The following is a 575,195-nucleotide window of genomic DNA, read 5'->3' as shown; positions in this document are numbered from 1 at the left end:
CAAAATCTTTATTAAATACAGGTAAGTACATAGAAGAAACAGACAAAGGGTATGTGCCCACATAGCGTTTTACAAGCATATTTGCTGCGGAATTTCCGCAGCGGAAACGCTTGTAAAACGCTTGTCAATCCGCACCCCATGGTCCCCAATGAGAATCCGCAGGTTCTATGCCCATGCTGCGCATTTTTCCGCAGCGTTTTTGATACGCACAAAAATCCGCAGTATGTTCATTAATTTTGCGTTTCCGCAAGCGGAATTGCCTTTTCTTAATGCATTAAAAAACGCAAGGCAATTCCGCATGTGGAAAAAGCGCGAAAAACGCTCGATAAACGCTTGCGTAATTCCGCATGCATTTTTCCGGGAGAGGACATGCGGAAGTGAAGCAGAAATTTTCTGCTTCATTTCCGCAATGTGGCACATAGCCTAAATGGACCAAATGGATAAAACCAATGTGCATAGGGGCCAGTGTCGAACCCCCCCCCTAAAAAAGACCAGTCAGCGGTAATGAGTAGACCTATATGAAGATGTGGGCTAGGGAAGCAGAGCTCATTGAACTAATACGTATTAGGAAGTTGACCCAGGTAGTCTATATAAATCAGATGCTAGTGGTAAAAGCACACAATGTGCTGTAATGTTGTGTAGTACCCAGGCCGCTAACAAGTTTGTCAATAACAAGATGATGAATTAAACATCTAGAGCCGCTTACCCTTAGGTAGTGATATCCCACAAGCCCCAGACTGGGGGATAGGGTGGTTTAGCTTCTTCCCAACGCGCGTTTTGGGTTGCCTGTGCGCTGCTTTCTCAAGGGAAGTGATAGTATTGCCCTTCCAGGACCTTTATGTGACGCGCCCCCTGGGCCAGTGCTGTTAGGGATACCCGGAGCCGGATCAGATGGGGGTTGTAGTCTCCGAGTGGCTTTGACCCGGTCCGTGCCCAGGGTGTCAAGCTCAGTGTGTGGCAGTCCTTACTGATGTTACTAAAGTTCTTTATGTCGACTACGCCACCCGTTGAATTGCGGTCACTACGGCCGCCGCTGCAGCAGGGTCCGCTGAGGCTGATGGTGTTTGTGCAGCTTCGGTAGTATAACCCCCAACGGGAGGGGTATGGCCTCAGGGGGTCAGGTGCAGAGGATGGTGGTTGTGGAAGTGCAGTGAAGATGGTAATGAGAGTCAGAGTCGGGTTGTGCAGTTCAGGGTTCTTTACTTACTGCTGTTCTTGTACCGGTCACTCCGGCCTTGAGTGACCACCCGAGCCGCTCTGCGTCCACCAGGTCCTGGACTCGGCCAACCCCCAAGTAGTTCTGGAGCGTGGCTCTGAGCTCCCTTTCTGTCCTGTCCTCGTCTCTGGCCTTCCCCACCAGGGATCCACCTATGTCCGGCTCCCTCGGGCCTCTTGGTGGTAAACCCTTGTCTCTGGGTTCCCTGACCCTATTCGTGGTCTGCCTTCCGGGTGGATTTAGTGGGTGATCGTGGCAGATCCTGCCCACGACCTCCGGTTCCTGGCTAAGGTGTGCTGTAGCCTCTGCCAGCTTGGGATCCGGTACCCTGTTGCCAACTCTTCACCCTTTGATTTAGTTTGGGCTCTCAGAGTTCCTTCTTTCTCCCCCTCTGGGTCTTTCTTTCTCCTCTCTCTTGGCCTGGGGCTGCTCTGCTCTCTTCTGCTCTCTTCCTCTGACTCTGCAAAAGACTGACAGACTGACTGACGTCTCACAGACTGACCGACCTTCTACAAAAGACTCCTCTGCAAAGACCCTGTCCTAAGATGGTGCCCACCTTATATACTCCCTCTATGTGTGAGCTCAGGTGACCAGCACCCAATGAGCTCCTAGCACTACCCAGACTGCTCCCCCTATCTGCCCCTACACTACTGGGATTTTCCACCCCCCTCCCACTCCAGCCAGGAACAGACTCTGTTGTACCTGCACATTTCTCTAGTGGGAGTACCATCGGTCTGTTCCTCGGAAATGGGATGTGTTTAGTGCATGCAGCTAACTGAGCTCAGTTCCACACTCCATCCTTACCCGGGAGTGGAATATCACACCTCTGGGTTGAGGTGCAATACCCCTGTAGCAGCCGAATCCTCAGGGTGCTACATATGTATCACAGCAACCGGTAACATGGGGAACCACGTGATCGAGAGCTAGCTAATGGCACTGCTGTGTTCGGCGCAAGCGCCTCCAGGGATACACGCCCCCCGCCGCACACCCGACAGTCAAACCCACGGAGGGCACGTGCCGCTCAGGAAAGAGCCGACTCTGTGCCTGCGCGGGCAGGAAGATGCCGGACGGTGGTAGGGTAGCAAATCCAGGGAGCGCATGCGCACCACAGCACCGCCAATGATACATATATGTAAGGATCTGGTAAACCTATCCAGACCTGCTATTGTGGATATATATGGCACTCATAGGGAAACAAAAATAAAGCCCATAAAACAGAGCAGTATGCATATGAAAAAATGAAAAAGGGGGAAAACACATACATTACATATACATAAATACAATATACATCAGAGGTCTTCCAAAAAATTTTATGCAGATGTTTCAGACCAAAGGGTTCTTCCAGGGTGAGCAGAGGGCAAAACAGTGGCCATTTAAAAATACCAGACAATAATTAAAACCTAGACAAAAACGAAAAGTAAGAAAAATAAAGACCAAAATATTTGGATAAGAGTATAATGGGGACAACACATAAACAAAACACTAAAACACCCGAACAATGTGAAAAGTTAAAAAATTAGTATAAAATATGAGAGGAAGGGAATGGGGAGGACAAAATGAAGGGGGAGGGAACGATAGGGAGGGCCAAAATTAGGAAGGGGATGGCCTGGGGCTCCGGGGTGTCTATGGCCAGATTGTCCTCATTATATGTGCGGGGCCGCGGCACATACCGGCAGACAGTGGCGGGGGGGGGCCCAAACCGCTCCCCCAGCAGCGGCGCACGGCCGCTGCTTCTTCTTCGGCCGGGCCAGCACTGCAGCAGTTAACTTCCCTGTGCTGGCCCGGCCGCGTCACTGCTAGGAGACACGGCCCTGTGCGCGGCCGTGTCTCCTAGCTGTGACGTCACGCAGTGCGCGCCCGGCCTGCAGTGCTGCACCGGAAAAGAGCAGGACTGGAGCCGAGCCGGGGGATGGTGAGTGAGTGTGTATATGTATACTGTATGTATATGTGTGTGTGTGTGTGTGTGTATATGTGTGTGTGTGTGTGCAGGCAGATATCATTGTGTGATGTCTGCTTATATGTATTTTTGTATTTCAAATGTGTTTATGTGTGTATGTATATGTCTGTATATGTTTGTGTGCGTGCATGACTGTGTGCGGCCTCCTGCTGAGTATAGATGGCGCCGTGCGGCCTCCTGCTGTTTCTGGGGGGGTGGCGCCGTGCGGCCTCCCGCTGTATATAGATGGCGCCGTGCAGCTTCCCGCTGTGTATAGATGGCGCCGTACGGCCTCCCGCTGTGTATAGATGGTGCCGTGCAGGTCTCCTGCTGTGTATAGATGGTGCCGTGCAGGTCTCCCGCTGTGTATAGATGGTGCCGTGCAGGTCTCCCGCTGTGTATAGATGGCACCGTGCAGCCTCTCGCTGTGTATAGATGGCATCGTGCGGCCCCCTGCTGTGTATAGATGGCGCCGTGCGGCCTCCCGCTGTGTATAGATGGCGCCGTGCAGCCTCCTGCTGAGTATAGATGGCGCTGTGCAGCTTCCCGCTGTGTATAGATGGCGCCGTACGTCCTCCTGCTGTGTATAGATGGCGCCGTGCAGCCTCCCGCTGTGTATAGATGGCGCCGTGCAGCCTCCCGCTGTGTATAGATGGCGCCGTGCAGCCTCCCGCTGTGTATAGATGGCGCTGTGCAGCCTCCCGCTGTGTATAGATGGCATCGTGCGGCCCCCTGCTGTGTATAGATGGCGCCGTGCGGCCTCCCGCTGTGTATAGATTGCGCCCTGCTGCCTCACGCTGTGTATAGATGGCATCGTGCGGCCTCCCGCTGTGTATAGATTGCACTGTGCGCCTCCTGCTGTGTATAGATGGTGCCGTACGGCCTCCCGCTGTGTATAGATGGCGCCGTGCGGCCTCCTGCTGTCTCTGGGGGGGGCGCCGTGCGGCCTCCCGCTGTGTATAGATGGCGCCGTGCGGCCTCCCGCTGTGTATAGATGGCGCCGTGCGGCCTCCCGCTGTGTATAGATGGCGCCGTGCGGCCTCCCGCTGTGAATAGATGGCACCGTGCGGCCTCCTGCTGTCTCTGGGGGGGCGCCGTGCAGCCTCCCGCTGTGTATAGATGGCGCCATGCAGCCTCCCGCTGTGTATAGATGGCGCCGTGCGGCCTCCCGCTGTGTATAGATGGCGCCGTGCGGCCTCCCGCTGTGTATAGATGGCGCCGTGCGGCCTCCCGCTGTGTATAGATGGCGCCGTGCGGCCTCCCGCTGTCTCTGGGGGGGGCGCCGTCCGGCCTCCCGCTGTGTATAGATGGCACCGTGCGCCCCCTGCTGTGTATAGATGGTGCCGTACGGCCTCCCTCTGTGTATAGATGGCGCCGTGCGGCCTCCTGCTGTCTCTGGGGGGGTGCCGTGCGGCCTCCCGCTGTGTATAGATGGCTGCGTGTGCTCAATATTGAGTCATACAATTAATGTAAGGCTATGTGCCCACGATGCAGAAATGCTCCGGATTTTTTTTCAGTGTTTCTGCATCTCCCGGTCAGAAAAAACGCATGTGGATTGTTCATGCGGATTGTACATGTGGATTGTACATGCGTTTTTCCTGCCAGGGACTTGCTGATGTGAAGCGTTCTTCACATGCATTTCCGCATGCGGGTTGACAAGCGCTTTCCAAGCGATTTTAGCATCACTTGGAAAGTGCTTGACAACTTGGTCACACTATATAAATCCATGCAACTGGCATGGATTTATATAGTGTGACCATAAAAGAATGGTAAAAAATAAATATATAATTACCTTCTGATGGCCTGCCGACGTCAGTGGTCGCGTGACCCGTCACATGACTAAATGAAGTCACGGCAGGTCCTTTTCAGACAATCGCGAGCTGCCGGCAAGCCAGGACGCATCCGGGGGCCATCAGAAGGTAAGTATAATATTTATTTTTTATTTTATTCTTTTTTTACAGGTTCTATGGTACCCGGGTCCGGAAGAGAGTCTCCTCTTCTCCAAACCCGGGTACCATCCGCACATTGAAACGCATGGATTCTGCATGCACAGATGCAGTGATGCGGATTCCATGTGTTCTAATGCAAGTCAATGGCGGCGAAAGCGCCGCGCTTCCGCAAAATAATTGGTAGTGCTGTGGATTTTTCCTCAATGATAATCCGCAGCGGAAATTTCCGCAGTATGTGCACAGCACATGCGTATTATCATTGGGGAACATGGCAGGCCTTCTACCAAGCGGTTTTAAGCGTTTCTGCAGCAGAATTGCCGCTGCAGAAATGCTTAAAAAACGCATAGTGGGCACACAGCCTAAAAAAAATTATTATAATTAATATTGTGCCAAATTAATTTCACGTGAACTATCACAGGGGATCATGTGACATGTCACGTGATACATCAGGTGTGTGTGTGGGGGGGGGGGGCCCGCACCTTCTAAACTGCCCGGGGCCCTTGCTACTCTTAATCCACCCCTGCACAGTACATGGGGAAGCAATAGATGTATAAGTTAAGAAGAACTAGAAAAGATACCATCCTAAAGGAAGGAAGAAAAACTGAGGCCCTCGTTTAGGCCCTTAGGAGCCATTGTGTCGAGAGTCACAATCCAGTGCGTCTCACGCTGTGCAAGAATTTGTTTACTATTCCCACCCAGTGTGCCCAAATGAATCAAATCGTTGGCATCCCTCTACTCCTAAGGGCCTAAACGAGGCCCTCAGTTTTTCTTCCTTCCTCTAGGATGGTATCTTTTCTTGTTCTTCTTAACTTAAACATCTATTGCTTTCCCATGTGCTGTGGCACATGTGACGCGCCCCCTGGGCCATATTCTTTAGGGGGAATATCCGGAGCCGGATCAGATGGGGGTTGTAGTCTTCCGAGTGGCTGTGACCCGGTCCGTGCCCAGGGTGTCAAACTCAGTTGTATGTGGCAGTCCTACAGATGTTATTAAGTTCTTAATGTCGACTACGCCACCCGTTGTATTGCGGTCACTATGGCCGCCGCTGCAGCAGGGTCCGCTGAGGCTGATGGAGTAGGTGCAGCTTTTGATGGTATAACCCCCAACGGGTGGGGTATAGCCTCAGGGGGTCAGGTGCAGAGGATGGGGGTTGTGGTGGTGCAGCATAGGTGTTAAATGAAGACAGAGTCGGGTTATGCAGTTTAGGGTATTTACTCACTGCTGATGTTCCGGTCACTCCAGCTTCAAGTGACCTCCCGAGCCGTGCTGCATCCACCAGGTCCTGGATCCAGCCAACCCCCAAGCGAGTCCGGAGCGTGACCCTGAGCTCTCCTTCTGTCCTTTCTCTGGCCGTCCCCACTAGTGATCCACCCAGGTCCAGCTCCCTCGGGCCTTCTGTTGGGAGACCCTTGGCCTTGGGTTCCCTGACCCTCCACGTGGTATGCCTTCGGGGTGGATGTGGTGGGTGGCCATGGCAGACGCTGCCCACGGCCTCCGGTCTCTGGCTGGGGTGTGTTTTTGCCCCCACCAGCTTGGGTTCCGGTACCCTGATGCCGACTCTTCACCCGTGGATTGGATTTGGGGTCTCAGAGTCCTCTCTTCTGCTTCCCCCTCTGGGCCTCTCTTGCTTTCTCCTCTCTCTCTCTCTTGGGCTGCTCTGCTCCTCTTCCTCTGACTTCTCTGCAAAGGCTGACAGACTGACTGACCCTGTTCTTTGATGGTGCCCACCTTATATACACCCTCTATGTGTGAGCTCAGGTGACCAGCACCCAATGAGCTCCTATCTTTACCCAGGCTGCTCCCCCTATCTGCCCCTACACTACTTGGGATGTACCACCCCCCTCCCACTCCAGCCAGGAACAGACTCGGTCGTACCTGCACATTTCTAAGTGGGAGTACCGTCGGCCTGCTCCTCGGAAATGGGATGTATGTAGTGCATGCAGCCTACCGAGCTCAGTTCCACACTCCATCCTTACCCGGGAGTGGAATATCACACCTCTGGGTTGAGGTGCAATACCCCTGTAGCAGCCGAATCCTCAGGGTGCTACACATGCTTAGTTTGGTACTGCCCTCCCCTTCCTAATTTTGGCCCTCACCATCATTTCCTACCCTTTATTTTGTCCTCCCCGTTCCCTTCCTCTCATATTTTACAAAAATGTTTTAATTTTTCACATTGTTCGGGTGTTTTAGTGTTTTGTTTATGTGTTGTCCCCATTATACTCTTATACAAATATTTTGGTCTTATTGTTCTTACTTTTCGTTTTTGTCTAGCTTTTAATTATTGTCTGGTATTTTTACATGGCCACTGTTTTGCCCTCTGCTCACCCTGGAAGAACCCTTTGGTCTGAAACATCTGCATAAAATTTTTTGGAAGACCTCTGATGTATATTGTATTTATGTATATGTAATGTATGTGTTTTCCCCCTTTTTCATTTTTTCATATGCATACTGCTCTGTTTTATGGGCTTTATTTTTGTTTCCCTATGGGTGCCATATATATCCACAATAGCAGGTCTAGATAGGTTTACCAGATCCTTACATATATGTATCATTGGTGGCACTGTGGTGCACATGCGCACCCTGGATTTGCGCTTCCCTGTCCTGGTCCGGTGACTTTCTGCCCGCGCAGGCGCAGTGTCGGCTCTTTCCTGAGCGGCATGTGCCCTCCGTGGGTTTGACTGCTGGGTGTAGGGCGGGGAGCGTGTCTTGATGGAGGCGCATGCGCCGCACACAGCAGCGCCATTAGCTAGCTTCTGGTCACGTGGTTCCCTATGTGACCGGTTGCTATGATACATAAAGGTCTTGGAAGGGAAATACTATCACTTCCCTTGAGAAAGCAGCGCACAGGCAATGCGAAAAATGTGTTGGGAAGAAGCTAAACCACCCTATCCACCGGTCTGGGGGCTTGTGGGATATCACTACCTAAGGGTAAGCGGCTCTAGATGTTTAATTCATCATCTTGTTATTGACAAACTTGTTAGTGGCCCTGGTACTCCACAACATTACAGCACATTGTGTGCTTTTACCACTAGCATCTGATTTATATAGACTACCTGGGTCAACTTCCTACTATTAGTTCAATGAGCTCTGCTTCCCTAGCCCACATCTTCATATAGGTCTACTCATCACTTCTGACTGGTCTTTTTTAGGGGGGGGGGGGGGGTTTGACACTGGCATCTATGCACATTGGTTTTATCCATTTTGTCCATTTGCCCATTTTGTCTGTTTCTTCTATGTACTTACCTGTATTTAATAAAGATTTTGTTATACTTTTGCACAAAAAACTCCTAGTTTCTCTGGTTCTCTAAGTGTAAATACAATGTAGTTGGACTATCAGCCAGCAATCTTCTTTCAATGAGCGGACGATAGTAACAGTGACACATTATAGTTGGGTTTAGCAGATGGAAGTCTACATATGATTCAATAAAAAAACATGTGCAGGACAAATAGTATGAATAAGACAATGCCTCAAGCTTTATCATAAATACAGTTAGGTCCATATATATTTGGACAGACACAACATTTTTCTAATTTTGGTTCTAGACATTACCACAATGAATTTTAATCAAAACAATTCAGATGCAGTTGAAGTTCAGACTTTCAGCTTTCATTTGAGGGTATCCACATTAAAATTGGATGAAGGGTTTAGGAGTTTCAGCTCCTTAACATGTGCCACCCTGTTTTTAAAGGGACCAAAAGTAATTGGACAGATTAAATAATTGTAAATAAAATGTTCATTTCTAGTACTTGGTTGAAAACCCTTTGTTGGCAATGACTGCCTGAAGTCTTGAACTCATGGACATCACCAGACGCTGTGTTTCCTCCTTTTTGATGCTCTGCCAGGCCTTCACTGCGGTGGTTTTCAGTTGCTGTTTGTTTGTGGGCCTTTCTGTCTGAAGTTTAGTCTTTAACAAGTGAAATGCATGCTCAATTGGGTTGAGATCAGGTGACTGACTTGGCCATTCAAGAATATTTCACTTCTTTGCTTTAATAAACTCCTGGGTTGCTTTGGCTTTATGTTTTGGGTCATTGTCCATCTGTAGTATGAAACGACGACCAATCAGTTTGGCTGCATTTGGCTGGATCTGAGCACACAGTATGGCTCTGAATAAATCAGAATTCATTTGGCTGCCACTAGCAGGCATGCATGCCCAAGCCATCACACTGCCTCCGCCGTGTTTTACAGACGATGTGGTATGCTTTGGATCATGAGCTGTACCACGCCTTCACCATACTTTTCTCTTTCCATCATTCTGGTAGAGGTTGATCTTGGTTTCATCTGTCCAAAGAATGTTCTTCCAGAACTGTGCTGGCTTTTTTAGATGTTTTTTAGCAAAGTCCAGTCTAGCCTTTTTATTCTTGATGCTTATGAGTGGCTTGCACCGTGCAGTGAACCCTCTGTATTTACTTTCATGCAGTCTTCTCTTTATGATAGATTTGGATATTGATACGCCTACCTCCTGGAGAGTGTTGTTCACTTGGTTGGCTGTTGTGAAGGGGTTTCTCTTCACCATGGAGATTATTCTGCGATCATCCACCACTGTTGTCTTCCGTAGGCGCCCAGGTCTTTTTGCATTGATGAGTTCACCAGTGCTTTCTTTCTTTCTCAGGATGTACCAAACTGTAGATTTTGCCACTCCTAATATTGTAGCAATTTCTCGGATGGGTTTTTTCTCTTTTTGCAGCTTAAGGATGGCTTGTTTCACCTGCATGGAGAGCTCCTTTGACCGCATGTTTACTTCACAGCAAAACCTTCCAAATGCAAGCACCACACCTCAAATCAACTCCAGGCCTTTTTTCTGCTTGAGAATGACATAATGAAGGGATTGCCCACACCTGTCCATGAAATAGCCTTGGAGTCAATTGTCCAATTACTTTTGGTCTCTTTAAAAACAGGGTGGCACATGTTAAGGAGCTGAAACTCCTAAACCCTTCACCCAATTTTAATGTGGATACCCTTAAAAGAAAGTTGAAAGTCTGAACTTCAACTGCATCTGAATTGTTTTGTTTAAAATTCATTGTGGTAATGTCTAGAACCAAAATTAGAAAAATGTTGTCTCTGTCCAAATATATATGGACCTAACTGTATGTATAGTCATGAATATTAGACAGAGAGAAAAAAAACACAGGTAATGGGAAACCAGGGAAAAGGTGGCTACCTGGACTCATTGTAACAAAGTACAATGTGATAGATGGTAAAGTCAATAGGTTTTTATATACAAAAGTCAAAACACAGAACCCAATTCATCAAGGTGTTTTCACCAGTTTTCTGGTGTCAGACTCCTTCAAATGTAATCAAATTTTGGCAAAACTCATAGTTGCACAAAACTTTTGCAACTTGCCGTCTTTCTGCCAGTTCCGACCAGCTTTGCCAAAGTGGGCGCATTTGTTTAACTTATGACAGAAATCGACTCCAGTCGCCGAATGGAGCAACATTCTGGCGGAAGCAAATGCCAGTTGTAATTCATTAAGTGGCGTGCGCATTTTACTGAATCAGGCATTTCTTACTTCAGCAAGCCCCTCATTAAAGGGGTTGTCCACTACTTTTTTATTGATGCCCTATCCATAGGATAGGGCATCAATGTATGATCGGCCGGGGTCCCACACGCGGCACCCCCGCCGATCAGCTGTTATCGGTGCCAGCGGCGCCGGCCGCTGACCGGAGGTCCTAGCCTCCGGTGCCTGGCTGTCAAGTTGTAGTGGCCACCGCTTGTAACTGCATTTCAATTGAATGGGAGGCAGATGTGCAGTACCCCGCGGCAGCCACTACAGATGGACGGCCAAGCATGCGGGACCCCGGCCGATCATACATTGATGTCCTATCCTATGGATAGGGCATCAATAAAAAAGTAGTGGACAACTTCTTTAAGACTGGTGTATGAAAAGCCTGTCTTAATGAATTGAGCCCATAATGTAACGACTACAAAAATTTCTATAAAACAAAAAATTAAAACAGCACAATATATATGTATATTACCTAGTAGGTGTATCCAGGAATCACTAGAACCAAATGCACATTTCACCACATTTCACATACAAGCCTCCACCGGGGGGTGGCCCCGTGGTTCAATAGACTCAATAGATAACAACAAAATTAAGTGTTACCTTCCCATAGTTCCATAGTGCTATTGCGTTAATATGAATGCCACTTGTGGTGCAAGTATGACACAATGACCTAGTTTTCTATGCAGTGCCACTTCCGGTGCAAACCAAGATGTGCATGGACATCTTGGATTATATTTCAGTCACAATTGTTATCACAGCATAACCAGTAAAAATATGTAAGCGTGTAACATGACCAGTGATTTATAAGAACATACAGTAGATACATGCATGCGTATAGTGTTCATAAGGACAAAATAGGAAACTAATTACACAATTTGCACTTTTATAGCACTTACTGTTGTGCTCAAAAGTTTACATACCCTGGCAGAATTTTTCCTTTCTTGGCCTTGTTTCAGAGAATATGAATGATAACAAAAGAACTTTTCTCCACTCATTGTTATTGGTTGGGTGAAGCCATTTATTGTCAATCTACTATGTTTTCTCTTTTTAATTCTTAATGAAAACCAAAAACATCCAAATGACCTTGATCAAAAGTTCACATACCCTGGTGATTTGGCCTAATAACATGCACAGAATTTGACACAAATGTGTTTGAATGGCTACTAAAGGTAACATCCTCACCTGTGACCTTTTTGCTTGTAATCAGTGTGTGCATAAAACTTGAGAGAGTTTATGGGATCAAGACAGACTCTTGTATCTTTCATCCAGCCACTGATGTTTCTGGATTGTGAGTCATGGGGAAAGCAAAAGAATTGTAAACGGATCTACGGGAAAAGGTAGTTGAACTGTATAACACGGGAAAGGGATACAAAAAAATATCCAAGGAATTGATAATGCCAGTCAGCAGCGTTCAAACTGTGATTAACAAATGGAAAATCAGGGGCTCTGTAAAAACCAAACCACGGTCAAGTAGACCAACAAAAGTTTCGGCCACAGCTGCCAGGAAAATTGTTCGGGATGCAAAAAAAAACCCACAAATAACATCAGCTGCAATTCAGGACTCTCTGAAAACTAGTGGTGTGGCTGTTTCAAGATGCACAATAAGGAGGCACTTGAAGAAAAATGGGCTGCATAGTCGAGTCGCCAGAAGAAAGCCATTATTGCACAAATGCCGCAAAGTATCTCGCCTACAATACGCCAAACAGCACAGAGACAAGCCTCAAAACTTCTGGAACAAGGTAATTTGGAGTGATGAGACCAAAATTTAACTTTTTGGTCACAAATATAAACGTTACATTTAGAGAGAGGTCAACAAGGCCTATAATGAATGGAACACCATTCCTACAGTAAATCACGGAGGTGGATTGCTGATGTTTTGGGAATGTGTGAGCTACAAAGGCACAGGAAACCTGGTAAAAGTTGAAGGATAGATGAATGCAGCATGTTATCAGCAAATACTGGAGGCAAATTTGCACTTATCAGCCCGGAAGCTGCGCATGGAACGTACTTGAACGTTCCAACATGACAACGATCCAAAACACAAGTCCAAGTCGACCTGTCATTGGATACAGCAGAACAAAGTGAAGGTTCTGGAGTGGCCATCTCAGTCTCCTGACCTCAATATCATTGAGCCACTCTGGGGAGATTTCAAGCGCGCAGTTTATGCTAGACAGCCCAGGAATTTACAGGAACTGGAGGCTTTTTTGCCAAGAAAAATGGGCAGCTTTACCATCTGAGAAAATAAAGAACATCATCCACAACTATCTCAAAAGACTTCCAGCTGTCATTGATGTTAGAGGGGGCAATACACAGTATTAAGAACTGGGGTATGTGAACTTTTGATCAGGGTCATTTGGATGTTTTTGGTTGTCATTAAGATTTAAAAACAGAAAACACAGTAGTTTGACAATAAATGGCTTCACCCAACCAATAACCATGAGTGGAGAAAAAGTTTTTTTGCTATCATTCATATTCTCTGAAACAAGGTTAAGAAAGGAAAAATTCTGCCGCGGCATGTAAACTTTTGAGCACAACCGTATATTATAGGTAAATAGTATAAATATTGATAATAAGACAATACGCACATATGGTACAAAATACAAGATAGATCACACGCTTACCGTATTTTTTGGACTATAAGACACAGCGGACCATAAGACGCACCTAGGTTTTAGAGGAGGAAAATAGAAAATAAAAAATTGAAGCAAAAAATGTGGTCATGATGCACTGTTATGGGGTGGGGGTCTGCTGCTGACACTGTTATAGGGGTAATGTACCCCAATTCTGTACTAATATCCTAGTATATATACAGTACAGACCAAAAGTTTGGACACACCTCATTTAAAGATGTTTCTGTATTTTCATGACTATGAAAATTGTACATTCACACTGAAGGCATCAAAACTATGAATTAACACATGTGGAATTATATACTTAACAAAAAAGTGTGAAACAACTGAAAATATGTCTTATATTCTAGGTTCTTCAAAGTAGCCACCTTTTGCTTTGATGACTGCTTTGCACACTCTTGGCATTCTCTTGATGAGCTTCAAGAGGTAGTCACCGGAAATGGTTTTCACTTCACAGGTGTGCCCTGTCAGGTTTAATAAGTGGGATTTCTTGCCTTATAAATGGGGTTGGGACAATCAGTTGTGTTGTGCAGAAGTCTGGTGGATACACAGCTGATAGTCCTACTGAATAGACTGTTAGATTTTGTATTATGGCAAGAAAAAAGAAGCTAAGTAAAGAAAAACGAGTGGCCATCAGTACTTTAAGAAATGAAGGTAAGTCAGTCCGAAAAATTGGGAAAACTTTGAAAGTGTCCCAAAGTACAGTTGCAAAAACCATCAAGCGAGACAAAGAAACTGGCTCACATGAGGACTGCCCCAGGAAAGGAAAACCAAGAGTCACCTCTGCTTCTGAGGATAAGTTTATCCGAGTCACCAGCCACAGAAATCGCAGGTTAACAGCAGCTCAGATTAGAGACCAGGTCAATGCCACACAGAGTTCTATCAGCAGACACATCTCTTCAACAACTGTTAAGACGAGACTTTGTGCAGCAGGCCTTCATGGTAAAATAGCTGCTAGGAAACCACTGCTAAGGACAGGCAACAAGCAGAAGAGACATGTTTGGGCTAAAGAACACAAGGAATGGACATTAGACCAGTGGAAATCTGTACTTTGGTCTGATGAGTCCAAATTTGAGATCTTTGGTTCCCACCACCGTGTCTTTGTGCGACGCAGAAAAGGTGAACGGATGGACTCTACATGCCTGGTTCCCACCGTGAAGCATGGAGGAGGAGGTGTGATGGTGTGGGGGTGCTTTGCTGGTGACACTGTTGGGGATTTATTCAAAATTGAAGGCATACTGAACCAGCATAGCTACCACAGCATCTTGCAGCGGCATGCTATTCCATCCGGTTTGTGTTTAGTTGGACCATCATTTATTTTTCAACAGGACAATGACCCCAAACACAATTCCAGGCTGTGTAAGGGCTATTTGACCAAGAAGGAGAGTAATGGGGTGCTACGCCAGATGACCTGGCTTCCACAGTCACCAGACCTGAACCCAATCGAGATGGTTTGGGGTGAGCTGGACCGCAGAGTGAAGGCAAAAGGGCCAACAAGTGCTAAGCATCTCTGGGAACTCCTTCAAGATTGTTGGAAGACCATTTCCGGTGACTACCTCTTGAAGCTCATCAAGAGAATGCCAAGAGTGTGCAAAGCAGTCATTAAAGAAAAAGGTGGCTACTTTGAAGAACCTAGAATATAAGAAATATTTTCAGTTGTTTCACACTTTTTTGTTAAGTATATAATTCCACATGTGTTAATTCATAGTTTTGATGCCTTCAGTGTGAATGTACAATTTTCATAGTCAAGAAAATACAGAAAAATCTTTAAATGAGAAGGTGTGTCCAAACTTTTGGTCTGTACTGTATATGCCCACGCATCCTTTTATACATGATCCCCATCCTGGTATACACGGCCCCCTGTCAGGAATTCCACAGTGACGACACTGAGGAGATCACACAATATCTCACCGTTGCCATCACGCTGTCAGGATTTCGTCAGGGATCCACAAACACACGATCCCCACTACGGAGGTATCAGCAAGCGACCAGTGAGCGTAATGGCATCACTCCTCTGGATTCCAATGAATGGAATATGTGGTTATGCTTTCCGCATGGTCACTGTCAGCTTCACGATAGCCCGATTATTAATATTATTCGCTGCCACCACCGACCGAGTTTGAAATATAATACAGGCCTGGTCAGACGCCTGCGTTCTGGTAGCATATGGCTTTGGGGGAGGGAGCGATTACAGAACAAAAGAAGCAGAAATATAAAATTTTATATTTAATCCAAAAGGGAGGCAGTGTTTAAGAAAAATATACAAGATTTTACAAAGGAGACATTACAATACATAAGCAGTTACACAAAATAATAAGGATTAAACAAGAGACTTACTATAAGATCGCTGAGATGATTCAATATAGGTGGAGGAGGGGCTCCTCGATTTGATTTGAATGTTACAGAACGTGACCCGTTGCTTAGAGTATCTATACCCCCCTGGCAATGAGTATGGATCAATCTTCACTTGGCTCTTTTATGCCTAAGGAGACATCTGCCCACACACCCCTGTGGTGACATGACGTGGGCTCGAGCTCCACCCTTTATGTTTTTATTTAAATAACTAACTTCTGGGATAACTTATCCCTCGTTGATCGCAGAAACTTGCAAATGACGCCATTTTTTCAGTTTTGATTTTGCCTTAATTTAGAGACCACGCATGGCGTACCTGCGATCCGTTATTCTGGTGCTTTTGCACTACAATGCCACAGAGGAGTTTACAGCGACAGGAAAATATCCCTAGCTGACCCTGTCACTAAAAATATGGGTCCCATCATTATCGGATGTATGGAACTTTAGTTATTCCATATTTTGTTTCGGCTCTGAAGGGCCTAGAGACTTTTGTTAAACTCTCTTTGAAGTCCTGGGAAGGGAATTTCAACAGATATCTGTAGATTTATCGCAAGCGTGTGTCTAATTGTCCCCTGCCTTTGCCAGGGGAAATCTACTCGCATCTTAAGTAGGTTGGTGGCACCTATCTTGCCAGCATTTGTTTACATGGCTTTACTCATAAGTGTGCTAATTGAGTTTTTGTGCGGAGATTTACATGGAGACAGCTCTTGTACTGACAAGTGGTCGATTGCTGGCTCTTGTCTTGTGACAAAAGATGGATAAAGGGAGGGGGGAGAGAGGGGCTTCAGGGGAAGAAAGAAAGAATATTTTCAATAATCCTCAATATTTCTCTGACACCCCCCATCCAGGTATACATGGCCCCTCATCCTAGTATACATGGTCTCCCATCCTGGTATACATGGCACCCCCATCCTGGAATACATGGCCACTATACCATCGCCATCCTGGTAGACATGGCCTCCATCCCATTCCCATCCTGATATACATGGCCTCCATTCCATTCCATCCTCATCCTGGTATACATTACCTCCATCCCATACCCATCCTGGTATACATGGCCTCCATCCCATCCCCATCCTAGTATACATGGCCTCCATCCCATCCCCATCCTAGTATACATTGCCTCCATCCCATCCCCATCCTGGTGTACATGGCCTCCATCCCATCCCTATCCTGGTATACATGGCCCCTATCCCCATCCTGGTATACATGGCCTCCATCCCCATACTGGTATACATGGCCCCCAACTCTATCCTGGTATACATGGCCTCCATCCCATCCCTATCCTGGTATACATGGCCCCCATCTCTATCCTGGTATACATGGCCTCCATCCCATCACCATCCTGATATACATGGCCCCCCCTTCCTAGTATATATGGCTCCCATCACGTCACACACATAAAAAAAATAATACTCACCTTCCATCCGCTCCCTCGCAGCGCTGCATTGTGTTCTGATGCCAGCAGCTGATTTCTGCATGTAAGCAGAGCATAACTCCACTGACATCTGCCCACACATGCCGAAGTCAGCGACTGGAATATTCACTGTTCCCTACACCTGGGACTATGGACGTGTAGAGCAGTTAATATTCATTCTCTTTAATAGCGGGCACATGTGATCGCCCAGCTGCTGCAGGAGCCGGCAGCTGCAGCTAACAGTGTGCCCGCTATTAAAGAAATTGAATAGTCACTGCTCTCCATTCCAATAGTTCCTCCCACCTCTCCGCGCTGGCTTCAGTGCATCAGTGCATAGAGATGGGCGGGACAACGGCATGGGGAGCAGTGAATATTCACTTTCTTTAACAGAAGGCGCAGTGTTAGCTGCAGCAGCTGCCTTTTGCCTCTTGTGACCTGCTCCTTCAACACTGCTGCTCCCCCCCACAGCTACAGCCACGCTATAAGGTACACCCAGACTATACAACGCACCCCCCACTTTCCTCCAAATTTTTAGAGGATAAAAAGTGCATCTTATAGTCCAAAAAATACAGTACTTGGTAAATACCTAATTGTAATATTTTCATTCTTTGGTATATATATATTTTTTTACTATGACACTATGTTCCCAATTCTTTATTGTATTTGTGTCTGTTTTGCATGTTTTTTGGTATTTTTTGCTTGGAGGAATGCATATACAAATAATGAACCAAATGGGAAAACCCATATAATTATCCCAAAATATTATCCCTAATCAGCCAAAATGATACATCGACTAAAATCTATGATGTTCTGATAGTACCGTGGGGTGTCATCACTAGAGCTGAATGGAATAAATAAATCTCAGCACATGTCCCCCCAACATGTTTCATCGCACTAGTGGCGTTCATCACGGGATGGGACACTAACATGAATGAATATACATTCCTCCAAGGCTATCCTTTTCCTCTTTGGTTGTGCTATTTGGGCATTACTTAACAAAGAAAACCCCCTTCCCCTCTTCCGTTTCATGCTTTTAGCAATGCCACCACATGGAAGAGAAATGTCACAAGATCTGAGAAAGAAAATAACTTCTTTGAGCAAGAAAGGTAAAAGCAACAAGAAGATCAGCAAATCTTTACTTATCAGTCAGAATACTGTAGCAAAAGTGATACAAACATGTAACCAAGATGGAACTGCAACCATCTTACAGAGACGTCCAGATCAACCATGGAAGTTAACAGCTAAACAGGAGCTTCTTCTGATGAGAAGGGTTGACGTAAATTGACAATCAAATTCACTGCAGTTTGTTAAAGAAGTAGAAAACCGGGGTGAGTGTTTCTCATGACACAATACAGCATACAATACAGAGGAATGTAGTAGTTTTTCATGTGGGTACATTCATTTTTGCATCCAATAATTTGAGTAAAACTGAAGATTTTATAATGACAGATAAATTATCAACCTTACTTTAATATTATGGGTTAAATAATGTTCCATGAAACTCAATCTTGTCAGAATTTTGGAAATTGTTCTTATATTTAGTAAGCTATTGTTTGAAATGTCACATTTCAAAGTTCCCTTAAAAAAAAACCAATGATGGTAAGTTTAAGTATGGATATTTTTTTTACCAATATGTGGAATAATATGTTGGAAAATCTTTTTTTTTTGCGAACTGTAGACATTTTTCCATGCTATGTGAAAACTGGAGCAAAAACTTGCATACAAAATGCAACTTAAAGTCACTATGTGGGGAAGGAAGCAATGCTTGGATCAACCGCCAGTCTTCTGACCTAAACGCTACAGCCTAATGTATGCTTATGAAGTTGTTAAGTTTTGGTCAAGAAACCTATTACTGCATGAAATATGGCAGTCTGAACACGGCCTAAACAATAAGATGGTGTCTGTAAGGCTAGAATGATTGTATTTGTGTGACTTGGGCAGAATATCAAAGTTTGTCTATCAAGCATGGATGCAAGGAGCCCTTTGAACTGTATGGTGCCATACAATTTCTAATGGTTGACCTATGTAGATGTACACATTACTAATAGTATATCCTAACATTGTCCCTGAGTAAGATAGACCCCATCACATGCATCAGAACTAGAACCTGACACACATTTTGTCAAGTGAGTACAGCTACTTCTAGGATAGGAGTGCCGAGATCTCGGCACTTTTTATACTTTACAGAGTGATTGACTTGCAGACTTATTGTATACAAATAGAAACTAATGTTAAAATATACAGTACAACTTCAATTCCCCAAGAAGTTGGGACGCTGTATAAAATGTTAAGGAAACAAAAATACAATGATTTGGAAATCTGTTATAACCATATATTTTTTTTCAAATTCAAAGTTTTTTTTTTTTTTTTTTTTTAAGAAAGTAACAAACCACAGCATGTATAATCATAGAGTAGAACAGAATACAACATACAACACTGTTAATAATAAAATGTTAAAAAGAATAATGTTCATAAAGCATAATATCCTTGTATAAAGGACCTATAAACTAAAAGGCTGATTTTTAATACGCAATTACTGAACTCAAAATGTTCAAAATAAAGGAGTCCCGGGTGTGAAAAATCTAATATGAGAAAGAAGCTAAAAAAGTCAATAATGAAGAGAAAAAGAGAAGTAGCAGAAAAGAAGAAAGAAGAGACTGAGGGGCAGTAGGCCCCTAAAGGCTGAGTAAAATGATCCCATGAAAAACTGAGGATGCCGATAGATATCTAAAGGACTGGACCAGTTTTCTTCTACTTAATTATTCTAAAAGGCTAGGCCACCATAGTTTTTTTTCTGTGATAGAAAAACCAGCACCAAAACTCGCCTTGTCATAGAAAATCTTGGGACAACCTTCCAAGCAGCAGGGATCTCGGGTGCCAGTGAAAACAAACAAATATTGTGGCAAGTGAGAGAAGAAAAAACTGGCACTCCCCGTCCCTTAAAATCTTCCTTTGTTCATAACGTTTAAAACATGGCGGCAGGCTGAGAATGCAACCCAGTGATGACGATGGCAGTTTCGCGCTCCTCTGCGCTTCAAAGGGTCCTGAATGGAAGGAAGTCAGGGACTCCACCTATAGGTAACTATACTTGAATAGAGTGTTAATACTAGCATGACTGACACAACAATGACAGTTCATATAAAAACAAAGGAATACGAAAAGACAACTAATAAAAACACAGAACTATCTAATTTTTCATTAAAACCTAATGGACCTTATGCCCGTGCATGCATAATACATCTGGCCTCTCTCCTTAATAGGAGCTTGTGATGATTGCCCCCCTGCATAGGATAATTACATTTTTCTAAACCTGCAAATCGCAAGACTTCAGGATCTGCATTAAGAGCCTCATGAATATGTTGAATTAATCTAGGGGAACCCTTACCTATCATAATCTATCTAAAATGCTCCCTAAAGCGAACAAATAGGGGTCTAATTGTTTTATCTATATAATATAGACCACAGGGACAAAATATATAAAATATACAACCAAGTAATTCATATTACATAAAATGTATCAATTTTATTGTTATCAATGCATTCAAAAATATATAGTAGATGGATATTGTGAAGATATTCAAGGTAATCCCCTGTCGATCACTGTGCACTGGCAGGCCTGTTTTACAGAGCTCTACATATGCACATCCGACACCTCTTGCAGCAAGCAGGAGGGAGAGGGGCTGAGAAGCAGGGAGTGAGATCCCTCACAGCAGCTGTGAGCGGCACAGGATGGCCCATCCCTCGACCATGTGCTCCCTTTGTTTAGGAAACTATAATTACATAGTAAAGCCGAATAAAGACTTGCGTCCATCAAGTTCGACCTGTTAGTGCTGTAATTGCTAAAGTTGATCCAGAGGAGGGCAAAAACCCCAAATGATTTAGCCAATCTTCACCTGAGGAAAAATTCCCTCCCGACTCTGAAACCAGCAGTCAGAATAAATCCCTGTATCAACCTACTATTTTATTTTATTTTTAAGTATACGCTGAAATCTGCCTGGTATCTAGAAATGCATCCAGTCCCCGCTTGAACTGGTGTAGTGAATCCGACATTACCGTCTCCTCACTCAGTGAATTCCATATTCTCACTGCTCTTACCGTAAAGAACCCCTTCCTATGCTGGTGCTGAAACCTTTTCTCTTCCAGTCTTAGTGAATGCCCTCTTGTTACCATAATATCCCTCCTTTTGAACAAATCCCGGGCAAGATCTCTATACTGTCCCCTAATATATTTGTACACATTTATTATGTCGCCCCTCAACCTTCTCTTTTCCAGGCTGAATAGTCCTAGTTTTGCCAACCTCTCTGGGTATTGCAGTCCCTCCATTCCCTTTATTAATTTTGTTGCCCTCCTTTGTACCTTTTCAAGCTCGTTTATATCCTTTCTATATATTGGGGCCCATAACTGAGCACAGTATTCCAAGTGTGGTCTGACCAGTGCTTTGTACAGTGGAAGAACAATGTTCTCATCCTTTGCAGCTATACCTCTTCTGATACATCCCATTACCCTGTTTGTCCTTACAGCAGCGGCCTGACTTTGGGCACTACAATTTAGTTTGCTATCAATCAAGATGCCCAAGTCCTTCTCCATCTCTGAATTCCCCAATGATTTCCCATTCAGTGAGTACTGGTGACTTCCATTTTTCCTTCCCATATGTATGACCTTACATTTCTCCTCGTTAAACCTCATTTGCCATTTAATGCTCCACCTACCCAGCTTATCCAAATCCCTCTGTAGGTCTGCACTATCCTCTTTTGTATTAATTGTTTTACATAACTTTGTGTCATCTGCAAATATTGATATTTTACTATTTATCCTGTTGACTATGTCGTTAATAAAGATATTAAATAACATTGGGCCTTGTACAGACCCCTGTGGTACCCCACTAGTGACGCTTACCAAATCTGAGTATATTCCATTTATAACCACGCTCTACCTTCTATCCCTTAGCCAGTTTGCTACCCACTTGCAAACATTTTCCCCCAGCCCCATCATTCTCATTTTGTATACCAACCTATTATGTGGCACGCTATCGAACGCTTTTGAGAAGTCGAGATACACGACATCCACTGGTTCCCCCTGATCTACTCGAGAGCTAACCTCCTCGTAGAAGTCAATCAGGTTTGTTTGGCAGGAGCGATTCCTCATGAATCCATGTTGGTTCGGGATTAAAAGATTATTAGCATTAAGATGCTCCGTAATTGCCTCTTTAATGAAGCTTTCAAAAATTTTGCCCACAACGGACGTCAGACTCACCGGCCGATAGTTTCCGGCGTCACATTTTGCTCCCTTTTTGAATATTGGCACTACATTCGCCTGTCGCCAATCAAGTGGTACAGACCCAGTCTCAACAGAGTCCTTAAATATAAGATATAACGGTCTGTCTATCACATTACTTAGTTCCCTTAGTACCCGTGGGTGTATGCCATCAGGTCCTGGTGATTTGTTTATTTTAATGTTACTGAGGCGTTTCTGTACCCCAGCTTGGGTTAGATTAGTCATACTTAGTGGAGGATTAAGCTTGTCACTTCTCATTTCTCCTGTTAGTTCTATTTCCTTTGTGAAAATTATTTAATAGATTAGCTTTATCCTCATCTTTCTCTATGATTTCGCCTTCCTCACTTTTTATCGGTCCAATATTATCCGATTTGATCCTTTTACTATTTATATACGTAAAGAACAGTTTGGGATTTGATCTACTTTCCCTAACAATACGTTTCTCTGTTTCCTCCTTCGCTATTTTTATTTGTTTTTTACAGGCTCTCGTTTTTTCCTTGTAACACATTAGTGCCTCCTTACTGTTTTCCTGTTTTAATCTCTTGAATGCCTCTTTTTTGCTATTTAACACCCCTTTTACGTTCTTGTTCAACCATATTGGTTTCCTCTTATTTCTGGCCCTTTTATTCCCATACGGTATATACCTCTCGCACTGAGTATTCAGAATTATTTTGAAGGTTTCCCATTTACTATTCGTATTCCTTTGATTAAGTACTTTGTCCCAGTCAATAAGTTGAAGGTTTTCTATCAGCTGATCAAACTTCGCCCTCCTAAAGTTTAATGTTTTTGTTGTTCCCTTATTGATAACCCTACTGAAGGGCATTTTGAAGTCGATAATATTATGATCGCTATTACCTAGGTGCCCCCCTATCTGTACTTCAGTTATTCTATCAGGCCTATTAGTCAATATTAAGTCCAACACGGCCTTCCCTCTCGTTGGTTCCTGCACTAGTTGGGAGAGATAATTATCCTTAATATTTGTCAAGAACCTTTTTCCTTTCTGAGATCTACAGGTTTCTGTTTCCCAGTCAATATCCGGGTAGTTGAAATCCCCCATTACAATCACTTCATTATGTTTTGCTACTTTGTCTATTTGTCCTAATAGCAGATTCTCATTCTCCTCTGTTATATTTGGTGGCTTATAGCAGACCCCCAGTAATATTTTATTATTATTTTTTGCCCCCTTTATCTCTACCCACATGGACTCGACCCCCTCTTCTCCCTCTCCTATATCTTCCCTTAGTCTGGGCTTTAGACATGACTTTACATATAAGAAAACTCCTCCGCCTTTCCCCTGTTTCCAGTCCCTTCTAAATAAACTATAATCTAATAAATTTACCGCCCAGTCGTAGCTATCGTCTAGCCAAGTCTCTGTTATACCTACGATGTCATACCTCTCCTCCGATATAAGCGCCCGCAGCTCATCCGCCTTATTGGTCAGGCTTCTTGCGTTGGTCAGCATGCAAGATAAAACTTTGGGGTTATTTAGCATCCTATTCTTCTCTAACGATCTAACTGTACTATCCCCACCCCGCTCTCCACCCTCATTATATTCACTTCTCCCCTTCCCCCTTGCTTGCCTCACATCCCACCTATTTCCTTGGTTCCCCCCCCCCGTCTCTAGTTTAAAAACTCCTCCAACCTATTAGCCATCTTCTTCCCCAGCACCGCTCATTCAACAATGAGCTATGGGAAAATGATACATCTCAGTGATAAACCAACCAGATTTTTGGAAGCCTAAAAGAATGGAGAATCTCACCAGTCCTTTCTTTACCGCCCAGCATGCGAGGATAGGGAGATACCCAGTACACCCGGTGTTTGGTATCCACGCATAGCAGGGGCCCGGCTGGATCCGATGACACCAGAACCAGCTCCCTAGGATCGTCCAGTAAGGAGGTGTAGTCCGTTGCAGTTTTTAGAATTGTAGCTGAGAGACCAGGGGGAGGAGATTTGATTTCACCCAGGAGGCAGGAGTGGTTCTGACCCAGAGAGTGTATCTGTTCCCTGCTGGCCAAGCCCAGTGTCTTTGTTCCTGGGGAGGTTGTGACATCAAGATGTGTGGGACAAGTCCATCAACCAAGTGAGGGACCACAGCCTCCCATGTGGCAACCCATCCCCGGAAAGCCAGGCCTTTCCATCTACACTGGTAATCGACTCTTAAGTTCTGCTTATACTTGTTGTACCATACTTTTGTATTTGTAACTCTGACCACTGTGTATGTATAACCCTTATGTATATAGTATATTGTTTAGTGTGCCCTTACGGCGATTAAATATATAATTTAATCTTGGGCTGTTCTTTTATCTCGATCCATGAACCTTACGCCTGTTGTCCGACCCAACGAGCATGCTACTGGGCAGGCTTCTAGCCCGATATAGTCCGTTATATCAAATAGAAACTGGTGGCTGCTCTCCCAGGCCGACTAGGCTCTGCGTCATTGGAGCTAGTGAGCGGAGCCTCTCAGCCTGTCAGGGTTGTGGGCAAGTGTGGTGCCACGTCCGTGACTAAGTGATCCACCTCTACTCACTCCCTGGTGCCTTCCTGTACCCGTGTGGACAGGGGGTGTCTGTGCATAACGTACCAACCTGACCTTACGCATCCCTCAGGGGGGTGCGGAACGTCACGTAGGTGCAAAGGGTAGATCCGTATCACGTGCTCCGTCTGGCATAGTGTGACGTCAGGCGGGGTGTGGATCCATCACCAGGGGCGTCAACAGCGAGATTCTGCGGGGTCTCTCTGCTGCCGTTTCTTCACAGATATACAGTAAATAGGTATAAGGTGAGGATACAAATATCCACGGACAGAGACAACAGATATGGTATATCAAAATTGTCCAGTGACATTGATAGACAAACATAGAAAGCAAACACATATTACTCCATATCCAGCCACTAAGCTACAGTGCTGGCCAAAAGTATTGGCACCCCTGCAATTCTGTCAGATAATACTCAGTTTCTTCCTGAAAATGATTGCAATCACAAATTCTTTGGTATTATTCTCTTCATTTAATTTGTCTTCAATGAAAAAAACACAAAAAGAATTGTCCTAAAGCCAAATTGGATATAATTCCACACCAAACCTAAAAAAGGGGGTGGACAAAAGTATTGGCACCCTTTGAAAAATCATGTGATGCTTCTCTAATTCATGTAATTAACAGCACCTGTAACTTACCTGTGGCACCTATCAGGTGTTGGCAATAACTAAATCACACTTGCAGCCAGTTAACATGGATTAAAGTTGACTCAACTTCTGTCCTGTGTCCTTGTGTGTACCACATTGAGCATGGAGAAAAGAAAGAAGACCAAAGAACTGTCTGAGGACTTGAGAAACCAAATTGTGAGGAAGCATGAGCAATCTCAAGGCTACAAGTCCATCTCCAAAGACCTGAATGTTCCTGTGTCTTCTGTGCGCAGTGTCATCAAGAAGTTTAAAGCCCATGGCACTGTGGCTAACCTCCCTAGATGTGGACGGAAAAGAAAAATTGACGAGAGATTTCAACGCAAGATTGTGCGGATGGTGGATAAAGAACCTCGACCAACATCCAAACAAGTTCAAGCTGCCCTGCAGTCCGAGGGTACAACAGTGTCAACCCGTACTATCCGTCGGAGTCTGAATGAAAAGGAACTGTATGGTAGGATACCCAGGAAGACCCCACTTCTTACCCCGAGACATAAAAAAGCCAGGCTGGAGTTTGCCAAAACTTACCTGAGAAAGCCTAAAACGTTTTGGAAGAATGTTCTCTGGTCAGATGAGACAAAAGTAGAGCTTTTTGGGAAAAAGCATCAACATAGAGTGTACAGCAAAAAAAAAGAGGCATTCAAAGAAAAGAACACGGTCCCTACAGTCAAACATGGCGGAGGTTCCCTGATGTTTTGGGGTTGCTTTGCTGCCTCTGGCACTGGACTGCTTGACCATGTGCATGGCATTATGAAGTCTGAAGACTACCAACAAATTTTGCAGCATAATGTAGGGCCCAGTGTGAGAAAGCTGGGTCTCCCTTAGAGGCCATGGGTCTTTCCGCAGGACAATGACCCAAAACACACTTCCAAAAGCACTATAAAATGGTTTTAGAGAAAGCACTGGAGACTTCTATAGGGGCCAGCAATGAGTCCAGACCTGAATCCCATAGAACACCTGTGGAGAGATCTCAAAATGGCAGTTTGGAGAAGGCTCCATTCAAATATCAGGGACCTGGAGCAGTTTGCCAAAGAAGAATGGTCTACAATTCCAGCAGAGCATTGTAAGAAACTCACTGATGGTTACCGGAAGCGGTTGTTCGCAGTTATTTGGGCTAAAGGTTGTGCAACCAAGTATTAGGCTGAGGGTGCCAATACTTTTGTCTGGCCCATTTTTGGAGTTTTGTGTGAAATGATCCATGATTTGATTTTTGCTTCATTCTCTTTTGTGTTTTTTCCTTGCAAGCAAATTAAATGAAGAGAATAATACCAAAGAATTTGTGATTGCAATCATTTTCAGGAAGAAACTGAGTATTATCTGACAGAATTGCAGGGGTGCCAATACTTTTGGCCAGCACTGTATTTACTTATAGGAGACCCTGACTTCCTTCCATTCAGGACCCGTTGAAGCGCAGAGGAGCGCAAAATTGTCATTGTCCTCACTGAGTTGCATTCTCAGCCTGCTGCCATGTTTTAAACTTCATGAATAAAGGAGGATTTTAAGGGATGGTGAGTGACAGTTTCTTCTTCTCTCACATTCCACCATAGGCTTTCTTCATATATTACATTTTATGTTTGACATGTTTTGGAGGTTACCAACTCTATTATGAGGTTTCCAAATGTTCTAATTCTCTTATTAGAAGAAACAGGATTTTTCATGGCATAATTGTCATAAGGGTTTTTATTAATATTGAAAAAATTTGAATTGACTCTATTTCCTCTAATTCCTTTTTTGAAGGAATTGATTATACTATCTTTCCAAATGGGCTTATATTTTTTACTTCTAACTCCTTATTGGAAGGATTTGTTTTAGTGATGAGCGAACATCGGGTTGCTTGGGTACGCTCGTTATTCGATCGAGTATCGCAGGTGCTCGAGCGCCATGCTCGAGTCCCCACTCTGCATGTTTCGCGGCTGTTAGACAGTCAATAAACATGCGGGGGTTAACTGCCATATGCGGTAATGCCGTAGCCATGTTGGCTACTGGCATTACTGTGATTGGCCGGCTGCATCGCGTCGTGTCTTATATAAGACCCAGTGACATGATGCTCAGCACAGTCTCCTTTGGATGCAGTTCAGGGAGAGTTGATCTAGGAGGGAGAGCTTAGAATAGAGCAGGCATATAGGCAGTGTTCAATTGCTATTGCAGCACTTATATACTGCTGCTGCACCATTAAAACAAAAGTTCTTTTCAGGGCTACATACTGTCCTTTCTCTAGCAAAACTGCAGTTACCTGTATTCAGTTTATGGATAGTTGGAGGAGGAGGGACAGTTTTGGATTAGAGGCATATAGGCAGGGTTTATTGCCTTACAGTTCTTCTATAACTATACTGCTGCTGCAACCTAATAATAAAAGTCCTTTTCAGGGCTACGTATTTTCTTTTCCCTATAAATACCGGAAAGTTTGCAAGCATACAGTGGTGTGAAAAAATGTTTGCCTTTTCCTGATTTCTTATTATTTTGCATGCTTTTCACACTTAAATGTTTCAGATCACAAAACAAATTTAAATATTAGACAAAGATAACACAAGTATATTATATATCTAATTTAAAATGTGCAAGGCGTGCAATAAGGGATAAGGAAGTGGACATGTTCACTCATCATGCGGTCCTCGCTCTAACTTTTTAGAGGGTCATTTTGCGACCACAAGACCCAACAATGCAGACGAGCTGAAGGCTGCTACAAAAGCAACCTGGGCTTCCATAACACATCAGCAGTACAACAGGCTGATCGCCTCCAGGCCACGCCACATTGATGCAGTAATTGATGCAAAAGGAGCCCCGACCAAGTATTGAGTGCTTTTACTGAACATACATTTCGGTAGGCCAACATTTCGGATTTTAAAAACATTTTTTAAGCTGTTGTTATAAAGTATTCTAATTTATTGAGATAATGACTTTTGTGTTTTCATTGGCTGTGAGCCATAATCATCAACATTAACAGAAATAAACACTTGAAATAGATCACTCTGTTTGTAATGACTCTATATAATATATGAGTTTCACTTTTTGTATTGAAGAACTGAAATAAATTAACTTTTTCATGATATTCTAATTTTGTGAGAAGCACTTGTATATTAAATTTGCTATATTATTGCTGCAAGGTTCAAAAGAGGGTACAGGAACGAAGGGAGCATAGACAGGGATAGAAAATGAGAATGGGTCTATAAACAAAATTTAAAATTGTTCTCATTGGTATGAATGAAAACTGAGATAAAAGAACTTAAGAATGTTGTTGAAACTCAATTGGTAATACAGATTCTGAGATTTTGTAGATGGCTCCAGGTACTACCATAATAGGAGTCCATGCATGGGATAAACGATGACGTGTTGATAAAGGAACTACTCTTGATACAAGCCTTTGTATTCAGTTCATGAGGCAGAGCTGAATGCACTTGCTGTAGTGTGTACAATTCTAGAAGATAAGACAGCATACAGTTTCAGAGTGGCACATGACTACTGGACTCGTTTGGTGTAGTAGGGGTTTTGTTGAGTCTAAAGTATCAGGCAATTAATTCAAGCCGTGGAGCTTCTTAAGCAGTGGCTAATATCAAAGTTCAGACTCAAACAAAAGAAAATGACAAGTCCAGGGTAATGTGTGGCGCCCCTGAGGGTTCAGTCGCCACAGGGGTACTGCACCTCAGCTCGAGGTGTGGTATCTCCTCTTCCAGGTAAGGATGGAGCATTTCTCAGGACCCCACTTTACCACTCAACACTACACCACTCCTGTCCTGTAGGGGGCCTAAATGCACCAGGGTGCTGCCCCAGCCCGGGATAGAGGAAATGGGGGGAACCATGTAGTGGGTGAGGGTGGAGGACACACTTTTAGGAAACACTTATTGATTCATATTTAATCTACGGCCATCTTAAGATCAAGGTCTTTGATTGTGGTCTTCTGCAAGGGTCCAGCAAGAGTCTGCAGCTCACTGAACATACACGGTCCTCGTTCTCTGGCCTTGAGACGAGGAGCGGGTCAGAGTTAACCACTGTCTTTACCCGGTCAGGGTCCTGTTCTAAGAAGGCCTTGGAGGGGAGCAGAGGAGATAGGCTCCACAGGCAAAAGGATCCCAGGGGGATACGGACCGAGCGGAGTCACCACCTGTATTCTTTATTCTGGCCTAGTCAGAGGGATTCCTGCTGCAAAAGGGTAACCGGCCCCCGATATCTGACTTTGTTACTTCACGTCTCAGTCAGAAAAGCACGGAGGCTTAGTGGATCCCAATGGGATACGGACGGAGCGGAGTCTCCACCTGTATCTCTCAAACTGCGTTTATCCAGTGGGACCCGGCCTTACACCACGTTCGAACCACACACAGTCAGGAGAAGACTAAGTGGGAGAACTTACCAAGGAGAGGAACACACACCAGAGGGGTCTCGACAGGTACTCCTGATCTACCTGGGAAGTGCTGAACCCCCTTCCCGGTGGCCGCAGTACGCCGTGTGTAGCAGAGAGAAGCTTTGCGGCTGAAAGTTCATCTAAAGTGAGTAAAGACCCGGATGACTTCACACACCGCCTCGGCCTGTTATTTCCTGCGCGGCACTGCACCCACCATCCCTTCTCTCACTGCCCTGAGGTCTGCTCCGCCTGTGGGGAGCCGTCCCATCTTAGCTGCCCATAACACCAGCCTCAGTGGACTGTTGCAGAGCTGGTGTCCATCACCGGAAACCACAGGTGGCGTAGTCGAAATACCACTCATCCTTGAAAGCCCAATATTTTTATGTGACAGCCCTGGGCATGGAACGGGTCCAGGCCACGACTGGATCCCCGCGACACCTACACTGACCCGGCTCCGAGTAACCCCATCGCTCAGGGAGGGCAAGGCATCACAAATGCTTTGGTGGACAGTGCTGTTAAATCAGCCTCCATCATGCTGCTACCAGAGAACTACAAATTTAGGAATGTTATGGACTACGCAGATAGTGTATAGGTAAGTATACACTATACAGTATACAGGCAGTATAGGTAAGATGTGTCTAACTAGTACAAATAGTTGTACTCAAACATATATCTGCTGGACATATATACCAGACTATTTGGGAAATACCAAAAACAATTTCAAGAAACTGAACTGTTTGGCCATAAACAGTTGCTTAATGCAAAACACTTAAGGAATAAAAACCCTTTATTGAACATACAAGTGGTAATATGGTGGCACTGTAGGAGACGTGTGCACACACATCATGTTAAAAACATGTACAAAACATAAAAATATATATAATCTCATGTATAATTTGTTGGGCCAGGTGATTATACATGATAATATATATATTTTTTATATGTTTTAACATGATGTGTATGTGTGACACCCCAGGGGTCTGGTTGCCACAGTGATAGAGATATTACGTCTGAGAGCAGGTGGGAGGTCTCTTGGTCAGGAATCCTATGCATGCCACACCTCCTGCCCAGTCCTGGGAGGGGAAGAACTTCCCCTATATAAACCTAGGGCTGAGGCAGGGTTAGTGAGTAGAGAAGAAGTAGAGACAGAGAAAAGAAGCAAATATAGGAACAGAACATCAGGAGCTCTGTGGGAGCAGTGTTACAAGGAGTCAGGGGCTGGCAGCTGCAGAGCTCGCCCTGACTGAGAAGATTTCTTACCGGACCCGGAGTCCGAGGCTGTGGGGACTAACTCCTACCCAGCAGCAGAATCCGTCAGGCAGGGGATTCCAGGTCCTCTGGCCAAGAAACCCGAAGGCCCCGAGTCACCGGCCATACGGGTGAGCACCACACGGTACACTCAGGGACGTGGGCTACTTATACCCGCCTCTAGCAAGGTAGCCAGAAGAGTACAGTTAGTTTGGGAGGCCTACAACTCCGCCTGGCCAGGGGGGATCCCATCTGCTCAAGGACTGACCAGGCCCCAATCGCTAGCCAGTACTCCGGGAGGGTCTATCTTTGTCACCAGTAAAGACCCTGAACTACACCGTACCGTCTCCGAGTGGTTCCTGCTACCCCCATCATCCACGTCGGCTGCCCTGAGGCCATACCCCTCCCGTTGGGGGTTATCCTATCACGCTGCACAATCCTACCACCGGCCTCAGCGGTCTGCCCTGCAGCAGCAGCTCCTTAGCTGTACTCAACGGGTGGCGTAGTCGTCCAACATCTACCGCTGATACATCGCTGCTCAGTTTGACTCCCTGGGCACGGACCGGGTCACCGCCACGAGACTACAACCCTCAACAGATCCGGCTCCGGGTAAGCTCCCGCGTGCGCAACGCAGCGCGACACACCGGGTACTGCGTGCCTGAAAAAGACTGTTCAAACTTACCTGTGGTGAAGATTCCCGCCATCCGGCGCCATCTTCAGCCTTCTTCCCGCCATCGGTGAAGATTCCCGCCATCCGGCGCCATTTCCAGCCTTCTTTCCGCCTTCCGTGGAGTTTTCCCGCCGTTGGACGCCATCTTGAAGACGTCGCGCGGGAAGAAGAGGGGCGTGGACTCCGAAAGCGCGCGAGAACTGAAGCCCCGCCTCACGTCCGGACGTCGCGTAAGGTCCTGGAAGGAGCCCAGCAGACGCCGACGTCACAGGAGCGCAACGGAAGGTCCTCAACCCTGACGATCTACTGCGGAGCCGCGGCCTACGGAAGAGGATCATCGCAAGGTAGGCCACGGTCCACTAGGGGGGAGGAGGATGTCGGATACGGAGGAGAGCTTCACTGCCTCAAACCCCGCCAGCGCCACCGCTGCTGCAGTCATGCCTTTCACCATGCCCTATATCCCGGGAGCGGCCTGGCTACCCCAGTACTCAGGGGAGTCACATACCCTGCATGACTTTAGAGAAAAGCTGGATAGCCTCTTCCAGGTGTACCCCCTCACAGAAGAGCAAAAAGTGAGCATCCTGGTGGCCCAATTAACTGGGGCAGCCCGAAGGGAGGTAAAGTCCTGGCCACCTGGGGGGAGGACTGTCGCAGGGATACTAACCCGGCTGAGGGACACCTTTGATACCCGCACCTCAGCCGAGATCAAGCTTAGATTCTACGGGTGCAAACAGCGGGCACATGAGAGTATAAGGGACTATGCCCTGAACCTACAAGAGGCCCTGAGAGCCATTAAGCAGACCGACCCTGACGGCGTGGGAGACGAGGACAGGCTGTTGACTGAACAATTTATAGAGGGTTTATATTGCAATGCCCACCGAACCCAGTTGCGGGCAATGGCCTTACAGGACCCTCATCTGGGATTTGCACAGTTCAAGGACAGAGCCATCCGGGTGCTTCGAGAACCGGCACCAAGTGGCGTTGTGACCCCCAGACGCCCCACTACCACTTATCACCAGGAGGCGGCGCCCTTGTCGGCAGGGCCTGTGGGAGCTGATGCGCAGGCTTTGAACAATGACCCGGCTCCAGACCTGCACCATCAGGTCCAAGAGCTAGCTAAAAGCGTTGCTGCGCTAACCCGAACTGTGCAGTCTTTACAGGTTTCCACTCCAGGGAAGATCCAGCTGGCATCCGGACCGGAGGACATCCCGTGGCGTCGACCAAGGAGGACCCCACCGGCCAGAGGAAGACCCAGCGACCGATACAACGAGGACGGACGACCCATCTGCCGCCGCTGCAATCAACCCGGACATATGGCAAGGTACTGTCCTTTAAACTGGCACAACCTGGGGTAGAGGGCCAACCCCCAGGAAAAAGATCACCAGGCCCATCGAACTGGCGCGACAAATATGTGGGAGGACGTCCAGTCTTACCCGTGGTACTGGATGGCATTCCTATGAGTGCCCTACTGGACACCGGGTCACAGGTCACCACCATCCCGTACTTGCTCTTCAAGCAGTACTGGAATGACTCGGATATCACCCGCTACCCTGACGACGACTTGAGTATCATCGCCAGCAATGGTCAGCCCGTGCCACAGATTGGATTTAAAGAGGTGACCATTAAAATCGGTAGAGTTGAACTGGCAGCACAGGGACTGATCATTGTAGACATTGACAAACACGAGAGTCACCCAAAGATAACTCTAGGAACTAATGTAATTGAAAATTGTCTTGCAGAGGTGATTTTCCTTTTACAGCAGGTTGCCAAGAACGCCAGCTCCGGCGAGCAGCGAGTGCTCCAAAAAGAGATCCGGGCACTGATGCGACAGCAACAGGTGGAACTCTCCGGCGGTGAGATTGGTAGCGTTAGAATGTGTGACCCTTTCCCTATTGCCATGCCCCCAAAAAGTGAAATGATGATTTGGTGCCGGGCAGCTATTGGTCTGAGAGGTAGAGATTACCAGGCAATGGTAGAACCAGTTTACTCAGACAGTAGGCCCACCATCTTGACAGCACGGGGGGTGGTTAATGTACGCCATGGGAGGGTGCCCGTTCGCATAATCAATATCGGGAAGAGGGAAGTGTACCTGCCCCGGTATGCCACGCTAGCCAAATTATATACCATTAACCAAAATGCTATACAATCTGTGGAACCCTTGCCTCCATCTCACCCGGAGGAAGGTAACGGCTCTAAGAAAACAATGGAGGACTGGTGTCAGCAACTACATTTGGGTACTGACTCCACTCCCTCACACCAGAAACAGGGAGTCTATCGGGTGGTTCAAGAGTACGAGAGAGTGTTTAGTAAACACCCGTTAGACTTCGGGCGAGTCAAGGGGGTAGAACACCACATCCCCACGGGAGACCATCCTCCCATAAAAGAGAGGTATCGACCCGTACCCCCTGCACACTACCAACACGCCAAGGGGATGCTTAGAGACATGAAGGAGGCTGGGGTGATCAGGGATAGCTGTAGCCCCTGGGCAGCTCCACTAGTCTTAGTCAAAAAGAAAGACAACACCATGAGGATGTGTGTAGATTACCGGAAAATCAACCGTATCACACACAAGGATGCGTACCCCTTACCAAGGATAGAGGAGTCTTTGGCTGCTTTAAGATCTGCTAACTTCTTCTCTACCTTGGATCTCACTAGTGGGTACTGGCAGGTTCCTGTAGCAGAGGCGGACCGGGAGAAGACCGCATTCACCACCCCGATGGGACTTAGCGAGTTTACCTGTATGCCGTTCGGACTCTGCAACGCACCAGGAACCTTCCAACGATTAATGGAGTGCTGTCTGGGCCACAGAAACTTCGAGACGGTCCTGTTGTACCTGGACGATGTCATCGTATATTCTAAGACTTATGAGGACCACCTGAAACACCTGGCGGAAGTGTTCGAAGCTCTGGCAAGCTACGGCCTAAAGGTGAAACCCTCCAAGTGTCACCTCCTGAAACCAAAGGTGCAGTACCTGGGACACGTGGTGAGCGCTGACGGAGTGGCTCCCGACCCTGATAAGATCACCGCAATTAAGGAATGGCCAAGTCCCTCCAGTGTAAAGGAAGTGCGGCAGTTCCTCGGGTTGGTAGGCTACTACCGCAGGTTCATCCCCGGTTTCACCAAAAAGGCAGCTCCTATGCAGGACCTCCTGATAGGCCAGTCCCGGAAGGCCAAGAACCAGAAGCCGCCCTTCAGATGGGAGAAGTTGGAAGAAGAGTCCTTCCGCCAGCTGAAGATGGCCCTCACGGGGGATGAAATCCTGGCGTACCCGGATTACAGCCAGCCCTTTATCCTCTACACCGACGCAAGTAACATCGGGCTAGGAGCCGTGCTGTCCCAGATCCAGCAGGGGAAAGAGCGAGTAATCGCTTACGCCAGCCGAAAACTGCGACCCACCGAAAGAAACCCTGAGAATTACAGCTCATTTAAGCTAGAGTTCCTGGCAGTGGTGTGGGCAGTCACCGAACGCTTTAAGCACTACCTCGCTTCTTCCCGGTTCGTCGTGTACACGGATAACAACCCGTTGACACACCTGGACACGGCAAGACTCGGTGCCCTAGAGCAGAGATGGATGGCCCGCCTGTCCAACTACGAGTTCACCATCAAATACCGGGCAGGACGCTCCAATACCAACGCGGACGCCCTGTCCAGGATGCCAAACCTACCGGACGTAGGAGAAGATCCAGAGGGACTGGAAGAAGTCGAACTCCCCGCGTTTCACCGTCATGGGACTATCCAGTATTCCCATCGGGTAAGGAGTAAGCAAGGCGCTACGCTTAACCCCTTACCTCACTACAACTGGGCGGAAACGCAAGACAGTGACCCTGCCGTCCGGCTAGTGAAGGAGATGCTGACTCGGCCAGAGGCTCGCCTTGACCCAGACGCTCCGGAGGAAGCCAAGCAACTGTGGGCAGAAAAGAGTAGACTGTTCCTTTACAAGGGGAAGTTGTGCCGCAGGATGGTTAACTCCCGGACGCATGAACTAATCTGGCAAGTAGTGGTGCCACGACGAGACGCAGCCATGGTGATGGAGGCATACCACGATGGAGCTGGGCATTTCGGATGGAAGAAGCTGGAGTTCCTGCTGCGCGGGCGATTCCATTGGGTAGGCATGAGGGGAACCATCGAGAGGTGGTGCAGAGACTGTGGCCCGTGCAACCTGAGGAGGAAGGACCGTGCCAGCCAGAAGACTCCCCTGCAGTCCATCGTCACCTGGCAGCCGTTGGAACTGGTAGCCTTGGATCATGTAAAACTGACCCCAAGCAGAAGTGGCTACGTCTACGCGTTAACCATCGTGGATCATTACTCCCGGTTCTTGGTTGTCGTCCCCGTCAAGGACTTAACGGCTCAAACAGCAGCTAGAGCCTTCCAGCAGCACTTCTGCCGTCCACACGGGTACCCGGACCAAGTGCTGACAGACCAGGGACCTGCCTTTGAAGCGGAGGTCTTCCAGGAATTCTGCAATCTGTATGGCTGCCGGAAGATAAGGACGACACCCTATCATCCGCAAACTAATGGACTTTGTGAGAAAATGAACCAGGTGGTAATGGATCTTCTGAAAACGTTGCCCCTGGAAGAACGCAGTCTGTGGCCTGAGAAGCTGCCCGATCTGGTGGACCTATACAACCACATCCCGGTAGGTTCCACCAACTGTACCCCGGCTTACCTAATGAGGGCGAGACCTGGTAAGTTACCTGTTGACCTGGAAATGGGAGTCCTGACACCCGAGGACACTTCACCAGAAGCAGACTGGGACACAGAGAGGCAGCAGCAGTACCGGAAAGTACAGGAGAGCGTGGAGCGAAGTCTCTGTCAGGCTAGGGAGAGACAAGAGAAAACTTACAACCAGTATGCTCCCGCTGTTCCCCTGGTGCCCGGAGAGCAGGTCTTGAAGAGGAAAAGACGGCTCCACAAGTTGGACGACCAGTGGGAGAAGGACCCGTACACCGTACTGCCCTCAAGCCACGAGAACCCGAAGGTCTGTACCATCAGTAAAGACGGAGGGGAGACCACAGCCATTGTATCCCGGGATCACCTGAAGAAGTGTCCTGAACAGCTACGGAACCCTGAAGAGGAACAAGAAGACCATCGACCCGTAGAGGAAAGGGAAGATATGGTTAGTACTGTGCTCGGAGACTTCCCTCGGTCTTGGACTCAAGTCAATGGTGCAGTTGTGGTACCCGTACTCACCTTCCTCCAACCAGCATCCCAAGCACCTACGGAGCAACAGGTAGAGCTGGAAGAACAGCCGGTCCAGGAGGCAGAAGACCCCACACCAGCAGATCAGGAGGATCAACCCTCTGCTTGCAGTGAGCCTGCCATATCCCTAGTGAGCCAAAGGGCCCGTAGACAGCTGCCCAATTTACCCTTGACAGCTCCTACACCCTGTAGTTCAGGGCCAGACAGTCAGCTCCGTAGGTCCACTAGGGCCACTAGAGGCCAGTTACCCGCACGTTGGAGGATTTGAAGTGTATAAATTGTTTTATTTGTGGTTACCTGTTTTTCTTGTTGCTTGTGTATAATTATGTGTTTCTAGTTGTTTATAGGAGTCTTTGGTGGATTTACCGGGAATCCTGTGTACATAGTTGGAGCGTAACCCAGGACGGACTAAAGACTGTTAAGGACTCGGGGCAGGACAGACCCCTACCTGGTTACGTCTCCCTGTTTTGGTGAAATGGACACCTTGCTTTCTTCAAAGACTGCACCCGGTTACGGACATGCCGTGACCACCTTTATGTGTTTCTTTATTGTTATTGTTATATCTTGTTATGTTTTTCTAAAATATGTTTAGTCCCGGAGTACTAAATTTCATTAGGGGGGAATGTGGCACCCCAGGGGTCTGGTTTTCCACAGTAACAGCAATGTTATGTCTGAGAGCAGGTGGGAGGTCTCTTGGTCAGGGATCCTATGCATGCCACACCTCCTGCCCAGTCCTGGGAGGGGAAGAACTTCCCCTATAAAAACCTAGGGCTGAGGCAGGGTGAGTGAGTAGAGAAGAAGCAGAGAAAAGAAGCAAATATAGGAAGAAACAACAGGAGCTCTGTGGGAGCAGTGTTACAAGGAGTCAGGGGCTGGCAGCTACAGAGCTCGCCCTGACTGAGAAGTTATCACCGGACCCGGAGTCCGAGGCTGTGGGGACTAACTCCTATCCAGCAGCAGAAACCGACCGGCAGGGGATTGCAGGTCCTCTGGCCCAGAAACCCGAAGGCCCCGAGTCACCGGCCATACGGGTGAGCACCACACGGTACACGCCGTGACCACCTTTATGTGTTTCTTTATTGTATTGTTATTGTTATATCTTGTTATGTTTTTCTAAAATATGTTTAGTCCCGGAGTACTAAATTTCACTAGGGGGGAATGTGACACCCCAGGGGTCTGGTTGCCACAGTGATAGAGATATTACGTCTGAGAGCAGGTGGGAGGTCTCTTGGTCAGGAATCCTATGCATGCCACACCTCCTGCCCAGTCCTGGGAGGGGAAGAACTTCCCCTATATAAACCTAGGGCTGAGGCAGGGTTAGTGAGTAGAGAAGAAGTAGAGACAGAGAAAAGAAGCAAATATAGGAACAGAACATCAGGAGCTCTGTGGGAGCAGTGTTACAAGGAGTCAGGGGCTGGCAGCTGCAGAGCTCGCCCTGACTGAGAAGATTTCTTACCGGACCCGGAGTCCGAGGCTGTGGGGACTAACTCCTACCCAGCAGCAGAATCCGTCAGGCAGGGGATTCCAGGTCCTCTGGCCAAGAAACCCGAAGGCCCCGAGTCACCGGCCATACGGGTGAGCACCACACGGTACACTCAGGGACGTGGGCTACTTATACCCGCCTCTAGCAAGGTAGCCAGAAGAGTACAGTTAGTTTGGGAGGCCTACAACTCCGCCTGGCCAGGGGGGATCCCATCTGCTCAAGGACTGACCAGGCCCCAATCGCTAGCCAGTACTCCGGGAGGGTCTATCTTTGTCACCAGTAAAGACCCTGAACTACACCGTACCGTCTCCGAGTGGTTCCTGCTACCCCCATCATCCACGTCGGCTGCCCTGAGGCCATACCCCTCCCGTTGGGGGTTATCCTATCACGCTGCACAATCCTACCACCGGCCTCAGCGGTCTGCCCTGCAGCAGCAGCTCCTTAGCTGTACTCAACGGGTGGCGTAGTCGTCCAACATCTACCGCTGATACATCGCCGCTCAGTTTGACTCCCTGGGCACGGACCGGGTCACCGCCACGAGACTACAACCCTCAACAGATCCGGCTCCGGGTAAGCTCCCGCGTGCGCAACGCAGCGCGACACAGGCCCAGGGGCGCGTCATATGTACTTGTCTCCTACAGTGCCACCATATTACCACTTGTATGTTGAATATGTAGGAATGGAAGAGTAAAGTAGTACTATGTGTGTTTGATGTGTGGAGATTGGGTGAGAAGTAATGCCTTCCCAGATCACTCTTGCCTAGGATGATCCATTTTATGCATGTTTCAACTTGAGCTAAAGAAGTCATTGGTAAGTCTGGTGAATCGATTTTGGTTAGCTATAGGGTTTAATCAGGATGCCGCTGCATATGATTCTACCAGTAATGTCTATGCCCTCCATAACACAAGAAAAACTGTCTAGGTCCCGCAAGGACACAGACCAAGGCTAACTATTATAGCAACTGCAGAATGATTTCATGCAATTACCCAAGGTAGGTGTGGCACCCCAGGAATCCGGTTGCCACAGTGGCATTGCCTCCCTCACAAGGGGGTGATGCCATGCCTGGAAGCAAGGAGGGGTCCCCTAATCAGGTTTTGCTAGCATGCAACACTTTCCTGGCTCCAGACCAGCAAGGGGATCTCCTCCCCTTAGCAACTGGGATCTGGAGGCTGGGTTAGTTAGTGTGAGGAGAGCAGACAGGAGTTGAAGTCAGGACATTGACGAAGAAGGGCCTAGGGAGTGGAGCTGCACGGCAGTTCACCCCAGAGGAACGCGCAGAAGAAACGGACACCGGAATCCGAGGTTGTGGGGCACCGAAAGCCCAGCAGCAGAAACCGGAGGGCAGGAGACTGCAGGTCTCCTGGCCCCATCAGACGCCCGGAGGCTCAGCAGCACGATAGGGCCCAGCACCGCCACGTGGGAATGACACTCCAGGAAGGCCCGAGCTGTCTGCCATAAGGGTGAGCACAAAGACGTTTTACTCAGGGACAAAGGCCGCAGCATAGCTATACACAGCAGGGCCAAAGAGGTAGCGCAAACAGGGAGACCTACAACTCCACCTGGCTAGGTGGATCCCCTATCTTGCTTCCAGGCCGCCCGGACCACTACCAGCTAGTACCCGTGCCCTGGTCTGCCTAACCACCGCAAGTAAAGATAAGAGGAAACCGCCATTAAGTTGTGGACTAATTATTAACTGCACCATCCTCTGCACTACACCGCACAGCAACATCTATAAAATCACTACTTCCTGCCCTGGAGCTGAGCTCTGCCTGTGGAGAGCTGAACCAACTCTGCTGCACTAACAACGGCTCCAGAGGTTTTGCACCGCAGCGGCGGCTCCATATAGCCGCATACCACAGGTGGCGTCACGAACTGTATATAAAAACTATAAATCCCCTGTAAATATCTCCTTTTATTGACCGCCCTGAGTCACGGACCGGGTCACCGCCACTGTGACATCTCCCCTAGCAACGACCGGCCCGGTACCGAGTACCCTATGGCCCAGGGGGCGAGTCATAGTCACATATGAGTATGTCCTTATCTGTGTGGATCTCTTTTCAGAATGGTCTGAGGTCTTGTTCTGTGTAAAAGCAACCACAAAAGCAGTAAACAAGAATCTGGTAGCTGATGTCAGAAGTGGTAAGTCAATATGGATTTCCAGAAGTAATAGAAAGTCACAGAGGACATAATTCACATGAGAGTTAGTGGGGAAGAGTTTAGAGGACGCAGTAAGTATTATATACCCCATACCATCCTCAGAGCAGTTGTAAAGTTGAGACGCTGAATGGGACACTGAAATTAAAGATTCAGGACATGGTTGTGCAAATAAGGAAGTCATGGACTGATTGTCTGCCAATAGCTTTATATTCAGTAAGAACCACTCCCAGTAGAAAGACAGGCCTCTCTCACTATAAGAAAAATGTTGGGGTTCCTGCTAAGACAGGTTGTTATTTCCATCAGCAGTTACAGAACCTACATGGGGACCTGATAGGATATATCATCATTAACCTCCCCAACTTCAGTTAAACTGGAAAAAAAAATCCATGTATACATAGCTCTCATGGTAAAAAGATTTCCATAACAGTTAATACGAGTCAGACCACATCATGCATGTGTTTCAGATAAGTGGTTTTGTGTTAGTTATGAACACAATTCAGGATTTACACAAGTATCTCCAAGACAAGTGGGACAAAAAAAAATTAATAAGACATCATCAGGCTATAGTTGGCCTGACTAATATTACTATATTGGCCAAGTGAATACCCTGCTTAGTAAGCTCTTAGACGTAAAGGGGTTGCTGGTACCTAATTGGTGGAACATGTCAGAACTGAATTCAGGGAGTCATTTCAGAAAACATAGTAGTAGCACTCCTAGTGGAGGAAAGGGCTATACTTGCTAAATACAGCTAATTAGTTTCAGGGTCAAGGAGGTTGATTTTCAGGAATATCACAATTGGAGGTAGACACGTCCACTATGTAGTTATATAGGTAATCATGTGCATAAGAAATGATCTGTGTACTTGCTTGTGCAAAAAAGGCTAAAACAATGTACTTTGTTATAGCTAAGAAAGAAAACACTGCTGTCATTTCTTCTTCTGCATCATGACCAGCTGAAGAACAGCAGCATCTTAACTTCGTTTGACCAACAGATGTCACAGCTGTAGTGAACCAATTCCCAGAAAAGCACCAAGAAAGGGAAATGTGGCGAAGCCCACCGTGAATGATCTACTCAATTTAGTTAAGGGCCTATACCTTTCATTGTGTGAAGTAGAGGTTGGGTAAACCAACTTCATCTGTTAGGAAGGAACAAGACCTATTAATGTCTTCAGGTCAACCAAATGAACTGCTGAGGAGTGTGGCTAAGCTGGGTGGATGCAGGGAGTGTTTTTACTCATTATACAACTATGTATTCTGCTTTTTGCTATCATGTAATAAATGCTTAAAACTATGCATGGTACATCTATAATCATGAACAGTATAAATCTTAACTTACGAAATCACAAGCTTGTGAATTTCTTTCATTCTTACCGATGCCGTAAAATGAATCCCAGAAACTTTTAAATTGGGTTACAACGGCTCCAACAGTTGAATAATATGTAAATATAAAAAGAAGTTAGGCTGCGTTCACACATTGCGTATTTCCCTGCGTTTTTTTACGCTGCGTATTTTCCTGCTTTTTTTACCTGCGGTTTTTTAAGCAGGTAAAAAAAGCACCTCCATTCACACACTGCGTAAAAAAGCGCAGCAAAAAACGCAGTGTGAAAATGAAGGGTGACATGTGTACTGTCTGTGTCTGTGTGTCTATGTGTACTGTCTGTGTCTATGTGTCGTGTGTGTCCCTAGCAGTGTATGTACAGACTATGGATACTCACCTACCCCATGGATGAGAGACGCGTCTGCTCCGTCCCGCGCTTGCAGCATCTGCCGTGAAGCGATCAGCTGATTGTCAGCTGACCGGCTTGTAATCAGCTGACCGGAAGCCGGTTACAAGCCGGTTACAAGCTGGTTAGCTAACAGCTGATCGGCTCACCGGCAGATGCTGGAAGCGCGGGATTGGAGCGGACCGGACCGGACGCCTCTCCCCTGACATCGGGTAGTATCCATCCTGCGCCTCCTTAAAAAAGCGGTGGAATTACGCAGTGTGTGAACACCGCTGCGTAATTCCATCGCTTATAATGGGCACAATAGAGAGAAAGCGCAGGACGCAGCTGCGTAAAGAATTGACATGCCAATTCTTTACGCAGCTGCGCTTTCCTGCTGTGTAAAACTACACAGTTTCTGAACGGCAAAGTGAATTTCCCATTCACTTTGCTGGCAGACACAAAGCACATTGCGTATTTTCAAAAAGCGCGCGCAAAAAAGCGCGCGAAAGTACGCAATGTGTGAACGCAGCCTTACCCCAATTATTCTAGATGTTATCAAATAGTTTAATATAACAGACTGAAACTGCATAACTCTGATACCACATATTGGTGGCCTGTAAATATCCCATTAAAGATATATCATGCAAAGTCAGACGAAACTATCGCAAATGAGTGAATATTTGACATATGCCACAAAAATATACTTATGAAGAGGCTAAAACTAAACATACGGAATTATAACAAACAGATAAATAAAATACAGTAAAACAACATGACTCTAAGGAAGGTCAAGAAGAACAAAATGTAATTTTTAAGAACTTCTACAACTTAGACGGAAGTTACCCCATTGAAGTGATATCATGCAGATAAAGTAGTCTCCAAGGGTGCTGGAAGTGGAGTGGGTGGTTCTCTTTGACCTCTGCAACACAATCCCCATTGAGGGAGGCCTATGATAGAGGAAGGAGCAGGTTGGGGGGAAGCTGCATGTTGTTCTGATCTGAAAGCTTGTAAAGGGGCCACTGGATAGTTTGAGAAAGCAATGTTTGGTATTTACAAATGTTCTAGAAAACCCCAAAGATTACATGGTGAGTACAATTTAAGAATTCAGAATCACTGACCAATAAAAAGAATGAATATCCCCAGTGAAAAGGAATTCCACAATCCCAAAGGGTGTCCAGTAGAGGTTTGAACGCAGAGCACTATGCCAGAGTGTAATGAGAGACGTCTGGCATAATTTCAATTGGGCTGTTATTATATGTAAGATTCTATAGTCGACAAGCTTTTTGCAAGGAAGACACCTTTACAGTATAAAAATGGATATGGTAGATTACATTTATTGGACAGTTGTCATGTGGATTAGGCGGTCGCAATGGCCCTATTAATTTCTACATGAGATCTGGCTAGACGACCCGTCAGCTGTTTGAAGATAGAAGAGAGTGTGGAAGGTAAATAAATCAGAGGTGATAATTGACTCTGGCAATCCCCAAGTCAAGAGGTTATTTCTCCTATTTCTATTTTCAAAATCATCCAAATGTTGCTGTACAGGGTCCTGAAGGGTTTGTAGAGTAGAGGTGGCAGCTTCCTGCGCCTGAGATATGGTGTTGACCCCGGTGGGAAGAGAAGAGAGATTTGTACAAAATTGAGCAAATTCCTGTTTGCATTCATCAATTGAAGACAGGAAGGGCAGCTAGTCTGTTATCATCTAAATCAGGGGTGTCAAACCTGCGGCGTGCATGCCACATGTGGAACATGATAACTATGAATGTGGCCCAACACAAAATCATAAATTTACTTAAAATATTATTTTATATTAGATTTTTTTGTGTCTTCATGTCATAATGTCACATAAGATTATTTTCTATTACTATTGTATGTGGCTTATAGTCTGTTATATTCCAAGCACAGACAGTAGAACTGACACCAACAGATGTTACATGTACTCATGGTGGCTTGGCAAGACCACAAAAATATTTCAATCTACCATTGCAATGTTAGACATTACTCAGGTAAGCATTCTTATTTTATTATTAAGGGAACTTCAATACCTCAGCAGCACCTCACAAATCACACGTTGCGCTTTTCAATCGTCCCTCTACCTTGCCTTGCATCAGCAGCCGAGAGAGCTGTGCAGTGATGTTGATAGGCACTTTGATTCGGGGCAAGAGCCTCCAATGATAAGGTCATAGCCCCAATTCTTACTAATGCCACCATTTTAAATAAAGGTTATTTTATTTTAAAGCTGTGCTGCTCAGGAATAGAGATGAGCGTTGTTATACTCGAACTGTTCGCCAATCTCAAATTCGAGCTGTTTTGGGCAGTGTTCGAGCCGTTCGGCGAACACGAACGATTTGAGAAAAATTCGGCTGTTCGAGGTTATGTTCGATAACTGTTCGTGCACCAAAATCATAACTGGATTTTTTCTCAGTAATGATGAAAATTAATGTTAATACGCAGTTTGAGTGTACAGCGGGGTGGGGGGAGGGGCAGGGGATGGATCTCTGCAGGAATAATAAAGAACTCCATTTTTTTTTCTCTTTCCCGCATTTACAGTGGGGAGGTGCAATCTGTCAGCCTATCAGCAGCGCACACACGGAGCGAAGTGCTTTTTTTCACACAAGCAAGGGCATGTGTCATTGGCAGTGTATGTCACATGTCCTTGCCCTATAAGACCCAGCCATTTTCCCTGTCGCCACCATTTTCTCACTGCTGCAGCTGCGTGTTAGACGGCACCGCTGTTGCTGTGTGCGCTATACCTTGTTAATTTCAAGCCAATTTTCGCACAAATCTACAGATAGCTTGGGAGTAGGGAATAGTTGTGATTGCAGTCCTTTTAAGGACTAGGTTACAGCATTTCCTACGACTTTTATCAGGCAGGTCTGTGCTCTTAAATAGATAGATTGTGGGAGTAAAGACTAATTGTAATTGCAGTCCTTTTCAGGACTAGGTTACATCAGTTCCTATCATTTTTTGCCAGGCAGGTCTGTGCCAGTGCTGTGCAAGTTTTTTTCACAGCATTTGGCTGAATCTAGCAAAGCTAATCCTTTTTGGCCTATTGCAGAGTGTGTTAGTCAGTGGAGTAGCCTATCTGTGTTGCAAGACATACCACCTGTGTATAGAATACCAATTTTTTTACTGCACCTAGTGAAGTAAAATCTTTTGGGCATAGCATCATTCTATTAGTCCATCTATACTGACCTCCATCAGGTTGCAAATTGAATATAATTTTTTTCTGCATCTAGCTCTGAAAAAATATTTGGGCTTCTAGCAGTGTGTGGGACTTGTTCTATTAGTCCATCTATACTGACCTCAATCAGGTTGCAAACTGAATATAATTTTTTTCTGCATCTAGCTCTGAAAAAATATTTGGCCTTCTAGCAGTGTGTGGGACTTGTTCTATTAGTCCATATATACTGACCTCCATCACGTTGCAAATTCAAAATAATTTTTTGTCTGCATCTAGCTCTGAAAAAATATTTGGCCTTCTAGCAGTGTGTGGGACTTTCTCTATTAGTCCATCTATACTGACCTCCATCAGGCTGCAAATTAAAAATAATTTTTATCTGCATCTACCTCTGAAAAAATATTTGGCCTTCTAGCTGTGTGTGGGACTTGTTCTATTAGTCCATCTATACTGACCTCCATCAGGTTGCAAACTGAATATAATTTTTTTCTGCATCTAGCTCTGAAAAAATATTTGGCCTTCTAGCAGTGTGTGGGACTTTCTCTATTAGTCCATCTATACTGACCTCCATCAGGTTGCAAATTAAAAATAATTTATATCTGCATCTAGCTCTGAAAAAATATTTGGCCTTCTAGCAGTGTGTGGGACTTTCTCTATTAGTCCATCTAGACTGACCTCCATCAGGTTGCAAATTAAAAATAATTTTTTGTCTGCATCTAGCTCTGAAAAAATATTTGGCCTTCTAGCAGTGTGTGGGACTTTCTCTATTAGTCCATCTATACTGACCTCCATCAGGCTGCAAATTAAAAATAATTTTTATCTGCATCTACCTCTGAAAAAATATTTGGCCTTCTAGCAGTGTGTGGGACTTGTTCTATTAGTCCATCTATACTGACCTCCATCAGGTTGCAAATTGAATATCATTTTTTCTGCATCTACTTCTGAAAAAATGTTTGGGCTTCTAGCAGTGTGTGGGACTTGGTCTATTAGTCCATCTATACTGATCTCCATCAGGTTGCAAATTAAAAATAATTTTTATCTGCATCTAGCTCTGAAAAAATATTTGGGCTTCTAGCTGTGTGTGGGACTTGTTCTATTAGTCCATCTATACTGACCTCCATCAGGTTGCAAACTGAATATAATTTTTTTCTGCATCTAGCTCTGAAAAAATATTTGGCCTTCTAGCAGTGTGTGGGACTTGGTCTATTAGTCCATCTATACTGACCTCCATCAGGTTGCAAATTAAAAATAATTTATATCTGCATCTAGCTCTGAAAAAATGTTTGGGCTTCTAGCAGTGTGTGGGACTTGGTCTATTAGTCCATCTATACTGACCTCCATCAGGTTGCAAATTAAAAATAATTTATATCTGCATCTAGCTCTGAAAAAATATTTGGCCTTCTAGCAGTGTGTGGGACTTTCTCTATTAGTCCATCTAGACTGACCTCCATCAGGTTGCAAATTAAAAATAATTTTTTGTCTGCATCTAGCTCTGAAAAAATATTTGGCCTTCTAGCAGTGTGTGGGACTTTCTCTATTAGTCCATCTATACTGACCTCCATCAGGCTGCAAATTAAAAATAATTTTTATCTGCATCTACCTCTGAAAAAATATTTGGCCTTCTAGCAGTGTGTGGGACTTGTTCTATTAGTCCATCTATACTGACCTCCATCAGGTTGCAAATTGAATATCATTTTTTCTGCATCTACTTCTGAAAAAATGTTTGGGCTTCTAGCAGTGTGTGGGACTTGGTCTATTAGTCCATCTATACTGATCTCCATCAGGTTGCAAATTAAAAATAATTTTTATCTGCATCTAGCTCTGAAAAAATATTTGGGCTTCTAGCTGTGTGTGGGACTTGTTCTATTAGTCCATCTATACTGACCTCCATCAGGTTGCAAACTGAATATAATTTTTTTCTGCATCTAGCTCTGAAAAAATATTTGGCCTTCTAGCAGTGTGTGGGACTTGGTCTATTAGTCCATCTATACTGACCTCCATCAGGTTGCAAATTAAAAATAATTTATATCTGCATCTAGCTCTGAAAAAATGTTTGGGCTTCTAGCAGTGTGTGGGACTTGGTCTATTAGTCCATCTATACTGACCTCCATCAGGTTGCAAATTAAAAATAATTTATATCTGCATCTAGCTCTGAAAAAATATTTGGCCTTCTAGCAGTGTGTGGGACTTTCTCTATTAGTCCATCTATACTGACCTCCATCAGGTTGCAAATTAAAAATAATTTTTTGTCTGCATCTAGCTCTGAAAAAATATTTGGCCTTCTAGCAGAGTGTGGGACTTTCTCTATTAGTCCATCTATACTGACCTCCACCAGGCTGCAAATTAAAAATAATTTTTATCTGCATCTACCTCTGAAAAAATATTTGGCCTTCTAGCAGTGTGTGGGACTTGGTCTATTAGTCCATCTATACTGACCTCCATCAGGTTGCAAATTGAATATCATTTTTTTCTGCATCTACTTCTGAAAAAATGTTTGGTCTTCTAGCAGTGTGTGGGACTTGGTCTATTAGTCCATCCATACTGATCTCCATCAGGTTGCAAATTAAAAATAATTTTTATCTGCATCTAGCTCTGAAAAAATATTTGGGCTTCTAGCTGTGTGTGGGACTTGTTCTATTAGTCCATCTATACTGACCTCCATCAGGTTGCAAACTGAATATCATTTTTTTCTGCATCTACCTCAGAAAAAAAAATTGGGCTTCTAGCAGTGTGTGGGACTTGTTCTATTAGTCCATCTATACTGACCTCCATCAGGTTGCAAATTGAATATAATTTTTTTCTGCATCTACTTCTGAAAAAATATTTGGGCTTCTAGCAGTGTGTGGGACTTGGTCTATTAGTCCATCTACACTGACCTCCATCAGGTTGCAAATTAAAAATAATTTTTATCTGCATCTAGCTCTGAAAAAATATTTGGGCTTCTAGCAGTGTGTGGGACTTGGTCTATTAGTCCATCTATACTGATCTCCATCAGGTTGCAAATTAAAAATAATTTTTATCTGCATCTAGCTCTGAAAAAGTATTTGGGCTTCTAGCAGTGTGTGGGACTTGGTCTATTAGTCCATCTATACTGACCTCCATCAGGTTGCAAATTGAATATCATTTTTTTCTGCATCTAGCTCTGAAAAAATATTTGGGCTTCTAGCAGTGAGTGGGACTTGTTCTATTAGTCCATCTATACTGACCTCCATCAGGCTGCAAATTGAATATAATTTTTTTCTGCATCTAGCGCTGAAAAAATATTTGGGCTTCTAGCAGTGTGTGGGACTGGGTCTATTAGTTCATCTATACTGACCTCCATCAGGTTGCAAATTAAAAATAATTTTTATCTGCATCTAGCTCTGAAAAAATATTTGGGCTTCTAGCAGTGTGTGGGACTCATTGTATTAGGCCATCTATACCAAGCTCCACCAGCTTTGAAATGAATAATAATTTTTAGCTGCATCTAGCCCTGAAAATAATTTTTCCCAATAGTGGTAGCAATAGAAATATGGGGCGCGCGCCTGGCTAACAAAAATATACGCTTCATAACACAAAACACCAGCCTAGCGCACTGCATTAATAAGATGGCATCATCGTCTCTCCCAGTGCTAGGCCTACTACGCAGGCTAGCATTCCTGTGCCTAAAACACAATGTATGGGTCCGCGCTAGCCACTATGCTGAGGGGTATAAAGCTGCTGCTAACGCTTTATAACAATTCAATTGGCAGATTTTCACAGAGCTCTTCCACAACGCCCACCCATCGGGCAACAGTTGCCCACCCTCCCTATGGGATCTAGTGGCGAATAATTGATGCCATTAATCAGAGCGTCAGTTGCCCCGTCAACGTGGCAAGCATACGGTAAGGCATGGGAAGAGTGGACACGACTAGTAGCAGGCAGACGGGTTGACCAATGTGAACAAGCCAGATCACAAGTCACCATAGAATTTCTCCACCAGCTAATGATGAGGGGTGTGATGAACCCGTAGCCGCCATCTTGGTAATGATAAATCATATCTAGGGATGGCCACACTTCAGCAGCCCCCACCCTTGGGACCTTCTGTTAAAACGTCAACTAGATAGTTTCCCCCATCCAGGCTCCTGTGAGATAAGAAGCCCCAGGGCCTACTTAACACTTGAATGCTAGGAGCTTCAAAGACTTTGAGAGGAAACACAGCCAGCAGGGGGGGGGGTGCTTCGTCCATCTGTAACTGACCATTTGTCCCATAGGACTAGTTTCTTTGTCTGTCACAAGCATGGAGGCATAAGATATAGAAACATGAATAGTACACTCATGTTGCGTGGGATGGGCCAATAAAAAAATATCACGGCGTCCCGGAGCCATTGCGCACACAAGCCTCCGCGGTAGACGTTGGTACGTGCTCTGGAAGCCAAGATATAGCGCTGAGCCATTCCTGAGGACCGTATGGTATCATAATTGATATCAAAAGGTCGGTTACGGCGGCCCGAATCCATGGGAACCCCTGGGGGTATCCTGAGACCATCCCAGAAGAAGTTATTGGGTTCCTTAGAATTTGGGCTTCTGATCGAAGTTAGACCTGAGGGTGGAGACTGAGCCAGCTGACCTCACCAGCAGTGGGTGGGACGGGGCAGGTAAGATAGCAGGACAGACAAGAGATAAGTCAGTCTTGACCCAAGAGTGGTGTGCTGAACATCTGAGCACCAGCTGAGGCCACCAAGGGGAGGAGCAGTCTGACCATGCGGTGGTAGGCCTCAGCCTGTAACAAAGAACCGTGCCTGCGACCGCAGAATCCTCTCCCTGCGTCACAAGAAAATCAAGAAACCGGTAACTGATATGCTGTGGTGATTCTGTGTGTTGTATTCCATTGTTGTACAGTTTAGCCTGACCTTATACCCGTGTATATTTAGTTGTATATCGTGTATCTAGTGTATTATTATTATAATCAATTACCTCAAGTAATTGTGGGCCTGCCTTTTATTCTGCATAACGAACGCACGTCCGTGTGAGCTCGGCTCAAGCTAAAAACGCTACCCAGGGTTGGTTCCTGACCCGATATAGGCCCATTCACGGACTGGGCGTATATCTAAAATAGGGACTGGTGGCAGCATACCAACTGGGGATTGGGGAAGGCTGGTAGTGACGGTCGGAGGTTCAGATATATATATTCCTGGCGCGGCCAAGGAAGATATATATACCGCCCTCACTACAGAGGGCCCCGATACCCAGTAGGTTACAGGACAGTCTCTCTGGCGACCGCTTTTCCTAGGTGCAGTTCCTTGACTGACCTGAGGCTAAGAGGGCGCTAGCGAGTTGTGCTGTGTAGTGACGTTACGGTTTAGTGACATTGAAGGGATAACACTCTACCGTGTTCCCTGCGCTGGTTGCAGCTACCTGGCACTACTTTCTCTAGGTGCAGTACCTTGACTGACCTGAGAGGTAAAGGGGCGCCAGAGAGCTGCACCCACCGGCCGGCTTTCATCACAAGGGGCATATCAGGAGCGTCAGCACAGCGGTGTCTGACCGGAGTAGCATTTCACTTTCAACTACTGAATTGGGGAGATGTGACAAAGATTCATCATCAGACAATCCATAAAAGGGTGGAAAAGGGGTCAGCCAAGTCAGGAATGTAGACGTCCCGTCCCGTGTCACTAAAACTGATTTCTCACATCATATCCCTAACACCATTAACATGACACTCACAATTTGAAGCAACACTAATGTCTACTGCATTTGTGATCGCCTTCTTCGGGGCGCTATGTATAAGCGAATTAGTCCCTCAATCCAAAATTACCACCAGTGGAGGCTTATTACACCAGGACGTAGTCATAGCCAATAATGCAATACGTCTACGCATACACCAATCGAAAACGGTTCCAGCGGGCAGGGGTACTTGGGTACTTCTACAACCCACAAACGGTACACTGAGTCGGGTAACAATAGTACAAAACATATCTAACCATCAGATCACAAAGTAATTTCTTCCTATCACACATTGATGGAACGCCATTATCAAGATACCTGTTCCAAGCTATATTTAATAAATGCATAACATCGGCAGGGAACCACCCCAAAGATTACGGGACACACTCATTCCGCATAGGTGCGGCCACGGAAGCAGCAAGAGCAGGACTGTCAGAAACGGAAGTTCAGAGGATAGGGAGATGGCAATCCACGTGTTTGGCGAGATACATAAGACCGGACTTGTTATCCTAACGTGGTTTGTTTCTTTTACAGGTGACGCTAAGCCAACAATGTGAGTGATAGGCCACTCGTATATATATTGGGCACAAAAAAGGGCGAAAGTCCGCCCAGGCGGGAGGAAATTAGAGTTTCATAACACATATTTCAACTGGAGAGGTATTAGCGGCCTGCTATGGCCACAGGTACTAATGGAGGTAATCAAGGTAGGGAGAGAGGCAAGAGGTCCGGTCATCTTAGTTATACAGGCCGGGGGAAACAACCTAGGTCATCACAAGAGCGCATAACTAATGGCAATAATGAAACTAGACACTGAGCGCTTCAGAGAATTTTTCACAAAATTAGCTATAGTATGGTCAGAGATTGTGCCGATAGCGGTATGGCAAGGTGCGCGAGACATCACGGCCATCGAATGGACAAGGCGGGTAATAAATATTCGGATGGCAAAATTTAGAAGAGACAGAGGCGGTGTAGTGATACGACACCGACAACTGGAAGGAGATAAAGCAGGCCTCATACGGCCCAACGGTGTTCACTTAATAGATATTGGACTAGACATATTCCTGTCAGGACTCCAGGACGGAGTGGAACAAGCGTTAAGAGTGATGGGTGGGGGTCAGAGTCCTGCATACGAGTACGCTGGATCCTCCGTGGCCTGGAAATAGAAAGGACATGTTGGAGAGTTACACTTGTTGGCCAACTTGCCGGAGTGGGGACCCAGGGCATGCTGCAACAAGCTGAATTATTTTAGAAATAAAATGCCTTTCTAATGGAATAAGTATAAAGAGTTAATAAAGCTGTGACCGATCCTCACCCATCCAGTTGTAAGAGTTACATTATTGTATTGTCCATGAAAGGGGGGCGGTAGGGGGGCTGAGCGTCTGGGTTTGGTTGGGGGTCCCCACAGTCTGCCTAGGCTAGATTCATTTAAAAATTCTTATTAGATACACAGGCGGTGCAGCTTGCTTCGCAGCTGGGCTACTACGCCCAAAGTATTGCCTAGGCTAGATGCAGTTAAAAATTCTACGCTGACTAGCAGACACTGAAGATTTGGAGCAGACCTCTGAGTAAACAGCTCTTCAGACTCAACCATCTGTGTTACCCCAAGCCATAGTGTATGTAGTTTCTTACAGTTAAAAGGGGGGGGGTGCGACCCAACCCACCTGGAATTGACGATGCCAGCGTCACGTAAGATACAGCAAGGGGACTCCCAAAATTGTGGCACAGACACCACTTAACCCTAGAACGCATACCTGTGGCCTTGCAGGCCCGCCCAGTTAATTGTTTTCTATTTTCTGCAAGATTACTTTAGTTAGAATTTTGAAACTCTAGGTATTCTTCATGTATATAGTTGTTTGTCATTTGAGTTTGAGTTATTCCATGTTATTTGCACACGGGCCTAAAGGGCCCCAGGTATGTGAAAGTGTAGATTTTTATGGTCATGCGTTCTAGGGTTAAGTGGCATCAATTGCCCCACTGTTGCTTAAAACGGTTGGTGAGGTGATTTTACCAAATCCCCAAGCTTTTAGTCTCCCAAGGATGACACAGGGGTAGAAATGTCCTTGCGAATCCATGATTTGTTCATCTTTATGAACGTGAGTCTGTCTACATTCTCAGTGGACAGCCGCGTGCGCTTATCTGTCAGCACACCACCAGCAGCGCTGAACACACGTTCAGAGAGAACGCTGGCTGCATGGCATGACAAGATCTCCAAGGCGTGAGTGACGAGCTCCGGCGATTATTCCAGATTGGAATACCAAAATGAGCAAGGGTCCAGTGACACAGTCATGGCTTCGATGTTCACTTGGAGATTCTCCTGTACCATCCTCTCTAGGCATTGACTATGTGTCAGACTTCTTGTCTCCTGTGGCCTTGCAAAGGATGGTCTAAAAAAGTGGTGAAACGATTCCACAAAATTGCTGTTACCAGCAGATACTGTGTTACTGTTACTGTTTGAGTGATGAAGACTCGACAGTCCCACCATTGGCAAGTTAGAACTGTGAGATTCACTACGTGCACCACTGGTGTTTTGTGGAAAAGCACATGTAAGATTCTGCAACAGCGTCTGCAGATACTCCTGCATTCGTCAATACCTTTTTATGGCAGGAATAATTTCGGCAAATATACTTTTGTACCGGGGATCTAAGAGTGTGGCAACCCAGTAGTCGGGATTACTTCGAATTCTGACAATTCGGGGGTCATGTTGCAGGTAGTGCAGCAAGAAGGCACTCATGTGTCTTGCGCATCCAGAAGTACCAAGTCCTTGTTGTGTTGGTAGCGAGGTAAGAATCATGCTTCCTTCCTCTGCCCTCTCCCTCCAACCTCGCACAACAGAAATGTGATCAAGGTCTCCCTCATCTGATGAGTCTTCCATGCCCATCGCCAGTTCGTCCTCCACTTCTTCCTCAACAGTTTGGCTGCTACCATGCGCCCTGGTTAATCCCTCTCCCCCACCCTCCCATGCCTGCCGCCTTGGTGCTGCTAACCGTCTGGACCTTGGAGATGTTATCCCTTCCGCATAAGACTCCTCCTCTACTTCCTCCACCTCCTCTTGTCCCACCACCTGACTCTGAATTCTGTTTAATGTGTGCTCCAGCATGTAAATCACCGGAATAGTCATGCTGATAATGGCATCGTCGTCAGCACTAAACATCTTCGTCGCCATTTCAAAACTGTGCAGAAGGGTGTGTGGCGCCCTTGAGGTTTCAGTCGCCACAGAGTTACTGCATCTCACCCAGAGGTGTGGTATCTCACCCTCAGGTAAGGAAGGCGTATGGCTCGGGACCCTGACTCCTGCATCCAACACATACCCGCAGTGGGGGTAGGGCGAGATTGCTCCTAAGGGAGAGCACAGTCCCAGGTCCCTAGCTGGTTTGAGGGTCCTATGTAGTGGGTGCTTAGGGGAGCAGCTTAGGGGAGCACATGACAAGGAGAGTATAAATAGGAAGCCATCTTAGAAAGAGCAAGCCAGACAGAGGAGGAAAAGTGACAGGAGCAGAGACTAGGCATGAGCTCTGCTCCGGAGGCGGGCCTAGCCTGGGAGGCCCAGGACTGAAGGAGAGAAGAGAGGAGTGGGAGCTGGAAGGCTCCAGGAACCGAAGGGACCCTACGGCTACGGGCCGTGCAGAAGGCCACCCGTACTCCCGCTGCTACCAGGAGGTAGAGGGGTCAGGCCAGATAAGGGGAACCGGTCCCTCAACTAGTGGAGAAACAGCAAGGCTCAACTAGAAACCGGAGGCTGCTGCATTTCATGTACTGCAGGCCAAAGTCCACACCAGTCTCACTAAGAAGGTAGCCACATAGGACCCAGGGGACGGAACACACGTCACCCGCCAAGGCCCGAGGATACCGGATAGAAGTGTCACTGGGTGTGAGGTGCAGGGAGAAGGCCAGAGAAAGGACACACAGAAGGGGGTCCTGCTAAGTACTCCGGAGCTATCTGGGGGTGGACTGAGCCCCTCACTGAGTATGCACAGCACGACGGGGGAGATTGCTCTGGTACCTGTAATCTGGACTACAACAACTGTGAGTAATATCTTGAGACGGCATCACACGGACTCTGTGTTCATTACTGACTCCCTGCACTACAACCACCATCATCCACCCACACTGCCCTGAAGCTACACTCTTCCTGTGGTGTGTAATAATACCGTTGCTGCAAAACCACCAGCTTCAGAGGACTGTTCCGCAGCGACGGCCCCTTTGGCAGCACTCCACAGGTGGCGTAGTCAGACATTATAAAATCCATATATACAAATTACCCTTGGATTGACCGCCCTGGGTCACGGACTGGGTCACCGCCACAGTGACTACAACCCCCAGCGTCTACCGGCCCGGCTCAGGGTACCCCATGGCCTAGGGGGCGCGTCAACTTCATAGGTCCCTGATCTGAGACCACTCCTGCAGCGTGATTTGCCCCACCTCTGGATCTCGTTGGCCCAGGCTATACGTCAGAACGTATTGCACCAGGGCTTGTCGGTGCTGCCACAGTCGCTGCAACATGTGCAGAGTTGAATTCCACCGTGTCGGCACATCGCATTTCAGCCGGTGAACTGGCAGGCCCAATGACTTCTGTAGAGATGTAAGTCGTTGAACTGCGGGATGCGAACGGCGGAAGTGAGCACACAGCGACCGTGCCCTCTGCAGAAGGCCATCTAGTCCGGGATAGTGGGCTAAAAATTGCTGGACAACCAGGTTCAACACGTGAGCCATACAAGGCACGTGTGTGACATTGCCCCGGCGAAGTGCCACACCCAGGTTTGCAGCATTGTCGCACATGGCCTTCCCTGGTTGCAGGTCCAGTGGAGACAACCTTTCATGAAACTGGGTCTCCAGAGCTGACCACAACTCCTCAGCTGTGTGACTCACATTTCCCAGACATTTCAAAGTAAACACTGATGCCGTTGAGCCCTGCTGCCAGCATAGTAAGGAGGTGTGCAGGATTCCTTCTGCGCAGTTAGAAAGCAGGTGGCATTACCAGACAGGCTTTGGGTGCAGGTGGAGGACCGAGAGGAGGTTGAGGAGGCAGAAGCAGTGGAGGAACTTCGAGATAAAGAGGATTGACGCACAACTCGTGGGGACGGTAAGACTTGGACAGCAGCCCCTTGTCCTGCTGTCACCATAGTTACCCAGTGCCCAGTCAGCGACATGTAACGCCCCTGTCCATGCCTTCTCGTCCAAGTGTCTGTGGTGAAGTGCACCCTGTCACACACAGAGTTTCTCAAAGAAGCGGTGATGTTGTGTGCGACATGCTAGTGGAGCGCAGGCACACCTTTCTTTGAGAAGTAGTGCCGACTGGGCATCTGGTACTGGGGCACTGTGACGGACATAAGGTCTTGAAAATCCTCTGTGTCCTCCAGGTGGAAAGGCAGCATTTCTGTAGCCAACAGCTTGCAGATGGTGAAATTCAACCTCTTAGCTTTCTCATGGCTAGGAGGAAATGGTCTTTTACTTTTCCACATCTGAGGGACCGAGGGCTGGCTGTTGTGCTTAGACGGTGTTGAGTAGGGTGTCCCCGGCAAACTGCCGGTCTGTGAGGAAGATGCAGGCGGACATGTTAGGTTGCCTTGATCCAAAGGTGGTGCTCTCGATGTCGGAGAGCGCTCAACACAAGCAGGTGTTTCCACTTCCCAATGAACTGACGACCTGCCAATCACACTGGCTGTTGCGGGTAAAGAGGTGGCAGGTCTGCGTCCAAAAACATGTGTGACTGCTGTCCCCCCAGTCACAGAGGATGAAGAGGCTGCGGATGCACAAGATGGGGCAGACGGTGGTTGGCCCAGCTGGCTAGGCCGCATTGTAGCACAGTGAGCTTCCCACTGCAACTTATGCTTCATATCCATGTGACGGTACATGCATGAAGTACTCAAACTATGGATTTTTTGGCCTCTACTTAGCTTTTGCTGACAAATATTACAGATAACACGAGTTGGGTCATCCTTATCGATCTGAATAAATGCCCAGGCTATGCAAGGCTTAGAGCCCATGTGACCTGAAGAGCCACTACGACTTGTGGTCAGAGGCAGAGTTGTGGTTGAGGATGCAGTTGTTGACGTGCTTCCAGTACTCCGTCTCTGTTCAGGAAGGCGCAACCTAACCTCGTCGTCAATAGCATCTGTGATGCCCCGCTGCGCTTGGTATCACAGATCCTAGAAGAGTGCATTGATGGAATCCTCCACAAGAGGCCCCCATAAACATTCACACATCTCCACCTTCCACCTCAGACCAGCAGAGGGAGCCCGTTAGGGATATAAATAGGGAAGGTGGAGCTAGGCAGTTCAGTTCCTCTGAAGAGTTCCTGCAGTAGAGAAGCCTAAGAGAGGTCAGTCTGCAGTGGAGCTCAGTCTAGTCTAGAGAACGCAGTTAATAGTTCAGCAGTGGAGCACGAGGCTCCTGCTTGCTAGATTCAGGGAGCCCAGATAGAGCTTAAGGTGTGCCGGTGCCGTAAGATCAGTGAAGCGCGGCAAGCTGCCGTTAGTGTGTATAGCGTAGTGAGGGCCCGAGTAGGCCGAAGGCGAGTGGCGAGTTAGTACATAAGGGGCAGAGGAGCTTAACCAGCTCACCCCGAAGCATTTACCGGACACAGGATCCGAGCTTACCGGTATCTCTATGACCCAGTAAGGCATAACCGGAATCCCTGGAGAACTACAAGTCCCAGGATCGCTAAGGTGCTGATATGTAACAGAGCCAGGAGACGCTTAGGCCCCGCATACTGGGAGCGTGAACTCCAAGAGAAGGCCCTACCACAAGGTCAGCCAGCGCAGGACAGAGACAAAGTTAGGCCTAGCTCCAGGCAGGACAGAAACTTACTACGCAGAGGCAAGAAACAGGAGGCCCTACACCCGCTCATTGGGGAGGATCCTGATATGCACCCTTCACCCTACAGTGCTCCGGGATGTGCCTGAATTTCCACCAGTAAAAGGTACTGAAGTGACTACCGTGTCCGTTCCCGTTCTTGCTCTGACCCAGCTGGGTCTGGCCTGTCCTGCATTCCCCCTGCATACGCTGCCCTGAGACCTAGGTCCACCTGTGGGGAGCTATACCATCGAGCTGCCTTATCACCGGCCTCAGTGGACTGCTGCAGCGCTGGTGCTTGTCACCAGATACCACAGGTGGCGTCATGAACTCTTATAAAATTAACAATTATCCACCCTTTTAAAGAGAGACCCCAGGGTACGGGCCAGGGAGCCGACCACCGCGACATCCCCAAGGCCAGGCAAATGCCCGGGTACCGAGTCATCCCCATCCCCAGGGCTAGTCACATCCTCCTCCACCTCCTCTGCTGACCTCATCGACTGGCTGACTGTGGGTTGACAGTAAGTGGGATCTCCAACCTCGTCATCATCACCCTGTGTGTTATCACACCCGTCGTCCTCAGAGCCAACCTCTTCCTGCCCTGACCGAAAAGTCAAGTTGTCGCTCCAATCAGGTATTTGAGTCTCATCATCGTCTTCATCATTGTCTCCACCAACAGGAGTTACAGTTTGGGAACAAGGGTCTACATTATGCTCAGAACCTTCTTCATCTGGTCCTGGATCCGACTTATAAAGATTCTGGGCATCAGATCAGATCATTTCCTCATCTGGATTAACAGAAGCTCTGGAGCAGACCTCCGTTTCCCAGGCTATAGTATGAGTAAACAGCTGTGCAGACTCAACCATCTGTGCTACCCCATAGTCAGACGGGCAGCTGGAGACTTGGGAGCTGTGAGGAAGCAAGTGCGATTGGGGTGACACCTCTGAGGACTGGAGTATTTGTAATGTTGAAATTGAGGTGATGGAGAGCCCACTTGAAGGAGCACTTGATATCCGTTGAAGCACCTGCTGTTTTTGTGCCTCATTTAGAATTTGTAGCGATGGGCGTGTCCGTAAGAATGGGATCGTATCACATTGTCCACGAAAAGAAGTCGATATCTTAGTTTGGCTGGAAGATGGTCTTTCTTCTGCAGATGTTACTCCCCCCCACCGTGGGGGGCCTCGACCCACCGGCGGACAGGCACCAGTATTGGGATAGGGGGGCTGGCCGTCAGGGTCCACCGCGGCTCTGGCACAAACCCGGTGACACAGAGGTGGCACGGGCAGGAACGGACTGGCCGTGTCGGCTTCTCACTTTTTGGATTTTAGAAGGGCATGACATGCCTATATCTGTGTCTCCCCCTCCTTTTACTCCTCCACCTCTTTTCTTTTCGCATGACTATATGTACTTGTCACTTTTCCATGTGTTAGTTGTGTCTTCTGAGCAGTTTGTCAGCTTTTGGACACCTTTGAAGGTGTTTTCTATGTGTTTCTATGTGTTTTTGTTTGCCTGCCATTGGTTTTAACGGTGTTCGAAGGTGTTCGACGAACAGTTCGACGAACAGTTCGGCGAACACACGGGTGTTCGACGAACCGAACCGAACTCGAACACTACGGGGGTGGCTCAACACTACTCAGGAACACAGTACAGGCATGCACACACAGTTGTACTTACAAAGCTGAGTGTGATGCGGCAGCCTGTGCAGCTCCTCTTCCCATACGACTTGTGCTCCTCTAAGTTCACTGATCCAAATTAAATCCCGATGGGCCATCCAGTCTGGGAGTAATCGGGAGCTGGTGGGAGCTTCTAGATGGCAGTGACTTGAGAAGGGGAAATTCCACCCTCCAGAACCTGCCCGTGACCTCTTTCTCATCTCGAAAAGACTGTCTCTCTGTTTGCACTTCTTTTCTGAGGTTGAGATAAACTGGTTGTCCTTTAATGTCTTGTTTCTGTTGGCCATAATATCCTCAAAGGGAATGGGAGAGTTACAAGTACTTCCTTTTTCTCTAACTAATTTCAGATAGTGTTACGCTAAGGACTGTTCCATGCTTTGTCCCAAAGTTTCATCAGTCACTAATTACCTGTATTTGTGCTAAATCCAAGTAATGAGGAATATCTTTTTTCACAACTTATTTCTGCAAATAGAAATCTAACTTTACAAAACCATTGTGAAACATTTTTCTGCTATTCTAAGGCCAAAGTAAGGGCTCAAAGTCTTCTAAAGACTTTAGTCAGATGGATAAGAACCTGCATGATGAAAGTTTTTAAAAAACTATCTCAGCTTTCTCACTTAAAGCTCATTCGACAAGATTTACTTCCACATCATGAGAAGAAAAATCTCAGGATTCACATTATGCCATCTGTAATGTCACATTCTGGTCTTCCTCCACGGCATTTGTGTAATGACTGGAGGTCCGAGAGGAATCCAGTGAGTCACAAACTGAGACAGAGACAGAAATCAACAACACTTTCTTTACTAAAACAGGTATTAGACTAAAATTCAGTATTGAATGAATCAGTCTCAGGTTCTGCCTGGGACACTGTCTCTACTAAATACACACAATCAGCAAAAGCTGAAATCACTGTGCCAATCTCAAGGTTTCCAGCTTATGTGAATTATTCTAGTGATCTGGAACAATTTTACCTAAACACAGTGTCAGACTAGTGAGGGCGGTATATGGGGACCCCCTGAGATGGCACACCGAATACAATCCTACCACTATGAACAATAATAATGCATGAAACTATATCAATTGCTCTTATACCCTTATTATCAGGATACCCGGGTATCTTAAAGTTATTGAACCGTTAACCTCAGATGCAATCTATCACAGGCCTGTGAATCGCGGTGGCTGCAGCTAATCCCAGAAAACTTTGGCGCCAAAACAAAAACAAAGTTCACAAAAACAGCAAAAATTCCTTGTCTTGTCGGCCGATGCCGAGCCCAAACGCCGGGGACTTTAGTCCTGTAGCCTCAGATTAAGGTCTGGGAAGATCTCTTCACAAAGTCTTGTCAACATCCTCTCAGTAGAAATGACACCAGAAACCTTCTTTCCTCCCGAAGTCTCTCACTCTTATCCAGTACACAAACCACGTGCTCCGTCACAGAAATGGATTCCTGAGTCCCTTCGTTTATCACTCGACACGTGACTCCTTCAGCACAAAGTCTCTAATCCACTCAGAATAGACTTCCACAAAACTCCACAGAGCCACACAGCTTTCCCAGCTCAGCACTTGTTCTTAAACAGAGAAAGGGGTAAACAAACTCCACAGGGAAGCGTGTAAAGACAGCGTCTTGTTGCAGCTCCTTCTCACAGACTTCCTGTCTAGACTCTCACACATCAGATGCTCTTAGAACACACAGTTTCTTGCACTGCCCCTCCTCTGAGCTCAGCCAGGCAAAAGTCACAGGGTCCTAGTGCTCTCCTGCTGTTACCACATTTCACACTCTCACATTTGCAAAACATAACTGGCTTAAAGGTAAAACACCACTCCAGCGTTTTTTTTTTATTTCACCGCTGGAGTGGTGTTTAAAATCGAAGTCTCCTGCCCCCTGTCTGATACTTACCTTCCAGTGTTTTCATCTGTTTTCGCCGCTGCCCCGGTCCGTCTCCTGCAGATTGTGAACTGCTGGCAGCTCCAGCGTTTCATGGAGCGAACTGGAGGTCACTAATCAATGTAAGTCATTTATCTAAATTACTAAATCACTTTAATTGTAAAGTGCTGCAGAATATGTTGGCGCTGTATAAATAAAAATGATTATTATTTTATTATTATAAGTCTATGAGAGCCTTATGGTCTTATAAACTTGCATTGAGAGCTTATGTTGTGACGTAACTTCTGAGCTGCAAGACACCACACCATTTTGGGAAGGTGTCACTGACTGCAGCAGCCGGGTCTGAGCTCTTCATAAACAGTGCACATTTTGCCCAGCAGCTGCCCTGTTGTGATACTTCAGGCTCTATTTTTATTCCCCTTTAAGAATAAGCAGCAGAATGTCTGTGCCTCTCCCTACTCCCCTTTTCATATGCTGTTAATAGTACAGCGTGTCTGGGCTCTGTATTCAAACCCCTTCTTAACCCCCCATGAGTCTGGTGGTGCAACCCATATTAATATAAGCCTCATGCATAACTGAAGCTGCCTCTTTCCAGCTGCCTTCTCTGGAGCTGATTCCAGCAGGTATGGCTGACAAGAGGCTGCAGCTGAAGGCCTTGTGCTCCAAGCAGCATTGTGAGGAGGAAGGATGGTTGTCCTGCTTTCCGGCTGTGCTCAGCTAGTCTCCTTCTCATCTGTACTGAGCTCTGAATCCCAGGTGCTTTCTAGGGGCTGCTGCTTGCATGGTTCTCCCTAGTCCTATTCATTCTTAGCCATTATGCCCCTTTATTCTATCTAAGGGGCTTACTATCATTAATAAAATTGTGATATTTAAGCCCTTCCCCTTTACATAAGCTCCGCCCCTTACAGGTAGTTTGCGCAATTGCTCAGTGGAATAAACAGTGAGCTAGCACAATGCTGCTGGCCTCAGCCATCTTTACTAAGCCTCAGCGGCCATTAATCTCTGCAGACCTCCCTGCTCCTGCAGTGATGGGACACTCCACAGAGGAGGACCACTTAACATCCCTCTCACAGCGGTCACATTAATTAATGAGGCAGATACAGTCTGCTGTTTACTGCTGCATATTCCTCCACCATGTTTGTACCACCTGAGCCTGGCCCATCTTCCTATGTTGACCATGCCTCCCCTAGGGAGCAGCAGCCTGTTTCTATTCCCTGCAGAGTTCAGTTATTCTGTGGAGGTCCTGTGGATGTGATAGATCCTATCCGTCCTTAGGGACCTCCTCCAGGTCTCAATCAGACGTAGTCATCGTAGAGCCGCTGAGTATAAGCGGCACCACTCCTGACACCAGTGGTTCCGGGAGGAGCAAGTGACATTGCCAGTCTTTATCAGATGCGAGTTTCTATGTGGCATAGCCGAACTGTCCTCGGGGATCCTTTCCAGGGCTCTGTCAGACGTAATCGTCGTAGAACTGCTGCGTATAAACGTCAACACTCCTTGACACCATTCAGTGGTTCCAGGAGAAGCAGGTGGAGTTCCCCGTCTTTATCAGACGTGAGTTTCTGTGTGTTTCTCAGGCATTTTCTCCAGCGCGCTATTAGACGTAGTCGTCATAGAGCCGCTGAGTATAAATGTTACCTTTCCTGACACCATTCAGTGGTCCCAGGAGAAGCAGGTGAAATTGCCCGTCTTTATCAGACGTGAGTTTCTGTGTGGTAGATCCTATTTTACGGGATCTTCTCCAAGGATCTATCAGATGTAGCCGTCATATAGCCGCTGAGTGTAAATGTTACCACTCCTGACACCATTCAGGGGTTCCAGGACAAGCAGATAGTGTTCCCTGTCTTTTTCAGACGTGAGTTTCTGTGTGGTAGATCCTATTCTACGGGATCTTCTCCAGGGCTCTATCAGAGGTAGCCATCATAGAGCTGCTGAGTGTAAATGTTACCACTCCTGACACCATTCAGGGGTTCCAGGACAAGCAGATAGCGTTCCCTGTCTTTATCAGACGTGAATTCCTGCAGCTTATCCCGTACTGGCAGTGTGCTTAAGAGAAACAGTTATAGGCAGAAGCCTAGCTGTTGGACCATAAGGTCATTCCACTGAGTCGCTCAGACTAGTGCAGTTTCATATATTCAACAGCAGTTCCCATTTTGGATTTGCGTGGTTTCTGAGTCATCAATGGCAATTCCCTCAATGAACCCTTCATTGTGGTGAGGTAAATTTTTCAGCACATGGGAATGATGGTAGAAAGGCAATTGTTTAGCACCTGACCTAAATGCCTGTTGTCGGGGTTGTTGCTCCTTGGTTTGGGTGCAGCAAGTGCAGAGCGCATGGACGATGGAACCAATTTTCATATAGAGGGTTTCCTTGGCGGAATTAGCCTCCTGGATTGTACTATGCTTAGATAAGTACCTTAATAAGATAAAGAGAGATCAATATGTGCCCATATAGTAATATAAAAGTACCAAAGACAACAAGCATGGAATGACTGACTCTGAATATCCTTCTTGTTTGTCATTTTTATCCCCCTGTATTATTCAGTTTACATTATTGTGGTAACCTGAAGTCTTCTAGGGACAACCTAGAAGTTTTTATGTGGCAGGATTAACAAGGAGTTGAGTGAAAGACACAAATCTGTGAGCTTACAAACTGAGAGAGTGCTTAAGAGGGTAATTGGACAAATTAGACATCATCTTTTACAACTGAAATGTTCTTCCTTAAATTAAGTCATATCATTGGAGGATGTCTTTCATAAGTTCCCTTTCGACATTGCTAAGAGTTTCCACTTTTAGTCTTCCCAAAACAGTAAGGGGTTGTTCAAATGACCTTGTATGGAGCGACAATAATAAGTGGCAAATCAAAACAGCGGTAAATCTGTAGGTTCTGTTCATTGAAGCTACATGGCATCGAGATTTGTTAGTTCTGGGTGTAGTTGGTTTAAAACAAGGTGAGTCATATCACCACCTGTGTTTAGATTTTGAAGGGTGATTGTTCATAAAACTTTGAGATATGAATATTAGTGGTGAGCGAGCATGCTCGCCACTGCTCAGTACTCGCCCGAGCATCTCAGTACTCGAGTTGCTCGGAGCTCGCCGAGTACTTGCACGATGCTCGGGTGGGAGCTCGGGTCCCCGTCTTGCATGTTTGGGGCTCTTTAGAGTTTAATTTAGAACATTAAAGGAATGTGTGTTTATTTCAATTAAAGGATTTTATTCTGGGTGTTGGTGTTTTTTTTAACTTTCACTATGGAGTTAGTAATGGGGGTGTCTTATATACGCCTCTCCATTACTAATCTGGGCTTGATGTCAGCTGGCATTATAAGCTGACATCAACCCCAGCCCTATTACCCCACTGCCACCGCTACAGGGCAGTGGGAAGAGCGAGGCTAAGTGCCAGAATTGGCACATCCTATGGATGCTCCATTTCTGGAGCGGCTGAGGGCTGGTGTTTCTAGCCTGGGAGGGGGCCAATATTCATGGCACCCTTCCTGGGCTATTAATATCAGCCCCCAGCTGTCTGCCTAGCCTTTGCTAGCTCTTAAAATAGGGGGACCCCACGTCATTTTTTTTGTTGAGTCCCCCATTTTAATAGCTGGTAAAGGTTAGGTATTCAGCTGGGGGCTGATATTAGTAGCCTGGGAAGCTCTGTGGGTATTACCCCCTTCCCAGGCTTCAAACATCTGCCCCAGCCGTCTGCTTAACCACCGCTAGAGACTAAAATTACGGGGGATCCCACGCCAATTTTTTTTTAATAAATCCTTTATTTTAACACTAAATGACAAGTACAGTAACCAACACTGTCTTATTATATATGTGACTGACATGTTTCTATCTATCTAATCTATGTGTGATGCTCTATTCTTCTGTTCTAAATTGTCGGGTACCGGTGTATGCCGCAGATGAATTGCCGGCCGGCTTTTTTAAAGAGACGGGTGCATGAAAATCGGAGGGCACTAGTCTGTTCCAAGTGCCCTTCTATGTTTTTCATGCACCCTCCTATATACCCTGCTTGCCTGTCTGGCTATACATTCTGCCTGCCTGACGTTTAATTGAGCACTGTTCCCATCGATTTGGGCAATTTTCTGCTGACCACCGGGGGGGACTGCCAGAAAAATGCTTGAGTTTCCCATATACTTACATTCGGCTCATTGCTCGGGCATTTTAGTCCTCGCTCATCACTAATGAATATAATTATATGTGTTTCTGATAGTTTTATTTCAATTTAGATAACACTAACACTGGATTCTAATTAAAGGTAGAACTATTTCACCTGAATATTGCATTCACTTGATCAGATCACTAAAAGCTCACTCAGACTTTGGCTTTAAAGTATTTCCTCTTTCACCATATATAGTCAAAAGTGTTGCTAGTCCCCTGAGATGTCCAAAGACCTTACAAAGGACCAGGGGACATTCATTACTTGTGTAGGAAAGGCATTTTAGCATCAAAATAGGAAAGGATTCTTTACAGTTAGAGCAGTAAAACTGTGAAATGCTGACTACAAGAGGTAGTAATGGCAGACACTATATCTGCATTTATAAAAGGGCTAATGCTTTTCTCACGCCAAATGTCATTGAGGGTTATAAATAATCTTTTGATAGACAATGTAGAGCTAGTTTAGGAAAGTTGAACTTGTTGGACCTATGACTATTTTCATCATATGTAACTATGTAATCCAGATGATTTCTATTTTTACAGTTTTTTAATGGACTGTTAATTTGATTTTGGTTTAATGTATAAATATCCTTTCTCTTCTCGAACAGTTTGGTCATTGCTGCCCCATTTGGTGTTGTAGTATCCAATATATAACATTCGGTTTAGGCTGTCACTGGTACAGATCTCGAAATAGCTGTCTTCCTTTCTATTTTCAGTTGGCAGAAGGTTTGTGATGTGAGCTATTGTCAGGAGGGGCACCAGTGTCTTTACTCTACCACCAATGTAGACTGGTTAAAAATGCCTGATATCAATGGTGTACATTTCTGAGTTTCCTGCCAATACATGGTAATGTGTGGAGTGAATGATGTGAGCTTCTTGGGATATAGGTAGCTTGACATTCAGGGAAAGAGCATCTTCAGTGGGGGGAAAATGTCAGAATTGGAGGGAGTTGCTCAGCAAAATCACCAGGAGTTAGACTCCATATACCTATTAACGGTTTGAGCCAGATGATTCTAGATGTTATTATGTGCCAGGTTGTATCATTGGGAAGGAATATTTCTAATAAGATATAGATGTCCAGTGTAATATTCACTATTAATAAATTTGCTCCAGGACATAAAGGAGATCTATTCTGTTCTTTACATTTTTGTATTATCTTTGTTTAGTGTTGCAGTAGTAGGGATACTCGGCCCATCATTCTACCCAAATCAGGGGATTTCAAGAGGACCAGGTAATTGTTGCAAATAATTCTGGTTGTCTTCGCAGTGAAGGTACATGGATTCCCTTGAACAGTGTAAACAGGCTAGTCCATACAGGCAGCATTATATGGCTTTTTACCACACCGGATGCAATTTTATCATCTCATGTTTGCCAGTGATTTGTTTACGGTTCCGTGTGGCCTTCAATTGATATTTGAAAGTAGCTTTCTGAAGTCACTAGGGCGGCCTACCTAACTCTTAGGTTTTTCAGGTCTGTGAAAATCAGCGGGTATCGGGGGATAAGAGCCTCTTAATTAGTTGTTTCTATTTTTCAGATTCCTGTTGCCCCTGTAGTGCCGGATTTGGTTAACTGGAGCCTCAAGAGGTGCAATAGCATTATTAAAGTAAAATTGGCTCACACAATTTCTCTGATGCTTGAAAGATGTTCTAGAGGTGATATCTTTGTTGTGTAGGGGTCGGAGGTCCGTGTAGGGGTACACGTACTCCTCCTTGGCGGTTGATGGTTACTCTGAAGATGAAGTGGTGGATTTGAAGGCAGATTTGCTCTCTACAGTCTGGATGGCACCACACCATTTAGGGAAGGGGTCACTGACTGCAGCAGCTGGATCTGAGCTCTTAATAAACAGTGAACATTTTGCCCAGCAGCTTCCCTGTTGGCTCTATTCCCCTTTAAGAATATGCAGCAGAATGTCTGTGTCTCTCCCTAGTCCCCCTTTCATATGCTGGTAATAGTACAGCTTGTCTGGGCTCTGTATTCAAGTACCTCCTTAACCCCCCATGTGTCTGGTGGTACAACTCATATTTATGTGGCATCCCGGTTCCTGTTCTACTACTGCTAAATGAGACAGTTGTAATGTTGTATTAGATTTCTTCTATTGTGTGTAGTGAGTTAGGGGATATAATACATTGCATTGTAAATTGTACTTTCCTGCCACCTGCTGGCCAATATGTGTGTATTAAGTAATGATTATTCTCCTCACAACAAGTGGTGGCCATAGCAACAGCTGGGAGGAGTCTCCCAGCTCAGGACTCTCACTCTGACTAGAACGCTGGTACAGACCAGCTGTGAGCAGTTCCTGCTGCCTCAGGAAGATGGAGGAGAGACATTATGTGTTTTCAATGCCAGTCTACGCTGAAGGGATATTTTTCCTCACATAATCTCCTTCACAAAAAGAGTGAAGTGTCTTCTAGTCAGGAGAGAGAAGCTGTACATGGACTCTCCTGCTCTCTGGTTATCCTGATCGCTTCTAGCCAGGACCAGATCCACGTGGCTGCCACGCCACCGACTTTGCTTAGACCTACCCCCTGCAAGTGGGAAGGGTGGGATATAAACTCAGTACATCCACACGTTAGCGTGTTTTCCACAGAGAGCCAATCTGTGAAGGTCCCTGCATCAGTGTAATATTTCCTGGACTGTGCATAGCATTTCCTCTACTAGCAAGTGAAGAGAACTATTCTCCTGCCGCCCTGAGAGGCCATAACAATGCTTGTCTCATGAGGGAAAAAACATTACTTTCGTATGCACAATATACTGTGAACTTTGCCTGTAAGAGAGACTGGACCCTGTTACCTCATTCAGTAAAATTGTTATGTTTACAAGTTCATCTGTGTGTATGGCTGCTTGAGATTGCACAAACATCACAGGCACTCCAAAACCTGTACCCAGACACCACCGCTACAGGAGTGCCCCCGGGGGGTCCTATACCATCCACAAGTGCCACCTCCCGCTTTTGAAATTGTTGTGGACACGGGGGAAGCGTTGAGGGGTCCAGCGACTCACTTCAGCTACCGTGACATCATTATCTGCTGCCAGTGAGGCAACACACCCCAGCTGGACCTTCTGCAACATAATATAAGCCTCATGCATAACTGAAGCTGCCTCCTTCTAGCTGCCTTCTCTGGAGCTGCCCACCCTCCAGCCGCTTTTGAGATGTTTTTGTCTTTATGTTTGATAATATATATTCTTACTGCTATTTGTTTCTGATTTTGTGATCTTTTGATAACTCCTTATGACAAGTCACAGCCGGCGGTTGATGGTTACTCTGGAGATGAAATGGTGGATTTGAAGGCAGATTTGCTCACCGGGAGTCTGGCGACCGGCATATTGCTTCAGCGATGGTGATAATTTACATGGTGCGTTAACTGGTTTAATGGTTGAATTTAAATAAAAGCTGTGGCCGACCCCCGTCCAACAAAATAATTCATGTGTGTTGTGTGTTATTGGGCTAAGGGCAGCTGGAGGGCCATCGCTGGTAAGGTTTTGTTACAGATCCGGGTGGTGGAACCTCTGTGCTGGGATGCAAGGAAGGACCAGAGGGGCTTAACTAAGTGCCTACTCGGACCGAACCTGGTCGCACGGCGGCTTAGTCGACTCCGTGAACCAAGGAGGGACCGGGCAGGTGGACCAGGTGCCACTCTGGGACCGACCTTGTGTGAGAGCAGGCGACTCCCACAGGTCATATGGCTGAAGCTGCAAGTACAGCGGGCGAGCACGGCAGGTAGCCTGACGGGTGATCCGGGTTGGCAAGCAGGCGGGCACGGCAGGTAGCCAGACGGGTGATCCGGGTAGACAGGCAGGAGGGCACGGCTGATAGACAGGCTGGCGGGCACGGCTGATAGACAGGCTGGCGGGCAGGGCTGATAGACAGGCTGGTGGGCACGGCTAACAGACAGGCTGGAACCTGAGGGCTGAGGAAAGTGTCAGCACACAAACAAGGACGAAGAGAGTCTGCTCCAGCTGGAGAGGTGGATTTCTGGATAAATCCCCTAGCAAGATTTTCTTCAATATATTCAGACATGGCGCGGGTCTCGGCCAGCGACTAGGGGTAGATTCACCCGCGAGGAGGTGAAGCACCAGGTATTAGGTCGAAGGGGCAATCAAACAGCCTATGAGGTGGTAGTGTCTCTGCCTTTTTATCAAAAACGTCCGCATAGGACCAGTAGGGTGCTGGCAGGCCAGGTAGGTTAGCCGGAGTAGACGGGGGTCGTGCAGGATGAACTGGAACCAGACAGGTCTTATGGCATTCCTGACCCCAACAGAACACCTCTCGAGCTCCAATTCAGGATGAGATCTTCTCCGAGTGCAGCATTCCCACCTGAAGAGTTACCGGCTCAGTGACCAACAAGATGGTTTCAGGGAGAAGCTTTCCATCCACAGAGGAAATGGTTAAAGGGTCCGCCAGACGAATGGTAGGAATCTGAAAACACTCCACAACGGCCTGTTGGATGACATTCCCAGCGGCTCCGGAATCCAGATGGGCAGTCTCGAAGAAGCGGGTCTCTCCACTGGTAACAGAAACGGACAGAGTCAAGGGCGGAGAGGAAGAACTCTTGCCTAGGACGACCTCTCTGAGCGGTCCTAGACGCTGGAGTTTCCCGGTCTCACCGGGCAAGAGCCGATCTGATGCTCAATATTGCCACAATAGAAGCAACTCCCCTCGGCACGACTGGTCTCCTGGCGAGACTTGACCATCTTGACTTGGTCAATTTGCATCGGCTCTGGAGAAGACACCCGGGGGAGTGCAGGTTGCGAGACTGGACTTTAGAGGATGGGAGTGAGGCGCAGAGGTTTCCTTTCACGGGTCATCTCCTTAGCGCGTTCTCTGAAACGGGTGTCAATCTGGGTAGCTAATGACACCAGGTCGCCCAGGGAGGGAGGTATGTCACGACCAGCTAGCTCATCCTTGATCCGTCCGGAAAGGCCCTCCCAAAAGGTGGACACAAGGGCCTCATTGTTCCAGGCAAGTTGATATGCGAGGGTTCAGAAATATACGGCATACTGGCCCACAGTGAGACTCCCTTGGCGGAGTCGGAGAAGTGAGGAGGCAGTAGAAGATTTTTGTCTGGGCTCATTGAACACCTTCCGGAAAGCCTGGAGATCGGACACCAGAGGATCCCCTCTCTCCCACAGGGGGTTAAGCCACACCAACTCCTCTCCGGTGAGGTGAGACATGATGAACGCCACCTTGGCCCGGTTGGAGGTGAACTGGTGTGCCAGGAGTTCAAAGTGCAGCGTGCAATGATTTATGAAGCCCCAACACAGGACAGGATCACCACCAAAACGTGGAGGCACAGAGAGCCAGGGTCCAAAGCCGGGTGCCACAGTGCCACTGGGTTGAGGTGCCGCCGGAGCGGGTGCCGCTCGGTTAGAGGCGGACACAGTCGGGGGGGACAGCGCGTCCAGGCGGCAGTTGACTGTCCGCAGATAGGACAGGATCCCACACAGACTTGATGATGTTGAAATCAAGGCTCTGTGTGGGCTATATAATCATACCTTCTTTATATAATCAATCTTCTTTAGGCTGAAAATAGTTACTAATGACCTTATCAGTATCTTTGGGATCAGTGTCCTGTTGCAAAATAAATTTTGAGTCAGTTAGATGCTTCCCTGATGCTATTAAATGCTGGATTAGTATCTATATTTGTCAGCATTGAGAACAACAAGTAATGGGCAATTTGTGTACAACAGACATAGTGGTCAGTGTCGCTCAGGTGGGGCACGTGGTTCGTGGACCGACTGTACTGTGGGGCCAGACTTACTTAGGAACGGCTACCTGGTGTTCACTGGAGCTCCTGATGGTGGAGTCAGGCTTGAGCTGCAGGTAGCCACCAGGTAATACCCCTAGGCAGTCCCCAGTACTTCAGCTGCTGACCCCAGGGGTCAGGTTCACAGACACGGACACGGGCTCCATTCAGACTACTCCCTGGGCTGGACGGATACTGACACGGAGTCACAGACAGGACTGGATTCGGAGACTGGTATAACAGTCTGGACAATGTGGAATGCCGGGATAGGTACAGTACAGACCAAAAGTTTGGACACACCTTCTCGTTTAAAGATTTTTCTGTATTTTCATAACTATGAAAATTGTACATTCACACTGAAGGCATCAAAACTATGAATTAACACATGTGGAATTATATACTTAACAAAAAAGTGTGAAACAACTGAAAATATGTCTTATATTCTAGGTTCTTCAAAGTAGCCACCTTTTGCTTTGATGACTGCTTTGCACACTCTTGCCATTCTCTTGATGAGCTTCAAGAGGTAGTCACCGGAAATGGTTTTCACTTCACAGGTGTGCCCTGTCAGGTTTAATAAGTGGGATTTCTTGCCTTATAAATGGGGTTGGGACCATCAGTTGTGTTGTGCAGAAGTCTGGTGGATACACAGCTGATAGTCCTACTGAATAGACTGTTAGAATTTGTATTATGGCAAGAAAAAAGCAGCTAAGTAAAGAAAAACGAGTGGCCATCATTACTTTAAGAAATGAAGGTCAGTCAGTGCGAAAAATTGGGCAAATTTTGAAAGTGTCCCCAAGTGTAGTTGCAAAAACCATCAAGCGCTACAAAGAAACTGGCTCACATGAGGACCGCCCCAAGAAAGGAAGACCAAGAGTCACCTCTGCTTCTGAGGATAAGTTTATCCGAGTCACCAGCCTCAGAAATCGCAGGTTAACAGCAGCTCAGATTAGAGACCAGGTCAATGCCACACAGAGTTCTAGCAGCAGACACATCTCTACAACAACTGTTAAGAGGAGACTTTGTGCAGCAGGCCTTCAAGGTAAAATAGCTGCTAGGAAACCACTGCTAAGGACAGGCAACAAGCAGAAGAGACTTGTTTGGTCTAAAGAACACAAGGAATTGACATTAGACCAGTGGAAATCTGTGCTTTGGTCTGATGAGTCCAAATTTGAGATCTTTGGTTCCAACCTCCGTGTCTTTGTGCGACGCAGAAAAGGTGAACGGATGGACTCTACATGCCTGGTTCCCACCGTGAAGCATGGAGGAGGAGGTGTGATGGTGGGGAGGTGCTTTGCTGGTGACACTGTTGGGGATTTATTCAAAATTGAAGGCATACTGAACCAGCATGGCTACCACAGCATCTTGCAGCGGCATGGTATTCCATCCGGTTTGCGTTTAGTTGGACCATAATTTATTTTTCAACAGGACAATGACCCCAAACACACCTCCAGGCTGTGTAAGGGCTATTTGACCAAGAAGGAGAGTGATGGGGTGCTACGCCAGATGACTTGGCCTCCACAGTCACCAGACCTGAACCCAATCGAGATGGTTTGGGGTGAGCTGGACCGCAGAGTGAAGGCAAAAGGGCCAACAAGTGCTAAGCATCTCTGGGAACTCCTTCAAGATTGTTGGAAGACCATTTCCGGTGACTACCTCTTGAAGCTCATCAAGAGAATGCCAAGAATGTGCAAAGCAGTCATCAAAGCAAAAGGTGGCTACTTTGAAGAACCTAGAATATAAGACATATTTTCAGTTGTTCCACACTTTTTTCTTAAGTATATAATTCAACATGTGTTAATTCATAGTTTTGATGCCTTCAGTGTGAATGTACAATTTTCATAGTCATGAAAATGCAGAAAAATCTTTAAATGAGAAGGTGTGTCCAAACTTTTGGTCTGTACTGTACATGTTCAGGACACCTGCAGAAAAAAGCAACAGCAAGAATGTAGCATTTACGCTACATGTGAACACAGCCTCAGCATAATAGTTTTATAACATTTTTTATGGGTTTAATAGAGAAAAAATATCAATCGCACACTTTTTTTTACGTTATTTACCGATTCCCGTAAAGTCACTGGTGTTCTGTAGTACAGTGGGGGTAAGGTCAGGGGATGAGGTGTATAGTTGTGTGTCATCAGCATAAGATTGTACTGAAAGCCAAATTTGCTGATGGTCTGTCCATTTGGGGCCGAGTAGAGAGAGAAGAGAAGAGGGCCAAAGACTGAATCCTGAGGAACCCCAATAGTGAGAGGAAGGGGGGAAGAAGTGGAGCCAGCGAATGATACACTGAAAGAGCAGTCAGATATGTAGGAGGAGAACCAGGAGAAAGCAGTGTCCTTTATGCCGATAGAGTGGAGCATAGAGAGTAGGAGGTGGTGGTCAAAGGTGTTGAAAGCTGCAGAGAGGTCAATAAGAATGAGCAGAGAGTAGTCACCATTACGTTTTGCTGTCAGAAGGTCATTGGTTACTTTGATGAGTGCAGTTTCTGTAGAATGTAGGGGTCTAGAAGAGAGTGAATAGAGAAGTAACGGGTAAGGCGGGAGTAGGCCAGGCGCTCCAAGAGTTTAGAGATGAAGGGGAGATTGGAGACTAGTTTGTAGTTGTTTGTACAGGAAGGGTCAAGAGAGGGCTTTTTTAATAATGGAGTAATGACGGAGTGTTTGAAGGAGGAGGGGAAGATACCAGAAGACATGGAGAGGTTGAAGATTTTACTTAAGTGAGTAGTGACGACTGAAGAGAGAGACTGGAGTAGATGTGAGGGAATGGGGTCAATGGTGCATGTAGTGGGATGAGAAGAAGAGAGGAGCCTGGACACTTCTTCTGTGACTGGGTCAAATGTGGAGAGGGATCCAGAGGAGATGTGGAGGGGGATGGGAGTCACGTTACTTGGTGGCTGGGAGCTGATTTCCTGATGGATGGTGTCTATTTTCTCTGTGAAGTAGGAGGCCAAGTCCTCAGCACCAATGTCCATGATGGGGACCTGCGCTTTAGGATTGGGGAGGGATTGAAAGGTGTCGAAGAGTTTTTTGGGGTTGTTGGATAGTGAGGAGACATAGGCGGATTATAATGAGTGCAATCCGGGCGACCGCCCGGGGCCCCGAGCCTCCAGAGGGCCCGCAGCTCCGGGCAGGGTGTCTAATGCTGGATTGCCCTCATTATATGTGCGGGCCGCCGCTGCACATACCGGTAGCAGTGGCGGGAGGGGGGGCCCCGTACCGCTCCCCCAGCAGCGGCCGCTGCTACTTCTTCATCGGCCGGGCCAGCACTGCAGCAGTTAACTTCCCTGTTCTGGCCCGGCCGCGTCACTGCTAGGAGACATGGCCCTGTGCGCGGCCGTGTCTCCTAGCTGTGACGTCACGCAGTGCGCACCCGGCCTGCACTGCTGCACCGAAGAGCCTGAGGACTGGAGCCGAGCCGGGGGATGGTGAGTGTGTGTGTGTGTGTGTATGTGTGTGTGTGTGTGTGTATGTGTGTGTGTGTGTATGTATGTGTGTGTGTGTATATGTGTGTGTATATGTGTGTGTGTGTGTGTGTGTATGTGTGTGTGTGTATGAGTGTGTGTGTGTATGTGTGTGTGTGTGTGTGGGCAGATGTCATTGTGTGATGTCTGTTTGTGTGTGTATGTCTGTGTGTGTGTGTGGGCAGATGTCATTGTGTGATGTCTATGTGTGTGTGTGTATGTGTGTGTGTATGTGTGTGTGTGTGAGCAGATGTCATTGTGTGATGTCTGTTTGTGTGATGTCTGTGTGTGTGTGTGTGGGGGCAGATGTCATTGTGTGATGTCTGTTTGTATGTGTGTGTGTGGGCAGATGTCATTGTGTGATGTCTGTTTGTGTGTGTGTGTGTGTGTGGGCAGATGTCATTGTGTGATGTCTGTTTGTGTGTGTGTGTATGTCTGTGTGTGTGTGTGTGTGGGCAGATGTCATTGTGTGATGTCTGTTTGTATGTCTGTGTGTGTGTGGGCAGATGTCATTGTGTGATGTCTGTTTGTGTGTGTGTGGGCAGATGTCATTGTGTGATGTTTGTTTGTGTGTATGTGTGTGTGGGGGGGCAGATGTCATTGTGTGATGTCTGTTTGTGTGTGTGTGTGGGCAATGTCATTGTGTGATGTCTGTTTGTGTGTGTGTATGTCTGTGTGTGTGTGTGGGCAGATGTCATTGTGTGATGTCTGTTTGTATGTGTGTGTGTGTGTGGGCAGATGTCATTGTGTGATGTCTGTTTGTGTGTGTGTGGGCAGATGTCATTGTGTGATGTCTGTTTGTGTGTGTGTGTGTGTGTGTGTAGGCAGATGTCATTGTGTGATGTCTGTTTGTGTGTGCGTGTGTGTGTGGGCAGATGTCATTGTGTGATGTCTGTTTGTGTGTGTGTATGTCTGTTTGTGTGTGTGTGGGCAGATGTCATTGTGTGATGTCTGATTGTGTGTGTGTAGGCAGCTGTCATTTTGTGATGTCTGTGTGTGTGTGGGCAGATGTCATTGTGTGATGTCTGTTTGTGTGTGTGTGTGTGTGGGCAGATGTCATTGTGTGATGTCTGTTTGTGTGTGTGTGTGTGTGTGTGTGTGGGCAGATGTCATTGTGTGATGTCTGTGTGTGTATGTGTGTGTGGGCAGATGTCACTGTGTGATGTCTGTGTGTGTGTGTGGGCAGATGTCATTGTGTGATGTCTGTGTGTGTGGGCAGATGTCATTGTGTGATGTCTGTTTGTGTGTGTGTTTGTGTGTGTGTGGGCAGATGTCATTGCGTAATGTCTGTTTGTGTGTGTGTGTGTGTGTGGGCAGATGTCATTGTGTGATGTCTGTTTGTGTGTGTGTGTGTGTGTGGGCAGATGTCATTGTGTGATGTCTGTTTGTATGTGTGTGGGGGGGGCAGATATCTTTGTGTGATGTCCGTTTATATGTATTTTTGTGTTTCAAATGTGTTTATGCGTGTATGTATATGTCTGTATATGTTTGTGTGTGTGCGTGACTGCGTGCGGCCACCTGCTGAGTATAGTTGGCGTCGTGCGGCCTCCTGCTGTATCTGGGGGGGGCGCCGTGCGGCCCCCCGCTGTGTATAGATGGCTACATGCGGCCCCCCGCTGTGTATAGATGGCTACGTGCGGCGCCCCGCTGTGTATAGATGGCTACATGCGGCCCCCCTCTGTGTATAGATGGCGCCGTGCAGCCCCCCACCGTGTATTGATGGCGCCGTGCGGCCCCCTGCTGTGTAGAGATGGCGCCGTGCGGCTCCCCGCTGTGTATAGATGGCTACGTGCGGCCTCCCGCTGAGTATAGATGGTGCTGTGCGGCCTCCTGCTGTCTCTGGGGGGGCGCCGTGCGGCCTCCCGCTGTGTATAGATGGCTACGTGCGGTCTCCCGCTGAGTATAGATGGCGCTGTGCGGCCTCCTGCTGTCTCTGAGGGGGGCGCCGTGCGGCCTCCCGCTGTGTATAGATGGCTACGTGCGGCCTCCCGCTGAGTATAGATGGCGCTGTGCGGCCTCCTGCTGTCTCTGGGGGGGGGCGCCATGCGGCCTCCCGCTGTGAATAGATGGCTACGTGCGGCCTCCCGCTGAGTATAGATGGCGCTGTGCGGCCTCCTGCTGTCTCTGGGGGGGGCGCTGTGCGGCATCTATACTCAGCAGAAGGCCGCACGTAGCCATCTATACACGTATACTCAGCAAGAGGCCGCACGTAGCCATCTATACGGTGCCATCTATACACAGCGGGAGGCCGCACGGCGCCATCTATACACAGCGGGAGGCCGCGCGGCGCCATCTATACACAGCGGGAGGCCGCACGGCGCCATCTATACACCGCGGGAGTCTCAATGCTTTGCAAGAGCAGTCAATAAATTCTGCTTGACTAATTCTGAGCACCATAAAGTCTGGTTCGCTTCTAACCTGTTGTCTTCATTTTCAGCTTGCTGAATTCTAACTCATTTACTGTCATTCGAGACGATGCCTTTGCTGGTCTCTTTCACCTTGAATACCTGTAAGTGCTCCACTTAATGCAATATTTTTGATTCTGTTCTTCTTCATCTTTTGGCATGTGCAATTGTATGAGCAAGTATTCATATGAATTTATGACCTACTTAAACCTTCGAGGACCTTAAATTTTGTTCAATCAAATTTTTTTCCAGTTTAAAACTATGGGACATACTGTATATGTGCCTTGGTCCTCAAAGGGTTTTTAAAGGGGCTGCAAACATAAATATGAAAAAAATAATTCAATTAGTGCTTTTTGTGTTCATTTAATTTTTATTTGAAGTCCATTTTTTTATATACCTTGAAATTAAGCCCTACCCCATGGAATGAAGCCCTACCTACACGACATCTGAGAGCTACATGGATCCCGCTTGTGAGGTGCCTGTCCATCACTACTATTCAGTTTTAGGGTCCACTCACTAAGCCATATATTCTCTCATGCAAGAGAATAGGGCCAATTATGCTAATGACACTTGGCTCAAACTCTGTCAGAGCTTCAACTGAGTGTGATCCGATTCTCTCGCAGCACAGATATGGAGAAGATGGAGAACTTACTTTCTCCATCTTCTCCATAGTCTCTGTGAGTGTTCATCAGGCTGCACTTGGATGACATCCGAGTGCAGTCTAATGTTTTACGTGCACCCATAGACTTGTATGGGTGCACATGGTCCGAATATCGAATGAGATTATTTTCTCATGCCGATAATCGCAGATCTGCACTGTCCCATAGTATAACATAGGGCCGAGTCCTATCCGATAAAACATCACATAGCATTCGGCCGTGTTATATGACAGACAGATAATATTCCTTAGAGTCAAGGAATATTTACATGCAGATGATGATATTACTCTCCCAGTGTATATTTTTTTAGGCGAGTTCATAGTAAATGCTTTGCCTTTTTGACATGTGATCAACTAAAGAACAAGAATGATTTAGGACCTCCCCTATACAGAAACGGAAAATAGTTTGGAGGACTTGCATGTCCTTTTTTATTTATTATGAGAAAATCATAAAAAAAACCCCGTTTTTTAACCATGATGTGACTTTCTGCTGAGGGAGAGGGAGAGAGCTGCCCTATTCAGAGTCTGTAATAAGACCTGCTGACAAAAGTGTTGAAGATACAGTCTAATGTGAATTAACAATGAAAAAAAGTTAATTTCACAAATGGCTTGTATTTTTTTAATACAAACTTTTTTTGTGTTTACAACTCCTCTAAAGGGAATCTGTCATCAGGTTTTTGCCACCTAATCTGAGAGCAGCATAATGTAGGGTTAGAGGCACTGATTCCAGTAATGTGTCACTTACTGGGCTGCTTAGTGTTGTTTTGATAAAATCATTGATTTGTCAGAAGGTAATTATCACTAGATGACTAGTAAGTTCTGTAGGACCCCACCCCCATCACTGATCAGTAGATTTCTGTGTACACTGAGCATGGGCAGAAAGCTGCCAATCAGTGGTGTGGGCAGGGCTATACAGAGCGCAGCATTCAGAGAGCTGCTAGATCTGCAGCAGATAAAATGGTGATTTTCTCAAAATGACAACAAGCAGCTGAAAAAGTGACATATCGCTGGAATCAGGGTATCTGCCCCAATATTGTGCTGCTCTCAGATGAGGCAGCACAATTAATATTGTGCCAAATTAATTTCCCGTGAACTATCACATGATCTATCACAGGGGATCATGTGACATGTCACGTGATAAATCAGGTGTGTGGGGGGGGGCCCACGCCTTCTAAACTGCCCGGGGCCCTTGCTACTCTTAATCCACCCCTGTGAGGAGATCATGACTGTTTGGCGAGGTGAAGGGCAGAGTTTTAAGTTTTTAACATAAATTTATAGTGGATAAAGTTTTCTAGTGTGCGAGTTTTCCTCCATAGGTGTTCAGCACTTCTAGAGCATCTCTGGAGAAATCGGGTTTGCGGTGTGAGATAGGGCTGTTTTACTCTGTGTTTAGAGGTTCTGAGGGTGAGGGGCGCTATTTGGTCTAGGGTGTTTCTGAGAATGTCATTGTAGTGATTAACTTAGCCAATTAGATGTATGTATGCTAATGCCAGCACATATTTAGAGATAAGCTGAGCCAATTAGTTTGTTTTAAAGTATGAATACTAATAACCGATATAAACCTGGACCAGAGCTGGACCTGCTCAAATGTATCAGACGTGGTTCTTCCGTGCACGTATTTGAATTTTACAATTTCATTTGGAACAGGCACAACGTCTCAGAATGTCTCACATTATGTGGCGATGACAAAACCTGGCGCAACAAACAGGGACCCACTAATGCAAAAGACTGCTGACCCAAACAATTTGCTGGATCCCAGACAGACGGATAACTCGGGACAGCTGCAGCGATTGGTAAGAAGCTTTATTCTTACACTACCTGAATTTGTCCCTATGTTTGGTGGTTTTCAGTGTGCGTTGGGTGAGTATTCGCAGGTCATTCGATCTGTTCATAGTAAGTGGGACCATTATTGTTAGACAAAGAACTCTGATGAGACCTTGTACTGTTTGTACTGTTTTGAACTTCTGTGTTGTATGGGGAGTGTAGATTTGGTATTTCACTGGTCATTTGTATGTGGCTTTGGATTGTAGTGATTAGTTGATTGTACCCAGTGGAGCCAATGTTGGTGATTGTTGGCAGCAGTTTCTTGTATTGCTAAGGAAACCCATATGTTTTCAGCTTCTAGACGTAGGGGCAAGGAGTGACAGAGAAGTAAAGCCAATGTGCGTGTGGTACGAGTCCCCACTGGTTTTTCTCTCTAGTCCTGTATATCTGTTTTTAAAGAATAAGGAACAGATTGAGAATGGTAGGACTGCTGCTGAATTCAGAAAAAGGAAAAGAAATTTGTGCAGAAAATGCATAGGTTTTGTTCAGTGTCTGGTTGTCCCCCGGGTGGCAGATTTGATGAAGATTTCTGAAAGTGTATTGGAGAAACAGAAAGGTTGTTGGTTTACTAGAGTAGACAAAGATATGGTGGAAAAAAACTCTAAATCTGTAACTAGAAGTGAGTTGGAGGAAGAAAAACATGGTGATACGTTTTTGTATGTTAAAGTATGTAATAAAGATGGCGTTCATTCCCCTGCCGCTCCAAGTTTGACTCCACCCCCGTACATTGTTCCTAAAGGATGGACATGTTGTGTATGTAGGAATCAGAATCCCGATTGGGTGGAGACCCGTTGTGTATATGGTGCACCCTGTTGGCACATAGTAACCATTAAACCTACTACTCCTAAAACAGGATTGTTCCCTTTTTGTTAACACCCCAGCTCCCCCTTGGCCAGTGTCCCAAGTGCTACGCCCCCATAAGTCTCGGTCAGGCCCCCAATTAATATTATGCCTGCACTGGATGGGACCAACGCCCCTTCAGACCCTCCACTCAAGCACCTCCCCTGACACAACCCAAATGGATGCAGCAGTTATACGTCAGCATTTTGCTGCCATGAAAGACTCACTAGGACGATTAGTCAGAGTGAGCAGCTCACCTTAACCCCCCCCCCTGCTGCTCGCCTACAGCTCTCACCCAGACTGCTACCATCAGCCCTCACACTCCAGTCTGGGGGACCAGAGACTACAGAGCCCCAGGGGTGTGTTGTGTCCCTGGAATCCTAGTGAAATGCTGGCCATAATAAGTAGAATGCCAGACCCTGAAAATTAGAAGGCTTTCTCCTGTTAGTAGAAAAATATTATACCCGCTCTGGCAGAGATGGCAGGACTCAGTATATGAGAACACGTCTAAAGTTACTGTCTCTTGCCTCTGTTAAAAGTTTAAGATGGTGATTAAAGAGCCACTAATAGTGTCCTGCCTGGAGTACCTGTCTATGCCCCCAGCCGTGATACGAGTAGTCAAGGGTGTAAAAGCAACAAATGCCCTCAATAACAAGGCAAACACCCAGTCCAGAGCCCCCCTTGCCCAGTCCCGGCATGGGCAAAGTAATTTCACATTATAATTGGAAAGCTGGACACACAGAAACTGCAGCCCTGCTAGAGCATGATAGCCCCCCTCCTTCCCTCTTCTCCAGCAGGAAGGGGGAGAGTCAGTGTCTCACTAAGAATCCTATTTCTGCTGTATCAGTCTGCTTGAATTTCTTTAACTTTCTCTCACTTTTTACGTCTCTCATGCTGTTACTGCCATTCTTTCTCAGTACTGCTTGACATCTCAGACTTTAATGTGTCTTCCTCATGTTTGATAAGTTCTTCATTTACGGTTGCACTACTCTGAATCCAGCCACCTTGTTGCCTCTGGAGGGGGGGGGAGGGGCTGGTAGTGATAATGTGGGTGATATGCTAGTTAATCCACAAGAGGAACATGACTGTGCAAAAATAATCTCCCACGGGTTTTATTTTGTCATGTTACCGATGTCCCACTAGATAACCAAGACCATGAGCTCTTTGAGGATGGATCCCGGTATGGTGTGGATGGCCAGTTCTACACTGGATATGCTGTTGTTTGCCTTCATAAAACCATAGAAGCATAGCAGCTTCCCCCACACATGTCCACCCAGAAAGCTGAACTCTGTGCCCTTGAAGAAGCATGCAGACACGCCAAAGACCAGACTGCCACTATTTATACAGACAGCCGCTATGCTTTCATGAATATGGACCTATGTGGAGAGCTTGATCTTTCCTTGCAGCTGCAAGTAAGCCTATCAAGAATGATAAATCCGTCCAATGCCTGATGGAGGACCTACCTTTACCAGAGAAAGTTGCCATGGTGAAAACCAAAGGCCATGCAAAGGACAACTCAACTACAATAAAGGCAACCACCTGCCTGACCAGACTGCAAACTCTGCAGCTTACCAATCAAGAGACAACCCTGCCAAGGTGGCAGATGCACAGGTGGCCTCAGCCGCAGACCCACCGGTGACCTACGACCTTCTCCAGAAGCTACAACAACAGGCTGGTGTTGAAGAATTCGCCAGATGACAAGAGAAGGGAGCTGTGCAGTCACCAGAAGGACTGTGGCATGTGGAGGACAAAGATTGCCTTCCCCGAGTTCTGTATCCCATGATGGCTCAAGCTACCCAAGGCAATACCCACCAGTCAAAGACTGCCATGACAGACCTCGTCCACCGCCATTGTTATGCCCCTGGGTTCAGTGTTACTGCAGCCAAACACGTTCAAGGCTGTCTGACCTGAGTGCTCAACAACTTGAGACGCACCACAAAGACGCCTATGAGACACACACCAAAGCCCCTGTACCCATCCCAGCGTCTTCAGAAGGACATTTAACTTCCTAAGATAAAAACCTGCTAGTATGTACTTGTGTGTGTCGACCTGTTCTCAGCATGTACACAAGCATTCCCTGTGTGTAAAGCTACAGCAAAGAGATTAATCTAAGAAGTCATCTGCAGATACGGGGTGCCTGAGAGCATGAAGAGTGACAGAGGCACCCACTTTACCGGAGAAGCAATGCAGGAAATAAATGCCCGCCCTGGGAGTGAAAAAGGTCTTCATACAGAGTATCATCCACAAAGTAGCGGTAGAGTAGAGAGATTGAATGGGACCCTGAAACTAAAAATCCAGAAAGCCATGGCCGAAACGGGCAGACCATGGACAAAATGCTTGCCCCTTGCACTCTTCTCAGTCAGGTATACTCCCAACAAAAAGACAGTCCTCAGCCCATATGAAGTGTTATTTGGGTCAGCCACTAGGATAGGGTTGTATTTTCCACAGCGGCTCCAGATGCAACATGATAGGCTGTCTTCTTATGTTATTGAACTTACAAAATGCTTATCTAACATATATTCTCGAGTTTTCTAGATACAGATTCAGTGGAAGGAAGCCACCCCCTGCAGCCAGGAGACTGGGTGGTGGTCAAAAGACAGGTCAGGAGAGCCATTGAGCCTCCATTTGATGGATCCTTCCAAGTCCTGATGACACCTGACATGGCCATAAAGCTCAAGAGAAAGCACAACTGCATACCTTACACTGCGGGAGGACAGCTGAGCCCAAGAAAGCCACCAAGTGATGTGGATGCACACCCTGTGCCTTATCCAGATAAATGAGGGCTCATCGAGGACTATGTCCCAAGAGAGAAAGAATGGGGAACTAGTTACCACTTTCTGGTTTGATACCTCAGACCCTGTAGTCTGCTGTGAATTTTACTTGTGAAAAAATGGTCTCCTGCCCTAGGGAGGAGTGGCAGCGTGGGGACACCTATAGACTCACCCAAAAGTATATATGTGTCACAACCGCCAATACTGGCTATGGGTCTGATTGCAAGTCCTGGAGTATGGTGGGGTGGAACACTGAGAGAAGACAGATAGCAAGGTGTAATGCAGCGGCTTGCGGCATTACTGTTGTAACGGGTCTGGGAGGCGGAACCTCTGAGCAACTTATACAAGGGGGCGGTCCTTGTAAGGAAGCGGGTGGCGACCAGGGAAGACAGGCAGGTAGTCACAGCAGGTGACCGGGACAGTCTCTGGGTAAACAGGCGTACCTGTAGACTTGGAAAAAGAGTTAAGTACCACGGGTTTGAGGAGAGATACATGGAAGGAGTTAGGGATCCGCAAGTTGGCCGGGAGTTTCAATTTATAGGCCACCGGGTTGATCTGACTGATGACCTCCAGAGGACCGATGAATCGAGGCCCTAACTTATAGGAAGGAATCTTGAGCCGGACATACTTGGACGATAGCCAGACCTTATCCCCTGGACGGAATTGAGGAGGATCCAGACGTTTTTTGTCAGCATGTCTTTTCATACGCTCGGACGACTGAAGGAGTGCGGACCGGGTACTCTCCCACATGGAGGAAAATTTGTTAACAAGAGATTCCGCAGCCGGATTATCCACCGAGGTGGAGACGGGAAATGGGATCCGAAGATGCTGACTGAAGACTACAAAAAACGGGGATTTGGAGGAAGATTCGCTCTCGTGATTGTTGTAAGAGAATTCGGCCCATGGCAGGAGATCCACCCAGTCAGAATGGTGGGCATTAACGAAGTGCCGGAGGTAACTGGTCAGGATCTGATTGATCCGCTCCACTTGACCATTAGACTGTGGGTGGTAAGCGGAGGAGAAGTCCAGGGTGACGTCTAGCAATTTATAAGTGGCTCTCCAGAAACGTGAGGTGAACTGTACCCCACGATCCGACACGATGTGGAGGGGCAGGCCATGAAGACGGAAGATGTGGCGGATAAAGTCTTTAGCCAGCTTGGGTGCAGACGGGAGGCCTGGCAGGGGAATAAAGTGAGCCATCTTGGAAAAGCGGTCAGCGACCACCCAAATGACCGTACAACCGGCAGAGACGGGGAGATCAGTTATGAAGTCCATAGCAATATGCTGCCAGGGGGCAGCAGGCACAGGAAGCGGAAGGAGGCGACCGGCTGGCAGGTGTCTCGGGTCTTTGTTGCGGGCGCAGGACACACAGGCAGAAACAAAGTCTATTACGTCCTTGTGCAGGGTAGGCCACCAGTAGTGCCGGGTAATAAGCTGGAGGGTCTTTTTCTGACCGGCGTGGCCAGCTAGTTTAGACGAATGGCCCCAGTGTAGGATCTTCTCCCGATCAGGTACTGAAACGAACGTCTTACCGGGAGGGAGACGATTTAGACTCACGGGAGCCACCTGCATTACTCTGGCGGGATCGATGATATGTTTAGGTTCTTCCTCGAGATCGGACACCAGAAAGGATCGGGACAAGGCGTCTGCTTTGATGTTTTTGTCAGCCGGGCGAAAATGAAGAACAAAATAAAAGCGAGCAAAAAACAAGGACCACCGGGCTTGGCGCGGGTTAAGTCTCTGGGCATGCTGGAGGTAAGCCAAGTTCTTGTGGTCAGTGTAAATTATTACCGGGTGAAGAGCCCCCTCGAGTAGGTAACGCCACTCCTCCAATGCCAGCTTGATGGCCAATAACTCTCGGTCTCCTATGGAATAGTTGCGCTCAGAAGAGGAGAAGAGTTTGGAGAAGAAGCCACAAGTTACCATTCTCCCGGAAGACGATTTTTGGGTAAGTACCGCTCCGGCTCCAGAGGAGGAGGCATCAACTTCCAGGAAGAACTGCTTGTTGCCGTCCGGGCGATGCAGCACCGGGGCAGAAGAGAAGGCCTGTTTTAAGGAAAGAAAGGCCTCCTCTGCTTCGGGCGGCCACACTCTGGGATTAGTGCCCTTACGGGTGAGCGCGGAAATTGGGGCAGTCCGGGAAGAGAAGTGCGGTATGAAGAGGCGGTAGTAGTTGGCGAAGCCCAGGAACCGCTGAATAGCCTTCAACCCCTCCGGTCGAGGCCATTTCTCGATGGCAGACAGTTTCTCTGGATCCATTCAGAGGCCGGTCTGAGAAATAATGTAGCCCAAAAACGGAAGCGAGGTCTGCTCAAAGAGGCACTTCTCATATTTAGCGAAGAGGTGATTCTGCCTGAGCCTGAGCAGGACCTGACGAACATCCCTCCGGTGAGTCTGGAGATCCGGAGAGAAGACCAAGATGTCGTCCAGGTACACCACTACGCAGGAGTAGAGAAGGTCCCGGAAGATGTCATTGACCAACTCTTGAAAGACGGCAGGAGCATTACAGAGACCAAAGGGCATTACCAGATATTCATAGTGGCCGTCCCGGGTGTTGAATGCAGTCTTCCATTCATCCCCCTGACGGATACGGACCAGGTTGTACGCCCCACGGAGGTCCAGTTTGGTGAAGATTCTAGCCCCCCTCAGACGATCAAATAACTCCGGAATGAGCGGAAGGGGGTACTTATTCTTCACCGTGATCTGGTTTAGGCCTCTATAGTCTATACAGGGACGGAGAGAGCCGTCCTTCTTTTTAACGAAAAAGAAGCCTGCTCCCTCTGGGGAGGTAGATTTCCGGATGAATCCCCGGGCCAGATTCTCCTCAATATATTCGGACATCGACCGGGTCTCAGCAGCGGACAATGGGTAAATACGCCCACGGGGAGGTGTAGTACCGGGTAACAGGTCGATAGGACAGTCGTATGGTCTATGAGGGGGTAATGTCTCTGCCTCCTTTTTATTAAAGACATCAGCAAATGACCAATAAGGAATCGGAAGTCCAGGTAGATTAGTTGGGGTAGGAGAAGGACGGACGGGATGAACGGGAACCAAACAAGTCTTATGGCAGTCCTGTCCCCAGCGAAGGACCTCTCCGGTCTGCCAGTCAAGCACGGGTGCATGTTTCTGGAGCCAAGGTAGGCCTAGTAAGAGGGCATGAGAGAGTCCAGGCAGAACATGAAAAGAGATGCTCTCAGAATGCAGCATTCCCACCTGCAGAGTAATGGATTCGGTGATGAGTTGGATGGGACGTGGTAAGAGGCTCCCATCCACGGCAGCGACAGATAAGGGTACAGCCAGAGGTTTGGTGGGAATGCGGTATTTTTCTACCAGGGACTGTGAAATAAGATTCCCGGCTGCTCCAGAGTCAAGTTGGGCTAGTTCGAAAAAACGGTTCTCCCCGCAGATAATTGAGACTGACAGCTGCAGAGATGGAGAGGATTTATTCTTGTCTAGGTCGACCTCTCTGAGCGAACCTAGACACAGGCGTTTCCCGACCTCTCCGGGCAGGTATGGATCCGGTGCTCCTTGCTGCCACAGTAGAAGCAGCTCCCCTCGGTAAGTCCTGACGGGTTTTGACCATCTTGGTCTGGTCGACCTGCATAGGCTCAGGAGAGTGTACCTGGGGAGAAACGGAGGGAGTGACGGGTTTCTGGAAAGTAGGAGCTAGACGTGGAAACCTCCTCTCACGGGTCACCTCTTTGGCACGCTCCTGGAACCGTAGGTCAATCCGGGTGGCAAGAGTTATTAAGTCATCGAGAGTGGTAGAAATGTCCCGATCGGCGAGTTCATCTTTAATACGGCCGGACAGGCCCTCCCAGAAGACAGATACCAGAGCGTCGTTATCCCAGGCCAGCTCCGAGGCAAAGGTACGGAACCGTATGGTAAATTGGCCCACGGTGAGACTTCCCTGACGGAGGCGTAGCAGAGACGATGCGGATGAGGTCTTCCGTCCGGGTTCGTCGAAGACTTTCCGGAAAGCCGTGAGAAAGGCAGGCAAGTCGGACACCAGAGGGTCTCCTCTCTCCCATAGAGGATTCAGCCAAGCCAGTGCCTCCCCCGTGAGATGGGACATGATGAAGGCTACTTTGGCCCGGTCGGAGTTAAACTGGTGGGACAGGAGTTCAAAGTGCAGGGTGCACTGGTTTATGAAGCCCCGAGCCTGAGCGGAGTCGCCTCCGAAGCGAGGAGGTGCAGAAAGCCGGGGTCCGGAGCAGGATACCATAGTATTGGTGGGCAGCGGAGCTGCCGGGTTGCGAGTCATGACACTAGCGGTGGTTGCTGGTGGAGCAGTCAGAGTGTCCAGGCGAGAATTGACATTCCGCAGGTGACTCAGGATGGACTCCTGTTGGGACCTCTGACGGGACAGTTCATGACAAAGGTCCGAGAGCGAGGGAGCTTGGGTGCCACCGGGTTCCATGGCCCGAGCAAACTGTAACGGGTCTGGGAGGCGGAACCTCTGAGCAACTTATACAAGGGGGCGGTCCTTGTAAGGAAGCGGGTGGCGACCAGGGAAGACAGGCAGGTAGTCACAGCAGGTGACCGGGACAGTCTCTGGGTAAAGGGGCAGGAGGTCACAGCAAGTTACCGGGGCAGTCTCTGGGTGAACGGGCAGGAGGTCACGGCAAGTGACCGGGACAGTCTCTGGGTGAACGGGCAGGAGGTCACGGCAAGTGACCGGGACAGTCTCTGGGTAAAGGGTAGGTACGACCTGTGACGGCTGAGCCTCCAGGTAGGCTAGCAGGCAGATGGCAGATGTGTGCTCCCAGGTGAGCAGGCGAGAGTCTCTGGATAAGCAGGTGGTCACAGCATGTGACGGCGGAGCCTCCAGGTAGGCTAACAAGCAGGTAGCAGATGAGCGCTCCCAGGTGAGCGGGCAAGAGTCTCTGGACTGGCAGGTGGTCACAGCACGTGACGGCGGAGCCTCCAGGTAGGCTAGCAGACAGGTAGCAGATGAGCGCTCCCAGGTGAGCGGGCAAGAGTCTCTGGACTGGCAGGTGGTCACAGCACGTGACGGCGGAGCCTCCAGGTAGGCTAGCAGACAGGTAGCAGATGAGCGCTCCCAGGTGAGCGGGCAAGAGTCTCTGGACTGGCTGGTGGTCACAGCACGTGACGGCGGAACCTCCAGGTAGGCTAGCAGGCAGGTAGCAGGTGGGCGCTCCCAGGTGAGCGGGCAAGCTGGTCCATAGACAGACTGACAGGTGTCGGAAGGCAGACCGTCGGACCTCAGTCTAGCAAGCAGGTAAGCGGATAACAGGCAGGAATCAGACAGCAATCTGGCAGGAAACTGGCAGGTAACTGGAAACGGGACCTGAGGGCTGAAGCAGAGTAGTGAACAGTGCAACAACATTGCTCGGGCACCTCCATTTTGGAGGAGGTGCCTTATATATGGTGAAGTCCTCCGGCCATTGGCCGGGGACTCCTTAGGACGACGCGCGCGGTCCCTTTAAGAGGGGGGGAGCGCGCGCGCCCTAAGCACCATGGCCGGGAAGGAGCGCGCGCTGCCAGCAGAGCGGGTGGAGGACGCCGGGCTCGGAGCGGAGAGGTGAGGGGAACAGCGTCCCTGCCTAGCAGAAGGCAGGGACGCCGACGCTACAACTGTAATGGTCCAGGGTGTGTTTTAGCCGACCATGTACCTCCCCCAGGTGACTATTCACATGACTGTGACATCGCACAGGTCCTGTGCACACAGAAGGTCTGATCACATGACTGTGACATCAGCACAGGTCCTGTCTGTGCACTAGAGGATATATAAACCCTGGTAGATTTGAGACAGGTGTGTAAGGCGTGAGACCTGTTCCCGTGTGGGACACTGCTAGAGTGTGAGGCCTAGTGAGGCCTATTGAAGCCTGGTGAAGCCTGAAAGGCAGAGGCTAGATCCTTAGGTGTAAGCGATCCCAGTAGCCTTGGAGGGCAAGAGGTTTGGAAGGCAAGAGTCCTGAAAGGCAGATGCTGGATGTGAGGTGAGACCACATACCAGTAGCCTTTGAAGGAACGAGGGCTGGAGACCCCCATCTGGGAAGCCGAAAAGCCACAGTGGTGGCAGAACAAGTCTGAAGCAGCTAAAACCCGGCAAAGGTAAAACACTGCGTTATATGGACGTTAATATAAGTGACTTTGCTGGAGGCTGTAACTGGAGCCAAGTGGGCCTGTCTGCCACTTGAAAGGCTTCTGGACATTATATGTAATATGTCGGCGAGCCACTGAGTTGGACTCGGTTATAGCAGTTATGAAGTAAAATAAACTGCTGGTTTGTGAAATACTGGAAACCGTGGCTGGTGTGCTTTAATTGACCCGGTACAGCGAGTGTCCCCCAGTATGATGACTAGCGCTGCCTTACATGTGGTGGAGAATGCGGGCAACTGCAGCCCGGTTGCTAGGGGCAACTACAGCCCGGTTGCTAGGGGCAACTGCAGCCCAGTTGCCAGGGGTAATGGCACAGGACGGCGAGTGTGGATGCAAGTGTAGCACCCTGAGGATTCGGCTGCTACAGGGGTATTGCACCTCAACCCAGAGGTGTGATATTCCACTCCCGGGTAAGGATGGAGTGTGGACCTGAGCTCGGTAGGCTGCATGCACTACACACATCCCATTTCCGAGGAACAGACCAACGGTACTCCCACTTAGAAATGTGCAGGTACGACCGAGTCTGTTCCTGGCTGGAGTGGGAGGGGGGTGGAACATCCCAAGTAGTGTAGGGGCAGATAGGGGGAGCAGCCTGGGTAAAGATAGGAGCTCATTGGGTGCTGGTCGCCTGAGCTCACACATAGAGGGTGTATATAAGGTGGGCACCATCAAAGAACAGGGTCAGTCTGTCAGAGTCAGGAAGAGGAGCAGAGCAGCCCCAGAGAGAGAGAGAGGAGAAAGCAAGAAAGACCCAGAGGGGGAAACAGAAAAGGAACTCTGAGAACCCAAAGTCCATCAGCGGGTGAAGAGTTGGCAAAAGGGTACCGGATCCCAAGCTGGTGGGGGCAAAAGCACACCCTAGCCAGAGACCGGAGGCCGTGGGCAGTGTCTGCCACGGCCACCCACCACATCCACCCCGAAGGCATACCACGTGGAGGGTCAGGGAACCCAAGGCCAAGGGTGTCCCAACAGAAGGCCCGAGGGAGCTGGACCTAGGTGGATCACTAGTGGGGACGGCCAGAGGAAAGGACAGAAGGAGAGCTCAGGGTCACGCTCCGGACTTGCTTGGGGGTTGGCTGGATCCAGGACCTGGTGGACGCAGCACGGCTCGGGTGGTCACTTGAAGCTGGAGTGACCGGAACATCAGCAGTGAGTAAATACCCTAAACTGCACAACCCGACTCTGTCTTCATTTTACATCTACGCTGCACCACCACAACCCCCATCCTCTGCACCTGACCCCCTGAGGCTATACCCCACCCGTTGGGGGTTATACCATCAAAAGCTGCACCTACACCATCAGCCTCAGCGGACCCTGCTGCAGCGGCGGCCATAGTGACCGCAATACAACGGGTGGCGTAGTCGACATTAAGAACTTAATAACATCTGTAGGACTGCCACATACAACTGAGTTTGACACCCTGGGCACGGACCGGGTCACAGCCACTCGGAAGACTACAACTCCCATCTGATCCGGCTCCGGATATTCCCCCTAAAGAATATGGCCCAGGGGGCGCGTCACAAGCATCTTGCTGTGGCTCGGCGGGGTCACGAAAATTAAAGCATCTGGCTGTAACTCAGCGGGGTTACGAAAATTGTCCTCGCACTCAAACCTGGTTTGCTGTGGCTCGGCAGGGCCACAAAAATTTTCCGGGGGAGAGCGGTGTGTGTGAATAGTGTACCGCGATGGCTGTGAATGGAGCAGCAAAAGAAAATGAAGCTATTGAGCGATTAAAGTGCCGGATAAAACCGCAGCAGGTATTTGAGAAACATCTACAGGGCATGATGCAGGAACGGCAGGAGCTGTGGGCACCGTATAGAATGGCAGCAGTGAACCATTCTGTTTACTCTCCGGGGGCGCCAGTGTTGTCCCAGAGTGCCCGGGGAGGTGGTAAGAGTTGTTGTGAACTGGGTCCTAAGACTATTGCTGATTTTTTTTGTAAAAATTCCCCTACCGGTGTGGTTGTTCAAAAGGGGGTGGAGTATAAAAAGGGGCGGATTTTCACAAGGGCGTGGAGTATAGAAAACCAAAATTTGTTACTGGTTGTGGGTTGGTACCACCTAAAAATGACAATTTGACCGTTGATAATGGGGTAGCTCCAGTAGAAGGGGTTGACGTCAAGGTGGGAGGTGGCTTTTTGGTCCACGACACCATGGGGAGTGACACAGACCCCACAACTGACGGTGACACTATGAAAGAAGAAGGAGAGTTCAGTCAGGAGGTGCTAGACGACGAGAGAAAGTCGCCCTCTCGTTGTCGACGGCGCAAGGGCCACAAAAAGGTTGCTCCTGTTGTTTTTGCTGCAAGTGAAAATAAAGAAAATGTAGTACTGTGTGCCTTTGTTTCAAGTGTGGATCCTCCTTTAGGGGCAGAAGAGGAGGTGACGTTGCCAGTAGCAACCTCCGGTACAGTACTGAGACAGAATGATCAGGATCTGACAGCCCTGAAAGAAGAGGCGGCCAGTCATGACCAAGAGCTGAAGCCTATCAGGCAGCAGTGTCAGAGTGACGTGCAGCAACTATGGGAAAACCTGGAGAACATGTCCTCAGACCAGCGGAGCCTGGAGTCTGGGCGGCAGAAAATATACCAGGTTGTGAGGAACTTACAGCGAGACCTGGAGGGAAGCAATGAGGAAATTAACCAATGGAAGGAAATGTTCCAGTAAATTAAGGAGGACCGCCGCAAAACCAAGGAGGAGGTTTTGCAGTTGAAGCTTGAGAAGGAGGCGCTGCAGGATGAAGTTTCTGGGCGTGAGCAAAACCTAGAACGACTGCGCGAACAGTTCAACCAAGAAGGAATTTGGTGAATGCAGTGGGGAACTGCAACAAATTAAGAGAGACTATGAGGATCTCATCAGGGTTAAAGAAAAACTAGAGGATGATAAGGCGGATGCAGAGCACATGCGCCAAGTGGTTGAGACCACTCTGCAGGACACCCGTGATGAAAATGGTGATCTCCGCAGAAAGACCCTAGGTCTGGAAGCTCAGGTGAAGGAGCTGCAGACATTCTGTGATAATCTCCAGAGGGCTGAGACGTGCCTTAAGGAAAGAATCAGCAAGATGGAAGCTGAGCGGAAAAAGATGGAGGAGTCTATCGGAGAAGCCACAGACCAGGGCCAGGAGTTGGCCACTGGAGATGGGAGGTATGAAACAAATACCTACTCAAATAATGCGAGCTCGGATGATTCCGAGGATGTAGGAGCCGAGATCAAGGAGCTCAAGGAGTCGCTACAATCCCATTTGAAGCAAGAGAAGCTTGAGAGACTGGCTGTTGAGAGCCGAGTGGGCGCATTGGAGACAGAGAGGTCTGAGAGAACTCTACTGTTAAAGGAGCAGCTGAAGCAGGAAGAGCTTCAGAGATGGGCTGCTGAGAGGCGAGTAGCTGAGCTAGAGGAAGAAGTTTTCGAGCTCAAACGTCGCCTAGCAAAGTATCACTCAGTGAACGAGGCCTCCTTGGAGAAGGAAAATGGCAAACAAGTTGCACTCACTCCCTTATACCATGAGAAGGTGGACCTGAGGAGAGCTAAGAGAGTGTTAACAAGAGATGAATATGAAATGGAAGTGGTCAAGACGAAAATTCGTGAATTTGTAGCTGTGAGTCAGCTCAGGGGAAGCATACAGGGTGAAGAAGCTGAAAGTCAGTTGCCCCTGAAACCTGAGCTAGATAATCGTTTGGAGACCACTGGTGAGACAGAAACCTCTCGGTACAAGTGCCTCATAGATGTACCCGAGGATTTGAGAGAAGAATGCACCAGCGAATCCGTGCATGAAGAGTTTAAGAAATCCGTGGGAGCCTATAAGGTGTACTCGACCTCAGAAGCTAAACAGCTGGTGGTCCTGTCCACGACCGAAGTCTCAGTGAAGAGGGTGGCGATCCTAAGTGACATGCACTGGCGATGTATTCGCACGAAGTGGTTTCTCCGGTTGAAGACGGAACAAGCCGTTAGAAAACTGGAGCTTATGAGAAAAGCTCACAGTCTGCGGGAAGAGGTCATTCGGGTGCCTCATGTTCTGGTGAGAAAGCTCATTGGGAGAAATGGCCGAGCCATGCAGATGATGGTAAAGAAGTCTGGTGTGATGAGAGTAAGCAGTCCACGTGATCGACAGGACTGGATACCAGATGAAGACGGCATGGTGTCATTCTCTGCTGTAGGAACGGAAGAAAGTCTTGCATATATACGCATGCTGATGGAGTACCGAGTGACCTACCTGCGAGAGGTAGAACAGTTGAATCTCGCTAGACTGCGAGTGGAAAGACAGAATCGCCTGAGCGGCAGAAGGTGGCAGCCGTCTAGAAATTGTGAGACCAGACAGAGAAAGGGCCCCCTATATAACAGAACAGCTACAGCTGAAGTTAGGGACCTTTCAAGATGTCCTGAGAGTAGTGGGCGTGGGTTTAGAGGTAGTGAGACCTCCAGTAACTCAGGTTTGAGTGGCCCATACAAACGACCCAATAGAGGACAGAACAGTACGGAGTCGAACTGGACCTTAGATACCAGGGCATGTGAGTCACACTGCTGTATTGACCGCTGGGAGCGGGGGAGGTCTGACAAGGTTACGACTGACCGCTGGGAGCGGGGGAGGTCTGACAAGGTTACGACCTGGAAATGTGACTTGATGAAGTCAGTGACAATGACAAATGGTAGGTCCCTAAGGAATGGGCTAATGTCGATGACTAATGTTCCAGGGGCTGAGCAGCGCAATTGTCAAGTACATGGTCTTGGTGTGAACTGTGGGTTATAATGTGATTGTGTATATTATGTGTTCAACCCCACAAGTTTGAACAGAGGGGGGGATATGTAATGCAGCGGCTTGCGGCATTACTGTAATGGTCCAGGGTGTGTTTTAGCCGACCAAGTACCTCCCCCAGGTGACTGGTCACATGACTGTGACATCGCACAGGTCCTGTGCACACAGAAGGTCTGATCGCATTACTGTGACATCAGCGCAGGTCCTGTCTGTGCACTAGAGGATATATAAACCCTGGTAGATTTGAGACAGGTGTGTAAGGCGTGAGGCCTGTTCCTGTGTGGGACACCGCTAGAGTGTGAGGCCTAGTGAGGCCTATTGAAGCCTGGTAAAGCCTGGTGAAGCCTGAAAGGCAGAGACTGGATCCTTAGGTGTAAGCGATCCCAGTAGCCTTGGAGGGCAAGAGGTTTGGAAGGCAAGAGTCCTGAAAGGCAGATGCTGGATGTGAAGGAACGAGGGCTGGAGACCCCCATCTGGGAAGCCGAAAAGCCACAGTGGTGGCAGAACAAGTCTGAAGCAGCTAAAACCCGGCAAAGGGAAAAACACTGCGTTATATGGACGTTGATATAAGTGACTTTGCTGGAGGCTGTAACTGGAGCCAAGTGGGCCTGTCTGCCACTTGAAAGGCTCCTGGACATTATATGTAATATGTCGACGAGCCACTGAGTTGGACTCGGTTATAGCAGTTATGAAGTAAAATAAACTGCTGGTTTGTGAAATACTGGAAAACGTGGCTGGTGTGCTTTAATTGACCCGGTGCAGCGAGTGTCCCCCAGTATGATGACTAGCGCTGCCTTACAAAGGGTAGAAGCCTCCTTACTAGAATGACTGTTACAACCACAATACGTATTCAAACATTTAACAGTAGGGTCCTGTCTTACTTGTAAGTCTGACAACTGTCTTCCCCTATACTTGACGATAGAGAATCCCTCTGTTACGGATGCAGGACTACATATGTGATGGGCATAAATATCTTTGTGGGCACTGACCGATTAGGATACTTTTACCTTAAAGATATCAGGGACTGACCTATTCTAAATAAGACTGAAACCCTGCAACTTAAGACTTCCAAAGACTTATTCCTGGTGCCCTTCCCTATAAGCAACTAGACAAACCTCATTGTTTTCTCCTGCCTAATTCTGCTATTTTCTGCTACAAAAGGAGAAAATACTTCAGTATGTAATCTGCTCCAGCAGTTGTATCCCCTTATAAGCCCTAAAAACGTAAAGGCCGGTGGGCCTGGGAAGTACACTTGTTTCTAGAATTTAACATGTACCATTGACCTAAAGCATTTAAGTTCCTCCCTCTGTAGCTCCACCACCACTAACTTGGTACGAAGCCCTCTAAAAGCTAGGCCTGACTTGGGAAAATGGTGACTTTTTTCCAGTACTGCTAGTGGGATGGGAGAGTTCTTGTGCTATAGTTAAATTCCTGATACTACTCCAGATTGTGACTCCAAATACAGACAAGCTCCACAAATATGCAACAGAAAATCGGAGACACAAGCGTGACACCAGCATTCCTACTTCTTTCAACGCTCACGTGTACATTGCCTCTTTTGGGATTCCAAGAGGAATACTGGACGAGTTCAAAGGAAGAGATCAAGTAGCACCGGGATTTGAATAGTTATTCCCCATCGTTACAACGAATAAAAATGTGGACTGGATAAATGATATCTACAATGACAAACTGTTGGATGCCAACTTTGACCAGCACATGAATGTGGAAACCGTATAGTTTCCTTGCTTGTTGTGGCTTGAGTGTGTATATGTGTGTCCATCCGATGGTGTGACAGACAGACCGATCCGGAGAATCTGGTGAAACAGTGTAGGAAGACATACTTCTTCTATTAGGGGAGGAGAATGTATCTGGGGGAGCCTGTAGACGGACACTTCGGCTGGAACAGTCACCCACTGCCACAAGAGAAGGGAATTGTGAGAGTAGGAGTTACTTTATCTATCCTGACTCCATTTAGATTTTTGCACATGTATCTTCTGGTTACCAGAATGGAGTTTGAGTCAGTATGTTTGTGTGAGATAAAGGGTCCCTCAGGAATTCCATTGTCTAGGGACTCCGAGAAAACATAAGGAAGAAACCGAAACTAGAAAGTGAGAGATTCCTAAAATCCAAGAGCTGGGTGTCAGTAGTGTTAACTTAGCCAATTAGATGTATGTATGCTAATGCCAGAACATATTTAGAGATAAGCTGAGCCAATTATATTGTTTTAAAGTATGAATACTAATAACCTATATAAACCTGCACCAGAGCATGTAATAAAGTAGATCTAGCCTGATGATCAAATGTATCAGATGTGATTCTTCCGTGCACGTATTTGAATTTTACAATTTAATTTGGAACAGGCAAGTCTCAGAGCATCACACATTATGTGGAGACGACAATCCCACAGCACCTTAAGCTTGTTTTTACCTTACTAACAATCTCTCTATCTGACTCACACTGAATAATTATCAGGAAACAACCTCATTTTACAGGCCAAACCCCTTCCCACTGTGGGTTAGTTCAAGACATTAACTGTATCTTGTCCTAATATCCTAGCTTACCTACAGTCTGTCGCTGGGCAGACTTAACCTTTCACCTACATTCTAACATCCCTATTTAACTACGGTCACTATCTTCTAACAGTATGCACTAAGCATATTACACTGATAATGCCTATCACACTCTATCTTATGTCCTAAATCTTATTCTATGTCTTATTGTGTGCTTACCCTATGCACATTCTGTACTATACACTGCTTACATTGTACATTAACTCTTTACATTACTTATATATTACACATTACCATAACACAATACATCACAATTCACATCATATCACAGTCTATATCACAATACACAATAAAAACCGGGAAATATTTCACACTTTACATAGCACAATATATCTAAAACTTTATGACACTGTACACATGACACAATTCTTGTCTTCAGGGGCAGGAACATGACATTACAGTGCACACCCTTACATTCCTCCCCCCCTTTGAACATGGTCATCTTCGACCATTAAGAAACCTGTAAGACAACAATGCAAACCCCAAACACATAACATACACATAAAATTCATTCCATGGGTATAAAAGTGTCCTTTTTTCGGTCAGCACTTACCCCAATCCCGATAAGCACTGTCCCTGGTCCCACTAGGCCGGCAAACAAAGCTCAAGTTCTTTTGCAACAACGGCCCTCAGGCCCACACAATATATGGTGACTCACCCATGTATCCTTTATGGTCAGTTCTGAGGATAATGACATTATCTTGCATTCTTTTCTCAGTTTACCACTATGAAACAGGCTTATCAGTTTTCAAGGTCTTTTCACAACTAGCTTTGCTTATTTCAGTTCCTTCTATCATATTATGAAATAGTAGTGAAATAAGAGACTGTACAGGTTTCACTAATAGACATCATAGCTACTATAGATGTCAGGAATACTTATTTGAATTTACATAAGACTAAGGCTTCACCATACACATTAGATGAAAGTTGAATGAAATGGCTGATTTCAATGAAAATGATTGTTTGTCACTTAAACTATTTCAAGAACCAGGTCCTCCACTCATATTTTGTACACTGAACATTTGTAGTCATCTGATATATCAATTGGGCATGTCGGATATTTTGATACGACTATCATTAATCATATAAACTGTATGACTTTATTATTTGAGCAAAAAATATATGTTTTTTTTTAGCTACACTACCCTGGTTAACTGTACAAAAGTGCATACATATAAATTGGAGATCACAAACATCATCTCTTCTAAAGTTCATACAGGTTAAATAGACATTAGCTGACAGTGTGTGCATTTTTTTTAAACACAGAAAAACCCATATACGGTAAATAAAGATGAGTACTATTAAAATGTGTTTTAAAAGTTGTTTTTACTTTCCAACTTGTATAAAGAATAGTAACATTTATAGTTAATATAAATGTTATTTGTTAAATTGTGGAAGTTAAACTAATCATTTTGTATAATTAAATTCTATATAAATAGTGAATAAGAATTGCAATTGTGTCTTTTTTTCTATTTTTTATGTATTGCAATTAATGTGACGATGTGACTGTCTATTAAACACTACTGTTTACATTCGTAGACAGGGCCGGCATTACGTTAGGGGGGGGCAGGAAACTGGGCAATTGCCCAGGGCCTCAACCCCTAGCCCCCAGCATCTACAGCAAGAGCTACCCTAACAATAGCTTTATCAGTGTAAATTCTGATGTGGAGACTGCTTCAGGACCTTTGGTGACATCGCGATGATATGACCGGTCATGTCACCACAGGTCCTGCACTCTGCGGGAGTCGGAAGAACTGAAGAGGAGATGGACTGGTGGTACTGTAAGTCCTCTATTGTCTATCTGTCTTTGTATCTATCTGTGTGTGACCCCTGTGTGTGTGGTTGATCCTAAAATGCATGGGTTCCTTGTGTTATATATTAGTAAAACAAAATTTCAGCCAATAAATGGGTACCTGAGAACAAGGACTTAAAAAAATTGTTCTTACTTTTATATGTATATCAAAAAGTCACATTATTTAGGATACGTAGTGTCAGTAGAAGCACCTTAAGAATGTTTAGATAATGATGGTACATATGGCCATACATAAATAGCTAAATCAAAACCTATTCACAAACATATAACCAAGATAGAGGTATAAAAAATTATATATTTATTAGGTATATTAATTAACACAAAATGTTAAAAATAAGAGAACACAAAAAAGGGGGGGCAACACATAACAGAAGGAGGAGATGAATAAAAGCCAATATATGATCACAATATGCAGGATATATAGCTCTGGCAAAAAATTAAGAGACCACTGAACAGTTTTCTATTGGAAAGCATGGAAAGACTGGTGGAAAACATGCCAAGACGCATGAAAGCTGTGATTAAAAATCATGGTTAGTCCACCAAATATTGATTTCGGAATTGTTCCTGAGTTAAAACATGAGTAATTTGAGGTCTGAGAGCACTGTTTCTTTTTTAGTATTTTGATGCTTTATCATTTGCTGCAAATAAATACAACATTTTTAGCTTTGAATTTCGGAGACATGTTGTCAGTAGTTTATAGAATAAAACAACAATGTACATTTTACTCAAAAATATACCTATAAAGAGAAAAATCAGAGAAAATGAAAATTTTGCAGTGGTCTCTTAATTTAATTTTTTGCCAGAGCTGTATATGTGAATGGTAATATGCTATAATAGTCACAGTCCGAGTATAGATGTCTAAGCCATGATAAATACATAGTAGCAGGCCCAGATTGACAATCTGCCAAACCGATCAAATGCCCTCTGGGCTACAGCATTAAACTACAAAATTGGCTGCTGGCGCTTTTAATCTACATATTTGCACAGTGTGTGCGCGCTCTGCACACAATTCTATCACTATGTCTAATACTGGTCAGCAGGGGCAGGCTGGATCGGGGGGGGGGGCATTTGCCTCCTCCACTGGTCCCTCCATTGGTCTTAAGGACCTGAATGATAGAGGGTTTATGACAGCCTAAACCACTCACTTGTCTTCATGCACTGATAGGCGGCTGGCAGCTGCAAAGACTGAGCTGTGAAAAAATGCATTCACATGACGAAGACTTGGGGGCAGGAGTCAGGAGTCCCTCAGTGATGGTTTTCCCGCAGTTGCACTGCAAAGCAAAGGAACTACTGATTCCCATCTGGCTTCCTGTTCCTGCTGTCCGCTGAGGCTGGGTTCTTCACTGTTTTTTCAGGCTCCCCTGACTTGAAGGTAAATATACATACTTGGTTCTGGGTGTAGATACAGTATGTGCTTGTGTGTACCTGGGTATGTGTTAGAACTCTCCTGTTAGTTTTTTTCTATTTTGGTCACATGACCTGCTGCCTATTTATTCCAGCTCCGCCCTTCTGGCTTTGCTGGACTTCAGTCTTAGTTGACTCTCTATCTAGCCAGGTGCTTTTGTACCTATCTCTCTAGTTCGTTTAGTCCTTTGGACCTCTAAGTACTTTTTGTCTGTTTGTCTTTTTGCTCCGCTACAACATCTGCTAGGAGGTGTCCAATTTTGTCCCAGTCCTTAGTTATTTTAGGGACCCCTCCCTTTATTCTATAGGTCTGCGTTCAGACTAGCTGAGTATGAAGGCGGGTCTGTTCACAAGGAACAGGTCGCCCGCTGCAACGTAGGGAATCAGCTTAGTCTTATTGTAGGGACAGATTCCCTTTCTTCCCTTAGTTCTTGTAGAAGATCATAACAGTAAGTCCTGCCCAAACTAAACTTGGAAAGAAATCCTGGGATCAGTATGGTGTCTGTTCAAGAGTTGGCTCAACGCCTGCAGGGATTGTCTCTAGAGGTGGCCGATCTTCAGCAACACGTGAGTAGCTGTCCTGGAGCGCATTTTGTGGACCCAAAGGTAGGACTGCCTGATATTTTTGATGGTAAACAACAAGATTTTTTTTCCTTTAAAAATGCTTGTTTATTATATTTTCGTTTGAGACCCAGGTCCTCTGGGAATGAATCACAGCGCATTGGGTTTATCATGTCACTTTTGTGCAAGGAACCACAGGGGTGGACCTTTTCTCTCCAACCTAATGATCCGTGTTTTGGATCAGTGGAGGATTTTTTTTCTGCTATGGGGTTATTGTATGACGATCCTGATTGAGTCTCATCTGCTGAGACAGAACTGAGACGTTTGAAGCAGGCGTCAGGTGATGTTGAAAATTATTGTATACACTTCAGAAGGTGGTCTTCAGAAGTGAAATGGAATGATTCAGCGTTAAAATGTTTGTTTCTTGCCGGTCTAAGTGAAAGGGTTAAAGATCTGCTGATTGCATTTCCTGCACCTGTGACATTGCAAGAGGCCATGCAATTAGCTATACGTGTGGACAGGAGACTGCGTGCCAGGGTTAATGATGAGAAAATTCCTGCAATGGCAGCTCCTAGTCCTCAGAGGGTCTGCTCGGGCAGCGGAGAACCGATGGAGGTTGGGGCGATGTCACTCCGCTCTCAAGAAAGAGACCGCAGGTTTTCCAAGGGTTTGTGTTTTACTGTGGTAAATCTGACCATTTAATTAAGAACTGTGAGCTTCGTTTAAGGAAAGAAAAAAAAAAGGTCAGTTACACCCGTATTGCTTGTTTGAATTCTAAGGGAGTATTTCTTTCAGGGAGTACCTTATTGCAGGAAGATTTGATTGAATTTCAGGTATTTGTGGATTGTGGTTCTACACTTAATGTGATTGATAAGGGGCTTTTGGAAAAACTTAAATTGGAATCCAAACCTTTGTCATCACCTATTTCTGTGATTGCTATTGACAACACTCCTTTGAAATGTATTACTCACAAGGTTGCTGAATTTCCCCTCACTATCAATGGTATTAACCAGGAAAATTTGGATTTGGTGGTATTAAATAATTTACCTTCTCCAGTAGTTTTAGGTTTGCCTTGGTTAAAACTGCACAATCCTTTACTGGACTGGTCTACTAATGAGATTAAGTCATGGAGTCCTATGATAAGTGTTGTAACGGTCGCATTGCGGCTGTGGAAAAAGGGGAATTACCTGTACCTATTCAGGATTTTTGGAAGTTTTTTTCAGAGGAGGAGTCGCAAGTTTTACCTCCTCATAGGGACTATGATTGTACCATTGAGTTTGTTCCTGGAGCTACTCTTCCCAAGAGTCGCTTATTTAATCTGACTATCCCTGAGAGAAAGGCCTTGGAGGAATACATACAGACGAGCTTGGCTGGTGGTCACATTAGACCTTTTAAGTCGCCTGTGGCTGTTGGATTTTTTTTTGTAAAAAAAAAAGGACGGCGGTTTACGTCCATGTCTGGACTTTCGCGAAATTAATAAAATTACCGTATGCAATTCCTACCCATTGCCATTAATTCCTGACTTGTTTAACCAGTTAGTGGGGGCCAAGTGGTTCTATAAAATTGATCTCGGGGGGCATACAATTTATTACGAATAAAGGAGGGTGATGAATGGAAAACTGCTTTTAACACTCCTGTAGGTCATTTTGAGAATCTGGTGATGCCTTTTGGTCTTACCAATGCACCCGCGTTTTTTCAGAACCTTATTAATGACATCCTGAGACCTTTGATTGGTAAGAATGTGGTTGTGTATTTGGATGACACTTTGATTTATTTGCCAGATCCGGAGTCTCATTGGCAGAGCGTACGTGAGGTATTGCAGTTATTAAGTGACAATTCACTTTTTGCTAAGCTGGAGAAATGTGAGTTCGCTGTGCAGAGAATTAGTTTTTTGGGCTACATTATCTCCAGCGAGGGCTTTGAGATGGACGCGGTGAAGGTTCAGGCTGTGCAGGAATGGCCTAGGCCTATTGGTTTGAAATCGATACAGAGATTGTTGGGTTTCGCCAATTATTACAGAAAATTCATTAAGAATTTTTCTACAATTGTTAAGCCACTGACCAATCTCACCAGGAAAGGTGCGAATACTGTCTAGTGGACTACTGAGGCCATTGAAGCTTTTGTGTATCTCAAGGAGAGGTTCAGTTCTGCCCCTATCCTTATGCAGCCTGATGAGACCAAGCCTTTTTTGGTTGAGGTTGATGCTTCTTCAGTGGGGGTCGGTGCGGTTTTGTCTCAGGAGAACAAGGATGGAATACATCCCTGTGCTTTTTTTTCGAAAAAAATTTCAGAAACCGAACTTAATTACGATGTTGGTAATCGGGAATTGCTGGCTATTAAACTCGCGTTTGAACATTGGCGGCATTTCTTGGAAGGTGCTAAATTTCCGGTTCAGGTTTTCACTGATCATAAAAATTTGATTTATCTGGATGCTGCCAAGAGCTTGAATGCCCGTCAGGCTAGGTGGGCACTTTTTTTTTCTCGGTTTAATTTTTCTGTTACTTACATCCCTGGTACCAAGAATGTTAAAGCCGATGTTTTATCTCGCAGTTTTTCTCCCATGGTTGGTACCGAGGAGGAGGAGAGCATTTTACAGGAAGGAGTTGTAGTAGCAGCATTGGACTCCGTTTTGGAAGATGGGATTCTGAAAGCTCAGGATGCCCCATCTAACACTCCCCATGGGAGGTTGTTTGTGCCTAGGAAAGATTTGTTTGTGGAATATCATGAGTCTCGGTTGGCAGGTCATCCAGGAATTTATGAGACTAAGAGACTTCTAAGTCGCAGTTTTTGGTGGCCTGGGTGGCAGAAGGAAGTCATCAAGTGGGTGCGTCAATGTACGGTGTGTGCTAGGTCAAAGGCTTCGCATACCCCTGCTGCGGGGTTTCTTTGCCCTCTGGAGGTTCCTGGTGCGCCTTGGACGCATCTGGCAATGGATTTTATTACTGACCTTCCTGTGTCCGAGGGTTTCACTGTCATCTGGGTGGTCGTGGACCGTTTTAGCAAGATGTGTCATTAGGTTCCTTTCATTAAACTACCCTGCGCTAAGACACTCGCTAAGGCGTTTGTTAAGGAAATTGTCAGACTCCATGGCGTTCCCACCGACATTGTTTCTGATAGGGGACCTCAGTTCGTGGCTCGCTTTTGGCGTGCTTTTTGTGACAGGTTGGGAGTCCATTTGTCATTTTCATCTGGGTATCATCCTGAGTCTAATGGACAGACAGAAAGAAAGAACCAGGATGTTGAACAGTTTTTGCGTTGTTTTGTGGCTGACAATCAAGAGGGGTGGTCTGAGTTTCTGCCACTCGCTGAATTTGCTCTTAACAACCATACATCCTCTTCTGCTGGGTGTTCTCCTTTTTTTTGTTGTACTGGGAGACATCCGTCGTTTGGTTCGTTCTCCAAATTGGTGTCGGCTGTGCCGGAGGAGGAGAATTTTTCCGGTGATTTGGAGAGAGTTTGGACTGACGTACGTTGTAACCTTCAAGAGACTAACAAAAAGTCCAAGATGTATTTTAACGGGAAACGTAAAGACGTTTTGTTTACGGTTGGTGACATGGTTTGGTTGTCTTCAAAGAATCTGCGGTTGAGGATTCCCTCTAAAAAATTGGGTCCGAAGTTTGTGGGGCCATTTAAGGTGCTTCAGGTGGTTAATCAGTCTGCTGTTAGGTTGGAGGTCCCCACCTCCTGGAAGATTAATCCTGTGTTACATGTTTCCTTGTTGAAAAAGGCTGATGTATCGGATAGGGATGCTGCTGTCACAGTTCCTCCGGTGGTGGAAGACGGCGAATATGAAATTTCTCGTATCCTGAATTCCAGAAGACATAGAGGGAGATTGCAGTATCTCGTCACTTGGAAAGGTTTCGGTCAAGAGGATAACTCCTGGGTAGGGGCGGATGATGTCTCTGCCCCTAGATTTGTCAGAGCGTTCCACAGGAGGTTTCCTGATAGGCCTGGGCCTGGAGGATCCGGAGGATCCTCATAGAAGAGGGGGTACTGTTAGAACTCTCCTGTTAGTTTTTTTCTATTTTGGTCACGTGACCTGCTGCCTATTTATTACAGCTCCGCCCTTCTGGCTTTGCTGGACTTCAGTGTTATTTGACTCTCTATCTAGCCAGGTGCTTTTGTACCTATCTCTCTAGTTCGTTTAGTCCTTTGGACCTCTAAGTACTTTTTGTCTGTTTGTCTTTTTGCTCCGCTACAACATCTGCTAGGAGGTGTCCAATTTTGTCCCAGTCCTTAGTTATTTTAGGGACCCCTCCCTTTATTCTATAGGTCTGCGTTCAGACTAGCTGAGGACGAAGGCGGGTCTGTTCACAAGGAACAGGTCGCCCGCTGCAACCTAGGGAATCAGCTTAGTCTTATTGTAGGGACAGATTCCCTTTCTTTCCTTAGTTCTTGAAGCAGATCATAACAGTATGTAAGTGTGTCTGTGTTTGGAAGTACAGTATGTATAAGGCCAGTCTGTGTGTGTATGTACTCGTGTCTGTATATAAGGCTGCCAATATGTGTGTGTCTGTATATAAGCCTGCCTGTCTGCATCTGAATATAAGCCTGCCTGTTTGTCTGTGCCTGTATGTAAGCCTGCCTGTATGTCTGGGTCTGTATATAAGCCTGCCTATATGTGTGTGTCTGTATATAAGCCTGATTGTATTTCTGCATCTGTATATAAGCCTGTCTATATGTCTGCATCTGTATATAAGCCTGCCTATATGTCTGCGTCTATGTATAAGCCTGCCTATATGTCTGCGTCTGTGTATAAGCCTGCCTATATGTCTGCATCTGTGTATAAGCCTGCCTATATGTGTTCGTTTGGGTATAAGCCTGCCTAAATGTCTGCGTCTGGGTATAAGCCTGCCTATATGTCTGCGTCTGTGTATAAGCCTGCCTATATATCTGCATCTGTGTATAAGCCTGCCTATATGTCTGCGTCTGGGTATAAGCCTGCCTATGTGTGCGCGTCTGTGTATAAGCCTGCCTATATGTGTGGGTCTGTGTATAAGCCTGCCTATATGTGTGCGTCTGTGTATAAGCTTGCATATGTCTGTGTCTGTGTATAAGCCTGTCTATATGTCTGCGTCTATATATAAACCTGCCTACACTGTGTGCAGAATTATTAGGTAAATGAGTATTTTGATCACATGATACTTTTTATACATGTTGTCCTACTCCAAGCTGCATAGGCTTGAGAGCCAACTACCAATTAAGTAAATCTGGTGATGTGCATCTCTGCAATGAGGAGGGGTGTTGACTAGTGTTGAGCGATACCTTCCGATATCAGGAAATATCGTATCGGATTGGATCGGACCGATACTCAAAAAGTATCGGATATCGCCGATTCCGATACCGGAAACCAATGCAAGTCAATGGGACACAAATATCGGAATGAAAATAAACCCTTTCTTTCCTTGTAGGTTAATTCTACATGAAGTAAAACAACTAAGAATAATGTAGAATGTATTATGCGAAAAGCTGGCAATTCATCAGCGCATACATCGGTACCCGACAATTTACAACAGAAAGAATAGAGCTTCACACATAGATTAGATAGATAGAAACATGTCAGTCACATATATATGAAGTACAGTGACAGTGTTGCTTAATGTACTTGTCATTTAGTGCAAAGGATTTATTAAAAAAAATATTAGTGTTTTCGTGCACCGTCTCTTTAAAAAAGCCGGCCGGCAATTCAGCAGCAGTACCCGACAATTTATAACAGACAGAATAGAGCTTCACACATAGATTAGATAGATAGAAACATGTCAGTCACATATATATGAAGTACAGTGACAGTGTTGCTTAATGTACTTGTCATTTAGTGCAAAGGATTTGTTAAAAAAAATATTAGTGTTTTCGTGCACCGTCTCTTTAAAAAAGCCGGCCGGCAATTCAGCAGCGGTACCCGATAATTTATAACAGACAGAATAGAGCTTCACACATAGAGTAGATAGATAGAAACATGTCAGTCACATATATATGAAGTACAGTGACAGTGTTGCTTAATGTACTTGTCATTTAGTGCAAAGGATTTATTAAAAAAATATTAGTGTTTTCATGCACCGTCTCTTTAAAAAAGCCGGCCGGCAATTCAGCAGCGGTACCCGACAATTTATAACAGACAGAATAGAGCTTCACACATAGATTAGATAGATAGAAACATGTCAGTCACATATATATGAAGTACAGTGACAGTGTTGCTTAATGTACTTGTCATTTAGTGCAAAGGATTTATTAAAAAAAATATTAGTGTTTTCGTGCACCGTCTCTTTAAAAAAGCCGGCCGGCAATTCAGCAGCGGTACCCGACAATTTATAACAGACAGAATAGAGCTTCACACATAGATTAGATAGATAGAAACATGTCAGTCACATATATATGAAGTACAGTGACAGTGTTGCTTAATGTACTTGTCATTTAGTGCAAAGGATTTATTAAAAAAAATATTAGTGTTTTCATGCACCGTCTCTTTAAAAAAGCCGGCCGGCAATTCAGCAGCGGTACCCGACAATTTATAACAGACAGAATAGAGCTTCACACATAGATTAGATAGATAGAAACATGTCAGTCACATATATATGAAGTACAGTGACAGTGTTGCTTAATGTACTTGTCATTTAGTGCAAAGGATTTATTAAAAAAAATATTAGTGTTTTCGTGCATCGTCTCTTTAAAAAAGCCGGCCGGCAATTCAGCAGCGGTACCCGACAATTTATAACAGACAGAATAGAGCTTCACACATAGATTAGATAGATAGAAACATGTCAGTCACATATATATGAAGTACAGTGACAGTGTTGCTTACTGTACTTGTCATTTAGTGTAAAGGATTTATTTTAAAAAATAATTGTGTTTTCATGCACTGTCTCTTTAAAAAAGCCGGCCGGCAATTCAGCATCTGTACCCGACAATTTATAACAGACAGAATAGAGCTTCACACATAGATTAGATAGATAGAAACATGTCAGTCACATATATATGAAGTACAGTGACAGTGTTGCTTACTGTACTTGTCATTTAGTGTAAAGGATTTATTTAAAAAAATAATAGTGTTTTAATGCACTGTCTCTTTAAGAAAGCCGGCCGGCAATTCAGCATCTGTACCCGACAATTTAGAATAGAAGGAATAGAGAATCACACATAGATTAGATTGATAGAAACATGTCAGTCACATATATATGAAGTACAGTGACAGTGTTGGTTACTGTACTTGTCATTTAGTGTTAAAATAAAGGATTTATTTAAAAAAAAATTGGCGTGGGGTTCCCCTTAATTTTAGTCTCTAGCGGAGGTTAAGCAGACGGCTGGGGCAGATGTTTGAAGCCTGGGAAGGGGGTAATACCCACGCAGCTTCCCAGGCTGCTAATATCAGCCTCCAGCGGAATACTTAGCCTTTACTAGCTATTAAAATGGGGGACCCCCCCCAAAAAAATGACGTGGGGTTCCCCCTAATTTAATAGCTAGCAAAGGCTAGGCAGACAGCTGGGGGCTGATATTAATAGCCCAGGAAGGGTGCCATGAATATTGGCCCCCTCCCAGGCTAGGAACACCAGCCGTCAGCCGCCCCAGAAAAGGCGCATCCATAGGATGCGCCAACTCTGGCACTTAGCCTCGCTCTTCCCACTGCCCTGTAGCGGTGGCAGTGGGGTAATAGGGTTGGGGTTGATGTCAGCTTATAATGCCAGCTGACATCAAGCCCAGGTTAGTAATGGAGAGGCGTCTATAAGACACCCCCATTACTAACCCCATAGTCAAAGTTAAAAAAAAACCCACAAACACCCAGAATAAAGTCCTTTAATTGAAATAAACACACAATTCTTTATTGTTCTAAATTAAACCATACTTACCGTCACGCCCATTCCAGCTGAAGCCAATGATCTCCTGCAATAAAAGAAAAATAATAAAGCAACATCATCCTTACCTTTCCATGGTTCCCACGATGGCTACAGCTCTGCTACATCGAGATGACAGGCTGGACCGCAGGAGAAAGCTACCATCCAGCCTGTCATCCCGCAGACACTGAGAAGCGCAGGCATGCTTGCGCTCCTGTGTCTCTCTGTGACGGCATCCAGATGAGCCGACAATGAACTCAGCTCACCTCATGCACGTCACTGACAGCGTGGGAGAATTCTCCTGCACTCAGCGCTTCAGCGTGAGAATTTTCCCACGCTGTCAGTGACGTGCATTCTCACGCTGAAGCGCTGAGTGCAGGAGAATTTTCCCACGCTGTCAGTGACGTGCATGAGGTGAGCCGAGTTCATTGGACATGACCTCACCTCATGCACGTCACTGACAGCGTGGGAAAATTCTCCTGCACCCCCCAAAAAAAATGACGTGGGGTCCCCCCTATTTTAATAGCTAGCAAAGGCTAGGCAGACAACTGGGGGCTGAAATTAATAGCCCAGGAAGGGTGCCATGAATATTGGCCCCCTCCCAGGCTAGAAACACCAGCCGTCAGCCGCCCCAGAAATGGCGCATCCATAGGATGCGCCAATTCTGGCACTTAGCCTCGCTCTTCCACGCTGCCCTGGTGCGGTGGCAGGGGGTAATGGGGCTGGGGTTCATGTCAGCGCCAGCTGCCATGAAGCCCAGGTTAGTAATGATGGGCGTCTATAAGACACCCCCATTACTAACCTACAAAGTGTTAAAAAGAAAACACACACTACACCCAGAAAAAAATAATTTATTTGAAATAAAACACACCATTTTATTTAATTCTTAGTTTACTAAAAAAAAATAGTTACCTGTCCACGTTCCTGCGCTGATCTCCCATGCACAGCTGTCACATCTGGAGATGGTGACAGCTGTGCATGGCTGCTGTAAGCTCACACTGCCGGGAACACGTCCGCTCCCGGCAGCGGGAGCCCCTGACTGAGGTCACCGGAGTGCATTCAGGTAGCGCAGCTCCGGAGACCTCCTTTACGGCACTGCTGTACCGTGGGAATTTCTCACGATACAGCAGGGCTGTAAAGGAGCTGACCAGAGCAGCGCTGCCTAAACTCCGGCGAACCCGCTTATGCAATGACGGGGCTGCTTTACGGCCCCATCATTCTAGCGGCGGCAGCGGTTCAGAGCGGTCACATTCTATGTGGCTGCTCTAAACTGGAGATCATCGTGGGACACTCGTGGACTACTACGGAGGGGTAAGGATAAGGTTGTGGTTTATTATTTTATATTTTATTACAGGAGATCGATGGCTTCGGGGAATTAGGTGTCTAGGTGAGTATAGGTGTAGTTTTTTATTTTTTACTTTATTTTAGGTGGCGATCGGCGGGGACAGGTAATGTATGAACTAATTTATTGTAGGTAACCACTGGCCACCAATGACATGTATTTAACATTTATTGGGGACACAGTAGGGCAATTTAAATAGCAGGATCAGGCTGATGGGAGCTACTGCTCCCATCGAGCTGATCCTGCTGGCACGAGTGGACGGGGGACAGACATAGGCCGATGGGAGTAGTAGTGTCACATCGGCCTATGTCTGCCTGCACGCACACACTCGCAGACATCGCACAGACACCGCACAAACACCGCACAAACACCGCACACACTCGCAGACATCGCACAGACAGGTGAGGCTGACCTGTGCGGCCGTGGGAAAGTTCATGTGAGTTCATGCAATGCAGTCAAGCATGAACTCACATGAACCCTCTGAGGGCACCGCGGCGACTTCAAATGAACAGCTGATCGGCATCACCTGATACCTCAGCTGTTCATTTGAAATAACCGGCGGGAAAGCGCAGCACAGAACGGGAAAGCCGGCGGTGAAGTCTTTTCACTGCCGGCTTCCCCGCCCGGGTTCTTCACTCCCCGCTCGGTCCTAACTTACGATCGGGATGGGAGGTGGCGAGGGGAGCGGAGGATCGGGGTGGGAGGCTGCGGGGAAGCAGTATGGGGCTGTGTGATTGTTTAAAAGCCGGCGGCTTTTTACCGCCCGCCGGCTTTTAAACAATCAGGAGAATTCTCCCACGCTGGGATGGCATTCTGATGACAGGCTGGATCTCAGCTGAGCGCTGCCATCCAGCTTGTCATCCTTCAGAGACACTGCAGAGCGCAGGCATTATGGGAACTTCCGATTCCGGTATTCGATATTGTAAAAGTATCGGAATTAAGTATCGGAATTCCGATACCGCAAATATCGACCGATACCCGATATTTCAGTATCGGAATGCTCAACACTAGTGTTGACTAATGACATCATCACCCTATATAAGGTGTGCTTAATTATTAGGCAACTTCCTTTCCTTTGGCAAAATGGGTCAGAAGAGAGATTTGACGGGCTCTGAAAAGTCCAAAATTGTGAGATGTCTTGCAGAGGGATGCAACAGTCTTGAAATTTCCAAACTTTTGAAGCGTGATGTTAGAACCTTGCTCTTAGGTTTTTTCCTTTGCTGGTCACATGACCTTGTTGGCCTATTTAATCCTGCTCCGCCCTTCTGGCTTTGCTGGACTTCATTGTATAACTACTTTCTAGCTAGCCTGTGCTCTGTATCTAACTCTGTTAGTTTGCTTGGTCTATGGACCTCTATGTTCTATATTTTTTGTTTGTTCGTCTGTCTGCTACTATTTCTGTTAGGAGGTGTCCCATTTTCCTCCCAGTCCTTAGTACTTGTAGGGATTCCTTCCCCACATCTATAGGTCTCCGTACAGACTAGCTTAGGACTTTAGCAGGTCTGATCGCAGGATCAGGTCCCCTGTTACATCGTAGGGATTAAGCTGAGTTCTATCGTAGGGACAGATCTCCTCTCTTTCCTTAGCTCTGGTAGCAGAACATAACACGTGATCACCGAACAATCAAGTGTTTCATGGCAAATAGCCAACAGGGTCGCAAGCAGTAATAGTTACCTGCACAAACAGATATCCTCCTAAGATAGCCAAATCTAAAAAAAACCCACTCTAACTTCCAAAAATATTAAGCTTGGATATTTATGAGTCTTTTGGGTTGATTGAGAACATAGTTGTTGATCAATAATAAAAATAATCCTCTCAAATACAACTTGCCTAATAATTCTGCACACAGTATATTTATCTGCTTCTGTGTATTAGCCTGCCTATATGTGTGCATCTGTGTATAAGATTGCAAATATATCTGCGCCGGTGTAGAAGCCTGCCTATATGTGTGCGTTTGTGTACAAGCCGGCTGTAGAAGGGAAGTGCCCCAAAATGTACATATAAATATAGTTATATATATTGCATGTTAGCCCATGTATGCAGATATATGTATCTATCCATATGTATACTGCATATATATATATATATACATGCACACACATATATATAATATCCACATGTATTCCTCATAAATAATGCTCCCACTGGTGTCCCAAATATAAGTGGAGGGCCAAGGATTTCTGATAGATACAGTGGGTACGGAAAGTATTCAGACCCCTTTAAAATTTTCACTCTTTGTTTCATTGACGCCATTTGGTAAATTCTAAAAAGTGCGTTTTTTTTCTCATTAAAGTACACTCTGCACCCCATCTTGATTGAAAAAAAAACAGAAATGTAGAAATTTTTGCAAATTTATTAAAAAAGAAAAACTGAAATATCACATGGTCATAAGTATTCAGATCCTTTGCTCAGTATTGAGTAGAAGCACCCTTTTGAGCTAGTACAGCCATGAGTCTTCTTGGGAATGATGCAACAAGTTTTTCACACCTGGATTTGGGGATCCTCTGCCATTCTTCCTTGCAGATCCTCTCCAGTTCTGTCAGGTTGGATGGTGAACATTGGTAGACAGCCATTTTCAGGTCTCTCCAGAGATGCTCAATTGGGTTTAGGTCAGGGCTCTGGCTGGGCCAGTCAAGAATGGTCACAGAGTTGTTCTGAAGCCACTCCTTTGTTATTTTAGCTGTGTGCTTAGGGTCATTGTCTTGTTGGAGGGAACCTTCAGCCAAGTCTGAGGTCCAGAGCACTCTGGAAGAGGTTTTCATTCAGGATATCTCTGTACTTGTACAAAGAGTGAAAAATTTAAAGGGGTCTGAATACTTTCCGTACCCTCTGTACATATGTATATATATACAGTACATATATGTGTGTGTCTGCGGACGCCCCCCTCCCCATCATCGGACACAATCACAGCCTGTTTGATGCTGAGGTAGGTTTCAATAGAATGTCCAGCCATGTGCTAAAACAGGTTTTGCCAGGATGGGTGTAAATAAACAAAGAACGTTAGCCAGTGGGCGGGAAATAATACATCATTTCCTATCACATGAAACTGGACACTTTCTCTTGTGTGGTGGGCTTAAAAGCCTCAGAGCTAGCCAAGTGCTCTTTCTTACTCCATGGACACCATGATGAGCATATCTGGCTGAGTATCTACTGATCCCCTGTACTAGACCATACATACCCTTGCATTAATAGGAACAGTTAATAGTGATAGCCGGGTGGGCTGATAATAGATGTGTGTGTTTGGGTAATTTGGGTGGTATATTATTAGATAATTGTGGCTTGAATGTGTGGTATTGTTGGGATATTACTGTATTAGTGTTGTAGTATCAGTATATGTGTATATATATACACTGCTCAAAAAAATAAAGGGAACACTCAAAAAACACATCCTAGATCTGAGTGAATGAAATATTCTCATTGAATACTTTGTTCTGTACAAAGTTGAATGTGCTGACAACAAAATCACACAAAAATCATCAATGGAAATCAAATTTATTAACCAATGGAGGCCTGGATTTGGAGTCACCCCCCAAAATTAAAGTGGAAAAACACACTACAGGCTGATCCAACTTTGATGTAATGTCCTTAAAACAAGTCAAAATGAGGCTCAGTATTGTGTGTGGCCTCCACGTGCCTGTATGACCTCCCTATCTCCTCCCAGACCTGAACTAAAGCATCCGCCAACTCCTGGACAGTCTGTGGTGCAACGTGACGTTGGTGGATGAGCGAGACATGATGTCCCAGATGTGCTCAATCAGATTCAGGTCTGGAGAATGGGCAGGCCAGTCAATAGCTTCAATGCCTTCATCTTGCAGGAACTGCTGACACACTTCAGCCACATGAGGTCTGGCATTGTCCTGCATTAGGAGGAACCCAGGGCCAACCGCACCAGCATATGGTCTCACAAGGGGTCTGAGGATCTCCCCTCGGTACCTAATGGTAGTCAGGCTACCTCTGGCAAGCACATGGAGGGCTATGCGGCCCTCCAAAGAAATGCCACCCCACACCATTACTGACCCACTGCTAAACCGGTCATGCTGAAGGATATTGCAGGCAGCAGATCGCTCTCCATGGTGTCTCCAGACTCTGTCACGTCTGTCACATGTGCTCAGAACCTGCTTTCTTCTGTGAAGAACACAGAGTGCCAGTGGCGACTTTGCCAATCCTGGTGTTCTGTGGCAAATGCCAAGCGTCCTGCACGGTGTTGGGCTGTGAGCACAACCCCCATCTGTGGACGTCGGGCCCTCATACCACCCTCATGGAGTCGGTTTCTAACAGTTTGTGCAGACACATGCACATTTGTGGCCTGCTGGAGGTCATTTTGCAGGGCTCTGGTAGTGCTTCTCCTGTTCTTCCTTGCACAAAGGCAGAGGTAGCGGTCCTGCTGCTGGGTTGTTGCCCTCCTACGGCCCCCTCCACATCTCCTGGTGTACTGGCCTGTCTCCTGGTAGCGCCTCCAGCCTCTGGACACTACGCTGACAGACACAGCAAACCTTCTTTCCACAGCTCGCATTGATGTGCCATCCTGGATGCGCTGCACTACCTGAGCAGCTTCTGTGGGTTGTAGAGTCCGTTTCATGCTACCATGAGTGTGAAAGCACAACCAACATTCAAAAGTGACCAAAACATCAGCCAGAAAGCATTGGTACTGAGATGTGGTCTGTGGTCCCCACCTGCAGAACCACTCCTTTATTGAGGGTGTCTTGATAATTGCCAATAATTTCCATCTACTGTCTATTCTATTTGCACACCAGCATATGAAATTGATTGTCAATCAGTGTTGCTTCCTAAGTGGACAGTTTGATTTCACAGAAGATTGATTCACTTGGAGTTATATTCTGTTGTTTAAGTGTTCCCTTTATTTTTTTGAGCAGTGTATATTTATTTATAGTCACCAGCCTCCATGGTGTCTCCAGACTCTGTCACGTCTGTCACATGTGCTCAGAACCTGCTTTCTTCTGTGAAGAACACAGAGTGCCAGTGGCGACTTTGCCAATCCTGGTGTTCTGTGGCAAATGCCAAGCGTCCTGCACGGTGTTGGGCTGTGAGCACAACCCCCATCTGTGGACGTCGGGCCCTCATACCACCCTCATGGAGTCGGTTTCTAACAGTTTGTGCAGACACATGCACATTTGTGGCCTGCTGGAGGTCATTTTGCAGGGCTCTGGTAGTGCTTCTCCTGTTCTTCCTTGCACAAAGGCAGAGGTAGCGGTCCTGCTGCTGGGTTGTTGCCCTCCTACGGCCCCCTCCACATCTCCTGGTGTACTGGCCTGTCTCCTGGTAGCGCCTCCAGCCTCTGGACACTACGCTGACAGACACAGCAAACCTTCTTTCCACAGCTCGCATTGATGTGCCATCCTGGATGCGCTGCACTACCTGAGCAGCTTCTGTGGGTTGTAGAGTCCGTTTCATGCTACCATGAGTGTGAAAGCACAACCAACATTCAAAAGTGACCAAAACATCAGCCAGAAAGCATTGGTACTGAGATGTGGTCTGTGGTCCCCACCTGCAGAACCACTCCTTTATTGAGGGTGTCTTGATAATTGCCAATAATTTCCATCTACTGTCTATTCTATTTGCACACCAGCATATGAAATTGATTGTCAATCAGTGTTGCTTCCTAAGTGGACAGTTTGATTTCACAGAAGATTGATTCACTTGGAGTTATATTCTGTTGTTTAAGTGTTCCCTTTATTTTTTTGAGCAGTGTATATTTATTTATAGTCACCAGCCTCCATGGTGTCTCCAGACTCTGTCACGTCTGTCACATGTGCTCAGAACCTGCTTTCTTCTGTGAAGAACACAGAGTGCCAGTGGCGACTTTGCCAATCCTGGTGTTCTGTGGCAAATGCCAAGCGTCCTGCACGGTGTTGGGCTGTGAGCACAACCCCCATCTGTGGACGTCGGGCCCTCATACCACCCTCATGGAGTCGGTTTCTAACAGTTTGTGCAGACACATGCACATTTGTGGCCTGCTGGAGGTCATTTTGCAGGGCTCTGGTAGTGCTTCTCCTGTTCTTCCTTGCACAAAGGCAGAGGTAGCGGTCCTGCTGCTGGGTTGTTGCCCTCCTACGGCCCCCTCCACATCTCCTGGTGTACTGGCCTGTCTCCTGGTAGCGCCTCCAGCCTCTGGACACTACGCTGACAGACACAGCAAACCTCCTTGCCACAGCTCGCATTGATGTGCCATCCTGGATGCGCTGCACTACCTGAGCAGCTTCTGTGGGTTGTAGAGTCCGTTTCATGCTACCATGAGTGTGAAAGCACAACCAACATTCAAAAGTGACCAAAACATCAGCCAGAAAGCATTGGTACTGAGATGTGGTCTGTGGTCCCCACCTGCAGAACCACTCCTTTATTGAGGGTGTCTTGATAATTGCCAATAATTTCCATCTACTGTCTATTCTATTTGCACACCAGCATATGAAATTGATTGTCAATCAGTGTTGCTTCCTAAGTGGACAGTTTGATTTCACAGAAGATTGATTCACTTGGAGTTATATTCTGTTGTTTAAGTGTTCCCTTTATTTTTTTGAGCAGTGTATATTTATTTATAGTCACCAGCTTCGATATAAATATATATGTATGTAATAGACTGTAGACTTTTGTATGTAATAAATATTCTTTATTAGTACACGGTTTTGCCTCAGATAATACAGTACAGGTGCATCTCACTAAATTAGAATATCATCAAAAAGTTAATTTATTTCAGTTCTTCAATACAAAAAGCGAAACTCATATTATATAGTCATTACAAACAGAGTGATCTATTTCAAGTGTTTATTTCTGTTAATGTTGATGATTATGGCTTGCAGCCTAAGAAAACACAACATTAACAAATAAACACTTGAAATAGATCACTCTGTTTGTAATGACTCTATAAATGAGTTTCACTTTTTGTATTAAAGAACTGAAATAAATTAACTTTTTGATGATATTCTAATTTAGTGAGCTGCACCTGTATATTGTATAAGGAATAGATAATGTTAAGGCATAACTAAGTGGATATGGATATGAAGTACTAATAGTCAAGTTTGAAGTTAATAATTGATATCGGACCTCAATAAAAGGTGTAGGAGTTCCCACATTAATAACTATATTTTTGGAGGGAAATTTCCCCCTATTTCAAATGGCGAGCCAGCCAGGAGACAGGGGTTAAGGACAAAAGACAAATTACAGTCCTTAACCCTGAATCCAATATATATCATGTATATATGAAAGCATTGTATTTTATGTAAATTTATGGGATTTACCGACTACTGAATTTCCATGTGTGTGCATATAGACACTTTAGGTGTAAGTGTGGGTCTGCCTATACATGGACTTACTCAGTCCACAGTAAGTGTGTTCATGTGAAGGTATTCATGCATTTACAGCCGGTAGTTATCTCCAATTGCACATGGGTCAATGACCTGCATGTGCTTTATGGATCAGTAGAATTCATGCTATTTTAGCTTGAGTCTCTATATACATTCAAACCAAAGGCATATTTTGAAATTGAATTGTAGATCTGTTTTGTGTGAATGGGGGAAAAGAGTAAGGTTCCCTAGGGACAGGTCCCCTCATTGTTTAAAGTATTTGCCACTTCAACACTAGCAATGGTGAAGTTCGTAAGGGATGGATCGAATGTCGGGTAGAGTCAGGCGGCGTTCGATTAGTGATGACCGAGCACTAAAATGCTTGGGTCGAGCAAATCGTAATGCTCGACCTGAGTAAGGAACCCAATGTAAGTCTATAGGAAACTGGGGCATTTTTCGGCAGTTGCCCCTCTGGAGGTCTGCAGGGGGCCTACAAATTGCCCTAATCGATAGGAACAGTGCTCAAATGACATGGGAACAGCATGGGGAATGCCCCTGGAAGCATCTCTGTCTCCCAGGTCACTGCTAACAAACAAAGCAGCACACTGTAACGCTAAGTATGTGAACATGAAATATATGAAATTTGAATAGTATTACTGCTGTAGAAAAAAAAGAAATAAATGAGAAATCTTAGCGCATAAATTGACCAATTGATGCGTACCTGGTAGCCACGTTAAGGCTTCTCTCAAAATACCAGGAGCCTATCAATGTGAATACCTCTCGAAGAGACTATGTCTACTTGTGTGTGGGATAATATGATCCTGCTGCAATTAAAATCACCTGTGGCATAGAGGCGGAGTGCTCAGTCAAAGCTTATACATAGAAACAGAAAAAATTGGCTGGCACTTCCAAAACAAGAAATAGGTGTGAACAGGTGCTTACTTAGGAGCAGCTACCTCTATAAACAACCAACAAACAAAGCAGCACACTGTAACACTAAGTATGCGAACATGAAATATATGAAATTTGAATAGCATTACTGCTGTAGAAAAAAATAAATAAATGAGAAATCTTCGCGCATAAATTGGCCAGTTCATGTTTACCTGTTAGCCACGTTAAGGCGTCTCTCAAAATACCAGAACCCTATCAATGTCAATACCTCTCTAAGAGACTATGTCTGCTTGTGTGTGGGATAATAAGATCCTGCTGCAATTAAAATCACCTGTGGCATAGAGGCGGAGTGCTCAGTCAAAGCTTATACATATTGTTTTGGAAGTGCCAGACAGTTTTTTCCGTTTCTATGTATAAGCCATCTTGGTGGAGTCCTCAAAGTTTTGGAGGACAACACAGATGTCTGACATCCATGCCCACTTCTTAGTTCTTATGTGTGGAGGCTGACCTGAATGCCGACGGGTGTGTTGAAGCTGGTACTCAATAACTGCCCTCTGCTTCTCACAAATCCTTCCCAACATCTGCAAGGTTGAGTTCCAATGCGTGGTGACATCGCACACCAGTCGGTGAGCTGGAAGCTGCAAATGCTTCTGAAGCACGGCAAGGGCAGCAGAAGCTGTAGATGACTTTCTAAAATAGGCACACACGCGGCGTACTTTGACAAGCAGCTCAGGCAGATCCGGGTAGGTTTTGAGAAACTGCTGAACCACTAGGTTGAGAACATGGGCCAGGCAGGGTATGTGAGTTTCCTAGCTTCAGAGCCACCACCAGGTTCCGGCCATTGTCACACACGACCATGCCTGGCTGTAGGTTTAGCGGTGACAGCCACAGATCTGCCTGCTCTGTTACAGCTGTCAACAACTCTTCAGAGGTGTGCGATTTGTCCCCTAAGCATTTTAGCTTCAGCAGTGCCTGTTGCCGCTTGGCCGAGGCAGTGCTTCCAGCTTCTGACTGATGAGGTAATTTCGGAGATGGAGGCTAAGGAGGAGGAGGTGCAGGAGATGTAGAATGTGGGGGCAACCTTGACTGACCCAAGGCCCGCAATCCTCAGTGTCGGGATGACGTGTTCCATCCCAGGGTCCGACTGGGTCCCGGCTTCCACTATATTAATCCAGTGTGCCGTCAGCGAGATGTACCGTCCCTGGCCACAAGCACTTGTTCACGTGTCCATGGTTAGGTGGACCATCCCAGTATCTGCGTTGTTGAGGGCTAATATTCTAAGACACGTGCTTTTGTAATGCAATGAGAGCACACTGGGAAAAATAGTGGCGGCTGGGGACCGAGTACCGAGGGACAGCCGCCGCCATCAGGTTGCGGAGAGATTCCATCTCCACAAGCCTAAAAGGCAACATTTCAAGTGCAAGCATTTAAGAAATGTGTGAGTTTACTAGTGTGGCCTGTGGGGTGTTGGCAGCGTATTTGCGCTTGTATTCCAAGGACTGGAGTAGGGACAACTGAACGCTGCGCTGGGACAGGGACGTGGATGGTGACGGTTGCAAGTGTGCAATGACAGGTGTAGGGCGGGAGGCATCTTCGCCTCCACCATGGAGAGGGGATTGGCGTGCACGCACAACAGCGGAACAGGCAGTGGTGTCACCCGCAGATACTGTTTCTGGACCCTGGCATTCGGCCCATCTAGTGGAGTGCTCTGCTGTCATGTGCCTGAGAATGCTGATTGTGGTCAGGCTGGTAGTTTTGCTGCCCTGCTGATGCTGACCTGGCAGGTGTTGCAAATGGCCTTTTGGGGTTATCTGGACGGTCTTTAAAAAAGAGCCAGACTCTGGAAGACCAAACAGTTGGACTGGCAACTTCCGTCGTGTTGGTGTTCCGGGGAGCGGTTGCCCGTGTGGTGTCTGTGGCCACCACACTGCTTGTTCCTGCCTATTATGGTGCTATGCCTCCCTCCTGCTGCCTGTGTGCTGCTGTCCTCACTATGCATGTCACGTTGCCAGGTTGGGTCAGTGACTTCATCGTCCACCACCTCGTCTTCCACTTACGCACCCTAGCCCTCCTCCTGACTTGGTGGTAATTGTGTCTCATCATCATCATCATAGTGATGAGAATGTAGTCGGCACTCCGCAATCCTTCTGTGGTGCACAAGGAGAAATGATATATCCAAGAGTAAAGCGAATCCCGGCACTCACATGTCGTGAATTAATCTCATTTATTCACATATCAAGTCAAAACGTTTCAGCTCATCCAGAGCCTTTGTCAATTGTCAAAATTGTCTGGATGACCTGAAACGTTTTGACTTGATATGTGAATAAATGAGATTAATTCACCACATGTGAGTACCGGGATTTGCTTTACTCATCATCATCATCCACCTCTTGTGACAGTTTTCCACCATTGCCTTCATGTGACTGTTGCTGCTCAAATATTTGGGCATCGCTACATGCGATCTCCTCTTGCCCCACTTGAAGGTGACTGGGCGAGAGGCCCGAATCTATAAATGAGAAAGTGAAAAGCTCTTCAGAGTGTCCAAGTGTGGAATCAGTTGTCTCCGGGCACTCGGCATGGCGGGAGGAAGGAGGATCAGGGTGAGGAATATATGAGCCAGATTCACGGCTACTGAGACTTGACCGTGTGGAAGAGAGTGTGGTGGTGGCAAACTGACTGGAAGCATTATCTTCTATCCAACCAAAACCTTTTCACACTGCTCTGTCTTCAAGAGTGGTGTTCCACGGCCCCCTAGTAATTGGGACAGGAAGGTATTTCGACATGATGAGACTTGACTGTGTGGAAGACAGGATGGTGGTGGTGGTAGTGGCAAACTGACTGGAAGCATTATCTGCTATCCAACCAACAACCTTTTCAAACTGCTCTGGCTTCAAGAGTGGTGTTCCGCGGCCCCCTTATAGTTGGGACAGGAAGGTAGTTCGACATGATGTGGATGTTTGTTGTGCTCCCTCAGCAGGCACAGTTTCATCTTGCCCACATCCTCGGCCTCTGCGTGCACCATCATCATCACGTCCACTTCCCCATCCATTGCCACGCGCCTTTACCATTTTAAATGGAATGTAATATTTTGCCAGCTCCACAAAATGTCTGTACTATTACTGCAGTAATATGTGATCACGTGTGACGACCATGGTTTTAGGCCGAGGACTTGTAGTATAGTATTGGTCAGCGACCAAATGTGAATAGGTTCAAGAACACACAGCTGGCTGACTTTAAATGGAGTATATTTGGCACGCTCCACAAAATGTCTGTATTATTACCGCAGTAATATGTGATTACGTGTGATGACCACAGTTTTGGGCTGTGGCCTTGAAGTATGGTATTGGTCAGCGACCAAGTGTGAAAACACAGCTGGCTGACTTTAAATGGAGTGGAATATCTGACATGCTCCAAAAAATTTCACGATTATTACCGCAGTAATATGGGATCACGTGTGATGATGAAAAAGTTTCTCTGCTTACACAATACAGCAATGTGAATAAAATCAAAAAAATCTGCCTGTATTCTGCTAACAAGCAAATGGAGCTGAAAAATGGAGTACTGTATTGCTTTTTAAGCAAATAATCAGGATTAAGAGCAAAAAAAAAGTAGCCCTGATATCTAGGGCTATGGATATCTGTAACAGCAGCAGCAGACAGAACGTGCAATGGACCCTATTGTGCTGTATACACTGTCCACAAACCCTGCCTAACTCCTGCTATCACTCTCACGAGTAATATATGCAGCTGGATTATTCCTCAGAAGAACTGTTAGTTTAGATGTAAATATTGCTGTGGAATACCTGACTAAAACAAGCAACAATTCTCTCCCTCACTCAGCAGCAGCTCTCCCTACTCTGCCTGTTTCCGGGGTAGACAGTGATGAGCATAGGGTCCCAGCTCTTATATAGACCTGATGACGCTGTGCGGCCAGCCAATCACTATAATACCACAACCAACATGGCTACGGCATTACAGTGAGTGGCAGGCAATCCCTGCATATTAATTGGCTGTCTAAAGAGCACCAAACATGCAGGGAGGAGACCCGAGCTTCTGCCCGAGAATCCCGGAAATACTCGCCGAACATCTTGAACAGTGAGATGCAAAGGCGAGTACTGAGCAGTGGCGAGCATGCTCGCTCATCACTAATCTCAATAAAATACATTCAAGTTTGTGGGTGTAATGTGAAAAATGTGAAAAAGCTCAGGGGATATGAATAGTTTTTCAAGGCACTGTATATGTGTGCGTCTGTGTATAAGCCGTCCTATATGTGTGCGTCTGTGTAAAAGCCTGAATATATTTGTGCGCCTGTGTAGAAACCTGCCTATATGTGTGCATCTGTATATAAGCCTGCCTATATGTCTGCAGACGTAGTGTTTCCTATCCTTTTGGGATGTATATACACCAGTCTTGGTGTATCCTATGTGATGTATGCAGCATAATATAGTATATAGTATGGTGCGGTGTTTATGTAGTATATAATGTAGAGTTGTGTATATAGTGTAGAGATCTTTATATAGTATGGTGATGTGTGGAATCCACACTATATACTCTGGCACATACTCTGCTCTGCTAGCATTTCTTCTGCGGTGTTGTTATCAGTGTATCAAGAGTGGGAGAAGAGGGTTGCATTTGCAATCCAACACAATCGGAAGCCCTATGAACACTTTTTATAAGTGGTCATAAACTTGGAAAAAACTCATGAAAGAATAAAGTTACGTTAAAACCAAGCACACCATTGTTTTTCTTATGAAATGTGTCAAATTACCCTCTTCCCATTGAAAAAAATAAAGTTGGATCCAAAATGGCCGACTTCAAAATGGCCACCATGGTCACCACCCATCTGGAAAAGTTTTCCCCCTCCCATATACTAATGTGCCACAAACAGGAAGTTGATATCACCAACCATTCTCATTTAATTTAAGTGTATCCATATAAATGGCCCACCCTGTACATATATACAGTGCTGGCCAAAAGTATTGGCACCCGTGCAATTCTGTCAGATAATACTCAGTTTCTTCCTGAAAATGATTGCAATCACAAATTCTTTGGTATTATTCTCTTCATTTAATTTGTCTTCAATGAAAAAACACAAAAAGAATTGTCCTAAAGCCAAATTGGATATAATTCCACACCAAACCTAAAAAAGGGGGTGGACAAAATTATTGGCACTGTTTGAAAAATCATGTGATGCTTCTCTAATTCGTGTAACTAACAGCACCTGTAACTTACCTGTGGCACCTAACAGGTGTTGGCAATAACTAAATCACACTTGCAGCCAGTTAACATGGATTAAAGTTGACTCAACCTCTGTCCTGTGTCCTTGTGTGTACCACATTGAGCATGGAGAAAAGAAAGAAGACCAAAGAACTGTCTGAGGACTTGAGAAACCAAATTGTGAGGAAGCATGAGCAATCTCAAGGCTACAAGTCCATCTCCAAAGACCTGAATTTTCCTGTGTCTTCAATGCGCAGTGTCATCAAGAAGTTTAAAGCCCATGGCACTGTGGCTAACCTCCCTAGATGTGGACGGAAAAGAAAAATTGACAAGAGATTTCAACGCAAGATTGTGCAGATGGTGGATAAAGAACCTCGACTAACATCCAAACAAGTTCAAGCTGCCCTGCAGTCCGAGGGTACAACAGTGTCAACCCGTACAATCCGTCGGCGTCTGAATGAAAAGGGACTGTATGGTAGGATACCCAGGAAGACCCCACTTGTTACCCCGAGACATAAAAAAGCCAGGCTGGAGTTTGCCAAAACTTACCTGAGAAAGCCTAAAACCCTTTGGAAGAATGTTCTCTGGTCAGATGAGACAAAAGTAGAGCTTTTTGAGAAAAAGCATCAACATAGAGTGTACAGGAAAAAAAAAGAGGCATTCAAAGAAAAGAACACGGTCCCTACAGTCAAACATGGCGGAGGTTCCCTGATGTTTTGGAGTTGCTTTGCTGCCTCTGGCACTGGACTGCTTGACCGTGTGCCTGGCATTATGAAGTCTGAAGACTACCAACAAATTTTGCAGCATAATGTAGGGCCCAGTGTGAGAAAGCTGGGTCTCCCTCAGAGGTCATGAGTCTTCCAGCAGGACAATGACCCAAAACACACTTCCAAAAGCACTATAAAATGGTTTGAGAGAAAGCACTGGAGACTTCTAAGGTGGCCAGCAATGAGTCCAGACCTGAATCCCATAGAACACCTGTGGAGAGATCTCAAAATGGCAGTTTGGAGAAGGCACCCTTCAAATATCAGGGACCTGGAGCAGTTTGCCAAAGAAGAATGGTCTACAATTCCAGCAGAGCATTGTAAGAAACTCATTGATGGTTACCAGAAGCGGTTGTTCGCAGTTATTTTGGCTAAAGGTTGTGCAACCAAGTATTAGGCTGAGGGTGCCAATACCTTTGTCCGGCCCATTTTTGGAGTTTTGTGTGAAATGATCAATGATTTGATTTTTGCTTCATTCTCTTTTGTGTTTTTTCATTGCAAGCAAACTAAATGAAGATGATAATACCAAAGAATTTGTGATTGCAACAATTTTCAGGAAGAGACTCAGTATTATCTGACAGAATTGCAGGGGTGCCAATACTTTTGGCCACCACTGTAGATATATATATTTTATTTTTTTTTTCAGAGTGCTACTTGTTTTCTTTATAAATATGCAGGACAGAAGTGGTTTTATTACTCTGATCACTGGAATAATCAATTGCAAAGCACAAGCACTGCAATGCATTACACTTGTCAGTGTGACACTGACAGAACGCCTTGTAGACCATGCTACTGGCATGGTCTAACAAGCCTCCATAGCTGGCATATCCAGTGGTCGTCATTTTGCCTCGGGTTGCCATGACTTCCATCGGCAATCCAAGATTACGTTGTGGGGTAACTATCAGGCGGGAGAGGAAGCTCCACCCTCTTTTAGCCTCCTAAATGCTATGATCGATATTGATCGCTGCATTTAGTGGGTAAACGGACAGAGGCTGTGCCCCATATGATCGCCATGACGTAACTGTACATCATTTGTCGGGAAACCCTTCTCAACCATGACATATAGGTGCGTCATATGCCGAGAAGGGGTTAATTTCTAATCCGAATAGCTTCAGAACAGTGCTTAAAAACTATAAATAAAAAAAGTGTTAATATCTCAAGAGCGGCTGCAAATTTTAATAAGCAGTAAACTGCAAAAATGCTTGTTTTTACAAATACTATCCAACAATATTCATTTACAAAGATGGGAAAGACCCATAAGTATAAATCTAATCTTTGTGGTTTATAACACATTTACAATATGAAGCTAGAGACAGGAGATATCTGAAATAATATGATTGTGCTCACTCCCCATAAACTTAAATTATTCTTTGTTTATATATTGATATTTATATTTTTTAGATTTTATTTTCTTTAGAAATTATAGAAACTAAACTTTTTAATTATATGTATTTTTGCATGACTTTTGCTTGAAAGAACAGCTAATCTTCATCTGCATCTTCATCTTCCTCTCCATCTTCATCACTGAAATTACACTGTGGACAGCAGGGACTCTTGTTTTCATCTACATTGGTAGTATAGATATGTCCTGCATCACACCTGTGCCATAATTGTTGCCTCAGCAGCTCTGTGTCATATATGACTGTTTTTTCCTTTACTACATTGATGAGATCCATATGTACTGGAAACTTTTGCAGGTGGGCATGTAATTCATCCAACTGCACGGTGCGTTCTTCTGAATACATCTCATTGATCAGTAATTTTATTTTTTGAATAGATATCTCTGGCATATTCTGCTCAATGAATGTAGCCTCTACTACTAGGGCCATTCGGAATAGTTCATAGTATTTCTCTAAAATGTCATACTTGCTTGTAGCGTTAACAATAGCTTGAGAAAGAATAGGAATATCATTAAGTATTCTGATCAGAATCTTAGGGCTCTTTTTTACCCTATTTTGTATTGCTCCTAGTTTTTGCCAAAATATTACTTTCTCAGCTACTAACATCAGTGAACGTAGAGTTAAGTTGCCTTCTTGCAACTGTTGCACTGTCTTATCTAGTTGTGGAAAGTTACACAATTCAGTCTCATTTTCACTGAGAAACATTTCCAAATTATTAATCCATTTGTAACTGATCCTTTCTTTAACCTTCTCTAAATCAGACAGTGTTTGCTTGATCAAATTGCCATATCGTAAACTTTTTCTGATGGGTTTCAGACATTTCGGACAAGACTTCAGTTTAATAATTTGGTCTTCCTCTTTGCTAACCATCCATTCCGAGAAACTTGTCTCTTCAAAAAAATGAGGACAGTCCATGAGTTGAACAAAGCGGGCATCAGATTTTGTTTCATTTCCAAAAATCAATTCTTGAACTTCATCAGCATCACAAACTCTGCATTTCTTGGGGCATGGCTCGCCACAAAATCCAATGCATGGGTGACCACATTTAAGATTTTTCCTGCAAGGTTCATCACATGCCTCTCTGTCACAAGGCTCCCAACACAATTTTGTACACCTTTTGTGCTTACACCACCACCCACAAGGCTTTGTGCAAGGAGCACATGGTTCACTGCATTTCTGAAGGCATTTTCCATGAAAACATGAATTTTCACAAGAACGGTTACAAAAGCATCTAGTGTTACACTTTTCTTCACACTTATGTGAACAGTAAAGTGGAATGCCGCAAGCATTTCCACATGTTAAGTGAAAGCCTCGTGTATCGCAGCTGTTGCAATTTCCAGGGCAGTTGTGTCCACAATCTAATTTTTCTTCACATTTCACATGACATTTTAAAGTGGTGCCAGCCAACTCAACTTCTGTCTTCATGAAACACAATGTTTTAACAGTGTGACCACATTCCAGTGTAACTGTTACCTTTTCAGGACATTTGCAGATTTGACCACATAATCGGACACACTTGTGACCACAATGTAATATCTTAATGCATGGCCCTTTGCAACCAAATTCTTCTGGATCCATTGAACATGGAACATCCTGAATGTGTCCACATAAGGGAATCCCTTTTGGCACAACCTCTTCACATTTACCACAAGGGTCACCGCACAACTTTCTGCACTTGTGTCCATTTTCACAGACACTTTTTGTACAAGGCTTTCTGCATACAACATTTTCATGCTGCTGATCATAAGGGTGACACAAAAGAGGACAAACATGGCCACAGTTTAATCTAAATTGGCAAGGAATCTTGCATCCACCCTCAGGAACATCAGCAAAGTCTGATGATTTAGACACATAAGTTGCTGTATCAGGATGGTTGACACATTGGAGCTTTAACTCTTTACCAATAAGACCATTTTCATCTAAAACATCATTAATTGCACTCCAAAGGGGAACTTTGGATAATAATTCCATATTCCCTATACAAAATAATCCTTTCTTGGCTCTTGATAAAGCAACACATACCCGGTTTGGAATTTTAAGAAAACCAACATTGCCAACCAAGTTACTTCTTACCAGTGAGAGGATGATAATTTCATTTTCCTCTCCTTGGTATTTATCAACCACACATACCCTGACACCCTGAAACTGAGCTTTGGGCATCATTTTCTGCAAACAATGAAGCTGTCCAGAATAAGTAGTGAGAATTGTTATCTGGGATGGAGAGTAGCCTTGTTGTATGAAATAGAAGCAAAGTGACTTCACAAAAGTAGCTTCATGGACATTCTGATGACTCTTGCCTTCCTTAATATGTTCCTCAAGGTGATGGTGGTCCACAAAGAAGAGGCTGTGACAAACACCCTAGTAGATAAAATCAGAGAGGTATAAGTTATAGTGACGTACAGTAATGGACAAAAGTCTTGATACTGACACAAATTTTGGTTTTCACAAAGTTTGCGGCTTCAATATTTTTATATCTTGTTGTCAGATATTTCTCTGGCTACTGGTTGTAAGCAATTCTTAAGTTTTTAAACTTTTACTGACAAATACAGGAGCATCTCACTAAATTAGAATATCATCAAAAAGTTCATTTATTTCAGCTCTTCAATACAAAAAGTGAAACTCATATATTATATAGAGTCATTACAGAGTGATCTATTTCAAGTGTTTATTTTGGTTATTGTTGATGATTATGGCTTACAGCCAATGAAAACACAAATTAAACAGTCTCAGTAAATTAGAATACTTTATAACAACAGCATGAAAAATGTTTTTAAAATCTGAAATGTTGGCCTACTGAAATGTATGTTCAGTAAATGCACTCAATACTTGGTCGGGGCTCCTTTTGCATCAATTACTGCATCAACGCGGCGTGGCATGGAGGCGATCAGCCTGTGGCACTGCTAAAGGTGTTATGGAAGCCCAGGTCGCTTTCATAGCAGCCTTCAGCTCGTCTGCATTGTTGGGTCTGGTGTCTCTCATCTTCATCTTGACAATACCCCATAGATTCTCTATGGGGTTAAGGTCAGGCGAGTTTGCTGGCCAATCAAGCACAATGATACTGTTGCTTTTAAACCAGGTATTGGTACTTTTGGCAGTGTGGACAGGTGCCAAGTCCTGCTGGAGAATTAAATTTCCATCTCCAAAAAGCTTGTCGGCAGAGGGAAGCATGAAATGCTCTAAAATTTACTGGTAGATGGCTGCGCTGACTTTGGTCTTGATAAAACACAGTGGACCTACACCAGCAGATGACATGGCTCCCCAAACCATCATTGATTGTGGAAACTTCACACTAGACCTCAACAGCTTGGATTGTGTGCCTCTCCACTCTTCTTCCAGACTCTAGGACCTTGTGGAGTGTGTCAATGACTGCCTTCTGTACATCTGTCAAGTCAGCAGTCTTCCCCATGATTGTGGAGCCTACTGAAATAGACTAAGGGACCTTTATAAATGCTTAGGAAGCCTTTGCAGGTGTTTTTTGTTAATTATTTAAATTTACTGAGATAATGACTTTTGTGTTTTCATTGGCTGTAAGCCATAATCATTAACATTAACAGAAATAAACTCTTAAAATAGATCATTCTGTTTGTAATGACTCTATATAATATATATTGTTATGCTCCTGAATAAAAATATCTCCCCTACACTGAGACCCTGAATAAATAATTGCCCCTCTCTATATTCCCTGCACAAAATATTACCCCCACACTGTCCCTCTTATGGTACATGATCTCCACACGGCCCTTTCCTTTCCATACTGGGCCCCTTCTTCACACTGTGCCCCCCTATAGGGCGCAGCATCTGTACTGTGCCCCCTCCTCACACTCCCCCTCCTTAGCATACTGTCCCCTCCTGGCTGTGATCTTATACTGTCCCCCCCCATGCTACCCCCACCCACTACTCAGTCTCTATTCTGTGCCCACTCACACTTTTATTCCTTTATACTGTCTCCTCGCACTATACCCAATAGTCTTCTTAGACGTTTCCCAATACCTCCTCATACTGTGTCCCCACACATTTTTCCCCTTGCTACCAATAATGTGTTTGTACCCCCCCACTCGCGACCCAGATTAATCCCCTCCTCCACACTGAATAAATCCCCCCTCCCCACTGAATCACAGTAACATAGTAACATAGTTTTTAAAGTTGGAGGAAGACTAAGTCCATCTAGTTCAATCCATAGCCTAACATGTTGATCCAGAGAAAGGCAAACAAAACCCATGTGGCAACACTAAGCTCCACATTGGGGAAAAAAATTCCTTCCCGACTCCATACGACAATCAGACTAGTTGCCTGGATCAACGCCCTATCAAGGAATCTAGTATATATAACCTGTAATATTATACTTTTCAAGAAAGGCATCCAGGCCCCTCTTAAATTTTAGTAGTGAATCACTCATTACAACATCATGCAGCATCATCAGTAGAAAGGTCTTTGTCCTGTCCCTTTATATACTTGTGCATAGTAATAAGATCACCACTAAGCCTTTGTTTTTCCAAACTAAATAACCCCAAGTGTAATAACCTGTTTTGGTATTGCAGACCCCCCAGTCCTCTAATAACCTTGGTCTCTCTTCTCTGCACCCGCTCTAGTTCAGCTATGTCTTTCTTATACACCGGAGACCAGAACTGTACACAGTATTCTAAGTGTGATCGCACTAATGACTTGTATAGAGGTAAAATTATGTTCTCCTCATGAGCATCTATGCCTCTTTTAATGCATCCCATTATTTTATTTGCCGTTGCAGCAGCTGCCTGACACTGGCCACCAAACGTGAGGTTGTCGTCCACCAATACACCCAGATCCTTTTCAGTGACAGTTTTACCCAGTGTTTTACAATTAAGCATATAATTATACATTTTATTTCCTCTACCCAAGTGCATTACCTTACATTTATCCCCATTAAAGCTCATTTGCCATTTATTAGCCCAAGCTTCTAGTTTACATAGATCCTCCTGTAATATAAAATTGTCCTCCTCTGTATTGATTACCCTGCAGAGTTTAGTGTCATCTGGAAATATTGAAATACTACTCTGTATGCCCCCTACAAGGTCATTAACAAATCTGTTAAAAAGAAGCGAGCCCAATACTGACCCCTGTGGTACTCCACTGTTAACTGAGACCCAGTCTGAGTGTGTTATATTAATAACCACCCTTTGTTTCCTATCACTGAGCCAGTTTTTAACCCACATACATATATTTTCCCCTATCCCCATTGTTCTCATTTTATGTATCAACCTTTTGTGTGGAACGGTATCAAAAGCTTTGCCCCTCCACACTGATTAAATATTCCCCCTCCACACTAAATAAATATCCTCACCTCCACACTGAATAAATATCCTCACCTCCACACTGAATAAATATCCGCCCTGCACAATGAATAAATAGCCCCCTGCAGATGAATAAAAAGCCCCCTGCACAATGAATAAAAAGCCCCCCCCCCTGCACAATGAATAAATAGCCCCCTTGCACATTGAATAAATAGCCCCCTGCACAATGAATAAAAAGCCCTCTGCACAATGAATAAATAGCCCCCGTGCACAATTAATAGCGCCCTGCTCAATTAATAAATATGTACCCTGCACAATTAATAGTCCCCTGAACAAATAAATAAATATCCCCCTGCACAATTACTAGCCCCCCTGCACAATTAATATATAGCCCCCTGCACAATTAATAAATATGCCCCCCTCCTCCAGGCAATAAATACCCCCCCCCAGGCTAAATCTTCGGTGTCTTCAGCTCCATAGCCACAGGAGCACTTACCACCGATGGTGTTCTGTCTTGTGGGTGACGTGACCTGATCATGCTGCTGACTTCAGTCTAAGCCGACGGTCAGAGCTTCAATTGTGCTCGCGTCTGACAGACGCAAGTGCAGATGAACGCTGGGAGCCGGCACGCTGCAGCTTCAGAGAATGGCTGAATTCCGGTCTGAGGGTGGAGGCAGAATGCAGCCGCCGGGGGAGACACCTTGGATGCTGCACTGGGCGGCCCAACAGCGCCCCCCCAGCCGGCTGCGCCCAGGGCACATGCACTGGCTGTGCCCCCCTCCCTGGATATGCCTCTAATGCTGGGTATCAGCTTATGTGCCAAAATCTTGACTACTGATAACTAGTGTTGAGCATTCCGATACTGAAATATCGGGTATCGGCCGATATTCGCGGTATCGGAATTCCGATACTTTTACAATATCGAATACCGGAATCGGAAGTTCCCATAATACCTGCGCTCTGCAGTGTCTCTGAAGGATGACAAGCTGGATGGCAGCGCTCAGCTGCGATCCAGCCTGTCATCAGAATGCCATCCCAGCGTGAGAGAATTCTCCTGATTGTTTAAAAGCCGGCGGGCGGTAAAAAGCCGCCGGCTTTTAAACAATCACACAGCCCCATACTGCTTCCCCGCAGCCTCCCACCCTGATCCTCTGCTCCCCTCGCCACCTCCCATCCCGATCGTAAGTTAGGACCGGGCGGGGAGCGCAGCACCAAGGAGCGGGGAGCGAAGGACCCGGGCGGGGAAGCCGGCAGTGAAAAGACTTCACCGCCGGCCTTCCCGTTCTGTGCTGCGCTTTCCCGCCGGTTATTTCAAATGAACAGCTGAGGTATCAGGTGATGCTGATCAGCTGTTCATTTGAAGTAGCCGTGGTGCCCTCAGAGAGTTCATGTGAGTTCATGCTTGACTGCATGAACTCACATGAACTTTCCCCCGGCCACACAGGTCAGCCTCACCTCCCAGACCATCAGACCCATCATGATTAGTGTGTGCGCGGTGTCTGTGCGATGTCTGCGAGTGTGTGCGGGGTGTCTGTGCGATGTCTGCGGGTGTGTGCGGTGTCTGTGCGAAGTCTGCGGGTGTGTGCGGTGTCTGTGCGATGTCTGCGGGTGTGCGCGGTGTCTGTGCGATGTCTGCGGGTGTGCGCGGTGTCTGTGCGATGTCTGCGGGTGTGCGCAGTGTCTGTGCGATGTCTGCGGGTGTGCGCAGTGTCTGTGGGTGTTTGCGGGCGTCTGCGCGGTGTCTGTGGGTGTTTGCGGGTGTCTGTGGGTGTCTGCGGGTGTGTGCGTGCAGGCAGACATAGGCCGATGTGACACTACTACTCCCATCGGCCTATGTCTGTCCCCCGTCCACTCGTGCCAGCAGGATCAGCTCGATGGGAGCAGTAGTTCCCATCAGCCTGATCCTGCTATTTAAACTGCCCCATATGTTATTTTTGCCCCTATACATCTTTTATTCTTTTAGGCCCCCATATATATTTGTTCTTGGTCCCCAATAAATTTTAAATACATGTCATTGGTGGCCAGTGGTTACCTAAAATAAATTAGTTTATACATTACCTGTCCCCGCCGATCGCCACCTAAAATAAAGTAAAAAATGAAAAAATACACCTATACTCACCTAGACACCTAATTCCCCGAAGCCATCGATCTCCTGTAATAAAATATAAAATAATAAACCACAACCTTATCCTTACCCCTCCGTAGTAGTCCACGAGTGTCCCACGAATATCTCCAGTTTAGAGCAGCCACATAGAATGTGACCGCTCTGAACCACTGCCGCCGCTAGAATGACGGGGCCGTAAAGCAGCCCCGTCATTGCATAAGCGGGTTCGCCGGAGTTCAGGCAGCGCTGCACCGGTTAGCTCCTTTACGGCCCTGCTGTACCGTGAGAAATTCCCACGGTACAGCAGTGCCGTAAAGGAGGTCTCCAGAGCTGCGCTGACTGAATGCACTCCGGTGACCTCAGTCAGGGGCTCACGCTGCCAGGAGCGGATGTGTTCCCGGCAGCGTGAGCTTACAGCAGCCATGCACAGCTGTCACCATCTCCAGATGTGACAGCTGTGCATGGGAGATCAGCGCAGGAACGTGGACAGGTAACTATTTTTTTTTAGTAAACTAAGAATTATATAAAATGGTGTGTTTTATTTCAAATAAATTATTTTTTTCTGGGTGTAGTGTGTGTTTTTTCTTTTTAACACTTTGTAGGTTAGTAATGGGGGTGTCTTATAGACGCCCATCATTACTAACCTGGGCTTCATGGCAGCTGGCGCTGACATGAACCCCACCACTATTACCCCCTGCCACCGCACCAGGGCAGTGGGAAGAGCGAGGCTAAGTGCCAGAATTGGCGCATCCTATGGATGCACCATTTCTGGGGCGGCTGACGGCTAGTGTTTCTAGCCTGGGAGGGGGCAAATATTCATGGCACCCTTCCTGGGATATTAATATCAGCCCCCAGCTGTCTGCCTAGCCTTTGCTAGCTATTAAAATAGGGGGGACCCCACGTCATTTTTTTGGGGGGGTCTCCCATTTTAATAGCTAGTAAAGGCTAGGTATTGAGCTGGGGGCTGATATTAGTAGCCTGGGAAGCTCCGTGGGTATTACCCCCTTCCCAGGCTTCAAACATCTGCCCCAGCCGTCTACTTAACCTCCGCTAGAGACTAAAATTATGGGGGATCGCACGTCAATTTTTTTTTTAATAAATCCTTTATTTTAACACTAAATGACACTTGAGGGGTTAATAAAGATGCAGTCCCTAAATTATTATTTATTTTTTAATTAATTTTTCCCAAAAATTTTGACGTGGGCTTTGCCATATTTTTGTATGCCAGCCAGGTACAGCATCCAGGAACGGGCTGCCCCCAACTCCCAGCTGCCTATTTGTACCTGGCCGGACACAACAATATAGGGAAGCCCTTTTTTTTATTATTATTATTTCATGAAATAAGTAAAAAAAAAAAAAAAATACGTGGGGCTTCGCCCTATTTTTGTGCCCAGCCAGGTACAACTAAGCAGCTGGGGGCTGGAATCCACAGCGCAGGGTGGCCCAAGCTTTGTGGGCCCCCCATGCTGCGAACTGCAGTCCGCAGCCAACCCAGAAAATGGCGCATTCATAGAAGCGCCATCTTCTGGCGCTGTATCCAGCTCATCCAGGGCCCTGGTGCGGTGGCTCACTGGGTAATAAAAGTAATATTATCCGCTGGCCCTAAGCCCGAAATTCATGGGGTCGCGCCAATATTAGACATCACCGCCATGAATTTCTAGCAAAGTATTTAAAAAAAACACAACACCCAGAATAAAGTCCTTTAATTGAAATAAACACACAATTCTTTAATGTTCTAAATTAAACCATACTTACCATCACGCCCATTCCAGCTGAAGCCAACGATCTCCTGCAATAAAAGTAAAATAATAAAGCAACATCATCCTTACCATTCCATGGTTCCCAGGACAGCTTCAGCTCTGCTACATCGAGATGACAGGCTGGATCGCAGCAGACAGCTGCCATCCAGCCTGTCATCCCGCAGACACTGAGAAGCGCAGACATGCTTGCGCTCCTCAGTGTCTGGCTGTAACGGCATCCAGATGAGCCGACAATGAACTCAGCTCACCTCATGCACGTCACTGACAGCGTGGGAGAATTCTCCTGTGCATGCGGTGAGCGTGAGAGACTCGGCTCATCTGGATGCCATCACAGCCTGACACTGAGGAGCGCAAGCATGCCTGCGGTTCTCAGTGTCTGCGGGATGACAGGCTGGATGGCAGCTTTCTGCTGCGATCCAGCCTGTCATCTCGATGTAGCAGAGCTGGAGCTGTCCTGGGAACCATGGAAAGGTAAGGATGATGTTGTTTTTTAATTATTTTTCTTTTATTGCAGGAGATCATTGGCTTCAGCTGGAATGGGCGTGATGGTAAGTATGGTTTAATTTAGAACAATAAAGAATTGTGTGTTTATTTCAATTAAAGGACTTTATTCTGGGTGTTGTGTTTTTTTTAAATACTTTACTAGATTCATGGCGGTCATGTCTAATATTGGCGTGACCCCATGAATTTCAGGCTTAGGGCCAGCTGATAATACCAAGCTGGCCCTAACCCCTTTATTACCCAGTGAGCCACCGCACTAGGGCCCTGGATGAGTTGGGTACAGCGCCAGAAGATGGCGCTTCTATGAACGCGCCATTTTCTGGGGTGGCTGCGGACTGCACTTAGCAGCGGGGGGGGGGTGAGGGTGACCCCAGAAAGCTTGGGCCTCCCTGCGCTGCAGATTCCAGCCCCCAGCTGCCTAGTTGTACCTGGCTGGACACAAAAATAGGGAGAAGCCCCACGTATTTTTTTTTTTAATTATTTAATGAAATTCACGAAATAATAAAGAAAAAAAGGGCTTCCCTATATTGTTGTGTCCAACGAGGTACAAATAGGCAGCTGGTGGTTGGGGGCAGCCCGCTCCTGTCTGCTGTACCTGGCTGGACGCAAATATAGTGCAAACCCCCACGTCAAGGGAGTCTCTCTGTGGGACAGTATGCTGTGTGTTTCCGCACCCTCGCAACTGAACTTGCCTCGAACAATGAGGCTCTGGTGTCCACCTTTTGGGAGGTCCTTTACGGACGGATCAAGGGTGAACTAGCCAGTCGCGACATACCTCCCTCTCTGGATGACCTGGTGTCATTAGCTACACAGATCGACATCCGTTTTCAGGAGCGTTCTAAGGAGTCGACCCGTGAGAGAAGACCCCTGCGCCTCGCACCAACCTTCCAAAGGCCAGTCTCGCAACCTTGTATCCCCTCTGGTGTCTTCTCCAGAGTCTATGCAAATAGACCAAGTTAAGATGGTCAAGGCTCGCCAGGAGACCCGCCGCACCGAGGGGAGTTGCTTCTACTGTGGCAGTATAGAGCATCTAATCCGCTCCTGTCCGGTGAGACCGGGAAACTCCAGTGTCTAGGACCGCTCGGAGAGGTCAACCTAGGCAAAAGTTCTTCTTCTCCGCCCTTGACTCTGTCCATTTAGGTTACCAGTAATGAGACCCGCTTCTTCGAGACTGCCTATCTAGATTCTGGAGCCGCTGGGAACCTCATTCAACAGGCCGTTGTGGAGAGATATCAGATTCCTACCATACGTCTGGCTGATCCTTTAGCGGTTTCCTCTGTGGATGGAAAGCTTCTCTCTGAGACCATCTTGTTTGTCACTGAGCCTGTAACTCTTCAGGTAGGAATGCTACATTCGGAAAGGATCTCCTTTTACGTGCTGTTCTGTCTCTCCCAACACCTCTTGCTTGGCCTGCCTTGGTTACAGAGACATGAGTCCGTCTGGAATTGGAGCTCAGGTGAGGTGCTCCATTGGGGTCAGGAATGTCATAAGTTCTGTCTGGTTCCGGTTCGTCCTGCTCGACCTTCGTCTACTCCAGCTAACCTACCTGGCTTGCCGGCACCCTACTCTCCTACTGGTCATATGCGGACGTCTTCGATAAAAAGGAGGCAGAGACTCTACTACCTCATAGGCCGTATGATTGCCCCATCGACCTAATGCCTGGTGCTTCACCTCCTCACGGGCGAATCTACCCCTTGTCGCTGGCCGAGACCCATGCTATGTCTGAGTACATAGAAGAGAACCTTGCTAGGGGATTTATCCAGAAATCCACCTCTCCGGCTGGAGCAGGATTTTTCTTCGGCAAAAAGAAAGATGGCTCTCTTAATCATGTATCGACTATAGGGGCCTAAACCAGATTACCATCAAAAATAAGTACCCCCTGCCTCTCATCTCAGTGCTGTTTGACCTCCTAAAGGGCACGAAGATCTTCACTAAGATTGATGTTCGTGGGGCGTACAATCTGGTCCGGATTCGCCAGGGAGACGAGTGGAAGACGTCATTTAACACACGAAATGGTCACTACGAGTAAAGCGTGATGCCCTTTGGTCTCTGTAATGCTCCAGCCATCTTCCAGGAGTTAGTGAATGACATCTTCCGAGATCTCCAGTATTCCTGCGTGGTGGTGTACCTGGACGATATCCTGGTGTTCTCCCCTGATCTGCCCTCTCACTGGAGGGATGTTCGTCAGCTACTGCTGAGGCTCCGGAAGAATCGCCTGTATGCAAAGTTCAAGAAATGCCACTTTGAGCAGACCTCCCTACCATTTTTGGGGTATATCACCTCTGAGACCGGACTGCGGATGGATCCAGACAAGATGTCTGCTGTCTTAAAGTGGCCCCGACCTGAGGGGTTGAAGGCTATTCAGCGGTTTCTGGGATTCGCTAGCTACTACCGCCTATTCATTCCTCATTTCTCCTCTCGGGCTGCTCCCATCTCTGCCCTCACCCGTAAAGGAGCAAATCCCAGGGAATAGACTTCCGAGGCGGAAAGTGCCTTTGTCTCTCTTAAACAAGCCTTCTCCTCCGCTCCAGTGCTACATCGTCCAGATTGCAATAAACAGTTCGTCCTGGAGGTTGATGCCTCTTCCTCCAGAGCTGGATCAGTACTCACCCAGAAATCCTCGTCCGGGTGAATGGTGACCTGCGGCTTCTTCTCCAAACTATTTTCTCCGTCCGAGCGCAATTATTCCATAGGAAATCGAGAACTGCTGGCCATCAAATTAGCGCTGGAGGAGTGGCGCTACTTGCTTGAGGGGGCTCTGCACTCGGTGGTCATCTACATTGACCATAAAAACCTCGCTCACTTGCCGACCGCCCAAAGACTAAATCCACGACAGGCCAGATGGTCTTTGTTCTTTGCTCGCTTCAGATTCACTCTCCATTACCACCCGGCAGACAAGAATATTAAAGCTGACGCTCTATCCCGCTCTTTTCTGTCTATCGACCAAGAGGAGGAGCCTCTACACATCATCGACCCCTCCAGAATAATGACTGTTGCTCTGTTTGACCTGTCACATCTACCTCCTGGTAAGACCTTTGTAGCGGCTCAGGATTGGAAGAGGGTCTTACTCTGGGGTCATTCGTCCAAACTGGCTGTTCATGCCGGCCAGAGGAAGACGCTTCTACTCATTGCCCAACATTATTGGTGGCCCACTCTGCGCAAAGATGTTGCGGATTTTATCGCGGCTTGTTCCTCCTGTGCCCCTAACAAGATACCTAGGCATCTCCCAGCTGGTCGTCGTCTTCCTCTCCCCGTGCCTTCTGCTCCTTGGCAACACATTGCTATGGACTTTATCAGTGATCTTCCGGTATCTGCCGGTTCTACCGTCATACAGTGGTGGCCAAAAGTATTGGCACCCCAGCAATTCTGTCAGTTTCTTCCTGAAAATGATTGCAATCACAAATTCTTTGGTATTATTATCTGCATTTAATTGGCTTGCAAGGAAAAAACACAAAAGAGAATGAAGCAAAAATCAAATCATTGATCATTTCACACAAAATTCCAAAAATGGGCCAGACAAAAGTATGGGCACCCTCAGCCTAATACTTGGGTGCACAACCTTTAGCCAAAATAACTGCGAACAACCGCTTCCGGTAACCATCAATGAGTTTTTTACAATGCTCTGCTGGAATTGTAGCAAACTGCTCCAAGTCCCTGATATTTGAAGGGTGCCTTCTCCAAACTGCCATTTTGAGATCTCTCCACAGGTGTTCTATGGGATTCAGGTCTGGACTCATTGCTGGCCACCTTAGAAGTCTCCAGTGCTTTCTCTCAAACCATTTTACAGAGCTTTTGGAAGTGTGTTTTGGGTCATTGTCTTGCTGGAAGACCCATGACCTCTGAACGAGACCCAGCTTTCTCACACTGGGCCCTACATTATGATGCAAAATTTGTTGGTAGTCTTCAGACTTCATAATGCCATGCACACGGTCAAGCAGTCCAGTGCCAGAGGCAGCAAAGCAACCCCAAAACATCAGGGAACCTCCGCCATGTTTGACTATAGGGACCGTGTTCTTTTCTTTGAATGCCTCTTTTTTTCCCCTGTACACTCTATGTTGATGCTTTTTGCCAAAAAGCTCTACTTTTGTCTCATCTGACCAGAGAACATTCTTCCAAAACGTTTTAGGCTTTCTCAGGTAAGTTTTGGCAAACTCCAGCCTGGCTTTTTTATGTCTCGAGGTAAGAAGTGGTGTCTTCCTGGGTATCCTATCATACAGTCCCTTTTCATTCAGACGCCGACAGATAGTACGGGTTGACACTGTTGTACCCTCGGACTGCAGGGCAGCTTGAACTTGTTTAGATGTTAGTCGAGGTTCTTTATCCACCATCCGCACAATCTTGCGATGAAATCTCTCGTCAATTTTTCTTTTACGTCCACATCTAGGGAGGTTAGCCACAGTGCCATGGGCTTTAAACTTCTTGATGACACTGCGCACGGAAGACACAGGAACATTCAGGTCTTTGGAGATGGACTTGTAGCCTTGAGATTGCTCATGCTTCCTCACAATTTAGTTTCTCAAGTCCTCAGACAGTTCTTTGGTCTTCTTTCTTTTCTCCATGCTCAATGTGGTACACACAAGGACACAGGACAGAGGTTGAGTCAACTTTAATCCATGTTAACTGGCTGCAAGTGTGATCTAGTTATTGCCAACACCTGTTAGGTGCCACAGGTAAGTTACAGGTGCTGTTAATTACACGAATTAGAGAAGCATCACATGATTTTTCAAACAGTGCAATACTTTTGTCCACCCCCTTTTTTAGGTTTGGAGTGGAATTGTATCCAATTTGGCTTTAGGACAATTCTTTTTGTGTTTTTTCATTGAAGACAAATTAAATGAAGATAATAATACCAAAGAATTTGTGATTGCAATCATTTTCAGGAAGAAACTGAGTATTATCTGACAGAATTGCAGGGGTGCCAAAACTTTTGGCCAGCACTGTATGGGTGGTCGCTGACCGCTTCTCCAAGATGGCTCACTTCATTCCTTCGCCTGGTCTTCCATCCGCACGTGTGCTGGCTAAGGGCTTCTTCCGTCACATCTTTCATCTCCACGCCTTACCCCTCCACATTGTCTCGGACAGAACAGTTCAGTTCACTTCTCGCTTCTGGAGTGCCACGTGCAAGCTGCTGGATGTCACTTTGGACTTTTCTTCGGCTTATCATCCTCAGTCCAATGGTCAGGTGGAATGTATTAATCAGATCCTTACCAGTTTTCTTCGGCACTTTGTCAACGCTCACCATACCGATTGGGTAGAACTTCTGCCTTGGGCCAAGTTTTCTTATAACCACCATGTGAGTGAGTCCTCTGCTAAATCTCCATTTTTTGTGGTTTACGGTCGGCACCCCCGAATTCCATTTCCCGTCTCTTCTTCAGTGGACAATCCTGCCGCGGAGGCTCTCGTCAGTGACTTTTCGGTGATTTGGGAAGACACTAGATCTGCACTTCTTCAGTCCTCTGAGTGGATGAAGAAACATGCTTATAAGAAACGTCTGGATCTGCCTCTATTTCGTCTGGGAGACAAGGTCTGGCTTTCCTCCAAATATATCCGTCTCAAGATACCATCATACAAGTTGGGTCCGCGGTTCAACGGTCCTTTCGAGATTCTGAACCAAATAAATCCAGTGGCGTACAAGCTGAAACTCCCTGCCTTCTTACAGATTCCCAATTCCTTTCATGTCTCTCTCCTCAAGCCTGTTGTCCTTAATCCTTTCTCTGACAATCCAGGTACCACTCCAGCTCCAGTCTCCGCCGAGGACGTCTTTCAGGTAGAGAATATTTTGGACATCAAGAGGGTAAGAGTTAAGACTTTCTTTCTTGTGATTGGAAGGGGATTGGTCCTGAAGAGAGGTCTTGGTAGCCCAGGGAGAACATTCATGCTTGTCTTCTAGAAAAATTTCTAGCAGGCCTGAAGAAGAGGGGGCATAAAGGGGGGTTACTGTAGCGTCGGCGTCTCTGCCTCCTGCTGGGCAGAGACGCCGATCTCCTCACCGATGCGGCCCCGGTCCGGCATCCTCCGGCGCTCCTGCTGCTTCCGCCCGCGGTGCGTGTGCCACGCGCAGTTCCCTGGGCACTGTACTTAGGGCGCGCATGCGTGCGCTCCCTCCCTCTTAAAGAGGTCGCGCGCACCATCCTAAAGAGTCCCTGGCCAATGGCCGGAGGACTACCCTTATATAAATGCACAGGCAAGCAGCACTGCAGCGACTCAGTCCTTGTGCAGAGACTGCAAAAGCTCGACCTCATCAGCTGGAGCAATCAATCTTACCATCGGGTGCAAATCCCTCCAGAAACAAAGTAAGTCACAACTCATACATGAAGAAAGCGAGGTGGCACACCGATGTAATAAAATCTTCTTTTATTCCATTTCCACTAAAAATGTAGGGAAGTGGCTCCTTTTGCGGACGACGGACGTTTCGCGTGTCTATCACGCTTCTACGGGTCCAGGCAGAAGTGTGATAGACATGCGAAACGGCCGTCGTCCGCAAAAGGCGCGGCTTCCCTGCATTTTTAATGGAAATGGAATAAAAGAAGATTTTATTACATTGGTGTGCCACCTCGCTTTCTTCATGTATGAATTCTACCCTTATATAAGGCACCTCCTCCAAAATGGAGGTGCCTGTGCAAGGTTGTTCTTTGTGTGTTAACACTCTCCTCAGCCCTCAGGTTGCAGTACCCGCCAGCCTGTCTTTCAGCCGTGCCCGCCAGCCTGTCTATCAGCCGTTCCCGCCAGCTTGTCTATCAGCCGTGCCCGCCAGCCTGTCTATCAGCCGTGCCCGCCTGCCTATCTGCCGTGCTCACCAGCCTGTCTACCAGCCGTGTCCACCTGCCCGTCTATCAGCCATGCCCGCCAGTCTGTCTATCTGCCATGCCCACCTGCGTGTCTGCCAGCCATGCTCATCAGCTGTGCCTGTTGGCCTCGGCCATCAGTCCCGTGGGAGTCGCCTGTTCTCACACAAGGTCGGTCCCAGAGTGGCACCTGGTTCACCTTCCCGGTACCTCCTTGGTTCATGGAGTCGACTAAGCCGCCGTGTGGCCAGGGTCAGTCCGGGTAGGCACTTAGTTACGCCCCTCTGGACCCTCCTTGTATCACTGCACAGAGGTTTCACCACCTGGATCCGTAACAAATAGTCTCAGCATGCGCTACTGTTAGTATGACAGAACTCATGGTAGGCTCTTTCTTCTCTGGATAATCATTCTTCCAAACGTCCTAAATAGTCTGAAGGGGGTTTCATCAAAGAAAATAACTGCAGGAAGTTCAGAAACTGGACTGCAGAGGACTGGGGTTAAGTTGTTTTCTCTGATGAAGCCCCTTTCTGATTGGTTGGTCCATCTGGAAGAATGATCAGAGAAGAAAAGATGAGTGTTACCATGAGTCCTGTGTCATGCCAACAGTAAAGCATTTTGAGACTATTTAGGTGTGAGGTTGTATTTTATTCAAATGAATGGGTTCACTCACAAGTGAAAACCAAACTTTGAGTCACTTTCAAAACTTTTGACTATGACTTTACATGTCATAGGATGTTGTATTACTGTAACTGTAATTTTTAGCAAAACAAAGTGAAGCTGTCGTTGGAAGACTGTATCTGTGAAGATACATGCAAGCCCATACCATCCTTAGGCTATGTGCCCACGATGCAGAAATGAAGCAGAAATTTCCAGAGCATTTATGCATCTCCTTGGCAGAAAAAGCGCATGCGGATTTTACATGAGTTTTTTCTGCCAGGGAGAAGCATTTTTTAAGTGTTTTTGCATGCATTTCCGCATGCGTTTTTTCAAGCGCTTTTCCAAGCGATTTTGAGCATCACTTGGAAAAGTGCTTAACAAGTTGGCACACAATATAAATCCATGCAACTGGCATGGATTTATATTGTGTGACCAACTTATGCTGCTTTAAATGCAGCATCAATAGTAAAAAAAAAAGAATTAAAACGTAAAAAATAAAAAAAAACATTATACTTACCTCTCCGGCGGCTTCCGGTCTCCTCTCTGGTGGCTTCCTCTGTCATCAGCGTCCCGTGGTGTTCTGAAAGGACCTGCGTTGACATAATTTACTCAGCTGACAGGTCACGCAACCGCCGACGTCAGCAGTCGCGTGTCCATCACATGACGTCACCGCAGGTCCCTTCAGAACACCGGGGGACGCCGATGACAGAGGAAGCCACCGGAGAGAGACCGGGGGCCGCCGGAGAGGTAAGTATAATGTTTGTTTTTATTTCTTACGTTTTACTTCTTTTTTTACTAATGGTACCAGGGTCTGGAGGAGAATCTCCTCTTCTCCAGACACGGGTACCATCCGCGCATTGTATACATGCGGATGTTATGCGGTGCTATGCAAGTCAATGGCGGCGATTTCGCCACGATTGCGCACAAGAAATGGTTGTGCTGCGGATTTTTCTGCAATGATAATCTGCAGCGGAAATTTCCGCAGCTTGTGCACAGCACATGCGGATTACCATTGGGAAACATGGCAGACAACTTAACAAGCATTTTTAATGCGTTTTCGCAGCGGAAATGGTGCCGCGGAAATGCATTAAATCCACATCGTGGGCACACAGCCTAACTCTTTCTTTCAAGATTAGTTTTAGTATATCAATCTCAGTTATAGTTTTGATAAAAGCATTTATCAAAAACGACTTCTATGTAATGGATTAACTGGCTTTCACAAGGAAGTACTGGGTAAATTTATAAACATATATAAGACAGGTAAAAAGTCAAATTGCCATATAAAATATCAAGATGGCTATACACATTAGACACAAGTCGATCTAATGTGTAAAATAAAAATAAAGTGGAAAACCCCCTTAGGCTGTGTTCACACGATGCGTATTTCATGCGTTTCCGCGGCGTTTTTGCAGTTGCGTAAACGCCGCGGAAACGCATGAAAAACGCATGGTAGAAGGGAAGCAATGTTCCCCAATGGAAATCCGCATGTGCTGTGCCCATGTTGCGGATTTTTCCGCAGCGTTAACGCTGCGGTCAAAAATCCGCAGCATGTCAATTAATTTTGCGGAAACGCGGCGATTTCGCCGCCATTGACTTGCATTAGAACGCGCCAATTCCGCAAGACAGCATTTGTACTTGCGTAATTGGTGCGTTCTAATGTGCGGATGGTACCCGGGTGTGGAGGAGAGGAGAGTCTCATCCACACCCAGGTACCATTAAAAAAGCTGTAAAAGAAGAATAAAATAAAAAATAAATGTATTCTTACCATCTGTCGGCCCGCACAGCGCTCCCGCTTGGTTCCCGGCACTTGCAGTGAGTTGTAGGACCTGCGGTGACGTCAGAGTCATGTGACGGGTCACGTGACGCTGACGTCGGCAGGTCTTTCAATTCAAAGTTGCCGGCGAGGGAGAACAGATTGAGCAGGACAGCGCGGGCCATCGGAGGTAAGTATATACACTCTCTCGGTTCACACTGTATAAATCCATGCTGTTTGCATGGATTTATATAGTGTGACCTAGTTATCAAGCACTTTCCAGGTGATGCTAACATCGCCTGGAAAGCGCTTGTCAATCTGCATGCGGAAACGCATGTGAATCTGCATGTGGATCCGCATGTATTCTGCAGGAAAAACGCATGCACAATCTGCATGCGTTTTTTCTGCCAGGGAGATGCAGAAATGATGCAGAAATTTTCTGCTTCATTTCTGCATCGTGTGCACATACCCTTAAGCATACAGTATGTCTAACTTATGAGTTTAGTAAAATAATTATGAGTTTTCTTTATACCTCTAATGCTCTACCACTTCTATTACAATATTTTACCTTTATGTTTTCATAGGTTAGCACTGAAGCATTGTTCTCCAGCTTATCATAAATGTGAGGCGTTAGCAGCTGAGCAATTTCTGGTCTCATGCGATGCTGAAAATGAGAAGGCATAACAGTGTCACTAAGAGTATTTTCACTATTAAATAATGAAGTTCACAGGTAACTTGACTCCATCACGAAACTAGTGCAATGCTTCTAATAGGCCATCTGCAATTTTGTGTTTTTTTCCTTTTTTAAATGTCCAATACAGAAATTGAAATCTCCCTTGCAAGGAGCTTAACAAGGTGTTTTAGTAAAACCTATTGTAAATAAGTAAATAGAATCAAGCACACACACAGTAAGGGTATGTGCACACGATGCCGAAATGCTCAGGATTTTTTCCTGAGCATTTCTGCATCTCCCTGGCAGGAAAAAACGCATGCGGATTGTACATGCGGTTTCCTGCCAGGGACATGCGGAAATGAAGCGTTCTTCACTTTCATTTCCGCATGCGGGTTGACAAGCGCTTCCCAAGCGATTTTAGCATCACGCTAAAATCCGCAGCATGTCAATTAATTTTGCGGAAACGCTGCTTTTTTGCCGCCATTGACTTGCATTAGACCGCATGGAATCCGCATCACTGTATATGTTGATGCGCATTCCGTGCGGTCTAATGTGCGGATGGTACCCGGGTGTGGAGGAGAGGACTCTCATCCAGACCCAGGTACCATTAAAAAAAAAAAGAATAAAATAAAAAATATATATATACTCACCTTCTGACGGCCCGCGCAGCTCCTGCTTGGTTCCCGGCACTTCGGGGTTGAATGAAGAAGGACCTTCGCTGACGTCAGAATCATGTGACGGGTCACGTGACGCTGACGTCGGCAGGTCCTAAAGTCTTCACTGCCGACAGCCGGGACCGAGCGAAGCAGGACACCGGGGGCCATCAGAGGGTAAAGTATATATTTATTTTTTATTTTTTTGACATTCACACACTATATAAATCCATGCCGGTTGCATGGATTTATATAGTGTGAAATTGACAAGCACTTTCCAAGTGATGCTAAAATCGCTTGGGAAGCGCTTGTCAACCCGCATGCGGAAATGAAAGTGAAGAACGCTTCACATCCGCATGTCCCTGGCAGGAAACCGCATGTACAATCCGCATGTGTATTTTCCTGCCAGGGAGATGCAGAAATGCTCAGGAAAAAATCCTGAGCATTTCTGCATCGTGTGCACATACCCTTATGCAATCTTATAAAAAACAAATATTGGTAGTAGGATGAGGATTAAATAGCTCAGTGACTTTTAACATGACACTGTAATAGGAAACCATACGTCAAACTTCTGATCTACTACATATGGCCTGATCAACTGCAAATGCTATTACTTGGATGTGTCGAAGAGCAACAGCAATTCAGTCATGAGTCAAAAGACAAGGCCATCGAGGGCTGAAGTGCATTGTGCATAAAAAATGACCTACCCTCTCCTACATCACTTAATACAGAGTGCTAAACTGCTTATGGACATAACATCAGCAAAAGAACTTTATATCGGTAGCTTAAAGGGAATATGTCACCAGGTTTTTGCTATGTAATCTGAGAGCAGCATGTCACAGGGGCAGAGACCACGATTCCAGTGATACGTCATTTATTGGGCTGCATTCTCTCATTTTGATACAATTATTGTTTTCTCCGCTGCAAATGTAGCAGATCTATGAATGCTAAGCTCTGTATAACCCCACCCACAAAACTGATTGGCAGCATTCTGTGTACTCTGTATAGTGACAGAAGGTTGCTAATCAGTACGAGGGGCTTGGTTATACAGATCAGGGTGACTATGAGACACCTAGTCCTGTAGTGATAATTTCCTGCTAATAAAACACAGATTTTAGTGAAACAGCATCACATAGCTCTCGGATCATCATCATGCTGCTCATCATCATGCTGCTCATCATCATGCTGCTCTCGGATTAGATATCAGAACACTGCTGACAAATTCCCTTTAAGCAAATGGTTTTTCATGGTAATGTAGCTGTACACAAGTGTAAGATCATTTTGCACAATGACAAGTGCCACATGTTGAGTGGAGTGGTGTAAATAATGCCGCCAATGGACTGTAGATGAGTAGAAACATGTTCTCTGGAGTGATACACCACATTTCATTTTGGCAATCTATTGGACAAGTCTAGGTTTGGCGGATGCCAGGAGAACACCCCCTATCAAAACACATAGTGTCAACAGTAAAATTTGGTGCAGGAGGGATAATTGTGTGGGCTGTGCCAACTTGACTTTTTATTTTTTCTGGACAGGTTATCAAATAATCACGGACAGACAATATTTTTTACGGACACATTGTAAAACCATAATAAATCATTATGATTATAAGTGATCCATGCCTACAGCCCACAATGCTTGTATGAGGAATCAGCCACATTCACTGTAAGCTGTAAAATAATGACAATTACAGTCAAAATATTCTGTGTAAGTTTCCTCAGTTTCAAAAAATCATGGACGCCGTAAAAATTTTTTGCAGACCGGCAAAAAAGTGCCTTATTTTTATGGACTGTCCTGGAATTTCTGGACGGTTGGCAACCCTGTGTCTCTCAAGGTGAGGGAAAGACTAAGAGCAACACGAAGGGAAGAGGGGAAGGAAGCCCAAATACTAGGGAAAGGGGGAGTGGAGACCCCTAGGCAAATCTAATATCACCCAGCCTGCCCTGTCATCCCTATATAGGTTGCACACCTATTGTCGAGAAGGAACCTAAGCCCAGAATGTCCCTAGAGCTTGGCACTAGATAGGGAGGTAAAAGGGTGAGCACTAGTCAGACCCCACTACAAACTAAAGACAACAAGGTAGATAAACAAAGGGGATACACTTAGCTTGAGCAGACACCAGAGAGATAATGCCAACTGTCCTCCAAGGGCACCACAGAAGAAGCTAGTCAACTGCTAGTGCTCCAAGCCTGCACAAAGGTACATAGAACTATCACCGGCGCATCTCTGGAGAATCTGAGTGTTTTTAACTACCAAGCAAGGGTGTGTCAATCAGCAGCAGAAGGTGGAGGTAGCTGCTGGGTCCTAAAGGAAGAGGGATATAACCATACTAAAGAGATGAGAGGATCAAGAAGGTGTCTGCAATGCCAAGTGCAGTGACCTTCTGTAGCCGGCTCCAGAGCCACTGTCTGTCACACCTAACACGAGTAGCCTCCGGACACTCAGGACCAGGTTTCTCAGAATAAGAGGTGTGGAACAAACGAACCAGCCTGGGGGAATTCACCTCTGATGCCAAAACCCACATCCTTTCCTCTGGACCATAATCCTTCCAGTGCACCAAGTACTAGTGGGAACGACACTGGAGGTAAGATACTACAATCCTCGAAATCTCAAACTCCAAATTACCATCAGCCATGATTGGGGGCAGCGGCAGGGGAGAGGACTCTGAATAATTCTTGAGCAGTGACCTGTGAAACACAATGTGGCTCTTAAGGGCCTAAGGTAGCTCAAGACGAAACGCTGCTGAGTTAATGACAGTGGTTATTTTATAGAGACCAATAAACCTAGGTCCCAGCTTCCAGGAAGGAGCCTTCAACTTAATAATCCTGGTAGACAACCACACAAAGTCATTCACATTCAGGTCCGGATCTGGTGAGCGTTTCCTGCCCGCCATATGTTTGTACCTGTCTCCCATGATCTTCAAATTCCTCAGAACCCCCCGCCACACAGAGGAGAGTGACAAAGCAAAATGTTCCTCCTTCGGAACTCCCGAAGACCCTCCCCCACTAAAAGTACTAAACTGTGGATGGAAACTGTATGCACCAAAGAACGGTGACTTGCCAGTAGATTCTTGGTGATGATTATCAATAGCAAATTCTGCTAACGGTAAGTAAGATGTCCAGTCCTGCTGGTTTTTGGAGACAAAACACCTGAGGTAAATCTCTAAATTCTGATTAATGCGCTCTGTCTGTCAATTTAACTGAGGATGGAGGGCAGAGGAAAAGGACAGCTGCACCCCCAGTCGAGAACAGAAAGCTTTCCAGAACTTAGAAACAAACTGGGTTCCTCGATCTGACATCACATCGGAGGGAACCTGATGAAGCTTCACAATCTCATTTATTAATACCTGAGAAAGAGACTTGGCATTTGGAAGTGCCGGTAATGCGATGAAGTTAACCATTTTTCTGAACCTATCTACAACCACCAAAACCACACGTGGGTTTCCTTTTCCATCGGAGCACCATGACTCAAGGTAATGCCGGCAATTTATCATTTTGGCTGGTTCCGCATTTCTAACAATAGAGGGGCTCTATTTGGTCATACATATTCGGCTATGCATCATGCTCTTATATATATTTTTTGTATCATGTTCACTTTCTGGCATGATATACTAGCCGTGTGATTATAACGTAGTTTGATTTATGCCCCGCATTTACACCTTAAATGCTCTGTCTCCGGTGGCAGGGACTCATTGTGTCTCTTTGATCCTTTGGGTACATAAGAGATCTCATCACCCTCCATCTTACCATGTTAACAGTTCTTCTTCTTCCAAACCTGTTTTTGACATTGCTTCTTTGTTTTTGTGATTATGTATTATTAAAATAAAATGTATCACTTTTGCATAAACTGACTCCACAGTTTATTCAATTCCCTGCTCTTTGAGACACATTGTTGTTTATATTAGAGATTCGGGAATGATAGCTCTTTCTTGGTACACCAAAACCACAGTCTTGCCTGCAGATACCAGTAGTTCAGTAATAAAATCCATGGACAAGTGTGTCCATGCCTGCAAGGAATAGGTAGTGGAAAAAGAGTACCAGACGGACGGGTCTGCGATACTTTAGAACTCGTGCAAATACTACAAGCAGACACGTGTTCAACCACATCCCGATGCAACTCCGGACACCAAAAACGATGAGAAAGGAGGCCCGCAGTTGCCTTGCTACCTGGATGACCAGCAAGCACAGGGTTGTGATGTTCCCTAATTACTTTGCGGTTCAGATTAGATGGTAAAAATAACCTCCCCAAAGGGCAGGAGGCAGGGGCGTCCCACCTCACCCTCCAGTTCAGGGTACAATACCGAAATGACTACCCCCTTCTGAAAAACCGGGGCACGGTTCTCATGGTCACCACCACTGGGGATGCTCCGGGACAAAGCATCAGCCTTCACGTTTTTGACCTCTGTATGGAAAGTGACAATAAAATTGAACCTAGTAAAAAACAGGGACCATCTAGCTTGCCTAGGGTTGAGACGTTTAGCCAATTGGAGATATGACAGGTTCTTCTGGTCTGTAATAACAGTAATAGGATGGACAGGCCCCTCCAATCAATGTTGCCATTCTTCAAACGCCAATTTAATCGCCAAAAGCTCCCTATTTCCCACGTCATAATTTCTCTCAGCCGAAGATAATTTCTTGGAAAAGAAAGCGCATGGACGCCATTTAGCAGGGGACGGACCCTGAGACAAAACAGCCCCAACCCCCACCTCCGATGCATCAACTTCAACGATAAAAGATTGAGAAACATCAGGTTGACTGAGTATTGGTGCAGTGTCAAAACAACTCTTTAGGGAGGAAAAAGCCTGCTGAGCGGCATCCGACCATTTAGTAAAATCAGACCCCTTCTTTGTCATGTCAGTGAGGGGTTTCACAATTACCGAATAATTTTGGAGAAATTTCCGGTAAAAATTAGTAAAAAGCCCAGAAAACGCTGCAAAGTCTTCAGGTTCTCGGGAAGGTCCCAATCAAGTACTGTACGGATCTTCTCTGGATCCATCCGAAAACCCGAAGATGACAACAGGTACCCCAAAAACTGCACCTCCTGGACGGTGAAAACACATTTTTCTAGTTTGGCATATAGTTTGTTATCCCTTAATATACCTGTTTAACATGCCCTGGTGTGTCTCAAAATCAGGTGAGTAAACCAAAATATCATCCAGATAGACCACCACAAACCTGCCCACCAAATGATGGAGAATATCATTTATGAAATGCTGAAACACCGCAGGTGCATTGGTCAGACCGAAAGGCATAACCAGGCTCTCGAAATGCCCCTCAGGGGTATTGAACGCAGTTTCCCATTCATCCCCTTCTCTGATTCTAACCAGATTATAGGCTCTCCTTAAATCCAACTTGGAGAACACCTTAACTCCCACAACCTGGCTGAACAAATCTGGAATCAGAGGAAGAGGGTATGGATCTCGGATGGTAATTTGATTCAATTCCCGGAAATCTAAACAGGGACGGAGACCGCCATCTTTCTTTTTCACGAAGAAGAAGCCTGCCGCCACGGGCAAAGATGAGGGACTGATATGTCCCTTCTCCAGACTTTCCACAATGAAATCATTCAAGGCTTGTCTCTCAGGGCCAGAAAGATTATACAGTCTGGACTTTGGTAGTTTAGCTCCAGGGGTCAGGTTAATAGGACAGTCATATGCACGATGAGGAGGCAAATCCTGACACCCCTTCTCAGAAAAAATGTACTCAAAACCAGACAAAAACACAGGTAAGGACTCTGTAGATACTTCAGAAAGGGAAATGTTTAAACAGTTCTCATGGCAGTAATCTTCCCATTCAATGATCTCTCTGGATTGCCAATCCACTATTGGATTATGTTTCACCAACCAGGGTAGACCCAGTACAATTGGAGTGGGAAGGCCGTCCAGGACATAACAAGGAATCTCACAATGAACAGACCCCACCCTCAATCTTACATTATGCACAATCTGAGTCAGAGCTTTCTGTGCAAGTGGCGCTGAGTCGATGGCAAAAATAGGAATTGGCTTAGCTAAAGTGCAAGCAAGCCCATGAGTTTTCGCAAACTCAGCATCAACCATGCTGACTCCAGCTCCACTGTCTACAAACACAGAAATTTTCTCCGTCCTGCTCTCTAACACCACCTCTGATGTCAGGACAAACTGAGAACTGCAGGTTGACGACAAACAAACGCCTTGATTATCCAACTCCAGACTACCAAGGGTTAATCAAGTCTTATTTTGCTTAGGAATCGAGGGACAGGCCCCAATAAAATGTCCCTTTTTTCCACAAAAAAAAAACACACCTTTTTTTTGCGGATCTCAGGGGAAACGTACGATGCAGAGGCACCCCCTAACTGCATGGGTTCTTTCATCTCCACCTATACTAGTTCACCCCCAGACCGCTCCCCCGGCAAAGGGGCATTACCCCAAAAAGAGGGCTCCGGAGAAGTTGGTCTCACCCACCTATCACAAAGGCGTCTATCAACACGAATTGCCAATGACATGGCAGCCTCCAAGGACTCTGGGGTTTCATACACTGCTAAGGCATCTTTCAACTTTCCAGTAAGACCCTGACAAAATTGGCTTATCAGAGCTGGGTCATTCCATTTGGTATCAGTTGCCCACCTGCAGAATTCGGGGCTATACGTCTCCACTGCCCGATTCCCCTGCTGAAGGCGACGCAGCCTGGACTCAGCCAAGGAGACACGGTCAGGATCATCATAGATGAAGGCTAGAGCCCTGAAAATCCGCTTCTCTGGCTGGAGAAAAACTGAACCCTGTGGCAAAGAGAAAGTCCAGGATTGAGGATCTCCTTACAACAGTGAGATCACAATCCCCACTTGCTGCACCTCATCTCCAGAGGAGTAAGGACAAAGTTTAAAATATAACTTGCAAGCTTCCTTGAACACAAAAAACTTAACCCCTACCTCCTGAACACCTTTACAGGAGGACAATTTTAGGTTCCCGCAGAGACCCCAAAATTAGGAGACTGCAGCTGCTGCCATTGCTGCTGAACCTCAGAGTGAAGGTCAGTCGCCTCCAGAGACATCTTATGCAGCTGCTTTGCCACCATTGCAACGGGATCCATGATCCAAGGGAGAAAAAAAAAACACCAAAAAAAACCACACATAAAACCACGTGTCAGTTTTTTTTTTCTTTTTTATGCATGGCCGGTGATAATGTTACACAAGGTGAGGGAAAGACTAAGTGCAACACGAAGGGAAGAGGGGAAGGAAGCCCAAACACTAGGGAAAGGGAGAGTGGAGACCCCTATGCAAATATAATATCACCCTGCCTGCCCTATTGTCTCTATATAGGTTCCACACCTATCGCCGAGCAGGAACCTAAGCCCTGAATGTCCCTAGAGCTTGGCCCTAGATAGGGAGGGGACAGAGTGAGCACTATCCTGACCTCACTACAAACTAAAGACAACAAGGTAGACAAACAAAGAGGATACACTTAGCTTGAGCAGACACCAGAGAGATAACGCCAACTGTCCTCCAAGGGCACCAGAGAAAAAGCTAGCCAACTGCTAGTGCTCCAAGCCTGCACAAAGGTACATAGAATTATCACCGGCACCTCACTGGAGAAACTGAGAGTTTTTAACTACCAAGCAAGGGTGTGTCAATCAGCAGCTGCTGGGTCCTAAATGAAGAGGGATATAACCATACTAAAGAGATGAGAGGTTAAAAAAGGCATCTGCAATGCCAAGAGCAGTGACCTTCTGCAGCCGGTTCCAGAGCAACTGTCTGTCACACCTGACACACCCGTGACACCCTGGAGCCATGTTCACAGGTACTGCTAGGCTCATTACTTCCAGTGATCGGTAATGTTGATACTACAACATACAGAGATATTGTATTCTATACTATAGTATTCTTCCAAATTCATAAAAACAGTTTTGGAAAATACCCTTTTCATTTTAAATATGACTATGAACATTTGCACAAGGTAGGATCCATAGATACATTGTTTGACAAGTCTGATATAGCACAACTTGAGTGTCCTGCAAAAAATCCTATTTTTAACTATGTTGAACACATTCGAAATGAACTAAGATAGACCTTCCCATTCATCAGTGCATGACCACATAATAGCTCTTTTAGCAAATTCCCACAATCCAAAATCTTGTGGAAAGCCTTCCCAGAAGAGTGGAGGCTGTTGTAGCTGCTAAGGGGCCTAAATCGATATTAACACTACTGGTTTAAACCTATTTGCGCACCGTGACATAACTGGATGTCACAGTCATTTCTTCAAATTGTCCCAAGAGTCGTTTTTCAACATGTCCATGTCAGAGCACATGTTGCTCGCGCTATTGTGAGCAACCTGCATGGCCTAAGCATGCTTTCATGGTCTGCAGAGTCTCCTATCGAGCACATCTGGGACATCATTGGTTGGCAATTGCAAATGGAGCTGCCAGCAAAGGATCTTCATTTGCATTCCCAAGTGCCTTCAGCAAAGCAGAACACTCTTCAAACAACCATTAATAACCTCATTGATAGCATACTAAGGCAGTTAAGTAGTGCATGCATTTCTGCGCTTGGTGCTCATACATGGTACTGAATAAATTGAGATGTTTTGAAAATGTTGTTTAGATATTTTTTTAGCATTTGCAAATCATTGACAGGTCTATCGATCCTGTGATTTCCATAATTCCACTACTTTTTCTTCTTGATTTTGCAATTTTTAGGAGTGTAAAAAAGCAATGAAATGATCGCTGTTTCAAATTTCCTTTTGCACGAGTGGGGAACCTACAGCCCATGGGCAGATTACCTTTTCTCCAGCCCCCTGACAGATTCTTGGGGACCGCAAGGCTCATGCTGGCAGCCACATTTTGACGGTCAATGCCCATTTAAACCCTTTTTGCACTGTGAGCACGTGCACGCAGCCTTCACTACTGAACGTTGTGGCGCATGCAATGAAGGATTACTGTATTTTTCGGACTATAAGACACACTTTTTTCCTCCAAAAATTTGAAGGAAAGTGGGGTGTGTGTCTAAAAAAAATAAAGTTGGATCTAAAATGGCCGACTTCAAAATGGCCGCCATGGTCACCACCCATCTGGAAAAGTTTTCTCCCTCCCATATACTAATGTGCCACAAACAGGAAGTTGATATCACCAACCATTCCCATTTAATTTAGGTGTATCCATATAAATGGCCCACCCTGCATATATATATATATATAAACAGCGGGCACACAGTGTAGCCGCAGCTATTAAAGGCCATGAATATTCACCCCTCTTCACTCCCATGGGCGTAGAGAGGGGTGAATATTCATGCTCTTTAATAGCGGGCACACGTGATCACCCGGCGCAGCAGGAGCCGTGCTGCGGCTACACTGTGTGCCCGCTGTTAAGGAGAATGAAGTCACTGCTCCCGACGCACACTATTCCAGGACTGCATCTCACCTTGTGAGGGCGCATGGCAGTGACGTCATGCGCGGCTCACAAGGTGAGATCAGTGCTGGCAGCAGAGCAGGACACAGCGCTGGAGCACAGGAAAGAAAAGTGAGTAGAAGTGTTTATTTTTTTTGGGTGCAGCGTGATAGGGATTAGTGGGGCCATACATACCAGGATGGGGGTGCCATGCATACCAGGAAGAGGGATGAGGGGGGGCCATGCATACCTGGATAGGGATGAGGGGGGCCATGCATACCAGGAAGAGGGATGAGGGGGGCCATGCATACCTGGATAAGGATAAGGGGGGGCCATGCATACCAGGAAGAGGGATGAGGGGCACCATGCATACCAGGAATAGGGATGAGGGGTGCCATGCATACTTGGAAGTTGGATGAAGGGTGCCATGCATACCAGGAAGAGGGATAAGGGGGGTATGCATACTAGGAAGAGGGGTGCCATGCATACCAGAATAGGGATGAGGGGGGCCTTGCATACCAGGATAGGGATGAGGGGGGCCATGCATACTAGGATAAGGATGAGGGAGCCATGCATACCAGGATAAGGATGAGGGGTGCCATGCATACCAGGATGGAGATCAGGGGTGCTATGCATACTAGGATGAGGGGTGCCATGCATACTAGGATGAGGAGTGCCATGCATACCAGGATGAGGGTTGCCATGCATACTAGGATGAGGGGTGCCATGCATACCAGGATGGAGATCAAGGGAGCCATGCATACCAGGATGGGGATCAGGGGTGCCATGCATACCAGTATGGAGGGGTGCCATGCATACCAGGATGAGGGGTGCCTTGAATACCAGGATGGAGATCAGGGGTGCCAAGCATACTAGGATGAGGGGTGCCATGCATACTAGGATGAGGAGTGCCATGCATACCAGGATGAGGGTTGCCATGCATACTAGGATGAGGGGTGCCATGCATACCAGGATGGAGATCAAGGGAGCCATGCATACCAGGATGGGGATCAGGGGTGCCATGCATACCAGGATGAGGGGTGCCTTGCATACCAGGATGGAGATCAGGGGTGCCATACATACCAAGATGGGGATCAGGGGTGCCATGCATACCAGGATGGAGGGGTGCCATGCATACCGGGGTGGAGGGGTGCCTCACATACCAGGATGGGGATCAGGGGTTCCATGAATGCCAGGATGGGGATGGGGGCCACGTATAATAGGAAGAGGGGGGCCATATATACCAGGATGGGGGATATTAACAGAATTGGGGGACATTACCCCTACAACAGTGTCAGCAGCAGACCCCCACCCCCTTAACAGTGCATCGTGACCACATTTTTTGTTTACATTTTTATTTCTATTTTCCTCCTCTAAAACCTAGGTGTGTCTTATGGTCTGGTGCGTCTTATAGTTCGAAAAATACGGTACATCCTGACGCCAGTGCCAGCATCTGGACATACTCTGTGTGCAGAGTTGGTGCGTGATGTGCTCCCGTCTCACTGACTGAAGCAGCAGCCCTCGTGCCTATTGTGATGTATGTGCTGCAGCCTCCAGCCTCAGGGTCTCCTGTGATGTATATGCTCCAGAAACTAAACCAAGACAAAACCCCCCCAATAAAATATTATCCCTTTATTAGCTATTAATTTATTAGAATCACACCAGTGAATAATCTCAATAATTAATTATAACCTAAGCCAAAAAAGCTTCCTTATTTAAAAATATGTATATTCAGGGCACAGAATAGGAATTGTTATCCCTTGGTAGGAAACAAGAATTATAATATCCAACAACTAGGGCCTGCAGTCATCCTAAGCTTACCCCTACCTACCACGGAGGTTGGCACCCTAAAGGAGTATGACAGGGGCGCCTCCGCACAATGATGACTGTGTCTTAAACTGTCCCTAAGCTGAAAAAAATAACAATTAACCATCCACTATCAATAGGGACAATCCCTAAAAATGTATGGCTTAAATAGGCGCATATAAATAGATGGGACAATTATGCACACCACCCAGATCAAGGAATAAGTACACAATACAATAATTATAAGAATATACAGGTGCATCTCACTAAATTAGAATAGCATAAAAAAGTTAATTTATTTCAGTTCTTCAATACAAAAAGTGAAACTCATATATTATATAGAGTCATTACAAACAGAGTAATCTATTTCAAGTGTTTATTTCTGTTAAAGTTGATGATTATGGCTTACAGCCAATGAAAACACGAAAGTCATTATCTCAGTAAATTAAAATAATTAACAAAAAAACCCTGCAAAGGCTTCCTAAGTGTTTAAAAAGGTCCCTTAGTCTGTTTCAGTAGGCTCCACAATCATGGGGAAGACTGCTGACTTGACAGATGTCCAGAAGGCAGTCATTGATACACTCCACAAGGTCCCAGAGTTTTCATTTCTAAATCATGGTCCCAGAGTCTGGAGCAAGAGTGGAGAGGCACACAATCCAAGCTGCTTGAGGTCTAGTGTGAAGTTTCCACAATCAGTGATGGTTTGGGGAGCCATTTCATCTGCTGGTGTAGGTCCACTGTGTTTTATCAAGACTAAAGTCAGCCGTCTACCAGGAAATTTTAGAGCACTTCATGCTTCTCTCTGCTGACAAGCTTTTTGGAGATGGAAATTTTCATTCTCTAGCCGGACTTGGCACCTGTCCACACTGTCAAAAGTACCAATACCTGGTTTAAAAACAACAGTATCACTGTGCTTGATTAACCAGCAAATTCGCTTGACCTTAACCCCATAGAGAATCTATGGGGTATTGTGAAGAGGAAGATGAGAGACACCAGACCCAACAATGCAGATGAGCTGAAGGCTGCTATCAAAGCAACCTGGGCTTCCATAACACCTCAGCAGTGCCACAGGCTGATCGCCTCCATGCCACGCCGCATTGATGCAGTAATTGATGCAAAAGGAGCCCCGACCAAGTATTGAGTGCATTTACTGAACATACATTTCAGTAAGCCAACATTTCGGATTTTAAAAACATTTTTCAACCCGTTGTTATAAAGTATTCTAATTTACTGAGATAATGACTTTTGTGTTTTCATTGGCTGTAAGCCATAATCATCAACATTAACAGAAATAAACACTTGAAATAGATCACTCTGTTTGTAATGACTCTATATAATATATGAGTTTCACTTTTTGTATTGAAGAACTGAAGTAAATTAACTTTTTGATGATATTCTAATTTAGTGAGATGCACCTGTACATACATACATTAAAAATATATTGATCCACATTAAAACCAGAAAAAATGTACTTTTTAAAATATGACCCAATGTATTAAATTGGTTTATATGTTTTAGATTACGTCAACTATCATAGCAAGATTATGATTAAAAATATAGTCTGAAACAAATAGGACAATTTTATAAACTCACCCGCATTTAAAAAGTTTTTACTAGTTTTGAAGGGAACCAGCTACATGATTCATGCAGGTCGAATCATGGGCAACAGGAATCCGAGATCTGCCCCTGCATTCTAAATGTCTATGTTTTACTCTGAAAAACTGAAGAATTTCAGAAAAAAACTAAATTGGAAATGCGGTTGGGAATGAAGTGACTAGTCCAAGAGGCAGGTCCCCATTAGCTTCTCCCTGCCGACTTGGCAAAACTACCGTAATAAATTCAAGACAACATGATTCATTCTCATGGCTGCCATCTGTCATCAATCATTACAGGTTTCTCCTATTCTAATTTAGTGAGATGCACCTGTATATTTCATAAGGAGCTAGTAATAATGAATATGGTAGGCACCTATCATGTAGGCATACAAATATGATAATGTAATATAGATAACCAAGAAGTAACTATTTATCATAATAACCTGCACTCATAAAAATTATGTGAATACAAAATTGTGGTATTAAAAGGAACCTGTCACGTCCTATCTACACTCCCCCATTGCTTTATTAGTGATTCAATGTGCATCACTAACAAGCTTTTTTCATTAAAATCAGTGGTAGTATAATGATTTTATAACTTTATATACACTTTGTCTTACCTGCTGTATTCAGTCATAGGGGTGTGATTCTCTCATTCAGTCATGGGCGGCGCCGCATCCAGTCACTGCTGCCGCCACCCATGTATTTGAATACTGCTCCTGTCAAGCGCTATTATCGTGGCTCTCATGCACATTTGTACATGTCTGGCCGCGGGTCCCACGCTGTGTGATTACAAGCTTCACTGCGCACGCGCTATGTTCCCGCGCATGCGCAGTGAGGCTGTGTAGTTCGCAGCTTCACTGCGCATGCGCTATGATGCTCTGTTCCCCATGCGTGCGCAGTGAGGCTGTATGGTTACCAGCCTCACTACACATGCGCTATTTCTCCGCGCGTGCGCAGTGAGGCCGTGTGGTTACCAGTAGTGTTGAGCCACCCACGTAGTGTTCGAGTTCGGTTCGGTTCGTCGAACACCCGTGTGTTCGCCGAACTGTTCGTCGAACTGTTCGTCGAACACCTTCGAACACCGTTAAAAACAATGGCAGGCAAACAAAAACACATAGAAACACATAGAAAACACCTTCAAAGGTGTCCAAAAGCTGACAAACTGCTCAGAAGACATAACTAACACATGGAAAAGTGACAAGTACATATAGTCATGCGAAAATAAAAGAGGTGGAGGAGTAAAAGGAGGGGGAGACACAGATATAGGCATGTCATGCCCTTCTAAAATCCAAAAAGTGAGAAGCCGACACGGCCAGTCCTCTCCTGCCCGTGCCACCTCCGTGTCGCCGGGTTTGTGCCAGAGCCGCGGTGAACCCTGACGGCCAGCCCCCCTCTCCCAATACTGGTGCCTGTCCGCTGGTGGGTCGAGCGAGCCCCCCTGTGGTGGAGGCAGCTCTAAGCTTTTTAATTTAAATTGTCTCTCTAATTTGAATGAATACACTTTAAATCCATTTACAAGGATCTATTGGAGGGCAAGTCTCATGCCAGCAGCCGCGTAATTCCAGCTCCAGTAGCGTCCACTAAAGCTGCTGCAGTTAAAAAGCTTTTATAAGGATCGAGCTCGGCTGTCCACCGCAAGGCATCCTAATGCCAGTCCCAGCCCCTATGCCTTGGGGTGCCTCCTGATGCTCTTCACTAAGTATCCCATGGTCCCGAATCATTTCCTTTGAAAAAATTAAGTGTCTAAACTACAGGTGGTGTAGCTTGCTTAACAGCCGGGATAATCCGCTGACTAGCAGACACTGCTACTAGGCACAAAGTATTTCCTGGGCTAGATGCAGTTAAAAATTTGTAATTAGATACTCTCGTTGGATGCTGAGAAAGCATTCCATAGAGTCTCCTGGCACGCCATATATGATTCTCTTAAAAAGCTTGGGGTAGGGGTCTAGGGGACCCTTTTATAGCCAAAATCACGGCCCTGTATCGCAATACGTCACCTAGGCTGAAGATAAATGGAACTGTAGCACCCTGAGGGCTCGGTTGCTACAGACGTATTGCACCTCACCCAGAGGTGTGATATCTCACTCTCAGGTAAGGATGGAGTGTGGATCAGGACCCGACACCTGCATGCATTACACCACATTGCCGTGGGGCAGGGCGACCAATATGCCCCTGAGATGGGCACGACAGTCCCTGTCCCTGGCTGGAGTGGGGGGAGGGAACACTGAGGAAGGGGAACCCTGTAGTGTAGGAGCAGGGAGGAAGCAGTTCCTGGGTGCATTGAGAAGGGAGTATAAAAGGTGGGCACCATCTTAGTTCAGTGCAGAGAAGTCTGAGCAGAAGTGGCAGGGAGCAGGGGCTCTGCATGAGCTTTGCTCCGGAGGCGGGCCTAGTAACAGAGGCCCAGGCCTGGAAGAGGGAGAAGGAAGGAAGAGGAGCGGAGAAGGCTCCAGGAACGAGGAATGAAGGGATCCCAGGGGTGCGGACGGGCGAGTCGCCACCGCACGCCCGAATCCACCTGCGTGGAGGGGTCAGGCCAAAGGGGGAGACCGGTCCCCGAACTAGTGGAGGCAGGAAACGACCCTCAGCTAGAAACCGGAGGCTCTGACATTTTATGTGGCGCAGCCCCTCGCTACACCCGCTAGGAAGGCACCACATAGGGTCAGGGAAACTGGCGCCAAGTTTACCAAGAGGAGGCCCGAGGCAGCCGGACAGAAGTGTTGGTAAGAAAGGCCAGACAAAGGACACACAAAGGGGGTCCTGTGAAGTGCTCCAAAGTTATCTGGGAGTTGTCTGAGCCCCTCACCTGGTGAGCACAGTACGACGTGGGCAGCCGTTACCTGCAGACGTGGTCTGGATAATAAGAACTGTGAGTAAAGGCCCTGGACTGCATCACTGACTCCGTGTCGTTACTGCTGCTACCCTGCACCATCACCCCCATCCTCCGCATACACTGCCCTGAGGCTATACTCCTCCCGTGGGGAGTTATGCTACGCTCTGCTGCACCCACAACACCAGCCTCAGCGGTCTGCCCTGGAGCGGCGGTTTACTCTGACCGCAATCCACGGGTGGCGTAGTCGGACATTTAAACATCAAAACCACATAAATAGTTCCGCCACTGGTTTGACCGCCCTGAGCCACAGAACCGGGTTGCCGCCACGGAGACTACAACCACCAGCATCCACCAAAAAGGGTCCGGCTCCGGGTGTCCCAAGGCCCAGGGGGCGCGTCAGAACATTTTCATCACCTTTCACAATCACCAATGGGACAAGGCAGGGATGTTCTCTGTCCCCTCTCTTATACATCCTAGTGACGGAGCACCTGCTCTCATCAATTCGCCATAACCCCAATATTAGGTGGATTGAGGTGGGAGGCACCGAGTACAAGTGCTCTCTATTTGCTGATGATGTCCTAGTATATATCACTCAATCACATATATCCATCCCTGCTGTTATGGCTGAAATAGATCACTTTGTTACATGGTCAAATTTTAAAATCAATGCAGCGAAGTCTGAGGCCCTCGATGTCTCCCTCCCCAAATCCATATAGGATTCCATCCAGTCCAACTTTCCCTTTGCCTGTCCCTCACAGGGTATCAAATACTTAGGAATTCCTATTCATAGAGACCTCTCCCATCTATGTTATCTTAATTTTGGGCCCTTTATTGAACAACTCCATACAGACCACGGTTGGCAAGTTAGAACTGTAAGATTCACTACGTGAACCGCTGGTGTTTTGTGGAAAAGCACATGTACACTGCGTTCCAAATTATTATGCAAAAAGTGTTTAGGAGTGATAAGGGAAGAATTTGTTTGTTTGTCAGTTAAACTCATTGATGGTGATGTGTGTCAGGGCTCTTTATATCACTGTAAGCAATTGCAGACACCTGTGCTAATTAGTTTGGCAGGTGTGTCCAATGAAAGGCAAGACTACTTAAGAAGGCTCTCTCACATTATTAAGCAGCCTACATTTTCTGCCAAAATGGGAAAGAAAAAGGATGTGTCGGCTGCTGAGAAGCAACAAATTGTGGAGTGTTTAGGTCAAGGCATGACTACAATCAACATTGTGCGATGATCAGGATGAAGTGTCTTGGCAATCAAGAAGTATGTAGCTGATTCACAGTACACACGTGTGCGTGCTGATAAGGGCAAATTGAGGACTCTTTCCTACAGGCAATTACGTCAGGTTGAAAGAGCAGCGGCCAAAAAGCCTTGTCATAGCAGCAGACAAGTTTTTGAAGCTGCTTGTGCCTCCAACGTCCCCCGAACAACAAGATGCAGGGTCCTTCAGAGGTTTGCAGCTGTGCATACGCCATCCTGTCGACCTCCTCTATCCACTTCACACAAGCAGAAACGGCTCCAGTGGGCCAAACATTACATGAAGACTGATTTCAAAACAGTTTTGTTCACGGATGAGTGCCGTGCAGCGCTCGATGGTCCAGATGGATGGAGTGGAGGATGGCTGGTTGATGGACACCCCACGCAAACACGGCTACAGCGCCAACAAGGAGGAGGTGGAGTAATGTTTTGGGCTGGAATCATGGGGAGAGAGATTGTCGGCCCCTTTAGGATCCCTGAAGACGCTAAAGATGAACTCCATAATGTATGTGGATTTTCTCAAACAGCACTTCCTGCCATGGTTCAAGAAGAAGAACCGTGTATTTCACAGCAAGATCATTTTTCTGCATGATAATGCACCATCTCATGCTGCACATAAAACATCTGCATCTCTGGCTGATATGGGCATAAAAGGGGACAAACTTATGGTGTGACCCCCATGCTCCCCTGACCTCTACCCCATTCAGAACCTTTGGAGCATCATTAAAAGGAGTGTCTATGATGGCGGGAGGCAGTTCACATCTAAGCAACAGCTCTGGGAGGGTATTCTGTCCTCATGCAAAACAATTGAAGCAGAAACCATCCAAAACCTGACAAATTCAATGGACGAGAGAGTTCAGAAGCTCCTTTCGAACAAGGAGTCCTATGTGAAAATGTAACATCACCTAGAATAAAGTTTTGAGTTGAAAACTGTTTGATTTCAGTTTCTAACAACCTGCTAATGCTTATAATTTCAAAAATGACCATTTTTTTGGTCTTTATTAAAATGAAAAGGTTGATCGAAAAGTTTGGGGGATCTAAGAGTGTGGCAACCCAGTAGTCATGATTACTTCGAATTCTGACAATATGAGGGTCATGCTGCAGGTAGTGCAGCAAGAAGGCACTTATGTGTCTTGCGCATCTCGGAGCCCCAAAATTATTTTCCGGGCTAGATGCAGCTAAAAATTATTTTAAATTTTAAATCTGGTGAAGCTTTAGTATAGATGGCCTAATAGGATCAGTGCTGCACACTGCTACAAAGCCCAAATTATTTTCCAGTCAAGATACAGATAAACATGATTAGTAATTTGAAAGCTTAAAACGGTTGGTAGGGTGATTTTAACCAATCATCAAGCTTTTACTCTCCCCAGGATGACACAGGGGTAGAAAAGTCGTTTCGGATCCATGATTTGTTCATCTTTATGAACGTGAGTCTGTCTACATTATCAGTGGAGAGCCGCGTGCGCTTATCTGTCAGCACACCACCAGCAGCGCTGAACACACGTTCAGACAGAACGCTGGCTGCGGGGCATGACAAGATCTCCAAGGCGTAAGTGGCTAGCTCCGGCCATTTATCCAGATTGGAAGCCCAAAAAGAGCAAGGGTCCAGTGACACAGTCGTGGCTTCAATGTTTACTTGGAGATACTCCTGTACCATCGTCTCTAGGCGTTGACTATGTGTCAGACTTCTTGTCTCCTGTGGCCTTGCAAAGGATGGGCTAAAAAAGTGGTGAAATGATTCCGCAAAATTGATGTTACCAGCAGATACTGTGGTTCTGTTACGGTTTGAGTGCTGAACACTTGACGGTCCCACGGTTGGCAAGTTGGAACTGTGAGATTCACTACGTGCACCACTGGTATTTTGTGGAAAAGCACATGTAAGATTCTGCAACAGTCTCTGCTGATACTCCTGCATGCGTGCATCCCTTTCTATGGCAGGAATAATTTCTGCAAATTTACTTTTGTACCGGGGATCTAACAGTGTGGCAACCCAGTAGTCAGGATTATTTCTAATTCTCACAATTCGAGGGTCATGTTGCAGGTAGTGCAGCAAGAAGGCACTCATGTGTGTTGCGCATCCAGGAGCACCAAGTCCCTGTTGTGTTGGTGGCGAGGTAACAATCATGCTTCCTTCCTCTGTCCTCTCCCCCCAACCTCGCACAACAGAAATGTGATCAAGGTCTCCCTCATCTGATGAGTCTTCCATCAGTTCGTCCTCCACTTCTTCCTGGGCTCCTGCACCTTCCTCACTAGTTTGGCTGCTACCATGCGCCCTGGTAAAACCATCTCCCCCACCCTCACATGCCTGCCGCCTTGGTGCTGCCGACCGTCTGGACCTTGCAGATGTTAGCCCTTCCGCATACAACTCCTCCTCCTCTACTACCTCCACCTCCTCTTGTGCCACCACCTGACTCCGAATTCTGTTTAACATGTGCTCCAGCATGTAAATCACCGGAATAGTCATGCTGATAATGGCATCGTCAGCACTAAACATCTTCGTCGCCATTTCAAAACTGTGCAGAAGGGTGCATAGGTCCCTGATCTGAGACCACTCCTCCAGCGTGATTTGCCCCACCTCTGAATCTCGTTGGCCCAGGCTATACGTCAGAACGTATGGCACCAGGGCTTGTCGGTGCTGCCACTTGCGCTGCAACATGTGCAGAGTTGAATTCCACCGGGTAGGCACATCGCATTTTAGCCGGTGAAGTGGCAGGCCCAACGACTTCTGTAGAGATGTAAGTCGCTGAGCTGCGGGATGCGAACGGCGGAAGTGAGCACACAGCGACCGTGCCCTCTGCAGAAGGCCATCTAGTCTGGGATAGTGGGCTAAAAATTGCTGGACAACCAGGTTCAACACGTGAGCCATACAAGGCACGTGTGTGACATTGCCCCGGCGAAGGGCCGCACCCAGGTTTGCAGCATTGTCGCACACGGCCTTCCCTGGTTTCAGGTCCAGTGGAGACAACCATTCATGAAATTGGTTCTCCAGAGCTGACCACAACTCCTCAGCTGTGTGACTCACATTTCCCAGACATTTCAATGTAAAAACCGCCTGATGACGTTGAGCCCTACTGCCAGCATAGTAAGGAGGTGTGCAGGATCCCTTCTGCGCAGTTAGAAAGCTTGTGGCATGACCAGACAGGCTTTGGGTGCAGGTGGAAGACCGAGAGGAGGTTGAGGAGGCAGAAGCAGTGGAGGAACTTTGACATAAAGAGGATTGACGCACAACTCGTGGGGACGGCAAGACTTGGACAGCAGTCCCTTGTCCTGCTGTCACCATAGTTACCCAGTGCCCAGTCAGCGACATGTAACGCCCCTGTCCATGCCTACTCGTCCAAGTGTCTGTGGTGAAATGCACCCTGTCACACACAGAGTTTCTCAAAGAAGCGGTGATGTTGTGTGCGACATGCTGGTGGAGCGCAGGCACACCTTTCTTTGAGAAGTAGTGCCGACTGGGCATCTGGTACTGGGGCACTGCGACGGACATAAGGTCTCGAAAATCCTCTGTGTCCACCAGGCGGAAAGGCAGCATTTCTGTAGCCAAGAGCTTGCAGATGGTGAAATTCAACCTCTTAGCTTTCTCATGGCTAGGAGGAAATGGTCTTTTACTTGTCCACATCTGAGGGACCGAGGGCTGGCTATTGTGCTTAGACGGGGTTGATAAGGGTGTCCCCGGCAAACTGCCGGTCTGTGAGGAAGATGCAGGCGGACATGTTAGGTTGCCTTGATCCAAAGGTGGTGCTATCGATGTCGGACAGCGCTCAACACCAGCTGGTGTTCCCACCTCCAAAGAAAATGATGACCTGCCAATCACGCTGGCTGTTGCGGGTAAAGAGGTGGCAGGTCTGCGCCCCAAAACAGGTGTGACTGCTGTCCCCCCAGTCACAGAGGATGAAGAGGCCGCGGATGCACAAGATATGGCAGACGGTGGTTGGCCCAGCCGGCTAGGCCGCATTGTAGCACACTGAGCTTCCCACTGCAACTTATGCTTCATGTCCATGTGCCGGTTCATGCATGAAGTACTCAAACTATGTATTTTTTGGCCTCTACTTAGCTTTTGCTGACAAATGTTACAGATAACACGAGTTGGGTCATCTTTATCGATCTGAAAAAATGCCCAGGCTATGCAAGGCTTAGCACCCATGCGACCTGAAGAGCCACCACGACTTGTGGTGAGAGGCAGAGTTGTGTTTGAGGATGCAGTTGTTGACGTGCTTCCAGTACTACGTCTCTGTCCAGGAAGGCGCAACCTGACCTCGTCGTCACTAGCATCTTCCTCCACCTCCTCTGCTGACCTCATCTCTTGGCTGACTGTGGGTTGACAGTAAGTGGGATCTCCAACCTCATCATCATCACCCTGTGTGTTATCACACCCGTCGTCCTCAGAGCCAACCTGTTCCTGCCCTGACAAAAAACTAAAGTTGTCGCTCCAATCAGGTATTTGAGTCTTATCATCGTCTTCCTCATTGTCTCCACCAACAGGAGTTACAGTTTGGGAATGAGGGTCTACATTATGGTCAGAACATTCTGCGTCTGGTCCTGGATCCGACTCATAAAGATTCTGGGCATCAGTGCAGATCATTTCCTCGTCTGGATTCACAGAAGCGCTGGAGTCGACCTCTGATTCCCAGGCTATAGTATGAGTAAACAGCTCTGCAGACTCAACCATCTGTTCTACCTCATACTCAGACGGGCAGCTGGAGATTTGGGAGCTGTGAGGAAGCAAGTGCGATTTGGGTGACACCTTTGAGGACTGGAGTATTTGTGATGTTGAAGTTGATGTGGAGGAGAGCCCACTTAAAGGAGCACTTGATATCCGTTGAAGCACCTGCTGTTTTTGTGCCTCATCTGGAATTTGTAGCGATTGGCGTGGCCGTAAGAAAGGGATCTTATCACATTGTCCGCTAAAAGAAGTAGACATTTTAGTTTGGCTGGAAGATGGTCTTTCTTCTGCAGATGTTACTGTTGCTTTAACACCTACCCCACGGACACAACCTTTTTTCCCCTTCCCAACACGCCTATTCCCCTTTCCACCAGCAGCAGGCCTTTTTCCACTCATTTTGGTGGTTAACTAATTCACAACTCTGGAGTTGTTTGCACAAAAAAACAATGGATGGTAACCGAGCAGAGCTGAGTGGCCAAACTGTGGTATTAGGCCAAAACTATTGGCTGGGTTAGATGCAGAAAAAAATTATATTCAATTTGCAACCTGATGGAGGTCAGTATAGATGGACTAATACAACAAGTCCCACACACAGCTAGAAGCCCAATATTTTTTCAGAGGTAGATGCAGAAAAAAATATATTCAGTTTGCAACCTGATGGAGGTCAGTATAGATGGACTAATACAACAAGTCCCACACACAGCTAGAAGCCCAATATTTTTTCAGAGGTAGATGCAGAAAAAAATATATTCAGTTTGCAACCTGATGGAGGTCAGTATAGGTGGACTAATAGAACAAGTCCCACACACTGCTAGAAGGCCAAATATTTTTTCAGAGCTAGATGCAGAAAAAAATTATATTCAGTTTGCAACCTGATGGAGGTCAGTATAGATGGATTAATAGAACAAGACCCACACACAGCTAGAAGCCCAATATTTTTTCAGAGCTAGATGCAGAAAAAAATTATATTCAGTTTGCAACCTGATGGAGGTCAGTATAGATGGATTAATAGAACAAGACCCACACACAGCTAGAAGCCCAATATTTTTTCAGAGCTAGATGCAGAAAAAAATTATATTCAGTTTGCAACCTGATGGAGGTCAGTATAGATGGATTAATAGAACAAGACCCACACACAGCTAGAAGCCCAATATTTTTTCAGAGGTAGATGCAGAAAAAAATATATTCAGTTTGCAACCTGATGGAGGTCAGTATAGATGGACTAATACAACAAGTCCCACACACAGCTAGAAGCCCAATATTTTTTCAGAGGTAGATGCAGAAAAAAATATATTCAGTTTGCAACCTGATGGAGGTCAGTATAGGTGGACTAATAGAACAAGTCCCACACACTGCTAGAAGGCCAAATATTTTTTCAGAGCTAGATGCAGAAAAATTTTTTATTCAGTTTGCAACCTGATGGAGGTCAGTATAGATGGATTAATAGAACAAGACCCACACACAGCTAGAAGCCCAATATTTTTTCAGAGCTAGATGCAGAAAAAAATTATATTCAGTTTGCAACCTGATGGAGGTCAGTATAGATGGATTAATAGAACAAGACCCACACATAGCTAGAAGCCCAATATTTTTTCAGAGCTAGATGCAGAAAAAAATTATATTCAGTTTGCAACCTGATGGAGGTCAGCATAGATGGATTAATAGAACAAGACCCACACACAGCTAGAAGCCCAATATTTTTTCAGAGCTAGATGCAGAAAAAAATTATATTCAGTTTGCAACCTGATGGAGGTCAGTATAGATGGATTAATAGAACAAGACCCACACACAGCTAGAAGCCCAATATTTTTTCAGAGCTAGATGCAGAAAAAAATTATATTCAGTTTGCAACCTGATGGAGGTCAGTATAGATGGATTAATAGAACAAGACCCACACACAGCTAGAAGCCCAATATTTTTTCAGAGCTAGATGCAGAAAAAAATTATATTCAGTTTGCAACCTGATGGAGGTCAGTATAGATGGATTAATAGAACAAGACCCACACACAGCTAGAAGCCCAATATTTTTTCAGAGGTAGATGCAGAAAAAAATATATTCAGTTTGCAACCTGATGGAGGTCAGTATAGATGGACTAATACAACAAGTCCCACACACAGCTAGAAGCCCAATATTTTTTCAGAGGTAGATGCAGAAAAAAATATATTCAGTTTGCAACCTGATGGAGGTCAGTATAGGTGGACTAATAGAACAAGTCCCACACACTGCTAGAAGGCCAAATATTTTTTCAGAGCTAGATGCAGAAAATTTTTTTATTCAGTTTGCAACCTGATGGAGGTCAGTATAGATGGATTAATAGAACAAGACCCACACACAGCTAGAAGCCCAATATTTTTTCAGAGCTAGATGCAGAAAAAAATTATATTCAGTTTGCAACCTGATGGAGGTCAGTATAGATGAATTAATAGAACAAGACCCACACACAGCTAGAAGCCCAATATTTTTTCAGAGCTAGATGCAGAAAAAAATTATATTCAGTTTGCAACCTGATGGAGGTCAGTATAGATGGATTAATAGAACAAGACCCACACACAGCTAGAAGCCCAATATTTTTTCAGAGGTAGATGCAGAAAAAAATATATTCAGTTTGTAACCTGATGGAGGTCAGTATAGATGGACTAATACAACAAGTCCCACACACAGCTAGAAGCCCAATATTTTTTCAGAGCTAGATGCAGAAAAAAATTATATTCAGTTTGCAACCTGATGGAGGTCAGTATAGATGGATTAATAGAACAAGACCCACACACAGCTAAAAGCCCAATATTTTTTCAGAGCTAGATGCAGAAAAAAATTATATTCAGTTTGCAACCTGATGGAGGTCAGTATAGATGGATTAATAGAACAAGACCCACACACAGCTAGAAGCCCAATATTTTTTCAGAGCTAGATGCAGAAAAAAATTAGATTCAGTTTGCAACCTGATGGAGGTCAGTATAGATGGATTAATAGAACAAGACCCACACACAGCTAGAAGCCCAATATTTTTTCAGAGGTAGATGCAGAAAAAAATATATTCAGTTTGCAACCTGATGGAGGTCAGTATAGATGGACTAATACAACAAGTCCCACACACAGCTAGAAGCCCAATATTTTTTCAGAGCTAGATGCAGAAAAAAATTATATTCAGTTTGCAACCTGATGGAGGTCAGTATAGATGGATTAATAGAACAAGACCCACACACAGCTAGAAGCCCAATATTTTTTCAGAGCTAGATGCAGAAAAAAATTATATTCAGTTTGCAACCTGATGGAGGTCAGTATAGATGGATTAATAGAACAAGACCCACACACAGCTAGAAGCCCAATATTTTTTCAGAGGTAGATGCAGAAAAAAATATATTCAGTTTGCAACCTGATGGAGGTCAGTATAGATGGACTAATACAACAAGTCCCACACACAGCTAGAAGCCCAATATTTTTTCAGAGGTAGATGCAGAAAAAAATATATTCAGTTTGCAACCTGATGGAGGTCAGTATAGGTGGACTAATAGAACAAGTCCCACACACTGCTAGAAGGCCAAATATTTTTTCAGAGCTAGATGCAGAAAATTTTTTTATTCAGTTTGCAACCTGATGGAGGTCAGTATAGATGGATTAATAGAACAAGACCCACACACAGCTAGAAGCCCAATATTTTTTCAGAGCTAGATGCAGAAAAAAATTAGATTCAGTTTGCAACCTGATGGAGGTCAGTATAGATGGACTAATAGAATGATGCTATGCCCAAAAGATTTTACTTCACTAGGTGCAGGAAAAAAATTGGTATTCTATACACAGGTGGTATATCTTGCAACACAGATAGGCTACTCCACTGACTAACACACTCTGCAATAGGCCAAAAAGGATTAGCTTTGCTAGATTCAGCCAAATGCTGTGAAAAAAACTTGCACAGCACTGGCACAGACCTGCCTGGCAAAAACTGATAGGAACTGATGTAACCTAGTCCTGAAAAGGACTCCAATTACAATTAGTCTTTACTCCCACAACCTATCTATTTAAGAGCACAGACCTGCCTGATAAAAGTCGTAGGAAATGCTGTAACCTAGTCCTTAAAAGGACTGCAATCACAACTATTCCCTACTCCCAAGCTATCTGTATATTTGTGCGAAAATTGGCTTGAAATTAACAAGGTATAGCGCACACAGCAACAGCGGTGCCGTCTAACACGCAGCTGCAGCAGTGAGAAAATGGTGGCGACGGGGAAAATGGCTTGGTCTTATAGGGCAAGGACATGTGACATACACTGCCAATGACACATGCCCTTGCTTGTGTGAAAAAAAGCACTTCGCTCCGTGTGTGCGCTGCTGATAGGCTGACAGATTGCACCTCCCCACTGTAAATGCGGGAAAGAGAAAAAAAAATGGAGATCTTCATTGTTCCTGCAGAGATCCATCCCCTGCCCCTCCCCCCACCCCGCTGTACACTCAAACTGCGTATTAACATTAATTTTCATCATTACTGAGAAAAAATCCAGTTATGATTTTGGTGCACGAACAGTTATCGAACATAACCTCGAACAGCCGAATTTTTCTCAAATTGTTCGTGTACGCCGAACGGCTCGAACACCGCCCAAAACAGCTCGAATTTGAGATTGGCGAACAGTTCGAGTAGAACAACGCTCATCTCTAGTTACCAGCCTCACTGCGCACGTGGGGGGAACAGAGCGTCATAGCGCATGCGCAGTGAAGCTGCGAACTACACAGCCTCATTGCGCATGCGCGGGAACATAGTGCGTGCGCAGTGAAACTTGTAATCACACATCCTCACTGCGCAGGCGCAGGACCCGCGGCCAGACATGTACAAATGCACATGCGAGCCACAATAATAGCGCTTGCCGGGAGCAGTATTCAAATACATGGGCGGCGGCAGCAGTGACTGGATGCGGCGCCCGCCCATGACTGAATGAGAGAATCACACCCCTATGACTGAATACGAACAGGTAGGTCAAAGTACGATATATATAATGTTATAAAATCATTGTACTACCACCGATTTTAATGAAAAAAGCTTGCTAGTGATGCACATTGCATCACTAACAAAGCAATGGGGGAAGTGTACATAGCAAATAGGACATGAAAGGTTCTTTTAAGGTTAATGATATTCTAATGTGCTTATCTGATATAATATTCCATATTCATATGCTCCAGCCCCAATATCTCCTATTTAATCTATATACATCAGCCCCAACGTCTCTAATGTGATGTATATACTCCAGTTCCAGTATTTCCTATGTGATGTGTATACTCCTGCCCCAGCGTCTACTACGTGATGTTTATGCTCCAGCCCAAGCATCTCCTATGTGATAAATAATAATAATAATAGTAATAATAAACATAAGTGATATCATTGTGTCCATAAATGTCCAGTCTATTATTTAAAACAAATGATGAATACCAAAAAGAAAAAAAAAAATCAAAACACCAGTTTTGCAATCTTCAGTCCCCACAGTTCCCCTCCAAAAAGCACTAAAATTTGATTAATATGTCGTATGTAACAAAAATATAAGCCCTCAGAGAACTCCTTCAACTAAAAAATCTAAAAAGTTACTGTACGTTTCTCACAAAGTGGTGACAGAAACATTTTTTTTTACAAATTTCATCATTTTTTTCAACATTAAAACATGACAAATAACAAAACAATATAAAAATGTCAAGATTAAAATTACTTACATAGGCCATCATTGTAAAAGTAGTGGACGGCCTCTTTAATTGTATGGTGTATAAAATTGAACAATAAAAAAACTAATTTGAAATAAAATATAAAAACTCTATTTAAGTTTTGTATTACGTTTTTGTTCTGACCCTGAGAATCATCTTGCCAGGTCATTTTTACTGCACAATGAATGGCGCAAAATCAAAACCTTAAAGCAATGGTGGAATTGCAGTTTCAATTAAATCTCAATAAACCACAAAGGGATGTTCTTCAGCACCAAAGGAAAGTAGTTAAAACTAAGCCTTTAATCATATACAATAAATCAATTTGGCAGAATGTTTGACAAAAAAACATGTATTTTGGGTAGTGACTCGCCCCCTGGGCCTGTGTTGTGCGTGCACGTGTGTGCGGGGAATACCCGGAGCTGGATCGCTGGGGGTTGTAGTCTCCGTGGCGATGACCCGGTCCGTGCCCAGGGTGGTCAAATCAGTGGCAGTATTATTAGTATGATAATGGTCTGACTACTCCACCCGTGGATTGCGGTCAGTGGGGACCGCCGCTGCAAGGCAGACCGCTGAGGCCGGTGTTGTGTGTGCAGCTAAGAATGGGATGACTCCCCACGGGAGAAGTATAGCCTCGGGGCAGTTGGTGTGGATGATGGGAGTGATGGTGCACGAGCGCAGCAGGAACAGCTCAGAGTCTGTGCAGTGCAGTTCAGGGTCTTTACTGGTGTTATAAAGCAGACCCTCCCGGGAGTACTGGTTAGCAGTAGAGGCCTGGTCAGTCTGTGAGCAAGCAGGATCTCCCCTGGCCAGGTGGAGTTGTAGGCCTCCCCGTCTATCTGCACTCTTCCTGGCTACCTTGCTGTATGCGGGTAGAAGTAGCCCACGTCCCTGAGTGTACCGTGTGGTGCTCATCCGTATGGCCGGTGACTTGGGACCTTCTGTTAGCCTCCGCTCCACGATGGCGGTGCTGGTCCCTTGCTTGTGACCGTGCCTCCGGGCTTCTATGGCCAGAGGACCTGGAATCCCCTGCTGGTTGGATTCTGCTTCTGGACCTGGATGTCCCCACAGCCTCGGACTCCATGTCCGGTCTTAGTGTCTTCAGCCAGCGCGAGCTATCTGGCTTCCAGCCCCTGGCACTCGCTCCTGCTCCTACAGAGCTCCTAGTTCTTGCTTTCCCTGTGTCTGCTGTCCTCCAGACTCTGACTGACTAATCCCACCCCAGACCCAGTTTATAAGGGCAGATTCCTCCCCTCCCAGGTCTGGGCGGGCGGTGTTGCATGCTTAGGGCTCCTGACCAGAGAAACCTCCCATTTGCTGCTAGACATAATATTTCTATTACTGTGGTAACCAGACCCCTGGGGTGCCACAGTAGAAAAAACCTTAACAGGTAAGCTATGATTAAGGGTTTAAGTACCCGAAACGCATAAGCACTATGGTTTTTTTTGTAATATGTGCACATTCTGCCTATTTTTTGTCCTATATGATCAAAGGATAAGTTTTAGCTGCTTTCCTTTGGTGCTGGAGAACATCCCATTTCGACCATTGAGAGCTATTTGCTCTGGCAGCCATACCAGTGAATACTCCATGAACCATACCCAGACCATATTTCCTGGGATGCTTATCTCTAACACAGGAGTCGTGAGCTGAATTAACACTTCTTTCTAGTTTTAGTGTCAATTAAAACTTTAACTCGTCCCACAAAAAACAAGCTCCCATACAGCTATATCAGCTCTTGGAAAAATGGGAGGAAAAAATGAAAGTACAAAAATGAAAAAAAAAAAATTGGCCAGTCTCGAAAGGGTTGATATATATTTTCTATTACAGCTTTAGATTAAGTACTGGCATTTAACTAAATGATTGTAGATATTATGTGCATATTTTGCAATGGGAATTTCTCCTCAAATCAGTATGTATGTTTTCTTACTATTCTAGTAGAATTTCATAACAACGTTTAAAAACAACAAAAAATACCTGAATATGAAAAAAATATAATTAAGAAATATCTGTGTCAATGCTTGATATTGTAACTAAGCTATGACATGGAAATAGATGCTGTATTTACAGTGCGTCCAATATGTTAAAAGATAGGCGTCATCTGCAACTATTCTGCTTAGAGATAAGCAAATCGATCCACAGAGGATCGACATTGAATCAAACCCCCTGAAATTCATAGATCTCTGCGAATTTGAACACAGTGCAATTCGATTTTTGAGGATCGGGCAAAAAAAAAGTGTCCGCCTCTATTTCACACACTGATGACAACTCAGAGATTGAGCAAAAATGCATCAGATGTGGCCAGGCGGACTTCTCCATAATGACCTACAGCTATCAAATCATATGGTGTAGGTCAGCCAATCAGGGGGGCTACGGAATGCAGTAAAAAAAGATGGAGGCCGGCCAAGGAGTGCTATATTACGCTTGTACAGTGTAGGGATAGGAGGTCAGAGTGCACAGCTCATTCCAGCTGCGATTCAAAAAGGCCTAATCTGATTGTGCTGCACTACTTTCAATGTTGAGGCACATTTAAAATGGGAGTGGTAGTGCTAATCTGTGAATACTAATCCAAAGATTCAAGCAATATAGGGAAGTGATGCAGCTGCATAGTCACTCAGTGTGACTGAATTTATTGATCTGAGAGATACTGCAGAACGCAAACTTCACACACTGCAAACAAGGAGGGCAGTATTAAACCCCTCAGTGCACAACTGTCTACTTCATAAAGTGTGTATGCTGTGAACATAATTTCTTATCTGCACACGTTGTAGTTGTAATAGTCATATTACACATGTACATGCCATTTGAATACAGGTGGCCCATTTCAGGTGCTAGCTTTTGGGGCGTGAATCTCCCTAGGCTTTCTGGTCAAGTCCTATTTTGTAAAAGCACGTGGCCCTGTTTTTTTTAAATCTTTTACAGGAAGGTCACATTTTTAATTGTTGAATACCTGTTTTAATTGTTCAATTTATCAACATAAAAAGTACACCTCAAGACCATACTGCAGCTTCTTTGCAACATAGCATTTAGGGTTATGTAACTTACATTGTATTTTTGTTGAAAGAGATGATAGTTAAGATTTAAAAAAATATATAAAAAAAAGACAAAAAAGGTCAAGGTTTTGCAACCATTTTGCTAGTTGAATTTAACAATCATAGTCATCACAATATTACTACTGGCTTTTGCCGCAAATTACTTTCTGTTCACATACCTATGTAGCAATCTAGTTTTTTTGGCTTAAGGGCTCACTCACACGAGTGTATAACTTGGACCAATGTTATACAATGGGGCAGTGCAGATCTGCATTTTTTACAGACCGAATCGATGTGTGGAAAAAAATCGCTACATACTGAAAGTGGCTCTTTAAATAGGATCACTCGCACCAATTCAATTGTACTGCACTCGAATGTCATCCAAGTGCAGTCCGATTTACATGAGCAGAGACAATGGAGAAAATGGAGAAATTAAGTTCTCCGTCTTCTCCGCACCTGTGATATGATTCTCTCATCTGAGAGAATTGGATCACAGTAAACTGACACTTGGCTCAAACTCTGATCAGAGTCATTTACATAATCAATCCGATTCTCTCACATGAGAGAATCAGCACTCGTGTGAGCAAGCCCTAAGGGGAAGAAGTTAAAAGGAAAAAACATCTATCATCCCCCCCAAAAAAACATGTGAAAGAAATTATGCGGATACACACGTTTTACTATGCCTATTTAAATATTCCAGTTTGGCAACAGTACACACCATACAACTACGAGGGTCAGTCAATAAGTAATGCCTCCTATTTTTTTCTCCTTTTAATTGGCAAGAAATTCAAATCCAATTACATAGGTTGAAAACCACAACATGAACGATTAATTTGTCACTTTTCAGTATAATCTCCATCCATTTCCACAGTCTTGGTCCACGGTTTAACAAGGGCATGTATTCCAGCATGGTAAAAAGCATTCTTGGGACCCACCGTGTACAAACTTTTCTGTATCCCAGTTGTCCAATAATTTTCATCACACTGCCTTTACTGAGGCAGATAATGCCACACAATTCATCTGCAGTCACCCGGCGGTCACCACGAATGATGTCATCGACTCGCTGAATGTTGCTTGGAGTCACTGCGGTTACTGGCCTGCCACTCCGCATTTTGTCAGCCAACAGTGATGGCCCTTCAGCTGTGTTACAGCGACGAACCCATCGTATAACAGTACTGACATCCACTGTTGCATCACTGTACACACTTTTCAGTCTCTCATGAATTTGAATGGGCGTTTCACCTTCTGCATGCAAGAATTCAATCACAGAACGTTGTGTAATACGAACATCGACGTCAGCCATTTTGCAAACGGATACAGTCCTGCCACCTGTTCGTGCAGGAAGTTGCAATTGCTGTGGATTGGAGAAGAAGGTTTGAGGAATTGTGCCAAATTCAAATATTTAACATAACTACCTTATTTAAGGAGAAAAAAATAGGAGGCATTACTTATTGACTAACCCTCGTAACTGCCATACCTCCTTGTGGAGTTTGCAGCATTTTGAAAAAATGAAGCTCAGCCCCGCTGGAAATTACATAGACAACATTATTTCACACAGAAAGCGGTGCCCACTCTATGTTCTCAGAGCAGCAACTAAATGCATACATCACACCAATGGGGACAGATGTTAAAGCCACCGCGGCTGGGAGCTAAATGTGTTTCTACCGTCTGCGCCAGTTATCTATCTCCTTCTACACATCTTCCAGCTCCTTTTCAACTGACATGACCTCATCTCCAAGAGACACAAGGCACATTGTTGATTCTACACACCACCCTCATTCTTTTTATTCATGTAAGGTAAACCGCTGTCAAGAAGTTTTACAGCTTGAAAGCCTGGGCGAGAAAAGCCATATGGCGGATGAGTTGATGATGTACAACCAGCGGCAACTAGACCACTGGCTGGTTCCCTGTGAACTGCAACACGAAATTGTAATGTGTGACAATGCCCGAAACCTTCTGGATGTCTTATGGTCAGGCAAACTAACTCAAACTCCATTCATGACCCATGTCCTGAATTTAATTGTGCAACATATTCTTCACAATATTACCCACTTGGAAAGGTGGTGGCTATGACCAGGAAAGTGTCAGCTCATTTTATATGATCTTATATGGAAAAGCACGCAATCCTGGCTTTGAAAAAACAGAACTCATTGCCAGAGCGCCACATGGTTTGCAACGATGAAACCTGCCCGAATTCGACGCTACATATGTTGCATTGCACAAGCAGTGTAAATTGTTGTCGGACTACATCATACAGCAGACAAACTAGCGCACGAGTTACTTTGAGAAATGATAACGCATGCCGCCTCCTGAAGCTCTTCGAAAAGGCGACAAAATTTGTCAATAGGGACAAGTGTGGAATCAACAATGTCATTATTCTGCAAGCACTCACCAGAATGCAAAAGAGGATGGTGGAACAACAGCAATTTGCACCTATTCATCATCAACCAGTGTCTGTTGGGGACTGTCAAGGACCATGTTACATGCTGCAGGATATGGAGGATGAGGAAGAGAAGGAACAGCAGCAGGTGGATGTTGAGAAATATGAGCCTTTCCATAACAACCAACTGTAGCAGCGGGGTGATGAACACGGACCAACAGAAGCTCTCAATCGAGCTAGCGAAAATTACAAGCTGTATTCTGGAATGCTTGCTTAATGACAGGCAAATTGTTAACATCAAGTAAAGGGATGACTATTGGATGGACTCACTTTTTAGACCATCACTATAAAAGCAAAATGGGTGAGTTTTTTTCTGGCTTCTGGAATGGGAGTCCAAATTGACTTTGTACCAGTGTAAGCTGTGTTACCTGCTCTACAAAGCTTACTCTGAGTGGGCACCTGGTACTACAGGACTGACCACTCTCTTGCGGGTACACAAACATGACACAGTTCCTAAAAGAGGGCACATTTTTTTCACTAATAGTTGAGAAGCCATTACATTTTCATGTTCCAAACACTATACCTATTTTGTCTCACTAAATAATGGGATGATTTTGGATAGCTTGTGAAAAAGCTATTGCTATTTCATTTAGCTTGAAGAAGTTGGTTGGCTAGTTTCAAAAGCCATGGCTTTTTCCATATGAACCGCCCATGTATAAACACCAGCAAAGCAGGCATCTGCCCGCAAAATGGGATACTTTTTGAACTGTTTATACAATTTTGGTAGCTTACAAAGTTTGAAATTACAATGGCTAGTTAAGTAGGCTGCTGGTTACCACTTGTTACCATCCGTTTTCCTCCAGCCAGATAGGATGAAGTCACTTGGTTTTTAATAAGGCTGTGCTTGAATTTCAGACAATCTGCTCATCTCTATTCTGATCGCTAACAGAACTGAAATGCCAGATTTAGAGACAGCATTTTATTTTTACAGTTATTTTTAAGTGCCAAAATGTGCTATACAGATGTGAACTGTGAGGCATCTATGGATCTAAAAAAAAAAAACAACCAGCAACAAGCTTGTGTGTTCACAGTCACAAACCTTATTTATACATAAGGGACCTATGGCATTAAAAATGTTTTTAAGAATTGCACCACAATAGCATTAATCCATGAAATGCATTTTTGACAATGTGAAATATTTATATATTTATGAATGTGACACAAATTCTTCATACTAGGGTACTGCAGTCTTCATCAATATACATTACCACCCTTGTAATGTGGAAGACAATGAAAAATAGCATACTTACAATATGCTCCAATGTTTTTGTTTGCTTGAGGAAAACAAGCAGGATTTTTGTACAGCCAACCCAGTATAGTGACATGACCCTTTTAAAACACCTTAAATGCTGTCTCCCATGTACACTCTTACCTGATAGTCCAAGCGTACATATGGAATTTTCATTCTGATCAGCCGTTCAAACATTGATACTTCTAAATTAAAGTTTTTTGCCAGTTCATATACTGTAGTGCTTGGACGGAGCTGTAAGAGACAATAAATCATATTACCACCTAATCTAAGAACAGTATAATGTGCAGACATCCTGATTTCAGTGATGCGTCACTTTCTGGTCTGTTTGCTGTAGTTTTAATAATCTCCTGCAGATAAAACAGTGATTTTATCACTATATGGCTATTAAATCTGCTGGCATGTAGTCCTCCATATTCATGAGCTCTGTATAACCCACTCCCACCACTGATTGGCAGCTTTCTGCCTATGCACAGTGTACATAGAAAGCTGTCAATCACTGGTGTGGGTGGAGTTATACAGAGCTCAGCATTCAGAGAACAACTCCCCCATCCTGGGCTCCTTCCAATTATAATGTCCACCATCCTGGGCCCCATGCTATAACATATTCACCCACCCTGGAGTAATGTCCCCAGTTCTGGTATAATGCTCCCTATCCTGGTATGAAGTCCCCATTCTGTTATAATGTCCCCAACTTGGTATAATGGCCCATCCCCATTCTGGGCTTCTTCTGTTCTTGTTCAGCACATTTTAAAGGAAAATCAGCGTTGGCTTAGTGGTTAGCACTGCAGCCTTGCAGCGCTGGGGTCCTCAGTAGTGTTGAGCCACCCCCGTAGTGTTCGAGTTCGGTTCGGTTCGTCGAACACCCGTGTGTTCGCCGAACTGTTCGTCGAACACCTTCGAACACCGTTAAAACCAATGGCAGGCAAACAAAAACACATAGAAACACATAGAAAACACCTTCAAAGGTGTCCAAAAGCTGACAAACTGCTCAGAAGACATAACTAACACATGGAAAAGTGACAAGTACATATAGTCATGCGAAAATAAAAGAGGTGGAGGAGTAAAAGGAGGGGGAGACACAGATATAGGCATGTCATGCCCTTCTAAAATCCAAAAAGTGAGAAGCCGACACGGCCAGTCCGCTCCTGCCCGTGCCACCTCCGTGTCGCCGGGTTTGTGCCAGAGCCGCGGTGAACCCTGACGGCCAGCCCCCCTCTCCCAATACTGGTGCCTGTCCGCTGGTGGGTCGAGCGAGCCCCCTTGTGGTGGAGGCAGCTCTAAGCTTTTTAATTTAAATTGTCTCTCTAATTTGAATGAATACACTTTAAATCCATTTACAAGTCTCATGCCAGCAGCCACGGTAATTCCAGCTCCAGTAGCGTCCACTAAAGCTGCTGCAGTTAAAAAGCTTTTATAAGGATCGAGCTCGGCTGTCCACCGCAAGGCATCCTACTGCCAGTCCCAGCCCCTATGCCTTGGGGTGCCTCCTGATGCTCTTCACTAAGTATCCCATGGTCCCGAAGCATTTCCTTTGAAAAAATTAAGTGTCTAAACTACAGGTGGTGCAGCTTGCTTAACAGCCGGGATAATCCGCTGACTAGCAGACACTGCTACTAGGCACAAAGTATTTCCTGGGCTAGATGCAGTTAAAAATTTGTAATTAGATACTCTCGTTGGATGCTGAGAAAGCATTCCATAGAGTCTCCTGGCACGCCATACATGATTCTCTTAAAAAGCTTGGGGTAGGGGTCTAGGGGACCCTTTTATAGCCAAAATCACGGCCCTGTATCGCAATACGTCACCTAGGCTGAAGATAAATGGAACTGTAGCACCCTGAGGGCTCGGTTGCTACAGACATATTGCACCTCACCCAGAGGTGTGATATCTCACTCTCAGGTAAGGATGGAGTGTGGATCAGGACCCGACACCTGCATGCATTACACCACATTGCCGTGGGGCAGGGCGACCAATATGCCCCTGAGATGGGCACGACAGTCCCTGTCCCTGGCTGGAGTGGGGGGAGGGAACACTGAGGAAGGGGAACCCTGTAGTTCAGGAGCAGGGAGGAAGCAGTTCCTGGGTGCATTGAGAAGGGAGTATAAAAGGTGGGCACCATCTTAGTTCAGTGCAGAGAAGTCTGAGCAGAAGTGGCAGGGAGCAGGGGCTCTGCATGAGCTCTGCTCCGGAGGCGGGCCTAGTAACAGAGGCCCAGGCCTGGAAGAGGGAGAAGGAAGGAAGAGGAGCGGAGAAGGCTCCAGGAACGAGGAATGAAGGGATCCCAGGGGTGCGGACGGGCGAGTCGCCACCGCACGCCCGAATCCACCTGCGTGGAGGGGTCAGGCCAAAGGGGGAGACCGGTCCCCGAACTAGTGGAGGCAGGAAACGACCCTCAGCTAGAAACCGGAGGCTCTGACATTTTATGTGGCGCAGCCCCTCGCTACACCCGCTAGGAAGGCACCACATAGGGTCAGGGAAACTGGCGCCAAGTTTACCAAGAGGAGGCCCGAGGCAGCCGGACAGAAGTGTTGGTAAGAAAGGCCAGACAAAGGACACACAAAGGGGGTCCTGTGAAGTGCTCCAAAGTTATCTGGGAGTTGTCTGAGCCCCTCACCTGGTGAGCACAGTACGACGTGGGCAGCCGTTACCTGCAGACGTGGTCTGGATAATAAGAACTGTGAGTAAAGGCCCTGAACTGCATCACTGACTCCGTGTCGTTACTGCTGCTGCCCTGCACCATCACCCCCATCCTCCGCATACACTGCCCTGAGGCTATACTCCTCCCGTGGGGAGTTATGCTACGCTCTGCTGCACCCACAACACCAGCCTCAGCGGTCTGCCCTGTAGCGGCGGTTCACTCTGACCGCAATCCACGGGTGGCGTAGTCGGACATTTAAACATCAAAACCACATAAATAGTTCCGCCACTGGTTTGACCGCCCTGAGCCACGGAACCGGGTCGCCGCCACGAAGACTACAACCACCAGCATCCACCAAAAAGGGTCCGGCTCCGGGTGTCCCAAGGCCCAGGGGGTGCGTCAGAACATTTTCATCACCTTTCACAATCACCAATGGGACAAGGCAGTGATGTCCTCTGTCCCCTCTCTTATACATCCTAGTGACGGAGCACCTGCTCTCATCAATTCGCCATAACCCCAATATTAGGTGGATTGAGGTGGGAGGCACCGAGTACAAGTGCTCTCTATTTGCTGATGATGTCCTAGTATATATCACTCAATCACATATATCCATCCATGCTGTTATGGCTGAAATAGATCACTTTGTTACATGGTAAAATTTTAAAATCAATGCAGCGAAGTCTGAGGCCCTCGATGTCTCCCTCCCCAAATCCATATAGGATTCCATCCAGTCCAACTTTCCCTTTGCCTGGCCCTCACAGGGTATCAAATACTTAGGAATTCCTATTCATAGAGACCTCTCCCATCTATGTTATCTTAATTTTGGGCCCTTTATTGAACAACTCCATACAGACCACGGTTGGCAAGTTAGAACTGTAAGATTCACTACGTGAACCACTGGTGTTTTGTGGAAAAGCACATGTACACTGCGTTCCAAATTATTATGCAAAAAGTGTTTAGGAGTGATAAGTGAAGAATTTGTTTGTTTGTCAGTTAAACTCATTGATGGTGATGTGTGTCAGGGCTCTTTATATCACTGTAAGCAATTGCAGACACCTTTGCTAATTAGTTTGGCAGGTGTGTCCAATGAAAGGCAAGACTACTTAAGAAGGCTCTCTCACATTATTAAGCAGCCTACATTTTCTGCCAAAATGGGAAAGAAAAAGGATGTGTCGGCTGCTGAGAAGCAACAAATTGTGGAGTGTTTAGGTCAAGGCATGACTACAATCAACATTGTGCGATGATCAGGATGAAGTGTCTTGGCAATCAAGAAGTATGTAGCTGATTCACAGTACACACGTGTGCGTGCTGATAAGGGCAAATTGAGGACTCTTTCCTACAGGCAATTACGTCAGGTTGAAAGAGCAGCGGCAAAAAAGCCTTGTCATAGCAGCAGACAAGTTTTTGAAGCTGCTTGTGCCTCCAACGTCCCCCGAACAACAAGATGCAGGGTCCTTCAGAGGTTTGCAGCTGTGCATGCGCCATCCTGTCGACCTCCTCTATCCACTTCACACAAGCAGAAACGGCTCCAGTGGGCCAAACATTACATGAAGACTGATTTCAAAACTGTTTTGTTCACGGATGAGTGCCGTGCAGCGCTCGATGGTCCAGATGGATGGAGTGGAGGATGGCTGGTTGATGGACACCCCACGCAAACACGGCTACAGCGCCAACAAGGAGGAGGTGGAGTAATGTTTTGGGCTGGAATCATGGGGAGAGAGATTGTCGGCCCCTTTAGGATCCCTGAAGGCGCTAAAGATGAACTCCATAATGTATGTGGATTTTCTCAAACAGCACTTCCTGCCATGGTTCAAGAAGAAGAACCGTGTATTTCACAGCAAGATCATTTTTCTGCATGATAATGCACCATCTCATGCTGCACATAAAACATCTGCATCTCTGGCTGATATGGGCATAAAAGGGGACAAACTTATGGTGTGACCCCCATGCTCCCCTGACCTCTACCCCATTCAGAACCTTTGGAGCATCATTAAAAGGAGTGTCTATGATGGCGGGAGGCAGTTCACATCTAAGCAACAGCTCTGGGAGGGTATTCTGTCCTCATGCAAAACAATTGAAGCAGAAACCATCCAAAACCTGACAAATTCAATGGACGAGAGAGTTCAGAAGCTCCTTTCGAACAAGGGGTCCTATGTGAAAATGTAACATCACCTAGAATAAAGTTTTGAGTTGAAAACTGTTTGATTTCAGTTTCTAACAACCTGCTAATGCTTATAATTTCAAAAATGACCATTTTTTTGGTCTTTATTAAAATGAAAAGGTTGATCGAAAAGTTTGGGGGATCTAAGAGTGTGGCAACCCAGTAGTCATGATTACTTCGAATTCTGACAATATGAGGGTCATGCTGCAGGTAGTGCAGCAAGAAGGCACTTATGTGCCTTGCGCATCTCGGAGCCCCAAAATTATTTTCCGGGCTAGATGCAGCTAAAAATTATTTTTAATTTTAAATCTGGTGAAGCTTTAGTACAGATGGCCTAATAGGATCAGTGCTGCACACTGCTACAAAGCCCAAATTATTTTCCAGTCAAGATACAGATAAACATGATTAGTAATTTGAAAGCTTAAAACGGTTGGTAGGGTGATTTTAACCAATCATCAAGCTTTTACTCTCCCCAGGATGACACAGGGGTAGAAAAGTCGTTTCGGATCCATGATTTGTTCATCTTTATGAACGTGAGTCTGTCTACATTATCAGTGGAGAGCCGTGTGCGCTTATCTGTCAGCACACCACCAGCAGCGCTGAACACACGTTCAGACAGAACGCTGGCTGCGGGGCATGACAAGATCTCCAAGGCGTAAGTGGCTAGCTTCGGCCATTTATCCAGATTGGAAGCCCAAAAAGAGCAAGGGTCCAGTGACACAGTCGTGGCTTCAATGTTTACTTGGAGATACTCCTGTACCATCGTCTCTAGGCGTTGACTATGTGTCAGACTTCTTGTCTCCTGTGGCCTTGCAAAGGATGGGCTAAAAAAGTGGTGAAATGATTCCGCAAAATTGATGTTACCAGCAGATACTGTGGTTCTGTTACGGTTTGAGTGCTGAACACCTGACGGTCCCACGGTTGGCAAGTTGGAACTGTGAGATTCACTACGTGCACCACTGGTATTTTGTGGAAAAGCACATGTAAGATTCTGCAACAGTCTCTGCTGATACTCCTGCATGCGTGCATCCCTTTCTATGGCAGGAATAATTTCTGCAAATTTACTTTTGTACCGGGGATCTAACAGTGTGGCAACCCAGTAGTCAGGATTATTTCTAATTCTCACAATTTGAGGGTCATGTTGCAGGTAGTGCAGCAAGAAGGCACTCATGTGTGTTGCGCATCCAGGAGCACCAAGTCCCTGTTGTGTTGGCGGCGAGGTAACAATCATGCTTCCTTCCTCTGTCCTCTCCCCCCAACCTCGCACAACAGAAATGTGATCAAGGTCTCCCTCATCTGATGAGTCTTCCATCAGTTCGTCCTCCACTTCTTCCTGGGCTCCTGCACCTTCCTCACTAGTTTGGCTGCTACCATGCGCCCTGGTAAAACCATCTCCCCCACCCTCACATGCCTGCCGCCTTGGTGCTGCCGACCGTCTGGACCTTGCAGATGTTAGCCCTTCCGCATACAACTCCTCCTCCTCTACTTCCTCCACCTCCTCTTGTGCCACCACCTGACTCCGAATTCTGTTTAACATGTGCTCCAGCATGTAAATCACCGGAATAGTCATGCTGATAATGGCATCGTCAGCACTAAACATCTTCGTCGCCATTTCAAAACTGTGCAGAAGGGTGCATAGGTCCCTGATCTGAGACCACTCCTCCAGCGTGATTTGCCCCACCTCTGAATCTCGTTGGCCCAGGCTATACGTCAGAACGTATTGCACCAGGGCTTGTCGGTGCTGCCACAGTCGCTGCAACATGTGCAGAGTTGAATTCCACCGGGTAGGCACATCGCATTTTAGCCGGTGAAGTGGCAGGTGTAACGGGTCTGGGAGGCGGAACCTCTGAGCTGCTATACAAGGGGGCGGTCCTTGTAAGGGAGCGGGTGGCGACCAGGGAAGACGGGCTGGAAGTCTCAGCAGGTGAACGGGACAGTCTCTGAGGGAACGGGACAGTCTCTGAGTGAACGGGCTGGAGGTCACGGCAAGTGACCGGGGCAGTCTCTAGGTATAGGGTTGGTACGACCTGTGGCGGCTGAAGATAGACGTGAGCTCCCAGGTGAGCAGGCGAGAGTCTCTGGATGAACGGGTGGTCACAGCATGTGACGGCGGTGCCTCCAGGAAGACCAGCGGACAGGCGACAGATGAGCGCTCCCAGGTGAGCGGGCAGAAGTCTCTGGACAGGCGGGTGGTCACAGCACGTGACGGCAGAGTCTCCGGGTAGGCAAGCAGACAGGTAGCAGATGAGCGCTCCTAGGTGAGCGGGCAGAAGTCTCTGGACAGGCGGGTGGTCACAGCACGTGACGGCAGAGCCTCCGGGTAGGCAAGCAGACAGGTAGCAGATGAGTGCTCCCAGGTGAGCGAGCAGGAGTCACTGGACAGGCAGGTGATCACAGCACGTGACGGCGGAGCCTCCAGGTAGGCTAGCAGGCAGGTAGCAGATGTGCGCTCCCAGGTGAGCGGGCAAGCTGGTCCATAGACAGACTGACAGGAGTTGGAAGGCAGACCGTCGGACCTCAGACTAGCAGGCAGGTAGCAAGTAATCAGGCAGGAATCTGGCAGGTAACTGGCAGGTAACTGGCAACGGGACCTGAGGGCTGAAGCACAGGTGAGACACAGGTGCAAACAACATTGCTCGGGCACCTCCATTTTGGAGGAGGTGCCTTATATATGGTAAAGTCCTCCGGCCATTGGCCGGGGACTCCTTAGGACGGCGCGCGCGGCCCCTTTAAGAGGGAGGAAGAGCGCGCGCGCGCCCTAAGCACAGTGGCCGGGAAGGAGCGCGCGCTGCCAGCAGAGGGGGAGAGGGACGCCGGGCACGGAGCAGAGCGGTGAGGGGAACAGCGTCCCTGCCTAGCAGAGGGCAGGGACGCCGGCACTACAGCAGGCCCAACGACTTCTGTAGAGATGTAAGTCGCTGAGCTGCGGGATGCGAACGGCGGAAGTGAGCACACAGCGACCGTGCCCTCTGCAGAAGGCCATCTAGTCTGGGATAGTGGGCTAAAAATTGCTGGACAACCAGGTTCAACACGTGAGCCATACAAGGCACGTGTGTGACATTGCCCCGGCGAAGGGCAGCACCCAGGTTTGCAGCATTGTCGCACACGGCCTTCCCTGGTTTCAGGTCCAGTGGAGACAACCATTCATGAAATTGGTTCTCCAGAGCTGACCACAACTCCTCAGCTGTGTGACTCACATTTCCCAGACATTTCAATGTAAAAACCGCCTGATGACGTTGAGCCCTACTGCCAGCATAGTAAGGAGGTGTGCAGGATCCCTCCTGCGCAGTTAGAAAGCTTGTGGCATGACCAGACAGGCTTTGGGTGCAGGTGGAAGACCGAGAGGAGGTTGAGGAGGCAGAAGCAGTGGAGGAACTTTGACATAAAGAGGATTGACGCACAACTCGTGGGGACGGCAAGACTTGGACAGCAGCCCCTTGTCCTGCTGTCACCATAGTTACCCAGTGCCCAGTCAGCGACATGTAACGCCCCTGTCCATGCCTACTCGTCCAAGTGTCTGTGGTGAAATGCACCCTGTCACACACAGAGTTTCTCAAAGAAGCGGTGATGTTATGTGCGACATGCTGGTGGAGCGCAGGCACACCTTTCTTTGAGAAGTAGTGCCGACTGGGCATCTGGTACTGGGGCACTGCGACGGACATAAGGTCTCGAAAATCCTCTGTGTCCACCAGGCGGAAAGGCAGCATTTCTGTAGCCAAGAGCTTGCAGATGGTGAAATTCAACCTCTTAGCTTTCTCATGGCTAGGAGGAAATGGTCTTTTACTTGTCCACATCTGAGGGACCGAGGGCTGGCTATTGTGCTTAGACGGGGTTGATAAGGGTGTCCCCGGCAAACTGCCAGTCTGTGAGGAAGATGCAGGCGGACATGTTAGGTTGCCTTGATCCAAAGGTGGTGCTATCGATGTCGGACAGCGCTCAACACCAGCTGGTGTTACCACCTCCAAAGAAAATGATGACCTGCCAATCACGCTGGCTGTTGCGGGTAAAGAGGTGGCAGGTCTGCGCCCCAAAACAGGTGTGACTGCTGTCCCCCCAGTCACAGAGGATGAAGAGGCCGCGGATGCACAAGATATGGCAGACGGTGGTTGGCCCGGCCGGCTAGGCCGCATTGTAGCACACTGAGCTTCCCACTGCAACTTATGCTTCATGTCCATGTGCCGGTTCATGCATGAAGTACTCAAACTATGTATTTTTTGGCCTCTACTTAGCTTTTGCTGACAAATGTTACAGATAACACGAGTTGGGTCATCTTTATCGATCTGAAAAAATGCCCAGGCTATGCAAGGCTTAGCACCCATGCGACCTGAAGAGCCACCACGACTTGTGGTGAGAGGCAGAGTTGTGTTTGAGGATGCAGTTGTTGACGTGCTTCCAGTACTACGTCTCTGTCCAGGAAGGCGCAACCTGACCTCGTCGTCACTAGCATCTTCCTCCACCTCCTCTGCTGACCTCATCTCTTGGCTGACTGTGGGTTGACAGTAAGTGGGATCTCCGACCTCATCATCATCACCCTGTGCGTTATCACACCCGTCGTCCTCAGAGCCAACCTGTTCCTGCCCTGACAAAAAACTAAAGTTGTCGCTCCAATCAGGTATTTGAGTCTTATCATCGTCTTCCTCATTGTCTCCACCAACAGGAGTTACAGTTTGGGAATGAGGGTCTACATTATGGTCAGAACCTTCTGCGTCTGGTCCTGGATCCGACTCATAAAGATTCTGGGCATCAGTGCAGATCATTTCCTCGTCTGGATTCACAGAAGCGCTGGAGTCGACCTCTGATTCCCAGGCTATAGTATGAGTAAACAGCTCTGCAGACTCAACCATCTGTTCTACCTCATACTCAGACGGGCAGCTGGAGATTTGGGAGCTGTGAGGAAGCAAGTGCGATTTGGGTGACACCTTTGAGGACTGGAGTATTTGTGATGTTGAAGTTGATGTGGAGGAGAGCCCACTTAAAGGAGCACTTGATATCCGTTGAAGCACCTGCTGTTTTTGTGCCTCATCTGGAATTTGTAGCGATTGGCGTGGCCGTAAGAAAGGGATCTTATCACATTGTCCGCTAAAAGAAGTAGACATTTTAGTTTGGCTGGAAGATGGTCTTTCTTCTGCAGATGTTACTGTTGCTTTAACACCTACCCCACGGACACAACCTTTTTTCCCCTTCCCAACACGCCTATTCCCCTTTCCACCAGCAGCAGGCCTTTTTCCACTCATTTTGGTGGTTAACTAATTCACAACTCTGGAGTTGTTTGCACAAAAAAACAATGGATGGTAACCGAGCAGAGCTGAGTGGCCAAACTGTGGTATTAGGCCAAAACTACTGGCTGGGTTAGATGCAGAAAAAAATTATTTTGAATTTGCAACCTGATGGAGGTCAGTATAGATGGACTAATACAACAAGTCCCACACACAGCTAGAAGCCCAAATATTTTTTCAGAGGTACTGTAGATGCAGATAAAAATTAGTTTTAATTTGCAACCTGATGGAGGTCAGTATAGATGGACTAATAGAGAAAGTCCGACACACTACTAGAAGGCCAAATATTTTTTCAGAGCTAGATGCAGAAAAAAATTATATTCAGTTTGCAACCTGAAGGAGGTCAGTATAGATGGACTAATAGAGAAAGTCCGACACACTTCTAGAAGGCCAAATATTTTTTCAGAGCTAGATGCAGAAAAAAATTATATTCAGTTTGCAACCTGATGGAGGTCAGTATAGATGGATTAATAGAACAAGACCCACACACAGCTAGAAGCCCAATATTTTTTCAGAGGTAGATGCAGGAAAAAAATATATTCAGTTTGCAACCTGATGGAGGTCAGTATAGATGGACTAATACAAGTCCCACACACAGCTAGAAGCCCAAATATTTTTTCAGAGGTACTGTAGATGCAGATAAAAATTAGTTTTAATTTGCAACCTGATGGAGGTCAGTATAGATGGACTAATAGAGAAAGTCCGACACACTACTAGAAGGCCAAATATTTTTTCAGAGCTAGATGCAGAAAAAAATTATATTCAGTTTGCAACCTGATGGAGGTCAGTATAGATGGATTAATAGAACAAGACCCACACACAGCTAGAAGCCCAATATTTTTTCAGAGGTAGATGCAGAAAAAAATATATTCAGTTTGCAACCTGATGGAGGTCAGTATAGATGGACTAATACAACAAGTCCCACACACAGCTAGAAGCCCAATATTTTTTCAGAGGTAGATGCAGAAAAAAACATATTCAGTTTGCAACCTGATGGAGGTCAGTATAGATGGACTAATAGAGAAAGTCCGACACACTACTAGAAGGCCAAATATTTTTTCAGAGCTAGATGCAGAAAAAAATTATATTCAGTTTGCAACCTGATGGAGGTCAGTATAGATGGATTAATAGAACAAGACCCACACACAGCTAGAAGCCCAATATTTTTTCAGAGGTAGATGCAGAAAAAAATATATTCAGTTTGCAACCTGATGGAGGTCAGTATAGATGGACTAATACAACAAGTCCCACACACAGGTAGAAGCCCAAATATTTTTTCAGAGGTACTGTAGATGCAGATAAAAATTAGTTTTAATTTGCAACCTGATGGAGGTCAGTATAGATGGACTAATAGCATCATTCTATGCCCAAAAGATTTTACTTCACTAGGTGCAGTAAAAAAATTGGTATTCTATACACAGGTGGTATATCTTGCAACACAGATAGGCTACTCCACTGACTAACACACTCTGCAATAGGCCAAAAAGGATTAGCTTTGCTAGATTCAGCCAAATGCTGTGAAAAAAACTTGCACAGCACTGGCACAGACCTGCCTGGCAAAAACTGATAGGAACTGATGTAACCTAGTCCTGAAAAGGACTCCAATTACAATTAGTCTTTACTCCCACAACCTATCTATTTAAGAGCACAGACCTCCCTGATAAAAGTCGTAGGAAATGCTGTAACCTAGTCCTTAAAAGGACTGCAATCACAACTATTCCCTACTCCCAAGCTATCTGTATATTTGTGCGAAAATTGGCTTGAAATTAACAAGGTATAGCGCACACAGCAACAGCGGTGCCGTCTAACACGCAGCTGCAGCAGTGAGAAAATGGTGGCGACGGGGAAAATGGCTTGGTCTTATAGGGCAAGGACATGTGACATACACTGCCAATGACACATGCCCTTGCTTGTGTGAAAAAAAGCACTTCGCTCCGTGTGTGCGCTGCTGATAGGCTGACAGATTGCACCTCCCCACTGCAAAGAGAAAAAAAAATGGAGATCTTCATTGTTCCTGCAGAGATCCATCCCCTGCCCCTCCCCCCACCCCGCTGTACACTCAAACTGCGTATTAACATTAATTTTCATCATTACTGAGAAAAAATCCAGTTATGATTTTGGTGCACGAACAGTTATCGAACATAACCTCGAACAGCCGAATTTTTCTCAAATTGTTCGTGTTCGCCGAACGGCTCGAACACCGCCCAAAACAGCTCGAATTTGAGATTGGCGAACAGTTCGAGTAGAACAACGCTCATCTCTAGTCCTCAGTTCAAATCCCATCAAGGACAACATCTGCAAGGAGTATGTATGTTCTCCCCATGTTAGCACAAGTTTACTCTGGTATCCTCCCACATTTTAAAGACATACTGATAGGGAATCTAGATTGTGAGCCCCAATGGGGACAGTGCCAATAATGTCTCTAAAGTGCTGTGGAATTAATGGCACTATATAAGTGAGTAAAATAAATACATTCTGTTCACCTTCCTCTTCTGTCAGCTGCCAAAGCTGATTTTTGTTTGCCCGCACAGGCAACGCATTACATCACTGCCATGTGCCAAGAGTCACTGGTCAGCGGTCGGCCTGATTGGCTGGCAGCATGTATTGCAGTGTAGGGACCCTGTGGATCTCTGCACCACAACACATTTCATGTGAATGTGCAATTACACATTTTAATATACACATGTTTATTTCCTTTGTGTATTGGAACAACTGAAAAAAACTGAGAAAAAAAAGGCAAATTGGACATAATTTCCCACAAAACCCCACAAATAGTCTGGACAAAATTGTTGGCACCCTCAACTTAATATTTGGTTGCACACCCTTTGGAATAAATAACTGCAATCAATCACTTCCTATAACCATCAACAAGCTTTTTACACTTCTCAACTTGAACTTTGGACCACTTTTCATTTGCAAACTGCTCCAGGTCTCATATTTGAAGGGTGCCTTCTCCCAACAGCAATTTTAAGATCTATCCACAGGTGTCTGATGGGATTTAGATCCAGACTTATTGCTGGCCACTTCAGAACTCTCCAGAGCTTTGTTTCCATCCATTTCTGGGTGCTTCTTGAAGAATGTTTTGAGTGATTGTCCTGCTGGAAGAACCATGACCTAGGTGGCAAACCCAGCTTTCTGACACTGGGCACTACATTGCGACCCAAAATTCTTTGGTAATCTTCAGATTTCATGATGCCTTGCACACAGTTAAGACACCCAGTGCCAGAGGCAGCAAGACAACCCCAAAACATCTTGGATCTCTACCATATTTGACTGTAGGTACTGTGTTCTTTCCTTTGTAGGCCTCATTCCGTTTTCAGTAAACAGTAGAATGATGTGCTTTACCAAAAACCTCTATCTTGGTCTCATCTATCCACAAGATGCTTTCCCAGAAAGATTTTGGCAAACTGCAGTCTAGCTTTTTTATGTCTCTGTGTCAGCAGTGGGGTACTCCTTGGTCTCTTTTCATTCAAATGTTGGCGGATAGTTTGTGCTGACAATGATACACCCTGAGCCTGCAGAACAACTTGAATTTTTTTGGAACTTGATTGGGGCTGCTAATTCACCATCTGGACTATCCTGTGTTGCAATCTTTTATCAATTTTTCTCTGACGTCCACGTCCAGGGAGACTAACTACAGTGCAATGGGTTGTAAACTTCTTGATTATGTTGCGCACCATGGAGAAAGGAACATCAAGATCATTTGTAACCTTAAGATTGTTGAGATTTTTCAACAATTTTAGTTCTCAAGTCCTCAGACAGTTCTCTTCTCCTCTTTCTGTTCCCCATGCTTCGTGTGGACACAGAGACACACACAGAGATACACAATGCAAAGATTGAGTCAACTTTCCCCTTTTTAACTGACTTCAGGTGTGATTTTCAGTTGTTAAGTTGTTTACCCACAATTTTTAAAAGGTGCTAACAATTTTGTCCAGACCATTTTTGGGGTTTTGAATGAAATTATGTCCACTTTGCCAACACTTTCGGCCATGGCTGTGTGTATGCATATATATGTGTATATATATTTAGACATACACACACACACACATGTACATATACATACCTGTTGATGGTCTCCAATGAGTATAAGGTGTTGACAACTGGAATTAAGTGTAGTAATGATGTGAGCCTCTAAAACTTCAGCTGCTTCTTCTACTATCACAATTTTGGGTTGAACATTTTGGAGCAACCTTCTGAACTTGGCAGCACCTAAATTTAAGTGAAATACAAATAAAACATTACAGAACATTTGTGACAATGTAGACAACAAAAATATACAGTTCAGCCTATAAAAATGTAAATGGCCATTACAAATATGAACAATGAAAACTAGTGATCATATATGTCCCAAACTAAGATTAGTAATGCTAAACACTTTACTAGATTCGCAACCTATATCTGTCACAGCAAATAAAGGTTCTGTCAGATATAAAGAGATTCAAGCTTTATAATTAAAATATAATTGTATTAATATAAATACATAAAATCAAGATACCAATTAAAATGACAGAGCAATAGGCCTCCAAAAAGGGGGTGACACGCACAGTATATTACAGAGCCAAGTAGTAAGATAGGATTTTTATATATGCAGATATATCTAAAGCATAATGAACAAAGTGCAAATGCAAGTGCAAAAATCATGACAACATGATTATCACTGGACTGGTGAGGAATAGGGTGCTTTATTATTTTGCATTTTCAATAATAAGTAGTTAAAACAGGGGGAGGTGTTTATTTCAAATAAAGGACTTTACTGTGTGTGTGTATTAAATTTGACTATGAAGTTAGTAATGGGGGGGGGGTCTTATAGATGCCTCTCCATTACTAACCCCTGGGTTTGATTTCAGCGGCCATAAAACAGCTGACTTCAACTCCACAACTATTACTCCACTTTCCACCACACCAGGGCAAGTGGCAAGTGGAGAACAGAGGCTAAGCGCCAGAATTGGCGCATCTGATAGATGCGCAATTTTTGAGGCGGCTGAGGGCTGATGTTCTTAGTCTGGGAGGGGGCCAATATCAATGGCCCCTTCCTAGCCTATTAATATCAGCCTGCTGCTGTCTGCCTAGCCTTTGCTGGTTGTTAAAAATAAGGGGGACCCCACATCATTTTTTTCTGGGGTCCACCCTTATTAATAACCAGTAAAGGCTAAGTACACAGCTGTGAGCTGATATTAATGGCCTGGGAAGATCCATGTTTATTACCTCATTACCAGACAATAAACATCAGCACCCCGCTGTCCTCTTTCCCTCAGCTGGTTAAGAATAATATGGGGGACCCCACGCCATTTTTTTCTTTTACTCTATCTATATCTATTCTATTCTAATGGTTCACACTGTGATTTTACTGTACTTGGCTGATGAAATGTCGGATTTCCTATGAGATAGGTGCGTAAAAATCGCACGGCACATGCATGGTTTGCGTGCCGTGCAATTTTTTTTCTCGCACACATTGACTTGCATTGGTGAGTCTCGTCCAATATACGTGGCCACTCGCAGCATGCTGCAACTTTTTTATCAGTCCGATTCGAACTGAGGAAAAATATCGCAGATTTAGTCAGAGTACAATCCTATTTTTTATCAGATTGCACTTGTCCGTTTTAAAAGAAGATGAGCATGAGCCCTAAGAATGAGAATGCCTTCCTACTTATATGTTGGTTATTCCTCTGGTAGCAATTAATCAAATAAGCTGACAATAATCTGTATATTACCTAGATCCTAGAGACCACCAGAAGGAATGGCAGATGCTATATCCTTCTCACACCTTTCATACAGCATCTGCCATTCCCCCTGGTGGTCGCTAGGATCTAGGTAATATGCCAATTATCGTCAGCTTATTTGATTGATTGCTAACCAACATATAAATAGGAAGACATTCTCATTATTACTAAGATTGCGGTTGCACTTTTTAATTAAAAAGCCATGTCATAGTGGCATTAATAGTCTATATGTTTATATGCACTTTCCTTCTTATGATTTTTGCACTTGCATTTGCACTTTGTTCATTATGCTGTGGATATGTCTACATATATTAAAATCCTATCTTACTACTTGGATCTGTAATATACTGTCCATGCCCCCCCCCCCCCTTTTGGAGGCCTATTGCCCTGTCTCTTTAATTGGCATTTTATTTTTATGCATTAATAATAATACAATTATATTTTAATTATAAAGCTTGAATCTCTTTATATCTGACAGCACCTTTACTTGCTGTGACAGATACAGGTTGTGAATCTTTGAAACCTAGTGCTAGAAATATTTTACAAAATTATAATGTTTATGCATACTATCACATGCAATTACTTCTACAAAGAAACCTCTTTGAGATGATCACCCCAAACTGCATTAAATGACATAGAAGAGTCTTCTTCTAGAGATGTGGTTTTCTTAAAAAGACAACCAGTGGCCATAATCTATGGTGGAACTAAAACACTATCCTTTTGATCAGGACACACACATATGCACACACACTTGAATATTTGATCCTCCATCTAACCTGTGGTAGTCATGCCAATAATGTCAGCCTCTTGTAATATAAGCAGGTCCTCTTGGTTCCTGAGTTCTGCCATCCGGTTTACCACTATTTGGTAGAGGTTTTCCACTGTAAATATTTCATTGCGGATGTCACACAAATATTTAGATCTCCAGCATCTGCAACAATTTTATATGTTAGCAATGTAATAAAGTACTAGAAATTAGTTTTACAATTTCAACTCTTGCTCCACAGTTGCTTAGCTGAGCTTAAAATTGTTTTCAAGGATTACGTTTTTAATCCTTGCTCTATGGATGGAAATCAGAGTCCTCCTCCCACAGTTGTTCCAACGTTGTCTCTCTGCCTTTGCAGCTAGTCTTTGTTAACTGGCTGCTGTGGTGACATCAGCACAAGTGAGCGGTCAATCACTGAGATCAGCTGTGGACAGGAGTCCGCTGAGCCAAGTGATGTGTACATGCCTTAAAGGATTGTCCACTACTATGATGTATTTGATGATGAGGATATAAAATTGGTGTGGGTTCGACATCCAGCATCTCCACCGATCAGCTACTACCAACTCTGACAGTGGCCAGTTATAAACAGTGTACAGAGCAGAACAACACAGTGCGCTGTTCCATTTTTCCATAGACTGCCAGATAAGGTAACATCTGATTGGTAAGGGTGCCAGATGTTGGACTCCCACTGATCTGAGGATGGATCATCAATATCATAGTAGTGATAGTAGTATTTATTGTGATAGAGGTGTGATTGTGATAATGTGTAGAAAAAGACACTACTTAGCGACAAGCACACCTCCAATAGAGAAAATAGCAAAAAAGTTTTATTGAACACGTTATAAAATCATATAAAAGATCCCCCACATGACAGGTATCAATGGCAATCAATTGTTAACACCCCAGAATTGTTCAATTAACATATGGTAATAAACATGAATAACTCTCAGATGATGAGACAATGTACCACTTGAACACCCCCAATTATGCACATAGAGAAGGTTGTTTGGTTGGGGCTCTTACTCATTGGGATATATTTCTTTATCTATATGTATTGATGTTGCCTTCTACCTCTGTGAATGCTGTTATTATTTGTCAATATATCCCGTTCTCTATGTGCATAATTGGGTGTGTTCAAGTGGTACATTGTCTCATCATCTGAGAGTTATTCATGTTTATTACCATATGTTAATTGAAAAATTCTGGGGTGTTAACAATTGATTGCCATTGATACCTGTCGTGTGGGGGACGGTCTATTTGCCATTCTATGGTTTCTTTTATATGATTTTATAACGTGTTGTTCAATAAAACTTTTTTGCTATTTTCTCTATTGGAGGTGTGCTCATCGCTATGTAGTGTCTTTTTCTACAAATTATCATGTATCTTTTCTCTACATGACGTAGCGCCCCCTTTAATATCAGTATAGGTATTGGTAGTGCAACCACGCCCCATCCCCCTTTTCTCAGAGGTGTGATTATCACATACACCGGAAATAGAGGTACGATTTTCAAATACACTGGTATTATATTTGTGTGTTTATGACTGTGTCTGAGATAGAGAAATTCTATTGTGAAACCCACTACAGCTCTACTGAATATGTTTCGGTTATATAAGCAACATAAATAAGTACAAAAATATATGGACCTGTAAACCTCCCAGCGCTTTTTGAGGGAGAGCTGAAACAGATCCACAATCAGCTTGCATTCTTCTTCCTCCATGTGACTTGTCTCCTGGAGCTCATGCTTCATCTGTTTCTTTAATTTCTTTTTCATTTTTGAGGGCATCTGTAACAAAGTATATATTTGCTGTGTTATAAATATGTAATAGGATTACCAATTTGTAACTATCATCAAAATACATGTCCTCTTAAAAACACAGGTTGAAAGGGTGCCTCTGCTAAAATTTTTCTTCAGATACTGCAGCACGGACTGCCCATTGTGTATACTGAAAGATGCGCATACAATACAAGGTAAATAGCTTTGCTTTAGTGAAAGCCTTTTTCAAAGGGCGATATGAAAATTATAAATGGCGCAGTTTTAACCCCTCAGTAACTAAGCCAATTTTAACCTAAATGACCGAGCCAAATCTTTGAAATCTGACCAGTCACTTCATGTGGTAATAACTCTGGAATGCTTCAACGGATCCCCCTGATTCTGAGACTGTTTCTGCGTGACATATTGTACTTCATGATTGTGGTAAAATTTGTTTGATAAGACTTGCATTTATTTGTGAAAATATCGGAAATTTGGAAAGCATTTTGAAAATGTTGTAATTTTCAAACTTTTAATTCTTATGCCCTTAAACCAGAGAGATATGTCACAAAAATAGTTAATAAATAACATTTCCCACATGTCTACTTTACATCTGCATCATCTTTGAAACATAGTTTTTTTCTTTGTTAGGAAGTTAGAATGGTTAAATGTTGATCAGCAATTTCTGAAATTTTTTACAACAAAATTTACAAAACCAATTTTTTAGGAATCACATCACATTTGAAGTGACTTTGGGAGGCCTATATGTCAGAAAATACCCCAAAGTGACACCATTCTAAAAATTGCACCTCTCAATGTCCTCAAAACCACATTCAAGAAGTTTACTAACCCTTCAGGTGCTTCACAGGAACTAAAGCAGCGTGGAAGGAAAAAATTTACATTTTACTTTTTTTCACAAAAATTTTACTTTAGCCTCAATTTTTTTATTTTCACAAGGTTAACAAGAGAAAATGGACCCAATAATTTGTTGTGCAGTTTCTCCTGAGTATGGCTATACTCCTTATGTGGGGTAAAACTATTGTTTTGGCGCACGGCAGGGCTTGGAAAGGAAGGAGCACTGTTTGACTTTTTGAACGCAAAAATAAAATTGAGAGCGGATGCCATGTTGCATTTGGAAAGCCCCTGATATCCCTAAACAGTGGAAACCCCCCACAAGTGACCCCATTTTGGAAACTACAGCCCTAAAGAATTTTATCCAGGGGTATAGTGAGCATTTTGTTTGAACCCACAAGTACTACATAGAATTTCATAAAATTAGGTCACATATGGAAAATTTTCATTTTTTCATGAAAATGTTGTTTTAGCCACAAATTTATAATTTTCACAATGGATAATACGTAAAAATGGACCCTATAATTTGTTATGCAATTTCTCCCAAACGCGGTGCTTTGCCACATGTCAGAAATTACTGTTTGGCCACACGTCAAGGCTGAGAAGGTAGGAGCGCTATTTGGCTTCTGCAGCACAGATTTTACTAAAATAGTTTGCGGATAACATTTGAGGAGCCCCGAAGGTGCCATAACAGCAGAATAACCCCAAAAGTGTCCCCATTATAGAAATTACACCTCTCAATTAATTCACCTATGGTTGCAGAGACTGTTTTGTAACATCCACGCCAGGCTTTATTCTGGAGAATTGCAAATCTGACAGTTTAGTGCCCATACATTGTGTCCCATAGAATGTAGTGGGTAGGGCCATTATACATTGTGCCCTGCTTGTGCTTCTGGCGACACACACCCCATAAATTGTTAAGTGCTCTCTCCCCACTACAGTAATGCCAAACATGTGGCCGCTTACTGCAGTTTGGGCACAGTGTGGTGCAGAAGTAGGGGGGATTTTGGATTTGGGAGCACAGAATTCACTGGATATTATTTAAGTGGGCGAGAGCCATCAATTTTCTAGAGTCTTTGTTCTACCAGCAATATGGGAATCCCCTATAGTTCCAGTGACAGATGACGGACCTGAGTGGGGGGTGGTTCTGTGCAGAATAAATTAGCGTTTTTATTGGTAACATTTTAGGGTACATAATATTTTTTGATCATAATAAGGCTGGGATCACAATCTTGTGTTCTAAGCTGAGCACTTACGTCGGGGTTTCCGTGTAAATCCCACAAAAACGCGATTCAGACAAAACCCCCTATCCACCATAATGAGGCAGATGGTGACCCTTTGGAGTCTGTTTGGTGTTTGTTCCGGTGGTATCCATCATTTTAGGCGTGCATAGATCTGTAGTCTTCCACACTTGTGCGCTAAAAAGATGCCTAAAAAAATGGGACACCGCCGGAACACAGACCAGTTCAAAGTGACTCCATCTGCCTTATAAGCAAGTGGTTCCGTCGGGGGTTTTGTCTGAATCATGGCTTTGGGGAATTTGCAGTACACGGAAACCCCGACATTAGTGCTCAGAGGAGATTGCAGGATAAATGTGAGCCAAGCCTTATTCCGATTTTTGAGAGGATGAATAAACATATAGACAGCAGTACAAGAATCGTTCTTATTTTTTTTTTTTCGTGGTTCACCGCACGGTATAAGTGGTAAGGAGGATTTATTCTTTGGGTCTGGTAAATCCAGATTTATATTGTTTTTTAAAGTTTTGCTGCTATCACACAGTAAAAATGTTTTTTTTATCAAAAGTAGTTTTTTTTCGTCACCATATGTTGAGAGTTGTAACTTTTTTTATTTGTCAAACAGAGCTGTATGAGGGTTTATTTTTTGCAGGGCGAGTTACAGATTTTTTTGGTACCATTTTGGGGCACATAATATTTTTTGATCACACTTTATTCAGATTTTTCAGACACAGAATGAACAAAAACCAGCAATTCAGTAATTGTTTTTATTTTTGCACCGAGCAGTAAAAGTGATAAGACCGATTTGTTTGTCGGGTCGGTACAATTACAGTGATACCAGATTTTTATTGTTTTTTTTTATGTTTTGTTATTTTTACACACTAAACAATATTTTACAAAAATGAATTTGTTTTTGCATCGGCATATTCTGAGAGCTGTAACTTTTTTAATTTTTTTTTTGCGATATTACCGCTTTTTTTGCAGAACGGTTTGGCATTTTTATTCATACCATTTTTTTTTTACATATGACTTTTTGATTGCTTTTTATTCACTTTTTTTGCAAGTCAGTATGATGAAAAAGCAAAATTTTTTTGTCATTTTTTAATTAATTTTTTTTATGGCTTTTGCCATACGGAATAAATAATGTGCCAGTTATATAGAGTGAGTCGTTCTGGATGCATCAATACCAATTATGTATAATTTTTTTTTTTATTTTGGTGTTATCACAAACGCTGCATTTTGAGTGGCAAAACAGCTTTTAGTGATTTGTGTGTGCTTTTTTGTGTTTTTTTTAACTTTTTTACATATTTTATTTCACTTTTTTACTTAGTCCCACTGTGGGACATGTATAATTTGACTTTGATTTTTGGTCTCATACACTGCAGTACTCGTGTACTGCAGTACATGAGACTGTCAGTGAGTCACTTACTCAGCCTGTAAGACCCAGCTTATAGCTGGATCTGACAGGCCACCGTAACCTGGGGTCATTACATGACCTGAGGGTACCATGGTAACCATCGGGACCCGCGATTCTTATCGTGGGGGTCTGATGGATACTAAGGGGGTCTTGTAGCCCACTTGTAACCACTTGCATACCGCTGTCGCGAATAACAGAGGTATTTAAGGGGTTATTCGGCCCCGATCAGTCGCAAAACCAGCCGGGGCTAATACTGCAGGGTGTCAGCTGTCACATATAACTGACATCCATAGGAATTGCCACCCATAGGAATAAGGCCCCTTAACGACCGCCGTTTTAATGCATATCGCCGGTTGTTAAGGAGTTAAACTTAAAGCCCCCCATACACCATAGATGACAGTCAGCCGAATGATGGTTTAGAAGATCATTTTGCGGGAAGCTATTTCTGCCGTCTCTCCCATATACAGGAGCTCTCTGTCTGTTGAGAGCTCCTGTGTTCTCTATGAAAGAGCCGTTACCAGACATCTCTGGCGGCCCTCATACACATTAAACTGATGTTCCTACCTGTAAATATCGGTGGGTTTGGCTGAAGGTAATCTAATGTTTGTGGGGAAAGCTTAAGAGCCTAATTAGCTGCTATCACAGACAGAAAGTGGAAAAAGTTTCAAACAGCTGAAATTCAAGTCCCAACAGGAAGATTTTTGTCACCGTCAACATGTCTGAATAACAATACCCTCATATATGCTGAAAGATACACAGAAACTGGTGGAGGAAGGAAAAGTGGGGATTAATATAGGAAGTTTAATAATGAACATTAGGTGGAATTTATCAAGATTGGTGTTTCAAACACAAGTCTGGAGCTATAAGCGAGCTGGAGCATCATGTGCATAATTTATTACCAGGCACGTAACTGGAATCGCCACAGACCTGTGCTGATCACTTACTTCTGCCACTCTAAGCCAGTTTACTGCTGTACCCAAAGGCACATAATAATGCGGGCAATCCGTGTAGTAGGAGAACTGATTACCTGGAGAAACGCCTTTAATGTAAAAGTGTGTGTGTAAAATAATGTCTATTTATACTTATCAATGAAAAAGCATGGGAGTGTATGTAGCATCATGTCTGTATATGTACGAGTGTAAAACGCTGTGTGTGCAGAAGTATGAGTGTAGAAATGTACCAGAATAAGTGACCTCTCGAGACTTTGCACTATAATCTACAACAAATTCTGGTTTATCTCTCTTCCCTTCACTATGTCTTTAAAGAATAAACATAGCATGGCTCAAGGTGGAAAAAAAATATTCATATTATGGGAGGGGTGTGACCGACAAACAAAATTGACCCCTTCTCCAAAAACCTGACAATTCTGAAAGATTTAAACCAATTATAGATCCAGCCGTCTTCACCACTCTACGTAGCCCACATTGTTCCCTCCGGGTTGCCATTCCAAACCACACATGGGCAAAGTTTGGCCTGTGCACTACACCTGACTCTTTGCTTGTTCCTATCCGGCCAATGGATTGGAACAGCCAAAGGTCTGGGAACAGAGTTGTATAGCACCACAAGATCACTCTTCGCCCGGTGTTTCGATTTAACGGTTATTGTCATCCTCAGGATGCAGATACTGGTGAATACAATGATAAAACAGGGAGCAGACAGCTTCCTGCTGCAACATTCATCCTTTGTGACTGAGTGTCTCAATGCAGCAAGAACAATCACATCCCTAGATCACACCTCTTGTTTGAAGCCTCAGTATACACTGCACAGAACAGAGTAATGCATCGGGAGAATGGGGAAAGGTGAATTGTGATATTTTTTTATTATATTTTTGTCAGTCAGTATTTGGGGGAAACTGTGGAGGCCATCATAATGTGTGGGAGGCTGTGGGGGCCATCATACTATGTGGAGAGCTGTGGGGGCCATCATACTGTGTGGCCGACTGATGGGGCCTTCATACTGTGTAGGTAGCTTTGGAAACCATCATACAGTGTGTGGGGTGGCTGTGAGGTCATTAAACTGTGTACGGCTGTTGGGTCCATCATACTGTGTGTGGGGGGCTTTGGTGGTCATTATACTGTGTGTGCAGTGGCTGTTGTGCTTTCATACTGTGTGTGGGGGGTTAAGGAGGCAAACATACTGTGTGGGTGGAGCTGTAGGGGGATCATACTGTGTGTGGGAAGCTGGTGATCAAGGTATAAGGGCTGAATAACAGGAGCAGTATGATTTTAAGGTCTCATTCAGGAATTTGATTTTTTTTATACAGGAAAATTGGACTGATTATACTGATCAGACTGTGATCTGAGTTTGATCAGATTGTGGTGCGAGTGTCATCCAATTTTCTCATATGTGGGAAATAAAAAAAAATTCTTCTCTTCCTCCTTTCTGACAGTCCGTGAAAACTGGACCACACTCGGATGACATTCAAGTGCAGTCCAATTTTTTCATGGACCCATTGACTTGCATTGCTGATTTTGATCTGACCCTCGGATCAAAAGGATCAAAATCGGACATGTCTCCGATATTTTCCACAGACTACTTGGTCTGAGGAAAAAATTGGACATGTAACTGGCCCATAGACCATCAGAAGTACGAGTTCTATCTGTGAATAACACGGATAGGACTCATACGTGAAAATCGAACATCTGAATGAGGCCTTATACTTTATAAGAAGCAGGAAATGATATAGTTTTCATTAGCTGATATTAAGAATACATGTTACAATAAGCCCTATCATAACATCTTTAGCAGAATCAGCTAGTCAACAGATTTAATTTTACTCAATATTAAGTTGTAAATATTAATATAAAATAATAATGATGAGTAGAATTAAGTTTGGCCTGCTGGTTCGGGCCTCGGCAACAGTTACGGTCTCTCATATGGCCCTTAGCAAAATGAATTGCCCACATCTGGGTCACAATATTTTTAAAGGGAAGGTCTCTGTCTGCAAGGTGTCTATATTAAGCCACATTTCTTCAGACTGTGTAGCAGTCCCTGAGAATCCTAAGTGTCAGTAATCACTAGAGGCTTGAAATCTTTCACTAACAGTACTTGTTGCTCTAAAACTAATCAGGGAATGTTGTTTTTTTCTCGTTTTCATCCTTATTAATAAATCAGGCCAACAAGCATCATATACTCTTCATACTTAAATAGGAATTGCACCCTAGTGAAGTGTTACACAGTCTGATGTGTAGAGAGAGTTTTATAGAATATTGTTCCCATCCTGTGACCACATACAATATATCTGGTGAATTCATAAAGCATTTACTCATAATACTCAGTAATATTCACCCATTCAGTATGTCCTCAGGGCCTAATAATGTTCTCCTCATGCTTTCAAGTGCCAAATCATTTTTCTGTAACCAACACTAGAGGGAAATGAGTGCATAGAGATTTTCACAGCTTCTATTAAAGGGATCCTGCCATTAGATTCAACCTGCCCAAACCATGGACAGCATGAATCAGAGCATGGCTGCGCAATTCTGAAACCCAGTAGCTCCTTCTCCATACATCCAGTGATCACATGATTACTGAGTTTGGAGGAGGAAGCACTGTCAGTGTTTCCTAACCTGTATATACAATTCTTGTTCAGTGTTCTACACATACCAATGAAGAAGATAAACATGGTAATAAACCATGTTTATCTTCTCTGTGGGGAGTCTGACTGTATCTCACAGCTGACTCCCCACGCCCACACAATCTCCAGCAAGCTATGCAGTGACATTTTAGAATGTCAGTGCAGAGTAAAGTGTGGACTAACCCAGAAGTTTATTATCTGTGGGTGGTCCAGAAGTAGTTAAAGATCAATAAAATTTGTAATTTAATGAAATTGAGAATACTAACAAATGCATAAATCAGTATATCATATAATGTATGTCTCATAACAGATTATGTTTTGAGTTTCCCAACATGAAGAACGTAGGTGACAGTTATTGAAATACATCACCAAAACATGACCTATTGGAGTTCTTTACACATTTATTGAATAAAGAGTATTTATTGTTCAATGAAAGGCTATAAGATTTTATAATATACAGTCCTTTATCTATTTCTCATGTGGATGCTTTACCTGCCAGCCATCTTGATAATCTGGTTCTGTATCAGTTCCATGATCTTCACTTTCTTGTTCATCTTCATACTCATCTTCAACAAATAACAAAGACTCTTTCTTTGACATTTCTGCAATCCGTCGCGCTACTTTAATCTCACGCCTAATGTCATCATCTTCTTCAATCATTCGTTCAGTTTCGGCTAGTTCAGCTTCATCTGTTACTTTTATAAACTCATCTTCTTCAGCCTCCATAGCCATGGAATCTTCACTGAGTTCATCTGGAAGAAATAAGAAATATTTCATGTCTGAAAAGGGGTACTTCAAAGGGTGTGGACACCTTTTTTTAAAGGGTTATCCCATTAGTTGAAAAAAGAAAATCTCTTTAACCATATCAATGTAAAAACACCATTCTCCAAGGTAATTTTCACCAGTTTTAGCCTCATTATTCACTCCTCTGTAGCTCTGGTTTCTTCACTTTCTACTGACAGGCAAATTATCCCTTTAAAAGCATGTATTTTTGTCCTAAATGGATTTTTGCAATAGGGCTTCATTAAAAATGTTATGCTTACAAACTCCGATGACCGAAGCCTGCAACAAAGATCTTTTTGAATGTTCATAGATCTATTTCTAATGTTAAAAAGGATATACTAAGACATTTATCAGTGGCCAGATCCGGCAAACTCAGACACTGGAGGCCAACCGCAGCTCCGACTATTGCAGAGTGAGTGAATGAGGTTGACATTTTCCTATTTACAGAGGAGATTACAGAAGATGACTGAATGATTTGATGCTTTCCGCCGCATATGGTTTGTCTGGATAGACTTTAAGAATGGCACAAATCTGTCTCAATGACTGGACTGAGAATACTTCAAGGCAGCTTATACTGAACCCCCCCCCCCCCCCCTTTTATATATCTCTTCTTTCTTTTCCCTCGATCTTAAGTGTTCTTCCCTCTGACCCTCTTTCCAGTTTGAAATAGTTTTTTGATGATTTATCTTAATGATTAAAGAAGCAATATCATGATATTTTTGTTTACAATTATGTTTTTGATCTCCTGACTATAATCATGTTTGATTCTATGTTTCCACAGGCCCTTAAACCCCTTTGATGTATTTATTATAGATATTTTTTTTTTTCATTAATTCTGTTGCCATGTTGTGATATACCATTGACCACGCTGCCTTTTCCTTTTTTTTTCAGGTTTTAATGGGGTGCTTTTAGGTTGATTTTCTTTGAGTTTTTGCGCATATAATTAACTGTAGTTAATAAAATTATATTTATTTATGCATATGGTTTTTTGTATTGTTTTATTTGTCAGTATAGTATTCTTTTGATGAGTAATTATAGGTTTATATCAATATTTTGGTTCTAAAGTTTATTATTAATTTTTTTGGATATTTTAGTATGAGTCTTTGGGTCCAATATTGGTTATTAACCCCTTTAAGCTGTCAGACATGTTCTCTCTTCAGTTGGAAAAATCATAGATTGTACGAATTGTATGACTGTATGAATTATGGTACATATTCCAGCTCCACTAGTACAAATCTCACTTTTTTGCATGCATCTATATATGTACAGTATATACATTTATATTTGTATGTGTGTTGGCCTTGTGTGATCTTGCTGTTTTTTTGTAAGTCTGCTATTTTTTACTTCGCTATTGCGCGGTACAGGTTGAGTAGTATTAGCAGATTCAAAATCTCACATGAAAAAAAAAAGTGTGCATCTCCTCCTAGCCGCACTACGATCATACTTATTATCCAAATTAAAGTACAGATGATTATCTGCTACGGATTTTGTGCTGATTTTGTTTCGGATTTCATTGGGGATATGCTTGTAGATTTGTCACAGCTTTCACATTTTGCTTTGCAAAGGGTGAAAATCTGAAGCATAGATCATAATGCTGCTGATTTTTTTATGCATTTGAGAATTTTTGTAATTGAGATTTTCTTAAGATCCCAGAAAATCTGCTATGTATTCATCCAGTGTGTAGAAACCCTTTCGATATATGAACACAGGTCAGATTTGCGGCAGAAAATCTACAAATATTAGCCACGTGATCCACAGTGGTAAATTCCACACCAAATTGTGCAAATTTGTCACAGATTTAAAGTTGGCACAGTGCCTGATGTTGCCTTTCTTTGGCAGTGGTATTAAAACAGACCTCAAATTTAAAGTTAGCACAGTGCCTGCCATTGCCTTTCTTTGGCAGTGGTAATAAAACAGATCTCTTCCAGTTCTTTGATCATGTGCAGGTCCTCCAGATCTTGTGGCATAGTGCTGTCAGTGCAGCTCTTATAACTTGTTTGAGCAGCTCTGCAGGGATACCATCAATGCCAGGTGCTTCGTTGCTTGGCAGCTGTCTCAATGCCCAATCACTTTCTTTTTCCAATAGGTCTGGTTCTGGCTCCTCTTGGTCCCTGTGCTCCTCATGATGGGCAGATCCTCTGAGTATTTTTTCCATCTCTACTTGATATCCTGCTGGTCACTAAATTCAATCTCATCATGGTCTTTTATGGTTGCTTGGTGTGCTAAGAAAGGCTTCTCAACTTGTTGTCTTCATGGTAAATTATACTCTTGTGTGGCCCTTTTTATAGCCTTCTTTGAGTTTCATAGGAATTAACTCTGGTCTTAGGGTGCGTGCCCACGATGGGTTTTTCAAGTGTTTTTGCTGCGGAATTTTCGCAGCGTAAACACTTGTAAAACTCTTGGTAATCCTTCCCCCATGGTCCCCAATGTCAATCCGCAACTTCAATGCCCATGCTGCGGAAATTTCCGCAGCGCTTTTGATGTGCAGAAAATTCCGCAGCATGTCCATTATTTGTGCGTTTACGCATGCAGAATTGCCTTCTCAATGCATTAGAAAAATGCAAGGCAAAACGCTTCAAAAACGCGTGCCAAATTCCGCACTCATTTTTCCAGGCAAGGACATGCAGAAATGAAGTGGAAATTTTCTGCTTAATTTCTGCATCGTGGGCACATAGCCTTACTTGGCTTCTCTTTGTAAGTCGGCATTGAATTGCCTTGCCTCATTCAACCGCCCCTTAGCCTTGACCTCTCTCCTCTTACTAGCGATTTGGTGGGTGTTATTGTGGCGCCCCTGAGGGTTCGGTCGCCACAGAGGTACTGCATCTCACCCAGAGGTGTGGTATCTCACTCTCAGGTAAGGAAGGAGTACAGCTCGGGACCCCAACACCTGCATCCAACACATACCAGCAGTGGGGGCAGGGCGAGATTGCTCCTAAGGGAGAGCACAGACCCTGGTCCCTAGCTGATGGGAGGAGCTATGTAGTGGGTGTGGGTGGAGGAAGTAGCTTAGGGGAGCACATGAAAGGAGAGTATAAATAGAGAAGCCATCTTGTTTAGAGAGAGCAGAGCAGTAAGAGAGAACAGTCTGCAGAGAGAGGAGTTGGGAGCAGGAGCTCTGTAGGAGCTCTGCTCAGGAGGGGGGCCTGAGGAGAGGCCCAGGACTGAAGGAGAAGGAGAGAGGAGCAGGAAGGGCTTCAGGAACGAGGAAGGGACCCCAGGGGTACGGGCAGTGCTGGAGGCCACCCGTAAACCCGAATCCACCAGGAGGTGGAGGGGTCAGGCCACACAAAGGGGACCGGTCCCTCAACTAGCGGAATACTGTACGTCTCAACTAGAAACCGGAGGCTGCAGTATTTCAAGTCCTGCAGCCAACAGTCCATATCAGTCTCACCAAGAAGGTAGCTATAGAGGACCCAGGGGACGGAACAGAGGTCACCTGACAAGGCCCGCGGGTACCGGCTTGGGACACTTGGTATGAGGTGCAGGGAGACGGCCAGAGAGAGAACACACAGAAGGGGGTCCCGCTAAGTACTCCGAAGATATCTGAGTGTGGACTGAGCGCGACGAGGGAAGTTACACTGGTACCTGTAACTTGGACTGCAACAACCGTGAGTAAAGACCCTGAGGACTGCACCCCACTGTCTCTGTGATTATTATCTGCACCATCACCCCTGCTCTACAACGCCCAGCATCATCTACTTCACTACAACATCTACACTGCCCTGGAGCTAAGCTCTGCCTGTGGAGAGCAGAACCACAGGTGGCGTCACAAACTATATATATAAGACTTTATTAATTCCCCTGTAAATAAACCCCTTTTGATTGACCGCCCTGGTTCATGGACCGGGTCACTGCCACTGTGATATCTCCCCTAGCAACGAACAGCCCGGCACTGAGTACCCCACGGCCCAGGGGGCGCGTCATTATCAGCTAACCAAATCTCACCACGTAGTGGTTTCTTGTATGGTACATTGTATACAACAGTTTCTGGGATGGTTCGTTTGATCTCTGCCCACAATTCATCTGGGCCACCTTCTTACTGCCTGAGCAGGTTGAACTTGTTACCGATCACTCTAGCCAACTAGGTGTCTCTATAGATCTTTTATAACCACTTGGGCAACATCCTTTATAGAGGGCTTTCTGATGCCCAAGTTGGATTCCATACGGACTCAGGGGCCTGTGATCACATCGCAAACCTAAGATGGATCATAGAAAAGGTGAGGGAGTACCAGAAGAAGTTTTACCTGTGCTTCATTGATTATACCAAAGCTTGCATGTTCAACATGATGAGCTTTGTGAAACACCGAGTAATATAGGAGTGCCAGCGCACCTGATTAGGTTACTCAGGTAACTCTGTGATGATCAAGAAGCTACAGTGCGAACCTAGTATGGAGATATAATGGTTCAAAATAAAAAAAGCCACAATACAAAGATGTATCCTCTCTCCTTTTCTCTTCACCCTCTGTGCAGATGTAATCATTAAGAAGCTGGACTTAGACGATTCAAGCGTTGAGGTGGAAACAGGAGGAAGAAACATCAGCAATCTCAGACATGATTATGTCTGCTGGAAGAAAGTAAGAAGGAACAGAATAAGTTGATCCTGAAGTTGAAAGCAGAAAGTGAGAAGATTAGGCTATGTTCACAAGGAGTATTGTTTTTCAAGAGGAAAACGCTTCGAAAGCTCTCCTTTTTGATTTTTTGGGGGGGGGGAAGTTGTTAAAACAGTCTTAATTTTTCTGAAGGGCTTCTAGACAAGTTTTGAAGAGTTAGATGGGTTATTTTTCCTGAAGCATTGTTAGAAGTATTTTGATTAGACAATGCCTTCTTTGAAAAGGTTTATCCAGGATCTGCTTCAAAGAAGTGACATATTTTATTTTTTTCCACCAATTTTTGAAAACCTCCTCAGGAAAAAAGCCCTAAAAACTCCTCATATGAACAGCCAAGTGGATTTCTCAAAGAAAAGAGTTTTCTAAACATTTTTGATGCGGTTTTCATATGAGAAATTTGGAGAGTATCTGGTCCAAGAGACTCTTCAAAAAACTCAATATGATTATAACCTGAAGTGAAAAGGTTGCTTTAAAATTTCAAATTACTTGTTTTTAGCAGGTATTGTTTTGGAGTAATGTACAAATGCTTCATATAAATGATCACACTTTCAGACTCACCATTTTCTTTGATAAAGTTTTCAATGTCCCAATATGTTACATCTGTTGGTAAAGTATTTACAAGAAAGTTAACTATTATTTACCAATTACTTTCAGGACCAATTAAATGCAAAAAATACATTCACAAACTGAATAAATAAAAAGGCTCAGTTCACATGTTCAGGATTTGTTGAGGATTTGTGATCCGGATTCCGTACAATACAATATAATTAAACAGGTTTTTCAAATTCCCATTCACACGCTGTGAGAAAAAAATCTGTGTGAAAATGAAAGCATTGCGCAGATTTCAAATCTACGGTGTTCTCATTCTTGTGAAGATTTTCATAGCAGATTTCACCCCATTCAATGCTTATTAACGAGTAAGGCTACGGCCGCACTATCAGTATTTGGTCAGTATTTTTTCTCAGGAGTGGGAGCCAAAACCAGGTGAGGAACAATCAGAGAAAAGGTATAATAGAAATGTGACACCCCAGGGGTCTGGTTGCCACAGTGATAGAGATATTACGTCTGAGAGCAGGTGGGAGGTCTCTTGGTCAGGAATCCTATGCATGCCACACCTCCTGCCCAGTCCTGGGAGGGGAAGAACTTCCCCTATATAAACCTAGGGCTGAGGCAGGGTTAGTGAGTAGAGAAGAAGTAGAGACAGAGAAAAGAAGCAAATATAGGAACAGAACATCAGGAGCTCTGTGGGAGCAGTGTTACAAGGAGTCAGGGGCTGGCAGCTGCAGAGCTCGCCCTGACTGAGAAGATTTCTTACCAGACCCGGAGTCCGAGGCTGTGGGGACTAACTCCTACCCAGCAGCAGAATCCGTCAGGCAGGGGATTCCAGGTCCTCTAGCCAAGAAACCCGAAGGCACGGTCACACGCATGGGACCAGCACCGCCGTCGTGGAGCGGAAGCTACTAGAAGGCCCCGAGTCACCGGCCATACGGGTGAGCACCACACGGTACACTGAGGGACGTGGGCTACTTATACCCGCCTCTAGCAAGGTAGCCAGAAGAGTACAGTTAGTTTGGGAGGCCTACAACTCCGCCTGGCCAGGGGAGATCCCATCTGCTCAAGGACTGACCAGGCCCCAATCGCTAGCCAGTACTCCGGGAGGGTCTATCTTTGTCACCAGTAAAGACCCTGAACTACACCGTACCGTCTCCGAGTGGTTCCTGCTACCCCCATCATCCACGTCGGCTGCCCTGAGGCCATACCCCTCCCGTTGGGGGTTATACTATCACGCTGCACAATCCTACCACCGGCCTCAGCGGTCTGCCCTGCAGCAGCAGCTCCTTAGCTGTACTCAACGGGTGGCGTAGTCGTCCAACATCTACCGCTGATACATCGCCGCTCAGTTTGACTCCCTGGGCACGGACCGGGTCACCGCCACGAGACTACAACCCTCAACAGATCCGGCTCCGGGTAAGCTCCCGCGTGCGCAACGCAGCGCGACACAGGCCCAGGGGCGCGTCAACTTTTGGCGTAGTCGGCAGGATTACGTGCCCGCAACCACCGGGTACTGCGTGCCTGAAAAAGAGACTTTTTACTTACCTGTGGTGAAGTTTCCCGCCGTCCGGAGTTGTTTCCCGCCATCCGGAGCCGATTCCCGCCATCCGACGCCATCTTCTGCCTTCTTCCCGCCATCCGTGGAGTTTTCCCGCCATTGGGCGCCATCTTGAGGACGCCGCGCGGGAAGAAGAGGGGTGTGGACTCCGAAAGCCCGCGAGAACTGAAGCCCCGCCTCACGTCCGGACGTCGCGTAAGGTCCTGGAAGGAGCCCAGCAGACGCCGACGTCACAGGAGCGCGACGGAAGGTCCTCAACCCTGACGATCTACTGCGGAGCCGCGGCCTACGGAAGAGGATCATCGCAAGGTAGGCCACGGTCCACTAGGGGGGAGGAGGATGTCGGATACGGAGGAGAGCTTCACTGCCTCAACCCCCGCCAGCGCCACCGCTGCTGCAGTCATGCCTTTCACCATGCCCTATATCCCGGGAGCGGCCTGGCTACCCCAGTACTCAGGGGAGTCACATACCCTGCATGACTTTAGAGAAAAGCTGGATAGCCTCTTCCAGGTGTACCCCCTCACAGAAGAGCAAAAAGTGAGCATCCTGGTGGCCCAATTAACTGGGGCAGCCCGAAGGGAGGTAAAGTCCTGGCCACCTGGGGGGAGGACTGTCGCAGGGATACTAACCCGGCTGAGGGACAACTTTGATACCCGCACCTCAGCCGAGATCAAGCTTAGATTCTACGGGTGCAAGCAGCGAGCACACGAGAGTATAAGGGACTATGCCCTGAACCTACAAGAGGCCCTGAGAGCCATTAAGCAGACCGACCCTGACGGCGTGGGAGACGAGGACAGGCTGTTGACTGAACAATTTATAGAGGGTTTATATTGCAATGCCCACCGAACCCAGTTGCGGGCAATGGCCTTACAGGACCCTCATCTGGGATTTGCACAGTTCAAGGACAGAGCCATCCGGGTGCTCCGAGAACCGGCACCAGGTGGCGTTGTGACCCACAGACGCCCCACTACCACTTACCACCAGGAGGCGGCACCCTTGTCGGCAGGGCCTGTGGGAGCTGATGCGCAGGCTTTGAACAATGACCCGGCTCCAGACCTGCACCATCAGGTCCAAGAGCTAGCTAAAAGCGTTGCTGCGCTAACCCGAACTGTGCAGTCTTTACAGGTTTCCACTCCAGGGAAGATCCAGCTGGCATCCGGACCGGAGGACATCCCGTGGCGTCGACCAAGGAGGACCCCACCGGCCAGAGGGAGACCCAGCGACCGATACAACGAGGACGGACGACCCATCTGCCGCCGCTGCAATCAACCCGGACATATGGCAAGGTACTGTCCTTTAAACTGGCACAACCTGGGGTAGAGGGCCAACCCCCAGGAAAAAGATCACCAGGCCCATCGAACTGGCGCGACAAATATGTGGGAGGACGTCCAGTCTTACCCGTGGTACTGGATGGCATTCCTATGAGTGCCCTACTGGACACCGGGTCACAGGTCACCACCATCCCGTACGTGCTCTTCAAGCAGTACTGGAATGACTCGGATATCACCCGCTACCCTGACGACGACTTGAGTATCATCGCCAGCAATGGTCAGCCCGTGCCACAGATTGGATTTAAAGAGGTGACCATTAAAATCGGTAGAGTCGAACTGGCAGCACAGGGACTGATCATTGTAGACATTGACAAACACGAGAGTCACCCAAAGATAACTCTAGGAACTAATGTAATTGAAAATTGTCTTGCAGAGGTGATTTTCCTTTTACAGCAGGTTGCCAAGAACGCCAGCTCCGGCGAGCAGCGAGTGCTCCAAAAAGAGATCCGGGCACTGATGCGACGGCAACAGGTGGAACTCTCCGGCAGTGAGATTGGTAGCGTGAGAATGTGTGACCCTTTCCCTATTGCCATGCCCCCAAAAAGTGAAATGATGATTTGGTGCCGGGCAGCTATTGGTCTGAGAGGTAGAGATTACCAGGCAATGGTAGAACCAGTTTACTCAGACAGTAGGTCCACCATCTTGACAGCACGGGGGGTGGTTAATGTACGCCATGGGAGGGTGCCCATTCGCATAATCAATATCGGGAAGAGGGAAGTGTACCTGCCCCGGTATGCCACGCTAGCCAAATTATATACCATTAACCAAAATGCTATACAATCTGTGGAACCCTTGCCTCCATCTCACCCGGAGGAAGGTAACGGCTCTAAGAAAACAATGGAGGACTGGTGTCAGCAACTACATTTGGGTACTGACTCCACTCCCTCACACCAGAAACAGGGAGTCTATCGGGTGGTTCAAGAGTACGAGAGAGTGTTTAGTAAACACCCGTTAGACTTCGGGCGAGTCAAGGGGGTAGAACACCACATCCCCACGGGAGACCATCCTCCCATAAAAGAGAGGTATCGACCCGTACCCCCTGCACACTACCAACACGCCAAGGGGATGCTTAGAGACATGAAGGAGGCTGGGGTGATCAGGGATAGCTGTAGCCCCTGGGCAGCTCCACTAGTCTTAGTCAAAAAGAAAGACAACACCATGAGGATGTGTGTAGATTACCGGAAAATCAACCGTATCACACACAAGGATGCGTACCCCTTACCAAGGATAGAGGAGTCTTTGGCTGCTTTAAGATCTGCTAACTTCTTCTCTACCTTGGATCTCACTAGTGGGTACTGGCAGGTTCCTGTAGCAGAGGCGGACCGGGAGAAGACTGCATTCACCACCCCGATGGGACTTAGCGAGTTTACCTGTATGCCGTTCGGACTCTGCAACGCACCAGGAACCTTCCAACGATTAATGGAGTGCTGTCTGGGCCACAGAAACTTCGAGACGGTCCTGATGTACCTGGACGATGTCATCGTATATTCTAAGACTTATGAGGACCACCTGAAACACCTGGCGGAAGTGTTCGAAGCTCTGGCAAGCTACGGCCTAAAGGTGAAACCCTCCAAGTGTCACCTCCTGAAACCAAAGGTGCAGTACCTGGGACACGTGGTGAGCGCTGACGGAGAGTGGCTCCCGACCCTGATAAGATCACCGCAATTAAGGAATGGCCAAGTCCCTCCAGTGTAAAGGAAGTGCGGCAGTTCCTCGGGTTGGTAGGCTACTACCGCAGGTTCATCCCCGGTTTCACCAAAAAGGCAGCTCCTATGCAGGACCTCCTGATAGGCCAGTCCCGGAAGGCCAAGAACCAGAAGCCGCCCTTCAGATGGGAGAAGTTGGAAGAAGAGTCCTTCCGCCAGCTGAAGATGGCCCTCACGGGGGATGAAATCCTGGCGTACCCGGATTACAGCCAGCCCTTTATCCTCTACACCGACGCAAGTAACATCGGGCTAGGAGCCGTGCTGTCCCAGATCCAGCAGGGGAAAGAGCGAGTAATCGCTTACGCCAGCCGAAAACTGCGACCCACCGAAAGAAACCCTGAGAATTACAGCTCATTTAAGCTAGAGTTCCTGGCAGTGGTGTGGGCAGTCACCGAACGCTTTAAGCACTACCTCACTTCTTCCCGGTTCGTCGTGTACACGGATAACAACCCGTTGACACACCTGGACACGGCAAGACTCGGTGCCCTAGAGCAGAGATGGATGGCCCGCCTGTCCAACTACGAGATCACCATCAAATACCGGGCAGGACGCTCCAATACCAACGCGGACGCCCTGTCCAGGATGCCAAACCTACCGGACGTAGGAGAAGATCCAGAGGGACTGGAAGAAGTCGAACTCCCCGCGTTTCACCGTCATGGGACTATCCAGTATTCCCATCGGGTAAGGAGTAAGCAAGCCGCTACGTTTAACCCCTTGCCTCACTACAACTGGGAGGAAACGCAAGACAGTGACCCTGCCGTCCGACTGGTGAAGGAGATGCTGACTCGGCCAGAGGCTCGCCTTGACCCAGACGCTCCGGAGGAAGCCAAACAACTGTGGGCTGAGAAGAGTCGACTGTTCCTTTACAAGGGGAAGTTGTGCCGCAGAATGGTTAACTCCCGGACGCATGAACTAATCTGGCAAGTAGGGGTGCCACGAAGAGACGCAGCCATGGTGATGGAGGCATACCACGACGGGGCTGGACACTTCGGATGGAAGAAGTTGGAGTTCCTGCTGCGCGGGCAGTTCCACTGGGTAGGCATGAGGGGAACCATCGAGAGGTGGTGCAGAGACTGTGGCCCGTGCAACCTAAGAAGGAAGGACCGTGCCAGCCAGAAGACTCCCCTGCAGTCCATCGTCACCCGGCAGCCGTTGGAACTGGTAGCCTTGGATCATGTAAAACTGACCCCAAGCAGAAGTGGCTACGTCTACGCGTTAACCATCGTGGATCATTACTCCCGGTTCTTGGTTGTCGTCCCCGTCAAGGACTTAACGGCTCAAACAGCAGCTAGAGCCTTCCAGCAGCACTTCTGCCGTCCACACGGGTACCCGGACCAAGTGCTGACGGACCAGGGACCTGCCTTTGAAGCGGAGGTCTTCCAGGAATTCTGCAATCTGTATGGCTGCCGGAAGATAAGGACGACACCCTATCATCCGCAAACTAATGGACTTTGTGAGAAAATGAACCAGGTGGTAATGGATCTTCTGAAAACGTTGCCCCTGGAAGAACGCAGTCTGTGGCCTGAGAAGCTGCCCGATCTGGTGGACCTATACAACCACATCCCGGTAGGTTCCACCAACTGTACCCCGGCTTACCTAATGAGGGCGAGACCTGGTAAGTTACCTGTTGACCTGGAAATGGGAGTCCTGACACCCGAGGACACTTCACCAGAAGCAGACTGGGACACAGAGAGGCAGCAGCAGTACCGGAAAGTACAGGAGAGCGTGGAGCGAAGTCTCTGTCAGGCTAGGGAGAGACAAGAGAAAACTTACAACCAGTATGCTCCCGCTGTTCCCCTGGTGCCCGGAGAGCAGGTCTTGAAGAGGAAAAGATGGCTCCACAAGTTGGACGACCAGTGGGAGAAGGACCCGTACACCGTACTGCCCTCAAGCCACGAGAACCCGAAGGTCTGTACCATCAGTAAAGACGGAGGGGAGACCACAGCCATTGTATCCCGGGATCACCTGAAGAAGTGTCCTGAACAGCTACGGAACCCTGAAGAGGAACAAGAAGACCATCGACCCGTAGAGGAAAGGGAAGATATGGTTAGTACTGTGCTCGGAGACTTCCCTCGGTCTTGGACTCAAGTCAATGGTGCAGTTGTGGTACCCGTACTCACCTTCCTCCAACCAGCATCCCAAGCACCTACGGAGCAACAGGTAGAGCTGGAAGAACAGCCGGTCCAGGAGGCAGAAGACCCCACACCAGCAGATCAGGAGGATCAACCCTCTGCTTGCAGTGAGCCTGCCATATCCCTAGTGAGCCAAAGGGCCCGTAGACAGCTGCCCAATTTACCCTTGACAGCTCCTACACCCTGTAGTTCAGGGCCAGACAGTCAGCTCCGTAGGTCCACTAGGTCCACTAGAGGCCAGTTACCCGCACGTTGGAGGATTTGAAGTGTATAAATTGTTTTATTTGTGGTTACCTGTTTTTCTTGTTGCTTGTGTATAATTATGTGTTTCTAGTTGTTTATAGGAGTCTTTGGTGGATTTACCGGGAATCCTGTGTACATAGTTGGAGCGTAACCCAGGACGGACTAAAGACTGTTAAGGACTCGGGGCAGGACAGACCCCTACCTGGTTACGTCTCCCTGTTTTGGTGAAATGGACACCTTGCTTTCTTCAAAGACTGCACCCGGTTACGGACATGCCGTGACCACCTTTATGTGTTTCTTTATTGTATTGTTATTGTTATATCTTGTTATGTTTTTCTAAAATATGTTTAGTCCCGGAGTACTAAATTTCACTAGGGGGGAATGTGACACCCCAGGGGTCTGGTTGCCACAGTGATAGAGATATTACGTCTGAGAGCAGGTGGGAGGTCTCTTGGTCAGGAATCCTATGCATGCCACACCTCCTGCCCAGTCCTGGGAGGGGAAGAACTTCCCCTATATAAACCTAGGGCTGAGGCAGGGTTAGTGAGTAGAGAAGAAGTAGAGACAGAGAAAAGAAGCAAATATAGGAACAGAACATCAGGAGCTCTGTGGGAGCAGTGTTACAAGGAGTCAGGGGCTGGCAGCTGCAGAGCTCGCCCTGACTGAGAAGATTTCTTACCGGACCCGGAGTCCGAGGCTGTGGGGACTAACTCCTACCCAGCAGCAGAATCCGTCAGGCAGGGGATTCCAGGTCCTCTGGCCAAGAAACCCGAAGGCACGGTCACACGCATGGGACCAGCACCGCCGTCTTGGAGCGGAAGCTACTAGAAGGCCCCGAGTCACCGGCCATACGGGTGAGCACCACACGGTACACTGAGGGACGTGGGCTACTTATACCCGCCTCTAGCAAGGTAGCCAGAAGAGTACAGTTAGTTTGGGAGGCCTACAACTCCGCCTGGCCAGGGGAGATCCCATCTGCTCAAGGACTGACCAGGCCCCAATCGCTAGCCAGTACTCCGGGAGGGACTATCTTTGTCACCAGTAAAGACCCTGAACTACACCGTACCATCTCCGAGTGGTTCCTGCTACCCCCATCATCCACGTCGGCTGCCCTGAGGCCATACCCCTCCCGTTGGGGGTTATACTATCACGCTGCACAATCCTACCACCGGCCTCAGCGGTCTGCCCTGCAGCAGCAGCTCCTTAGCTGTACTTAACGGGTGGCGTAGTCGTCCAACATCTACCGCTGATACATCGCCGCTCAGTTTGACTCCCTGGGCACGGACCGGGTCACCGCCACGAGACTACAACCCTCAACAGATCCGGCTCCGGGTAAGCTCCCGCGTGCGCAACGCAGCGCGACACAGGCCCAGGGGCGCGTCAGAAACAAGTCACCAATTCTACATTCATCACCCACTCCTGGTTTTGGCTCCCACTCCTGAGAAAGAATACTGACCGAACACTGATAGCGGGGCCTTGGCCTAAGAGTGAAATACTCAGCCAAATCCACAACAAAATCCACAGTATCCACAACAAAATCCAAAAGTAACCCATGAGGATTTTTGTTCTGGATTCAATGCGGATATCTGCAGCAGAAATATTCAGGAACATGGCATAATCCCATTCCCAGTTTCAGTATGGATAGACACAAAATGGAGAATAAGTAATAATATTAAGGGTTCACTAATCAGCTTCTTCTCCCAACACACAGCAGCATCACTACAGCACGATAAGATCATTGGGGATGTTAAATATGCAAAGTGAATGATAATGTGAATAAACAGTATGGGGAAACGGGTTAGGTGTCCGAGAGATGAACGTGCTTTGGTCCGACATGTGAATATCAACCCAAGGACAAAAGCAAAAGACCTTATGAAGATGATGGCGGAAGCTGGTAAGATTGTGTCAATATCTACAGTGAAACGAGTACTGTATCAACATGGGCTGAAAGGCCACTCTGCCAGAAAGAAGCCATTACTCCAAAAGAAACATAAAAAGCCAGATTAATGTTTGCAAATGCACACAAAAACAAAGACCTTAATTTTTGGAGACATGTCCTGTGGTCTGATGAAACTAAAATTTAACTTTTTGGCTATAATGACCATCGTTACGTTTGGAGGAAAAGGGGAGAAGCTAGGAAGCCTAAGAACACCATCCCAACTGTGATCATGCTGTGGGGTTGTTTTGCAGCAGGAGGAACTGGTGCACTTCACAAAATAGATGGCATCATGAGAAAAGAAGATTATGGCAATACTGAAGCAACATCTCAAGACATCAGCCAGGAAGTTAAAGCTTTGGCGGAAATGAGTCTTACAAGTGGACAATGACCCAAAGCATACTGCCAAAATGGTAACAAAGTGGCTTAAGGATAACAAAGTCAATGTTTTGGTGTGGTCATCCCAAAGACCTGATCTCAATCCTATTAAAAATTTATGGGCAAAGCTGAAAAGGCAGATGCGAGCAAGGTGACCTACAAACCTGGATCAGTTACACCAGTTTTGTCAGGAAGAATGGGCCCAAATTCCGACCAACTATTGTGAGAAGCTTGTAGAAGGATATTCCAAATGTTTGACCCAAGTCATTCAGTTTAAGTGCAATGGTACCAGATACTAATGAAATGTATGTAAACTTTTGACTTTGCAGTAAGTAATAAAAATGCCTTAAAACATTCTCGCTCATTATTCTAGCATTTGGCAAATATTAAAAATTATGGTAATCCTTATTGACCTAAAACCGGAAAGGTTTATTCTGATTTTATGTCAGATACTGAGAAAAACATGTATATGTGTCTGTGTCCTTTTAGGTTAAGTGCACACGTAGCGTTTTTGAAGTGTTTTCGTGGCGGTTTTTCAAAATGGAAACGCAGCGAAAGCGCTTGGTAACTGGTCTGCCAGCTATTGCAATGGCAATCCTGATGTGCTGTGCACATGATGCGAAGATTTCAATTGTGGAAAAAAACGTAACATGTCATTTCTATGCAGCGTTTCCTGCCCATTGACTTTAATTGAACTGCAGCAAATCCGCCGGTACATTATTTATACCTGCGGATTTGCTGCGTTTCAATTAAAGCCAATGGGCGGTGAAACGCTGCAGATACTCTATGAGTGGTACCCGGGTTGGCAGAGTGGAGTACTACTCCCCTCATCTGACCGCCACTCCTGCTGATTACAGCGAGAGCAGTGCGGCTGAGGGGAGCAGTAGTCCCCTCAGCCGAGCCAGGAACCACTCGCAGTAAAAAAATAAAACAAATAAAAAACAAACACTCTTCTCACCAGTCCGGCGATGTCCCCCGGCCATGTTATCCTCCCGGCGGTACACTGCCGGGAGCACGCTCACTCCCAGCAGTGTACTGTGCTGCCAGGACCTGCGGTCACGTGAGCTGTCAGCTGAAGATCAGTTGAGAGCTCACGTGACCTTATTTTACGACACCGGTGCTGTGTGGGAACATTCTAGAATGTTCCCACCAGTACTGGTGCTGAGGTCATCGGGGCTGATCAGCTGATCTTCAGTTGATGAACCCCAGTGACCTCACTCCTGCAGCAGCAATGTACACTGACAGGAGTGATTTTACACTCTTTGTCAGTGTACATTGCTGTCTTCTACAGCAATGATATCAGTGATTGCTGATGTCACTGCTGTAGAAGTGACCTGAATCGCCGAGGGACAATCATGGCGGCGGTAATTGTGGACTACGTCGTGATGGCTGACAGGTGAGGGATAAGGTTGTTTTTTATTTTACTTTTTTGAGGAGATGAAGGATTTGGGGATTGAGAGTATAATAAAACATTTTTTTAAAACCGTGTGTTTTTTATTTAATTAAAATATTTTATTCTGGCCGTGTATTTATTGACAACTTTATAGACAACTTTATCTTATAGACGCCCTCCATTACTAACCTGGGCTTCACGTCAGCTGCCAATACAAGGCTGATGTAAACCACAACCCCATTACCCCACTCGCCAACGCTACAGGGCAGTGGGAAGAGCAGAGGCTAAGTGCCAGATTTGGCACATCTTATGGATGCGCCATTTCTGGGACTGCTGAGGGGTGATATTATTAGCTACAGAGGGGGCCAGGATCCATGGCCTCTTCCCTGGCTATTAATATCATCCCGCAACTGTCCGTTTAGCCTTTTCTGGTTAGATTTTATAGGGGGACCCTACGTAAAAAAATTTCTGGGGTCCACCCGTAATCTAGCCAGTAAAGGCTAAGCAAACAGCTGTTGGCTGATATTAATAGCCAGGGAACATTTTTGGCTAATGGCCCCTTCCCCGGCTACTAATATCAGCCCCCAGCTGGTTATGAAAATGACGAGGGAGCCCATGCCATTTTTTTAAAAAAATGTAGGCTCTGTGTCCACGCTCCGGACATAGCAGCGCTTTTAATGCATATTTCTGCTGCGTCCAAAATGTTGTATTTTATTGAACGCAGGTAAATTTGCATGTGTTCACTGAACCATACCAATTTATCCTATTCAATACATTCTAGTGGTCAAATTTCTGTTGCAGAGACTAGCGACTCCGCAAGAGAATTTGACATGCTGCGGTCCTGAAAGACGCGCCGCATGTCAGTGTCCACGGGTGATTCTCAGCCTGATGCATGCATGGTGTGCATGGGATTTCTAGAGACCCCATCCACTATGCTGTAACATCTGGATGCTGGAGGTTTGACACTGTATAAACACGCAGAGACAAACCAGCAGTGGCTCCTGATCGTGGCCACGTACCCAAACTTCGCCGCAGCATGTCACTTTCTGTAGCGGACACACTAGTCTCCGCTGCAGATTTTGACCGATTGAAGTATTATATGTGGTGGATTCAAATGTACCGACAACAAAAGTGCGGCATTAGAACACCGCTTTTTGGACGCAGCAAAAATACGCTGAGTCCAAAGTGCTGCTTGTTGCTGATCGTGGGGACGTAGTGGCTAACGGAACAGCTGTGAGCTGTTAATAATAGCCAGGGACCATGTTTTCCTAATGGCACCTTGCTAGGCTAAAAATAGCAGCTCACAGCTTCCCCAGAAATTACATGAATGGGAACGCTAATGAAGATTGGGTGAATGGGATTAGCTGACACCTAGCTCTTTTGTTTGGTGATGACAAGGTGTTAATCAGACCCTTTCATCACCAAACCTAATTAAAGTAAAGTAAAGAGATAAATAAATACTCAGACACAGAGTAAACACTTTATTTGAAATACAACAGACACATTCTTTAATCATTTAAATTAACCAACATACTCACCCCAGTTCTGATGGTAATCCAAGGGTTAAAGCAATGTTCCACCAAATAACTTTATTTAGCTCATTCATGTACAAAAATGCTTCAAAAATCGCTTAAAAAAACGCATAAAAAAAGGAGTAAAAAACGCGGCAAAACCATGCGTCTTTTCCACAGCGGTTTTCTTGCAAAGGAGATGCATAAACGTTGCAGACATTTCTACTTCAAATCCTGAACGTGTGCACATGCCCTTATATAGTGTATGTAAACTTCTGGTTTCAACTGTATGTGCTTATGGCGCCAGAGATCGCGGTATGCGTTCAGTGCCTACACATACCGCGATCTCTGGCACCACACTCCTCATCCCTGTCTGGGATGTGTATGTGTCATTCTGTCTGGGGCCAGACTGCACAGGAGCAATGTGCTTGCGCAGTCTACAGAGGCTTTGGACAGAAGGACACATCCCTGATTATATTATAGATAAATGTGTGGAGGACATGAATCATAAAAGGGTTAGTGTGGAGGTTATTTTTTCTGCAGGGAGCACAGTGAGGGAAATTATTTATTCAGGGGCCAGCATAGGGCTTATTAAAGGCACTGCATGGGTGGATATTTTTATTCAGGGGGTATAATAATGGTACTATTATTTGTAGGGCACTGTGTTGGTGCAGAAGGCTAGTCAAGAGGGAAGTTTGCAGAGATGAGCTTTGGCTGTAAAATGTCTCCCTGAAGTTTGAACTAGATGAAGAAGAAAAGGATGAGAACAACTCCAATTAGAAAAGATGTCAGAAATACAGTACTGACATCTAAGCATGCATTAAAATAGGACAATAATGGCCTTTAAACTACCTCCATCCATGGCGATAGAAAACCGATCACTTTATCACCTGTTTTAAACAAACTGAGTGCACTATCATGTGTACAGAACGATCAATAACATGATCATTCTCTGCACATATAATGGCATTGTTCTCAGCATCACATGACCTATTCACACAGGAAAATCTGCTGCCGAGAATGACAACATTTAAGAAAACTTAAGGATCATTTCACCAGAAGAACAAATGTTTGTCTCGTGCATTGGGTGATTGATAGCCTGTTTAGATAGGCTGATAACTGGGAATCAATTCGGCCAGTGTAAATGCACCTTTAACAGCAAGTAAACTTCTGAAAGATTTTTCACATGTTTTAGATCCTATAACTCTGAGCATATCTGAGGTGTTATGAATGGGTGGGGGTCTCTGTACCCAGGCCCCATCAGTTTCCCATAACACTTATTAGAAGTGAGCAATTTGGGAGATAAGAGTGCACACATACACAGCGGTGTACAGATGCAGTAAAAAGTCAGAGGCTTTCTGTGTGCTCCTGTCTCCTAAGCTACACACTTCAAAGAGGACTTTTTGAGAGATTGGTGGGGGTCTTAGAACACAGCCACCACCGAGATGCTTACTGTTTGACAGCTTTAATACATGCGAGGAATGCCTAAGAAACAGACATTCTCACATGTATTAAAGCTGTCAAACAGTCGCAAATCATGCACACAGAGAGACTGAAACACCCGAGCACGCTGAAGATACTCGGTCTTCGCCCAAGCATGCCCGTCGAAATGGTTAACAGAACATACTCGCTCATCACTACCTAGGATATCTCCCTAAAGTTAAGTTATTCCCTAAATGTTTTATAGTAGCATAGCCTGCGTTTAATCAGTACTGTGGTTCCTTACAATGAAACAACTCTTGGACTAACAGGTTCATGCGAGACAATTGCATATGCCAGGGGCTGACCTGACATTGATATTAATTGCTGTCCTAAATTTGGTGATGTATTCGTGTACTGATGTTAGTTCTGGTGCAGTATTCTTGTAATGATGATGGTTCTGGTGCTGTATTCATGTACTGATGATGGTTCAAGTGATGTATTTGTGTACAGATTTTGGCTCTGGTGCTATATTCATGAACAGAGGGTGGTTCTGGTTAAATATTCATGAATTGATGGTGGTTTTGGTGATGTATTCATGTACTGATAGTGGTTCTGGTGATGTGTACAAGAACAGATAATTGATTTGGTGACATATGCATGAACTGATTATGATTTTGGTGATGTACAGGGTGAGCCATTTATATGGATATACCTAAATTAAATGGGAATTGTTGGTGATATAAACTTCCTGTTTGTGGCACATTAGTATATGGGAGGGGGAAAACTTTTCCAGATGGGTGGTGACCATGGCGGCCATTTTGAAGTCGTCTATTTTGGATCCAACTTTATTTTCAATGGGAAGAGGGTCATGTGACACATCAAACTCATTGAGAATTTCATAAGAAAAACAATGGTGTGCTTAGTTTTAACGTAACTTTATTCTTTCATGAGTTATTTACAAGTTTATGACCACTTATAAAATGTGTTCAAAGTGCTGCCCATTGTGTTGGATTGTCAATGCAACCCTCTTCTCCCACTCTTGACACACTGATAGCAACACCACAGAAGAAATGCTAGCACAGGCTTCCAGTATCCGTTGTTTCAGATGCTGCATATCTCGTATCTTCACAGCATAGACAATTGCTATCAGATGACCCTAAAGGGGTCAGATCGGGAGACCTTGGTGGCCATTCAACTGGCCCACAATGACCAATCCACTTTCCAGGAAACTGTTCATGTAGGAATGCTCTGACCTGACACCCATAATGTGATGGTGCACCATCTTGTTGGAAAAACTCAGGGAACGTGCCATCTTCAGTGCATAAAGAGGGTAACACATCATCATGTAGCAATTTCAGATATCCAGAGGCATTAAGGTTTCCATTGATGAAGAATGGCCCCACTATCTTTGTACCCCATATACCACACCATACCATCAAGATACGAGATGTGCAGTATCTGAAACAACAGATACTGGAAGCCTGTGCTAGCATTTCTTCTGCGGTGTTGCTATGAGTGTGTCAAGAGTGGGCGAATAGGGTTGCATTGACAATCCAACACAATGGGCAGCACTTTGAACACATTTTATAAGTGGTCATAAACTTGTAAAAAACTCATGAGGAATAAAGTTACGTTAAAACCAAGCACACCATTGTTCTTCTTATGAAATTCTCAATAAGTTTGATGTGTCACATGACCCTCTTCCCATTGAAAAAAATAAAGTTGGATCCAAAATGGCCGACAATGTGCCACAAACAGGAAGTTGATATCACCAACCATTCCCATTTAATTTAGGTGTATCCATATAAATGGCCCACCCTGTATTTGAGTACTGCTGTTTGCCTTGGTGCTGTATCCATGTACAGCATCTTTAGCATCGTGCTCCCGCACAGGAGCATTTCTCTGCCCTTCTGAGGGCAGAGCAAAGTATTGTAGTGCACATGCACCGGCGCTCTTTGACCTTTCCCCACGCATGTGTATTACAGAACTTTGCTCTGCCCTTGACAGGGCAGAGAGAAGTGCCCCTGCGCAGGAGCGCGATGTCGAGGACACTTTGGAGATGATGTAGACCGGGTCAAGAACAGCGACACACATCAGACCAGACCGATAATGTTAGGTGTCCTATGTATATTGTAAAGGCAAGTACAGTTATATGAAAAAGTTTGGGCACCCCTATTAATCTTAAGCTTAATGTTTTATAAAAATTGGTGTTTTTGCAACAGCTATTTCAGTTTGATATATGTAATAACTGTTGGACACAGTAATGTTTCTGCCTTGAAATGAGGTTTATTGTACTAACAGAAAATGTGCAATCTGCATTCAAACAAAATTTGACAGGTGCATACGTATGGGCACCCTTATCATTTTCTTGTTTTAAATACTCCTACCTACTTTTTACTGACTTACTAAAGCACTTTTTTTGGTTTTGTAACCTCATTGAGATTTGAACTTCATAGCCAGGTGTATGCAATCATGAGAAAAGCTACTTAAAGTGGCCACTTGCAAGTTGTTCTCCTGTTTGAATCTCCTCTGAAGAGTGGCATCATGGGCTCCTCAAAACAACTGTCAAATGATCTGAAAACAAAGATTATTCAACATAGTTGTTCAGGGGAAGGATTCAAAAAGCTGTCTCAGAGATTTAACCTGTCAGTTTCCACTGTGAGGAACATTGAAAGGAAATGGAAGAACACAGGGACAGTTCTTGTTAAGGCCAGAAGTGGCAGGCCAAGAAAAACATCAGAAAGGCAGAGAAGAAGAATGGTGAGATCAGTCAAGGACAATCCTCAGACCACCTCCAGAGAGCTGCAGCATCAACTTGCTGCATATGGTGTCACTGTGCATCGGTCAACTATACAATGCACTTTGCACAAGGATAAGCTGTACGGGAGAGTGATGCGAAAGAAGCCGTTTCTGCAAGCATGCCACAAACAGAGTCGGCTGAGGTATGCAAAAGGACATTTGGAGAAGCCAATTTCTTTTTGGAAGAAGGTCCTATGGACTGATGAAACCAAGATTGAGTTGTTTGGTCATACAAAAAGGCGTTATGCATGGCGGCAAAAAAACACAGCATTCCAAGTTGCTACCCACAGTAAAATTTGGTGGAGGTTCCATCATGTTATGGGGCTGTGTGGCCAATGCCGGCACTGGGAATCTTGTTAAAGTTGAGGGACGCATGGATTCCACTAAGTATCAGCAGATTCTTGACAATAATGTTCAAGAATCAGTGACAAAGTTGAAGTTACGCAGGGGATGGATCTTTCAGCAAGACAATGATCCAAAACAGCGCTCCAAATCTACTCAGGCATTCATGCAGAGGAACAATTACAATGTTCTGGAATGGCCATCCCAGTCCCCAGACCTGAATATCATTGAACATCTGTGGGATCATTTGAAGAGGGCTGTCCATGCTCGGCGACCATCAAACTTAAATGAACTGGAATTGTTTTGTAAAGAGGAATGGTCAAAAATACCTTCATCCAGGATCCAGGAACTCATTAAAAGCTACAGGAAGCGACTAGAGGCTGTTATTTTTGCAAAAGGAGGATCTACTAAATATTAATGTCACTTTTCTGGTGAGGTGCCCATAGTTATGCACCTGTCAAATTTTGTTTGAATGCAGATTGCACATTTTCTGTTAGTACAATAAACCTCATTTCAAGGCAGAAACATTACTGTGTCCAACAGTTATTACATATATCAAACTGAAATAGCTGTTGCAAAAACACCAATTTTTATAAAACATTAAGCTTAAGATTAATAGGGGTGCCCAAACTTTTTCATATAACTGTATTTGTTTAGCTTGATCCAAAGTTTAAAAAACATTTATTTCTTTTTTGATTTATTATTAAAATACATTTTGGCATAGTAAAACTGTCACCAATGCGTTTCAAATGCTAAATGTGTTCTTAATCCTGGTGTTACAATTGTGGTTGACTGTGAACTACATATCATATTATTGTTTAATGGCATGAGGGCAGATATATAACCAATTATTAAAAAGCAGACCATGCTTGTACTATGGACTTATAGACATTGTATTTGTGCTGTTTTGCTGTCATGTATTATATTCGTTATTCGTTGCGATGCTGATATGGCTAAAAACCACACCAAAATAACTGAATCAAGGTCTATATTCAATTTAGGATTTTTTGATCACATGTAGTGATGATTGAGCATGCTCGTTGCTTGAGATTTAAGAGCATGCTCGGACGAGCACCTATTATCTTCAGCGTGCTTGGGCGTTAAGTTTTCGTCGCTCCGTGAACATGATTTGCGACAGTTTGACAGCTTTAATACATGTGAGGAATGCCTGTTTTTCCAGCATTCCTCACATGAACATGTAGAGTCGCAAATCATGTTCACGGAGCGACGAAAACTTAAAGCCCGAGCACGCTGAAGATAATAGGTGCTCACCCGAGCATGCTCGTAAATCTCGAGCAACAAGCATGCTCGATCATCACTAATCACATCTCAATCATGCCAGATATTTTGATGAGGGAGTGGTATCCACACGAGAGGTGTGTTACTTGTTTGGGAAAGGTATTTAGTTTAGTGAAAGCAAATTACTATCGTAACATAACAATTAATAACACTTGCAGTATTTGAAACAAATTGGTGACAGTTTTACCACACTAAAATTCATTTTAAGAATATATTAAAAAAGAAGTGAGTTTTTTTAACTTTGGCTTATCCTGGACAAATGCTTATCATTCCCAGTATATGCAAATATCCAGCAATGTCGAAATCTCGGACTCTTACAATAACAGTTGTGCGCGCATGTATTTTTTACTACATATGTTGTGCTTAACATGAGCAAAATTGATAATTAAATAGAAAAAATGTTTACCTTGTTTTTTTTCTGGTGTATTTTGATTGACTGCTGAAATTCCCAGCCATTCTAAAATTATACTTGAAATTTCTGAGGAACTCTCAATTTCCTGATATTCCTGTGGGGTTGAAAATGTGATTTGCTTTTACTGGCTAGTACAAGGTGTAGAGCAAGCGTCTTGTGGCCTCCACCATGACAAGGAATTACTGTAAGCGGCCTTCATCAGAACCAATTCTCTCATTAAATAACTAAAAATATGCCATAAATATATATTGAATCAAGCTGTATATACATTCATGACCGAAAGTGTTGGCAACCTTGAAATTGTTCCAGAAAATGAAGTATTCCTCTCAGAAAATTATGTTTTGTTATACACACGTTTATTTCCAGTGTGTGTATTGGAACAACACAAAGAAACTAAGAAAAAAAGGCAAATTGGACAGAATTTCACACAAAACCCCAAAATTGTCCGGAGAAAATTGTTGGCACCTTTCAAAAATTATGGGTAAACAACTTTGTTTCAAGCATGTGATGCTCATTCAAACTCACCTGTGGCAAATAACAGGCGTGGATGTGAACGGCAGAGAAAAATTGGTGAAAGATTGCAATGCAGGATAGTCCAGATGGTGGATAAGCAGCCCATATTAAGTTTAAAAAAGTATTCAGGCTGTCTTGCAGGCCCTGAGCATGTAGGACAGCCGGAATTTCTTTGAAACTTGAGCGCGAACTAAATGTCGACATTTGAATGAAATGAAACGCTATGGCAGGAGATCAAGGAGGACCCCAATGCTGACACAAGAACGTATAAAAAGCTAGACTGCAGATTACCAACATCTTTAAAACGGCAACCTGCCCACCAAGTTTTTCAAGCTGAAGAAGGTCTGTTTCCTGAAGCATCTTCTCCGGCATTTGTACTGTTGGTTTTGCGGCATAATCACCGCTGGCATTTGACTTTTATGATTTACACTATAAACAGTGAGTTGCTTCTAAACAGACTCTGCCCAAAGAATGAACAGGTTAATTTTTTTGCCGCTTTGAAGCCTGTTTAAAGAAGTGACAAAAGATGGAAAATAAGCACAGCAAGTTGTTTTGACATTACTGTGCATTATGTTCATTCTTTGTGGTGATTTTTTTTAGCGATTTTCTGGGTAGGTTATAGGAGGAATACACCTGAAAAAGACATTGTGCGCACATACCTTTATCCAACCACAAACCAAAGAGGATATGCATACATTTGACTACACATAGAAATCAATGACATTTTTTAAATACCATAGTGAAGTAATGTGGTTAGGATGCAAATATCACCCATTGCAAAGATGTTAGCATATCTGACAATGCTGATAAATACAGATGATATATATTGCTTGGTTCAGTTAATTTTATAGCAATAAATATATTACATTACCTTTTTTAACATTAGGCTGTGAAAATGATGTGGGGGTATATATTTTTCTAGAACACTCTCATGGAGAACTTCATTAGTTGCATTTTGCAGAAGGACCGATTTCTGAACGAGATTATCCTGATTTAATTTCCTTTCGTCTGATAACTAAAAAGAATCCAGAGATGTCATCAACTCAAACAAACAAAGATGTGCCAAGTTTATAGAGGATTTATCATGCCTTATCCAATATTCATGGAAATATTAATTTATCCGTCTTCTGTGTAGTCCTGTGCATGAAGTCTGTATGACAGAGTCCTGTGCATGGAGTCAGCCAGGGAACCTCAATGACCACTAGAAACAGTGTCCTGAGCTCCCTGTTCCTCCCTATTATATAACCTATAATTACCAACATTTTTGAAGACAAAATTGGGAAACTTAAAAAAAAGGTTCTGAAACACTCTTTTTTGGGCCGAGATAACCTAAACTTTGCCCCTTTTGTGCTCTAGTTAGCAGGACTATCTGGTCAAAATCAGGACTGGTTTAATTAAGCAGCTGTATTGAGCTGTGTTGAGTATTTGCATTGCCATGCTCTTTAAAACAGATCTGTCACTGCATGTCGCAATACAAATGGTATACATTAACCCCTTAAGCCCCGCGGGTGGTTTGCACGTTAATGACCGGGCCAATTTTTACAATTCTGACCACTGTCACTTTATGAGGTAATTACTCTGGAACGCTTCAACGGATCCCCCTGATTCTGAGATTGTTTTTTCGTGACATATTGTACTTCATGATTGTGGAAAAATTTCTTCGATATCACTTGCGTTTATTTGTGAAAAAAATGGAAATTTGGCGAAAATTTTGAAAATTTTGCGATTTTCAAAATTTGAATTTTTAAGCCCTGAAATCAGAGCGATATGTCACACAAAAGAGTTAATAAATAACATTTCCCACATGTCTACTTTACATCAGCACAATTTTGGAACCAAAATTTTTTTTTGTTAGGGAGCTATAAGGGTTAAAAGTTGACCAGCGATTTCTCATTTTTCCAACAAAATTTATAAAACCATTTTTTTAGGGACCACATCACATTTGAAGTCACTTTGAGAGGTCTTTATGACAGAAAATACCCAAAAGTGACACCATTCTAAAAACTGCACCCCTCAAGGTGCTCAAAACCACATTCAAGAACTTTATTAACCCTTCAGGTGCTTCACAGGAATTTTTTGAATGTGGAAGAAAAAAATGAACATTTAACTTTTTTCACAAAAATGTTACTTTAGACCCAATTTTTTTTATTTTCACAGGGATAACAAGAAAAAATGGACCCCAAAATTTGTTGTGCAATTTCCCCTGGGCACGCAGATACCCAATATTTGGGGAAGAAACACTGTTTGGGCGCACGGCAGGGCTCGGAAGGGAAGGAGCGCCATTTGACTTTTTGATTGTAAAATTTGCTTGAATAATTAGCGGACACCATGTTCTGTTTGGAGAGCCCCTGTGTGCCCAAACTTTGGAGCTCCCCCACAAGTGACCCCATTTTGGAAACTAGACCCCCCAAGGCACCTTTCTAGATGCATAGTGAGCACTTGGAACCCCCAGGTGCTTCACAAATTGATTCGTAAAAATGAAAAAGTGAAAAAAAAAACACTTTTTCATTTTTACAAATCAATTTGTGAAGCACCTAGGGGTTCCAAGTGCTCACTATGCATCTAGATAGGTGCCTTGGGGGGTCTAGTTTCCAAAATGGGGTCACTTGTGCGGGAGCTCCAATGTTTGGGCACACAGGGACTCTCTAAATGCAACATGGTATCCGCTAACAAATTGAATGGAAAATCGGCTCAAATTGTTAGCGGACACCACATTGCGTTTGGAGAGCCCCTCTGTGCCCAAACTTTGGAGCTTCCCCACAAGTGACCCCATTTTGGAAACTAGACCCCCCAAGGCACCTTTCTAGATGCATAGTGAGCACTTGGAACCCCCAGGTGCTTCACAAATTGATTCGTAAAAATGAAAAAGTGAAAAAAAAAACACTTTTTCATTTTTACGAATCAATTTGTGAAGCACCTAGGGGTTCCAAGTGCTCACTATGCATCTAGATAGGTGCCTTGGGGGGTCTAGTTTCCAAAATGGGGTCACTTGTGGGGGAGCTCCAATGTTTGGGCACACAGGGACTCTCTAAATGCAACATGGTATCCGCTAACAAATTGAATGGAAAATCGGCTCAAATTGTTAGCGGACACCACATTGCGTTTGGAGAGCCCCTCTGTGCCCAAACTTTGGAGCTCCCCCACAAGTGACCCCATTTTGGAAACTAGACCCCCCAAGGCACCTTTCTAGATGCATAGTGAGCACTTGGAACCCCCAGGTGCTTCACAAATTGATTCGTAAAAATGAAAAAGTGAAAAAACACTTTTTCATTTTTACGAATCAATTTGTGAAGCACCTAGGGGTTCCAAGTGCTCACTATGCATCTAGATAGGTGCCTTGGGGGGTCTAGTTTCCAAAATGGGGTCACTTGTGGGGGAGCTCCAATGTTTGGGCACACAGGGACTCTCTAAATGCAACATGGTATCCGCTAACAAATTGAATGGAAAATCGGCTCAAATTGTTAGCGGACACCACATTGCGTTTGGAGAGCCCCTCTGTGCCCAAACTTTGGAGCTCCCCCACAAGTGACCCCATTTTGGAAACTAGACCCCCCAAGGCACCTTTCTAGATGCATAGTGAGCACTTGGAACCCCCAGGTGCTTCACAAATTGATTCGCAATAATGAAAAAGTGAAAAAAAAAACACTTTTTCATTTTTATGAATCAATTTGTGAAGCACCTGGGGTTCCAAGTGCTCACTGTGCATCTAGATAGGTGCCTTGGGGGGTCTAGTTTCCAAAATGGGGTCACTTGTGGGGGAGCTCCAATGTTTGGGCACACAGGGACTCTCCAAATGCAACATGATATCCGCTAACAATTTGAGCCGACAATTTGTTAGCGGATATCATGTTGCATTTGGAGAGTCCCTGTGTGCCCAAACATTGGAGCTCCCCCACAAGTGACCCCATTTTGGAAACTAGACCCCCCAAGGCACCTTTCTAGATGCATGGTGAGCACTTGGAACCCCAGGTGCTTCACAAATTGATTCATAAAAATGAAAAAGTGTTTTTTTTTTCACTTTTTCATTTTTACGAATCAATTTGTGAAGCACCTGGGGGTTCCAAGTGCTTACTATGCATCTAGATAGGTGCCTTGGGGGGTCTAGTTTCCAAAATGGGGTCACTTGTGGGGGAGCTCCAAAGTTTGGGCACAGAGGGGCTCTCCAAACGCAATGTGGTGTCCGCTAACAATTTGAGCCGATTTTCCATTCAATTTGTTAGCGGATACCATATTGCATTTAGAGAGTCCCTGTGTGCCCAAACATTGGAGCTCCCCCACAAGTGACCCCATTTTGGAAACTAGACCCCCCAAGGCACCTTTCTAGATGCATAGTGAGCACTTGGAACCCCAGGTGCTTCACAAATTGATTCATAAAAATGAAAAAGTGTTTTTTTTTTCACTTTTTCATTTTTACGAATCAATTTGTGAAGCACCTGGGGGTTCCAAGTGCTTACTATGCATCTAGATAGGTGCCTTGGGGGGTCTAGTTTCCAAAATGGGGTCACTTGTGGGGGAGCTCCAATGTTTGGGCACACAGGGGCTCTCCAAACGCAACATGGCGTCCGCTAACAATTTGAGCCGATTTTCCATTCAATTTGTTAGCGGACACCATGTCGCGTTTGGAGAGCCCGTGATGTGCCTAAACAGTGGAGCTCCCCCACAAGTGTCCCCATTTTGGAAACTATACCCCTCAAGGATTTTATTAAGGTCTATAGTGAACATTTTGAACCCAGAGGTACGGCACAGAATTTGTTTACATTAGGTCATCATATTGAATAAGTTGTCATTATTCTTGAGCGCAAGTGCTCGCTACGTGAGTTTGCATCGGGTACTCAGGTATGCACCATGTACAGCGTGTGCTTGAGTGACATGCTCGTGTCCCTGCTCCGCATGTTTCACGGTTATTAGGCACCCAAAAAAAAACATGCGGGGATCGCTCGTGCATGGCAGGCAATCCCCGTAAAGTTTTTTGGCCGCGAAGCATATGGGGCAGAGACTCGAGCATGTCACTCAAATACCCACGATACTCAATGCATACCAGAGCACCCGATGCAAACTCAAGTAGCGAGCACTTGCTCTCAACACTAGTCACCATATCGTCATCTTTTTTTCTTACTTTTGAAAAAAATCCCAACCCCAGCCCTAGCCCTAGCACAACCCTAGCCCTAGCACAACCCTAGCCCTAGCACAACCCTAGCCCCAGCACAACCCTAGCCCCAGCACAACCCTAGCCCCAGCACAACCCTAGCCCCAAACCCAGCCCTAACCCTAGCCCAAGAGTTTATTTTTGACGCCGTTCCTTGTGCGGTATAAGTGATTAGACGACTTTATTCTTCGGGTCGGTGTGATTACAGCAATGCCAGAATCATATGGGGTTTTTATGACTGACAGCTGTCACACACTAAAAGACGCATTTTTTGTAAAATCTAGTTTTTGCATCGCCATATTTTGAGAGCTATAATTTTTCCAGATTTTGGCAGACAGTCATGTGACGGCTCGTTTTTTGTGGGATGACTTGACGTTGTTATTGGTGCCATTTTCAGGCACGTGACATTTTTTGATCGCTTTCTATTCCGATTTTTGTGAGGCAGAATAAACAAAAACCAACAATTCAGGAATTGTTTTTTTTTTTTTTTTTTATTCTGTTCCGCGTGTGGTAAAATTGATGAGGTAGCTTTATTCTTCGGGTCAGTACGTTTACAGCGGTACCACATTTGTATAATTTTTCTATGTTTTGGCGCTTATACACAATAAAAGCTATTTTATAGAAAAAAATATTTTTTAGCATCGCTTTATTCTGAGAGCTGAAACTTTTTTATTTTTCGGCTGATGGAGCTGTATGGCGGCTTGTTTTTTGTGGGAAGAGATGACGTTTTCAGCGGTATCATTTTTATTTATATGCGTCTTTTTGATCGCGTGTTATTCCACTTTTTGTTTGGCGGTATGGTGATAAAGCATTGTTTTTTGCTGCGTTTTTTTTTTTTTACTGTGTTCACTGAAGGGGTTAACTAGTGGGACAGTTTTATAGGTCAGACTGTTCCGGACGCGGCGATACCAAATATGTGTACTTTTATTTTTTTATTTTTTTTTTTTATAATAATATTTATTGATGGGTACATTATATTTTTATTTTTGGTGTATTATTTTTTTTATTTTTTTACAATATTTTTGCACATTTTTTTTTTTTTTTTCCACTTTCAGACAGTTTGTACACCTTATTACTTTGTCCCACTCTGGGACTTTCACTTTTTTTTTTCTGATCGCCTGCACGGCATAGGAATGGAGCACCATCCCTATGCCATGCAGGCTGTCAGAAGTGCACAGTGTTAAGATTGCTTGGAGATGCACTGCGCATGTCCAAGCAATCTTCCTGCTCTCTGGTGACCCGGATGTTGTCATGACGACATTGGGTCGTCATGGCAACACCCGGGAAGCCGCTGCAGTCTGCGCTGGAAGCCGGAAGAGGAGGTGAGTATCGCCGATCACCTCCCCTTGCCCCCGCAATGCCGCGATCGATTTCGATCGACTTCGATCGCAGCATAGCGGGGGTTAATGTGCTGGGAGCGGTGCAGGACCGCTCCCTGCACATAGTACCGGTTGTCAGCTGTGACAATCAGCTGACACCCGGCGGCGATCGCGCCCGCACAGCCTGTGTGCACGCGCGATCGCCATGACGTACTAATACGGGTCTGGCTCTTAAGTCCCAGGGCACAGACGCGTATTAGTACGTCAAATGTTATTAAGGGGTTAATAACCCCTTCCCGGACGAGAAATTTTCGGTTATTACGCTTTCGTTTTTTACTCCCTTTCTTTCAAGAGCTATATCTTTTTTATTTTTCTGGAGACATAGCTCTATGAGGGCTTGTGATTTGCTGAATGAGTTGTAATTAAAAAAAACCTTAATTCTGCAATAGTTTTTTTGGGGTTTTGTTTTTACAGTGTTCATTATGCGGTAAAAATTACCCAGTAACATGATTCACTAGGTCAGTACACTTACTTATAGTGCTACCAACTTCTATTATAGTGATATCAACTTCTATAAACGTCTATAGTTTATTTTTTTTTAAGTGTAGAAAAAAATATGGAAGTTTGTAAAAAAACAAAAAAATTTAAGTTTTGTTACCATGTTTCAAGACCTGTAACGTTTTCATTTTTACATCAATGGAGCTGTGTAAGGCCTTTTTTTTTGCGTGGCGAGTTTTTTTTTATAAGATTTGGGGGGAGATATTAAAATTTTATAATTTCTTATTGCATTTTTTGGCATAGCTGCAGCAATTCTGGCATTTCACTTTTTTTTTCTTTGCTAAAGATGAGCGAACATGTTTGGAAAAGGTTTGTTTTTTTCAAAATAGGCACGAACATTGCACATTCGGATTTGTGATCGCACACCCAAGCGTTTTTACTCAAAATCGGCAAAATTTGGCCAAAGTGCGGGAAATGATTGCGTTTCCACTGGTGTACATTTTAGGACATTGGCTAGGATAGTGGTGTTGTATGATGAGCGGGAGGGACGTGCTTGATGAGGGGAGGGGATGGGGAGAGGTCAGAGTAGCGGCGGACTGTTAATCTTAATTTTTTTTTCTTAACTTAATGTGTGGAGATTCCGGCAAGCCAATCAGGGCGCAGGAACCATCCACAATGTCCAGACACAAGGGCTTGTGTCACTGGCTGCTGAAGTCACATGTCCCTCTCCATATAAAGAGCAGACATGTTGTTTTAGCATCATTTTGTCAGTGTAACAGCCACCATCATTGTGCCAAGTGTTCTCACACAGGTCTCCAGCAGCAGAACCTCCACTTATTTACCTACTCCAGTCGAGGTGAGTGAGATCCCGTCAGCTGTTACGAAAGTGGATATGCCTGCTGTTTTTGTTTGACCGAGCACACCACATCTTTCTCAATCTATCGTAACATCTCTGCCTGCACCTCACTCACAGTTCAGCAGTTTGTCCGGTTCACCTTACTCCACCCTCTCTCAGCACTGCAGCCAGCCGTTGATCCTGTAGTTGCGGTCACGTAAGAGAGTGCTTCCTCCTACAGATGCCAAAGCTAAGCGCTTGAACTCCTCCATCTCCAATCTGTTGGCCATGAAAATGCTGCCTTTCCGCCTGGTGGATACAGATGGTTTCCGAAAGCTAATGGCCATCGCTGTCCCCCAGTACCAGTTGCCCAGTCACCATTACTTCTCTAAGAAAGCTGTGCCTGCGTTACACCAGCATGTCACAGACAACATCACCCGTTCCTTGAAAAAATCAATGTCTGCCAGGGTGCATTTCCCCACTGACACCTGGACAAGCATGGCCAGGGGCGTTACATTTTGCTGACTGGGCACTGGGTGACTCTGGTGGCTGTGTGGGCAGGCGGGGAAGGGGCTGCTCCACAAGTCTTGGAATTCCCAAGGCTTGCGGGACAAACGTCTGTATCTAACACTTACTCCACTACTTCTGCCTCCTCTACCTTAAGCCTCCACCTTAATAAGGCACATGTTCCAACAGTGCAAAGAGAACCCCCCCACCTCCCTACAGCGCAATCAGGGCCCACCGCAATCAGGCAGTGTTAAAATTAAAATGCCTTGGAGATCGCAGTCACACAGATCAAGAGTTGTGGACAGCTATCCAGGCCGAGATTGAGCAATGGCTGTCTCCATTGAACCTGGAGCCAGTGGAGGCTGTGTGTGATAACGGTGCGGCCCTACCAACCTTGCCTTGCAAGGTTCACATCCTCAACCTGTTGATACAGCAATTTGTCCGCCAATATCCCGGCCTGGATGTGTTGCTGCAGAAAGCACGGTCACTGTGTGCTCACTTCCACCGTTTGCACACCGCAGGTCATCGACTTGCATTGATACAGAGGTCTTTGGCCATACCAGTTAACTGGTTGATATGCAATGTGCCGAACAGTGGAATTCCACTCTGCACATGTTGCAGCGACTGTGGCAGCAGCAACCAGCCCTGACACAGTATCTCATGTCATATAGCCTGGGCCAATGCAGTACGGATGTGGTTCAAATCACGTTTGCGGATTGGGCACAGATTAAGGACCTCTGCACCATTCTGCACAGTTTCGAAATGGCTACTAAGATTGTTAGCGCTGACGATGCCATCCTCACCATCACTACTCTGGTCATCTATATGCTGGAGTACACTTTGAATAGTCTGCAGGAGTAGGTGGTGGTCCTAGAGGAAGAGGAGGATGCGGAAGGGATAAAAATGTCTCTAAATTCCACACTGTTGTCACACAGGCAGGTGCCAAGGGAGGGTAGATTACAGCGATCGAGGGGGATCATGATAACAGACAAACTGTTAGTGAAGGTGCAGGAGCATAGGAACAAATGGAGAACGGGGAGGAAGAGGTGATGGGCGACCAACAATCTCTGTTGTCCATGGTTGGTGGGAGGAGACGGAAGAAGCAAGCATCAATGTTACCCAGCCACCAACACACCATGGGCTTGGACCTCATGGAAGAGCCCGACAACAGAGCGCCTTCTTGCTGCACTATCTGCAACATGATCCCCGTATTTTTAAGATTCGAAATAGTGGGTTGCCACTCTGTTAGATCCATGGTATAAGAGTAAATTTTGCAAGATGTCTCCCTCCCTGGAAACAGACCCGCACATGCTGGAGTATCGAAACATGCTTTTAGACAACTTTAAGAGAGGGTTTCCTCAAGACAGTAGTGAGGCGCTATAGGCTTCCAACGTCAATTCATCAACACAAAAACACCAGCAGCAGTGTAAGTGTCAGAAGCAATTTCTGTGAGTTGTTTCACACATTTTTTAGACTAGCTGGTGCACCAGCACAAAAAACTAGAAGTCTATCACGTAGTGAACAACTGGAGAGGATGGTGCATGAGTATTTTGAGTCAAATATTAATACCATCAGGGAGGGTTTGGACCCTTTTACAGTTTGGTCTTCAAAAATGGAAGAGTGGCCTGAGCTTGCCTGTCACGCTTTGGAGGCTTTATCATGCCCGGCAGCCAGCGTTCTCTCAGAACGTGTCTTCAGCGCTGCTGGTGGTGTTCTGACGGATAAGTGCATCCGGCTGTCCCCTGAAAGTGTAGACCACCTAACTTTCATAAAGATGAACAAGTCATGGATCTCCAAGGACTTTTGCACCCCAATCACAGACTGTGCAGACTAGGCCATGGTGTAGTTTTTAGTGTGCTGCATTGATCTCACGTTATTGCAGTCTGTGACATCTTTGTCGTGGCTTCTGTGCCTACTGTTGCTGCTGATGTTACCAATAATTGTGTGTTTCCTGTAGTGGAAGGGGTGTCATTCCCCATTATACTTTTTCTACTCTAGTGAAATTGATACAACTTTGGTGGTGTCTGCCCCTATTTTTTTGAAATGTGGAGACTCCTGATTGGGTCTCCATCTGGTGGGTTGGATGTAGTGGAAGCGGTGTCAGTCCCCATTATACTATTTCTATTCTAGTGAAATTGATGCCACTTTAGTGGTGTGTGGCAATAATTTTTTGAAATGTGGAGACTACAAGTTGCATGTGTGTTGCTTGTAGCAGTAGGGCTCCCAGACCGGCAGGCCTGCACTTACTTTCAGTAAACTACCTGTGTTACTATCCTTACATTTTTCTAGCAATAGTAGTCTACAAAACTTATATTTGTGTCACCTGAATGTGGATGAGCAGAAAAGCAGCTTGAGCTGTTGCATGTGGTATCAGGGCTCCCAACACAGCAGACCTACACCGATCCCTCACCCACATCGTCTTAATTTGAAGTTAAATTCAAAGCTGTAAATTCTGGCCCAGAACATGATACCTCATGCATGGCCCATGGCTGACTGCTGCTGTGCTATTATAAAATTTGTACTGTGGGTCAATTGATGCCACTTTTCCTGGTGTCTGTCTCTAATTTGAGCTGTTTTGGCAGCTTTTGGGCCCCTCTGAAGGTGTTGTTTATAAGTTTGGTTTTGCCTCCCATTAAATGCAATCGGATTTGGATATGTTCGACAAACCGTCGACGAACTGTACGGCAAATATCGGGAAATGCGCCGAGCAGAAACAAACCGAACTTTAAAAGGTTCACTCATCTCTACTCTTTACAGCGTATATTGATCAGGTGAATTAATTTTACGTTTTGATAGATAGGACTTTTACGGATGCAGCAATAATTCATATGTTTATTTTTAATGGAGGTGTAAAGGTGTTTGATTCCAATTTTTATTTGATTTATATTTTATATACTCTATATATTTTTTGTACCCTTGAACCTGCAATTGGCTGATTAATAATACTATATTACCATAGTATTACATTATATAGTAAAAATCATGGTCCACTACAAAGGCCAGCCATAGGATAGTCTTCACAGGAGTACCACCATGGCAGGCACAAAGACCTTCAGCAGTCCCATGGTGCTTTAAATGCTGCTGTCATAGATTGATAGAGGTATTGAGAGGGTTTGGAGCAGCGAGCAGAACTCACCTCTGCTCACTGCTGTAAGAGGCAGATACCAGCTATGTAACAAAGTTGAAAACTACTTTTGAAGCACAGTGCAAAGCTCAGAAGGGAAGAAGCGTCATACTGGAGTTCAGATTTTTCTGGAATGGTTTGAGGGTGCTATGTCACATTGGCAGAGCCACTGTGGTGTCAGAACAGCAGAAACTTTCCATAAGTGACGTCATTTTACAGGCTACACCACTCAATGAATTCATCTAGGCATGTTGACAGTACATGTGCCTCACAGAAATTCATACCATTGGGCAATGAAGAAAGAATAATTACATTTTCACCATTAAAATGTTGTTTTAGCCCAAATTTTTTATTTTTATAAGGGATAATAGGAAAAAATGGAACTCGGTTTGTTGTGCAACTTCTCCTGAGTGCGCCAATACCCTACATGTAATCGGGAACTACTTTTGAGGCACAGTGCAAAACTCAGAAGGGAAGGTTCGCCATAATTTAGTGCAGATTTTAAAGTCATGGTTTGCGGGGGCCATGACCCACTGGAAGAATGGGCTTTGAGGGGCCTATGTATTGGAAGCTCCCCAAAAGTGATACCATTTTAAAAAGCACACTCATCAAATACTTTAAAACTGTTGTCGGGAATTTTTTTTAAGTGAAATGAATTTTTTTTTTTACATTTTACCTCTAATATCTCGATTTAACCTCAAATTTCTCACTTTTGCTAGAGGTAACACCAAGAAATGGACCCCACAGTTTGTTAAACACTTTCTTATAAGTGCCCCAAATTTAGTTAAAAAGATATTTTTGGACAAACTGCAGGGCTCGGAGCGGTAGGAGCAATGTTTGAATTTTGGAACACAAATTGGCTGAAAGAGATGGAGGGCACCATGTCGCATTTGCAGTGCCCCTTCAGTGCCTAAACAGCAGAAACCTCTCACAACTGGCACCATTTTGGAAACTACACCCTTCAAGGATTTTATCCAGGAGTAGTGAGCATTTAGAACCCACAGGTACGAGACAGAATTTGATAACATTAGGTAGTCATATTTAAAAAATTATTTTTTCTCACATAAATCTTGATTTAGCCCCAAATTTCTCACTTTCGTAAGAGGTAACATTAAAAAGTAGACCCCACAGTTTGTTACCCACTTTACGAAAGCGGCGATACCCCACATGTAGTCAAAAAGTTCTGTTTGCACAAACGTCAGGGTTCAGACGGTAAGGAGCAATGTTTGAATTTTGGTACACAAATTGGCTGAAATAGATTGCGGGTGACATGTCCCATTTGCAGGGCCCCTAAAGCGCTCAAACTGCAGAAATCCCACCACAACTGACCCCATTTTGAAAAGTACACCTCTCAAGGATTTTATCCAGAATTTGATAACATTAGGTTGTCATATTGAACATGACATCATTAAAGTTGAGAGCAAGTACTCGCTACTCGAGTTTGCATCGGGTGCTTGGGTATGCACCGAGTATTGCGGGTGCTCGAGTGAAATGCTCGAGTCCCTGCCCCGCATGTTTCGTGCCTGTTAGACACCCCAAAAAAATATGCAGGGATTGTTCATGTATGGCAAGGAATCCCAGCATGTTTTTTGGCTGTCTAACAGCCGCGAAACATCTGGGGCGGAGACTCAAGCATGTAACTTGAGCACCTGCAATACTTGGCACCTAACCGAGCACCCCGATGAAAACTCACTTGCGCTCAACACTAGTCGTCATATTGTCATCAATTTTTGCTTTACTTTTAAAAACCACAACCCCAACCCCTAACCCCAACCCTTGGCAAAGAATTAAAGAAATAAAATTTATAAAATGAAAAAAAAAAAAATATGACTAATGGAGTGACACAGGGGGGTGACATACTAATTATTGGCTTTTGATCACTGTGATAGGGTTTATCACAGTGATCAAAAGGAGCCAATAGGAAAAATCCCTGCTGTTGCTAAGTGCTGGCTCGCAGATATCGGCGGGCGCACTGCGCATTGCATCGGCTATTTTTTCAGGAAGAGGAGGCGGAGGGCCGCGAGACGGAGCAGGAGAGCTCGATGGATGGCGAAGGTATCGGGGGGCTGGGTTTGGTGACATAATTTCTCTCTTCTCTGTCATGTACAGTGGGAAAATAAGTATTTGATACACTGACGGTTTTGCTAATTTTTCCACCTACAAAGAATGGAGACATTTGTAATTTTTATCATAGGTACACTTCAACTGTGAGAGTCAGAATCTAAAAATAAAAAACAGAAAATTACATTATAAAATAATTACATTGCATTTTATTGCATGAAATAAGTATTTGATCACCTACTAACCAGCAAGAATTCTGGCTCTGACAATCCAGTTAGTTTTTCTTTAAGAAGCCCTTTTATTCTGCACTCATTACCTATATTAATAGTACCTGTTTGAACTCATTACCTGTATAAAAGACACCTGTCCACACACTCAATTAATCACATTCCAACCTCTCCACCATGACAAAGACCAAAGAGCTGTCTAAGGACACCAGGGTCAAAATTGTAGACCTGCACAAGGCTGGGATGGGCTACAGGACAATAGGCAAGCAGCTTGTTGAGAAGGCAACAACTGTTGTCACAATTATTAGAAAATGGAAGAAACACAAAATGACTGTCATTCTTCCTTGGTCTGGGGTCAGCAGATCTGTATAAAGGAGTGGGCCAAAATCTCTGCTGAAGTGTGTGCAAACTTGTTCAAAAACTACAGGAAACGTCTGACCTCCGTAATTGCAAACAAATATTAAGTTCTGATTTTCTATTGTATCAAAGACTTATTTCATGCATTAAAATGTAATTTAATTATGTAAAAATCATACAATGTGATGTTCTGGTTTTTATTTTTAGATTCTGTCTCTCACAGTTGAAGTGTACCTACGATAAAATTACAAACCTCTCCATTCTTTGTAGGTGGGAAAACCTGCAAAATCGGGAGTGTATCAAATACTTATTTTCCCCAACTGTATGTAGTTTGCATTAAGTCTCCAAGCCTTATTTGAAAATTTTAAATGAAGGCGTTACCAGTGTGAGACATGTAACTATCACAGAACAGTAGAACTGAACTTTGTCTTATAACAAACACATTTCCTAAAACTTTCACACCTCTGCTGTATTGCAACAATATTGCAGCGCTCTCTGCCTGTGAGATGGAAGCTGGAGCTGAGAGGAACCTGCAGATATGTCAGGTATAATCACACACAGTGACATCAGGAGAACAGAGAGCGGCCATTACATATCACATTGGTAACTCCCCCTTCATGTAAAATAAACCTTGGAGGCAGATTCTCATGCAGATCAGTGTCCAGCCCATAGCCAGGAAGAGCTCATTTATATATAAGAAAAACATGCATTCTCTGGAATAAGACATCGGATTACAGATATCAAGGTATCACTTTATTCAGCTTCCTATGACCTACATGCCCATATAGACGGCTTAGGGGGGGTTGTTCCCACTGACAAATTCCCTTTAACAAAAATCCAATGTATCCAACATGAGGAAATAAAAACACTTATTTTATCATTATTCATTGAAAAGAATCCACAATGGTTCATGTGGTTTAATCTGAGAGATTCTTTACGTGTTTCAAGTGCTGGCTGCACTCTTACACATAGCAACCTTAAATATATGAGACATAAACATAACTTAGAGAGACATATTAGATCAATTTAGGAAAACCAATGTGAAGTTGTACTACCTCAGCATGCAAGGCTCTCATGTATCCCGGTAGGTTCTGTCGACTTTTTTGGCTTCGAATCTTGGAGAGTGAACATTTCTGCATAATCTCACTGCTGCTCCTGGACCCCACTCGAACAATGTTACACTTCAAATACTTGAGTATCCCTTTAAATATAAAAGTAAACAGGTAATAGCTCACAACTTATTCTGTGATATTATTAATTTTAAATATTGTTTTTACGATATTCTTCTTGGGAAAATGTAAAGCTTAAAATATTTGATCGCTAAAGGCAATAAATATATATACCTAAAGCTTACCTCCAGGTACAACTACATTTTGACATATTATGGCCCTTACTAGTATAAGAAATATAGTTTATTATTACAGATCATGGAGAACAGCAAAATTTACCTTCCAGAAACTGATCAAGGGCATGGTTAGTGTAACACACAACCAGTATTGGATTATTCCCCTGTTTCCAAAGGCTAGAGTTATTGAGTAGCGCATACAGAATTTTCAGCCCCACATAGGTTTTACCTGAAAATGAAATAAATATGCAAAGGAAATAGGCATTATAAGCGAATAAACTCTGCAATGAAATCTAATTCTTATAAAGTAAAGTTCCTATCTGTACAGATTGTTACACACCTCATTCAGTAAAGAACAGTGGCAGAAATTTCTACACTAACGCTGCCAATTTTGAAAATATATCCTTTATGTACAATAAAAAAAGGAGGAAATGGGGAAAAAAATAGAGTTATTGTTCTGGCACTGCAGATTAAAAGAGGCACAAAAGTAAAATCTAAGTGGTGGAAATGTATTAAACTAAAAAAGTTAAAAACAATGCATACACTTATGGACAATAATGAAAATCAGACATTACTTTTGAATTGTGGTTCAACAGAAAAATAAATAAAATCTAATGATACTGTAGACATCATCAGCTACCTTGACTATAGAAATGCTCACTATCCACCCTGCGTTGAAGGCCCAGAATGCGTTGCCTACGCTCTGGGCATTCCGAATGTGAGTAACAGTGGCAGCGTAGGCTGTCTCCCTGGGGAATAACAACACTGTACCACCATCCCGACAGGCTGTGGATACCACTTTCCCACCATCCTGACAGGCTGTGGGCAACACTTTCACATCACCCTGACAGGCTATGAATAACACTTTCCCACCATCCTGAGAGGCTGTGGGTAATGCTTTCCCACCATCCTGACAAGCTGTGGGTACCACTTTCCCATCACTCTGACAGCCTGAGGGTAACACTTTCTCACCACCCTGACAGACTATGAATAACACTTTCCCACCATCCTGAGAGGCTGTGGGTAATGCTTTCCCACCATTCTGACAAGCTGTGGGTACCACTTTCTCGCCACCCTGACAGGCTGGGGATAACACAGTCCCACCATCCTGACACCCTGGGAATAACACTTTCCCATCATCCTGACAGGCTGTGGGTGACACTTTCTCATCATCCTGACAGGCTGTAGGTACCAATTTCTCACCCTATAATACCCCAGAAGCAGTGATAATCATGGTGCAGCTATCACTGGCCATGTCACAGTCTGTTGTGACACTGGCCAGCTGCACGTGGCCACCTTCCTCATAGTCCATGTGCCTGTCCTCATTGCCCTTAGCACAGATTCTCACTCCTTTGAGGGGATCCTCAGAAATATCACCTCACAGCGTCACATGGTTCTCATGTTCAATGAAACACATCATCATCATGCACAACATTGATATCCACATTATCAACATTTGTATTACATGAAGCACCTGATCTAGGAGGGGTGTCAGGAACATATTGGGCGACCACCCATCCCAGATCGATCCGCAATAAAATATTTGTGGGGAGGTTCTCGGACAACCCCACTTCCCTCAACCTCCTCCTGGCACCCCAGTCTAAGAAAATCCGGATTATCGGTAAAGGTTGGTGAACACCCCCAATCCTAGTGACAGTCAGGGTCTTCCCAGGGATAAGGCCTTTAGGGGACCCCAATTCAGGGTGGATGAGGGTTAGTTCTGCACCGGTGTCCTTCAGCCCCACAGTAACAGTGTCGCCCACAGTTACGGTTGCAAATTTTCACAGTCACTCGCAACTGCCCCATCCACAAAATGAACTGCCACGTTAGGCCTCTGGGCCTCAAATGTGGGGTTCCTTTTCTCCCTCTCTGTGAATGTGATGCTGATTTAGCCAGTCTGGTTGCAGCTAAAACAGCGGCGGGAATCAGATGCAGGCCAGGTGCTGTAAGATGGCGCGAGACCCCCCTAGCAGAAGAAGGGTTGTGGTTGTCGGCCGATTTCCGCACCTCAGGTGTATGGTTGGCCGTATAGGTTTTGGCAATCCGTGCTGCCATGGCAGCCTCTTTTGGCTCCCATTCCATCACGAACTGTTGCACCTCCACAGAGCAAAAATTCAGAAATTGTTTTTTCACCATCAGGTGCTTCACTTTCACGAAGATGGTAGTCAATAGTCCCTGGATCCACTGCTCGAAGTTGGCTCTAAGCCCATCCACAACATCACCACAGAAGTTGCTAAGTCCACGTTGGAGGGCCCGGAACATTTTGTGGTTGAGTTCCGGAGTCAGATGATATTTCCTTATCAGGGCCTGTTTGGTAGCCTCATTGTCTCCATCTTGTTCTCGAGGGAGAACGGCAAACACCTCTAAAGCTTTGCCTCATAGCCCTGGGGTTAAGTATCGAGCCCACTAGTCAGCTTCTATTGTCTGCAGGCCTTTTCAAATCCGGAATGTGTCCAAATCAGTGTGCTTTTCCATGACAGGAAAATGCTCGGGACGGGGTTTAAAGGTGTTAACAGCATTACACTCACTGCTCGGTGGGGTAGATTGCTGCATCTTGAGTAGGGCTAATGCCAGCTGGTAATCTCTCTCAGCTTGTCGCTCCGCAGCCTCTTGCTGGGCCTGTCGTTCAGCGGCGTCTCGCTGGGACTGTCGCTCTGCAAACTCACACTCTGCTTGGCGTTCTTGCACCTGCATTTGAGAGTTACATCCTCCCTTTTGCTGCAGAATGAGTGGCAAGCAAGAGTTCATTCCACTCTGGGAGCTATGGTTGCTGCTGGCCCTTCTGATTCGGACAGTTCTGTAACAAGATTCGCAACTGGGTATCTTGTTGCTTCACTGGTCTTGAGCTATGGTGCCACAATGTGTTGGTGCCTGGCATCGTCCTCAACTAAAGCACAGATCAACATCTCTTTGATTTTGTCTGTACCATTGAGACCTCGCTCCTCACACAGACAGATCAGCACAGCTTTCTCGGCTTCTTATAAGTGGCTATCATCTTTGCAGTCACTCGTCAAATAAAAGATAGAACAGAAAAACAAGAGGGGGGAGGCGTGTAACTGAACAACAAAAAAGAAGCGGGAACCACCCCAATACCAATGGAGATCAACCCAAAGCATATAAAAATATAATATGAAACAACAAGAAAAGACGGGGGATCTCACAAAAGCTATAGTAGCAAATATTGAATTTTATTGATACAAAGACAACAAAGCAATCTAAAAACAATTAAAACAGCCCGAAGGCAAATAGTACTGGGCCAGGCAACAAGGTTGAAGTCATGGCTCTAACCAAGTCCACAAAAATTGTAAATAGCAGGGTGAACAAATGAAAATTCAACCACTAAACATCCACAGGTCCAATGGGAATTTGCCTACAGATTAAAAAGGCATTCAGAGGTGACTGTCTTATGGTACAATAAAGTGGTTAAATAAACTATACATAAAATTCAATTGGTTATACAGATATATGTCCAAGACAAGTTTAAATTCCGTAAAGTGCAAATGCATATGGATATAGCCCACCAACCCATGTTAAATAGAGAAAGGAAACGTCAGAGCTCCTTAGTAAACAATAGAATACTTGTAACCTGCGGTACCATAATTCAAAATCCCAGAATGGGAACTTTCCCATGCCTCCAATGCAGGCAGTGTAGCAATGTCCTGAAAGGCAGTACAATACATCATCCTTACACGGGAAAGCAATACAACATCAAGGGCTACTACACTTGTGAAAGCTCTTACGTGATATATTTGATCAAATGCCCATGCAGTATGATATACATAGGGGAAACCACGCAACCCATCAGGGACAGAATCTCAAAGCATAAGTCTACAATACGGTGCAAAAATCTACTACTACCCATCCCCCACCACTTCATAAATAACGGACATAATATCTCCCAACTGAGATTTCAGGTTCTGGAACAAGTTCAAAAACCGCGACGTGGGGGTGACCGCATCCGCCTCCTCAAACAGAGGGAGGCGCATTGGATTCACAAACTAGAGTCACTTTCCCCTAAAGGACTCAACAGGGAATATGACCTTCTCTCCTTTATCTAATCAGGATTTGACTACTAACACTGCAAGGGGCTTTTTTTGACCTCTTTAATGGTCTCTTATTCGTGCATTAATGGCAGAGGTATGCATGTAGAATGTAATATACATATGTGTAGGTAAACTACCATACTTTAATTTCGTATCGAGCCGCCATCGTAGTGATGTTACACATAAGATATCCAATGCACACTGTTTCTGCATATACTGTATATCACACGTATATATTTACATGTTTTAACCACATGTTCAGCCACCTCAAGGTGATATTTCACATAAATGCACTCGATCCTTGTATTTATTGTATATATTGCATATGCCGTATTGTCACCATGTTTTAGAACCCATTATGAGGCACTGTCATTGTAGTGCCATGTATGAGATTCAATGATGCTGATCTCTGTTATTTCTGTTACAGATGTTCCATCTCCCTGGTCCCCTCCTCAGCCTCCTCTCCTTACCATTTGGTTGTTAGATAAAACAACACTGTAGTCCAGGAAGTATACTATCAATCCTCATAGCGCAGATTACCTCTTCCTGCCCGCTGGAGCGCAAGCACCACAGCCTTGGAACGCAAACATCACGGAGGAACGTCACTTCCGGTGACGTCATCCAACTTCCGGTTTCGCACTTCCTGTCTCCACGTACAGCGTTCATACACGCGGCAATTGCCCCCTATTTAAAGGACCCCTCCGCACGTATCAGGCCACAACAACAAGCGGTGGACACCGCGTTGTGAAGCCTGCCAGGTCCCATATACTAAGGTAATATCTTCAGTTGTTCCTATGCTCCAGGTGCCACATAGTATGCTCATCTATGTTGAATCTATTTTCTTACCCCCAAGTGGTCCTTAACAGTTGCTTCCCATAGGATTGTCTTATTGAACATCCAAACCCCCAAACTATACTGAAATATCGGTAGGTCTCGCTGCCCTAGTTCCATTTTAGTATAGATAACCATCCGCTTTCCTACTGAGGCCCTTCCCCCTCCCCCCACCCAATTATTCCTTTTGTTTTATCCCCGTTGTGTCTTCCCTCCCTCTCTGCTATCCCTGTTCATGGGGTACATTATGCAATTGAAATTGACAATTGTAAATTGTAATACTGTTATGCCTTTGTATTCACGTTGTTCTACATTTTTGCAGTTAACTGATGAAGGTCACTGCGACCGAAACATTGTTAACTGATGAAGGTCACTGCGACCGAAACGTTTTATGTTCACTAATGGACTGCAAATAAAATTTCACTGCTTTGAATATTTCAGTGCCAAGGCTATTTTTGTATGTTAGTGGGTTCGGCCCCTACTTGTGCACCATTACACAGCAGTGCAGCGATTTTTTTGTATTGACGTGTAGTGACAAGGCATAGCCTGATTCAAAACCTGCACAGTGGGACCGGGAGAAAGTACTGATTCCCTAGGGGTGTAACTGCTACACGTACAGTAATGTTCCAGGTGTGATTAAACACGGAGTCTGATCCTAAAAACTCTGCACAGAATCCTTGCAGGGACCATGCCAATTTTTAGTGACAGGAATGATTGCTCAAACCGGATTACTATCCCACCGCTTGTCACCAATTGTTAGGGGAATAGCCAGGAGATGCCGCAGATATCCCACCGCTTGTCACCTATTGTAAGGGGAACAGCTGGGAGATCCCGCAGTTATCCCACTGCTGTCACCAATTGTCAGGACAACAGCTGGGGGATCACGCAGATATCCCCCCGCGGATACCAATTTCTCACGAACAGCACTTCGCTGCCTCCAACGTCAGGACAATTACACAATTGACTTAAGTTTGATAGATGAGGCCACGGTTGCTTTCCCTACTAGGCCAATAATTGAGGAACTAACAGTGAACATATAGTATACAGGGGGTGAGATAAGTATTGAACACGTCACCGATTTTCTAAGCAAATATATTTCTAAACGTGCTACTGACATGAAATTCTCACCAGATGTCGGTAACAACCCATCCAATCCACACAGGCAAATAAATCAAACCATAGGTGTCCATAAATTAAGTTATGTGTAATAATGAGAAATGACACAGGGAAAAAGTTTTGAACACATGAAGAAAGACAGGTGCAAAAAGCCATGGGAAGTCATGACACCAGCTGAAGTCTATGAGTAATTATAAAGCAATCCTGCCACTTAGTGAAAAATAATATCAGCTGGTTCAACAGATGACCTATAAAAAGGTGTATCATTACCAAGGAGCCTGTAATGCACACGCCCGGACTGACTGGCGTGTGCGTGTATATGTAGTGATTCCACTGGACCGTACCGGAGAGTGAATGCCTGGAGGGGCGTAACTAAGTATCCACCCGATCCGACCAAGGTCGCACGACGGCATACGACGCCAATGCAGCAAGGAGGGACCGAGCAGAGGGACCAGGTGCTACTCCAGGTCAGATCCCGGACACGGCTGTTGACCCACACCGGGGAATACAGGAACAGGCAGGTTAGGCTGGCACACAGACTGGTTGGTACAGGCAGACACGGCAGGTATGCAGATGGGTGGATGCTGGCAAGCACGACTGGTATGCATACTGGCAGGTACGGCCGGTATGCAGGCAGGTGGATGTTGGTAAGCACGACTGGTATGCAGGCAGGGAGGTACTGGCAGGTACGACAGGTTGGAGCACAGAGTGGATAGGACCCAGTACAGACTGGGACTCAGGAACAGAACCGCAGATGCGGTGGACAAACACAGCAGAGTGAGGCCGCCCGGAGTGGCGAGCAAGAGCAGACCAAGACGAGACCGCCTGGAGCGGTGAGCGAGAGTAGAGCAGGACGAGGCCGCCTGGAGCAGTGAGCAAAGGGTCAGAGCAGAGCGAGACTTCCGGAGCAGCGAGCAAAGGGTCAGAGCAGAGCGAGACTGCCGGATCAGCGAGCAAAGGGTCAGAGCAGAGCAAGACTGCCGGAGCAGCGAGCAAAGGGTCAGAGCAGAGCGAGACTGCCGGAGCAGCGAGCAAAGGGTCAGAGCAGAGCGAGACTGCCGAGCAGTGAGCAAAGGGTCAGAGCAGAGCGAGACTGCCGGAGCAGTGAGCAAAGGGTTAGAGCAGAGCGAGACTGCCGGAGCAGTGAGCAAAGGGTCAGAGCAGAGCGAGACCGCCTGGAGCGGTGAGCAAAGGCAGAGCAGAGCGAGACCATCTGGAGCGGTGAGCAAAGGCAGAGCAGGCAAGAACCGCCGGAGCAGTGAGCAAGGCAGAGCAGGCAAGAACCGCCGGATCGGCGAGCAAGGCAGAGCAGAGGGGACAGGGCTCTGTTCACACGGAACAGATAGGAAGGGAAAGGCAGAACCAGAAACCCACAGTGACAACGAGCAGGAGTTAGGTACGAGTTCAGACTCTGCAGAAAAAGGGAAGATATGGGCGTAGAGAGAAACGGGAAACAGGCTGGAAGATGGTTAGGGCAGGAACAGACACTGGGAAAAGACACAGACAACAGATCTAGGTATACGGCCCATATAGGGCAGAAGGAACAGGCTAAGAGCGTGTTCACACGGGCCTGGAAATACAACCTCCAGGAAAGGCAGCTGGCTAGAGTACACAGACAGGACTCAGTTCAGACACGGGAACTGATACTGCAAGGCAGGAAACATAGACAGGAGCTGGCACATCAGTGACTAGAAGCCAACTGACAGAACAAGATGCTCAGGCAAGGATTCCAGGGAGGAACTGGGTTAAATACCAGGTGACAGACAGCAATAGGCTGAGGACGCATTAGGGGTGTGTCTGCAGCAGCTACAAGAAACAGGAAATTCAGCGGGCGTCGCCCTAAGCAGACAGAGCAGAGCAGACAATATGGAAAGAAGCCAAAGTGATAGTCTGGACTGGAAATCAAGTGCGCGCTCTTGCACAGTGGGAGATGGACCACTATGCAAAGACGCCGCCAGGTATGTTACAGTGCCATACAAGAAACATCTCATGATGGGTAAAACCAGTGAGCTGGCTTAAGACTTTCATAATCATATTGTTGCAAAACATACTGATGGCATTGGTTACTGAAGAATTAAGAGTTTCTAAACTACTGAAGGACCCAATAAGCACTGTTGTGGTCATAATCCTGAAGTGGTGAGAACATAATTTCTCCATAAAACGGCCACGACCAGGTGCTCCCTGCAAGATTTCAGACATGGAAAAGGAGTGAAAGGGAATATCAGAAGAGTTGTCCAAGAACCAAGAACCACCTGTGCCTGTGGAGAGCTACAGAAAGAACTGGAATCAGCAGGTACAATTCTTTCAAAGAAAACAATAAGTAATGCACTCAACCTCCATAGCCTGTACTCACACTCACCACACAAGACTCCATTGCTGAACAAAAAGCAAGTTCAAGCACATTTAAAGTTTGCTCAACAACATTTCGACAAGCCTGTGAAATACTGGGAGAATATAGTCTGGTCAGATGAGACCAAAATTGATCTCTTTGGATGCCAAAATACACACCATGTTTGGAGACCAAAAGGAACTGCATATCATACCAAAAGCGCCGTACCAACAGTGAAGTTTGGAGGGAACATCATGATGTGGAGCTGTTTTTCACACCACTGGCAAACTTAATATAATTGAAGGAGAGAATGAATGCACAAATGTACCAAAAAAAAATCTGCTGCCATTTTCCAAGATGATGAAGATGAAACAAGGGTGGACATTTCAGCAAGACAATAATCCCAAACCCACAGCCAAGGAAGCTCTCAATTGGTTTTAGAGAAAGAAAATAAAGCTGATAGAATAGCCCAGCCAATTACCTCACCAGAAGACCTAAAATTCAGAGTTCATAGAAGGAGCCCACGGAACCGTCAGGATTTGAAGAGTGTTTGTGCAAAACAATGGGCCAAAATCACACCTGAGCAATGCACGCGACTAGTTTCTCCATACAGGAGGTGTCTTGGAGCTGTCATCACCAACAAAGGCTTTTGTACGAAGCACTAAAGAATTTCAGTAAGCGTGTTTAATACTTTTTCCTTGTGTCATTTCTCATTATTACAAATAACTTAAAGGGGTTGTCTAGTGCAAATTGATAATTCTGCAGTCACTCTGTGTGACTGGAAACTTATGAATCCCCCCAGTGCATGCACTGTGTGCTGCGGGGATTCGCTGGTTTCTGACCCGGGACCGGAGGGTATGCACGAGTTATACATACTCCCGTCCAAAGGGTGTGGCCTCGCTTCCATACACTTGTATGGAGTGAGGCTCCGCCCTTTAGACAGCTACGCCCACTAGATGCTCACACCCAATACAATTGTATGGAGCGAGACCACGCCCACTAGATAGGCTCTGGCCGGCGGTATGTTCAACTCATATATATCCTCCGGTCCCAAATCAGAAACCGGCGAATCCCTGCAGTACACAGTTCATGCGCTGGCTGGATTCATAAGTCTGCAGTCACAGAGAGTGACTGCAGACTTATCAATTTGGACCTGACAACCCCTTTAATTTATGGACATCTATTGTTTTATTTCCTTGCCTCTGTGGATTGGATAGGTTGTTACTGACATTTGGTGAGAATTTCATGTCAATAGAACCTTTAGAAATATATTAACTTAGAAAATTGATGACATGTTCAATACTTATTTCACCCACTGTAAACACATTCGATTTCAACGCATTGAATATGTACAACAGGTGAAATAAGTATTGATCACGTCACCAATTACTTATTTCACAGCTACATATATACTTTGTTATGATAACTGCCATGCTCTGCAATAACCCAAGAAAAAACAAGAAGAGAAACTGACAAGCAAGTCAATGGTGATGGTGAAAAAATATATATATTGATCAAGAATTTGGTATTTACAGGGTGGGGAAAAACAACCAGATGAAAAGCGGGCACTATTCCAGGTGACAAATCCATATATAAATATATCTATACAAATAGGTAGAGAAGTCATTAAATAGCTGCAAAACATCCAAAAGTATGTACATCTTTTTACATATAGGTCAAGAAGGTATACATTAGTGTAAAGGCAATAAGAAAAGATATAGGATTGCAATGACCAAGTGCAATTATCATAGATCTATGTTAGATATATATAGCCATGTTCAGGTATATATAGGTATGTGCAAACATCCTATTGTATCAGTAAGGTGCAATAGTGCATGGATACCTGTTAACCACGCAGTTGCCAGGGAGCATAATGTAATGGTAGGAGTCAATCATATAAATAGCCCAGTGTGTATCATTTATAATATACCCTGACGAAGGCAGATGCCAAAACGCGCGTCGGGGTGGACCCATCCTTCTGGAAAATCCCTGCTGGCCTCCTTATAGGTATATTATAAGCGATACACACTGAGCCATTAATATGATTGACTGTTACCATCTCATTATACTTTCTGGCAACTGCGTGTTTTACAGGCATCCATGCACTATTGCACCTTAATTAATTATACAATAGGATGCTTGAACATACCTACTGTATATACACTGCTCAAAAAAATAAAGGGAACACTCAAATAACACATCCTAGATCTGAATGAATTAAATATTTTCATTGAATACTTTGTTCTGTACAAAGTTGAGTGTGCTGACAACAAAATCACACAAAAATCATCAAAGGAAATCAAATTTATTAACCAATGGAGGCCTGGATTTGGAGTCACCCCCAAAATTAAAGTGGAAAAACACACTACAGGCTGATCCAACTTTGATGTAATGTCCTTAAAACAAGTCAAAATGAGGCTCAGTATTGTGTGTGGCCTCCACGTGCCCGTATGGCCTCCCTGCAACGCCTGGGCATGCTCCTGATTAGAGATGAGCGTTGTTCGACTCGAACTGTTCGCCAATCTCAAATTCGAGCTGTTTTGGGCGGTGTTCGAGCCGTTCGGCGAACACGAACGATTTGAAAAAAGTTTGGCTGTTCGAGGTTATGTTCGATAACTGTTCATGCACCAAAATCATAACTGGATTTTTTCTCAGTAATGATGAAAATTAATGTTAATACGCAGTTTGAGTGTACAGCGGGGCGGGGGGAGGGGCAGGGGATGGATCTCTGCAGGAATAATGAAGATCTCTATTTTTTTTTCTCTTTCCCGCATTTACAGTAGGGAGGTGCAATCTGTCAGCCTATCAGCAGCGCACACACGGAGCGAAGTGCTTTTTTTCATACAAGCAAGGGCATGTGTCATTGGCAGTGTATGTCACATGTCCTTGCCCTATAAGACCCAGCCATTTTCCCCGTCGCCACCATTTTCTCACTGCTGCAGCTGCGTGTTAGACGGCACCGCTGATGCTGTGTGCGCTATACCTTGTTAATTTCAAGCCAATTTTCGCACAAATCTACAGATAGCTTGGGAGTAGGGAATAGTTGTGACTGCAGTCCTTTTAAGGACTAGGTTACAGCATTTCCTACAACTTTTATCAGGCAGGTCTGTGCTCTTAAATAGATAGGTTGTGGGAGTAAAGACTAATTGTAATTGCATTCCTTTTCAGGACTAGGTTACATCAGTTCCTATCAGTTTTTGCCAGGCAGATCTGTGCCACTGCTGTGCAAGTTTTTTCACAGCATTTGGCTAAATCTAGCAAAGCTAATCCTTTTTGGCCTATTGCAGAGTGTGTTAGTCAGTGGAGTAGCCTATCTGTGTTGCAATCTACACCACCTGTGTATAGAATACCAATTTTTTTACTGCACCTAGTGAAGTAAAACCTTTTGGGCATAGCATCATTCTATTAGTCCATCTATACTGACCTCCATCAGGTTGCAAATTGAATATAATATTTTTCTGCATCTAGCTCTGAAAAAATATTTGGCCTTCTAGCAGTGTGTGGGACTTGTTCTATTAGTCCATCTATACTGACCTCCATCAGGTTGCAAACTGAATATAATTTTTTTCTGCATCTACCTCTGAAAAAATATTTGGGCTTCTAGCAGTGTGTGGGACTTGTTTTATTAGTCCATCTATACTGACCTCCATCAGGTTGCAAATTGAACATAATTTTTTTCTGCATCTAGCTCTGAAAAAATATTTGGCCTTCTAGCAGTGTGTGGGATTTGTTCTATTAGTCCATCTATACTGACCTCCATCAGGTTGCAAATTGAATATAATTTTTTTCTGCATCTAGCTCTGAAAAAATATTTGGCCTTCTAGCAGTGTGTGGGACTTGTTCTATTAGTCCATCTATACTGACCTCCATCAGGTTGCAAACTGAATATAATTTTTTTCTGCATCTACCTCTGAAAAAATATTTGGGCTTCTAGCAGTGTGTGGGACTTGTTCTATTAGTCCATCTATACTGACCTCCATCAGGTTGCAAATTGAACATAATTTTTTTCTGCATCTAGCTCTGAAAAAATATTTGGCCTTCTAGCAGTGTGTGGGACTTGTTCTATTAGTCCATCTATACTGACCTCCATCAGGTTGCAAACTGAATATAATTTTTTTCTGCATCTACCTCTGAAAAAATATTTGGGCTTCTAGCAGTGTGTGGGACTTGTTTTATTAGTCCATCTATACTGACCTCCATCAGGTTGCAAATTGAATATAATTTTTTTCTGCATCTAGCTCTGAAAAAATATTTGGCCTTCTAGCAGTGTGTGGGACTTGTTCTATTAGTCCATCTATACTGACCTCCATCGGGCTGCAAATTGAATATAATTTTTTTCTGCATCTAGCTCTGAAAAAATATTTGGGCTTCTAGCAGTGTGTGGGACTTGTTCTATTAGTCCATCTATACTGACCTCCATCAGGTTGCAAATTGAATATATTTTTTTTCTGCATCTAGCTCTGAAAAATATTTGGCCTTCTAGCAGTGTGTGGGACTTGTTCTATTAGTCCATCTATACTGACCTCCATCAGGATGCAAACTGAATTTAATTTTTTTCTGCATCTACCTCTGAAAAAATATTTGGGCTTCTAGCTGTGTGTGGGACTTGTTCTATTAGTCCATCTCTACTGACCTTCATCAGGTTGCAAATTGAATATAATATTTTTCTGCATCTAGCTCTGAAAAAATATTTGGGCTTCTAGCAGTGTGTGGGACTTGTTCTATTAGTCCATCTATACTGACCTCCATCAGGTTGCAAATTGAATATAATTTTTTTCTGCATCTAGCTCTGAAAAATATTTGGCCTTCTAGCAGTGTGTGGGACTTGTTCTATTAGTCCATCTATACTGACCTCCATCAGGATGCAAACTGAATTTAATTTTTTTCTGCATCTACCTCTGAATAAATATTTGGGCTTCTAGCTGTGTGTGGTACTTGTTCTATTAGTCCATCTCTACTGACCTTCATCAGGTTGCAAATTGAATATAATATTTTTCTGCATCTAGCTCTGAAAAAATATTTGGGCTTCTAGCAGTGTGTGGGACTTGTTCTATTAGTCCATCTATACTGACCTCCATCAGGTTGCAAATTGAATATAATATTTTTCTGCATCTAGCTCTGAAAAAATATTTGGCCTTCTAGCAGTGTGTGGGACTTGTTCTATTAGTCCATCTATACTGACCTCCATCAGGTTGCAAACTGAATATAATTTTTTTCTGCATCTAACCCAGACAATAGTTTTGGCCTAATACCACAGTTTGGCCACTCAGCTCTGCTGGGTTCCCATCCATTGTTTTTTTGTGCAAACAACTCCAGAGTTGTGAATTAGTTAACCACCAAAATGAGTGGAAAAAGGCCTGCTGCTGGTGGAAAGGGGAATAGGCGTGTTGGGAAGGGGAAAAAAGGTTGTGTCCGTGGAGTAGGTGTTAAAGCAACAGTAACATCTGCAGAAGAAAGACCATCTTCCAGCAAAACTAAAATGTCTACTTCTTTTAGCGGACAATGTGATAAGATCCCTTTCTTACGGCCACGCCAATCGCTACAAATTCCAGATGAGGCACAAAAACAGGAGGTGCTTCAATGGATATCAAGTGCTCTTTTAAGTGGGCTCTCCTCCACATCAACTTCAACATCACAAATACTCCAGTCCTCAGAGGTGTCACCCCAATCGCACTATGCTTCCTCACAGATCCGAAATCTCCAGCTGCCCGTCTGAGTATGAGGTAGAACAGATGGTTGAGTCTGCAGAGCTGTTTACTCATACTATAGCCTGGGAATCAGAGGTCGGCTCCAGCGCCTCTGTGAATCCAGACGAGGAAATGATCTGCACTGATGCCCAGAATCTTTATGAGTCGGATCCAGGACCAGACGCAGAAGGTTCTGACCATAATGTAGACCCTCATTCCCAAACTGTAACTCCTGTTGGTGGAGACAATGAGGAAGACGATGATGAGACTCAAATACCTGTTTGGAGCGACAACTTTAGTTTTTTGTCAGGGCAGGAACAGGTTGGCTCTGAAGACGAAGGGTGTGATAACACACAGGGTGATGATGATGAGGTTGGAGATCCCATTTACTGTCAACCCACAGTCAGCCAAGAGATGAGGTCAGCAGAGGAGGTGGAGGAGGATGCTAGTGACGACGAGGTCAGGTTGTGCCTTCCTGGACAGAGACGTAGTACTGGAAGCACGTCAACAACTGCATCCTCAAACACAACTCTGCCTCTGACCACAAGTCGTGGTGGCTCTTCAGGTCGCATGGGTGCTAAGCCTTGCATAGCCTGGGCATTTTTTCAGATCGATAAAGATGACCTAACTTGTCAACAAAAGCTAAGTAGAGGCCAAAAAATACATAGTTTGAGTACTTCATGCATGAACCGGCACATGGACATGAAGCATAAGTTGCAGTGGGAAGCTCACTGTGCTACAATGCGGCCTAGCCGGCCGGACCAACCACCGTCAGCCCCATCTTGTGCATCTGCGGCCTCTTCATCCTCTGTGACTGGGCAGTCACACCTGTTTTGGGACGCAGACCTGCCACCTCTTTACCCGCAACAGCCAGCGTGATTGGCAGGTCATCATTTTCTTTGGAGGTGGTAACACCAGCTGGTGTTGAGCGCTGTCCGACATCGATAGCACCACCTTTGGATCAAGGCAACCTAACATGTCCGCCTGCATCTTCCTCACAGACCGGCAGTTTGCCGGGGACACCCTTATCAACCCCGTCTAAGCACAACAGCCAGCCCTCAGTCCCTCAGATGTGGACAAGTAAAAGACCATTTCCTCCTAGCCATGAGAAAGCTAAGAGGTTGAATTTCACCATCTGCAAGCTCTTGGCTACAGAAATGCTGCCTTTCCGCCTGGTGGACACAGAGGATTTTCGAGACCTTATGTCCGTCGCAGTGCCCCAGTACCAGATGCCCAGTCGGCACTACTTCTCAAAGAAAGGTGTGCCTGCGCTCCACCAGCATGTCGCACACAACATCACCGCTTCTTTGAGAAACTCTGTGTGTGACAGGGTGCATTTCACCACAGACACTTGGACGAGTAGGCATGGACAGGGGCGTTACATGTCGCTGACTGGGCACTGGGTAACTATGGTGACAGCAGGACAAGGGGCTGCTGTCCAAGTCTTGCCGTCCCCACGAGTTGTGCGTCAATCCTCTTTATGTCAACGTTCCTCCACTGCTTCTGCCTCCTCAACCTCCTCTCGGTCCTCCACCTGCACACAAAGCCTGTCTGGTCATGCCACAAGCTTTCTAACTGCGCAGAAGGGATCCTGCACACCTCCTTACTATGCTGGCAGTAGGGCTCAACGTCATCGGGCGGTTTTTACTTTGAAATGTCTGGGAACTGTGAGTCACACAGCTGAGGAGTTGTGGTCAGCTCTGGAGAACCAATTTCATGAATGGTTGTCTCCACTGGACCTGAAACCAGGGAAGGCCGTGTGCGACAATGCTGCAAACCTGGGTGCGGCCCTTCGCCAGGGCAATGTCACACACGTGCCTTGTATGGCTCACGTGTTGAACCTGGTTGTCCAGCAATTTTTAGCCCACTATCCCGGACTAGATGGCCTTCTGCAGAGGGCACGGTCGCAGTGTGCTCACTTCCGCCGTTCGCATCCCGCAGCTCAGCGACTTACATCTCTACAGAAGTCGTTGGGCCTGCCACTTCACTGGCTAAAATGCGATGTGCCTACCCGGTGGAATTCAACTCTGCACATGTTGCAGCGACTGTGGCAGCACCGACAAGCCCTGGTGCAATACGTTCTGACGTATAGCCTGGGCCAACGGGATCCAGAGGTGGGGCAAATCACGCTGGAGGAGTGGTCTCAGATCAGGGACCTATGCACCCTTCTGCACAGTTTTGAAATGGCGACGAAGATGTTTAGTGCTGACGATGCCATTATCAGCATGACTATTCCGGTGATTTACATGCTGGAGCACATGTTAAACAGAATTCGGAGTCAGGTGGTGGCACAAGAGGAGGTGGAGGAAGTAGAGGAGGAGGAGTTGTATGCGGAAGGGCTAACATCTGCAAGGTCCAGACGGTCGGCAGCACCAAGACGGCAGGCATGTGAGGGTGGGGGAGATGGTTTTACCTGGGCGCATGTAGCAGCCAAACTAGTGAGGAAGGTGCAGGAGCCTAGGAATAAGTGGAGGACGAACTGATGGAAGACTCATCAGATGAGGGAGACATTGATCACATTTCTGTTGTGCGAGGTTGGGGGGAGAGGACAGAGGAAGGAAGCATGATTGTTACCTCGCCACCAACACAACAGGGACTTGGTGCTCCTGGATGCGCAAGACACATGAGTGCCTTCTTGCTGCACTACCTGCAACATGACCCTCGAATTGGGAGAACTAGAAATAATCCTGACTACTGAGTTGCCACACTGTTAGATCCCCGGTACAAAAGTAAATTTACAGAAAAAATGACTGCCATAGAAAGGGATGCACGCATGCAGGAGTATCACCAGAGACTGTTGCAGAATCTTACATGTGCTTTTCCACAAAACACCAGTGGTGCACGTAGTGAATCTCACAGTTCCAACTTGCCAACCGTGGGACCGTCGAGTGTTCAGCACTCAAACCGTAACAGAAACACAGTATCTGCTGGTAACATCAATTTTGCGGAATAATTTCACCACTTTTTTAGCCCATCCTTTGCAAGGCCACAGGAGACAAGAAGTCTGACACATAGTCAACGCCTAGAGACGATGGTACAGGAGTATCTCCAAGTAAACATTGAAGCCACGACTGTGTCACTGGACCCTTGCTCTTTTTGGGCTTCCAATCTGGATAAATGGCTGGAGCTCGCCACTTACGCCTTGGAGATCTTGTCATACCCCGCAGCCAGCGTTTTGTCTGAACGTGTGTTCAGCGCTGCTGGTGGTGTGCTGACAGATAAACGCACGCGGCTCTCCACTGATAATGTAGACAGACTCACATTCATAAAGATGAACAAATCATGGATCCGAAACGACTTTTCTACCCCTGTGTCATCCTGGGGAGAGTAAAAGCTTGATGATTGGTTAAAATCACCCTACCAACCGTTTTAAGCTTTCAAATTACTAATCATGTTTATCTGTATCTTGACTGGAAAATAATTTGGGCTTTGTAGCAGTGTGCAGCACTGATCCTATTAGGCCATCTATACTAAAGCTTCACCAGATTTAAAATTTAAAATAATTTTTAGCTGCATCTAGCCCGGAAAATAATTTTGGGGCTCCGAGATGCGCAAGACACATAAGTGCCTTCTTGCTGCACTACCTGCAACATGACCCTCAGATTGTCAGAATTCGAAGTAATCCTGACTACTGGGTTACCACACTCTTAGATCCCCCACACTCTTCGATCAACCTTTTCATTATTTTAATAAAGACCAAAAAAATGGTCATTTTTGAAATTATAAGCATTAGCAGGTTATTAGAAACTGAAATCAAACAGTTTTCAACTCAAAACTTTATTCTAGGTGATGTTACATTAGCACATAGGACCCCTTGTTCGAAAGGAGCTTCTGAACTCTCTCATCCATAGAATTTGTCAGGTTTTGAATGGTTTCTGCTTCAATTGTTTTGCATGAGGACAGAATACCCTCCCAGAGCTGTTGCTTAGATGTGAACTGCCTCCCGCCATCATAGACACTCCTTTTGATGATGCTCCAGAGGTTCTGAATGGGGTAGAGGTCAGGGGAGCATGGGGGTCACACCATAAGTTTGTCCCCTTTTATGCCCATATCAGCCAGAGATGCAGATGTTATGTGTTATGTGCAGCATGAGACGGTGCATTATCATGCATGAAAATGATCTTGCTGTGGAATACACGGTTCTTCTTCTTGAACCATGGCAGGAAGTGCTGTTTGAGAAACTCCACATACATTATGGAGTTCATCTTTACCCCTTCAGGGATCCTAAAGGGGCTGACAATCTCTCTCCCCATGATTCCAGCCCAAAACATTACTCCACCTCCTCCTTGTTGGCGCTGTAGCCGTGTTTGCGTGGGGTGTCTATCAACCAGCCATCCTCCACTCCATCCATCTGGACCATCGAGCGTTGCACGGCACTCATCCGTGAACAAAACAGTTTTGAAATCAGTCTTCATGTAATGTTTGGCCCACTGGAGCCGTTTCTGCTTGTGTGCAGTGGATAGAGGAGGTCGACAGGATGGCGTACGCACAGCTGCAAACCTCTGAAGGACCCTGCATCTTGTTGTTCGGGGGACGTTGGAGGCACCAGCAGCTTCAAAAACTTGTCTGCTGCTATGACAAGGCTTTTTTGCCGCTGCTCTTTTAACCTGACGTAATTGCCTGTAGGAAAGAGTCATCAATTTGCCCTTATCAGCATGCACACGTGTGTACTGTGAATCAGCTACTTACTTCTTGATTGCCAAGACACTTCATCCTGATCATCGCACAATGTTGATTGTAGTCATGGCTTGACCTAAACACTCCACAATTTGTTGCTTCTCAGCAGCCGTCACATCCTTTTTCTTTCCCATTTTGGCAGAAAATGTAGGCTGCTTAATAATGTGGGACAGCCTTCTTAAGTAGTCTTGCCGTTCATTGGACACACCTGCCAAACTAATTAGCACAGGTGTCTGCAATTGCTTACAGTGATATAAAGAGCCCTGACACACATCACCATCAATGAGTTTAACTGACAAACAAACAAATTCTTCCCTTATCACTCCTAAACACTTTTTGCATAAAAATTTGGAACACAGTGTACATGTGCTTTTCCACAAAACATCAGTGGTTCACGTAGTGAATCTTATAGTTCTAACTTGCCAACCGTGGTCTGTATGGAGTTGTTCAATAAAGGGCCCAAAATTAAGATAACATAGACGGGAGAGGTCTCTATGAATAGGAATTCCTAAGAATTTGATACCCTGTGAGGGCCAGGCAAAGGGAAAGTTGGACTGGATGGAATCCTGTATGGATTTGGGGAGGGAGACATCGAGGGCCTCAGACTTCGCTGTATTGATTTTAAAATTTGACCATGTAACAAAGTGATCTATTTCAGCCTTAACAGCCTGCTGATGGATATATGTGATTGACATCATCAGCAAATGCTGAGCACTTGTACTCGGTGCCTCCCACCTCAATTCACCTAATATTGGGGTTATGGCGAATTGATGAGAGCAGGTGCTCCGTCACTAGGATGTATAAGAGAGGGGACAGAGGACATCCCTGCCTTGTCCCATTGGTGATTATGAAAGGTGATGAAAATGTTCTGACGCGCCCCCTGGGCCTTGGGACATCCGGAGCCGGACCCTTTTTGGTGGATGCTGGTGGTTGTAGTCTCCGTGGCGGCGACCCGGTTCCGTGGCTCAGGGCGGTCAAACCAGTGGCGGAACTATTTATGTGGTTTTGATGTTTAAATGTCCGACTACGCCACCCGTGGATTGCGGTCAGAGTGAACCGCCGCTGCAGGGCAGACCGCTGAGGCTGGTGTTGTGGGTGCAGCAGAGCGTAGCATAACTCCCCACGGGAGGAGTACAGCCTCAGGGCAGTGTATGCGGAGGATGGGGGTGATGGTGCAGGGCAGCAGCAGTAACGACACGGAGTCAGTGATGCAGTCCAGGGCCTTTACTCACAGTTCTTATTATCCAGACCACTTCTGCAGGTAACGGCTGCCCACGTCGTACTGTGCTCACCAGGTGAGGGGCTCAGACAACTCCCAGATAACTTTGGAGCGCTTCACAGGACCCCCTTTGTGTGTCCTTTGTCTGGCCTTTCTTACCAACCCTTCTGTCCGGCTGCCTCGGGCCTCCTCTTGGTAAACTTGGCGCCAGTTTCCCTGACCCTATGTGCTGCCCTCCTAGCGGGTGTAGCGAGGGGCTGCGCCACATAAAATGTCACAGTCTCCGGTTTCTAGCTGAGGGTCGCTTCCCGCCTCCACTAGTTTCGGGGACCAGTCTCCCCCTTTGGCCTGACCCCTCCACGCAGGTGGATTCGGGCGTGCGGTGGCGACTCGCCCGTCCACACCCCTGGGATCCCTTCGTTCCTCGTTCCTGGAGCCTTCTCCAATCCTCTTCCTTCCTTCTCCCTCTTCCAGGCCTGGGCCTCTGTTACTAGGCCCGCCTCTGGAGCAGAGCTCATGCAGAGCCGCTGCTCCCTGTCACTTCTGCTCAGACTTCTCTGCACTGAACTAAGATGGTGACCACCTTTTATACTCCCTTCTCAATGCACCCAGGAACTGCTTCCTCCCTGCTCCTGCACTACAGGGTTCCCCTTCCTCAGTGTTCCCTCCCCCCACTCCAGCCAGGGACAGGGACTGTCGTGCCCATCTCAGGGGCATATTGGTCGCCCTGCCCCACGGCAATGTGGTGTAATGCATGCAGGTGTCGGGGTCCTGATCCACACTCCATCCTTACCTGAGAGTGAGATATCACACCTCTGGGTGAGGTGCAATACCTCTGCAGCAACCGAGCCCTCGGGGTGCTACAGTTCCATTTATCTTCAGCCTAGGTGACGCATTGCGATACAGGGCCGTGATTTTGGCTATAAAAGGGTCCCCTAGACCCCTACCCCAAGCTTTTTAAGAGAATAATATATGGCGGGCAAGGAGACTCTATGGAATGCTTTCTCAGCATCCAACGAGAGTATCTAATTACAAATTTTTAACTGCATCTAGCCCAGGAAATACTTTGTGCCTAGTAGCAGTGTCTGCTAGTGAGCGGATTATCCCGGCTGTTAAGCAAGCTACACCACCTGTAGTTTGGACACTTAATTTTTTCAAAGGAAATGCTTCGGGACCACGGGATACTCAGTGAAGAGCATCAGGAGGCACCCCAAGGCATAGGGGCTGGGACTGGCGGTAGGACGCCTTGCGGTGGACAGCCGAGCTCGATCCTTATAAAAGCTTTTTAACTGCAGCAGCTTTAGTGGACGCTACTGGAGCTGGAATTACGCGGCTGCAGGCGTGAGACTTGCCCTTCAATAGATCCTTGTAAAAGGATTTAAAGTGTATTCATTCAAATTAGAGAGACAATTTAAATTAAAAAGCTTAGAGCTGCCTCCACCACAGGGGGGCTCGCTCGACCCACCAGCGGACAGGCACCAGTATTGGGAGAGGGGGGCTGGCCGTCAGGGTCCACCGCGGCTCTGGCACAAACGGAGGTGGCACGAGCAGGAACGGACTGGCCGTGTCGGCTTCTCACTTTTTGGATTTTAGAAGGGCATGACATGCCTATATCTGTGTCTCCCCCTCCTTTTACTCCTCAACCTCTTTTCTTTTCGCATGACTATATGTACTTGTCACTTTTCCATGTGTTAGTTATGTCTTCTGAGCAGTTTGTCAGCTTTTGGACACCTTTGAAGGTGTTTTCTATGTGTTTCTATGTGTTTTTGTTTGCCTGCCATTGGTTTTAACGGTGTTCGACGAACAGTTCGGCGAACACACGGGTGTTCGACGAACCGAACCGAACTCGAACACTACGGGGGTGGCTCAACACTACTCTTGATGAGGTTGCGGATGGTTTCCTGTGGGATCTCCTCCCACACCTGGATTAAAGCATCCACCAACTCCTGGACAGTCTGTGGTGCAACGTTGGTGGATGGAGCGAGACATGATGTCCCAGATGTGCTCAATCGGATTCAGGTCTGGCAAACGGGCGGGCCAGTCCATAGCTTCAATGCCTTCATCTAGCAGGAACTGCTGACACACTCCAGCCACATGAGGTCTGGCATTGTCCTGCATTAGGAGGAACCAAGGGCCAACCGCACCAGCATATGGTCTCACAAGGGGTCTGAGGATCTCATCTCGGTACCTAATGGCAGTCAGGCTACCTCTGGCGAGCACATGGAGGGCTGTGCGGCTCTCCAAAGAAATGCCACCCCACACCATTACTGACCCACTGCCAAACCGGTCATGCTGAAGGATGTTGCAGGCAGCAGATCGCTCTCCACGGCGTCTCCAGACTCTGTCACGTCTGTCACATGTGCTCAGTGCGAACCTGCTTTCATCTGTGAAGAGCACAGGGCGCCAGTGGTGACTTTGCCAATCCTGGTGTTCTGTGGCAAATGCCAAGCGTCCTGCACGGTGTTCGGCTGTGAGCACAACCCCCCTCATGGAGTCGGTTTCTAACCACTTGTGCAGACACATGCACATTTGTGGCCTGCTGGAGGTCATTTTGCAGGGCTCGGGCAGTGCTCCTCCTGTTCCTCCTTGCACAAAGGCGGAGGTAGTGGTCCTGCTGCTGGGTTGTTGCCCTCCTACGGCCCCTCCACGTCTCCTGGTGTACTGGCCAGTCTCTTGGTAGCGCCTCCAGCCTCTGGACACTACGCTGACAGACACAGCAAACCTTCATGCCACAGGTCGCATTAATGTGCCATCCTAGATGCGCTGCACTACCTGAGCAACTTCAGTGGGTTGTAGAGTCCGTCTCATGCTACCACGAGTGTGAAAGCACAACCAACATTCAAAAGTGACCAAAACATCAGCCAGAAAGCATTGGTACTGAGATGTGGTCTGTGGTCCCTACCTGCACAACCACTCCTTTAGGCTAAGTGCCCACGTTGCGTTTTTCAAGCGTATATGCTGCGGAATTTCCGCAGCGTAAACGCTTGTTAAACGCTAGGTAATCCGCCCCTCATGGTCCCCAAGGGGATTCCGCAAGTTCTATGCCCATGCTGCGGATTTTTCCGCAGCGTTTATGCTGCGCTCAAAAATCCGCAGCATGTCCATTAATTTTGCGGAAGCGCGGTGTAATCGCCGCCATTGACTTGCATTGAGACGCACATAATCCGTGTCTGTACATTTGTACTCACGGATTATATGCGTTTCAATGTGCGGATGGTACCCAAGTCTGGAGGAGAGGAGACTCTCATCCAGATCTGGGTACCATTGTACCTGTAAAAAAAAGAATAAAATAAAAAATAAAGATTATATTCACCTTCAGACAGCCCCCGGTCTCCTTCCCTGTGCTTGCCAGCAGACTGAAGGACCTGCGGTGACGTCATAGTCATGTGACCGCAGGCCCTTCAGTGCAGTGTCCCGCGATCAGCTGGCAGCCAGGAAGGAGCGCAGCAACACACGCCGGGCCATCGGAAGGTAAGTATAGGTTTTTTTTTTTTTTTTTTTAAACATTCTTACGGTCACACTATATAAATCCATGCTGTTTGCATGGATTTATATAGTGTGACCTAACTGTCAAGCACTTTCCAAGTGATACTAAAATCGCCTGGAAAGCGCTTGTCAATCCGCATGCAGAAAAGCATGTGAATAAGGCTTCAAATCCGCATGTATTTGGTAGGAAAAACGCATGCACAATCTGCATGCGTTTTTTCTGCCAGGGAGATGCATAAATGCTGCAGAAATTTTCTGCTTCATTTCTGCATCGTGGGCACATAGCCTTATTGAGTGTGTCTTAATAATTGCCAATAATTTCCATCTATTGTCTATTCCATTTGCACAACAGCATGTGAAATTGATTGTCAATCAGTGTTGCTTCCTAAGTGGGCAGTTTGATTTCACTGAAGTTTGATTTACTTGGAGTTATATTCTGTTGTTTAAGTGTTCCCTTTATTTTTTTGAGCAGTGTATGCCTGCACATTACTATATACAGTACAGACCAAAAGTTTGGACACACCTTCTCTTATAAAGATTTTTCTGTATTTTCATGACTTTGAAAAATTCACACTGAAGGCATCAAAACTATGCATTAACACATGTGGAATAATATACTTAACAAAAAAGTGTGAAAAAACTGAAAATATGTCTTATATTCTAGGTTCTTCAAAGTAGCCACCTTTTGCTTTGATGACAGCTTTGCACACTCTTGGCATTCTCTTGATGAGCTTCAAGAGGTAGTCACCAGAAATGGTCTTCCAACAATCTTAAAAGAGTTCCCAGAGATGCTTAGCACTTGTTGGCCCTTTTGCCTTCACTCTGTGGTCCAGCTCACCCCAAACCATCTCGATTGGGTTCAGGTCTGGTGACTGTGGAGGCCAGGTCATCTGGCATAGCACCTCATCACTCTCTTTCTTGGTCAACTAGCCCTTACACAGCCTGGAGGTGTGTTTGGGGTCATTGTCCTGTTGAAAAATAAATGATGGTCCAACTAAACGCAAACCGGATGGAATAGCATGCCGCTGCAAGATGCTGTGGTAGCCATGCTGGTTCAGTATGCCTTCAATTTTGAATAAATCCCCAACAGTGTCACCAGTAAAGCACCCCCACACCATCACACCTCCTCCTCCATGCTTCACGGTGGGAACCAGGCATGTAGAGTCCATTCGTTCATCTTTTCTGCGTCGCACAAAAACACGGTGGTTGGAACCAAAGATCTCAAATTTGGACTCATCAGACCAAAGCACAGATTTCCACTGGTCTAATGTCCATTCCTTGTGTTCTTTAGCCCAAGCAAGTCTCTTCTTCTTGTTGCCTGTCCTTAGCAGTGGTTTCCTAGTAGCTATTTTACCATGAAGGCCTGCTGCACAAAGTCTCCTCTTAACAGTTGTTGCAGATATGTGTCTGCTGCTAGAACTCTGTGTGGCATTGATCTGATCTCTAATCTGAGCTGCTGTTAACCTGTGATTTCTGAGGCTGGTGACTCGGATAAACTTATCCTCAGAAGCAGAGGTGACTCTTGGTCTTCCTTTCCTGGGGCGGTCTTCATGTGAGCCAGTTTCTTTGTAGCGGTTGATGGTTTTTGCTCTTGGGGACACATTCAAAGTTTGCCCAATTTTTCAGACTGACTGACCTTCATTTCTTAAAGTAATGATGGCCACTCGTTTTTTCTTTACTTAGCTGCTTTTTTCTTGCCATAATACAAATTCTAACAGTCTATTCAGTAGGACTATCAGCTGTGTTACCACCTGACTTCTGCACAACACAACTGATGGTCCCAACCCCATTTATAAGGCAAGAAATCCCACTTACTAAACCTGACAGGGCACACCTGTGAAGTGAAAACCATTTCCGGTGACTACCTCTTGAAGCTCATCAAGAGAATGCCAAGAGTGTGCAAGCAGTCATCAAAGCAAAAGATGGCTACTTTGAAGAACCTAGAATATAAGACACATTTTCAATTGTTTCACACTTTTTTGTTATGTATATAATTCCACATGTGTTAATTCATAGTTTTGATGCCTTCAGTGTGAATGTACAATTTTCATAGTCATGAAAATACAGAAAAATCTTTACATGAGAAGGTGTGTCCAAACGTTTGGTCTGTACTGTATATCTAACATAGGTCTATGATAACTGCACCTGGTCATTGCAATCCTATATCTTTTCTTATTGCCTTTATACTGGTGTATACCTTCTTGACCTATATGTAAAAAGATATACATACTTTCGGATGTTTTACAGCTATTTAATGACTTCTCTACCTATTCATCACTTTTGACCTGGTGACAGGTGCTCTTTAATGCAATATATGTTCTTTATTTAATAGATTATCACATTTTAAATGTTCCATTGCTCTTATACGATGCAAATGTGATTTTTAGTAGTGATAGATTTGCTTTGAAGTGAAAGAAATTGATATTTTTGGCCATATAAATTTACATTTTCATTTTTTTCAGTTCTCTCATCTGTTGACGTAATATACTATAATGAATATCCTTACAATGTTTCCTTTTACGGTATTAAACCTAAGAAATCCTACATAATATCTAAATTATATCCACTTTTTTAGTTTACTTTCACTAACTTCAACTTTCCTTGTATCACGGAGGAAAATTTACCCAATTAACTTACAGAGAACCTGTCACAAGACCTAAAACATATTTATTATTACATTTATTCTTACATTCTTGTGGTGCACTGATATTTTTATTGATAACAACTTGGGGGACATACAATGTTTTGATAGCTTTTCATTGCATTGTTTTAGGGAGTTGAGTTGACCAAAAAAAATCTGCTGTTTTAATTTCTCTTTACATTGTTTACTGTATAGATTAATTTATTCTATATTTTGATTGATTAGACTTTTATGGGAGATACCAAACTTCTTTATTTTTAATAGGGTTAATATGAATTTTTAAAAATGTTTGCATATTTTATTTCCCAGAGGAGCATTGCTCAGTGAATAAGCCTTCTTACATTAGCATGCCAGTGTCGGTATGTCACTCTCCACAAGAAGAAACGTTACCCCCTTATACCTCAGTCCAGAGCCTCTCATCTAGCCAAATCAGATCTCATACTTTGCACTGATGAGGGGCAATACCCTGAAACACAGTGTCTGCAAATTGAGATTCTGATTTGGCTTTTATCCTAAGTCACATGGCAAGCCTCATTAAAGGGACAATAGTGACTTGTATGACTGCTGCTTTCAACAGGTGGTGTTATAAGAGTTCTAGTTCCCTTCCTCTCTGAAGAGGCAATTTATTTAATTTTTTACTCCCCCTAGTCAACTTGAAACTGTGATCAGTTAATCGCTTATATTGTATTAATTCATCTTACTTGCTTATATAGTGCCACCAAATTCCACAGCACTTTACAGACATCATCATCATCATCACTGTCCCCATTGTGGCTCATAATTTAAATTCCCTAACAGCATGTCTTTGGAGTGTGAAACCAGAGGATACCCAAGGAAACACACAGAGAACATATAAACTCCTTGCAGATGTTGTCCTTGGTGGGATATGAACCCAGGACCCCAGAGCTGCAAAGCAACAGTACCTAATTATACATGTCCAGAGCTCAGCTCCAGCTGCAGCAGTATGAGGCAGATGCAGGCTACGTAATATAGCCGGCATCAGCTGCATTTTAAGACAGATCAGCTCCTGAGCCCCCTCCACTGTTGTAGACCCCTTCCTAGGACGTTAATTCACGTAATGCAGAAAGGAGTTAAAATTCAATGAGCCCAAAACTCTACTTCTTATGATCTCTACCAAAATCTCTGGATGCATGTAGCAGATTTGAAAAAAAAAACAATAAGCAAAATACTCAGGGGAGCCGTAGGAACAAAATAATAACAAAATTGGTCACTTTTGGGGACAGGTCCTCTTTAAACATAATGTAACATTTCCACCTTTTCCTCTGTGTGCTTAAATAAACTCACACTTCCAATCCTAACAGAGATGAAAAGTATCAACGTCATAGATTTCTCAATCCAATGGGTTGAGTTGCTTAGAGATAACCAAATTTATTTTCAGCCAAAACAATTTCCTTTTGTGAATTGTTTTCGAAACCAGTGCTAACCATATATACTGTAAGTACCTAAAGATTGGTATCACTTCGGTACAATTCTGTCAGCAGCATAACAGTGCACATACGATAATGCTAGTTATAGACTACATACAAAAACATAGTCAAACTGAAAACTTAGATCAATGGTTTGCCAATAGTCAATAGGGGCTGCTATTAGGGAGTTTGATTTTTAAAGTTAGAGTTTATTGAAAAAAACTGCACGTTTTCAGAAAACATATTGCATCAGTTCTGAGGGAAAGGGGGCTTGGTTACCTATTTAAACAAATAGGACCTGGGAAGTAGGTGCTTTCTAACAATGGGGGCACCTGGCCTAATAGAAGTATATTAGTAGCTTATATAACATTCTGTTTAACCCTTTCCCTGCCAAAAAAAGTATCTCATAGGTTCTTGCAAGACGCCAGTCAGTAGACAAGGAAGTATGAGATATGTCCTAGATACTAATTGCCATATTTCAGCTGGATTGCAGATGCAGGAGAGATCCAAGACTTATTTTAAAGCTTCCTTCACAAGTCCATATTTTCAATATATGTGGTATCCGTTTTTTTTTTGCGGATACCACACGGCCCCATTATAACCTATGGTGCTATGCATATCTCAGTATTTTTACATAGACCGTGTATCCATGCAAAGCACACATAGACATGTCCATTTTTTCCAGGTAGAATGAATAATAAGGGCCAATACAACTCTATGGGTCCATGAAAAACACGTACAGCACATGGATGGCATCAGTGTACCATCCGTGTGCTGTCTGTGTTTAACACTATAAAGTATAGAAGAAACTTTGTAATTTATTTCTTTCTTTACCCATCCGTGAAAAACCATGATGACACACTGATGGTAAAAACAGACACAGGCCATGTTCACACGTTCAGTATTTCACATCAGTATTTGGAATTCAAAACCAGGAGTGGGTGATAAATACAGAAGTGGTGACGTGTTTCTATTATACTTTTCCTCTGTTCCACTCCTGGTTGTGACTTACAAATACTGATGTAAAATACTGACCGAATACTGAACGTGTGAACGTGGAAAAATGGTGAGATTCAGCCTGTTAGGGCTTACTCACATGAGTGTTTTTAAAATTGGCACCATTCTCATCCGGAAAAGTGGGATGATTTTTTTCTCACTTGTCATCTATGTGCAACCCGTGTGTAATCCATGTACAATTTGTTTTTTACAGCAGCAGCTATTAATCATTTACAGGACCATTTATAGTTTCCTATGTTACAGCTGTAATGTATCCGTACAAATTGGATGCAATACTGATGGTCTGTATGGCATCTGATTTTTTTCTCTCACACTCAGCCGAATACAAAGTAAAATTGCAGCATGACAGAATCTATCAGTGAAAAAAATCAGCCAGCTGCACTATATCATTGAATAAAATGGGTCAGTGTGCTATCTGATAAAAAATTGGATAGCACTCGTCTGAGTTATACGCTCGTGTGAGTGAGCCCTTAACTTGACCCTCTCCCTTTCTGACTTCAGTCAGTTTGAAAGAAGGAGAAGAAGGTCTAAGTGGTCACTGATTGGCTACAGGCTCACAACTCCGGACCATGCAGCTAATCAGCGGCCACAGCATTCGGTTACTATTGGTCTGTGACATCACCACGCCCAGGTAGGCAGAGTCCATTGGAGTGGACGTGCTGGAGTGGGGACTGAAGTGCAATGATAAATATGCTGTCTTTTATTGTTTTAACCCCATGGCAGTCCACAGGGAAATTTAACAACAAAGCAAAGAACCCCTTTAAAATTCCCTAGTAATTTTTAAGTACATTTTTATAAATTGATTACAGTCCAATACAATTATATTTTAATCAGCATAATATATATGAGTTCTAATTATTAACCAAAATATATATTTTTTTACCTGTTCCTGGAGGTCCTTGAATGATAGAAAGCTCGCTTGTTAGAGCCATTTGAAATGCCTTGAATTGAGATTGGTCAAGCTGTAGTTCCTCTTTAGTCGGCCAAGTACTGGAATCAAGGACATTAAATTGCTTTTTTAAAAACATGTTCAACACCGTAGTACCTAATGGGTGTAAAGGGCCTCCTGCATTATGATACTGCTGTATTGCAGATTTGTCAGACTTGATTAGCTTCTCCAAGGTGTAACCAGCAGGATTCTGAGAGACATATAAAGGTGGGTACATTGTTGTGTTACAGAAAACAATGTAATTCTGGAATGGAATTTCACTCGCCACCATTTCCTTCAAACCTTCCAACACATGACGATATGCTTCAAAGTAGGTTGTGGCTTCAATCATGAGAAAATTATCATCTACTGCATATTGTGCCATCTGCTGCCGACTTTCTTCTGTAAAGATCAGGGCTATAACCCCCTTTTGGAGATCGGAAACCTTTCTGTCTGCCACAGTGGCAAAAAGCATATTTTTGAAATTGTCATTAGAAAGGCAAACAAGAGACCCATAGAGAAGACGCTTTGAGATTTCCCAACGAACATATTTCAAGTTTTTATTACTGAAGTGGACCTCGTGAACTATTCCAGCACGAGTGCATAATGGAGATCGGATCTTAGCATCAAAATAAATTCTAATATCATCAATTTTTGCTTTATCGAGATCCTGTTTCTTCAGTGTAACAAGTCCAGAAATTCCATCTCTTAGAGGACGAATGAAATCTTCTCGCATTAGGCGGAAATGGGTATCTAGGTAAGACCTAGCATCAGCATAGGATCCATCAATGATGTTTGGTCTCATTGAAGGCTTTTGTGACAAACAAATGTCTTCATAGGTTGGATAAATTGATAGTTGTCTAAAGTCACTTTCTATGCTCTCCTTGTTTCCTACAATGTAAATGTAATTGTCTGATTTCAACGTTCCTTCCCCCTTTTTTTCTTGTAAGTGTTGAAGGAACTTTTCCAGATCCATCAATTTCTTCTTATTTTCTGTGGACACAATGTTCCCATTAACTTCCATGTCGCGGAATGCATTTTGAACAAGGGTCTTAATTATGGTTACTTCCATGAAAGAACTGGATGGAAAGATACTTGCCAGTTCCATGGCCAAAGTAATAATATGTTCAAAAAACAAATGTTTTCTGTGAAGCTGTGTAATAGCCTTATAACTCTCCAACATGTGAAAAGTAAGAACTTGCTTCAGGAAACCAGATCCTTGGACATGACTTAGGATATATATTAAATTTTGCTGGTTTGTCGTGATTGTGATAATTGTGTTTAAAATATTCAGGAAACCTTCGGTTATTTGAAAATCCATTGTATTTTCATTCAGAAATTCCCTTAGTCCACTTCCCGGAGCAGCTAGTTTCATTATGATTTCAGATGGTTCCAATGTCGTTAATTTGGAAATTTCTTGTAAATCTATTTTTTTATTCTTGACAGTTTTTTGGCTTATGGGCATGTCATTCTCGTTGCTTCTATTATTCTCTGTTTTGGACTCCATGGATAACTCTGATAGATTTTGCACACTTTTTGCTCTCACAGAAAATCCAGTTTTATTTGTCTGGAAGGCACTAAATGTATCTGACACTAAAAAGAAAGGCAAAAAATGAAAATCTAATTTAATAGTTAATTAAAGGGAACCTGATAGTTCCTTATGCTACCATTGGGCAGTAACAGACAAATTAATTTTGACAGTCAGCCACTGAAAGGTTAAAGAATTGCAGTTTTAGAGAATTTATAAATGAATCTCCGCAGTGCAAGGCCAGCAAAAAGTCTGCTAAGAGGCAAGGAGTATGCTCTATTTATAATGTGAACCAGTCCTCCAGACGCACATTTCTCCCTATTACATTCACAGGGAGAAACTGCCAATTATCAGCTGAAGGAGTCTTCTTAGCTCCTCGCCTTACAATAGGCTCCTTACTGCAGAGATTAATATGTGAGCTTGCAAAATCTGCTACAGCGAAACATTAAAATGGGTGTTCCAGGATCAAAATATTGATGGCCTTAGGAAAGCCTAGCCATATTAGATTGGTTTCTAACTTACGGCTACAATACTGATAAGCTCTTTAAAGGGGCAGCAGTTCTCGTGTGATCACCTCAGCCTCTAATTTTCCAGAGCTTTTTTTAGCCCCATTACTAGCTTTGTATTGCAGCACAGTCCTATTTGCTACAATGAAAATAAGACCCCCACGAATCTGATACCTATGACCTATCTTAAGCATATGCCATCAATATTATGCTATAAAAAAAACCTTTAAGTGGTAGAATGCTAATATCAGTATGCCCATAACCATTTTATGGAAGCTGACAGGTGAACATGAACAATTACTCATAAGTATGCATTGCACAATCTTGTCAACATTTAGTAGTTAATCAGAAAAACAATTGATGCTGTCCAAAGCATTTAGACAATCATGTGTAAATACTGGTCAAAATGACAGCTTTGCCTTAGTAAATCAACAACTAAGCCAATGTTACATAATCCTAAACAACTTAATTACCTGTTCTACACTAGAACTTTCCTTCCATTTTCAATGCTGTTATTCTAACAGATAAATAATACAAAGTATTTCTGAGAAACTCCAACTGCATTGTGAAATGCAACATTTCTTTTTATGAATTATTTCACATGGCATTCATAAAATATCATTTCATTTTAGACAAGCAGCAGTAAAAGTTTTGCATGTGCACATAAAGTACCTTTCATCTTGGTGCTAAAAGATGCTGACAAATTTTGGCTGCCATATCTCAGAGGACTTTTGTGACGATTTGAAAGCATCACCGGTGTACCATAGCGCTGTTGTTGGCTTCCATGGCCTGATGCCTGAACTTGTGGATTACCATTTCTTCTACCACCAGTTGTGTCATTTTGCTGTGTTCTATCTCTGTAGGCTCCTTGAGCTGCACCTGGAAGATACAATATATTAAAATGTGCTACAAGGTCTTATTACAAACAAAACAGACATGTTTGTATTAATTTCTATCCAGGACAGTAAATTACTAATTTTCATGTACACAAGAATTACAAGGCCTGACTACATTTTGAAGAGCAACTGACTCAGCTAGAATGACTACTGTAGTCTTCCTTTGGACTGCAGCCAGGCTCGGACTGGCCTGGCGGGGTGCCGGCAAATTCCCGGTGGGCCCCGGGCCCCCTGCAGAGAAGACGGAGGAGAATTTAGAAAAAAAAAAAAAAAAGTGGTCGCGGGCCCTTTAAGGGCGCGCGCACGCACTCTCACTGCCGCGATGCCCAGGACAGTAGCAGGAGGGGCCTGGGAGCAGGAGAGCCGAAGAGCAGAGCAGGGGCTGCACTGCAGCGTCACACTCAGCAGACAGGGCCGCACGTCTGCTAAAAGTGACGTCACAGTGCGCCCTGCACTGCAGTCTCCCGCCTTAGGTGCGCGCCTGTACAGTACAGGTAGTGTAATATTTGTGTGTTTGTATGAATTTGATGAATTTGTGTGTATATGCTGCCTTCATGTGTGTGTGTATATGCCTGTGTGTGTGTATATGCCTGTGTGTGTGTATATGCCTGTGTGTGTGTATATGCCTGTGTGTGTGTGTATATGCCTGTGTGTGTATATGCCTGTGTGTGTGTGTATATATATGCCTGTGTGTGTATATGCCTGTGTGTGTATATATATGCCTGTGTGTGTGTATATGCCTGTGTGTGTATATGCCTGTGTGTGTATATGCCTGTGTGTGTGTATATGCCTGCATGCGTGTGTATATGCCTGCATGTGTGTACAGTGTGTGTGTGTATATGCCTGCATGTGTGTGTATATATACCTGCATATGTGTATGTAGTGTGTGTATATGCCTGCATGTGTGTGTACATATACCTGCATATATATGTGTGTAGTGTGTGTATATATGCCTGCATGTGTGTATGTGTGTGGTGTGTTTATGCCTGCATGCGTGTGTGATTATATGCCTGCATGCGTGTGTACAGTGTGTGTATATGCCTGCATGTGTTTGTGTGTATGTATTTGAGTGCCTGCATGTCTACGTGTGTATATGTGTCTTCACACGTGTGTGCGTGCTTCCCTGCGTGTCTGCATTTTTGTGTGTGATTGTCTGAGTGTGTCTGTGCATGACTGCGTGTGCATTTCTGTGAGTGCTTGCCTGTGTGTGTATGTGTCCCCATTTCTGTGAGTATGTGTATCTGTGTTTATATTAGGGCTCTTTCACATGTCCTGATATTTACGTGACTGGAGATATGTGTTCATCTGTGTGTCATCCGTGTGACACATACCGGCGCTTGGGAATCAGTGTACAGTTAGCACTGTTCCCAAGAGCCGGGTGCTGAGCGCTGCCCTCATCATAGATCCCTGCCGATGCTGCGATCAGAAGCAGGGTCAATGATGAGAGTAGTAGTCTACTCCCGCCGTGTCCAACTGTAAAAATAGAAATAAAATAAAAAAATCCCTATACTCACCTCTCCTAAGTGTCACCCGCTGTAATCCGTGCGAGTGCTCACGCCGAGGGGAATGACTCCTGCAGCGAGAAGGCCCCGGAGCTGCGCTCAGTGATTGACAGGGCACCGCTTGTTGAGCGCAGCTCCGGGGCCCACTCGCTGCAGGAGTTATTCTCCTCGGCGTGAGTGCTCGCACGGATTACAGCGGGTGACACTTAGGAGAGGTGAGTATAAGGATTTTTTTATTTTATTCCTATTTTTACAGTTGGACACGGCGGGAGTAGACTACTACTCTCATCATTGACCCTGCTGATGCTGATCACAGCACCTGCAGGAATCTATGATGAGGGCAGCGCTCAGCACCCGGTGCTTGGGAACAGCGCTAACTGTCATCAGTGTGCGGGACGTTTTGCGGGAGGTGCAGCAGGTAAAAAACAGACATGTCAGCGTGTTTTGCCCACGGACACCACATGGTCTGTGGAAAGTGGACACACACTGACATGTGCACATTCATTTGAATGGGTCTACGTGTACCAATGTCTCTGGTACGTGTGGAAACTGTCACCGCACGTACTGACGTGTGAAAGAGCCCTTAGTATGTGTGTGTGTAAGTGCGCTTCTGCATGTCTGTGTGGTCTTCTGAAGATTTATTATATTTGGGGAGAGATGGGAGAGAAATTTTAGGAGACAGAATGGGGAGATGTGTGAAGAAACAGTATGGTGAACTAGAGGAGGGGTGGGAATGGGTGCGGGAACAGAATGGGGAAGGGGGATGTATGAGGAAACAGTATGGAGAGTGGGGGAATAGTGTGAGGAGACAGTATGGAGGGAGAAAAGTATGAGGTGACACAGCACAGAGACTAGGTAGTGTGGGGGAAGGTATAGAGATGCGGCAGTATGGGGGAAACAGTGTGAGGGCACAGCAAGGAGGGAACAGTATGCTGAGGAGGGGGAGTGTAATGAAGGGGCACAGTATAGAGACTGGGCAGTATAGGGGGGACACAGTGTGAGAGGACATGTGAAGAGGGGGGCCCAGTATGGTAAGGAGAGGACAGTGTGGAGAGCAGGTACCATAAGGGGGGTAGAGAGTATGTTATGTTTTGTGCAGGGAGCATTGTAAGAGTTAGGTTTATTCAGGGGCTCAGTGTAGATATTTTTTATTCAGGAGCATTATAATGACACTGCTATCTTTAAGGGCATCTTGTGGGGATGTGCTGCAGAAGACCGGAGAAGATGGAAGTCTGCAGAGACGAGCTGTGGATGAAAAAAGTCATCATGGAGTCTGGACAAGAGGAAGAAAAGAAAGAGAACAACTCTAATCAGAGAAGCCGTCTCAGGTAAGATACCTGGATGTAAATGTTCATTTGTGATCCTGCCGGTGTCTCATCAGTACTGTGGTTCCTGTATGGTCCGCAGTCTGATGATGACTGATAACAACTCCCAGTATCTCTATTGTTAATTACATACTGGGAGTTGTAGGTTTATGCGATACAAAGATATATGGGTCTGACCTGACATTACAATTGATGGTGGTTCAGATGATGTATTCATGTACTGATGTGTTTGTGCGCGGCTGTGTGTTTGTGCGCGGCTGCGTGTTTGTGCGCATCTGTGTGTGTGTGCGCATCTGCGTATCTGGAATAATATGTATTTTTGTAAGATGCGTGTATGTAACTGTGCATTGTGGTGTGTAATAACATTCATATGCTTGAGGCACCTTTACTAAATCTATTAGGTCTCTTTCACATGTGTTAGGGAATTCCATTTGTCTTTCCACATTTAGGAACAGACAATTGAAATTAGCTAACCTTGTCATAACTGTCACCATTGGGATGTGCTTGTATGAAGCGGGTTCAGGAGCTGAGCCTGCTCCATACCGGGCAGATGTCGGCTGTGTTACATAGCCGGCGTCTGCCTGTAACAGCAGTGTTCAGAGCTCGCCTTAATTGCTGCTGTTTTGAGTATTTAAGTGCCCTTGTCAATCACTGACAGCGGCATTTAGATAGCACAATGACCGGTGCATGCAGTCACCTGTTCCCTTCAGCCCCCTGTGACGCAGTTGCAGGTTGCTGATGGGTTGCCAGTATTGCTGAGTGAGCGTGGTCGAATAAGAGACATTACAGTCACCGCGAACTGCAAAGTGAGCGTGCTGCAATAACGTCCGGCACCTTGATTGTGACACTTCCATGGAGCCCAACCTCAGGCTGAGCTTCATTGAATGACTAACATGGCAGCAGCACCTGGCAACTAGTGCTGAGTGACCGTGGTCGGATAAGGTGTGATCCCAGCATGCTCAGGTGCTATCTGAGTATCTTGTAGTGCTCTGCTAATATGCTCGAGTCCCCGGGGTAGCATGTTTTGCGGCGGTAGACAGAAGCAACACATTCAGGGATTACCTAACAAACAGGCAATTCCTGCATGTGTTGCGTCTGTCTACCGCCGCAAAACATGCTACCCCGGGGACTCGAGCATATTAGCAGAGCACTACAAGATACTCAGATAACACCTGAGCATGCTGGGATCACACCTTATCCGACCATGCTTGCTCAGCACTAGTTGCCAGGTGCAGCTGCCATGTTAGTCATTCAATGAAGCTCAGCCTGAGGTTGGGCTCCATGGAAGTGTCACAATCAAGGTGCCAGACGTTATTGCAGCACCCTCACTTTGTAGTTCGCGGTGACTGTAATGTCTCCCTCCTTGCACCGACCCAATAACAGGAAGCGAGTGGCGACAGGGAGAATAAAATGTAATTTTCTCCATGTAGCCAACGCTTTTCTAATAAGCTGTCTAAGCAGGCTTTAAACCCTATTTACCTGCAGATTACCCCTATATCTGCAGATAAATAGGGTTTTTTAAGGTGACAAGTTACCATTAAAGGGACTCAGGCAGTACGGAATGACTGTTCGAACAAAGTCCTGCCGCTTGGTGCTCCACACCGCGGCCAATCATGTAACTATAGTGCATTATAGAAAAGCATAACAAGTAATAAAACCGTTTATGGTGGGCTGTAGTGTGGGCCCCTAGAGTCAGTTCCCCTGGTGGGCCCTAGGCACCCCAGTCCGACCCTGACTGCAGCTGTAGCTTACAACAAAAAATTGTACTGTAGCCCAGGCTCAAAATACATACAGTGGAGAACATAAATGAGAACACCCCTTTGAAAATTTGAAAAGTAAGATTTTAATCAATATCTTTCTGAACACAAGAACAATTTCTACAATATTAACAAAACCGAGTTTCATAGAACATTTTTTAACCCATAATATAAAAGTAAGGTTAATAATATAACTTTTATTATACATTCTTCAGTTTTACTCAAATTGGTTGATGCAAAAATAAATGCAATAATACAACCCACATAAAAAACTACTACACCTAGTATTTTGTATGACCTCCATGATTTTTATGGACAGTACCAAGTCTTCAAGGCATGGAATGAACAAGTTGGCGACATATTGCAAGTTCACAACATTTATCTTTTTCATTCTTCTATAATGACATCTTATAGAGCTGGGATCCTGGATCTAGCGTGAAGCTCAACTTGTCTTTTCAGAATTCTCCCATAGGTGTTTTAGTTGATCAGGAGTCATACTTAGCCATTGAATAACTTTCACCCTGATCTATCATTGCGTTGTTGGAAAAGTGCGCATTTTCCAAGGGCACAGAGTAAGGATGGCATCTTCTCTTTCAATATAAAACAGTACATCTGTGAATTCATGATACCATCAATGAAATGTAGCTCCCAGACACCAGTAGCACTCATGCAGTAAGGACACTATTACCACCATGTTTTACTGCAGGCACCATGCATTTTTCTTGGTACTCTTCACCTTTGCGACGTTACAGTTTTGGAGCCATCAGATCCAAAAACATTTCTCTTGGCCTCATGTAGTCTTCATATTTTTCAGCATGGCCATAGCAAATTGTAGGTGGGATTATTTGTGCATGGGCTTTAGGAGATGCTTCCTTCATGGATGACACCCATTCATGACATTACTCTGCAGTGTACAGTGTATTGTGTCACAGGAAACACCCCAGTTTGGCTTTCTACTTCTTTAGCTAATTGCAGTGAACTTGCATGTCCATTTTCTTCAACCCTTCTCATCAAAAGATGCTCCTGTGTAGGTGTGGACTTCTGTGGTCATCCTTGACGTCTGTGTGAGATGGTTATAGTTCTATCTTTGCTACATTTCTTTATCAATTGTGCCACAGTATTCTGACTGACAGTAAAGCTTTGCCAGTCTTCTTGTAGTCTTTACCTTTCTTGTGTAAAGAAATTCTTTGCTTTCTCAGGTCTTGTGACATGTCTCTTACATGTGGTGCCATTGGTGACAGCATAAAATTGTAAGGATTTACTTTTTTAAAGGATTTGTCCCATGAACAAAGTACATTTTGATCAATAGATCTTGGCAAAATAATATGTTTCACAATTGAATGTGTTAAAAAAATTGTTCCTGTGCTGAGATCATTTTATAAATGTGCCCCTGCTGTGTACTGTGTAATGGCAGTATGTGACCATACAGGAATATGGTTTGAACATACCACAGCTCCTGGCAGGCTATATAACAAAGGAGAGTATACAGACATTAGAGCATGGTATTGCAGCTGCTGGTTTCTGTGAGGAAAAATATGTTTAAAAACCGTCAGAGAAATGTTTTACCTCACAGATAGAATCAGCTGTAATTCCTTTCTGTTATATATCTGTAAACTCTTTTGCTTCCCCCCCTGCCCAGGAGCTGTGGTATGATCAGACCATGTTCCTGTACGGTCAGACACAGCCATTACACAGCACAAAGCAGGGGTACAGGAAGATTTTTTTAACCCCTTCACGACTTCCGCCATACATGTATGACACAAGTCGGAAACAGGTGTATGGAACGAGCTCATGGGTTGAGCCCACCCCATATTCAGCAGGTGATGGCTGTGTGTTAGAGCCAGGATCTGTTTCTAACAATCGCGGGTGGAGCGGAGTGCTGCCAGCGATTGTTAACCTGTTAAATGCCGCTGTCAAAATCTGACAAATTCCATGAACCCATCAGCACCCCCGTGACGTGATCGCCAGTCGCCGCTGGGTTGCTATGACAGACAGGGGTCTGCTGAAAAAATATGAAAAAGAAAAAAACCCATAAAACTTCAAATTACCCCACTTTTCCACCATTAAAAATAAATATATTAAAAAAAATTAAAGAATACACATATGTGGTATCGCAGTGTCCAAAAAGGTCCAATTTATCAAAATATAAAAATAATTAACCCAATCGATAAACACCATAAACAAAAAAAAAATCAAGAGCACCAAAATTAAGTTTGGTCACTGCAATTCCACAAAAAAATGCTGTAAAAAGCGACCAAAACGTCACATCTATCCTAAAATGGTATAAATAAAAACTTCATCTCGCCCCGCAAAAAATAAGCCCTCATAAAGCTCCATCAACTGAAAACTAAAAACATTACGGGTCTTGAAAAATGACAACAATCCCAAAATTTTTTTTTGCAAGCTTCTGATTTTTTTTCACCGCTAAAATAATAAAAAAAAACCTGGACATGTTTGGTATCGCTGTAATCGTACTGATGAGCAGAATCATATTGCAGGATATTTTTTACCAGAAAAAGTACACGTTAAAAACAATTCCCAAAAAGCTATTTCAGAATTGCGTTTTTTTCACAATTTCTCCCCATTTGAAATTATATCCCATTTTCCAGTACATTATTCGGTAAAATGAATGATGTCATTCAAAATGACAACTTGTCCCGCAAAAAAACAAGCCCTCATATGTCTATGTAGACAGAAAAATAAAAAAGTTGTGGCTCTGGGAAGAAGGGGAGGAAAAAATGAAAACTCAAAATCGGAAATTGGCTGTGTTGTGAACGGGTAAACCCCTTCTCAACCCTGCGATTTTCCATTTTTGTGTTTTCGTTTCTTACTCCCTGTCTTCCCAGAGCCATAACTTTGTTATTTTTCCGTCAATACGACCATGTGAGGGCTTGTTTTTTGTGGGACGAGTTGTATTTTTGAACAACACCATTGATTTTACCATATAGTGTACTCAAAAACAGTAAAAAAAATCAAAGTGCGGTGAAATTGCAAAAAAAGTGCAATTCCACAATTGTTTTTTGTTTTTTTTACTATGTTGACTAAATGCTAAAACTGACCTGCTATTATCATTTTCCAGGTCAGTACGAGTATGCAGATACCAAACATGTATAGGTTCTTTTTTACTTAAAGTGGTTTTCCCACAAACAAAAGTTCATTTTAATCAATAGATCTTTGAATAATAGTAAGTTCCACAATTGAATGTATTTAAATAAAATGTTCCTGTGCTGAAATAATCTCATAAATGTTCCTGTGTAATGGCTGTGTCTGACCGTGCAGGAACATGGTCTGCTCACACCACAACTCCTGGGCAGGGGAGAAAGCAAACGAGTATACAGACATTACAGCAGGGGATCACAGCTGATTCTTTCTTTGAAGTAAAACATTGTTTAAAAACAGGCAGTGAAATGTTTTATCTCACAAAAAGAATCAGCTGTGATCCCATGCTGTAAAGTCTGTATACTCTTTTGCTTCCTCCCCTGCCCAGGAGCTGTGGTATGATCAGACCGTGTTCCATACACGGTCAGACACAGCCATTATACAGTACACAGCAGGGGCACATTTATAAGATTATCTCAGCACAGTAACATTTTATTTAAACACATTCAATTGTGAAAGTTATTATTATTCCAAGATCTATTGATTAAAATCAACTTTCGTTCGTGGGAACACCCCTAAAAAATAAAATAAAAAATGTCAACATTTTCCGAGACCCATAGCGTCTTCATTTTTTGGGATCTGGAGCTGTGTGAGGGTTTATTTTTTGCACGCCAAGATTATGTTTTTATTGATACTATTTTGGGGTAGATGCAATGTTTTGATCGCCTATTATTGCATTTTATTGCCATGTTGCAGTGACCAAAAAAACTTAATTCTGGCATTTTGATTCTTTTCCCGCTACACAGTTTACCGATCGGAATAGTTTACTTTATATTTTGATAGAGCGGACATTTCTGAACGCAGCGATACCAAACATGTATTTTATAACTGTTTTTTTCTTGTTAATTTGAATTTTGTACTCATTTTTGCAACATAGTCTTGAATGAATTTGCTTGGAAAATTACGGTTTTGAGTGTGCAAAAAAATAAATCTTGTTTGCAATTAATGGCCCACATCTGTGGGAGTATTTTGTAGTATGTTATCCCATAGAAAATGTTAATTATGAAAGAAAACTAAAAGGTTTCATGACAAATCTTTTGACTTAAAAAATTGTCTTTTTATAGGCTCTGAATTCCTTACTTCTAAGCAGTTACATGAAATTCTGAAAATTTAAAATGATATTTTTTACAATTATTTTTTTAATAGAAAAACAATTCGTAACATATGTGTTAGAAAAAATTTCAGTTTGTTGGTCATTTAAAAAAAAAAATCAGTTCTTACAGCATTTTGTCTTATATATGCATCATATATATATATATATATATATATATATATATATATATATGCTGGCCATACACATTATATGTACAGTACATTACATGTTTCAACTGCCCAATCTTTTGTGCCCTGAAATAAGTTGGCACTAAAGGGGTCTAGGAGAGGCTCATTTTCCTCTTCCTTCTCTGAACACATGCTGGGTTGACAAAGTCGAGCATTCATTTGTATAGGAAAGGAGAGCAAAAGGAGAGAAAACTATAGGTCGAACAAGCATTCGGAAACCAACTGTCTAATGCCCATAAAGGTCCATTTACACGGGCCGACCTGTGGCACGATACGACTGTCGATTGGTAAACTTTTACTAACTGGCTGTCGTTTGACTGCCTGTTTACACAGGCAGATCAAAACAAGCAGTGTGCACTAAGTGATCTATACTAAATTGCTCAGTGTGCATAAGCTGCCATAGTTTTCAATAATGCGAGTCCTGTTTACACAAGACGATGTGACTCACCCCCTGGGCCATGTTGTGCTGCGTTGCGCATGCGGGGATACCCGGAGCTGGATCCGATGGGGGTAGTAGTCTTCGTGTGGCGGTGACCCGGTCCGCGCCCAGGGTGGTCAAACTAAGTGGCAGTTATTGGTATGATGGTATTAGTGTCCGACTACGCCACCCGTTGAATGCGGTTATGAAACCGCCACTGCAAAACAGTCCGCTGAGGCCGATGGTATATATGTGCAGCTATGGTGGTATAACCCCCAACGGGAGAGGTATAGCCTCAGGGCAGCTAGTGCGGGTGAAGGGAGTGATAGTAAGAGCGTCCCGGTACCTATGGTGCTGGTGGTGCGATGGAACACAGAGACTGATTGCAGTTTTCAATGCTTTACTCACAGTTGTTATTAACGTCAGTCCTGCAGGTGATGACGACCCGAGCCATGCTGCGTCCACCAGGTACGGGGCTCGACCAACCCCCAGGCAGTTCCAGAGTGTGACCTTGAACTCCTTTCCCCGTTCCTTTCTCTGGCCGTCCCCACTAGGGACCCACCCATGTCCAGCTTCCTCGGGCCTTCTGGTGGCGAAACCTTTCTCCGGTCTCCCTGACCCTATGTGGCGTGCCTTCGTGGTGGGTGTAGTGAGTGGTCGCACCAAGACGTGGCCACGACCTCCGGTTCCTGGCTGAGGATAAGTGGCCTCCACCAGTTTGGGATCCGGTACCCTGATCTGCCAACCCTTCACCCGCTGACTCCTAGCGTGTTCGGGTTCCTTCTTGCTTCATGTCTCTGGGCCTTTCCTTATGTTTCATTCTTTCCTTGCTTCTTGTTCCTTTCTTCTTCACTCTTGCTCCCTCCAGGGGCAGCACCCAGACAGGGCTGCTGCTCCCTGTCACTCCTCTTCTCACTCTTCTTCTATCTGACTCCCCTCACTCCTAAGATGGTGCCCACCTTTTATACTCCCTCTGACACCCGAGCCCAGGTGACTAGCAACCAATGGGCTCCTTCCTATGCCCAGAAACCCACTCCCATCTGCCCCTACACCACTGGGATATTCCCCCCCCCCCTCCCCACTCCAGCCAGGAACAGAAGCTGTCGTACCTGCACATCTTTCTAGCGGGAGTACCGTCGGTCTGTTCCTCGGAAATGGGGTGTGTGTGGTGCATGCAGCTAACTGAGTTCTAGTCCACACTCCATCCTTACCCGGGAGTGGAATACCACACCCCTGGTTCGAGGTGCAATACCCCTGTAGCAGCCGAGCCCTCGGGGTGCTACATTCCCCCCTGGTAAACCACAGCACGTCCTCGGGCTGAAACAGAGCAAAACAATTACTAACTTACAAAAATTTTTAAAGTGCACTCATATATAAGACGTTAACCAAAAACTCATCCCTTTATGGGAGGTACTCTTTTCTTCTTTCTCTTAACGTTACTGATATCAACGCTTTTGCTAATGCCACGGGAACTCTTTTGTAGAAAACACGATATACAAAACTTCAGCATCGTTACTTTTAGCAGCATTACAAAACTTTCACATTTAGACATTTTTCATATAAAACATTTTCAACATTCTTGACTTCTTGGGATCTGGCCGCTGTGCAACTCACGACCTGATAAAGTGCAACAGTCACTGTATCTTGAGATTGGGAAGGGTTCTTACAAAACCAATAGGGGGCGCTTTAGGAAGCGCAACTAAGTACAGGGTCGGCCGCTCTCAGTCCTCAGCCAGGTAGAGGGAAAGGATGACCGCTCTCAGTCCTCGGTCAGGTTAGGGATTAGGGCAAAACAGGCAACAGTTCTCTTTCTGTCCTAACGGGGACCACACTCTTTGTGGAAACAGTCCCACAACAGTCCTTATACCCGATCGGGTAACTATTTACATCTCCTCTTTTACCGTTTACGATTTACGGTGTCCTCCACACGCTCCTTTCTCTTCCTCAGGTTCAGACCCGTCCGGGCCCTCTTTCTTCTCCTCCTGGTACGATAACTCCTCCTCCTCCTTGACCCGGTGGACATGAAGGGCGTACCATCCCTTCACTCCCTTATGCCTGGTATAGGTGACGGTATCTCCAGGCACCAGGTCCCGTCCACTGTGCCCCTCCGGTAGGTGGGACTCTACATCGCTTCTGTTTACAAACACCTGGCTCATGGTCTTCGGGTCTTAGATGATGCCCCAGCCACATGCCATGTGAAACTTAACAACAGTCCCGGTGACTCGGGGACCGTGAGCTGTATGGGGGGTCCTGGCGGGCCCCGGCTGGGGTGCAGCGCCCGCGGGCACTCGGCCTTTTAACCTGGCCGGTGACTTTCTGATCGTGCCCGATGTTGGGGAGCACGGTCCAGGGCGAGGCTCCGCTGCAGAGCTTGCTGCTGGAGGGCTGACTGCTGGTGATGGAGGCACGGCGGGTGGCGCGGCACCCAGCGCTTCGGGTTCCGCGGCGGGAGGTAGGGGCAGGTCCGCGGCCTCAGGGCCCGGAGTAACGGCGTCCCCCTTACTTGTCGTTGCGGCCTCCCCCGCGGCGGCGTCCTCGGCCTCCGATCCGCTTCTGCTGCCTCTCGGGATGGACGCGGTGCTGGATGGTGGCTGCGGCAGTGAAGCTCTCCTCCGTATCCGACATCCTCCTCCCCCCCTAGTGGACCGTGGCCTACCTTGCGATGATCCTCTTCCGTAGGCCGCGGCTCCGCAGTGGATCGTCAGGGTCGAGGACCTTCCGTCGCGCTCCTGTGACGTCGGCGTCGCTGGGCTCCCTCCAGGACCCGACGCAACGTCCGGACGTGAGGCGGGGCTTCAATTCTCGCGGGCTTTCGGAGTCCACGCCCCTCTTCTTCCCGCGCGGCGTCCTCAAGATGGCGTCCAATGGCGGGAAAACTCCACGGATGGCGGGAAGAAGGCAGAAGATGGCGTCGGATGGCGGGAATCGGCTCCAGATGGCGGGAAACGACTCCGGACGGCGGGAAACTTCACCACAGGTAAGTATAAAAGTCTCTTTTTTCAGGCACGCAGTACCCGGTGGTTGCGGGCACGTAATCCTGCCGACTACGCCAAAGTTGACTCACCCCCTGGGCCATGTTGTGCTGCGTTGCGCATGCGGGGATACCCGGAGCCGGATCCGATGGGGGTAGTAGTCTTCGTGTGGCGGTGACCCGGTCCGCGCCCAGGGTGGTCAAACTAAGTGGCAGTTATTGGTATGATGGTATTAGTGTCCGACTACGCCACCCGTTGAATGCGGTTATGAAACCGCCACTGCAAAACAGTCCGCTGAGGCCGATGGTATATATGTGCAGCTATGGTGGTATAACCCCCAACGGGAGAGGTATAGCCTCAGGGCAGCTAGTGCGGGTGAAGGGAGTGATAGTAAGAGCGTCCCGGTACCTATGGTGCTGGTGGTGCGATGGAACACAGAGACTGATTGCAGTTTTCAATGCTTTACTCACAGTTGTTATTAACGTCAGTCCTGCAGGTGATGACAACCCGAGCCATGCTGCGTCCACCAGGTACGGGGCTCGACCAACCCCCAGGCAGTTCCAGAGTGTGACCTTGAACTCCTTTCCCCGTTCCTTTCTCTGGCCGTCCCCACTAGGGACCCACCCATGTCCAGCTTCCTCGGGCCTTCTGGTGGCGAAACCTTTCTCCGGTCTCCCTGACCCTATGTGGCGTGCCTTCGTGGTGGGTGTAGTGAGTGGTCGCACCAAGACGTGGCCACGACCTCCGGTTCCTGGCTGAGGATAAGTGGCCTCCACCAGTTTGGGATCCGGTACCCTGATCTGCCAACCCTTCACCCGCTGACTCCTAGCGTGTTCGGGTTCCTTCTTGCTTCATGTCTCTGGGCCTTTCCTTATGTTTCATTCTTTCCTTGCTTCTTGTTCCTTTCTTCTTCACTCTTGCTCCCTCCAGGGGCAGCACCCAGACAGGGCTGCTGCTCCCTGTCACTCCTCTTCTCACTCTTCTTCTATCTGACTCCCCTCACTCCTAAGATGGTGCCCACCTTTTATACTCCCTCTGACACCCGAGCCCAGGTGACTAGCAACCAATGGGCTCCTTCCTATGCCCAGAAACCCACTCCCATCTGCCCCTACACCACTGGGATATTCCTCCCCCCTCTCCCCACTCCAGCCAGGAACAGAAGCTGTCGTACCTGCACATCTTTCTAGTGGGAGTACCGTCGGTCTGTTCCTCGGAAATGGGGTGTGTGTGGTGCATGCAGCTAACTGAGTTCTAGTCCACACTCCATCCTTACCCGGAAGTGGAATACCACACCCCTGGTTCGAGGTGCAATACCCCTGTAGCAGCCGAGCCCTCGGGGTGCTACAGATGCACCACTTAGAACAATGATCTTTAGCACTACACAAAAGGACATTTCATCCCGTGAACAAGCATTTTGTCTGTCACTCCAAATCTATTCATCACCCAGCGCCAACGCTTCCTGCTTTACTTGCAGCTTATATGCTTTGTGACTTCAGGCAAAGGAGCTATCAATCAAGCAGGAAAAGACAGCGTTGGGCGGAGAATAGAGCTGAAGTGACAGAGGCTTTGGATCCACAAGCTCATTTGCATATCAAATCAAATGCTGATTTCTCAGTAACAGAGGAACAGAATGTCTAGTTAAAGGTATTTCTGGAATTGTCTTTGAAAGAGCTACATGTGCATATGAATAGTTTTGGGGGGTGAAATCCTGCTTACCAGAAAGTATTTGGCTGTGCTGGGCACCTGTGGTGTGATGTACCTCCAGTCTTATCCCTGATCCACCTCTGCTCTCAGAATGTGCTCTTCCTCTTCGATTTTTCTGTGCTTTATTTTCCATATTTGTAATACCAGAAAACCAATCAATTATATCAAATGACTTAAATGGGTCATCTAAATGAAAATGCAATAGAAACAAGCAGTGTTACAGTCATTGACAATTTAACTAGATGAATAAAACTCAAAATTGTTAATGCGGAATATTTTATGATCACTTTTTTTTAAATAGGGAATTTTGTAACTACGACACTCTTCTCAGTTTGCTGCTTTGATTTTGTGACACATCACCTTATATTAAAGTTACTGTATGTGTTTAAAACCAATAACATATTAGCAAATTTTCTACATTATTATATTTATTATTATCTTCTATATTTATCAAATGCTAAACTATTTTTTACAATACTAAAGTGTGCAATGTTTTTATGGTTCTTGTACCAAGGTTCTAATGCGGCCCAGATATAAACATAATATTTTGTACATAGATAGTATAGATGAAAATATATTAAATTATTAACCCCCTGTAGATGCATTTTAGTACCGGTCCAATATTTGGACAAGCCTGTGCATGCAATGGTTTTTCTTGCTCCTATTGGAAATTGTATATTTTACAGTAGATTCAAAATGAAGAAAGCAAAACCATGAAGGAAAACATATAGAAGCAAGGAGTAAAAAATACTTATGGAAACAAACAAATGTGTTAAACTTTAGATTCCTCAAAGCACCCCCTTTTTACTCCGATGACAGCTTTACACAACCATAGCATCCTCTCAAGCATCTTTATTAGGTAGTCATGTGGAATGACTTCTAACGAACAGGTATGCTTCATCAAGAGTTCATTTCTGGAACCACCAGCCTTCAGTGTTTGTGACCATCAGATATGTTTTGTAGAAGCAGTTTTGGTACACAGTTCCATAAAGTGCTGGACCCTATTTCATAACTGTTCTAAACCAGAATATTGAAAGATCCTCTCAAATAAGTAAAGAAAAACAACAATCCATTATTACTAACACATGAAGGGAGGTCAATCTGGAAAAGTGCTAGTATCTTGAAGATATCCTGACATGTAGTCACGAAAATCTCTGGAATTGGTTCTCGTGAGGATAGCCCAAGGAAAGGAAGACCACATATTACTTGTGCTGCAGAGGATAAATTGATCAGAGTAACACAAACATCAGAACACACAAACTGATAGCACCTCAGATAACAGCCCTCATGAATAATGAATAGACATCTAATGGCAGACACATCTCAAGATCAACTGTCCAGTGAAAACTGTGATATGTAGGCCTTTATCGTCAAATTGCTGAAAATATGCCACTAGCGAGGACAGCAAAAAAGAAGAGACTTGTTTGAGCCAAGCAACACAAGGATAGGACTTTAGATTAGTGGAAATCTGTACTGTGGTCTCATCGGTAAATGTTTGAGATTTTTGGGACCAATCGCCATTCCTTTGTGAGAATGCAGTATAGGTGAGAGGATGCCATGTACACTATGAAGCATGTGTGACGCCCTGCTTCGCATTGGTGCCACAGATCCCAGAGGGGTGCATGGACGGATTCATCCACAAGAGGCCCTCATAGCATTCACACACCTCCACCTTCCACCTCAGACTAGCAGAGACCTGGAGTGCCCCTTTAGGTGACCACAGAACAAAAACCTGTCTGGTGTGGCACAAGTGGAGGTCCAACTCAGGATCGCCATGCCCTGCAGCACCCCAGGGCTTACGTGGAGGGTTTGCTTTGGACAGGTCCCTCAAGCTACCAAGTACTTTAACCTGTGAGATGGACACCCTGTTAGGGGACCTCGCCGGAAGAGACTTGAATTCTGAGGTTGCCTATTGTATTGTACATATCTATTTAATACCTCAAATGTTTTATATGTAACGTTCAAGCAAAATGCCTCCCATAAAGGGAAGAGTTATTGTTGTTATAAAAATTACTTCAGTCCGGGAGTACTGAGCTTTGCTAGGGGGGAATGTGGCACACTGCTGCGCATTGGTGCCACAGATCCCAGAGGGGTGCATCGACGGATTCCTCCACAAGAGGCCCTCGTAGCATTCACACACCTCCACCTTCCACCTCAGACCAGCAGAGGGAGCCCGTTAGGGATATAAAAAGGGAAGGTGGAGCTAGGCAGTGCAGTCTAAGTCTGGAATCTGCAGTCTAGAGTCAGTCTGCTGCAGCCAGAGAGGTTGTCATGTCAGTTGAGACTCAGTGAGCTCCATTAGTGAGCCTAGGGCGTGCCGACGCCAAAAGAGCGGTGAAGAGTAGCGAGGCCTACTGCACGTGTGAAGCCTAGCGAGGGCCCCGAGCGTGGCCGAAGGCAAGTGGAGTAAGCGAGCTACATAGGGGGCAGAGGAGCTTAACCAGCTCACCCCAAGAAAGTTTACCGGACACCGGGTCCGAGTCTGCAGGGATTCCTTACATCCAGTAGAAACAACCGGAACCTCTGGCGAACTATATGTCCCAGGAACACAAAGAGCTGATTACGTACCAGGGTCAGGAGTCACGGAGGCTCAAGAGACCAGGGAGTGGTCCTACCATCAGGTCAGCAGGTGCAAGACAGAGACCAAGTTAGGCCTAGCTCCAGGCAAGTCCGAAACTTATCATGGAAAGGCAAGGAACAGGAGGCGCCACACCCGCTCACTGGGGAGAGTCCTGATATGCACCCTTCACCCTGAAGTACCCTGGATCGTGCCTGAAACACCACCAGTAAAGGTACTGAAGTGAATTGTCGTGTGTGCCTATTCTTCCTCTTACCCGGCTAAGACCCCTCTGCCCTGCATATCCTACACTTACGCTGCCCTGAGGCCAAGCTCCACCTGTGGGGAGCCGCACCAACTAAGCTGCCAGAACACCGGTCTCAGAGGACTGTCGCAGCGCTGGTGATCCTCAACAGACACCACAGGTGGCGTCATGAACATTCCCCTATCCCATACAACTTCCCCTCTTCTTTTAAGAGTGACCCCAGGGTACGGGCCCGGGAGCTGACCACCGCGACATCCCCCAAGGTCAGGCAAGAACAAGGCCAGAGTCGTCCCCATCCCCTGGGCGCGTCATCTCTTCCTGGTGTCACAAACAGGATTCCGTGCCCGGTGCAACGACAGAGTGTTGTGCCCGTTGCCACCGGGTACTGTGCGCCTTTAATCAGAACTGTGTATTTAACTGTGGCGAAGATCGCCGCCATTGTTGTGCCGTCGAGCGGGAAGAAGGGCGTAACCGCGGGAAACTGAGAGGCGTACCTGCTAAAGCGTGCGAAGCCTGGGACACGCCCCACGCCTCAAAGTCAAACCAGGAAGCGCCACGTCCTGGAAGGAGCCTCGGTGAGCGCTCTGACGTAGGACGCAAGCGACGCAAGATCCTGAAGGAAGACCGTCACCTGCGGAGCTGCAGCCTACCGGAAGAAAAGAAGGTAGGCCATGGTTCGCTAGGGGAGGCGTCAGAATGTCCGAAGAACAACACAATGCCGGAGTACCGGTTAACCGCTCTGATGATCAATCCGCGCTCGGCGCCGAGCAGGCCGAAGCAATCGCTCCACCAGCAGGGCTTGTAACCCCTGTCATACCCATGGCCCTACTGTACATCCCCGGAGCAAAGTGGCTCCCCCAGTACAGCGGCAAACCAGATACCCTGTCTGGATTCAAAAGGAAAATATGCGGTATACTGGACATGTACTCTATGACAGGCAAAGAGCCGCTGTTGCATTGGGACAATTGACTGGTGCTGCGGAGCGAGAGGTAGAAACCTGGTCGGCCGCAGACCAGGAGTCAGTGTCCGCAATCTTTAAAAAGTTACAGACGACATGTCTTTGAGAATCGTACCGAGACAGACCTCCGGATGAGGTTCTATAACTGCTCTCAGCAACCGGAGGACAGTGTTCGGGACTATGCCTGGCGTTTACAAGGGGCCCTGCGAGCTCTGAAACAGGTTAGTCCAACCAGCATCGATAATGAAAATAAGATGCTGAAGGAACAGTTTATCCGGGGACTGAGGTCTCAAGAGGAGAGCAGGACTGTGCGTTGGTGGTCCCTGGATCATCCAGATGCCACCTTTTACACCCTTAAGGACATGGCTATAAAAGGACTGCAGCCCCTGGAAACAACTGCTATCCAATGCTACCAGGGTGGGGCCACCCCAGTGCCCACAGTGTCCACCTTTTCCCCGGTGGCTGCTGAAGCCAAGGTGCAAGCAACGTCCCCTAGTGAGCTGGGCAGCCTGCGCTCTGAAGTGCGTCAGTTGAGCAAAACCCTGACCACTGTACGGAGTGCCCTGCAGCTGCGGACGGAGCCCGAGGAGGAAGGAAGGATCCTGCTAGCCGACAGCCCTGAGGATGTCCCCTGGATGAGAAGGAGGAGGAGGACAACGCCAGCCCCTGGAAGGACCAGTGACCAACGCCGCCTGCCAAAGGACCCTGTCTGCCACCGCTGCCACAAGGCAGGTCACGCCGTCCGGAGCTGTCCTTTAAACGAGCAAACCCTGGGGCCGAGGGCCGACACCCAGGAGTAGACCCCTCAGGCCCATCAAACTGGTACCGCAGGTTCGTGGGAGGAAGACCTTTCCTGTCCATCATGCTGGACGGCATCGCGACACCTGCCCTACTGGACACAGGATCTCAGGTAACCATCATGCCTGATGTCCTCTACAAAAGGTTCTGGTCCATAGACGAACTTCACCCACCAGATCCAGATGTTTCCGTGTATGCCTCAAACGGCCTCCCCCTTAACCTAGTCGGGGTTAAGGATGTGGCAGTAAAGGTGGGAAGAGTGGAACTGAAGGACCAGGGACTAATTGTAGTAGAGACTAATCCTGATGATACAGACTTGTATGTGGTACTTGGCACAAATATTGTTAGTAACTGTTTGGGAGAAGTGTTGTTCTTGCTCCAACAGATAGCTGACACTGCCAGACCAGGGCAGAGAAGGGCGCTCCAGAAAGAGATCCGAGCCCTTATGTACCAGCAACAGGTAAAGCTAACAGGCTGTGAAATTGGTAATGTAGGGGAGACAGACCCGGTACCCATTGTGATTCCCCCGATGAGTGAAATGCTGATTTGGTGTAGAGCAGCAATAGGTCTCAAAGGACGGAGCTACCAGGCGGTAGTAGAGCCCCTTAGCTCAGAGCATAGACCTACACTCTTGACTGCCAGAGGGGTAGTGGATGTACGCAATGGGAGGGTGCCCGTACGCCTCCTAAACTATGGGGAGGACAAGGTTAGATTACCATGCTACGCCACTGTTGCCAAACTGTACACAGTAGATAACAACTCCATACACACGGCGGAGTCCTTAACCTCACCAGACGAAGTGGAGGATAATTACCCGGCAACCCAGGTGGAGGATTGGTGTCAACAGCTCCATGTTGGGACAGACACCACTCCTGCCCATCAGAAACAGGGTGTACACCGGGTGGTTCAGGAATACATGCAGGTATTCAGTAAGCACCCACTTGACTTTGGGAGGATTAAGGGTCTTCAACACCATATCCCCACAGGTGACCATCCACCCATCAAAGAACGTTACAGGCCTATACCACCAGCACACTACCAGAAGGTGAAGGAGATGTTGCACGACATGAAGAAGGCAGGGGTAGTAAGGGATAGTTGTAGTCCCTGGGCACCTCCCCTATTTCTAGTCAGGAAAAAGGATGGAAGCATGAGAATGTGTGTAGATTACAGACAAGTAAATCGCATTACACATAAAGATACCCTTTACCACGTATAGAGGAATCCCTGGCTGCCTTGAAGTCTGCAAATTACTTCTCCACCCTTGACCTCACTAGTGGGTACTGGCAAGTAGCTGTTGCTGAGGAGGATCGGGAGAAGACGGCCTTCACAACCCCGATGGGACTCTGCGAGTACAATAGTATGTCGTTTGGACTCTGCAATGCCCCCAGAACGTTCCAGAGATTGATGGAGTGCTGCCTGGGACACTACAACTTCAAGACTGTACTACTATACCTGGACGACGTGATAGTGTACTCCAAAACGTATGAGGACCACTTGAAGCACCTGGCGGAGGTATTTGAGCCGCTGTCCCGGTATGGGATGAAACTGAAGCCCTCAAAATGCCACCTGCTCAAGCGAAAGGTACAGTACCTTGAGCACATCGTTAGTACAGAGGGAGTAGCTCCAGACCCAGAGAAGGTCACTGCCATCCAGAAATGGCCGGAGCCGAAGAGCCTCAAGGAGGTACGTCAGTTCCTGGGACTAGTCGGGTATTATCGGAGGTTTGTGAAGGACTATACCAAGAAAGCGGCACCTTTGCAAGATCTCCTGGTAGGACAGTCCGGGAGAGGCAGAAACCCCCCGTTCCAGTGGGGTAAGGAGCAAGCTGAATCCTTTGAGGTGATGAAGGAGATCCTGACCGGCGAAGAGATCCTAGCCTACCCTGACTACAGCCAACCGTTCCTGCTGTACATTGATGCCAGCAACGAAGGATTAGGAGCTGTACTGAGTCAGAAGCAGAATGGCAAAGAGAAGGTCATTGCCTATGCAAACAGGAAGCTCCGCCCGACCGAGAGGAACACAGAGAACTATAGCAGCTTCAAGTTGGAGTTCCTGGCCCTGGTCTGGGCCATCACCGAGCGGTTCAAGTACTACCTAGCCTCCAGTAAGTTCACTGCCTTCACTGATAACAACCCCTTGACTCATCTAGAAACAGCCAAGTTAGGAGCCATGGAGCAACGATGGATGGCTCGGCTGTCAAATTACCAATTCACTATTAAGTACCGGGCGAGCCGCAAGAATGCCAACGCCGATGCCCTGTCTAGGATGCCTCACTAGTCGGACACTGAAGAAGAAGTGGATGACTTGGAGGAGATTGAGCTACCTGCCTTCCACCGTAATGGAGTGGTCCACGAGCAACGAGCCTCCAGGAGGCATCGCAGTAAGACGTTAAACCTCCTGCCTCACAACAGCTGGAAGGAGACCCAGGACAGCGACCCAGTTGTCAGCCGTATCAAAGAGCTGATAACCCAGGAAGGTTCCTCCCTGGAGAAGGACGCGTCTCTACAAGCCCAGCAGCTGTGGAATGAGAAGAGCCGGCTGTTCATCTATAGAGACTATAGAGAGAAACTGTGCCAGAGGTACGTCAACCCCAAAACCCATGAGATGGTATGGCAGATAGTGGTGCCCAAGACAGACATCCAGATGGTGTTGGAAGCCTACCACGATCAGGCGGGGCACTTTGGCTGGAAGAAGCTAGAAACCCTGCTGAAGACTCGGTTTTATTGGGTAGTAATGCGCAGTTCCATTGAGAGGTGGTGCCGGAATTGTGGACCCTGTAGCCTCAGAAGAAAAGACTACAGCAGCCAGAAGGCACCCCTGCAACCCATCAAGACAACTCGACCTTTGGAGATCGTGGCCCTGGATCATGTCAAGCTGTCACCCAGCTGGTCAGGATATTCCTATGCCCTGACCATGGTGGATCACTACTCCCGGTTCCTGGTGGTCACCCCCGTCAAGGATCTGATGGCAGAAACTGCGGCGAAGACATTTCAGACGTACTTCTGTAGGCCCCATGGATACTCGGAGCAGGTGCTGACGGATCAAGGCCCAGCCTTTGAAGCCGAACTGTTCAAGGAGTTCTGCCATCTGTATGGGTGTAAAAAGATCCGGACTACACAGTACCACCCCCAAACCAACGGTCTCTGTGAAAAGATGAATAACATCGTCATCGACCTGCTGATGACCTTACCACTAGAGGAGAGAAATCAGTGGCCAGACCTAGTACCTGACCTGGTAGATCTGTACAACCACATACCTGTGAGTTCCACCAATTGTACTCTAGAATATCTCATGGGAGCCAGACCTGGGAAGTTGCCCATGGACCTGGAGCTTGGTGTAGTAGAACCAGAAGCAGATATGTCCACTGAGGACTGGGACATGACCAGACAGGAGCAGCACAGAAGAGTACAGGCCTGTGTCGAAGACAGTCTCACTCGGGTAAGGGACAAGCAGGAAGCCCACTACAATAAAAGTGCGCCCGCAGAACCCTTCACACCAGGAGAAGTGGTGTTAAAGAGGAAAAGGAGAAACCACAAACTTGATGACCAGTGGGAGAGAGAACCCTACACTGTGTTAAATTCAAGATTTGATAACAAGAAGACCTGTTTGATTAACAAAGACGGAGGAATAACGACAGCAAAGGTATCTAGAGACCATCTGAAGTTGTGTCCAGACCTGCTAAAGCCCCAAGAAAAAGTGCCTCTCACCGTACCGGAGGAGCCAAAAGAAGCAGTACTCCATACTGACTTAGGAGATTTCCCGGCAGATTGGCCTCAACTAGGAGAAGTAGTAATAATACCTGTGATCCACTTCTTTCAACAGCCAGAAGACCCTCCACAGCAAGTAGAACCTGTAAGAGCTTCAGAAGAGCCTGCTCAAGAAGCATCCCCGGGAGAAGCATCCCCGGTTGGAGCAGAGCAAGAAGGCCCAGCCAATGGTATACTTGTCAGTCACATAGAGAGGTTAAGGCAGTTTTACAATCTACCCACACGTAGAACTGACAGGGTAGCAGACGGTGCAGACACAGATACCATCCACACTCCCGTACTACGCAGATCGACACGTAGCACACAAGGTCAGACCCCTGTCAGATACAGAGAATAGAGAAGGAAACTCTGACAGTGTAAATAGTTGCCCTTGGGGTATTATATTGTGTATTTTCATGTATGAATTCCTTAACTTGTGCTTTGCCTTACTAATGGACAATTTAAGTGATATGGACACTTCCCTTGTTATCTCTAGTTACCCGTAAGGGTACCTAAAGAACTTTGTGGCTGAGGACTGTGTGCAGCCCAAAAACTGTTTGCTGTAAATAATTGCACTCCCTGGAGTGCCCCTTTAGGTGAACCTCAGAACAAAAACCTGTCTGGTGTGGCACAAGTGGAGGTCCAACTCAGGATCGCCATGCCCTGCAGCCACCCCAGGGCTTAGGTGGAGGGTTTGCTTTGGACAGGTCCCTCAAGCTACCAAGTACTTTAACCTGTGAGATGGACACCCTGTTAGGGGACCTCGCCGGAAGAGACTTGAATTCTGAGGTTGCCTATTGTATTGTACATATCTATTTATTACCTCAAATGTTTTATATGTAACGTTCAAGCAAAGTGCCTCCCATAAAGGGAAGAGTTATTGTTGTTATAAAAATTACTTCAGTCCAGGAGTACTGAGCTTTGCTAGGGGGGAATGTGGCACCCTGCTGCGCATTGGTGCCACAGATCCCAGAGGGGTGCATGGACGGATTCCTCCACAAGAGGCCCTCGTAGCATTCACACACCTCCACCTTCCATCTCAGACCAGCAGAGGGAGCCCGTTAGGGATATAAAAAGGGAAGGTGGAGCTAGGCAGTGCAGTCTAAGTCTGGAATCTGCAGTCTAGAGTCAGTCTGCTGCAGCCAGAGAGGTTGTCAGGTCAGTTGAGACTCAGTGAGCTCCGTCCAGCCTATTCTTCCTTTGACCCGGCTGGGTCCCCTCTGTCCTGCATATCCTACACTTACGCTGCCCTGGGGCCCCGCTCCACCTGTGGGGAGCCGCACCAACTAAGCTGCCAGAAAACCGGCCTCAGAGGACTGTCGCAGTGCTGGTGATCCTCACAAGACACCACAGGTGGCGTCACGAACATTCCCCTATCCCATACAACTTCCCCCATTCTTTTAAGAGTGACCCCAGGGTACGGGCCCGGGAGCCGACCACCGCGACATCCCCCAAGGTCAGGCAACAACAAGGCCCGGACGCCGAGTCGTCCCCATCCCCTGGGCGCGTCACATGTAGTGGAGGTGTGGTGGTTCGGGGGTACTTTCCTAGTTACACTGTTGGTGATTTATTCCAAATTAAAGGCACACTTACCGAATATGGCTACCATAACATGCTGCAAAAACATTCCATCAAAACTGGTTTATATTTAGTAGAACCAACACTTGTGTTGTAACATGTCCAAGAAAAAGAGGCATGAAGTGCTGCATCAGATGACATAGCATACACAATCACCGGACCTCAACCCAACTGAGATGCTTTGGGAGGAGATAGACCAGAGTGTGAAAACAAAGTATTAAACAAGTTCTCAGCACTTCAGGGAACTCATTTAAGATCATTGGAAAGTCATTTCAGGTGACTACTTGATGAAGCTGCTTGACGGAATGCCAAGGGTGTGTAAAGCTGTTATCAGGGGGTACTTTGGGAATGTAAGTTTTAACACATATTCTGGTTTGTTTCACACATGTTTCTTTACTTCTTGTTTACTCCAGGCCTTGCTGCCTTCAGTCCGAATCTACAGTGTGCACTTTCCAAAAAGAACAAGAAAGCCATCGCATGAACTGGTGTGTCTAAATTTTTGACTGGTATTATATATGCATAATTATATAAATAAATATAAATTTCTAAAAATCTAATATACTGTATATATATTTTTTTTTTTTCTGTTTTCATTTTTTTATATTTTTAATAGTATTTTTTATTGGTCCTGCTAGAGGACTTAGACCTGTGATCGCATGCTCACTTTTACAATAGGATGCAATACTAAAGTAAAATTACTCATCTTTGACAGTATGTTATTGTTATTACTATTTATTTATATAGCACCATTAATTCCATGGTGCTGTACATGAGAAGGGTTTACATGCAAAATACATGTTTGTCACAATTAAATGTTTTAGATCACAGAACAAATTTAAATATTAGACAAAGATAACATAAGTAAATACAAAATGCAGTTTTCAAATCAAGGTCTTTATTATTAAGGGAAAAAGAAATCCAAAGCTACAGGGCCCTGTGTGGAAAAAGTGATTGCCCTCTAAACCTAATAAGTGGTTTGGCCACCCTTAGCAGCAACAACTGCAATCAAACAATTGTGATAACTGGAAATAAGTCTTTTAAAATGCTCTAGAGGAATTTTGGCCCACTCATCTTTGCAAAATTGTTGTAATTCTGCTACATTGGATGGTTTCCTAGCATTACCGCCTTTTAGGGTGATGCCACAGCATCTCAATCAGATTAAGGTCAGGACTTTGACTAGGCCACTCCAAAGTTTTTATTTTGTTTTGCTTAAGTCATTCAGAGGTGGATTTGCTGGTGTGTTTTGGATCATTGTCCTGCTGCATAACCCAAGTGCGCTTCAGCTTTAGGTCACGAACAGATGGCCAGACATTCTCCTTCAGGATTTTTTGGTAGATAGCAGAATTCATGCTTCCATTTAGCACAGCAAGTCTTCCAGGTCCTGAAGCTGCAAAACAGCCCCAGACCATCACACTACCACCACCATATTTTACTGTTGGTATGATAATCCTTTTCTGAAATGCTGTGGTACTTCTACACCAGATGTAATGGGACATACACCTTCCAAAAAGTTCAACTTTTGTCTCGTCAGTCCACAGAGTTTTCTCCCAAAAGCCTTGGCGATCATCAAGATGTTTTCTGGCAAAAATGAGACGGGCCTTTATGTTATTTTTGCTCAAAAGTGTTTTTTGTCTTGGAACTCTGCCATGGATGCCATTTTTGCCCAGTAAAGATTATTATTATTATAGTCTCTTTTTATGGTATAGTCATGAACACTGACTTTAACTGAGGCAAGTGAGGCCTGCAATTCTTTGGATGTTGTTGTGGGGTCTTTTGTGACCTCTTGGATGAGTCATCGCTGCGCTCTTGGGGTAATTTTGGTCGGCCTGACACTCTTGGAAAGGTTCACCACTGTTTCATGTTTTCGCCATTTGTGAATAATGGCTCTCACTGTGGTTCGCTGGAGTCCCAAAGATTTAGAAATGGCTTCATAACCTTTTCCAGATTCAATTACTTTGTTTCTCATTTGTTCTTTAATTTCTTTGGATCACAGCATGATGTCTAGCATGATGTCTAGTTTTTGAGGATGTTTTGGTGTACTTCACTTTGTCAAGCAGGTCCTATTTAAGTGATTTCTTGATTCAGAACAGGTGTGGCAGTAATCAGGCCTGTGTGTGGCTAGATGTGATAAAGCACAGTGAAATTATGTTTTAAGGGGGGATGGATTACTTTTTCACACAGGACCCTGTAGGTTTGGATTTCTTTTCCCCTTAATAATAAAGACCTTCATTTAAGAACTGCATTTTGTGTTTACTTGTGTTATCTTTGTCTAATATTTACATTTTTATTTTTTTTGTGATCTGAAACATATATACTAAATACTGATATATACTGTACTAGCAGCAATGTTATTGTACCTATAATCTTATCTCTTAGTTTTTTACCAGCTAGTACCTGCCACATGACTGTTCATTACAAACATACCAGTCTGTAATGAGAGAGTCTATGCCAGTTGTATGCTGTTGAGGTTCAAACAGCATAAGTCTTTCTTTCAGGCCACGGCCCCACTATAAGTATATGGTCAGTATTCGGTCAGTATTTTTTTTCAGGAGTTGGAGCCAAAACCAGGTGAGAAACAATCTGAGAAAAGGTGTAATAGAAACAAGTGCACCAATTCAGCATTTATCACCCACTCCTGGTTTTGGCTTCCACACCTGAGAAAAAATACTGACTGAAGTGTGAATCGTACACAGGTAGTATTAGCAAATAAATGCATATTCTGGCTAAACCTGTCCATGGTGGTTATCCACATGAGGCCATGGCCCCACTATCAGTATTTGGTCAGTATTCGGTCAGTATTTTTTCTCAGGTGTGGAAGCCAAAACCAGGAGTGGGTGATAAATGCTGAATTGGTGCACTTGTTTCTATTATACCTTTTCTCTGATTGTTCCTTACCTGGTTTTGGCTTCCACACCTGACAAAAAATACTGACCAAATACTGATAGTGGGGCCGTGGCCTCATGTGGATAATCACCATGGGCAGGATTAGCCAGAATATGCAATTATTTCCTAATACTACCTGTGTACGATTCACACTTTACACTTGAAAGGGGTGTTTTTGAGTTTGAAAGTTATCTTCTAGCCACAGGAAAGGGGATAGCTTTCCAATTGCTGGGGGTACGCCCATCATGGCCCCCACCATTCTCGAGAACCAGGGTTCTGAAGAGCCTAGATTAAATGGGGAAGTGGTTGATCATGCGGACTGCTTCTCCTTACAATCTAATAGGAGCGCTGAAGATCGGTTCTCAGATTAAGAATGAATGGAGTGATAATACGCATGATCAACCTCCGCTCCATTCTCATTTCGGCATTGATGCTGTTGTGTGTTCTGAACACCTGCAGAAAAAAAGTACCCGCTATTATACCCAAACTAGCTATTGAACCCGTTCTACGCCAGGGTGGCGAGCATTTTTATTGGTATATTTCCAGCACCATTTTTTTTTTTAAGACACTGTCTGCGAATTCACATATACAGTATTTTCAATAAAATGGCGCCAGACAGCGCGGTATGCGCAAGCGCTAACTTCTGCGCCATTTTATTGAGGCAATGTACTACAACATCAACATAGCGATGGGCGGTGTATGCACCCTGCTATGTTGACATTGTAGTATATTACTTCAATAAAATGGCGCCGGAGTCAGCACATACAGCTATATCCGGCGTCATTTTATTGAAGATACTGTATATGCGAATTCACAAACAATCTGTCCCCGTGACTGAAACCGAATGCGCCTCCATCCTGGTATATGCTCCCCCATCCTGGAATATGCTCCCCCATCCTGGTCCCGTATCCTATTATATGCTCCCCCATCCTGATATGTGCTCCCCTATCCTGGAATATGCTCCCACATCCTGATATATGCTCTACCCATCCTGGTATATGCTTCCCCATCCTGGCCCCCCATCCTGGTATATGCTCCCCCATCTTGGTCCTGCATTTTATTATATGGTCCCCCTTCCTGGTATATACTCCCCCATCCTGGTATATGCTCCCCCCATCCTGGTATATGCTCCCGCCATCCTGGAATATGCTCCCACCATCCTGATATATGCTCCCCCATCCTATTACGTGCTCCCCCATCGTGGTCCCCCATCCTGGTATATGCTCCCCTCATCCTGGTCCCCCATCAAGGAATATGCTCACCATCCTGGTATATGCTCCCCCCATCCTGGTCCCCCATACTGGAATATGCTCCCCCATCCTGGTATATGCTCCCCATCTTGGTCCCCCATCCCGATATATGATCCCCCATCCTGGCTCCCCATACTGGTATATGCTCTCCCATCCAGCCTGCGCTGCTGTTGTTCCATCTATCCATACAAAAAAAAACCAAACAACACTCCTACTCACCTTACTCCCACTCCCCTGCAGCGCATCGCCTGCGTTATTTAAATAAAATGGCACTGGAATCTGCTTTTGTTGCTGTTTTTTGTTGAAAACACTATTATCTCCTGAGAGGCCGGAGGAGGAGTGTGGCGCCGGAGTCAGCTATTAACCCGCCACCACAGAAGGTAGGCAATGTTTGTCATCTGAGGGGTGTAGTTTCATTCGAATGCCTTACAAGCATAGAAAATGTGAGAGATGGCCATGATCCTGCCACAGCAAGGTTCAAAGGATTATACAGTAACGAGTCATTTGATCCTGATTGTTACATCAATAAAGATCACAAAATTGTCGATAAAAGCAATTGTCAATAAAAACATTTTGAACAACATCGCAATTGTCAAGATTGGTTGTAGTATCACAATATTAGAATTTTTTTTAAAAGGTCTCTTGATTTTAATCCATTAGGGCAGAATGACGTATATGTACTTGGTCTATGGGGTGAATTTTCATTAAAATGCAGTTCAAGATGTTTGCGCAGATACAGCTCCTGCTGTAACAACTGGCATTAGAGAAACCTTTCATCATGACCTCCCCTAGATACTACGATGAATAGCGACTACAGCATAACAATCATGGGCTGACAATGAGTAGCCATATTTAAAGCAAATTCATTATTAAAGGTGACATAATAACACTGAAATAACACTGAAATGGCATGGGAACAGCATGGGGGAGACCCATAGAAGCATCCCTGGGCCCCAGGTCACTGCTGAGACCAATGTTATCAGAGTATTACACCACTTTTACGGACTGGCAATAAAACATACAAAACCAAAGTTAAAATTAATTTTACTGGAAATAATGTTAAGAAACATTATTTCCAGGATAATGACTTGTATATAAGGCAAAATAAATAAGAGGAAAAAAAATGCTCCTCCACACCTTGGGCTATGTTCACACGTAGTGTTTTTTCTGTATAATGTATCCATCTGAGGTGGTCAAATTTTATTTTTCGTATTAATACTGTAAAGTTTCTGTAACGTTTGAAACTCTGAGGGCCAGCAAGTAGCCCGCACAATTTATAGAGTGCCAGAAGGCAGCTCCCACTATTTTCAGAGGGCCAGCCAGGCATCTTGTGGACAGATAAGACCAAGATAGAGCTTTTTGTTAAAGCACATCATTCAACTGTTTACTATAAATGGAATGAGGCCTACAAATAAAAGAACACAGTACTTACATTCAAATATGCTGGAGGTTCAAAGATATTTAGGGGTTGTGTTGCAGCCTCTGGCACTGGGTGCCTTGACTGTGTGCAAGGCATCATGAAGTTTGCATCCTAGGTTATGGGTCTTCCAGAAACACGACCCCAAACATACTTCAAGAAGCATCCAGGAATGGATGGAAACAAAGCACTGGAGAGTTCAGAAGTAGTAATTTCAGCTCCAGTAGCGTAGACCATTCAACAACTCTGCAGCGGTGTGCGGTTTGTCACCTAAGAAGATTAGCTTCAGCAGAGTCTGTTGTCCCTTGGCCGAGGCAGTACTGCAGTGTTTCCAGCTTAGGACTGATGTTGATTTTTGGAGATGGAGGGGGAGGAGGAATTTCAGGAACTGCTGTAGAAGGTGGGGAAAACCCTGATTGAACCAGGGCCCGCAATTCTCGGCGTCAGTAGCACATGTTCCATCCTAGGGTAGAACTGGGTCCCGGCTTCCACAATGTTCACCCAGTGTGCCATCATGGAAATGTAGTGTCCCTAGTCACAAGCACTTGCTCACGTGTCCGTTGTTAAGTGGACCTTCTCAGTAACAGCGTTGATCAGGGCACGGCTGATGTTATGGGACACGTGCTTGTGTAAGGTGGAGATGGCACACTGGAAGAAATAGCCGCCATGAGGTTGTGGAAAGCTTCCGTCTCCACAAGCCTAAACACCAACATTTCCAGGGCAAGCAGTCTGGAAATGTGACCGTTTAGTATTGTAGCCCGTGGGTGGCTGCATATTTACGCTTGCGTTCCAAGGACTGGGTAAGGGAACAATGAATGCTGCGCTGGGACAAGCTGGCTGCTGACAGTGGTTGAAAGTGTGAAATGACAGTTGCAGGCTGGGAGGCATCTTGGCTTGCGTCATGGACAGGGGTTAGGTGCACACATAGAACAGGGGAAGAGGCAGTGTTGTCAACAGTTTCTGGACCCTGGTGTTCGGCCCAACTAGTCGGGTGCTTTGCTGTCATGTTCCTGAGCATGCTGATGGAGGTAAGGCTGGTAGTTGTGCTGCCCCTGCTGATGCTGGCATGGCATGGCAGATGTTGCAAATGGCCTTTTTTGGGTTAACTGGACAGCTTTTTTTAAAAAAAAGCGCCAGACTGGGGAACACCTAACCCTTGGCCTGGCAACTTTCCCCATGTTGGTGTTCTGGGGAACAGTTGCCCGCTTTGTGTCTCTGGTCACCCCACTGTCTCTTCCTGCCTGTTGTGGTGCTATGGATCCCTCCCCCTCTGCGCTGCTGTCCTCACTCTGTATGTCACCATCCCAAGTTGGGTCAGTGACTTCATTGTCCACCATCTTTGCTTCCACTTCCGCACCCTGGTCCTCCTCCTGACTTGCAAACTTAACAACATTACTTGTTGGCAATTGTGTCTCATCATCATCCACCTCTTGCGACAGTAATTGCAGTTTCCCACTTTCACCTTCTTGTGAGTATGGCTGCTCAAATATTTGGGCATCGCTACATTCGATCTCATCATGTCCTGCTTGAACCAGGCAGGGTGAGAGACCAGAATCTATAAATGGAAATGTGAACAGCTCTTCAGAGTGTCAAAGTGTGGGATCACTTGTCTCCGGGCACTCGGCATTTTGGGAGGAAGGAGGATCAGGATGAGAATTATGCGGTCCAGAATCACAGCTACTGAGACTGGACCGTGTGAAAGACAGGGTGGTGCTGGCAGACTGATTGGAAGCATTATCTGCTATCAAACCAACAACCTTTGTGCTTTGTTGTGCTTCCGCAGTAGGCACAGTTTCACCTTGCCCACGGCCTCTGCCTCTGCGCTCACCATCAGCATCAGGTCCACCTCCCCGCCCCTTACCACGCGCCTTGCCCATTTTAAATTATGCATGATATTTCACCACTGGAAAAAAACTTTGCAGGATTAGTATCTCAAGAAAATTTGCCCACCTCAGATGGACTTGCTACACTGCAGTAGCAATATAGCGATGCTATTGCTAACCAACCAAGTCTGGCTGTATGCTTTTTGCACAACTGGCACAGTTTAAATGGCTTATAATATTTCAATGCTGATAAAAATTTGCAGGATTAGTATCACAGGAAAATTTGCCCACCTCAGATGGACTTGTTACACTGCAGTAGCAATATAGCGACGCTTTTGCTAACCAACCAAGTCTGGCTGTATGCTTGTTATGCTTTTAGAGCACAAATGGTGCAGTCTAAATGGCGTATAATTTTTTAATGATGAGAAAAATTAGCAGGATTAGTATCACAGGAATATTTGATCACCTCAGATGAACTTTTTTCAATGTTTGCACTAAATAGCGATGTTACTGCAACCAAGTTTGCCTGTATGCTTTTAACATACAACTACAGCAGTATAAATGGCGTATTATATTTTTTTCACAAAAATTTGCAGGATTAAGAGCAAAAAGAAAATTAGTAGCCCTGAGAAGGGCTATTGATATGAGTTGCAGCAGAAAGGACATGCAATGAGCCCTATCCAGTCCTACACTATCCCTTTGGTACAATCTCTCCTTAAGTACTGCTAACAGCAGTATTAATATTGATTAAAATGAGCCCTAATAAGGGCTGTTGTCGCAGTTGAAAGAAATAAATGTGGTGTTGAATTGCTGCCTATACACAGTTAAAACTCTGTCACTCGTTTAGCAGCACCTCTCCCTGCTCTGCCTGTTTCCGTTGGTGGACTGTGACGAGCATAGGGTCCCGGGTCTTATATAGACCCGATGACGCTATGCGGCCAGCCAATCACAGTAATGCCACTACCAAAATGGCTACAGCATTACAGTGACTGGCAGGTAATCCCCTCATGTTTATTGGCTGTCTAAAAAGCACCAAAGGGGAGGGGACTAGAGCTTGCGCCCAAGCATTCAAAAAATATTGGCGAAGAAAAAAGCATCCCGAGCAGTGATGCTCAGGCGAGTCAGGAGTAGTGACGAGCATGCTCGTTCATCACTAAATAAAACACAATTTATATATTTATAATCTTTTATGACAAAACTATATATCAATCTGCTCAGCTTCCCCTGCTCTATGACATGGTGCCTGCAGATGCATTTTCATGATGACAGGTCCCAAATAAAGAAGACATGGTTCAAATGTTTTTAACACACCTACAAGCTCGGTTATAATATTACAATGTTGTGAGGATCAAAGGAGCCCGCAGCCAATGAAAAAAGTGGAGCACTAAACTCACCGTGCGTCCCCCTTCCTCTTGCACTTTGGCCTTGTTGATTGGTGTTCTGTCCACCTGTAGAGAAAAAAGCCTGCACTGTAAGATTTAGTAATTTTTTACATAGTTTAAAAAGTCTCTTGATTTTAACCATTCAGTACCGAATGACATACATGAACATCATTTGTGAGGTGTAAATTCAGTTGAATTCCACACATGGACAAAAGTGACTGACAGGCAGGCTCCTGCTACAGTGGTTAGAATTTCAGAGAAACTTTTGATCCTGGCTGTTACCCTTTCAGATTCTGCGGTCAGTAGCAACCATATCATCGCAATAATGAACTTCCAATGGGTGGCTTTATTTATAAGTGATTCAGTATTAAAGGGAATTTGTCAGCATGAAAATACAGTCCAATCTGTAGGCACCATGTCATAAAGCAGGGAGAGCTGAGTAGATTGATACACAGTTTGTGAGAAAAGATTCTGTATAACCTGTTTTTAATCATTTAATACTCTGCTCTTTCTTGGTTTTTCGGTCCGGTGGGCGGTCCTATCAGTGACTGACAGCTTTTTTCGCATAAATGTTTATACAGAGATAGCTGTCAGTCACTGATAGGACCGCCCACTGGTCTGAAAATCACACGGCAGAGGCTTAAATTCCTAAAACACAGGTTATATATACTGAATCTTTAGGCTAAGTGCCCACGATGGAGAAATACTCCGGATTTTTCCTGAGCGTTTCTGTATCTCCCTGGCAGAAAAAAAGCATGCATTTTTCCTGCCAGGGACAATTGAAAGTGAAGCAATTTTCACATGCATTTCCGCATGCGGGTTGTCAAGCGCTTTCCAAGCGATCCATGCAACCGGCATGGATTTATATAGTGTGACCGTAAAAGAATGGTAAAAAATAAAAAAAAAATATTATACTTACCTTCTGATGGCCCCTGGTATCCTTATCCGATGCGTCTGGTCTCCCCGTTGTCTTGCGGTGGTCTAAAAGGACCTTCCATGACGTCATTTAGTCATGTGAATGGTCACGCGACCGCCGACGTCAGCGGTCGCGTGACTCGTCACATGACTAAATGACGTCATGGCAGGTCCTTTTAGACCATTGCGAGCTGCCGGGAAGCCAGGACGGATCGCTATGGAGACCGGGGGCCATCAGAAGGTAAGTATAATGTATATTTTTTATTTTAACTCTTTTTTTTTTTTTACAGGTACTATGGTACCCGGGTCTAGACAAGAGTCTCCTCTTCTCCAAACCCGGGTACCATCCGCGCATTCAACCGCATGATATCCGCATGTGCACATGTAGTGATGCGGATATTATGCGATTCAATGCAAATCAATGGCGGTGAAAACGTCGCGATTACACAAAATAATTGGTAGTGCTGCGGATTTTTCTGCAATGATAATCCGCAGCGGAAATTTCCGCAGCATGTGCACAGCACATGCAGATTATCATTGGGGAACATAGCAGACCTTCTACCAAGCATTTTTTAAGCGTTTCTGCAGCGGAATTGCCGCTGCGGAAACGCTTAAAAAATGCATAGTGGGCACACAGCCTTATTCACAAAACTATATACACTATCAATGTACTCTGCTTTATACCATGCTGCCTTCAGATTGCACTGCATTTTCATGGTGACAGTGTCCCTTTAAAGAAGACATGGTTCATACAATTTTAAGACATATAGAATTACAATGTTGTGAGGATCCATGGAGCCCGCAGCCAATGGAAAAAGTGGAGCACTATACTCACCATGGGTCCCCCTTCCTCTTGCACTTTGGCCTTGATGATGGGAGTTCTGACCACCTGCACAGAAAGCCTATATCATAAGATTTTGTAATTTTTACACATTGTTTAAAAAAGTATTTTGATTTTAACCCTTTAACGGAGAATGACATACATGAAAATAATTTGTTGGCTGTAAATTCAGTTGAATGCCACACATGCACAGAAAATAAAAAAAAAATATTTTACATTATATCTGGCAATTGATGTGTCTTCATCAGCTCGCAGTGTGGATACAGACCACAAACTTTCCACTTTTTTTTTTATATTTTTCTGATGAAATCACCCATGTATCTGCAGCAGCCATACAACCTGGAATCAGGTCGGCATATATTGATACCATCCTTGTTAATTATCACCAGATAAGGCTCTATTTTTGTGCTATCTTTTCTCCTCAGCTGTTTATATCTTACACAGTATCAAGAAAACTTCGGCACTCCAGTAATTATGCTTGAAAAAGTTTTAAATTTTATTCACATATGCCCCTTGTTACACAAGACAGGGCGTGAGCCCAAAGTAATGAAAAACAGACCAACGTTTCGACCTTTAGGACGGTCTTTCTCAGGGTCATCACTAGGTATAAACAAACGAATAATTAATGCAAAAATCCATATACAATGAAATGAGGTTCATATTACCAGTTTGAGAGTGCTGTCTCACTCAGAGTTTAGAGAGCTGGAAGTATCCTATGTAATATAAGAATAGGGATTATACTTTCAAGACAGCATAACAGGTCAGCAATGGCTAGTATATAGATATAAAACTCTGAGTGAGAGCACTCTCAAACTGGTAATATGAACCTCATTTTATGTACAACTAGTTCCAGTTAATGTATTGGTAGACTCTTTGGTCTCCCATGAGGTATAGATCCATAAGCATATAATTTGACCCATGTGGAGTTTTTCTTATAAAGCATAGCTTCTTCTATTATTTTCTATTTTATGGAAAAATAGACCCAAATTTTGGTGCATACACTATATTTAGACTCCATTATATCCATGTATTTTCGCTCTCCTGCTGTTCACATACTATATAATGGAATTCATTGTATATGGATTTTTGCATATGAGATTCAGTATTAGAAAAGTCATTGTACATATATTTTTAACACAAATACAAGCTCAGTTATTGTACTACAATGCAGTAAGAAGACAGCAGCCAATAAAAAAAGTGGAGCACTAAACTCACCGTGCGCCCCCCTTTCTGCACTTTGGCCTTGATGATGGGTGTTCTGACCACCTGTAGAGAAAAAAGCCAGCACTGTAAGACTTTGTAGATTTTTTTACATAGTTTAAAAAGTCTCTTGATGTTAACCCTTTAGTGTCAAATGACATACTGTTGAAACCAGAAGTTTACATACACTATATACAGTGCATGGTGAAAGTATTTGGCCCCCTTGAACTTTTCTACCTTTTGCCACATTTCTGGCTTCAAACATAAAGATATAAAATTCTAATTTTTTTGGGAAGAATCAACAACAAATGGGACACAATCGTGAAGTGGAACGAAATTTATTTGATATTTTAAATTTTTTAAACAAATTAAAAACTGAAAAGTGGGGCGTGCAATATTATTAGGCCCCCATGAGTTAATACTTTGTAGCGCCACCTTTTGCTGTGATTACAGCTGCAAGTCGCTTGGGGTATGTCTTTATCAATTTTGCACATCAAGAGGCTGAAATTCTTGCCCATTCTTACTTGCAAAACAGCTCGAGCTCATTGAGGTTGAATGGAGGGCGTTTGTAAACAGCAGTTTTCAGCTCTTTCCACAGATTCTCGATTGGATTCAGGTCTGGACTTTGACTTGGCCATTCTAACACCTGGAGACGTTTATTTTTGAACCATCCATTGTAGATTTTGCTTTATGTTTGGGATCATTGTCTTGTTGGAAGATAAATCTCCATCCCAGTCTCAAGTCTTTTGCAGACTCCTACAGGTTTTCTTCTAGAATGGTCCTGTATTTGGCTCCGTCCATCTTCCCATCAATTTTAACCATCTTCCCTGTCCCTGCTGAAGAAAAGCAGGCCCAAACCATGATGCTGCCACCACCATGTTTGACAGTGGGGATGGTGTTTTGAGGGTGATGAGCTGTGTTGCTTTTACGCCAAACATATCATTTTTTGCATTGTGGCCAAAAAGTTTGATTTTGGTTTTATCTGACCAGAACACCTTATTCCACATGTTTGGTGTGTCTCCCAGGTGGCTTGTGGCAAACTTCAAACGAGACTTTTTATGGATATCTTTGAGAAATGGCTTTCTTCTTGCCACTGTTCCATAAAGGCCAGATTTGTGCAGTGTACGACTGATTGTTGTCCTATGGACAGACTCTCTCACCTCAGCTGTAGATCTCTGCAGTTCATCCAGAGTGATCATGGGCCTTTTGGTTGCCTCTCTGATCAGTCTTCTCCTTGTTCGAGATGAAAGTTTAGAGGGACGGTCGGGTCTTGGTAGATTTGCAGTGGTCTGATACTCCTTCCATTTCAATATGATCGCTTGCACAGTGCTCCTTGAGATGTTTAAAACTTGGGGAATCTTTTTGTATCCAAATCCGGCTTTAAACTTCGCCACAATAGTATCTCGGACCTGCTTGGTATGTTCCTTGGTCTTCATGATGCTCTCTGCACTTGAAACAGAACCCTGAGATTATCACAGGGCAGGTGCATTTATACGGAGATTTGATTACACACACAGGTGGATTCTATTTATCATTACCAGTCATTTAGGACAACATTGGATCATTCAGAGATCCTCACTGATCTTCTGGAGTGAGTTTGCTGCACTGAAAGTAAAGGGGCCGCACAATATTGTACGCCCCACTTTTCAGTTTTTAATTTGTTAAAAAAGTTTAAAATATCCAATAAATTTCGTTCCACTTCACGATTGTGTCCCACTTGTTGTTGATTCTTCCCCAAAAAATTAGAATTTTATATCTTTATGTTTGAAGCCAGAAATGTGGCAAAAGGTAAAAAAGTTCAAGGGGGCCAAATACTTTCACAATGCACTGTAAAAAGAAACACATGCATGTTTTTCTCAATATCTGACATGAAATCAGAATAAATTTTTCCCGTTTTAGATAAAATAGGATTACCATAATGTTTAGCATTTGCCAAATGCCAGAATAATGAGAGAGAATGTTTTTAAGGCAATTTTATTACTTATTGCAAAGTCAAAAGTTTACATATATTTCATTAATATTTGGTACCATTGCCCTTTAACTGAATGACTTGGGTCAAACGTTTGGGATATCCACAAGCTTCTCACAATAGTTGGTCAGAATTTTGGGCCCATTCCTCCTGACAAACTCGTGTAACTGATCAAGGTTTGTAGGTCGCCTTGTTCGCACCTGCCTTTTCAGCTTTGCCCATAAATTTTCAATAGAATTGAGATCAGGGCTTTATGATGGCCACTTCAAAGCATTGACTTTTTTATCCTTAAGCCACTTTGTTACCATTTTGGCAGTATGCTTTGGGTCATTGTCCATTTGGAAGACCCATTTCCGCACAAGCTTTAACTTCCTGGCTGATACCTTGAGATGTTGCTTCAGTATTGCCACATCTTCTTTTCTCATGATGCCATCTATTTTCTGAAGTGCACCAGTCCCTTCTGCAGCAAAACAACCCCACAACATGATGCTGCCACCCCTGTGTTTCACAGTTGGGATGGTGTTTTTAGGCTTCCAAGCTTCTCCCTTTTTCCTCCAAACGTAATGATGGTCATTATGCCTAAAAATTTCTATTTTAGTTTCATCAGACCACAGGACATGTCTCCAAAAATTAAGGTCTTTGTTCCTGTGTGCATTTGCAAACATTAATCTGGCATTTTTATGTTTCTTTTGGAGTAATGGCTTCTTCCTGGCTGAGTGGCCTTTCAGCCTATGTTGATACAGTACTCGTTTCACAGTGGATATTGACACAATCTTACCAGCTTCCGCCATCATATTCACAAGTTCTTTTGCTTTTGTTCTTGGGTTGATATGCACATGTCGGACCAAAGCACGTTCATCTCTGGGACACAGAACCCGTCTCCTTCCTGAGCGGTATGATGGCTGGACATTCCCATCTTGTTTGTACTTGCATATAATTGTTTGTACAGATGAACAAGGCACCTTCAGTTATCTTGAAATTCTACTCAAGGATGAGCTAGACTTGTGCAAGTCCACAATTCTCTTCCTGATATCTTGGCTGATTTCTTAGACTTTCCCATGATGCTACAGAAAGAAGCAGTGTGTTTCAGGTGTGCTTTAAAATACATCCACAGGTGTGTCTCTAATTAACACAGAAGCCAAAAAACAGAAGCTTCCAAACACATAACATCATCATATGGGCAGTCCAGAATTGTTTAAAGGCATAGTAATCTTAGTGTATGTAAACTTTTGAGTTTGAAGTAAGTAATAAAAATGCCTTAAAAACATTCTCTCTCTCATTATTCTGGCATTTGGCAATTACTAAAAATTATGGTAATCCTAATTGACCTAAAACGGGAAAATTTTATTCTGATTTCATGTTAGATATTGAGAAAAACATGCATATGTGTCTTTTTATATAGTGTATGTAAACTTCTGGTTTCAACTGTATGTGAACGTCATCTGTGCTGCATAAATTCAGTTAAGTCCCATACATGGACAAAAGAGATTGATGGCTAGAATATCAGAGAAACCTTTGATCCTGGCTGTTACTCTCTTAGATTCTGCGGTCAATAGCGACTATAGCATCATAATAATGAGTTTCCAATGGGTGGTCATATTTAAAAGAGATTCATTATTAAAGGGAACCTGTCTTCATGAAAATGCAGTCCAATCTGTAGGCACCATGTCATAGAGCAGGGAGAACTGAGCAGATTGATATATACAGGTGCATCTCACTAAATTAGCTGTCTACCAGGAAATTTTAGATCACTTCATGCTTCCCTCTGCCGACAAGCTTTTTGGAGATGGAAATTTCATTCTCCAGCAGGACTTGACACTTGTCCACACTGCCAGAAGTACCAATACCTGGTTTAAAAACAACAGTATCACTCTGCTTGATTTGCCAGCAAACTCGCCAGACCTTAACCCCAAAGAGAATCTATAGGGTATTGTCAAGAGAAAGATGAGACACACCAGACCCAACAATGCAGATGAGCTGAAGGCTGCTATCAAAGCAACCTGGGCTTCCATAACACCTCAGCAGTGCCACAGGCTGATCGCCTCCATGCCACACCGCATTGATGCAGTAATTGATGCAAAAGGAGCCCCGACCAAGTATTGAGTGCATTTACTGAACATACATTTCAGTAGGCCAACATTTCGGATTTTAAAAACATTTTTCAAGCTGTTGTTATACAGTATTCTAATTTACTGAGATAATGATTTTTGTGTTTTCATTGGCTGTAAGCCATAATCATCAACATTAACAGAAATAAACACTTCAGATAGATCACTCTGTTTGTAATGACTTTATATAATATATGAGTTTCACTTTTTGCATTGAAGAACTGAAATAAATTAACTCTTTGATGATATTCTAATTTAGTGAGATGCACCTGTAGTTTTGTGAGAAAAGATTCTGTATAGCTTGTGCTTTCTTCATTTACAACTCTGCTCTTTCTGGGATTCTCAGTCCAGTGGGCGGTCCTTTCAGTGACTGACAGCTTTCTATGTATAAGTGTGCATACAGAGGTTGCCACCCACAGGACCAAAAATCCCAGAAAGAACAGAGTGTTAAATGATTAAAACATAATGTATACTGAATACTTTCTCATAAAACTATATTATTAGTCTACTCAGTTCCCCCTGCTCTGTAAAATGGTGCCTGCAGATTACACTGCATTTTCATGGTGACAGATTCAGTTTAAAGAATGTTACATATATTTTTAACAGTAAGGAGCCAAGGAGCCCACAGCCAATGGAATGAGTGGAGCACTAAACTTACTGTGCGTCCCCCTTCCTCGTGCACTTTGGCCTTGATGATGGGTGTTCTGACCACCTGTAGAGAAAAAAGTCAGCACTGTAAGACTTTGTAGATTTTTTTACATAGTTTAAAAAGTCTCTTGATTTTAACCCTTTAGTGTCGAATGACATACAGTTGAAACGAGAAGTTTACATCCACTATATACAGTGCATTGTGAAAGTATTTGGCCCCCTTGAACTTTTCTACCTTTTGCCACATTTCTGGCTTCAAACATAAAGATATAAAATTCAAATTTTTTTGGGAGGAATCAACAACAAGTGGGACACAATCGTGAAGCGGAACTAAATTTATTGGATATTTTAAATTTTTTTAACAAATTAAAAACTGAAAAGTGGGGCGTGCAATATTATTCGCCCCCCTTGAGTTAATACTTTGTAGCGCCACCTTTTGCTGCGATTACAGCTGCAAGTCGCTTGTGGTATGTCTCTATCAGTTTTGCACATCGAGAGGCTGAAATTCTTGCCCATTCTTACTTGCAAAACAGCTCGAGCTCAGTGAGGTTGGATAGAGAGCGTTTGTAAACAGCAGTTTTCAGCTCTTTCTACAGATTCTCGATTGGATTCAGGTCTGGACTTTGACTTGGCCATTCTAACACCTGGATACGTTTATTTTTGAACCATTCCATTGTAGATTTTGCTTTATGTTTGGGATCATTGTCTTGTTGGAAGATAAATCTCCATCCCAGTCTCAGGTCTTTTGCAGACTCCTACAGGTTTTCTTCCAGAATGGCCCTGTATTTGGCTCCGTCCATCTTCCCATCAATTTTAACCATCTTCCCTGTCCCTGCTGAAGAAAAGCAGGCCCAAACCATGATGCTGCCACCACCATGTTTGACAGTGGGGATGGTGTTTTGAGGGTGATGAGCTGTGTTGCTTTTACGCCAAACATATCATTTTGCATTGTGGCCAAAAAGTTTGATTTTGGTTTCATCTGACCAGAACACCTTATTCCACATGTTTGGTGTGTCTCCCAGGTGGCTTGTGGCAAACTTCAAACGAAACTTTTTATGGATATCTTTGAGAAATGGCTTTCTTCTTGCCACTGTTCCATAAAGGCCAGATTTGTGCAATGTACGACTGATTGTTGTCCTATGGACAGACTCTCCCTCCTCAGCTGTAGATCTCTGCAGTTCATCCAGAGTGATCATGGGCCTTTTGGCTGCTTCTCTGATCAGTCTTCTCCTTGTTCGAGATGAAAGTTTAGAGGGACGGTCGGGTCTTGTTAGATTTGCAGTGGTCTGATACTCCTTCCATTTCAATATGATCGCTTGCACAGTGCTCCTTGAGATGTTTAAAACTTGGGAAATCTTTTTGTATCCAAATCCGGCTTTAAACTTCGCCACAACAGTATCTCGAACTTGCCTGGTGTGTTCCTTGGTCTTCATGATGCTCTCTGCACTTGAAACAGAGCCGTGAGACTATCACAGAGCATGTGCATTTATACGGAGACTTGATTACAGAGAGGTGGATTCTATTTATCATTACCAGTCATTTAGGACAACATTGGATCATTCAGAGATCCTCACTGAACTTCTGGAGTGAGTTTGCTGCACTGAAAGTGAAGGGGCCGCATAATATTGTACGCCCCACTTTTCAGTTTTTAATTTGTTAAAAAAGTTTAAAATATCCAATAAATTTCGTTCCACTTCACGATTGTGTCCCACTTGTTGTTGATTCTTCCAAAAAAAGTTAGAATTTTATATCTTTATGTTTGAAGGCAGAAATGTGGCAAAAGGTAGAAAAGTTCAAGGGGGCTAAATACTTTCACAATGCACTGTAAAAAGAAACACATGCATGTTTTTCTCAATATCTGACATGAAATCAGAATAAATGTTTTCCGTTTTAGGTAAAATAGGATTACCATAATTTTTAGCATTTGCCAAATGCCAGAATAATGAGAGAGAATGTTTTTAAGGCAATTTTATTACTTACTACAAAGTCAAAAGTTTACATACATTTCATTAGTATTTGGTACCATTGCCCTTTAACTGAATGACTTGGCTCAAACGTTTGGGATATCCACAAGCTTCTCACAATAGTTGGTCAGAATTTTGGGCCCATTCCTCCTGACAAACTAGTGTAACTGATCCAGGTTTGTAGGTCGCCTTGCTCGCACCTGCCTTTTCAGCTTTGCTCATAAATTTTCAATAAAATTGAGTCCCTTCTGCAGCAAAACAACCCCACAACATGATGCTGCCACCCATGTTTCACAGTTGGGATGGTGTTTTTAGGCTTCCAAGCTTCTCCTTTAAAATACATCCACAGGTGTGTCTCTAATTAACACAGAAGCCAAAAAAAACAGAAGCTTCCAAAAACATAACATCATCATATGGGCAGTCCAGAATTGTTTAAAGGCATAGTAATCTTAGTGTATGTAAACTTTTGAGTTTGCAGTAAGTAATAAAAATGCCTTAAAAACATTCTCTCTCTCATTATTCATTTACAACTCTGCTCTTTCTGGGATTCTCAGTCCAGTGGGCGGTCCTATCAGTGACTGACAGCTTTCTATGTATAAGTGTGCATACAGAGGTTACTGTCAGTCACTGATAGGACCGCCCACTGGACCAAAAATCCTAGAAAGAACAGAGTGTTAAATGATTAAAACATAATGTATACTGAATACTTTCTCATAAAACTACTGTATATTATTAGTCTTCTCAGTTCCCCCTGCTCTGTAAAATGGTGCCTGCAGATTACATTGCATTTTCATTGTGACAAATTCAGTTTAAAGAATGTTACATATATTTTTAACAGAACTACCAGAGAAAAAAGCGAAGACCGAATCAACACTTCTATAGCAAAAAATGGTCAATATTTATTATGATACAAAGATCAGACATATACAAAGGTCAGTACAATATTATAAAAAAGGACAATAAAATCAATAACAGCCCTCTCTACATGTGACTCCACACAGGGACCCATAATATAGGTAATCCATGGCAGACCCAGATCCTATGTATTTAGTTTTATTATATCATATCTGCTATATATATATAACACACATAAGCATTAAAATGGATACTATATATGCTGATTACCCTCACTGCTGTATAGTGGAAACCAGTAGAAGTCATTTACCATATCACCCTCCTATTATCTACTATTATTGTCATGTGCGGTGCACTAGATGAATAGAGGGAACATAGATGTCCCCATTGTATGCTTACCGCAGCTCTCCAGTGTCCAAATGTAATCACCAGGGGGCAATAGCACTGTTAGGGGTCCATAATGGGGAGGCACATGTCGAGATAGACGCCCCTACGCGCGTTTCAGCTGTTCCCTTCGTCAGGGGGCGACAGATTCAGTTTAAAGAATGTTACATATATTTTTAACAGTAAGGAGCCAAAGAGCCCACAGCCAATGGAATGAGTGGAGCACTAAACTTACTGTGCGTCCCCCTTCCTCGTGCACTTTGGCCTTGATGATGGGTGTTCTGACCACCTGCAGAGAAAAAAGCCTGTACTGTAAGACTTTGTAAATTTTTTACATAGTTTAAAAAGCTCTTGATTTTAACCATTGTCGAATGACATACATGAACATCATTTGTTGGCTGTAAATTCAGTTGAATACCACACATACACAGTAAATATGACTGACATACAGGTTCTTGCTGTAACGGCTGGAATTTCAGAGAAACTTGTGATTCTGGATGTTATTCCTTGAGCTGATGCAGTCAATAACGACCACAGCATCACAATAATGGGTTACCATAAGGTGGCCATATTTAAAGGAGATTCAGCATTAGAAAAGACATGTATGTATATGTGACACCCCAGGGGTCTGGTTGCCACAGTGATAGAGATATTACGTCTGAGAGCAGGTGGGAGGTCTCTTGGTCAGGGATCCTATGCATGCCACACCTCCTGCCCAGTCCTGGGAGGGGAAGAACTTCCCCTATATAAACCTAGGGCTGAGGCAGGGTGAGTGAGTAGAGAAGAAGTAGAGACAGAGAAAAGAAGCAAATATAGGAACAGAACATCAGGAGCTCTGTGGGAGCAGTGTTACAAGGAGTCAGGGGCTGGCAGCTGCAGAGCTCGCCCTGACTGAGAAGATTTCTTACCGGACCCGGAGTCCGAGGCTGTGGGGACTAACTCCTACCCAGCAGCAGAATCCGTCAGGCAGGGGATTCCAGGTCCTCTGGCCAAGAAACCCGAAGGCCCCGAGTCACCGGCCATACGGGTGAGCACCACACGGTACACTGAGGGACATGGGCTACTTATACCCGCCTCTAGCAAGGTAGCCAGAAGAGTACAGTTAGTTTGGGAGGCCTACAACTCCGCCTGGCCAGGGGAGATCCCATCTGCTCAAGGACTGACCAGGCCCCAATCGCTAGCCAGTACTCCGGGAGGGTCTATCTTTGTCACCAGTAAAGACCCTGAACTACACCGTACCGTCTCCGAGTGGTTCCTGCTACCCCCATCATCCACGTCGGCTGCCCTGAGGCCATACCCCTCCCGTTGGGGGTTATACTATCACGCTGCACAATCCTACCACCGGCCTCAGCGGTCTGCCCTGCAGCAGCAGCTCCTTAGCTGTACTCAACGGGTGGCGTAGTCGTCCAACATCTACCGCTGATACATCGCCGCTCAGTTTGACTCCCTGGGCACGGACCGGGTCACCGCCACGAGACTACAACCCTCAACAGATCTGGCTCCTGGTAAGCTCCCGCGTGCGCAACGCAGCACGACACAGGCCCAGGGGCGCGTCAACTTTTGGCGTAGTCGGCAGGATCTCGTGCCCGCAACCACCGGGTACTGCGTGCCTGAAAAAGACTGTTCAAACTTACCTGTGGTGAAGATTCCCGCCATCCGGCGCCATCTTCAGCCTTCTTCCCGCCATCGGTGAAGATTCCCGCCATCCGGCGCCATTTCCAGCCTTCTTCCCGCCTTCCGTGGAGTTTTCCCGCCGTTGGACGCCATCTTGAAGACGTCGCGCGGGAAGAAGAGGGGCGTGGACTCCGAAAGCGCGCGAGAACTGAAGCCCCGCCTCACGTCCGGACGTCGCGTAAGGTCCTGGAAGGAGCCCAGCAGACGCCGACGTCACAGGAGCGCGACGGAAGGTCCTCAACCCTGACGATCTACTGCGGAGCCGCGGCCTACGGAAGAGGATCATCGCAAGGTAGGCCACGGTCCACTAGGGGGGAGGAGGATGTCGGATACGGAGGAGAGCTTCACTGCCTCAACCCCCGCCAGCGCCACCGCTGCTGCAGTCATGCCTTTCACCATGCCCTATATCCCGGGAGCGGCCTGGCTACCCCAGTACTCAGGGGAGTCACATACCCTGCATGACTTTAGAGAAAAGCTGGATAGCCTCTTCCAGGTGTACCCCCTCACAGAAGAGCAAAAAGTGAGCATCCTGGTGGCCCAATTAACTGGGGCAGCCCGAAGGGAGGTAAAGTCCTGGCCACCTGGGGGGAGGACTGTCGCAGGGATACTAACCCGGCTGAGGGACACCTTTGATACCCGCACCTCAGCCTAGATCAAGCTTAGATTCTACGGGTGCAAACAGCGGGCACATGAGAGTATAAGGGACTATGCCCTGAACCTACAAGAGGCCCTGAGAGCCATTAAGCAGACCGACCCTGACGGCGTGGGAGACGAGGACAGGCTGTTGACTGAACAATTTATAGAGGGTTTATATTGCAATGCCCACCGAACCCAGTTGCGGGCAATGGCCTTACAGGACCCTCATCTGGGATTTGCACAGTTCAAGGACAGAGCCATCCGGGTGCTTCGAGAACCGGCACCAAGTGGCGTTGTGACCCCCAGACGCCCCACTACCACTTACCACCAGGAGGCGGCGCCCTTGTCGGCAGGGCCTGTGGGAGCTGATGCGCAGGCTTTGAACAATGACCCGGCTCCAGACCTGCACCATCAGGTCCAAGAGCTAGCTAAAAGCGTTGCTGCGCTAACCCGAACTGTGCAGTCTTTACAGGTTTCCACTCCAGGGAAGATCCAGCTGGCATCCGGACCGGAGGACATCCCGTGGCGTCGACCAAGGAGGACCCCACCGGCCAGAGGAAGACCCAGCGACAGATACAACGAGGACGGACGACCCATCTGCCGCCACTGCAATCAACCCGGACATATGGCAAGGTACTGTCCTTTAAACTGGCACAACCTGGGGTAGAGGGCCAACCCCCAGGAAAAAGATCATCAGGCCCATCGAACTGGCGCGACAAATATGTGGGAGGACGTCCAGTCTTGCCTGTGGTACTGGATGGCATTCCTATGAGTGCCCTACTGGACACCGGGTCACAGGTCACCACCATCCCGTACGTGCTCTTCAAGCAGTACTGGAATGACTCGGATATTACCCGCTACCCTGACGACGACTTGAGTATCATTGCCAGCAATGGTCAGCCCGTGCCACAGATCGGATTTAAAGAGGTGACCATTAAAATTGGTAGAGTTGAACTGGCATCACAGGGACTGATCATTGTAGACATTGACAAACACGAGAGTCACCCAAAGATAACTCTAGGAACTAATGTAATTGAAAATTGTCTTGCAGAGGTGATTTTCCTTTTACAGCAGGTTGCCAAGAACGCCAGCTCCGGCGAGCAGCGAGTGCTCCAAAAAGAGATCCGGGCACTGATGCGACGGCAACAGGTGGAACTCTCCGGCGGTGAGATTGGTAGCGTGAGAATGTGTGACCCTTTCCCTATTGCCATGCCCCCAAAAAGTGAAATGATGATTTGGTGCCGGGCAGCTATTGGTCTGAGAGGTAGAGATTACCAGGCAATGGTAGAACCAGTTTACTCAGACAGTAGGCCCACCATCTTGACAGCACGGGGGGTGGTTAATGTACGCCATGGGAGGGTGCCCGTTCGCATAATCAATATCGGGAAGAGGGAAGTGTACCTGCCCCGGTATGCCACGCTAGCCAAATTATATACCATTAACCAAAATGCTATACAATCTGTGGAACCCTTGCCTCCATCTCACCCGGAGGAAGGTAACGGCTCTAAGAAAACAATGGAGGACTGGTGTCAGCAACTACATTTGGGTACTGACTCCACTCCCTCACACCAGAAACAGGGAGTCTATCGGGTGGTTCAAGAGTACGAGAGAGTGTTTAGTAAACACCCGTTAGACTTCGGGCGAGTCAAGGGAGTAGAACACCACATCCCCACGGGAGACCATCCTCCCATAAAAGAGAGGTATCGACCCGTACCCCCTGCACACTACCAACACGCCAAGGGGATGCTTAGAGACATGAAGGAGGCTGGGGTGATCAGGGATAGCTGTAGCCCCTGGGCAGCTTCACTAGTCTTAGTCAAAAAGAAAGACAACACCATGAGGATGTGTGTAGATTACCGGAAAATCAACCGTATCACACACAAGGATGCGTACCCCTTACCAAGGATAGAGGAGTCTTTGGCTGCTTTAAGATCTGCTAACTTCTTCTCTACCTTGGATCTCACTAGTGGGTACTGGCAGGTTCCTGTAGCAGAGGCGGACCGGGAGAAGACCGCATTCACCACTCCGATGGGACTTAGCGAGTTTACCTGTATGCCGTTCGGACTCTGCAACGCACCAGGAACCTTCCAACGATTAATGGAGTGCTGTCTGGGCCACAGAAACTTCGAGACGGTCCTGTTGTACCTGGACGATGTCATCGTATATTCCAAGACGTATGAGGACCACCTGAAACACCTGGCGGAAGTGTTCGAAGCTCTGGCAAGCTACGGCCTAAAGGTGAAACCCTCCAAGTGTCACCTCCTGAAACCAAAGGTGCAGTACCTGGGACACGTGGTGAGCGCTGATGGAGTGGCTCCCGACCCTGATAAGATCACCGCAATTAAGGAATGGCCAAGTCCCTCCAGTGTAAAGGAAGTGCGGCAGTTCCTCGGGTTGGTAGGCTATTACCGCAGATTCATCTCCGGTTTCACCAAAAAGGCAGCTCCTATGCAGGACCTCCTGATAGGCCAGTCCCGGAAGGCCAAGAACCAGAAGCCACCCTTCAGATGGGAGAAGTTAGAAGAAGAGTCCTTCCGCCAGCTGAAGATGGCCCTCACGGGGGATGAAATCCTGGCGTACCCTGATTACAGCCAGCCCTATATCCTCTACACCGACGCAAGTAACATCGGGCTAGGAGCCGTGCTGTCCCAGATACAGCAGGGGAAAGAACGAGTAATCGCTTACGCCAGCCGAAAACTGCGACCCACCGAAAGAAACCCTGAGAATTACAGCTCATTTAAGCTAGAGTTCCTGGCAGTGGTGTGGGCAGTCACCGAACGCTTTAAGCACTACCTCGCTTCTTCCCGGTTCGTCGTGTACACGGATAACAACCCGTTGACACACCTGGACACGGCAAGACTCGGTGCCCTAGAGCAGAGATGGATGGCCCGTCTGTCCAACTACGAGTTCACAATCAAATACCGGGCAGGACGCTCCAATACCAACGCGGACGCCCTGTCCAGGATGCCAAACCTACCGGACGTAGGAGAAGATCCAGAGGGACTGGAAGAAGTCGAACTCCCCGCGTTCCACCGTCATGGGACTATCCAGTATTCCCATCGGGTAAGGAGTAAGCAAGCCGCTACGTTTAACCCCTTGCCTCACTACAACTGGGAGGAAACGCAAGACAGTGACCCTGCCGTCCGACTGGTGAAGGAGATGCTGACTCGGCCAGAGGCTCGCCTTGACCCAGACGCTCCGGAGGAAGCCAAACAACTGTGGGCTGAGAAGAGTCGACTGTTCCTTTACAAGGGGAAGTTGTGCCGCAGAATGGTTAACTCCCGGACGCATGAACTAATCTGGCAAGTAGTGGTGCCACGAAGAGACGCAGCCATGGTGATGGAGGCATACCACGACGGGGCTGGACACTTCGGATGGAAGAAGTTGGAGTTCCTGCTGCGCGGGCGGTTCCACTGGGTAGGCATGAGGGGAACCATCGAGAGGTGGTGCAGAGACTGTGGCCCGTGCAACCTAAGAAGGAAGGACCGTGCCAGCCAGAAGACTCCCCTGCAGTCCATCGTCACCCGGCAGCCGTTGGAACTGGTAGCCTTGGATCATGTAAAACTGACCCCAAGCAGAAGTGGCTACGTCTACGCGTTAACCATCGTGGATCATTACTCCCGGTTCTTGGTTGTCGTCCCCGTCAAGGACTTAACGGCTCAAACAGCAGCTAGAGCCTTCCAGCAGCACTTCTGCCATCCACACGGGTACCCGGACCAAGTGCTGACGGACCAGGGACCTGCCTTTGAAGCGGAGGTCTTCCAGGAATTCTGCAATCTGTATGGCTGCCGGAAGATAAGGACGACACCCTATCATCCGCAAACTAATGGACTTTGTGAGAAAATGAACCAGGTGGTAATGGATCTTCTGAAAACGTTGCCCCTGGAAGAACGCAGTCTGTGGCCTGAGAAGCTGCCCGATCTGGTGGACCTATACAACCACATCCCGGTAGGTTCCACCAACTGTACCCCGGCTTACCTAATGAGGGCGAGACCTGGTAAGTTACCTGTTGACCTGGAAATGGGAGTCCTGACACCCGAGGACACTTCACCAGAAGCAGACTGGGACACAGAGAGGCAGCAGCAGTACCGAAAAGTACAGGAGAACGTGGAGCGAAGTCTCTGTCAGGCTAGGGAGAGACAAGAGAAAACTTACAACCAGTATGCTCCCGCTGTTCCCCTGGTGCCCGGAGAGCAGGTCTTGAAGAGGAAAAGACGGCTCCACAAGTTGGACGACCAGTGGGAGAAGGACCCGTACACCGTACTGCCCTCAAGCCACGAGAACCCGAAGGTCTGTACCATCAGTAAAGACGGAGGGGAGACCACAGCCACCTGAAGAAGTGTCCTGAACAGCTACGGAACCCTGAAGAGGAACAAGAAGACCATCGACCCGTAGAGGAAAGGGAAGATATGGTTAGTACTGTGCTCGGAGACTTCCCTCGGTCTTGGACTCAAGTCAATGGTGCAGTTGTGGTACCCGTACTCACCTTCCTCCAACCAGCATCCCAAGCACCTACGGAGCAACAGGTAGAGCTGGAAGAACAGCCGGTCCAGGAGGCAGAAGACCCCACACCAGCAGATCAGGAGGATCAACCCTCTGCTTGCAGTGAGCCTGCCATATCCCTAGTGAGCCAAAGAGCCCGTAAACAGCTGCCCAGTTTACCCTTGACAGCTCCTACACCCTGTAGTTCAGGGCCAGACAGTCAGCTCCGTAGGTCCACTAGGGCCACTAGAGGCCAGTTACCCGCACGTTGGAGGATTTGAAGTGTTTAAATTGTTTTATTTGTGGTCACCTGTCTGTTACTTGTAAATAATTATGTGTTTCTAGTTATTTTTAGGAGTCCTTGGTGGATTTACTGGGAATCCTTGTACGATTAGTTGGAGCGTAACCCAGGATGGACTAAAAGACTGTTAAGGACTCGGGGCAGGACAGACCCCTACCTGGTTACGTCTCCCTGTTTTGGTGAAATGGACACCTTTGTTTTCTTCAAAGACTGCACCCGGTTGCGGACATGCCGTGACCATCCTAATGTCTTTCTTTATTGTACTGTTTTTGTTTATACCTTGTTATGTTTTTCTAAAAATATGTTTAGTCCCGGAGTACTAAATTTCACTAGGGGGGAATGTGACACCCCAGGGGTCTGGTTGCCACAGTGATAGAGATATTACGTCTGAGAGCAGGTGGGAGGTCTCTTGGTCAGGGATCCTATGCATGCCACACCTCCTGCCCAGTTCTGGGAGGGGAAGAACTTCCCCTATATAAACCTAGGGCTGAGGCAGGGTGAGTGAGTAGAGAAGAAGTAGAGACAGAGAAAAGAAGCAAATATAGGAACAGAACATCAGGAGCTCTGTGGGAGCAGTGTTACAAGGAGTCAGGGGCTGGCAGCTGCAGAGCTCGCCCTGACTGAGAAGATTTCTTACCGGACCCGGAGTCCGAGGCTGTGGGGACTAACTCCTACCCAGCAGCAGAATCCGTCAGGCAGGGGATTCCAGGTCCTCTGGCCAAGAAACCCGAAGGCCCCGAGTCACCGGCCATACGGGTGAGCACCACACGGTACACTGAGGGACGTGGGCTACTTATACCCGCCTCTAGCAAGGTAGCCAGAAGAGTACAGTTAGTTTGGGAGGCCTACAACTCCGCCTGGCCAGGGGAGATCCCATCTGCTCAAGGACTGACCAGGCCCCAATCGCTAGCCAGTACTCCGGGAGGGTCTATCTTTGTCACCAGTAAAGACCCTGAACTACACCGTACCGTCTCCGAGTGGTTCCTGCTACCCCCATCATCCACGTCGGCTGCCCTGAGGCCATACCCCTCCCGTTGGGGGTTATACTATCACACTGCACAATCCTACCACCGGCCTCAGCGGTCTGCCCTGCAGCAGCAGCTCCTTAGCTGTACTCAACGGGTGGCGTAGTCGTCCAACATCTACCGCTGATACATCGCCGCTCAGTTTGACTCCCTGGGCACGGACCGGGTCACCGCCACGAGACTACAACCCTCAACAGATCCGGCTCCGGGTAAGCTCCCGCGTGCGCAACGCAGCGCGACACAGGCCCAGGGGCGCGTCATATATATATATATATATATATATATATATATATTTATTTATTTATATATATATATTTAACACAAATACAAGCTCAGTTATTGTACTACAATGCAGTAAGGAGACAGCAGCCAATAAAAAAGTGGAGCACTAAACTCACCGTGCGTCCCCCTTCCTCCCGCACTTTGGCCTTGATGATGGGTGTTCTGACCACCTGCAGAGAAAAAAGCCAGCACTGTAAGACTTTGTAAATTTTTTACGTAGTTTAAAAAGTCTCTTGATTTTAACCCTTTAGTGCTGAATGACATACATTAACATCATCTGTGCAGTATAAATTCAGCTAAGTTCCACACATGCACAAAAGCAGGATCCTGCTGCAATGGCCAGAATTTCAGAGAGTCCTTTGATCCTCGCTGTTACTGTGGCGCCCCTGAGGGTTCAGTCGCCACAGAGGTACTGCACCTCACCCAGAGGTGTGGTGTCTCCCTTCTCTCAGGTAAGATGGGAGTGCTGCACAAAACCCCAAACACCTGCATCCAACACTACACTACTCCAGGCCGGCTGGAGGGGCAACATGCAGAGCGCAGCTGCTGAGCCCTGACCCTGGCTGGAGTAGGGGGAACCCAAAGGTAGGGGGAACCAGTAGTGGGTGTGGGTGGAGGAAGTAGTTAGAGGAAGCACTTTGGTAGGAGTATAAATAGGGAAGCCATCTTAGGGTGGCAGATTAGTCAAGTGGTAAGTTCTAGGGAGCAGTTCAGAAGAACAGCTCGGGACAGTTCAGAAGAACAGTCCGGGAGCAGAGTCTGATTAGGAGATCAGCTCCACAAGTAGGGCCCAGTGTCAGAGAACCAGGAGGGGAGCAGGGAGTAGGCTCCGTTCTAAGAAAGGATCACAGGGGGTACGGCGCGTGCAGGACGGCACCCGTACGCACCGCTTCTGTCAGAAGGCAGAGGGATCGCAGCCACATTCTAGTCCCCTGAGGGTCAAGCAAGTCTGTGTAACTCCGACGGACAGGAGGGACTTCAGAGTACCCGAACAGGACTGAGAGTGGGCAGCGCAGAGCAGGAGGGAGAAGGACCTAGTGTGAAGATGGTCAAAATAGGAACACAAGAAAGTGAGGTTCTGCCAGGTATCCCCAAGCAGCCTGAGGAAGGATTGAACCCCTGCCCGGGGAACGCAGCGCGACGCGGGAGGCCTGCACCTGTACAGTGCACCTGTGGACTGTCTGAAGAATTGTGAGTAAAATCTTGGATGACTGCACTGTACTGCCTCCGTCCATTCTTTCATCGGCGCCACTGTTCCCCCTGCACTACAACGGCCAGCGCAACCCACTCTCCATCACTTCACTGCCCTGAGGCCTGCTCCACCTGTGGGGAGCCGTCCCATCACAAGCTGCCCTAACATCTGCCTCAGAGGACTGTTGCAACGCTGGTGATCCTCACCAGACACCACAGGTGGCGTCACAAACTTTCTAAAAATAAACCCCCTTTTGCACTGACCGCCCTGGGTCACGGACCGGGCCAGCCACCGTGATACCCCCCGCCAACCAGCATCCAGGGGCCCGGCTGCCGAGTACCCCACGGCCCTGGGGGCGCGTCATTACCCTCTTAGATTCTGCGGTCAGTAGCAACAATAGCATAGGCAAGAATGTTAATGGGTGTGGTGCACTAAAATTACCATGCATATATAAATGCTGTAATCTATTTAGTGCGGGTGCTCTATCCTCCATTGAAATTGCACATAGTAATCAAATGAGAAGGAAAGAGTCAATGCACAAGGATAAACACTTCTGATGTCCAAATGATATGCAAGTGCTTCACGCTAAATTAGAATATCATCAAAAAGTTAATTTATTTCAGTTCTTCAATACAAAAAGTGAAACTCATATATTATATAGAGTCATTATAAACAGAGTGATCTATTTCAAGTGTCTATTTCTGTTAATGTTGATGATTATGGCTCACAGTCAATGAAAACACAAAAGTCATTATCTCAGTAAATTAGAATACGTTAGAACAACAGCTTGAAAAATGTTTTTAAAATCCAAAATGTTGGCCTACTGAAATGTATTTTCAGTAAATGCACTCAATACTTGGTCGGGACTCCTTTTGCATTAATTACTGCATCAATGCGGCGTGGCATGGAGGCGATCGGCCTGTGGCACTGCTGAGGTGTTATGGAAGCCCAGGTTGGTTTGATAGCAGCCTTCAGCTCGTCTGCATTGTTGTGTCTGGTGTCTCTCACCTTACTCTTGACAATACCCCATAGATTCTCTATGGGGTTAAGGTCAGGCGAGTTTGCTGACCAATCAAGCACAGTGATACTGTTGTTTTTAAACCAGGTATTGGTACTTTGGTGAGTGTGCACAGGTGACAAGTCCTACTGGAGAATTAAATTTCCATCTTCAAAAAGCTTGTCGGTAGATGGAAGGATGATGTGCTCTAAAATTTCCTGGTAGATGGCTGCGCTGACTTTGGTCTTGATAAAACACAGTGGACCTACACCAGCAGATGACATGGCCCCCCAAACCATCACTGATTGTGGAAACTTCACACTAGACCTCAAGCAGCTTGGATTGTGTGCCTCTCCACTCTTCCTCTAGACTCTGGGACCTTGATTTCCAAATGAAAATTGGAACACTGGGACCTTGTGGAGTGTGTCAATGACTGCCTTCTGGACATCTGTCAAGTCAGCAGTCTTCCTCATGATTGTGGAGCCTACTGAAACTGACTAAGGAACCTGTATAAACGCTTAGGAATCCTTTGCAGGAGTTTTTTGTCAATTATTCTAATTTACTGAGATTACGACTTTTGTGTTTTCATTGGCTGTAAGCCAGAATCATCAACATGAACAGAAATAAACACTTGAAATAGATCACTGTGTTTGTAATGACTCTATATAATATATGAGTTTCACTTTTTCTATTGAATTGCTAAAATAAATTAACTTTTTCATGATATTCTAATTTAGTGAGAAGCACTAGTATATAGCAATATAATTTTATTGAAACAAAAAATAAACACACATAGAATCAATAAAATCACTTAAAAACACCAAACCCTATCCTTACTTTGCAAGATGCCTGTTCAGATGTATAGGTAGAGATATATTAGTCAAATGCAACGCCAATACACAATATGACTGTCAGAACCAGGCAAATACAGGCTACCCTCATATTGTGTAACAATCACTAGGAAAACATATAATATAAATATACGCTACCAATATAAATTTAATAGTGCGTCCCTCCCAAACCCTATATCAGGACAAACTCATATACCAGTTGGTAACCAAATATTTATGATAGTGTGTGAACACCAGCTCCAGGCGTCCCTGGATAGGTAGGGAAAAAGTAAAGAGGGGTAGCGGGAAGGGGGCTTGTCCAAGGAGAGCTGAGGTCAGCAGGGTATGAGAAACAGACTCATCCTAGACCATATGACCCATACCCAACTGGTTGTAGGTATAAAGAAAGTGAAGCCCATTTGGTGTGAAGGCCTGAATGGGTAATGATGAGTATTTTAACAAGGAGTCAGAGGTACCATGAGGGAGCGAGGGCGTAAAGACAGGAGAGTGAGCAAGAGCCCACATGTATCACCACAGCACGGTTTCATCAGAACAATGTATGTCCCTAGGGGATCACGTGTGTTTATATATCTTATGAGAAATTGGATACCAGTGTGTAGAGAGCATTGTTCTGGTCCGGAGAAGGCAGATCCATCATTGGTCATGTGATCTGTGTCACGTGATGCAATCACATGGAGCTGTCATGTGATGCTGTCACATGAGTGCATAGCATGATCCTGCGTTTGTGCAGGAAATGAGTGTCTATTCTGCAGCACCGCACCTGCACAGAGACTCAAAAAGGGCTAAAGAGGGCAAGGAAAGTGCTCAAAGTAGTAGGACAGGTCGCATAGTAAGCACTAGAACCAGTGTTGTTGGTATTATTTGTTGGCCAAAACGTATAAAGCTGATAAATAAAAAAATAACACGTTCATAAAAAATCCGATTGGCATATATTGGTGGGAAAGTAGCAGTCAGCTCATGGTCATGAAATACACCATTAAAGGAATCAGTTGCATGTCCCGTAGACAGGCATGTGTCCAGGTGCACAACCATAGCATAACAATAATGAGCTTCCAATGGGTGGCCATTAGTGATGATCGAGCATGCTTGTTGCTCGAGATTTACGAGCATGCTCGGGCGAGCACCTATTATCTTTAGCGTTCTCGTCGCTCCGTGAACATGATTTGCGACTGTTCGACAGCTTTAATACATGTGAGGAATGCTGGAAAAACAGCATGTATCAATCTATTCAGGTCCCGCTGCTCTATAAGGCCTCCTTCACATGTCCTGGTGATTCCTGTACAGGAAAAAACAGTACTGGTGAGATTCATGATCTGTGTCAGTGTGCCATCCGTATGTACTGTGGTAGATCACTCGGCTGCACATAGATGTAGACACAGGAACACTATCTCTTTAAATCTTCCACTGGTTTTTAAGAGTACTGCATAAACCACGGCAATGTTAGCAAAACAAGCACGGCCTTCTCGGCCTAACAGGAGAAACAAAACATAACGTATGGCACAGTTCTTTTTGCTACGGGTAACCTCCCGCTTAAGGAACAAACAACACAAGGTTTAACTTTCCTTCACAAGACAATACAGCTTCAGAGCTTTCACCTCCAGGCCCACCCAAAATACACTGCTCTAGCACTAAACATGGCTGATGTCCTCTCAGCAATTTGTGTGCTGGATCATTTTTTCCTAGGTTGATATTACTGAAGCTAACAATCTCGTATCTCCCCTCTAATACTTTGCCAGTTACTTTGTCAGATATCCCCCTCCCCTTTTCCCAAAGCCCGGGGTTTTGGCAGCTTCAGTCACCAAACAGGGAAGTAGGTCATCTGCGTTGCTGTGCAGCTTCCCAGGCCGGTGTTTCACATGAAAGTTGAAGTCCTGTAGCCTTGATGTTTCAACTCTTGGAACGCTATCTCTGCTTCAAGAGACCATTTGGCCATTGACATCTTCATGCCCTTAAGAAGGTCAATCAGGAGTGAGGCTGTCATGGTGAAACTCGGGATACACCGCTGATAGTATCCCAACATTCCTACAAATGTCTGAACCTGTTTCTTGGAGACAGGTTTTGGCCAATTTTGGATTGCCTCCCCCTTATTCACTTGCGGCTTTACTTCGCCTCTACCGACGATGTAGCCCAAGTATTTTCCCTTCTTGCTTTCCCATGGCACACTTATTTGGGTTTATGATAACCTCCACTACCTCAGCGCATCCAGCATGGCCTGGACCTTCTGCAGATGACTTTCCCAATTCGGGCTGAATATCTCAATGTCGTCGAGGTAAGCTGCGGCATACTTTTTGTGAGAAGCTAAGCTCCATTGCATGGCTCTCTGGAAGGTAGCTGGGGCTCCTTGCAACCCGAATGAAATTCTGGTATACTGGAAGCAACCGTCAGGTGTAGAAGAGACTGTTTTCTGCTTTGCACTTTGAGAGAGAAGGATTTGCCTGTAACCTTTCGTTTGGTCAAGGATGGTGATGAATCTGGCTGACCTTAGCTTCTCTATTAGATCATAGATGCGGGGCATCGGATACACATCACATTTCGACACCACATTTAGTTTCCTTTGGTTGTTGCAGAAACGTGACTTCCCCAGGATTCGCACAAGGACAGTGGGACTGGACCCACCGCTCTTTGATTCCTCGATAACGCCTAGGTTCAACTTTTTCCTCACCTCGTGGTGGGCTTTGGGGTTTCTATACGGTTGTTGGTTCACCCGCACATGTGGTTCCGTTGGGATTTCATGTTCAACCATCTGCATACGTCCTGGCAACTCCAAAAACAGATCCCGGTTCCGCTTAAGCAGTTCTCGACACTGTTGCTTTGGGACCGGTGACAGTGTCTCTGCCCTGCCACTGTGGCATCCTCAGTGTCACCTTCTGGCTTGTCCAGCCCACATGGAGTTTCAACGGGGTCCCTCTGTTCCCCTGTCTTGATGGATATCGGTATGAGAGGATTTTGGAAGTGAGAGGTGGTAGCGTTTAACTGGCAGTTGGGACAGGACTTGCAATATCTTAGGATTTCCCGGTGACATCTGGGCCAATAGAACCTCCACATGTTATTGAGTTTTGTCCACCCCCAGACGGCCACCTAAGACATGTGAATGGATACTGTCCAACACCTTTTGTCTATAGCGTCCTGGTACCAACAATTGCTGCCTCTCCTCCCTCACCTTAGTAACCCGGTACAATAAGTCCCCACTCAACATGATATAGGGAAACCTGGTGTCAGCCCCCCGACTCCTGTGCTATGCCGTTTATGATGGTTATCTTATTAAACGCTTCTTTTAGATATAGGTTCTTATGTTCGGTGAACCCAAAATTTCTCTGGTCACCCCTATCTCAGGAATGTCTGCCTCAGGGGATACTACTTTCTCCTCTTCTCCCATTACACAGAAGGGAAACCAATCAGACTCTGTGGTTGGTGAGACTTTTTTAGGGCCAGCCCATTTCTTACCCGAGCAATCGAGGTCTCCGCCCCTTCCCCACAAGTCCCAAAACAACACAAAGTCCCGGGGTATGATAATTGGATGCAACAAATCCAGGACCATGCCGACCTCATGGGACCTCGGGCCGTCTCAATGACCACTTTGGCTACCGGATAATCTTTAGCATCACCGTGAATGCAGCGGACACCAACCTTCCTCCCAGGGAGCAACTGGAAAGGGAGTGTGTCCCTCACCAAACTCCTTGAGTCTTGTGTTCCAGTCATTTTCAGGCCTTTCACTTTTACAGGGCAAGCTTGGGGCTCCTTGCTGGGTGGACAGTCCACACTGCAAGCTGGATATGCGTAGAATGAACACCGGCGTCCCATGCTACAGTCCATTTGCTCAGTGGTCAGGGGACAACGGGCAGCTATATGACCTGGGTCATGACATCTCCAGCAAATTACATCTTCTGATGAGACCCTTGGCATGACTTACGCCAGGAATTTCTCTCTATCAGTGACCCTTTCAAAAATAGTTAAAATGGCCTCTATGTCATCACCCGGGGTCATTTTCTGCAAGGCTCTCGTCACCGCCTTGCGGACAGAGAAATCTTCAACTGACATTGGATTAGCCTCTGTGAGTAAATCAATTTGCTGGAACTGTTGCTGCTGCTGCTGTTTTCTTCCAAGGGAATGTGGAACATGGAAAATAACACTATTAAGTTACAGCTGTTGCAGGTGCTGTTGGTGCTGGCTTTGGACCAGATGCTTGATCAGCTCCTCCATTTTGTCTGACCGCTGTTCCATCCTTACAGCCGCTTTCACCCAGGACATGCAGTTCATCCTCAGCTGTCACACTTGCTTTCTGAGGATCTTGCCCGCACTTCTAGCACCAACTGTGGTAGATGGGCTCACGAGGCTGCACAAAGAGATAGAAACAGGAACACTGTCTCTTTAAATCTTCTGCTGGTTTATTAAGAGTGCTGCATAAACCATGGCAATGTTAGCAAAACAGACACGGCCTTCCCAGCCTAACAGGAAAAACAAAACATAACGTATGGCACAGACCTTGTTGCCATGGGTAACCACCCGCTTCAGGAACAAACAACACAAGGTTTAGCTTTCCTTCACATGACAATACAGCTCCAGAGCTTTCACCTCCAGGCCCACCCAACACACACTGCTCTACATGCTCTACATTTATCCTCTGGACTCCTCCCACTCTGCAGCTGTTCAATCATCCTAGCACTAAACATGGCTGATGTCCTCTCAGCAATTTGTGTGCTGGGTCATTTTTCCTAGGTTTATATTACTGAAGCTAACAACCTCAGTGCTACACATCTCCTCTCTAGTACTTTGCAGTGACTTTGTCACAGTACGTATGTGACATCCGTGGGGCATACGTGTGACATCCATGTATCCTTGTGTCCGTATGTCCGTGTGACACATCTGTGTGCCATTCGTTTGTTCGTGTGACACATACCGGCGCCTGGGAAAAGCATTACAGTTCATGCTGATTCCAGGCGCTGGCTGCTGAAGCCAGGAGCCAACAGAAATAAAGGAGCACTAAACTCACCGTGTGTCCCCCTTCCTCTTGAACTTTCGCCTTGTTGATGAGTGCCCTGACTACCTGCAGAGAAAAAAAAATCTGTACTGTAAGATTTTGTAGTTTTTTTTACATAGTTTAAATAGTCTCTTGATTTTAACCATTTAATGCCGAATGACATACATGAATATCATTTGTGAGGTGGAAATTCAGTTAAAAGGGTTGTCCACTACTATTCAAAATAGCCCAATGTATTTTTTTGATGAAAAGAAGCTTCTAATTACCTCCAGCTGCTGTTTCGGTCTGTGAGCGGCGCTATCACTGGCCGCTCATAGGCATCACATGACCCCTGGCTGATGTCACGTCAAGTGAGGCGTGACTCAGCGCTGGGGTCCCCGCAGTTTCTGCTGGGTTGTGGATGAGGTTACACCGAGGACCCACAGCGCGCTTTCCCAATGAATGGGGATAGGGAGAGCTCGCGGTGGATGCTGGGTGTGACGCGCGGGGTAACCCCGCCCACAGCCCAGCAGCCACCGCGGAACGCAGAAGACAGAGACCCCCGGCTGCATCTGGAATCATGACGTGATATCAGCGGATGTCAGAGCCGGTTGCAGCAGGAGGTCAAGTGATGCATGTGGCAGCCAGTGATAGCGCCGCTCACAGGCAGAAACAGCAGAGGGAGGTAATTAGAAAGAAGGTTCTTTTCATCATAAAAACACATTGGGCTATTTTGAATAGTAGTGGACAACCCTTAAGTTCCACACATAGGCAAAAGTGACTGACAGCCAGGCTCCTGCTGCAATGGCTATGATTTCAGAGAAACCTCTGATCTTGACTGTTAGGCTATGTGCCCACGATGCAGAAATGCTCCGGATTTTTCCTGAGCATTTCTGCATCTCCCTCACAGACAAAAAGCATGCGGATTTTACATGCATTTTTTCAGCCAGGGACAAGCGTATGTCACGTGTTTTGCACATGCGATTTCGCATGCGGGTTGTGAAGCGCTTTTCCAAGCGATTTTAGCATCACTTGGAAAAGTGCTTGACAACTTGGTCACACTATATAAATCCATGCAACCGGCATGGATTTATATAGTGTGACCAAGTTAATAATTAAAAAAAGAATAAAAATGGTAAAAAATAATAAAAAAAAAATTATACTCACCTTCCGATGGCCCCTGGTCTCCTTCTGCGGTGCGTCCGGTGTCTTGGGCGGCTCGAGGTAGTGTAAAAGGACCTTCCATGAAGTCATTTAGTCATGTGCCAGGTCACGTGACCGCCGACGTCAGTGGTCGCGTGACCTGTCACATGACTAAATGACGTCATGGAAGGTCCTTTTACACCATCGCGAGCCGCCGGGGAGCCAGGATGCACCGGAGAGAAGACCGCGGGTCATCAGAAGGTGAGTATAATGTTTATTTTTTATTTTAAATTCTTTTTTTTTACAAGTACTATGGTACCTGGGTCTGGAGGAGAGTCTCCTCTTCTCCAGACCCGGGTACCATCCGCACATTGAATAGCAGAATATCCGCATGTGCACATGTAGTCAAGCGGATATTAAGCGATTCAATGCAAGTCAATAGCTGCGAAAACGCCGCGATTACGCAAAATTAATGGACGTGCTGTGGATTTTTCCGCAACGACAATCCGCAGCAGAAATCTCCGCAGCATGGGCACATGCAGATTATCATTGGGGAACATTGCAGACCTTCTACCAAGCGTTTTTTAAGCGTTTCAGTGGCAGAATTGCCGCTGCGGAAACGCTTAAAAAATGCATCGTGGGCACGCAGCCTTACCCTTTTAGATTCTGCAGTCAGAAGCAACTATAGCATCGCAATAATGAGCTTCCAATGGGTGGCTACATTTAAAAGAGATTCAGTGTTATAAAACACATGGTACATATATTTTCAACATTAAATACAGCTCAGGTATTGTATTACAACTTGAGGAATAAAGTAGCTTTGCAGCCAATATCCTCTGTGCTGTGTCCCTGGTGTCTTGCTATAGATACTGCAGTTGTGGTTTTCTGAGTAAACAGGCCCGCTGCCTAAAGACCTGGAGGACTTTTACAGTTGGTGCTGTGTCTCTGCTCTCCCTTGAACTCCTGACCCCTCTCAGCTTTTCACACCAGGAAGGAGCTGAGAACTCCCATTATGATGTCTGCAACCATGGTGAGGCCTCTGTCTTGTGCATGTCTGTGTATATAGTGTATATATAATGTGTGAATGTGTATAATAAAAAAACAAAGAGTCTTAGGGTATGTGCACACGATGCAGAAATGAAGCAGAAAATTTCTGCATCATTTCTGCATCTCCCTGGCAGAAAAAACGCATGCGGATTGTGCATGCGTTTTTCCTGCAGAATACATGCGGATCCACATGCAGATTGACATGCGTTTCCGCATGCAGATTGACAAGCGCTTTCCAGGCGATTTTAGCATCACCTGGAAAGTGCTTGACAACTAGGTCACACTATATAAATCCATGCAAACAGCATGGATTTATATAGTGTGACCCGAGAGAGTGTATATACTTACCTCTGATGGCCCGCGCTGTCCTGCTTTACAAAGTTCCCGGCTGCCGGCAACTTTGAATTGAAAGACCTGCCGACGTCAGCGTCACGTGACCCGTCACATGACTCTGACGTCACCGCAGGTCCTACAACTCACTGCAAGTGCCGGGAACCAAGCGGGAGCGCTGCGCGGGCCGACAGAAGGTAAGAATACATTTATTTTTTATTTTATTATTTTTTTACAGCTTTTTTAATAGTACCTGGGTGTGGAGGAGACTCTCCTCTCCTCCACACCCGGGTACCATCCGCATATTAGAACGCGCCAATAACGCAAGTACAAATGCTGTCTTGCGGAATTGGCGCGTTCTAATGCAAGTCAATGGCGGCGAAATCGCTGCGTTTCCGCAAAATTAATTGACATGCTGCGGATTTTTGACCGCAGCGTTAACGCTGCGGAAAAATCCGCATCATGGGCACAGCACATGCGGATTTCCATTGGGGAACATTGCTGCCCTTCTACCATGCGTTTTTCATGCGTTTCCGCAACTGCAAAAACGCCGCGGAAACGCATGAAATACGCATCGTGTGAACTCAGCCTTACACTGCAATCGCCTGTGGTCTCTAGGACTTCATTCCCGCATTTCATCCACCAATTCTAGGGATTTAGCTTGTTGGTAGTTGGCAGCGTTCACACAAGCACACGGTTTCTTTTCCAAACAGGAAAGCTTATTACCTCCATAAACTTCCAGCAGAAAGTAATAACAAAATAAGGAGTCCATACAGCAGTATGAGAAACAGAGCGGTTCAGCTGCTCAATATTAAAAGTCCAATACTCGCCCTCTTACAGAGTCTAAGCAACTTACTCAGGTCCTCCAACTTGCATACACAAACCCAAATACCAGAGGTACAGTTGTGCTCAAAAGTTTACATACCCTGGCAGAATTTTTCCTTTCTTGGCCTTGTTTCAGAGAATATGAATGATAACAAAAAAAGTTTTCTCTACTCATGGTTATTGATTGGGTGAAGCCATTTATTGCCAAACTACTGTGTTTTCTCTTTTTAAATCTTAATAACAACCAAAAACATCCAAATTACCCTGATCAAAAGTTCACATAACCCAGTTCTTAATACAGTGTATTGCCCCCTCTAACATCAATGACAGCTTAAAGTCTTTTGTGGTATTTGTGGATGAGGTTCTTTAATTTCTCAGATGGTAAAGCTGCCCATTCTTCTGGGCAAAAAAACTCCAGTTCCTGTAAATTCCTGGGCTGTCTAGCATGAACTGCGCGCTTGAGATCTCTCCAGAGTGGCTCAATGATACTGAAATCAGAAGACTGAGATGGCCACTCCAGAACCTTCACTGCTGTAGCCAATGACAGGTCGACTTGGTCTTGTGTTTTGGATCGTTGTCATGTTGGAACGTCCAAATACGTCCCATGCGCAGCTTCCGGGCTGATGAGTGCAAATTTGCCTCCGGTATTTGCTGATAACGTGCTGCATTCATCTTCCTTTCAACTTTTACCAAGTTTCCTGTGCCTTTGTAGCTCACACATCCCCAAAACATCAGCGATCCACCTCCGTGCTTTGCTGTAGGAATGGTATTCCTTTCATCATAGGCCTTGTTGACCTCTCTCCAAATGTAACGTTTATGGTTGTGGCCAAAAAGTTCAATTTTGGTCTCATCACTCCAAATTACCTTGTTCCAGAAGTTTTGAGGCTTGTTTCTGTGCTGTTTGGCATATTGTAGGCGAGATACTTTGTGGCATTTGCGTAGTAATGGCTTTCTTCTGGCAACTCAACCATGCAGCCCATTTTTCTTCAAGTGCCTCCTTATTGTGCATCTTGAAACAACCACACCGCTAGTTTTCATAGAGTCCTGAATTTCAGCTGATGTTATTTGTGGATTTTTCTTTGCATCCCGAACAATTTTCCTGGCAGTTGTGGCCGAAATCTTTGTTGGTCTACCTGACCGTGGTTTGCCTTTTACAGAGCCCCTGATTTTCCATTTGTTAATCCCAGTTTGAACGCTGCTGACTGGCATTATCAATTTCTTGGATATTTTTGTTGTATCCCTTTCCTGTGTTATACAGTTCAACTACCTTTTCCCGTAGATCTGTTGACAGTTGTTTTGCTTTCCCCATGACTCACAATCCAGAAACGTCAGTGGCTGGATGAAAGATGCAAGGGCCTGTCTGGATCCCAGAAACTCACTCAGCTTTTATGCACACACACTGATTACAAGCAAACAGGTCACAGATGAGAATGTTTAGTAGCCATTCAAACCCATTTGTGTAAAATTCTGTGCATGTTATCAGGCCAAAATCACCAGGGTATTTGAACTTGAGTACCACTGTATTTGCACCTCTACTCCCAGACAAGGAATGAACAGCTCAGCTGCCCTTTTAAATCAGCTGCGCCTCCTGGATTGGAGGATGGGAATGACTAGTTCCGCCCATCTCATCTAATAATTCCTAACAAACCTGGACCCATATACTGGTCCTGCTTCTGACAGCAAAACGTAATGGTGACTAATCTCTGCTCATTCTTCTTAACCTCTCTGCAGCTTTCGACACTGGTTCTCCTCCTCTCTTTCTGACCGCTCCTTCAGTGTATCGTTCGCTGCCTCCACTTCATCTCCTCTTCCTCTCGCTATTGTGGTCCATCAGGGTGCAGTCCTTGGCCCTCTTCTCTTCTCTCTCTACACGGCCCCAATTGGACAGACCATCAGCAAATCTGGCTTTCAGTACCATATTTATGCTGATGACACACAACTATACACTTCATCCCCTGACCTCACCCCTGCTGTACTACAGAACACCAGTGACTTTCTGCAGTTTCCAACATCATGACCGCTCTGTATCTGAAACTCAACCGTTCTAAAACAAAACTTCTTCTGCTCCCGCCGTCTACTTACCTCCCTAAATCTGACATCTCCCTCTCCGTGTGTGGCACTACAATAACACCAAGCCAGCAGGCCCGCTGTTTGAGCATTATGTTTGACACCGATCTTTCCTTCACCTCCCATATACAATCTCTTGCCCCCTCTTTTCGCTTACACCTGAAGAACATCTCTAGAATCCGCTCGTTTCTCACCATGGAAACAACAAAAACCGTCACTGTCACCCTCATCCACTCCCCCCTGGACTACTGTAATTCTCTATTAATTGGCCTCCCCCTCACTCGACTTTCCCCTCTCCAGTCCATCCTTAATGCAGCAGCCAGAGTCATCTATCTGGCTAATCGTTACTCGGAGACTTCTGCTCTGTGCCAGTCATTGCACTGGCTGCTCATACATTGTAGGATCCAATTTAAACTGCTTGTTCTCACCCACAAAGTCCTCCACAGTGCAGCACCCCCCTACATCTCCTCCCTTATATCTGTTTATCGGCCTACCAGTTCTCTACGCTCCTCAAGAGATTTTCGACTAACATCCGCACTAACCCGTACCTAGCACTCACAGCTCCAAGACTTCTCCCTAGCTGCAACTATTGTTTGGAATGCTCTTCCCCAAGATTTTAGGACTAATCACAACTTACACAGTTTTAGGCACTCCCTAAAAACACATTTGTTTAGGGCGGGCTATCACGTTCCCTAATCGAGGTCCTTTTATATATAGCCCATTCACTATTTCTCCAAACATAATTCTCCACCAAACTCCACCGCACCCAAAAGCACTACAAATACTGGCCAGTCTCTAGCTCATGCAGCCTTTAACTATCCCCCATTCCAATCATTGTAAATAAGCACCTGTACTGTGTGTCACCCCCACCTCATTGTAGATTGTAAGCTCTTACAAGCACGGTCGTCATTATTTTTGCTTTAATTATTGTTTTATCTTTACCTGTTACTTATGACTGTTCTATATGAACCTCTGAATTGTAAAGAGTGTGGAATATGTTGGCGCTATATAAATAAAGATTATTATTATTATTTACCCTCTCAGTTCCTCTTATTCAAGATTTTACCAGCTGCCTGTCTACAAAATATAATGTGTGTTTATAATGTACATATAATGTGTGTATATATGATGTGTGTACATACAGTACAGACCAAAAGTTTGGACACACCTTCTCATTTAAAGATTTTTCTGTATTTTCATTACTTTGAAAATTGTACATTCACACTGAAGGCATCAAAACTATGAATTAACCCATGTGGAATTATATACTTAACAAAAAAGTGTGAAACAACTGAAAATATGTCTTATATTCTAGGTTCTTCAAAGTAGCCACCTTTTGCTTTGATGACTGCTTTGCACACTCTTGGCATTCTCTTGATGAGCTTCAAGAGGTAGTCACCGGAAATGGTTTTCACTTCACAGGTGTGCCCTGTCAGGTTTAATAAGTGGGATTTCTTGCCTTATAAATGGGGTTGGGACCATCAGTTGTGTTGTGCAGAAGTCAGGTGGATACACAGCTGATAGTCCTACTGAATAGACTGTTAGAATTTGTATTATGGCAAGAAAAAAGCAGCTAAGTAAAGAAAAATGAGTGGCCATCACTACTTTAAGAAATGAAGGTCAGTCAGTCCGAAAAATTGGGCAAATTTTGAATGTGTCCCCAAGTGCAGTTGCAAAAACCATCAAGCGCTACAAAGAAACTTGCACACATTAGGACTGCCCCAACAAAGGAAGACCAAGAGTCATCTCTGCTTCTAAGGATAAGTTTATCCGAGTCACCAGCCTCAGAAATCGCAGGTTAACAGCAGCTCAGATTAGAGACCAGGTCAATGCCACACAGAGTTCTAGCAGCAGACACATCTCTACAACAACTGTTAAGAGGAGACTTTGTGCAGTAGGCCTTCATGGTAAAATAGCTGCTAGGAAACCACTGCTAAGGACAGGCAACAAGCAGAAGAGACTTGTTTGGGCTAAAGAACACAAGAAATGGATACTTAGACCAGTGGAAATCTGTGCTTTGGTCTGATGAGTCCAAATTTGAGATCTTTGGTTCCAACCACCGTGTCTTTGTGCGACTAAGAGGGGGTGAACGGATGGACTCTACATGCCTGGTTCCCACCGTGAAGCATGGAGGAGGAGGTGTGATGGTGTGCGGGTGGTTTGCTGGTGACACTGTTGGGGATTTATTCAAAATTGAAGGCATACTGAACCAGCATGGCTACCACAGCATCTTGCAGCGGCATGCTATTCCATCCTGTTTGCGTTTAGTTGGACCATCATTTATTTTTCAACAGGACAATGACCCCAAACACACCTCCAGGCTGTGTAAGGGCTATTTGACTAAGAAGGAGAGTGATGGGGTGCTACGCCAGATGACCTGGCCTCCACAGTCACCAGACCTGAACCCAATCGAGATGGTTTGGGGTGAGCTAGACCGCAGAGTGAAGGCAAAAGGGCCAACAAGTGCTAAGCATCTCTGGGAACTCCTTCAAGATTGTTGGAAGACCATTTCCATGTGACTACCTTTTGAAGCTCATCAAGAGAATGCCAAGAGTGTGCAAAGCAGTCATCAAAGCAAAAGGTGGCTACTTTGAAGAACCTAGAATATAAGACATATTTTCAGTTGTTTCACACGTTTTTGTTAAGTATATAATTCCACATGGGTTAATTCATAGTTTTGATGCCTTCAGTGTGAATGTACAATTTTCAAAGTCATGAAAATACAGAAAAATCTTTAAATGAGAAGGTGTGTCCAAACTTTTGGTCTGTTCTGTATGTATAGTGTGTATATATAATGTGTGTATATATATATATATATATATATATATATATATATATATATATATACACTACAGTTCAAAAGTTTGGGGTCATTTAATAATTTCATTATTTTTTAAAGAAAAGCATATTTTTTTTCAATGAAGCTAACATTAAATGAATCAGAAATACACTCTATACATTGTTAATGTGGTAAATGACTATTCTAGCTGCAAATGTCTTGTTTTTATTGCAATATCTACATAGATATATAGAGGCCCATTTCCAACAACCACCACTCCAGTGTTTTGATGGTACATTGTGTTTGCTAACTGTGTAAGAAGGCTAATGGATGTTTAGAAAACCCTAGAAAACCACTGCACAAGTATGTTAGCCCAGCTGAAAACGATTTGGCTGATTTGAAAAGCTATAAAATTGACATTCCTTTGAGCTAGTTGAGAATCTGAAGCATTACATTTGTTTGTTCTATGAAACTCTCAAAATGGCCAGAAAAAGAGAATTTTCATGTGAAACTCGACAGTCCATTCTTGTTCTTAGAAATAAAGGCTATTCCATGTGAGAAATTGCCAAGAAACTGAAGATTTCCTACAACGGTTTGTACTACTCCCTTCAGAGGAAAGCACAAACAGGCTCTAACCAGAGTAGAAAGAGAAGTGGGAGGCCCCGCTGCACAACTGAGCAACAAGACAAGTGCATTAGAGTCTCTAGTTTGAGAAATCGACGCCTCATAGCTCCTCAACTGGCAGCTTCATTAAATAGTACACGCAAAACGCCAGTGTCAACGTCTACAGTGAAGAGGCGACTCCAGGATGCTGGCCTTCAGGGCAAAATGGCAAAGAAAAAGCCATAGCTGAGACTGGCTAATAAAAGGAAAAGATTAATATGGGCAAAAGAACACAGACATTGGACAGAGGAAGATTGGAAAAAGCTTTATGGACAGACGAATCAAAGATTGAGGTGTTTGGATCACACAGAAGAACATTTGTGAGATGCAGAACAACTGAAAAGATGCTGGAAGAGTGCCTGACGCCATCTGTCAAGCATGGTGGAGGTAATGTGATGGTCTGGGGTTGCTTTGGTGCTGGTAAAGTGGGAGATTTGTACAAGGTAAATAGGATTTTGAATAAGGAAGGCTATCACTCCACTTTGCAACGCCATGCCATACCCTGTGGACAGCACTTGATTGGAGCAAATTTCATCCTACAACAGGACAACGACCCAAAGCACACCTCCAAATTATGCATGAACTATTTAGGGAAGAAGCAGGCAGCTTGTATTCTATCTGTAATGGAGTGGCCAGTGCAGTCACCAGATCTCAACCCCATTGAGCTGTTGTGGGAGCAGCTTGACCGTATGGTATGCAAAAAGTGCCCATCAAGCCAATCCAACTTGTAGAAGGGGCTTCAGGAAGCATGGGGTGAAATTTCTCAAGATTACCTCAAATTAACAGCTAGAATGCCAAAGGTCTGCAATGCAGTAATTGCTGCAAAGTGAGCATTCTTTGACGAAAGCAAAGTTTGAAGGAGAAAATTATTCTTTGCAATAAAAATCATTATTTCTAACCTTGTCAGTGTCTGGACTATATTTTCTAATCATTTTGCAACTCAATTGATAAATAAAAGTATGAGTTTTCATGGAAAACACAAAATTGTCTGGGTGACCCCAAACTTTTGAACGGTAGTGTATATGTACATATATATATATACATATATAAACAGACCTCAGGATGGAGACGACAGTGAATATATTGGTGGAGGAGGGGCCACCGACTCCTTCTTCCACTAATCAGTGTGTGCAACTGAGACAACAGACGCGATGTCGTCACTACATTGCGTGTGCTGTGCAGAGAGTGCACACAACAAAGACCAGAGCAAAGCACCGGGGTAAACAGGGGCAAGGTGTGTATCTGTTGTGTTTTTTTTTTTCATATATGTATGGAATATGTGCCTGTATATAGGTGGATATGAGGGGGCTCATACTGTACATAGAGAGGCTATGTGGGGGATCATACTTTATTTAGGGGGCTATGTAGGGCTCATACTGTATATAGAGAGGCTATTTGGGGATCATAATTCATTTAAGAGGCTATGTGAGGGATGATACTGTATTTAGGTGCTATATGGGGGCTCATACTGTTTTTAGGGAATTATGTGGGGCCTCATACTGTTTTTAGGGGGCTATGTGAAAGCTCATACTGTAGGTATGGGCTCTGTGGGGGCTCATACTGTGTGCAGGGGGCTATGTAAGGGCTCATTTTACTACATAAAGAGCTTAATGTTGAGGTGAGTCCGAGAAAAACATGAGCTGACGTTGGAGCAATGACTCAGTTGTTGTAGATGGCAACGATGAAAGGGAACATTTTTCTATTGAATTTTTAAATAGCTTAACCCCATCAGGCATGCCAAGTCATTGCCTTAGACTTAAGGTGGGCAGCATTATTATGTTGTTCAGAAATTTGAATACAAAACGAAGACTCTGCAATGGTACATGAATAGTTGTAACATAATTGAATAGATATGTTCTTGAGGCAGAGATTTTAACAGGATCAGCTGAAGGTAATAAGGCATACAGAGAGATTTTCACGGGCTCTGCCCTGGGCAATTCACTTTCTGAAATGGCGAACGTCTCTGTAATCTTCTAAATTTTATTTTTGTTTTCCGTAATGCCATTTACTAATTTATTAATTATAACAACTTTGTTGTTTATCGTATAAAAAGGCTGAAAGTAAATGGAGCAATTTGAGTTTGTTTTTATTATATAGAGCACAGTTTTCTAGCTTCTGAAACTTATTTGTTGCCGAACTCGGGCTGCTAGTAATTATATAACTTCACAGGGCATAATTTTACAACAAGACCTATACTGTATAGATTTATGCTCCAGGGGGACATTTGTTTTTGAGAAGGGGTTGTATGTAATTCATATAAACCTTTTGCAGTAAAATTACACCTCCCTAGAGTACAATAATAAAATGATGCAATTATGTACACCCCTCGCAATAAAATGACACTTATTAGAATATTGTTATATATTATGATTATGCTCTATTGGGGGGGGGGTTAGCACTTTACTGCAAGGGGTCAACATGCCCATACTTAGAATTTAAGTGTAAGAGTGCACCTGTGTATGTTTACGCATGTGTGCATCACTGTGTACCTTTGTTTCACTGTGTGTTTGGTAAAAGTGTACGTGATTTATATGTGTTTTAAAACAAAATCAGATATTTATTTGTGAAATCTGTAAGGCCCTGTTCACACTACGTTCAGGGTTTCAGCATTGTCTGTCGGAAAAAGAGACATAGCAGACCACATCTCTATGACTGTCTGAACAAACGGACACATTAAAAAAAACACAAATGGAGTTCATTGCCGAGAATCCCAGAAAGAGCAGAGGATTAAATGATTAAAACATAATGTATACTGAATACTTTGTCATAAAATGATATACAGTGGGGAAGATAAGTATTTGATACACTGCTGATTTTGCAAGTTTTCCCACGTACAAAGAATGGAGATGTTAGGCATTGGCTGGATCTGAAATTGGGTCAGAATCATCAGTGGATTATGTGGTCTCCCATTTTAGTTCAGCTGGGGCAGATGCTGCTCAGCATTGCCATTGTTCCCAGTGTCTAGCTAGTGCACGAGATGTACAAGCTGTCTTTTGTGTCTTTGTTCCTAGTAGTGTTAAGCATAGGTTGCGGAGGGGAACAGGGCTGCTGATTGGTGGTTGGGTGTCACCTGATCCAGTGACCCAGTACCGCCTGATTGGCCGCTGGTGACGTCATCAATAGTGCGACCAATAATGCGACTGTGGGCAGGGCTTAGTCTTTAAATAGCCCGACCACAAGCATGGCGGTGCACTCTGATCATTCCGTTTAGGTTGTGTTCTTGTGTGGACGCTTGTCTGTTTGGGCTCCAAGTGCTCCCTAGCTGCTCTCTCCGTGACCTGCCGATGCCAGAGTTCGCTCGGCTGATTAGCACAGGTCACTTTGGCAGGCTCCTCGTGCTCCCTAGCTGCTCTCTCCGTGACCTGCCGATGCCAGAGTTCGCTCGGCTAATTAGCACAGGTCGCTTAGACAGGCTTAGATGTGCTTAGGCAGGTAGTTCCCGTTTGTCAGTCTGGCTCCAGCAAGGGGGTTGCTATACACCCCGAGCAGACTGCGGGTTCCGTATCCCTGGCACGCCTGTTAGCCACTTGGAGAGTTGCTCCGCAGGCCGGTCACACACCGGCTGGGAGCACGTACACTCCGGCGTGAGTCACACACACTTCCTAGCGCCTGCTGCGTAGTCTCTGTGCAGTCAACAGAGCTACGGCTACGTTATTTGTCGCACATCTCCCGTGCAGTTAACGGAGATAGTGCAAATCCTTTCCCGTCCCGGTGTGTAGTAACACTGGAGGGATTTATACTTTAGTTGGTTGTTTCACATTCTTTCCCGGTGGATGTTCGGCCGCAGTCTTCTAGGCTGCATCGCGGACCCTGGGTTCGGTTGCTTTCCATTTTAATAAAGTTGTTGCAACCGTCCCCCTAACAGGAGACATCTGTAATTTTTATCGAAGGCACACTTCAACTGCGAGAGACAGAATCTTAAAAAAAAATCCAAAAAATCACATTGTATGATTTTTACATAATTAATTTGCATTTTATTGCATGAAATAAGTATTTGATGCAATAGAAAAACAGAACTTAATATTTGGTACAGAAACCTTTGTTTGGAATTACAGAGGTCAAACGTTTCCTGTAGTTCTTGACCAAGTTTGCACACACTGCAGCAGGGATTTTGGCCCACTGCTCCATACAGATCTTCTCCAGACATTTCAGGTTTCGGGGATGTCACTGGGCAACATTGAGTTTCAGCATCCTCCAAAGATTTTCTATTGGGTTCAGGTCTGGAGGCTGGATAGGACACTCCAGGACCTTGGAATGCTTCTTAAAGAGCCACTCCTTAGTTGCCCTAGCTGTGTGTTTCGGGTCATTGTTATGCTGGAAGACCCAGCCACAACCCATCTTCAGTGCTCTCACTGAGGGAAGGAGGTTGTTGGCCAAAATCCCATGATACATGAGCCCATCCATCCTCCCTTCAATACAGTGCAGTCATCCTGTCCCCTTTGCAGAAAAGCACCCCCAAAGTATGATGATTCCCCCATCATGCTTCAAGGTTGGGATGGTGTTCTTAGGGTTGTACTCATACTTCTTCTTCCTCGAAACACGGCAAGTGGAGTTGATAAAGTGTGAAAAGTTCTATTTTTTTCTCATCAGACCACATGACCTTCTCACATGCCTCCTCTGGATCATCCAGACAGTCATTGGCAAACTCCAAACGGGCTGTAGCGTCGGCGTCCCTGCCCTCTGCTAGGCAGGGACGCTGTTCCCCTCACCTCTCCGCTCTGAGCCCGGCGTCCTCCTCCTGCTCTGCTGGCAGCGCGCGCTCCTTCCCGGCCACGGTGCTTAGGGCGCGCGCGCGCTCCCCTCCTCTTAAAGGGGCCGCGCGCGCCGTCCTAAGGAGTCCCCGGCCAATGGCCGGAGGACTTCACCATATATAAGGCACCTCCTCCAAAATGGAGGTGCCCGAGCAATGTTGTTGCACTGTTCACTACTCTGCTTCAGCCCTCAGGACCCGTTTCCAGTTACCTGCCAGTTTCCTGCCAGATTGCTGTCTGATTCCTGCCTGTTATCCGCTTACCTGCTTGCTAGCCTGAGGTCCGACGGTCTGCCTTCCGACACCTGTCAGTCTGTCTATGGACCAGCTTGCCCGCTCACCTGGGAGCGCCCACCTGCTACCTGCCTGCTAGCCTACCTGGAGGTTCCGCCGTCACGTGCTGTGACCACCTGCCAGTCCAGAGACTCTTGCCCGCTCACCTGGGAGCGCTCATCTGCTACCTGTCTGCTAGCCTACCTGGAAGCTCCGCCGTCACGTGCTGTGTCCACCTGCCAGTCCAGAGACTCTTGCCCGCTCACCTGGGAGCGCTCATCTGCTACCTGCCTGTTAGCCTACCCGGAGGCTCCGCCGTCACATGCTGTGACCACCTGCTTATCCAGAGACTCTCGCCTGCTCACCTGGGAGCACACATCTGCCATCTGCCTGCTAGCCTACCTGGAGGCTCAGCTGTCACAGGTCGTACCTACCCTTTACCCAGAGACTGTCCCGGTCACTTGCCGTGACCTCCTGCCCGTTCACCCAAAGACTGTCCCGGTCACTTGCCATGACCTCCTGCCCGTTCACCCAGAGACTGCCCCGGTCACTTGCTGTGACCTCCTGCCTGTTTACCCAGAGACTGTCCCGGTCACCTGCTGTGACTACCTGCCTGTCTTCCCTGGTCGCCACCCGCTTCCTTACAAGGACCGCCCCCTTGTATAAGTTGCTCAGAGGTTCCGCCTCCCAGACCCGTTACAGTTTGCTCGGGCCATGGAACCCGGTGGCACCCAAGCTCCCTCGCTCTCGGACCTTTGTCATGAACTGTCCCGTCAGAGGTTCCAACAGGAGTCCATCCTGAGTCACCTGCGGAATGTCAATTCTCGCCTGGACACTCTGACTGCTCCACCAGCAACCACCGCTAGTGTCTCGACTCGCAACCCGGCAGCTCCGCTGCCCACCAATACCATGGTATCCTGCTCCGGACCCCGGCTTTCTGCACCTCCTCGCTTTGGAGGCGACTCCGCTCTGGCTCGGGGCTTCATAAACCAGTGCACCCTGCACTTTGAACTCCTGTCCCACCAGTTTAACTCCGACCGGGCCAAAGTAGCCTTCATCATGTCCCATCTCACGGGGGAGGCACTGGCTTGGCTAAATCCTCTATGGGAGAGAGGAGACCCCCTGGTGTCTGACTTGCCTGCCTTTCTCACGGCTTTCCGGAAAGTCTTCGACGAACCCGGACGGAAGACCTCATCCGCATCGTCTCTGCTACGCCTCCGTCAGGGAAGTCTCACCGTGGGCCAATATGCCATACGGTTCCGTACCCTTGCCTCGGAGCTGGCCTGGGATAACGACGCTCTGGTGTCTGTCTTCTGGGAGGGTCTGTCCGGCCGTATTAAAGATGAACTTGCCGGTCGGGACATTCTACCACTCTCGATGACTTAATAACTCTTGCCACCCGGATTGACCTACGGTTCCAGGAGCGTGCCAAAGAGGTCACCCGTGAGAGGAGGTTTCCACGTCTAGCTCCTACCTTCCAGAAACCCGTCACTCCCTCCGTTTCTCCCCAGGTACACTCTCCTGAGCCTATGCAGGTCGACCAGACCAAGATGGTCAAAACTCGTCAGGACTTACGCCGTGCCGAGGGGAGCTGCTTCTACTGTGGCAGCAAGGAGCACCGGATCCGCACCTGCCCGGAGAGGTCGGGAAACGCCTGTGTCTAGGTTCGCTCAGAGAGGTCGACCTAGACAAGAATAAATCCTCTCCATCTCTGCTGCTGTCAGTCTCAATTATCTGCGGGGAGAACCGTTTTTTCGAACTAGCCCAACTTGACTCTGGAGCAGCCGGGAATCTTATTTCACAGTCCCTGGTAGAAAAACACCGCATTCCCACCAAACCTCTGGCTGTACCCTTATCTGTCGCTGCCGTGGATGGGGGCCTCTTACCACGTCCCATCCAACTCATCACCGAATCCATTACTCTGCAGGTGGGAATGCTGCATTCTGAGAACATCTCTTTTCATGTTCTGCCTGGACTCTCTCACGCCCTCTTACTAGGCCTACCTTGGCTCCAGAAACATGCACCCGTGCTTGACTGGCAGACCGGAGAGGTCCTTCGCTGGGGACAGGACTGCCATAAGACTTGTTTGGTTCCCGTTCATCCCGTCCGTCCTTCTCCTACCCCAACTAATCTACCTGGACTTCCGATTCCTTATTGGTCATTTGCTGATGTCTTTAATAAAAAGGAGGCAGAGACATTACCCCCTCATAGACCATACGACTGTCCTATCGACCTGTTACCCGGTACTACGCCTCCCCGTGGGCGTATTTACCCATTGTCCGCTGCTGAGACCCGGTCGATGTCCGAATATATTGAGGAGAATCTGGCCCGGGGATTCATCCGGAAATCTACCTCCCCGGCGGGAGCAGGCTTCTTTTTCGTTAAAAAGAAGGACGGCTCTCTCCGTCCCTGTATAGACTATAGAGGCCTTAACCAGATCACGGTGAAGAATAAGTACCCCCTTCCGCTCATTCCGGAGTTATTTGATCGTCTGAGGGGGGCTAGAATCTTCACCAAACTGGACCTCCGTGGGGCGTACAACCTGGTCCGTATCCGTCAGGGGGATGAATGGAAGACTGCATTCAACACCCGGGACGGCCACTATGAGTATCTGGTAATGCCCTTTGGTCTCTGTAATGCTCCTGCCGTCTTTCAAGAGTTGGTCAATGACATCTTCCGGGACCTTCTCTACTCCTGCGTAGTGGTGTACCTGGACGACATCTTGGTCTTCTCTCCGGATCTCCAGACTCACCGGAGGGATGTTCGTCAGGTCCTGCTCAGGCTCAGGCAGAATCACCTCTTCACTAAATATGAGAAGTGCCTCTTTGAGCAGACCTCGCTTCCGTTTTTGGGCTACATTATTTCTCAGACCGGCCTCCGAATGGATCCAGAGAAACTGTCTGCCATCGAGAAATGGCCTCGACCGGAGGGGTTGAAGGCTATTCAGCGGTTCCTGGGCTTCGCCAACTACTACCGCCTCTTCATACCGCACTTCTCTTCCCAGACTGCCCCAATTTCCGCGCTCACCCGTAAGGGCACTAATCCCAGAGAGTGGCCGCCCGAAGCAGAGGAGGCCTTTCTTTCCTTAAAACAGGCCTTCTCTTCCGCCCCGGTGCTGCATCGCCCGGACGGCAACAAGCAGTTCTTCCTGGAAGTTGACGCCTCCTCCTCTGGAGCCGGAGCGGTACTTACCCAAAAATCGTCTTCCGGGAGAATGGTATCTTGTGGCTTCTTCTCCAAACGCTTCTCCTCTTCTGAGCGCAACTATTCCATAGGAGACCGAGAGTTATTGGCCATCAAGCTGGCATTGGAGGAGTGGCGTTACCTACTCGAGGGGGCTCTTCACCCGGTAATAATTTACACTGACCACAAGAACTTGGCTTACCTCCAGCATGCCCAGAGACTTAACCCGCGCCAAGCCCGGTGGTCCTTGTTTTTTGCTCGCTTTGATTTTGTTCTTCATTTTCGCCCGGCTGACAAAAACATCAAAGCAGACGCCTTGTCCCGATCCTTTCTGGTGTCCGATCTCGAGGAAGAACCTAAACATATCATCGATCCCGCCAGAGTAATGCAGGTGGCTCCCGTGAGTCTAAATCGTCTCCCTCCCGGTAAGACGTTCGTTTCAGTACCTGATCGGGAGAAGATCCTACACTGGGGCCATTCGTCTAAACTAGCTGGCCACGCCGGTCAGAAAAAGACCCTCCAGCTTATTACCCGGCACTACTGGTGGCCTACCCTGCACAAGGACGTAATAGACTTTGTTTCTGCCTGTGTGTCCTGCGCCCGCAACAAAGTCCCGAGACACCTGCCAGCCGGTCGCCTCCTTCCGCTTCCTGTGCCTGCTGCCCCCTGGCAGCATATTGCTATGGACTTCATAACTGATCTCCCCGTCTCTGCCGGTTGTACGGTCATTTGGGTGGTCGCTGACCACTTTTCCAAGATGGCTCACTTTATTCCCCTGCCAGGCCTCCCGTCTGCACCCGAGCTGGCTAAAGACTTTATCCGCCACATCTTCCGTCTTCATGGCCTGCCCCTCCACATCGTGTCGGATCGTGGGGTACAGTTCACCTCACGTTTCTGGAGAGCCACTTGTAAATTGCTAGACGTCACCCTGGACTTCTCCTCCGCTTACCACCCACAGTCTAATGGTCAAGTGGAGCGGATCAATCAGATCCTGACCAGTTACCTCCGGCACTTCGTTAATGCCCACCATTCTGACTGGGTGGATCTCCTGTCTTGGGCCGAATTCTCTTACAACAATCACGAGAGCGAATCTTCCTCCAAATCCCCGTTTTTTGTAGTCTTCGGTCAGCATCCTCGGATCCCATTTCCCGTCTCCACCTCGGTGGATAATCCGGCTGCGGAATCTCTTGTTAACAAATTTTCCTCCATATGGGAGAGTACCCGGTCCGCACTCCTTCAGTCGTCCGAGCGTATGAAAAGACATGCTGACAAAAAACGCCTGGATCCTCCACAATTCCGTCCTGGGGATAAAGTCTGGCTCTCGTCCAAGTATGTCCGGCTCAAGATTCCTTCCTATAAGTTAGGGCCTCGGTTCATCGGTCCTCTGGAGGTCATCAGTCAGATCAACCCGGTGGCCTATAAATTGAAACTCCCGGCCAACTTGCGGATCCCTAACTCCTTCCATGTATCTCTCCTCAAACCCGTGGTACTTAACTCTTTTTCCAAGTCTACAGGTACGCCTCCTGCTCCGGTTTCCACTGAAAACGAGTTTGAGGTAGAGAACATTCTGGCCACAAAAAGGGTAAGAGGAAAGACCTTTTTTCTAGTAGATTGGAAGGGGTTTGGTCCTGAAGAGAGAAAGTGGGAGCCCCGGGAGCACATCCATGCCCCTCTTATCCTTGCTAAATTTCTGTCTGGCCTAAAAAAGGGGGGGCCTAAAGGGGGGGGTACTGTAGCGTCGGCGTCCCTACCCTCTGCTAGGCAGGGACGCTGTTCCCCTCACCTCTCTGCTCCGAGCCCGGCGTCCTCCTCCTGCTCTGCTGGCAGCGCGCGCTCCTTCCCGGCCACGGTGCTTAGGGCGCGCGCACGCTCCCCTCCTCTTAAAGGGGCCACGCGCGCCGTCCTAAGGAGTCCCCGGCCAATGGCCGGAGGACTTCACCATATATAAGGCACCTCCTCCAAAATGAAGGTGCCCGAGCAATGTTGTTGCACTGTTCACTACTCTACTTCAGCCCTCAGGTCCCGTTTCCAGTTACCTGCCAGTTTCCTGCCAGATTGCTGTCTGATTCCTGCCTGTTATCCGCTTACCTGCTTGCTAGCCTGAGGTCCGACGGTCTGCCTTCCGACACCTGTCAGTCTGTCTATGGACCAGCTTGCCCGCTCACCTGGGAGCGCCCACCTGCTACCTGCCTGCTAGCCTACCTGGAGGTTCCGCCGTCACGTGCTGTGACCACCTGCCAGTCCAGAGACTCTTGCCCGCTCACCTGGGAGCGCTCATCTGCTACCTGTCTGCTAGCCTACCTGGAGGCTCCGCCGTCACGTGCTGTGACCACCTGCCAGTCCAGAGACTCTTGCCCGCTCACCTGGGAGCGCTCATCTGCTACCTGTCTGCTAGCCTACCTGGAGGCTCCGCCGTCACGTGCTGTGACCACCTGCCAGTCCAGAGACTCTTGCCCGCTCACCTGGGAGCGCTCATCTGCTACCTGTCTGCTAGCCTACCTGGAGGCTCCGCCGTCACGTGCTGTGTTCACCTGCCAGTCCAGAGACTCTTGCCCGCTCACCTGGGAGCGCTCATCTGCTACCTGCCTGTTAGCCTACCCGGAGGCTCCGCCGTCACATGCTGTGACCACCTGCTTATCCAGAGACTCTCGCCTGCTCACCTGGGAGCACACATCTGCCATCTGCCTGCTAGCCTACCTGGAGGCTCAGCCGTCACAGGTCGTACCTACCCTTTACCCAGAGACTGTCCCGGTCACTTGCCGTGACCTCCTGCCCGTTCACCCAAAGACTGTCCCGGTCACTTGCCGTGACCTCCTGCCCGTTCACCCAGAGACTGCCCCGGTCACTTGCTGTGACCTCCTGCCCGTTTACCCAGAGACTGTCCCGGTCACCTGCTGTGACTACCTGCCTGTCTTCCCTGGTCGCCACCCGCTTCCTTACAAGGACCGCCCCCTTGTATAAGTTGCTCAGAGGTTCCGTCTCCCAGACCCGTTACACGGGCCTGGACATGTGCTGGCGTGAGCAGGAGGACCTTGCGTGCCCTGCAAGATTTTCATCCATGACATCGCAATGTGTTACTAATGGTAATGTTTAAGACTGTGGTCCCAGCTCTCTTAAGGTCATTGACCAGGTCCTGCCGCGTAGTTCTGGGCTGATTCCTGACCTTTCTCAGAATCATCCTTACCCCACAAGGCAAGATCTTGCATGGAGCCATCTTGTATTTCTTCCATTTTCTAATAATTGTGCCAATTGCTGTTGCCTTCTCAACAAGCTGCTTGCCTATTGTCCTGTGGCCCATCCCAGCCTTGAGCAAGTCTACAATTTTGTCCCTGGTGTCCTTAGACAACTCTTTGGTCTTGGCCATGGTGGAGAGGTTGGAGTGTGACTGATTGAGTGTGTGGACACGTGTCTTTTATACAGGTAACAAGTTCAAAGAGGTGCAGCTAATACAGGTAATAAGTGCAGAGTAGGATGGCTTCTTAAAGAAAACTAACAGGTCTGTGAGAGCGAGAATTCTTTCTGGTTGGCTGGTGATCAGATACTTATTTCATGCAAAAAAATGCAAATTAATTATTTAAAAATCATACAATGTGATTTTCTAGTCTTTATTTTTAGATTCTGTCTCTCACAGTTGAAGTGTATCCACGATAAAAATTACAGACCTCTCCATTCTTTGTATGTGGAAAAACTTGAAAAAATGTCAGTGTATCAAATTCATATTTTCCCCACTGTATCTACTCAGCTTCCTCTGCTCTATAACATGGTGCCTGCAGATTGGATTGCATTCTCATTGTGACAGGTTCCCTTTAAAAACATGGTTCATATGTTGTTAACACATATACAAGCTCCATTATAGAATTAAATTGTTGTGAGGATGCAAGGAGCCAGCAGCCATTGGAAAAAGTGGAGCACTATACTCACCATGCATCCCCCTTCCTCTTGCACTTCGGCCTTGATGATGGGTGTTCTGACCACCTGCAGAGAATAAAAATAATCTGATGAAAAAAAAAGCCTGTACTGTAAGATTTTGTAGGTTTTTTTTTTACATACGTTAGTTTAAAAAGTCTTTTGATTTTTACCATTTAGTGCCGAATGACATACATGAACATCATTTGTGAGGCTTAAAATCAGTTGAATTCCACACATGGATAAAAGGGGCTGGCGGCCAGGCTCCTGCTTCAAATGGCTAGTATTTCAGAGAAACCTTGGCTGTTACCAGTGATTTTACTCTCCTGTCAGAATACATTGCTGTCTTCTACAGCAGTGACATGAGTGATTACTGATGTCACTGCTGTAGAAGTGACACTGATCGCCGAGGGACAATCGTGAGGCAATCGTGGACTACGTCGTGATGGCGGACTGGTGAGGGATATGGTTGTTTTCTATTTTACGTTTTTTTCAGGAGACGAGGGATTCGGGGTCTGAAAGCAGAATAAAATTTTTTTTTAAAACCGTGTGTTTTTTATTTCATTAAAATACTTTATTCTGGCAGTGTATTTATTGAAAAAGTGGCGACCACTTTACTACGCAGTTAGTAATAGGGGTGTCTTATAGATTACTAACCTTACAATACAAGCTGACATGAACCCCAACCCCATTACCTCACTCGCCACCGCTACAGGGCAGTGGGAAGAGCGGAGGCTAAGCGCCAGATTTGACGTATCTTATGGATGCACCATTTCTGGGACTGCTGAGGGGTAATATTATTAGCCGTGGAGCAGGCTAGTATCCATGGCCCCTTCCCTGGCTATTAATATCAGCCCACAGCTGTCTGTTTAGCCTTGTCTGGTTAGATTTTATAGGGGGACCCTACTTCAATTTTTTTCTGGGGTCACCCTGTAATCTAACCAGCAAAGACTAAGCAAACAGCTTTGGGCTGATATTAATAGCCAAGGAACATTGTTGGCTAATGGCCCCTTCCCCGGCTACTAATATCAGCCTCCAGCAGTTGACTTTCCCTCTGCTGGTTATAAAAATGACGCGGGAGCCCATTATTTTTTAAAATTTTAGGCTCTGTGCCCACGATCTGGACGTAGCAGCGCTTTGCATGCATATTTTAGCTGTGTCCAAAACGTTGCATTTTATTGAACACAGGTAAATCCACGTGTTAACTGAACATGTGTTCACTGAAAGACATGCCGCATGTCACTGTCCACGGGTGATTCGCAGCCTCAGATGCACGGATAGTGGACATGGGATTTCTAGAGATCCCATCCACTATACTGTAACATCTGGATGCTGCGGGTTTGACATGGTATAAACATGCAGCGTCAAACTTACAGCGGCTCCTGATAATGGAGACATACCCAAACTCACCCGCAGCATATCAATTTCTGTAGCGGACACGCTAGTCTCTGCTGCAAATTTTGACCGATTGAAGTGTCATTATATGCGATGGATTCACATGTACCGACAAAAGTGCGGCATTAGAACACCGCATTTTGGACGCAACAAAAATACGCTGCTTCCAAAACGCTGCTTGTTGCTGTTCGTGGGGACATAGCGGCTAACGAAACAGCTGTGAGCTGTTAATAAAGGCCAGGGATCATGTTAGGCTAAAAATAGCAGCTCACAGCTGCCCCAGAAATTACATGAATGGAAATTCTAATGACATTGTGCGAATAGGAATTAGCTGACACCTAGCTCTTTTGTTTGGTGATGACAAGGTGTCAATCAAACCCTTTCATCACCAAACTTAATTAAAGTAAAGTAAAGAGTTAAATAAACACACAGAGCAAACACTTTATTTGAAATACAACAGACACATTCTTTAATCATTTAAATTAACCAATATACTCACTCCAGTTCTCACAGTAGTCCAAGGGTTTAAGCAATGTCCTACCACATTACTTTATTTAGTGTTATGCACACGCCCGGGCTGAGCGGCGTGTGCGTGTGATTGTAGTGATTCCACTGGACCGTGCCGGAGAGTGAATGCCTGGAGGGGCGTAACTAGGTATTCACCCGATCCGACCAGGGTCGCACGACGGCATACGACGCCAGTGCACCAAGGAGGAACCGAGCAGAGGGACCAGGTGCTACTCCAGGACAGACCCCGGACACGGCTGTTGACCCACACAGGCGAATACAGGAACAGACTGGTAGGCTGGCACACAGACTGGTGGGTATAGGCAGGCACGACTGGTATGCAGGCAGGCGGGTACAGGCAAGCACAGCTAGAGTGCAGACAGGGAGGCACTAGCAGGTAGGAACACAGGCGGGATAGGACCCAGTACACACTGGGACTCAGAAACAATACAGGCAGAGGGGTACAGGCAAGCACAGCTAGAGTGCAGACAGGGAGGCACTAGCAGGTAGGGACACTGGCGGGATAGGACCCAGTACACACTGGGACTCAGGAACAGAACCACAGATGTGGCGGACAAACACAGAAGAGTGAGGCCGCCCAGAGAGGTGAGCGAGAACAGGGCAGGACAAGGCCGCCTGGAGCGGTGAGCAAGAGTAGAGCAGGACAAGGCCGCCAGGAGCGGTGAACAAAGGATCAGAGCTGAGCGAGACTGCTGGAGCAGTGAGCAAGAGTAAAGCAGGACGAGGCCGCCTGGAGCGGTGAGCAAGAGTGGAGCGAGACTGCCGGAGCAGCGAGCAAAAGGGTCAGAGCGGAGCAAGGCTGCCGGAGCAGCGAGCAAAGGAGTCAGAGCAGGCTAGAACCGCCGGAGCGGTAAGCAAAGGAGTCAGAGCAGACTAGAACCGCCGGAGCGGTGAGCAAAGGAGTCAGAGCAGACTAGAACCGCCGGAGCGGTGAGCAAAGGAGTCAGAGCAGACTAGAACCGCCGGAGCGGTGAGCAAAGGAGTCAGAGCAGGCTAGAACCGCCGGAGCAGTGAGCAAAGGAGTCAGAGCAGGCAAGGCTGAGTAGGGGGGACAGGGCTCTGTTCACACGGAACAGACAGGAAGAGAAAGGCAGAGCCAGATACCCACAGGGTACTTGCAGTGAAGTAACGAGTGGACCACAAACTCACAAACGGGAGTACAGAGACAACAAACAGGAGTTAGGTACAAGTTCAGACTCTGCAGAAAAAGGAAGGGAACGGACATAGAGGCAAAACAGGTAAAAGATAGGAGAGAGTTCAGACTGGAACTGAGCGTACGGAGGAGACCGACACTGCAGCGGGATACAGGAGCGGGTCTGGGAATACGGCCCCCAGAGAGGCGGGACGAACAGGCAAGGAGCGTGTTCAGACAGGACAGACAAGATACAGGAGCGGGTCAAGGTAATCAGCCCCTAGAAGGCGAGAGGAACAGGCTAGGAGCGTGTTCAGACAGGTCAGACAAGATACAGGAACAGGTCTAGGTAATCGGCCCCTAGAAGGCAGGAGGAACAGGCTAGGAGCGTGTTCAGACAGGTCAGACAAGATACAGGAACAGGTCTAGGTAATCGGCCCCTAGAAGGCAGGAGGAACAGGCTAGGAGCGTGTTCAGACAGGCCTGGAAATACAGCCTCCAGGATAGGCAGACAAGAGAACACAGAACGGGACCTGGCACCTTCAGAGTGCAAGCACACACTGAAAGAAACACTATGCTCAGGCAGGGATAGATGGCGCAGCTGAGCTATATACCAGGTGACAGACAGCAATAGGCTGAGGACGCACAAGAGGTGTGACCCACAGCAGGTACAAAAAGCAGGAAGTGATCGGGCGCCGCCCTTAAGCAGCAGAAACAGACACAAACAGACAGCATGGAGGGAAGCCAGAGAGACATTCTGGACAGGAGATCAAGTGCGCGCTCTTGCACAGTGGGAGATGGACCACTATGCAAGGACGCCGCCAGGTATGTTACATTTAGCTCCAAAAGGCATTCATTGATGTACAAAAACGCTTCAAAAAACGTGGCAAAAACGTGCGTTTTTCCCGCAGCGTTTTTCCTGCCAAGAGCTTTTTTTGCATAAATATGTATACAGTGATAGCTCTCAGTCACTGATAGGACCCCCCCAGACTGAAAATCCCATGGCAGAGGTTTAAATGACTGAAACACAGGTTATAGTTACTGAATCTTTACTCACAAACTATATATTAAACTATATACTTGTATGAATGTACTCTTCTCAATAACATGTAGCCTTCAGATTGCACTGCATTTTCATGATGACAGGTTCCCTTTAACCCCTTCACCCCCAGCCCGTTTTCACCTTCATAACCAGGCATCATTTTACAATTCTGACCAGTGTCACTTTATGAGGTAATAACTCTGGAACGCTTCAACCTATCCCAGTGATTTCAAGATTGCTTTTTCGTGACATATTGTACTTGATGGTAGTGGTAAATTTAGGCCGACATTTTTTGCGTTTATTTGTGAAAATATCGGAATTTTGGTGAAAATTTAGAAAATTTCTCAATTTTCAAACTTTTAATTTTTATGCCCTTAGACCAGATAGTTATATCACACAAAATAGTTCTTAAATAACATTTCCCACATGTCTACTTTAGATCAGCATAATTATTTAAACATAATTTTTTATTATTAGGAAGTTAGAAGGGTTAAAAGTTGATCAGCAATTTCACAATTTTCCAACAAAATTTACAAAACCAATTTTTGTAGGGACCACATCACATTTGAAGTGACTGTGGGCCTATAAGACAAAAAAAATACCCAATACTGAAACCATTTTAAAAACTGCACCTTCAAAGTTCTCAAAACCACATTCAATATGTTTATTAACCCTTCTGGTATTTCACAAGAATTAAAGGAATGTGGAAGGAAAAAATGAAAATTTTACTTTTTCCCTCAAAAATGCTTATTTAGACCTAAATTTTTGATTTTCACAAGGGTTACTGGAGAAAATGGACCATATAATTTGTTGTGCAAATTCTCTTGAGTACATCGATATCCCATATTTGGTGGAAAACTATTGTTGTGGCGCACGACAGGGCTCGGAAAGGAAGGAGTGCCATTTGTAGAACGCCAAATTGGCTGGAATAGATAGTGGACGCCATGTCACATTTGCAGAACCCCTGATGTGCCTAGACACCAATACCCCATATGTGGTCAAAAACTACTTTTGAGCTTTTGAGACACAGTGCAAAGTTCAGAAGGGAAGAAGCGCCATATTGGAGTTCAGATTTTGCTGGAATGGTGTGAGGGTGCCTTGTCACATTGGCCCCTGAGGTGCCAGAACATCAGAAACCCCCCGTAAGCAACCTCATTTTACAAACTATACCCCCTTAATTAATTAACCTAGGTGTGCAGTGAGCATGTTGACACCACATGTGCCTCACAGAATTTTGAGAAACCTTGATCCTGGCAGTTACCTTCTTAGATCCTGTGGTCAGAAGCAACTATAGCATCGCAATAATGAGCTTTCAATGGGTGGCCATATTTAAATGAGATTCAGTATTAAAGGGAATTTGTCAGCATGAAAACGCAGTCCAATCTGTAGGCATGATGTCATAAAGCAGGGAGAGCTGAGTAGATTGATACATAGTTTGTGAGAAAAGACTCAGTATAACTTGTGTTTTAGGCTATGTGCACACGTAGCGTTTTTAATGCGTTTTTGCAGCGGTTTTTCCATGGCGGAAACGCAGCTAAAACGCTATGTAATCGGTCTCCAAGTTGTTGCAATGGTAATCCTGATATGCTGTGCACATGATGCGGAAATTTCCGCTCAGGATTATCATTGCGGAAAAAAACGCAGTATGTCCAATGTGCGCTCGTTTCCACCGCAAATTTGCGCCCATTGACTTTAATTTAACCGCAGCAAATCCGCAGGTATAATATTTATACCTGCGGATTTGCTGCATTTCAATTAAAGCAAATGGGCGGTGAAACGCTGCGGAAAGGCGCTGCGGGTGGTACCCGGGTCGGCAGAGGAGGAGTACTACTCCCCTCATCTGACAGCTATGCCCGCTGGTAACAGCAAGAGCAGCGCAGCTGAGGAGGGCAGTAGTCTCCTCAGCTGAGTCGGGAACCACTGGCAGTAAAAAAAATTTTAAAAAGTAGAAAATAAAAAACCTTTTTCTCACCTGTCCGGCGATGTCCCCCGGAAATGTCATCCTCCCGGTGGCCGGCGCTACTCTGCCGGGAGCACGCTCGCTCCCAGCAGTGTACTGCACTGCCAGAATCTGTGGTCACATGAGCGGTCACGTGAGCTCTCAGCTGAAGATCAGCTGAGAGCTCACGTAACCTCACCGTGGGAACATTCTCAAGAATGTTCACACCAGTACTGGCGATGAGCTCACCGGGGCTGATCAGCTGATCTTCAGCTGTTGAACCCCAGTGACCTCACTCCTGCAGCAGAAATGTATACTGACAGGAGTGATTTTACTCTCCTGTCAGAATACATTGCTGTCTTCTACAGAAGTGATATCAGTGATTGCTGTTGTCACTGCTGTAGAAGTGACACGGATCGCCGAGGGACAATCGTGACGGAATCGTGGACTGCGTCGTGACGGCGGACAGGTGAGGGATATGGTTGTTTTCTATTCTATGTCTTTTTCAGGAGACTAGGGATTCGGGGACTGAGAGTGCAATAAATTTTTTTTTTAAAACCGTGTGTTTTTTATTTCATTAAAATATTTTATTCTGGCCGTGTATTTATTCTGGCCGTGTATTGTAGACACCCTCCATTACTAAACTTGGCTTCACGTCAGCCGCCAATACAAGCTGACATGAACCCCAACCCCATTACCTCACTCGCCACCGATACAGGGCAGTGCGAAGAGAGGAGGCTAAGCGCCAGATTTGACGCATCTTAAGGATGCACCATTTCTGGGACTGCTGAGGGGTAATATTATTAGCTGTGGGGCGGGCTAGTATCCATGGCCCCTTCCCTGGCTATTAATATCAGCCCGCAGCTGTCTGTTTAGCCTTATCTGGTTAGATTTTATAGGGGGACCTCACATCAAATTTTTTTCTGGGGTTTCCCTGTAATCTAGCCAATAAAGGCTAGGCAAACTGCTATGGGCTGATATTAATAGCCAAGGAACATTGTTGGCTAATGGCCCCCTTCCCCGGCTACTAATATTAGCCCCCAGCGGTCGGCTTTCCCTCCGCTGGTTATAAAAATGACGCGGGAGCCCATTCTTTTTCTAAATTTTAGGCTCTGTGCCCACGATCCGGACGTAGCAGCGATTTGGGTGCATATTTTTGCTGTGTCTAAAATGTTGCATTCTATTGAACGCAGATAAATCCACATGTGTTCACTGAACTACCGCATTCAATATTTTCTAGTGGTCAAATTTCTTTTGCGGAGACTAGCGACTACACAAGAGAATTTGACGTGCTGCGGTCCTGAAAGACGCACAGCATGTCAGTGTCCACGGGTGATTCGCAGCCTCAGATGCACGGATAGTGGACATGGGATTTCTAGAGATCCCATCCACTATACTGTAACATCTGGATGCTGCGGGTTTGACACGGTATAAACATGCAGGGTCAAACTTACAGCGGCTCCTGATCATGGCGACGTACCCAAACTCACCTACAGCATGTCAATTTCTGTAGCGGACAAGCTAGTCTCCGCTGCAGATTTTGATCACATGTCTACTTTAGATCAGCATATTTTTGAAACATAATTTTTTATTATTAGGAAGTTAGAAGGGTTAAAAGTTGATCAGCAATTTCACAATTTTCCAACAAAATTTACAAAACCAATTTTTGTAGGGACCACAGCACATTTGAAGTGACTGTGGGGCCTATGAGACAAAAAAATACCCAACAAAGACACCATTTTAAAAACTGCACCCTCAAAGTTCTCAAAACCACATTCAATATGTTTATTAACCCTTCTTGTATTTCACAGAAATTAAAGGAATGTGGAAGGAAAAAATTAAAATTTTACTTTTTCCCCTCAAAAATGCTTATTTAAATTTTTCATTTTCACAAGGGTTACTGGAGAAAATGGACCATATAATTTGTTGTGCAAATTCTCTTGAGTACATCGATATCCCATATTTGGTGGAGAACTATTGTTTGGGCGCAAGGCAGGGATCGGAAAGGAAGGAGTGACATTTGTAGAGCGCAAAATGGGCTGGGATAGAGAGTGGACGCCATGTCACATTTCCAGAACCCCTGAGAGGCCAAGACACCAATACCCCATAAGTGGTCAAAAACTACTTTTGAGCTTTTGAGGCACAGTGCAAAGTTCAGAAGGGAAGAAGCGCCATTTTGGAGTTCAGATTTTGCTGGAATGGTGTGAGGGTGCCATGTCACATTGGCCCCTGAGGTGCCAGAACATCAGAAACACCCTGTAAGCAACCTCATTTTACAAACTGTACCCCCTTAATTAATTAATCTAGGGGTGCAGTGAGCATGTTGACACCACATGTGCCTCACAGAATTTGATACCATTGGGCGGTAAAGAATAATTAAATTTTTACCACTAAAATGTTGTTTTAGCCCCAGGTTTTACATTTTCCCACAGGAAAATAAGTAAAAATGGCACCAAAATTTTGTCACACAATTTTTGCTGAACATGGAAATACCCCATATGTGGCTTTGTAGTACTGCTTAGCTTCACAGCAAGACTCAGGTGGGATGGAGAACTATTTGCCTTCTGGAGCGCAGATGTTCCTAGAATAGTGACCCAATTTTGGAATTGATACTCCTTTTGGATTTTATCTAACGGTGTACTGATGATTTTGACTCCATGGGTATTTTCCAGAAACAAGCAGCAGTAGATGTTACTGAGTGAAAATTGCAAATCTGCTATCGTAGTGCCCAGTACGTTGTAGTGCCCAGTACATTAAACCCACCTCGTGCTTCTGGAGACATGCACCCGTAAATTAGACGGGCTCTCATCGCTACAGAAATGCCAAACATGTGGATGCTAATTGTGGTTTAGGCATACTGCGGGGCTCAGAAGGAGGAGGGGCATTTGCATTTGGGAGCGCAGAATTTGCTGAATTTCTTTTGGGAGGTGAGAAGCCATTTCGCTTTTCCAGAGCATTTATACTACCAGTAATGTGGAAGCCCCCTATATTTCCATTAACCGATGACAAACCTGAGTGGGGACTTTTTTGTGGATTGAGTTGAAGCTTTTATTGGGAACTTTTTACATAACGTTTTGGATGACATTTATCCTGTGTTCTACACTGAGCCCTTACATCGGGTTTCCATCTAACACTCTGAATCACGTGATTCAGATGAAACACCAGAAGGATCCAATCACTATAATGAGGCAGCAGAGTTACTGTGGACTCCGTTTGGCCTCTGTTCAGCATTGTCCTTCTTTTAAGAAGTACACAAAACTGTGGCCGATTGCACTTTTATGCACGCTTAAAAAGATGGACACCGCTGGATCTTAGGCCAGACAGCATCCACAGTGTGTCCCTTTGCTTCATTACAGGAAATCTTCCGCCGGGGGTTCCATCTAAATCACGTATTTCACAGATTTACATGGAAAACCCAGTGTGAGCGCTCAGTGTAGAGCGCAGGATAAATGTGAGCCAAGCCTTACTGCGATCTTTGGGAGGCAAAATGAACAAATCAATAGTAGGTCAAGAATTGGTTTTGTTTATTTTTTACGCCATTCCTCGTGCGATATAAGTGGTTAGATAACAAACAGACGCACATATGAAAAACAACTAATGTATACATATGAGCATAACAACTGAGAGAAACAACATTCATTTTATATTAGGGAAATAACGATAGGGAAGAACTAAAGGAGGTAGGAAGGGAATATTAAACTGGGAGGGAGAGGTAGAAGGGGAAGGTAAGGGAGAAGTCCTGTTGAGAGTAGGCGAAACTTTACATTTATGGTGGAAAATTAAAGATAAGTATAGGGAAATATAGCACAAACATGTTTAACTGCTTAATTCCACAGGTGATAATATAATTCTATTTTGATATTCATGCCATTGATGCCAATTTTTGAGGAGTTCGTTCTGTTTGGGGTGGGTCAATCTATTCTTTTCGAATAGATATATACTATTGGCCTCATTGACCAATTCTGAAAGGGATGGAGGATCAGTGTCTTTCCAATGTCTTGCAATAAGACCTTTGGCTGCATTGAGAAGATTAGATGTTATAATGTAAATGTTGAGATGTTGACGTTGGGACTGGAGATTGAGGAGAATTAGTTGAGGGGTTAAAGGGAATGATATGTTAAGGGCTCTTTTTATATGTTTATGTATTGTATTCCAGAAAGGTGTGATTTTGGAACAATTATACCAAATATGGGAAGGCGTTCCAGGAGCTAGATTGCACCTCCAGCAGTTAGGTGAATTGGATTTATTTATTTTATTGAGAATATCTGGGGTTTTATACCATCTTGATATTTAACTGAGGGGGAGATAAAGTGTATATCCCTAAGTAGTTTTGAAATTTCTTCTGGTTCGAGAGTTATATTTAATTCCTTCTTCCATTTGCTAATAAATTGGTGAGATTCTCCTTAGTCACAGAGGATTTTGTATATTTTAGAGATTACCCTCTTGTTTTCGCTCGCCTTGATAAAGATATTTAGTATTGTGCTATTGGTTTGGTCATTGGAGATATCTGGTAAGTTAATTCTAGCTGTTTAATTGAGAATCTCAAATTCAGGGTCTGTCATTTTCATGTTTTTAAATAAAATTTTAAGTTTACTCATGGGGAGGATATTATTTTTGAATTAATTGGCCAACTTGCATGCTAGAGGAGTTTCCTGAGGATTTAATTTTATTTTTGATGAATTTATATCTATTTGGGATCAGATATAGTAACGGAGTATAGATACATTTTTATTTTTTTTATTATTATTTTGTGATTATTTTGTTTTAAATAACAATTTATTAATTTTTTTTAAACTTTTTTACTTAGTCCCTCTATGGGACTTTAACTCTTATCAATATGATCGCTGGTATAATGCATTGCAATACACCAGCTCTAAACATGGTCTAACAGGCTTTCTGTAGCTGAGTGACCCGGGGGTTGCCATGGCAACGATTGGGCCATCGCGATGACGTCACGGGGTGATGATCGGATGGGCGAGGGAGCCCACTATCAATGTTGCGATCGATATAGATGGTGGCATTTAGGGGGTTAAATTTCCAGGGGCGGTGCGGGCACTGCTTTTGGCTGTGAGAGAGCTGGGACTCGGCCATCATGTAAACCAGGGGTCTCAAACTCAGCTGGGCATATGGGCCGCACACGGAAAAACATTTAATTTGGGGGGCCGCATTATTTGCGTGACAAAGTGACATTTTTAGTGATACCATTTTATTTTCTATACACCTTTTGAACTGGTCCTCATCTTGCAGACATGGTCTCCCCTACAAGTCCCCCATACTGCAGACATGGTCTCCCATCCAGGTCCCCCATACTGCAGACATGATCTCCCATCCAGGTCCCCCATACTGCAGACATGGTCTCCCATCCAGATCCCCCATACTGCAGACATGGTCTCCCATCCAGGTCCCCCATACTGCAGACATGGTCTCCCATCCTGCAAACATGGTCCCCCATACTGCAGACATGGTCTCCCATCCAGGTCCCCCATATTGCAGACATGGTCTCCCATCCAGGTCCCCCATATTGCAGACATGGTCTCCCATCCAGGTTCCCCATATTGCAGACATGGTCTCCCATCCAGGTTCCTCATAATGCAGACATGGTCTCCCATCCAGGTCCCCCATATTGCAGACATGGTCCCCATCCAGGTCCCTCATATTACAAACATGGTCCCCCATATTGCAGACATGGTCCCCCATCCAGGTCCCCCATATTGCAAACATGGTCCCCCATATTGCAGACATGGTCTCCCATATTGCAGACATGGTCCCCCATCCAGGTCCCCCATATTGCAGACATGGTCCCCCATATTGCAGACATGGTCCCCCATCCAGGTCCCCCATATTGCAGACATGGTCTCCCATCCAGGTCCCCCATACTGCAGACATGGTCTCCCATCCAGGTCCCCCATCGTGCAGACATGGTCTCCCATCATGCAGACATGGTCCCCCATACTGCAGACATGGTCTCCCATCCAGGTCCCCCATATTGCAGACATGGTCTCCCATCCAGGTCCCCAAATATTGCAGACATGGTCTACCATCCAGGTCCCCCATATTGAAGACATGGTCTCCCATCCAGGTCCCCCATATTGCAGACATGGTCTCCCATCCAGGTTCCCCATAATGCAGACATGGTCTCCCATCCAGGTCCCCCATATTGCAGACATGGTCCCCATCTAGGTCCCCCATATTACAAACATGGTCCCCCATATTGCAGACATGGTCCCCCATCCAGGTCCCCCATATTGCAAACATGGTCCCCCATATTGCAGACATGGTCCCCCATCCAGGTCCCCCATATTGCAGACATGGTCTCCCATCCAGGTCCCCCATATTGCAGACATGGTCTCCCATCCAGGTCCCCCATATTGCAGACATGGTCTCCCATCCAGGTTCCCCATATTGCAGACATGGTCTCCCATCCAGGTTCCTCATAATGCAGACATGGTCTCCCATCCAGGTCCCCCATATTGCAGACATGGTCCCCCATCCAGGTCCCTCATATTACAAACATGGTCCCCCATATTGCAGACATGGTCCCCCATCCAGGTCCCCCATATTGCAAACATGGTCCCCCATATTGCAGACATGGTCTCCCATATTGCAGACATGGTCCCCCATCCAGGTCCCCCATATTGCAGACATGGTCCCCCATATTGCAGACATGGTCCCCCATCCAGGTCCCCCATATTGCAGACATGGTCTCCCATCCAGGTCCCCCATACTGCAGACATGGTCTCCCATCCAGGTCCCCCATCGTGCAGACATGGTCTCCCATCGTGCAGACATGGTCCCCCATAATGCAGACATGGTCTCCCATCCAGGTCCCCCATATTGCAGACATGGTCTCCCATCCAGGTCCCCCATATTGCAGACATGGTCTCCCATCCAGGTCCCCCATATTTCAGACATGGTCTCCCATCCAGGTCCCCCATATTGCAGACATGGTCTCCCATCCAGGTTCCCCATAATGCAGACATGGTCTCCCATCCAGGTCCCCCATATTGCAGACATGGTCCCCCATCTAGGTCCCCCATATTACAAACATGGTCCCCCATATTGCAGACATGGTCCCCCATCCAGGTTCCCCATATTGCAAACATGGTCCCCCATATTGCAGACATGGTCTCCCATCCAGGTCCCCCATATTGCAGACATGGTCCCCCATCCAGGTCCCCCATATTGCAGACATGGTCCCCATATTGCAGACATGGTCCCCCATATTGCAGACATGGTCCCCCATCCAGGTCCCCCATATTGCAGACATGGTCCCCATATTGCAGACATGGTCTCCCATCCAGGTCCCCCATATTGCAGACATGGTCCCCCATCCAGGTCCCCCATATTGCAGACATGGTGCCCCATATTGCAGACATGGTCCCTCATATTGCAGACATGGTCTCCCATCCAGGTCCCCCATATTACAGACATGGTCCCCCATCCATGTCCCCCATATTACAGACATGGTCCCCCATCCAGGTCCCCCATATTACAGACATGGTCCCCCATCCAGGTCCCCCATATTACAGACATGGTCCCCCATCGTGGTCCTTATCTTGCAGACATGTCCCCCATCCAGGTTCCCCCCATACTGCGGTCAGGGTCCCCGTCCCCCCATACTGCGGTCAGGGTCCCCGTCCCCCCATACAGCAGTCAGGGTCCCAGTCCCCCCATACTGCGGTCAGGGTCCCCGTCCCCTCATACTGCGGTCAGGGTCCCCGTCCCCCCATACTGCGCACAGTGCCCCCCTGTGCTGTATTTCACATGACAGAGAAAAAAAAAAAAAGATTTTCACCTGTCCTCCGTTCCCTCGGCGTCCTTTATGCACCTGTGGCCCGCAGGCACAGACCCCATAACGATCGCGGTTCTCTCCAGCAGCCGCCGACATAAGCGCTGTAGTGCAGTGTATTGCCGCGCAGAGACTGACTCTCTGCACAGCAATACCAGTGTCAGCCGCCGGCCTATCAGAGGCCAGCAGCTGACATATGTGCATGGCAGTGATGTCATACGCCGCTGCGCTGGGACGCAGATGTCAGCTGCTGGCCTCTGATAGGCCGGCGGCTGACACTGGTATTGCTGTGCAGAGAGCCGCTCTCTGCCCGGCAATACACTGGACTACAGCGCTGATGTCGGCGGCGGCTGGAGAGAGCCGCGATCGTTACGGGGTCTGTGCCTGTGGACTGCAAGAAGCAGCCGGAGGGGCTGCATGCGGCCCGCGGGCCGCGTGTTTGAGACCCCTGATGTGAACTAAGCTCGCGGCGGTGATCACGCGGGCACAGCTCCTGTGCCTGCACGATTGCCATGACGTACCCATACGTCAAAGGTCGGAAACACCTTCCCTTCTATGACTTATGGGTACATCAAAGGTCGTGAAGGGGTTAAAGAAGAGATGGTTCATATGTTTTTTTAAATCATATAGAATTACAATGTTGTGAGGATCCAAGGAGCCAGCTGCCAATGAAAAAAAATGGAGCACAATACCCACCGTGCGTCCCCCTTCCTCCCGTACTTTGGCCTTGTTGATGGGTGTTTTGACCACCTGCAGAGAAAAAAAGTCAGTACTGTAACTGTAAGATTTTGTAATTTTTACACGTTGTTTATAAAGTCTTTTAACCTTTTAGTTCAGAATGACGTGCATGAACATCATCTGTGGGGTCTATTTTCAGTAAAATGTCAACCATGTAAATCATGATGATTGCACAGCACCGAAAGTGTGACTTACAGCAGCGCTCCTGCTATAAAAGTTGGGATCAGAGAAACGTTTGATCCTGGCCATTTAGCTGCTGTGGTCAATAGCCATCATAGCATCTAAGTGATAAGACAAAAGGAGTCTCACCCTCCGCCTAAAGAAAAAAAGTGATCGCAGAACCTCTGGTTGAGAATAGGACTTTCACTAACTGAACTGTAGCACTGTGTTGTGTTGTGGTGAGTACAAAGGATCGCGTGGCAGAAACAAGAAAACATGGAAGAAGTAGAGAGATCATGTGTGAAAATGCTCTGTATTGTAAAGGAAACATTCATGAAGTTATGTACCCACTATCTATTGTACATAGTTCCCACCGAGTTACTGTTACGTAAAAGACTGTTTATTTTTGAGTGGTGGTCTCCCTCATTGAACCTTTCAACACCTGGTCCTGGCCAGCCGAAGTCACCGGCATCATGTGGCCTGCAAGGGCGTAGCACCCCCATAGAAAAAGCCCACACACCCAGCCAGGACCCTAATCATCATGTAGCGTGTCAGTGTGAAAGACGAGTACCTTGCCCACGGCTACTGCCCCGAACCATGTTACAACGGTACCCACTTTCTAAAAGGGCCTCCATATACATAAATAAGGTCCTGCTCTGCCCCCATCTATTTTGAGACCAATTGGGACATAGCAAGGTGAGTTGCTAGAGATTTGGACTATCCTGATTGTCACGTTGGGATGACTTATATGATTTTTGTATAAAAAAAATTCAGATAAGTAAATTATGTTTTTTACATGTATACTATTCACTTACTTTCTACGCATTGTTTTTATTCCAAGTTATATCTGTCTTTGTTAGCATATTACACATACTAATAAGCGTGCAGGTCATTGCTTTTTACTTTTGCTTTATTTTCTTGTACTTAGTACATTTGAGTTTGTGGCCCTCCACCCGTGCTGTGCACCTTATCTACTCAGCTTTCCATAGGCAGGTGTTATACAGTCAGGCCCAGGTCCTGCCCTGCCCCTGTCTATTCTGAAGCCTATTGGCACATAGAAAGGTGAGTCAATAGTGATGGGAACTATCCTGGTTGGGTATACCTTGTCATGGTAAGATGGTTTTATGCTTTTTTGTTAAAAAAGTTAACTAATTACCCTATGTTTTTTACATGTGTTACTATTTATTTACTTACTTCAGGGTGCATCTATGTTTTTATTCTAGGTTATATAAAAATAAATTATGTGTGCATAGGTGGTATAGATTGAAATTTGACACTCATATGATGGAGATTTCTGCTCAGAACAGACATGGTACATATGTTTTTTTGAAATATACAGGACTAGTTGTACAAGCATCATGAAGTGGAGAGCCAAGGAGGTGGCAGTCAACAAATGATACCGAGTACTATACTGACCTCTTCCTCCTACATTATGCCCTTGATGCTGTGTGTTCTGACCACCTGCAAGGAAATAAAACTTTTTTTATCATAATTTATATTATTTTACAGAAGTGTTGAAAACACACACAGGTAAGGCATTGTGGCAAATGTATAGACTTGAATGATAAACTAAGAGAGCAGAGACATCACTAGAGTCCTTTGAGCCCAGGTACAAAATTTGGACCTGGACCCACACCAACATGTTGGTCAGATGTAAGGGCCCCTGTAGTGTCCTAGATCTTATACACTGTGTGCCGAATTATTAGGCAAATGAGTATTGTGATCACATGATACTTTTTATACATGTTGTCCTACTCCAAGCTGCATAGGCTTGAGAGCCAACTACCAATTAAGTAAATCTGGGGATGTGCATCTCTGTAATGAGGAGGGGTGTTGACTAATGACATCAACACCCTATATAAGGTGTGCTTAATTATTAGGCAACTTTCTTTCCTTTGGCAAAATGGGTCAGAAGAGAGATTTGACGGGCTCTGAAAAGTCCAAAATTGTGAGATGTCTTGCAGAGGGATGCAGCAGTCTTGAAATTCCAAACTTTTGAAGCGTGATCACCGAACAATCAAGTGTTTCATGGCAAATAGCTAACAGGGTCGCAAGAAGCGTGTTGGACAAAAAAGGCGCAAAATAACTGCCCATGAATTGAGGAAAATCAAGCGTGAAGCTGCCAAGATGCCATTCGCCACCAGTTTTGCCATATTTCAGAGCTGCAACATTACTGGAGTATCAAAAACCACAAGGTGTGCAATACTCAGGGACATGGCCAAGGTAAGGAAGGCTGAAAAACGACCACCTTTGAACAAGAAACATAAGATAAAACGTCAAGAATGGGCCAAGGAATATCTTAAGACTGATTTTTCAAAGGTTTTATGGACTGATGAAATGAGAGTGACTCTTGATGGGCCAGATGGATGGGCCAGAGTCTGGATCAGAAAACGGCAGAGAGCTCCACTCCGACTCAGACGCCAGTAAGGTGGAGGTGGGGTACTGGTATGGGCTGGTATCATCAAAGATGAACTTGTGGGACCTTTTTGGGTTGAGGATGGAGTGAAGCTCTACTCCCAGACCTACTGCCAGTTTCTGGAAGACAACTTCTTCAAGCAGTGGTACAGGAAGAAGTTGGTATCGTTCAAGAAAAACATGATTTTCATTCAGGACAATGCTCCATCACATGCATCCAACTACTCCACAGCGTGGCTGGCCAGTAAAGGTCTAAAAGAAGAAAAAATAATGGCATGGCCCCCTTGTTCACCTGATCTGAACCCCATAGAGAACCTGTGGTCCATCATAAAATGTGAGATCTAGAGGGAGGGAAAACAGTACACCTCTCGGAACAGTGTCTGGGAGGCTGTGGTGGCTGCTGCACGCAATGTTGATCGAAAACAGATCAAGCAACTGACAGAATCTATGGATGGAAGGCTGTTGAGTGTCATCATAAAGAAAAGTGGCTATATTGATCACTCATTTTTTTGGTTTTTGGTTTTGCATGTCAGAAATGTTTATTTCTAAATTTTGTGCACTGATATTGGTTTACCTGGTGAAAATAAACAAGTGAGATGGGATTATATTTGGTTTTTATTAAGTTGCCTAATAATTCGGCACAGTAATAGTTACCTGCACAAACAGATATCCTCCTAAGATAGCCAAATCTAAAAAAAAAAACACTCCAATTTCCAAAAATATTAAGCTTGAATATTTATGAGTCTTTTGGGTTGATTGAGAACATAGTTGTTGATCAATAATAAAAATAATCCTCTAAAATACAACTTGCCTAATAATTCTGCACACAGAGTAGATTGATTAGAAATTAATGGACACTGCTCCGATTGGCTGCTGTGGGCAGAGAAGATTTTCTTAACCCAGCTTCCAAAGAGTGTGGTGGTGTCCATAGCATCCAATCATAGCACATCTTTAATTTTACCTAAGAAATTAAAGCTGCGCTATTATTGGTTGTTATGGGCAGTAATGACAGATTTTTTTTTAGCTTCTGTTTCTAACAACGTGATCGAAATGGCTACAAGGGGATGTCGTAATTCACCTGACAACTTTTGCTACATTTGCAGTCGTTTTGTTGTGAAGAATCAACAAAGGAGCATTACTTCATTAGAAAACTGTATTATGCACACTTTAGTGTAAAACTAGGTGATCAGGACAAGTCGTAGACTCCACATGTAGTGTGTTTTGTTTGTGTTGAAGAACCAAGACAGTCATCTAAAGGGAAGAAGCTTTCGTTTTGGCGTGCCTATGATCTGGAGGGAACTGCAAAATCATAGTGATGACTGCTACTTTTGTACGTGCAACGTGGAGGGACTCAACCTTAAAAATAAGAAGCAAATTATATACCGGACCTCCCATCAGCAATTCGCCATGTGCCCCACGGTCCAAGAATACCTGTCCCTTCACCTCCGTGGAAACTTGAAGATACACCAGATTCAGAACACGAAAAGCAGTATTCTGACTTTCACGCTAGTCCCAATGAGCCACAGGTTTTTTTTACAGCTCAAATTAAATTATTTAGTCAGGGACTTGGACCTTCCTAAAAATTCTGCACAATTTTTCTGCTCAAGACTACAGGAAAAGAACCTGCTAGCTCCTGGTATCTGTTTTTCATGGTACAGAAGCAGAGAAAAGGAATTCCTTCAATACTTTTCTCAAGACGGTGCTGTAGTGTATTGCAGTGAAGTTCCTGGGCTGATGGAAAAATTTAACATTGAGTACAATGTGAGCGAGTGTAGACTCTTTATTGATTCATCCAAAAAAGTCTGAAAGCTGTGCTACTGCACAAAGGCAGATAGAACACTAGGGAGAAAGTAGCGCAAATAGGGTCTTATGTGACATACAATTGAAGTTATTTATCAGATTTTACTAACCTGATTTATGACTTAAATAGTGTTTTAAATCATTGTACAGCTGCTGCGGATCCACGGGTTGAAAAACCGACAAGTATGAAGACAGAAATAATTTGTGGATACCTCCCGTGCTGCTGTGTATGGAAGTATGGAAATATGGTCATTTACTGAAGAAGAATTGTTAGACCCTTTGAAACGTATTGAATAAAAACCACATGTTTGAATAAATCCCTGAGAATTGACATCTTCCATAGGATGCGCCCCCTGGGCCGTGGGGTACCCGGTGCCGGGCCGGTAGATGCTGGGGGTTGTAGTCACTGTGGCGGTGAGCCGGTCTGTGACCCAGGGTGGTCAATCCAAGGGGAAATGGTATATAGAGTTTATAATGTCTGACTACGCCACCTGTGGAATGCGGCTAAAGGGGGCCGCCACTGGTGGTTTTGCAGCAATGATGGTACAACTCCACACAGGAAGAGTTAGCTTCAGGGCAGTGTGTGGATGATGGTGGTTGTGCAGGGTGTCTTGGTGCAGTAATAACCACAGAGTCAGTATAGTGCAGTCCCAGGGTCTTTACTGATGACAATTAGACAAGCCTGGACTGGAGTACTGGCTAGAAGTAAGAGTCCGGTCAGCCTGGAAGCAAACATAGAGTCCTCCTTGCCAGGTGAAGTTGTAGGCCTCCCTTTCTCACTATACTCTTTGGCTTTGCTGCTTGTAGCTGTGCTATAGCCCACATTCCTGAGTGTAACGTTCTGTGCTCACCCGTATGGCTGGCAGCTCGGGCCTTACTCATTCGTCGCTCCCTCGTGGCGGTGCTGGTCCCTCTGTGCTGCTGAGTCTCCAGGCGTCTGATGAGGCCAGGAGACCTGCAATCTCCTGCCCTACTGTATCTGCTGCTGGGCCTTTAGTGCCCCACAGCCTCGGACTCCGGTGTCCAGTTCTCTGTGTAATTCAGCTAGGACGAGCTACCTCAGCTCCAGTCCCTAGCTCCTGTCTCCTCGACGTCCTAAACTCAACTCTTTGACACTAAACTAACTAACCCCGCCCCCAGATCCCAGTTGCCAAGGGGAGGGGACTCCCCTTGCTGGTCTGGAGCCAGGAAAGTGTTGCATGTTTAGTATCCCTGACTAGGGGATCCCTGCTAGCTTCCAGGCATGGCATTACCTCTTTTGAGGGAAGCAATGCCACTGTGGCAACCAGAGCCCTGGGGTGCCACATTCCCCCCTAGTTAACTTCAGTACTCCGGGACTGAGAATATTTTTCAAAAGTAACAAATAACAATAACAAGGCACATAGAAAATTATAAACATTACAGTCTTTAACAGGTTACAGCATAATCTGCAACCAGGTGTCCATTCCACTGAGCAAGGTGCAATTTGATGAACATGAGTGACCCATCTGAAAACCCTCAACGTAGGCCCAGGGCGTGGCTGCAGGCCATTGGTGATCCGGCGTTGGACCACGTCTTCGGCCACGCCAAACGGGTTTTTGTTCAGTGGTCTTTTAATATAGCACCAATAAGGGGCGCTTTAACAAGTGCAACTATTTACAATGGAAAGTTCTTTGGTTATTCACAGTCCATAACCTACAAGTCTTTGAACCCCTTTCGGGTAACTGGATAAACACATAGAATTTTTCAAACTGGCAATGTCTCTGGCATACCCTTACGGGTAACTATATACAGCATACATTTTAATACTCTTATACTTTAAACTTTACATTTTAATTTCTCCAACGAGCAGGGAGCTGACCTTTTGTACTCCTGGTCGACCTACGTAGTACACTGGTGGTTACTGCTCTACCCTGGTCCCTTGTGTCTACCCCTGGTGTGGTGGGTTCAGTGTGAACTACACTACAGGTAGTCTGAGGTGGTTCTGGTAGGCTGGGTAATCTCCTATGAATTCTTTGGCTCACCATGGGTACGACAGGTTCACTACTAGCAGAGGGTAGATTCTCCAGGTCTGCTGCTGATGAAACTTCTGTCTCTGGGGCCGACTGGTCTTCCAGCTGTTCTGGGACTTCTACAGCTTCCGGTGAGGCCGCTTGGAGAAAGGTAATGACCGGTACTACAATTGCATTGTTCACCAGTGTCCACGACCGGGGAAATTCTCCGAGTACTGTTTGGACCACTTCCTCCACTTCTTCTGTGGGTTGAGGGTCATCTTGATCTTCTTTAGTGTGTTTTAACTGCTCAGGACATATCTTCAAGTGGTCTCTTGAGACTGCCACTGAAGTTTCTCCTCCATCTTTGCTGATGAGGCTCACTTTGGTGTTATCGTAACTCGAGGGTAGGATGGTGTACGGCTCTACCTCCCACTGGTCATCTAGTTTGTGGAGTCGTCTCTTTCTCTTAAGGACTTGTTCTCCAGGTGATAAGGGAACGGCAGGTGCGTGTTGATTATAAGTTTTCTCTTGCTTTTGTCTTGCCTGGGACAAACTTCTTTCAACACACTCTTGCACTTTGCGGTATTGTTGCTGCCGCTAGGTATCCCAATCCACATCTGGTGAGGTTGTCTCTGGTGTTAGGACTCCCATGTCCAAGTCGATGGGCAGCTTACCAGGTATCAGGTAAGCGGGTGTACAGTTGGTGGAGTTCACCGCGATGTGGTTGTATAGGTCCACCAAATCTGGCAACTTTTCTGGCCACAGGCTTCGTTCTTCAAGGGGCAACGTCTTCAACAGGTCTATCACCACCTGGTTCATCTTCTCACACAACCCGTTGGTTTGGGGGTGATACGGCGTTGTCCTGATTTTCTTGCAGCCGTACAGGTTGCAGAATTCCTGGAACACCTCCGCTTCGAAGGCTGGACCTTGGTCAGTAAGCACGCGGTCAGGGTAACCGTTCGGGAGACAGAAGTGCTGTTGGAAAGCTTTGGCTGCCGTCTGAGCCGTCTGGTCTTTCACTGGCACTACTACCAGGAACCGGGAGTAGTGGTCTACTATGGTGAGAGCGTAGACATAGCCTGACCTGCTTGGGGCTAGCTTCACGTGGTCCAAGGCTACCAGTTCAAGTGGCTGTTCGGTGATGATGGGCTGCAGGGGAGCCCTCTGGCTGTCACGGTCTTTTCGTCTTAGGTTGCATGGTCCGCATTCTCGACACCATCTCTCAATTGCTTTCCTCATGCCAGCCCAGTAGAATCGCTCACGTAGCAAGACTTCCAACTTCTTCCACCCGAAGTGTCCTGCTCCATCGTGGTATGCTTCTAAGACCATCGACGCATCCCGCCTCGGGACTACCACCTGCCAGACCAGTTCATGTGTCCGGGAGTTGATGCTTCTTCAACACAGCTTTCCTTCGTAGATGAACAGTTTGCCCTTCTCCTTCCACAACTGTTGGGTCTCCTGTGGAGCATCTGGATCAGGGTGCGAGTCAGCGTGCATCAGTAACTCCTTGACTAGGCGGACAGCCGGGTCGCTATCCTGTGTCTCTGCCCATCCATGGTGGGGCAGTGGGTTGAACGTGACCTCTCTATTGGCGTAGCACCTGTTCTTCACACAATGGGAGCACTGGGTTACCCCATAACGATGGAAAGCGGGTATCTCTATCTCTTCCAGCTCTTCCGGGTCTTCTCCCCCATCTGGCAAGTTGGGCATCCTGGACATCGCGTCAGCATTTGCATTTTTATGCCCGGCCCGATACTTGATGGTGAACTCGTAGTTAGATAGTCGGGCCATCCATCGTTGCTCCAGGGCACCAAGCTTCGCAGTTTCCAGGTGCGTCAGCGGGTTGTTATCTGTGAAGACCGTAAATTTGGAGGAGGCGAGATAGTGCTTGAAGCGCTCTGTCACAGCCCAGACTACGGCGAGGAACTACAACTTGAAGGAACTGTAGTTATCGGGGTTCCTTTCCGTGGGCCGGAGCTTCCTGCTGGCATAGGCAATTACTCTCTCTCTGCCCTGCTGTATCTGGGACAGCACCGTTCCTAATCCTACGTTGCTCGCGTCTGTATGGAGTATGAAGGGTTGGCCATAGTCGGGGTAGGCCAGGACTTCGTCTCCCGTGAGAGCCATCTTCAGTCGGGTGAAGGATTCGTCTTCTGGCTTATCCCATTTGAACGGAGGCTTCGGGTTTTTGGCCTTCCAGGACTGGCCTACTAGGAGGTCCTGCATGGGTGCCGCTATCTTGGTGAAGCCTTTGATAAACCTTCGGTAGTAGCCTACCAACCCGAGGAACTGCCGCACTTCCTTGATAGTGGAGGGTCTTAGCCAATCCTTGATTACGGTGACCTTTTCAGGGTCTGGTGCTACACCTTCGGCGCTTACCACGTGAACTAGGTACTGTACCTTGGGCTTCAACAGGTGGCATTTGGACGGCTTCACCTTCAAGCCAAACCCAGCTAGGGCTTCAAACACCTCTGCCAGGTGCTTCAGGTGGTCTTCATAGGACTTGGAGTAGACAATGACGTCATCCAGGTACAGCAGGACTGTCTGGAAGTTCTTGTGTCCTAGACAGCACTCCATCAACCGCTGGAAGGTTCCTGGGGCGTTGCAGAGCCCGAATGGCATGCAGTTGAACTCGCTGAGGCCCATCGGTGTTGTAAATGCGGTCTTTTCTTTATCCGCTTCTGCCACAGGAACCTGCCAATACCCACTGGTGAGATCCAAAGTAGAGAAATGATTAGCAGATCTTAATGCAGCTAGGGACTCCTCAATTCTGGGTAACGGGTAGGCATCCTTATGTGTAATGCGGTTAATTTGCCTGTAGTCAACACACATTCTCATTGTACCATCCTTTTTCCTGACGAGAACTAATGGAGCTGCCCAGAGGCTACAACTATCTCTTATCACCCCAGCCTCCTTCATCTCCTGTAACATCCCTTTGGCACATTGATAGCTGGGGGTACAGGCCGGTACCGCTCTTTAATGGGTGGATGATCTCCTGTGGGGATATGATGTTGTACCCCTTTTACCTGCCCAAAATCTAGTGGGTGTTTGCTGAAGACCCGCTCATACTCCTGGACCACCCGGTATACTCCATGTTTTTGGTGCTGAGGGGTGGAGTCAGTGCCCACGTGTAGCTTCTGACACCAGTCCTCCATCTGTCCCTTGGAGCCATTATCCTCCACCGGTTTGGATGGAGGTAAGGGTTCCACTGTCTTTATAGAGTTGTTACTGACGGTGAATAATTTGGCAAGGGTAGCATACCGGGGCAAATGGACCTCTTTCTCCCCACAATTCAGGATGCGGACTGGCACTTTCCCATGGCGGACATCAACTACCCCCCTGGCTGTCAAGATGGTGGGCCTACTATCAGAGTATACGGGCTCTACCAGGGCCTGGTAATCTCGACCCCTGAGACCGATTGCTGCCCGACACCATATCAACATTTCACTTCTAGGGGGCATGGCAATGGGGAATGGGTCACTCATCCTGACACTGCCAATTTCACCACCAGACAGTTCTACCTGTTGTCTTCTCATCAGGGCTCTGATTTCTCTCTGCAGAACCCGCTGCTGACTGGAACTGGCAGTCTCCGCGACCTGCTGTAACAAGACAATAATTTCTGAAAGACAATTTTCTATGACATTAGTGCCTAAGGTTATCATGGGATGACTTTCTCGGCGATCAAAATCAACAATTATCATTCCTTGCGATGGCAACTCTACTTTGCCAACTTTTATGGTCAACTCTTTATACCCCACCTTAGGCAAGGGCTGACCATTGCTGGCATAGATGCTCAGATGCTCATCTGGACGGCAGGTAATGTCCGAATCAGTCCAGTATCGTTTATAAAGAATGTATGGCATAGTGGTTACCTGGGATCCAGTGTCCAGCAACGCGCTCATTGGGATGCCATCAAGCACGACGGGTAGGACCGGTCGTCCTCCCACGTACTTGTCTCGCCAGCTTTGTGGGCCTGGTTGTCTTACTCCTGGGGGTTGGCCCTCTGCCCCAGGTGTTGCCCGTTTAAATTGCAGAATCTTGCGTAGTGTCCCGCCTTTTGACAGCGGCGGCAGATGGGTTGTCTGTCCTGGTCGTAGCGATCGCTGTTCCTCCCTCTGATTGGTGGAATTCTTTTCTGTCGTCGCCATGGGACGTCATCTGGACTGGAAGCCAGCTCGATCTTTTCCTGAGGAGACACTTGCAGGGCCTGCATGGTTTTGGTTAACGCGGCCACGCTTTTGGTCAGCTCTTGGACCTGAAGGCGCAGGTCTGCAGACGGGTCATTGTCCAGCGTCTGCGCGTCAGCCTCCACAGGTGTTGGGGAAAAGGATGCCACCTCCTGGTGGTAGGTGATAGCTGGGCGCCGGTGGGATGCAGAGCCTCCTGGTGTTGATTCCCGCAGCACCCTGATGGCTCTGTCTTTAAATTGTGCAAAGTCCAGATCAGGGTTTTGCAGAGCCATAATGCGCAGCTGTGTCCGGTGAGCGCTAGACAGGAGCCCCTCAATAAACTGCTCAGTTAGCAATCTGTTCTCATCTCGCACACTGTCGGGGTCTACCTGTTTGATAGACCGCAGCGCCTCCTGCAAGTTTAGAGCATAGTTCCGTACACTGTCCTGCACCCTTTGTTTGCACCAGTAAACCTTCATTTTAATTTCTGCTGCGGTGCGGGTGTCAAAGGTATCCTTTAATCGGGCCTGTATTTCTTTTTTAGTGCCTTTGTCTCTGCCCGACCAGGACTTCACCTCTCTCTGGGCTGCACCGATTAGTTGGCCTATGAGGATGCTGACTTTTTGTTCCTCAGACAGGGGGTATACTTTAAACAAACTGTGCAATCTTTCTTCAAAGTCATTCAGGGTGTGGGACTCCCCTGAGTACTGGGGCAACCACGCCGCCCCCAGTATATATGGCATCGATAACGGCATTACAGTGGCAGCGGCCGCGCCTGCGGCTGAACCCTCTTCCATGTTGGGCATCTTCCTCCCCCCTAGTGAACCGCGGCCTACCTTCCTGTTTGTTGAGCCGGCTGCGGTCCCTCGGATGGGAAGAGGAGAACTAGCAGTTCCCGGTGCAGGACCTGTCGTCCCCTTGTGTCTGACGTCAGGGCGTACGCTCCCTGGCACGGCGGCCTCCTTCCAGGACCTGACGCTGCGCCAGTGCTTGAGGCGGGGCTTGGGCTTCGCGCGCTTCCAGTGGTTACGCCCCTCTTCTTCCCGCGCGGTGACTCGGAAATCGTGGACAATGGGGGGAAACAGCGGCAGTTGGCGCGAAACTTCACCACGGTATGCGACACAGTTCTTTAAGGCGCACAGTACCTGGTGGCAACGAGCACGTAATCCTGCCAACTACGCCAAAGTTGATGCGCCCCCTGGGCCGTGGGGTACCCGGTGCCGGGCCGGTAGATGCTGGGGGTTGTAGTCACTGTGGCGGTGACCCGGTCCGTGACCCAGGGCGGTCAATCCAAGGGGAAATGGTATATAGAGTTTATAATGTCCGACTACGCCACCTGTGGAATGCGGCTAAAGGGGGCCGCCGCTGCGGAACAGTCCTCTGAAGCTGGTGGTTTTGGAGCAATGATGGTACAACTCCCCACAGGAAGAGTTAGCTTCAGGGCAGTGTGTAGATGATGGTGGTTGTGCAGGGTGTCGTGGTGCAGTAATAACCACAGAGTCAGTATAGTGCAGTCCCAGGGTCTTTACTGATGACAATTAGACAAGCCTGGACTGGAGTACTGGCTAGAAGTAAGAGTCCGGTCAGCCTGGAAGCAAACATAGAGTCCTCCTTGCCAGGTGAAGTTGTAGGCCTCCCCTTCTCACTATACTCTTTGGCTTTGCTGCTTGTAGCTGTGCTATAGCCCACGTCCCTGAGTGTAACGTTCTGTGCTCACCCGTATGGCTGGCAGCTCGGGCCTTACTCATGCGTCGCTCCCTCGTGGCGGTGCTGGTCCCTCTGTGCTGCTGAGCCTCTGGGTGCCTGATGGGGCCAGGAGACCTGCAATCTCCTGCCCTACGGTATCTACTGCTGGGCCTTCAGTGCCACACAGCCTCGGACTTCGGTGTCCGGTTCTCTGTGTAATTCAGCTAGGATGAGCTACCTCAGCTCCAGTCCCTAGCTCCTGTCTCCTCAACGTCCTAAACTCAACTCTCTGACACTAAACTAACTAACCCTGCCCCCAGATTCCAGTTGCCAAGGGGAGGGGACTCCCCTTGCTGGTCTGGAGCCAGGAAAGTGTTGCATGTTTAGTATCCCTGACTAGTGGATCCCTGCTTGCTTCCAGGCATGGCATTACCTCTTTTGAGGGAGGCAATGCCACTGTGGCAACCAGACCCCTGGGGTGCCACACATACATAGCAGCGTGAGAGAAATCCACAAATTATTCCTATCATCATACTGCACAATGGCAGCAAGTATGCTTCAGTGCCTGTTGGGCAGTCTGTGCAATTGAAGTAAAGTTATGAGAATATAGACTTTATTCTCAAGAAACTATGAGGATCATGTATGGTCAATATGTGGTCATCTGAAAGTTCGCTCTTTGGGTAGCAAGGAGGATGCACAAAATACCCATGCTTTTTGTGTGAATGGGACAGCTGGGATAGGAATCATCACTGGAGCCAAAAAAAGTTGGCCAATGAGAACATCTTTCCAACCTGGACTCAAAAACATAGTTGCGGAAGGTTTAGTTGATCCCACTAAAGTTTTCCTGCCACCACTACACATTAAGCTTGGACTGATGAAGCAGTTTGTGAAAGCTCTACTGAAAGAAGGAGAGACTTTTAAGTACCTGTGTACCGAGTTTCAGGGACTGTCCGAAGCAAAACTGAAAGAAGGAGGTCCAGATATTCAGAAACTCATGAAGGACGACATATTCGAAACAAAATGAAAGCTGTTGAGAAAAGGGCATGGGATTCTTTTTGAGTCCATCATGGAGAACATGCTGAAATGTTTCAAAGCCTTGGGTTGTGTAAAGAATTTGAAGTTACATTTTCTACATTCCCATTTGGAATACTTTCCTGAAAACTTTGGTGCTGATAGCGAACAGCAAGGAGAAAAACTTCATCAGAATATCAAGGAGATGAAATGACGATGCCAAGGTAGATAGAATGTGAACATGATGGGGAACTACTGCTGGTTCCTTAACAGAGAAGACCCCAGGCCTTCTATAAGAGAAAAGATATCAAGAGAAGCTTTGAAGAGAAAAGGAAAAGGTGCAAGAATTAATTTACAATAAATTTGCAGAATGAATGTTAAATACATTTTTATAAATAATATTGTGTACACTTTTGCCTACAATAAAGATTGTTCTTGTTCATCTCGCTTGTACGTAATTTCACGCCTGTTTCATGCAAAATCCATACAAGATGGTTAAAAATAGAAGTGTTTTTTTAAATTAGGGCATAAAAAAACATAAGAGTCAGTCAGTGAATTTGAAATAAATTTCATAAACCCAAATTTTGCATATCTGTGTAATGTACTCAATTGTGGCCCCCATCCTGTAATAATGTCCCTTCTCCTTCCCCCATCTTATATTAATGTGCCCCATGCTGTAACAATGTCCCCCATCCTGGTTCCCATCCTGTAATAATGTCCTCCATGCTGGTCCCCATCCTGTAGTAATGTGGGGGGCAGTAATAATTTACTCTCGCTTGGCCCCCATCCTTTAATAATGTCCCCTATCTTGTAATAATGTCCCCCATTCTGTAATAATGCGCCCTGTCCTAGCCCCTATCTTCTAATAATGCCATCTGTCCTGCCCCCCATCCTGTAATAATGTCACCCATCTCGGCCCCTATCCTGTAATGATGTTCTGCATCCTTGTCACAATCCTGTAATAATATCCCTTGTCCTGGCCCTCATCATATAAAAATGTCCCCCATCCTGTAATGTCATTTGTCCTGGCTCCTATCCTGAAATGATGTCCTCTATTCGTGTTCCTATACTGTAATAATGACCTCTGTCTTGGCCCCCATTTCTGCATTAATTATTATCGCTGTATTGGTCTGTGGCGCCCCTGAGGGTTCAGTCGACACAGAGGTACTGCATCTCACCCAGAGGTGTGGTATCTCCTTCTCTCAGGTAAGGAGGGAGTGCTGCCCGGAACCCCAACACCTGCATCCAACACTACACTACTCCAGGCCGGCTGGAAGGGCAAGATGCAATGTGTTTCCTGCTTAGCCCTGTCCCTGGCTGGAGTAGGGGTAACCCAGAGGTAGGGGGAACCAGTAGTGGGTGTGGGTGGAGGAAGCAGTTTGAGGGAGCACTATAGAGTGAGATATAAAAAGAGAAGCCATCTTAGGGTGGCAGGTCAGAACAGAAGTTGAGTCAGTGGAGAACAGTCAGGGAGCAGAGTCTCTTTAGGAACTCTGCTCCACAAGTGGGCCCAGTCCTAGAGGCCCAGGAGGGGAGCAGAGGAGTAGGCTCCGTTCTAAGAAGGGATCCTAGGGGGTATGGCGAGTGCAGGACGGCACCCGTATGCCCCGCATCTGTCAGAAGACAGAGGGATCGTAGGCCGCAGGAAGGGGACCGGCCCCTGGTCCAGCCGTGCTACTCTACGTCTCGGCTGGGAAAACCGGAGCCTTCTGGCTTCTATAGCCAGTTGCCGAAGCCTCATTCTAATCCCCGTGAGGGTCAAGCAGGTCCGGGAACTCCGACGAGACAGGAGGGACTTCAGAGCACCCTAGCGGGATTGAGAGTGGGAAGTGCAGGGCAGGAAGGAGAAAGACCCAGCGTGAAGACGGTCTAGCTAGGAACACAAGAAAGTGGGGTTCTGCCAGGTACTCCTGATCTGCCTGAGGAAGTGCTAAATCCCGGCCTGGAGAACACAGCGCGACGTGGGAGGCTGACACCTGCACAGTGCACCAGTGCAACTGTCAAGAGAACTGTGAGTAAAAACTCGGATGACTGCACCGCACTGCCTCCATCCCTTCTTTCATCTGCGCCATCTCTCCCTCCTGGCACTACAACGCCCAGCGCAACCTACACACCTTACACTGCCCTGGAGCTAGCTCTACCTGTGGAAAGCCACACGATCCCTGCTGCCGTAACATCAGCTCTAGAGGACTGCTCCGCAGCGGCGGCTCCCTTTTGGCCGCAATCCACAGGTGGCATCACGAACACTTTCCAAAATCCCCTATAAACTACTATTCCCCCTTTTACTGACCGCCCTGGGTCACGGATCGGGCCAGCTACCGTGATATCCCCCAGCAACCAGAGGCCCGGCTGCCAAGTACCCCACGGCCCAGGGGGCGCGTCAGGTCCCCACCCTGTAATAATGTCTGCAGTCTTAGCCAATAGCATGTAATAACGTCCCCCTTTCTTGACGCTCTTTACATATACATTGAAAGAAAAAAAAAAAAAACAGATTCCTCTCACCTGTGCTTGCTCCTGCAACTAGCAGTGTCCTCTTCCTCGGCTATAACTGGTACAGATGATCGGTGCATTACATACAGGCACACCAACTTCAGATACTGGCCTCTGATAGGCCGGTATAGTTTATAGCTCTTGCAGTGCAAGAAATTTGTCGTTCTCTGCACTACAATACATTTCAACTGAATGTGTGTCCAAACGACACACATCTAGCTGAAAAATACATTGGCAGGACTCCATCCTCCATGGGCGTAGTTGCGGTCGCACCGTCTGCGACCGCGATCATTATGCCCATGTTATAGAGGACCTTACACCAGTTTTAGCATGTTAAACTGGCCACATTATGGATTAGTGGCTGCAGCACTGAATAAAACATTTATATTTATTTTTTAATTTCTCATCTGTGTTATGGAGATATTAGCTTATAAAGTTTAGGTTATAATTTATGCTAAGACCAAGGGGGTGTTACCAGAGATTTGTCTCTGGGAGGCATGTACTTTTTCCCCTGCATGACTTTGATCGATTGCAGAAGGTCAGAAGAACATGCTTTCTCCTGTGAGACGTGATGACAAACAGCCTCACTCTCAGCCCTGATCTCTGCAGCAACTGTGTAGAAAAGAGCAGAGCCGAGTGTGATTATAGACACCTTAAGATTTCATCTCAAGTTGGTCAGTGTGGGGGGGAAGAGTGAGTAGAGCTGTGTTGGTTGTGATTACAAACACCTCCAGCTTTCATCTCACAGTAGTTAGTGTGGGGGGAGGGGAGTAGAAGCAGAGTAGAGTAGCAGCATGATGCCTCCTGCTTATGATTAGTATGAGACAAAGAGAAAGCCACAGATACAAGGAACTAGGCACACCCAGAAATTATGTTGAAAAATATAACAATTTTATTTAGACAATAAATAGCAACGACAAAATGACCATACACAAAAAGATTAAAAACATTTAAAACATGTAATCCCATGCAAGGGTGGAATCATCCCAAACATGCAAGAGCAGGTATAATGAAATACACCACAGATTAGATTATAATATTAGATGAAGTATAGATTAAGGGTAATACTGACCATAAGGTTAGCAATAAACAACCCAATGTGCAGATGAATAGAAGTATAAAGTACAATGATAAATAGAACATAGACAAAAATACAAATACACCATTGAAAGGTCAGTATAATCTACCTTCTGTAGTTACCCAACACGTGTCGCTGCCCACTGGCAGCTTCGTCAGGGGTAATCCACTAGTGTGGTGGACTGTCCATATATAGGCAGGTCAGGGAAGGAAAGCCAGCTGTAGGAGGTTTATTAATATGCATCTCTAAATTAATTAAGTGGATCCGGAGTGGACACATGCATAGACCGCCATTGTAAATAGCAGCTAGTGCATGTATCCTGTAAAAAGATTGCGTGCGTCTCACCGCAGCGGCTGTGGAACGCAGCGGGCACTATTTCCGGCCGGATGTGTGTGTGTGACATGATAGACGTCACTTCCAGTCCGGCTTCAAGGCATCCGTTCCACCAAGAGATAGCGGTGGAACGCAATGAACGTCACTTCCGGCAGGAAGTGACCTGACGCTATAGCAGATCAATACATGCGTCCCAACAATGTGGAACGCAAGCATCCCCATGGCTAAGGGACCCATAGAGGTAAATGTAAAATGCGCTGCGCTAAGTAAGGAGCACTAGTATGTAACCATGCAGCAGAAATGAGAACATGCATGGACACATAAAGGTAAGAGATCATCATATAAGGAGACAATAAATACACAAGGGGGCCCAAAAAAGCATATATGGGCCAACATTAATCCTGGTGGATAACAGGGAGACAAGTAAACCAACTCCAATGATGGAGAAATCTAACAACACGACAGACATAGAGACCAGTTGAATAATGCAAGAGAGCCATTGAATCAAGGACAGGGTTCCAATAAAAGGGAAAAAGTTACAAATTCAAAGGGTACAACCAGGAATCAAATGGCCCCTAATGCTCCCCCCCTGCCCAACCAAGGGGAAATCCAACCGCACTGTAAGCATCTATAACAAATAGTTAGTGAGGGGCCATATCCAAAAAACCAAGGACCACAAAAAAACATATGGGGAGGTAAGGCCGCAGAGTCCCTAATCCATATCCAAAGTACCCACTTATGGACCAGAGGGAGATAGACACCAAATTCAAAAGTGAATGGTAGCATTAAAAGGTGTAAATATCAAAGGTTATTTCGCAATTAATTCAAAAAGATCTCCGGTTGATATGTTAAAGCACTACATTATATGTTACTGTTTAATCAAAAAGCCTGTAAAGGAATGATCCTCATTAATGCCTTTAGGCGCTATAGAGTCCAGGGTGTAAATCCACCTCGACTCCAATTTTAAAAGTTGGTTGGAATAATCCAAGCACCGTGGGTTGGGCTGGACCTTCTGGAGTCCAACCACACGTAACCCGCGGGGTGTACCACCATGCATATTGAAAAAATGTGATGCCACTTTGGAGATCTTTTTTCCTTTTTGTAGGTCCTGATTGGCTAAATTAATATTGGAAATATGTTTTTGAATTTGTTTGCGTAATTCCTGACCCATTTGCCCAACATAAACCATGGGACAAGGACACATTAATGCATATATTACATTTTGAGTTTTACAGTTTATGAAATTTTTGAGATGTGTGTTTAATTGGTCAGTGGGATTGATAAACATCCTGGTTGGCTGCATGAGGGGACAGATCGAGCACTCGCCACGGGGGTAAGAACCCCTGAGTCGAGTGCCCGTTGAGGTAGTCGTAATGGGTCGTCTATAGTGGCTCCTCACCAATTTGTCACCTAGGTTTGGGGTTTGGGGCCCGTTTGGCCGTTAGGAGTGGTCTCTCACGGATGATCTTGGACAGTCGGTGACCAGTGGTAAGGATGCTCCAGTGTCACTTAAGCACTTGATTGATTAGGGACCACTGGTTGTTAAAGGTAGTAATGAATCTTACATGATTGACACTTTCATGTACAATAGGATTTAGCAAGGAGTCACATGGTCTGGTGGAGACTTTGTGTCGAGCTTTAGTAATAACCGATTGTGGATAACCAAGGTCAGATTACTCTCTCTTAAAGGAGTCCAAACGTGAACAATTCCTCTTAGCCCTTGTGAATTGGCCAACCGGGATTCCATCTCTCAGAGACTTGGGGTGGAAACTTTGATAGTGTAACAGGCTATTAGTTGCTGTTTTCTTCCTGTAGGTGAAACCATCAGCCATGACAATTTTGAGATCAAGAAAGTTGAGTGAAATAGATGAAATTTCAAAAGTTAGATGGATATTGAAGGAATTGTTGTTAAGCTCCTCAATAAAGAATTCAGCCTCCTGTTTGGTCCCTGTCCACACGATAAAAATATCATCTATAAAGCGTAGCCACTTAAAAACATTTTGTTGGAATGCTGGCAGTGGATACACGTGTGCGCCCTACCACCAACCCATGAATAGATTGGCAAAGGAGGGCACAAACCGTGTACCCATCGCCATACCCGACACCTGTCGGTAAAAAGAATAATCAAAAATGAAATAATTGTGCATAAGCACAAACTAAAACAAATCAATGACAAAAGAGTCATGGAGGCGATTACCTCCACTGTTAAGGTCCAAGAAATGCATAATAGCTGCAAGCCCATCCTGGTGGCCAATGTTAGAGTATAAGGATTCCACGTCAACTGTAATTAGCAAGGCATTGACAGGGATCTCAACTGTATCCAGAAGTTGAAGCAGATGTGATGAATCCCTGAGGTAGGAAGGCAAGCTGGTTACCAAAGGCTGTAAGAAAAAATCAATATATATGCATACTTTCTCACTAATACTGCCAATACCAGACACTATCGGCCTACCTGGGGGAGACTCCATATTCTTGTGCACTTTAGGCAATAAGTAAAAGGTTGGAATAGTCGGTTTTTTAATAAAGATAAACTCCTTTTCTTGCTTGTTGATAATCCCAAGTTCAAGGGCTCGATTAAGCAGGCGAGGAAAAAACTGTTGTATGGTCTGAGGGGAGCTTAGAATAAAAATTGGTGTTACATAATTCTCTTTTGACCTCTGTTAGATACATGGTTCTTGGCCATAATACCACGTCCCGTCCCCCCGTCTTTCAGCCAATGTTAGATTTTGTGAGGTAAATGTGTCAGTGGGTAACTTTTTATCTCATCCTTTATAACCTCAAAAAATGTGGATACCGAAGGGACTATTGAAAGGGCTGGTATGGCTAGGGAAGGGGAGCGGTGTGGAAATCTCCTCCTACCTGCGACATCCTGATTCTCCCGTAAGAGGTCCAACAAATCTGTAAATACTTGTCTGTCTGTAGGTGAACTAGGTAGGAGGTCAGGCTTGTCATACATTGCCCTGAAAATGACTTTCCTGCAAAAAAGATAAAGGTCTTTTATTAAAGTAAATCTATCCAATTGTAGCATAGGTGAGAACGTTAAACCCTTTTCCAATACAGACTTCTCATCTGATGTTAAAATATATGACGAAAGTTAATAATCTGTAATTGAGATTTCAGGAGTTAATACTGATTCCTCCTCCGGTTGGGACGTGTCGTCATAATCTTGTGATGTTTTGGGCCCTGCCCCTTTCCTGCGGTTCCCCCGTCTTGTCCTCCGTCCGTGTCGCTGGTTTTGGAGCTTAAAAAATCGCTACTATCAATTTCCGATACCTTAGGGAAGTTGGGTGGGCTAGAAGCTCGTACACCACATTGGTTCCCCTATGCCTCCATTTAAAAATCTGTTTCTTTTCATAGTCCTTTTTGTCACAGTTCAGTTTTTGTCTCTTCCTATCCATGGTGTCCCTATCCAGTTTATCAATGATCTCCTTCAGTTTATGTTGAAAGGGTGCCATTTGTTTGGTATGATCAAATTTGGATAGTTGTACCTGTAGTGTTTTGATTCTATTTTTGAGAGTTTGTAGTAACTCCCTATCGTGTTGTATTAGAACGTTGATCAGAATTGTAGAGCATTGTGAAAGCCCTGACTCCCAAATATCTTTAAAGGAAGCAGAAGGCTCCCATGCTGGAAAAATTTGTGTGCGCAGGCCCCGTGGAAAAATTGCTAGGCTTCTGATATTCCACCAAACTCGTGTTCTAAGTCCTGCTTATGATAAGTCATCCTCATGTAGAGCAAAAAGTACACCCCCCCAGAGATGAATCTCTGATTATGTTAATTTATGTTAGGCTTAACATAAATTATTAGAACCTGAATATTACAAGCCGATATCTCTAACAGAGATGAGAAATTTAAAAATGAAAAAGAAGTTTTATTCAGCTCTGCAGCCACGATTCCATGAGGTTGCTGGTTTAACATGATAAAACTGATGAATGGTCCTCTTTAACCCCTTCGCAACTCTGGGATTTTCCATTTTTGCATTTTCGTTTTTTGCTCCCCTTGTTCCCAGAGCCATAGCATTTTTATTTTTCGGTCAATATGGCCGTGTGAGGGCTTATTTTTTGCGGGACGAGTTGTACTTTTGAATGACATTATTGTTTTTACCATCTTGTGTACGGGAAAACGGGAAAAAAATTCCAAGTGCGGTGAAATTGCAAAAAAAGTGGAATACCACAGATGTTTTTTTCTTATTTTTATTACCACGTTCACTAAATGCTAAAACTGACCTGCCATTCTTATTCTCCAGGTCATTACGAGTTCATAGACACCAAACATGTATAGGTTCTTTTTTATTTAAGTGGTGAAAAAATATTCCAAAGTTTGCTAAAAAAAAAAAATGGCGCAATTTTCCAAGACTCGTAGCGTCTCCATTTTTAGGGATCTGGGGCCGGGTGAGGGCTTATTTTTGGTGCGCCAGGCTGAAGTTTTTATTGATACCATTTTGGGGTAGATCTGATTTTATTGCAATGTTGCGGCGACCAAAAAACGTAATTCTGGCGTTTAGAATTTTTTTCTCGTTACGCCGTTTACCGATCGGATTAATTATTTTTTTATATTGATAGATCGGGCGATTCTGAACGCGGCGATACCAAATATGTGTATGTGGGTTTTTTTTTTTTTATTATTTTATTTGGAACTAGCTGTACTACCCGGCTTCGCCCGGGTTAATAACTGCTGTCAGCAAAACAGAATGAGTTAACAAAAATTTATTCTCCACACAAAAACCACAAAACAAATAGATAGAAATGTAATTATTAAAAGGCAAAAACTAAGCTAATATAAGCATTTCACAACATATATTTCAACACCAGAGATATTCCACACAGATTTAACTAAATTGGCCAAGTAATGTGAAGTAATCTTCTACTCCTTATTCGAGAGCCTTTTGATAAACGACATTCTTAGTTCTTCCTTCAGGTGCAAACACGAACAGATTTTTGGCTGTTCCAACTCTTGAACAGGCCACATAAAGTTGACCATGAGAAAAGCATGGAGATTGTAAATCGATTCCAACTACTTTCAAGGACTGTCCCTGAGCCTCGTTGATGGACATAGCAAATGCCAGTCGAACAGGAAACTGGAGGCGTTTAAAATCAACAGGCAAATCAGATGGAATGAGAGGAATTGTTGGAATGAAAACATCTTCTCCTGTGGCACATCCTGTCAAAATGGTTGCCTCAATTACATGTGGAAACTTTATGTCTGACTGGTAACAAAATGCAGCATGTTTCAAATCAACCATTTCCTGTGTCCTGGTGGAAGAAATAGCAATTCTCTTAGTGGCAAGTCAGCCTTCTCTCTGCTGAGATGACTCATTGGCCCTTGAGCAAGCAGCTCTTCTTCTCTTATCTGCAAGCCTCGCTTCCCTCTCCTCAGAAAGTTCATTGGCTCTTGAGGAAGCAGTTCTTGTTCTCTTATCTACAAGCCTCGCTTCCCTGTCCTCAGAAAGTTCATTGGCTCTTGAGGAAGCAGCTCTTGTTTTCATGTCTGCAAGCCTCGCTTCCCTCTCCTCAGAAAGTTCATTGGCCCTTGAGGAAGCAGCTCTTGTTCTCTCGTCTGCAAGCCTCGCTTCCCTCTGCTCAGAAAGTTCACTGGCTCTTGAGGAAGCAGCTGCTGTTCTCATGTGTGTCAGCCTTGTTTCTCGGTCTTCACATTTTTCATTGGCCCATAATGCAGCTTTTCTTTTCGCATCAGCTGACATTCGTGCCATGAAATTCCTTTTCTTATGAGGCATTATTGTGGTAAAAATAGTCTGTAACTGGCAGTTTTTATATCCTCTCACATAGAAGTAATGTGACTAACATCAGCCTTTCCACCAACACACCCTGACATCTTACTACCTTACACAAGCTTTGTTATACTGAGAATGTCCTTTGTTGCCTATATTAACCAATCACAGCTCAGATTAATTAACTGTAGCAAAATAGAAGCTGAGCTGTGATTGGTTGCTATTGACAGCCTGATAAATCTTTGTGAGATGAGTCTTGTGTGTGCTGAGGGTGGTATATGTGTTCAAGCACGTGGTAGTGTGTGGCGCATTTTGTGTGTGTGTTCATATCCCCGTGTGTGGTGAGTATGAGTATCCCATGTCAGGTCCCTACCTTAGCAACTGTACGTTATATATTCTTTGGCGCCATCGCTCTCATTCTTTAATTCTCCCTTGTTCACATGTGGCAGCTGTCAATTTTCCTCCAACACTTTTCCTTTCACTTTTTCCCCATTATGTAGATAGGGGCAAAATTGTTTGGTGAATTGGAACGCACAGGGTTAAAATTTCGCCTCACAACATAGCCTATGACGCTCTCGGGGTCCAGACGTGTGACTGTGCAAAATTTTGTGGCTGTAGCTGCGACGGTGCAGATGCCAATCCCGGACATACATATATACATACATACACACATTCAGCTTTATATATTAGATGGGGTGAAAGCGGGGTTATTTAAACTTTTGTATTTTTAAATTTTTTTTAATATTTTTAAAAACATTTTTTTATCACTTTTTGCATGCTTCTATAGTCTCCATAGGAGACTAGAAGCAGCACTTGTCTGATCGCCTCTGCTACATAGAGGTGATGAGCAGATCACCTCTATGTAGCAGAAATGCTCCTGTGCTATGAGCGCCGACCACTGCGGTGCTCATAGCGATCAGCACATGACAACCACTGGGGTCTGCTGCAGACCCAGGGTTGTCATGCCCACGCATCGGTGACCCGTGATCACGTGACGGGGTCACCGATGGGCGGGGTAAGTGATGCGCTTCCTGCGCGGCGATGTTAAATGCCGCTGTCAGAGATTGACAGCGGCATTTAACATGTTAACAGCCGCGGGTGTTGCGGGCACATGTCAGCTGTAATAATCAGCTGACATGTGCCCGGTTCAGTGTGGGCTCAGCGCCGGAGCCCGCGCTGATCAGGGGGTGACAGCCTGGTGCGTAGTAATACGCCACAGGCTGTAAAGGGGTTAACACATTTTTTAAAGTGCATAGTGAATAATGTAAAAAAAATAAATGCAAAAAACACAAGCAAATGTTTTGAATTTTTTCATTCTCGCCCTTAAAAATAATAATGTTATTCACAAATCACTAACTATATACACTCCAAAACAGTTTAATGATAAATATACACTCTAACATGAAAAGTAACACTTCTTGCAATTTAGTGACATAATGACATAATTTTCTATGACTTGTGCTATTACAGTTGATGTGGCTTAGAGAACAGTGGTGAAGCCACATGCAGCCTGACAAATATAATTTATGCTAGAAAGTCTCTGGTGTAGATTTGATTTTCTGGTGCTCACACAGCAAGAGAGGTGCCAAATTTATTAAGTAATCTGCACCTCTTAATAGATTAGGCACATCATACTACAGTGTTTTTAATAGATCTGACAGATCAAGCAACTACAGTGCTGTCGGCCAATTCAAAAGGTTAGTAAACCTGAAAATTTAAGAAAGTAAGTGAGGTTTTGTCTCTCTTAGAATATATATCATTGCATAATTATTGGGCAACTATTAGTGTGCAGAAATATTATGCAACTAAATGAAAAATTTTACTTTTCCCATCCCTATTTTAATCTTCATCTGTTAAAGTGATAATAGATCAAATAGGTCAAAATGTAAAAAAATGCATTTCTGGCATTTAAAAAAAAAATAAAAGTAACCAATATAGCCACTCTTCTTTTCAATAACAGTCATAAGCCTTCCATCCATTGAGTCTGTCAGGTTATTAATCTGTTGATCAACTTTTTGGGCAACACAAACCACAGCTTCGCAGACACTGTACAGAGAGGTGACTGTTCTCCTTCGCCGTAAATCTCCCGTTTAAGAAGTGCCCACAAGTTCTAAAGGATTTAGGTCAGGTGAGGAAAGGGGCCATGTCATTATTCTTTCATCTTTAAGCCCTGTACTGACTAGTCAAGCAATGGAGGGCTTTGAGCATGCGATGGAACTTTGTTCTGCATAAGAATCTTGGTTTTCTTAAAAGATGCAGACTTTTTACTGTATCACTGATTGAAGAAAATACCTTCAAAAAACTTGCAGTAGGATTAGGAGTTGATTTTCAATCCATCTTCAAAATGATAAAGTCCAACTAGCTCCTATTTAATAATACCAGTGTGGCACCCCAGAGGGTCTGGTTGCCACAGTGGTAGTAATACCATGTCTGGGAGCAAAACAGGGGTTTCCTGGTCAGGAACACATTACATGCAATACCTCCTGCCCCAGAGCAGAAAGGGGAGGATCCTGCCCTTTATAACTGGGTCTGGAGGCGGGGTTAGTGAGTCTAGAGTTGAGTTCTGTGTGAGGAGTCAAGTAGGACACGAAGGAGCAAGGAGCTGAGGACTGGAGCTGGCAGAGCTCGTCCTGGCCAGAGTACATACAGCGAACCGGACACCGGAGTCCGAGGCTGTGGGGATTACATACCCAGCAGCAGAAACCGCATGGCAGGAGATTGTAGGTCTCCTGGCCCCATCAGAAGCCCAGAGGCTCAGCCACATGAGATTATCAGTGCCACCACAGAGGAGCGAGGAATACACGGGATCCGAGTCGCCAGCCATACGGGTGAGCACAGCACGTTACACTCAGGGACGTGGGCTACAACACGACTATAAGCGGGATAGCCAAAGAGTACAGTCAGAACGGCAGGCCTACAACTCCACCTGGCCAGGAGGATTCTAGGATTGCTCCCAGACTGACCAGGCCCTCATCCCTAGCAAGTACACCCGTTGGGGCCTATATAATTGCCACCAGTAAAAAAAAAACTAGGACTGCACTGCAACGACTCCGTGTTGACATTACTGATCCCCGCACTATCACCACCATCATCCATACACGCTGCCCTGAAGCTCAACTCTTCCTGTGGGGAGTCACATCACCTTGCTGCACACACCATCAGCTTCAGTGGACTGCTCCGCAGCGGCGGTTCCCTATAACCGCATCCCACAGGTGGCGTAGTTGGACTATATATAACAGAGACACATAGACTACCCTGGTTTGACCGCCCTGAGTCACGGACCAGGTCACCGCCACGGTGACTACAACCCCCAGCATCCACAAGGCCCGGCTCCGGGTACCCCACGGCCCAGGGGGCGCGTCACCAGCCCACAGCAGGACTCCAACTCCACCTTACTGGCATCTGAGTCAAAGTGGAGGTTTGTGCCCATTACTGATCCAGCCACAGGCTCATTCCATGTAGTTCATCATCTCTCCAGTCCATAAATTAAAAAAATTATCTCCAGATATCTCTTGGCTCAGTCTTGAAGTTTCAGCTTATGCGCCTTGTTCAGTGGTGGTCAGGTCTTGACCTTCCTTGTCTTGGGCATGTCTCTGAGCACCGAACACCTAATACTTTTGGGCACTGCAGGGAGGTTGCAGCTCTGGAATATGATTGCAGTGGAGGATAATGTGAAGCTACCCAGAAACCATTTGATTCTTCTAAAATCTTTGCAGTTAAGGTGCGTGTCTTTTTCGCAACACTTTTTTGTGACCCTGTTGAATATGTGCAACAAAACTTTCATGGTTCTCTGATCACTCCCCAATATCTTAGCAATTTAAACAATGCTGCATCCCTTGTAATAATGTTTGACTTTTCAAACTCAGAGAAATCTCTTTTTTGGCCCATTTTTGTGATATGCAAAAGTAGTGCTGTTGCTTCAAAAGTATCCAGCAACTAAAAGAGTTAACACAGTCACAGGAGACAGGAAGTGTTGTACTTCAGAAGCATTCAGCAACTAGAGCGGTTAACACAGTCACAAGAGACAGGATGCAGGATAAAGAATGCGGTGTACTAGTGAGTCCTTGTGAAGGAAAAGCCTGCTGTTTATGCACAGAAATGTGCTGCCAAGAGATCTAATCTGTGCTGAATTATGCTACTGAAGAGACTAACGTTACTGTGCCTGCTTTATGAGACTCTACTGTAATGAAGATTGTTGCTGTAATATCCCTGAATTGCACTGGCCGTGCTTCAGATTAAATTCCACTGTTACACTGTTGAAAAAGACTCTTGTTAGATGTGTCTGGTTAGCAACTGAATCTATTGTGTGCCTGAGAGAAGCTGCAGCCTATGGTTGCCCTGAGTAATGGTTCCCCCAGGATTCCCATGAATTCATGAAACCCGTCTCGCCCTCTCTGAACCTAGCGGGGTGCCTGTAACATTTTGCATGAGGAAAACAAGCTGCCAAATAATTCTGCACACCTTGAGAAAGGTGATTATATCCTTAATCCACATCCTCCCTCATTACACAAAGGCACATCACCTGATCTGCTTCATCAAATAAGCAAACAAGTTTATACAGCATGAAGTTGGAAAATTTGAATAAGGCCAAATTCACACGTTCAGTATTTGGTCAGTACTTTGCATCTGCATTTGTAAGTCAAAATCAGAAGTGGAACTGGGGTATCCCACAAAGTGGCCAATTCTATGGGATACCGGATATATAGTGTGCTTCATATAAATGCTGTGTTTTTTTTTGTGTAAACTGTGCATTTTAAATACATTGTGAGACCTGCTGACAGGCAGCACAAAAAAGGGTTAATCTTTCTCTCACAGGCTTGATCATGTGACCCAGCTCTGTTTAATATGCAGAAGCTTCTGGAAAATCGCCTCTGGGCAGTCAACCAATGACTGCAGCTCTAACAGTCACATAGAAGTGGGAGGAGCTAAATCCTGTGAGGTAGTTAAAGACTGAAGTGGCAGTTGGTGGCCAGACATTTTGAGAAGAGGAAGCCATTTTGTAGGTGAAGGAGTTACCTACCTTCTCCCTGACTGCTGTTCTTAAAAAGGGGACAGACACAATAAGGGGAACTGATAGTCTTCATATTAGGAAGATTACAATTGTGAATAAGAATTTGCCCCATTATCCTCAGTAAAGAGACTTTTGTTTAAGTTCTTAAGGCTTCTTTATGACTGGGGCTCGGGTGCACAGACTACTACCACCATCATCACCCTCTACCTGGAGGCATTTACTGAAAAACATTATATTGTGGAGTTTCATGTGGGTGTGTAATTTGAGAAGAGAGGACTCTTCTCCTGACAGAAAACTGGCCACAGCGAGATACATTGTATACTGTGAGGAGTACAGCACCCTGCCATACACCACATGAGATTACCACAAGAATTGGCGTCACAAACATGATTTACCTCTGTGCCTTATATTTATTGAACACTGAGTTAATAAATACTGCTGATGTTGAGGGAAGTTGAAGAGAAAATTACCTCAGAAAGTGTGAGTCTTTACCTCTGTAAAGAATTTGTACTGCACCACAGCTGTTGTTGGACTGTACACATCCCAGTGGCTGCTTTATTGGGAACAGTGGTCTGATTTGATTGTAATACCCTGTGATTTAAATTGTGTTTTCTATGTTTTTGCGCAGATATCTTGTATATAAAATTGGTGCCCTACAGGAATGAGCAACTGAAGTTGAAATTTTCTCCACTGCACCCTGACAAAGAGGGGTGAGACATACAGCAGTCGGAAAGTTGAGAGGAATTACTGCATTATACATACAGTGTTGTAAACGTCTTCAGAAGAGGAGAGTGAAGTGACTAGCCCTTCAACTCCTATGGCTCGAGCAATGCCATTAACAATGCCTTATTACTTTGGGGCACCCTGGCTCCCCAGCTACAGTGGAGAACCCCACACATTAAAGGACTTTAAAGAGAAAATGCAGGTAATATTCAGACTGTACCCAGTGAGCCCTGCACAAAAAGTGGAGATATTGATTGGTCAGCTAGGGGGCGCTGCACTAAGGGAAGTTAAATCTTGGCCTCCCAGTATAAGGAAAACTGCTGAACAGATATTAGACAGGTTAGGAGTTACATTTGAAACCAAAACCCTGTCAGAGATAAAGATGAGATTCTTCGCCAAAAGACAACAGTCCCATGAATCTTTAAGAGATTTTGCCCTCAATTTACAGGAAGCCTAGTTTGTAGTGTTGAGCGAGCACTAAAATGCTCGGGTGCTCGAAGCTCGGGCCGAGCTCACTGTGATACTCGGGTGCTCGACCCGAGCAACGAGCCCAATGTTAGTCTATGGGAGACCCGAACATTTTTGCGGCGGCTCCCCCGGCAGTCTGTAGAAAGCCTAAAAAGTGCCCAAAACGATAGTGACAGTGCTCAAATGACATGGGGACAGCATGGGGATCGCCCCTGGAAGCATTTCTGACCCCCAGGTCACTGCTGTCAACAACGTGGTCAGAGGTATTAAGCCACTTTTACAGGCTCACAATAAAACGTTCAAAAACGAAAGTGAAAGTGCTTTCCTGTGAAATATGTTAACCCCTTAACGACCATGGGTCTTTCTGTTTTTGTGTTTTCCTTTTTTGCTCCCCTTCTTCCCAGAGCCAGAACTTTTTTAATTTTCGTTCAATATGGCCATGTGAGGGCTTATTTTTTGCGGGACGAGTTGTACTTTTAAACACCATCACTGGTTTTACCATATAGTGTGCTGGAAAATGGGAAAAAAATTCCAAGTGCAGTGAAACTGCAAAAAAATGCAATTCCACAGTTGTTTTTTGGGTCCTTTTTTTACCACGTTCACAGATTGCTAAAACTGACCTGCCATCATTATTTTCCAGGTCGTTACGAGTTCATAGACACCAAACATGTATAGGTTCTTTTTTATTTAAGTGGTGAAAAAAAAATCCAAAGCTTGCTAAAAAAACAAAAAAAAATGACGCCATTTTCCGAGATCCTTAGCTTCTCCATTTTTCGGGATCTGGGGCCAGGTGAGGGCTTATTTTTTGCGTGGCGGGCTGACGTTTTTATTGATACCATTTTGGGGTAGATCCGATGTTTTGATCGCCCGTTATTGCATTTTATTGCAAAGTTGTAGTTTTAATATTTTTAAAAACTTTTTTTTTACACTTTCTGCTTGCTTCTATAGTCTCCAGAGGAGACTAGAAGCAGCAGTTGTCTGATTGCTTCTACTGCATACAAGCGATGAGCAGATCGCTTGTATGCAGGAGAAATGCTCACTTGCTATGAGCGCTGACCACTAGGTGGCGCTCATAGCAATTGAGACATGACAACCACAGGCGTCTGCTGCAGACCCTGAGTTGTCATGCCCACCCATTGGTGACCCGCGATCACGTGACGGGGTCACTGATGGGCGGGGCTTAGGACTCCCGGAAGCGCGAGTTAAATGCCACTGTCAGAGATTTAACATGTTAACAGCCACGGGTGGATTGCGATTCCAATAATCAGCTGACATGTGCTCGCTTCAGTGCGGGCTCACCGCCGGAGCCTCCGCTGAACCGGCCTTCCCGACCTGGTGCATACTATTACTGACCAGGTCGGAAAGGGGTTAAGGAACATCCTTCCAGGGTAAAGACTTGTGTATAAGGTAAAATAAATAACCAAAAACAAAAATACTCCTCCACACCTTGGGCTATGTTCACAAGTAGCATTTTTTATGCGTTTTTGCACGTTTGTATTGCTTTCAACCGTGACAAATGCATTCACCGGGAAATGTCATTTTAACATTTTACAACCTTATCTGGCAATGTGCTGTGTGACACATGCATACAGTGCTAAAAAGACATGGGAACAGCATGGGGAAGACCCCTGGAAGCATCTCTGACACCCAGGTCACTGCCTAAAAGTGTGCCCATCAGAAGTGATCCTTGCCGCATCAGAAGATGCAGACTTGCAACTATCCCCGTGCAAGTCCTTGTCCCAGGGCAGTGTTCAATTGTACCTCCCCCATAACTTGCAATACAAGCGCAAGTATGCAGCCTGCCACCCACCCCCAGGCTGCAATACCATACTGCTAGCTTGCTTGCACTTGAAATTGGGCATTTTAGGCATGTGGAGGTGGAATCTGGCCACCACGTCATGGCTGCGTCGGTAGCCTGGTATTCATACTCGGTCCCCAGCCGCCCGGTGGCCGGGTGTCCACGCTTGGTCCCCAGCCGCCAGGGGGCGGCCGGGTGTCCATACTCAGTCCCCAGCCGCTCCGCGTCCGGGTGCCCACACACAGTCCCCAGCCGCGTGGGGGTGGCCGGGTGTCCATAAACGGTCCCCAGCTGCCCCTATTTGTCCCGGTGCGCCTTATACACAAGCGCGCATACCAAAACATTACCTGTGCCCTCCCCAGTGCATTTAGTGGGAAGGACAGCCTAACCACAAACACGTGGACAAGTGAATGTGGCCAGGAATGGTCCATCTCACTGACGCCTTCACACTGGGTTAATATTGTGGAAGCCGGGACACAGTTGGACACTGGGATGCAACACGTCCTCCAGACATAGAGGATTGCGGGTCCTGGGTCAATCAGGCTTCAACACAAAGTTCAGAAGGTAGACAGCAGCAGTGGTCGGCCTCCTACACAACGAGTAAATTATTCATGATCATGAGGCCATCCACCTCCTTAGCTTTCTGTTCCTTGGAATGCAAGCGCATGTATGTAGTAGCAGCTAGGCCTGAGGTGGTCAGCGTTTTGGCGCATATTCTACCTCCTTCGAGGATTGCTGGATGTTTTCCTGCTACTATCCCAGTTCTATGACTCCCGTTAAACAAAGCTTCAGGTGATGAATGATGGATGAGGTGGTGGCAAAGGAGAAAGAGCAGGAGGAACAGGGACCATTCACATCAATATCAGGCCAGCCAACCACACATGTCTTGTAGGATATGTTTCTGTACCAAAAGGAGCGGTTCAGCTACACAGTTATAAGGCATACAGCGAATGCAATGCCTACCAAAAATTTCGAGGCACTCCAATGCCCCTTGGAAGTGACATGGAGGTCAGAGGGCCTTAACTAAACCGTTTTTTCCATTTATAGCAACTGGGTCTCCTGTACACTGTTGGCCTAAGCAGGTAATGGAAGGCTTTCCAAAAATTATTAGGCACTGCAATGCCCCTTGAAACAGACGTGGATTACAGCATATTAAAAACCTTCTACCCATTATTGGGGAGTGGGTCTCCCTTAGTGTTCGCCTATGCATTGAAAATCAAAAGCTGACAAAAATTAGGAGGAAATGCAATGCCCGTTGCAAGAGTCGTGGAGGTTAGAGGTAATTAAAAACAACATGTCAATGCCCCTTGGAAGAGCTGTGGAGTTCAGAGTGGTTTAACAAGACGGTTTTAATGCCCCTTAGAAGAGACGTGGAGTTCAGAGTGGTTTAAGAAGACAGTTTTAATGCCCCTTGGAAGAGATGTGGAGGTCACAGTAGCTTAACAAGATGGTTTTAATGCCCCTTGGAAGAGACGTGGAGTTCAGAGTGGTTTAACAAGACAGTTTTAATGCCCCTTGGAAGAGTGGTGGAGGTTACAGTGGAATAAAAAGACAATATCAATGCCCCGTGGAAGAGACGTGGAGGTCACAGTAGCTGAACAAGACGGTTTTAATGCCCCTTGGAAGAGTGGTGGAGGTCGCAGTGGAATAAAAAGACAATATCAATGCCCCTTGGAAGAGTGGTGGAGGTTACAGTGGAATAAAAAGACAATATCAACGCCCTGTGGAAGAGACGTGGAGGTCACAGTAGCTTAACAAGACGCTTTTAATGCCCCTTGGAAGAGTGGTGGAGGTCGCAGTGGAATAAAAAGACAATATTAACGACCCTTGGAAGAGACGTGGAGGTCACAGTAGCTTAACAAGACGATTTTAATGCCCCTTACAAGAGCCATGCAGTACAGTATATTAAAAACATTATTCCCATTATTGGGGAATGGGTCTCCCATAGTCTTTGCCTATGCCTTCCAAGCAAAAGCTGCCAAAAATTAGGAAGGGGGAACTTGCAATGTCCCTTACAAGAGCCATGCAGTACAGCATATTAAAAACATTATTCCCATTATTGGGGAGTGGGTCTCCCATAGTCTTTGCCTATGCCTTCCAAGCAAAAGCTGCCAAAAATTAGGACAGAGGAACTTGCAATGCTGGCAACATGGACCACGGTCACCCTGGTGGTATAGTGGTCGTGGAGGCTGAGGATAAGGAGAAGAGCAAAAAACAGCCGAAATGAGGAAGCGTATACCCATGTGTGGGTGTGAAGCGATGCATGGGAATACACCTCCCGAAATAACACAGTGGATTTGACTTTATGTTACTCTGCTGTCATTTGGTGGTGATGAGAAGTCTGGCCCAATCCAGCCCTTGTTCATTTTGATAAGGGTCAGCTTGTCAGCATTGTCAGTTGACATGCGAGTGCGCTTATCAGTTATAATTCCCCCAGCGGCACTAAAAACACGCTCCGATAGCACGCTAGCGGCAGGGCAGGCCAGGACCTCCAAGGCATACAGAGTGAGTTCATTCCAAGTGTCCAGCTTGGATACCCAATAATTAAAAGGCACAGAGGAATCACGGAGGACGCTGGTACTCCCTCACCATCTTTTGAAACTTTCCACTCCTTGTGAGAGTACCCTGCGCCTCAGGGCCTGTAAGCTGGGCGGGTGTCAGAAAACTGTCCCAGAACGTTGACAGTGTTCCCCTGCCTCTGCTGGATTGGAGTTGCATCTCTCTCGCCTGTACGCCTTGGTTGGGCAACGAACTGTGACCTCTGCCGCTACCGTGTTCAGATAGGAATTTTTTTAATAGTTCTGCAGCAAGGGCCTTCTGGTACTGCCCCATTTTTGTAGACCTCTCCAACTCAGGAATAAGAGAGTGAAAGTTCTCCTTGTAGAGGGGGTCTAAAAGTGTCATCAACCAGTAATGACTGTCACCCAACATTTTGATAACGCGAGGGTCACGGTTAAGGCAGCGTAACATAAAGTCAGCCATGCGTGCCAGACTGGTAACGGGCAAGATTTCCGTGTCCTCACCAGATGACGACTGACCATGCTCTCCTCCTCCTCCTCCTCCTCTTCCTCCCCCCTGTCCTCAGGCCACCCACACTGAACCAACGGTATGACACTTGTACAGGTACTACCGTCTACAACGCATGATAGCAGCTCCTGTTCTTCCTCCTCCTCCTCCTCCTCCTCTCCCTCATTGTCCCCCAATGCACGTTGGGATGAGATGAGTCTGGGCTGTGTGTAATCGCCCGCTACGGCTTCTTGATCCATCTCATCATACTCTGGCTGCAATGCCTCCTCTTTAATTCTCTGCAGAGAGCGTTGCAAAAGACAGACAAGTGGGATGCTGACACTAATGATGGCGTCATCGCCACTCACCATCTTGGTGGCCTCCTCAAAGTTTGTCAGGATGGTACATATGTCAGATATCCAGGTCTACTCCTGAGGTCTTATGTGTGGAGTCTGACCTGAATATCGACGGCCTTGTTGCAGCTGGTACTCCACAACTGCTCTCTTCTGCTCACAAATCCTTTGCAACATGTGGAGGGTAGAGTTCCAACGTGTGGGGACATCACACACCAGTCGGTGTGCCGGAAGCTGCAAACGCTGCTGCAACACAGCAAGGGCGGCGGGAAGCTGTAGCCGACTTGCGAAAATGAGCTGACAGGCGGCGTACTTTCACGAGCAGATCTGGCAACTCGGGGTACGATTTAAGAAACCGCTGAACCACGAGGTTAAGCACATGAGCCAGGCATGGTACGTGTGTGATCTCACCTCGCCTCAGAGCCGCCACCAGGTTACGGCCATTGTCACACACGACCATGCCGGGATGTAGGTTCAGCGGTCTCAGCCACAGATCTGCCTGCTCTTTCACAGCTGTCCACAACTGACAAGCAGTGTGAGGTTTATCACCTAAGCTTATGAGTTTCAGCACAGCCTGTTGCCGCTTGGCGGAGGCAGTACTGCAATGCTTCCAGCTTGTAACTGATGTGGTGATATCTGAGATGGAGGCTGAACATGAGGAGGAGGAGGAGGAGGAGGATGCGCAGGAGCTGTACACTGTGGGGGCAACTCTGACTGACATAGGGCCCTCAATCCTCGGTGTGGGGAGGATGTGTTCCGTCCCAAGGTCCGACTGGGTCCCGGCTTCCACTATGTTTACCCAGTATGCCGTCAGAGAGATGTACCGTCCCTGGCCACAAGCACTTGTCCATGTGTCCGTTGTCAGGTGGACTCTCCCAGTAACTGCGTTGTTGAGGGCACGGCAGATGCTTTGGGACACGTGCTTGTGTAGTGCGGGGATGGCACACCGGGCAAAATAGTGTCGGCTGGGGACCGAGTACCGAGGGACGGCCACCGCCATAAGATTGCGGAAGGATTCCGTCTCCACCAGCCTAAAAGGCAGCATTTCCAATGCAAGCAGTCGTGAAATCTGCGAATTTAGGACTGTGCCCTGTGGGGCGTTAGCTGCGAATTTCTGCTTTCGTTCAAAGGTCTGGGATATGGACAATTGAACGCTGCGGTGGGACGTGGACGTGGACGTTGATGCTGTTTCTTGACAAACTGCCATAACAAGTGAAGACTGAGAGGAGGGGGCATCTTTACATGCAGTATGGACAGGGGATTGCCTTGCACACACAACAGGGGGTTCTATTGCACGCACAACAGTGGAAGAAGCAGTGGTGACACCCGCTGACACTGGTCGTGGACCCTGGGTTTCGCCCCACAAAGTCGGGTGCTTTGCTGCCATGTGTCTGATCATGCTGGTGGTGGTCAGGCTGGTAGTTTTGTCACCCCTGCTGATGCTGGCATGGCAGGTGGAACATATGGCCTTTTTGGGGTTATCAGCAGAGTCTTTAAAAAAATTCCAGACTCTGGAAGACCTACTGCTTGTACTGGCAACGTCCCTCGTGTTGGTGTTACGGGGAACGGTTGCCTGCCTTCTGTCTCCGGCCACCACACTGCTTCTTCCTGCCTGTTGGGGTACTCTGCCTCCCTCCCCCTGTGTGCTGCTGGCCTCACTCTGCATGTCCTCCTTCCACGTTGGGTCAGTTACTAGATCATCCACCACCTCCTCCTCCTCTTCCACTTGCGCACCACGATCCTCCTCCTCACTTCCTGGCAATTGTGTCTCATTATCGTCCACTTCTTGTGACAGATTGCCAACGTCGACTTCCTGTGGCCGTGGCTGTTCAAATATTTGGGCATCGCAACATGGGATCTCCTCTTCCACCACTTCAAGCGTATCAGGCGAGGGGCCCAAATATGGAAATGGACCAGTGAACAGCTCTTCAGAGTGTCCAAGTGTGGAATCACTTGCTGTCTGACGACACTCGGCATGGTGGGAGGAAGGAGCATCAGGGTGAGGAGGAGTATGCGGTCGAGACTCACGGCTACTAAGAGTTGACCGTGTGGAAGACAGACCAGAGGTGGTGGTGCCCAGGTAACTGGAAGTATTGTCTGCTATCCAATTAATAACCTGTTCACACTGATCAGTTCTCAATACTGGTGTTGTTCTGTGCTTCCCTAGTAATTCGGTCAAGAAGTGGGAGCGAGAAGATGTGGCTGTTGGTTGTGGCACATTTTCACCTTTTCCATGGCCCCGTCCTCTGCACGAACCATCACCAGAACGTCCACTTCCACGTCCCTTGCCACGCGCCTTGCCCATTGTATATGAAGTAAAATAGCTTACACTTGCACTATCAATGGAAAAAGGGTAATAATTAGTAGATTAGAACCGTGGAAGAGGAAAACCACAGTTATTGTTTACTAGGGTATACCACACTTTTTTAAATAGAGATATTTGCGACTGAACAGTGAGCGACACACTCAAACTGCTTTTTTTTTAGATACCAAAGGCCCAAAACTGGATAGTACAGCGATTTAACCCGTGGAACTGCGAAACCACACTGGGATGTCGGGCCTACACAATACTATTTTCAACAGATATATTTTTGTGTCACAACAGTCAGGAGACACTACTGTTTTTCTTTACGGAAAAAACTACCAAAACCTGAATAATAGAGATTTTTTACCGTGGAACAGCAAAACCACAGTTACAATTTACTGGTGTATACCAGGCTTTTTAAAACATATATATATTTGCGGCTGAACAGTGAGCGACACACTCAAACTGTTTTTTTTAGATACAAATGGCCCAAAAGTGGATAATACAGAGGTTTGTACCGTGGAATTGCAAAACCACACTTGTATTTCTCGGGCCTACACCAGACTATTTTCAACAGATATATTTATGTCTGAAAAATCAGGGAGACACTATTTTTTTTTTTTTTTTACAGCAAAAAATGCAAAAAGCAGGATAATAGAGATTTTTTACCGTGGAACTGCAAAAGCACACTTCTGTCTCTCTGGCCTACACCAGACTATTTTCAACAGATATATTTGTGTCTGAAAAATCAGGGAGACACTATTTTTTTTTTTTTTTTACAGCAAAAAATGCAAAAAGCAGGATAATAGAGATTTTTTTACCGTGGAACATGAAAACCACAGTAATAATTTACTGGTGTATACCAGGCTTTTTAAAATATATATATATTTGCGGCTGAACAGTGAGCGACACACTCAAACTGTTTTTTTTTAGATACAAATGGCCCAAAAGTGGATAATACAGAGGTTTGTACCGTGGAACTGCAAAACCACACTTGTATTTCTCGGGCCTACACCAGACTATTTTCAACAGATATATTTGTGTCTGAAAAATCAGGGAGACACTATTTTTTTTTTTTTTTTTACAGCAAAAAATGCAAAAAGCAGGATAATAGAGATTTTTTACCGTGGAACAGCAAAAGCACACTTCTGTCTCTCTGGCCTACACCAGACTATTTTCAACAGATATATTTGTGTCTGAAAAATCAGGGAGACACTACTTTTTTTTTTTTACAGCAAAAAATGCAAAAAGCAGGATAATAGAGATTTTTTACCGTGGAACAGCAAAAGCACACTTCTGTCTCTCTGGCCTACACCAGACTATTTTCAACAGATATATTTGTGTCTGAAAAATCAGGGAGACACTATTTTTTTTTTTTTACAGCAAAAAATGCAAAAAGCAGGATAATAGAGATTTTTTACCGTGGAACTGCAAAACCACACTTGTATTTCTCGGGCCTTCACCAGACTATTTTCAACAGATATATTTGTGTCTGAAAAATCAAGGAGACACTATTTTTTTTTTTTTACAGCAAAAAATGCAAAAAGCAGGATAATAGAGATTTTTTACCGTGGAACAGCAAAAGCACACTTCTGTCTCTCTGGCCTACACCAGACTATTTTCAACAGATATATTTGTGTCTGAAAAATCAGAGGCACACTTTTTTTTTGGGGGGGGGGGCACCAAAAGGTTAATAAGATGGGTATTTGTACATTGTGAAGGAGGAAAAAAAAAATAGGATTTAGATGAAAAAAAAGGATTTTTCCTGGCCCCCGGGACCTGGAGCTAAGTCCATCAATTTCAGCAACAGGAGCAGCACACAGGACTGTAATGCAGCGTTTGCTGGTATAACCACTGCGTCTCCTATACAGCCTGCCTGCCTGCCTGATATACCTGGGATGGATATTAGTCCTGAGAAGGACTGTTTGTTTGATCTGGCAGCCTTTACAGACCCTACACTAACTATTTTGCAGGATATATCTCTCCCTAAATCAGCAGCGCTGTCCCTACACTGTCTGATTCGGAGCGACTGTGTCCAAGATGGCGGCGCCCGGTTTTAAATACTCGAGGTGACGCTGTGCGGCCAGCCAATCACTGTAATGCCCACAAACAACATGGCTACGGCATTACAGTGACTGGCTGGCAATCCCTGCATGTTCATTGGCTCTGTAAAGAGCGCCAAACATGCAGGGCGGAGACCCGAGCTCCCGCCCGAGTAACCCGGAAATGCTCGGTGCTCGCCGAACATCCCGAGTAGCGTGATGCTCGGGCGAGTACCGAGCAGTTACGAGCATGTTCGCTCAACACTACTAGTGTGCCCATAACCAAGCTGATCCCACTGAAGCTGTTAATGCTGATCAAATTTTAAAGGAACAATTTATTGAGGGAGTAGTAATGTCTGATACTACCAGGTTAAAATTGAGAATGCTGGCACTACAACACCCTGATAGTGATTTTCTGGATTTTAAAGAATCTGCCGTAAAAATATTGAGCCCAAGGGATAAAGGGATGAACGACCAAGAAAGTGCTGTGTTTGCCCATGCCAAACCTGTTGTTGTTTAGTGTGCACCCCAACAGGTAGAAGGCTCTACCGAAGAGATACGTAATAAAATTGCGGAACTAACCAAAAGTCTTGCACTCCTATGCAAAGAAGTAAAGGAGTTGAAGCATTCAGCCCCCCGTCAAGAAAACCATCCTCCTTTTATCCAGAATGTGCCACCCTACAGTCCCAGAGACAACTACTACCGGACAGGTAGGAGACCTACCGACAGATTTGATTCCTTAGGTCGGCCGATTTGTCGCAGATGCAACCATAGTGGTCATATAGAAAGAGAATGTCGGTCTTTAAACCGGAATTTCCTGAGGCCAAGGACCGACCCTCAAGAGAAGAATGCATAGGTTCAGATGATCCTGACTGGGGCCTGAAATACAGTACAGACCAAAAGTTTGGACACACATTCTCATTTAAAGATTTTTCTATATTTTCATGACTATGAAAATTGTACATTCACGCTGAAAGCATCAAAACTATGAATTAACACATGTGGAATTATATACTTAACAAAAAAGTATGAAACAACTGAAAATATGTCTTATATTCTAGGTTTTTCAAAGTAGCCACCTTTTGCATTGATGACTGCTTTGCACACTCTTGGCATTCTCTTGATGAGCTTCAAGAGGTAGTAACCGGAAATGGTCTTCCAACAATCTTGAAGGAGTTCCCAGAGATGCTCAGCACTTATTGGCCCTTTTGCCTTCACTCTGCGGTCCAGCTCACCCCAAACCATCTCAATTGGGTTCAGGTCTGGTGACTGTGGAGGCCAGGTCATCTGGCGTAGCACCCCATCACTCTCCTTCTTGGTCAAATAGCCCTTACACAGCCTGGAGGTGTGTTTGGGGTCACTGTCCTGTTGAAAAATAAATGATGATCCAACTAAACGCAAACCGGATGGAATAGCATGCTGCTGCAAGATGTTGTGGCAGCCATGCTGGTTCAGTATGCCTTCAATTTTGAATAAATCCCCAACAGTGTCACCAGCAAAGCACCCCCACATCATCACACCTCCTCCTCCATGCTTCACGGTGGGAACCAGGCATGTAGAGTCCATCCGTTCACCTGTTCTGCGTCGCACAAAGACACGGTGATTGGAACCAAAGATCTCAAATTTGGACTTATCAGACCAAAGCACAGATTTCCACTGGTCTAATGTCCATTCCTTGTGTTCTTTAGCCCAAACAAGTCTCTTCTGCTTGTTGCCAGTCCTTAGCAGTGGTTTCCTAGCAGCTATTTTACCATGAAGGCCTGCTGCACAAAGTCTCCTCTTAACAGTTGTTGTAGAGATGTGTCTGCAGCTAGAACTCTGTGTGGCATTGACCTGGTCTCTAATCTGAGCTGCTGTTAACCTGCGATTTCTGAGGCTGGTGACTCGGTTAAACTTATCCTCAGAAGCAGAGCTGACTCTTGGTCTTCCTTTCCTGGGGCGGTCCTCATGTGAGACAGTTTCTTTGTAGCGCTTGATGGTTTTTGCAACTGCACTTGGGAACACTTTCAAAGTTTGCCCAATTTTGCGGACTGACTGACCTTCATTTCTTAAAGTAATGATGGCCACTCGTTTTTCTTTACTTAGCTGCTTTTTTCTTGCCATAATACAAATTCTAACAGTCTATTCAGTAGGACTATCAGCTGTGTATCCACCTGACTTCTGCACAACACAACTGATGGTCCCAACCCCATTTATAAGGCAAGAAATCCCACTTATTAAACCTGACAGGGCACACCTGTGAAGTGAAAACCATTTCCGGTGACTACCTCTTGAAGCTCATCAAGAGAATGCCAAGAGTGTGCAAAGCAGTCATCAAAGCAAAAGGTGGCTACTTTGAAGAACCTAGAATATAAGACATATTTTCAGTTGTTTCACACTTTTTTGTTAAGTATATAATTCCACATATGTTAATTCATAGTTTTGATGCCTTCAGTATGAATGTACAATTTTCAAAGTCATGAAATTACAGAAAAATCTTTAAATGAGAAGGTGTGTCCAAACTTTTGGTCTGTACTGTATGTCGGCTATCGCCCCATAATTCCGATCACAATAGATGGTATCCCTTTTCCAACACTACTTGACACTGGATCGCAAGTTACCACAATTCAGCTACCACAATATAAGCGTTACTGGAAAACAGACCAGCTAGCAAAAATTACCTCGGCTGACATCAACATTATAGCTAGTAACGGACAAACTGTTCCTCAAGTGGGCTACTGGACAGCTACTTTTAACCCTTTTGCGACCTTGGGATTTTCCGTTTTTGCATTTTCGTTTTTTGCTCCTCTTGTTCCCAGAGCCATAGCGTTTTTATTTTTTGGGCAATATGGCCATGTGAGGGCTTATTTTTTGCGGGACGAGTTGTACTTTTAAATGCCATTACTAGTTTTACCATATCGTGTACTGGAAAATGGGAAAAAAAATTCCAATTTTGAGGTAGATACAATGCCCGTTATTGCATTTTATTGCAATGTTGAAGTGAACAAAAAAATGGAATTCTGGCATTTGGAATTTTTTTCTCGTCACGTCGTTTACCGATCGGATTAATTTTTTTTTATATTGATAGATCGGGCGATTCTGAACGTGGTGATACCAAATATGTGTATGTGTTTTTTTCTTAAATTATTTTATTTTGAATGGGGTGAAAGGGGGTGATTTAAACGTTTATATTTTTTTCATTTTTTTATATTTTTAGAACATTTTTTTAAAACTTTTTGCATGCTTCTATAGTCTCCATAGGAGACTAGAATCAGCAACTGTCCGATTGCCTCTGCTACATAGAGGTGATCAGCAGATCATCTCTATGTAGCAGAAATGCTCCTGTATTATGAGCGCCGACCACTAGGTGGCGCTCATAGTAATCTTTATATGACAACCACTGGAGTCTGCTGCAGACCCAGGGTTGTCATGCCCACCCATCGGTGACCCGCGATCACGTGATGGGGTCACCGATGGGCAGGGCTAATGCCGCGCTTCCGGCGCGGTGATGTTAAATGCTACTGTCAGAGATTAACAGCGGCATTTAACATGTTAACAGCCGTGGGTGGATCGCGATTCCACCCGCGGCTGTTGTGGGCACATGTCAGCTGTATGAATCTGCTGACATGTGCCCGGTTCAGTGCGGGCTCACCGCCAGAGCCCTCACTGAACCGGGGGTGATGGCCTGGGGCGTACTAATACGCCTTGAGCCACTAAGGGGTTAAAATTGGCAGAACTGAACTCCCTGACCAAGGCCTTATTGTAGTTGATACAGGAGAAGACGATTTCCCACCCGTAGTTTTAGGGATGAATGTACTACAAAATAGTTTTGATGAACTGATTGAAGGCATGACTTACGCTCTTAATGCTGCATCCCCCATGAAGAAGAGAACCATTCAGAAGACACTCTGCATACTCATTAGTCATCAGAAATTCACTAATTCAAGAGGGGATATCGGCCCTGCCAGGATGATCGACTCCAGGCATGTAATCCTGAAACCTCGTACAGAAACTATGGTGTGGTGCAAAACCAAGATGGGTCTAAAGGGTCAGGACTATGAAGTTCTAGTTGAAACAAATGAATACAAAGATGATACAGTCATTATAGCTGCAAGAAGTTTGGCTACTGTAACTCAAAGTCGAGTACCAGTGCATCTCATAAATTGCGGGGACCAAGCTGTGACCCTGCATAAATATACCACTGTAGCAAAACTGAGTAGACTCAATTTTCAGGATATCCTTCAAGAGTTCCAATGCTCTATCCAAGTGAAACCTTCCCCAAGTGCTGAAACTAAAAAGTAGTGGTGGTACGAACTCAACAAAAAGCAAAAAGATGGAGTACTTAGAGTTGCCAAAGAATATCAACATACTGTATATTCAGCAAGTTTGCTTTTGACTTTGGGAGAGTCCGTACAATCGGACACCCCATTTCCACTAGGTCCCATCCTCCAATCAAAGAGAAGTACCGACCTATACCTCCATCTATGTATCAGCCAGTAAAAAATATGATACAAGAAATGAAAGATGCTGATGTGATTAAGGACAGTTGCAGTCCTTGGGCCACACCAATTGTTCTTGTCAAAAAGAAGTATGGGAGTATTCGTTTTGGTGTGGATTATCGCAAACTTAACAACATTACCCACAAAGATGTGTAGCACCCTGAGGATTCGGCTGCTACAGGGGTATTACACCTCAAGCCAGAGGTGTGGTATTCCACTCCCGGGTAAGGATGGAGTGTGGAACTGAGCTCAGTAGGCTGCATGCACTACATACATCCCATTTCCGGGGGACAGACCAATGGTACTCCCACTAGAGAAATGTGCAGGTACGACAGTGTCTGTCCCTGGCTGGAGTGGGAGGGGGGTGGAACATCCCAGTAGTGTAGGGGCAGATAGGGGGAGCAGTCTGGGTAATGCTAGGAGCTCATTGGGTGCTGGTCACCTGAGCTCACACATAGAGGGAGTATATAAGGTGGGAACCATCTTAGATCAGGGTCAGTCTGTCAGAGTTGAGTCAGAGAAGCAGAGCAGCTCAGCCAGCTCCAAGGCCAAGAGAGAGAGAGAGGAGAAAGAAGGACCCAGAGGGGGAGAAGAGGGAACTCCAAGAACCCAAAATTAGACCAGAGGGTGGAGAGTTGGCACAAGGGTACCGGATCCCAAGCTGGTGGAGGGCCCTAATCCTTAGCCAGAGACCGGAGGTCGTGGGCAGGATCTGCCACGACCACCCACTAAATCCACCCGGAAGGCAAACCGTGAATAGGGTCAGGGAACCCAGAGACAAGGGTTTTACCAACAAGAGGCCCGAGGGAGCCGGACTTAGGTGGATCCCTGGTGGGGAAGGCCAGAGAGAAGGACAAGTCAGAAAGGGAGCTCAGGACCACGCTCCAGAATCACCTGGGGGTTGGCCGAGTCCAGGACCTGGTGGACGCAGCACGGCTCGGGCGGTCACTCAAGGCCGGAGTGACCAACACAAAAGCAGTAAGTAAAACCCTGAACTGCACAGCCCGACTCGGAGTCTTATTACCACTCTCACTGCACCACCACAACCACCACCCTCTACAACTGACCCCCTGAGGCTATACCCCTCCCGTTGGGGGTTATACTACCCGAAGCTGCACACACACCACCAGCCTCAGCGGACCCTGCTGCAGCGGCGGCCGTAGTGACCGCAAATCAACGGGTGGCGTAGTCGACACTAAAGAACATCCAGTAACATCTGTAGGACTGTCACACACTGAGCTTGACACCCTGGGCACGGACCGGGTCACCGCCACTCGGAGACTACAACCCCCATCTGATCCGGCTCCGGGTATCCCCCAAACAACACTGGCCCAGGGGGCGCGTCAGATGCATACCCGCTGCCCAGAATAGAAGAAAATTAAATAAAGTCCGATTTGAACTGGACAATATTCACATAGGTGGTCACCACCAAATATATAACTATTAGAAAATAGGAAGGGTACCAAGGAGGAAAACAATGTGAATACAATTTAACTTTTAATAGTAAGACTAAAAATATTGATGAAACAAATGATCATACATCCAAGAGGGATGTATATTGGGCCATTGCTGTAGTGAATTATGAACAGCTATGACCCACAAAGTCCTGAATTCAATGTGACAGCACCAATACAAAATATTCCACAACCAATGTTCCCACAATTAAATGGTTCGGTATTATAAAAATCTCCTATCTAGGGATCCCATCCATCCTCGTCTTTGCCTGTCAAAAATTATTTAATGTGCCGTGTGATGAAAAACATCCTCAATATAAAAGGTGGCTGATATAAAGACCACCATCCATCAACCTCATATTTTGTTATATATCAAGTCTGTGGGACTGATATACTTATGTCTATAATAAGTAAAAAGACAGCAGATAGATCATTATCCACGATCGCTATTATAGCGATGCGGTCCTATAGTGGGGAGATTTCACGCATGCCAAAGTTATGTCGGCAATGACAACTAACACCCCACGATTGAATGGGAGAACCACCAGTAAATGTGTCGATATCTCGCCGACACATGCGGAGGTACTGCACATGAGTTAGAGCGGTCTCCCACACTGAACTTCCACACTGATCGCGTGCAGGTGGTGCGCACGCGGTCAGTGCTCTTGAATATACTCAAATAGCAAGAGCAACGCAGCAAACAGCATGTTGCATATTGCTGGTTATATCATGAGGCACTTGGGAAGCAAGACCGGCACAAGGCAGGACAGGGGAATGGCATTAACATCCCTAGTGTGCTGACACATAAGACATTAACAGGACAATCATCCCTGACGCACGTTTCACCAGGGTTACCAGCTTTTTCTAAGGGCCTTATTAAAAGTTACATTTTATTCACATTCTTTTCCTCCTTGGTATCCTTCCTATTTTCTACTAGAATAGAAGAATCATTGACGGCCATGAAATTGCCAGCCTTTTTCTCCACCCTAGATCTCACCAGCGGGTACTCGCAAGTACCAGTGGCCCCCAGAGGACCAAGAGAAGACCGCATTCACTACCCCCATGGGTTTGTTTGAATTTAACTGCATGCCCTTCGGCCTGTGCAATGCTCCGGGAACCTTCCAGAGACTCATGGAATGCTGCTTAGGTCACAAGAATTTTTAAACTGTGCTAGTGTATTTAGATGATGTAATCATCTATTCCAAAACCTACAAGGAACATCTCCAGCATCTTGCTGAGGTCTTTGAAGTCCTAGCCGAGCATGGCCTGAAAGCCAAACCATCCAAATGCCATCTTCTAAAATCCAAGGTCCAATACCTATGGCATGTAGTTAGTGCAGAAGGAGTTATTCCAGATCCTGAGAAGATTGCTGTGGTAAAAGACTGGCCTATCCCAACTACCATTAAAGAAGTCTGCGGATTCCTCGGATTTGCTAGGTACTACAGAAGATTCATAAAAAACTTTACTCGGTTTTCTGCCCCCTTACAAGACCTCCTAAAAGGACAACTGTGCCGGAAGACGTACAAAAGCCCCTCCATTCAATGGACTCCATAGCTAGAACAGTCCTTACAAGAACATAAGATGAAGTTAACTGAAGCCGCAATCCTTGCCTATCCGGACTACAATATCCCCTTCCACCTGTATATAGATGCCAGCCATATGGGACTAGGTGCAGTGCTAGCTCAGGGCCATGATGACAAAGAAAAAGGTATAGCTTATGCCAGAAGATCCCTCCGGCCAACCGAGAAAAATGATCAGAACTACAGTTCGTTTAAGTTGGAATTGCTTGCATTAGTGTGGGCAGTCACTGAAAAATTTATGTATTACTTGGCTGCAACTCCCTTCATCGCTTTCACCGACAATAACCCAATGTCCCAGTTACAGACTACTAAACTTGGAGCCCTTGAGCAGAGATGGGCCTCTCGCCTGGCCAACTACCAATTTATCCTGAAGTACCGAGCAGGCCGATCAAATGCCAATACAGAACCCCGTTATAACGAAGACAAATAGGAAGAAGTAGAAATGCTTCCTTCTACTCCTATGTCGCCAAACAGAATGTGCGGAGAGTCAAAAGAAACTCAGTTTCAGAACCTTGCCCCAAATCCATGGTGAGTCAATATTGGGCTGAAATACAGAAGGAGGGCAGGACTTTCAGAATTGTACAGAAGTTGCTAGACTCTAGACCCCCAAAACTGCCCATGGGCTACAAACAATCTGACCCTGAACTTTGTTGATTATGGTGACAGAAAAAACGTCTGCAGTTCCACAAAGGAGTGCATGTGAACCCTCACACTCACGAGAGAGAGTTTCAAGACAAGATGCCAGCCTCATCCTAGAGGCCTACCACAACCAATCAGGACACTTTGGGTGCGAAAAGACTGAGATGACCATCCGAGAACGCTTCTGTTGGATAGGAATGCGCCAAGACATTGAGAAATGGTGCAGAGAATGTGTTTCATGTACTCTAAGTAGCCGAGAAGGTATGGAACAAAGAGTCCCACTGCATCCCATTGAAACTCACCATCCTCTGGAGCTTGTTGCTCTTGACCATGTGAAACTGCAACCCAGTCGTACTGGATACCTCTATGCTCTGACCATTATCGACCACTGCACTAAATTTGTTGTGGCTGTGCCTGTCAGAGATCAGACTGCCCAATATTTTGGAAACATTTTGTAAGGCCTTATGGATACCTCGAGCAGATCCTGACAGATCAAGGTCCTGCATTTGAATCAGAGTTATTCCAAGAACTATGTGCACTCTATGGCTGCAAGAAACTTCGCACAACTGCGTACCATCCCCAATGCAATGGACTATGTGAAAAGATGAATAAAACTTTGATTGACATGTTAAAGAATGTTCCAATCAAAGAAAGACAAGAATGGCCTGAGTTGCTCCAAGAGTTAACTTACCTGTATAACAACCCCACCCACTGCTCCACCAGTTACACTCCATATTACCTGATGTTTGGCTGTCCAGGGAAACTGCCTGCAGACTTTCAGCTAAATGTTCAAGTGGAAGATCACTCTAATTCCCTAACACAGTCAGATTGGGTTGTAGACCACCAAAGATGTCTCCAATAAGCTAACGAAATTGTGGAAGACCGAATGAAAGCTATCCGCCAAAGGCAGGAGGATGATTTCAATGCAAGGGCTAAGGCGAAACCCTTACAAGTAGGAGACAGAGTTTGGGCTAAAAAGAACCACCGCTCCCACAAACTGGATGACCAGTGGGAATCATACCCTTACGTCATCACCAGTATTCCGTTCCCAGGGGTGGAAGTGTACAAAATTGTCAGAGAGAACACTCAGCAAGAAAAGGTGGTCCATCGTAGCCAGATCAAGATTTGCATACCCCTGGAAGTTCCAGTCCCGCCAATTTCTAACCCTATTGCACCAGAAGAGACTTCCAGAACCCCCACCACCCCGTTTGTTTGGCTTCATGCGCCCGGTCTTCAGTTTGTACTACCAGTGCCTCATTCTCCGTTAGAGGATACGGACATAGCTACTGCATCCACCCAAGAAGAAAGGGAAGTGCCTGCTCTGCGGAGATCCGAAAGAGCAACCAAGGGACAGTTACCCGCTCGTTACCAGGACTAGTTGGTAACTACTTATCTAAACTGGAGAGACTTTGCATGTGTGGCTCTGATAGAGATGTATTTGTACTACGTAATAAGAGAGACTCCATGGCTTATGAGAGCCTTATTACTTGCTCACTGTTTCCTAGCCCTCCCAAAAACTGCTATTGCAGAAAGTTTCTTTATGGTCTGTGTGCCCCGACTGCACCTGGGGACGAAGCAAAAAAGTTATAACGGGTTAGCACTTAGTGAGGGTTGTTCCTGCAAGGACCTACTCCAGGACCAAAAGGACTCTTTTATTATGTTTACATGTAGTTTTACCTTTGTATTCAGATATTGCATAGTTTTATGTTTCTTTACAGGTACTCAGGAAACTAAGAATATTTTAAGCAACAGTATGGACTGAATATGTATATATGTATGCTGTTTCATTTTGTTTTGCAGATGCAAATGTGTCGGGGACGACACCCTTCAAGAGGGGAGACATGTGGTATCCCACAAAGTGGCCATTTCTATGGGATACCGGATATATAGTGTGTTTCATATAAATGTTGTGTTTTTTTTGTGTGAGCATTTTAAATACATTGTGAGACCTGCTGACAGGCAGCACAAAAAAAGGTTAATCTTCCTCTCACAGGCTTGATCATGTGACCCAGCTCTGTTTAATATGCAGAAGCTGGGGCGTGGCCTGGCTATGGAGGAGTGAAGTCGCATGGCTGTCTGCTCCCATCCCTAGACCGGCTTCAGGGCATGCCTATCACCTCAAATCGGGCCAAAGCACTGCCAATGCCAGCAAAAAAGAAAAGAAACACAACACAGACTAGTGTGAATACTCAGCGGGATCCTTCAACAAATATTACCCGCTATCTAAGAAGTACAACATCCGCCTCTCCTGCACAAGTGAGATCTAAGATGGCGTCGGCTGTCCCTACACAGCGCTCCTCGGCTCCTGCATCAGAGGTCCATAGCTCTCGGGGTAAATGCTCCCCCACATCAAAACTAGCAGACCGGATGATACCTTCGCCGGCGGAGGCGGACTTGGCTCCCCGGAATTGGGGAACTACGGGAGGCTTTGCTGCTGCGGTGGAGGATCTCCCTGGGTCCAAGATGGCGGATCCTGGTTTCGCGCCACCGAAAGTGAGTTCCCCTTCAATGGACGTCTTCAAACACAGGCTGGACAGATATCTGTCTGAGATGATTTAGTGAATCCTGCTTTGAGAGGGGAGTTGGACCAGATGACCCAGGAAGTTCCAACTCTACCATTCTATGATTCTATGACTCAGGTGCGTGGTGGGCGATAGCTTGGTGCCCCAGTCCCTGGACATACAAGACTCAGCAGTACTTACCTCTGATGTGGGTCCGGACCTGCAGAGGCCACAGCCGCGCACTAATGCCCAGAGTTCTCCTGAAAGAGGCTCCTTCCCTGCATTATTATGTTCTTCTTCCCCTGGCTGCTCAGAGGAGAGTCAACAGGATGATTCATCACAATATGAGGCAGTGTGGAGAGACCTCAGAGACCGAATACGAGCTATCCTAACCAGGGAGGACATGGAGACTTATATGTCTAGACTGGAGTCCTCTTACAGGGCTGAAATAGCCGCCATCAGAGGGGACATGCAAGAGTTAACAGAAAAGGTGTCTGCTGCTGAGTCACATACAGCATCCATCCCTCAACAAGTAAAATCTCATGAACAAACTTTGTCTTCACACTCATATCACCTGGAATATCTAACAGATTTGATAGATGATATTGAAAACAGAGGAAGGCGCAACAATATTAGGATTAGAGGACTTCCAGAGACAATTGAACACCATAAATTGGATGAAACACTATGTCATTTGTTTAACTCTATCTTGGGTCGGCCCTTGGAAAGTGAATTGGAGCTGGACAGGGCTCATAGATCCCTAGGCCCAAGATCCCCTGATGTGACAAAACCTCGTGATGTGATCTGCCGGGTTCACAAATATAAAACCAAAGATAGCATTTTAATTAAGGCTAAAAAAATTGACTCTATTTTATATCAAGAATATGCTGTACAACTCATGTCTGATTTATCGGGTCACACACTACAGAAGAGGAAGGCATTAAGGCCTCTGTTAGAGGTTCTGAGACAGCAGAACATTTTATACTCTTGGGGTTTCCCATTTCGTCTACAGGTCCGCCGTTCTGGGGCTTTACATGTGATACGTTGCCCTGGAGACGTCCCGGCTTTTGTTACAGGTTTGGGGACCCCCCCACTTATCTATATCAACAGAAGATTGGCCGAATATCCCGGGATGCCCCAAGTCGGATCTCAATTTACAAACACAAAGAGCGACAAGAAACAAATCCAGAGAAGAATTCAGGAGAGGGAACAATGGAAAACATGTTTCTCATCCCCCAGACTGAATTATCCCTTACAAATGGTCTATGTGGTCAATCCGCTAGCTTTCAACGCTTGTCAAGCTTGTCAATCTTGTGAAGGATTTTAGAGTGTTGTATTCCTCTAAAATGTTTTCAGCAATGAGTATAGTTGATATTACGAATATTTCATTTATATGTCTGGTTCTCAATTATAAGAATTGATAATACTAAGCCAACAAAACTCGGTTTTTGGATGGTATGGTCATTATTCCATAAAAATATGTGATATATTGATTTAATATAATGATAAGTAGATGATATTATTCGACAGCTTTTGGCTGCTTTTCTATCAAAAGTTCTAAGGCAAAAAGGTGTGGCCTAATGCCTGGTTTGGGGGGGGGGGCTCCCCGGTAGAAAGCCCATCCTCACAGGGGGTTTACACTCTGCTGCGCAGGTGTAAAGTATACTTATTTCCCCTCATCAGATTGCTTTTTTTTTTTTTCTCTCATCTTCTTACAGAATTCTATCCTTGTTTGTTTGTTTCTTTATATATTTCCGTCTTTTCTTCTTAGTCTTCTCTGTATTTCCGTTTCCCATCTTTCCCCACCCCTTTCCTTTCTCTTGGTAATCATGTCCTCTATTAAAGTAGGCTCATTGAATGTAAGAGGTTTTAATGTCCCGCAGAAACGTTCACAAATTTTATACTCTATGCACCAACAAAGAGTTCAGATCCTTATGTTACAGGAAACGCACTTTAAAACTGGGCATATGCCTGTATTTGGAGATAGGTATTACTCTCGGTGGTTCCACAGCACTAATCCGGATTCGCGTTCCAAGGGTGTATCCATAGCCATACACAAGTCATTAGCCTATACTCTCATAGACTCTCTCATTGATGATCAAGGCAGATATGTGTTTCTAAAATTTAAAATAGCTGAATCAACATGTACAATAGCAAACTGGTACCTTCCTAACAAAGACCAGATCTCCACATGTAGGTCCTTTTTAAGGTCCCTTTCTGATTTTGCAGAAGGAGTTCTGATTGCAGGTGGAGACTTCAACTTCACATGCAATCCCGCGTTAGACTCCTCCTCGTCCCTCTGAGACAGCTTTGTTCATTGAAACGGGTCATTCATGCCCTCAGATTGACAGACGTTTGGCGAATTTTATATCCTCAGGGTAAGGATTATACATATTTTTCTCCTGCGCATGGCTCATATAGTCGTATCAATGTCTTCCTGTTGAGTCATCACGCTGTCTCCTGGAACCCATCTGCTACAATAGGTGATATATTGTGGTCTGACCATGCCCCAATCTTCCTATCTATATCCTTTCCCTCCCTTGTCCAGCGTTCGTGGACATGGAAATTGAATGATCATCTTCTAAAAGATAATATTTGCATGGCAGAGTTAAAGGACTCTATTGATTCTTTTTTGCAAATTCATAAAGCAGATCAGACCTCAGTACCTTTGCAATGGGAAACTTTAAAATGTGTCATGAGAGGCGTGTTGATTAAGCATGGTTCAAGACTCAAAAAAGAAAGAACTTTAAAGGTAAATGACCTTTTGAGACAGATACACACGCTTGAGGTCTCGCATAAACACACGTTATTACCTAACACTCTAGCAGAACTATCAAAAAAAAGGAATTATCTCAAGATTTTTCTAGATCAAAAATATATAAGGCACAAAGAGCACACTAAAAACTTTTTTTATGAATCGTCAGATAAATGTGGTCGGGCACTCTCAAGGTAGCTTCTCCCTCGCTCTATGGCGGCATATGTTCCATATATCAAAAAAACAAAACGGGGAGCATTCTCATAATCCTACAGAAACCATTGATATATTTCGCTCATACTATGGGAAGTTGTACAATATTAAAGGGCAATATTCTGATCTCTCTCCTTCTGATCTATCTGCCAGAATTAGGGAGTACATAAAAGATACTTCTTTACCCTCTTTAGACAATCATATTTCTGGGGCAATGGAAAGGGACATTATAGAGGAGGAGGTCAATTTTGCTCTTCAATCTACACCATCTGGTAAAAGTCCTGGCCCAGACGGATTTACCCCAGCATTCTATAAGTCTCTTAAAACTCAGCTATCCCCTGTTATGAACAAAACCTTTGATTCATTAAATGATAAGACATGTTTTGTCCCCCAATCATTGGAAGCTCATATTAGTGTTCTCCCTAAACCAGGAAAAGATCTTACAATTACGGCTAATTATAGACCCATATCACTAATAAACGTAGACATTAAAATACTCTCAAAAATATTAGCAGAAAGACTTGCCTCATTGTTACCCTCTCTCGTAAATACTGACCAAGTAGGATTTATTCAGGGCCGAGAGGCAAGAGACAACACTATTAAGACCATGTTGCTAATATCTAAAGCTAAAAATAGCTCCATACCTATGGGTCTTCTATCTGTTGACGCAGAGAAGGCCTTCGATAGGGTTCATTGGGGATTTATGAAGGAGGCACTACGTCAAATAGGCATCGGACCACGATTTCTACAGTTGATTTTTTCCCTATACTCCGGCCCTACTGCTAGAGTAAGGGTTAATGGAACCTTGTCCTCACCCTTTGTGATACAAAACGGGACTAGACAAGGGTGCCCTCTGTCCCCCCCTTCTGTACGTAATAATGATGGAACATTTGGCCAATGCAATAAGAAAAAACAGCAATATTCATGGGGTTAAAATAGGCACCAAGACTTATAAGACAGCTTTATATGCAGATGACCTCCTCCTTTATGTATCTCAGCCTCAGACATCTCTCCCTTCTTTAATGAAGGAGTTTGATAGATTTGGGTTCCTGAGTAATTTTGAAGTCAATTATTCAAAATCGGAGGCATTAAATGTATCGTTGCCACAGAAGGAAGTTGAACATGTAATAGATAACTTCCCTTTGCAATGGAAGTCGGAAGCGATAAAATACTTAGCGTGCTCATTTCTCCTGACTTTTCAAAACTTTTTGCACTAAATTACCAGTCGCTTTTGGATCGTACATATAAAGATTTATTGAATTACAGTAAATTGAGAATGTCCTGGTTTGGGAAAATGAACGCAGTAAAAATGGATATATTACCCTGTTTTTTATACATTTTTCAAACAGTTCCCATTTCTCCTCCATGCAGCTTCTTCAGCAAATTACGTACAGCCTTAATCAGGTTTGTGTGGGGTAAATATAGACCTAGGATAAGTATGCGGACCTTGAACCGCCCTAAAACAGCAGGTGGAGCTGGATTCCCAAATTTTAAAGTATACTTCCAAGCTTCTGTTTTGGGTCGCTTTGTAGACTGGCATTTCAACAAAACAATGGGTCACTATTGAGAGGGAGGGGGTGGGTGTCCCTTTGAAACACCTTCCTTGGCTTTTTGCCTCTGATGTTTTCTCGATTGGAGGCTTAACAGAACTGACTAGGGGAACAATTAAAGTTTGGCATGCAATTATGAAAAAACACCATCCCTCCAGTACATTCAGTCCCCTTACGCCACTGTTCTCCAATCCTTCTTTCCCTCCTGGATATCTACGAGACTCTTTCTTGGCATGGAGAGCTATGGAGGACATTCGCCTCCTACAGATATTAGAAAATGGTAAAATACAGTCATTCAACACACTGCAGGATAGGTCTCCATCTAGAAAATTGCTATGGATGGAATATTTACAGTTGCAATCGTTCTTGTCCTCTCGGAGGATGGCACCCCTATCCCAGTGTATACCATCTTCTTTTGAGAGGTTGTTCTTGCAGAATTCTCCCCTAATCATATAATATCTCTGCTTTATAATTGTTTAATAAAGGAAAATATCTCAGGAAAGCTACATTTTCAACATAAGTGGGAACAAGAATTGGGGCAAGTCATATCTTAGTCAGATTGGGAAAAAGGATTCTTGTTCACACACAAAATGTCAGTCACAAGTTATGCGCAGGAGAAAAATTTCAAAATTATGGCAAGATGGTACCAGTATCCTGTAAAACTTCACTCTATATTTCCGACAGTCTCAGACCTATGTTGGCAATGTAGAATGGACAAAGGATCTATGCTTCACATATGGTGGGAGTGTAGTAAGATCAAAGCTTTGTGGGGAAAAATATTTTCCAATTACCGGAAGTAGGGTTGAAAATCGCCCTGAGATAGCTCTGCTTTCCATCCTGCCTTCATCAATAAGATCTAAAAAAAAAGATATCTTAAGATTCTGTTTAACAGCAGCTCGTACAGTGATTCCACGTTACTGGAAATCACCTCAAGTTCCCCAAATCTCAGAATGGTACAATGAAATGGCTAATATGTACAGAATGCAGGAACTCTCTGCTGACTTTAATGGTTGTGCTGATAAATTCTGGAAGATTTGGAGTGTTTGGATCCTGTTTCAGGACTCACTGGAGTTCCATAGGCTGTTTGGGTAAAAGATTGATGATTAGGCGAATCGGATCTGGATTGGTGCAGGGAAATGATTAGAGAGTCTAACAATGAGCCTTAGTTCATCTTCCTCTTCTCCTCTTCCATTCCCTAACCCTTTCCTCCTTTTTTATCTTCCCTTTCTTTTTCCTCTTCTCCCCTCCCTTTCCCCTCACATTTTTCTTCTTTTCTTCTTTTTCCTTTCCTGTTCGTTTTTGTATCATTGTATTGTTGATTTATGTAAATGATGTACACTGTTGGATATGATAAAACTAATGTTTACATCGTTAGATTAAAGGTGTAGAGTCTTATCAAAGAAGTGCTAAAGAATATTTGAGTAATAGAGTATATGTTAATTTGATCTTCGTGACCAAGCACTGGCATTTATTTATATATGTTTTTTTCTTGTTAATGTATATTTCTATTTCAATAAAAAGAGATTATAATAATATGCAGAAGCTTCTGGAAAAACGCCTCTGGGCAGTCAGCCAATGACTGCAGCTCTAACAGTCACATGGGAGTGGGAGGAGCTAAATCCTGTGAGGTAGTTAAGGACTGAAGTGGCAGTTGGTGGCCAGACATTTTGAGAAGAGGAAGCCATTTTGTAGGTGAAGGAGTTACCTACCTTCTCCCTGACTGCTGTGCTTAAAAAGGGGACAGACACAATAAGGGGAACTGATAGTCTTCATATTAGGAAGATTACAATTGCACCTCTAGGAGGAAGAATTACCTCAGGGCAGGAACCGAGCACAGTGCTGAGGAAGAAATATTCAGATTTGATGAAACCAGAGGTTAGCAAGATCTGTCTGTCTGCAGGTACACAACAGTCTTCAACGATGAGTGTAATCCTGTACCTCAGTTCCCTATCATTTGTGAATAAGAATTTGCCCCATTATCCTCAGTAAAGAGACTTCTGTTTAAGTCTTAAGGCTTCTTTATGACTGGGGCTCGGGTGCACAGACTACTACCACCATCATCACCCTCTACCTGGAGGCATTTACTGGAAAAACATTATATTGTGGAGTTTCATGTGGGTGTGTAATTTGAGAAGAGAGGACTCTTCTCCTGACAGAAAACTGGCCACAGCGAGATACATTGTATACTGCGAGGAGTACAGCACCCTGCCATACACCACATGAGATTACCACAGAACAATCAGAGGAAAAATATAATAGAAATACGTCATCACTTCTGAATTTTTCACCCACCTCTGATTTTGGCTTACAAATACAGATGTAAAATACTGACTAAATACTGAACAAGTGAACACGGCCTAAAAATGATTATATTGGCAATATACTTGCTTAATAATTCTGCACAAAGAGTATTTTTGGTGTGAGTGCTGTCCGTGAAAAAACAGAAAACACACGGACAGCACTCAAACCATTGTTATGCAATGGGGCAGGGCAGGTGAGCAATTTTTTTGACAGACAGAATCTGAGGGTGAAAAAATAGCTACACGTGCACTAATTTCTTCTGTGTCTGATGAGATTTGCCCATTCAAGCCTATGAGTGATTAAAATATTGCATGACATAAGGAGCCACAGTATAGCATCTGATTTTTACAGACACATTGCAATTCTTTAATGTACAAAAATGTATTTAGTTTTGTAAATTTTTAATAACTGCTTCTATATAAAAACATATTACACATGCATTGCATGTGGATGGCAAATGATAAAAAAAAATTGTCCAAGTTTTATGCATGAAACTCAGACGATTTTATTTTACGCACGAGTGAACTTAGCCACAGATAGAATTGGATTACTGCTGGCTTTCTGCTGTGAGGGAACACAGCCATCATATTCATCTTGATTAAAATATATGACAGCAGATGAAATGTCACAGGGTCACTATGGCTGTCACTGACTCTACCGCTTACTAGCCTTAAACTGTGTCCTGACATTATTTAACGCAGGTAAATAACTTTCCTAAATTCCAATGTCAAACTTATACTGCTATATGCGTATAACGATGGTAGGCAGATAAGTATTCATTATTGCTCCGAAGATCGAATTTTGTAGCTATGGGCCATGGCTACCACAGTAGAAGAATGATCAGAACACAAAGTGTTGAATGTTACACATGCTAAAAATGTGACTGACAGCCAGGCAGCTGCTGTAATGGCTGGTATTACAAAGAAACCTTTGATCCTGGTTGTTGCCCCCTTAGATGCTACGGTCAATGGTGATCACATAATCACAATAATAGGTTGTCACTGGGTGGCCATATTTAAAAGAGATTAATTAGAGAAGACATGGTACATATATTTTTAGCACACATATAAGCTTAGTTATAGTATTACAATGTTGTGAGGAGCCAAGTAGCGAGCAGCCATAGAAAAAAAATGGAGCACTATACTCACCGTGCATCCCCCTTCCTCCCGCACTTTGGCCTTGATGATGGGTGTGTTGACCACCTGCAGAGAAAAAAGTCTGTCCATTAAGATTTTCTAAGTTTTTCACGTAGTTTAAAAGTGTCTTGATTTTAACTCTATACTGCAGAATGTTAACTATTAATTATGGTTATTCATTTTTACTCTCCACTCCGTACTGAGTATATTTGCTGACATGGCATTTAGGTTATTCTTGTACACTTAGCTCAGGTAGATGGCAGTGCCATATGGACTTTAATGAATAGACATAACAGGTGTTATGTGAGACATATATATTGCTACAGGACACTCGGTGGGTGGGAGGGGGTCTGGTCATTCTTCACGTGACACTCTTGCTAGTTGGGGTCTCTACGTCCAGAAGCTGGTCGGTGTTCCTGTCCAGATGACATTTTGGGCCTACACACACACAGAGACTAATATATGCTCCTGGAGCCTACGATATCCTGGATAAGCAGCTGACATGTGCTCCTATTCCAGCAACATCTTGGGCCATGATATTGATATGGACAGATGCAAACTTCCATTCAAAATCCAGGAAAAGATGGATGAACTTCAACTAATCTAATGAGCTAATTATGGACAAATGGACAATCTCTTTGTAACTACTTCACATATTTTATGTTTTGCTGCAATGATTCTTTTTGGTGAACATTCCAATAAATCACTACATTTTTTTATAAGAATTTTAGTGACATTTTCTTTGGAGAATTGCATCTGGTAAGATGTCCTGAATAAATAAATACCTGAAATATGTATATCTGACACTGAATGACATATATGAACATAATCTGTGGGGTCTATTTTCAGTAAAATACCAGACAAGACCATTTCCTCATCAATTGTCCTAAATGTCCCAGGCGACCTAACAAGGTGTTGGCGGTAGTAGGGGATTATGATAACACAGACGCTGAGTCTGAAGTTTCGGAGACCAGTCTACATCTAAATGCTGTTTTTCCCCCAATATTGATGCTGACTTCCCCTACAGACCAAGGGGAGAAATATTCACATTGTTCTCTTCCTATTCAGATTCAGTGGGAGGGATAGTGGATACCAAGTTCTGCCATGATAGACTCTGGAGCAGGTGGGAATTTCATGGATTCTTCTTTTGCCAGGGAACATGGTATAAAGACCCAACTAAGAGCTTCACCAGTCACTATGGAAACGGTGGATGGTTCCCCCTTAGTTTCTGGACCAGTAGATTGGGAGACAGTGCTTCTGGAGTGTAAGATGGAACCAGACCATCAAGAAACACTTTCATTCATGTTAATATCTTCTCCTCATTTTCCTGTAATTTTAGGAATTCCCTGGTTACGGTCACAAAATCCAAACATCAATTGGGAAACCAAGGAGATATCCTTCCTCCCGAAGTGTAGTCCTACCATCAGTCCAACGGTAGCTACTCTCCCTCTGGTTTACCAGGAATTCTCGGATGTTTGTGACAAGAGGAAGGCAGATCAACTTCCCCCACATAGACCGTATGACTGCCCCATAGAATTGCTTCCTGGGGCAGCGATTCCTTTCGGCCATGTTTACCCGCTGGCAGCTCCAGAATTAAAATCATTGCGAGAATATATAGATGAAAATTTAGCCAAGGGGTTTATCCGATCATCTTCTTTACCAGCGGGAGCCCCTATATTCTTTGTAAAGAAGAAGGATGGGACTCTAAGACCCTGCATTGACTACCGGGAGTTAAATAAGGTAACCATTCGTAACAGGTACCCGTTGCCGCTAATTCCGGAATTGTTGGAAAGAGTTCGCCATGCCAAAGTATTTACCAAATTAGATCTTCGCGGGGCATATAATTTGCTCCGTATATATCCCGGAGACGAATGGAAGACAGCTTTTAGATGCCGGTATGGACATTATGAATATTTAGTGATGCCATTCAGACTCTGTAACGCTCCTGCTGCTTTTCAACATTTAGCCAACGATATTTTTAGGGATTTATTGGACCAATATGTGGTAATTTACCTGGATGACATTTTGATCTTCTCTGATTCCTTACAGGAACATCGGTAACATGTTAAGACCATGCTTAGACGTTTGAGAGATAACCATTTGTACATCAAACTCGAAAAGTGTGAATTTCATTGTTCCGAAATTCAATTTTTAGGCTATATTATTTCTCCTCAGGGATTGAATATGGAGTCCAGCAAAATCCAGGCAATCTTAGACTGGCCGGTACCAGGAAACATTAAAGAGGTACAACGATTCATTGGTGTCGCTAACTTTTATAGACGTTTTATCCGAAATTTTTCAGAAGTTGTCCGTCCCATCACTCTCCTCACCAAGAAGGGGGAGAAGTTTGTATGGTCTTCGCAAGCTCAGGGAGCCTTTGATCGCCTCAAGGTTTGTTTTACCACTGCTCCGATATTCATGCATCCGGATCCTGCACTGCCTTTCATCATGGAGGTGGACGCTTCTGACTGTGCATTGGGAGCTATCCTCTCACAACGTACCGGAGACAAAGGTTTGCTGCACCCGTGTGCCTTCTTTTCTCGTAGGTTATCTTCTGCTGAACTGAACTATGATATTGCAGATAAGGAACTTTTGGCAATTATTTCCACCTTTAAGGAATGGAGACACCATTTGCAGGGAGCAACTCAACAGGTAATAGTACTCACGGATCATCGTAATTTGGAATTCCTTAAGTCTGCCAGGTGTCTTTCTCCTCGACAAGCTAGGTGGAGTTTGTTCTTGAACCAGTTTAATTTTATTATTTCGTACCGCTCAGGTTCACGTAATGGGAAAGCTGACGCATTATCCCGAATCCATACGGTGGACTCCGTGCCTGGGACCCCGTCTAAGACCATCTTGTCTGATGTCAATTTCGTAGGAGTGCTCCAGGGCCGAGACTTGTGGCAGGAGATCAAACTGGCCTATGACGGTGACATATTTCTTGCTGCTCCACCTGACAACGTGAATCTTGTCCTTCGGAATGGTGTGTGGCTTAGAGATCGATGTATTTATGTCCCAGAGGCTGTGAGACTTTGAATTCTCAAATTGGTCCACGACTCTGTATTGGCTGATCATAGGGGGGTACAGAAGACGCAGGAATTTTTAAGTCTTTTTTTTGGTGGCCTACCTGCTTGAAAGATGTGAACGACTATGTCCGCTCTTGTGAGGTTTGTGCCCGGTACAAAGTTCCTCGCGTTTCACCTACTGGCCTTCTTAAACCGCTACCTGTACCGTCTCACCCTTGGGGGCCTATTTCGATGGACTTTATTGTGGAGTTACCCACCTCTGGCGGTAAAAATACTATTTTGGTGGTAGTAGATCGTTTAACCAAGGCTGCTCATTTCATTCCATGTACCAGTCTTCCCTCAGCTACAGAGACAGTGGATCTGGTTATCCAGAACGTTTTCCAGCTGCATGGGGTACCAGATGAGATCATTTCTGACCGGGGAATACAATTTACCTCTAGATTTTGGAAAGGATTTTGTTCTGCGCTCCACATTAATGTTTTCTTGTCTTCTGCATACCATTCTCTGACCAACGGGCAGACCGAACGGACAAATCAAACCTTGGGGCAATATCTATGCTGTTACGTCAGTCACTTGCAGGACGATTGGCTGAAGCTACTTCCTTTAGCGAAATTTTCGTACAACAACTCTCAGAGCAGTTCCACGAAGGTAACGCCTTTTTTTGCCAATCTGGGATATCATCCAAATATTTTGCCTAGGTCTCCGGTTGCTATTTCGGTGCCAGCAGTTGAAGACAGAGTGGCGGTGTTGCAACGTAATCTTGAAGTTTTGAAGGACTCCCTGACCGTAGCACAGGAGCGTTACAAGAAGTCGGCCGATAGATTCCGGAAACCGGCACCTATGTATAAGGTAGGAGACTCTGTTTGATTGTTAACCAAGAATCTAAGATTGGGTGTTCCTTTGCCGAAACAGGGACAGAAATTCATCGGTTCATTCAAGATCACTGGGGTTGTGAGCTCTGTTGCCTGTCGGCTGAAGCTACCACGGACTTTAAAGGTACACCCAGTATTTCATGTTTCTTTATTAAAACCGGTCTCTCCTAACAAGTTTCAGGGACGCATCGTATATCCCTCTCCACCAGTGTTGGTTGATGGTGAAGAACAATTTGTGGTACAGGATATTGTTAATTCGAGACTTCATAGGAACCGGCTTCAGTATCTAGTTAGATGGCAAGGTTACTCTCCCGAAAACGATTCTTGGGAACCAGAAAGTAACATCAATGCTCCCCTGAAGGTTGCTCAATTTCATCGGAGATACCCGGACAAGCCTGGTCCAGGACTGTCCGGAGGCCGTCTTTAGGGGGGGAGTAATGTCAGTATTCCGGGTTTTCTAGGTAACCTTGTGAAGGATTTTGCCCTTTGTTAAGATGGAGTTTGCTGTTTTTGTGTGCGACTGCCCTACTTCCTGTTCGTTTGTTTAAAACCCAGCTCAGGTGCTGGCTTCCTTGCTGGAGTATTCTGCTTCCTTTTCCCTTCAACCCAGCTGCCTTGTCCTTCTATTACCTCCCAGATCTTTTGTGGATTTACTGGGAGGGTGAATAACCAGGTTTATCTTCAGGTGTTTCTCAGCAGCAGTGAGCTTCTACCCCTGTGTATGTAAGCTACACTCACTGTGTTATCATTAACCTGTTGACTTTGGAATTTAACCGTTGGTTCACTGTACCTGGTAAGAACCGTATTTCTGAACTGTGTTGCTGTTTAACCCTTCGTTCACTCCCTCCGGTGAGGGCTGTTGGAACTATTACTGGAATAATACGTAAATGTGAACTTGTTTCTAGACTTCACTGAATGTATGCCGCAACTGGGATTAACTTGTGAACTTGTTCCTGGACTTCCCTGTGTCTAGTGCATACCTGGATCTGACTCTTACTACACCTGCAGTGTTTGAATCAAGCCACGTTACCAGTGTGTCAGACTTACCTTGTGATCACATTTGTGTGAAGACTCCGTCGTAAGAACCTTGCCGACTTTGCTATATAGGTTTCAAGGACTTATATCACTGGACTTGTTTCATTGCATGTCACTACGGGTTATTTGTATATTGTTTTTGGGTGTTATTGCTGTTGCACAAATACACTATTTGCATTAAAAGAAACCCGTCTCTGATTGTTCATTGCACCACGCTATCAGAATCCTCGAGTTCCTACAATAGTATAAAGGCCCCGTCACACTAACCGACGCTACAGCGATCCCGACAACGATACGACCTGGCAGGGATCGTTGCTGCATCGCTATGTGGTTGCTGGTGAGATGTCAAACAGTCAGATCTTCCCAACGATGCAGCAATGATGCGGCGACCCGTAACGATCTGTATAACGATGCACGCCTATGTGTTTCTGTGTCTGAGTCGTCAACAAGGTCGTTGGTAAGGTGTCAAACACACCAATGCATGCTACCCAGCGGGGCCTCAATGATCAAAGAAATGTCCAGACCATTCCGACACGACCAGCGATCTCACAGCAGGGGCCTGGTTTATGCTAAGTGTCAAACATAGGGAGATTGCTGCTGAGGTCGCTGTTGCGTCACAAAACTTGTGACTCAGCAGCGATCTCGCTAGCGATCTCGCTTAGTGTGACGGGCCTTTACAAAAAGCCTGCCAAGGCTATATACCTATTAGGCCAAAGGTACGGTCAAATACATTCCTTTTCAGTTTGTTACTTATAGGCAATAATACTTTGGTATTCTGATTACAATAAAGTATTAGAGAAGCCATCAGACAATTGCACTGTGAAGTCTCTTAGTGGCACTAAAAAAATAACTAATTTAGGGTTAATAAAGTTTTATTTTTTAAAATAGGCAAGTATTTTTAATGTCTTAGCAATGAGGAAAAAGGAAAAGCTGCACAATCATATTGGCATAATTGTGTCTAAATAACAGGTTGCATGTTCCTTCTGCTATATACCGTATTTTTCGGACTATAAGACACACTTTTTTCCTCCAAAATTTTGGAGGAAAGTGGGGGTGTGTCTTATAGTCTGAATACTAGCCATAGTATATACTATATACTGTGGGTGGTGGGGGGGCTGGGAGGGTGCGGCAGCGGGGGATGAGTGGGGCACAGGAGGCAGGAGCCGCCTGCTGCAGCCTACGCTGTGCCCGCTGCTAAAGAAAATGAATATTCATTGCTCCCCAAGCCCATGGGCATGGAGAGCAATGAATATTCATTTTCCTTAATAGCGGGCACACTGTTGGCACAGCGCGGCTCCTGCTGCCGCTCTGCAGTCAGTGTGCCCGCTATTAAAGACCCTGAATATTAACTGAATATTCATGGTCTTCAATAGAGGGGACACTGACCGCAGAGTGGCAGCAGGAGCCGGGCTGCGGCTACAGTGTGCGCTATTGAAGAGAGTGAATGGTCCCTGCTCCCCACGCACACAGTCCTGGCGTGGGGAGCAGTGACTATTCCGGCACAGCATCTCACTGTGAGGGCTCATGGCAGGGACGCCATGCGTGGCTCACACAGTGAGAGCGTCGGCAGCAGAGCAGGACCCAGCGCTGGAGGAGAGAGGAGGTGAGTATAACTGTTTATTTTTGTGTGCGCAGTGTAATGGTGATCAGTGGGGCCAAGCATTACCCGGATGGGGATTAGGGGGGCCATGCATTACCAGGATAGGGATCAGGGGAGCCATGCATTATTAGGATGGGGATCAGGGGGGCCATGCATTACCAGGATGGGGATCAGGTGGTGCCATGCATACCAGGATGGGGATCAGGGGTGCCATGCATTACAGGATGGGGATCAGGGGGTGCCTTGCATACCAGGATGGGGATCACATGCATACCAGGATGGGGATCAGGGGTGTCATGCATACCAGGATGGGGATCAGGGGTGCCATGCATACCAGGATGGGGATCAGGGGTGCCATGCATTACCAGGATGGGATCAAGGGGGCCATGCATTACCAGGATGGGGATCAGGGGGGTCATACATTACCAGGATGGGGATCAGGGGGTGCCTTGCATACCAGGATGGGGATCACATGCACACCAGGATGGGGATCAGGGGGGCCATGCATTACCAGGATGGGGATCAGAGGGTGCCATGCATACCAGGATGGGGATCAGGGGGGCCATGCATTATCAGGATGGGGATCAGGGGGGCCATGCATTACCAGGATGGGGATCAGGGGGTGCCACGCATACCAGGATGGGAATCAGGGATGCCATGCATGTCAGGATGGGGATCAGTGGTGCCATGCATTACCAGGATGGGGATCAGTGGTGCCATGCATTACCAGGATGGGGATCAGGGGTGTCATGCATACCAGGATGGGGATCAGGGGTGCCATGCATACCAGGATGGGGATCAGGGGTGCCATGCATACCAGGATGGGGATCAGGGGTGCCAAGCATATCAGGATGGGGGATCAAGGGGTGCCATGCATACCAGGATGGAGATGAGGGGTACCATACATATGGGGATGGGGGGCACGTATAACAGGAAGGAGGGGGACATATATACCAGGATGGGGGATATTAACAGAATTGGGGGACATTACCCCTATAACAGTGTCAGCAGCAGACACCCTCCCCCTTAACAGTGCATGCACATGGCCACATTTTTTGCTTAATTTTTTTTCTATTTTCCTCCTCTAAAACCTAAGTGCGTCTTATGGTCCCATGAGTCTTATAGTTCAAAAAATACGGTAGGTGGTGCAGGTATTCTTTCACTTGTATTTTTAATGTCTATTAGAAACAGTAAGTAAATTATTTAAATTATCTTTGCTACATTTTGTATTCTGTGATAGGTCCATATTAGAAATACATGTGGGTCCTGTGCCACCTTTCTAAATGGGTCCACATATACATAAATAAGGTGTGCATAGTGTAGATTGTGTAGACTGAAATTTCACACTTATGAAGGAGATTCCTGCTATGAACAGCTGTTGTACATATATTTTTTTACAAAACAGGAGCTGGTAGTCAATAAAGGATACCGAGGACTATACTCACCTCTCCCACCAACATTTTGCCCTTGATGTCGTGTGTTCTGACCACCTGTATGGAATAAAATGGATTAGATATTAGTAGTGTATAGATAACAGTTATTTTCACAGAAAAAACATTTTTTTAAGGGTACGCTCACACTGGGGTATGTTCTCTCATGCGAGAGAATCAGGCCGATTATGCTAAAGACACTCGGCTCAAACTCTGTCAGAGTTTTAATCGAGTGTCATCTGAATGTGATCTGATTCTCTCGTAGATCTGTATATATAGTATAACATTGGGCCGAGTGCTATGCAATTAAACATCGGATAGCACTTGGCAGTGTTATACACCAGTGTGAGGGTACCAAAAAACATTTTTTCTGGTGGCAAATACAGTATAAAATGACTAGCATTTTAGAATTTTCATATATAGCTCAAGTAGTCCCTTAATTTTTTGGTCAGATGACCTGTATGGTGTAGGGTAGCTCTCACAAACTGCTATACATATACTTGATAGTGATCGCAGAAGCACAGAAGCTTTGCTCATGAAATCACTGTAGGATCGAAGCAAAGATTAACAGCTATGTTCCTGCTGTAATGGTTGAGATTAAAGAAAATTTTCACAGTTATGGCCAATAATATGTTGCTTTTCATGTCATTTCTGATGCAATAAAGCATTACAGAGTCAAATGATCACTCTGTGAAGCCCCCTACAGAAACAAAAAAAAATTAAAGAAAAATTAATTTAAAAAAAAGTGTTCACAATAAAAAACAAACATTTTTCCCATAAAAAGTGTTGTGATTTTGCAAAACAACTTAAAAAACACAGGTATATAGTACTGTGGCAATTGTATGAACTCATATAATAAACATAAAGCATTACTTAAAGCACACTTTAAATGACATAAAAAAATGCAAATAAAAGTTTGGCAAGTTGCATTTTTCCATTTCCTATATAAAATAATACATGTTATTCATTAAGTATATGTACTCTAAAATAGCTCAATGAAAAAACATTAGTCATACCATGAAAAATAAGACCTATTGGAAGGAGGTGACATCATTTTCATGTGAAAGTAGTAAATCATAGAAAAAAACTAAAGTAAAGTATTGGGGGGAATTTATTTACCCATATGCCAGTTATGTCGTAAAAAAGTTACAAACTATAGTGGCACAACATAATTAGTGCAACTTTTTTGCTATTTCAGCCTCTCACGCCACTTTTCTAAACAGTGGGTTGGGCTTATTCCAGAAAGTGGCATAAAGTATAGTGCAAATCTACTCATGGCTTGCATAGATTTGATTTTCTACCACATGCACAGCAAGAAATGTGTTTAATTTATTAGGTTGTGTAATCCTTTTAACAGATTAGTGTGCTTTTTATTATGACTAGCCCAAAATATAATAGCGGACAAAATGTGACAGGGTCACTCTGGCTGTCACTTTACCACTGACTAGTGTACACCATAAACATTAGAGATCGTGTCCTGGCATTACTTAACACATTTCAATAACTTTCCAAAATTCCATTGTAAAACATTTATAGCTATGATGACCACCGCTAAAAGAAAGAGGAGGAGAGTGTGATGCTAGTCACTATTCATGGACAAGCCTTGAGACTTGGGTAGTCAAGAGGTCCAGGGTCAGATATCAAGAGGGCTCTTCATATAAAAAGTTGTAAGTGTCACAGGTGTATCAGGGTTGACAGACAGTCATACAGTGTCCGGCTGTAGAAGATCCCTGCGTTTTGGCCTTACAAACATCTCCCTGATCCTTTTACGTTTCCTCTCCCTTTAGGACCCAGCGGTGATCCTCATCTTGCCTGGGGATTATACCTTTCCCTTTAGGACCCTGAGCTATCCTCACCTTTCTGCTGCTAATCAGAACTTCCTTGCTGTGTTCGTAAATACACTCAGATTTCTCAGAGAGTTGATGGTGATAGCGTGTTATACCTATTCAGGCGTGGGATTCTAGTAGTCGGCTAGAATTACCTTGGAGTACCTTCGTGGATTGTTGCTGTGCTTTCTCTGGTGTCATCTTGGAGCAAAGTGTATTCCCCTGTTTGTTTCCCCTGTGTGTACTTTAGTTGGTAGTGGGGCTGACTCAGTGCTCACCCCTCCTGCTCCCAACCTAGGGCCTAGCCTTAGGGTCAGCTAGGGCCAGGTTTCCTAGCGATAGTTGCAGAACCTGTTTAGTGTCTATAGGGGAGTCAGGGTTTGTTGTTTAGATCTGTTTAGGGGTCTCCACTCTCCCTTTCCCTAGTTGTAGGGCTCCCTCCCCTTTTTCTGTCGTTATTATCTGGGTTCTCTCCATACCTAGCGTGACAGTAAGTCAAAGGCATAGTCAGGTCACAGTCCAAGGTCAGAATTTCGAGTACGTAGCAGTTCAAGACAAAAGGGAAAGGCAAACAGATGGTCAAAGGCAAGGTCCAAGGTTGGGCAACAAAGATCAAATACAGGAACACAGAGAACAGAGCAAGCGCACACCATTTGAGCAAAGCTACAACTGGCATTAATTGAAGGCAGAGAGCCAGCTAAATATCCAGGTAATTGCTCGAATAGCAGACACATCGAGCAAGAAAGTCCCGGCACTCCCCAGCCTTGATTGGATTGCTGAACTGTCACTGAACACTATGACAGTTCAGCACACCCCAGCCTCTGATTTGACAGCTGAGCTCTCCATCACTATACTGACAGCTCAGCATGCCCCTGTCCTAGGTTGGATGGCTGAACTGTGACTCAGTGCTTCCAGAAGCACCGATAGGTGGAATCGTGACAGTACCCCCTGGTCCCCAGGTTTCACAGCAAACCTATGATGGAATGCCCTGACCAGCCAAACTGCCTTCATGGAACGAGCAGGAACCCAGGATCTCTCTTCGGGTCCATAGCCCCTCAAATTAACGTGACATTGGAGAGAATTTCAGACCCTTCGAGAATCGTTGATCTGGCCTGTCTTGGGGTTAACCATTTAACTGATGGATTGCTTCCTCCAAAAAATGTCTCCAGTTCTCAAAAGATAATTTGACAGCTTGCAGCTCGTGATTCCCAACATCAAAATTTCTCTCAGCAGAACAGAATTTCCAGAGAAAAATGCACATGACCGCAAGTTGGTGATAGTTTTGGACCTTGAGATAAAACAACCCCTACCCCGACCTCTGAAACATCCACCTCCAATATGAACAGTTTCTGGAGACTGGGTTGGATTAAAACTGGAGCAGATGTGAAACACTCTTTCAATTTATAAAAGGCCCCAATAGCATCCGGCGACCAAACCTTAAGATCCACCCCCTTATGTGTGAGATCAGTAAGAGGTTTAACAATCTGCGAAAAAACCCTATTACATTTTCTATAGTAATTGGTGAATCCTAGAAAACGTTGCAATGCTTAAGATCACGAGTTTGAACCCAATCAATTATGGCCTGCACCTTCCCAGGATCCATCTTAAACCCCTCAGCCAATACAATGAACCCCAGGAACGATATTTCTTGAACAGAAAAAGTATATTTCTCCAATTTAGCAAACAAAGAATTTTCCTTAAGCTTTTGTAAAACAAAACGGACATGTTCATAGTGGGAATCCAGATCAGACAAAAAAATTAGAATATCAACAAGGTATACCACAATAAACCTTTCAATACAATCAGAAAAGATATCATTCATAAAGTTTTGAAAAACTGCTGGTGCATTGGTTAACCCAAAAGGCATAACAAGATTTTCAAATAGGCTCGCAGATGTTAAAAACTCAGTTTTCCACTCATCACACTTACGTATGCGTATCAAATTATAAGCCCCTCTAAGATCAAGTTTAGAAAACAATTTGGCCCCCGTAAGCTGACTATATAGATCAGGGATGAGTGGAAGTAGGTAATTATCCTTAACTGTAATTTTATTCAATTCACGGAAATCGAGGCAAGGACGGAGACCCCTATCTTTTTAACAAAGTAAAACCCAGCAGCAACTGGCAAGGAGGAATGACAGATATGACACTTCAGTAAACTTTGGTTTACATATTCTTTCATGTCGGTTCATTCAGGACTTGATAAATTGTTTAGGAGAGCTTTAGCTAATTAGGAATAAGAATAAAAATGACGATGGGGAGGTAACACCTCTGCCTCTTTTTCTAAGACCACATCTCCGATGTCTTTCAGGTACCCAGGTAGACCCACCAGACCAGCTGAGAGAATTTGTACAGAACTGAGACATCTCTTATGGCAATTGGGGCTCCACTTAACAATATCCTACCGCCACCAATCAATAACAGGTTTGTGAGTACGCAGCCATGGAAACCGCAATACCAACCCAGCAGGTAAAATGTCCAAAACATAGCAGGAGATGGACTCAGAACGAAGTGTTGCCACCTTGAGTGTGAATTCCACTGTTACCAGCTAGACAAGGTTTTGGAGTAATGGTGTCCTATCAATGGCACCAATTTAAATGGGTCTTTCCAACCAAACTGTCCCTAATCCTAATCTCAGAACCAGTCCTGAATCGATGAAGTTGGCTGCAGACCCACAATTAATGAAATCTAACACTAATAATGACTGGTTTTGGAAAGGTAGTCCCACATTCAGCAGTACTTCATCTGAGGAGTAAAAAGGTACCTGGAAGTCTGGGTGACCCCCTCGACAAGCACCCAGACTTAGGAATTTCTTGACGGATTATTTGCTTGAGGACATATCGAGCAGTCCTTGAGAAAATGCCCAGTGCACCCACAGTAGAGGCAGAGTCCAAGATCACACCGGCGTCTCCTTTCAACGGTCCGAGAGCTGGCGGCTCCAACTTCCTTTAGCTTCGCCTCAGGTATGTGGACAGACTCGGGGGAGAATGACTGAAACTCCCTGTCGCTCCTCACACCTCTCCCGAATCCTGTGATTCAACCGAATGGCCTGAGTCATGGCCTCCCCCAAGGAACAGGCTAGAGTATGCAGAGTCAGAGTGTCCTTATATGTATCCAAAAGGCCTTGGCAAAACTAACAACTGAGAGCTGCATCATTCCACAGAACTTCAGTGTACCATTGCCGGAACTTGGTACTATAGTATGTTTGCCACCACAACAGGGGTTCTGTCACATTCATTGTAAATTAAGTCAAAGGCATCAAAAAAAGCATCAACAAATGACCGTTCTGGGGCTTGTGGGGACAAATAAATTGGCCAAATCTGAGGACCCCCTCGTAGTAAGGACATGATTATTCCCATCCGCTGGTAACCGGGGTCGCAGGGTAAAATAAATAGCCTACAGCTCTCCCTGAACACTCTACACTGATTTTTCTCCCTCGAAAATTTAGAACAAAGGGCCATTACTGGTTTGGGAGAAACCAACTGCACATCGAAAGATAGCGGCGTCAAAGCTACTGCCAGCAGTGGAGGGCTCTGGGAAATACTCATCACGCTAGAAAACTGACCCTGCAATGTTTCTAGTTTCATGTGATTCCTGGCCAGATCCTGAACCAACTTGGTCAGAACTCATCACCTGATCGCACAGTGTGTAAACAGGATCAATACTGGTGGAGAAAAAAATGTCAGGCCAGTTGTAATGTGATGCTAGTCACTACTTGTGGTCAAGCCTTGAGGCTGGGTAATCAAGAGGTCTGGGGTCAGATACCAAGAGGGCTCATCATACACAGAGGGGTAAGTCAAAGGTGTAGTCAGGTCACAGTCAGAGATCAGAACTCCGGGAAGGTAGCGGATAAAAATAAAAGGGAAAGGCAAACGGATGGTCAAAGACAAGGTCCAAAGTTGGGAAACAAAGATCAAATACAGGAACACAGAGAACAGGGCAAGACCACACCATTTGAGCAAAGCGACAACTGGCACTAATTGGAGGCAGAAAGCCAGCTAAATAGCCAGGTAATTACTCGAATAGCAGACACATGGTTGAAGCCCTGGCACTCCCCAGCCCTGATTGGACTGCTGAACTGTCACTCAACACACTGACAGCTCAGCGCGCCCCAGCCTCCGATTGGACGGCTGAACTGTCCATCACCATGCTGATAGCTCAGCACGGCCCTGTCCTAGCTTGGACGTCTGAACTGTCACTCACTGCTTCCATACAAACAGATAGGCGGAATCGTGACAGAAAGGAGGTCACACACTGCAGCCGCCACAACCCCTGTGCACAGAAATTGCTATCTCACAATTAAAGGGAATCTGTCACCCCCTGGGAGATATGAGACCTCTTATACAGGCATACAGGTTATAGAAAAGTAAATCTATACATACCTGTATGGCCCATAGTAGAGGTCTACTTGCAGAGAAATGTGTTTTTATAAAATCTGTTTTCACATGCTTGGCGTCCTGGGGACGCCAAGAAATCCCTGCCTATCTGATTAGGAAGCCCAGAAATCCCTGCCTATCAGTTTATTTTGCATATTGCCCCCCCTCCCCTGCACGTCACAGGGCTCTGTGACGTGCACTCGTCTCATTCACTTTCCGCGCATGCGCACATCGCTGCTATCAACGGGAGCACTTTTTTTTTCTCCCGGCCCAGGTTTTCTCTGCAGTGTTCTAGTGCGCAGGCGCTAGGGAGTCACTGCAGAGAACACTGCAGAACACTGGGTCTCATATCTCCCAGGGGGTGACAGATTCCCTTTAAAGGGGTACTCCAGGGAGATAAAAATGTAAATTTACATTCTGTAAAAAACTATAAAGGCTTATATCCCTTTTTCTGCTCTTATGTGCCATTTAACGTGATTTTACAACTACTCACTGTGACCTCACATCAGATCACTGACGGTGATCCTAAGTGCTTCAACTCTCTCCTCAGATGCTGTATCACAGATCATGGGGGGAGTGGTTTACTCCTTACGCAAGCTAGCCCCCTGACCAATTTTCATCTGTGATTATTTGCTATTCCATCTCCACCTTGATCTGCTGTTCTATACTACAGTGCCTTATCTCACATAAGAGCTGTGAAGGAGCGCAGCATGAGTATGTGTCTTGTCATGGCTGGTTCCCACTCGTCTTCCCCGCTTTTTTACAGCTCTTATGTGACATTTCTTGCTCCCTCCCTTCTTACACTGCACTACCTTCATGCTCCTTGATGACAAGGAATGTATACTCTTGCACAATCAAGATACATCAATGAACTCAATAATATTTGCTCTATCAACAGGAAATCTCCTGCCATGGAAGAAACCAAAGACATATAGAAAAGTAGAATGCAGTGTCACATTATCATCCTATATTATCACTCACCTGGATTATTTCTGTGGTTGTTATGTGAATTTGATCTATGCATCCTGTCCATTCTTACTTCTGTGGGTGGAGTTTTCACACTTGAAAACTGTTGGGAAAAGTTAACATTACAGGTCAAAAATTAGATAAATTAATTGAGGTTTTTTTCTCAACTTTTTTTTGGGCTTGTAATTTGTTTTTATATGACTCTGGAATTTAAATCAGGGCACATACACATAAACACAGTATCATTTCAGTAATGTTGCTATGGATTCAACCAAATGGGCCCTACTCTTGTAATATATATTATATACTTCATATACTTCATTTACACTTATGATGCTAATGTTAAAGGTATTGACGATGGACTTCTTACCAGTGGCGTACCGCCAATGGCGGCAGACCACGCCACTGCTATGGGGCCCGTGGTTGGAGGGGGCCTGTGAGCCGGGAGGGCCCCAAGCAGCGTGGGAACGAGGAGGATAGGTGAGTAGGAGGTTGCGGCGGCAGAGGAGCGGGTTGTGGCAGTGGAGGAGCGGGGCACACGCTGTAGCCGCTGCTGCAGCTACCACGTGTGCCCGCTGCTAAAGGAACATGAATATTCCCTCTTCTCCACTCCCATGGGCGTAGAGAAGAGGGAATATTCATTCTCTTTAGTAGCGGACACGGAAGAGCTCTGAGCCCCGGCTCCTGCTGTCAGTGGCCGCCGCTAAAGAGAAAGCATATTCACGCGAGAGGAGTGAATGTGCCGGCAGCAGCTCACCTCGGCTTCTGAGAGCGCGCACAGATCAGATGCCGACATGAGCTGCTGCAGACAGGACTCAGCGCTGGAGCAGAGGTGAGGAAGGAAGGTGAGTATAAGTGTTTATTGTTTTGTGTGCAGTGATTGGGGGATGAGGGGGCCACACATGCCAGGATACTTGGATTGAGGAAGCCACACATGCCAGGATACTTGGATTGAGGAAGCCACACATGCCAGGATTGGGGGATTGAGGAGGCCACACATACCAGGAATGGGGGATTGAGGAGGCCACACATGCCAGGAATGGGGGATTGAGGAGGCCACACATACCAGGAATGGGGGATTGAGGAGGCCACACATGCCAGGATTGGGGGATTGAGGAGGCCACACATACCAGGAATGGGGGATTGAGGAGGCCACACATACCAGGAATGGGGGATTGAGGAGGCCTCACATACCAGGAATGGGGGATTGAGGAGGCCTCACATACCAGGAATGGGGGATTGAGGAGGCCTCACATACCAGGAATTGGGGATTGAGGAGGCCTCACATACCAGGATTGGGGGATTAAGGAGGCCACACGTACCAGGATTGAGGGGTTGAGGAGGCCACACATGCCAGGATTGGGGGATTGAGGAGGCCACACATACCAGGAATGGGGGATTGAGGAGGCCTCACATACCAGCATTGGGGGATTGAGGAGGCCACACATACCAGGATTGAGGGGTTGAGGAGGCCACACATGCCAGGATTGGGGGATTGAGGAGGCCTCACATACCAGGAATGGGGGATTGAGGAGGCCTCACATACCAGCATTGGGGGATTGAGGAGGCCACACATACCAGGATTGAGGGATTGAGGAGGCCACACATACCAGGAATGGGGGATTGAGGAGGCCTCACATACCAGGAATGGGGGATTGAGGAGGCCTCACATACCAGGAATGGGAGATTGAGGAGGCCTCACTTACCAGGATTTGGGGATTGAGGAGGCCACACAAACCAGGATTTGGGGATTGAGGAGGCCACACATACCAGGATTTGAGGATTAAGGAGGCCACACATACCAGGATTTGGGGATTGAGGAGGCCACACATACCAGGATTTGGGGATTGAGGAGGCCACACATACCAGGATTTGGGGACTGAGGAGGCCACACATACCAGGATTTGGGGATTGAGGAGGCCACACATACCAGGATTTGGGGATTGAGGAGGCCACACATACCAGGATTTGGGGATTGAGGAGGCCACACATACCAGGATTGAGGGGTTGAGGAGGCCACACATACCAGGGTTGAGGAGGCCACACATACCAGGATTGAGGAGGCCACACATACCAGGATTGAGGGGTTGAGGAGGCCACACATACCAGGATTGGGAGATTGAGGAGGCCACACATACCAGGAAATGGGGATTGAGGAGGCCACACATACCAGGATTTGGGGATTGAGGAGGTCACACATACCAGGATTTGGGGATTGAGGAGGCCACACATACCAGGATTTGGGGATTGAGGAGGCCACACATACCAGGATTGGGGGATTGAGGAGGCCACACATACCAGGATTGGGGGATTGAGGAGGCCACACATACCAGGATTGGGGGATTGAGGAGGCCACACATACCAGGATTGGGGGATTGAGGAGGCCACACATACCAGGATTGGGGGATTGAGGAGGCCACACATACCAGGATTGGGGGATTGAGGAGGCCACACATACCAGGACTGGGGGATCGAGGAGGCCACACATACCAGGATTTGGGGATTGAGGAGGCCACACATACCAGGATTTGGGGATTGAGGAGGCCACACATACCAGGATTTGGGGACTGAGGAGGCCACACATACCAGGATTTGGGGATTGAGGAGGCCACACATACCAGGATTTGGGGATTGAGGAGGCCACACATACCAGGATTTGGGGATTGAGGAGGCCACACATACCAGGATTGAGGGGTTGAGGAGGCCACACATACCAGGGTTGAGGAGGCCACACATACCAGGATTGAGGAGGCCACACATACCAGGATTGAGGGGTTGAGGAGGCCACACATACCAGGATTGGGAGATTGAGGAGGCCACACATACCAGGAAATGGGGATTGAGGAGGCCACACATACCAGGATTTGGGGATTGAGGAGGTCACACATACCAGGATTTGGGGATTGAGGAGGCCACACATACCAGGATTTGGGGATTGTGGAGGCCACACATACCAGGATTGGGGGATTGAGGAGGCCACACATACCAGGATTGGGGGATTGAGGAGGCCACACATACCAGGATTGGGGGATTGAGGAGGCCACACATACCAGGATTGGGGGATTGAGGAGGCCACACATACCAGGATTGGGGGATTGAGGAGGCCACACATACCAGGATTGGGGGATTGAGGAGGCCACACATACCAGGATTGGGGGATCGAGGAGGCCACACATACCAGGATGGGGGATTGAGGAAGCCACACATACCAGAATTGGAGGATTGAGGAGGCCACACATACCAGGATTTGGGGATTGAGGAGGCCACACTTACCAGGATTGGGGGATTGAGGAGGCCACACATACCAGGACTGTGAGATTGAGGGGGCCACATATGCCAGGGATTGTGGGATTGAGGGGGCCACACACACCAGGGATTGGGGGATTGAGGAGGCTACACATACCAGGGATTGTGGGGGCCACACATACCAGGGATTGTGAGATTGAGGGGGCCACACATACGAGGATGTGGAAATTTACCAGTAGCTGCTGCATTTCCCACCCTAGGCTTATACTCAAGTCAATAGGTTTTCCCATTTTTATGTGGTAAAATTAGGGGCGTCGGCTTATATTCGGGTCGGCTTATTTAAAATATACGGTATTTTAAAATCAGTAAGTACGTGGTGCCCATAATACTGTGGGGTGCATTATACTATATGGGGGCTGCATTTTACCCTATGGGGTGTGTAATATACTGTATGGAGGACTATGAGGAGTGCATTATATTCTATGGAGGACCATGGGAAGTTCATTATACTATATGGAGGATTATGGGGGGCGCATTATACTATATGGAGGTTTATGGGGGGAGCATTATACTATATGGAAGATTATTGGTGGAGCATTATACTATATGGAAGGCTATGTGGGGCCATTATAATATTTTGAGGGCTTTGTGGGGGGCCATTATACGTATGAAAGCAATTATACAGTGTGAAGGTTTGTGTGGAGTCATTATACTGCTTGGAGGGCTGTGTGGGGGCCATTATACTGTTTGGAGGGCTGGGTGGGGGCCATGAGAGTGTATGGAGGGCTCTGTGGGGTTCACAGTTGGGGGATTATACTGTGTTAGGGTCACCATACTTTGCTGTGGGAGTTGAAGTGGGGTACAATAGGGTCATTATACTGTGCATGTGGAGGCTAATGTGGAGGAATGCACCATAGGGGTATCATACTGTTTGGGGGGCACTTTTGTTGGCATCATACTTTATGGGGGCAATGAAGGAGGAATCTACAACTTCAGAAGGAGGTAAATTACTATGTAAAGGCTGGAAAGTTATGAGAGCTGCTCTTCTGTGACACAGACAAATATTTATTTTTTGTAGGGGGGGGGGGGGCCCAATTAGAGCTTCTGCTATGGGGCCCCATGACTTCTATGTACGCCCCTGCTTCTTAAGATAGGTCATCGGTGGAAGTAAATGCCACAGCTCATACACTGTGTGGTGGCTGTTCTCGGGTACTACAGCTTAAATCCCATTGAAGAGAATATGATCTGAGTTGCAGTACCCAAGAATGGCCACTACACAAGATAGATCATCATTATCTAAATCCTGGACAACCCTTAGTAAGATATTACAGTGTACACACTAGCAGCCTGAGTTCCAAAACAAATAAGTTTCGGAAGCTAGAAAAGTGTGCTCTACATAATAAAAACTAACTCAAATTACCCATGTCTATTCACTTTTTCAGCCTTTTTATACGATAAACAACAAAGTTGTCATAATTAATAAATTAGTAAATGGCATTACGGAAAATCAAAATAAAATTTAGAAGATTACAGAGACGTTCGCCAAATAAAACTTCATATTTCTGGAACCACTTCCAATTTAAAAAAAAAACTAATTACATTTCTGGATGTCCCGCATTTAAATACATATTTCATAAACAGGTTGATTCTGTGTTGTAGCCTTAAGTTTTGAGTTAATCAGAAAAGAACAGATCAGTAGAAGCTGAGTTGGTAAGTTAATGTTGTTGATTGTAATAATGGCAGAGCCAGAGTAAAATCGGACTCACCTCAACATTAAGCTCTTTATGTAGTAAGATTTTGTATATCAAACATCTATAACAAGCAACATGATGATAATGAGCCAAAGTGGAGAGCCACACTTTAAAAAGTCAAATAGACAAATAAAATGTTCAGAAATATTTTTAAAAATAGTAATTAAAAAATGACCTATCTTTAAAGTACACTATATTTACTAAAATAAAAAGACTCCAAAAATTTCACATTGCTAAACATGTGCAGCAACATAATGGGGGTAGAATATACTATGCCATGTACTTAATTGTTACTGCGCAACTATACTATTATCTCCTAATTACGGTACACGCCTATTAGATTCTCCCTAACACAAGCATACAGATAATTCCTAGCAACGCTAGCTTTCCTCGCATGGGTTCTAGGCAGAGTATATGATGTTAGCAATGATTGCTTGTGTATTCTGTGAAATTTATAGATGATAGGAGTGGTATTTATTTACTAATGATTACCCTGGTCCAACTTGCATGGTGTTGGGCAACATTCCGGGCCCAAATACTCGGTTCACTTTTTCACTTTTGCCCTTACTTTGTGTGTAATTTTGTTTTTTAATATTTGTCAAAGAAAATTATATTTTATATAGTAGCACAGACTCTATGTCCTCCATTTTTTGCATATATTCTTAAGTTGCTACAACTTATGTGGGCACAAACAGGTTATTATTATGATATTATACTGCAACTTTTTTTAGATATTTATTATTTCAGTGTTTTTCACAGCTACCGATTCTAGATCGAACATGCACTTTAAAGCACGTGAACAGATGTGGTTAACCCAAATAAATGAAGTGACACAGATCACTGATCTGCTTCCTGTTTTACACTTTTTTTTTCACTGACATCTTTTTCCACCCCTCTTTCCACCACCTCCGGTTATTGCTTTTTTTCTTTTATCTTTAAAAAAAACCAAAAAGTTTACACCAAGCACTCTTACACACACAACTGAATAAAGTACTGACACAAACGCCACATACATAAAAAAAAGATGTTGTTCCGCTCGTCCCAAACACGCTATTCAGCGGAGGAGGCATACGCTTTCCTTGCCTCCAACACTGACAGTGAGGGAGAGGATCACATCTTTCTTTATTTTTCTGACTCCTCGTCCTCCTTGTCCTCCTCAGGTGATGCTGATCCGCAACGAAGACGCCCCAGGATAAAAGATGAACCAGCACCCCACATTACTGACCCCGTATGGACCTCGTCCCTTGAAAATTATGAGCCACTGATTCCTGATTTTGTGGCGCAATCTGGAATCAAGTTTGACACCACCGGCCTCACAGAAAAATACTTTTTCAAAGCTTTTTCTCTGAAGATTTTGTAAACCTCATGGTGGGCTAAATTAATTTGTACGCTCAACAATTTTTGGCACAAAACCGCTCATCATTTTCTAACTGGACTCCTGAAGACGCAGTAGAACTGATGAAGTTTTGGGGCCTGGTCCTTCACATGGGGATACTGAAGAAACCAGAAGATCGGCAATAATGGAAATGTTGACATTTTGTATAACACTCCAGTGTTCCAAATGGTCATGACCCGGACACGTTTTGAGGCCATCCACAAATTATTGCATTACAATGATAATGCACGGTGTTCTGCATGAGATGACCCCAACTTTGATCGTCTTTTCAAAGTTCGGCCGGTCATCGAGCACTTAAACAACAAGTTTGCTGAAGAGTACAAGCTCCAAAGGGACATTTGCGTGGATCAGTCCCTGATTTATTTTAAGGGGAGGCTTGAATTCCGGCAGGACCTGCCCAGTAAGAAAGCCAGGTATGGAATTAAGCTCTATAAACTGTGTGAGTGTACCTCAGGGTACACCAACAAGTTTAGGGTTTATGAAGGGAAGGACTTCCGGATTGAACCCCCTGAATGCCCTTCTGTCCTGGGAGTGAGTGGGAAAATTGTGTGGGACTTGGTGCACCCACTGCTGGATAAAGGTTATTACCGGTACGTGAATAACTTATACCAGCATCCCACTCTTCAAGTCCCTCTGTGCGTGAGGTACCACAGCCTGCGGTACTGTCCGTAAAAATCAGAGAGGACTCACGAAGACAATAATTGGGCAGATGCTCAGAAGGGGTGAGAGCAGAGCCCAATGTAGCAACCACCTGCTAGTGGTCACGTACAAGGACAAGAGGGATATCCTTTTCTTGACTACCATACATGATGATGGCAGCACCCCAAGGTTCCTCTACGCTAGTCAACAAACCAGACTGTGTATTGGGGAACAACAAGCACATGGGGGGAGTTGATCTCTCTGATCAAGTCCTCCAGCTGTACAGTGCATTGAGAAAGCCAAGGTGTGGTACAAGAAGCTGGCCGTGCACATCGTACAGATGGCAATGCACAAACGCTTTCCTGCTATAACGATGTGCAGGCCAGACCTCTACGTCGCACCTTCAGATCCAGGAAGTAGTGATCAAGGCCCTGATATTTGGCAGTGGTGAGGTAGCGGTCCCCAGTACTTCCGGAACTGAACTTGCTCGTATTGTACCATGCCAGCATTTCCCGGGAGAGATCCCTCAAAGTGGAAAAAAATGGTAAGTCACAAAAGAGGTGCCGAGTGTGTTGCAGAAGGGGTATATGCAAGGACACCATTTATCAATGTGACACCTGCCCCGACACACCTGGCATGTGTATGAAAGAATGCTTCAGACTGTACAGCACATCTAAGGACTAATAAATTCAGTTCTGACTTACACAACTGAAATATGACAACCTGGCGAACACTGGACAACTGACGTATGACAGCCTGACGACCACTATACAACTGACGTATAACAACCTGACGAACACTACACAACTCATGTATGCCACCACACTGTGCTATACAGGAAACAGTAGATCAGTTCCAAAAAGGGGGCACTTGTTGGGCATTTCCACTGTTTAGGCACATAAGGGGCTCTGCAAATGCGACATGACGCCCGCAGACCATTCCATCAAAGTCTGCATTCCAAAACGTCACTCCTTCCCTTCCGAGCCCTGACGTGAGTCCAAACAGTAGTTTTCTCCCATAAATGGGATATCAGCGTACTCAGGATAAATTGCACAACAGATTTTGTGGTCCACTTTCTCCTCTTACCCTTGTGAAATATTTTTTTGGGGCTAAAATAACATTTTTGTGGATAAAATGTGATTTTTTTTATTTTCACAAGCCAACGTTATAATTTTCTGTGAAGCACCTGTGGGTTCAAGATGCTCACCACATATCTAGATAAATTCATTGGGGGTCTAGTTTCCAAAAAGGGGGCACTTGTTGGACATTTCTACTGTTTAGGCACATTAGGGGCCCTGCAAATGCGACATGACGCTCACAGTCCATTCCATCAAAGTCTGCATTCCAAAATGTCACTCCTTCCCTTCCGAGCCCTGCCATGCACCCAAACAATGGGTGCGCCTAAACAATGTTTTTCTACCACATATGGGGTATCAGTGTACTTAAGAGAAATTGCACAACAACTTTTTGGGTCCAATTTCTCCTATTACTCTTGTGAAAATGAAAAAATTGCGGCTGAAAGATAATTTTTGTGGGGAAAAAAAGTGTTTGTTATTTTCACAGCTCTACATTATAAACTTTTATGAAACACGTGGGGGTTCAAAGTGCTCACCACACATCTAGATAAGTTCCTTAAGGAGTCTAGTTTCCATAATGGGGTCACTTGTGGGGGGGGTTTCCACTGTTTAGGCACATCAGGGGCTCTCCAAATGCGACATGGTGTTCACTCTCAATTCCAGCGAATTTTGCTTTGAAAAAGTCACACAGTGCTCCTTCCCTTCTGAGCCCTGCCATGCACCCAAACAATGGTTTTCCCCCATATGTGGGGTATCAAAGTACTCAGGAGAAACTGCATAACAACTTTTGGGGTCCTATTTCTCCTGTTACCTTTGTAAAACTAAAAAAAATTGGGTCTAAAGTAACATTTTAGTGAAAAAAAGTTAAATGTTCTTTTTTCCTTTCACATTCGATTAATTGCTGTGAAGCACTTGAAGTGTTAATAAACTCCTTGAATGTAGTTTTGAACACGGGTGAAGTTTTTAGAATGGTGTCACTTTTGGTTATTTTCTGTCATATAGACACCTCAAAGTAACTTCAAATATGATGTGGTCCCTAAAAACATGGCTTTATAAATTTTGTTGGAAAAATTAGAAATCGCTGGTCAACTTTTAACCCTTATAACTTCCTAACAAAAAAAAATTTTCGTTCCCAAATTGTGCTTATGTAAAGTAGACATGTGGGAAATGTATTTTATTAACTACTTTGTATGACACACAGTATAGACCAAACGTTTGGACACACCTTCTCATTTAAAGATTTTTCTGTATTTTCTTGACTATGGAAATTGTACATTCACACTGAAGGCATCAAAACTATGAATTAACACATGTGGAATTATATACTTAACAAAAAAGTTTGAAACAACTGAAAATATGTCTTATATTCTACGTTCTTCAAAGTAGCCACCTTTTGCTATAATGACTGCTTTGCACACTCTTGGCATTCTCTTGATGAGCTTCAAGAGGTAGTCAGCGGAAATGATCTTCCAACAATCTTGAAGGAGTTCCCAGAGATGCTTAGCACTTGTTGGCCCTTTTGCCTTCACTCTGCAGTCCAGCTCACCCCAAACCATCTCGATTGGGTTCAGGTCTGGTGACTGTGGAGGCCAGGTCATCTGGCGTAGCACCCCATCACTCTCCCTCTTGGTCAAATAGCCCTTACACAGCCTGGAGGTGTGTTTGGGGTCATTGTCATGTTGAAAAATAAATGATGGTCCAACTAAACGCAAACTGGATGGAATAGCATGCTGCTGCAAGATGCTGTGGTATCCATGCTGGTTCAGTATGCCTTCAATTTTAAATAAATCCCCAACAGTGTCACCAGCAAAGCACCCCCACACCATCACACCTCCTCCTCAATGCTTCACGGTGGGATCCAGGCACGTAGAGTCCATCCATTCATCTCTTCTGCGTCGCACAAAGACACGGTGGTTGGAACCAAAGATCTCAAATTTGGACTCATCAGACCAAAGCACAGATTTCCTCTGGTCTAATGTCCATTCCTTGTGTTCTTTAGCCCAAACAAGTCTCTTCTGCTTGTTGCCTGTCCTTAGCAGTGGTTTCCTAGCAGCTATTTTACCATGAAGGCCTGCTGCACAAAGTCTCCTCTTAATAGTTGTTTAAGAGATGTGTCTGCTGCTAGAACTCTGTGTGGCATTGACCTGGTCTCTAATCTGAGCTGCTGTTAACCTGCGATTTCTGAGGCTGGTGACTCGGATAAACTTATCCTCAGAAGCAGAGGTGGCTCTTGGTCTTTCTTTCCTGGGGCGGTCCTCATGTGAGCCAGTTTCTTTGTAGCGCTTGATGGTTTTTGCAACTGCACTTGGGGACACTTTCAAAGTTTTCCCAATTTTTCGGACTGACTGACCTTCATTTCTTAAAGTAATGATGGCCACTCGTTTTTCTTTACTTAGTCCTACTTAATAGACTGTTAGCTTCTTTTTTCTTGCCATAATACAAATTCTATCAGCTGTGTATCCACCAGACTTCTGCACAACACCACTGATGGTCCAAACCCCATTTATAAGGCAAGAAATCCCACTTATTAAACCTGACAGGGCACATCTGTGAACTGAAAACCATTTCCGGTGACTACCTCTTGAAGCTCATCAAGAGAATGCCAAGAGTGTGCAAAGCAGTCATCAAAGCAAAAGGTGGCTACTTTGAAGAACCTAGAATATAAGACATATTTTCAGTTGTTTCACACTTTTTTGTTAAGTATATAATTCCACATGTGTTAATTCATAGTTTTGATGCCTTCAGTGTGAATGTACAATTTTCATAGTCATGATAATACAGAAAAATCTTTAAATGAGAAGGTGTGTCCAAACTTTTGGTCTGTACTGTAACTCTCTGATTTAAGGGCATGAAAATTCAAAATTTGAAAATTGCGACATTTTTGCCAAATTACCGATTTTTTCAGAAATAAACGCCAGTCATGTCAAATTAATTTTACTATTATGATATAGTACAATATGTCATGAAAAAATAATCTCATAAACAGTGGGATCCGTTGAAGCGCTCCAGAGTTATTACTAGAGATGAGCGGTGTTCGACTAGAACTGTTCGCCAATCTCAAATTCGAGCTGTTTTGGGCGGTGTTCGAGTCGTTCGACGAACGCGAACGATTTGCAAAAAATTTGGCTGTTCGAGGTTATGTTCGATAACTGTTCGTGCACCAAAAGAGTGTCCTGCATGTCTGGCGCTATTTAGAGCACCAATCATGCAGGGATTGTCTGCCACTCACTGTAATGCCACAGCCATGGTGGTTGTGGCATTACAGTGGTTGCCCAAATCGATGGGAACATTGCTCACAGTGAAACATGAAAAGCCGGCAATTCAGCAGCGGCATACACTGGTACCCGACAATTTAGAACAGAAAGAATAGAGCATCACACATAGATTAGATAGATAGAAGCATGTCAGTCACATATATAAGAAGTACAGTGACAGTGTTGCTTACAGTACTTGTCATTTAGTGTTAAAGGATTTATTAAAAAAAATATTAGTGTTTTCATGTACCGTCTTCAGCATCGGTACCCGACAATTTATAACAGAAAGAATAGAGCATCACACATAGATTAGATAGATAGAAACATGTCAGTCACATATATAAAAAGTACAGTGATAGTGTTGAAAACTGTACTTGTCATTTAGTGTTAAAATAAAGGATTTATTAAAAAAAAAATTGGCGTGGGGTTCCCCGTAATTTTAGTCTCTAGCGGAGGTTAAGCGGACGGCTGGGGCAGATGTTTGAAGCCTGGGAAGGGGGTAATACCCACGAAGCTTCCCAGGCTACTAATATCAGCCCCCAGCTGAATACCTAGCCTTTACTAGCTATTAAAATGGGGGACCCCCCAAAAAATGACATGGGGTCCCCCCTATTTTAATAGCTAGCAAAGGCTAGGCAGACAGCTGGGGGCTGATATTAATAACCCAGGAAGGGTGCCATGAATATTGGCCCCCTCCCAGGCTAGAAACACCAGCCGTCAGCCGCCCCAGAAATGGCGCCTCCATAGGATGCGCCAATTCTGGCACTTAGCCTCGCTCTTCCCACTGCCCTGTAGCGGTAGCAGTGGAGTATTAGGGCTGGGGTTGATGTCAGCTTATAATGCCAGCTGACATCAAGCCCAGGTTAGTAATGGAGAAGCGTCTATAAGACACCCCCATTACTAATCCCATAGTCAAAGTTAAAAAAAAACACAAACACCCAGAATAAAGTCCTTTAATTGAAATAAACACACAATTATTTATTGTTCTAAATTAAACCATACTTACCATCACGCCCATTCCAGCTGAAGCCAATGTCTTCTGCAATAAAAGTAAAATAATAAAGCAACATCATCCTTACCTTTCCATGGTTCCCACGACAGCTTCAGCTCTGCTACATTCACATGACAGGCTGGATCGCAGCCGAAAACTGCCATCCAGCTTGCCATGCCGCAGACACTGAGAAACGCAGGCATGCTTGTGCTCCTCAGTGTCTCGCTGTGACGGCAAAAAGATGAGCCGAGGTCATGTCCAATGAACTCAGCTCCCCTCATGCACGTCACTGACAGCGTGGGAGAATTCTCCTGCGCTCAGCGCTTGAGCAGGAGAATTCTCCCACACTGGGATGGCATTGAGATGACAGGCTGGATCACAGCTGAGTGCTGCCATGCAGCTTGTCATCCTTCAGAGACACTGCAGAGCGCAAGCATGCCTGTGCTCTGCAGTGTCTATGAAGGATGGCATGCTGGATGGCAGCGCTCAGCTGTGATCCAGCCTGTCATCTCAATGCCATCCCAGAGTGGGAGAATTCACCTGCTCAAGCGCTGAGCGCAGGAGAATAATCCCACGCTGTGAGTGACGTGCATGAGGTGAGCCGAGTTCATTGGACATGACCTCGGCTCATCTGGATGCCGTCACAGCGAGACACTGAGGAGCGCAAGCATGCCTGCGCTTCTCAGTGTCTGCGGCATGGCAAGCTGGATGGCAGCTTTCGGCTGCGATCCAGCCTGTCATGTCAATGTAGCAGAGCTGAAGCTGTGGTGGGAACCATGGAAAGGTAAGGATGAGGTTGCTTTATTATTTTACTTTTATTGCAGAAGACATTGGCTTCAGCTGGAATGGGCGTGATGGTAAGTATGGTTTAATTTAGAACATTAAAAAATTGTGTGTTTATTTCAATTAAAGGACTTTATTTTGGGTGTTGTGTTTTTTTAAATACTTTACTAGAAATTCATGGCGGTCATGTCTAATATTGGCGTGACCCCATGAATTTCTGGCTTAGGGCCAGCTGATAATGCCTAGCTGGCCCTAACCCCTTTATTACCCAGTGAGCCACCGCACCAGGGCCCTGGATGAGTTGGGTACAGCACCAGAAGATGGCGCTTCTATGAACACGCCATTTTCTGGGGTGGCTGCGGACTGCAATTTGCAGCGGGGGGGGGGGGGGGGCCAGAAAGCTTGGGCCTCCCTGCGCTGCGGATTCCAGCCCCCAGCTGCCTAGTTGTACCTGGCTGGACACAAAAATAGGGCGAAGCCCCACGTATTTTTTTTTAAATTATTTCCCTATATTGTTGTGTCCGGCCAGGTACAAATAGGCAGCTGGTGGTTGGGGGCAGCCCGTTCCTGCCTGCTGTACCTGGCTGGACACAAAAATAGGGCGAAGCCCCACGTATTTTTTTTTAATTTATTTCATGAAATTCATGAAATAATAAAAAAAAGGGTTACCTATATATTGTTGTGTTTGGCCAGGTACAAATAGGCATCTGGTGGTTGGGCGCAGCCCGCTCCTGGATGCTGTACCTGACTGGCATACAAAAATATGGCGAAGCCCACGTCAAAATTTTTGTGAAAAATTAATTAAAAAATAATAAAAAATAATAATAATTTAGGGACTGCATCTTTATTAACCCCTCACGTGGAGGGGTTAATAAAGATGCAGTCCCTAAATGTGTTTTTTTTTAACATTTTATTGAATTTTTCACCAAAAATTTGACGTGGCCTTCGCCATATTTTTGTGTCCAGCCAGGTACAGCAGGGAGGAACGGGCTGCCCCCAACCCCCAGATGCCTATTTGTACCTGGCTGGAAACAAAAATACAGGGAAGCCCTTTTTTTAATTATTTCATGAATTTCATGAAATAATTAAAAAAAAAATACGTGGGGCTTCGCCCTATTTTTGTGTCCAGCCAGGTACATCTAGGCAGCTGGGGGCTGGAATCCACAGCACAGGGAGGCCCAAGCTTTCTGTCCCCCCCCCCCGCTGCAAATTGCAGTCCGCAGCCACCCCAGAAAATGGCGCGTTCATAGAAGCGCCATCTTCTGGCGCTGTACCCAACTCATCCAGGGCCCTGGTGGGGTGGCTCACTGGGTAATAAAGGGGTTAGGGCCAGCTTGGCATTATCAGCTGGCCCTAAGCCCGAAATTCATGGGGTCACGCCAATATTACACATGACCGCCATGAATTTCTAGTAAAGTATTTAAAAAAAACACAACACCCAGAATAAAGTCCTTTAATTGAAATAAACACACAATTTTTTAATGTTCTAAATTAAACCATACTTACCATCACGCCCATTCCAGCTGATGCCAACGATCTCCTGCAATAAAAGTAAAATAATAAAGCAACCTCATCCTTACCTTTCCATGGTTCCCACGACAGCTTCACCTCTGCTACATTGACATGACAGGCTGGATCGCAGCCGAAAGCTGCCATCCAGCTTGCCATGCCACAGACACTAAGAAGCGCAGGCATGCTTGCGCTCCTCAGTGTCTCACTGTGACGGCATCCAGATGAGCCGAGGTCATGTCCAATGAACTCAGCTCACCTCATGCACGTCACTGACAGCGTGGGAAAATTCTCCTGCGCTCAGTGCTTGAGCAGGAGAATTCTCCCACACTGGGATGGCATTGAGATGACAGGCTGGATGGCAGCTGAGCGCTGCCATCCAGCATGCCATCCTTCATAGACACTGCAGAGCTCAGGCAATTCTCCCACGCTGTCAGTGACGTGCATCAGGTGAGCTGAGTTCATTGGACATGAGCTCACCTCATGCACGTCACTGACAGCGTGGGAACATTTTCCTGCGCTCAGCGCTTCAGCAGGAGAATTCTCCCCGCTGGGATGGAATTGAGATGACAGGCTGGATGGCAGCTGAGCGCTGCCATCCAGCATGCCATCCTTCATATACACTGCAGAGTGCAGGCATGCTTGCGCTCTGCAGTGTCTCTGAAGGATGACAAGCTGGATGACAGCGCTCAGCTGTGATCCAGCCTGTCATCTCAATGCCATCCCAGCGTGGGAAAATTCTCCTGCTCAAGCGCTGAGCGCAGGAGAATTCTCCCATGCTGTCAGTGACGTGCATGAGGTGAGCTGAGTTCATTGGACATGAGCTCACCTCATGCACGTCACTGACAGCGTGGGAAAATTCTCCTGCGCTCAGCGCTTCAGCAGGAGAATTCTCTCATGCTGACAGCAAGCGCAGGAGAATTTTCCCACACTGTCAGTGATATGCATGAGGTGAGCTGAGTTCATTGGACATGACCTCGGCTCATCTTTATGCCGTCACAGCGAGACACTGAGGAGCACAAGCATGCCTGCGCTTCTCAGTGTCTGCGGCATGGCAAGCTGGATGGCAGCTTTATTATTTTACTTTTATTGCAGAAGACATTGGCTTCAGCTGGAATGGGCGTGATGGTAAGTATGGTTTAATTTAGAACAATAAAGAATTGTGTGTTTATTTCAATTAAAGGACTTTATTCTGGGTGTTTGTGTTTTTTTTTAACTTTGACTATGGGGTTAGTAATAGGGGTGTCTTATAGACGCCTCTCCATTACTAACCTGGGCTTAATGTCAGCTGGCATTATAAGCTGACATCAACCCCAGCCCTATTACCCCACTGCCACCGCTACAGGGCAGTGGGAAGAGCGAGGCTAAGTGCCAAAATTGGCGCATCCTATGGATGCGCCATTTCTGGGGTGGCTGACGGCTGGTGTTTCTAGCCTGGGAGGGGGCCAATATTCATGGCACCCTTCCTGGGCTATTAATATCAGCCCCCAGCTGTCTGCCTAGCCTTTGCTAGCTATTAAAATAGGGGGGACCCCACATCATTTTTTTGGGGGTCCCCCATTTTAATAGCTAGTAAAGGCTAGGTATTCAGCTGAGGGCTGATATTAGTAGCCTGGGAAGCTCCGTGGGTATTACCCCCTTCCCAGGCTTCAAACATCTGCCCCAGCCGTCTGCTTAACCTCCGCTAGAGACTAAAATTACGGGGAACCCCATGCCAATTTTTTTTTTAATAAATCCTTTATTTTAACACTAAATGACAAGTACAGTAATCAACACTATCACTGTACTTCTTATATATGTGACTGACATGTTTCTATCTATCTAATCTATGTGTGATGCTCTATTCTTTCTGTTCTAAATTGTCGGGTACCGGTGTATGCCGCTGCTGAATTGCCGGCTGGCTTTTTTAAAGAGACGGTGCATGAAAACACTATAATTTTTTTAAATAAATCCTTTAACACTAAATGACAAGTACAGTAAGCAACACTGTCACTGTACTTCTTATATATGTGACTGACATGTTTCTATCTATCTAATCTATGTGTGATGCTCTATTCTTTCTGTTCTAAATTGTCGGGTACCGGTGTATGCCGCTGCTGAATTGCCGGCTGGCTTTTTTAAAGAGAGTGTCTTCTGAGCAGTTTGTCAGCTTTTGGACACCTTTGAAGGTTTTTTCTATGTGTTTCTATGTGTTTTTGTTTGCCAGCCATTAGTTTTAACGGTGTTCGACGGTGTTCTAAGGTGTTCGACGAACAGTTCCACGAACATCCCGGTGTTCGACGAACCGAACCGAACCCGAACACTACGGGGGTGGCTCAACACTAGTTATTACCTCATAAAGTGACACTGGTCAGAATTGTAAAAATTGGCCTGGTCATTAACGTGCAAACTGCCTTCAGGGGTAAAGGTGTTAAAGAGGTTGTCCACTACTCGGACAACCCCTTCTCAATCCTTAGGTTTCCCCCAATAAAATAATAACACCTATACTCACCTCCAGTGCCGGAGTTATTCCAGTGGTGTCAGGACTGTCTGTCCCGGGTATTGAGTCACAATGCTACAGTGCGGAAAAAAAGTAATTAGTCAGCCACCAATTGTGCAAGTTCTCCCACTTAAAAAGATGAGAGAGGCCTGTAATTGACATCATAGGTAGACCTCAACTATGAGAGACAAAATGAGAAAACAAATCCTGAAAATCACATTGTCTGATTTGGAAAGAAATTTTTTTCAAATTTTGGTGGAAAATAAGTATTTGGTCAATTACCAAGAAGCAAGATTTCTGGCTCTCACAGACCTGTAACTTCTTCTTTAAGAGGCTTCTGTGTCCTCAACGCATTACCTGTAGTATTGGCACCTGTTTGAACTTGTTATCAGTATAAAAGACTCCTGTCCGCAACCTCAAACAGTCACACTCCAAACTCCACTAATTGACATCTAGAGAGCAGTTGCAGCCCTCGCTTTCTCCAGATGTCAGCTTTATCCAAAGCAGGGGTGGAGTGGAGCCAGTGATTGAGGTGAGTATAAGGGCTCATACTCATCGGCGTGATAAAAAACTTTCCGATATCTGGAACGAAAAGTTGGATGAGGGTAATGCAAGTGTTATGCGATTCATGTGAGTACAATGCGATTTTTCTCACCTAGCATCCGATTTACATCCAATTGTCATGCGAATGCGATCAGATTGCAATGCGAATTTAACATGGGCTTTTACATAGAATAATTCTCTGTGTCATTTTAACAGTTTTCCAAGGAAATATTCTTCTATATATATATATCTATAATATAATCGGCTAAGCATCCCTCTGTCTGAAGCCTTTATAGACTGCGCATGTGCGACGCACAGTCTGGCTCCAGACAGAAGAACGTTTGGAGCCAGACAGGTAAGAGGAGTGTATGGCGCCGGAGATCGCGGTATGCGTAGACACTGAACGCATACCGCGATCTCCGGCGCCATACTTACATACTTACCTGACCGGGAGGAGCGTTGCCGCAGTGCCTCTCTCTTCGCCGGAGACCGGGGCAGGAGTGAGACGTCGGATCGGCACATGCGCAAAGCGCTATCCGGCGCCATTTTACTGAAGACACATTTGCAGTGTATCTTCAGCAAAATGGCGCCGGACAGAGCGGTGCTCCGGCGCCGGACTCCTCCCCCAGCCTCCGGCAGAACAGGACACCACAGCGCTGGAGCACAGACAAGAAAGGTGAGTATAACTGTTTATTTTTTTGTATCTGTGTACAGCGTGAAAGGTATGAGGGGGCCCCACATACCAGGATTTTGGGGTGAGGGGACCATGCATACCAGGATTGTGGGATGAGGGGTACCACGCATACCATTATTGCAGGATGAGGGGACCATGCATACCAGGATTGGGGGGTGAGGGGTACCACGCATACCATTATTGCAGGATGAGGGGACCATGCATACCAGGATTGGGGGGTGAGGGGTGCCATGCATACCAGAATAGGGATGAGGGGTACCATACATACCAGGATAGGAATGCGGGGTACCATGCATACCAGGATGAGGGATGGGGTGCCATGCATTCCAGGATGAGGGGTTCCATACATACTAGAATAGGGATGAGGGGTACCATACATACCAGGATAGGGATGAGGGGTACCACACATACCAGGATTGTGGGGTGAGGGGACCACGCATACCAGGATTGTGGGGTGAGGGGGCCACACATACCGGAATTGTGGGGTGAGGGGACCATGCATACCAGGATTGTGGGGTGAGGGGACCATGCATACCAGGATTGGGGGGTCAGGGGTACCACGCATACCATTATTGGGGGATGAGGGGACCATGCATATCAGGATTGGGGGACAAGGGGTGCCATGCATACCAGAATAGGGATGAGGGGTACCATACATACCAGGATAGGAATGTGGGGTACCATGCATACCAGGATGAGGGATGGGGTGCCATGCATACCAGAATAGGGATGAGGGGTACCATACATACTAGAATAGGGATGAGGGGTACCATACATACCAAGATAGGGATGAGGGGTACCATGCATACCAGGATTGAGGATAAGGGGTGCCATGCATACCAGAATTGGGGATGAGGGAGCCATGCATACCAGGTTTAAGGATGAGGGGTGCATTACATACCAGGATTGGGGATAAGGGGAGCCATGCATATCAGGATTGGGGATGAGGGGTGCCGTGCATATCAGGATTGGGGATGAGGGATGCCATGCATATCAGGATTGGGGATGAGGGGAGCCGTGCATATCAGGATTGGGGATGAGGGAGCCATGCATACCGGGATTTGGGATGAGGGGTGCCATGCATACTGGGATTTGGGATGAGGGGTGCCATGCATACCAGGATTGTGGGGTGAGGGGGCCACACATACCAGAATTGTGGGGTGAGGGGACCATGCATACCAGGATTGTGGGGTGAGGGAACCATGCATACCAGGATTGGGGGGTCAGGGGTACCACGCATACCATTATTGGGGGATGAGGGGACCATGCATATCAGGATTGGGGGACAAGGGGTGCCATGCATACCAGAATAGGGATGAGGGGTACCATACATACCAGGATAGGAATGTGGGGTACCATGCATACCAGGATGAGGGATGGGGTGCCATGCATACCAGAATAGGGATGAGGGGTACCATACATACTAGAATAGGGATGAGGGGTACCATACATACCAGGATAGGGATGAGGGGTACCATACATACCAGGATTGAGGATAAGGGGTGCCATGCATACCAGAATTGGGGATGAGGGAGCCATGCATACCAGGTTTAAGGATGAGGGGTGCATTACATACCAGGATTGGGGATAAGGGGAGCCATGCATATCAGGATTGGGGATGAGGGGTGCCGTGCATATCAGGATTGGGGATGAGGGATGCCGTGCATATCAGGATTGGGGATGAGGGGTGCCGTGCATATCAGGATTGGGGATGAGGGAGCCATGCATAACGGGATTTGGGATGAGGGGTGCCATGCATACTGGGATTTGGGATGAGGGGTGCCAAGCATACCGGGATTGGGGATGAGGGGTGCCATGCATACCAGGATTGGGGATGAGGGGTGCCATGCATACCGGGATTGGGGATGAGGGGTACCATGCATACTGGGTTTGGGGATGAGGGGTGCCATGCATACTGGGATTGGGGATGAGAGGTGCCATTCATACCGGGATTGGGGATGAGGGGTGCCATGCATACAAGGATTGTGGATGAGCGGTGCCATGCATACCGGGATTGGGGATGATGGGTGACATGCATACTGGGATTCGTATGAGGGGTGCCATGCATACCATGATAGGGATGAGGAGTGCCAAGCATACCAGGATGAGGGTGAGGGGTGCCATGCATACCAGGATGTGGGTGAGGGGCACATGCCTACTAGGATTGGGGGTGAGGGGTGCCATGCCTACCAGGATTGGGGGTAAGGGGAGCCATGCCTTCCAGGATTGGGGGTGAGGGGTGCCATGCATACAAGGATTGGGGGTGAGGGGTGCCATACATACCAGGATAGGTATGAGGGGTGCCATGCATACCAGGATGGGGATGAGAGGTGCCATGCATACCAGGATAGGATGGTGGGAACAGGAGGGGGGCAGCACAAATTCCAGGATGGGGGCTGCACATACCAGCATGGGAGACTATATACCAATAAAAATTCTCGCCACCCGGGCGTAGAACGGGTTCAATACCTAGTATATATATATACAGTACAACCCCTGGCAAAAATTATGGAATCACCGGGCTTGGAGGATGTTCATTCAGTTGTTTAATGTTGTTGAAGAAAAGCAGATCAAAGACATGGCACAAAACTAAAGTCATTTTAAAAGGCAATTTTAGGGCTTTAAGAAACAATAAAGAAATCAAGATTAAAAATGTGGTACTCAGTAAGGGTAATTTTTCCAGACAAAGCAGAGGGAAAAGATTATGGAATCACTCAATTCTGAGGAAAAAATTATGGAATCACCCTGTAAATTTTCATTTCTAAAACGAACACCTGCATCAAATTAGATCTGCTCGTTAGTCTGCATCTAAAAAGGAGTGATCACACCTTGGAGAGCTGTTGCACCAAGTGGACTGACATGAATCATGGCTCCAACACGAGAGATGTCAATTGAAACAAAGGAGAGGATTATCAAACTCTTAAAAGAAGGAAAATCATCATGCAATGTTGCAAAATATGTTGGTTGTTCACAGTCAGCTGTGTCTAAAATCTGGACCAAATACAAACAACATGAGAAGGTTGTTAAAGGCAAACATACGGGTAGACCAAGGAAGACATCAAAGCGTCAAGACCGGAAACTTAAAGCAATATGTCTCCAAAACAGGAAATACACAACAAAACAAATGAGGAACGAATGGGAGGAAACGAGTCAATGTCTGTGACCGAACTGTAAGAAACCGCCTAAAGGAAATGGGATTTACATACAAAAAAGCTAAACATAAGCCATCATTAACACCTAAACAGAAAAAACAAGGTTACAATGGGCTAAGGAAAAGCAATCGTGGACTGTGGATGACTGGATGAAAGTCATATTCAGTGATGAATCGCGAATCTGCATTGGGCAAGGTGATGATGCTGTAACCTTTGTTTGGTGTTCCATTGAGATTTATAAAGATGACTGCATGAAGAGAACATGCAAATTTCCACAGTCATTGATGATATGGGGCTGCATGTCAGGTAAAGGAACTGGGGAGATGGCTGTCATTACATCTTCAATAAATGCCCAAGTTTACATTGATATTTTGGACAGTGTTCTTATCCCATCAATTGAAAGGATGTTTGGGGATGATGACATCATTTTTCAAGATGATAATGCATCCTGCCATAGAGCAAAAACTGTGAAAACATTCCTTGAAAGAAGACACATAAGGTCAATCTCATGACCTGCAAATAGTCCGGATCTCAATCCAACTGAAAATCTTTGGTGGAAGTTGAAGAAAATGGTCCATAACAAGGCTCCAACCTGCAAAGCTGATCTGGCAACAGCAATCAGAGAAAGTTGGAGCAAGATTGATGAAGAGTACTGTATGTCACTCATTAATAGTGTTGAGCCACCCCCGTAGTGTTCGAGTTCGGTTCGGTTCGTAGAACACCCGTGTGTTCGCCGAACTGTTCGTCGAACTGTTCGTCGAACACCTTCGAACACCGTTAAAACCAATGGCAGGCAAACAAAAACACATAGAAACACATAGAAAACACCTTCAAAGGTGTCCAAAAGCTGACAAACTGCTCAGAAGACACAACTAACACATGGAAAAGTGACAAGTACATATAGTCATGCGAAAAGAAAAGAGGTGGAGGAGTAAAAGGAGGGGGAGACACAGATATAGGCATGTCATGCCCTTCTAAAATCCAAAAAATGAGAAGCCGACACGTTCAGTCCGCTCCTGCCCGTGCCACCTCCGTGTCGCCGGGTTTGTGCCAGAGCCGCGGTGAACCCTGACGGCCAGCCCCCCTCTCCCAATACTGGTGCCTGTCCGCTGGTGGGTCGAGCGAGCCCCCCTGTGGTGGAGGCAACTCTAAGCTTTTTAATTTAAATTGTCTCTCTAATTTGAATGAATACACTTTAAATCCATTTACAAGGATCTATTGGAGGGCAAGTCTCATGCCAGCAGCCGCGTAATTCCAGCTCCAGTAGCGTCCACTAAAGCTGCTGCAGTTAAAAAGCTTTTATAAGGATCGAGCTCGGCTGTCCACTGCAAGGCATCCTACTGCCAGTCCCAGCCCCTATGCCTTGGGGTGCCTCCTGATCCTCTTCACTGAGTATCCCGTGGTCCCGAAGCATTTCCTTTGAAAAAATTAAGTGTCCAAACTACAGGTGGTGTAGCTTGCTTAACAGCCGGGATAATCCGCTGACTAGCAGACACTGCTACTAGGCACAAAGTATTTCCTGGGCTAGATGCAGTTAAAAATTTGTAATTAGATACTCTCGTTGGATGCTGAGAAAGCATTCCATAGAGTCTCCTGGCACGCCATATATTATTCTCTTAAAAAGCTTGGGGTAGGGGTATAGGGGTCCCTTTTATAGCCAAAATCACGGCCCTGTATCGCAATACGTCACCTAGGCTGAAGATAAATGGAACTGTAGCACCCTGAGGGCTCGGTTGCTACAGAGGTATTGCACCTCACCCAGAGGTGTGATATCTCACTCTCAGGTAAGGATGGAGTGTGGATCAGGACCCGACACCTGCATGCATTACACCACATTGCCGTGGGGCAGGGCGACCAATATGCCCCTGAGATGGGCACGACAGTCCCTGTCTCTGGCTGGAGTGGGGGGAGGGAACACTAAGGAAAGGGAACCCTGTAGTGCAGGAGCAGGGAGGAAGCAGTTCCTGGGTGCATTGAGAAGGGAGTATAAAAGGTGGGCACCATCTTAGTTCAGTGCAGAGAAGTCTGAGCAGAAGTGGCAGGGAGCAGGAGCTCTGCATGAGCTCTGCTCCGGAGGCGGGCCTAGTAACAGAGGCCCAGGCCTGGAAGAGGGAGAAGGAAGGAAGAGGAGCGGAGAAGGCTCCAGGAACGAGGAACGAAGGGATCCCAGGGGTGCGGACGGGCGAGTGGCCATCGCACGCCCGAATCCAGCTGCGTGGAGGGGTCAGGCCAAAGGGGGAGACCGGTCCCCGAAACTAGTGGAGGCAGGAAACGACCCTCAGCTAGAAACCGGAGGCTGTGACATTTTATGTGGCGCAGCCCCTCGCTACACCCGCTAGGAAGGCACCACATAGGGTCAGGGAAACTGGCGCCAAGTTTACCAAGAGGAGGCCCGAGGCAGTCGGACAGAAGGGTTGGTAAGAAAGGCCAGACAAAGGACACACAAAGGGGGTCCTGTGAAGCGCTCCAAAGTTATCTGGGAGTTGTCTGAGCCCCTCAACTGGTGAGCACAGTACGACGTGGGCAGCCGTTACCTGCAGACGTGGTCTGGATAATAAGAACTGTGAGTAAAGGCCCTGGACTGCATCACTGACTCCGTGTCGTTACTGCTGCTGCCCTGCACCATCACCCCCATCCTCCACATACACTGCCCTGAGGCTATACTCCTCCCGTGGGGAGTTATGCTACGCTCTGCTGCACCCACAACACCAGCCTCAGCGGTCTGCCCTGCAGCGGCGGTTCACTCTGACCGCAATCCACGGGTGGCGAAGTCGGACATTTAAACATCAAAACCACATAAATAGTTCCGCCACTGGTTTGACCGCCCTGAGCCACGGAACCGGGTCGCCGCCATGGAGACTACAACCACCAGCATCCACCAAAAAGGGTCTGGCTCCGGGTGTCCCAAGGCCCAGGGGGTGCATCAGAACATTTTCATCACCTTTCACAATCACCAATGGGACAAGGCAGGGATGTCCTCTGTCCCCTCTCTTATACATCCTAGTGATGGAGCACATGCTCTCATCAATTCGCCATAACCCCAATATTAGGTGGATTGAGGTGGGAGGCACCGAGTACAAGTGCTCTCTATTTGCTGATGATGTCCTAGTATATATCACTCAATCACATATATCCATCCATGCTGTTATGGCTGAAATAGATCACTTTGTTACATGGTAAAATTTTAAAATCAATGCAGCGAAGTCTGAGGCCCTCGATGTCTCCCTCCCCAAATCCATACAGGATTCCATCCAGTCCAACTTTCCCTTTGTCTGGCCCTCACAGGGTATCAAATACTTAGGAATTCCTATTCATAGAGACCTCTCCCATCTATGTTATCTTAATTTTGGGCCCTTTATTGAACAACTCCATACAGACCACGGATGGCAAGTTAGAACTGTAAGATTCACTACGTGAACCACTGGTGTTTTGTGGAAAAGCACATGTACACTGTGTTCCAAATTATTATTCAAAAAGTGTTTAGGAGTGATAAGGGAAGAATTTGTTTGTTTGTCAGTTAAACTCATTGATGGTGATGTGTGTCAGGGCTCTTTATATCACTGTAAGCAATTGCAGACACCTGTGCTAATTAGTTTGGCAGGTGTGTCCAATGAAAGGCAAGACTACTTAAGAAGGCTTTCTCACATTATTAAGCAGCCTACATTTTCTGCCAAAATGGGAAAGAAAAAGGATGTGTCGGCTGCTGAGAAGCAACAAATTGTGGAGTGTTTAGGTCAAGGCATGACTACAATCAACATTGTGCAATGATCAGGATGAAGTGTCTTGGCAATCAAGAAGTATGTAGCTGATTCACAGTACACACGTGTGCGAGCTGATAAGGGCAAATTGAGGACTCTTTCCTACAGGCAATTACGTCAGGTTAAAAGAGCAGTGGCAAAAAAGCCTTGTCATAGCAGCAGAGAAGTTTTTGAAGCTGCTGGTGCCTCCAACGTCCCCCGAACAACAAGATGCAGGGTCCTTCAGAGGTTTGCAGCTGTGCATACGCCATCCTATCGACCTCCTCTATCCACTTCACACAAGCAGAAACGGCTCCAGTGGGCCAAACATTACATGAAGACTGATTTCAAAACTGTTTTGTTCACGGATGAGTGCCGTGCAGCGCTCGATGGTCCAGATGGATGGAGTGGAGGATGGCTGGTTGATGGACACCCCACGCAAACACGGCTACAGCGCCAACAAGGAGGAGGTGGAGTAATGTTTTGGGCTAGAATCATGGGGAGAGAGATTGTCGGCCCCTTTAGGATCCCTGAAGGGGTAAAGATGAACTCCATAATGTATGTGGATTTTCTCAAACAGCACTTCCTGCCATGGTTCAAGAAGAAGAACCGTGTATTCCACAGCAAGATCATTTTTATGCATGATAATGCACCATCTCATGCTGCACATAACACATCTTCATCTCTGGCTGATATGGGCATAAAAGGGGACAAACTTATGGTGTGACCCCCATGCTCCCCTGACCTCTACCCCATTTAGAACCTCTGGAGCATCATCAAAAGGAGTGTCTATGATGGCGGGAGGCAGTTCACATCTAAGCAACAGCTCTGGGAGGGTATTCTGTCCTCATGCAAAACAAGTGAAGCAGAAACCATCCAAAACCTGACAAATTCAATGGACGAGAGAGTTCAGAAGCTCCTTTCGAACAAGTGGTCCTATGTGAAAATGTAACATCACCTAGAATAAAGTTTTGAGTTGAAAACTGTTTGATTTCAGTTTCTAATAACCTGCTAATGCTTATAATTTCAAAAATGACCATTTTTTTGGTCTTTATTAAAATGAAAAGGTTGATCGAAAAGTTTGGGGGATCTAAGAGTGTGGCAACCCAGTAGTCATGATTACTTCGAATTCTGACAATATGAGGGTCATGTTGCAGGTAGTGCAGCAAGAAGGCACTTATGTGTCTTGCGCATCTCGGAGCCCCAAAATTATTTTCCGGGCTAGATGCAGCTAAAAATTATTATTAATTTTAAATCTGGTGGAGCTTAGTATAGATGGCCTAATAGGATCAGTGCTGCACACTGCTACAAAGCCCAAATTATTTTCCAGCCAAGATACAGATAAACATGATTAGTAATTTTAAATCTGGTGGAGCTTATTATAGATGGCCTAATAGAATCAGTGCTGCACACTGCTACAAAGCCCAAATTACTTTCCAGCCAAGATACAGATAAACATGATTAGTAATTTGAAAGCTTAAAACGGTTGGTGAGGTGATTTTAACCAATCATCAAGCTTTTACTCTCCCCAGGATGACACAGGGGTAGAAAAGTCGTTTCGGATCCATGATTTGTTCATCTTTATGATCGTGAGTGTGTCAACATTATCAGTGGAGAGCCGCGTGCGCTTATCTGTCAGCACACCACCAGCAGCGCTGAACACACGTTCAGACAGAACGCTGGCTGCGGGGCATGACAAGATCTCCAAGGCGTAAGTGGCTAGCTCCGGCCATTTATCCAGATTGGAAGCCCAAAAAGAGCAAGGGTCCAGTGACACAGTCATGGCTTCAATGTTTACTTGGAGATACTCCTGTACCATCGTCTCTAGGCGTTGACTATGTGTCAGACTTCTTGTCTCCTGTGGCCTTGCAAAGGATGGGCTAAAAAAGTGGTGAAATGATTCCGCAAAATTGATGTTACCAGCAGATACTGTGGTTCTGTTACGGTTTGAGTGCTGAACACTTGACGGTCCCACGGTTGGCAAGTTGGAACTGTGAGATTCACTACGTGCACCACTGGTGTTTTGTGGAAAAGCACATGTAAGATTCTGCAACAGTCTCTGCTGATACTCCTGCATGCGTGCATCCCTTTCTATGGCAGGAATAATTTCTGCAAATTTACTTTTGTACCGGGGATCTAACAGTGTGGCAACCCAGTAGTCAGGATTATTTCTAATTCTCACAATTCGAGGGTCATGTTGCAGGTAGTGCAGCAAGAAGGCACTCATGTGTGTTGCGCATCCAGGAGCACCAAGTCCCTGTTGTGTTGGTGGCGAGGTAACAATCATGCTTCCTTCCTCTGTCCTCTCCCCCCAACCTCGCACAACAGAAATGTGATCAAGGTCTCCCTCATCTGATGAGTCTTCCATCAGTTCGTCCTCCACTTCTTCCTGGGCTCCTGCACCTTCCTCACTAGTTTGGCTGCTACCATGCGCCCTGGTAAAACCATCTCCCCCACCCTCACATGCCTGCCGCCTTGGTGCTGCCGACCGTCTGGACCTTGCAGATGTTAGCCCTTCCGCATACAACTCCTCCTCCTCTACTTCCTCCACCTCCTCTTGTGCCACCACCTGACTCCGAATTCTGTTTAACATGTGCTCCAGCATGTAAATCACCGGAATAGTCATGCTGATAATGGCATCGTCAGCACTAAACATCTTCGTCGCCATTTCATCTGTAGAGATGTAAGTCGCTGAGCTGCGGGATGCGAACGGCGGAAGTGAGCACACAGCGACCGTGCCCTCTGCAGAAGGCCATCTAGTCTGGGATAGTGGGCTAAAAATTGCTGGACAACCAGGTTCAACACGTGAGCCATACAAGGCACGTGTGTGACATTGCCCCGGCGAAGGGCCGCACCGAGGTTTGCAGCAATGGATGTCGCACACGGCCTTCCCTGGTTTCAGGTCCAGTGGAGACAACCATTCATGAAATTGGTTCTCCAGAGCTGACCACAACTCCTCAGCTGTGTGACTCACATTTCCCAGACATTTCAAAGTAAAAACAGCCTGATGACGTTGAGCCCTACTGCCAGCATAGTAAGGAGGTGTGCAGGATCCCTTCTTCGCAGTTAGAAAGCTTGTGGCATGACCAGACAGGCTTTGGGTGCAGGTGGAAGACCGAGAGGAGGTTGAGGAGGCAGAAGCAGTGGAGGAACTCTGACATAAAGAGGATTGACGCACAACTCGTGGGGACGGCAAGACTTGGACAGCAGCCCCTTGTACTGCTGTCACCATAGTTACCCAGTGCCCAGTCAGCGACATGTAACGCCCCTGTCCATGCCTACTCGTCCAAGTGTCTGTGGTGAAATGCACCCTGTCACACACAGAGTTTCTCAAAGAAGCGGTGATGTTGTGTGCGACATGCTGGTGGAGCGCAGGCACACCTTTCTTTGAGAAGTAGTGCCGACTGGGCATCTGGTACTGGGGCACTGCGACGGACATAAGGTCTCGAAAATCCTCTGTGTCCACCAGGCGGAAAGGCAGCATTTCTGTAGCCAAGAGCTTGCAGATGGTGAAATTCAACCTCTTAGCTTTCTCATGGCTAGGAGGAAATGGTCTTTTACTTGTCCACATCTGAGGGACCGAGGGCTGGCTATTGTGCTTAGACGGGGTTGATAAGGGTGTCCCCGGCAAACTGCCGGTCTGTGAGGAAGATGCAGGCGGACATGTTAGGTTGCCTTGATCCAAAGGTGGTGCTATCGATGTCGGACAGCGCTCAACACCAGCTGGTGTTACCACCTCCAAAGAAAATGATCACCTGCCAATCACGCTGGCTGTTGCGGGTAAAGAGGTGGCAGGTCTGCGCCCCAAAACAGGTGTGACTGCTGTCCCCCCAGTCACAGAGGATGAAGAGGCCGCGGATGCACAAGATATGGCAGACGGTGGTTGGCCCGGCCGGCTAGGCCGCATTGTAGCACACTGAGCTTCCCACTGCAACTTATGCTTCATGTCCATGTGCCGGTTCATGCATGAAGTACTCAAACTATGTATTTTTTGGCCTCTACTTAGCTTTTGCTGACAAATGTTACAGATAACACGAGTTGGGTCATCTTTATCGATCTGAAAAAATGCCCAGGCTATGCAAGGCTTAGCACCCATGCGACCTGAAGAGCCACCACGACTTGTGGTGAGAGGCAGAGTTGTGTTTGAGGATGCAGTTGTTGACGTGCTTCCAGTACTACGTCTCTGTCCAGGAAGGCGCAACCTGACCTCGTCGTCACTAGCATCTTCCTCCTCCTCCTCTGCTGACCTCATCTCTTGGCTGACTGTGGGTTGACAGTAAGTGGGATCTCCAACCTCATCATCATCACCCTGTGCGTTATCACACCCGTCGTCCTCAGAGCCAACCTGTTCCTGCCCTGACAAAAAACTAAAGTTGTCGCTCCAATCAAGTATTTGAGTCTCATCATCGTCTTCCTCATTGTCTCCACCAACAGGAGTTACAGTTTGGGAATGAGGGTCTACATTATGGTCAGAACCTTCTGCGTCTGGTCCTGGATCCGACTCATAAAGATTCTGGGCATCAGTGCAGATCATTTCCTCGTCTGGATTCACAGAAGCGCTGGAGTCGACCTCTGATTCCCAGGCTATAGTATGAGTAAACAGCTCTGCAGACTCAACCATCTGTTCTACCTCATACTCAGACGGGCAGCTGGAGATTTGGGAGCTGTGAGGAAGCAAGTGCGATTGGGGTGACACCTTTGAGGACTGGAGTATTTGTGATGTTGAAGTTGATGTGGAGGAGAGCCCACTTAAAGGAGCACTTGATATCCGTTGAAGCACCTGCTGTTTTTGTGCCTCATTTGGAATTTGTAGCGATTGGCGTGGCCGTAAGAAAGGGATCTTATCACATTGTCCGCTAAAAGAAGTAGACATTTTAGTTTGGCTGGAAGATGGTCTTTCTTCTGCAGATGTTACTGTTGCTTTAACACCTACCCCACGGACACAACCTTTTTTCCCCTTCCCAACACGCCTATTCCCCTTTCCACCAGCAGCAGGCCTTTTTCCACTCATTTTGGTGGTTAACTAATTCACAACTCTGGAGTTGTTTGTACAAAAAAATAATGGATGGGAACCGAGCAGAGCTGAGTGGCCAAACTGTGGTATTAGGCCAAAACTATTGGCTGGGTTAGATGCAGAAAAAAATTATATTCAATTTGCAACCTGATGGAGGTCAGTATAGATGGACTAATAGAACAAGTCCCACACACAGCTAGAAGGCCAAATATTTTTTCAGAGGTAGATGCAGATAAAAATTATTTTGAATTTGCAGCCTGATGGAGGTCAGTATAGATGGACTAATAGAGAAAGTCCCACACACTGCTAGAAGGCCAAATATTTTTTCAGAGCTAGATGCAGACAAAAAATTATTTTTAATTTGCAACCTGATGGAGGTCAGTATAGATGGACTAATAGAGAAAGTCCCACACACTGCTAGAAGGCCAAATATTTTTTCAGAGGTAGATGCAGACAAAAAATTATTTTTAATTTTCAACCTGATGGAGGTCAGTATAGATGGACTAATAGAGAAAGTCCCACACACTGCTAGAAGGCCAAATATTTTTTCAGAGCTAGATGCAGAAAAAAATTATATTCAGTTTGCAACCTGATGGCGGTCAGTATAGATGGACTAATAGAACAAGTCCCACACACAGCTAGAAGGCCAAATATTTTTTCAGAGGTAGATGCAGATAAAAATTATTTTTAATTTGCAGCCTGATGGAGGTCAGTATAGATGGACTAATAGAGAAAGTCCCACACACTGCTAGAAGGCCAAATATTTTTTCAGAGCTAGATGCAGACAAAAAATTATTTTGAATTTGCAACCTGATGGAGGTCAGTATAGATGGACTAATAGAGAAAGTCCCACACACTGCTAGAAGGCCAAATATTTTTTCAGAGCTAGATGCAGATAAAAATTATTTTTAATTTGCAACCTGATGGAGGTCAGTATAGATGGACTAATAGAGAAAGTCCCACACACTGCTAGAAGGCCAAATATTTTTTTAGAGCTAGATGCAGAAAAAAATTATATTCAGTTTGCAACCTGATGGAGGTCAGTATAGATGGACTAATAGAACAAGTCCCACACACAGCTAGAAGCCCAAATATTTTTTCAGAGGTAGATGCAGATAAAAATTATTTTTAATTTGCAACCTGATGGAGGTCAGTATAGATGGACTAATAGAGAAAGTCCCACACACTGCTAGAAGGCCAAATATTTTTTCAGAGCTAGATGCAGACAAAAAATTATTTTGAATTTGCAGCGTGATGGAGGTCAGTATAGATGGACTAATAGAATGATGCTATGCCCAAAAGATTTTACTTCACTAGGTGCAGTAAAAAAATTGGTATTCTATACACAGGTGGTATATCTTGCAACACAGATAGGCTACTCCACTGACTAACACACTCTGCAATAGGCCAAAAAGGATTAGCTTTGCTAGATTCAGCCAAATGCTGTGAAAAAAACTTGCACAGCACTGGCACAGACCTGCCTGGCAAAAACTGATAGGAACTGATGTAACCTAGTCCTGAAAAGGACTGCAATTACAATTAGTCTTTACTCCCACAATCTATCTATTTAAGAGCACAGACCTGCCTGATAAAAGTCGTAGGAAATGCTGTAACCTAGTCCTTAAAAGGACTGCAATCACAACTATTCCCTACTCCCAAGTTATCTGTAGATTTGTGCGAAAATTGGCTTGAAATTAACAAGGTATAGCGCACACAGCAACAGCGGTGCCGTCTAACACGCAGCTGCAGCAGTGAGAAAATGGTGGCGACGGGGAAAATGGCTTGGTCTTATAGGGCAAGGACATGTGACATACACTGCCAATGACACATGCCCTTGCTTGTGTGAAAAAAAGCACTTCGCTCCGTGTGTGCGCTGCTGATAGGCTGACAGATTGCACCTCCCCACTGTAAATGCGGGAAAGAGAAAAAAAAATGGAGATCTTCATTGTTCCTGCAGAGATCCATCCCCTGCCCCTCCCCCCACCCCGCTGTACACTCAAACTGCGTATTAACATTAATTTTCATCATTACTGAGAAAAAAATCCAGTTATGATTTTGGTGCACGAACAGTTATCGAACATAACCTCGAACAGCCGAATTTTTCTCAAATCGTTCGTGTTCGCCGAACGGCTCGAACACCGCCCAAAACAGCTCGAATTTGAGATTGGCGAACAGTTCGAGTAGAACAACGCTCATCTCTACTCATTAAGTCCATGTATCAGAGACTGCAAGCTGTTATTAAAGGAAAAGGTGGTGCAACAAAACACTAGTAATGTATTGGAGTGTTCTTTTGTGTGTTTGTTTTCCATGATTCCATAATTTTTTCCTCAGAATTGAGTGATTCCATAATTTTTTCCCTCTGCTTGGTCTGAAAAAAATTACCCTTACTGAGTACCACATTTTTAATCTTGATTTGTTTTAGTGTTTCTTAAAGCCCTAAAGTTGCCATATGAAATGACTTTAGTTTTGTGCCATGTCTGTGATCTGCTTTTTTTCAACAACATTAAACAACTGAATGAACATCCTCCGAGCCCGGTGATTCCATAATTTTGCCAGGGGTTGTATATATGTATAGATTACCGTATTTTTCGGACCATAAGACGCACCTTTTTTCCGCCAAAATGGGGGGTGCGTCTTACGGTCCGAACGTAGAGCTTACCAGATAGCTGCAGTGGTGGTGGAGTGGGATTGCAGGGCCATCTGTTCCCTCCCTCCTTCAGGAACCCGGTGGCGGCAGAAGAGATGAGATGCTGCGGGCCGGTGTCTGGCTGTCGGCAGTGAGGCAGAGCGGCATGCGCAGCTTTCTGGTGGCCGCAGCCATCTTCCTGAAACTGTGATCTACAGGAAAATGGCCACCTGAGCCGGCGCATGAGCAGACTGAGAGCTCGGGCGGCCATTTTCCTGTAGATCACAGCTTCAGGAAGATGGCGGCGGTCACTGGAAAGCCGCGCACGCCGCTCTGCCACACTGCTCTGCCACGCCCAGCCAGACACCGGGCCCCAGCCAGACATCGGGCCCCAGCCAGACACTGGGCCCCCGTCATCTCACCTCTACTGCTGCAGCCGCCAGGTTCCTGGGGGAGGGAGGGAACAGAGGGCCCTGCGATCCTGCTCCACCACCATCACAACTCCCCGCTGCTGGAGCACTGGCTTCCTGAAGGACGCTGCCTCCTGTGACCCCCGCTCCACCACCCCCAGGTAAGATACTGTACCTATTCAGACTATAAGACGGACCCCCATGTCATAAAAAATATATTTTTTTCCTATTTTTCACCCCAAAATTTGGGGTGCGTCTTATGCGTCTTATGGTCTGGTGCGTCTTATAGTCTGAAAAATATGGTAGATAGAATAGATACTTACATACAGAAAGATAGATAGATATAAATATGTGAGTGAGATATACTGTATAATCAGTGCTTTTTGTGTGTAGCTTCCTGTAGAAGTAATTTATTAATAAACTATTCAATTTTTGAAAAAAATGGCGTGGGATCCCCCTAAATTTTATTAATAAGCAAAGAGAAAGCAGGCAGCTGTGAACTGATGTTTATGACCTGTGAAGGGGGTAATACCCATGGAGCTTCTCAGGCTATTGATATCAGCTCACAGCTGTATATTTAGCCTTTACTGGTTAACAAAATGGGGGAACCAAAAAAAAAAAATGACGTGGGGCCCCCCTATACAGTAATTAATAACAAGCAAAGGCTAGGCAGACAGCTGATATTAATAGAAAAAAAAGACAGAAACCCAATACACAAATACCCTGCAATACATAAATAAACCGCAATAGTGCATGAAAATAATATAGGGTACTTAGTTAACATAATTTTGATCAAAATAATACAAAAGCGATCCCACCTCATCACAGCGACCCTATTGGGACAGTCCTAACACTAATATCTAAAACCTTACCGTTTGTCAAGCGACATGCATGTTGATAAGGGATGAGAGACTGAACCCAGATAGTGGACACAGAGACCTGGGAAGCGAGATGAATAAACTTTCCAGCTCAAGGAAAGGGCAGGCCACACCCTTATATGCACACTAAACTGAAAAAACCTGAAGAAATGAACTGGAATGTAAATTGGTGTGCATGCAGCCTGTAAAAGCATGTGCACAAATCACAATTAAACAGAAAAAAAGACAGAAACACAATACACAAATACCCTGCAATAAATAAATAAACTGCAATAGTGCATGAAAATAATATAGGGTACTTAGTTAACATAAATTTGATCAAAATAATGCAAAAGCCATCCCACCTCGTCACAGTGACCCTATTTGGGGTCAAGCAAATCAAACACGCAAATCACAAATTATATATCTCAATCACATATTTATAGCTATCTATATGTATCATATATATATATATATATATATATATATATATATAAATATATACATATATATATGTATATATACACTGCTCAAAAAAATAAAGGGAACACTCAAATAACATCCTAGATCTGAATGAATGAAATATTCTCAATGAATACTTTGTTCTGTACAAAGTTGAATGTGCTGACAACAAAATCACACAAAAATCATCAATGGAAATCAAATATATTAACCAATGGAGGCCTGGATTTGGAGTCACCCCCAAAATTAAAGTGGAAAAACACACTACAGGCTGATCCAACTTTGATGTTATGTCCTTAAACCAAGTCAAAATGAGGCCCAGTATTGTGTGTGTCCTCCACGTGCCTGTATGACCTCCCTACAACGCCTGGGCATGCCCCTTATGAGGTTGCTGATGGTCTCCAGTGGCATCTCCTCCCTGACCTGGACTAAAGCATTCGCCAACTCCTGGACAGTCTGTGGTGAAACGTGACGTTGGTGGATGGAGCGAGACATGATGTCCCAGATGTGCTCAATCGGATTCAGGTCTGGGACACTGGCGGGCCAGTCCATAGCTTCAATGCCTTCATCTTGCAGGAACTGCTGACACACTCCAGCCACAGGAAGTCTGGCATTGTCCTGCATTAGGAGGAACCCAGGGCCAACCGCACCAGCATATGGCCTCACAAGGGGTCTGAGGATCTCATCTCGGTACCTAATGGCAGTCAGGCTACCTCTGACGAGCACATGGAAGGCTGTGCGGCCCTCCAAAGAAATGCAACCCCCATACCATTACTGATCCACTGCCAAACCAGTCATGCTGAAGGATGTTGCAGGCAGCAGATCACTCTCCACGGCGTCTCCAGACTCTGTCATGTATGTCACATGTGAACCCGCTTTCATCTACGAAGAGCACAGGGCGCCAGTGGCGACTTTGCCAATCCTGGTGTTCTGTGGCAAATGCCAAGCGTCCTGCATGGTGTTGGGCTGTGAGCACAACCCCCATCTGTGGATGTAGGGCCCTCATACCACCCTCATGGAGTCGGTTTCTAACCGTTTGTGCAGACACATGCACATTTGTGGCCTGCTGGAGGGCATTTTGCAGGGCTCTGGCAGTGCTCCTCCTGTTCCTCCTTGCACAAAGGCGGAGGTAGCGGTCCTGCTGCTGGGTTGTTGCCCTCCTACGGCCCCCTCCACGTCTCCTGGTGTACTGGCTTGTCTCCTGGTAGCGCCTCCAGCCTCTGGACACTACGCTGACAGACACAGCAAAACTTATTGCCGCAGCTCGCATTGATGTGCCATCCTGGATGAGCTGCACTACCTGAGCAACTTCTGTGGGTTGTAGAGTCCTTCTCATGCTACCACGAGTGTGAAAGCACAACCAACATTCAAAAGTGACCAAAACATCAGCCAGAAAGCATTGGTACTGAGATGTGGTCTGTGGTGCAGAATGTAGCGCTGGCGTCCCTGCCCTCTGCTAGGCAGGGACGCTGTTCCCCTCACCTCTCTGCTCCGTGCCCGGCGTCCTCCTCCCGCTCTGCTGGCAGCGCGCGCTCCTTCCCGGCTACTGTGCTTAGGGCGCGCGCGCGCTCTCCCTCCCTCTTAAAGGGGCCGCGCGCGCCGTCCTAAGGAGTCCCCGGCCAATGGCCGGAGGACTTCACCATATATAAGGCACCTCCTCCAAAATGGAGGTGCCCGAGCAATGTTGTTGCACTGTTCACTACTCTGCTTCAGCCCTCAGGTCCCGTTGCCAGTTACCTGCCAGATACCTGCTAGATTCCTGCCAGCTTGCTGTCTTATTCCTGCCTGATATTCTGCTACCTGCCTGCTAGCCTGAGGTCCGACGGTCTGCCTTACTACTCCTGTCAGTCTGTCTAAGGACCAGCTTGCCCGCTCACCTGGGAGCGCACATCAACTACCTGCCTGCTTGCCTGAGGTCCGACGGTCTGCCTTCCAACTCTTGTCAGTCTGTCTATGGACCTGCTTGCCCGCTCACCTGGGAGCGCACATCTGCTACCTGCCTGCTAGCCTACCTGGAGGCTCTGCCGTCACGTGCTGTGACCACCTGCCTGTCCAGTGACTCCTGCCCGCTCACCTGGGAGCGCTCATCTGCTGCCTGTCTGCTAGCCTACCTGGAGGCTCTGCCGTCACGTGCTGTGACCACCCGCCTGTCCAGAGACTTCTGCCCGCTCACCTGGGAGCGCTCATCTGCCGCCTGTCTGTTGGTCTTCCTGGAGGCTCCGCCGTCACATGCTGTGACCACCCGTTTATCCAGAGACTCTCGCCTGCTCACCTGGGAGCTCACGTCTACCATCAGCCGCCACAGGTCGTACCAACCCTTTACCCAGAGACTGCCCCGGTCACTTGCCGTGACCATCTGCCCGTTCACCCAGAGACTGCCCCGGTCACTTGCCGTGACCATCTGCCCGTTCACCCAGAGACTGCCCCGGTCACTTGCCGTGACCATCTGCCCGTTCATCCAGAGACTGCCCCGGTCACTTGCCATGACCTCCTGCCCGTTCTTCTAGAGACTGTCCCGGTCACCTGCTGTGACTGCCTGCCTGGTCGCCACCCGCTCCCTTACAAGGACCGCCCCCTTGTATAGTAGCTCAGAGGTTCCGCCTCCCAGACCCGTTACAGTTTGCTCGGGCCAGGGAACCCGGTGGCACCCAAGCTCCCTCGCTCTCGGACCTGTGTCATGAACTGTCCCGTCAGAGGTCCCAACAGGAGTCCATCCTGGGTCACCTGCGGAATGTCAATTCTCGCCTGGACACTCTGACTGCCCCGCCAGCAACCTCCGCCAGTGCCATGACTCGCAATCCGGCAGCTCCGCTGTCCACTAATACCATGGTATCCTACCCCGGACCCCGGCTTTCTGCACCTCCTCGCTTCAGAGGCGACTCCGCCCAGGCTCGGGGCTTCATAAATCAGTGCACCCTGCACTTTGAACTCCTGTCCCACCAGTTTAACTCCGACCGGGCCAAAATTGCCTTCATCATGTCCCATCTCACCGGGGAGGCCCTGGCCTGGCTAAATCCTCTATGGGAGAGAGGAGACCCCCTGGTGTCCGACTTGCCTGCCTTTCTCATGGCTTTCCGGAAAGTCTTCGACGAACCCGGACGGAAGACCTCATCCGCATCATCACTGCTACGCCTCCGTCAGGGAAGTCTCACCGTGGGCCAATATGCCATACGGTTCCGTACCCTTGCCTCGGAGCTGGCCTGGGATAACGACGCTCTGGTATCCGTCTTCTGGGAGGGTCTGTCCGGCCGTATTAAAGATGAACTTGCCGGTCGGGACATTCCTACCACTCTCGATGACCTAATAACTCTTGCCACCCGGATTGACCTACGGTTCCAGGAGCGTGCCAAAGAGGTCACCCGTGAGAGGAGGTTTCCACGTCTAGCTCCTACTTTTCAGAAATCCGTCTCTCCCCAGGTACACTCTCCTGAGCCTATGCAGGTCGACCAGACCAAGATGGTCAAAACCCGTCAGGACTTACGCCGTGCCGAGGGGAGCTGCTTCTACTGTGGCAGTAAGGAGCACCGGATCCGTGCCTGCCCGGAGAGGTCGGGAAACGCCTGTGTCTAGGTTCGCTCAGAGAGGTCGACCTAGACAAGAATAAATCCTCTCCATCTCTGCTGCTGTCAGTCTCAATTGTCTGCGGGGAGAACCGTTTTTTCGAACTAGCCCAACTTGACTCTGGAGCAGCAGGGAATCTTATTTCACAGTCCCTGGTAGAGAAATACCGCATCCCCACCAAACCTCTGGCTGTACCCTTGTCTGTTGCTGCCGTGGATGGGGGTCTCTTACCACGCCCCATCCAACTCATCACCGAATCCATTACTCTGCAGGTGGGAATGCTGCATTCTGAGAGTATCTCCTTTCATGTTCTGCCTGGACTCTCTCACGCCCTCTTGCTAGGTCTACCTTGGCTCCAGAGACATGCACCCGTGCTTGACTGGCAGACCGGAGAAGTCCTTCGCTGGGGACAGGACTGCCATAAGACCTGTCTGGTTCCCGTCCATCCCGTCCGTCCTTCTCCTACCCCAGCTAATCTACCTGGACTTCCGATTCCTTATTGGTCTTATGCTGATGTCTTTAATAAAAAGGAGGCAGAGACACTACCCCCTCATAGACCATACGACTGCCCTATCGACCTGTTACCTGGTACTACTCCTCCCCGTGGGCGTATTTATCCATTATCCGCTGCTGGGACCCGGTCGATGTCCGAATATATTGAGGAGAATCTGGCCAGGGGATTCATCCGGAAATCTACCTCCCCGGCGGGAGCAGGCTTCTTTTTCGTCAAAAAGAAGGACGGCTCTCTCCGTCCCTGTATAGACTATAGAGGCCTTAACCAGATCACGGTGAAGAATAAGTACCCCCTTCCGCTCATTCCGGAGTTATTTGATCTTCTGAGGGGGGCTAGAATCTTCACCAAACTGGACCTCCGTGGGGCGTACAACCTGGTTCGTATCCGTCAGGGGGATGAATGGAAGACGGCATTCAACACCCGGGACGGCCACTATGAATATCTGGTAATGCCCTTTGGTCTCTGTAACGCTCCTGCCGTCTTTCAAGAGTTGGTCAATGACATCTTCCGGGACCTTCTCTACTCCTGCGTAGTGGTGTACCTGGACGACATCTTGGTCTTCTCTCCGGATCTCCAGACTCACCGGAGGGACGTTCGTCAGGTCCTACTCAGGCTCAGGCAGAATCACCTCTTCGCTAAATACGAGAAGTGCCTCTTTGAGCAGACCTCGCTTCCATTTTTGGGCTACATTATTTCTCAGACCGGCCTACTGTTAGAACCTTGCTCTTAGGTTTTTTTTCCTTTGCTGGTCACATGACCTTGTTGGCCTATTTAAGCCTGCTCCGCCCTTCTGGCTTTGCTGGACTTCATTGTTTAACTACTTTCTAGCTAGCCTGTGCTCTGTATCTAACTCTGTTAGTTTGCTTGGTCTACGGACCTCTTTGTTCTATATATTTTGTTTGTTCGTCTGTCTGCTACTATTTCTGTTAGGAGGTGTCCCATTTTCCTCCCAGTCCTTAGTACTTGTAGGGATTCCTTCCCCACATCTATAGGTCTCCGTACAGACTAGCTTAGGACTTTAGCAGGTCTGATCGCAGGATCAGGTCCCCTGTTACATCGTAGGGATTAAGCTGAGTTCTATCGTAGGGACAGATCTCCTCTCTTTCCTTAGCTCTGGTAGCAGAACATAACAGTAAGTCCAACCCAGCAAATGCTCTAAGGAAAGATTTTTTCTGTTCCATCATGGTGTCGGTTCTGGATTTGGCTAAACACCTGCAGGGACTCTCTTTGGAGGTGACTGAGCTCCGTCAACACGTGAGTAACTGTCCTGGAGCACATTTCTTGGAGCCTAAGGTACGTTTGCCGGATTTATTTTTTGGTGAACACCGAGAATTTTTTTCATTTAAAAATGCTTGCTTATTGTATTTTCGTTTGAGACCCAAGTCCTCTGGGGATGATTCCCAGCGCATAGGGTTTATAATGTCACTTTTGCGCAAAGAGCCTCAGGAGTGGGCCTTTTCTTTGCAACCTAGTGATACATGCTTCAGTTCAGTGGATAGTTTTTTTTCTGCTTTGGGACTATTATATGATGATCCTGATCGTGTCTCATCAGCTGAGACTGAGTTAAGACGTTTGAGACAGGGATCAGGTAATGTGGAAAAATATTGTACTCATTTCCGTCGATGGTCTACTCAAACAGGGTGGAACGATTCTGCTCTGAAAAGTCTATTTCTTGCTGGGCTCAGTGAAAGGGTTAAAGACCTGCTAATTGCTTATCCTACACCTGAAGATTTGCAACAGGCTATGCAATTAGCTATACGGGTGGATAGGAGACTGCGTGCAAGGGTTAATGAGAGCAAATCCTCTGCTATGTCAGTTTCTGGTTATGAGAATGTGTGTACTAACAGTGGTGAACCGATGGAGATTGGAGCGATGGCACCTCGCTCTCAAGAAAAAGATCGCAGATTTTCTGAAGGCTTGTGTTTCTATTGCGGAAAATCTGGTCATTTAATTAAAGACTGTGAGCTTCGTATCAAGAAAGAAAAAAAAATGGTCAGTCATGCCCGTATTGCCTGTTTAAATTCCAAGGGTGTATTTTTAGCTGCTTCCACGATTGCTCAGGAAAAATTAATGGAATTTCGGGTGTTTGTTGATTGTGGGTCTACTCTGAATGTTATTGATGGGGGATTCTTGGAAAGACTCAATTTAAAACCCGAACCTTTATCATCCCCAATTGCTGTGGTTTCGGTGGATGGTTCACCTTTGAAGAATATTACTCTCAAGGTCTGTGAATTTCCTCTCACTATTAATGGTGTTCACCACGAGAAATTGGATTTGGTAGTTTTGAATAACTTGCCTTCTCCAGTAATATTGGGATTGCCCTGGTTAAAATTTCACAATCCTGTACTGGATTGGTCTACCAGTGAAATTAAATCCTGGAGCCATAAATGTTATGACAAGTGTTGTAACGGGCGTATTGCAGCTTTGGATAGGGGAGAATTGCCTGTTCCTATTCAGGATTTTTGGAGAGTTTTTTTCTGAGAAGGAATCGCAGGTTTTGCCTCCCCATAGAGACTATGATTGTTCTATTGAATTTGTCCCTGGAGCGACTCTTCCTAAAAGTCGTTTATTTAACCTTACTATTCCTGAGAGGAAGGCTTTGGAGGAATACATACAGACAAGTTTGGCCGCCGGTCACATTAGGCCCTCTAAGTCTCCTGTGGCGGTTGGATTTTTTTTTGTAAAAAAAAAGGACGGCGGTTTACGTCCTTGTCTGGATTTTCGTGAGATTAACAAAATTACTGTACGCAACCCTTACCCACTGCCATTGATTCCTGATCTGTTTAACCAGTTAATGGGGGCCAAGTGGTTCTCTAAAATTGACCTTAAGGGGGCATACAATCTGTTGTGCATGAAGGAGGGTGACGAATGGAAGACTGCTTTTAACACTCCTGTGGGTCATTTTGAGAATCTGGTTATGCCTTTTGGTCTTACTAATGCTCCTGCATTTTTTCAGAATCTTATTAATGACATCCTTAGACCTTTGATCGGCAAAAATGTGGTTGTGTATTTGGATGACATTTTGATTTATTCGCCGGATCTGGAGTCTCATTGGCGGAGCGTACGTGAGGTATTACAGTTATTAATGGACAATTCGCTTTTTGCTAAGCTGGAGAAATGTGAGTTCGCTGTACAGAGAATTAGTTTTTTGGGTTACATTATCTCCAGCGAAGGTTTTGAGATGGACCCGGTTAAAGTTCAAGCTGTACAGGAATGGCCTAGGCCTATTGGTTTGAAATCGATACAGAGGTTTTTAGGTTTCGCCAATTATTACAGAAAATTCATAAAAAATGTTTCTAGTATTGTCAAACCTCTGACCGATCTCACCAGGAAAGGTGCTGATGCGGTTCAGTGGTCTTCTGAGGCCATTGAAGCTTTTGTGTATCTCAAGGAGAGGTTCACCTCTGCTCCCATCCTTATGCAGCCTGATGTGACTAAGCCGTTTTTGGTTGAGGTTGATGCTTCCTCTGTGGGGGTTGGCGCAGTATTGTCTCAGGATAACGGGGATGGATTACATCCCTGTGCCTTTTTTTTCAAAAATTTTTTCGGAGACTGAACTGAATTACGATATTGGTAATCGGGAATTATTGGCTATTAAACTCGCATTTGAACACTGGCGTCACTTCTTGGAAGGTGCGGAATTTCCCGTTCAGGTTCTTACGGATCATAAAAATCTGATATATCTTGATGCTGCCAAGCGCCTGAATGCCCGTCAGGCTAGGTGGGCACTGTTTTTCTCGCGGTTTAATTTCTCCGTTACTTACATCCCTGGTACTAAGAATGTTAAGGCGGATGCCTTGTCTCGCAGTTTTTCTCCCATAGTCGGTGCTGAGAAAGAGGAGAACATTTTACAAGAAGGTGTTGTGATAGCTGCTTTGGACTCCGTTTTGGAAGATGAGATTCTTAAAGCACAGGAGAATGCCCCATCTAACACTCCTCATGGGAGGTTGTTTGTGCCTGGGACCTTTAGGAGAGATTTGTTTGTTGAGTGTCACGAATCTCGGTTGGCAGGTCATCCCGGAATCTCTGAGACCAAGAGACTGGTGGGTCGCAGTTTTTGGTGGCCTGGATGGCAGAAGGAAGTCATTAAGTGGGTGCGTCAATGTACTATATGTGCTAGATCTGAGTCCTCACATACTCCTGCTGCGGGGTTGCTTTGTCCTTTGGAGGTTCCCAGTGCTCCTTGGACACATTTGGCTATGGACTTTATAACTGACCTTCCCCCCTCTGAGGGTTTTACTGTCATCTGGGTGGTCGTGGACCGTTTTAGCAAGATGTGTCACTTGGTTCCCTTCGTCAAACTGCCCTGCGCTAAAACTCTCGCTAAGGCCTTTGTCAAGGAAATTGTCAGACTTCATGGCGGTCCTACTGACATTGTTTCTGATAGGGGTCCTCAGTTCGTGGCTCGTTTTTGGCGTGCCTTTTGTGACAGGTTGGGAGTTCATTTATCGTTCTCGTCCGGATATCATCCTGAATCTAATGGCCAGACAGAAAGGAAAAACCAGGATGTTGAGCAGTTCTTGCGTTGTTTTGTGGCAGACAATCAAGAGGGGTGGTCTGAGTTTCTGCCTCTTGCTGAATTTGCTCTGAACAATCATACATCTTCTTCTGCTGGTTGTTCGCCTTTTTTTTGTTGTTCTGGGAGACATCCGTCGTTTGGGTCGTTCTCCAAGTTGGGATCTGCCGTGCCTGAGGAGGAGAATTTTTCCGGTGATTTGGAGAGAGTTTGGACGGATGTGCGTGGTAATCTTCAGGAGGCCAACAGAAAATCTAAGGACTACTTTGATAGGAAACGACAGGAGGTTTTCTTCGCTGTTGGTGACATGGTTTGGTTGTCCTCTAGGAATCTGCGGTTGAGGATTCCTTCTAAGAAATTGGGTCCCAAGTTTGTAGGGCCCTTTAAGGTGCTTCAGGTTGTCAACCAATCTGCTGTTAGGTTGGAGGTTCCTACCTCCTGGAGAATTAATCCGGTATTTCATGTCTCTCTGTTGAAAAAAGCTGTTGTATCGGATTGTGACGCCTCTGCCTCTGTTCCTCCGGTGGTGGAGGACGGGGAATATGAAATTTCTCGCATCCTTAACTCTAGACTGTATAGAGGTAGTTTGCAGTATCTTGTGGCCTGGAAAGGTTTCGGACCCGAGGATAACTCTTGGGTGAGGTCGGATGATGTTTTCGCGTCCAGACTTATCAGAGCGTTTCACAGGAGATTTCCTGATAAGCCTGGTCCTAGGGGATCCGGAGGATCTTCTTAGAAGGGGGGGTACTGTTAGAACCTTGCTCTTAGGTTTTTTTTCCTTTGCTGGTCACATGACCTTGTTGGCCTATTTAAGCCTGCTCCGCCCTTCTGGCTTTGCTGGACTTCATTGTTTAACTACTTTCTAGCTAGCCTGTGCTCTGTATCTAACTCTGTTAGTTTGCTTGGTCTACGGACCTCTTTGTTCTATATATTTTGTTTGTTCGTCTGTCTGCTACTATTTCTGTTAGGAGGTGTCCCATTTTCCTCCCAGTCCTTAGTACTTGTAGGGATTCCTTCCCCACATCTATAGGTCTCCGTACAGACTAGCTTAGGACTTTAGCAGGTCTGATCGCAGGATCAGGTCCCCTGTTACATCGTAGGGATTAAGCTGAGTTCTATCGTAGGGACAGATCTCCTCTCTTTCCTTAGCTCTGGTAGCAGAACATAACACCTACGAATGGATCCAGAGAAACTGTCTGCCATCGAGAAATGGCCTCGACCGGAGGGGTTGAAGGCAATTCAGCGGTTCCTGGGCTTCGCCAACTACTACCGCCTCTTCATACCGCACTTCTCTTCCCGGACTGCCCCAATTTCCGCGCTCACCCGTAAGGGTACTAATCCCAAAGAGTGGCCGCCCGAAGCAGAGGAGGCCTTTCTTTCCTTAAAACAGGCCTTCTCTTCCGCCCCGGTGCTGCATCGCCCGGACGGCAACAAGCAGTTCTTCCTGGAAGTTGACGCCTCCTCCTCTGGAGCCGGAGCGGTACTTACTCAAAAATCATCTTCCGGGAGGATGGTAACTTGCGGCTTCTTCTCTAAACTCTTCTCCTCCTCAGAGCGCAATTATTCCATAGGAGACCGAGAGTTATTGGCCATCAAACTGGCATTGAAGGAGTGGCGTTACCTGCTCGAGGGGGCTCTTCACCCGGTAATAATTTACACTGACCACAAGAACTTGGCTTACCTCCAGCATGCCCAGAGACTTAACCCGCGCCAAGCCCGGTGGTCCTTGTTTTTTGCTCGCTTTGATTTTGTTCTTCATTTTCGCCCGGCTGACAAAAACGTCAAGGCGGACGCCTTGTCTCGATCCTTTCTGGTGTCTGATCTCGAGGAAGATCCGAAACACATCATCGATCCCGCCAGAGTAATGCAGGTGGCTCCCGTGAGTCTAAATCGTCTCCCTCCCGGAAAGACGTTCGTATCAGTACCTGATCGGGAGAAGATCCTTCACTGGGGTCACTCGTCTAAACTGGCTGGCCACGCCGGTCAGAAAAAGACCCTCCAGCTTATTACCCAGCACTACTGGTGGCCTACCCTGCACAAGGACGTAATAGACTTTGTTTCTGCCTGTGTGTCCTGCGCCCGCAACAAGGTTCCGAGACATCTGCCAGCCGGTCGCCTCCTTCCGCTTTCTGTACCTGCTGCCCCCTGGCAGCATATAGCAATGGACTTTATAACTGACCTCCCAGTCTCTGCCGGTTGTACGGTCATTTGGGTGGTCGCTGACCGCTTCTCCAAGATGGCTCATTTCGTTCCCCTGCCAGGCCTCCCGTCTGCACCCGAGCTAGCGAAAGACTTTATTCGTCACATCTTTCGTCTTCATGGCCTGCCCCTCCACATCGTGTCGGATCGTGGGGTACAGTTCACCTCACGCTTCTGGAGAGCCACTTGTAAACTGCTAGACGTCACCCTGGACTTCTCTTCCGCTTACCACCCACAGTCCAATGGTCAAGTGGAGCGGATCAATCAGAACCTGACCAGTTACCTCCGGCACTTCGTTAATGCCCATCATTCAGACTGGGTGGATCTCCTACCATGGGCCGAGTTCTCTTATAACAATCACGAGAGCGAATCCTCCTCCAAATCCCCGTTTTTTTGTAGTCTTCGGTCAGCATCCTCGGATTCCTTTTCCTGTCTCCACCTCTGTGGACAACCCGGCTGCGGAATCTCTCGTTAGCAAATTTTCCTCCATTTGGGAGAGTACCCGATCCGCACTCCTTCAGTCGTCCGAACGGATGAAAAGACACGCTGACAAAAAACGCCTGGATCCTCCACAATTTCGTCCTGGAGATAAAGTCTGGCTCTCATCTAAATATGTCCGACTCAAGATACCTTCTTACAAGTTAGGGCCTCGGTTCATCGGTCCTCTGGAGGTCATCAGTCAGATCAACCCGGTGGCCTATAAATTGAAACTCCCGGCCAACTTACGGATCCCTAACTCCTTCCATGTATCTCTCCTCAAACCTGTGGTACTTAACTCTTTTTCCAAGTCTACAGGTACGCCTCCTGCTCCGGTTTCTGCTGAGTACGAGTTTGAGGTAGAGAACATTCTTGCCACCAAAAGGGTAAGAGGAAAGACCTTTTTTCTAGTAGATTGGAAGGGGTTTGGTCCTGAGGAGAGAACGTGGGAGCCCCGGGAGAACATCCATGCCCCGCTCATCCTTGCTAAATTTCTGTCTGGCCTAAAAAAGGGGGGGCCTAAAGGGGGGGGTACTGTAGCGCCGGCGTCCCTGCCCTCTGCTAGGCAGGGACGCTGTTCCCCTCACCTCTCTGCTCCGTGCCCGGCGTCCTCCTCCCGCTCTGCTGGCAGCGCGCGCTCCTTCCCGGCCACTGTGCTTAGGGCGCGCGCGCGCGCTCTCCCTCCCTCTTAAAGGGGCCGCGCGCGCCGTCCTAAGGAGTCCCCGGCCAATGGCCGGAGGACTTCACCATATATAAGGCACCTCCTCCAAAATGGAGGTGCCCGAGCAATGTTGTTGCACTGTTCACTACTCTGCTTCAGCCCTCAGGTCCCCTTGCCAGTTACCTGCCAGATACCTGCTAGATTCCTGCCAGCTTGCTGTCTTATTCCTGCCTGATATTCTGCTACCTGCCTGCTAGCCTGAGGTCCGACGGTCTGCCTTACTACTCCTGTCAGTCTGTCTAAGGACCAGCTTGCCCGCTCACCTGTTAGCGCACATCAACTACCTGCCTGCTTGCCTGAGGTCCGACGGTCTGCCTTCCAACTCTTGTCAGTCTGTCTATGGACCAGCTTGCCCGCTCACCTGGGAGCGCACATCGGCTACCTGCCTGCTAGCCTACCTGGAGGCTCTGCCGTCACGTGCTGTGACCACCTGCCTGTCCAGTGACTCCTGCCCGCTCACCTGGGAGCGCTCATCTGCCGCCTGTCTGTTGGTCTTCCTGGAGGCTCCGCCGTCACATGCTGTGACCACCCGTTTATCCAGAGACTCTCGCCTGCTCACCTGGGAGCTCACGTCTACCATCAGCCGCCACAGGTCGTACCAACCCTTTACCCAGAGACTGCCCCGGTCACTTGCCGTGACCATCTGCCCGTTCACCCAGAGACTGCCCCGGTCACTTGCCGTGACCATCTGCCCGTTCACCCAGAGACTGCCCCGGTCACTTGCCGTGACCATCTGCCCGTTCATCCAGAGACTGCCCCGGTCACTTGCCGTGACCTCCTGCCCGTTCTTCTAGAGACTGTCCCGGTCACCTGCTGTGACTGCCTGCCTGGTCGCCACCCGCTCCCTTACAAGGACCGCCCCCTTGTATAGTAGCTCAGAGGTTCCGCCTCCCAGACCCGTTACACAGAACCACTCCTTTATTGAGGGTGTCTTGATAATTGTCAATAATTTCCATCTATTGTCTATTCCATTTGCACAACAGCATGTGAAATTGATTGTCAATCAGTGTGGCTTCCTAAGTGGACAGTTTGATTTCACAGAAGTTTGATTTACTTGGAGTTATATTCTGTTGTTTAAGTGTTCCCTTTATTTTTTTGAGCAGTGTACGTATATGATAAACAATATTGTCTTGTCTGAAATACGAGGGCAATCGCAGCATGCTGTGATTTTTTGCTCAGTCTGATTTGATTTAGAAAAAAATCGCAGATGAGCAGAGACTCATAGATTAACATTGGTCAGAGTGCAATCCGTTTTTCATGCAAATGAGTATGAGCCCTTTATCTCTATGATCAGGTTCATTAGTAGTGCAAAATGATGGTAATCTGCTAAAGTAAATTGTAATAATAGGATTTATATTACTTGATCTGATCCTTGCATTATATTAATAATCTTATAAAAATGTCAAATATTTTTATTTTAAAGAGAACCCCTTTAAGACATAGGGCGTATTAATGTCATCACCCCCGGTTCAGTGAGGGCTCCGGCGGTGAGCCCGCACTGAACCGAGCACATGTCAGCTGATTATTACAGCTGACATGTGCCCGCAACAGCCGCGGGTGGAATCGCGATCCACCAGCGGCTGTTAACATGTTAAATGCCGCTGTCAATCTCCGACAGCGGCATTTAACGTGCGCTTCCGGGAAGCGTGTCCTAAGCCACGCCCATCGGCGACCCCGTCATGTGATCGCGGGTCATCGATGGGCGCGCATGACAACCCAGGGTCTGCAGCAGACGCCTGTGGTTGTCATGAGCTGGTCGCTATGAGCGCCACCGAGTGGTCGGCGCTCATAGCACAGGACCATTTCTGCTGCAAACAGGGGATCTGCTGGTCCCCTGTATGTAGCAGAGGCGATCGGACAGTTGCTGCTTCTAGTCTCCTATGGAGACTATAGAAACAAGCAGAAAGTGAAAAAAAATGTTTTAAAAAATATTAAAAAAATAAAAAAAAAATAAAAGTTGAAATCACCCCCCTTTCGCCCCGTTCAAAATAAAATAATTAAAAAAAAACCCACATACACATATTTGGTATCGCCGCGTTCAGAATCGCCCTATCTATCAATATAAGAAAATAATTAATCCGATCGGTAAACTGCGTAACGAGAAAAAAATTCTAAACGCCAGAATTACGTTTTTTGGTCGCCGCAAAATTGCAATAAAATGCAATAACGGGCGATCAAAACCAAAATGGTATCAATAAAGCTTCAGCTCGGTGTGCAAAAAATAAGCCCTCATCTGGCCCCAGATCCCAAAAAATGGAGACGCTACGGGTCTCGGAAAATGGCACCATTTTTTTTTTTTTTTACCAAACTTTGGAATTTTTTTTCACCACTTAAATAAAAAAGAACCTGTACATGTTTGGTGTCTACGAACTCATAATGGCCTGGAGAATACTAATGGCTGGTCAGTTTTAGCATTCAGTGAACGTGGTTAAAAAAAAAAAAAAAAAAAAAACATCTGTGGTATTGCACTTTTTTTGCAATTTCACCGCGCTTGGAATTTTTTTCCCGTTTTCCCGTACACGATATGGTAAAACTAGTAATGGCGTTGAAAAGTACAACTCATCCTGCAAAAAATAAGCCTCATACGGCCATATTGACCAAAAAATAAAAACGCTATGGCTCTGGGAACAAGGGGAGCAAAAAACGAAAACTCAAAAACGGAAAATGGCCCGGGGGTGAAAGGGTTAAAGAGATATTCTCGTCTTCATACGAAGTCTGACGTCAGAATTAATTTTGTGAAAAAAATCTCTGCGTGCCCTCAATCCTAAAAATTAAGGGGACGCAGAGTTGGTTTACCATTCAGTTTTTCACTGCAGGCTGATACTATTTGTAGAGGGATTGAGAAAGGAATTACGTAAAGAAATATCTGTGAGGCGCTGCTGTCCCCATTGCTATCTGAAAGTATGGAGGTATGCCATCCCTTGTTAAAGTGAAAGGGCTTAACTTTGATGTTAGTTTGGCAGTTTCCCCTTGCATCCTTAATCATAGTTTATACCTATTGCCCAATTTCTACAATTATATAGATTGACTATCAAATTTTCTGTTTTAGTGGCTCCATTTTCCCTCTGACAATTTGGCAAAATGATCAGCAAACTGTATTGGCTGCTTTACTGCGAGATCACTGGACGCACATGGGGAGAAGGAAATGAGCAAAGAGGCTACTCTCTATGTGTGTCCACTGCTGAAAGCAGAAGGTGGACCAACTTATCCGTCACATGAAGAACAACAGGGGACCCTAGCATACATGGAAATATAATGTGTATAAAAAAGCAAATGCTATTTTTTTCACGTATTTTGCAAATACACATCAATTGAAATACCTTTTTTATGCTACGAGCCTTATAATTTATGTTAGCAAATTATGTTACTATAAGGCCAAGTTCATACATTGGTATAAAAAATTGTGTTTCATCCAGAAAACTCAGACAATTGTTTTCTCACTTGTCCACTGTATGCAATTTGTTTTTTTATAGAGTAGCAGCTATTACTACCGTATTTTTCGGACTGTAAGACGCACTTTTTTCCTCCAAAATTTTGGAGGAAAATGGGAGGTACGTCTTATAGTCCGAATGTTGGGGGGGAGTGTATATATATATATATATGGGGTATGGCGGGAGCAGTAGCGGTGGAGGAGCAGGGCACAGGAGGCAACAGCCCATGGGGCATGGGGAGCACTGAATATTCTTGCTCCTTAATAGCAGCACACAGTGTAGCCGCAGCGCGGCTCTTGCTGCTGCCGGAATCGCCTGTGCCTGCTGTTAAAGGGCATGAATATTCAACCTTTAATAAGCGGGCACACGAGATAGCCTGGCAGCAGCAGGAGCCGCAGCACGGCTACGCTGTGTGCCGGTTATGAAGGAGCATGAAGTCACTGCTCCCCGCGCACACAGTCCCGGCGTGGGGAGCAGTGACTTCCGGCAGCTGATCTCTCCTTGTGAGCCGCGCATGGCAGTGACGTCATGCGCGGCTCACATGTAGAGATCAGTGCGGGCAGACAGGACGCAGCGCTGGAGGAGAGAAGAAAGGTGAGTAGGAGTGTTTATTTTTTTTATGTGCAGTATGATTAGGGATTAGGGGGACCATGCATACTAGGATAAGGATGAGGGGGCCATACATACCAGGGTAAGGGTGAGGGGGCCATACATACCAGGGTAAGGATGAGGGGGCCATACATAACAGGATAAAGATGAGGGAGCCATACATACCAGGATAAAGATGAGGCGGCCATACATACCGGGATAACGCTGAGGGGGGCATACATAACAGGATAAAGATGAGGAAGCCATACATACCAGGATTAGGATGAGGGGTGCCATGCATACCAGGATAGGGATTAGGGGTGCCATGAATACCAGGACAGGGATGAGGGGTGCCATGCATACTAAGACAGGGATAAGGGGTGCCATGCATACCAGGACAGGGATGAGGGGTGCCATGCATACCAGGATAGGGATGAGGGGTGCCATGCATACCAGGATAGGGATTAGAGGTGCCATGCATACCAGGACAGGGATGAGGGGTGTCATGCATACCAGGATAGGGATTAGGGGTGCTATGCATACCAGGATTGGGATGAGGGGTGCCATGCATAACAGGATAGCGATGAGGGGTGCCATGCATACCAGGATGGGGATTGCTGTGCCATGCATATCAGGATGGGGATTGCTGTGCCATGCATACCAGGATTGGGATGAGGGGTGCCATGCATACCAGGATGGGGATTGCTGTGCCATGCATACCAGGATAGGGATTATGGGTGCCATGCATACCAGGATAGAGATTAGGGGTGCCATGCATAAAAGGATAGGGATGAGGGGTGCCATGCATACCAGGACAGGGATGAGGGGTGCCATGCATACCAGGACAGAGATGAGGGGTGCCATGCATGCCAGGATAGGGATGAGGGGTGCCATGCATACCAGGATAAGGATGAGGGGTGCCATGCATACCAGGATGGGGATTAGGGGTGCCATGCATACCAGGGTAGGGATGAGGGGTGCCATGCATACCAAGACAGGGATGAGGGGTGCCATGCATACCAGGATAGGGATTAGGGGTGCCATGCATACCAGGATAGGGATGAGGGGTGCCATGCATACCAGGGCAGGGATGAGGGGTGCCATGCATACCAGGATAGGGATGAGAGGTGCCATACATACCAGAATAAGGATGAGGGATGCCAGGCATACCAGGATGGGGATGGGGACCACGTATAAAAGGAAGGGGGGGACATATAAACCAGGATGGGGGATATTGTCAGAATTGGGGGACATTACCCCTATACCAGTGTCAGCAGAAGACCTCCTCCCCCTTAAAAGTGCATCATGAACACATTTTTTGCTTCAATTTTTTTTTTTATTATTTCCCTCCTCTAAAACCTAGGTGCGTCTTATGGTCCGGTGCGTCTTATAGTCCAAAAAATACGGTAATTTACAGGACTATTTACAGATTCCTATGTTACAGAATTTCAATGTATCTGTAAAAATCAGATTCCGCACGTACTGAATCTGGGTTTTTTTTTTGCGCACCCATAGTGTTGAATGGGTGAGTCTCGTCTGTTTACATCGGAAACTAGTGCATGCTGAAATTTTTTTCACATGTAGATGTAATGCAGGTGCCAGAATGCAACGCACAGAGACACAAGGCGAGAACAGTCAGAAATGTTTGTAAACAGTTTTATACAACAGGTATACTGAAACAAGGGATTAGCAACAAGGGTAATGAACAGTGGTTTGAAATATCAGAAAAATACGAAATTTCTCAAAATAAGGCGCAGTCTCTTAAAATAAGGCGCAGTCTCTTAAAGTAAGGCGCAGTCTCTTAAAGTAAGGCGATGCCCTCAAGCATGAGAAGCACCACACAAGTTCTTTAACCGTGAATTTGGCCCTAGCGGGGGTCACCGGTTATTCCCGCTAGGCCGTGAGTCTCTTTCCGGATGAATTCAATTAAATGACGTTGTGCTACTTTAGCCCCAACCGTCCCCCTCCCAACCTGAGTACTTAAACCCAATTGTCCCCGGTACCGTGGGTGAGCAGTGGAAGTGACGGCCCTGCTCACGTATGCAGCTCCTCTCTGCTTGGCTGTTGGGGGCAGTCTCTCGAGCCTTGGATGGGGGGTCCAGGCCTCGTCTGTCGGCGGCCGACGTCGGGTTCCGCGAACTCACTCAGCACAGCGATCAGGTTCCTAGTATCCTCAGCAGGCACAGCACTCGAGTCACAACTGTGAGGGATCCGGAGCTCTTTTACCGGTGCCCGGCTGGAGCACCTCTCAGGCCTCTGGATTTGGCCTGTCACACGGGGTTTCTCAGGACGCAGGGAGCACGTCTGCTCCTCTCTGCTGCTTGGCGCCAAAGACCCCTCAGGTTTGGCGCGCTGGCCTCTTATCTCTCTGAACTCCTTCCTGGAAGTCACCTGATCGGGTCCAGCCTCTGAATCTCCCCTGCCTGCAACTTCCTTTGTGTATTTTGGTTCCGCTTGACTGTCTCTGGCCAGTAGATGGCAGTCTCGCTCCATCCTTGAAACGTCATGTTGAAGTTCTGTTACAAGCTTTTTAGCTCGTTCTACATTCCTCCCTCCTTTTTGCTCGCCAGTCCTCGGGCAAGTGGACTCCTCGTAGAATTGATGTCTCCTTCCAGGCAGTGCAAGCTCAGACAGGAGTTGGGCACACTCCTGCGTTTTCTGTTGGATTCGAGACCAGATAAACTCTTCCTGAGCATACCGGTTAGGAGGAATTCCGGCATTAGCCCGCTCAGTTCTGCGGGGCTCTTCTTGCGGAGGAGACTCCGGGAGATCCGAGGAATCAACTACTGGGGATTGCAAATCATTTCCTGACTCATTCTGACTTCCACTCGGGAGTGGCACCAACGGTTCTGACGGGCCCAACTGCATTGTGGCCCACCCTTCTTCATCCCCCAAGGTTCCTGTATGTGGCACTTCAGCCAACACGTCTGAGGGCCCAGCCCTGTTACAGACTTCTGCTTCAGAGGAGCAAGGTCGCAACATATTACAGTGCAACACCCTGGATGTCGCGGTGTCATCCCCTTCGGGCCTAACCTCGTAGACGGGGTTGTCTGGGTGAACCTTCTTCACCACCCGATATGGTATTGCCTCCCAACGATGGTCCAGCTTACTCCCAAATCGTTTAGCCCTCACCAGCACTCGGTCTCCTGGCTGAAGCGATCCACCTGTGGTCGGGGGCCGAACTGCATGCTCTACTTCCTGAAACTTCTGAGCAACCAGTCTTCTCACGGTATGGAGTCGACGCTGGTGTTCTCGAATCCAGGTACTTGGGCTACTGCCCGGACCGGGGTCTTCTGAGTCTAGCTCCAGTTCGGTGATTTCTCGGCCACTTCTTCCAAACAGCAACATGTAGGGGGTGTAGCCGGTGGTTGCATGAACTCGATTATTATACACCCACACCAGCTCGGACACGAATTCGGGCCACTTCATCTTTTTGTCCGCTTCCAGTGTTCGCAACATTTGCAACAGGGTTCGGTTAAAGCCCTCGCAAGCCCCGTTCCCTTGCGGGTGGTAGAGCGTTGTCCGGGAACGGTCGATCCCATAGATGCGGTATAGCTCATCCATCACTCGTCCTTGGAAGCCGGCCCCCTGGTCAGAATGTATTCGCTTCGGGCACCCATAAATCCGGATGAAATCTTGACAGATGGCCTTGTCTGTGGCTTCTGCCGTCTGATCTTTAGTGGGCGTCACTACTGCAAACTTGGTGAAGTGATCAGTCATGACTAAACAGTGTCCATAACCGTTGTATGAAGTTCCTACCATCAAGTAGTCAATCATCAAGACTTCCAAGGGGGCAGAAGTTCGGATGGTCTGAATGGGAGCTCTTTGCTCCGGGGGCTTGTTCAACTCACACTGGCGACATGTTCGGCAGACCCCCTCGACTTCTTGTCGCAGTTGAGGCCAATACACCAGCCGTTGCAACCACCGGAAGGTCTTTTCTACTCCGAAGTGAGCACCTCTTCTATGAGCTTCTTGGGCTAGCTGTGTTACTAGTGCTCCTGGAACTACCACTTGCCAGGTAACATCAAACTCTCGAGGCAGCTGGATTCTTCGGCATAGCAAGCCATCCTTCAGGAGGAGCCTCTCCCACTGGCCTAGGATTTGTAGGGTAGTTGGAAGTGAAGCGGCTCTGGTTTCCTGGTCGGGTCTCTGATTAAGGGCGACCCATTCTCTCAACTTTGCTAGCTCCGGGTCGGATTGCTGCAGATGTATCCATTCGTCTCTTGAACGTCCCAGAATCTGAGTGGGCCTCGGCTCCCCTCTGGTCTCTTGGGCGTCGACCACAGCAGCGGCGAACTGGCTGAAATCCGGGATCTCGTCGCCTTCGAGCTCCTCATCTCTGTCCTTCTTCGGCCCCGCCTGAGTGACCCGGGACAGGGCATCTGCATGTGTGTTCAGGGCCTTGGACCGATAGGCGATTTTATACTGGAATTTGGACATCCTTGCGACCCACCGCTGTTCTAACGCGCCCAGTTTGGCGTTCTCCAAGTGGGCCAAAGGGTTGTTATCTGTCCGCACTTGCACTTCTGACCCTGACAGGTACTCAGCAAACTTCTCGGTCATGGCCCACACCAGTGCTAGTAGCTCCAGCTTAAACGAACTGTAGTTGTCCGGATTCTTCTCCGTATCTCGGAGTGACCTGCTGGCATACGCGATCACTCGCTCTTTCCCTCCTTGTACTTGAGCCAGCACTGCTCCCAGCCCATGCAAGCTTCCATCAGTGTACAACATGAACGGCTGCGAAAAGTCAGCGTAGGCCAGAATCGGGGCATCTGTTAGCGCCATTTTCAATGCTCGGAATGCCTCTTCTTGTCGTGGGCCCCACTGAATGGGCTGCCGCTTGGCTCCCCCGGCTGTTCCTCTCAGCAATTCATTGAGCGGGTTCGCAATCTTAGCGAAGTCTTTAATGAATCTGCGGTAGTATCCAGCGAGCCCCAGGAATGCCCTTAGTTCCCTTAGATTGGCGGGCGTGGGCCACTTCTGCACGGCAGCTACTTTCTCCGCAGTGGGGTGCACCCCTGCACTGGACACAGTGTGCCCCAGATATTCAATTTCTCGTTTGAAGAGACGACACTTACGAGGCTTAATTTTCAGGCCGTGCCTTTGTAGCCGTTCTAACACTTGTTCCAATTGGCGGAGATGATCCTCAAACGTTGCGGAATAGATAATTATATCGTCCAGATATATTAAAGTGGCTTCAAAGTTGAGGTCCCCCAAGCATCTCTCCATCAGCCGTTGGAAGGTTCCTGGCGCATTTGTTAGTCCGAACGGCATTCGATTGAACTCAAACAGGCCCATAGGGAGAACAAAAGCTGTCTTCGGACGATCCTTCTCAGCTACTGGGACCTGCCAATAGCCACTGGCCAGGTCGAGGGAGGAGAAGAATTTGGCGCTCCCTAGTGCAGATAGAGACTCTTCGATTCGGGGGAGTGGATAGGAGTCCCGTACTGTACAGGCATTCAGCTTCCGATAGTCTACGCAGAATCTCAGGGTACCGTCCTTCTTTCGGACCAGCACGATCGGAGCCGCCCAGGGGCTCTGGCTTTCACGGATCACACCGTTCCGCAACATGTGGGCCAATAGCTCTTTCACCTCCTGGTACATTTGAGGCGGGATCTGCCGATATCTCTCTCGGATGGGAGCAGTATTTCCGGTGGGTATTTCGTGCTGAATGTCCCGAGTGCACCCGAAATCATCTTCATGCTGTGCAAACACTCCCTGATATCGCTGTAGAAGTTGTTCGATCTGCCTCACTTGTCCAGCAGAAAACTCAGTCAGGTTAGCTTCCATTTCTTCCAGGAGGTGGCGTCCAGCCAACGGTTCTCTTCCATGTTCCTGGCTATTGAGGGACACCTCTAGGGTCCATGGTTTTCCTTCCACAGGTGCCAGCCCTATAGCGTCAGCTCTAGTAAGGGCCTCCGGCATTACGCACACTCGCACCACCTCTTGTCGGGGCAACAACTGTAAACTGGTGCCACTTAAATTGATGCAGCGCACGGGTACTCGACCGTGCCGCACGGTGGCCAGAGTTCGAGCAATCAGGAGTCCAGAGGGCACTTCTTCTCCCTCCATTGGTTCAACTTGAATGTCCACGCCCTCTAAGGACACATGTGCCAGCACCGGCAAAGTGAGTACAGTCTGTCCCACCGGCAGTGTTATTGTGGCTTCGGGCGGTATCGATACCTTACCAAGGTACTGGGAGGTAGTGGGCAACTTTTGAATCTGACTGACCCGCACGAGGTGCTGGAACACTCTCTTGTTAGCTGGGTCTCGAGTGGCACGGGTCCAGTTGTTTTTGCTACAGCCCTCAGCCAGGAACTGTCCGACTTCTTTCAGCACATTCATGCCCAGGGTTACAATGGGCCCATCGCCTCCGGGCCCGGTGGTCAGTACAATCCCTTTTCGACCGAGGTCCTTTCCACATGCCCGCACAGACATCCATACTACTCCCGCTACTGGGATAGGTAGTTGATTAGCCGCCACCAGTTTGACAGTGGGTTCCCGGCAGGAACGAGCGACTTCAGGAAAGTGACTTTGGAAGTACGTCTCAGGCATAGTGGTCACTTGAGACCCGGTGTCCATCAAACAACGGATCCGCTGCCCATTGAATTCAGCCCAGATAATGGGCCTCTCGGAGACAATGTCTTCAGAGCTCCCTCTTCTACTCTCTGAAGCTCGAGACCCCACGGTATGCTCCACAACCGTGGGGCATTTTAGTTTAATGGCTGTCCCCTCCTCCTCCTTTCTCAGTTGGGACAGTCTTTGGAGATATGCCCCCTACCTCCGCAGGTCCAGCACTCCGGTCCTCGTTCTGCCGATAGGTCGGGTACATGTCGTGCTGGGGCCGGATAGGAACGTCTTTCTCGTTCTGGTCTCCGTCCGCGTTGAGCAGTACGGTCCGTCGGCAAGGGGGCAGTAGGAGTCTTCCTAATAGAATTCAGCTCACCCCGAATGTCTCGAATTTCCTGACGTATTTCCCGTACCCAATCAGGCTCTTGGTTGGTGAATCCAGGAGCAATTGCCTCATGACTTCTAACTGTGGCTTTGAGAACAGGAACTTCTCTCTCCAGGACTCTAGCTTCAGCCCCTACCTCCAGGAAGCCCATATCAGGGCTCAGTCGCAGCCGCTCCTTCAGGATCTGCCTCAGGGAAGGGTCTTTCAAGCCAGCAATCATTTGGTCACGCAACACCTCATCCAATGGTCCCAGTCCTCGGTTCCCATCTCGAGTTTTCTTAGTGATATGGGCCGTCACTTCCTGTAATGCATTAACATACTGATTTACTGTCTCATTTTCCCCTTGGACCCGCTGAAACAACCGTAAGCGCAAGTGTCCCAAATCTGTAGTGTCACCGTGCATGTCCTCTAGAATTTTTATCACTTTATCCACGGTGTCACGGTCCCCAGGTGGGCGGTACATCACAGTCTGTCGGGCCTCTCCATCAAGGGTTAGGAGGGCCAACTCCGCCTGGGCTAGAGGGTCAAGGGGATACATACGTAGCATACTTCTCAGTCTTTCTGCCCAGTCCCAAAGTGACATGCCATCCCCTGTAAACTTGGGAAGATGGCTGAGCATAGCCCCCAGGAGTATATGGCTCCGGCCGGACCCAGCCATAGACTGATCCGCCATCTCTGCGTCTGAATGTTGCATCCTGCCGACTACGCCAAATGTAATGCAGGTGCCAGAATGCAACGCACAGAGACACAAGGCGAGAACAGTCAGAAATGTTTGTAAACAGTTTTATACAACAGGTATACTGAAACAAGGGATTAGCAACAAGGGTAATGAACAGTGGTTTGAAATATCAGAAAAATACGAAATTTCTCAAAATAAGGCGCAGTCTCTTAAAATAAGGTGCAGTCTCTTAAAGTAAGGCGCAGTCTCTTAAAGTAAGTCGATGCCCTCAAGCATGAGAAGCACCACACAAGTTCTTTAACCGTGAATTTGGCCCTAGCGGGGGTCACCGGTTATTCCCGCTAGGCCGTGAGTCTCTTTCCGGATGAATTCAATTAAATCACGTTGTGCTACTTTAGCCCCAACCGTCCCCCTCCCAACCTGAGTACTTAAACCCAATTGTCCCCGGTACCGTGGGTGAGCAGTGGAAGTGACGGCCCTGCTCACGTATGCAGCTCCTCTCTGCTTGGCTGTTGGGGGCAGTCTCTCGAGCCTTGGATAGGGGGGTCCAGGCCTCGTCTGTCGGCGGCCGACGTCGGGTTCCGCGAACTCACTCAGCACAGCGATCAGGTTCCTAGTATCCTCAGCAGGCACAGCACTCGAGTCACAACTGTGAGTGATCCGGAGCTCTTTTACCGGTGCCCGGCTGGAGCACCTCTCAGGCCTCTGGATTTGGCCTGTCACACGGGGTTTCTCAGGACGCAGGGAGCACGTCTGCTCCTCTCTGCTGCTTGGCGCCAAAGACCCCTCAGGTTTGGCGCGCTGGCCTCTTATCTCTCTGAACTCCGTCCTGGAAGTCACCTGATCGGGTCCAGCCTCTGAATCTCCCCTGCCTGCAACTTCCTTTGTGTATTTTGGTTCCGCTTGACTGTCTCTGGCCAGTAGATGGCAGTCTCGCTCCATCCTTGAAACGTCATGTTGAAGTTCTGTTACAAGCTTTTTAGCTCGTTCTACATAGACTCACTCTGAAAAAAAAATAAAACGCTCGTCTGCACTGTCTCATTGAATACATTAGTCCGAGTGCGGTCCATTTTTTTATGGACAGCACTCGGACCAAAAATACAGCTGTGTGATTGAGCCTTAATATGAAGAGTTGGCCTACAATGAAGTAAGTGAGGATCTTTATGTAAATATAGGCCTTAAAATTGAACCAAGAAGGAAAAGATGTAGAATTATGGAACTCACAGGATTAACAGACTTGTTAATAATAAGCAAATGATAAAAAATGGAAACAAAGTTTTCAAAACATTTTTATTTATTCAGTTTCAAGCATGAACGCCACGTGCAGAAATACATGCACTAACACGCGTTTGGCATTCTATCAATGAGGTTATTAATGGTTGTCTGAGGGATGCTCTACCACGCTGAATGAACTGCGGCATGCAAATCATTAAAATCCGGTGCTTGCGGCTTCCATTGCAAATACCAACTGTGACAGTAACCACTCTCGGTATCGTCCTTATGACTGAAGGTAGATTTAAATTCATTTTCTCCCTGTATCCATGCTCTTAGTAAGGCAGGCAGGCATTTTAATGCCATTTACATATTAATTCTATACCTGCAGGTAAGTGGCATTCCTGGAGATGGCAGGTTCCCTTGAAAGATTTTGGCCCCATCATTGCCTTTACGCCTGTTTTTTGTCTAGTTTTGAATGTTTAGCGCCTTTTTGTTTGCACTCAATTCATTATTCTATTTGCACCTTTTTAAATATATTTGATATGTGCTCACTTGATCTTTTTTGTTTTTCTGCTTTGTGGGCATTGTCTAAAATTCGATATTTTAGATTGAATCATCAATAGCGACCTTTTTTTGGTGCAACTTCACTCCACCCTCTCACCCCCCCCCCATGGTGTATTTTTGAGTATACTAAAATTTGACGCAATTTTTGTAACTTTTGGCCGCAATGCCAAAGATTTTTAATTACAAAATCTTCAGTTATACTCAAATTAGTTGATATAAAAATGAATACAGCCCACATCAAAAACTACTACATCTAGTATTCTGTATAATCTCCATGATATTTAAGGACAGCACCAAGTCTACTAGGCATGAAACTAACAGGTTGATGACATATTGCAACATCTATCTTTTTCCATTCTTCAAGAGCAATCTCTTTTAGATCCAGGATGCTGGATGGACAGTGATGTTCAACTTGTGTCTTCAGAATTCCCCCTAGGTTTTCAATTGGGTTCACATCGGGAGACCTACTTGGCCACTGAATCACTTTCACCTTGTGTTTCTTCAAAAATACAACGGTGGTCTTAGATGTGTGTTTTAGCTCATTGTCATGTCGGAAAATTATACATCTACCCAGGGCACAGAGCGACGGTAGCATCTTCTCTTACAATATACAGCAGTACATCTGTGAATTCATGTGAATTCAATGAAATGTAGCTTCCTGACACCAGGAGCACTGATGCAGTCCCACATAATACACTTCCAGCACGTTTTACTGGTTAGGCAGGAAATTTAGTCATGTGAATGCTGCTGGGTTGAGGAGCATGTGGGACCTGACAGGTTCCCTTTAATATTTTAATTGATAAGAGAAGGTTTGCAATTTATTTATTCTTACATGCGTGAAAATCACTGATGGTGAAAACTGACACATTTACCAAAAACTAATGAAACTCGGATCCACGTATGAGAAAAACTGACCTATTATTTTGATCAGAGTTTGATCAGAGTGTGTAGGAAAAAAAATAGTTTCTCCAGTTTTTCCTTTCTGAGAGTCCGTGAAAATCAGATCACATTCAGATGTTGTCATTGGTGGGATTTGAACCCAACGCCTCAGTGCTGTAATGCAATAGTGCTAACCACTGAGCCACCATGCTGCCCTTTTGTTTATCCATGCCAGCTAGGCAAGACTAATTAATTCAAGCCAACACGATCGTTCTTGTGACTGCCATCTCTCATCAATCGTGTTTATCTCATGAGGATGGATTCTGACGCGCCCCCTGGGCCTGTGCTGTGCAGGGGATACCCGGAGCCGGATCGCTGGTGGGATGCTGGGGGTTGTAGTCTCCGTGTGGCGGCGACCCGGTCCGTGCCCAGGGTGGTCAAACCAGTGGCAGTCTATTTGTGTTGTAATAAGTGTCCGACTACGCCACCCGTGGATTGCGGTCAGTGGGGACCGCCGCTGCGCTGCAGACCGCTGAGGCTGATGTTATATGACAGCCAAGAATGGAATAACTCCCCACGGGAGAAGTATTGCCTCAGGGCAGCTAGAGTAGAGGATGGTAGTGATGGTGTGAGCGTCCCAGTACTAATGGTGCTGGTGCGGCGATGAAACACAGAGACGTGTGGTTGCAGTTTCCAATGCTTTACTCTCAGTTCTTTACTGGTCCTAGTCACCTCGGTACCGGCGGTGACTGCCCAAGCCGTGCTGCGTCCACCAGGCAAGGGGCTCGACCAACTCCCAGGCAATTCCAAAGCATGGCACAGGACTCCCTTCCTTTCCTTTCTCTGGCCATCCCCACCAGTGACCCACCTTTGTCCAGCTTCCTCGGGCCTTCTGTTGGCGAAACCTCTCTCCAGTTTCCCTGACCCTATGTGGTATGCTTTCCTGGTGGATGTAGTGAGGGGTCGCACCAAGATGTGGTCACAACCTCCGGTTTTGGCTGAGGATTAGTTGCCTCCACCAATTTGGGTTCCGGTACCCTGCTCTGCCAACCCTTCACCCTGTATCTCCTGGGCATATGGGGTTCCTTCTGTCCTCGTGTCTCTGGGCCTTTCTCTGTGTTCCTGTTCCTTGCTTCCTTTCTTACTGTCCTTTCTGTTCATTCTCCTTTCTCTCTCTCTCAGGCTCCAGCTTCCTGACAAGGCCTGCCTGCGGAGCAGAGCCCATGCAGGGGCTCTGCTTCCTGTCTTCTCCTCTCACTCTTAGCTTCTTCTCTGCACTGCACTGACTACTGTCCTAAGATGGTGCCCACCTTTTATACCTCCTTCTAACACCTGAGCCCAGGTGACTAGCAACCAATGGGCTCCTACCTATGCCCAGAGACCCACCCCTATCTGCTCCTACACCACTGGGTTTTCCTCCCCCTCCCCACTCCAGCCAGGAACAGATGCTGTCGTGCCTGCACTTCTGTCTAGTGGGAGCACCGTTGAGCTGTCCCTCGGAAATGGGGTGTGTGTGGTGCATGCAGCTACTGAGTCCTGGTCCACACTCCATCCTTATCCGGGAGTGGAATATCACACCTCTGGTCTGAGGTGCAATACCCCTGAGGCAGCCGAGCCCTCGGGGTGCTATATTCCCCCCTGGTAAATCACAGCACGTCCTCGGGCTGGAAGAGAACAAAACAATTTGAAAACATACAAATTTTTAGAATGCATTCGTATATAAGACATTAACTTTTCACTCATCCCTTTATGGGAGGTACTCTTTTCTTTTTAACGTTCCTGGTACTCTTTTTCTTTTCTTTAACATTCTTCTGTCACTAGCTATGGTCAAAACTACCGGAACTCTTTTAGCATATAGAACATCACATAAAACATTTGCATTATTATTCTAGCAGCATATAAAACTTTTTCATTATAGAACACTCGCAAGGAAAACATTCTCAAAACACATTCTTGAGTTCTGGCCGTGGTGTTCTTTCTTCTTAGGGGAATGGCTGCTCACAGTCCTCAGCCTGGTTAGGGATTAGGGGCACACAGGTAACAGTCCCTTTAATAACTCCACACTAGTCCCAACGGGGACCACACTTCAATCAGCAACAGTTTCTATACCCTTACGGGTAACTATATACAGTTCCACTTTACCGTTCACTGGTAACGGTGTCCTCCCGATGCTCCTTCCTCGTAATCTTCAGACCCGTCCGGGCCCTCAGGGTAGTCCATGTCTGGGCGGTACCGCAGCTCCTCCTCGGTCAAACGGTGGACATGGAGGGCGTACAGTCCTTTTGCGCCTGGGGAGTTAAGGCCTTGCGACCGGGCCTGGAGAGGGCCGCCGTTGATGACGCCCGGGGTCAGAGGGTGCGACTTTGGGCCTGGGCGCGGGCTGGTGGCGGCAGTGACCAGGGCTGGAGGGCTCAGCAGCAGGGCTTGTTGCGGGGTCTGGAGCAGGTCGGTGTTTGCAGCGCCCGGGATCGGCGGCTCCACCAGGGGGCCCGGGAGCAGGCTGATGCTGGCAGCGTCCGGGACAGGGAGACTCCTCTTACCTGCTCCCACGACCGCTCCTGCATCATGCGTCTTCTCCTGGTGCTGGTCGGGGCCCGCGACGGCTGGGGCACTGCCGATGCTGGGCAGCTTGGTCTGCTGCCGGTCCGCCATCTTGCTCTCCGTTCCTGGTGTCCTCCTCCCCCCTGGTGGACCGTGGCCTACCTTGCGTTGATCTTCCTCCCCAGTCGATCGTCGGGGTTGAGGACCTTGCGTCGCGCTCCTGTGACGTCAGCGTCGCTCCCTCTCCCTTCCAGGACCTTACGCAGCGTCAGTGCGTGGGGCGGAGCTTCAGATCTCACGCGCTTTCGGCGTCCACGCCCCTCTGCTTCCCGCGCGGCGTCCCGAAGATGGCGCCCGATGGCGGGAAAACGACTGCGGATGGCGGGAAGACGGCGGGAAACGACCCAAGATGGCGTCCGATGGCGGGAAACGGTCCAAGATGGCGTCTGATGGCGGGAATCGGCTCCAGATGGCGGGAAACGACTCTGTATGGCGGGAAACTTCTGGAAATGGCGGGAGACTTCTTTTCCAGGTACATGTACAATTTTCTTCAGGCATGCAATACCCGTTTGTGGCGGGTTGGTCTCGATCCTGCCGACTACGCCAAAGGTGACGCGCCCCCTGGGCCTGTGCTGTGCAGGGGGATACCCGGAGCCGGATCGCTGGGGGTTGTAGTTCTCCGTGGCGGTGACCCGGTCCGTGCCCAGGGTAGTCAAACCAGTGGCAGTCTATTGGTGTTATAATAAGTGTCCGACTACGCCACCCGTGGATTGCGGTCAGTGGGGACCGCCGCTGCGCTGCAGACCGCTGAGGCTGGTGTTGTATGCGCAGCCAAGTATGGGATAACTCCCCACGGGAGAAGTATTGCCTCAGGGCAGTTAATGTGGATGATGGTGGTGATGGTGTGAGCGTCCCAGTACTAATGGTGCTGGTGCGGCGATGAAACACAGAGACGTGTGGTTGCAGTTTCCAATGCTTTACTCACAGTTCTTTACTGGTCCTAGTCACCTCGGTACCGGCGGTGACTGCCCAAGCCGTGCTGCGTCCACCAGGCAAGGGGCTCGACCAACTCCCAGGCAATTCCAAAGCGTGGCACAGGACTCCCTTCCTTTCCTTTCTCTGGCCGTCCCCACCAGTGACCCACCTTTGTCCAGCTTCCTCGGGCCTTCTGTTGGCGAAACCTCTCTCCGGTTTCCCTGACCCTATATGGTATGCTTTCCTGGTGGATGTAGTGAGGGGTCGCACCAAGATGTGGTCACAACCTCCAGTTTTGGCTGAGGATTAGTCGCCTCCACCAATTTGGGTTCCGGTACCCTGCTCTGCCAACCCTTCACCCTGTATCTCCTGGGCATATGGGGTTCCTTCTGTCCTCGTGTCTTTGGGCCTTTCTCTGTGTTCCTGTTCCTTGCTTCCTTTCTTACTGTCCTTTCTGTTCATTCTCCTTTCTCTCTCTCTCTCAGGCTCCAGCCTCCTGACAAGGCCTGCCTGCGGAGCAGAGCCCATGCAGGGGCTCTGCTTCCTGTCTTCTCCTCTCACTCTTAGCTTCTTCTCTGCACTGCACTGACTACTGTCCTAAGATGGTGCCCACCTTTTATACCTCCTTCTAACACCCGAGCCCAGGTGACTAGCAACCAATGGGCTCCTACCTATGCCCAGAGACCCACCCCTATCTGCTCCTACACCACTGGGTTTTCCTCCCCCTCCCCACTCCAGGCAGGAACAGATGCTGTCGTGCCTGCACTTCTTTCTAGTGGGAGCACCGTTGAGCTGTCCCTCGGAAATGGGGTGTGTGTGGTGCATGCAGCTACTGAGTCCTGGTCCACAGTCCATCCTTACCCGGGAGTGGAATATCACACCTCTGGTCTGAGGTGCAATACCCCTGTAGCAGCCGAGCCCTCGGGGTGCTACAATTCCATATTTCCTGAATGGATAGGTCCCTGCATATAAACAGGGATTCTAAATTCCAAATGAATTAATCTTTTTGTGCATTGTTAAATATACATAAAAGCTCATATTCAGTAGCATCTGCTTAGTCAAGGGACCCAGATGTAAAACCAAGCGTTCAGTCCATGACAGGTTGGCTGTGACATTGATAGATAATATTATTCCAACGCTACCACAGTATCATCCCTTTTACTATTGTAGCGCAACAATATAATTTGCTACGCCTAGTCCCCACAGCAACTAATATTCCAGCGTGATCCTACCAATACTGTCCGTACCTGTTAGCTAGCTTGCAACAAATGGAGAGCTTGGTTCCATTGCGAGAACCCTTGACTACAAAGACGCTACTAAATATGAACACCACCAGCTTGTTTCCACCCCAGTTTTGCTTCCTTTGTCTTCAGTTTCTCCGTCAACTAGGATGCTCTACCTCCTACATACCAACTGTAGTTTTCCTTATGACTGTTTTCCAGTTAGTTATCCTTTTCCCCTTGGTCCTTCTATTTTCCCATTTGTAAGACTGTCATACCATGTTACCTTTTTACACATATTATTCTGCCAATCACCATTATTACTGAATAACAACGGTCTTTCACCCTTTTACCCTGACTCATCAGTTCCAGGTTTAATTGATGCGCTCATATTTTTAGCATACATTCTTGTATTTTCAATTTAACTTCAACCATGATAGATAGTGATATTGGAAGAATCTCATTAGCAATAATTTTTTTTATCATTACAGCATACGATTCACTTATTTATTGTCTATTAATTTTCCCACCGATCCTGACGACAGGATGGCGCTCTTATGGCTTTTTAAGTCTCACTCACAATGTGTATTTATTATAATGATCAACATTTACAATGACTGCCTTCTGGACATCTGTCAAGTCAGCAGTCTTCTCCATGATTGTGGAGCCTACTGAAACAGACTAAGGGACCTTTTTAAACGCTTAGGAAGCCTTTGCAGATTTGTTTTGTTAATTATTCTAATTTACCGAGATAATGACTGTTGTGTTTTCATTGGCTGTAAGCCATAATCATCAACATTCACAGAAATAAACACTTGAAATAGATTACTCTGTTTGTAATGACTCTCTATAATATATGAGTTTCACTTTTTGTAGTGAAGAACTGAAATAAATTAACTTTTTGATGATATTATAATTTAGTGAGATGCACCTGTATGTTCTATCTGCTTTGATATCAGTGCTCCATGGTCTTAATGTCCTAGAGGAAGCGTTCTCCTTGCTCTTTATTCATAGCTCCAACATATAAGGGAAGTAGTTCAGACGGCTGTGACGGAAATGCAGCTTGATTCTAATGTTTGCTCCCAGTCTTTGAAAAGAAGTCAACAAACTTTAACCTAAAAGCACATCATTTTTGTCCATGAAATTGCCAAGAAAGTTAGTAATCATGTCAGCAAAGGAGACGAAACATCTTTCTCTATGCTATTCAGGGTGTTGATTTATTGGTGAATTGAGCAAATTCCGAAAACAAGACCAACATTTTTTCCAAAAGCAGCATGTGACTGGAATTAATGCTTGATTTTATATGAACATATTTAGTAATAAACATTTGGACTAACTCATTCGGAAATTATCTTCACAGACTGATCCAGACTGGAAACATGTGGAATTCATCCTCACAAGATAAACAAGATGGATGACAGACAGCAGCGACACATATCATGCTATCTTAAATAAATTGTCCTACTGCCAAAGGATTATCTTCTTTGTTAAAACAAATCATAGTTTATTAATATGCTCTAAAAAGGTAGTAAAAAACGAAAAAACACTAGGCCTACGCGTTTCAAGAAAAAAGCTCTTAGTCATGGCACTATTCACACGTAAATTAAATCCTTAAATACCTATGTACCTATGAACACCATGACTTAAAGGAGTATTCCCATCTCCAAGATCCCATCCCAATATGTAGTAGGTGTAATAATAGCAATATTAGCAAATATCTCTGATTAGAAATGTAGTATATTTTTTCTGATTCGCTATCTCTCTTACCTCATGTGCAGGCATCGCAGGACCTTTATCTATGGTTACGACCACTAGCAGCTAGCTAACTAACTGTGATGTTATCAGTGGACGTAACCATGGATACCTAAGGTCCTGCAATACCTGCACATGAGGTAAGAGAGATAGCGAATCAGAAAAAATATACTACATTTCTAATCAGAGATATTTGCTAATATTACTGTTATTACACCTACTACATATTGGGATAGGATGTTGGAGATGGGAATACCCCTTTAACATTAGAGTGCCACCCATAATTAAACTTAAGACCAATGGCGCGGTATAATATTTAGACAGAATAAGTAAATATCTCATCATTTGTTTCAATTCAAGATGAAACTTGACATTTAACAATATATAAATCATTATCATTAGACAATTTGCAACAATATTTAGCTTATCTTAATAATAATATAATAAATCTATTTTAAAGTTCAAACCCGAGGGTGCTCAAGTTTCCCGACGCGCTACATGAATGAGTGGCTCCTGGCTGGGTTTTGGTGCTGTGGGGGCCTTGCACCCATGCAGGCCCCCTGTACTGTAGCCAATGATGTTGGCTGGCCAGGACCATAGGTTTCAGAGTTCAATAAAGGAGACTCTCGTTCTAAAACACAGTCTTTTTACTGAACTGTAACTTGGTAAGGGTTATGTACAAGGGATAGCGAGTAAAAAGTCTTATGAACGTTTCTTTCATAGTGTAAAGCATTTTCACACACATGATTTCCTTCCACTGTAGTCTACTCCAGGGCCGGTGAAGCACACTGTTTCTCCCTACTTCGTCACATCCCAGCTCGTCACCACAGTCCTGATCAGATTGTCTCTCTACCTGCTCAGAGGTTCCATGTCCTATTTCTTCCACTACTGGCGCCCTGGATCTATCACTCGGGACCCCCACTAGTCCCACAAATTCAGTCCTGTTAAATTCGGTGTTCACCAACCTCAGGGCTTCTTGAGACTCATCGTCCTATCTAAGGATACCCTTTAAGGTGGAAGGCCGCTCCGCCTCTTCAGGTTATGTATGGTTGTCCTGAGGAAGGAGTCAGTGGACTCTGAAACGCGTAGCCAATAAACCTACATTTTTATCCATACTAATGGTTTGTCGTGAATCCAGAGAGCGCAGAAACAACTTCCTTTCCCATCATCTAACTCCGCCTCTTCAGTCACTTTAAGATCGCACTACCCCTTGTCCCTTAGTCTCCTTTGCTGTAGTCCACCCTCAACGGCAGCACTGCTCAAAGACACTTCCTACTTAATCATGAACTTGTCCCTATCTGCCTAACTACAGCAAATAATCTCTTTCCCTATCACTAATCCTTTCCCGCTATGGGCTTGTCCCGAACATTAATTCCTAACTTACCTAAATGTCACCAACTACAGTCACTACCTTATCCTACCTATCTTATGTCCTAAGTCCTAAACTATGTCTTATCCTATGCTATCCTACACATTATACATTACTTACTGTACATCACGCAGGAACATAATACATAGCCAAATATATTCAAAAGACGCAAGACATTATTCACATTACTTAACAATAAAGCAATTGGTGTCTTCAGGGCTAGGAATGTGGCAGCAATTGTCCACCACCCTTACACATAGATAACAGATGTTTAGTGTCTGGTATGTACCTGGGAGTTTTTATTTATTAACCCATGCAGACAGCCATTCTAGCAATGAGCCAAAAACAGCTATTATGAGTTGGCAAGGAGGTGGGAAAATATTCTTGTGACCATTTGGAAAGGTTTGAAAAATAGAACATACAGAACTATCCACAAAAATATATTCAGCCTCTTATTTTGTCATCAATGTTTCGCCAGTAATTTTTCACGTATGAAAACAATGAAATATGAATTACAAAGCTTTTCCTATTCATTGCTGTGTTTATGACGGACAGCACAAAGATGGCACACTGATGTCATCCACGTACTGTCTGTGATTTTCAAGGACTTATAGGTAACATTTATATTTAATTCCGATCAATGTCTCAATGATTTTTTTGGGGACACGCGGTATGCAAAAAAAATGGACGTGTGAATAGGACCATAAACTATAAAGGGCTCATGTTCTATCCAGGCAAAACAGGATAGAACATATACTGTACATGAAAAACAGATGTCTGAATGAGGCGTAGAATAGACCTTTTAACAGTATTTGCATTTCTCTGCTGTAGGAACTTTATGCTACTAGTACAGAATAAAGTCTCCCACTAAAGTAGATGTAGGTTACAGTTATTTAGAAACTTCTGTCATTTTTTTATGGAACAAAACAAGATAATTGTCAGGCTTCCAAGAAATTTCAAAACACTGATTCCCCAAGAGATAACCACACGGCACTCATTTACGCAGTCACACAATATTGTGTTGTACTGCTAGTGCAAAATTTGTTTTTGATAAAGCAATAACAAAATAGTCTGAGGTTTACAAAGAAGACCTTGCTTGCACCTCAGACTCCAGGCGCAACTGCTTCCCCTGCACCTCCTTATAACAACATCTCTGATTTAGAATCAAAACCCTAGAAAAGTATATTCAGAAAATTGTGTGAGTGCAGATTATACATCGGAGGTAGTAATAATGTTACTTGTTTCAGGTAACTATCACAAGCATATGCCATACACAATCAGAGTGACATGGGAAACTTCCTACCACTTCTGCAAATTGTTAGGTGCATCTGCACACACATCCAGAATGCCTAGAATTAGCTACCCTATCCCTCACATTTCCCTCTCCCTTCATCATCTACCACTTCTCTACTGTTTCTTACAGCATTTGCTTGTAGACTGCACTTTGCATTGTTACTGCTGTGTATTTGGCTGATTTAAGAATTAAAATCAACAGAAGTTGCATCATCATAGTAAACAGAAGTTGCATCATCATAGGAATTACTAAATGCAAAACAATAGGAATATCGCCTGTATCCCACCATTCCTGCTCCTGACATTCCCAGTTATCATTCTTTGCACAGTTTTTTTCTTCCTATGTTTATGTCCTTAGTAAGGAAAATGCTCGCCGAACATCCCGAGTAGTGAGATGCTCGGGCGAGTACCGAGCAGTACTTGCTCAACACTAGTCCTTACCTTACATATGGAGAGCTGCTGGCTGCTTGCAGAAGTGAAGTCTCAAGTCTGCGCAGTAACATTCTCTTTGTACAGAGCTGAGTTTCATTTCTTGCTCAGACCACACCCAACCCACGTCAGTGTCTGGTGATGTCAGAATGCAAAAAGCATGTAAATGGAGTTTGCCTAGAATTATCATGATGCATGTAATGTAGCCTCAGTCTATTCTGGTTACTGCTGCTGTGGGCAGAGCAAAGTCTAACTGCACTGTGTTCACACTGTATACTATCAGCCAGCAATCTTCTTTCAATGAGCTGAAAATAGTGACAGTGACACATGACCGTGTACGGCCAACCCGGGTTCCATTGTTCACATTCCCCCTCCCCTTTTCACCCATGCCAAATAAAACACTACACCTGTAATTTTCTCTTTGGATAAATTTGGCCACAGCGGCCGTTTTATTAACAAAAAACAATATTAAACATATAAACATTATATTAACAAGGGTAGGGTTCTTGGAGTTAAAAAATTGATCTGGCAAAAACAAACAGTACTTGAACCACCATGTTACCTTCAGCCGTACCACACCAGCTCAAGGGCACCAAAAGCTCCCAGGGTAATCCAGAGCCCCCAAAACCAAAATGCCAGATCACCCCACTTAATCAAGCCAATCCTGTAACTTGATAATCTCCTTTTTACCGACACTGCCGTGCCAACTCTAAGAACCCCAACCCCCCCGCCAGCCACTGCGACAAAAACATCTTAACGCATCACTAAAAATTTTTTTATTTTTTATTTATATATACATATAACCCCTACTAACACACCCTATTAATTAGACCTTCCTGTTCTTCTTCCTACAAAACCCGGCCTTTTCCAATGCAATTTAAAAGAACTAACAAACAAAAGAAAAAGGGGTGGGTGGGTGGGTGGGACTTTTCCAATGCTTTCTTCTCTGAACTGATCGTTTCTCACCCCACCCTTTCTGCTTTATCTACCCCCCCTCCTCAAATGCCCGCCCTTCAACCTATATCCAATCCCTATCCCTTTAAGTTCAAATTACACCCTCCTGTCTCCTCCCAGTCATGTGGGGCTTCCATCTAGGTTCCTTGCCTCCAGCCCCCTTCTAGACCATGTACGGCCAACCCGGGTTCCATTGTTCACATTCCCCCTCCCCTTTTCACCCATGCCAAATAAAACACTGCACCTGTAATTTTCTCTTTGGATAAATTTGGCCACAGCGGCCGTTTTATTAACAAACAACAATATTAAACATATAAACATTATAATAACAAGGGTAGGGTTCTTGGAGTTAAAAAATTGATCTGGCAAAAAGAAACAGTACTTGAATCATCATGTTACCCTCAGCCGTACCACACCAGCTCTAGGGCACCAAAAGCTCCCAGGGTAAAACCCCGTCCAGAGACCCCAAAACCAAAATGCCAGATCACCCCACTTAATCAAGCCAATCCTGTAACTTGATAATCTCCTTTTTACCGATACTGCCGTGCCAACTCCAAGAACCCCAACCCCCCCGCCACAAACGAACAGCCCTGACCACCTCAGGCTCATGAGCGCCCCAACACCACCAAAGCCCTTTCAATCCCCCCCGGTATGGCCAGTGCCCATAAATCGATGCCTATATCATTCAAATGCACGCCATCCTTTGCCCAAAATTCTCCAACTCCCACTTCCAGATCAAGATGTCGTACGCTTACTCCCCCATTCCTGTTAACAAAAGCTGATATGGCTCTGTTCAACTTTATACATGCCCTATTAATTCCCTTCAATGATCTGGCCTCCTTCCATGTTTTTCTGGGCACCACCTCAGACCAAAGAGTCAACACCTCAGGAAACGATGTCCATAGCCTTAAAAGATCAATATTAATGTCCCTCATCAATTCCCTGACCGGTCAAGCACCCAAATCATTCCCTCCCATGTGCAGCACTAAAATATCCGGTGCCCGATCCAAACGAGCTGCTTTATGGAACTCTGGCAGTACTCTTCTCCATACCATCCCTCGGAAACCCAACCACCGAACCACGGCTTCCTCTCGGCTGATGCCCAATTGCCTTCCGTCGGGCCTCACGTCTGCCCTCAGCACCCCCCAGTGGACAAAAGAGTGCCCCATAATCCACACTAACAACGGGACTCCACTTGCAACAAGACAACCAAAATATTTAAATCCAAAAGATAATTACATTAGACCGAATGCCTAATTCCTTACATAAGACAGGTATGGATCGGAACTCCATCTCCCAATGCGTTTTATCACTTCCTTGCCTAACCCCAAACCATCCACTTCCGACGCTGCACCAATTCTGAAGGAATGTGACCCATATACCTCAGGGCTTAGGCCCGACTCAGCAATACCCTTCTTAAACACTGCTATAAACTGGAAACGTGATAAAAATTCACCATTTTTATGACACAATAATGGGCCCTTCTTCCCTGACCAAACCTGCCAGTAAGCCATTAAACATGTCCTAGGACAAACCAAAGATCCCTTAACCTCACCTAAAACCACACGTTTTTCTCTGCCCAATTGATCTGTCTTCCCCTGTTTTATCCAAAATTTAATGCCCCCATCTCGACCGCTCATATCCTCATCAAACAAACCCCCAACCTTATTCCTGCTTGGTGCCACCAATTCACCTACCCTTAGTGCACCAAAAAATGCCAATGCAAAAGCCAATCTAAACAATGTGGCTTCAAAAAATGAGCAACAAATCCTATCCATTACCAAACCCAAACGTTCCAAGATACTAAAGGTTACCTGCCTACGTTTATCCAACACTTTACCTCCTCTCCTAAAGCCCTTCAAAGCTTGCTTCACCAAAAAGGCCTTCGTAACATCCTTCGTACCCAGCAATTTTAAACCAAATGCTAATCCTGCCACAAACTTGCCAACTTTTGAAACCGACCATCCGCTCTCCGCAGCCCTTCCCAGCAGAAACAACACCGCCGTCTCTCTATCTCCCTCACTCTCCACTCTGCCCCACTCCCGAATCCAACTTTGCCATACTCGCCACGATGCCTCGTATGATGCCCAGGTCTGCCTTGTGATAGACTCTCGTATTAACCGTCCCACTCCTCCATAACCATCTGCCACAACCGCGAAGGGCATTCTTGACCCACGTCCTCTGCCTCTGGTGCTAGTGCCCGAAAACGATCCCACTGAAAACGAGACAAAGCATCTGCTATGGAATTTTTTACACCTGGTACATGGACTGCTGTAATCCAAGCGTTCAACTTAAGACAACAAAGTACGAGTTCCCTCAGCAACCTAATCACAGGCAGCGACGAGGCCGACAAACTGTTGATGACCGATACCACTCCCATGTTATCGCAGTGAAACCGAATTCTCCTGTTGGCAAAACACTCCCCCCAAATATTCACCGCCACAACAATAGGAAACAACTCCAGAAATGCCAAGTTCCTCGTAAGACCCCTCTCTTTCCACAAATTCGGACACTCACCTACACTCCACCGCCCTTTCCAGTATGCCCCATAACCAGCACCTCCCGCAGCATCCGTAAATATCTCACAATCATAACTGTTCAAAAACTCCTCCTGTATTAACGATGTTCCATTATAATTTTGCAGAAACAACTTCCAAACTTTCAGATCCTCCTTGTGTTCTTTATTTAAGCGAATAAAATGATGCGGAGCCCGCACTCCTGCTGTCGCTCCTGCCAACCTGCGACAAAATATTCTGCCCTTTGGCATAATCCTGCCCCCAAAATTCAAACGCCCTAACAGTGACTGTAACTCCTTCAGTGTCACCTTGCGCAATCTCCCGATCCTATCGAACTCCTGTTTAAGCAAAATCAATTTATCATCTGGTAACCGACACTCCATCCTTTCAGTATCAATTATAATGCCCAGGAAACTTAGGGTTGTGCAAGGGCCTTCCGTCTTTTCTACTGCCAAAGGTATGCCAAAATGCTCTGCCACCCACTCCATAGTACCTAACAGATTCCTACACAACAAGGATTGCGGTGGACTTATAAACAAGAAGTCGTCCAAATAATGAATGACCGACTTCACAGAAGCCAAGTCCTTCACTACCCATTCCAAAAAACTACTGAAAGTTTCAAACAAAGAACACGAAATTGAACATCCCTTTGGCAAACATCTATCAACATAATATTCCCCTTCCCAAAAGCATCCCAACAACGGGATGCTATCCGGGTGAACTGGCAACAACCTAAAAGCAGACTCAATATCAGTCTTAGCTAGCAACGACCCTGGCCCATACCTCCGTACCCATTGTGCCGCCGCATCAAAAGATGTATATTCGACCGAACACAACTCCTGCGCAATGCCATCATACACTGACAGCCCTTTAGGGTATGACAAATGCTGAATCAAGCGAAACTTATTCACCTCTTTCTTGGGCACAACTCCTAACGGTGAAATAATCACCTTGTTGCTAGGCAATTCCTGAAACGGTCCCGCCATCCTGCCCAATTCATCCTCATTAGCTAACTTCGTCTTAACCACCTCCGGATAACGGTGAGCCGACATTAAATTTTTAACCGAAAAAGGGACTATATGATCAGGAGCTGGTATTCTAAAACCATCCAAAAACCCATCCTCAATAACTTTCGCCTTCAACTGATCCGGATACCTATTTAGAAAGGGGGCCATCGCGTGAACCCTCACCGGAGTAACCCCCTTGACCGGTAACCACCGACGGCTTTCCTTTTCCTCTCTTAAAGCATTTTGATGCTCTATGTGAACTTCCATTACAATGGGAGCACACGTGTTTGAATTTACATTTAAATTGCCAGCAATTTCCCGCTTCCTTTTTAATGTTTTGCGCCCCCTGACTACCTCCTCCATGTCCCGCTGATTGATTCCCGCTACTGTTGTTCCCGAGAAAGGTCTGTCCATACCTCACTGGGGTCATAACCCTCAACCACAACCCAATGTCTTTCTGATCCCATCTGATCTCCGGTCGGACTGCTTTTCTCTGCCGAAATTGCTCATCATATCTTAACCACGCCTGACCCCCGTAAGTCCTATGAGCCTCCCTGATAGCATCTAGGTAGCAGAATAAGCCTGAGCAATTATCAGGAGCTTTCTCCCCAATAACACTAGCCAATACTGCGAAAGCCTGTAACCAATTTACAAATGTCTGAGGAATCAACCTCTACCTACGCTTCTCCTCCTCCTCTTTTCTACTCTCATCCTTTTTTCCCTTATCCAGGTTAAACTTTTCCAATGGAAGAAGGGAAAAAATCTCTACGTACTCATCCCGCCAATCCTTTTTTAGGTGCGCCCCCAACGGCCCCTCAAAGCACACATAAACTTCCCATTTTGCCCTATCGTCCAGTCTTACATTATCCGCCTTGTCCTTCTCTGTCTGCACACAAACCGATACCCCAGAAGGTATAATGTCTGCACTGACCCCTGACCTGCCCATCTTGCTTCCCACCTGCAAAGACCCCGGTTGACTAGGCACCCACGCCGCTGCAGCGGGTGCCAATCCACCCCGATTAACTCCCCCACTATCTATTCTAGCCAAGAATTGCGACATATTAAACAAAATGTCTCTAAGACCCATTATATCTGACCCGCACCCTCCCCTACTATTTTGCCCGCTGGGCCCCGCCGACTGCCTATCAACTCCCTCATACAGTAATGACCCAGCGGGCGACAAACAAGACATAGAAGCAAACTCACCCAGCTGTGCAGGTGCTGTGTCCCTGCCAGCCGAAATTCCTGTGTCCTGGCGACGCCTGGATTCACCTCTATCCTCCCCACTCTCCGATCCGTCCGACTCCTGCTGCAGCGCAAGGCCTGCGCCCCTGGCCTCCTCGTCACCAGGGGGGACCTGAGCACTTGCCGCCGTCTCCGCTGCTCGTCCTCTGTCACTCCTGGCTCTGGTCCTCCCTGCCGTCCGTGACCTTCCTCGACCCCCGTGTCTGGCCTGTCGTGTTCCAAGTTTGACTGCCAGGCATCCCAGTGCTCATGCCCGCCGCTCCACGGCCTTGAATGTGTTGCATTGAGCCAGGCAGCAGATCTTCAAATTGCCGCTGCCTGCCCGTGAAATTCCACTGCTGCATCCCTGTCCCGTTGTTTCTAGCAGGCACCCCGACTGGAGCATCGCCAGGTGTACCTGCCATGCAAATGGTCCTTCTGCTGCTCCCCCCCGCTGCGCGTCCCCTGTGGTCACGGCGCCTTGTATTGGCGCCTTTTTTTTGAATTTTGGGGCGTGTTCATATCTCCGTCAAAGACTTTCTGAGTAGCTCCGTCACTTGATGCCGGTTCCGGAAGTGACGTTGCTAGCAGTTCCGGTGATGTCCCGCCCACCGGAAGCTGACGTGGCTGTCTCGTGGGCCTTGCTTCCGGCGCGGCCCGGGCCCTGGTATTGCGGTGTGACACTGGAGCAGGCCGCACCACAGCCGACCGGGTTCTTTCGGTTGAGGACTGCGCTACACTGCAGATGGAGCCCGCAGAGCGGCTAGGCGGATTCCTGCCGCGGCGGGCACGCTGACGGGGAGTTCCGACAACACGCTCACCGGACGCAGGGTCCCCTGAGGGTCTCCGCGGCCTGCGCCTGCTGGCCACACTAACCGTGTCCGGAAAAATCCTAACGGGGGGCCTCATCCTCCTGCTGGCCCTTCCAGATCTCGATGGAGGTGCTTCTGCCTCGTCACTCCCCAGCAATCCGGACAGCTGGGACTCCAGCCACCCCCCACTTCTGGATCTGGCAGCCTCCCTCAGTCTGGCGATCAAGGAATCTACAGTTTCCATCCTCTTGGTAAGTGTCTTCACACAAAAAGACTTTCTCTAATGTTCTTGTCTCTGGGACTTTTCCAATGCTTTCTTCTCTGAACTGATCGTTTCTCACCCCATCCTTTCTGCTTTATCTACCCCCCCCTTCTCAAATGCCCGCCCTTCAACCTATATCCAATCCCTGTCCCTTTAAGTTCAAATTACACCCTCCTGTCTCCTCCCGGTCATGTGGGGCTTCCATCTAGGTTCCTTGCCTCCAGCCCCCTTCTTTATAGTTGGGTTTAGCAGATTGAAGTCTACGTATAATGCAATAAAGAACTGGTTCAGGACAAATAGTATCAATAAAGGCCCCGTCACACTAACCGATGCTACAGCTGTTAGAACCTTGCTCTTAGGTTTTTTCCTTTGCTGGTCACATGACCTCGTTGGCCTATTTAATCCTGCTCCGCCCTTCTGGCTTTGCTGGACTTCATTGTATAACTACTTTCTAGCTAGCCTGTGCTCTGTATCTAACTCTGTTAGTTTGCTTGGTCTACGGACCTCAGTGTTCTATATATTTTGTTTGTTTGTCTGTCTGCTACTATTTCTGTTAGGAGGTGTCCCATTTTCCTCCCAGTCCTTAGTGTTTGTAGGGATTCCTTCCCCACATCTATAGGTCTCCGTACAGACTAGCTTAGGACTTTAGCAGGTCTGATCGCAGGATCAGGTTCCCTGTTACATCGTAGGGATTCAGCTGAGTTCTATCGTAGGGACAGATTTCCTCTCACTATTAATGGTGTTCACCATGAGAAATTGGATTTGGTAGTTTTGAATAACTTGCCTTCTCCAGTAATATTGGGATTGCCCTGGTTAAAATTTCACAATCCTGTACTGGATTGGTCTACCAGTGAAATTAAATCCTGGAGCCATAAATGTTATGACAAGTGTTGTAACGGGCGTTTTGCAGCTTTGGATAGGGGAGAATTGCCTGTTCCTATTCAGGATTTTTGGAGAGTTTTTTCTGAGAAGGAATCGCAGGTTTTGCCTCCCCATAGAGACTATGATTGTTCTATTGAATTTGTCCCTGGAGCGACTCTTCCTAAAAGTCGTTTATTTAACCTTACTATTCCTGAGAGGAAGGCTTTGGATGAATACATACAGACAAGTTTGGCCGCCGGTCACATTAGGTCCTCTAAGTCTCCTGTGGCGGTTGGATTTTTTTTTGTAAAAAAAAAGGACGGCGGTTTACGTCCTTGTCTGGATTTTCGTGAGATTAACAAAATTACTGTACGCAATCCTTACCCACTGCCATTGATTCCTGATCTGTTTAACCAGTTAATGGGGGCCAAGTGGTTCTCTAAAATTGACCTTAAGGGGGCATACAATCTGTTGCGCATGAAGGAGGGTGACGAATGGAAGACTGCTTTTAACACTCCTGTGGGTCATTTTGAGAATCTGGTTATGCCTTTTGGTCTTACTAATGCTCCTGCATTTTTTCAGAATCTTATTAATGACATCCTTAGACCTTTGATCGGCAAAAATGTGGTTGTGTATTTGGATGACATTTTGATTTATTCGCCGGATCTGGAGTCTCATTGGCGGAGCGTACGTGAGGTATTACAATTGTTAATGGACAATTCGCTTTTTGCTAAGCTGGAGAAATGTGAGTTCGCTGTACAGAGAATTAGTTTTTTGGGTTACATTATCTCCAGCGAAGGTTTTGAGATGGACCCGGTTAAAGTTCAAGCTGTACAGGAATGGCCTAGGCCTATTGGTTTGAAATCGATACAGAGGTTTTTAGGTTTCGCCAATTATTACAGAAAATTCATAAAAAATGTTTCTAGTATTGTCAAACCTCTGACCGATCTCACCAGGAAAGGTGCTGATGCAGTTCAGTGGTCTTCTGAGGCCATTGAAGCTTTTGTGTATCTCAAGGAGAGGTTCACCTCTGCTCCCATCCTTATGCAGCCTGATGTGACTAAGCCGTTTTTGGTTGAGGTTGATGCTTCTTCGGTGGGGGTTGGCGCAGTATTGTCTCAGGATAACGGGGATGGATTACATCCCTGTGCCTTTTTTTCAAAAAAATTTTCGGAGACTGAACTGAATTACGATATTGGTAATCGGGAATTATTGGCTATTAAACTCGCATTTGAACACTGGCGCCACTTCTTGGAAGGTGCGGAATTTCCCGTTCAGGTTCTTACGGATCATAAAAATCTGATATATCTTGATGCTGCCAAGCGCCTGAATGCCCGTCAGGCTAGGTGGGCACTGTTTTTCTCGCGGTTTAATTTCTCCGTTACTTACATAACTGGTACTAAGAATGTTAAGGCGGATGCCTTGTCTCGCAGTTTTTCTCCCATAGTCAGTGCTGAGAAAGAGGAGAACATTTTACAAGAAGGTGTTGTGATAGCTGCTTTGGACTCCGTTTTGGAAGATGAGATTCTTAAAGCACAGGAGAATGCCCCATCTAACACTCCTCATGGGAGGTTGTTTGTGCCTGGGACCTTTAGGAGAGATTTGTTTGTTGAGTGTCACGAATCTCGGTTGGCAGGTCATCCCGGAATCTCTGAGACCAAGAGACTGGTGGGTCGCAGTTTTTGGTGGCCTGGATGGCAGAAGGAAGTCATTAAGTGGGTGCGTCAATGTACTATATGTGCTAGATCTGAGTCCTCACATACTCCTGCTGCGGGGTTGCTTTGTCCTTTGGAGGTTCCCAGTGCTCCTTGGACACATTTGGCTATGGACTTTATAACTGACCTTCCCCCCTCTGAGGGTTTTACTGTCATCTGGGTGGTCGTGGACCGTTTTAGCAAGATGTGTCACTTGGTTCCCTTCGTCAAACTGCCCTGCGCTAAAACTCTCGCTAAGGCCTTTGTCAAGGAAATTGTCAGACTTCATGGCGTTCCTACTGACATTGTTTCTGATAGGGGTCCTCAGTTCGTGGCTCGTTTTTGGCGTGCCTTTTGTGACAGGTTGGGAGTTCATCTGTCGTTCTCGTCCGGATATCATCCTGAATCTAATGGCCAGACAGAAAGGAAAAACCAGGATGTTGAGCAGTTCTTGCGTTGTTTTGTGGCAGACAATCAAGAGGGGTGGTCTGAGTTTCTGCCACTTGCTGAATTTGCTCTGAACAATCATACATCTTCTTCTGCTGGTTGTTCGCCTTTTTTTTGTTGTTCTGGGAGACATCCGTCGTTTGGGTCGTTCTCCAAGTTGGGATCTGCCGTGCCTGAGGAGGAGAATTTTTCCGGTGATTTGGAGAGAGTTTGGACGGATGTGCGTGGTAATCTTCAGGAGGCCAACAGAAAATCTAAAGACTACTTTGATAGGAAACGACAGGAGGTTTTGTTCGCTGTTGGTGACATGGTTTGGTTGTCCTCTAGGAATCTGCGGTTGAGGATTCCTTCTAAGAAATTGGGTCCCAAGTTTGTAGGGCCCTTTAAGGTGCTTCAGGTTGTCAACCAATCTGCTGTTAGGTTGGAGGTTCCTACCTCCTGGAGAATTAATCCGGTATTTCATGTCTCTCTGTTAAAAAAAGCTGTTGTGTCGGATGGTGACGCCTCTGCCTCTGTTCCTCCGGTGGTGGAGGACGGGGAATATGAAATTTCTCGCATCCTTAACTCTAGACGGTATAGAGGTAGTTTGCAGTATCTGGTGGCCTGGAAAGGTTTCGGACCCGAGGATAACTCTTGGGTGAGGTCAGATGATGTTTCCGCGTCCAGACTTATCAGAGCGTTTCACAGGAGATTTCCTGATAAGCCTGGTCCTAGGGGATCCGGAGGATCCTCTTAGAAGGGGGGGTACTGTTAGAACCTTGCTCTTAGGTTTTTTCCTTTGCTGGTCACATGACCTCGTTGGCCTATTTAATCCTGCTCCGCCCTTCTGGCTTTGCTGGACTTCATTGTATAACTACTTTCTAGCTAGCCTGTGCTCTGTATCTAACTCTGTTAGTTTGCTTGGTCTACGGACCTCAGTGTTCTATATATTTTGTTTGTTTGTCTGTCTGCTACTATTTCTGTTAGGAGGTGTCCCTTTTTCCTCCCAGTCCTTAGTACTTGTAGGGATTCCTTCCCCACATCTATAGGTCTCCGTACAGACTAGCTTAGGACTTTAGCAGGTCTGATCGCAGGATCAGGTTCCCTGTTACATCGTAGGGATTCAGCTGAGTTCTATCGTAGGGACAGATTTCCTCTCTTTCCTTAGCTCTGGTAGCAGAACATAACAACAGCGATCCCGACAACGATACGACCTGTCAGGGATCGTTGCTGCGTCGCTATGTGGTCGCTGGTCAGATGTCAAACAGTCAGATCTTCCTAACGACGCAGCCACGATGCGGCGACCCGTAACGATCTGTATAACGATGCACGCCTATGTGTTTCTGCGTCTGAGTCATCAACAAGGTGGTTGGTAAGGTGTCAAACACACCGATGCATGCTACCCAGCGGGGCCTCAACAATCAAAGAAATGTCCAGACCATTCCGACACGACCAGCGATCTCACAGCAGGGGCCTGGTCGCTGCTAAGTGTCAAACGTAGCGAGATCGCTACTGAGGTCGCTGTTGCGTCACAAAACTTGTGACTCAGCAGCGATCTCGCTAGCGATCTCGCTTAGTGTGACGGGGGCTTAAGACAATGCCTCAGGCTTTATTATAAATATGAATACTAAAGGATAAGACATGATTATTAGACAGAGATGAAAAAAAAACAGGTAATGGGAAACCAGGGAAACGGTGGCTACCTGGATGCATATCAAAGTACAATGTAATAAATTGTAAAGGCAATAGTTTGTTATATACAAAAGTCAAAGCATAGTCCCCAATTCATCAAGGTGTTTTCCCCAGTTTTCTGGTGTCTAACACCTTCAAATGTAGTCAATTTTTTGCGCAACTCAAAGTTGCATAAAAAATTCAAGACTTTTTGACAACTTCGCCAAAACGGACATAGCTGGTTAACTTACGCCAGAAAGGTAACATTTATAGTGAAGGCACACACCAGTTGTAAATGCATTTATTTCATTAAGTTGCATGCCCATCTTACTGAATTAGGTACACTTACTCCAGCACGCCTATCATTTAAAAGGGGATATCTGGCACTTTATGAAAAACTAAAAATGTGCCTAAGCACTAACAGGCAGGTAGTTGCTACCTACCCGCCTGTTATGCCCAGAGCAGTTCTTCCCTGGCACAGAACAGTCACAGACCGCTCCTGCCGGGGATTCAGCTGCCTCTTCTGACGTCACATCGACAGAGCGGTGGCTTATTTTCCACACTGCTGTGTCAACGGAGGGTGGCTTCCGACATAATTCTGATTGACATTTGGCTCCCCCACTTAGGCAGTGGGAATCCAGCTGTCAAAGAGAATGACTTCGAAATCCTGCCCCGTGAACAGGGTGGAGTGGAAAAAAAGCAGCCGCTTTATCAACGTGACGTCAGCAGAGGCAGCTTAATCCCCGGCAGGAGAGGTGTAAGACTGGTGTATGAAATGGCAGTCTTAATGAATCGGACCTATAGGGTTACATGTACAAAGATTTATGTAAACCAAAGAATGAAAACTGCACAATAATGTATAATACCTAGTAGGTGTGTGAGTCAAGGAAGCACCAGAAAAAAAAAACGTATATTTCACGTACAAACTTCCTTCGGGGGGTGGCCCCACAAACTCCTCAAAATATTTAAGCAGCAAAAAATATATAATAATACAATATTACTCAGGGGAAGCAGTATATATATGTACATATATATTGTAACGATTCACACTCTCAGCTAGACATTAGGTGGCTATCACACAGGCAATGCAGTTTGGTCCAAATATGTGCAGTTTTGTTGCTTTCATAATACTTACAGCCTCTTCTGAGCACAAAGGTATCGCAGCAAAAAAATAGTTTATTCAGCAGGCATATATATGTCAGTGTGGAGTCAACCAAACAGATTACAGTACTGTCTCCCAGAGCAAACTTTACACACAGAAGAGGAATGGTCCAAAGCAATGTTCAACTCCATGCACAGTTCATACTGAACAGGTTGCAGCTTGCACGCGTTACGCTGCAGCTCCAACACACAGATGCTCAGCTTTCCTAACTGACCTGCATTCTCCATTCAGAGAGAGACTCTCTACCAGCTGCAGTTCACATTTTGGCTGGTCACTCACCAGCTTCAACACACTCCATTCTGCTCAACATCCAGCAGACTAACACAATGTGAACCTATTTTCTGGTTCTTAGTCAAAGCTAGCCAGGTAATTAAGACCTGCAGTTGTAGGATTTAACATGATAGTTGGTAGGGATAAGGTTAATATGGCAGGAAAATTATGTGGAATCCTGATGTCACCAACAGTCAGAGGGATGTGGCTGGAAGACTGATGGACCAGCCCCTTATGGCCTGAATGAAACAAATAGCTTTGTTTCCTTTCTTTAAGTAGTGTGTATCATTTATAAGGTATCTATATGATCATTCGTATTTGCCTCTTTTTAATATTTTTAGCTATTTATTCTTATATTTTATGCTTACATCATCCTTGTCTTCTCTCGTTTACTTACCCTTTTTTTCTTTTTCTTATGTCATAGATCTTTCGCCAGCTGGTCCATCCGTCTTCCAGCCACATCCCTCTGACTGTTGGTCATTTGGGGTACTTATTTTACACATTTTCACATTCACATGACTTTTATTATTTTGGTATTCAATGTAGTATATCACTGTGTTTTTTTCACATTTTATAATTATTATTCCTTTCATCACTTAACATCTGTGCTTTGTCATAATATATCTTCCCATTCACTTAGCATCACCCATGCATACACTCACTCTATCACATACACACTTCTCTATATCTTCTCTCACTTCCTCCTTTCCGTTCTCTGCCAACACGTCATCCCCCTGATGTCTCATCCTGCGTTTCAACGGTGGAACGCACAATCTCAGTGCACTTCCTGTATGACGTGTATCACGTCACTTTCGGTTGGTGCGTTACACCGACACACTGACACGCACGCCGGCGTCTGACTTTCTCAGCTGATCTGCGCTCCTGTGAGTCGCAGCTCAGCATGTGGAAGTGGCGCACGGCACATACGATTTGGCGCCATATCAACAGGGCAATTTGTGTGCAAACACTTTCTTTTCATTATTTCCCTGTCTCCCATTGGCTGGACCTCCCATAAATATCTTCCTACTCCTCCTCTCACTACATCCTCGTTAAAGCTCCGGCGAAACGCGCGTTGGATCCAGGTCACACGGGTCAGTACCAGCTTAGTTACTCAGTACATGCTTTATTTTGTACACCATGCTCACCCAGCTCTGTTGCTTTATTATATACTCAGTATTGTGAGAATTGTACTAGCACTTTGCACTTTATCACTGTCTCACTTTATTATCTGCAATATACTCATGCACTTTTTTCTGTGGAGGATGGATTTCATGAATTAATTTTCTGCATGTATACCTAACAATCGCTGCTACTTACCTCTGTGACCTCTTCTTTGTGTTTCCTTTCCCCATTTTACTCCAATTATGTATCTTTTAATATAACAACAATAAATGTTATATTTTATATATCATTTAGTTTATTTGTCATATATACAGGTCTTCTGTATGCGAAGGTAGACAAGGATTACTGTCTCTTTAAATTTCAGGGTGATTTATTAAAAGTCATAAATCAACCGAGAGTCCATAAAATAAACACAGCCCATTTGCAGCACAGTCCATATATTGGTCAGGGTCCGGCCATTCAGGGTTAGTCACATAAGGTTCAGCACAGCAGGTTTTCTCCCGACACTGAGCACACCTGAGTGTAAAGGCTGGCTATTTAAAGCCCAGACTACTCCCTGAATTGGAGATATGGTGGATGGCTCCCCGGCCTGAACTTTACCATCCGCTAAAAACATGCCCTTGTAAACCCTCTCTGCACCTAATGTGCAGGAGAACCTTCCATGTTTCACATCACTGAAGCCAACATTGTCAGTGAAACATATCTCCCTTCCAGCACACTTTGTCACAATATATATATACATACAGTGTGTTAGGTGTTGGTCTGTGGCTGGATTTGAAATGGGTCCAGGACCTTCTGTGGTCTCCCATCTCAGTCCAGCCTGGGCTGATGCTGCTCAGCATCATTATCAGCCCCTATGCCTAGCTGGTCCACGAGACGTACAGATTGTCACCTGTGTATTGGTACCTAGCAATGTTAAGCATAGGTTGCAGAGGGAGACTGGGTGCTTGGAGCCTAAATCCAGGATTCGCCGCACTGAGCATGCCCGTGACCTGGCGGATCGTGATTGGTGGTTTGGCACCCACCTGACCCGGTGACCTGGCACCGCCTGATTGGTCCAAGGGTTGCGTCACCAATGGCGCTTCGGTGGGAAGGGCTTAGTCTTTAAAAGTCCCGCCCACAAACATGGCGGCGCGCTCTGATCATTGAGCAAGTGTTGCTGTGTGTGGACGACTGTGCTCCATGTAGTTTCTGTCAGGCAGGCTAGTTCCATAGAGGCAGGTAGTTTCGTCTAGCAGTCTGGCTCTGCCAAAGGGGTCGCCTAACACCCCGAGCAGTCTGCAGACGTCCTATCCACTGCTATCGCCTGTCAGCCACGTGGAGTAGTACCCTTCAGTCCGGTAGCACTCCAGCTGGAGGCACGTGTACCCGTCGGTGTAGTCACACACGCATCCTAGTGCCGCCACTGTAGTCTCTGTCCTGTAACAGGACTACAGATAGTTTTTCTCTGCCTATCTCTCGTGCTGTTAACGGAAATAGTGCGAATTGCTATACCCGTTCCAGTGTGCAGAAACACGGAAGGGTTTTACATTTAAGTTGGTTGCTTTCCTTTCCACCCGGAAAGTGTTCGGCAGCAGTCCACCAGGCTGCATCGCGGACCCCGGGGTTGGTTGCGTTCCATTATATTAAAGTTGTCTGCAACCGCCCTCCTAACACAGTGCTGCTCAACATTATTGGCACCCCTCCATTTTTTTCATAGACTGTACAATATCATCAGAAATAAATGGAAATGTACCAAAGTTATATCCTCAGGATTTTTTAATTAGTGGTCCAAAGTAATAAGAAGAAACAGAATAAACAGCATGTGCAGCAATAAAGGCACCCCTAAATAATTCTTGGATGCACACCTTTTAGCATTGATGACAGCCTCCAAACGTTTCTTGTAGCCATCTATAAGCTTCTTGCACTTCAAAGCTGAAATTTTCTCCCACTTTTCCTTTGCCATTTGTTGTCACAGAAAACTTTAGGTTTTTCTATTTTTCCCTCCCATTGTTTTTGGTTCTAAATTATTGTTTATAATTTGCTCTTTTGTATTTAACGTAAGTGCTCTATACAAAAAAATTGTTCCACTTGATTCATTTTTTTCCAGAGATATTCCACCAGGCCCGGATTGGCAATCTGCCAAGGCGGGCATTTTCCCGGTGGGCTGCCGGCCCTGTAAAACTTTTGAATAAGCCCCTGTGTGCGCGCTGTCCTCCTTACACGCACTGACAAGGCCGCCATGTGTGCCGCTGAAGCCCTTGTCAGCGCGTGTGTGAACCGCGGCGGCCCTTCTCAGCATGTGAATGAGAGAGAGCATGTGCACATAGGTCTGCCGTGGCACTCACAGGGCTCAGGCTGTTTCTGACGCTGGCCTGGCCTGTACTAGCATCAGAAATTTTTTTGGGGGGCGGTGTTCACGCTTGGCGTTGCTCACCGGCCCCGCCGTCCCAGGGATCCGCTCACCGGCCCCACTGGAATCCAACCATTCATCTGCACAACTGATGGACACGCTGCAGCTCTTCACCCCTCATTGTAGGGATCTGGGTGAGTGCCAATATAGAACATTTATGTATTTACAGCAGTCAGTTTTACCTGTATAATGTTCTATTGACTGCTATATATACATTATATAAGTGCTACTGCTGTGTATAATTGCAGTATCACCTATATAATGTATATGGACTGCTGTATACAGTATATGTTATGTAGGTGATACAGCAGTAGCAACTGTATAATGTAGATACAGCAGTAGCACCAGTATAATGCATATACAGCAGTCCATATACATTATACAGATGCTACTGCTGTATATACATTATACAGGTGCTACTGCTGTATATGCATCACTTATATAATGTACATACAGCAGTCCATATACACTATACAAGTGCTACTGCTGTATTATATACATGATACAGGTGGTACTGCTGTATATGCATCACCTATATAATGTATATACAGAAGTCCATATACAGGTGCTACTGCTGTATATACATTATACAGGTGATACTGCTGTGTATACATTATACAAGTGCTACTGATGTATATGCATCACCTATATAATTTATATACAGCAGTCACAGTATCACCTGTATAATATATATAGACTGCTGTGTATACAATATATACTGTTTGTGATACTGCGACTGCTGTATATATGACGCGCCCCCTGGGCCATATTCTTTAGTGGGAATATCCGGAGCCGGATCAGATGGGGGTTGTAGTCTTCCGAGTGGCTGTGACCCGGTCCGTGCCCAGGGTGTCAAACTCAGTTGTATGTGGCAGTCCTACAGATGTTATAAAGTTCTTTATTGTCGACTACGCCACCCGTTGTATTGCGGTCACTATGGCCGCCGCTGCAGCAGGGTCCGCTGAGGCTGATGGTGTAGGTGCAGCTTTTGGTGGTATAACCCCCAACGGGTGGGGTATAGCCTCAGGGGGTCAGGTGCAGAGGATGGGGGTTGTGGTGGTGCAGCATAGGTGTTAAAGGACGACAGAGTCGGGTTGTGCAGTTTAGGGTATTTACTCACTGCTGATGTTCCGGTCACTCCAGCTTCAAGTGACCTCCCGAGCCGTGCTGCGTCCACCAGGTCCTGGATCCAGCCAACCCCCAAGCGAGTCCGGAGCGTGACCCTGAGCTCTCCTTCTGTCCTTTCTCTGGCCGTCCCCACTAGTGATCCACCCAGGTCCAGCTCCCTCGGGCCTTCTGTTGGGTGACCCTTGGCCTTGGGTTCCCTGACCCTCCACGTGGTATGCCTTCGTGGTGGATGTGGTGGGTGGCCGTGGCAGACGCTGCCCACGGCCTCCGGTCTCTGGCTGGGGTGTGTTTTTGCCCCCACCAGCTTGGGTTCCGGTACCCTGATGCCGACTCTTCACCCGGGGATTGAATTTGGGTTCTTAGAGTCCTCTCTTTGTCCCCTCTCTGGGTCTTTCCTTCTTTCTCCTCTCTCTCTCTTTGGATCTGCTCTGCTCCTCTTCCTGACTCTGACAGACTGACTGACCCTGTTCTCTGATGGTGCCCACCTTATATACACCCTCTATGTGTGAGCTCAGGTGACCAGCACCCAATGAGCTCCTATCTTTACCCAGGCTGCTCCCCCTATCTGCCCCTACACTACTTGGGATGTTCCACCCCCCTCCCACTCCAGCCAGGAACAGACTCGGTCGTACCTGCACATTTCTAAGTGGGAGTACCGTCGGCCTGTTCCTCGGAAATGGGATGTATGTAGTGCATGCAGCCTACCGAGCTCAGATCCACACTCCATCCTTACCCGGGAGTGGAATATCACACCTCTGGGTTGAGGTGCAATACCCCTGTAGCAGCCGAATCCTCAGGGTGCTACATTCCCCCCTGGTAAATCACAGCACGTCCTCGGGCTGTAAGACATAACATCCACAAACATACATTTTTTTTTTTTCATAAACATAAACATAATAAAACATCATATAAAACTTTTCATATAAACATTCTCTCTTCTTTTTCTGGTTCCTCCTCCGGACACTGTGCAACGTGTCTATACAAAAAACTATCGCACCTCCTGATTGTTATAGGTGCTACGGGTAAGGTACCAAACCAGAATGAAGTCTATCAAAAAACCCGGCACTCAGAGAGATAAGTAAGATTATGTATTTTTAATCAAGTGAGTACAAAATAAATATCAGACGTTTCGGTCCCTTAGGACCTTCATCAGTGTACGGAGTAGAGGTCATGCGAGTGGACGATTTCCACTAAGGAGCTGAAATGGAAGCTGTGACAGTAAAGCTGTAATGTCCAAGAGGTATGGAGAGTCTTGTAAAGGAGACTGTGGCTCTCAGTCATGTGGAGTGTCCTCAGGAGACGCGGAATCCACCGCTAGTCAGGAGGGGAGACTCACTTGATTAAAAATACATAATCTTACTTATCTCTCTGAGTGCCGGGTTTTTTGATAGACTGTGCAACGTGTGTCCGGGAAAAGTGCGACAGTCTCTCTGGAAAACTGGTTTTCCTATAAAACCGGTAGGGGCGCTTTAGGACGCGCAACTATGTACAAGGAAAGTGGCCGCTCTCAGTCCTCGGCCAGGTATTGGGGAGGAATGACCGCTCTCAGTCCTCGGTCAGTGGGATTTAGGGGTTAAACGGGTAACAGTTCACACTTGCTGGTCCCAACGGGGACTATATCTAGCAACAGTAACAGTTTCAGTTTATGGTGCCCCGACGGGCAACTATATACAGCTCCTGCTTCGCTGTACTTAACGACGGCGTCCTCCTGCTCTTTCTTTATTGTTACCTTTGGCTCTAGTTTCAGACCCGTCCGGGTCCTCTTGTTCTTCCTCCTCACACCGCAGCTCTTCCTCCGTCAGACGATGCACATGGAGGGCGTAGGGTCCTTTGGCACACTTGTGCCGGGTGAAAGTGACCTCGTCCCCGATGTAAAGGTCACGACCTCTGTGTCCCTCCGGTAGGTGGGACTCAACGTCTCTCCTGGTCACGAAGACGTCGCCTAGGGTGCGGTGGTCTCGGATGAAGCCCCACCCATGCTGCATATTAAACTTTATCACAGTCCCGGTGGTGCGGGAACTATGCGCTGCACGGGGGTCTCTCCTGGCCCGGCTCTTCTGCTCCGCGCTCCTTACTTGAGCTTGCTGTTCCCGGACCTGCCTCTCTCTCCGCTCCCTCTCGAAGTCCTCGAGCTGTTGGCGGCAGCACTCAGCACGCTCCGCTGCAGCTGCCCGAGTCTCTTGAGTGAACCCCATGAGATCTTCTCCGGTGGGGTCCCACTCGAACTGCGCTTCTGCTAGCGGGGGCGAGATCCTCTTTACGGGCTTTGGAGCCGGGATCAGGGGTTCATCCAGGGGTCTCTCTCTCCGGAGTCGGGGATGGTGGAACTCCGGTGGCCATATAAATGGCTGCCCATCCGGGCACGTATGCTGGGCGTACAGGTCCTCTCCCAGATGCGGCACTTTAGGTCTTATGGGCGCGGTGGTGTTAGCGCCCGGGTTGCCCGGGCCTTGCGGCCAGGCCTGGGGTATCTGGAAGGTAAAGGGCACCGTAAGGATGGCGGCGCCCTGTGCTACTTGGCCCTGCGACCAGGCCGGGGGCTCCGCGGAGGTAGGGGGCGCTGTTGGTATTGCGGCGCCCGGGGGTACTAGGCCTTGCGACCAGGCTGGTGGTACTTCCTGCTTGGTCACGCTCGGGGTCGAGGCGTGTGACGTCACAGGGGTTGCGGCTCCCGTTTGAGGCCTAGTCTGCGGCGGTGACGTTGCAGCGACGGGCACGGCAGGATAGACTTCGGGCTCTGCGACGGGGAGCTGGGGCAGGTTCGCGGTTTCCCGGTTTGGGGTATAGACGTCCCCTTTACCTGCCTCCACTCTTTCGGCTCCCTTCTCGGCGCCGTCTCCGGCCTTCAATCCTCCCGCGCCATCCTCAGAGGCGGTCTGTTTCCTCGTCTCGGGTGGCGTGCTCCGCTGACAGGTCTCGGTCTGCTGGGCCATCTCACGGCTCCACTCCGCCAACGTCTCTCGCTGCACCCGGGCCATCCTCCTTGCGAGGCCCTCCAGAGCGGTCTGTGCACACTCCCGGTCTCGGGGGAGCTGTGCTAGGACCTCCACTAGGCCTAGTGGGGTCGTTGTTTCCAGCAGGCTCCTGACCAACGGGTCGGTGCTGCTCTGCTCTCCTACTGTTGTCTCCAGCAGGCTCCTGGCCAGCGGGCCGGTGCTGCTCTGCTCTCCCTCCTCTGTTTCTAGCAGGCTCCTGGCCAACGGGCCGGTGCTGCTCTGCTTTCTCGCCATCTCCGGGTAAGCTCCTCCGATATTCTTCTCCAGGCTTCTTGCCTCCGGGTGCGCTCGCTCTAGACTGCTCCAAGCGACACCCATCTTTGCTCTCTCCTTTCGTCTCCTCCCCCCTCCAGGGCGGTCCCGGGGCAACTTGGTGACTGTCAGCTCCAGGGGCTGTTCTTTCACGCTGACAGACACCTCTAGCATCACAGTCTCTGTTGGTGGGGGCGGTTTCCACTTTTGGCGCCATTTTCGGTCCTGGCCCACGATGGGAGGTGGCCTCTTGCCATCCTCTGGCACGCCCATAATGGCGTCCGCTCTGACAAGGCGGGAAACCTTTGGAAATGGCGGGAATCGCTTCCCAGTGGCGGGAAACTCTGCAGATGGCGGGAAAAAGCTGTTAATGGCGGACAACCGGCGGGAATCGACTGGTGATGGGGTCCGATGGCGGGGACCCTCCGGAACCGACAGGAGACTTCTTTTTGAGGTAAATTCGTTCTTTTCTTCAGGCACGCAGTACCCGGGTGTTGCGGGCACGTAATCCTGCCGACTACGCCAAAGTTGACGCGCCCCCTGGGCCATATTCTTTAGTGGGAATATCCGGAGCCGGATCAGATGGGGGTTGTAGTCTTCCGAGTGGCTGTGACCCGGTCCGTGCCCAGGGTGTCAAACTCAGTTGTATGTGGCAGTCCTACAGATGTTATAAAGTTCTTTATTGTCGACTACGCCACCCGTTGTATTGCGGTCACTATGGCCGCCGCTGCAGCAGGGTCCGCTGAGGCTGATGATGTAGGTGCAGCTTTTGGTGGTATAACCCCCAACGGGTGGGGTATAGCCTCAGGGGGTCAGGTGCAGAGGATGGGGGTTGTGGTGGTGCAGCATAGGTGTTAAAGGACGACAGAGTCGGGTTGTGCAGTTTAGGGTATTTACTCACTGCTGATGTTCCGGTCACTACAACTTCAAGTGACCTCCCGAGCCGTGCTGCGTCCACCAGGTCCTGGATCCAGCCAACCCCCAAGCGAGTCCGGAGCGTGACCCTGAGCTCTCCTTCTGTCCTTTCTCTGGCCGTCCCCACTAGTGATCCACCCAGGTCCAGCTCCCTCGGGCCTTCTGTTGGGTGACCCTTGGCCTTGGGTTCCCTGACCCTCCACGTGGTATGCCTTCGTGGTGGATGTGGTGGGTGGCCGTGGCAGACGCTGCCCACGGCCTCCGGTCTCTGGCTGGGGTGTGTTTTTGCCCCCACCAGCTTGGGTTCCGGTACCCTGATGCCGACTCTTCACCCGGGGATTGAATTTGGGTTCTTAGAGTCCTCTCTTTGTCCCCTCTCTGGGTCTTTCCTTCTTTCTCCTCTCTCTCTCTTTGGATCTGCTCTGCTCCTCTTCCTGACTCTGACAGACTGACTGACCCTGTTCTCTGATGGTGCCCACCTTATATACACCCTCTATGTGTGAGCTCAGGTGACCAGCACCCAATGAGCTCCTATCTTTACCCAGGCTGCTCCCCCTATCTGCCCCTACACTACTTGGGATGTTCCACCCCCCTCCCACTCCAGCCAGGAACAGACTCGGTCGTACCTGCACATTTCTAAGTGGGAGTACCGTCGGCCTGTTCCTCGGAAATGGGATGTATGTAGTGCATGCAGCCTACCGAGCTCAGATCCACACTCCATCCTTACCCGGGAGTGGAATATCACACCTCTGGGTTGAGGTGCAATACCCCTGTAGCAGCCGAATCCTCAGGGTGCTACATATACATAATATAGGTGATACTGCAATTATACACAGCAGTAGCAGTATCACCTATATATTGTATATACAGCAGTAATTATACAGGTGATACTGCTACTGCTGTATATACATTATACAGGTGATGCTGCAATTATACAAAGCAGTATCACCTACAAAATTTATATACAACAGTCGCAATATTGATGAATGTGTCTGTATACATATATATATTTATAAAAATAAGCAGCGCTCCACTTAATTGTGAAAAAGTGGAGATCCATAAGGGTAGGTGCAGACTATCAGGAGTCGGCTGGGCCCTGAGGCTGAGGAGAAGCCGCCTCCGTCTTCCGCTCATTATACAAATGAGCGCCGGCTTCTTTTTTTATTTTCTCACATGCAGACTTTCCCCACAGAGATTAGGTCTATAGGGAAGCCCGCATGCGGACCCGCCGGAGAGATTGACATGCTGCGGTCTGGAAAGATGCTCCGCATGTCAGTTTCCGCGGGTGTGCCGCAGACGCATAGTAGACGTGGGATTGTATAAATCCCATCCACTATGCTGTAACATCTGGCCGCTGCGGTTTGCAAGCAGCTTACTTGTGCTGCGTCCAATCCGCAGTGAACACTGATCGTGTGCACATACCCTAACAGAACATTTCTCTGCTATAATGGAACCGAAATATTGCCAGGATAGGGCATCAATGTTTGATCGGCTGGGTTCCCGCACGCGGCACCCATGACGATCAGCTGTTATCAGTGCCACTGGCGGGAAGTGCTTACCTGCGGTAAACTTGGCCGTCAAGTTGTAGTGGCCGGCGCGGGGCACTGCACATCCGCCTCCTATTCAATTCAATGGTAGGAGAATGTGCAGTACTGTCGCTTAAAGCAAACCTGTCAGCAGTATTTAGCCCTATAAACTAAAGGCATGGCCATAATGGCACTGCGATGCTGATTAATCTGATACCTGGCGTGAAGGGATGCACTCAGTGACTGTTTAATACTCCCCTTATGAAGTTTTCAGAAAATGACATCTTGTGTACTTCAGTATGATTCGGGGTGGTGCGTGGGGGCAGGGTCCTCTTCTCGTTCTCACCCCCCATTTGCCTCCTCTGTTTCTTTTGATTATTGATCATTGATTATTCAGTGACCTGCCTCCTTTTTAAAATTCAGCGAAGGACTTCAATAAAATAGTTCAGAGCCGAGATCTCGATCTGCGCATGTGCCTCCTCCGGCGCTATTTAGACCCTGCCCCATGTCCCACCCTGAAGCACACAAGACGTCATCATCTGAAAACGTCATAAGGTGAGTATTAAACATCCACTGAGCGGATTCCTTCACATCAGGTATCAGATTAAGCGCGATACTTACCTTCTCTGCCGGCGTCCAGCGGCGTCTGAATCCGGTCCCGGATGTTGCCATGGTGACCCGACGTCATCATGACAACATCCGGGTCACCAGGAGGCAGGAAGTTGCTTTGGTCATGCGCAGTGCACGACCAAAGTAACTTCTCCCTGTGCAGCGCTGACAGGCTGCATGGTATAGGGAGCTGCTGCTCTCTATGCCATGCAGGCGATCAGGCTGCAAAACGTGAAAGTCCCATAGTGGGAAAATGTGACCAAGTAATAAAAATGTCAGAAAGTGAAAAAAAAATGTAAAAAAAAATTGTAAAAATATTTAAAAACAAATGAAAAAAAAATAACAATAAAAAAAATATATATATATATTGTACCCATAAATAAATAATCTTATGAAAAAAACAAACAAAAAAACAATAAAAGTACACATATTTGGTATCGCCGCATCCGGAACGACCTGACCTATAAAACTGTCCCACTAGTTAACCCCTTTAGTGAACACGGTAAAAAAAACAACAAAAAAACGAAACATACAACGATGTTTTATCATCATACCGCCAAACAAAAAATGTAATAAAACGCGATCACAAAGACAAATGTAAATAAAAATGGTACCGCTGAAAACTTCATCTTGTCCCGCAAAAAACAAGCTGCAATACAGCTCCAACAACAGAAAAAAAAAAGTTATAGCTCTCAGAATAAAGCGATACAAAAACAATTCTTTTTTTCTATAAAATAGTTTTTATTGTGTAAAAGCGCCAAAATATATATATAAAAAAAAATGCGGCACCGCTGTAAACGTACTGACCAGAAGAATAAAGCTACCTTATCAATTTTACCACACGCAGAACGGCATAAAAAAAAGCCCTGGTCCATACTCCATCCTTACCCGGGAGTGGAATATCGCACCTCTGGGCTGAGGTGCAATACCCCTGTAGCGGCCGAACCCTCGGGGCGCTACACAATGTTGTCAGAGTATTACGCCACTTTTTTACGGACTGACAATAAAACATACAAGATCTAAGCTAAAATGGATTTTCCTTAAAAAAATGGTAAGAAACATTCTTTCCAGGGTAAGGACTTGTAAATAAGGCAAATTAAATCACCAACAACAAAAATGCTCCTCCAGATCTTGGCCTATGTTCACACATAGTGCTTTTGATGCATTTTTGCACTTTTGTATTGCTTTCAACAGTGAAAATTACATTCACCAGTAAATGGAATTATAACATTTTATAACATTTTACTACCTTATCTGGTCATGTGGTGTGTTAGACATGATCAGACACAATCTGTTTCATTTATGAAAGAGGGACTCTGAAAGTCAAAAAGCCTATTTTACAGGGCCATCTGGTGGCCCTTACTATTGTTAAAGAGCCAGCAGTCGGCCGTCACTATTGTTAGAGGGCCATCAGCCGGCTATTTTTTGCATAGCCATATATTGCTACTGCAATATATAACGTATCCATCTGAAGTGGACAAATTTTCTTTTTCATATATATTCCATAAAGATTGAAATTTAGATGTTCTTCATGTGGCCCGCACAATTTATGGAAGTCCAGCAGGCAGCCCTCACAATTTATTGAGTGCCAGCTGGCGGTCTCTACTATTTTTAAAGGGCCAGCAGGCGTCTTGGGGACAGATGAGACCAAGACAGAGCTTTTTGGTAGTTCACATTAGTCAACTGTTTCCTGTAAATGAAATGAGGCTTACAAATAAAAGAACACAGTACTTCTAGTCAAATATGGTGGCTGTTCAAAGATATTTAGGAGTTGCTTTGCTGACTCTGGCACAGGGTGCCTTCACTATGTGCTTGCAGTGCATCATGAAATGTTAAGATTCCCAAAGGATTTTGGTTTGCAGTGTATTGCCCAGTGTCATAAAGCTGGCTTTGCATCCTAGGTCATGGGTCTTCCAGCAGGACTATGGCCCCAAACATAATTCAAGAAGCCCCCAGAAATGGATGGAAACAAAGCACTGGAGAGTTCTGAAGTGGTAATTCCAGCTCCAGTAGTCAAGTCTCCCACCACTACCTCTTACATACAGAAGCTACAAAGAAACTTCAAATGGACACATTAAATCAGGAAAAAAATATAAATTTGATTAATTTCTGTCAAATTTGAAACATTTCTGGCATCTTTGATGAATTTCTGTCAACTATAATAAATTTCTGTCAACCTTGATTAATTTCTGAGTACAGATCACCGTAAAAATTATGAGTTGGTCAATGAGTGCATAGAAAACATCAATCAAGTTATGCACTGTGGAAGATATGTATGTGACCAGAATATGAATAGGGATGGTATGTTTCAATATTCGGTTTGGATTATGTTTGCCGAATGTGCAATATTTGCCGATTTATTCCTCGAATATTCACCGAACATTGCCAAATGCCATAGGATTCAATGGGAGGCCAAAATAAAAGGCATATATAACACTTTCAAATGGGCCCAAAAGCTGCCAAAACACATCAAATTTAGGGTAGACACCTGGAAAGTGCCATCAATTGACCCAGAGTACAAGTACTATAATTATTATTATTATTACAGCGACATTTATTCCGTGGCACATTACATGTGAAAAGGGGTCACTGACTGGTGCAAGAGGATAGAGGACCCTGCCCGTAAGGGTGCACAAACAATCTACAAGGGATGGGTGAGGATACTGTAGGTCAGGGTACAGCTAGTCGTGCAGCGGTATGCTGGATCGAGGGTTACCGCAGTTTGTATGCTTGTGTTACGGGTCCGGGTGGTGGAACCTCTGTGCTTCGGTGCAAGGAGGGACCAGAGGGGCGTGACTAAGTGCCTACTCGGCCTGACCAAGGTCGCACGGTGGCTCAATCGACTCTGTGAACCATGGAGGGACCGAGCAGGGGGACCAGGTGCCACTCTGAGACCGACCTTGTGTGAGAGCAGGTGACTCCCACGGGTCAGATGGCAGGAACTGACCGGTACAACGGATGAGCACAGCTGGAAGGCAAACGGGTGGTCTGGGTGGATAAGCAGGCTGGTTTGGCAGATAGCCAGACGGGTGCTCCGGGTAGGCAAGCTAGCGGACACGACAAGTAACAGGCAGGTGATCCAGGTAGGCAGGCTAGCGGGCACAACAGGTAACAGACAGGTGCTTCCAGGTAAGCAGGCTGGTGGGCAGAGCAGGTAACTGGCAGGTTCTTCCAGGTAGGCAGGCTGGTGAGCACGGCAGGTAACTAGCAGACAGACTGGTGAGCAGGACTGACAGGCAGACTGGCGGGCAGGACTGACAGGCAGTGGAACCTGAGGGCTGAAGCAAGTGTTAGTACACGGAACAACAACCATGCACAGGCACCTCCATTTTGGAGGAGGTGCCTTATATAGGGGCAGTCCTCCGGCCATTGGCTGGGGACCCTATAGGACGAGGCGCGCGGCCCCTTTAAGAGGGAGGGAGCGTGCGCACCCTAAGCACAGAGCCCGGGAAGATCTTGGAAGGATGGGAGGTTGCGTGCAGGAAAATAGAATAGGGAGATTAGGTCACTTATGTATGGAGGAGACAGGTTTTTGATTGCTTGGTATGCCAAAGTTAGGCTTTTCAACTGGAGTCTCTGGGCAACAGGGAGCCAGCTCAGGGATTGACAGAGGGGAGAAGCCTGGGAATAGCGGGCTGACAGCTAGATTAATCATCCAGCACAGTTTAGGATAGATTGGAGGGGTGTGAGAGTGGTAGAAGGGAGGCCACAGAGCCAGAGCTTGTAGTAGTCCAGTCAGGAGATGATGAGGGCATGCAGAGTCAAGCTTGCGGGCCTAGGAAGAGTGGGCAGCCATTCACTTTGATGGATACGTCAGTTGGGGGGGATGAATGAGATGGTGGAAAAATGATGCATTCGGTTTTATCTATGTTAAGATTTAAAAATCTATCAGAGAAGAAAGATGAAATAGAGGACACACATTGTGGGATTCTGGTTAGTAAGGAGGTGATATCAGGTCCAGAGAGGTAGATCTGTGTGTCATCAGCATAGAGGTGATACTGAAAGCCGTGAGGCTATGAGCTGTCCCAGGCCAAAGGTGTAGATGGAGAAGAGCAGGGGTCTTAGAACTGAACCTTGGGTGACACTGATACATAGGGGGTGAGATGAGGAGGTCGTGGGTGAGTGGGAGACACTGAATGTCCTGTCGGTTAGGTAAGAAAATATCCAAGACAAGGCCAAGTCTGTGATGCTGAGAGATGAGAGGCTGTAGTAAGAGGGAATGGTCTATTGTGTCGAAGGCAGATGACAGGTCTAGGAGGAGGAGGACAGAGTAGTCTTTCTTGGATTTGGCAGTTAGGTCATTAGTGACTTTAGTCAGGGCAGTTTCAGTGGAATGGTGAGGTCGGAAGCGAGATTGTAAGCAGTCAAAGAGGGAGCAGGAGGAGAGGTGGGAGGACAGTTCAAAATGGACGTGTTGATCCAGTAGTTTGGAGGCATAGGGGAGAAGTGAGATGGGGCGAAAGCTAGACATAGGATGGGTCATGGGAGAGCTTTTGGATGATGGGTGTGATTGAGGTATGTTTGAATCATGAGGAGAAGACGCCAGTTGTTAGTGAAAGGTTGAAGAGGAGGGTTAGACTTGGGATGAAGACTGTGGTATGGTTTGAAATGAGGTGGGATGGTATTGGGTCAAGTTAACAGGAGGTGAGATGTGATTTGGAGAGTATAGATGATCTTCCATGATGACAGAGAGCTGGTTTTGGAGGAGCAGAGTTGAGTAGCTATGAGAGGAGCTGTTGTGACTTTAAGCAAAAGCTTTGCCCTACATTGTCAATCTTCTGCTTGAATAATGAGGCTAAGTCTTCAGCTGAGATGAGAGGAGAGGGAGGGGGAGTTGGTGGACAGAGGAGGGACTTGAAAGTACTGAATAGCTGTTTAGGGTTTTGAGACACATATGATATGAGAGATGAGAAGTAGGTTTGTTTTGCTGCAGTGAGCAATTGTGCAGCATTTTGAAAACTTCTGTTACTGGACTCCACTACCTTTCTTTGGCAGTCGCACAGTGGTACGCCTTGTAGATGAGGGCCAGGAAGAACATGTGCTCCAGTAGATGACAAGCGCTGCATCAAGTGGCTTCTGCTTCTCTTCCTCCACCTTAACATCACACACAGTACAGTCCTCAGAGGTGGCACCCCAATTACCCTTGTTTTCACCCGAGTCACAACTCTCCAACCGCCCAAATGACTGTGGGGAAGCACAGATGGGCGAGTCTGCAGAGCTGTTCACACATTTTATTCTGGGGCATCAGAGGTCTGATCCAAAGCTTCACAGACTCAAGATGGGGAAAGCATGTGTAGCGATGCCCAAGATTTTTTTCAGTTGATCTGGGCCCGGACGAAGTAGGGTCCAAGAAGAATCCAAACCCTCGTAACCAGATGTTAACCCCTGGGGGTGGGCATGGATGAGTTGGAGAACAAAATAAATACATACCAGAACATGGAGAACTAAACTAATACACAACAGGGGTTGGAAAACTAAACTACTAAACAGCTAGGGTTGGAGAACTAAACCACTAGACACCAGAAGGTGGAGAACCAAACTAATAGTCAACAGGGGTTGGAGAACTAAACTACTAAACAGCTAAGGTTGGAGAATGAAACAAATACACACCAGAACATGGAGAACTAAACTAATAGAAAACAGGGGTTGGAGACCTAAACTAATAAGACAACAAGGGTTGGAAAACTAACCTACTAAACAGTTAGGGTTGGAGAACTAAACTACTACATACCAGGGGATTGAGAACTAAACCACTAGACAGCAAGTGTTGGAATCCCCAAGGCTTGGGGAACAAACCTCTGTATCTAACACTTCCTCCAGTGCTTCTACCTCCTCCACCTCCTCTAGGACGTCCACCTGTGTCCTCAACCTCTGCCTTAATGAGACACACGTTCCAACAGTGCAGAGGGAATCCCCCCACCTCCGTACTGCGCAGCCAGCGCTCGCCGCAATCAGGCAGTGTTAAAATGAATGTGCCTTGGAGATCATAGTCATAAAGCTGAAGAGTTGCGGCCGAGTTTGAGCAATGGCTGTCTCCATTGAACCTGGAGCAAGGGAAGGCCGTGTGCGATAACGGTGCAAACCTTGTGGCCGCCCTATGCTGGGGCCACTTCAGACACGTGCCTTGCATGGCTCGCATCCTCAACCTGATGGTACAGCAATTTCTCCACCACTATCACGGCCTGGATGCGCTGCTGCAGAAACCATAGCCTCTGTGTGCTCACTTAAAACTATAAAAATTAGCAGGATCTTTAGTATAAAAAACAGACTTTCTCCAGTATGACCTGTTTGTTATTGTTAGATATCAGAGGGAGAACATAACTGGGCTTTGCCAAGGTGCCATATTGATACTAGGTTGTGGAGTTGCATTAGCTCCGATGGTGTTGAGGTGGCAGCGAGGTAATGGCAGGCAGCAGGCTGTCTTGAAGAGATGGGCTTTCAGGTTCTGTCTGAAGGATCCGAATGTGGTGTCTAATAGGAGGTATTGAGGCACAGAATTCCAGAGGATGGGGGATATTTGGTAGAGTATTGGAGGTGATTGGATGAGGATCAAATAAGTGTTGAGGAGAGAAGGAGGTCTTGGGAGGACTGGATATTACGTAAGGGAATATATCGGGAGATTAGTTCAGAGATGTACGGAGAAGAAAGGTAATGGATAGCTTTGTACGTCAGTGTTAGTAGTTTGAACTGGATACGTTGGACAATTGGGAGCCAGTGATGGGATCTTATAGATTGTAATCTTATAGATGGCTGGATCCAGTCCACAGTAAAAAAGCAGCCATAGAGTGTCCGGGAACCTTGACACCGATTTTTCTTAGCCAGGGCTGCTTCTCAGCAGGATTGGACGGGCCCACCAGGGAACCCAAATCATCTGGTGGGCCCAGTGTTCTTCAGTCTTACACTGCTTCTCGGTGACAGTTGTATTTGGCCTCAGCCATATTCCTTAGCTCAGTGAAAGGACTGGCATACAGGGAAACCATATCTTCTCCGGCTGTCATTTCTTCCAGGAAATTCCTGTAATACAGCTTGTTCCATAAGCAATGACAGCCCGTCCAACATCAGCTCACACTTCTCGGTGGTGCTTCGACACACAAAGATCTTTCTTTGCGCCTTGAATTTCATGACTACAGAGTTGGGCAATAGCCTGATCAGCAATGCGTTTTGAGAAATAACTTGCATAAGCAAAGCCACGGTTTAGGCTTCTCAAGGTCATCATTAAGCGAAACTCATACAGCTTTCCTACAGACTGAAAGAGGGGTATCAAGACTTCCGAGACAGCCAAGACTTCCCTGTTCTGACCAAGATGACGACTGAACATGTTCTCCTCCTCCTCTTCCTCCTGCTCATTATCACCCAATCCGTGTTGAGATGAGATGAGGCTGGGCTGTGTAGTATCACCCTGTATAGTTCCTTACTCTGCCTGCAATGCCTCCTCTTTAACTGTGAGCAGCGAGTGTTTCAGTAGACAGAGAAGCGGGATGGTGATGCTAATTATGGCGCAATCGCCGCTCACCATCTTGGTGGAGTCCTCAAAGTTTTGGAGGACGGCACAAATGTCAGACATCCATGCCCACTCAACAGCTCTAATGTGCGGAGGCTGACCCGAATTCTGATGGGCGTGTTGAAGCTGGCACTCAACAACTGCCCTCTGCTGCTCACAAATCCTTCCCAACATCTGCAATGTTGATTTCCATCGTGTGGTGACATCGCACAACAGTCAGTGAGCTGGAAGCTGCAAACGCTGCTGAAGCACTAACATGGTGGCAGAAGCAGTAGCTGACTTTCTGAAATGGGCACACAAGTGTTGTACTTTCACAAGCAGCTCTGGCAGATCTAAGTAGGTTTTGAGAAACCGCTGAACCACTAAGTTGAGCACATTTAGTGCTCTCTCATTATTAATGTGTACCCCTGTATGGAGAACAATATCTGCACCAAAGAATTAAAAAATTAAAATTTAACCTGCTTTATATACGACGATATATTTCGATGATATCTTGTGTACCCCTGTGACAACAATATCTGCACCAAATAATTAATTTCACTAGAGTAGAACTAGTATAATGTGGACTGACCACTTCCACTACCGCCAACCCAGCAGATAGAGACCCAATCAGGATTCTCCACATTTCCAGAAATTAGTGGCAGAAACCACCAAAGTGGCACCTATTTCAGTAGAGTAGAAGTAGTATAATGGAGACCAAAACCTCTTCCACTACAGCCAACCCAATAGATGGAGACCCACATCAGATCATGTGGTGTCCTCGGTGAAACAAGCACAGCAGGCATGTCCACTTCTGTTACAGCTGACAAGCTCTCACTCAGCCTGACTGGAGCGGGTAAAGAACCGGACGTTCTGTGGTGGGAGACCTGCATGACAATACTTGGCTTGGTAACAGAGGAGGAGGAAGAATCAGCAGATGCAGTTGATGGGGTGGCTGATGGTTGTTGAGGTCTGCATTTTATCGCAGTGAGATTGCCAGAGTAATGCATGTTGATTGAGCATGTGAAGGGTCATGCATGTAGCAGTCAAATTATTGCACTTTTTCCCAATACTGTTTTTTTTCTTGCAAAGTTTGCTGGCAACGTGAGTTGGCTCATCCTTTCCGGTCTCAAAAAAGGCCCACCCTGCGAGCTGCAGACTTGTGACCACTGCTGGCAACAGTTGTGGCTAAGGATGCAATGCTCGTCGCAGTTGCATCACTCTGTGTGTGCGCCGTAGGATGCAACGTAACTTCCTCGTCTTCCTCCTCCTCCTCCTCACATGAGCTACTCAGTTTCGTGCCTCTGGTTTCCCATCAAGTCGGATCCACAACCTCAAAATCATCCAATGTGTTATCCCATTCCTTGCCCTGACAGTCACCCTCCTCTTCTCCTTGCCCTGACAGCACAGTACAGTCCGCGTGACCCTCAGGTATCTGAGAATATGAATAGCGGTACCAGAGCGCCAATAACAGGGCAAAAATATTAAAAGGACTGATTTATTAATACACACACACAACGCGTTTCGGTGGACACAGCCACCTTCATCAGGTGTGACAAGCAGCAAACAATTGATCCTTATATACATTTGACTAGGTATACAATTACTTAAAAGGGGCGGGGCCAGATACAGAGTAATACCTCTATATTAACCCCTTGAGTTCATATATGCTCAATAGAGTAAAAAGGATTGTTATAAAATAATGCCTAATGAAGCATATAGGGTTCTTATAAAAAGGATTCGCTGTAAAAAAAATAAATAAAAATAAATAAAAAAATCCAAAAAAAAAAAAAATCCAAAAAAATAAAAAATAAAATAAAAAAATAAATAAAAAATAAAAAAATAATAATAAAAAAAAAAATAAAAAAAAAAAAATCCAAAAAAATAAAAATAAAAAAAAAATATTTTTTTTTTTTTAATTTTTCTCCTTTCTCTCTCTCCTCCCTCCTCCCCTCCCTCTCTCCTTTCCCCTCTTCCCTCCTTCTCTCTCTCCTCCCCCCTCCTCCTCCATATAAAAGATATATATAATAAATTTGCTAAAATATGAAAACAATTATTTAAAAAGTTGTCTTCTCTATATTAAGGTTCAAACCTTCAGGAGACAAGGTTCCCATTTTGAAAATCCAATAATTTTCACGTGTAATGAGACGATTTAGTCTATCAGGGTGTGTATCAACTATATGATCAGTGATAGTTAGTTTTAGGTTATTAGGATTTTTTTGATGTTCTTTTAAGAAATGATTAGAAACGCTATGTAGGGGAAAGCCGTTTCTAATATTTTGGCGATGTTTATTTAATCTTGAGTGCATTTCCTGGATAGTGCGGCCAATGTATTGCAGGCCGCAGGTGCACTGGAGCAGATGGATCACATATGAGGACTGACATGTAAGTCTAAAGCGAATGGGATATATCTCTCCAGTGACCGCAGAGACGAATGTTTTGGCTCCGTTATCAATGGATTGACAGCATAAGCATTTAGGGACATTACATTTATAACATCCATTATTGCTAATAGGAGCTGGATGGTTCGGTCTTCTACCAATTGTTGTATTGCTAGGGGCTATATAGTTTCCTAGATTTTTACTCCTCCGATATATGACATGAGGAAATTCCGGTAAATGACCAGTTAATATTGGATCATTACTTAAAATGAACCAGTATTTTTTTAATAAACTGGATAACACTTGCGCAGGTTTACCATAAGTAGTAATCAGATTTAAACTGAAATCGTTGTTTGGCTCTTGGCTGGTATTCTTGGATTTGTTGATACACAGGTTCTGTGATAGGGATCTAGTTTTGGAGAAAGCATCCTTTAATAATTTCCGGGGGTATCCCTTAGCTCTAAAACGTTTTTGTAAAACCTTAGATTCCAGAAAAAAATCCGAATCATGTGTACAATTTTTTCTGACACTCCAATATTGACCATATGGAATATTTCTAATCCAGCTGGGTAGATGGCCACTGTCAAATTCAAGATAGCTATTTACATCCACTTCCTTAAAGTGGGTAGATGTGGATATTTTACCCGAATTGTCTATATTTATCTGAAGGTCAAGATATTGAATATTACTCTCAGATATGGTAGAGGTAAAGGAAAGACCCCAGTCGTTAGAGTTTAATTCATCAATAAATTTGGCAGCCTCCACAGTATTTCCCCTCCATATGATAAACAGATCATCTATAAAGCGGCGGTACATAACGATGGGTTTATCGGCGCCGAGGGATTGCGCGATGTGGATAGACTCGAATGCCCCCATATATAGATTTGCATAACTGGGGGCAAACCTCGTCCCCATCGCGCAGCCCCTCAGCTGCCGATACATCACCCCCTCAAAAGAAAATACATTGTTCTCAAGAATGAAAGTTATACCCCTCAATAAATTTTTTTTTTGAGGATCTTGTAAGTTAGGGTCCTCATCTAGGAATATTTTAATTGCCTGTAAACCCAATACATGTGTGATATTGGAATAAAGAGAGCTTATATCGAGTGTAATAAGAAGACAGCCTGGAAGAGGGGGTAATTCTCTCAATAGTCTAATTAAATGTGTAGAATCCTTTAAATGAGAATCTAGGGATAAAACGTACTTCTGTAAAAAAAGATCAATATAGTGGGATAAGTTGGATGTGATAGAATTAATACCAGAAATAATAGGACGTCCAGGGGGATTAAATTTATCTTTATGAATTTTGGGTAAAAAATAAAAATAAGGGACTTTGAATTTTTTAATGTCTAAAAAGGATTTTTCTTTTTTATTGAGGAAGCCAGCTGTAGAGGCCCCTGCTACAAGTCCTTTGTACTCCAAAAAAATGGTTACAGATGGGTCTGCTTCTAATTTCACGTAGTAGTTTGAGTCGTCTAAGATTCTGAGGCCCTCCTTGATGTACCAGCCCCTGTTCATTATCACAGTCCCCCCTCCCTTATCTGCTCTCTTTATAATTATTTCTTTATTATCCTGAAGGGTTTTTAATGCACATTTCTCCTGGTAGCTCAAGTTGTTCACTTTTTTTGAAATTGGGGGGAATGTCCTAAGGTCCCTCAAAATTAATTGTTGGAAAGTTTCAAGGTGTGAACCTTTGTGATGTAATGGATAGAAATTATTTTTCCCCTTCACATTTACATGAGTGAAAGGGTCCAGTAATGGGGGGCCTGGTATATTAGATTCTTGAATGGAGGGGGATACTGTTGAGCATGAACTAATAGGATGTGATTTTCTCTTATCTTCCAATAGAAAATGCCTTTTTAGTGTCAATTTCCTTATAAATTCATTTAAATCACAGAACAAAGTGAAATTATTAAATGGGACAGCTGGACAGAAAGACAATCCTCGACCTAACAAGGATTGTTCAGCTTCAGATAGCACATAGCTAGAAATATTAAAAATACCCCCACAACCGATAGGGGTTTCTATCTGCAGGGAATTTGTATTCTGGTTCATTGGCAAGATTTCATTTTCTTTATATTTGGATTGTGTCTCAATTTCGGCATTTGGACTATTTTTGTTATTGAGGCCTCGGGTTTTTCCACTCCCTCTACATCCCCTAAATTTCTTTTTCGTTTTGGACAACGTCCGGGGACCACGTGAAAAAAATGTGTAATTTTCGTTTTATTAGTTTGGGATGCAACTGCATTCTGTGTTTGAGGATTTATCAAGATACTATTTTCATTCAAAATCGGAGATAATTCCAAGGATGTCATTCTGTTTATAGGGGGTTTTATGTGGTTTATACCACTTATTTTATCAAAGGGTCTCCCTTGATTAAAAATATTCAGTGTATCCGCTAACGGGATCTGTCCAGATAACTCCCCAGCAATAGGAGTCTGTATTGCACTAGAAAGCTCTGAGATATTAGATCCACTATGGGATATCTCCTGTGTGTTAATATGTAATGTGAAGTTCAGTTCATCAATATCTGCTACTTGTGTGGAAATAGTAGGCGGATTAGCAATAAATTCTACATCTGCTGCTTGTGTGGATAAAATAGGTGGATCAGTAATCAGTATGGAGGGAGTAGTAATTTCCATACACATTCCCTCTATTAAATGCAGTATTTTTCTTGTAATTATTGTTAATGGATAACTTCTTTTTATGAGTCTCATATATTGCTTGTTGTTTTTTATTCATAAAAAACTGTTTTTGAAAACTATATATATATATTTTTTTATTATTTTTTTTTATTTTTTATTTATTTTTTTTATTTATTTATTTTTTTTTTGGATTTTTTTTTTTTTTGGATTTTTTTTTAATTTTTTAATTTTTTTTATATATTTTTTTATTATTATTTTTTTATTTTTATTTTTTATTTTTTTTTACAGCGAATCCTTTTTATAAGAACCCTATATGCTTCATTAGGCATTATTTTATAACAATCCTTTTTACTCTATTGAGCATATATGAACTCAAGGGGTTAATATAGAGGTATTACTCTGTATCTGGCCCCGCCCCTTTTAAGTAATTGTATACCTAGTCAAATGTATATAAGGATCAATTGTTTGCTGCTTGTCACACCTGATGAAGGTGGCTGTGTCCACCGAAACGCGTTGTGTGTGTGTATTAATAAATCAGTCCTTTTAATATTTTTGCCCTGTTATTGGCGCTCTGGTACCGCTATTCATATTCACTGATTGTCCTTTTCCCCCTGTTGGGGTGCGGTAGAGCTGCCTTTAACCTATTGTTTTTTCACCTGTGGGAGCAATTTAATTAGAATCACTACCCTGGTTTTCCAAGCTGCGCTGCCTTAACCCCTCCGGAACGCTGCCGGGGGTGTTGGTGAAGCTGGGCGTCTATCTCGGCATTACATGCTACTAACCTGACCACGTGATATACCACCAAGAGATCAGGATCTGTGAACGCCGCTGGAAATAGATGACAGCCACCAACAGAGCGGAGCTTGTGGAGCTTTACACTGGGGTTGTGCAGAGGTGCACAACTTCATAAGGTTAGTAGCCATCCCCACACCCCTCTACAATTGCAATACTGAGTCACCCATTGCGCCTTGTTCTCTCCTCTCTTTACACCTCAGGTATCTGAGTCTCTTCAGGATCACCTCCCCCCACCCAGGGGTTAATGTCTGGGGATGATGGTCAGGAAGCTGCTCGGACCCAACTTTTTTTTTCCCCCCTGCATGGAGAACAATATTTACCCCAAAGAATTTTATGCTCAGATGTAGCCGGCTTTCTATACCAATTTTGAGTTTATCATGTCTGTGTACCCTGTGTGGAGAACAATATCTACACCAAAGAATTAATTTCAATAGAGCATAAATATTATATTGGGGACCAACACCTATTCCACTACAGCCAACCTAGCAGATAGCGACCCAATCAGGATTCTCCACATTTCCAGAAATTAGTGGCAGATACCACCGAAGTGGCATCAATTTCACCAAAGTAGAAGTAGTTTAATGGAGACCAAAACCTCTTCCATTACAGCCAACCCAATAGATGGAGATACCCAATCAGGATTCTCCACATTTCAAAAAATTAGGGCTTAAAACCATCAAAGTGGCATCAATTTCAGTACAGTAGAAATAGTAGAATTAGGAACGACACCTCTTCCACTACAGCCAGCCCAATAGATGGAGAGACCCAATCAAGATTCTCCAAATTTAAAAAAATTAGACAGTAAAACCACCAAAGGGGCATCAATTTCAGTAGAGTGGAAATAGTAGAATTAGGATCGACACCTCATCCACTACAGCCAACTAGTGATGAGGGAGCACTAAAATTCTCTGGTACTCATTGCTCGGGTCGAGTAAATTGGAATACTCAGGTGCTCGGCCTGAGCAACGAGCCCAATGTAAGTCTATGGGAAACTCGAGCATTTTTCAGGCGGCTCCCCCCGGCGGTCTGCAGAGGGCCTAAAAATTGCCCAAATCGATGGGAGCAGTGCTCAAATGTCATGGGAACAGCATGGGGAAGACCTTTGGAAGCATTTCTGACTCCCAGGTCACTGCTGTCAACAACGTTGTTAGAGGTATTACGCCACTTTTATGCACTCACAATAAAACATACAAAAACTAATCCAAAATGGATTTTCCTGGGAAATATGTTAAGGAACATCCTTTCCAGGGTAATGACTTCTGTATAAGGCAAAATAAATAACCAAAACCAAAAATACTCCTCCAAACCTTGGGCTATGTTCACATGTAGCATTTTTGATGTGCTTTTGCACTTTTGCATTGCCTTCAATCAAGACAAATGCATTCACTGGGAAATGTCATTTTAACATTTTACAACCTTATCTGGCCATGTGGTGTGTGACACATCATCAGACACATGCATACAGTGCTGAAAACACATGGGAACAGCATGGGGAAGACCCTTGGAAGCATCTCTGACTCCCAGGTCACTGCCTAAAAGTGTGCCCATCATAAGTGATCCTTGGCGCATGCAAAAATGCCTCCCACCATGCACCTGTCGTTGCAGACTTGCAACAATCACCGTCCACGTCCTTGTCCCAGTGCAGTGTTCAGTTGTCCATACCCCCTTCCTTGGAATGCAAGCGCAAATATGCAGCCAGCCACCCACCCACAGGCTGCAATACTATACTGCCAAATTTTTGACAGCTGATTGCACTTGAAATGTGTCCTTTTATGCTCGTGGATGCTGAAGCTGTCCACAATCTTATGGCGATGGCGACCGGGTATCCATACTCGGTCCCCAGCCGCCACTATTTGTCCCGGTGTCGTCTCCACCTTCCCCAAGCACGGGTCCCACAACATTACCCGTGCCCTCCCCAGTGAACTTACTGGGAAGGACCGCCTACCCACAAACACGTGGTCAAGTACACGTGGTCAAGTGAATGTGGCCAGGGATGGTACGGAGCCAGTCCACAGCTTTTTTTGCTGAGTTGTATTTCACCACAGCCATATTCTTTAGCTTGGTGAAAGGGCTTGGGAAAACATATCTACTCCAGCTGTCATTTCTCCCAGGAAGTCCTCTAAAGCTGCTTGCACTTGAAATGTGGCCTTTTAGGCTCGTGGAGGCGGAAGTTTTTCACAACCTCATGCCAGCAGCAGCCGGGTGTCTATACTTGGTCCCCAGCCGCCACTATTTCTCCCGGTATCGTCTCCACCTTCCACCAGCACGGGTCCCACAACATTACCCGTGCCCTCCCCAGTGCACTTACTGGGAAGGACCGTCTAACCACAAACATGTGGACAGGTGAATGTGGCCAGGGACGGTACAAAGCCAGTCCACAGCTTTTTTTTTACTGAGAGTTGTATTTCACCACAGCCATATTCTTTAGCTCGGAGAAAAGACAGGTTGGTATAGAGGGAAACCGTATCTACTCTGGGTGTCATTTCTCCCAGGAAGTCCTCTAATGCAGCTTGTTGCAGAAGCAATGGCAGCCCGTCCAACATCAGCTCGCACTTGTCGGTGGTGCTTTGACACACAAACATCTTTCTTTGCGCATTTAATTTCATGACTACAGATTTGGACAATGGCCTGATCTGCAATGCGGATTGAGAAATAACATGCATAAGCACGTCCAATCCACATTAAAAAAGCAGCCATAGAATGTCCGGGAACCTTCCCCCACACTTCTCTTAGCCAGTGCTGTTTCTTGGCAGGGTTAGACGGGCCCACCAGAAAACAGGAGACTCATCCGGTGGGCCCTGGCTTCTCCTCCAGGAGAGTTCATAGTGCCGAGGTGAGGCCATGATGATGAAAGAGGCCACCATCTGCTTAGTTTTCTGTTACTTGGAATGCAAGCGCAAGTATGCAGCCAGCAACCCACCCACAGGCCGCAATACTAAACTGCCAGATTTCTGGGCAGCTGCTTGCACTTGAAATATGGCCTTTTAGGCTCATGGAGGCGGAAGCTTTTCACAACCTCATGCCGGCGGCGGCCGGGTGTCCGTACTCGGTCCCCAGCCGCCACTATTTCTCCCGGTGTTGTCTCCACCTTCTACAAGCGCGGGTTCCTGAACATTACTGCTGGTACTTTTCTGTGGGAATCTGCTGCCTTCTACCAACCTGGAATAGTTCCAGTAAACTATGGTACGACGCCATGGTATTAGCACTGCCCCCAGTACCAGTATCGAAGCCATCCCCAATTTCCTTCTCAGGAATTTTATTTAGTAGACTGAGTGCCTGCCCAAATACATTAGTTTCTCACAAAGGAGCTGAAGATACAGTGGCAGTAGGTGCAAGTTTCTCCAGCCTGTTAGATATCAGAGGGTGAACGGCAGCACATTGGATCAGTGGTTAGCACTGAAGCCTTGCAGCCCTGGGATCCTAGGTTCAAATCCCAGCAAGGACAACATCTGCAAGGATTTTGTATGTTCTCCCCATGTTTGCGTGGGTTTCCACCTCAGTAAAAAAGGAGTGATAGAGTGTCCGGGAACCTTCCCACACACTTTTCTTATTCACGACTGCTTCTTGGCAGGGTTGGACGGTCCCACCAGAGAATCCTCTGGTGAGCCCTGGCTTCTACATTAGGAGAGTTCATGATAGCGCTAACTTTGCAGCTGCTATGGGGCTCTTGAACAGGGGAGAAAGATGAGCCCTCAGAATCAAATGCTCTGGTGGGCCCAATGTTTTTCAATCTGAAACAGCTTCTCAGTGGGAGTTGTATTTCACCACAGCCATATTCTTTAGCTCAGTGAAAGGACTGGCATAGAGGGAAACCATATCTACTCCGGTTGTCATTTCTCTGTCACCAGGTTCCGCCCATTGTCACACACGACCATGCCTGGCTTTATGTTCAGCTGTGAGAGCCACAGATCAGACTGCTGTGTTACAGCTTTCAACAACTTGTCACCTAAGCATTAAGCATGTTATCTTCAGCACAGCCTGTTGCCGCTTGGCCAAGGCAGTGCTGCAGTGCTTTCAGCTTGTGACTGATGTGGTCATTTCGGAGATGTAGGAGGAGGTGCAGGAGCTGAACAATGTGATTACATTGAAGTTACATTGGCGTCTCTGCTTTCTATACTAAAGAAAGATCCTACTTTTTTTTGCAGACCTCAGGAATAAGATATATAAAGTTCTCCTTGTAGCGTGGGTCTAGAAGTGTCACCAACCAGTAATGACTGTCACCCAAAATTTTGAGAACGCGAGGGTCATGGGAAAGGCAGAGTAACATAAACTCAGCCATGCATGCTGGACTGCTAACAGGCAAGACTTCAATGTCCTCACCAAGAGGATGAGTTACCATGCTCTCCTCCTCCTCTCTGTCCTCAGGCCATCCATGCTGAACAGATGGTATGACAGTTATGCAGGTAGTACCGTCTATAGCTCATGAAACTAGCTCCTGTTCTTCCTCCTCATCCTCTTCGTCATTGTCACCCAATCCATGTTGGGATGAGATGAGGCTGGGCTGTGTGTAATCACCCTGTATGGTTACTTGCTCCATCTCATCGTGCTCCGCCTGCAATGCATCCTCTTTGATAGTGAGCAGAGAGCATTTCAGAAGACAGAGAAGCGGGATGGTGATGCTAATTATGGCGTCATCGCCGCTCACCATCTTGGTGGAGTCCTCAAAGTTTTGGAGGATGGTACATATGTCTGACATCCATGTCCACTCCTGAGGTCTTATGTGTGGAGTCTGAACTGAATACTGATGGCCTTGTTGATGCTGGTACTCAACAACTGACCTCTTTTGCTCACAAATCCTTCCCAACATCTGCAGGGTAGAGTTCCAACGCGTGGGGACATCACACACCAGTCTGTGAGCCAGAAGCTGCAAATGCTGCAGAAACACTGCAAGGGCTTCAGAAGCTGTAGCTGACTGTCTAAAATGGGCACACAGGCGGCGTACTTAGACAAGCAGATCTGGCAGCTCCAGGTAGGATTTGAGAAATCGCTGAACCACGAGGTTAAGCACATGGGCCAAGCATGGTGTGCCTCAGAGCCGCCACCAGGTTCCGGCCATTGTCACACACGACCATGCCCGGCTGTAGGTTCAGCGGTGTGAGCCACACATTTGCCTGCTCTTTCAGAGCTGTCCACAACTCTTCAGCATTGTGCGGTTTGTCACCTAAGCATATTAGCTTCAACACAGCCTGTTGCCACTTGGCCGAGGCAATACTGCAGTGCCTCCAGTTTGTGACTGATGTGGTCATTTCGGAGATGGAGGCTGAAGAGGAGGAGGAGGCTGAGGAGGATGATGTGCAGGAGCTGTAGACTGTGGGGAAACCCTGATTGACATAGGGCCTGCAATCCTTGGCGTCGGGAGGACGTGTTCCATCCAAAGGTCCGACTGGGTCCCGACTTCCACTATGTTAACCCAGTGTGCCGTCAGCGAGATGTACCGTCCCTGCCCACAAGCACTTGTCCACGTGTCCATGGTTAGGTGGACTTTCCTGGTAACTGCGTTGTTGAGGGCACGGCTAATGTTTGTGTAATGGGTGCACAATGGGTGCTTGTGTAATGCGGGGACGGCACACCGGGAGAAATAGTGGCGGCTGGGGACCGAGTACCGAGGGACGGCCGCCGCCATCAGGTTGCAGAATGCTTCCGTCTCCACGAGCCTCTTCCATCTGTTGCTCGACCTGGGACAGGAAGATCGAGCAAGAAGATGTGGGTGTTTGTTGTGGCACAATTTCAGCTTGCCCACGGCCTCGGCCTCTGCATGCACCATCACCATCACGTCCAGTTCCCCGTCCCTTGCCAAGTACCTTGCCCATTTTAAATGGAAGACAATATCTTCCACGCTCACTACAAATGACTGAATTTGGAGCGAACTTATATGTGATCTGTGTGACGGACAAACCACAGTTTTAAATACCTGGCCTGTAGGTAACTATTTTGAACAGCAAACTGCTGTCAATTGCTTCACTGGCACACTGAAACAAATTTTTAATGGAGGTCAGAAATAGCAGAATTTTCTGAAAACTTATATGTGATCCGTGTGACGGACAAACCACAGTTTTAAATAGGTGGTCTGTAGGTAACTATTTTGAACAGCAAACTGGTGTTAATTGCTTCACTGACACACTGAAAAAAAAATTTAATGGAGGCCAGAAATGGCAGTATTTTCTGAAAACATATATGTGATCCGTGTGACAGAGAAAACACAGTTTTACATAGCTGGCCTGTAGGTAACTATTTTGAACAGCAAACTGGTGTCAATTGCTTCACTGACACACTGAAAAAAATTTTAATGGATGCCAGAAATGGCAGTATTTTCAGCGCAATTATATGTGATCCGTGTGACGGACAAACCACAGTTTTAAGTAGATGGATTTTTAGCGCTGCAATATGGAAAGGACTGGCTGGATTCTGCAGTGCCAACAAGTAAATGGGGCAGAACAACGGTGTTCTCTGGATTGCTTTTTAAGCAAATAATGAGGATTAAGATCCAAAAAAAATTATTCCTGGCCCCTGAGACCTGGGCCTATTTCTAGAAATATCTAACAGAAGCAGCAGACAAAACTGGAATGTAGCCTCTTGTGCTGTTTCACTGCAGTCTGCTATATACCCTACCTGCCTATATACACTGCCTGCCTGATATCTCTGCAGATGGATTAGTCCTCAGAAGGACTGTTTGTTGAGATGAATATATGTCTCTAATATAGTTTGGTACACCTACACTAACTAGAAACAAGCAAATCCCTCCCTAACTCAGCAGCACCTCTCCCTACACTGTCTGATTCCGGAGTGACTGTGACGAGCATGGCACCGCCAGGTCTGATATAGACCTGATGACCTCGTGCGGCCAGCCAATCACTGTAATGCCACAACCAACATGGCTACTTCATTACAGTGAGTGGCAGGCAATCCCTGCATGTTCATTGGCTCTGTAAAGAGCGCCAAACATGCAGGGAGGAGACCTGAGCTACCGCCGAGCAACCCACGAAATACTCGGCAAGCGCCGAGCATCTCGAGCGGTGAGATGCTCGGGCGAGCACCGAACAGTAGCGAGCATGCTCGCTCATCACTGCAGCCAACTCAATAGATGGAAAGACCCAATCAGGATTCTCCACATTTTAAAAAATAAGGGCCTGAAACCATCAAAGTGGTATCAATTTCAGTACAGTAGAAATTTTAGAATTAGGAACAACACCTCTTCCACTACAGCCAACCCAGTAGATGGAGGCCCAATCAGTATTCTCCGCATTTCCAAAAATTAGTGGCCGACACCACCGAAGTGGCATCAATTTCAGTAGATTAGAAGTAGTATAATGGGGACAGACACCTCTTCCACTACAGCCAACCCAGTAGATGGAGGCCCAATCAGGATTCTCCACATTTTCAAAAATGAGTGGCAGACACCAGCAAAGTGGGATAAATTTCAGTACAGTAGAAATTGTAGAATTAAGAATGACACCTCTTCCACTACAGCCAACCCAGTAGATGGAGACCGAATCAGGATTCCCCACATTTCAAAAAATTAGGGCCTAAAACCACCAAAGTGGCATAAATTTCACTAGAGTATAAGTAGTATAATGGGGACCGACACCTCTTCCACTACAACAGATGGAGACACAATCAGGACTGTTCACATTTAAAAAAAAATAGGGCCTAAGACCACCATTTCCGTGGCCAACAGATTGGAGAAGGTGGAGTTCAACCTCTTGACGTAGGAGGAAACAATCTTTTACGCGAACACAACTGTGGGATGGAGGGCTGGCTGCAGTGCTGAGAGAGGACGGAGTATGGTGAACTGGACAAACTGCTGGACCGTGAGTGAGGTGCAGGCTAAGATGTTACGGTGGATTGAGAAACATGTGGTGTGGTCGGTGAAACAAACACAGCAGCCATGTCCGCTTCCATTACAGCTGACGAGGTTTCACTCAGCCTGACTGAAGCAGGTATACAAACGGAGGCTCTGTGGTCGGAGACCTGCGTGACAAATCTTTGCACGGTAACAGAGGAAGAGAAATAAGTAGCAGATGCGTTTGATGGGGCGGCTGATGGTTGTTTATTGAAAACCTATTTTAAGTTTATCATGTTTGCGTACCCCTGTGTGGAGAACAATATCTTCACCAGAAAAATAATTTCACTACAGTATAACTATTATAATGAAGATCAAAACCTCTTCCACTACAGCCAAACCAGCAAATGGAGACCAAACCAGGAGTGTTCACATTAAAAAAATTAGGGCCTGACACCACCAAAGTGGCATCAATTTCAGTAGATTAGAATTAGTATAATCGGGACTGACACCTCTTCCACTACAGCCAAATACAAACAGAGAGGGGATGATTATCCTCTTCATTTTCTGACTGTTGCTCGCCCATCACCTCTTCCTCATCCATTTCTTCCTTGATGAGGCCAGTATAACACAAGAGATATGATATGAACAATTTCAAACTGATATGTCCCCTACTGTATCACATTATTAACAGAATAAAGTATTTTTTTACTGTGGATGAGGCCTGTATAACATAGAATATATGCTCTAATATATTTCAAAATCAGATCTAGCCTGCTGTATCATGTTAGTCACAGCAAAAAATATATTTTTTTTACCCTGCATAAGCTCTGCATATGTGTCACCCTGGCCTGGATGCCACAAGTGTAATAAAGCTGTGTCTGAGAGCAAGGGGGAGGTTCTCTAGTCAGGGGAACATTAGCATGCAGTACCTCCTGTCTCAGGCCAGTAGGGGGAGCAGGATGCCCCTATAAAAGCTGGTACTGGGGGCAGGCAGGGTTAGGGAGAACTGGATGACCTGTCTCAGCACTGAGACGTGTCCTGGAGCAGAGCAGGGACAGAAAGTTGTATTGCACATAAGAGGAAGTGTGGCAGGAGGAGAGCCACAAGCCAGAGACAAGAGGCGAAGTGAGCCTGTCTTGGCAGATAAAGGACTTAATTTACCAGACTTTGGTGTCTGAGGCTGGAAGAATTCCACATTCTCCAGCAGATAACCAGTCCGCAGGGGACTGTATATTCCTTGGCCTAAGAAGCCTGAAGGCCCTGCCACAACAGAAGGAACCAGGAAAGCCGTACCAGGCCGGGAGCAGAAAGGAACCCACATTGCAGGCCATACAGGCGAGAGTACACGGAGAGCTCGGGAACGTGGGCTGTTACCCTATAAGGAGGAGATAGCCAGAAGGAGCGCAGAAAGCACGGTAGGCCTACACCCTCACCCTGACCAGGGCCAATTTCCCCATTGCTCTCAGACATCCAGGTCCCCTCCTAGTTGGGACTGTTTGTGGGTCAGTTTACCTGTTCTAGTAAAGACCCTGGACTACAACCTGTTGTCTGTGTGCTCCTTGCTCCTCCAGCACTATCAGCATTGGGACTCTCACTACCATCACTCCCACCATCCATTATACTGCCCTGGGGCCGCAATCTTCCCGTGGGGAGTCACACTACCCTAGCTGCACACCTCATCAGCCCCAGCGGTCTGCATGCAGCGGCGGTTCCTAATAACTGCAATCCACGGGTGGCGTAGTCGGACACTATCTAAAGTACAGTAGCAGACTACCATTGGTCTGACCGCCCTGAGCCGCGGGACCGGGCCGCCACTACTACTCCCAGCGTCTTCATATTGCCCGGATCCGCGTGCCCCACAGCCCAGGGGGCGAGTCAGCTTTGGCGTAGTCGGCAGGATTGCAACCAACTCGCCACAAACGGGTATTGCGTGCCTAGAAAAGACTTTGCACTTACCTGAAAAGAGGTTTCCCGCCATTCGGAGCCGTTTCCCGCCATTTCCAGCCGTCTCCCGCCATCTTCCATCGGTTCCCGCCATCTCCAGCTGTTTTCCCGCCATCGGACGCCATCTTCAGGACGCCGCGCGGGAAGAAGAGGGGCGTGGACGTCCAAACCGCGCGAGATCCGAAGCTCCGCCCAACGCACCGACGCTGCGCAAGGTCCTGGAAGAGAGAGAGAGCGACGCTGACGTCATCAGGACGCGACGCAAGGTCCTCGTCCAGAGCAGCAGCAGCGGAGCCGCGGCCTACAGAAGAGGATCGTCGGAAGGTAGGCCACGCTTAACTAGGGGGGAGGAAGATGTCGGACACAGAGTCGCCCACTACCACCAACGCCGCTGCAGCAGCAGTGATGCCCTTTTCCCTGCCCTACATCCCTGGAGCGGCCTGGCTGCCCAAGTACTCAGGGGAGTCCCATGCCCTAACTGACTTTAAGGCTGTTTGTTCCAAGTCTACCCCCTGACAGAGGAACAGAAGGTCAGCATACTAACAGGGCAGTTAACTGGCGCAGCCCAAAGGGAGGTAAAATCATGGCCCACTGAGGAGAAAAGGACTGTGAAGGGTATTCTGGCCCGGCTGCGGGGTACCTTTGACACACGTACCTCCGCTGAGATTAAAATGAGGTTCTATGGATGTAAGCAGTGGGCACAGGACAGCATCAGAGACTATGCCCTAAATCTGCAGGAAGCCTTGAGGGCTATTCAACAAACTGACCCTGGCAGTGTGCAGGAAACGGATAAGCTGCTAACAGAACAATTCATAGAAGGTCTGCTGTCTAGCGCCCACAGGGCCCAACTGCGCCTCATGTTCTTTCAGAACCCCGACCTGACCTTTGCCCAATTTAAGGACAGGGCCATAAGGGTGCTCCGTGAATCTGCAACCAGTGGCGCTATAAACCCCCGGCGCCCTGCTCTCACCTACCACCAGGAGGCGGCGCCCTCCTCTATGGACCCCGTGGGGGCTGATGCACAGGCCCTGAACCAAGCCCCGTCGAAAGACCTGCACCACCAAGTCCAGGAGCTGAGCAGGAGCGTCGCGGCGTTGACCAGGAACGTCCAGGCGTTGCAAGTGGACCCGTCAAGACCCATCGAGCTGGCTTCAAGTCCGGAGGATGTCCCGTGGCGTCGACAGAGGAGGATCCTGTCATTCCGAGGGAGGCCCACAGACCGCTATGCAGAGGATGGACAGCCCATTTGCCGTCGATGCAACCAGCCCGGACACATTTCCAGGTACTGTAATTTGAATGGGTCCAACCTGGGGCAGAGGGCCAACCCCCAGGCATAAGATCACCAGGCCCTTATAATTGGCGTGACAAGTACGTTGGGGGGCGCCCGGTTTTACCCGTGGTTCTAGACGGTATCCCCATGAGCGCCTTGCTGGATACTGGGTCGCAAGTAACCACTATCCCTTATGTACTTTTTAAGCAGTATTGGACTGATGCTGATATCACACGGTATCCAGACTGTAACTTGAGCATCATCGCCAGTAATGGCTTGCCAGTGCCGCAGATGGGGTTCAAGGAGATGACCATTAAAATTGGTAAAGTTGAACTACCGGCACAGGGAGAGATTATCGTGGACATTGACCGTCGTGAAAGTCACCCTAAAATAACTGTGGGTACTAACGTGATTGAAAATTGTCTTTCAGAGGTAATTGTAATTCTACAACAGGTGGCGGTGAATGCTAGTTCCAGCCAACAGAGGGTCCTCAACAAGGAGATAAAAGCCCTGATGAGACGGCAGCAGGTAGAACTGTCTGGTGGTGAGATCGGTAGCGTAAGACTGAGTGACCCATTCCCCATTTCCATGCCTCCCAAAAGTGAAATGATGATCTGGTGTTGGACTGCAATCGGGTTGAGAGGTAGAGACTACCAAGCCATGGTAGAACCCGTGTACTCAGGCAGCAGGCCCACCATTTTGACAGCCCGGGGGGTGGTTAATGTCCATCATGGGAGGGTGCCCGTCCGCATCCTCAACATTGGGGAGAGGGAAGTACACTTACCCAGGTACGCTACACTCGCCAAACTGTTTGTTCTCGAACACAAAGCTATCAGGGCCGTGGAACCCTTGCCTCCATCTCCACAGGCGGAGGGTAATGGCTCCCAGAAACAAAAGGAGGACTGGTGCCAGGAACTCCACGTGGGTGCTGACTCCACTCCCCTGCACCAAAAACAAGGAGTCTACCGGGTGGTACAGGAGTACGAGAGAGTCTTTAGTAAGCACCCGCTAGACTTCGACAGAGTAAAAGGGATAGAACACCACATCCCCACAGGGAGCCACCCACCAATAAAAAAAAGACACAGACCTGTACCCCCTGCACATTATCAGAACGCAAAGGGCATGCTAAGAGAAATGAAAGAAGCTGGGGTCATTCGAGATAGCTGTAGCCCCTGGGCAGCCCCCTTGGTTCTGGTGAAAAAGAAAGACGGAACCATGAGAATGTGCGTAGACTATAGACAAATCAACCGTATCACCCACAAAGACGCAAATCCGCTGCCTAGAATAAAAGAGTCTTTAGCCGCACTAAAATCAGCTAACTTCTTTTCTACTTTGGACCTTACTAGCGGGTACTGGCAGGTTCCTGTGGCAGAGGCTGACAAGGAGAAGACCGCGTTCACCACCCCGATGGGACTGAGCGAATTCAACTGTATGCCTTTCGGGCTCTGCAACGCACCAGGGACCTTCCAGCGGCTGATGGAATGCTGTCTAGGGCACCGAAACTTCGAGGCGGTCCTCCTTTACCTGGACGACGTGTTCGTCTATTCGAAGACCTATGAGGACCATCTCAAGCACCTGGCCGAGGTGTTTCGAAGCCCTGGCAGGCTATGGCCTGAAGGTGAAACCATCGAAGTGTCACCTGCTGAAACCAAAGGTCCAGTACCTAGGGCACGTGGTAAGTGCAGAAGGAGTAGCCCCCGACCCTGACAAGGTCACGGCAATCAAGAGCTGGCCAAGCCCCTCGAACATCAAAGAGGTGAGACAGTTTCTCGGGTTGGTAGGCTACTACCGAAGGTTCATCCCCGGGTTCACTAAGATGGCAGCTCCTATGCAGGACCTCCTGATCGGACAGTCTAAGTCCAGAAGTCAAAAGCCACCCTTCAAGTGGGATAAACCGGAAGAGGAGTCCTTCCGCCAGCTAAAGATGGCCCTCACGGGGGATGAGATCCTGGCCTACCCTGATTATGGCCAGCCTTTCATTCTCCACACAGACGCCAGTAATGTGGGACTGGGAGCCGTACTGTCCCAAAACCAACAGGGCAGAGAACGGGTGATCGCATACGCCAGCCGGAAGCTGAGGCCAACCGAGAGGAACCCGGAGAATTACAGCTCCTTCAAGCTAGAATTCTTGGCGGTGGTGTGGGCCGTGACAGAACACTTCATGCATTACCTGGCCTCCGCGAAGTTCACCGCGTACACGGACAACAACCCGTTGACACACCTGGACAATGGAAGACTGGGTGCCCTGGAACAGCGGTGGATGGCCCGTCTCTCCAACTATGACTTCGTGATCAAGTACCGGGCAGGCAAAACCAATGCCAACACGGACGCCCTATCAAGAATGCCTCACTTACCTGAAGTTGACGAAGACCCAGAAGCTGGAGGAGGTAGAACTCCCTGCGTTTCACCGGTATAGAGCCGCTCAATACTTCCACCGCGTGAAGGAGGAGGATCTAACAACCGTGATGATCAATCCCCTACCTCACCACAGCTGGGCCGAGACCCAAGATAGTGACCCTGCCATCCGCCTGGTGAAAGATCTGCTGACCCAGGAAGACGCCCGCATGGATCCGGACGCCCCAGAGGAAGCCAAGCAGCTATGGAAAGAGAAGAGCAATCTGTTCCTCTACGAAGGCAAGTTATGCAGAAGGATTGTCAACCACCGGACGCACGAGCTGACCTGGCAAGTCGTGGTCCCAAGGCGGGATGCAGCTATGGTCCTGGGGGCTTACCATGACAGAGCGGAGCACTTCGGTTGGAAGAAACTGGAGTTCCTGCTAAGAGGAAGGTTCTTTTGGGTCGGCATGAGAGGAGCTGTAGAAAAATGGTGCAGAGACTGTGGCCCTTGTCACCTAAGGAGGAAGGACCGTGTCAGCCAGAAGACACCCTTGAGGCCCATCATTACCACGCAGCCTCTTGAGCTGGTAGCTCTGGACCATGTCAAATTGGCTCCCAGTCGGTCAGGATACATCTATGCCCTGACAATCGTGGACCACTATTCCCGTTTTCTAGTGGTGGTCCCGGTAAAGGACTTGACAGCCCAAACAGCGGCCAGAGCCTTCCAGCAATACTTCTGCCGTCCACACGGGTATCCGGAACAGGTCCTGACAGACCAGGGTCCAGCGTTCGAGGCTGAAATCTTCCAGGAATTCTGCAACCTCTATGGCTGTAAGAAGATTCGGACAACGCCTTACCACCCACAAACCAACGGGATGTGTGAGAAGATGAACAATATAGTCATTGATCTCCTGAAGACGTTGCCCCTGGAGGAACGCAGCCTGTGGCTAGAAAAACTGCCGGACATGATAGACTTATACAATCATATCCCGGTGAATGCTACCAACTGCACCCTGACTTACCTGATGCGAGCCAGACCAGGTAAGCTGCCCGTAGACCTGGAGATGGGAGTCCTAACATCTGAGGACACCTCCCCGGATGCAGACTGGGATACGGAAAGGCAACTGCAGTGCAAGAAGGTACAGGAGAGTGTGGAGAGGAGCCTGGCCCAGGTGAGAGAAAGGCAAGAAAGACTCTTCAACCAACACGCCCCTGCTAGTCCTCTAGAACCTGGTGAGCAAGTCCTGAAGCGAAAGAGAAGGCTTCATAAGTTGGACGAACAGTGGGAAAGGGAACCCTACACCGTACTGCAGTCTGATCATGACAACCCGAAGGTGTGCGTGATCACCAAGGACGGAGAAGAAACCACTAGTACCGTCTCCAGAGACCACCTCAAAAGGTGCCCCGAGCAACTCCGCAGTGCAGAAGAGGATCAGAGTGACCTTGAACCCGCAGAGGACAAGGAAGAAATGATCAGCACCGTTCTCGGAGAGTTCCGGCAGTCCTGGACTCGCATAAATGATGCCATAGTGGTACCCGTCCTGCATTTCCTGCAACCGGCACAGCAACAACCAACACCAGAGCTGGAAGGTGAAGAGGAGCAAGCAGTTCCAGAGGCAGAAGAGCCTGTACCAGCAGCCCAGGAGAGTCAACCCTCTGCTGACAGTGAGCCTGCCATGCCTGCGGTAAGCCAAAGGACCCGCAGACAGCTGCCTGCCCTACCTGTACACCCAGCTGGTAGCTGCACCCCTAACGCTAGTGGGGAAAGCCAAGTCAGTCCACCACCAGACAGTGGGTTAAGGAGATCAACCAGGAGCACAAAAGGGCAGATACCCGCTCGCTGGAAAATATAGAGTGTACTAAAATTGTAAATAACCCTGTTGCCAAATGTTGAAATGTTTGCCAAGTTACACGCATGTTTGGTAATTCTATGTTTCAGTTTCTTGCAGCTACCGTAAGGACTCAAAGGTTATGGACTTTTTATAACCGGGACCTTGTATGGACTGCGTTTGGAGCCTAACCCAGGAATGAACTAAGACTGTAAAGCACTTGGGGTAGGACAGACCCCCACCTGGTTAAGGCTCCCCGTTGTATTGGTGATATGGACACCCGGTCACAGACCACACTGTGACCTTAAGAACTCAATCTGCGCGCCGTCTGTCTGTTAATGTTTTATAGTCATGTATATTGTCTTTGTTTATTGTTTAGTCCCGGAGTACTAAAATTCTACTAGGGGGGAATGTGTCACCGTGGCCTGGATGCCACAAGTGTAATAAAGCTGTGTCTGAGAGCAAGGGGGAGGTTCTCTAGTCAGGGGAACATTAGCATGCAGTACCTCCTGTCTCAGGCCAGTAGGGGGAGCAGGCTGCCCCTATAAAAGCTGGTACTGGGGGCAGGCAGGGTTAGGGAGAACATTTATGACCTGTCTCAGCACTGAGACGTGTCCCGGAGCAGAGCAGGGACAGAAAGTTGTATTGCACATAAGAGGAAGTGTGGCAGGAGGAGAGCCACAAGCCAGAGACAAGAGGCGAAGTGAGCCTGTCTTGGCAGATAAAGGACTTAATTTACCAGACTTTGGTGTTTGAGGCTGGAAGGATTCCACATTCTCCAGCAGATAACCAGTCTGCAGGGGACTGTATATTCCTTTGCCTAAGAAGCCTGAAGGCCCTGCCACAACAGAAGGGACCAGGAAAGCCGTACCAGGCCGGGAGCAGAAAGGAACCCACGTTGCAGGCCATACAGGTGAGAGTACATGGAGAGCTCGGGAACGTGGGCTGTTACCCTATAAGGAGGAGATAGCCAGAAGGAGCGCAGAAAGCACGGTAGGCCTACACCCTCACCCTGACCAGGGCCAATTTCCCCATTGCTCTCAGACATCCAGGTCCCCTCCTAGCCGGGACTGTTTGTGGGTCAGTTTACCTGTTCTAGTAAAGACCCTGGACTGCAACCTGTTGTCTGTGTGCTCCTTGCTCCTCCAGCACTATCAGCATTGGGACTCTCACTACCATCACTCCCACCATCCATTATACTGCCCTGGGGCCGCAATCTTCCCGTGGGGAGTCACACTACCCTAGCTGCACACCTCATCAGCCCCAGCGGTCAGCATGCAGCGGCGATTCCTAATAACCGCAATCCACGGGTGGCGTAGTCAGACACTATCTAAAGTACAGTAGCAGACTACCATTGGTCTGACCACCCTGAGCCCGGGACCGTGCCGCCACTACTACTCCCAGCGTCTCCCTATTGCCCGGATCTGCGTGCCCCACGGCCCAGGGGGCGAGTCACATACAGCTAATTTCAACGCCACTAAAGGACGAGGTGGCTTATAACATGTAACACATTTGCAACAGAAAAAAAATCTTTTGTGAAAAAAAAAAGGATTTGTGCTCTGCACTGATAAGCTCTGCAGGGTCTGCAAACAGCTGAATTTCAACCCCACAAAATCAAAAGGTGGGCTACAAGGGTTTGCCTGCTTTATCACACTAGCAAGTGAAAAAATAGATAGACAGGATACTCGTGCATACAGCACATTATAAGCAGTGCACAACAAAGTTCTATGCCATGGGCCCTGCTGTTTTTGTCTGAATCTCAGTAATTGCACAAGAAAAAAAAAAAAGTGCTGCAATTTCGATTGCACAGGTACACAGAATAGGATTTATCTACACTATCTGACTTCAAACAAGCGCCCATCTATCTAGCTAATATCTCTCATTAAAAAGGAGCACAATCAGCAGCAGCGTCTATCACCAGCAGTGTGACATGTATAAAATGGCGCTGAGAGAACATGGTCACTCTTTATATAGAGAGGACATGTGATTTCAGCAACCAATGGCAGAAGCCCTTGTGTCTGGACAGTGTGGATGCTTCCTGCACTCTGATTGGCTAGCCGTGCTTGCCTCACTTAAAGTTACAGGAAAAAAAAAAGATTACAAGCGCGCCATTTCTCTGATGTCTACTGAGCTCTCCCCAGCCCGTTCACTCATCTAACACGTCCTACCGCTCATACACAAGCACTATGCTAGCCAAACTCTTAAAAACGCTGTAGTTGCCCTGCAATCACGTTTCCACACTTATTTGCCGAACGCTGATGATTTTTCCTGAATTTAAGTAAAAATGCTCGCCTTTCCGATCACGAGTCCGAATGTGCCACATTCGTGCCAAACTTAACTTTTGAAATCGGATTTCGAACATATTCGCTCATCACTAAATATGAACACTCATTTCCAGCTGGTGACACCACCTAGCACCTGTCCTTATTCTAAAAGCAACTAACAGCGTTATCAATAGGGAATAGAAATTTTTTTTCAGCACGGAGAATAATACAATAATCCCTGACTAAATGCCCGAAAGATGCTATCCCTACTGCTATAGGTCACCTGTACATGAATCTCAGATAAGAGAGGTAATATTGTACAATAAAAAATAGAATTTAACTGGCTCCAAAGAGGTTTTTTAGTACGTTGAAGCACCAAACTGTGAAGGAACGCAAACAACCCTGCCTGCTTTGATAAATTTCTGAGTGCAAATTATATTAAAAAACATGAATCTGTCAATGATTTTTTGAAAAAAGAAATCAAGTTATGGATTGTTCTAGGGATGTATGCAACCAGAATGAACACTCATTTCCAGCTGACGATAGCTGCATTTAGAATAGGGACAGATGTTAGGTAACAGCAGTATCAATAGGGAACAGATTTTTTTGTCTGCTTGTAGCAGCAAGAGTATAAGGCAATAATCCCTGTATGGATGCGTGTAATACGTTATCCATAATGTGATAGCTCACCCATACAGGATAAGAGTTAATATTGTAGAACATAGAGTCAATTTGAATTGGTCTTTCCATTATTTAGGACTGGGTCTCCTATACTGCTATTGCGTATGCAGTAAGTGCAAGGGCTGCCAAAAATTAGGACGTACTCCAATACCAATTTGAAGAGACACAGTGAAGGGTCTCAGAATTTTTTTTAAAAAATTTTTAAGGAGTGGGTCTCCTATACTTTATTGCATATGTAGGAAGATCAAGGGCTGCCAAAAATTAGGATGGACTCTAATACCAATTTGAAGAGATGTAGTGGAGAGCCTCAGTAAACAATGTATTTTCCATTATTAAGGAGTGGGTCTCCTGTACTTTTATTGCGTATGCAGCAAGTTCAAAGGCTGCCAAAAATTGGGATGCACTCCAATACCAATTTGAAGGGATGTAGTGGAGGGCCTCAGTAAGATAATTATTTTCCATTATTAAGGAGTGGATCTTCTAGACTGGTAATGCACATGCACTAAGTGCATGGGCTGAAAAACATTTACCCCTGGTGGATATACATATATATTATATTGAATATTAGAGGTAGGTCTCTATGGTGGTGGAGCCCCAGGAGGAGGATGAGGAGGAGAACATGGACAGTTGTCCTCTTGGTTGGGACAGGGAAGTCTTGGCTGTTTGCAGTCTGTCACACATGGCTGGGTTTATGTTCCACTGTCTTTCCCATGACCCTCGTGTTGTATGCATTTTGGGCAGCAGTAATTATTGGTTGGTCACACTTCTAGACCCGAGCTACAAGGAGAACTTTCTATCTCTCCTTCCCGTGACAGATAGGTCTAATAAAATGTTTCAGTACCAGAAGGCACTTGTTGAAGAATTATTAAAAAAATTCCCATCTGACAATGCTGGCAGCAGAGGTAACAGTTCCTTGGACAACCAAAGTGTACAGACGATCGAGTCACCAACCAGATGCTGCAGAGGCAGCTGAACACTGTCAAAGGTCTGGGACAGTTTTCTCAGACCCTCCCAACGCCCAGGCCCTGATGCATGGGGTACTCTGACAAGTTTTGGAAGATGTTGAAAGAGTACCTTGGTGAACGTACCATCGTTCTCCATGATTCCTCTGTGCCTTACAACTATTGGGTATCTAAGCTGGACACGTGGCATGAACTGTATCTCTAAGCCTCCTTGTCCTCCCCCTCTTCAGGCCATCCACACTGAACAGGCGGTCTGAATGTGGTGTGGGTAGTACTGTCTGTAGCTCAGGAAACCAGCTCCTGTTCCTCTTCCTCCTCCTGCTCCTCCTTCTCATTATCACCCAATCCATGTTGAGATGAGATGAGGCTGGGCTGTATAGCATCACTCTGAATTGTTCCTTGCTCCATCTCATCGTGCTCTGCCTGCAATGCTTCCTCTTTAATTGTGAGAAGCAAGCTTTTCAGTAGACCGAGATGCAGGATGGTGACACTAATTATAGCATTATTGCCGCTCACCATCTTGGTCGAGTCTTCAAAGTTTGGAGAGCGGCAAAGATTTCAGACATCCATGACCACTCATTAGTTCTTATTTGTGGATGCAGATTGGAATACCCATGGGCGTGTTGAAGCTGGTACTCAACAACTGTCCTCTGCTGCTCATAAATCCTTCCCAACATATGCAACGTTGTATTACAACACGGGGTAACATCGCACACCAGTCTGTGAGCTGGAAGCTGCAAACACTGCTGAAGCATGCCGAGGGCAGCGGAAGCTGTAGGTGACTTTCGGCAATGGGCACAAATGCGGCCTACTTTCACAAGCAGCTCAGGTCGATCTGGGTAGGTTTTGAGAAACCGCTGAACCACTAAGTTGAACACATGGGCCCGACATGGTACGTGGGAGTTCAAGGTTCCAAGCTTCAGAGCTGCCACCAGGTTCCGGCCATTGTAACTTACGACCATGCCTGGCTGAAGGTTCAGCGGTGAGAGCCACAGATCTGCCTGCTCCATTACAGTTTTCAACAATTCTTCAGCGGTGTGCGGTTTGTCACCTAAGCAGATAAGATTCAGCAGAGCCTGTTGCCGCTCGGCCGAGGCAGTACTGCAGTGCTTCCAGCTTGCGACTGATGTGGTCATTTCTGAGATGGAGGCTGAAGAGGAGGTGCAGGAGCTGTAGAATGTGGGGGCAACCCTGATTGACCCATGGCCCACAATCGGGAGGATGTGTTCCGTCCCAGGGTTCGACTGGGTCCCGGCTTCCACAATATTAACCCAGTGTGTCGTCAGTGAAATGTACCGTCCCTGGCCACAAGCACTTTCCGTGGTTAGGTGGACCTTCCCGGTAACTGCGTTGGTTATGGCATGGGTAATGTTCTGGAACATGTGCTTGTGTAAAGTTGGGGACCGATTACGTAGAGACAGCCGCCATGAGGTTTTGGAAATCTTCTGTCTCCAAGAGCCTAAAAGGAAACATTTCCAGTGCAGGCAGCCGAGAAATGTGGCAGTTTAGTATTGTTGCCTGTGGGTGGCTGCGTATTTGCGCTTGTGTTCCATGGACTGGGGTAGGGACAACTGAATGCTGCACTGTGACAAAGACATGGACGTGGTTGCTGACGGTGATGGTTGCAACTGTGCAACTGTGCAATGACAGGTGCAGGGTGGGAGGCATCTTCGCCTGCATCATAGACTGAGGATTGGTGTGCACACACAACAGCGGAACAGGCAGTGGTGTCACCCGCAGACACCGCCTTTGGACCCTGGCGTTTGGACCAACTAGTGGGGTGCTTTGCTGTCATGTGCCTGAGCATGCTAGGGGTGGTCAGACTGGTAGTTTTGCTGCCCCTGCTGATTCTGACATGGCAGATGTTTCAAATGGCCTTTTATGGGTTAACTGGACAGTCTTTAAAAAAGAGCCAGACTAGGAAAGAACTAAAAGTTGGACTGTCAAATTCCCTCATATTGATGTTTTGGGGAACAGTTGCCCGCCTTGTGTCTGTCGCCACCCCACTGCTTCTTCCTGCCCGTTGTGGTGCTACGCCTCTCTCCCCCTCTGCGCTGCTGTCCTCGCTATGCATATAATTCACTGATTGAGGACCTCGAGACTCCGTATATTAGAGTCCACTAAATTGCATTTTATCACTGACTTGGGTGGACTCAAAATAATATTTAAAATATAACCTTTACTAACCCCTTTATAGCCCAAGGCATACTAATACTTACCTGCGCCCTGGGCTTTAAGAGCCAGGTACTTATTAGTACGCCCTGTTAATTTTGCCCACACACAGGCTGTGCGGGTGCGAACACTGCAGTGTCAGCTGACTGTCACAGCTGACACCCGGTGCTATGTGTGGGAGTGGTCCCGCACCGCTAAAGGCACATTAACCCTCGCAGTGCTGCGATCAAAGTCAATCGGGGGAGGTAATCGCAATACTCACCTCCTCTCCCGGCCTCCAGCGCTGTCTGCCGTGGCTTCCCGGATGTTGCCATAACGACCCGATGTCGTCATGACAACATCTGGATCGCCAGACAGCAGGAAGATACTTTGGTCATGCGCAGTGCATGACCAAAGTATATTCTGCATCTGCAGCGCTGACAGCCTGTAAAAAGTGAAAGTCCCATAGTGGGACAAAGTATAAAAGTCCAAAAAGTGTTAAAATGGAAAAAAAAATTGTAACAATTTTAAAATATAAGAAAAAAAAAACCCTAAAAATAATCCACCAAAATTAAAAATATAATGTACCCATCAATAAATATTATTATGAAAAAAACAAAACAATAAAATACACATATTTGGTATCAATGCGTCCGGAACGACCTGATCTATAAAACTGTCCCACTAGTTAACCCCTTTAGTGAACACGGTAAAAAATATAAAAAATGAAGCAAAAAACAATGCTTTATCATCATACCGCCCCAAAAAAATGGAATAACACGTGATCAAAAAGACAAATATAAATAAAAATAGTACAGCTGAAAACGTCCTCTTGTCCTGCAAAAAACAAGCCACAATACAACTCTATCAGCCGAAAAATAAAAAAGTTATAGCTCTCAGAATAAAGCGATGCAAAAAATATTTTTTTCTATAAAATAGCTTTTATTGTGTAAAAGCGCCAAAACATAGAAAAATGATATAAATGTGATACCGCTGTAAACGTACTGACCTGAAGAATAAAGCTACCTCATCAATTTTACCACACGCAGAACAGTATAAAAAAAAACCCATAAAAACAATTCTGGAATTGCTGTTTTTTTTA

General features: G+C 45.9%; 1 protein-coding gene across 26 annotated transcripts; it reads right to left on the bottom strand.

Annotated features, from left to right (window-relative positions):
- Positions 1–124,519: 124,519 nt before the first annotated feature.
- On the bottom strand, positions 124,520–516,051 carry LOC141265438 (NFX1-type zinc finger-containing protein 1-like). 26 transcript variants are annotated; one of them, XM_073678521.1, is made up of 29 exons: positions 515,785–516,050; positions 445,291–445,378; positions 438,124–438,168; positions 430,158–430,211; positions 374,568–374,612; positions 372,951–373,004; positions 358,445–358,498; positions 337,497–337,550; positions 329,583–329,636; positions 321,302–321,355; positions 317,874–317,927; positions 313,154–313,204; positions 311,933–311,986; positions 310,195–310,248; positions 291,538–291,711; positions 277,184–277,390; positions 274,433–276,070; positions 245,180–245,305; positions 244,787–244,932; positions 230,529–230,672; positions 229,139–229,238; positions 210,689–210,730; positions 205,233–205,492; positions 197,556–197,695; positions 195,922–196,076; positions 193,489–193,634; positions 179,474–179,584; positions 144,682–144,777; positions 124,523–127,644 (listed from the first exon to the last, which is right to left on the bottom strand). In XM_073678521.1, the coding sequence occupies exons 2-29, from the start codon at positions 445,340–445,342 to the stop codon at positions 125,368–125,370; spliced, it is 6,441 nt and encodes a 2,146-aa protein (XP_073534622.1). In that variant the 5' UTR covers positions 445,343–445,378; positions 515,785–516,050; the 3' UTR covers positions 124,523–125,367. The 26 variants fall into 26 exon arrangements, with proteins under 26 accessions (XP_073534643.1, XP_073534642.1, XP_073534623.1 ...); XM_073678522.1 differs by lacking the exon at positions 210,689–210,730 and having other exon boundaries at positions 124,522–127,644; XM_073678525.1 differs by lacking the exon at positions 317,874–317,927.
- Between the last annotated feature and the right edge of the window lie 59,144 nt (positions 516,052–575,195).

This window comes from Phyllobates terribilis, unplaced genomic scaffold (assembly GCF_046119375.1).
Source record: "Phyllobates terribilis strain yellow unplaced genomic scaffold, ASM4611937v1 Scaffold_4__5_contigs__length_816908805, whole genome shotgun sequence".
Lineage (NCBI taxonomy): Eukaryota > Metazoa > Chordata > Amphibia > Anura > Dendrobatidae > Phyllobates > Phyllobates terribilis.
Note: the sequence above shows the minus strand (reverse complement) of the source record. Positions and strands in the feature narration are given on the sequence as shown.

Excerpts from the sequence above, each read along its gene's own strand:
- LOC141265438 (XM_073678521.1), bottom strand. The coding sequence starts at position 445,342 with ATGGACAGGATGCATAGATCAAATTCACATAACAACCACAGAAATAAT. Across the intron at positions 374,613-430,157 it reads GGGAGGAAGGGGGATGCACG|GTGGTCAGAACACACAGCAT; the intron begins GTGAGTATAGTG and ends ATTTCCTTGCAG. Across the intron at positions 244,933-245,179 it reads CCTTGATCAGTTTCTGGAAG|GGATACTCAAGTATTTGAAG; the intron begins GTAAATTTTGCT and ends TTATATTTAAAG.